The following is a 472,382-nucleotide window of genomic DNA, read 5'->3' as shown; positions in this document are numbered from 1 at the left end:
CAGGGCCAGCAAGAGGGGCAAATGTGTCTCTTCTCCTGTCCCCATGGGCTTCTTTCCCATCCACATTGTTCACGTGCACAGGGATATTGCCCAAAGTCCCTGCACATCCCATGCCACCTTGGCCGAGAGCCTCAGCAGGTTGTCCCCACCAGGGCTAAGAAGGTGCCCAAGCTGTGCAGGGATCCTCCTGTAGTTTTTCAGCAGCTCCTTCATCACCAGGATGGAAATTGCTCCTAGTTGTGGACTTGCCTCCTGGGATTTTACCCTTAGGAAGCAGAACCGTGCGGAAAATATGTAAAACTTGACTTGTTTCCCTCTGGTCCTGTTGTGGGAAGGTGATGGGGGCTCCTCCCGTGGGGCAGCAGGGGTGTGTTTGCTCCTGGCTTGAGCCAAAGCTGTGGCCCAGCAGGACCTGGGCGTCAAGGCCCGTGGTGGCAGCTGCCTCCCAGTCACACCCAGAGCCGCTCCTGGTCCTGTGGGGACCAGTGCTGGGGAGCAAGTGTCCCCCAGCTTCAGGTACCCGCAGCCCGCACCGCGCTGTGACTGCAGCCAGGGTGAACCCATCTGCACAGGACTCTGCTTTTACGCTTAGGAGCCCAAGTGTATTTTGCATTTCCAGTCTTCTTCCCATCTCATTTTTGATATGACAAAATTGCAGGTCTTTCTTACACTTTTAATGAGGGCTTTCCAGCCTTGCTTAACAGCCTCCGGCGTAAGGTTCCTGAGGCTGCATCTTGCAGGTTTGAGCCAGGGTTTTGCATTAGTCTGGAGGCACTAAGCAAGTACCTGAGGTCATGCCGCAGGTACGGTTTATGCTGGTGTGGTGGACATGCAAACTGGTTTGTGCTGGTGCGTAGGACATGCAAACACGCTGGCTTACGGCTCGCTGTTCAGTTCTCCATTCATGGTGCTGGGGGGTTGAGCTTAACGTTTGTGGTTTCTGGTGCTGCTGGACCCAGACTTTGAGTTTCAAATCTTTCTGATTTTTGACGGGTGAGGTGTTGTGTGGCAACTGGACAAGGAATCGGAGCATGCACGGGCAAATGTGGGGGCTGCTTGCCTTTATTGGCTGTGACTGAGTTAAATCATCCCTGCTGAGAAACACTGGGGCACCTGTTTGACACTTTACCAAACAGTATGTTTTGCTGCTCCCTTTACATGGGTTTTCAGAATTGCCCCGTAATATGTTATATTCCCTCCAGATTTCTGGAGTAAATGTTTATTCCAGGTGTGGCAGCACGCGTCTCTGGATGTTTGCTCGGAAAGATGCTTCGGTCTAAGGATGCGAGCGGGGGCTGCGAGGTTTAAAAGCGCTCGGAGATGTTTTGTGGGCATCTGCGCCGCGTGGCTGAGCGAGCTGAGCTGAAGGATGTGCAGCGAGCTTTACACCACGTAAATTGTTGAAGGGTTTCTCCTCGGGACGGCAGATCGGGATGTTTGTAGGACTGTGCAGGACATTTTTGGAGAGGGATACTGGCAAATTAGTCGGGTGCTGCTGCTGAGTTGCCAACCCGTTTTCCTGGTGTGCTGAGCTGAGCCTGAGCTTTCCCTGCGTGTGTGTGTGTGGTATCACTGGGACAGGGACTTCGTTGTGCTCCTGGGTTTTGTCAGCCATTGGGAAATGATTATTTGTGCACTTTCCACATCAAAGAGCAACGTACATTGCCCTCTGCATGTGCTAGTGCTGCTTTCTAAGGACCACGACATGTACGGTAAGGAATTACTTGAAACAAGCAACAACTTTACTGAGCCTTAAGACAAAGCGAAAAAATAGTTTTGAATTTGTTGGGGTGTTTTTTGATTTTGCACTCAGGCTATTTTAGAGGCTGATATTTAAATTTTTCACTTATTTTCCCAAGGGAGTCAGCCATCAATTTGTGAAATCTATAGAAGTCTTTGGGCTGTTCAGAACTTCACAAAGCAGGTGGATGTCCGGGCATGAGAAAGCCCGAAAAATTCACAAGGTGTAAAATGTCACTGGGGGACTCTCTGTCTCTGCCATCATCCTCCGCTTCACCTCTTTATTTCCTCTCTCCTTTTGTCCTGAGACCCAAAAAGATTGTCCTACACAACTTGGGGTAGTTTGATACTTTCCTTTTAGTGTCCCCACATTGCTTTGCCTGTGGGAACTGGGATATTCCAAATGTAGCCAGAATTGGTTAAACCTTGACCCTGGGGAAGGGCAGTCCAGCGAATTTGATAATAGATAAGGCAGGAAGGGGAATCTAGGAGATGATTGGTTTAAAGAAATTAATAGTAATAATAAGGATATAACACCACAGTGCTTAATGAGCCTAAAACAGCAGCTCTTAAAGTGGCTCAACAACTCCCTCTCTCCCAGCACCTGGGGAAACAATGAAGGGTCTTGTCCTTTTTGTTTTTAAATGCCTTATGATAAGAATGTGTCTGAGCATCCCTGGCGTTGTGCTGTGTATCGCTGGGTGGTGGTGGGATGCTCTCCTCGGGGCGTCTGCGTCGCCCGGCGCTCCGGGATCACTGAAGGCTGCGGGACCCTCCCCGGGCCCTCTGGGCTCCTCTATCGTTGCACAACAGATTCACCAAACAGTGAAATGCAAAAAGCGTTTCCAGCCCTGCAGGGAGGGCTGGGCAGGGAAGGACATCAGCCCTCCCGCGTCCTCCTTGTTTCTCCGAGGCCTTTGTTTTCTTAGAAATTTCAACCTTTCTGACGTTCTCTGTGTTACTATGTAGATTTTTGTCTTTTTTCCCCCCGCCCCTATTATTAGACTTTGGCTGCAAATTCTTTTCTACTGTGCAAGTGTGTGCGTATGTTCATATAATTGTAAAGTGTTTACATAGAAATACTTAGTATGTCTCTATTGTACAGATATATAAATATGTGTGTTTTATGTTCCTATGGCTATATACTGTACATAGCATATATACTTGAGCAATATAGGTTAATATATACTGCGTGAGTACTTGTGTGTATACGCCATGCACACGCTCTGTGTGTGTATAGGTATGTAGTAAGTGCTGTATACACACATTTATTCACCATATATTTTTAATTCAAGTATATAGGCAATATGAACACTTAGCTACGCTCTCGGGATTTCTCCACACGTTTTTAGCGAAGAGCAGCAGCAAAGCCAACCTGGAGCAAAGCTGCGGCTCCTCCGCTCGCTGCGAGGGCCAGAGACACAACGGCCGATTCGCAGCATCGCGTTTTCCTGCAGAACACCCTGTTCCTCTTCAGCTTGGTGCCCTGAGCACAGAGACTGTAGGAAAGTTGCTCCTTTTTCTTCATAGATATTTTAGCTACTGCCCTGAATTGCTTCAGCCCGTAAGCAGCGACGGTTTGTTTGCAAAGTGCCCACAATGGGGTTTGCAATGGGGCTTCCAGGACCTCCGAACCTTCTGCCACCTGGTCTGGGGTGGCCTGTGCTTGTCACCGCGTCTGCTCCAGTTTCACCCCATGGTGGCCTTTTCCAGCATCTCCGGGTGCGTGGTTCCCTGGGACATGTGGCTGTGGTGGTTTGGTGGCCAGGAGACACCCAATGCTGACGCAGAGAAACTCGCATTTGTTGACCTATGAGCAGCTCTAAATCGGTGGGTTATTTTTATTATAAATAGATGGAAGTGTCGGAGAGCTAAAAGCAAAGAGCTGCTGTTTGGACTGCATTGCTGGGGTCTTTGCATCTCGGCCCCAGTGTCCTGCTCACCTGTTTGGTGGGTCCAGGTGGGACGAGGTTTTTACCCAAAACATCCCTGGTTTGATAGTTCAGTTGCGCTTCCCCAGGTGCAGCTGATCTCCCGGCTCTTTGAGGCCCCTGGTTTTCAATCGGTGTCTCCTCATAGCAGCTTGTGCAGCTTTTTGGTTCACGTCAGACATTGAAGTCAGTTTGGTTTTAGTTGGTAGAGTTTCTGAAATGCTGTGGTTTACGTGGCGTGTGGTGTCGGTGCTGTGCCCGGAGGGGTCAGTCACATCGCTGTGGTTTTCCCTGTACGCACATGTACCGTTTGAGAGCATCCCAGGATGTTTAAAAACTTTGGAGATCAATGACTTGAGTTGATTCCAGGTCCTGTGTTGGCAGTCAGTGCTCAATGAGAGAAACGTTCTTGTCTTGGCACTGGATAACTGGGATTTTCTGATAATGACAAGGGAGAAATTCTTCGTTCAGCCCAAGCCCGAGCGTCACTGCTGGCTCCCGAGCGGAGGTTTCTCACAGCAGCGCTCGGTGATGGACAAGAAATCATTTTCTGATGAGGATTTCATTTCTCTCTTACTATGACTATTGGGGACATCTCCAGTAAGCAGCTTAAGGCATCTCACTTACCTGTTCCAGTCCTGCCTGCAAACGTTGGATTGGATTAAACTTTTATTCCCTGCTAGAGAGTAAAACCCAGTAATCCTTTGCCAAATAGTATTTACATTGTATAGCAAGTGCTGGGATGTGTTTACATTGGCTGAGGTGTGCAGAGCTGCCTCCAGATTTAGATACCTTCTCCCCATGAGCACATCTGTCTGTCTGTCCGTCCCCCCCAACCTGGGCTGTATGTGTCAGGGGCAGCGATGGCAGCGATACCAGCAATATCCCTCGGGCATCCTGGCAGCCCTAAGCCAGTATAGAAATGTTCTGTGCACGTCCCCACTGAGGGTTGTGGGACCTTCCCAGGAGAGAAGGGAAGCATTTAACTGTGAATCTTGAGTTACTCTGTTATCTCCAACACACCCCCATCTGCCTTCCCTCCGCCTCCACCTCCCCCTTTATTTAATCCTCATGAAGCACAGCTGGGTGGAATTACCAGCTCTGGTGAGCACAGGTGAAGGAGGACGGGGTTCTGCAACGTGGGCCGTGCGCTGGAGGCTGATCTGCAAGTCCTTGCTGTGGCAGCAACAGCCCCTGCAGCAGCTCTGCTGAGCGTGGAGCGATGCACAGACCCCGGTGAAGCAGGGGAAAGACATGAAGTATGTATCAAATATAGTATATTGTAATGATAGGGTGTGAATGTGCAGAGAAGCATACCTCTTTGGAACATATCTAGCCAAGATGTCCCTTTCTTGGTCTCTCTAGACAGCACCAGCCATTTGTCCCTCAGGTCGGGAAGATGACGTGTGTACTGAAGCCAAGGACTGAATGTTGCCTGGGAACTGCAGATCAGAGGTAGAAGCTTCTCCCCGCTCTGTAATTCCCTCTTGGAGGTGATCTGTGGCGCTGCCTGGTTTGCCCAGGATGGAGCACGAACCTTGGGCAGCTCATCCCCCCCTAAACCCCTAAATATAGTGTTGAAAGTGGGGGGATGGCAGCCCCCACCTCCTGCCCTGGCTCCAGCCCAGCTCGGCTCTGCCCCAGCTGGCACCAGCTGCCTAATTCCCTGGCCTCCCTTGGGGTTTTTTTACCCTTTTTTAGCTTTCTGTAGAATTTTGTAAATGAAGTGTGGGTGGATTTTGGGATCAGCGACGGATGGAGCTGCCCAGCAGGAACCTGGCAGGGTTGAAGTTTTGAAATATCCCTGGGAGCGGAGCAGCAGCACTTTGCTCCCTGTCTGAGCTGTGTCCCCTGCCTGTGCCATCGCAGAGCTGATCGGTGTCCCTGTCCAGGGAGACCCAGCGGTTTTACCGGTGTCCTCCCACCCCTAAAAGAGAATGGCAAAAAAAAAGGGCTTCTTCCATCCTTCATTGTGCAGGGCTGGTTGTTTTTTACCTCCCTGGGGCAATGTCTGTGTCTCTCGCGTGGCCCATTTAGCAAGACGCAGTCGGAGGCTGGCTGCAGTTCGGGGTCACACTGCTCTCCCCCTGCTTTCTGCTGCTATCTCAGCATCCTGAGGATTTGAAACCAGCTTTCTGCTTTTTATTGTTTCCCAAAGGATTCCTACCAGCTCTTTTGTAACTTGAAAAATGCAGTTTTTCCAAGGCCCCACTGCCCCAGCTCTTGTGGGAACGCCACTGGCAGCACCCGCTCGCTGGCACGGCCGCCAGGGGATTTAATGCTGAAACACGCGCTGGAGCAGCCACGGGCTGGGGCTGGGGGTTTGCCCTGAGGAACAGGTTGTATGGGAGATCCAGCCCCGGCAAAATGAGCCGCCCGGACCCGGTGTCCCCGCTGCCCACAGGGTCTGTCCCAGTGGCTGGAAGGGAATTCTGGTTTTGTTGAAGGAAATCAGCAGGCTCCGGTTTGGGTTTGTGGTCGGTGGGACGAGCAGAAGAGCATTTGCCATGCGGGACGCTGAAGGAAGGGGCGAGGGGGTTGTGTGCATGGGGCAGAGGAGAAAAAACCCACAGGCTTTTGGTGTAGTTGGTTTTGTAATTGTTTTTAAGGTGATTTTTTTTTTTGAATTATTGAGATCACTGAAATTACCTAAAGAGCTGTGTCTGCTGCTACAGCTGCAGGAACCGCAAACCTTCCTCCGGCAGCGTTGTCTCTGGGCAGGACTGGACTGTTTGGGGCGCAGGGACCATTCGGACCCTTCCCACCGTGGTTCCCCGCAAGGCCTGGGGTGTCAGGGCTCTCCCATCCAGCCCCACGGTTCATCTGCAGCGATACGTGCAGGCAGCCAGTTTAACTAGACTTGTTCTTGCAGAATTCACTGGATTTTTAATGTCTCCTCTCACGTTTCCCTTGCGGTGCATCGGTGGCTCTGGCCTCACGTGCGACGGTGCCCAGGTTGGGGGGTTGAGCGTACGAAAAGGACGGCTCTGCAATAGGAACTCCCCGTTTGTCCTTTGAAGGGTGGGAAGAGACGCCGTCAGCTTTGGCTCGATGACCTCAGCCTTATTTTAGTTTAATCATAGGATTAAAAAATGAATTGTGCCCTCACTCTCCCCACCCCAACCCTGCCTGCCAGGGTCCTGTCTTGCAGCCCCACGGTGCCCAAGCCACGTCTCTGTTCTTCCTTTCTCCAGGTTTTTATTTGCATTTGTGAACTGCTCTGGTAGCATGGGGGGAGTGGGGAGCACAGGAGCTGCAGCTCCCAGGGGACAGGCTGGGTCCTTTCCCCGTGTTCTGGTTGTGCTGGAGCTGGGACCCAGACCTGCCCTCGCCTCTCACCCAAAAACCTCGCTGCTGCTGCTAAAAATACTCATGCTAATTCAGTGGCCGTTGCTTGCAGGGCTGTGAGATCTGCATTTCGGTGCTGCTGGTACCCAGATCAGGGCCTGGCGACACAGAGGGAGGTGGCACTCGCCAGTGCTCAGTGTCACAGCCCATGTGGTCCCAGCCCCAGCACTTCTCCCGTTGTCCCTCCCGCGTGTGGGCTGCAGGATTGGATTTGAGGTTCATGAGATATGAAGTCAAGGCGCGGGCCCTTTGTTTTTGCACTGTGGCAGCCGTGTTTGCTGGGTGTGGCGGTGACAGCGAGGGGGACACTCGGGGACACCCATCCTGCCAACAGGAGTGGGACAGGCAGGGAGCAGGAGGCTGCCGGGCAGTGACTCGCGGCAGGATCCAGCTTTGGATGCTCCGATTCAGCCTTTGGAAGAGCCCATCTCTCTCCCTCCCTTGCCATTGACTCCCCACTCTCCCCTTTTTATTTTTCACTAAAATTAGGCACTGTGGTGATCTCAGTTTGGTGAACACACACAATGCTCCCACCACTGAGCCATGCCAGCAGGTCCTGGTGGTGCTGGGATTTGGCTCGTCTTGGTCACCTCCTGCTCCTTGGGCACCGGGAGGGTTAATTTGGAGGGAGCCTCATCGTCCTCATCAGTGCTTAGGGACACGTTTTTAGTTTGGTTTCTCTGTTGCGCAGCCGGGTCCCAGTGCAGGTTCACGCTGTATCTCCCCCACGTTGGGCACAGTCAGAGCTGGGTGAGTTTGGGTCAGCACCGCCATGGCTGTAGCGCTTCGCCACTTTATCAGTGTCTCCACTGGCTTGAACAAGACTAAGCAGTTCTTTCTTTTTCCCCCTTTTTGTTGACTGAAGAAGGAAACCAAGTTGTCCGCAGGTGCCCAGGACGGCTGCAGCATTGACCCCAATTTCTAGCGGGCAGCCAAGAGGCTCCTGGTGCAGCCCCTGCCCAGCTCGGACCAGGGTCTGCTCCCCAGGGCCACGGTGGCAACACAAACCTTCTAAAAACTGTTATTGTGTCATTTTCTCCATAAGCGAAATACCACTTCTGGCCTCGGACACCCACCAAACTGGCTGAGGACACTGGCAGCCCTGGGCATTCCTCCTGCAGCCTCTGCTCACCTCTGAGAAACCTCTGGGGGGAGCAAATAATGCTTTTTTTTCCCCCCTTTAATTACCAGACTAATGGAAAGTGAGTGGGGGGGTCCACCCTGTGCAGGGGTCTGTGCTACACCTATGGGAAGGGGCTGTGCTCCGTGGGGCAGCAGCTCGTGCGAGTTTCAGGGCACAAGGGATAGACAGAGTCGGTGGCCTTCATGCCAGGGCATCAGTGGCCTTGCTGGTGGCCTCTGCGTGGCTGGGGGGACATTACACCGGGGGGCAGGAGCGGCAGCAGATGAGGATCGTGCTCTGGGCACAAAGCGTGGAGCTGAGAAGTGGATGCTTTGCTTTCCCAGCGAGTGCACACGCTTCTTTTCTTTGCTGGTCTTACGCTGAAAAGCTGAGATTTATGTACTGTATGGAAAAACAACAAAACAAACAACAAAACACACACAGAAAAAAAAAAAAGAAAAAAAAAGTCCTAATGTTCCAAAATAAATGACAGTATATTTTGTACTTTGTAAAGTGTTAATTAAAATGAAAAAGAATAAAAAGTGAAACATACGCTGTCTGCTTTTGTACTGATCAAACTGATGAAAATAAAGCAGAGCTTGGCATTGTCTATAAGCTGTAGCGCTCTTTTTGTTCACCTTACAACCACGCTGACCCTTATGCCCACCCTTCACCTCCTTACACCCATTTAGGTGTCCCCAAGGCACCCAGCGTCCCATGTGTGCAAGAAAAAACAGTGAAATTAGAGGCATCACCACCCCATCACAGTTACAACCTTTTACAATGGATGTTTAAAGGAAAGCAGCTAGCCAACATAAACTGAGATCAAGTATCCTCTTTTTTAGCATAGCGAAACCCATTTTTGACTCTTCTGGTCAAGTGCAAGAGCATTCACATCAGAATTGAGGGTGGGATTGCTAATGTGGGATGCAGCCTTCATGCAGAGTGTTGTCCTGAGAGTTTAATCCAGTTTAAAATAAAATCAGCACCCGCAGTGCTGTGCAATCTCAGGGCTGCCTGCAGCAACCTGCAAAAGCAACTGGTGCCTTAGGGTAAATAAGGCTTTAGGCTGTTAAACTGGTGCCTAAACCTCCTTCATGCCCGGTGCAGGAGACGCTGAAGGGGCTCCAGCCCCTTGTAAAAAACAAAGCAGCTACAAAAATAGGTTCTGATGAGTCATGACAAAGTAATATCGTTTCAGGAGTATTTTCAACACTTCGGGCTAGTCATTAGTTCTCTGAGTCATTTGTTTTCGAAGGATCCTGTAGAGAAGAGTTTGCTGTAATACAGCAGTTGCCTGGAATAATCTTTGTTTTTATGGGCTTTCTTGTGTTTTATCCACTCCTGACAGGTGTCGCAGCCCCGCGCCGAGGTGCTTCGATCTGTACATGTACACAGCTCCAAGTGCCGTGTCCTGAAGCATTTCAGGCTATTTTAAGCCAAACACAACAGCACGGTGGTGTTTGGAGGGCAAATTACTCTTGCTAATCAATGCAAAAATCAAGTAGGTTATTTTAGTTCTAATCTGCACGGCTCCTCGTTTGCATCCCTGGCCTTTACCCACCCTCACTGCAGGTGTGTTTAGGGATGCAGGTATATTTGGGGCTGGCTGATTTATGACCTTGAATGACAAAATGGTGCAAAGATACTTACCTGTGATGACCTGGGGTTGCTGCACCTGCATGGGCCTGATCTCAACCCACGAGTTTCCCAGTGTATTTTCTCATTTTCTGTTGACGGAGAGGAGGACAGAGCAGCTGGGAACACCCGGCCAAGGTCAGGACCTCACTGCAGCCCAAACGGGTCAGTGCTGGTGTTCTCCAGCCTGCGGGCTCTGCCGCTGACCCCACTCCATAATGCCCACAGCCCCCACAACAAAAGCGCAAACGCTCCCACCGCCCTGAGCCACACAACGCTTCCATTTAGGCCTAAAGTCCTTGCTGGCATCTAATTAACACACAGAGTTTGCAATTTACTGCACAGCAAGACTGCAACTCAACCAGGTACGACACAGCATTAATTCTCATCCCAGTTCCCTAAAGGCCCCAAGTGGCATCAGGAAGCGCTTCTGAACAAGCGGCTCACACCCTGCAGCGCTCCCAGCACCTCCAACAGCAACATCCACCAAGGGAAGTGCTTGAAACACCTTTTTACCGCCCTTTTTTCTATTTGTTTTCAACGCTTTAATAGGCTTCCTCACGTTAAAAAGGCATAGCTACTCCCATGAGGCCAACCAGACATTTGGGCAGCTCAAGTTGCCCAAGTCACACATAGAGGGCATAAATTAAAGCTAAATTAATGGGAATTCACAGCAGTGAAAGTCTGCCACAATTTAACGGCAGCTTTCTGCTTGTTCTGCCTCAGCCCACCACAGCAATACAGTCATGTTAATAACTCATACACTCTTTATTTCTGTGTACTCTGTTTCACCTTTCCTATCTTTTATGCAAAGCCCTTCAAGACTCATTTAATCAAGGCAGAGTTTACCCCCTGAGTTTCAGTAATTACACAACAGATCTGATACAGAATTCCAGTTCATGGAGGCAAAATGCGAGGCCATGGTGGTGTGTGGATACGGTGCCTGCCTAGAAAGTCTCAGTTCTGCAGGTGTGGAGGGGTCTCAGCTGGCAGCACAGGTTCCCATCACCGTGAACCAAAATGCTTATGTTTGAATGCAGAGTGCAAGACAGAGCAGTTGATGGGTGACATCAAGCTCAAGAATATTCCCATCACTCCTGATGAAGACTTTATAATAACTTTATTAAAAATATATTAGCTTGGATTTTGCCCATTAAGACTCTTTCCCCTGCTAGGCACGACCAAAAAACCCGGCTTATTTAAAAGGGCTCTTTGCAACTAAGAGCCACCACGCACCTGAAGACAGAGAGCACAGGGACACCCAAAAAATAATCTAAGACCGTGGTTTGTGATCAGCGCATGAAGACACAAGCACCCGATGAGCAGCAAGCACTGCTCGTGTCCACTGCGCAAGCACCAGCCCTGCAGGAGCCAGGAGGAGCTTTGTTCCAGCTGACCCCACAAACCCGCTCCACTGGCTACTGCCACTATCGGTCTCCTTGCACAGCAACGGCAGCGCAGACAGCCTGTGATTTATCTTCCTGTGCTTAGTTAACAGTCCTTTCCCCCTGCAGATGAGTTCTCACTCTTCCAGTGTAACGAACATGTTCCTTGGGTGTTCAGAGTCCACGCAAAAAGCTGCCACGGCCTGGGTGAAGAGCACAGCGGCTGTGTGACCAGCTTCTGTGGGGACAGCAGTCTGGGCAGGGGACACCCGTGCTGGACTCCAGCAGCCAGCATGACTTCTCTTCCACATAAAACATAGTTATTAAAAACTCCTTTCCCCTGAGAAATGGTTTGGCTCAGCCCAACACTGACACGCCAGAGCTGGTGACAGGGAAAGCCTCCATAAATGTGCTACAAATTTCACCTCGTGCCAGCTTTCCCTGAGGGAGTTGCTCTTCATACTTACACGAGGGAATCACCAGCTGCGGGCTGAGCCTCGGAGGCTTTGGGAGCTCGTCATGAACCAACCAGAGCTCTCCCCACATTTCCAGTCTCCTCAGGGAAACGCAGATCTTTCCTGCAGGCAGGCTGGAGCGTTTCAACAACACGGACATGACAACACGCACTGCTGCGGTTGTCTCTGCTCGCAGTCACTTCTTGCTTGGCTTCACGGAATGAGTCTTCCTTTCCAAGAAGCTCGTCACCAAGTCCCCTATCTTCTTAGCGCAGTGCTGAGGCCCAGCAACATGCCTAGATGAAAGACTTAACCATGCTCACCATATGATCCACTCCACACGCAACATCCACCACCTCGCCAGGTACCGTCACCTGCAGCAGACACACAAGACTGGATTACTTCAAGTACTTGATATTTCCTATTTCTCATCCTCCTTCTGCTTAACATGCCAGTTGGTTTCAGAGGGACTTATACCTATGAAAGTGCCATCTTGAAAACCCAGAGAAAGCAAGATTCAGCACCAGACATGCATGTGCCCTGAGCTATGAAATATTCCACTTCTCCCTCCACAGAAGCACGTCAGCCTTGGGAAGGACAGGGAGAGAGGTCTCACTAGCAGACAGCGAGAAGACTGTAGCCTCAGCCCATCTGTTCACCAGCAGAAAGAGCATGCCCGAGCAGAGAGTAATCCACACAGCAGGAGGATCTGCCCAAGCATCACAAGGATTTGCCTCCTCTTTCATCAGCAGGGACTGGAGCGAGGCGAAAGCTCAACTCAGCCTAAAGCAGGTTTTACTTCAATGCTCAGCAGACCCTGCTCGCTCACGACTGTAGTTATAGCTCTTCCACTTACAGTTGACTTCAAACAAAAGGAAAGCAGAGGCTGTACACACCAGTTTTTCCTTACAGGTAAGGGAAAGGGAGATGGCTGACTCTAGGGCAGGAGGTGACAGGTAAGTATCCTGGTAGCGGCCTTTGTTTTGGTACATGGCTGTAGCAGTGTCAGGCGCTGGCTGTTTGAGGGAGCACAACCCTCTGTGTCCACACAGGGAAACCTGGACATGCCATGCTTGGCGAATCCAGAAGCTCCACTCAGCCACAGCAGTGAGATTTTAAGCAAATGCTCCAGAGTTGGTTTTGGTTTTTTTGTTCATTTTTAAAAGAAAGCATGTTAAAGAAACACATCCACACACGGGTGGATGTGGGTGGTCCAACTGATTGCCTCCCTCCTCTCCTACTTGGCTTTCAAGGAGACCAGGAACATCTGTTGGGCTGAGTACTGAACTCCAGAGCCAAAGACTCTTCTACACCCACAGAGTCTGGCTCCCAGAGCCATCTGAGAGAAGGGTGTGGAACTGGAAGTGTTGTGAAAACAGTTATAAAACCAGTTCATGGCTAAGGATCTCCTGTTGAACCACACGGCAACCCACCACCAGAGCTGCTTGGCTCGGAAGAGCAGCAGGGGAGGGCAGCTCACTGCGGTGTGGACCTGCTGCCACCATAGTCTGACCACCAGGACCAAAACGTTCACCTCATTCAGATGTGCAAAGCAAGTCTTTTGGGTCACAGATGACCAATGCTGGTGGTTTTCTTTGCAGCACATACAAAAGTGAAGTGCAGGTTAGAAGGGGAAGGGTCAGTAAGGGGAAGCAGGTAGAAGACTGTGGACAGGAGGAAATGAAGAACCACTCAGAAGTGGTGGCACAGCATCGGATTTTCCTTTGGGATGTGAAATGTATACCGAAACAGCAGAACCAGAAGACTCAAATAAGGATCTCTGGAAAATGAAGCAGTTCTACAGTCATCTTAGACTTCCACTCTTCCAAAATTACTCAACACAATTATGCAGCACATAGCATTTCTTGCCCACAGGATAACAAAGACCAGCTAAAGAACATACTCGTGGCCTTAATACTACCATCCTTACCCTCCATGGGAAGTACTGGTCTTCCATTCTTCCAGTTCCCAGGCAACCTCTTAGATTCTTGCCCCATACAAACAGCTCCCCTCTGTCTATATAGGAAAAACAATAAATAAAAAGAATAAAAAATAGGGCAGAGACATTAAAAAGGAAGAATTCTATTTGTGATGCTGGCAAGTGTGGCTACAGTTCTTCTGGGAGTATAAAGGGTTATACATGCAGCATGAAAGCCATCGAGTTTAGTTCCAAGTACAATAAATGTACTTGTGCTTGGGGAAAATTATGCAGGACAAGCATCAAGTTCTGGGCACAAGTCTTTGCTTCCCCTTCTTGTAGTTCTTGCTTTGGAATATTCTTTGAAGAAAGAATGCAGCAGAAGAGATTCCAGGAGATCATTTGTGGTGAACTGAATCATTTGTGCTGGAAGTTAGACAAATAGAGTTGATCCACATCAGCTACCAGCACAGCAAACGGGGTAAGCACGGCAGTGAAATCTGCCCCGAGTCAGCACCCAGGGACTGGTTATTCAGCTGCCTGACAAAAGTGACCTAACAGCAACTGCGGAAAAGAAAAAACAACCTGTGTTCAACAGAGTTGGAGAGTTTAAAGCTCCTCAGCAAAACACGTAGATCTCAAAAGCATTCAGATCAGCCCCACAGCAGAGGCAACCAAAACAATCTATAATTAAGTGAGATTTAATGGGAACGCAGTTTCAAACGACTTCTGAATACCCGTGTCACGCACACTGCTTCCCCAGGAAGGACGTTTCACCAGTGCACTGACTTTCTCTACCAAGCACATGAGTTTGTGCTGCTGCCCTCTGCTGCCCATTTTTAAATGACCTTCACACTCAAAACTTCTTTAAAGGCTGGTATCAAGTACACGGTGTACATACCTTGTGTCGTACCCTGTGTATGTTAAATGTGCAGGTCCTCGCACCTCAGATTCCTAACTGAATGGGCCAGAAGAGCCAAGAAACCCTGACATCTACCTCTGATTTAGACTCCCAGTTTTGTCCATTTATCACAGGAATTCCTGCTGCTTCTAAAGTGCAACTGACTGTCATTCTGTGCAAGGAAATGAAAAAACCTTTCTGGGTTTCCTGTCTGAAATTTTTTGTTTGCTTGAGAAAAATAACACATCCTTAATTAAAGCACAAATTAGTTCTAGAAAGGACAGGTATGTAATAGCCTTATGTTCACATTATCATAAGCTTTATCACAAGAGCACCTATAGTAAAAACCACACTGACACCTGTAAATGTTCTGCCTGCCCCTCCTGTTGCGTTCCAGGCTGCTCTAAGTTTAAATAAAGATGGGAGGGTTTTTTCTCCTTTTAGCTACCAGTAACCTGGCAACGCGACGTCCCCACAAGAGCAGGACTAGCAACTTACTTGTGAGTGCTGCAAAATGGCTGAGTCCACAGCGAACGTGAGCAACACGGACGTCCGGATTGAAGTCCGACCAGCCAAACAGACTGGGTGGGATCATCTCCGGCACTGCTGTCTCTATTAGGTTTGGTCCTTTCCCAAGAATTCCATATCCCCAGACAAAAACATTTCCTTCTTCTGCATTACAATGAGAACACATTCTGTAAGAAAGTCTGTGCTTGTGCAATTCATGCCATGACCAAGAGTTAATCAGATCCAAAGGGATATTTTCCTTTCTCCCAGAGCAGTCTAGCACCTTTTGATTATATAAATTAGCAAACAATGCATTCCCATCCAAATGCCTTAACTTTTTCCTAAGCTGTGCAAGTAGATCAAGTTACACAGGCAAAATTTTCATGGGGAAATAATGTCAGCATAGTGCTGGCTAGATTAAATACCTCAGCTTAATGACTGATGGGACAGAGGTTGAGTGTTTATTATCGCTGCTTTTTCCTTTGAGGCATGGCCAAAAGAGCAGCAGCTGGCTGCTCTGCCTGGCATCCTGCCTTACCTGGCTGCCTGGGAAAGGCAGCAGTCAGACAGCATAACAGTAAGGTGCTGTGTCTGCTCGCTCTGCTCCCTTCACCCTAGAAGCTCAAAAGTCTTGTTATCACAACAACTGTATCATACATATGAAGGTTTTCCTCAAGATGATCCTTCACAAAGGTAGTACGCTCCTCTCCCTTTTTCTCAGTGACTTTGAAGCTGTGCTCCCCTGGCCACTGCCAATCCAAAGCAGCATTCACTAAGAAGCCCGCTGCAGTTTCACTGTTCTCAGAACTCTCTACTCTTCACCCCAGTTTTTCAATATTTATTTACATGTCAGATTTACAGTGAGACTGAAGGGCTCTTCTATCTCTCAAGTGTTGCCCTACTTCCTATATCCATCTTCACTACAGGCCACACGTGTAGTGATCAGCAAACAAGAGATCTGAAGAAAAAGCAGCGACCACGCTCTTGTTCTAGTTTGCGGGAGCACTCACAGCAGCACGTACTGGAAGCTCTGCGGCTACTGAAAATAACTCCCCTAGTACATTCCTAAATCACAGGTTTCCCAGTCTTCCAGCTTTCCTCCTAACAGACGGTACTTCCCAGTTTCCATTGAACAAGATACCTTCTCCATGATGTTCCAATCCACCTACTGCACAGCTTTACACAAGAGGGCAACTGTAAAAGCAAACTCACCTGTTAGCACGACATTGCCAGTCCCTCCACACGCAGCCTCCTTTATCTTCCCAATCTTGAATGGCAAATGTCTGGGAACATTCACCTGTATGAAGTTGCAAGAGAATCGTTAGAGATAATGTAATAAACTGCAAACTAGAGGTACGCTTTTACCTTGTTCTCTAGCTCTGGTTAGAGCTCACATACACTGAACTGCTGATACAGTCAACCTTCATGGCCTGAATAGCAGAATGAATGCAAGTCCCAAGGTTAAAAAAACTATGTGAAATTCATTAAGGCTGAGAATGCAGACAAAGTGGAAAAAGTTACCCACTGGAAAGCCTACGTGCATGGCACAGAGCTGGGAATGCTTAAGGTCCGCTTATATCCCTGGCTCTCCAAGTCAGGCACAATGGAAACGTCAATAGCTGAGCACATTTGCAAGTCTTTACAGTGGACAAAACCACTAAAATTGATGGCATTTTACATGGTACTACAGTGGCATTTTTAACATACTAGGGAAAAATCACTTGAAGGAGAATCACTCCTATTTTATACATTTTAACACAACAGGAACCTACACGGTTTGACACATATAAACAGTGATCTCAGATTTCAGAGACAACATCCAGCTCTTCTATTCCACAACTTGGACTTTATCTATATTGTACCTGAAACTCCCGCTTTGGTAAACTTGCCATTCATCCATTTCAGATTCCCCTGACCACCACCAAGCACCCAGCCAGGAAACTACCACACTTATTTAGCCTGGTCATTGTCTTCAGGCCTTATGGGTCTCAGTAATTAGTCCTACATTTAGGATGCATCAGGAGAGGTGTGAATAACACAGGTATGTATTTTACTACAGCAACTGTCCACTCTTAGCCTTCTGACAAGAATAGCTTGAGTATTAATTAATTCCCTGACTCAATTTCCTACACTAACTGTAAGAAGACACCAAGTGCCTAATGACCTCAGTACCACAATGCTTAGTGTCAAGTCCGCGCTACATTTTTGCACTATGTAAGTTTGCTCCAAAAAACTTTTATCTGTGAAACACTGGGATTTGCCAGGGATTCAGCTATAAACCTACTAAGGTCGTTGGTGAAAAATTCACCAACAAAAGGGTTGAGCGGAAGGGGCTTTAAAGGGTTACCTGGACCAACCTCACGCTCAAAGCGGGACGGCTCAAAATTCTAGTTAGCCAGCCAAAAAAACTAATTCCTGTCCAGCACAAGCACTCAAGCTGGATCTCAGTTTGGTGGAAAGTCCATGAGATGGGGAAAGGAGAGAACAGGGTGGACTCTTCCTTTATAACAAACTACACAAACTAGGGTGAGGTGACACAAGTCTCTGTCTACACATCCTGCCCTAAAGCTGTACAACGGTTTCAGACAGATGCGGTTTATAAACAGGTAAAAACAGCCTGCTAGTGGCGTTAGTTTAAACTGATTTATGCTGCTGTCAAAAGAACCCTGAGCAGGGAAAAGTGTGTGATTTTTAACTCTGTGTGCAGCAGCTGAACTGAAACATGTAAAAACACACCCCCAGGTCACTGACCTGAGTGGTTTCTGTCACAGATGCCAACTGCAAGTATTCTGAATTCCCCCAGCCAAAGACGTCTCCTTCATCTGAAACAGCCAGACAACAGTCCCCATAGGAAGAGACCTGGATAATGTTCACTCCAGCAATGTCACCACGTAGCTTAGTAGGAACACTGGTGATGTTGTAGTGTCCAAGACCTGAAAGGAAAAAAAGTAGAGAGATGACAAAGAAATTTTTCCAGACATACTTTCAACACCTACATAGGACCATTTTGTCATGTTATAACCCAATCACACTTCCTCCAAAAGAAATCTCTTAACTACTAGCTTCAACAAGCAGTCACAAGCACCAGTTCTGCTGGTCAAAGCTACGTCTTTAGAGTATGAAACAACTTTATACAATCACATCTGGAAAACTGTCTACATCCTCATCTCTCATCTGCATGGATGAAAGTGTTTGAGAGAGCATCAACCAAGCTACGCAGATATCCCGACGGAGGTGAAGATTCACAAACTAGCTGCGTCCGGTGTTCTGCAAGGAGAGCCATGAGTGACAGCACACTGTCATCAGGTTATACAACAGCAGGTGAAGCGGCAAGAGGCTGGGAAGTAAACACATTGCAGGACAAACAGCTGTCTGGACAAGAGGCCTGAATACAGACGACAAACCAGATGTGCTACATTATGTCCAACCAAGAGAACCACAGGCAGAACCCAGTTTCAGGAGCAGCAGGATGAACAGCAGGAAGGACCAAAGCCCTCTGACAAAATGACTTGGCCAAAGATCCCATGATAAGAGTGCGGTACCAGCCAACAATCTCTGTTGGTTCAAAAGGAGCAAGAAGTAGAACAGACCCCAAAATGAGAACTGGGAAGGCAAAGGCTGCACAGAATGGGGGAGCTAACCTTCCAATGACATTTCCACATCCCTCCACAAGCAGACATACTCTTCAGACTGAATGCTTGGATCACCAGCATGGCACCCTAAAGCTCCTCTAAAAATGAACTAGTTTGTCTCAGTTTGGTTACACAAGAGTATTGGGAACATCTGCACACAGCTGGAAATATACCAGCCCCTTTCTGTCCACATATGCATGACAAATATATGTCACATCTCTGAATCAGCACAGCTTGCTCACTGAAACACAAGCTGAGCTGAGCTCCTACCTGTTTGTCCATCAGCTCCCCAGCCACACGCATAGACCGCACCTTTCTTGGTTCTAAACAGGCTGTGGTCCTGCCCGCACACAACCTGCACACAAACAGAAGGTCAGAGTTGGTCAGGAATGGCCACGTGTTCAGAATCAATTCAATGAAGCATTACTTGGCAGACAAACTGAGCAATGAACCCCTAACAGAGCCCATCTGCTCAGATTTTGACCTTTTTCTCTAGATCGAATAGCTCTACAGGCAGGGCAGACCAAGAACAGCACGATGCAGCACAGAAAACAGCAGCATTTTCTTGTGAAAAGTGATTCTGCAGTTGATGTGTTCTGAGATCAACAACAAAGCCTAGTTAACAAAAAGCTCAGTTCAGGAGTACAACACAATAAAACAGCGAAGAGTAAATAAGAGATCTCCCTTCCCAGAGTGCTACTGCATGGCTCTCAATGCCAGCTCCAAACTGCTACCGATTCCTTACCATGCGAGCACTCTAGGAACACATCTATTCTCAAGCTGACATTGATGTTGAACTAGCAATCCTGTCTGCCACAGGCTTGGCATGAATTAAAGCCAAGATCTTCAAAAGCAGACATTAAAAATTAGCCAAAGATTAAAGGGATCCAACAGTTAAGAGACTGATTACCAAGAATATTAAGCATGTAAGTGCTGCCTTCAAAATACAAACGGGTACCAATTATTCAACCCCCTTGAAAAAAATAAAATCATAAAAATCCAAACAGAAGTTTACGAGTCTAATTTAAAACATCATTAGAATGTACCACAGCACATTCTCATCACGTGGACCTACACAAACGACCTTTGCTTTCTAGGATGCTGCACAGAACAGGAACAACGTTTGCCCAGAATACTGTTCCAGCGGCACAGACCAGTGAGCTGCTCCTGCATCTGGAAATTCTGCAGCTCTGCAGTCCCTTGCTCTCCTACAAACATGCCCCAGGGAAATGCTGGCTCACCTAAGAGGACAGTCTCACAGCTCACTTCGGAAATGGGGAAGACAAAATTCAAAATAGAACAGTTCAAGTGGTATAAAAGTGCCAAAGCGGAACAAGAGCAAGGAACCAGGACAGGAAGAGATGACATTTCAGAACAACCTCCCTGCCGCAGGTGTTACCTAAGTCGAGCAAGCAAACACTGCATTGACATTCCCAACAAACTCTTTAGGAAGGTCAGACCCTGCATTGCCAGTCGCAACTGCTCCACTCTGCAGAGGCACAGAGCAAAATGCCACCTTGTGCTTTATATAAGCAGCCATACAGTAGATCACCTTATTTCAAAGAGCTTCAACTACTTCAAAATCACAGACTGGCTGAGGTTAGAAGGGACCCCTGAAGGTCACCTGGTCTAACCCCCATGCTCAAGCAGGGCCACCTGCAGCAGGTTGTCCAGGACCATGTCCAGATGTTTTTGGAGTATCTCCATGGATGGAGACTCCACAACCTCTCTGGGCAACCTGTATCCATGCTCAGTCACAGTAAAAAATGTTTCCTGATGTTCAGCGAGAACCTCCTGTGTCTCAGTTTTCATTAGTGAAGATGATCAGACACAGTATTGATCCCTGGGATACCCCATTAGTTACTGGCATTCCACTAGTCTTCGTGCCACTGATTACAAGCCTCTGGGCTCATTTATTCAGCTAGTTTTCAAAGCACCTTCAGAGTTCAATAAATAAGGTCCTCTTACCTGGACAACTCTGCTGTCAAACTCCTTCAGCTGATGAATTAGATGGCTTTCACTGGAGACCAGCAAACAACCACCGAGAAGAGAAAAGGCAACACAGAGGATTTCAGAGGACTGCAACTGGAAAACTGAAGGTAAAGCCTGGCTTTACTGAGAGCCTCTTTGTTATTACATGGAGATTATTTCACATATTCTTTCATACAGACAAAGAGCACAGATCCAGTGTAAAATTACTGTGCAAAGAAGGAAAGTAATTTTGCATTCTCTCATTTAAGTAGTTAAGAGCTGTCACTTTTAAAATATAACCTCTCATGGGAACTGGGAGTGGGAGCAGCCCTCAGACACATTCCCTAGTCTGGAGTGAGCACAGACACTCGATAATACTGCAGCATCTACATAAACACTGCACTTAACTAGCAATTAACCAGATTTAAATCCCAGAGCACAAACAGTGTAGTGTTAACATCCATTTCATTCCTTTACAAAAAGAGGAATCCTGAACAATTCAACTACAATACTAACTTTCAGTATCAAGGCAAAAAAGCAGGCTAAATCACAGCTATTTTCTTAAGCTGTACAGGCCAAGGCTTGTGGATCACAGAGAACAATCAGCAAGATCTCTTGTACACCCTGCCAAGGAATCAGCAACTTTCAGCATATTCCCACTATTCACTTACATGGCTATTTTACAGAGCATTTTGAGAATATGCCTTGGCGTGGTCCACAAAACCCCTGTAAAGGAAAAGCACTATGGATTCAAAGGCAGTTACAGCAAAGAGATTTGTCAAAAGGATGCCTCTTTTATTGTTAAATGGAATTTCTAACACCCTCAGAAATAGCACCTGCACTCTGACAGGCTGAAGGGAAAAAGAACGACTGCTAACACCAATTACCTCAGGCTATTTATGAAGGTCGGGTACTCTCACTGTGTCCTGTGAAAACTGCCACCTGCTGACATCATTCTGTCTTTTGTGAACGTGGTCACAAGAGAGCCTGTGCCCATCCTGGGTTTTAAGCCAGGCCCTTAATATGATGCCTGCAACGTCCTCAAGTTCCCTAATCTTAAATGGTACCTTATGCTACCAGATTTTTCCCACCTCCAGGTTGTTTTCATGCAATTTTGTTTTTAACATAAAGGTAGTTCAGGATTTTTGGATTCTCACCTGTAAGTTTCATCTTCAACAACCTTACGGCCACACTGTCCATAAGAATTGTTCCCCATGGTGAAAACTGAAAAACAACGATAAAATGCACTAGTTTTATTAATGTCCAATCTCCTGAAAGCCTCTTTTCAAGTACACAAAATACTTTCACATGGTCCTCAGTATGAAAGCTGGAACACAGCACTGTAAAAATTGGCATGAGGCTCCTTCAAACCAAGTCCACCTCAATTCAAGGGACTGAACCCATTTTTCATCAACAACATCCCAGTGATTTTGTTGCAGGCCCAGTAGTGGTACCTGAAGCCCACTGGCTGTTTGTCAGTAACTGCCTGGTTCACGCTGCCGTTGCCAAGGAGATGCAGAAATAGATCAGCGCTCCCACGGGAGCCTTAAATCAACCAACCAAGCAGCTCACCCACTGATAAGCAGCACTGGATCGCTCAGCACAGCATGGAAGCCACTGCACAAGAGAATTCTCAGAGATGTAGAGAGCCAATTCACAAACAGAATCTTCTGTATAAAGGCCTACTAATTAATCGCTTTTATAAATGTAGCACTCTGGGGCTTCCAGGGGAAAGTAACACAGGAGTATTGGCATAGCCATCCAAAACTGAATTCCAAACCACATCAGACTGAACAAGACAAATCGGCTACGCTTAAATGAGGCCTGGGGCTAGATAAACAAACAGTATTTCGCAACACTTGTAGTGAAAAAAACTTCCAACACCTTTACAGCTGGAGCCAAGCAGAGCTCAACGCACAGTTATCAGCTCACAATTCCAGGGAGCAATCCCAGCAAGGCCAACAACCACCTGCACCACATTTACAGCGCAGACAGCCCATCAGGGTCTAGCTTGGCAGGACAGAAGACAATATTTTCCAGAGGTTTTAATGAAAGCAGTCAGGTGTCCCCTGTCACCAGCACAAGTGATACTGTACCTCCTTCGCTGTCTGTCAGGATCAGGGAATGGGCTCTCCCACAGGACACTTGCAAGACTCGAGTCTGCTGCGGCTTCTCCAGCGGTAATGGAATTGGAGATGGTTCCAAGACATATTCATAGCCTTTAGCTTAAATAAGAGAAAAATTCTAAAAGTCAGTAGCTTCCACTAGGCAAATTCATCATATATTTGCCAATCCTGTTGTACTTACACTCGTATTTTGTTCCAAAAGCAGATACGTTTTAGAAAGCCAATGATACTAACCAGAGTAAAAGGGTGACTGAGATTCATTAGGGGGAGGAAGAAGTTAAAAAGCATAGGGATGACTGAAACCAATAATCACTGCCTAATCAAAAATCATCCATACTTAGAATCTGAACGTTGCTAAGGCTTGAGGTGGCCAGACCTGAGAAACAGAAGCTTTCAGCCATATGTTCAACCACTTTGGTAAACCAGGCTGGATTACTGGAGAGCTTAACGACCAGCACAAAGTAAGTACTCTCTGCAAGTGGGGATATTGCAAACAAGGCACAATCGCCAGCATCAATCACAAAAAGACTGCACGAAAGCTGAACAAAAAAATCTTAGGGTTTCATATTTTAAAAACGGTAGATTAAAGGCCCTTTCAGAAAAAAAGGAATGCAAGAAAACATTAGCTAGCCTGGCTCCATAGGGGATAAGAGATCTAAGGTTTACAAGAGAAAATGACAGGTTGTACTAGAAAAAGAAGATTTAGCAACTTGAAGAATATGTAATCAGTTACGGTCAGCTGGGGGAAAAAAAAAAAAGAACAGTCAAACATAAATCAGTACTAGAGAAAAGGTTAAGGGGAGATAAAAAGCTTTGATATCAAAGAAAGCCACTCTAACAAGTGAAATGAAATCCCAGAGGATCCAAAGCAGTATTTCGCTCACATGGAGCAGTGCTTTAACTAATTCTCACTGCTTTCAATTAAAAAAAAAAAAAAGAAATAAAATAAAATAAAATCTCCACACACTCTTTTTCCCTTTTCCAGTCAGACACTACTTGACACGAGGACGGGCATCGCAACTGACTGTTTACAATGGTGGGAGCTGCCATGCAACACAGCAGGAACCAAAAGACAGAGAAGTTTGTATCTGTCTAAAGATGTGGAAGTCACAAAGCAAAAAACCTTTTCCCCTCTCTCTGTTCTTTCCAGCAGAGCAACACAGGCTACCGGGATCTGTGGGAATCATCACTGATATCCAACAGATTATGGAAAAAAAAGGAAATGAAGTGGTTAAGGTGGAGGAAGGCGAGAGTAAGGTATTAGTAGTCTAGCTCAGGAACAGCTGAAGTCAGAGCGTGAAATGCGACCACCTGAAAGTGAGAAGGTTGCAGATTGCCCTGGAAATGAGCCATCTACAGGGAGACAGTGTGAGAACTTGCAAGTGCCAAAGTGAGGTTATGGAACTGAGTACCAAGCAGCACATCCAACGGGAAGCTTGTCTGTGGGAAGTTAAATACAGAGCAGTAGCAATCCCAATGGTCTGCGCTGCTCTTCCTACAGATCCTACCAAGCACTGAATGGTCCCTGACTTAGAAAGGTTTGAACTGTGTGACCATTTAACCGATTTCTGGATTCTCTGGCAAAAATAACCTGCAGGTCAGATGGAAAACAATAACGGGTTTGAGAGCCTGGTATGCAAGAGAATGACTGAATCAACATGTTTTTCCTTCAAAATGCAATTTGGTATTAAAATTTAAAAAAAACTACAGTTTCACAAAAAAAAAAAAAAAAAATCACTGACAGTATAACATGATCTCTGTGGGAAAGGAAATTAGTTTATAGATGCAAAGGCAACAGACGCGAGCAAACCACCTTGCCAGAATAATTTTATTAACTAGTTTGCTACATTGTCTAGTATCAAACTATGGAGGGTCACAGCAACGCCTTAACCAACACACGTGCAATTCTGCAGAATAAATAGTTCCTTAGATTTTAGTTACATCCAGTGCAGTGTATAGAACAGATGTATATCTCGACCAACTACAAAGCACACAAAAAAACAAGCTAAGTTCCAAAAACAGAGCTCTTTTAAAAAATAAAATAAAATAAGCACATTCCTGCCATCTGCAGCAACACCTCCTGGATGTTTCCCGTGCCTTCTAATGCAAAGTTTCCCAGTAAGGGAAACTTCGCCCTGTAAGTCTTTAAAACACCCCAATCCTTACTGCGATCTCTCCTGCTCCTCTGGAAGCCGAGCTGGGAATCCTTGTTCAGCCCCATGCCCCACACTTTGATGATGTCCGTGGTGGAAGAGGAGAGCAGTGTGAATCCATACCCACAGGCAGCAGAGGAGATCTTTGAAAACACACCAAAAAAAAAAGAAGCACACTGTAAAGTTATAAATTATGGCCTAGAAAAACAAAAAACAAGAGTCACCATCACTCACACTGCATTAGCTATATCCAAATATGGCCCAAATTCATGGTATGTATGGTCTTTGCAAAAATGACCAGAAACACACACAATGGCATAAACTCAAGTCTAGCGTTACTACCTTAGAATTTTGGGTTTGTGTGAATACATCTTTATTTTCGCATTATTTTGCAGCCATTCAAACGGAACAGGAAGACCCATCTGCTGACCTGCAGCAGCAGCAGGTTAAGAAAAGCCAAACACAAAGAGATACTAAGAGAATAACCTTCCCCTGTTGTAGCCATTTTGCCAAAAAAAATGCGGTACTAAAGTTCTGACATTTGTTGAACTGGACAGCACAGAAAGGGCTGTATTGGAACAGGCTGTCCAGGGCAATGGGGGAGTCACCATCTCTGGAGGGGTTGAACAGACGTAGAGAAAACTCTCAGAAACATGGTTTAGTGCTAGATTTAAGTTATGGTTGGACTCAATGATCTTAAGGGTCTCTTCCAACCAAAATGATTTTATGATGTTTCAAACACATAGGCAAAAAAACCCATGATTTTTAACACGAGGTTTCAACTTGGTCAAGATGAAAATAGCCTCGAAAGCCACTAAAAATGAGGCCTTATTGCTCTATAGTGGTGTTCACACTCTTGCTCTCCTACAGCTCTGATAAAATTATACGTGTACTTGCTTTCCTGCCTGCTACTGCTGTTATACCAAAAATCACCCTGATGAACAGCTCCATGCCAATAAAAAATAAAAACAAAACTACAACAACACACAACAAAAGCAAAACCAAACCAAACCAAACCAAACACCACAAAACACAAAAACCAAACCACGTGGCAATCGCCCCCCGCCCACCTTCTCCGCCGTCTCCAGCCGGTACGGTGTGGACTGGATCCGCCGCGGCTTCTTCCAGCCCGCGTCCGGCCGCACGAAGCTGGGGACGCCCAGGGCGCCCGAGTAGCTGAAGCCCCACACGAAGACGCGGTCTTTGCGCTTGGCCGCCTTCCCCGCGTACTGGAAGACGGGGGCGGCCTCCTCGGCCTCCCGCAGCTGGCGGACGCTCCGCGGACCCGCCGCCTTGGCCAGGCCCCTGCGCAGGGCGGGCGGCGGCCGCGTTCCCCTCAGGGTTCCCCTCAGCGCACCCCACATCGCTCCCGCCGCCCCTCAGGCCGCTGCCGCCATCTTGCCGGCCTCCCGCCCCCTGCGCGCACGCGCCCGTCCGCGGCGTTCCGGTGACGTACGACGCGAGGATCGTGTTTTAAAGGGGCTACGCCGCCCTGAGGAGTTGGTGGGGCCCACCGCACACGCAGACCCAAACCCAGATCTAAATCTAAACCTAGACCCAGAACCAAATCCAAAACCAGAACCAGACCCAGTGCCAGGGCCAGACCCAAATCCAACCCCAAACCTGGTCCTAGACACAGAACTAGACCCAAACATAGACCCCAACCCAGACCCAAATGTAGTCACATACACACAACTAGACGCAGATTCAGACCCAAATCCAAACCTATTCCTAGACCCCAAAGCAGACCTTAAACCAGACCCAGGCCCAAATGTAGTCACATACCCAGAACTAGACACAGATCCAGACCCAGATCCAAACCCAGCCTATTCCTAGACACAAGCACAGACCCCAATCCAGACCCAGATTTAGTCACATACTCAGAACTAGACCCAAATTCAGACCCAAATCCAAACCCAAACCTATTCCTAGACCCACAACCTAGCTGCTCGCCCCTCATTGCTCCCACCCCACCCCAGCAAACACCGTACCCCACATCCCAGCCCTTGCTTTCCACCAGAGGGAGCGAAACGGCCGCCCTCCAGGAGGAACCTGCCGTGGTTCATCACCCCACAACCAAATTTCATCCCCACCAGCATCTTTCGAAAGATACCCTTTCCCCAACCCCCACTGGGCGTGCTGGGGAGAAACGCCTTTCCTGCCGCCATGCAGTGTTTGCATTGACCCAACATCCATACAGATATTGAAATACATCTATAAAGTGTCTCTCCTTTATTGGTGAAAAACAGAAAACCATTCAAAATACAGATAGGGGATAAAGGGGGTCTAGTGACAAGGGGTCCCCAGTGGCTGTGGAGGCCTCAGCCCTTCAGGAGCCAGTGGAGGGCCTGGGTCACAACCATAGAATCATAGAATATCTCAAGTTGGAAGGGACCCACAGGATCACTGAGTCTAACTAGATCAGGACAGATTAATGTACTCCACTTCTTCACTTTGTAGGAAAAACAGAGGTTATCATCGCTTCTCATTTACAATAGCGAGATAATACTAAAGCAATACTGAACTCTTTCTAGAGTGTATTTGGAATTTTATACAGTTTGGCAGCAGAATAATTATACCTATTAATGTGCAAAACCCTCCTCATGGCATCATTAGGACAGCTCGGGCTCGCCCTGCCGGTGGGTGAAGATGGGCCCTGGGCTGAGCTGGTCTGGCCGGTGGCCACCAGGATCCCCTGGTCTGCTCCGAGCCCCAGCCGTGCAGGAGCTCGTGGAGATGAAGCATTGGCCGGGTGGTGCGGAGCTGAGACCTCACAGGATCTTCCTCCGGGTGCTCTCGGTACAGCGGTTCAGGATGAGATCTTTGCTGGGTCGGGGAGGAACAGCAGGTTGAGCTTTGGGCTTGTTCTCCTCTTGTTCATTTTTCTCAGCTGTGGATAAAGCAGATGTACGGATGCATCAGAGCTGTTCGCTGCTCAGCACCTTCATGTGAATGTTCAAAAGCTTCCTATGTTATGACCACCAAACCTCCTGTCTCAGCCACGTATGAATGCCTTCCCGGAGGTCGGGGTGATGGTGTAAGCCCGACAGCTCCCGGCTGGGAGCTCTGCTAAGGCAGAAGCCCAGTCCCACGTCCATGCAAGGAGCTGCTGTCTCTTGGGAAGGTCATGGATCCCACATGGGGACTACCGGATCTAAAGCATCCACCTCAATAGCAGCCTCCTCCTTTATGCACCACCTCCCTGTAGGTGCTTTGCTGACAGCTAACGTACACGATAATGATGATGGTAACAGCAGCACACGTGAGGTCAGGTGCACAGAGGAAAGCACAAGCCCCAAACGTGGGCTGACCTCCCACCAGCACTATATTCTGCTCCTTCTCCATCTGTCCTATAACCAGAGGTGAGAAACCTCATCAGAAAGAAACATCTCCCTGCACATGTTTTCACCACAGGAGAAGGATGGACAGGCACGGTGTGACCTCCATATGCTGTCCTGCTCCAGCAACCAGCACTGCAGTGCGTGGGCCGTGCCCGCGGGACTTCAGCCGCAGCCCCCTGAGACTTACGGATGACGTTGGCCTTGTTCTGGAAATTGCGCTTCATGTTCCTGTGGCTCTGGATGTACTTCTTGCTGTTCGTCCTGTAGATCTCCTGGCTGATCTGCTTCCGGCTCTGCTTGTGGATGCTCTTTGCATTCCGGATGGTGGATCTGCAGCGGGTTAGAAATAAAACTTTCGGTTCCCAGGCCAGCAGCTCTCACACTGTGCACTTTTCTCACTGAGAACTTCCATGCCACATTTTCTCCTCTTCCTCACCCAAACCCCAATATCTGCTTTTTGGTTTTGCCTGGCAGAAGGCAGCCGGTGAGTGCCAGCTCTCGAAGGCGGCCGGAGGTGACACGTGATGTACAGCGGCTGGAGCAGTGCTTTGGAAGCAAATACTGAAAGGTGAAGCCTGAGAACAAGTCTGGAATTTAACCATGGGGATGGTGAAGCAGATTTGGCATAAAGCTGAAAGGATGAGATGGGCATGAGGTTCATTCAACAGAGCTTGAGATGCCCTGGAAGTGATCTATAGCTCTTGGATGGATGGACATGCAGCATCTATGCTGGCTGCAACGCTGGGATCCCTGCTGTGGGGTTTGGCAGGGCTCTCCAACACCCGAGGATCAGGGAAGGGTGTGTGGGGTACGTGCCAGCCTGCACCTGCGTGTGCCACATTGAACCCACAGCACAGAAATTATTGAGAGAAGTGAAAGCGGAGCAGCCCAGGGCTGTGGTGCAGCCTCAGGGGAATCCCCGGCATCGGGGACGTCCCCAGCCAGGCAGGCAGATGCCACCACTGTGTCTTTACTGCCATGGGCAAGGTGGCTCCTGACATCCCCCCCATGGCATCGTCCCCCTGCTCTCCCAAGGCAATGCCCCTTGCTGTGCCCACCTGCCTCCACATCCCTGCTTGGAGCCCCTGTCCATCCCAAAGCAAAGCTCTTGCCCACAAGGGCAGGTCTCCAGCTTTGCAGCAGAGCTCAGCCTAGGGACAGCATTCACCACGGCGGGGCAACCACTGTCCTTGAAACAGGCCACCTCGCCTCGCCCAAGGGTTATCAGGAGGCATCACTGCACTCAAATAGGTGGATTTGGGACATTTTACACTGTTTCACACTCAATTTGTGCTCCAGCAGTGCTGGATTTTGTGAGGTTTTGTAGCAAGGCTGCCGTGTTTTCTTGTAGGCAAAACCAGATAGCAGCAAGCTCTGCCCTTCCTAGCAGTCTTCTTTGCATCGGAATTAATGAGTTATTTTTACTTTCTATCTTTTTAATAAATATAAAATCCCTTCCATTAGCTCAAATCCTCCCATCAGATTAGGCCATTTAGCAGCTCTGATTACTCAAATCTCCCTTCGCTTCTCAAAGATTCAGTGGACGCGCTTAGGAAATAAGAAAAAGGCCAATTTGAAAATTAAACGAGATTAGCCCAGAAAAGAAACTTTGCAGAAGGACGAGGAGAAATACACCGGGCTGGAGGCCCTGCTGGAGCAAGGACCATGCAGCCCCACATCAGTGATGCTGGGGTGCCTCTTGGTCCATGGAAATCAGGGAGCACAGAGCTATCTTCGCTGCAGCCCTTCAGGATCTGCCTCCTGGTCTCTCTCTGCCCTGCTCACATCTCTCCTGGGCAGTTCCTCATTGCCAGGGCGAGAAAGGGACACCACAAACCACCGTCTGGTTTCATTTCACACCCTTCGAAGAAGAGCTTTAGTTCTCCTGCCCCCAACCAGGGCTTCTTCTACCTTCGTGGAGGAGCGCTCCGGTTCCTCAGCTCGCTCTTCACAGGGGTGTTTGCATCCCCAGATTTCTGCAGGTACATGGAGGGGTAATAACCCGTGGTTTCATCCTTCCTGCAGTGCAACACAAAGCGACGTCATTTGTGGTCTTGGCGCTGCGACCAGCACCTCTCAGCCCGTGTCCCCGCTTGCCAGGGCACAGGTGGGGCAGGAGGATCCCCAAGGTCTGCAGCCACATCATGTCCGATCTGTCACAGATGCAGCTGAGGTTCCTCTTGGAAACTCCTGAGTTTGTGGGGCAGGCCAGGGCTGGGGTGAAAGCTGAAGTTTTGCATAGCAAAATGTGCCAGAATACTTAGAGGAAATTAACAGATACTTGATTTTCCACCTGCCTCCTTCTTGGCTATTTCTGAAGCCCCCAGCTGCAACGTTTAACATCTGGCAAAGCCACAGGCTACTTGAAGCAGCCCTGCAGGTGCTGGGCAGCAGAACCAAACAATCTATGGGTTTCACAGCCCCAAGGTAGAGAACCGCTGGTCCATCCCTTCCCTCCACCTGAATCCTGCTTCCCTGGTTTGTTCAAAGCATCTCTCACCTGACGACCCACCAGCCATCGAGGAGCTTGTGGATGACTTCAATGGTGTCACCCTCCTGCAGGGTCAGCTCGTCCTCCTCCACAGCTGTATAGCTTTTCTGGACAACGTACTGCTCACCTGCAGAGAAAACAGGCTGTGTGCCACCAGCCCAGGATGGGGCTCAGCCTCTCCAGCCTCTGAGAGGAGGCACCAGAACATCTACCCTACATTTTAGGCACGACCCAGAGTACTTCAGGTCTCCAGGTTCAACATTCCCCCAGCCAAGTCGGTGCCTGTGGCTCATCCCAGCCCCTCTCCAGCTGGTGAATGCAGGCAGTGGGGGCACACCCGTCTCTGCTGAAGAGCATGTTTATAATTCGGGTGATTAAATGAGGAAGAAGAAAGTGTTGTGCTAATAGAGCCTGTTGCAGTGTTTCAAAAACCATGAAGACAAAGCCCAGAGCGCAAGCCGCATGAGTCTGCAGGATCCTCCCTCTGCTCTGTGCGATAAGGCCCCGCTGTCAGAGCAGGGTGATGCAGGGGGCTGATAAGGAAAGTGCGGAAGCCAAGTGGTTGGAAAGCCTGTGCCTCAGTTCGGACGCTGCACCGAGCTCCTTTGCTAACCCAGCAAACTCGGCGTGCACCCAGCTAGCTTAGGACGGACACTGGATGAAGATGTGCGTCTGTGATCAGCCAAGCAGGATTTAGTTTTGGGTTGCAGGTCATGGGAAGCTCCTGAGGTTGATGCTGAAGCACCAAGCCATGAGAGTTATCTCTCCTGGCAGCTCCTACAGCAACATCTTTGTGTCCAGTGGTCCTGCTGCAGTGGGGGCTGCCCAAATGGATCAGGAGCTGTGCTTTGGTGCACACCCTGCTCACCCAGCGTTTTACCTGCATAGTTGGGCTCCTGCTCTTCAGATTCATCAGGACCATCCATGGGCTCCAGATAGGCAGCTGGCACCCAGCCCCGTTTATTCTTCAACTGGCAAAACCACCACCCTGCCAAAAAAAAACCCCAAAAAAGCAGCTGTAGCAAGAGCAGAGGGGGTTGTGAGAGCACCGTGGGGGCACTGGGTCTGTCCCCAGCCGGGGTGGGCACAGGGATCCCTGTGGCCTGGATGGTGCTGGGGCCGGTCTCTGTTTACATGGTGCTACCAGGGAGCTTGGCCAGTTCATCCAGTTCCCTCCTGGGCAGGAAACCTCACAGGCTGAGGCATGCGAGGAGATTGCAGGGTTTTCTAGGATTGCCCCACACCGGCCAAAACTGACTGTCATGTGGCTCCATGTGAATATGATATGTGTCTCAAGGAGGTGGGAAGTGCCGAGAGGTTCAGTGCTGCCGGTTGCATTTGCTCTGAGCTTCTCCTCTCCATCAGGAGACCCTGACAGAACCACCTCCCTTTTGACACGTGCACCCGCATTAACTCACATGCTGCATTTAGATGTGAGCTGCAAGCACAGTCCTCATGCTGAAATGGTGGCCAGGAGGGGTCTGGCCCTTGGGGGCTCTCTGGGGGGATGGACACATACCGCTCTCCATCTTCTCCACGACATCCACCATGTCCCCAGCTTTCAGAGCCATCTCAGACGTGGAGCTCTTCTCGTAGTCGGCGATGGCTCGGTACGTCTGCAGGACGATGGGGCCCGTGATGTCTGGGGGGCAGAAGTGAGAGACGTTCCCTTTCCCAGCCCTCTGGCGCAGAAATACTCTCTTTCAGGGAGGCCAAAAGCAACCCAGGACAGCCCAAAGCACTTTCCCAGCATCTTCTGGACCTAAACCAGCCAGATCCCAGGACATGGACTCGTTGTCCTCAGGCTGTGATTTCCTCCCAGATGCAGCTCTGGCTCAGGAAGGGCTGGTTCTTGCCCCATGTTCTCGGCCACAGAGGCAGCTGCTCATACCCCTCAAGGCCTCTTACCGCTGGGGTTTTTCTTGGCATCCTTTGGCAGGAGGAAGACCTCGGGCTTCTTGATCCTAGAAGGTTCAGAGCAAAGGCAGCTCAATGTCGCAGCCCCTCACCACCAGCTGCCATCTGCTCCCCGCAGATGCTGCCAGCGCCTGGGGTCGGGACACAGGATTTCCCCAAAAGAAGTGGCAGGTGGGGGGACTCACTGGCTGTCTGTGACGGGGTTCATGTCATCGGGACGGACCTTGAAGAAGTTGACCACGTGCAGGCACCGGGAGATCTTGTGGGGCAGGTTGACCAGCGCGTAGCAGTACTCGGACAGCGTGCCCTGCCTGTTCTGCGTCGAGCGCTGCCCGTCAAACCACTTTGGGGCTGGGGGAGAGAGGACAAAGCAGACAGACCACCTGGTTTTTACAGATTTCCCAAGCAGACTGCTCTGAATAATTCTTTCTGTCCTGAAAACAAGTGGATTTGGCCCAAGGGTGCTGCATGGTGCCCATAGGGTGGTCCTGGTCTAGCCTCCCCCTTGCTGCTCTGGCCCTGGCAGACGTGAGGGCCACGCATGGTGCCAAAAGAACGGGGAGCAGCTGTTCCCAGGGCCATGGCTGTTTTGCAGAAGTGCTGAAGCTGTGTGTTCCTCCTTTTGAAAGCTCGGCCGAGGAGGCCATGGGCAGAGCGGAGCAGAGCGCGGTGCAGCCGGACTGGTCCCCGCAGCCCTCGGCACCCGCACTGCAGCACCATGCAGGTTTATTCCTCCTCGAGAGGCGTCAGCCACAACCCGCAGCTATTTCTCATGCTCCTTCTCGCCTTCCTCAAAACAAGAAATCAAATAAAAGGGGGGATCTTGCTGACCTACACCTTGCTTGGGGACAAACTGTCTGCTCTTTGCATCATTTCTTTCCCTATAATTGAAGACATATTGCATCACTTCCTCTTACAAATTCTCTGTGTTGCTGTAAGGGCACTGAAACCAGTCCCAGTGGTGGTGTCACTGAAGAAGGGCTTAGCTGAGCTCAGCTCAGGCTCCCCAAAGCCAGACCCTTTGCACTGGCCACTGGTCACAGCCGATGCTGCAGCTCATGTACCCGGGGTGCCCAGCTTTTGGGGAGCAAGAGTGGGATCTGCAGGGCTGGCAAGTGTTGGGAGAAACCCCCACCACTGCTGAGAGCTTTCTAGGGTTTTGATTCCAAGCCTGGTGAGCAGGAACAGAAATCGCAGCGAGCACCTGCGTGGGAGGCGGCCGGCAGAGCTCGGCCTGCAGGGGAATTTCCCAACCAGCTGCAGTTTCTATTTCTGCCCCAGCACCTGCCCCTCACCTGGCAAGTGAGGGATGATCCGGTTCTCCATGTTGATGTCCCCAGATTCGATAGGAAACATCTCCTTCAGCGCTTTCTGCAGAGCAGAGCCAGGCACGGCTGTGAGACCAGCACCGGGGGACCCCGGTGACACCCACACCCCTGCCCACGTCTTGTCCCCGTCCCACTGCCCTGTGCTGGCTGAATCCCGCAGCTCAACCCCAGAAACCAGCCCAGGGAGCACAGAGCTGACAGCTCCCCGCTTCAAGAGACAAAGGAAACTGAAGCACTGCGACACAGGAGCTTCTTTTGAGCCAGATTTGTTTTGGGGCAATTTCACCTTGAATTTGCCCTCCTTTTATTTTCCCCCACCCCATGCTTGCGGTGCAGCAGTCTGGGGCCATTGCCCACCCCGGCGCGACTCACGTGGAACTCATATATCTCGGTAAACCGGCGGTAGACGAGCTTTTCAGATAGGTCATTCCACTTCACCAGGAACATGTAGACCTGAGGGGCAAAGCAGAGTGTGGGGGACCACGGGGGACTACAGCAGAGGTGCTGCAGACCTGCGGGTGAGAGGGACCCCGCACCCTACTGTGACCAGAGCCTTTGGGAACCCTGTGGATGGTTCAATTTCAGATAAATTGCGTGTTCTTCTTCCACCACCCTGGTGGGAGCAGCTCGGCTCAGGCAATCACACAAGGTGGGAATTAGGGAAGCTCAGCAGGGAGAGAGAGGGGACAGAAGCAGGCAGACGGATGCAATCAAAGAGCCTGCAAAGTAACCAACAGCTTGCAAAAGAGGTGCCCCAAATCTTGTGTATCCAGTACCTTTTAGCCTCTGGCTCATGCCAGCAGCCATGACCCCCCCCAAAAAAGGATGCACTTGAGCCCCAGATCACATTCATCTAAAGAAATTTGCTGGCCAGCGTTTTTACCCCAAGCAGTCCTGGCTGCTGAGCTTGCCGGAAGGTCGCTGCGTACTCACATAGTGCTGGCTGGGGAAAAACCTCTTCTCGTAGCCCAGCAGCTCGATGTGGCGGATGAAGACATCCCCCATCGCTGCTCCCCGCTCCGGCCCCTGCTCCTGCCCGTCTCCACGGCCCCCGCTCCCCTCTGCCTTCGCACGGCTCCGCTTCGCCGTTAAAGCCCCGGGGAAGAGGAAGTCCCGCTGCAATCGCACCCGTAATTGTTTACCCGCTGTGGTTTGTATTGAGTCGGTGTTTCCCGTGGGGAGTCTCCAGCCCCGGCCCTCCAGCAGCTCCAGGGCTGCAGAGGAGGCCTTGGGGACACCCCTGGGATCAGAGAACAGAGAAGGTCCAGGGCCAGGTTGGCTGCCCCGATGGCCAAGTGGTCCCTCTGACCGCTGATGCTGTTCCCTGACTGCACAGGGTGCTACAGCACCCGCTTTGCAGAGGGTCAAGGGCAGACAAGTCCCTTGGCAGTGGTGACCAGAGCCTTTACACTTTGGCGCAGAGCTGGACGGGCTGAATGAAGCACACAACAGAGCCCAGGGATGGCAACGCCATCCTCTGCACGGCTGGGACACCATCCTGCACTCCCAGGGCAGGCGGGGATGCCGGGGGCACAGGATGGGCCAAGAGCTCTTGCCCTCGCATCACCGCTTCCTTTCAGTCACCTGCAGCTTCTCCAGAACCTGCCACCCAAAGGCTCCCTCGAGCAGCCCTCGAGGACCTGAGCCAGCCCTCATCTGGGCACGGGGACACCCAGAACACGAGGGTCCCCAGAAATCCCCTCTGAAATGGCACCAGTGTCCTCATCAGCCCCCAGCTTTGAGCAGAAAGGCCAGAAGGGAGGTGAGGGCTGCGCGGATCCATCCTGCGCTGCTCGCAGGCAAAGGTGCACCCAGGAGCACGTGTGTCCCCAAGCAAGGGCATCCTTGGTGACAACAGGTGGCTCCTGAGGGCACACAGAGCTGGGAACCCAGGGTCAGCCCTGCTGCCCTCACGAGCTGTAAAGAAAAAGCTTGCTCTGTCTGCATTAAAAAAAATCAAATACTAACTATAGCTTTCCCCTGGATCACAAGTATGGTGCTTTCAGGTGCTGAGATCAGAAACACCACCATTTAAATTTGGGTTTGTATTATTTTAACATGGGGACTTCCCTGTATGCAAGGTAAAATTACACAACCGGTAATATTAATAAAAATACCTCTGGGGCTGTTCAGATTGTGCTCAGCTAATAGCCAGATCACTGCTTCTTATGCAGAACCACCACCGACTTTGTCACGAAAGCTAATTTCATAATTGCAAATTCTTTGTACTACATTTAGAACTGCTTTACTGACAGCGCATCGCTGGAAACCGCTTAATTCACATGTTTCTTCCTGTTTCCTTATTCCTCATCTTGTGATGTTAGAAATGAACCGGAGCTTGCAGATCTCAGTGCTGGCGATGGGTTTGTTCGCAGTGAGACAGAGCCCGGAACCCTGTGACACAACATTGCTGTTTCCACCAAGCGTCCCATAGTCACCGGGCATCAAGGACGATTTTAGAAGAAAATTCTTGGAGGAGCAATAACCCATCAGATGGATGGGCTGAGTTCATGGAGTTGAGGAGCTGATTCATGTTCTGGACAAGGCTGGTGTGTGGCTGCAGGACCTGATCTTCGAGAAATGGACTTGCACTGGCCTCCGGACCAAGAGCTGGTACCAGAGCTGCGCTGGAGCGACAACAGTAGATACAGGACTTCAGGTGACAGATGCCAGTGAAGGTTATTGAAGACAAAGCACTGGAGGTTCAGCCTCTTAAGCAAAGGGACTATCCTGTTTCTGCAGTGCTCCACCCAAAACTAGTACCAAAACCTCCTACAAATTGAAAGCTGAATAAAGGAATGTCACCCTCATTTTGTTCAAAATGTGATTTTTGATTATTTGGTAGTTTAAAATTAAGGTTAATTCAATCTAGAGCCACAGGAAGCCTTGCTTACTTCATTGATGCCAAATTGCTGTGTGTGAACAGCACAACGTGTCCTGACATCACAAAAGACCAAGTCTGCCCTTAGCGATCTGTGAGAAATGAAGGAGAAAGGGTTGAAGTTTTCTACGTGGAAAACTTCATTGCCCAAAGGAAAACCAGTGGCCAGCAGGCAGATGCCAGAGATACTGGAGCCCATCTGAGCGCTGTGGGACCACCAGGGTGCGGTACCCAAGCGACACCCCAATCCACCACGGAACCCCCGGGCCTGCACTGCTTGGATCCAAAACTCCTGTTGGAGAGAAAGGAGCCGGCCCAAGGCACAGGACAGGCTTTTAAAAGTTCAGTAATGCTTGCGGAACAAACATTGTTTGCTGCTTCGTTGCCACAAAGCTTCTCTGCTGGAACAAAGAGTATTCGGAGCTCTGGTAAGTTGTTGCAAGTTTATTTATTTATTAGTACAGCCAAGGGTTGTTAGGGCATCATCACTCAATACCCAAAGAGTGACAACACCTCATGTATTAGTACTTTGGAAATGAGATTTTCATACATGGTCAACATCATAAAAGTCTACTTGTTAGGACTATATATAATCTTTAATACAAAATTTATATTTAGAAGGTATAAATATTGGCGCAATTGTTTTGTCGGTCTATTTTTTTTCTATTGAACACAACTCAAAAACGTCTGACACCAAACAGAAACCTCAGTGTTGAACTCGGGCGCACCCACCAGCATTACTGCAAGCCCAGCAGCGGGACAGACACCACCGCCACCTCCCAGTCCTTCCAGTAACACCACTGCAGCAGTTTTCACTTCATTTTTCTTCTCCCGGCTCACTCCGCTGTTACACGCCTGACGAGGCAGCCGCCTGGAATTAGTTATTTCCACAGTTCTTTCGCTATGATGTCTCGTCCTCACTTGGAGTGAGCCCTAATGACTCCAGCAGCAATTTATCGCAGGTAGCTATGCAAAAAGTGTCCCTCAAGACAGCTGTGAAGGAGGGATGGACCATCCTTCTGCTTTTGCAAAAGGGGAAGCGGAAAGCAGCTGAAAACCCGGGGAAAGCTGCAATAACTCATTTCCCCGTTCTACACATTTCTAGCAGCAATCGCGAAACTGGCCGATGCTCCGATAACAACCTGTTTACGGAAGGTAAATTAATGGAGCGTGTTGATTAAAGTAATCAGGACTGAAATACCTTGGTGTTTGTAATTCAGGACAGGACCCATGGGACTGAGATTGGGGCTGTTTGTGCTGCAGGTCACTGTTCCACTGGTTACAGCTGGGACCAGCGTTTTCCAAATGCCTCAGTGCACAACCAACCCTGCTCCTACTGACAGCAACAGCACAAGGCCCGAACATTTAAGAGGGAGCTGCTAGATCTGCATAGAGCAATCGTGAGGATGCAGGCACGCATCCTGCAGCGCGCTCTTGCCTCCAGAAGGAGCTCTGAATTCAGCTGCTGAATTTCAGGTGGCTCCCTGGGAGCAGACACTCCACCCAATTGAATTTAAAGCTTCACAATTTTCCTTGCAGATACAACAATCTCACCCACCCGGAGCTGCGTTTCTGTCTGAAAGGCACGACTGGAACTTAAGTTCCTTCACTGGAATGAATATGCTACAGTATGTTCTACCTGCCTACAGAATTACTGCTAGAACTTGACTTGTAAAATATACTGCATGGACAGTCATGAAAACCACCAGAAAGGTCTTTATTTCTTAATCAGGGAATAGGGTTTACCATTTGTGCATAATGCAGTCATCCCAAACTCATGCCAATAAAAGAGAAACCTTGATAATAATCTGCATCTTCTCTCTAGCGATTATCATTGAACCGGAACTTTACATCCCTTATGGTTTGTGAAACTTAAAAAAAAAATGTATACATGAGTTTTTAACATGATGTGGGGTGTAACCAGGACTATAAGAAACGTGACTTTTGACATAGTAAGACTTGGAGCAGCTTGTAGCGTATGTTTCCATAACTAGTTCTGGATGACCAGAACAGCATCTCCCACAGCTCCAAACAGCTCTCCCACAGCTCCACGTGAGTTCTGCGAGACCAGAGCCATCGTACCTAACCCATCTGATATTCTGATAAAACATGCACTTACTACTTTGAGTTAAATGGAACAGACTATAACAGGGTTTAGTTTAAATTGGTTCCTAATCCACACGCTGAAATACTGGCCATTTCACAGTCCATCTTATCAATGCGTACTGACGGTCAAGTGAACCGGTTTATCTTTTATTTATGAAAAACATATGAATTGCGATAGATACCATAGGAAAAATTAGTTCAAATATACAGATATTATTGTCCATTAAAGGCGTAAGAACCAAAACTTAATGTTTGTTTGTTTTCTTTTCCCCAAAGTAAAACTAACAAACTGAACTACTTGCAGGAATTTTTCTTCATTACAAAAGCTGAGATGCATTCAGGTGGGGTGAAATTCAGCTTGGGAGATGCAGACAGCCTCTGTGAAGTCTTTGTCGATTTTAGTCCCTGTCATCTCCCCAGCACCGCTGCAGCAAATTTAGTCCTTATAATATATTCCAAAGGAAAACGAGCTATTCCAAACCACAGAATGGTTTGGGTTGGAAGGGACCTCCAAAGGTCATCCACCCTGCCATGAGTGGGGACATCTTCAAATCTCTAGTCCTTCTTTAAGTCAATTCACAGAACTGCTGAAAAAGTAGACATTTCTATCTAAAAGTACAAAACCGGTTTGTATAGAAGGTACTTCTCTTATACAGTTATATTACACAGCTCAAGACAGTCCCGGCGGGCTCTTCTCAGAACTGGGTACTTCTGACTAGAAAGAAAATTGCAAAAAGGGGTTAGTTTCATCGCAGCTCTGTATCTTATTACAAATACAAGTAGTTTGCGTTTCAAAACAGAACTTTGAGTTCTTTAGGCCTAGGTTCAGAGAGCGCGCAGAAGCTGAATATTGCTCTCAATAATTATGAGATTCAATGCGTGCTTGAGGGCTCTCTGTAAGAATTTAAATCCAATATTTGCTTTGGTATGGCCTAAAACATTCAAAAATCCAAACCGCGGCGCCGCTCTTGGCTGCTCAGGCTGGCAGAAATGAACCTGAGCTGGGTTTTGCTGATCGCTGTCTATGAACAGGAATAGTCCACACGCGTTGTCTTCTCTGGGATGAACACAATGTCTTTTTCTTACTAAACCTAGACAGGCTACAGCTCGAGTGGACTAAACAAATGCGCCTGACTTTATGTCAGCCAAATGACTGAGGTATCAAACACTACGGAATGAGGAAAATACTTGGTTTGGGGCATTATCAAAAAAACGAAATGGGAAAAGGTATTACACTGTGATCACTGAACATGGCCATTTTTTGTGGCTGAAGCGCACAGACTCACAGGCAGGTGGGTCAGCACGTGGTGACACAACAGCATCACTAGCACTGCTCTCCACCTCCAGCAAAATGCCATTTTAGGAATGAGCAAAGTTAAAAACAGTATAAGAGAAAAATCTGCACATTTTTGCATTGTAAATTAAACAAAGCTTTTCACAGAAGTTACTGGAAAAGCAAATTTAAATTAACTTTTAAATTAAATCTACTTTCAAGTTGGTTTGTCATCACAGTTAATAGCGTTACCAAGCGTCCTGACCTTAGACAATATTGCAGCCATAGTGAAGAGCTTTCCTGCCCAATTACAATTTGGAAATACATATACATACAATTCCTTTTCACAGGGCCATGTCAGAGCTCTTCACAAACACTAATTCCCTGGGCTTTCATGTACTCTGCCCCCGAGGTATGTAATTACCATCACCCGCTTTTCCTTATAGGCCACATTTTCCCAGGACTCACTGCCTGATCAATCTGAACACAATGTGATTTATGTTGCATTTGGATCAAGTAGTGAAAACATCCTACATTTTATAGGTGAGAAACGAGACAAATAAAATGATTCACAAGTAAAGGACTGGCACCTCCTGGCATTCAGTCATGGATCTCAGCCCTCTCCTTGCCCCCCCAAATATAAAACCATTATTCCTTGACAGGTGTTGACTTCAAGAAACACTAAATTCTTTTACCCAGTATTGATGAGGTCCTACCACGTCGGGCCCGGTTCTTGCTTTATTTGAGAAATTCCTTCTGTTTCTGTAACACCTGTTGAAAAAGTAGTAATGAATGAAGAAAAAAGGGTCCAGGATTAGGGTAATTCACCACTACAAGGCCAAGCCATTTCACCATATGATTTTACACCTTCCAGCCTAATTTTCAGGTGATTTTGAGTTCTTTAGCAATTGCATGCCTTTTCTCAAGATCATTCCTCTGGTAACGGCGTGTGAATCCAGTTTGAGATGATAAATTCAAAAGCACATATCTTCCAAACCACCACTTTGAAGGCCCATACCTAGATTTCCTCCACACAAGGGTATTCAGGAACAACTGTCTCTCCTCCATCATCTAACAACTTGAGTGAGCCCACATGGTTTTGGCATTATAAAGGCATTCGATGTTTCAGCTTTCAATGACTATGACCTTAAGTTTTGGAAGAACAACAATACTCCCCTCCCCAATGCACCCTCGCAGTATATTCAGGCCAATAAGGCATTGAAATTTCCCAATTATGGCAATAATTCATTAGCATAAACTGAGGAAACCACTGTGCTGAACAACTAAATGGACATGATCAATCACTCAAAGCCTACCCTATTTCCCCGAAAATAAGACAGGGTCTTACATCAATTTTTGCTCCAGAAGATGCATCAGGGCTTATTTTCAGGGGATGTCTTATTTTCCCATGAACAACAATCTACACTTATTCTTGAACAACAAAAATAACATTTATTCAAATATAGTCATGTCATCACATTCTGGAACATCATCACAACTCTCCAAGCCCTGAATTCCATCATGAATTCCTTGTGACGCTACTTCCTTTTTCCATGTACAACAATTTACATTCACCGATATTAATGAACAAAGAAGAAATCAACATTTATTCAAATACAGTCAAGTCACCATCTTCTGGAACATCATCGTAACTCTCCAAACCCTGAATTCCATCGTGAATTTGTGACTCTATTTCCTTTAGAGCCCTTGGCCCATCTTCTTGGAGACAGTTCGCAGCGCTGCAGGAAGCCATCCAGCCAGTGCTGCGATGCTTTGAATTCTCCTGGGGAGATTTCCAACTGCGGTGCCACTGCGAGGGCAAATTCTTGGATATCAGCCCTGCGTACAACCAAAGCCTTTGCTCTCCTGTCCGCGACCCATTCACAGATCACATCTTCCAGCTCTGGAAACAACGGTTGCCGACCCGACCCACACTTGCGCTTCTCGGCGTTGCCCTCGTACGCCTGTTGACTGAGGTTATTGTACTCCGCTCGCCATTTTCGGACCATTCGGATATCCAGCATCTTCTCTTTGCAGAAAGCAGTCAGATTTTTGCCCTGGGAGTCCTCCACGATTCCTTTCTTGTACTCGACGGAATAGCTCTTTCTCTTTGTGCTCGTGTTGTCTGGGGGTCAAAATACCAGTACGGTATATTTCTTGTTCATCTGTCCACATACGGCACTGTACGTAGTAAATGGTCGATAGACCCTTCCCCAAGAAAAGCAGACACCCCCAAAAGAACCACACTTAAAAGACCCCACAATTGTTTTGGGGGTGTCTGCTTTTCTTGGGGAAGGGTCTATCTGTCCTGCTGCATTCTATTGCCAATTAATCTTACTTTTTTCCATGTATAGCTAGCTGCCTCGACACTATTTAAATTGATTTTTTATGAACTGTAATGAGGGCTTATTTTTGGAGTAGGGTTTATATTTCAAGTATCCTCAAAAATCCTGAAAAGTCATGCTAGGGCTTATTTTCGGGATAGGTCTTTTTTTCGGGGAAAAAGGGTATAGTCATGACTTACCAACCAAGAACAACAGTTCATAAACTTCCCCTGTAAAATTATTTGAATAATAACTTCTGCTGCAGAGCATTTTTCACATGATGCTGCATGACATTAATACAGATGGAAAAGTGTCCTGAGAATCAATAAAAGCCCTTTTTTTTTGTTTTGACCGACCTGCCTCCTTTAAAAAAAAAACATGCAACTTTCTTCAAAATGACTTAAAAACATTTGTTGAAGACAAACACTCACCTCCTACAGATACTTCTATTCGGCTTGGTTCAGCTGGATCTTAAATGAAAAAATATAGTCAAATTAATATGAATATAGTTTCAATAATATCACATAAGTATCATAGACAAATAAGGGAAATTGTTTTCCATAAAAAAAGCCTCCTCTTTTTCTCTTATGATCAGACTCAAGTATCTTTGTCTGAGATAAACGTGTATCTACAGAGTCTGCAGCAAAATAAATTACAGGCAGGCAGGTGCTGGAAAAGCCATTTAACCTTTTCAACACTGTGTGTGGGTCAAGGACAGACAGAATTCAGCACATTCACTGACCATCGGCAGCTGTTTTCCTCCCTCCTGCCACCCCCAAAGGTAAATGGAGGAGGCTGTAGTTTCCTTTATAGTTATTTCCACCATACAAGCGTCCCTTATTCTTAAAGTGTTTATTGAACGTTTTCATTTAGTTTCTGGTTTCTTTGAGTAACAGCTTATTCAGTCAATTGCTAAACGATTTCCCCCACTACGCCAACTTGGCGAACACTCAGACACCATACTGGGTCAAAAGGAAGTTGCTCAACTACATTTACTTCAGCTATTCATAGCATGAAGCTAAGTTCTCCATTCAGACTAAGCGTGGGGATGTCTGTGCACTCTGGACATGGTCTAGCAGGGGTTTCAGAGCTCTGCAGTGGGCAGAAGTACCATCAAGACCCCATTCTAGGTCCTGACATGTTACACAGGCAAACTGCACTCGGCTGAACATCTATCTGGCACAGACACACACTTGGAGTTAAGCAGGCATCAATAAATGGATATTGAATTGGCTTTAAATATTGCCCTTACTAATCCTTCTTTTCAGCTCACTCATCAGCTGCAAAAATTAAATGAAGGAACACGCCGGTGACAGAGCCTGAGGTACGCGATGGCTCTTTCCATTAATTTATTAGTATTTAATAGCTATAAAAGTCCCCGTCGCACACCATCTGTCAAAATAAAAGGGCTCATGATGAGCAGCGCGGACCTGGGACATGATTACTAATATCATCTGCCAATAAGATGGAGAACTCCGCTCCCTCCCCGTCCTGCAAGGACACGCGTCCCGCTCTGCGTCACCTGGTAGGACTGGTGCTGCTGGGGGTGCTGCTTCTGCTTCAGCTTTTTCCATCAGCTCTAAGATGAGACATGATCACTGTTTAACTTCACAATGAAAACGGTCCACATGCAACACAAGGGCAATCTTACTTCTCGAATCTGCAAATCCTGAAACTTGTCGCATGAACAGGTTACTAACACTTGTGATTGAGCTGCAGTTCAGCATTTTTTGTTACAGAAAAAACATTCCCTGTCTTGCCTGCAAGCACCAAAAAGTTCCTTTTAAGTTCCCACATGTTCAGAAGAATAAGGCATCATACCTATGAGCAGCAGACTCAGAGCCTTTCAATCATTCACTGCAGTATTTATCAATATCAGATCATTATGATCTTAATTAATAGATATGGATAATGCACAAACCCCATGTGTTGAATGACCAACCATCTCCTCCAGTGATGGAAGATGACTGGATATCTGTGTCGTTCTTACTCAGCATACCAGCTGGCCTCACACCCAACACATGCTGACAGCTATGCTGGATAGACAACAGTTTAATAGATCCTTTCCTTTCTTATTCAGTCCTCTGGAAATGCTATTACACACTTATCTGCCTGGATCCCTCCCTGCTACAGAGGGATCTCTTTCCCTAGGACTGCTGAGCAGGTCAGTGCAAGCTACTGGCTGTAAAATCTTCCTGAGAACAGTTCACAGACCTCCCTGTGGCTGGATGCTAATAAATGAACACTGGGTCACTAAGGCTCAGGCTGGCTAAGGTCAAATTAACAACAGGAGGTTCTATTTAGCCTCTGAATTTCTAGTCTGACATTGGCTCAGAAAGAACATGACACAAGGGACACTGTAATGACAGTATTTTGCGGTTTGTTTTCTCTCTTAAATAAGATCTAAAAAATCAGGTCACCATTATTTTAAGCAGCTGAAAATACTAAGACCTTTCCCCCCGCCCCGACAACAATTCATTAACGTGGCCAAATTGGCCACAGCACATCAGGTAATTATACTCTGCCTCTCTAAACTGTTCCAGTTTCAGCAGAATGCAGAATTTTTCACTGGAATGCAGTTGTGCATCTACTGGAAAGTTCTTGCTTATTAACTGCTACTGCAATGGGTTGATTAGAACCCAAAATGTAGGCACTCCCATGCAAGGCTGTTGCTCAGTCTGGGTCCTAAATCTCTTTGGGACTCCGCAGCTGAAAAATACAAAATCAGCGTCTTGCATTTTCATATCAAAGTTAATGCTAATATTATACTGTTCTGTAAATTTACCACCCTGCTCTCAAGTTAACTGCACATGTGTGTTTGGTCAGGAAATCTTAATGAGAGAGACATAGACAAGAGTTATACATAGACCTTAACCACGGTGATGCCTCTGTCACTAAGCCAAAACGTAGAAAATTAATCTTGGTAAGTTACAAAAATACATATGCCATCAGCGTCTCATAAATACTTACGATTGTTAATCACAAGTCCTGGAAATGGTCTGTAAAAACAAGAAGAAAAATGACTGATTCTAAAATGTACTGCATGGGGTCTCCCTCCCAAGGCAACCTCCCCAATGTTTTGTCACAAGAGGTCCTGCTAAAACACAACAAAATTCAAACAAAACAAAGGAACTGTCATAGCAGCTCTCGGGCACCGCGGTTTGTTCACCAGCATTTTGAAAAGCAACATACACAGAAAGATCTAAACCCTTCCCTTGCTCAGCACTAATTAACAAGAGGGTCACCTCTTCTTCAGAGCCCAGTTAAACAAAACACATCAAGCAAGAGTCCTTTCAGTCAGAACACTTGGTGATTATGATATTTAAGAAATTTCTCTCTAAACTGACACTTTCAGACTTCTGTGAAAGACAGAATGGACATGTCCTTCAATCTTAACATCTTCATTCATGCTATGAACATTTCGGCTTCATTTGTCCTGATATATTGTTATCCACAAGAGCCAACATCTTCCACTATTTAAAGACACGCTGCAACTTCTATTCTTTCAAATCTCAACTTCTCCAAGCTACTTGTCTTCACAACATCGGTACCATCTGATCCCTGGCAATCACATACCGAATGACAGTAAACTTGATGAACTCTGCTGATTCCAGAATCTTCCTCATCGAGCTGATTTCCAGGTAACTGGGAGCTTTAAACACCACGCCGGGCGGCATCCCGTCCACCACCACACAGCCGGGGTTGACAGTGATCTTCCTGTACGGGACTTTCACAGGAAAATTCATACCGATGGCTTCACCTAAGTGAGAGAACTCATGTTTATTTTCAACTCTGTGTATTTATGATTACGTTGAAGAAAAAAAAGTTCTCAGATGTTTAAGAAAGTAAAAGTAAAGCCAAGCTTTCTATCTGGTCTGAAACTATGGAAATTCACTTGACAATGAAACAACTACAGTGTTAGACACAGGTGTTCTGAATTACACTCATGAACTTACTATGAGAGCATTAGCTACAAAGCCAACTCTGACAGCTCATCATATAAAGAACCCAGAATCTGTTTTTAGTGAATAAAAGGTATAGAAGAAGAGGATATCTAAGGAAACAGCTACCTGAAGGAAAACAAAGCGTTTCCTGCAATGCCATGAAAAGCAACTCAACACAGCACTAATGAAGGAATTTCAGATAAAGAAACTCAGGTCATTATTGCTGTACAATGCAAATAAAAAGTAAAAAGAGAGAAGAGACTTATACACAGCAAAAAGGTTAAGTTACACTTTTAAAATGACCTGAAATCCCTACTATTAAAAGGTCAGGATTATGAAGCTCTAAGAATCATGAATTGCCAACAAAGTAAATATTTCATCCATGTCTACACAGAAAAAAATGGAGGGGCAGGGAAGAACATAAAGCAACCTATATTCTTAGGATTTATTGTTTAAAACACCAGACTGCATCACTTACAAAAGACTCTTTTTGAAGTCAAAGCACAACATCCATATACAGTTCTCATACTTCATAGAATCCCAGAATGTGAGGGGTTGGAAGGGACCTGGAAAGCTCATCCAGTGCAATCCCCCCATGGAGCAGGAACACCCAGCTGAGGTTCCACAGGAAGGGGTCCAGGCGGGTTTGAATGTCTGCAGAGAAGGAGACTCCACAACCTCCCTGGGCAGCCTGGGCCAGGCTCTGCCACCCTCACCACGAAGAAGTTTCTTCTCATATTTAAGTGGAACCTCCTGTGTTCCAGTTTGAACCCATTACCCCTTGTCCTGTCATTGGTTGTCACTGAGAAGAGCCTGGCTCCATCCTCCTGACACTCCCCCTCTCCATATTGATCCCCAGGAATGAGTCCCCCCTCAGTCTCCTCTTCTCCAGCTCCAGAGCCCCAGCTCCCTCAGCCTTTCCTCACACGGGAGATGCTCCACTCCCTTCAGCATCTTGGTGGCTGCGCTGGACTCTCTGCAGCAGTTCCCTGTCCTTCTGGAACTGAGGGGCCACAACTGGACATAATATTCCAGGTGTGGTCTCCCCAGGGCAGAGCAGAGGGGCAGGAGAACCTCTCTGATCTACTGACCACCCCCTTCTAATCCATCCCTGGTACCACTGGCCTTCCTGGCCACAAGGGCCCAGTGCTGGCTCATGGTCACCCTGCTGTCCCCAGGACCCCCAGGTCCCTTTCCCCTACGCTGCTCTCTAATAGGTCATTCCCCAACTTATACTGGAACCTGGGGTTGTTCCTGCCCAGATTCAAGACTCAACACTTTCCCTTGTTCTATTTCATTAAATTTTTCCCTGCCCAACTCTCCAGTCTGTCCAGGTCTCTGATGGCAGCACAGCTTCCAGTGTCAGCCACTCCTCCCAGCTTGGTGTCACCAGCAAACTTTGTGACAGTCACTCTATTCCCTCATCCAAATCATTGATGAATATATTGAATAATACCGGCCCCAGCACTGACCCCTGAGGCACTGCACTGGATCCAGGCCTCAACTGGACTCTGCCCCATTGACCACGACTCTCTGGCTTCTTCCCTTCAGCCAGTTCCCAGTCCACCTCACTACCCGCTCATCCAGACCGCACTCCCTCAGTTTAGCTGTTCGTTTTAACAATCACATACATATTTGTTTGTTTTAACGATCATATACATCATTCACTGTGATGATTCTGTAAACTCTATATGAACAACCCTAACAGCACTCACACCTATGTAAAAATGGGGAGTAAGAAGCAATTACCAAATTTCCGGCTAAAAAGGTCATTTACTTGCTCTCTCAGTTGTCTTGCCTTTTCTACTTTTGACAGCCTCTCACTTTCGTCATCTGGAAGAAATTGTTAGAATAACATCAGAATTAAGCAATTATTTTTTTCCCCGAAACTCATTTATCTCTGCGTGTTTACTCAGAGCAGCTACACCCAAGTGCTGCAAAACAGGTGCTGCAGAAGAGGTGCTGCCTTTGCTCCTGGTTTTAGCAGTAACGCAGAATTGCAGAAATATGTAAAAACAGATGGTTCATAAGAAATCTACGAGAAGCTTCAAAATATTTACATAACCAACATTAGCTTTACTGCCTAGAGATGATTTTTCAAACTTAATCTAAACCCACAGATTATATTTTATTTTCTTACAGTATATATAATGGTGGGGAAAGCTAAAGGCAAAGTGACCGTTCAACAGACAGCCATAGCATGAAATGTTCCTCACAGTTTCTAATGAATGTAATAAATGCCTGAGAAAGTACTAATTAGTGTTAGGACAAAGCAGTTCAGTCTGCATGGTTATTCAACTCAGGTCGAGTATTTATCGCTTGAAGTTGACAAGAAATCTGAAATTCAATATTTAATTCATTACATAAGAAAAAAGGGTAAAATGTGGATACTTCTTAACTAGGGGGCCGGACCAAGAATATTCTAGAGATGTCACTGCACAGATACTCATGAGTGTTAGAAAATACTTAATATCTCAGCACAAACAGAATACTAAATTATGCTCTTTGTTGACTGTATTTGCAACTTCAGTGAACCAGCTTGACTGCAGGAAAACGCTTCAGGCTAAACAAGTGTCATGAGGAATACAAGCACAAAATGATGATGTGAAAGCAGACAGTGTACACACCTGGGATAGTCACCTGAATGATGTTAAGATCTTCAACACCTGCAGCTGTGTTCACCACTGTGTTTGTCGTGGCACTTGCTGTATTTGCTATATTGGATGAATTATTTTTTCCTAAAAGTAAAAGAACTACATCTTAAAAACATTTGTAGAGAAACGAAAATCTTGAATATCATATATACGAAAATATTGCAAAATAACAGATGTTTACAAGTTTCGAAAGCAGACCTAGTTCCATTTCAAAGCAAGATATACTGAAGGTACATGTTACTGTCTCTTTGCAACCCAAGGGAAGAGCTAGATTAAAAGTAACGCTAATCTTTACTTAGCTGGTTTTCTAGGAAGTTTATAAGATTATTAAGGGGGGTAGAGGGGGTAAAAAGAGTATATGGAGTATATGGAGCATGTGTTTTGCTACTCTTATTATCGGAAAAATCATAGCACTTGCAGTTAATTCAGTAACTGATCATTCACCAAAGAAATCCCTTAGTTATATTTGTGAGCCACACTGTCCAGTGGCCCAAACCAGCACAGTTCAAGCAACTCAGCCGAGTTTTGCAGAGTTTACACATCATAATACATCTCAAAACATTTCATCCATGACCTGACGCAGTTCTCCTATCAGTACTCCTGACTCTGAACTGCTTGTCATTTATTAATAGATGACCTACGTATTAGGAGCAAATAATTCATCTCCAGACGTGAATTACTTCTGTGAATCACACATTACCTGTCACATTTTGAAAGAAGGTAGTAAAGAGTATATTAGAGGCATACTCCCTTGCTAAAGCATGATTTAAACTCTAACTGGTAGGTGTTTTTCCCATCTTAAAAACAAACTAACCAACCACAACGTAGAATGAATCTTTCAGGAATTCTTTAGCATCATGCAGCTCTCCTCATTTGTATTTAATCCTAGAATGGTAAGCAGTTGTAAAACTCACTTTGGGGGCTTACAGCAGAACTTTCCTTAACAGCTGCCTCAATCATCTCGGGCCTGCAAACAGATCAAGCATATCATGTACAATAATAACATTACATTCATCAACATTCTGATATTAATTTATTAAAGACAAGCACCAAGTTATATCCTCTCAGGCAAACAGCCAGCCAAGAATGCAATGGCAGAGAGGCTCCATGACTTCTCTTGCCACTGTTTCTACACTTGCACATGGGTATCTAAACCTGTTCTAGACAAGAAAAATAAATTCTTACATTCCCCAAAACACCAATCTTCAGTTCTCAGCTCTTAGTACGCTGCCAGCAAGTTTTATGAGTAACCCATAAGCGCTCCTCACAGTGCAAACTAAACCAGTGGTGTGATAACTGAGATGGGTTAAGAAATCTGGACTTGCTCTTCCTCCCAAAACAGGCTGTGAGGCTCTTTCAGAACAGATTACTGTATCTTGCTCCAGCTCTACAAGAGCTTTCTGATCATTTCATCATTTACTAAAAATACTCTAGCACGTACTCTAATCAGTAATATAGCAACTCGGCAACACAATTTCATTTTTCGGTCTACATTTCAACTCTCATAGAATACATTATCAAAGATGCACAGGAGTCTTACTTTTTAATAACAAATTTTATCTTAGATTTGTTTCTCAGGATCTTCTCCAGCCTTGGAATTCCGAAAGTAGAGGGTCGACGGAACGGCACCCCCTCGGGTAGCCCTTCCACATAGAAAGCCTCCGGGAAGGATTCGAACAACGCAAACGGCACCTTCACTGGTGTAGTCAACCCCAGCGCTTCCCCTGAAATGCAACAACAGAGCAAATGAGCCACCAGCCAGATAACTGCTGTGTATTCAGAAAGGAAAACCTCAGATATAAATGGCATGTTGTAGTGGGCACATGCATAGTAGATTAAGTCGAACCAGCAGGCTTTGCATTTTTTGGTTGCAGTTATGAGTAAGCTGGAAGAAAATGAAACAACAGTCTCAAACAGAACTCATCCTGTTACAGTAAATCTGATCATAATTTGCAGTTGAAAATGAATAATCTGCAGCCAGCTCATGCCACTGGCTGGGTCTGCATACCAGACTGTCCCATTTGTACTCTGCTTTGTTACAGGCAACACAGAATTACAGGATGTCAGGGGTTGGAAGGGCCCTGGAAAGCTCATCCAGCGCAATCCCCCCATGGAGCAGGAACACCCAGCTGAGGTTCCACAGGAACGCGTTCTGTCTCTGCTAGAGAACAGCACCAAGGGCAGGTGAGATCAGCGCTCTTGTTCCAAAAAACACACTCAGCAGAGTGGTAAGTCAGTATTTCCAAATTCATCAGCTTCCAAACAGCCTGCGCTAGAAGAAGCGCTGGGATATGATGGAGCACGTCTCTGCAGATCCCATCCATATGCTGAGTCACGCAGAGACTGATGTCACACAAAGTCCCACTCACAGGAGTGAAGAAAGCTCAAAAAGATGTGCCAGGATGTGGAGTCACTGTGTCTCTGGGTCATTAAAGCAGCAGTAATCCAACCACAACTTCTCCTTTTCCACACGCAAATAAAAATAACTAGTGGAAATGTGACACAGAATTGGAAGCAACCTACGTGAGAATGAATGCAAATGAGAAATTGCCTGGAGTACACAAGGACTGCAGGACCTTTGGAATAAATGCATGAACGTTTCTCTCATACATCTAAATGCATGCTCATAAGAAAGACATCTCAGTGAAAAAGAATCAATAAACTTACCACATTTTTCATTAAAAAGGCTTTCGACTTTCTGCTTTAAGTCAGTAATTTTGGCATTCCACGCCTCTGCCAGGAGGAAACGCGAAGAATTAAATCAATACTCACACAATTGATCGGGCCTTGAAGAATATTTTAATAAAAGTTGAATAAACTATTGTGCTTGATAACTGACTCACTATAGCAGCAAAATGAGCAAAAATGGCTTTCATTCTGCAGACGGCACTGAAATCTGCTGCTGCAATCTGAATTTACATCCACGTCAGTCCTCATTTTCCTAAAGCTTTGAAAGACACTGCTACTACACACAGCAAGGGCAATTAAAATTGAAATTAATCCAAGCGTGATCGAAATTTATGGTATCAGGCAGCATAAAATTTACTCATCTGAACCAGCACCCAAAACAGTGACAGAAAGTTCTTCGTACGTTCCATAACACAGCCAGAAACACAACTGCATGGCTTCCAGTCTGGTCTGGCTTTTCCTTTACTGGTTTACCAGAACTGGAGAGGTCTATATTGGTGGCGTTGTAAAATCAGCTCCAGTAGATCACAGCTCACTCATGTTAATTCGCAGAATGTCAGGGGTTAGAAGGGACCTGGAAAGCTCATCCAGTGCAATCCCCCCATGGAGCAGGAACACCCAGCTGAGGTTCCACAGGAAGGTGTCCAGGCGGGTTTGAATGTCTGCAGAGAAGGAGACTCCACAACCTCCCTGGGCAGCCTGGGCCAGGCTCTGCCACCCTCACCACAAAGAAGTTTCTTCTCAAATTTAAGTGGAACCTCCTGTGTTCCAGTTTGTACCCACTGATCCTTTTCCTATCATTGATTGTCACCGAGAAGAGCCTGGCTCCATCCTCCTGACACTCACCCTTTATCTATCTGTAATCATTAATGAGGTCACCCCTCAGTCTCCTCTTCTCCAGCTCCAGAGCCCCAGCTCCCTCAGCCTTTCCTCACACGGGAGATGCTCCACTCCCTTCAGCATCTTGGTGGCTGCGCTGGACTCTCTCCAGCAGTTCCCTGTCCTTCTGGATCTGAGGGGCCACAACTGGACACAATATTCCAGGTGTGGTCTCCCCAGGGCAGAGTAGAGGGGCAGGAGAATCCCCAGGTCCCTTTCCCCTACGCTGCTCTCTAATAGGTCATTCCCCAACTTATACTGGAACCTGGGGTTGTTCCTGCCCAGATTCAAGACTCTACACTTGCCCTTGTTCTATTTCATTAAATTTTTCCCTGCCCAACTCTCCAGCCTGTCCAGGTCTCTGATGGCAGCACAGCTTCCAGTGTCAGCCACTCCTCCCAGTTTGGTGTCACCAGCAAACTTGCTGATAGTCACTCTATTCCCTCATCCAAGTCGTTGATGAATATATCAAATAGGACTGGTCCCAGTATTCAAATCCTTCCTAGGTCTTACACACCACTTCGGTATTTCCCCACAGCGATGCTCGATATCTCAAGTGTGTGGAGCTTTTATTAAGCTAATGCACAATATCCAATCTGAGCTGGGTTTCTGCACCGTGGTGGCACCGTGCAACAGGCAAAGGCTCCTCAGCACTGTGGAATATTAATAACAGAGCCGCAAAGGTCTAAAGGGACTGATTCTGAACCCAAGTGAATAAGATCTAATGGACCTGTGCTGCATTTTACAGCATTCTCAGCCAGGATTTCTCCAATGCAACTTATTCTACATGATGAAGAACCAAGTGTATGTGAAAATAAGAACTTCAGTCATTCACTAAGTGTAAAATAAGACACAAATTCAAAATATCTCTGATATGTAATCACCGGAATTTTCAGTACCAACATTAACAGAATGCATGTGTGCTAATTCCCACAACACTTACCAAAAGAGAATTCTTTTCCTCGGGGCTTGAAACTCGTATTGGACCCATTGGTTTGCGAATTAGTTCGAACATCTGGTGTTTGTGGTTTGTTAGGACCTGTAAAAAGACATTAGATATATACATGCAGACAGTAGCAGCAAGCCATCATATGAAAAGAACAACACATCAAACTTGATTACTAGAGAAAACGTGGATTCTGAATCAAGAACAGAATTAAAAAAAACCTTTAAGAACTAATTCTAGGGTTTTATTTGAGCATTTGATACTACTGATCACAGCTGTTGTGTCTCTGCTCAGGACTGCATCAGCTTCCACATCTCTGCTTGGAAATAAAGGCCCAAGGAAACTGTTAAACTCCAACATTCTACACAATCATCACCTGCACAGAATCCACTGGTATTCAGAAACAAAAAATAAAACTGTCTCTATACAAAAGTTTATCTAAAGCCCCGAAATGAAACTGAGTTTGCTACATGAGGTGCATGTATAAGTTAATTATGGGCTACAAAAACTGAGAAGAACAGAAAACATTAGAAGAATAGAACATTAGAAGAATATTTAATGATATTCCTTCCATACCTTCTTCAACAGTAACTTCAATCTCTGGAACCTTTGAATTCCCTGGAGGACTTCGTGACCTTTTCGATCTCTTTGGACTCATTGCTGGAAGTCAACACAATAAAAGGTGTAAAGCACAAACGCTCTATCATTGTATATCCTGCACAGCTAATGGAAAAGCAGCTGCATTCTGAAAATTCCAACAGACTGAAGAATCACTTGTGTCTGTACTAAGTACAGTCTGCATTGTAAAGTTTGAACAATACAGTGATGCTCGCAACCTTAAAAAGTAGGTTTAGTACTCTTGAAAAAGGCAGGTATCACACCTAGATTTTCACTCCATTAATTTAGAACAGAAGACTTGAGGTGGGTGCCCTGGTAACAGAAGATACAGAGAAGGCAGAGTTACTGAACGCCTTCTTTGTCTCTGTCTGCTCTGCCGAAGGCTGTCCTGAGGAGCCCCATACCGCTGAGGCCCCAGAGGAAGGCAGGACAATGGAGGAGTTTGCCTCGGTTGATGAGGACTGGGCTAGGGAGAAGTTAGGCAATCTGGACATCCATAAATCCATGGGTCCGGTTGGGATGCACCCATGGGTGCTGACGGAGCTGGCTCTCCATCATCTTTGCCAAGTCTTGGGAAACAGGAGAGGTGCCTGAGGACTGGAGGGAAGCAAATGTCACTCCAGTCTTCAAAAAGGGTAAGAAGGAGGACCCAGGTAACTATAGACCAGCCAGCCTCACCTCCATCCCTGGGAAACTGATGGAACGACTTCTCTTTGGTGCCATCTCAAGGCATCTCAGGGATAAGAGGGTCATTAGGGGCAGTCAACATGGCTTCACCAAGGGGAAGTCGTGCTTGACCAACCTCATTGACTTTTATGAGGACATAACAAGATGGATGGATGATGGCAGAGCGGTGGACGTGCTCTACCTTGACTTGAGCAAGGCATTTGACACAGTGTCCCACAGCATCCTCACAGCTAAACTGAGGGACTGCAGTCTGAATGAACGGGTAGTGAGGTGGACTGGGAACTGGCTGAAGGGAAGAAGTCAGAGAGTCGTGGTCAATGGGGCAGAGTCCAGTTGAGGCCTGGATCCAGTGCAGTGCCTCAGGGGTCAGTACTGGGGCCGGTATTATTCAATATATTCATCAATGACTTGGATGAGGGAATAGAGTGACTGTCAGCAAATCTGCTGATGACATCAAGCTGGGAGGAGTGGCTGACACTCTGTGCTAGATCACGTTAAATAATGTCTTTTGTTTGCAACACCTGCTTTTTTTTTTAACCACAACAATCTCTCAGTCTGCTAAGGAAGCAGAAAGTAAATATTTATGAGTTGATGGCAGCAAATAATAACTAATGGTTTACCTCTAGTGGTTATTTTACTGGCCAGTCCTGGAGGCAAATAGGAAGTGACAAGCTCAGGCCTAAAAGTTGAACAGAACATGATCCAATCAATCACACATGCGAGAAAAATTATACCACAAAATGTCACAAATTACTTGGAATTCAGTTGAGTTCCAATTTACATAACATCAGCTCTCTATAATAAAGCTTTGCTAGAAGCAGAGGTGACTCTTCATCTACTTTAACCACAAAAAGTTAAAAAACATAAAGCTACATTTTCTACGCCATAATTTTCTTTTGGGTTTATTTCTCTAGGTACAAGGTCATTTTTTCCCATAGATCCCTGGTGCATGAAGCATGCAATTGATACATCTATACAAGTTAAATAAGGAAGGTATATCCTTTTATGAGGTAGAACATATGAGCAAAATGTTCTGTTTTATGGAAAGCGAATTTAGGTAACATTTAAAGCCTAAAGCTGCTGGGAAGAAAATCAAATAACTTCAAAATCAGGAGTAAAAGAAATAACTGAATTAGAAACATACTTTTTAACAACAAATTTGATTTTGCCGCTCCCACGGACAATCCTTTCAAGGCGTGGAATTCCAAACCAGGTGGGACTCCGGAAGGGGATTCCTTCGGGCAAACCTTCGACGCACAGGTACTCGGGGTTTGATTCAAATACAGGATAGGGAACCTTCACCGCCTCTGAGAGCCCCAGAGCTTGGGCTGAAAACAGAGAATGAACAACAGTTTACACACTCAATGGGTGCTATGTGATCTCAATGATTCTGAGGAGCTTGGCATACAGAAGCTCTGCTACTCAGAGATAACAAAAACAAACCCCAAGAGAAATATTAAAATAGATTTTCTATTATTTTCTGCAGAATAACTGCAAATGGGGACTTGGTCCACATTGTTACAAAAAACATCTAAGCCTGCGGTGTCAAATACTTTTTTCTGAGAACGTTTTTCATCCAAAAGCTTTTCGTGCACATAAAATTTCTTGTCACACAACTAGAAAAACTAAGACCTAGGATGAATGGGGTTGCATCCAGCTGGCACCCAGACGCTAGTGGTGTCCCCCAGGGGTCAGTGTTGGGTCCAGTCCTGTTCAACATCTTTATTGATGATTTAGATGAGGGGATTGAGACCATCATCAGCATATTTGCTGATGACACCAAGTTGGGAGGGAGTGTCGACCTGCTGGAAGGCAGGAGGGCCCTGCAGAGGGATCTGGATAGACTGGAAAAATGGGCTGATTCCAATGGGATGAAGTTCAACAAGGCCAAGTGCCGGGTCCTGCTCTTTGGCCACAACAACCCCCTGCAGTGCTCCAGGCTGGCACAGAGTGGCTGGAGAGCAGTCAGGCAGAAAGGGACCTGGGGGGACTAATGGACAGGAAGCTCAACATGAGCCAACAGTGTGCCCAGGTGGCCAAGAAGGCCAATGGGATCCTGTCCTGTATCCAAAATAGCGTGGTCAGCAGGACAAGGGTAGTGATCCTTCCCCTGTACTCTGCATTGGGGAGGCCACACCTGGAGTATTGTGTTCAGTTCTGGGCCCCTCAGCTCAGGAAAGAGATTGAAGTGCTGGAGCGGGTCCAGAGAAGAGCAACAAGACTGGGGAAGGGACTTGAACACAAGAGCTATGGGGAGAGGCTGAGGGAGCTGGGCTTGTTCAGCCTAGAGAAGAGGAGGCTTAGAGGTGACCTTAGCACTCTCTAGAACGACCTGAAGGGCAGTTCTAGCCAGGTGGGATTGGTCTCTTTTCCCAGGCAGTCAGCAATAGGACAAGGGGGCATGGGCTTCAACTCTGCCAGGGGACATTTAGGCTGGATATTAGAAAGCAATTCTGTGCAGAGAGAGTGGTCAGGCATTGGAATGGCTGCCCAGGGAGGTGCTGGACTCACCGGCCCTGGAGGTTTTTAAACTGAGATTGGCCATGGCACTTAGTGCCATGATCTGGTCAATGGACTGGAGTTGGACCAAGGGTCGGACTGGATGATCTCTGAGGTCTTTTCCAACCCAGTCCACTCTGTGATTCTGTGTGAAAGTCATTTGTGTCATTTATAGGAAAGAGTCAGTAAAAAGCAGGTGAGAATACTCAAGATTTTCATATTTACCCTAGTACAACTTTGATGTTCAAATAAGTGAAGCACAGTAAAATTTAAAACTCTTTACAGATGAGTTTTAAAATGCAGCAGCATTATAAAACAGTTCATCTAACATTTAGCTTACCAAACTTCATATTAAATATCTCTTCTACTTGTTTTCTCAGCTTTGTGATCCTGACATTCCAATCGTCTTTCACTGAAAATCAGAAATGTGCATGTCAGAGTATCACCCAGTTCTAGATGAAGTGGTACATTCAAACACACTTCTTTCAACACAAGAACTTGTAAACTATCAACACAATGACATCTGAGTAGACAAGGACACATGAGTAATGATTATTAATGGTAGCTTAAATGATACACACTACATAACAGAACATCATTTATATATAGTTACAAATTTCAAACATTGGCCCAAGTGGGAGAACTTGCTCTTCAGAGCCTTGAGATGCAGGAAGGAATTACTCTTGTGGCTCTTATGAAGTCGGAATTAATTAATCATACTGCATAAGAATAATGCTCTTTAGAGCAGAAGATGAAGATTCAAAGAGTGCTTTGCTAAACATTTTGATTAGCATCAAAAAATCATCTCCAGTTGTGCTCTCCATTGTCAATAAAAGCCAATTATAGGAGTGTTGGCCAGAGCAGTCAATTTGTAGCTTAGGTAGAGAAGAAAGCAAGGGACACTAGCAGCAATAAAAAGCACTTCATTTCTGACAAACGGCACCATAATTCATTACTTTTCATCATAAACCACAAGTAACAATTAACCACTACTGAGCTAACACCATTCAGCGTTGTGGACAGCTTGCATGAAGGAAGCTATGCAGAAAGTTTTTGTTTCCGAATTGTATTTTTGACTAAAAAAAAAAAAAATCACCTGATCTTGTTCATTTTTAGCTTCTTATATTTCCAAGGCAAAATGCATGAATGTTTTTTGCAATCTCACCTACTTATTTGATAGATTTCACCGGTATTTAACACTGGCATGTGTGTTCATATTTATCCATGTGTTGTAGTCTTACTGGCAAAGGAGTTACACTAATTTACTTTAAACGATCCAGAAAGCCACCCATGTTCACAACGACCCATTTATTCTTTTCAGACCTCAGGAAGAGCATGTCAGCACACCCATCACCAAACCGTTACACGCTGAAAAATGTTGCACTGACCCAAATGTGTTTCCCCACCAAACGCCACGATTCGCACTCGGAGACTCTTACCCAGAGTGTTCGGCTTGGGCTGAATAACTTCAGCTGAAGGGAGAGTGAGCAGCTCTGGCCTGCAACCAGAAAACAAACCACCTGTCCATTCTTGACATAAATTCAACACCAGTACTTATTATGGCATGAATTGAAAAGTTTGGGAGTTTGGGTTTTTCTACTATGACTTTCACACCTGTGAACATGCTACAAAGATATTCCTGAAGACTTGTCTGGATTGCAAATACCTACTTTATAATGCAGAATGTTTAATCTGCCTATTTGGTAAACAAATGCTTCATGACTTAATGAAACCAAGTGCCTGGTTACACAAAGGGTGCTTTGTTTGGCCTCTTTCTTAAAAAGAAGCAAAAAAGTGTTTGGGTATTATAACAAACACGTACCTTTTGATCACAAATTTTATTCTGTTGCCCACTTGAATTATTTTTTCAAGGCGAGGGATTCCGTACCAGGAGGGGCTCCTAAAGGGGATGTTCTCTGGCAGCCCTTCGACATAGAGCTCAGTAGGATGGGCCTCAAATTTCTGGTAGGGAACAGCTTTTGGCTCTGTGCTCCCCAGGGCCTCGGCTGTTAGAGCAAAACACAACCAGTAACTGGACAGTTTGGCCAACAACTTTTTTTTCAACAGTTCGGTCAACATCTTTGTGAAAAGCTACCTAAGCTCCCAATTCCTCAGGCTGTTGCAATCATGTGATCTGTGGAACCTTCAAGAAATACAAAGCCATGAAAGATAATAATAATACTGTACTCACCAAACTTTTTAGAGAAGAGTTGATCTACCACTTTCCTGAGTTTGGTGATCCTGGCATACCAGTCCTCTTTCACTGTATGTGAGAGGGACACAGAACAAAACCAACATGCCCTCATTATTTCCAGTTGTTCAGTTTATAGCAGGCACAGCTATCCTGCATTTTCAGGCAAGCCAGAAAATGCTACGCAAAGATTCAACTTGCAACAGGGAAAATTAATTATTTAAAAAAAAAAAGGACAGAATATAAAACTGTACAAAAACCCATCGAACAAGTGACATCGCTCGTGCTACAAAAGGCACACAGTGTACTGGTAGGAAGAACTGCAATGCTGCCATCATCTGCCCCAATCCATACATCCCATTTGGAGATGGGATTAGATTTTTTGCCAGTTTCATTTTCTAAAAAAATTATCTTGATATTCAGTGCAGCGTTTGGTACACAAATGGGATGAAAATTTGTTTTTAAGGAATTTTCACTAACCAAGATGCTGCAAACGGGTGCGCTCAGCAGCTTGCTCCTTGCTGTATATTCTTGTTGAATTACCAGCAGCCACTTCTCCTACTGTTCATGGACAATACTTTTTAAATGGTGATTAATAACTATATCAAATTATTCTGGGGATTCTGTCATTCTTCTCGTGATCACAAGTAACGTAGTTTCAACTCTCCAAATGGTTCCTCGACACTACCAGAGACATGAGTTTTCCTAGCTACAGGGGTTTTACAGGATATGCAACATACCTGCTTTGTCTTCATGATGAGTATAACCATATTAAACATGACAAAAACAGAGAAAAGGGCTAATTAAAAAACCCACATAAGAGTACAGTTAAGTCATTAATCTGCCTACTATTTTTGTAGTCAAATTTGGTGCTCAAAGGAACAGCAGGTTATTAAGATTCAAGACACTAGTTAACTTATACTGCAGGAAAGGTTTAATTCCTACACACAGGCTGAAGTGACATCCTTCTGACACAATTTCTTCGCTTAGTTTAGATCCTTAATGTTCACTTTAAGTACAGCCTTTGATATAACTTTTTACAACAGAAGACTATGAGTATACAATACAACATAATCGTGCTGCAGTGGTGCAGATAGGAGCATTTAAATGTTTGTGTCCCTGTCTGAACTAACAATTTCTCTGGTATTATTACAAATTCACAGTTCAGCCAGGCTGAGGTTGGCAGTTAGCATTCTGGGGTTGGAATCAATTTGTTTGCTGCCACTGGTTCATGCCTACAAGCTTTCAACACTTGGTTTAATTGGACAATTGAAAAAAATACCCTGAAGCCCAAGAGACAGTAGAACACAACTGAAGAGAAAACACGAGTCCTGGAAGGTAATTCACCAACTAATGCCCAAAGGCATAATTATATCAAAACTTCATTTTTTTCTTCCTCCATACTAAACTTTTTTTCTCCCAGCTTGCAAGGAAATGAGTTCGCAGGTGCAATTATAACAAAAGTCTGTTCTTGTAGTCTTGGTTTTACATGGGCATTTTTGTTACCTTTGGATGGGTGCTCGATGGAGACAAAACCTGTAAGAGCATCTGCTGAGAAGTATTGCTGACAGCAGAAGTGTGAGAACACGTTGTTTGCATGAAAACGGAGTCTCATCATCCAAGCAAGTCAGATGCAACAATAACTGTCACTAAAAGCAGTATGTTCATTATTGCATTTCAATTAATCTAATTTCAATTAATCTAATTTTGGCAAATACTCTATGTAGGTAATTATTCCATGTGACAGACAGTTCCCTACCCTCTATCAGCCATGGAAACTACTGCCTCTTCTCTACATCTCAACAGACTAACACTTAGTTCATTATTTTTCCTTCTGGCCAGTGGAATTAAATCCATTGATAGTGTCACTAACACTGGCCTGGAGAGCCAGTGGAAACCCGCTGTCACTTTGTAGCTAAAGAAAATTCAAAACAAATGGAATTATTTGCTATCTGTCATTAGTAAAAGCAAAAGACTGACAAATGGGAAATCGTATTGTACTTGTACAACTCACACGTTTGAAGACCTACCTCCTGCAACTGGTTTGTCCAACGGTGCATCATCTTGTGTCAAATTCAAAAGCTCATGCCTAAAAGATAGAAGATACACACTTCAGTGACACACACTTTCACAAACCAGAATTTACAGCCTACAGCTACCTGATCGGAAAAAAAACCACAGAGGGGATCATGATCCCCAACATTAAATTCCATCAACATCAAAATATTGTAAGAGCTGGTTGGAATCCTACTAACAGAAACGTTCTCAGTTCCTGAGATCAGCTGATCGGAGGCAGCTCGGCAGGTCCTGATTAAGTGAAATCCTCAAGGTACAGAGAAGCTTGTTTTTGGGGTTTTTTCTCTCTCAATCAGGCACTTTTGTTCTTGAGAGACCCAGCAGCTCCCGGCAGCCCTTGCGAGAGCAGCTGACATGAGTGGGTGTTATCGCGGCGAGGGCAATCACCTCCCCGCCCCTCCTCTTGAAAAAGCCTCTGAGACGCTGCCCACCAGGTCCTGGAAGGGGCAATCGGCTTGTGACACGGGTGAGTAGCACCCACGCTGTGCTGCAGCAGCGGGTGTGGTAACGCGTGCACTAGGGTGTAGAGGTTGTCACTTTTGCTAGTTAGACCCTCTCACCTATTGCCCCTGTCTCACACTGTTGCCAACCGTGGCCTCGACCAGAAAGAGAGCTTGTCTGAAGAAGACTGTGGCAACTCAGACAGACCGTCTGCCCCGAACCGTGGCTGTTCAGGTTTCTGACTGCAGGGAGTGCCGGAGCCTGCTGCTGCCGGATGACGATGGCCAGCGTCCCACCTGGGTGAGGGGTGAGCAGGTGCAAGATCTGCTCAGCATGGTTGCAAAGCTTAAGGAGGAGATTGAGATGCTGAGAACCATCAGGGAGTGTGAAAAGAAAATCGACTGGTGGGGTAACTCCCTGGTGTGCCACTCAGAGAGGCTCCAGGGGGACACCCCCAAAAGGTCATGGACCCCTTGCCCTGTCGGGCCGAGGGAGAAGACCTGAGACAGCCCCTGCCCTGTTGCTGTCGGGCAGAGGTAGGGGACAGAAAAGATGACGAGGGTTGGAAGCAGGTTCCAGTTCAGGGCCGTGGGCAATCCCCCTTCCTACCTGCTTTGCTTCCCCAGGTGCCACTCCATAATAGGTTTGAGGCCCTGGGTCTTGAAGAAGAGGTAGGTGAGGATGTGGTGCAAGGCCCATCTACGAGGTCACGTAGAAAGAGGCAGTTGACCCCAGGCCTCAAGACCGCCTCAGATAAGAAAGAAAGAAGGGTAATTGTAGTAGGCAATTCCCTTCTGAGGGGACAGAGGGCCCAATCTGCAGAGCTGGCCCTCATCATAGGGAAGTGTGCAGTCTACCTGGAGCCCGGATCAGGGACATCACCAGGACGCTCCCCAACCTCGTGCACCCAACAGACTACTACCCACTGCTGATCTTCCAGACAGGTGGGGAGGAAGCTGCATCCCGCAGTCTGACAGGAATGAAGAAAGATTTCAAGGCCTTGGGACGGATGGTAAAAGAGTCTGGGGCTCAAGCAATTTTCTCTTCCTTCCGATTTTGGGTGATGATATGGGAGGGAATAGAAAAATTCAGTCCCTAAACAACTGGCTACAGGACTGGTGCTACAGGCAGGGCTTTGGGTTCTTTGATAATGGCTGGTTTTACAAGACACCAGTCCAAACAGTGATATGTGGGAAACGTTTATCTCACAGGGGCAAAAGGATGCTGGGACAGGAATTAGCAGGGCTCATTTGGAGAGCTTTAAACTAGACTTGAAGGGGGATAGGGCTGTAGCTGGGCTTGCATTAGTAGGGCATCACTCTAGAGTTGATGAAGGCTGGGAGGCCTCCCATACCCCTGGGGTGAAGTCGGTGTGCTCAGCTCACTCTCTGAAATGCCTGCACACCAATGCGTGCAGCATGGGGAATAAGCAGGAGTGGTTCTGTGAAATGTTTTTGATGCCTGATACACATATTCAACTGAGCCATAACATTTCATGGTCACATCCAGATTACATTAAAATTACCTGGGAAGTCTAAGATGTACTTAATCAGAAACAAAGATCCAACACGTATTATAGCTACAGAGATTAAAATAGTACAAAGAGATCTGCCCATGACAAGAAGGCCATAATATCGAAGACAAATGTTCTAATCTCAGCCACCACTGTGGTGCTGTGGTGCTCTGTGGATCCAATAAGCTGAATTTACATGAGTGAACATCAAATTACTCATCAGTGCTGCACAACAACAGGTCAGTAGAAATCAGTTTGGAAGTTCTTGAGGATAAGATGAAGCAGAGCGGAGGCAGCAGAAAACAATGAATCCTGTAGGGACAAAAACGCAAACTTCCTTACTTTTTAATCACAAAGCGGATTCGCTCCTTCGCTAGAAGTATCCTCTCCAGACGGGGAATGCCATACGTGGACGGACGCCTGAAGGGAATTCCTTCTGGCAGCCCTTCCACGTATAAATCTTCCACATGGGACTGGAAGAGCGGGTACGGGACAGACACGGGACCTTTCGCCTTTATAGCTTGAGCTTCAAGAAAAAAGGAGAAGAAAAAACATTAGAGTAGTTTGTGGTTCTACTCTGATATCACCCTGAAAGCTTTCAAATTAGCGAACAGGCACATTTAAACACGTGAGCATTCCTATTTGTGGGGGTTTGTTTTTGTTTTATAGCTAAATCACTCTAATTCACAGTAAACAAGCTGCAGACCTGCATACATATGCAGATTCTCCTCTTTTCCCTTTACTCTGTGAACATTTAATAACAGAGACTGCACCTGTTACAGTGAAGTTTCACAGTATTCTGGTTCTGTTTAATAACACATTTTGAAAGATGAAATTATCTAGACTTGATTACAGACCAAACATTTCATTAGCTCTGATTATTATTATCTGTTACTACTATTGGGTTACAAGAGTCACTAATGCCTTGGAGGGGGGACACAAATCCCTTCTTTTGAGTGAATTCCTAAAGCTTTGGGTATTTTAGAAATGCAAGCAATCTCTAATAAAAAACCAATATACTTCTAATATCATCAAAAAAAAAGCATAGCCCTACTAATGAACTCTTTGAAGCAAATGAAAAGCAAATAACAGATTCACCCACAGCTGGAAAATAACCTCGATGTATTTCTTCAAGTTATGAGAACCGCAATCCTATCAATACACCCATTAGGCTGGCAAATACTGGAGAGTGGCCCCACGGTTTGCAAATACCAAAAGGGCTGATTTCTTTTTACTCACAAAGGTATGCTAATTTTGTAGGCCACGCAACAAGAATTCTCTATTACCATCTGACTGGTCTGCAAATAGTTCGGTACATTCTGTTGGTTTGCTATGGAAATTAGATGCAAAAAATTATTCGAGGAGAGAAAGGCCAAGCTAAGGCCAAATTAGAGTCCAGTGATGGGGCATGACTTCTGAAAGCAAAACTACTCAGGGCACCTTTTCAAGCAACTGAACGTATCATGAAATTGGTCTGTGGTTCAGACATCGGTGTATACAAAACACGCTAACTCAGAAATTCTTAAAGGCAATAAGACAATTTAGGTTTTAGAGGCATTTGGGTAAGATACTCTTTGAACCACTTGGAAGCTCATCCCAAAGGAGGGAGGCTTTGAAAACATTGTGTGTATCTTAAGTCTTGTTCTCTGATGAGAGTCGAATACCAATATTTTAGAAAACAGCGAGAAGAACCTTGTTTCAACTAGGCTTGGTTTTAACTGCCAAATAGAAGATGGCCCAAAACTGGAACGCTCTGGGAATTCTGGACATCCGTAACTCATTTCAGAAAATGGGAAACTGTATGTCCATACAAATAGAAAGCACTGGAACCTGGTATGGAATTGGTTCATGAAGCAATGAAATGTTGTCATCCATGGGGAAAAAAGGGATAATTTAATACCATACAGCCTATCGTGGCAAGTCAGGATTAGCTCCGTATTGAGAGTCCACAGGAGATTTTTAGGCTGGCTACATGCTAACACCAAAATCAAAATGAAAGCAATTCACCAAGAATGGTGCTCCTTTCTAGAGCAATTGAAATACTGTGAATCGGATTCGGAGCTGTTTTTACTTGGTGTGAGTTGCTTTCAGTGGGCTGTTCAAATCTCAGATGACAGTCACACCCAGAACGTGCAATAACTCCAAATCACAAGGTCCATTCTGAAAGCACTTCCACTTCTCACGGCAGAGGAGCACCACCATTTATTTGGAAACTTATGCCGATGCTGATTTAGTCTGCAATACACGGACACAAAATGTGTCTGGGTGCAACATCTGGAGACAAATCCCTAAGTCTAACATGTGTGCTTCTTTTTCTCTCCTCCTTGGAGAATCTTGGAATTGTTGCTTCACTGCACATCAATCATAATCAGAAAGGAACAGCGGTAACATCTCCCCAGAGCCATTTTAATAGATTATTTCACTTAAGAACACAGTGTAATCACTGAAAACAGGCCAGCTCTCAATGTGGGTGCACACTGGAGCTCCAGGAAACTGAGCACAACTGAAAAAGAAAATCAAGTTTCACACTGAGGTGCCACACAGAGGCACCAATTTTGATATTACTCTGCTCATCAAAAAAGCTACTTCCCCCCGTATTAAGTCTCCTAATACTAGGTAACCCTTCGGTGCTGTCAGTACTGGTGTGAGCCTGAGCCAAACATAAGACACGTGCCAAAGGGCTGCGATTTACGGTGCAAAGCACTAGAGGGAATTGTTCGGAAAGGAGCGTAACACATACCGTATTTGATTTCAAACAGCTCTTCGACTTGCTTTCTTAAGTCTGTAATTCGCGCGTTCCATTTCTCTGCAAAGAAAAGAGAAGGACGTGTCAAGACTACAAACAAAACCGAGAATCTCTTGTGAAATCTGTGTTACCACTACCTGAAAATACACAGTGTACTTTTACTGCTCAGTTGCATACACGTGCCTATGGACTATGGTATGGGCTATACCTTGAAGTATACGGCTACATTCAGAAAGAAAAAGGATAGAATGTTTCTGATTACCTCCAGAACTTCTGCAGATATTAAATCAAGGTTAAAACAACAAAACAAAAACAAAAGCACAACACAAACGGAGCTAAAGTAACTTCCACAAATGGTTTCCCCTTGACAGCTCAGTCAGCAGCTCTCAGTACTGTTAATAGTCACCTAAATCTGGGTGCTGAAAAGCTTAATTACTGAAGCTCGATAAAGCTTACAGCGACTACACGAAGTACAGATTTGTGCCAAAACAACAAGTGTGTGGGTCAGGAGGCATCGTGCCATCCTCTACCTTAATCCAGTATTTCTCCAAGTTCTGATGTTGCAAAACATCCCCATAAATCCTATTTCTGAAAGAAGACAGCGGCTGCACGACAGAAGTTATCCAAATCCAAACGTGTGCTCCATGGAGAGCTGGATTAAACAGCACAATTTTAACGACTCATTTTCCACCTGTGACAGAGGGCACACATTTTCGTAGCTTTATTTACTATCTCAATGCTTTTCGGAAAGTGCCACAACTCATTTGTAGATGGGACCAGATGCTGGTTGGCCTTGTAAGGATGAGTTAATAAGCAGATGTACTTACAGCTTATTTCTTACACCAAAGACCTGCATCTACAGGGGTCAAAAAATGAGGCCATTCAAGTCATTACACTTCCAGTTGTCAAAATAACTCTTCTATCACTCAAGACAGAGGATTGAATTTTGACTCCGTATCGAAAGGGGTTTAAATATTCATTTTCAGATCAGTGTACACAACTTTGGCCGCATTTAAGCTTGTATTTTTTAAGGTAATGTCACGGATATCAGGAGGACACCACGCTTCAGGTGTGGGCAAGAGTAAGACCTTTTTTAGAGGGAAAAGGGTGTTTTCACATGCTGCCTTGCTTACTTGAAGATCTGTCCTGGGGTGTTATCTTCTTGTTCTCAGACTAAATCCAAAACAATGATTGTGCTGGCTACAAAAAAGAGAAGTTTCTAACTGCACGAAGAAGATTAACTCACTTTCAGTCAGAGCAGCACAACAACACAACTGCAGGACACAACCTGAAGCCTTTGAGCCTTTGATAAAATCTCTAAGAAAGCAAAAAAACATCATGGGAAGAGATTTTTATTGACAATGCCAGTTCCTTTCAAAGATATTTTTAACCTTAAATAGTTGGCTCAGAAAGATTTTTGAAATCCAGTCGCCCTTCTCAAAGATTATCCATTTCTATTTTACCAGACACTTTTCATTCCTCCCCCTGCTTCCAATTATTTTGTTTTGCACTTTGTTTTCCTGTTTCCATGAAACTAAGAGCCCAGCACATTATTCACCCTGTTTCTCGGGTCACTCGGGGTACCTGATCTCTGACTCAAGACACATACAAAGTCTCTCCAACTCCAGCTATCAAACATCTGGATCTCAGCATTATGTAAAATACTGAAAGTCCTTATCAGATGAGGCAGATTTCTCTCTCAAGCACCTGCACCTCCTTTCCAGTCTTCAGAGCGCATGTGACTTTGTCATTCTGCAGCTATTCACGAGAGAATTCAACACCTCTTGTCTCCTGTCTATTAACACTGGACTTCACCAGACAAAGGTGCAAAGTCTTTGGAAATGTCCAAACTGCAGCACTGCAACTACCAACAGTTGCTCTTTCTTTCATTACAGCAAATGAAGTCTATTTCTGCAAATCTCACATTCATTTTGTATTTTAACCAGACCTTGCAACACGATAAATACCACTTTCTGCAGGTCAACCCCAAAAGTGGGTATGAGGGGCAATAACCGCAGTATCATTTATGAAGCCCAGGAATAAAGATCTCTCAGTAACCCGTGAGCTGAAAACGTTGTAATCTGACTGTACAGCCGGTGGTCAAGAGAAAACAGCCCAGGGAGAATCTACCAGGTCAGCTCAGAAGCACCAGCGAGCAGGTAAGTGGCGACACGTTCTTTAACTGGTCTTTCAACATTGCAAGCTCAACTCAAACTTTCATCATCCTAATATTTTAATACCTTTCCTCTCCGTGTCTAATTAAACCCCTGTTTATTCCCTTCAAACACTGCTGGCCTGTCAAGCTTAGATATTCCTTTCTACTAAGGGAATATATTCTAGCAAAAGCTTCTGCAGTATTAAATGCTCAGTCTTCTCCTCTACTAATGTTGCCATTATGTTCTCCTGACCCAACCAAAACTAACTAACGCTACATGTTGAACTGCCTATTAATGTTAATGATCTTTTGAGAATGGAGATCTCAACAGTGTTTTATTATTTGTCACTGAAATTAGTGTGAAATAGCATTTCACGCAAAACAGATGTCAGAAAAGCTTCCAGGGGGCTTTTTCCATTGACCTCACATCCCAGCATCTCTAATAACATCTCAAACACTGTGCCAAAGGACATATTCCTGACTGCAGAACCTTACAGAATTACAGATTCATAGGCTATCCGTCTGGAAACCAAACCAAAACAAGAACATGGGACATATCCTTTAACCAGAATAACTACAGGGTGTAGATGCATTTCTGCAGCGAGAACTCCATGTCAGGTATCATGAAAGAGCACTGCCGCAAAGACCCAACTTTTTGTGTGTCCAGAGGGATCAAAGCAAGCTATTCAGTGTAATGGAGTCATTTGGTTATCTTCCCAAACGTGCCTCCCTCAGCCATCTCCATTGTCCACAGCAGTATCAAGAGAGACAGGCTCCTGACCTTGGGTTTGCTGTAAATCAGTGCACTAGTAAATTCAGTCTTATCTTGTCCATGAAATCAGCTGACAAAAATCTAAACTTATTTTTATTTTATTACAGTACTTCAGTGTCTATTTAGATGGTCACTTCGAATAACGAGAAACAGAGATAGCCTGCAATGATGATCATACTGCTGCGATATATCTACGAAGAGCCCCGGGCTCTTAAATGAATACTTGCACTGGCGTGTCTCACTCCAGCAGTGTAAAAATGTCTAATAACTTTTTATAAAACTGAGCAGACACAAAATAATGTTTTCTTACCAAAATTGAACTCTCTCGCTTTTCTTCTCCCAGTACTGGCAGCGTCATTAGGTGACTCGGTGCTCTTCGCTCTCTTGTTAGGGGGTGAGTAGTCATCATCATCATCTTAAAGAAACATAAAAATATCACTGTTGTAATGTCCAGAGAAGGCATGTGTAACATTGGAATTTCAAAGCTCTAATGCAAGTATTGAGCTGTGCTTCATCAGGGCATCAAATTTTGCTATTAGTTACTTATGTGAGTAACTTTAGAAACCTGCTGGGCTGTGTATCAGCAATTTGCCCAAGAGAGCAGCACAAGGCACAAGACAGCCAAAAGCAAATCTCCTTCTGTACCTCCTAAGGAAAACAATATTGCGTTCTGAAACACAACCAGGCGTCTCATGATCATAAAATGACTACACAAGAGCAAAAGAAATCAGGAAATAAATTGCGCGGGCACAGATTATATTTTTTATCTAGTTGGAAGTGTCCTTCTGCTGAAACGCAGCACCTAAGTTTGATCTTGAAGAGCTCAAGGTGCTAAAACTTGTTTCAGACCAATGTAAAACTGATGGACTAGGTATGTTTACCAAGCAGGGCACAATCCAAACTGCAGCCAATACTGGCACATAATCCTGGTTATCCAGTGCCAAGTAACGCAGCCATTGTAAACCAGATTTTGGACATCAAAATGCCCAACAGCTTGAAATCAATGGAGCGGAGAACTAACCTTCGATGGTGACCTCGACCTCGGGATCCTCACTGGTTTCTGAGGAGGCGCGTTGGGAGGGATCTGAAGGGGGAAAAACAGGAATGCTGAGTGATGGACACAGAAAAGATGTTTAACCAAACACTCCGTGATTTTGTATTTAAGCAAACACTTGTCAAAGAAGTTCCCCGGCTCACTGAAACGTTTTACATTCACAGCATGATACAAAAACAGAAACAAAGATATTTTACCATAAGCCTTTAAGCAATTCTGTAGACAAGGGTAAGGAGGTGGGGATTATCCTTGTTAAATTGTGTGTGCAGCAGCACAGAGTTGGTGCTAACGACAGTAAGATATTCCTTATTCTTGGCTTAATAGGATTAATAAAATCGTAAATATTTTCCCCTTTATTATCAAGGACTATTGGAAATACAAACAAAGGCTGTGTGTCCCTACAGATGATGTATTTCTTTACCATTTATACAGACCCATAGTTGTTACACTATAATGATTTCCATAACAGGCTGCAAGGCCAATAGTGAAAAATTAGACGGAAATTCATGATCACAATGCTTTTGTTGGGGCAGTCTGCACCAACGTAATAAATAGGATTAGCCCTATCAATACACAGTGGGAGAAAGAGCAATTTGCATCTAACTGTAGTAAAGTTTGAAAAAAGTGAAGCTAATTATATTGGACTTCTTCTTTTGCAAACTAAGCAGCAGTGCATGAAGGAATATATTTTAATTACTCTGGCAGAGTGATGCTGCACTTGTGTATTTTTAAGAGCATCTTCTTCCAAATCTCTGGAAGCAAAATATCACTTGGGGAGCAAGTCGGAAGGAATCTCTGTTTCAAAGGCTCTTCCCATGATGTCACGTATAGCAGAGATTCAACAGTATCTACTGAGGCACTTCATCTATATATTCAGGCTATGTCAAATGTATCATTTCGTTCATGGAAAACATGATATGATATTTCCATCTAATTCAGAGTGGGTGCTCGGTAGATAACCAGCAAATGCAAAGCACAAACAAAGGAAAGAAGGTAATGGTTTTTGGTAAACGTGAACACGAAGTATGGTCATAAAAATAACCATCACATCAACTGATCACTTGGAACCTTTTTCTTTGAACTTTTCTGGTGCTTTCAGAAAAAAACAACAACAAAATTTTTTTAAATTCACAGAATCCCAGAATGTCGGGGGTTAGAAGGGACCTGGAAAGCTCATCCAGTGCAATCCCCCCATGCAGCAGGAACACCCAGCTGAGGTTCCACAGGAAGGGGTCCAGGCGGGTTTGAATGTCTGCAGAGAAGGAGACTCCACAACCTCCCTGGGCAGCCTGGGCCAGGCTCTGCCACCCTCACCAGGAACAAGTTTCTTCTCATCTTTAAGTGGAACCTTTTGTGTTCCAGTTTGCACCCATTGCCCCTTGTTCTATCATTGGTTGTCACTGAGAAGAGCCTGGCTCCATCCTCCTGACACTCACCCTTTAGATATCTGTAAACATGAATGAGTCCCCCCTCAGTCTCCTCTTCTCCAGCTCCAGAGCCCCAGCTCCCTCAGCCTTTCCTCACACGGGAGATGCTCCACTCCCTTCAGCATCTTGGTGGCTGCGCTGGACTCTCTCCAGCAGTTCCCTGTCCTTCTGGAGTTGAGGGGCCACAACTGGACACAATATTCCAGGTGTGGTCTCCCCAGGGCAGAGCAGAGGGGCAGGAGAACCTCTCTGACCTACTGACCACCCCCTTCTAACCCACCCCAGGTACCATTGGCCTTCCTGGCGACAAGGACCCAGGTTGTGGTGTCTCCTTCTCTACATATCCCACAATAGTCTCTATATTGCATTATCTTCATGCCAAATATATGCTGTGACACAATAAAAAAGGAAAAATGAGAAGTCTTGGATGCACTGAAACTCAAAGAAAGATTTCTTTAGTTAAAAAATACCCTTCCTAGGCTTACAGCCCTTGGGATTAAGCACAGCAAATTCAATCCCCCAGCTTTAATGTCAGTGAAAACCACAGCACACGTAGTAAACCCATCACTTTTTTTTTCAGATGACCCGCACAGATTATTTTATGAAACTTCCAGCTTTGACAGAGGGAAAAGCAGTAGGAAAAAAAGGTTTCAGAAATTAAAAAGTGTAAACCTATATATTCTGGTAGCTTAATTTAGTAAAGCCTAGAAAATGAAATTTAAAAGAATTCTGAAAGTTCTACCACCAGGAAATATTAACAAAAGCAGATACTTCTCCACTTTAATACATTCATGCACAAAACAGGCAGATACACCCAGATCACATTACTAAGAGAAGCCAAAACCAATTACAGTGGTAACAAGATCAAAAAAAAGCTCCATTTAGAAATTAAAGTAGGAGGAAATAAAAAAAATGAAAAAAAGAGAACTCGAGAGGTAAGAATTGAATTCCACTGCAGCAGGTATAGCAGAGAAAGGACAGCCACAAAGGTGGGAGATTTAGTTACTAAAACCACAGGCATTAGAAGCAAAACCTTGCAGTATGGTACGATTTGTAGGATTCCGCAACACTTCAAGTACAACTTGGTCCTTTGTGAGCAGATAAACACCAACCAGCACCTAATCATGGACCTGGACTAGGATTCTGCATTGAGGTGAAACCTGTGTAAAACACTGCTATTGCCATAAATCGCAAACTTCTCAAATGCCTGTTAGAAATATGTTATCTGGGTAAGAACAACCCCAGGTTCCAGTATAAGTTGGGGGATGACCTATTAGAGAGCAGTGTAGGGGAAAGGGACCTGGGGGTCCTGGGGACAGCAGGGTGACCATGAGCCAGCACTGGGCCCTTGTGGCCAGGAAGGCCAATGGTACCTGGGGTGGGTTAGAAGGGGGTGGTCAGTAGGTCAGAGAGGTTCTCCTGCCCCTCTGCTCTGCCCTGGGGAGACCACACCTGGAATATTGTGTCCAGTTGTGGCCCCTCAACTCCAGAAGGACAGGGAACTGCTGGAGAGAGTCCAGCGCAGCCACCAAGATGCTGAAGGGAGTGGAGCATCTCCCGTGTGAGGAAAGGCTGAGGGAGCTGGGGCTCTGGAGCTGGAGAAGAGGAGACTGAGGGGTGACCTCATTAATGTTTATAGATATCTAAAGGGTGGGTGTCAGGAGGATGGAGCCAGGCTCTTCTCAGTGACAACCAATGACAGGACAAGGTTCAATGGGTGCAAACTGGAACACAAAAGGTTCCACTTAAAGATGAGAAGAAACTTGTTCCTGGTGAGGGTGGCAGAGCCTGGCCCAGGCTGCCCAGGGAGGTTGTGGAGTCTCCTTCTCTGCAGACATTCAAACCCGCCTGGACCCCTTCCTGTGGAACCTCAGCTGGGTGTTCCTGCTCCATGGGGGGATTGCACTGGATGAGCTTTCCAGGTCCCTTCCAACCCCTGACATTCTGTGATTCTGTGATTTTTAATCTTCTAACAACCCCTTTAAAACGAGGAGCAGCTGCCATTCCCTCCAGTCACAGCTATTCCTTTCACTGGCTTCAAATCTCTCAGTTCCGAATGGATATGACCTGACACCATACTACAAACCTGCGCCACTGGGCAGAAGTATCAGATTTACCATCTCCTGGATTTGCACTGTCGGTGATGCTCACTTTTTTGGGTCTTTTTTTCACGCCGCAGATGGCAGCAACATGAATATGCAACTACCGGGGTAATCTCCAAATGCACAACATCATGCTTTCTTGTTTTCTTCAATATATTCTCTGGGATTTCTTGGTGTAAGATAGAATGTCCATGCTGAGTGTCACATTACTGCTGGGCTAGCTTTACTGTTTCAGTCCCATTAAAATGGAGGATACTTCGAGTATTGCAAGAGATCCCCAAAGAAGAAATACTTCATTGTTAGAAACACATGGAAAGATGTTCATGACTTTGAACACTCCAGGATGAGAACAAAAGCACACTTTACATTCCCATTTGGGGCAGAGGACATTTTCAAACTCATTTGGTTTTGGATGAATATTCTATATTTTAAACACCTCCCTCTAACATTTCCTGAAATCCCAAAACTGTCAGCACTGTTCAACCACCCGGTGACCAGTGACACAGAAAAGATGTCAGCGGTTTATAAGTCAGAGCAGCCAATTCCCAGGACACATTGTTTACAGCCTTTTCCTTCCGCTTCCAGTTCCCTCAGTTTTAATTTCAAGGTGTCAATGGTAACTCAAGACCTGCATCCACACAATTCACAGGATAACACGCCTCTGCCAGGAAATGTTTGGTCCTTTGTCAGCAAATTACTCAGTTCTGTGTGGGCTTTGTCTCTAAAAGCCTTGCTGAAGATGGTACGTGTCCCAAAATAAGCAGGAATATGCTAAGAAAATTCTTTGTAAATTGGGAAAAAAAAAAGTAAGTAGAGCTCTCAATTTTATTCTGTTAATTGGTTCAGAGTTGTTCACACTGGTGGTATTTTGACCTCATTTTTTTCCGTGAAAAGCCTTTAAGGTAGCCTGGCTCTTGTGGGCAGCCTTCTAGTAAGAAGCCAAGATGTGTGTCTGTCACCATCCAATACATTGATGCATCAGTGACACATTCTCCTGTCTGCAAGGAGGCTCATATTGAAGGATTTACGGGCACAGAGATGCTGTGTTAACACAGTCCAGAACACGGGAACTGCTACTTGGCTTTAGGCTCAGGCCTTGCACATCCCCAGCTGGTCTGGAGCTTGGGCTGGATTAAATGCTGGTCCCTCTGCAGCAGCCATGGAAAAAGAATCATTCCCAGAGCACAGGAATATGTTCAACCTAAGAGTACAAGGACTAAACCACATTCCAACCACTACACTAAGAAACAGCATTTTAAGCAGAGCCATAATAACTGGTACTTATAGATAAGGCATATGCAGAAACACTGTGATAGCTGAAATGCTCCAGTGTGTTTTACTCAGTCCTGCAGATCTCCACTCAGTTCTTTTCCTTATTGAGTCCACAGTCAAAATCCGGACCTTTCTTGCAGAACAGGATGTCTTTGGTGTCACCCAAAGCATTTAACACTGCACTGACCTTCACATTTGTCCAGGATGCTGGAAAAAAACCACCCACTGCTGTACTTCTAGTGCCCACTGACGGATAAATCGCCCCTAATACTCTCAAAATACCCACATGAAGTTTTTGATGGCTAAAGTCCCTATTTCTCAGTCTTCTTCCTAAGTACTGCTACACCATTACTAAATTTAGTAATTCAGTATTAACTCATGGCGACATCCAAATGCTGCAGCCGACTACCATATAATAAAACACTAAAAGAACGTCCACCTACAGGTGTAATTTTCCCATTGTTTGATTAATGGGAGCATTTCGCGTGCCACCGAGGCACAGAGCGCTCTGGTCAGCAGTACAGATTGGTGAGAGGAAACACTCAGAGAACAACAGTAACTGTGAAATGTCATCAGTAAATCATTTCCTCCAGGAAGCCCCAAGCAGATTGCTGCTCTCTAACAGTTAAGTTGTTTCTTCTCATAAATCAATAAGCCCAGCTTTTGCTGGAGGGTATTTTTAGTAAGAACCACGACCCTAGCAATTTTCTTTATTCTGTAGCAATTCTTGCGCAGGCTTGTGTCATTCCTCTGGATAACGGGACTTTTCTAAGGTTTCCTTCTCTGCACAGCACCTTCACATACACACAAACCCCCAAATTCCTCTCGAATTTGTGTCCAGTTGTGGCCCCTCAGTTCCAGAAGGACAGGGAACTGCTGCAGAGAGTCCAGCGCAGCCACCAAGATGCTGAAGGGAGTGGAGCATCTCCCGTGTGAGGAAAGGCTGAGGGAGCTGGGGCTCTGGAGCTGGAGAAGAGGAGACTGAGGGGTGACCTCATTAATGTTTACAGATATCTAAAGGGTGAGTGTCAGGAGGACGGAGCCAGGCTCTTCTCAGTGACAGCCAGTGACAGGACAAGGGGCAATGAGTTCAAACTGGAACACAGGAGGTTCCACTTAAATTTGAGAAGAAACTTGTTCCTGGTGAGGGTGGCAGAGCCTGGCCCAGGCTGCCCAGGGAGGCTGTGGAGTCTCCTTCTCTGCAGACATTCAAACCCGCCTGGACACCTTCCTGTGGAACCTCAGCTGGGTGTTCCTGCTCCATGGGGGGATTGGACTGGATGAGCTTTCCAGGTCCCTTCCAATCCCTGACATTCTGGGATTCTATGAATTTATACTTTGTACAATCTTTGGCTCAAATCTGAGCGGGAGCAACTTGAAGAAGCTGCTTCACTGCAGGGAAGGCGGCACGACTTGGAATGGTAAAATCTCTTTTAGGCCACAGGACCCCATACTTTCTACCAATATACTCAGTTGTGTCTCGTTTTAAATGCAAGATTGGAGAACTACACTGGGAGGGGGGCAAAGGGGGAGTTATTCATTGAATGACGTTTTATCTGAATGAGATACACATTGCTCTTTACCACTCAGAAGATTTAAATATAGAGTTCTGTAAAAGCCGACAGAAATTCCAACCTCCAAATTCACGTTGCTTGGACTTCACCGTGGAAGCGTATTGTATAAATGGGATTTTTCAGCTCAGACAAACGGGTTACTATTTTGTAAGGAAGCGGTTTCAATGCATACTCTCTTCAAAGGGCACTGGATTACATACTCACATTGTTTTTATGCACGAAATGAAAAGCCGCAAGGGGCTGAAAAGCAAAAAGATGACAGCGCTTGGCTTTGGAAGGAACATGATTAGGTTGTCTCCAAGAAACTACCTATTTTTACTACATTATATCGAGCCTGTAAACCTCCATGTCCCCTGCAGCTAGGCAATGTACAAATAATGAAAAAAAGATAATCCTAACACTAGAGAATTCACCTTCCCAATTCTGATCTCGAGTGGTGACACTTTGCTGTGCTGTAGAGCACATTCACAAGAATCTGTGTCTAAACATGTTATCTCAATAATCCCTCATATTACAAAATGAAAGGCTGTGCTGTTCTGCACTTTGCTGTTGAACACGCAGCTCACCTGTGCTCCTTTGTATTGCTCAATCAACCTAACGACAAATGCAAACTGGTTGAAATAATAAATACAGGGTTCTAGTTATTTTACATTGCAAATAATACTCATGACTTCTTAGTTACTGTTCATTTCAACCTATAGAAGGAACGATTTGTTTTTTCCGCTCCTAGTTGAGGTTGACACGCCGTATTAACTGGATACTAGAGATGAGACAGAGCAGCTGAGAAACACATTAACACATGCACAGAGCCCAAGTCATGGACCTCAGACACGTTGTTACATTTTGTCTATATACATAAGCCTTTCGATACTATTTAGACGCACAGTGGTCATTCCATTCAAGAAAAGTGATTGATACACTATGAAAGTTACTGAAATTTAAACAAAGAAGAGATTCAAGCAGTGCTCTGGGCAGCATTGTTATTATGGTTTATTTCCTGTTTAAAGAAATCACTGGCTGCACACCTGATCCTCAGAAAAAACCCCAAGCAGTTCAAAAGACCCCATGAATTTCTCCTCCAGCCCAAACACACACCTATGTACATGCTGAAGTTGTACCTGAACCCTTTTGGTATCCCTCAGAATAACTTAAATGATAGCCAGCATGGAAATGTTGTATCCTAACAGAGCGAAGTAACGCATGTTTAATGACCAAAATAAGCAAAAGGAGAGGCACAGAGAGAACGACACTTAAGCAATTAACCCTTTCATGAGACAAACACACGTGAAAGTTGCTATCATTACCTGGAATAGTATATTGATAGTAGTCAGGATCATCCGATTCCTCCTTCACCACCACTGTTGCCATTTCCAAAGAAACTCCTGGAGAAACAAAGGAATTGAATACGGAAACTAATAATAACCAGATTGTTAAAAGAAACCCCAAACATCCACCAAGATCCTAGCTCATCTCTATTTAAAAAAAGAAAGATTTTCAAGTGCTGAGACACGTAATCATTGAGCTCAACCACCAGTAACAAAGCGACCTGCTGGTTTCTGACATGTCAGGTTGGTCACCCTCAGAAGGGATTCAGGATTAAATGCTTCTTTACAAATTAGACACCCTTGCAAATGCTACCTTGGATCTGAAGAACGAAAAAAATCTTCCTTATTGCCCACTACAAGAGGCAAAAACCCAAATATTTTATCACTACTTGTGCTGAAAGTACTTGCAGACCCACTCCTGCTTGCTCATCTATACAGCCAAGTTCAGATACAGTCCACATAAGCCTTCACAGCATTCCCTAAAACTTTTTCAAACCAAAAGGAGAATGACTTAAAATGCCTAGAGAGCAGCACTGCAAAGAGCCTGGGACTGACTGGACAAAACGCTCAAGTTAACTCTTCATGTGTGTCAAGCTATGAACCACAAAGGGTTCTCAAACCACAGGTTTAAAGTCGTGAAGCACAAAGAACCAAAAGAAAGAACAAAGTGGGACCAAATATAAAACCTGAATTCCTACACAAAATGCTGAGCAATGTAGCGCAGCCCAAGAAAAGGGAAAGTCACCAGTTTATCTCTAAGCACACCCATCCTCTCACTGGCTTTAATGGGATTATTCACGTCTTCACCTCAAAGCACACGCTGCTGCAATCCCAAATAGTGTCCTACCTGCTGGGGAACTTCACAATGTTTGGGCACTTCTTTAACCAGAAATAACACATTTTGCTGTTTATTATTTATTTCCATTTTACCTAGAAAATGGACATCCTGACATTTTCAATATTTTAGTAAAGTTAAGAAATATACCAAGTGATCTCGAACTAGAACAAAATAGAGACCTGAGGGTTTTCTTCTTCTCCACTTAAAACTGTTTACAAAGATAAATTATTTTAGTCTACAACATTTTACAAATCTCCTCCTCCGAGAAATGGAAACATTCAGCTAAGGTTCAATACTTGATAAAAACTCCAACTGAAAACAAACAATTTTGAGGAAAGCAGCTTTTCCTTCTCACAAAGCATGGGGTTTTTTCTGCTTTTATCTTGGAGCTTCTTATATTTGCTTAAATTCAGCCTTCTAAACAGAAACCGGCCATTGCTTTGCAAATAAGGGCAAAAATTGGAACCTACCAGAATCCTCTTCGGGTTCCGTTTTCACTTTAACAGGACAACTACAAAAATAAACAAAGCGAGCACATTGACAAAAGAACACATCGGTAAACCCAAATATCACATTTCTGCAAAGTTCCTCGAGCTTTACAGGTCGTCAAATAAAATCAATCTCCCAGTATTTTATTTCCAACTAGGAACACAACAGTGAAACCCTGCATGTCGGTTCATCTGATTTATCTCAAGGGAATTGCCAGGAATCTCCTATCACTGTATTTTTGGGACATACACAATATTCAAAGTGTGTTTACCATTTAATAAGAAGAAAACTCAGGAGCAGGAAAAACTGATCCCTTGTTTTCACATTAAGCAATTTTTGATTTATTCCAGATATAGCCACTTCATTTACTAACAAACAACATGTTATCTTTTTTAATTGAGGAGGGGGAAGGAAGCAACCTTCCCCATCGCTGCTGTACCATAAAACATGCCGAACTTATCCCTGACTGTGAATTAAGAACACTCGTTAGGCTCATTAAACTGAGGGGAAACTTTGCCATCTCAGAATCCCAGAATGTGAGGGGTTGAAGGGCCCTGGAAAGCTCATCCAGTGCAACCCCCCCATGGAGCAGGAACACCCAGCTGAGGTTCCACAGGAAGGTGTCCAGGCGGGTTTGAATGTCTGCAGAGAAGGAGACTCCACAACCTCCCTGGGCAGCCTGGGCCAGGCTCTGCCACCCTCACCAGGAAGAAGTTTCTTCTCATATTTAAGTGGAACCTCCTGTGTTCCAGTTTGCACCCATTGCCCCTTGTCCTGTCACTGATTGTCACCCAGAAGAGCCTGGCTCCATCCTCCTGACACTCCCCCTTTCCATATTGATCCCCATGAATGAGTCCCCACTCAGCCTCCTCTTCTCCAGCTCCAGAGCCCCAGCTCCCTCAGCCTTTCCTCACACGGGAGATGCTCCACTCCCTCCAGCATCTTGGTGGCTGCGCTGGACTCTCTCCAGCAGTTCCCTGTCCTTCTGGAGTTGAGGGGCCACAACTGGACACAATATTCCAGGTGTGGTCTCCCCAGGACAGAGCAGAGGGGCAGGAGAACCTCTCTGACCTACTAACCACCCCCTTCTAACCCACCCCAGGTACCACTGGCTTCCTGGCCACAAGGGCCCAGTGCTGGCTCATGGTCACCCTGCTGTCCCCAGGACTCCCAGGTCCCTTTCCCCTACGCTGCTAGTTGCCTCCCTACACCCTCTGACAACAGGCTTGTATTCTCCCCAAGGGGCCAGCCCCTCCTTCCATGATCTACAAACTCTCCTCTTCCACTTGAGCTTACCTAGCAGTTCCCTGTTCAACCACGCAGGTCTCCTGGCTCCCTTCCTTGACTTCCTACCTGTCAGGATGCTCTGATTTTGTGCCCGGTAGAAACAGTCCCTGAACACTAACCGACTATCTTGGGCCCCTTTACCTTCAAGCAGCCTTGCCCATGGGATTTCCCCCAGCAATTGGCTGAAAAGGCCAAAGTTCGCCCTGCTGAAATCCAGGGTTTCAATTCTGCTTGCTGTCCTGCTCCTGCCACATGAGATCCTGAACTCCACCATTTCATGGTCACCGCAACCAAGGCAGCCCTCAACTTTACTGCTTCAACCAGAAGTTTAATTTGTAACAGTTTCCCCACAAATAATGGTTGAAAGGGAAACTTTAGCTTTATGCTTTTTATAATCCCAGGCAAGCAAAAGTTATCCAAAGGTCAGCTGGACAGAAAAGCACATTAAGGAAGGATTAAGTATATGAAAATACATAGACAATAACAACAACAGAAAAGACATTATTTTAGATTCACCTTCCACCTGGAGGTATAACTGAATGTGAAGGATCTGTCATATGAGCTCCTGAAAGTTAAAAGACAAACTTTGAATTTCCTGTATGCCTTTTACCTTAAATACAAATGGAAAAGGTAACATTGATTTCATGAGGTGAAACCCTGTTCACGTTTTACAAGCGTACGTGTGTATTTTCTGTATTCACAGATACGAGGGAAAGATGTTATTAAACTGCTTTATTAATCTCTAAAGCAACACCCATATAAAATCACTTGAAATATGCATCACACCATGCCTTTCACTGCTCTCTTTCATGACACCAAGTGAAAATCTTGGGAAGCAAAGGGAAACAAACCTTGCACCTAAACTCTGCTAAAAGAAAATGGAGAATTTTACAGAGATTTGGCTTAGTCCTAAATCACAGCTAGACACAAATAGCTTATTTTTTTCAGAGTGTCGTTTACCACACTGAAAACCTGCCTTGCATTTTCAACATAAATATATTATTACCAGAATCTCTGTAATTTCCCACACTCTGCTCTTCTCACTGGGCACAGGCAACACGTTTCTGATTTTACTAACCCAGCATCAACTTGTGGCTGGTTCACCTGAGAAAGTGGAACTTTTCTTTTTTGACTTCATTCCTATAGAGATTACCTCATCCTCTTCATAAAACAAACCCTCACATATGTGAATTTTGCAAGTAAAGCAACACGACCCCGTGAAAGGAACAGGAGAGGGGATTTTCTACTGAGCCAGAAGTCAATCTTTATGGAGTTTTAAAACACTCACTCTAGCTCAGATTTTTTAATATATAGAGGTTTTCATAGGAACTACAACACCTAACCACTTCAGAAGATTAAATTAATTTTTAAAATGAACTATGAATGCCCAAATCAGCCATGTGTTGGAATGCAGAGCACTGCAAAGTCTTGGCATCTTTTAAAAATGCAATGCAGTTCACTTCTCCTTTCCCTAGGACACTATCCAATTCACATTAAATTTAAATTCAGTAAAAGGCTGAAGAATGCAACAGAACAAATTTTATCTCTAATTAGTAGCTCCTGGCAAAACACATAAAGGAAAAGGTTATAATTTCATAAGTAAGGCAACTCACAGTCTAGGAATTTCTGCACCGTTTGCCACTTTATCCACTTGAATAAATCCACTTGTACCTGCAGTGCTATCTAAACTAAAATTCTGATCTGTTTCTGCTTAGTCTGAGTAAGTAGGAACTTACCAAAGTGTTTCTTCGGCTCTAGGAAAGGCCTGTGTGGAAATAGGGGACGAAAAACCCACAGCTTTAGCAAAGACATCATTATTTACTTGGGAGTTTAACATTAAAGAGAGCGCACTCCTGTTTAACAGAAACAGGTTGCAATACATTTAATTAAAATTAATTGGACAGACCAGCACAAGAAGGGAAAAAAATAACCTTTTGATGACAAATGAGATCCCAGACTTGTTTTCCAAAATCCATTTCAGGGTTGACACATCGTAGTTTGCTGGATGTTTGAAGGCAAGTCCTTCGGGCAGACCCTGCACCACCACTGCGCTCTGGTCCCTCTGGATCTTCTCATATGGCACAGGTACCACTGTTGACTTCCCTAAAGCTTTACCTATTAAAGAAATAAAAGAAGATTGTTTTAGGGTCAAGTTACAAAAGGATGTGTCCCTCACAAAACATTTTAATTGGAGAGGTCGGGAGCGAAAGCAAAGTGCAAATCCCGCCAGGAAACTAAAGACTGGTCGCGTTAACGTGCGCTGGAACCCACCAAGATACAGAGGCTTTCCTGAAAGTAAACTAGAAATGAGCTGTGCTCTGCAATAATCTCACATCACATCCCACGAAACACATCTAGAAGAAAACTATCCAATATACGTTTGCGTTTCAGAATCACCTACTAAAATTAAACTTATCACCTTAACAGCACTATAGTTGGAAGGCTAAGCTCATGCAGTACTTTTCTCCCAAGTGGAATAAAAGCTTAGGAAACCAGCACAGCTATTTAGAAAACTCTAAAGCACCAACCATAGCAAAAGCAGAAAAAGTCCTCCACGGACTTTCTGAGAGCTTCCAGTTCCACAATATCCACTGTCAGTCTGTTCACGGGTGGTACAGTCTTTGTTTTCTGCTGTTCTGCAGCCCTCTCTTCTTCTGTAACACCTGGCAAAGACAAAAAGAAAATAATAGGTTATTAAAACTCCCAGTTCCTATTCCCTCCAGTTTAGATTATAGACACTCAGGGAGATTCCTGACACAAAACTGTAAGAACTGATTTGCCTTAGAAGCAAATGCACTTACCTACACACAAAAGCAATGAGTCAATTTGAATTTATACCAAGATTATTATACCCTCCTTACAACCTTTGTAAATATCACCATTTGAGGTATAAGTGCGATGGATTAAAAAACACATCCAAGCAGGTTTTCTTTTGCATGAAGAGGTGGAAAACACTATTAATCTCAGGATGGGATAATACAATAGAAATAAAATGCAAAACTGCCAGGAAAAGAAGGATCAAGACTTTCGCCAGGGAAAAAATCAGATGCCTGTGTGGAGGGTCCCACAGCTGCTATATGTGATGTCTTACGCAGCAGTTCTGTTGTATCCTGCTTTGCTCGTGCTGTATGTGCTAAGCTGAACTTTTTATAGAAGGGACCTGATTTTTGCCACAACAGCTCCTTTATCTTTCAAAAAACATTTTAAGTACACATCTCTTATCGCCAAATAGGAGGAGCTGCAAACAAACCATCACCACACAGAATTCTAGAAGAATAAAGCCCTACGCTTTTGTTCAGCCTCTGAGCAAAAGTCATTGCAAAAGGAGGCAGGAGATAACGCTTCCAATATTAAAAAGCAAACAGAAGTGACTGTTTCAGGTGGCAACCTGCATTTCTTATGGCTCAGTTCTTGCAAAGATTTACTGAGAATCACCAGCAAGAATAGGGGAACACATGAGATATTCTGCATTTGAAAGAAGAAGGGAGACGTGTGTTCTGTGTGCACAGGAACACCAGAGCGCTGGTTGTGTCACGACTTGCCCGTGAGCAAACGCAGTCTAAAACACTGCGATTTGCATTACCGGTACTGCTGGGATCCTAATCTACATTAACACAAGAAAACAAACAGCAATTCCAACAACTCATTACAAATGGGTTGCGAAATGAGCTGAAGCAGCAATGCTTTTAGTCAAAACACGTTTATCATCTTAAAAAACTCGTATCTTCATTTAAAAGAGAATCTTCTCCTTCCTTTACAGATCCCATGTCTGCTTTGTGCCCTGGAAACCCACATCCACATGACGTTCAGCTCTCCAGGCCTCAAACTTTTGCTTCCTCTGCAATCATAACACAAAAAAATGCTAAAGTAGAATATTATTCTAACTAAGCCCCTGTATGTAATGACAGACAATGAGGTTTGACTGCAGACTCGGGTAAGAGACATCAGGTTTCATTTAGAGCTACATGCAATGTCGCTTTTTGGGTGGGTTTTTTTTCCCACACAAGAGACTGATTCACTGAAAACGCCTTTATTGCCAGTGGCTTCTCAAAAATGTACCCACACTTCCTAAAAATAACGAGCAAAGCAAAAACAAGATGACAACACCGCTCGCTTCCCATTCAAATGAAAAGTAAGCAAAAAGACCAAAAAAATGTTCCTTCTTAAGTATAACATTTAGTCTTTTTTATTACATTATTTTTATCTGGATGGACACATGTCCACAACAAACAGGCTCTGCCAAAGCCCTCACCACAATTACCTGAGCACCCAGCAGGATTCGGGCTCCATCTGGGAGGGGATGTGCAATAAGACTTGGTGGGCAAGAGGCATCGGGGGGCTGAATTTACAGGGAAAATGGCTCAGGAAGGGCGAAGAATGGTTATACGGTAAAAGAATTGCATTCTACACAGCTGGGAGTATCACAGAACGTTGGATGGATTAGTCCAGTTACTCTGCAAAAACTCTTCTGGATTCAGCAGGATTACAGTGACCCAACTCAATCAAATCCTCATTTTCTACTGAGAGTCCATAGACGGTTGAGTGTCTTGTCTCTTCTGTATATCCAGGTTTTTTGGTTATTCAGAATACCCTTCCCTCTCACCTGTCCTAGAATCACAGAATGTCCTGACTGGAAGGGACCCACAGGATCATCGAGTCCAACTCCTGGTCACACTGGGTTTGACAGTCCAGCCTTGGTTGGAAAAGGAATCTCTCAGCTGTCACCATCCTAATAAGATGGATATACTACAAAAGGAATAGGTTGCTTTAAAGTTAAAAGAAAAAAAAAAAACAACTCCTACAAAATTTTTTATGATGAAACAAAAAAATTAGAATACTTGAATTATAATACTCGAAAGGATCAAATTTAAATTTGGCCATTTTTTCTCGTTGCATGGCAGCAATGAGATGGCTTCACACCGACCTCTGTCCGGGCAGACGGTACAGCTGCCTGCCTTAAATCCATGCTGTTATGTGCATAAATTGATGAAGGGAGTTACTGCTCAGTGGTGTTACACAACATCTACTCTGAAAGCCCGCTAAAGCGAGGTCTGAGCGCAGCAGACTGAAATAGGTCATGAAATAGGTCTGGCTTCAGAGCACCTGACGGGGAGGCAAGGGGAGAGCTGCATCTTTGCAGAGCTGAGCTCATCTGCTGCAGACGAGAGACAAAACCAGCACTGTCTGCATCTCCCCACAGAATAATAAACAACAAAAATCAAGCTTTAGCAGTGTCCTGGTTTTGTTAAAAAAATAAGTTTCTCTTTTAGTGAATTTGCCCGTCAGCTAAAGCTTCATATTAGCTGCATTTTCCTGGAGAACCAGATACATGTGTTGGTAAACATAGCAATGGAATGTGAAGTTACTGCTAAGCATGGATGGACATCTGGTGAGAGGGGCAACGAGAAACAGGTGACCAAAGAACTGACCAACTGTGTATAAGATTCCATTCACGTGAATACTCCATATAAAAGTGGGAGATCATGAGGATCTCGTCCCTTTTCCTTTTCCCTTTTCCTTATGGCCGACATTAGGTGAGGACCTTGCAAGTCGTCCCTGCGAACTGAGGCCAGTGACAGACTGAATCCAGCTCCGGTTGGCTGCAGAGTCCAGTCCAGGACTTCGGGTGCCGGCTCTGCAGTTGCTGAGACTTTCAAGATTGGTTTTGTATATTTTGTATTATTTTCACTATTCTTACTAGTAGCATTAGTAAAACATTTTTAATTTCGCCTGTCCTTAGTGGGAAGGGAGGAGAGGGAAGGGCAAAAGGGAGAAGGGAGCAGGGAGAGGAGGTTAACAATACATCTGCCAGGGTTTATTGTCACCCTGCAATCAAAACCCTCAACAAGCACTGAAACAATCCACTTAACTGAAATTTCCTCAAAAATGTGACCTGAACATGAGGTGCCATGCAAACAACAAGAGAAAAGGCAGCAGGTTGAGTATCTGGAGCTGACAGAGCTCAGCGCTCCTCCAGCAAAAGAGCTGCCAGTCCCATTGCACTTAAGGCATCTCACAACATCAGAAGGGTTTTAATCAGGTGGGTTTAAATCCCCCCAGGTAGAGAAAGCCAAAAAGTGATTACAAGTGTACGAATGTCACCTGGTGCAGACGCTCTGAGGGGTAACTTAAGGGCAACAATTATTTTGCAACGACACATATATTTTATCATTTATGCTTAAGGAAAATTACCCTCTGAAAATAACTAGGAGCAATGAAAGAGGGAAGGTAACCGCATGTGACCAAAAGCATTTTGCTTTGTTTTATAACGCATCCACCCAGTTCACCTGTGAGCTTTTGAAGGCCATCCAGTGTTACAGTTCAGGAAATTAGACAATAACCTCAAATTAAAGAAAAATCAGTTTATAATTATCAAAGGATCTCTTAAACCACAAGAAAAGCAAATCACCCAGGGGAGAATTTAGGAGCCAGAGAATTTCAAACAGATCAGCCACCTACAGTAATTTTCTGTTGGTTTGCGACTCTGAGGGAACGAGGTGGGTGTTCTCCACTCAAACGGGACTGAACTTTCTTAGCGAGCTTTTTAAAGTAGCTTTTAGCTCATACCCTGAAACTGCTGGGCAGAGACAGAAACCTGAAAGGCTTCTGACAATCAAGCGCCATAGCTCCAATTAGGTTGTAAAAGAAGCCAGTTAATGAAATCTGAAATAAAGTCAGAAAAATAGCATGGAGCTCCGAGCTTGGCCCGGCTAAAGGGGCTGGAAAAATGCACCTGGACACACAACCTGCAAGAGTCTCTGTTCCTGGCACATCTGTGGAGCCAGCCAGGCAGGGATGGAAGCAAAGGAAGCAAGAAAGCGACCTTATAATACTCCTTAAAAATAACTTGTGTATAACTATGTAACTGAAATTTTGAAAATGCATTTTTCTTTTCATTTTGAGAACCTGGAAAAAAGGGGTAAACTGACTTGTAAAAACAAAAGGAACTGCTAGTAACAAAATTTGGAAAAACAGATTAATTTACCCCTAATACCACGAGAAAGAGATTGCAAAGGGGACCAACAAAAGTGCACAGCTACCCAGGCTGACCATCACTGCCCTAAAAGACAGGAGAATTATGTCCATGACTTTCATAAGGATCTAGGCTATTAATGGAGAGCTCAGCTAATGAACACATATTAATATGTGAGAAATATGCAGTGTGGGACAGCTCAAAAATGACACTATTTGCATTAGAAAAGGTTAGGCAGAGGGGACTGTGAGCTGAGCCATCTATGCAAGCACAAGTGCAGACAGCAATGGACAAAAAGGCAGCTCTTACAGTAAGAAAGATGGAGATGATTGCTTTGGATTTTATCTTTACTACTTGTAATTGCAACTGTTTGGTGAGTGCTAGGAATGTTATCTTTAAACTAACTTCTAAGCACGTGATGTATTCTGAATAAACTGATCAAATCTTTAAGGGTAGATGCTGTAACTCACAGCTACATTCTGCAAATACAAAATAGAAAGTAATGGACACTTAAATCTTAAATCAAAAAAGCTCTTAGAGATTCCGAGAATGAACACAGTTTGGTTAATTTATCAAACAGTTACAACCTCAACAGAAAAAATCCCTGAAAAATTAGGGGTGGGGCAGAAACAGATGCAAAATAAACATAGTAAATACTTGAAGAGACTGGGAAAGCAGAGTGCTGCAGGGAGTCAGTGGATGTAGCAAAGTGCCTGGCTTTCCACAAGGAACATATGAAGCTTTTTATTAAATAAACAAAGGTATCTCATAAGCTTTAGCAGTCAGGGCACTCCAGACATCTCCATAGCATCCCAGGGAGAGGGGGAGTCCAGAAACAACAGTGCTGGGGCCAAACAGTCATACAGAGGCCTGGGCACAAATGCAGAAACACATCTTGCACAGAGAGCTGTGGACCTGGAAAGGAGAAACACAAGAGGAAGCCAGTGGTTACCATGCCCACAACCCTCCCAAGCAAAAAGGCTTATTAAACTGTTCCCTAATTAAGCCCAGGTAGAGCCGGCTGGGTTAGCATTAGCACATCACTGAACAGGCATGACGCAACCCAGCTCACGTAACGTAAAACGGACAAGTGAACACTCACGGGATCCCTTCCCCTAGCAGAGATGCAGAGTCTTAACTCCCAAGTGACACAGTATGAGTAAATATATCATGTTTGCCAGCACAATTAGGCTGGGGAACGGTGACCAGTTACAGTCAGCGTGGCCAGGAGCAGCCACCCAGCTCTCCTGGTCCTGCAGTCTGGAGAATTGCAAGTTATTCCAAGTCATCTGCTGCAAAAACGGAGCTGAAAACTCAGAAACACAACTGAGAGTCTCAGCTGAGTAAGTTCCCAACAGAAGAGACTGGGAAGAGCCTGTTCCAGCACATGCTCCAACAGAACAAGCACGAGCAGAGGTTGTTCTACAGATGCCATTCCCAAATAGCTGGAAGGAAATCTGGCATGAAAAAAGAGGCTGAGAGTTATAGAGGTGTAAACCAGCTCCGGCTTGGCAACAGGAAAGCATCCTGACAGTCACTGCTTTCATAAGCAACTACTCCAACACCCTTTTTTCAGGCTACACATTCTGTAAAGTGTGCCCGTTTTGAAGTGCACTGGAAAACCAAAGCTAAAACAAGAATCACAGATCCGGTCCCCCATTTGCATTTAAAATAGGTAACAGATTAGTGATGGCACAGATGCACCTCCATGAGTGTTTTGTCAGGATTAATCCTCCACCTGGCTCCTATTGTTTTTCTTTCATTTACTATTTACGTCTACGATTTAATGACTCCTCCTCTTCCAAAATATTCTGTAGCTTCAGGAGCAGCAAAAGCCACAGAAGTCTGAGCTGGCCACAGAAGAGTTTAGGGCCAAAGAAAATGACTGTGGGAAACCAGTTTCCACACTGGCACATCACCATCAAAAAGAACTGGTATTTTTAAACCAGCTACATTGGTGCTAACGGATTAGCCTCTGAGCAACAGAAAAAGATGCCAGCTAGTTAGAGAATGGTGTTTTCACTGTAATACTGTAGCACATGATCAGAGATGAAGGTGATGATGAAGATGGTCCTTTAGATACCATAACAAAGACAAACACACACAATCAGCGGCAGTTAAACCCACTAATAACCTGTTATTAAGAGTAATCCAGAAGACGTGTTAGGCTGCTTTCGTCCGGGTCAGGGGATTCAGCCTGTATTCAATTCCAAACCTGAGGCATTCCACTTGAGAGCTAAAAAGCTAAGCAGCCCATTTAGACACTGTTCCAGAATTACTACCAGCATGATAAGAAAGATATACAGAAAATAATCAGAGGTAATCACAGTAGTAAGGTTCAAATCAACTGTATTAATGTTTTATTTACATAATTACTGGAGCATCCAAGTACCACACAAGGACTGCGTCCAGACCAGCAGCACAGGACACGCACGAGCACAGCGTCAGGGGCTGTCTCAGCAGATTTAATCAAAGACATTTTTAAGCACAAGCCTAAAATTAACCCAGAGTTAATAAAAATATTCACACTACTGTAGCTTGACCCCCACCTATCATCTCCTGAACACCAGGGCTGTGCACGATGCTCTCAGGCCTGCAGTACCACACTCTGTTCAGCGTTGCTTATAGTGGAAGCACACAGACGATACACAGATGGGATCAAACACGTAAATAGCTTCATCCTCTTGAAAAACAAAAGAAAGCAGCAAGACGTGCCAATCACAGAGTTTCAGCATGTTAACATTTATATTTATACCAATATGCTGTACACTTTACTGAGCTTTGGTTAAAAAAAAAATACTGAAGTAATATATTTCTACGCCATGCTTTTTGGATATCATCACCTGCAAAGATAACACAGGTCAAGACAAATTTAATTATGAGCTATTTAGATACCTACAGGTAGATGTCACAGAGACTTTCAGAAGCTTTGCTCTAGATTTTTAGGCACCTAAGTTGCTTTGCAGATCTGGCCTTGTGGCTAGCATTGCTTTTATTATTGCCAATACTACAACTAATTGCACCTGTGGTGAGGCAATGGAGAATATTAACACTTTTTAAACCTCAATCGCAAGTCTTGACTATTTCATTTCACAAAATACTTCCTAGTTTGAAAAACATACTATAAGGCAATTTGGAGTGTGTGTATCTCTTGTCAATAAGACACAGCATAAGACAGATGATGACAGACAAACAAACGTAGTCAAGACAGAACATTTTACAGCTATTGCTTTTAAACTCCCCCCAGACTGATTCTTCTCTCACACCCTGCTCTTGACCTGCATTTTCTCCATTTCCATAGGTAGGTAAAGGAACGGTTTGTTAGGCAGTGTCCATCAACATCACTTTCCTAACTGAGCACATCAACACTCCCCCAAAGAGTCACCGAATCTTTGAAACATAACTCCTAATACTGTCCTGTACTCAGTGGATCATGTCTTGCAAACACAGAAGTTCCACTGTTTTACTATGAACGTGAAATCAAACAAAAACACACCTGTCCTGGTTTTGTTAAAAAACAAGTTTCTCTTTTAGTGAATTTGCCTGTCAGCTAAAGCTTCATATTAGCTGCATTTTCCTGGAGAACCAGATAGATTTTTGGTAAACATGGCAATGGAATGTGAAGTTATTGCTAAGCATGGATGGACATCTCAGGAGAAGGGCAACGAGAAACAGGTGACCAAGAAACTGACCAACTGTGTATAACATCCCATTCACCTGAATACTTCACATAAAAGTGGGAGATCATTAGGATCTTGTCCCTTTTTTCCCTTTTCCTTATGGCCGACATTAGGAGAGGACCTTGCGAGTTGTCCCTGCGAACTGAGGCCAGTGCCAGACTGAATCCAGCTCCAGTTGGCTGCAGAGTCCAGTCCAGGACTTCGGGTGCCGGCTCTGCAGTTGCTGGGACTTTCCAGATTGGTTTTGTATATTTTGTATTATTTTCTCTATTCTTATTAGTAGCACTAGTAAAACATTTTTAATTTTCCAACTCTCTTCTCTCTGTCCTTCTTTCCCTCCCGATTGCCTGTGCTGAGTGGGAAGTGGGGGGAGAGGCAGTTAACAAAACATCTGCCAGAGTTTTATTGTCACTCTGCAATCAAAAGCCTTGACAAGGCCCCAGATGTAGAGTACGAAAGTAACGCAGATGTAATTTCAAGGCGTTATGGCATAGATACATATTTCTGTCTGCTACACAACAGCGATATAAGAAAGCTAGACAAAAAAAATATATTGTAAAAAATATGCATCTGCTTTCATAAGGTGTGAAGGGATCTGAAGAACCAGGACCACCTGAGCTGACAGAAGCAGCACGACCCGTTCAGTGTCTTCACGAGGGGAAAAAAGAGGAAGAAAAATGAACGAGCACTAGGAAATGCAGGGTGTGTTGTGAGTGTGGACAGTCTAATACTTCTCATTGTACTTATAAGTCACATTATCTAAGAAAAAATGAACCTCTCCAGCCACAGTTGAGATAACACTTCAAACAAGGTTGCTGTTACCCATCATTTTTGTGTTCTTCAACAGCTGGTTTGCCACAGGCAGCATAATGATAACATGTAGCCATGATATTATTAACTTTGCTCCCCAAAGTTGTTAGCATTAGGTAATACACATTAAGCAGCTTGCAAAATACAAAAATACAACACTGAAACTCACAGAATTTGACAAAATCCTTCTGAAAATCCTTCCGAGAATTGACAAAGGCTCTTCCTCTCTCGGTTCCAACTACAAGCACATCTGTTTCATATACAGCGATACAGGCGACTTCTGCCTTGGACTTGGCAAGTTCTTTACACTATAAAAAGCAAAACAAAAAGCGTTTATTACCGCAGTAAAGAGTACAGTTAATAGAAACGTATGTGGTATGATGTAAAACAGTTATTACTCCAGCTGCCAGCATTCACCCTTCAGAACGTACTGCGAGCAATATAACATCAGCCATTGGCAAAGGGTAATTCATACATTTGGTGCGCTTTTCATCAGGAATCTGAAAAGCATTGTAGATGCATTAGTGAAATTAAGGCCTTGTCTAGACTCAGAGATCGCACTGTTTTTAATCAAACCGATTTATGACTTCAATCCACATGAAATTACCGCTTCCCTGCTAGATAATCATATTGAAAGTTGGAGTAAGGCACTGAGCGGAGTGTATGGAAGCTTTGCTGGTTCTCAGCACACTTGCCACACGTGTGTTCTGGTTGGAAAGGGGTGGTTGCCAGCAGGTCGCTGCGGTCAGCTGTGAATTCCTCTGGAGCAGAAGGATTGCACCTGCCTGAGTGGGTTCTGCCAAAGAAGTGAAGCAGAGAGCCTGCAGTGCAAGGAGTGCAAAGATCCTCAGAAAATCAGTGAGTGCTCACAAAACGCCGGTTTCTCCCAGGAACCCGGACAATCAGACTTTGCTGCAACCAACAACTGCAGCATGAGAGGAAAAAGCGACACAAAGACTTCAGGAACCAGATATACCCATTGGGAAAAAAAAAGGCTTGCAATCTTATAACCATCCCAACTTTCATTGCTAAAAATAAAATTTTTGTTCTTGCTGATCATTTAAGAAATCAATATTAAAGAAGCAAATCTTTGACAGTGCCTCAGGTTTAAGGAAACAGGACAGGCATGTCCACTCATCAACCTAAAACCCCAACGCACAGTCAGTACCTTCTACAAAACAGGTGATGTGCCAACTTAAAAAGTATTTTCTTGAACAAGTGTTGTTGAATCGGTGCAGTAGTTGAGGACAAGGCACCAGCCTCAAGACCATTAATCCTCTCTGTATTACAGGTGACCAAGACCAGGACACACTCTTGCCTTTCAACCACCTGAGCAATCAAGAAATACTTCCCATTTATTTATTTGACCAAATGAGTTTTAAAACAACCACATCACAACAAGAAACAACTGTTAAGAAGACCATTCGCTTGGTTTTCCACAAGCAAAGAGACAGATTGCAATAAGGTACAGATAGAACATCACCCCTTTCCTGCTCCCCAGTGGAAGATATTGGTGTCATCAGAGCTGTGACCAACCCCTCTACTCACCATGGACTCCAGCGCTGACATGAGGAACGTAACCACCATTTTGCTTTCAGAGGAGTCCTCGTCGTGGATGGATGCTGCTGGCGCGTTAGCTTGGGCCATTTTCCTCCTAGAAAATGAAATAAACCTGTTTGATACACACAACAGTGCAAGAAAACTAAAACCTCTCTTAGGTAAGCAAAGAAACAATAAATAGTATTCAAAAACCTACAACACACCCCACCACAAACACAAGCAAATAGGTAAATGAACAGGGGGAAGTGCTCGCTTTTCTATTCTTTCACACTTCCTGCTGTTTCGTTCAAAGTTGGAATTAAACGTTCAATTAAAAACTTCTGCCCTGTCTAGACCACAAGCCCTTTGGTGCCTAGAAAGATGCGTATTAATTGATTTGCCCAATTTACATTAACTTTTCTTTCTAAGCCTGTTTGGAACTTCAGCAGTCTACATAAACACAGCAAACCGGACTGGCATTAATGTATAGAAACGCTAAATCGTAGTTAAGATACAAATATTACAACAATCCTTCCTGTAATTAACACGATCTGGTCCAACAAACCACCACCACCCTGCCCCAAAATCATGGCCTCGGAGACTCCATATCAGTAACCAGGATGTGACATTGTCATTCACATATTTTCCAGGTGTAGGATTAACTCCAAAGCAACGTAGCCCCAATTAAGCTTCTAGAATTAAAAACTGAATTTCAGCAGTGACACAAAAAAGAGATTTAAACCTATTTTCGGTATGCCACTCAGGAGACTTTCAATTTATTGAGTACATAAGTAATGATCAGATTGGGTTTTGCTTCTGCTGGCAGAATCATCTATACAAGAATGAATATATTGAGAGTGAAGTTTCAGCAGTTGCTGAGAGCACATTTTTATATTGGAGTGTTGCATCTTATTATGTTTACACATATCTAATGCAAAAACCGACATGCCTGGAGGAGGAGAGAGCTGGTGGAGATTCAGATGTTACAACTCCATGTGCAAATCCGAGGAAAAAAACACCTCGAAAGTCAAGATAACTCAGACAAACGAACCATTTCACAGCGGCTCGATGGGACAGCTCGGGGCTCCTGCGGAACCCGGACACACAGCGCGGCTCCGGTTTGCAAAGGTGACAACACGGGCCCTGTCACTGTGGTTTAACCTAACACGACACAGCCGATCGCTCACCCACCCACACCATGAGCCGAAAAAATCTCAAGGGTTAAGACAGTTTAATAGGATAGCAAAGGAGGAGAGAATAATAATAATAATAAATTAATACACAAAACAAGCGATGCGCAAAGCAGCTGCTCAGCACCCGCTGACTGATGCCCAGCCCGTTCCAGTGATCGCTGTCCCCCCGTCAACTCTCCAGGTTTATATACTGAGAATGATGATGTATGGTATGGATACAATAGAATGTCCCGGCTGTACCCCCCAGCTCCTGGTGCATCTCCAACCTCCCAGCTAAAAAGTCCTTGATTTGATATAAACACTGCTTGGCCACAACCACCACAGCAGCGTGTTATCAGCATTCTTCTCATGCTAAACCCAAAACTATAGTGGCTACTAGGAGGAAAATTAACTCAATCCCAGCCAAAAACAGGACACTGACAGAAACTGGAAGTACAAACCCAGACTAATCGGCTAGAAAGCAGCATCATGCACATACAGCTCTTAGCTAAGACTGAACCCAGGCTATTAACCCCTCCAAGGACAGCAAAGTAGCCCCAAAGAAGTCTTAACGTCCCAGGAAGACCCTGCCCGCTCTGCTCCACAGATACTCCCTGAAACAGCTCTGCTGCCTTTTTTTCCAGCCTCTTATCTGAAGCAGCAGAGCGGCTGATTCAGGAAAAGCGCACATCACAATTAAACTCAACCTTCTCGCTCCTTTGCTTACTAAAAATTAAGTTCCCTAACCTTAAACTATATATTAATATCTCCCCAGTCTGAGGCAGCAGGGCTGCAGCCGTGGCTCTGGTGGGTTCCATTCACACCGACACTGGCGCAGCCGCGGTGACCCCAACGCGATCACCGTCGCCATTTCCATCCAGCTCCCACGGCTGGGATTTACCTCGCAGCAGCAGAACCCACCAGACGCAGCACCGACCGCTTTACACAAGGGTGCACCCCAACAAAATGTGCCGGTAGCGCTACCCAGGGCACCACGTCCCGCTCTAATTAACGAAACGATTCGCAGAATCGCACCGCTCAGAAATATGATCTCGCCATGAACCAACACGCTGCCCCAAATCCCTACTGCAGTGCTCATTGTTTGCAGGGTTTATTTTCTCCAAGGGCAGCCGAGCAGAAGGTCGGGAAGGAGTACAAGGGCCCCAAACAAGCAGAGCTCTGAGGGGAAACACCTGGTCCCAGGGACCCCGCAGCCCTTTGCTGCGGTAGGGATGCAGGTTCATTACACAGCTGCAAGCCCCCCCATCCTGGTTTCGGCTGGGATCAAGTTAATTTTCTTCCTAGTAGCTGCTATAGCACAGGAGTTTGGGTTTAGAATGAGAAGAATGCTGATAACACGCTGCTGTGTTGGTTGTTGCCAAGCAGCGTTTATACAGAGTCAAGGGCTTTCCACAAGAAGCTGGAGGGGGCACAGCTGACCCGGACTGGGCAAAGAAATATTCCATACCATACAACATCATATTCAGTACCTATTTTGGGGGAAAAAGAAGGAAGAGGGGATGTTTGGAGTGATTCTGTTTGCCTTCCCAAGTCACCGTCACACATGATGGAGCCCGGCTGTCCTGGGGACGGCTGAACACCTGCCTGCCCATGGGAAGCAATGAATGAATCCCTTGTTTTGCTCTCCTTGTGCACATGGCTTTTGCTTTACTTATTAAATTGTCTTTATATCAACCCATGAGTTTTCTCTCTGTTACTCTTCCCATTCTCTGTCCCATCCCACCAGGGAGGAGCGAGTGAGCAGCTGCATGGGGCTTAGTTGCCCATCGGGGTTAAACCACAACACCTTTCTAAAAAACAGAAAGAGTTAATTCACTTTTTTTAGTTACTTTCATGATGCTCAGCACCTTGTGGTGACTTTTTACCCAGTCCAGATGGCACCCACCTCCACTGCTCTTAAGAATCATTAAAAATGTAAAACACATTTCCACAATCTTTTATTTGAAAAGCACCTGGTTCCTCTTATTCATGTCTGAAAGTTCATGTCTGCAAAGAGATCTTTAAATTTGATCTACACTATTCCTAAAGATTCCAATGTAGACCAACATATAATTGTCAAATTTTAGATAAAATTAAAATGCAGTATCTAACATACCACACTTCTGTAAAAATGAATATATCACCTGGTTTGAAGTAGTTAAGAAACCCTTAGTGTAACAAACCATTTCTGTATGAAAGCCAGACAGACCTGGGGAACAATTCACTTAGTTTTTAAGCACACAGTGTCCTACTGCAGCACCCAGGCACTCGTGAATTGCAGTAATATTTCATTGTATTTACATGGATTCAATCACAGCAGTCCTGACCATCTGATAATTTCTGTCTTTACCAGTGTAATTATATTTACTTTGTCAACATGACTATCATGTTAAGTAACAACTATTTTAATTCTGTGCGTCCATCAACACTTACACAGAACATATAAGAAGTGAAGTAGTCTCAACTCTATTGGTATTTATTTAATTCTAACAAAATTGGTGCTGGCACTTCTTCTAGAGCGAGAAATTGTTGTTCTCACTAGTGCAAGCTCATCCTTTGGTTTACTATGTCATGCTGCAATGGTCACAGCAAACAAAAGGCTCAAACCAATTTAAGGGCAAACGGAACCCCTCTAATTCCTCCAGGGTTCCCCCAAAGAGCTAAACCAACACTAAACACCCATTTGTGTTCTAACACCTTGATAAAACATCACCAAATCAGTATACAGCCAGTACCTGAAGTGCCTGGTGTCCGCACCTCAGAGTAATCACCACTCTCTATTTAGTCACTCAACTCCCTCTGCATCTCTCTCCCTTCTTCCCATTATTGTATTTAACCAAATAAACCAGAACACCCATTTCCATGAAACCAATTACATGTGACCTTCCTTGAACCAAAGCATTTGTGTCAATCCTATTACAAGTCTCTTTCCACCCAGGATCTGAGACCAGAAACAAAAGTCAATTCCATAAGCAAGAGTTTGGGAATGTGTCAGTAACTTTTTGTCAGAAAATTACAAATTCACAGTCTTTCCAGAGGAACACAAGTTTCAACCAAACTTATATGAAAAGATTCTCATGTCTTGATGGAGAAGACAAAGAGCTGCCAGTAGCCACTTATAGGGAACAAGATTTTCCGCCATCTAATTTACCTAATGGGTTCACAAGCCTGATTGTTTGTTTGTTTTTTAATGTTATATAGGGTTTTGATATTTTCATTGTAGAGTTACAGTTAGATACAGAAACAAATACTAGCTATGTTTAAAAACGTAGTGTAGAAGTTGCTCTTATAGTGAGACAGTAACCCAAAGATTTGTACACATTGACAACAACTCAGCTACACAATCAGCTTACAGGGGGATGGCTGCACTCACTAAACACTCATCACGTGGATGTTTCTCTCAAGCAACTTACACACCAAACCTTTGCCAAGAGAACCCTGCAAATAAAAGAACTGGAAACACAACAGCTAATTACCAAAGTATTGTGATGACTAGAAACATTGTCACAATTCCAAGCGAGGCAGGTGATGTTATGCATCCAGACAGGTGTAGGATTTTAGGTCGACCTCCCTTGAGCATCAGGTTGATGAACTTGTGTAACAATTCTTTGCTGATAAACAGGTTAGTTCTTTGCTGCTGTCCACATCTCTGCACATAAACCCACCTTTGCTGAGTCCCTGCCTCTAGCAACCCCTCTGCAGAAGTGCAGTCTGGGGTCTCTACACTGATGCCCTTCCCCGGGTGATCTGCTCCCCTTGGTAACTGACTGAAGGTCAATCAGATCTTGGGCTGCATCAAAAGAAGCGTGACCAGCAGGTCGGGGAGGGGATTCTGCCCTCTGGTGAGACCCCCCTACAATGCTGGTCCAGCTCAGAGGACAGCACAGGACACACATGGACCTGCTGGAGAGGGGCCAGAGGAGCCACAGGAATGATCTGAGGCTGGAACAGCTCTGCTGGGAGGACAGGCTGAGAGAGCTGGGGTGTTCAGCTGGAGAAGTTCCAGGGAGACCTTAGTGTGGCCTTTCTGTACTTGAAAGGCGTCAATAAGAAAGATGGGGACAGACTTTTGAGCAGAACCTGTTACAACAGGACAAGGGGTGATGGTTTTAAACTAAAGGAGGGAGATTCAGGACAGACATGAGGAAGAAATTGTTGGCCCTGAGGGTGGTGAGAGCCTGGCCCAGGTTGGCCAGAGAGGTGGTGGATGAACCATCCCTGGAGACATCCCAGGCCAGGCTGGACGGGGCTCTGAGCAACCTGAGCTGGTGAAGATGTCCCTGCTCATGGCAGGGGGGGAACTGGGGGAGCTGGGAAGGTCCCTTCACCCCGAATTATTCTGACTTGAACACAGATTTGTCACCTGCAGGGTGAAATTTCAGTGCTAAACTGAATTCACAGTTCAGTTACCTTAGAAGGGAAAAAAAAAACAAAAACAAAAACTAAACGCCTTTAGATTATAAGAAAAAAAAAATTAAAAATAATCCTGCTTACTCTGTGTCACTGCTGGCCCTCCTCACCTCAGCCGCCTTTGCTTCCTCCTGGCTGCCTGGGCAGGAGGGCCTACTCGGGCCCAGGGGAGGGGCTCAGGCCTCAGCCCGTGCCCACAACCCCCATCGCTCACCCTCCCCCTGGGCCCCGGGGGGTTCCCGGCCCCGGGAAGGGACACAGACCCGCATCCCCCAGCCAGGTCCCGGCACAGGCCGCACCAGCGCCCCCCAGGGGGCGCCTCAACAGCGGTTCATTTGCATACCCCACCCCGCCCCTTCCCGCCCGCGCCCAATCACCGCCGCCGCGCACAGGGCTCCGGCACGTGCGCATCACCCCAACAGCCAATGGGAAACGACGGCGCCGTGGCAGCGCCCCCTGCTCCCGGCGGCTGGGGCCCGGGGGCGGCGCAGGGCGTGGCGCCCCCCCCTCACCCGCATGGCCGCGCAGGGGGGCTCGGACCGCCAACCCGCCGGACCCGCACCCGCCGAGCGGCGGCACAAAACCCCGGGGAGCGGGCGGGATGCGCCCCCCAGCCGGCTCCAAAGCCCCTCCGGGCGAGGGGATTTCCCCTCAGGGACCCGCGGGGTAAAGGTCCCGTCTGCCGTACCGGCGAGGCACGATCCGCCCTCCCACTCACCCGCCTCCGGGCGCGGACAGACCGCTCCTGCCGGCTGGAAACGAGGAGGCGCCGCCGGCCTGCGGGGGAAGGCCGGGCGCGGCGGAGCCCCGCCAGCGAGAGCCGCTTTCCCCGCGGCCTCGCTTCTCCCCTCGCGGTCTCGGGCTGATCCCAGCGCCGCTCCGGGAAAGGGGGCAGGTTTTTTGTTTCAGGAGCCGCGGCCGCGCAGGCGCGTCCCTCGCGGGGGCCGCCGGGAGCCGCAGTCCGGCCGTGGCGGGCGGGCCGGGCCCAGGGGCGGACAGGACTGCGGCTCCCGCCCTGCCCCGCGGCCGGACCGGGGCGGGGAGACCGTGCTCTCTCAGGCGGCCCCGGGCTCGTTCCGTCCCGCCCTCCCGGGCCCTTCCGCCGGAACCCATCCGGGTTTGACACCCAGAGGTGCTCCGAAAACCCTCCCGCAATCCCAGAATGTCAGAGGTTTGACCGGACGTCGAAAGCTCATCCAGTGCAATCCCCCCATGGAGCAGGAACACCCAGCTGAGGTTCCACAGGAAGGTGTCCAGGCGGGTTTGAATGTCTGCAGAGAAGGAGACTCCACAACCTCCCTGGGCAGCCTGGGCCAGGCTCTGCCACCCTCACCAGGAACAAGTTTCTTCTCATCTTTAAGTGGAACCTTTTGTGTTCCAGTTTGCACCCATTGAACCTTATCCTGTCATTGGTTGTTACTGAGAAGAGCCTGGCTCCATCCTCCTGACACTCACCCTTTATATATCTATAAACTTTAGTGAGGTCACCCCTCAGCCTCCTCTTCTCCAGCTCCAGAGCCCCAGCTCCCTCAGCCTTTCCTCACACGGGAGATGCTCCACTCCCTTCATCAGAACCGCTGCGTTTGAGTCATCTTCAATAAAGGGCTTTACAGCAAAATAACGTCCATGTTGCTGCAAGTTGTTACTTTTGTAAGGAACATTTAAGGAAGAACTGTTGTTTTTACATAACTGAGGACCTGGCACCTGAGCCCAGCAAGTGGGAAGAACCGAGAGACATCAGACTATGAATCCTTAATGTAATACACAGCCTCTTCCCAGAATATATACTGACACCTGTATGCGTACTGATACCTGTATTTACAAGTTAATTTAGGGGGAAAGGTAGCCAGCGTACCATATCTTAAATAGATTGATAAGGGGAAGGGTATTGTATGTAAACTGAGGCAGGATTGGGTGGTCTGTAAACCCTGAAGTACCAACCAATGGAGAACAGGGGAGGGAAATCACAGTGGGGACTTTGGGAGGATATAAGCAGGGTTTTTTTGCCCTATTATGTGTGCCTACCTTTAGGTAGAACACCTGGTGTTGCAATATCATTATTAAAAAAAAAAAAAAAGTTGCTTTGCTGAGAAACCCTGCCTGAGCCTATTATATTTGCAAAATAATTGTTTCCTACACTTTTAACAAAGGTGCTCACCATAATCGGGATCGATTTTCCTGCCTATAAGGAAGGAGGCATTGAAGGTGTAATGAGGGACATCAGACTCTGAATCCTTAAGCTAGGGGGAAGGGTAGCCAAAGAGTCGGGATTCCATATTTAAAATAAATCAACAGGGGTAGGGGGTTGTTAGAATTAGATGAATGAGATGGGTAAGCTGAGGCAGGATCGGGTGGTCTGTAAACCCTGCAGTACCAACCAGCAGGGAATGGGAGGGAATTTGCAGCCGGGATTTGGGGCGATATAAACAGGGGCTTTTTGCCCTATTCCAGTCTTGCAAAATCATTAATAACATGTGCTTTGCTGAGAGATCCTGCCTGGGTCTATTATATTGGCAGGTAATTGTTTACTACATAACCAGGCAAGTGGTTTAGGTGGCATCACTCTTCCTTTGAATTTAGGTTCAGTACAATAAATCTGAATAGAAAGTCTTCCATTCAAAAGGAAACACTGCATTTCAAAATTTGTTCTGAACAAAAACAACCATGCTGTTTAGCTAGTTTTCAAATCAAACTATTTTAATAAACATCAACATTTTGTTTGTAGTGTGCATAGAGCTTTTACAATTTATATAAGACTGTTAATGGTACTTTTGAAGTGTTATCAGCGTGTTTAGACTTGGTCAAGAGTAACCACCAAACACTATGATTTCAAGTAAATCTCATTTGTAAGGGAAACAGAAGTGTGCTCAGTTGAAAGCTTCCAGCTTCCTCGTAGCTGCCATAAATAGAGATAAATTGAACCTGGGAGTAAAACTCAGAAGGCGCCTTCTGGAAAAGGACCGTGCAGGAGGCAACCCGGCGGTTCCTACCCCACTGCTCTCCAAGTTACAGACTGTGCAAAACAAACACCATCCGCAAACGCCGACCAGCGTCCCCTGAGTGAACAGTCTGAGCGATCCAAGATGTTGTGGCTCTCGGTGGTTCCTTGCCAGCGTTCAGCTGGATGTGACCGTTCTCATGATTTACGCTGTGGGAAAGGAGACAGCAGCCTTCTGCAGCGGCCTACCAAAACAAGACAAAAGCCAAACAAAATCCCACACCGCCCACTTTCATCGCCACCTTAACCAAAGCTAGAGGATTTCACCCTGCAGCGCTTGGGTGGCTCCTTTCTACGGATCCTGCGTGGGGAAAGGCATCACGTCACCTCTGGCAAAGGGCTGCAGCACGGGGACACCAAATCTAAGTAGCCTCAACTATTTTCTAAACAAATGTCAGCTCCCTCGGCTGTTCGCAGATGGCATTTTTAGTGGAAGGCGTCACTCCACGATACCGGCATGCTGTCATCTTTCAGCTGTACCTCACTGCACACACAGCCCGTACTGGCCATTTCATACGGGTTGAGATGTCCTAAGTGCACCCTGTCCAAAAATGACTCAAGCAAATCCTCCTGGAAAGCAGGAGGAGTTTTACCGAGTGGGAAGTTGCCAGGCCATCATTCAGGGGCTGCGTCCAGACCTGTGTCCTGCAGACACGGACTGCTCTGGTGCCAGTAAAGAGGAGTTTTGGTTACACGGCATCATGTCCTGATTTGTTTTGAGAGTCACACATGGCAGCGGCTTCCCACCTGTAAGGCGTCATTGCCGTGGCTTATTTGCTGCCATGTGTGTTTGTGGAAGAGTGGAAATTTGGTATTTCTCCAGGATAGGGTTTCTCCTCCTCCTCTGCATCCCTGTCTACCACCTGGTCCAGCCACACAAGCCGTTGAGCTGGATGAAGCACAGGAGTTATTATAAGTGCAGTCAGGGTTAACTTGAGCCGTGCTTTATGTGGAATAATGTTTACCCATTGTGGTTACCAGATGACTAACTGAAAATTAGTTCCTTAAGGCTTCTAAATCCATCAGAGACACTCACTGAGTGTTGTAAATGAGTGCTCAGACTAGAAATAACTTGTATGGTTTTAGTAGCTAGAGTAATTAACAACTGTAATCTATTACCATGGACCGCGAGAATTTCTCCATCAGTTCAGAGCCTGGGAATTCAAGCAGCTTCCTTCCAGAACAGACATCCAGCTCCATACGCAGCAGATTCCTGAACTGACTGTTAAACATAACATCCAACCACTTAATCCTGATATTCTTTCTAGATTTAAAATTCAAGGCCAAGTTTTCTGGCAGAAAATACTTTGATCTAAATGCCTTGGTTTAAAAGTATTTTGTATTGCTTCGCTTTGCCCTCTACTCGTTAACCGGCTGGGCTTCAACTGCAGATTGAACAAGATTTTCACACGACTACAAGGCAAGCAAAACATTTCTCTTACGCAGGGGAGCCAGACAGTAAAACTAAAAACATTGGAAGACAGCAGGAGAATTGATGGTTATTTTTATCATCACTAAAAGGAGAAATGCCGTTTCAAGCTCACAGCCTTCTTCTGAAAAGAAATTGAGACCAATGCATGCCTGTTTGTTAACTTGGTGTCTTGCCATCTCTTTCTCAAAGTGGTTTGGTTCCTCTCTACATGAATCCTGGAATCGCAGAGGGAGAGGAAGGTGGAAACCCCAACATCCCAGAAAAAAACAATGCATAATGATATTGTCTCTTACATTTTGGCAGAGGCCAGCCTGCAGCACCTGGAAGCTGCGTGCAAACCTCTCAGACCCTCAGAGCTCATCGTTCCCCGCTGTGCACTATTTCTTTTATATGTGCATATACTCTTTTTCCTTCTCCCAGATAATTTTCTAATTGCAACTCCGAAGGCAGGACAGGAGCAGCAATGTGCTCTGTGTCAGAGAACAGCAGTGACGAGGGACCACAACGAGACTACAGCGATCCACGTTTTTCCAGCATGCAGCTCCAGATAAGCTTATTTCATGCTCCTTTACCAATTTTCCTTTGCTCCAGTTGTCTGGATTCCTGTGCAGTTTTCTTTCCCTTGAACAGTAAATAAGGACATCCTGTATTTTTCCTTTGAACACTGTGCATGTGATCAGGCTGGTGAACACACAGGCAGCACAAATATTTGGCTAATAAAGGCATGGGCACTGTATCCTCCTGTCATTTACTCCTCTGCCCTCAGTTAAGGGTGTTTTGGGAAATCCAGCAAGGAAGGATCTATCAGAATGTTTTGGCTTTTCCCTCCACGTTCCCCACAGGGATGATCTTAAACCAAGCGCCTTCTGTTACCACCAGGTTTAATGACAATAGAAGGTCTAGAGAGCAGGCAGGAATTCTGCACTGGCTCGTGTACTGGAACTCTTCAAAAGAGGAAGGAAGTATTTAAAAATAATTTGCCATTTCTAAGAGATGACTACAGGGACAGCAAATACTTATTTTTCCAAAGATCAGGAATTAAAAAGCCCAACTTGACGCAATATCCAAAACTGCAGGGACCAACAATAGGCCATGGCGACCCCTAAGCACATCTACTCGTAGCACAAAAGAAGCTGCCACTTCGAAAACACGCAGCAAAACATGCAGTAAGGCACTTATTTTTTTGCTATTAGGAGGAAATTAGATCAGGAGTTTGCCAGCAATACCCCATCATCCAATAGATTAATTGGGGATTTTGTTCTGGTTTGTGTTTTTCTTCTCTCCATGCTCCACTCCAATAAATCTTCGCTTAGATCCAGCTGTTGTCAGACAGACCAGCAGTTTGGGCAGCTACGTATTTGATACAAATACCTACAGCACTGAAGACTGAAAAGAGATTTTTGTTTGCAAGTAAAGAAGACAGACCTTTCTATTCAACCTAGGTTTCTAGTAGAAGGGAGTTTGGGAGTGGTTTTGCTTTACATTACAAAATAATTTGTCAATTAAACCGAAAAAAAAAAAAAAAAAGGGGCTTATAGAAAAGTAAAAAAAATCCTAATAAAGCAACCAGCCAACTTAGGGACTCATCTGTGTTGAGTTTATAGTTCTAGTCCAATCTTCCCAGACACATCCATCCCTTCTCCTTATGTACTCCTGGCCACACGGGCTGTGTAGGGATGCAAGGGGACCACAGCAGCTGTGATGGGGACCATCTTGCTTCCAAGTTTCTTCTCCAGTCTCCCCATGAGCTCACACACTCCCCATAGCATCCTTTGGCACAGATGCCTCCAGGACCCTTGATGAACCACCCCAGCACCCTTCCTCTCCACCTTTTGCCCTTAAAAAGCTCCTGCCCAGGTGCTTCTTAGGGAGGTGTTGATGAGCAGGATAACGAGGAACCTCGTTAGCCTCCTGTGACCACACAGCTGCTACCGGGGGAGATGTCCATCAGTCTTCTCTGCCACCATCTGCCTCCTCCCCGAGCCCACCGATGTCTGTGCGGGGTCTCCAAACCCTGCGGGCAGGAGTGAAATCCCAGCCCCTGCCATGAGATCTGTGAAGCCGTTTTATTAAGATGAACGGTCTTGCTGGGGATTCGCCCTGTCACTTCTAGGAGTGCCCATTTCATAACGTTATCGGGGAAAAAAGTTAATAGATAACTTTAATGATGTCTCATAGAGATTCATTCCACTTAAACATCACCCCTCGAAAAACCCCACTCATGAAAAGACGTTAATCTTTGCATGAGGCTGTGCCGGGTCGGCTACATCAATCTGCCTTTATACCCCACAGGCCTGTTAATCTGAGTCTGAGACAGCTGTTTAATACATGCATTTAACAAAAGATTCGGCTATTCCGTTGGCAGCGCCTCCATGAATTACAGCACCGCAGCTCTGTCCCCTCGACTGACCCTGGAGCCTCCAGCATCACCCACTATTACTCCCGTCCAGCGGCACAGGCAAATCAGTGAGGTTTCTTTCTCTGGATTAGCTAATCCCAATCAATAGGATTAGCAGTTTAAACTAAATGGCGTTAGAGCCAGTAACCAGAGAAAATAATCCAAGAAATGGCAAAGCGCCAGTTGTATGTTATATACAAGTTATAGTGGAGTTTTTATATATATATATATATATATATACACACACACAAGTTATATGGGGGAAGGAAAACCATGGCTGAAGGTCAGACGATTTGCAGATGGATGAAATGCTGGACAAAGAGCCCGCACAGAAACCCGTGTCTGCTTCTCACTGGGACCACAGGACGTTTCGGTGTGGCAAAGCATCCGCCAGGCTGTCCCCGCACCGTGTGCTGCTGGAAGGGGCTGGTTGCTGCGGGGAGGCGTGGGGCGTAACGACTGCTGGAAAACAGCCTGGGACTTCGGCATCAGACGAACACTTCAAAAATAAGAATAAGCTCCCAGAGAAGGAAGCCAGACCTCCCGCTTGGTGCATTCCTCATTTCCTGGCCTTGCTGTGCCATCGGGGGCAGGTTCCTCCACGCCAGCCCATCGAGCTGCAGTCGACAACCCACGATTGCTTCCAAAGGGCTTGCAAAGTGTTTCCTCACAAATACATTTGTGCTTCTGAATAAAAGCCCAGATGCTGTTTATGCTGTTCCCTAGAATCTCGGTGCACTATATTTTTTTAAAAAATGATGTGAATCAAAGCTCTCATTCTTTAATTAAACTTCATTTAGCTGCCATCTGCCTGGGATCAAAATGGCTTCATGTTTTGCAACTCTTAATGAGGATTGTTATTGGATTTGTAAACACACAAACAACAAAAAACCCCCACCAAAGTCTTTGAAAAGTAATAAATGAGGAACGTGGCTCAAGTGTTAAGATCTGCATCTTCACTTGTCTAATCGTACTGGAGCGGATCCCATTCAGCAGATAATCATGTTATACACAAAAACTGGATATAAAAATACCCTGCGACTGCAGGATTGAGATTAGGGAAGCTGCGGGAACTACAGTTGAGGGAAAACAGTGACAACGCAATATCTGCCAGTTTTGCACAGTGGGAAGGTCGGTGCTCCTGGGTCACAAGCAAACACAGGCACTGAGGGCAGCTGTTTCCCACCCCAGCCATGGAAAATGAAAAGTAGATGTCGTGGCCCTGGGATTTCCCAAGATTACAGCAGGAATTACAGCTGTTCCCTCCCCAAAACGTGTGTTACCAGAACCCAGCAGCCTCAAAACCTGGGGATACTGGAGGTGCCAGACAGCTGGAGCTTCCCGGCCAAGCAGACAGGCCAGGGCAGGAGCCGCCTGTTGGTGAGCGGGGCTGGGGGCACACAGGGCTGCAATTCGTGGATTGAGAAGTTTAGGGAAGAAAACCAGAGCCTAGAGCTTTGTGCTGTAGTGGCACAGCCTGCTTGCCCCATCCTGCTTCCCATGCTCCGAGCTGGGGACCTCAGTGGGGACCAGAGCTCCATCCTCAGCTTCCATTCCCCCCACCATTTACAGCCCTGCGTTCGGCTTTCTGAACTAAATCATTAGTCCCAGTGTAGGTCCTGTGCCCTAATTTAACTCTAGTGCCTGTGTCCAGTTATGGCCCCAGCCCCAAACAGCCTCAAACATCTCCACTCATTACCGAACCATACCACTGCCTTTGGTGCTATGGCATCAGGCCTTTGTATTTTAATGGCAAAAAAAGCCAAAATATAACGAGTGCACCCTCTTAGGAGAGACCTACTCAGTGGGGTTTGATGTGTGAATAAGCCCCTTTCAGACATTTGGGAAGAGAAAATTGTATTTTTACCTCTGAATCATGTTTCTTTGTTTCCTAATTGGGGATGCCACAGGTCTGAGCATCAGGCAGAAACATGAAAGGCTTCAGATTTTGATGCCAGCCGCTCAGATGTCAAACTGTCTCTCTAATTGGGGTCACGGATACAGATCTTTGCCCTCCTTTCAGCTGCTGTCTTTGTGCCGTCTCTTACGTTTGTTTGGGCTTTTATTATCTCATGTGATCACTTGCATCTAACTCTACAGCAAATGCAAGTCCAAAGCCAGGAAACAAAACTGCAGCTGCCTTGAAATGCTTCTGCCCACCATCAAAACCCTCCTGTGGCCTGAAAAGACCAGGATTTGAGCACAGCGAAGACATGTAAAAGCAATAAAGCAGCATGTTGCACCCAGGAAAAACCATCACGAGTGACTTTGACCGTGTGTCTGCTACCGCCAACCCTCCAGCAGAACATGGCCGCTGCTTTCGGGGCAGGTTTGCTCCGTGAAAGGGCTGTGACCCGTCCTGCAGCGACAGCCAGCAATGGTCACCCCGTGGTTACCCGTGTTTGGGACGAGATCGAAGCCTTGAGCCCCAGGGTGTCTCCCTTCACAGGGGTTCCTGCTGGGCTGCACGTACCTACACAGAAGCCGGAATGTTTCTTCTCGTTGGCTTCTTACGCCGCCTTCACGCCGGCATTAGCTCCCACGTGTCTCACCTGTGCGTGGCTCTCGGAGGACACGAAGCACAAGTTAAGCATGCAGTGGTCATTATCGGCACCATTCGCTTCTGCTGCCAAATTCTACAAGTGGAATGGAAGTAAAATTGCAGGAATTTCAAATAAGGTCCCTCCATTTACTGGGTTGCTTCTTATATGGGGCAAAGCCATCCAGGGCACACGGAGGAGCCCAGTGGCTCCCCTAGACACTCTCAGCACTGACACAGCTCTTGGTCCAGCGTTATGGAACCCCTGGCGCATCAGCCGGATCAGCCTGTACTTACTGCAAGAGCTTCCCCCCGTAAGGCATCAAAGCCTCATAGAAAATCATAAACAGTGAAGAACTTCACCAGATGAAAATCTTCTCCTCGTTCGGAAGCTGATTAAACACACACAACTGAAACTGCTTCTTTACTTGGGGGGGCCTGGACCCTCCTTCTCGCTTAACCCATACCTGCTTCTGCTCCAGAGCCAACAGTGCTCGCGGACGCTGGTCTGCGATGCTCCCAAGGGCCGGTTCCCTCGCCTGTCCCCGCTGCAGTTTGGTACCACTCCCCCTGCACCTCCCTAAGTCAGTTCTTACACCTTTGATCTAAATTGAACACATCAGTGGCAAACGAAGCATTAAAATGTGTCAAACCTCTTGGTTCCAAGCACTGGTGGCTCTAAGGATTTTATTGAGTAGCCAAAGCACGACAAGGTCCATCCAGGGGTGCGCTCCTGCACTTACCTATAAATGCTATTTATCAATAATATACATAATAAAATAAGTACTTTTAGAGCAAGGCAACACTTTTTATTTTTATTTAAAAAGGCCTTGATGGCAGGAATATAGTGTAAAAATCATTGGAAAAACTAAAAGGCATTGATACATATTGGAATATACACTTTTTACATAAATTACATTTATTTATTTATTCTTTCATTTGAGGTTCTTGTTCGGTATCGAGGTCTAATAGTTAATAGGTCCTGGGATCTGGACGTTTAGACCACCATAGTCTAACATGTACATGTTCATGGGCCATTGCTGAAAGAGAGGGAGAGAAAAAGAAGGCAAAAGTCTCTGTTAGGACACAACACAAGACGGTGCATGCGTCAAACCTCTGACACGTTCTAACATGGGCTTTTGCTCACACTTTCCAAATAAGATAAAAGAACCAACTCCAAATCAAAACACCACTTGCAAACCTGACCAAAAAATCCTTCTAAGTTTATGTTCCTCTTGTGCATTTTTTTTAAATTTTATTTTTTAAAAGCACTTGGTATCAGCCACAATGAAGCCAAGCCCTGAGGGAGAGCAGCTGGATGCATTTCTCTGATTTCTGTTTCCTATTTTCACAGTTTGGATGCACGTTGGAACTCTGCATCACTCCGGGATGGAGCTGAAGCAACAGGGGAACCACCGGGTCCTGCTATGGGGCTGAGACACCCTCAGCACCCACATTTTAACCCAATGGGGTGGGGGATTTGCCCCATCTGGTCTCGCGTGGCTCCCACTAACACCAAGCGCTGAGCATCCCCTGAGGGCTGATGCGGGAGGACCCCAAGGGGCAGCGGGCGCTTTGCTCTCTAACCCACCCCCAAACAAACCCGGCAGGAAAAAGCAGCCCCAAAGCCGCGTCCCCTCCTTCGCCAAACCTGCTTGTGCCACTTTATGTCACACTTTACAGCGTTTGTCAGGCAGAGGGAGGTGGTGATGGTTCGCGGAGGGCAGAGCAGCGTCCTGAAGCGGAAAGCTAGGTAGGCAGTAACCCCCCTAATATCTGGAAGGCTTTACCACAAGGGAGATCTGATTTGTTGATGATGTAGACTCCATATTGGAAGAGGAAGAAGAGGAAGATGAGGAAGAGGAAGATACCGAGTTCCCTTCGGAGATCCTCTTCCGCTTTCGTTTGGGGACGCTGGTGTCTTTCTCTGCAGGGAGAGGGAAGGCGTGAGGTGTCTGAGCTCTGGGAGCCCCGAAATGTGGGGACCCGTCCCACCGTTCTGACCTTGCCTCCCGCTGAGCGTCCCCTGCACCCCTGGTGACACAGGCTTGGCTTCCACCACCCGGCACAGAGCCGCCAGCTTTTCTCAGGCACCGGCAAAGAAAATCCCCAAAATAAGCAAATCCCAAACTCCAGCACTTACAGAGCCCAACATCACACAGGCTTGTGTCCGTGCTGGATGCTTTGGGGCTGTCAAGGTGCCAGCTCTAAAGACAATATGCCCATATATATGATATGCCCATATATACCTACATAAATAAAGTTCCTCCATCTCTTTTTACATCACGTTGCCGGCATGCTTGTGCTTGCCAGTTCTCCGTTCTCTACCTAGCCACCTATTTTCCTAAATTGAATATGATCCTAATTACCCCTGAGGCTGCCAATTCTGACACTTTCGATTAACACTGGCTGAAAGTTATTGGGGACGGTGGGACAGGGAGAGAAATGCATGCCCAGTGATCACAGAAACCTTGTTTCCTTAGAAGTTCAACTGCTAAACAATGGCTCAAATTAAAGGCTTTAACCAATGAGTAAATTGCTAATGGAAAAGGGATAATCAAATCCTCCAGAAAACACTGAAAGTTTGGTTCTACCAGCTCAGTCTCTGCCCAGCTCACAGAAGTGCGATTGTCTGAGTTGATGGTTTGTTCCTGAACAGACACTGAGCCTGACTTCTTTTTCCAGGTAATACCTTCTCCCCAGCCTCCCCTGAGGATGCTGGAGGTTTGAACACTTCCCCACGACCCCCATTCATTTTGCCCTCATATTCTCTCTGCCACAGGGCAGGGAAAACCATGGTTATTAGCGCTCTGCTTACCTGTTTGTTTGGCCTCAGTGCAGATTTCGGCAAACGGCCTGTGTAAGAGACACGCAGCTCAGAGCTGGTAGGTCCCATCGTTTCTCCCCTACACAGCCCAGACCCTGACACCTCTGCGTGCGGATGGGACATGGAGCCTCCCCACACTCCCCCCAGGGCGAAAGAACCCGAAATAACACAGCTGGGTCTCTGAGCTGTCCCACTATCTGCCCCCATGCACCCTCCCAGCATCAGCATCTCAACCTGCACAAGGAAGAGGGGATAAACTGGCCCCGCTGGTGCTTCCTGAGCCCATCCCTGGCCAAGCAATGCAGGACAGTGGCTGCTGGGGATGGAGCGGGTCCTCTGCGGGTACATGGTCCTGCTCCAGTGGCCCCGAGGTGACTTACCCCACTCACAGCTGGAGGAGCAAGGGCAATACCTAACAAACAGAAACATTCCCTGGTCGCAGAGCTGCGGGAACTTACTGGAGCTGGTTTATAATCACCATCCGGATGCTCTCCCGGGCCTTCAGGATCTTCTCCAGCCGATGGATGTCATAGGTATTGGGGTTTCTGAAAGGGATATCATCTGGCAGCCCAGTAACCTCCACGGCATCGGGACTGTCCCTGATGAGTTTATAGGGCACCATGACGGGCCGGTTCAAGCCCAGAGCCTCTCCTGTAACGGTAGAGCAGAGGACAACGCACCAGCTTTACCCCACAGGGCTCCAGATCTGAAGGACCAAGAGCCCCAGGAGAACTTTGGGAAGCCGCAGCTGCTGTGACAAATGGGAGATGTTTGTCCATCTCTTGCCTCCAGCTGTTGGAAGATTTGGGGGTCACTGAGGTGGAGATCACATCCACCACTCACCATCACATCACATCGCTGCTGCCCATTTTTTAAATCACTTTATCCCTTTGGACCTCACAAGATCCTATGGCAGTGAAAGAGCACAATTTAATTCTTTGCTGTATTAAAAGTACTTCCCTCTGCACGATTTAAACCTGCTGCCCACCTCTCTGGGTCCCCCTTTAGTTCCTGCATGGTGCGGAGCAGCAAACATCCCTCCCTCCCACGCCTGCTCTCACATTGCACCTCTGCAGCCCCCAGACCTGAAGGTGTGAGCGGCCCCCCAGCCACATTTCTGGCTTTCCTAGCAGGGAGTTTGTCCCTGGAGCCCACCTGGCATCTTGTGCTCCACAAACCATGCCTGGACCTTGGGAACGCAGGGCTGTGCTGTGGGAATGTAGGGATCTGTTGTGGGAATGCAGGGATCTGCTGTGGGCTCAGCTCCCGTGTAGGGTGAGCGCTGCTGAGCCGGGATGGATGGGGATGCTCAGAGAACAGGCACCAGCCTCCTTGGGGACCTGCGCCTGTACAGTGGCACCTCCAAGGGGGAAAATTCCCCCCCAGATCAGCACAGAGGTTGCACTGTGAGCAGCACCCCAAAATAAACAGGGTTTGCAGGAAGGGTGAGCAGCCTTGACAAGGGAAGACTTGAGAAAGGAGGGGAATGAAATTCCCCACTGCTTTGCTATAATTTTGTCTATTTTTCTTCTCCATCAGGCAATTATTTTGGGGAGAAAGGCAAGACACCACACTGCTGTGTGGCCCTGGGGCCTCCCGGGTTGAAAAATAACCGCCCAGCACTCGCAGGAATCATTCCAAAGAGCCTGTACCCACGGAGCTGAGGGTGACACCGCTCGGGCTGTGCATCCCCACCCGGCTGCTATTCCTGCTGTGCCTTTTCCCAGCAACAGGGGCAAGGAGGGGTTTGCTGGGCAGCACAAGGAGCCTGCAAACCGCATTTTCAAATCTTCTTCAATCTCCTGACCTCCTTTCCCACGGCAGCTCCAGCAAGCTTTTCCCAGCCGTGCCCCGCATTGGGCTGCGGCTCCAGCTGTGCTCCCGACCTGGCACGCAGGGGCTGCTGCCAGCAGCAGCGCACAGCACGGCTCACGGACGCCTTAAAAAACACATCAAAGGCTGATGCCAGACCGAAAAAATCCTGCTCCTCAGCTGCATTTTTCCACCCTCCTTCCCCTTGCTGAGGATGAGCTGTCAACAAGAAGGTCACGGTCCCACCTGCCGAGCGCGAGACACGGGAACGTCCCCAGGGACAGGCTGTAACGTGAAGCAGTGGGATGAAACCTGCGCTGAGCCGGCTGCCGTGCGCTCGGCCTATAAATAGAGGCCTTCAGTCGAATTAATTTTAACTATGGCTGCTGTCAGCAAAAACAAACCTGCTTGGCGATGCGTGCAGACGGGAGACTCACCGTATTTTTCATTGAAAAGCTCTTTCACTTGCTCTCGGAGAATCACCTTCTCTCCGAGCCTGTTGGCATCGTCTTCATCTGCAAAGCAAAAAAGGACAGGGGTTAAAATATCCTATTTCTGAGCCCTGGAAAACCCATCGCGCTGTCACTACACACGACCGTGTCTCTGTCCCTCTGCCCCGGTGCAGCGTGGGGACACTTCAGAGGCGGTGGCTCTGCGCTTACACCTTATGTCACCTTTTAGAGCCGTGCAAAGTAGCTATAAAATGCTGCCAAATCTGCATTTGCCACGCGCTGCCACGGCTGAGAGCATTTTACATGCACTTTGTGGTGCGGTAAATGACTGCAAAATATGCAAAGCAACGGAGACTCAGGCCCTCAGTGCCACGAATGCTCCCACAAGTGATATCAAAGAATGAGATAGCACTTTTATAGCTGGGCTCCTAAGTACAGTATTGTTTTATAATATGCCATATAATCAGCTTGGCTTTACTAGCTTTTTTAATTATCCTCATTGTGCCAAACAGTTTCTCCCCCATTCTCTCATTTCAAACAACGTCCCTATGTCAGTAGATTTTTCCGCCAGCTACTCAACACCCTCAGGGGGCTCCAGGAAAAATGACTGGGGTCAGTACCGGTCCCATTTGATGCTTTTTCACCCCGTAGGTATGAAGCACCAGCTGAACAACTCTTCTCCACCTCTTGCCAGGATCACCCCTCCAGCCCCGAGCCAGCTGGGGTGTGCAGTGCAGGGTTCACCTCCTGCAAAGGAGTCACCACGAGCCTCGCTGCGCCCAGTGCAGGTGTTTTAGTATCATAGAATCGATTTGGTTGGAAAAGACCTTTAAGATAATTGAGTCCAACTGTTAACCCAGCACTGCCAAGTCCACCTCTGACCCATGTCCCTGAGAACCTCATGTCCGTCTGTTCAACCCTCCAGGGATGGTGTCTCCAGCACTGCCCTGGGCAGCCTGTTCCAATGCCCCACAGCCCTTTGGGGAAGAAATTGTTCCCCACATCCAACCTCAACCTCCCCTGGTGCAACTTGAGGCCGTTTCCTCTGCTCCTGGCGCTTGTTCCTGGGGAGCAGAGCCCGACCCCCCTGGCTCCAAGCTCCGTTCAGGCAGTTCAGAGATCAGAAGGTCTCCCCTCAGCTCCTGTTCTCCAGCTGAACCCCCCAGGTCCCTCAGCCGCTCCCATCACACTTGTGCTCCAGCCCCTCACCAGCTCCGTTCCCTTCTCTCAACTCGCTCCAGCACCTCAAGGGCTTTCTTGGCATGAGGGGCCCAAAACTGACCCCAGGATTCAAGGTTTGGCCTCCCCAGTGCCCAGCACAGGGACAGTCATTGCCCTACTGGCCACACTAGTGTTGGTACAAGCCAGGATGCTGGTGGCCTTTTTAGGCACCTGGGCACATGCTGGCTCATTTCCACGCAGGCTGGCACGTCACAGGGTGGAAATCCAGGATGGTTATTTAGAGCATCAAGGTGAGCCCTGCAAACCTCTGCATGAGGGACCTGAGCATCCTCTGTCCTCAGTATGCAGCTGCTTAATGTGATATTGAACAATCACATGATTATGATTTTGATTATTTTGAGCAATGGCATGATTTTAATTTTGGTTTTAAGCAAACACGTGGCTTGCAGCTTGTTTTAAACATGAGCTGACAATGTGATGTGAATCCCTGCCTTCCTGCATGGGACCCCAGAGCCCAGCGCTCAGTATCCCCAGATATCAGACACCTGGGTTGCCCTGCAGTTGAGGGTGCTGGAGAGAACCTGACACCCTGAACCTCTGCACCCTGCTACTGCAGGGTATGGCCTAAAAAAAGCCTCTTCTCCACCTGGAAAACAACAGTTTTGTCTGTATATAACTAGGAAAATATAAAAAGGGAGAGGTTTCTTTGAAGGAACCTCAGGGCCACATTGGGCTTCAAATCCAGAAATGGCAACAAAGCAGCTCGAAAGAGATGTAGCAAAAAAATAAATAAAATGGAAGAAAATCAAATAAACGTAGCCAAGGAGCTCTGATTTCTAGAACCAAGACCTTGCCTTGTTCTGCTGCTCTTGAGGCCGCGGGGTGGCAAACCCTACGGGCTCGCTCTGTGACTTCCTTGTCATCGATGCTCAGTTTCTGGGCTGTATATGCACACCCATATGGATGTGTAGATGGTAGCAGACAAAGAAACACCAAAACTCAGTGTTCTCACTTGTTTAATTCTCTGGGACTGAAAAATGCAGCAGCTCTTTCCCTTCCGCTCATGCCCCGAGTGCAAGAAACAGATCCCAAGGGTTTTTTTGTTGCCATGCAGCGGGCAGGACTCCCAAATTCCCATCTGAGGACACAATCAGATGCCATGAAAAACCTGGAACTGAGCATGCATAACACAGAAGCCAGAGAGGAGGCTCTGGCCGGCAACACCGCTTCCCTGGATCCACACCCCATCCCCGGGCAAGAGGGATCTCCCGCTACCTTGGACTTTATCATTTGGGTTTGGGCAACAATCAACTCAAGGAAGCCACTGGCATCCCTGCAATGTGCCGAGTCCTTCCTATCAAGCAGGTTTATAATATGCTGCTGGCTTCAGGCCTGTGTTTTTTTTAATTAAATAAGCAGCCAGTTGATTGATTTATGTTTTTCCCAACCCCACTTGCCTCACGCGAGGATCCCCGCGCTCCACAGGCACTTCCATACAAGTGGTCATATTCTTAAAGCACCACTTGCTCTTTTCCAATAGGACTTGTCAGAGCTCGACGTTTCTTTTAGAACCATCACGTCATATTTAGTAGTTATTAAAAATGGGGTTTAGGCCTATTCTTCTTTAAAAAACCACAACGAAACCAAATTGAAGGTGCTCCAGGCAACGCGTGTCCTCCTCCCGGCCATCGCACTTGGAGTCACAACCTCCTGTTACCCAAACACCCAGTGTGAAGCACAGTAAAGCCCATTTCCTTGGGAAAACAGCCACCCGCCAACACATCCCATGGGACAGTGGCTCAGGTCCCTTCTCCAGGCAATCCCCATCATCCTTCTTCCCTGCTTCCAGCTTCAGTGGGTGCAATTCAGTTACACCCCTGGGTAAACCCAGAATAAACCTGCTGACTTCACTGAGGCCATTCCGCAGTAACTCAGGTTTAAGCACAGCTTGATTTAGCTCAACATATGCACGTTTTCAAAGCGGAGCTATAAACTTGCGGGAGCAGGCAGTTAACATCTAGACACACAGCCAGGATCGCAGCTGATGGGGCTAAGGCTGGATCTGCCGGAGATAAGCCATGCCCAGCCGCAGATACAGGTAGGCAAGCTCCTCTTTACTCCTGTGAATTAGTATATATTATATTCATCAACCCCCAGAGCCTACATGACTGCACACCGACCCTGGCCCAGAGTATGTGTTAAAGCAAAGCAAAAAAAGACCCCAACCCAAATCTGTGCAAGCTCTCCTTGTGAATAACAAGTGGCTTTTTTAACAAATTAATTGCTTGGATGAGCTGAGGATAACGTGGCAGGTCAGCGTGTCTGGAGCAGAACCGGCACCAATGGTGCTTAGAAATGCAGAGAGGATTAATAACAACAACAAAATACTATTAAACACAACTTGCATCATTCAGTTCTTGGTATCACAGGGAAACAGAGCAGAGAGGAAAAAAAATATACCTGAAATTTGGGGGGTTTAAGACATTTTCACTCCCATATTAAAACGCATATGCATTTCTTGTCTGCTACCATCTACGATGCATCAACTGAGCTACGTACCATTCAAGGCAGCGTAGGCTTTTTCCAATGACGTTATCCGTCTAGGGGCTACAGCACAAGTTAAAACAAAAAAAAAAAGAGAGAGAGAAAGAAGAAGAGAGCCATGAGTGCTGCAGCTTGGTTCTCGGTCACAAACAAAAGCAAAACCCAGGATGACACTGGCTCTAGCACCTCAGAATTCCGCCGGTCCGGAGGCCCCTTGGCACGGAGATGCTTTCAGTGGCTAAATAACCAGCGGGTGTGCTGGGTGGGCAGGCTGGGCTTTTCCCCAGCACAGGGACCTATTTTGGGATGTGCTTGAGCCCATGAGCATCCCGAGCTCCACCGCACTCCTGAGCAGCTCCAGGTCCATGTGTGCCCAGGGATGCGCAGCCGAATCGCAGCATTTCCAGCACATGCCAACGCAGCAGCAGTTGTGCTGCCCCGCTGTGCCAGGGGAGGAAAACAACACCTGAGGTTAAAGCAGGTGAGAAACAAACAGGGAAATTGTGTCAGTCCTGCAGCTACGAGTGTCCTGTTTCAGCTGGGACAGAGTTAATTTTATTCCTCGTAGCTGCCACTGTGCTGGGTTTGGGATTTAGTAGAAGGATGTTGGTAACACACTGACATTTTGGTTGTTTCTGAGCAGTCAAGGACTTTTCAGCTCCTCATACTGGCCTGGCAGTGAGAAAGTGGGGGCGCACAAAAGGTTGGGAGTGGGCACAGCTGGGACAGCTGAGCCAGACTGGCCAAAGGGATATTCCACATCATATGATGTCGGGCTCAGTATATATTTTGGGGGAAGAAGAAGGAAGGGGGGAGACATTTGGACTGATGGCATTTGCCTTCCCAATTCACCATTGCGCATGATGGAGCCCTGGGATGGCTGAACACCCATGGGAAGCGCTGAATGAATCCCTTGGTTTGCTTTGATTGCACGTGTGGCTTTTACTTTGCTTGGTAAACTGTCTTTATCTCAACCCACGAGCTTTCTCACAGAATCCCAGAACGTCAGGGGTTGGAAGGGCCCTGGAAAGCTCATCCAGTGCAATCCCCCCATGGAGCAGGAACACCCAGCTGAGGTTCCACAGGAAGGGGTCCAGGCGGGTTTGAATGTCTGCAGAGAAGGAGACTCCACAACCTCCCTGGGCAGCCTGGGCCAGGCTCTGCCACCCTCACCAGGAAGAAGTTTCTTCTCAAATTTAAGTGGAACCTCCTGTGTTCCAGTTTGCACCCACTGCCCCTTGTCCTATCATTGGTTGTCACTGAGAAGAGCCTGGCTCCATCCTCGTGACACTCCCCCTTTCCATATTGATCCCCATGAATGAGTCCCCCCTCAGTCTCCTCTTCTCCAGCTCCAGAGCCCCAGCTCCCTCAGCCTTTCCTCACACGGGAGATGCTCCACTCACTTCTACCCTTCTGCTTCTCCCCGCCATCCCACCAGGGGGGAGTGAATGAGAAGGAAAAATAACCTGGCTGCTCTGTGGGGGTTAAACACTGGGGCTGGGGGTGAAGGGAGAGGGACACGGACCTCAAAAAGCCACCTGGAGATGGAGTGAAATGCACTCAGCTCCCATCACCACCCCATCAAGCACTCCTCTTTTCTTTTTTCCGTGCTAGGAGTTTTCAATGCAAGGCACATCTCACCAAAGTCTTGAGGAGGATTGAGCTCTTGTGATTAAAAAAAATATATATATAAAGAAAAGGATGCCTGGATGTGTGGGTTTTTTAATTAAAGAACACTGCCTGCCCTACTTTATTAATTGGAGTAGGGGAAATAATCTATCAGGGCGGTAGAGAGTTTGGGGAATAGGACAGATGGAGCTGGTGTACATTTTCAATCAAAGCACACAAAAATTAACATACAGAAAGATTTTGTGTGTGTGTGCCTGTGCTAGATCACTTAGGCTTGATTTTTTTCTTTTTGAAGGCTCAAATTAAGCCTGTTCTGTGTATCTGTGCCTCAGGAAAGAAGCAAAGAAAGGATAAGTGCCGTGTTTGCAGCGCTGCAGCTTCACCCCTGCTTGCTCGCTTCTGTTTTAATGCCAAAAGATCATTCTGCTTTCAAAAAGGGCTTCGGAAGGTCTTTTTTTCACAGAGAAGAAAGCAGCAGCGGGGAAAAAAATAAACTGGAAATCAAAAGGAAAATCTCAGGATGCCAGGAGGGTTGTGCTCCTGGGGTGAAGCCCTGGGGCAGGTAATACATGGGCAGAGGCACCGGTGACCTCGGGGACATCGTCCCACCTTGGGAAATGGCTGTAAACCTCCTCTGGGTGCTGGGCAACACCGCCGGCTTTATTTGTCAAAAAAACACTCTTATTTTCCCCCAAAAACACCTTTTCCTGCAAACAGCATCCCTGCACACACCCCCCCCCTACCTCTGCACCAGCATCCTCACCCCACACACTGCAACCCATTAGCGGGGAGATACCATACAGAAATACTCACAGAAATTACAGATAATCTGGAGGAAAAGCACGCTTGGTGCCCTGATTATATTGAAATCCTTTTAGCCGTTCCTGTCGCACTTAAAAAAATGGGTGTCCCCAAAAGAGAGAGAGAAGGAGGCCGGTCCTCCATGATGCTGCAGTTATCTGGGATGCTCTTTGCAACGCAAGAGGTGCGCAACTTGTTTAAAGCAAATTAAACCCCATAATTTAAACTAAAGGCAACTAAAACCACCTCAAAGTGAGGGGTTTTTTTAAATATTATGTTAAATTTCCCTTTTCTCTTAGAATGCGCACGTTTCATCTAAGTTTTGGCCAAAATGATCCACAAAACCCACACCTTCCCTTACATTTATACAGCCATCTCCTGGGCTTTCCAGCTTTTAGATGCCTTTGAAATGCCACCCTGCTTGGGAGCAACCATCCCTTTCATTTTAATGCTCCTTTGTGAAATAAAAGTGATTTTAATTGCCTTTGTTTTAACACCAAGCACACACTTCTGCTGCTGCTCTTCATTTTACATGGCAGGACTTTACTACACAAGATTGAGGTAAAAAGAACACTCTTCAATTTACATTTTTAATTATCGATGGCTAGTTGGAAATCATTAATTTTTTTAAGGCAGATGAAAAGCCAAAGCAGTGAATGCACCACTGTGTTGCCACCATCCACTTCGGTGTAATGGGGTGGAAAAGCAGACAAGAGGTTAATTGCTGTCAACAGGGATTTTTGGGGGGCAAAATACAAACCGCTTTTTCTCAAGGGGACATTCTGTTGATAGTCTGACCACCAGAAAATAATTATAAATCCCAAGATTGTCTCCGAAGGTTTAACTAGAGTAGTCTATAACAAATTGAGATGTCAAGTAAGAAAAACCCCTCACCTGCGACTGCTCTTATTTAAAACCCCCGTGGGAGAAGAGATGCTGCGACCTCCTCCCGAGCCCACTCGGGTACCACAATACACAGAATAAAACATGGCTTTGGGTTTGTGCTAGCAAAGGCCAGCCTGTGCTGGGAGCATTCGGCTGGAGAAGGAAGAAAAAGAAATGTCGTGCATCGAAAGGAAAATCAATTTCCTCTACATCTCTATTTATCAGGCTGTGTTTCCCAGCCAGCTGGCAGGTTGAAGTATTTGCCTTCTGATGTGCTCCTTTGTTAATGGTGCGATTTGTGTCAGATCAGCGTCTCTTAACGTAATTATACCGATTACGGCGGAGGAACGGGAAGACAAGATGCAGTTGGAGGAGTGGATACATCCTCGGCTTACTCTGGTGTTATAGCCATCTAATTTCGTGGAAAAGCAGAATTCTGCAAGACTTGCATTTTATCCAAGGCTGGTTTAAGGCCCAGCTGGTGCGAGCTGGAACTTTGCTGCTTAGGACCAAAAGATAACGAGTCTAAGTCCAAGGTCCGCAGAGGTCTCGGGGGACTCCCCATCAACTCAGCTGGGCCATACGCAGGGATGCAGCCATCAGCACAAAGACCGTGCCCTGGACTGAATTTCTCAGCTCGCCTTTTGTTAGAACCCTCTGGGGCGTCTAACACCTTTTTGCTGTTCCCAATCAGGGCATATAAATGTTTTCCTCTCTGTCATATCTGTCTTCCCTAAACTGTGCCATCCCCACGGAGGCTGGCCAAGGAAATGGGAAGCCATCAATAAAGACGACAACGGTTTTCGCACCCATCTGTGTTCTTCCAACAGTTGTAATTACAGACATTTAAAATCAAGACAGGTCGTTACCCACATTTCTAACAGCAGCTCTCTTTTCTGGGCAGCCTGGAAGCGACAGGCAGAGCAAGCACAGCGATGCACAGGGAAGGACGTGGCTCTGCGATGGTTGTTTCTGCAGCTGGGTATAGAGCACACCCCAAACACCCCGTCTTCTCCTCTCCCATGTCCCCAGTGTCTCCACATGCCCACGGGCCAACAAGGGCTTTCACTGCCACGCCGCTGCAGCCCTGTGCTTAATCACCCCTCCCCACGACACCAAACCTGCCAGCTCATTGCAACTCCTATTTATTTTAAGAAAATGCTTTCTTCAATACGGAACACAGATCCCTGCCCTAGATTAGCTCTTGAAAAGTGCCATCGTTTCAAGGCACCAGCACTGAAGGGTGACGCTGAGGCCAGATGTCTCGGTCAGGGGAGCATCAGCAAATACACCAAACAACAACAAAACCCACGTGGCAAGCCCAGGAATGTCAGGTCAGGGGCAACTTTCCTCCAGCTGGTAAAATTATTGCTTGTCATCCACAGCTTACAACTGCCTGACCACCACTAAACATTTGGTCAATGCATCGCTTAGGCAAAAAGAAATAATCTCTTACCAGGTTTGGGGATGAGTCCTTGAAAAGGCCTGTAAAAACCAAGGAAAACAGGAGATATAAAATGAAACGCCATTGGGAAGGCAACACACCTGGACCAAGCATCCTCCTGCAGTCCTGGGGAATGAGGGATCAGTTTGTCCTTCTCTTGCTGTGCCACTACTCGTGTGAGACCACAGGAGCTCTGTGGGGATGGGGTCCCTGCTTGGGGCAGTGTGTGTCCCATCAGTAAGCACACAGACAGTGTGGCCCAGGAGAGGCTGATGAAGCCACTCTCAAAACCATTTTTTTCCCTGTCCCACCTTACAATGAAACGGTGATAAAGTGCTTTTCCCCTCCCACTTGTGTCCATCCCATTTGGCTGCAAAACCCACTGGACCTGCCCAAACGGCCGGTGCCCGGTGGCTCTCCAGGCGCTGTGGGACCCTGAGTGCTGCCTTACACCGGCAAATGCCCAGCAATGTTTCTCCTATTTCAAGCCTCCTTGAAGAGGGGCTGGGATATCTCTGCCCACACAACCATGACACCGAACACTGCATTTTCTCCCACTGACACCTTCTCCACCACCTCCCCAGGCAGTGGACAGGAGGAAAGAGCAGGAGTCTATTTTATGGTCCCTTCCTTCATGTGAACCATTAGCTGCCAACTTAATTGCTGTCTTGAGGGCTGGAGGCATTTACAGTGTGCACAGCCCTGCCTCCATGGGGCTGGCAGAGCTGGGGGTGCATCTATGTCACTCCCTCCTCTCCCCTCCTGCCCGGCGAGGTGACCGACGCCTCTCACCACGCACCTTGTCACGGTGAACTTGATTTTATCAGCCACGGCCAATATCCTCTCCAGGTTCTGCGAGCCGAAGGTGCATGGCTTCCTGAAGGGGATCCCGGGGGGCAGTCCCTCGATAATCACCGACCCTGGATTGCTCTTGATCCGCTTGTATGGCACTTGCACGGGGTATTTAATCCCCAAGGCCTCACCTGGGAGAGAGCAGTAAGTGTGCAGGATGCCAAGGATGCCATTTCTACCACGGCTTTGGCTCCATCCCCAGCCCCGACAAAGCACGGTGAGGCGTGAGGAGGCTGCTCAAGGCACTATGTCAAGCTTTAGATCAAGGACCAGCATTTTTGGGCCGCCTCCACGATGGAGCGGTGCCGAGGCAGCCACAAGCACGCAGCAGAGCTGGCGGGGCCAAGGAGAGACACCGTCCTGTAGGATGATGCCCAGTGGCAGGGATGGAAAGCTGCTGCTCTTCGCTTCAGGACATTATTTGGAGATAACTCCATAGGCACATTCCCTCTCTGAGGTCAGGCTGCAGGGCTGAGGCTACACATTTCCTTGCAAGTATAATAATTGCTATTGTGTGTACCTGGGAACCCTCACAAGTGTTACCCCTGCCTAGAAAATGGGGATAACAGCATTTCCCTGCCTTGCTCGATAGAGAACAGACGCTGGGGCAGGCAGGCTGCGGGAGCACCCCACAGAGACCAGGTAGGTGCCCTGGGGACAGCATCTACTTGTCCCCCAACCTCCCGCCACGGTCTGTGCTCCCACAGCTCTGCAATTCTCTGCTAATTAATTTACCATCATTCTTCTTCATGGAGGGGGGTTAAAAGACAAAACAAAAGGTGGCCAAGGAGCCACCTATGCTGCAAACGCCTGCAGCAAAGAGCAGCAGTTCCCAAACCCCCCATTCCCTGTCCCTGTGAGGTGTTGCCCATTCAGGGGGGAGGCAAGAAAGCACCTGGCAAGGAGGAATTGGGAGGAGAGGGAAGAGATAGGGAGCAAAAAATGAGGAGGGGATAAGGAGGGAATAAAACTGACTCCCACCCTGGTTTCTCACCGTATTTCTTATTGAACAGGTCCTGGACTTGTTCACGCAGCGTGTTAGCGATGTCTATTCTAGAAAGCCTGGCATCATAATTTTCTGTAAAATAAAGAAACAATTATGGACTTCTGCTGGTAAATTAAAAGGCACTCTGTGACTTTTAAGTAATGCCATTTTCTAATTATAGGAAAGTCCTTATCTTGCAATTAGCTAATCTCTGGAGTGGGCCATTCAAAGTCCTTAAAAATAATCTAAACAGAAATATGTTTTTTTTCGCTGCCTGTTTGCTAAGAATAAAAGCTGCATGAAATCGAAGATTCAGTTGAGATAATTACTGACGTTAAAATAAAATGTACTCCAAAGCCTCTCTGAAAAGCCAAAGCCTTTGAAAAGCCTCCGTCCCTCTCTGCAAACCCTCACGAGCTCCCATGGCCCAAGGAAAAGGATGCTCGAGCAGGGCGGCACTTGCCCCTCAGCCCACGGGCTTCTCACCATTGCTCCTTCCCCCCAGCGGAGCCACCGTGTCGGGTGCTGGTACACGCCGGATGGGAGCAGTGCTTATACAAACCTCACCCGGCCGGAAAAAACTCCAGAAAAGGCAAACTTAATTACACATCTCACAAGGTCAGATGGCAAGATAAGCAAAGCTGGTTAATTAGGGCACCATCCAAAGCGCATCAAGCCTCTTCCTTAGACCTACGGGACTACCGGCCCCGGCTGCGCATCTTGTTTTCTGGATGTCTGTCTTTCCTGTCATCTCACCCACCTCCTCCTCTCCTACCAAGCCCTGACACCCTGTGACTGCTCCCTGCCCACATCTATTTGCTCTACCAGCCCCACAACAGGCCAAGGACCCCATCTCAACCCCCCCCGAGATGCCACCGGGCCCTCACCTTGGAAGCCCTGTCTCTTCACAGTGTCCTCCAGCAGCGCCTCGCTCGAGTCCCTCTCACCGGCAGCTGGGACAAGGGACATAAGAGGAGTTAGGATTTGTGGTGCTGCCGAGGGGGACGCACAGAAAGGGGTTTCCAGCCAAAAAACGAGGTGGGGAGGGAAGGCAAGAGACGTGCTGGAGGAAAACGCTCTCACTCCTCTCCTACCTAGTCCTTAACGGCCCGGCTGCCGGGCGTCTCGCAGCCTACCTTTGGCTGCCGGGCTGTCCGACGCCGGCTCCTTTACACCCTCCGCCAGCAGCTCTGGTCTGGAAAACAGTGAGAAGCAGAGGGGACACCTGTGAGCTCCCTGGCCAGTGACACCCCACTGCTCCGGTGTCCCCTGGGCCAGCACCTTGACAGCCACAACCCACCAACCATGTCTGGCCAACGCAATTGTGAAGCTCCCGCAATGCAGCGGGGGAACTTTGGAAGTCATTTTCATGCCAACAGACTCTAGTGAGCTGATGTGATGCTCCCTGGGATGAGAATAAGCTGGTGATGGCTGAGCAGCTTAAATCAGCTGTTAGAGGCGTTTAGGACACGCGGTCCTGCATGTTTCTTGGGGATGGGAGAAGCTGTGCGCAGCTCCTTTAAATACACAGTTGGCTCCCAAAATTGTCTAATGCTAAAACCACACGGTGAGGCGATAGCAGGGCTTGTTACGAGTTGTGCTACAGAGAAAAGGGTCTGGGAGGGGAACAGGAGAACCCCCAAAACACAGTTGGGTTGGCCTGGGAGCTGCTGGTGTGATGCCACAAAATGTCTGCACTCCCAACGTTTATTTTCCATTTCAGCTGCCTGCCACATTGGTTGCATCAGTTCTCTCCTCTGCAAGGGAGGCTGAGCCAGCACTTGGGTGAGAAACCCCCCAAAACACCTAAAGACACTTTAAAAACCTATCTCTGTTGGATCTGTTCCCTCTTTCAGGGCAATGGTGTTGTGTCACAGCAGTCCTGGCCTCTCACAGGCCCCCCAGCCCCTGTGACACTCCCTGCTCCCCAGTGCAACAACAGCACCTTCCCTGGTGCCCACAGCATCCTGCTGAGGCACAGATGTGCACATCTGGACCTTGGCCAGAGCTGATTTCCCTAAGAAGACCCCCCAGGCCTCCCAGTCACATTCTTTGCCCCACGCCTGAGCACCCTGAAGGTTAAGGGCTCTGGCTCCCTCTCACCCACCCTTGGGTGCTCCCTGCTCCTGGGCCATGTCTTTGTAAAAGTGGCGTAAAACCCCAAAAGACATCGAGGGAGAGATGACAACACTGCTGCCTCTTGTGGATGGTTCCAACAAGGCAACAACCCTTGGTTGCTTCTAATCAAGCAAATGTATTGAAGGTGACCAAGAGATGGATATTCCCCAGGACACTGCACAGCAGCAGGACCTCTGAGCAGGGACATTCTCCCCAAGGTACAGCCGCTCCACCTGCTTTACCTTTTAATGACAAACTGGATGTTGTTGCTCGCTTGCAGGATCTTCTTCAGCTTGGCAATCCCAAAGCAGTTGGGGCGGCGCAGCAGGATGCCCTCTGGCAAGCCCACGACAAACAGGTCCTCGGGATACATCAGGAACTTGGAGTAGGGAACTCTGACGGGCTCTGATATTCCTATGGCTTTCGCTGCATGGGGACCGAACCTCGTTAGCTTGCTGGATCTCCATGTCAGGTCAAAGCAGCAGTGACACAATACATCAGTGGGGGTTTGGAGAGGTTTCTGGAGAGTTTGTTGTCACTCTGTGCCTGGTGGGATGTCCTGATGGCAGCCACCAGCCAAGGGACAGAGCCAGGCTGCTGCCTGGAGCTGGCTTTTGCATTCGCTGTGTTAACACAAGCTGCCTTGCAGCAGCACACGTCGAAGGGGCTTCCTATAAAGGGTGCAAGCATCTCTCCACAAAGCCATGGGACCCCATGCCCAGCCCTCCATGGATGTTCCTCTGCCAGATGAGGGAACGAGGAACATGCCTGGGGACCCTGCAGCCTGTGCAACCCGCAGTGAGGGCTCCCTTTGCTCTGCTAGATATTGCCAATAAGCGACCAAACAGCCAGCACCAAGCAGAGCTGTTTGGCCAGGTGAAAAACCAGGACAAAATCCCATGAACATGGGCGAGGACCCTCAGTCCTTTATGAAAGTGCGGGGTGCACCCAGAGCCATCGCTCTGCTGGCCGTTCCAGCTGCATCCCCAGCGCCTCACCCTGCCCAGAGCATCCCAGCCCTTCTCCTTCCCCTGCTCTCCCTCCCCGTGTCTCCTGCTCCTTCCATTGGCAAACATCTGCCAGCTCTCAAAATGCATGTGACCTCACCAGTATTTTTTCCAGGTTAAATAAGTTTTCTAAAAAGGGGCGAGCAGAGGATGCCGAGTGCCAGCCCTCAACACAGGGTCCCACCAGCCTTCTTGAGCCACGCCATGACCACCTCAGGTGGAAAACCCTCTCTGATATTTCAAACAAATGATGGGGGAAACCACTTTGGTCCTTGCCTCCGCGGCTGAAGGTCATGGCAGCAATTCCTGGGCTGCAGCCAGATGAAAAAGCATCGAGGAAACGAAGGGGAAGAGCTGCAGTAACAAGGCCCAGGGAGATTTCAAATGCATCTGTAAGCCCAGCAGACAGCAAATGAACAAATTAGATTGCACCTTTACTCAGCTGCTGATTTGGAAATGGTAGGTGACATTTCCGAGCAATTAGGAGCTCCCCATGGCAGAGGCCAGCACTTGGCATGATGAACATGTGTTAATTTTACGACTATCTTACCGTATCTTGTGTTGAACAAAATTTCAACTTGTTTTCTCAAATGACTTAAAACATCCCCTATGCCATCTGCAAAAAAAAAAAAAAAAGAAAAGAAAAGAAAAAGAGAGAAATGCTCTGAGAAACCAGCTGCCTCCGGGGCCAGCAACACACAGCACAGGCGAGCAGCCCGTGAGCCCCGGCAGGGCCAGCCACACACTCTTCACACCTCTCAAACTGATGCCAAACCATGAGCAGCTGCTTCCAAGCTCATCCCTGAGCAAGGAAGGGCAGCCATGCAGCAGCCACAGAGCTCTGCTAGCAGCACGGAGGGAAAAAATGGGGACAAAGTAAATCTGGGCAAGAGTAGGGAGGACAGAGCCCAGGAACACGATGACGCCTTCTGTGCTGGGCTTTTCGGAGGCTGAATGCTTTGCTGATCATATAGGAAGCCCACGAAACCCAACACGAAATACATCTGTGTCCAAAAACTTGCAATGATGGGCAAAGCTCATTGTACACTCACCTGATCCCTCCCTCTGCTTTTCTTCATGCCGTGACTCCTCGCTGGGCCCCTTCTCTGTCCCTGCTGAGGAAGAGGAGGGTTAGCAGTGGCCAGCACCAGTGAAACCAGACCAGACATGGGCAGGATGTCCCCAGGTTCCTTGCAGTCATCCAGCTCCTCCTCCCCTCACTAAGCTCTGAGCACACGTCCCAGTGCAGGCTCGGGCTGGCAGCATCACGCCAGGAGCTGCACAGGCAAAACAAACCCATCACCTACATCCAAGAGGTCTGTGAAGGAGCAGCCGTGCTGAAAAAGCCATCAGTTTGTTTGTCAGAGTTCCCAGCTGGCCTGACTGAGGCCACGACTCTGGAAGCAGGTCCCGACTCCATCCCCATGGCTCATAAATGGTATTTACTCATTTCTGACACACGCACGAACTCCCACGCCCCCACAGAGTCTCCTGGATACTTCATTCCTGGTACCTGTTACTGTTTCTAGGATGTAGTTCGACTCCTCCGAGGACACGTGCGTGGGTGCCGGGTCGTGCATCTCATCCGAACCGGGCGATCGGTCTGTGGACAAAACCCCATGGGAAGCTTTTGTTTCAATGATGGGGGAGACCATCCCCAAAACAGGGTTCGGAAGGCCCTGGCCCATCAGCAGGGGCTGAGCAAAGGGATCCCGCACAACACAGCCCCATAGCAGGAGCTGCTCTGGGGCACATCTGCCTTCTTCCTCCCCAGGACCACCCGGAGCTCATTTCCAAAACACACCTGACCTCTCAGCCCCAGGGAAAAGATCAAAAGCTTCTTCCCAACCTCCATGGAAGGTAAAGAATAAAAAGAGTTCAAAACTATTTACTTGGCTTAATTCCATCTAGACACTCAATTTTGGCTTAAAAAGTTAATGCCACTTGACTTAGCTACTCCACCAAGGGAAAACCATTCCAGCAATGCTGCTTTCCTCCCCAAAATCGCACCTGTTAGGTTTCCCTTATGTAACCTGCATGCATGATTAAACCTGTCTCCCCTAATGCTGGGCTCTCCAGTGCCCTCAAAGAACTACCCAAATTTAGCTTTAAATAAACCTTCAGCTACTTTAAATACTTCAGTCAGGTCACTGCTTAATCAACCACCTCACAGGATAAATAATCCAAATTTCATCAGTTTCTCCCTGTCGATGAACACCTCTTGCCTATTAATCCTCCTCCCTGCCCTCAGCTGTACTCCCTCTGATTGAACTCAATCTTCAAATATGGTAAGAAAAGGTGGACTCTGGACTTGAAGTGCGATCTACCTGGCACCAGGAAAGTGGTAACACCTCCTCCTCACACACGCGGCCAGCTCGCCACGTATTAGCTTTCTGCTCCTCCATTAGCTGCCAAGTTGAAAATTAAATGTTTGATCTACCACTATACCTTGTTCTTCTTCTTCCCTTATGTTAACTGTACATTAAGTCCATTCTACGATAATCCTGGAGTGACTCCCCAGATATGACTGTATTAAGGGGCTGTTATAATTTGGGTGTGACAGAGATCACACTGGTGTGGTGGGGCTGGGTGTCACTGCTGTCCCCAGCATCGCTCGCCCTTGGGTATGTTGGGAGTCCTATTGCTGCCCTCATTCTCCTGAGATTATTAATTGATGTTTGTAAGGCACATTGAAAATGCAAAGTGCTAACTATCCACTCATTAAATGCTGGGGATCATCCTACCATTTGCTGCACTGTCCAGGTCAGGTGAATGGAAAACAACTCTCCCAGCTGCCCCTCAAGCACCCAACCGCTCACCTCCATCGCCACCGACCTCTCTGGGCAGAAACGTGGAGAAATGCATTGGTACAACCGATTCCAACACATTTTCAGCACATGCGTAATATTAAACCTGTTCTTACAAACCCATAACTAACCAGGCTGTTTTTCTGAACTAAGGACCTCACCAAAACCATCCTGCACTCGATACCTGAGATCCTCCAAGCTCAAGTGTGAGGGGAAACAGCAAACCAGGCTCACTTTCTCCAGGGGAAAGGCAGCATCAAAAAGCAATGCAGGAGAGACAGAAACAAGAGCAAGCCCTAAACTACCTTATATTGCCCCCAGGAAACCCACTGATTCCTGATATGCCCCTTAAAATGACCTTCAGAGAAGAAACACCAGTGCATGGGCACAGGGGACCTTCTGTGCTGTGAAACATCCTCCTCTCAAAGCAACATGCTGAGATGTCAGGCAGCAGCCCAGCCTGCACAGAGGCCACCGCACCAGCCGGTACCCCGGTGCCTACCTGGCACAGTGATCTGGATGATGTCCAGCTCGTCCGGCTCGATTTTGATCTGCCTGATCCCACCCAGATCTCCTGAGGTACCTACCAGGGAGAGGCAACAAAAGGCAATTGCCAAGAGGAACGGGCCGTGCCACATCTGCCCAATGCAGGCAGGGAAACCAGAGCCGTGACTTCAGTGCCGGCTGAGCATCCCACAGCAACCAGACTTTGGTCAAGTGGCATCAAGGCCATGGCACCCAGGTACCCGAAGGGCTCCCATGGGCACAGCCTCTGAAAACAGCTTGGCTGGCAGGAGCGGTTGGTGGCCTCAAACCAGTTGCTTGCTCTGGTTATGTCCTTGTTTCCTGTCTTTCTTCACTTAAACTGAGTCATCCATAAGTGTTGTTGGGGATCCAGGAGGAGCCATCTCTAACAGGCACTTCTGGCATTTTTAATGCTCCCAATCTCACATTTTGGACAAGCCCCTCTGCAAAGCCGTGCTCTGGGAGGGCTGATCACAGCCACATCACACCGGGGCAGGACCAGCTGAACCCCAGCAGGTGGGGAACCCACACCAGCCCATGGAGAGGCTGCCCCGGGGGATGCTCCTCAGCCCAGCTGCCTCTTATCTCCAGATAAATAACCTCATTTAGGGTAGGACTGATTCACTGCAAGGGGCTGGGTCACAGCTGGGGCAGGCAGGACAGTGAGGCTCTGCATGGCTTCACCTACTCGGTGGTGATTTAAGCCCCTACAACTGGGGAAAAGTGTTTCCTTCTCATTTGCAGAGCACCAGCACCACTGATTTCTGAGTGATCCAGTTGTGGCAGCTTTTAGGGAGAGGGGAGCTCTGAGACTGAAGACTTCCCTTAGCATTGCATTTAAGCATGTGCTTAAGTCTTGTTATTTCAGTTTATCACTTTGGGGTCTCACCTGAAGGGTCACAGGGTAAGACCCTTCATCTCTGTATTTATTGAATGGGGATAAAATCTTGAGAGAACTGTCCCATGGGGCAAACGGGTAACTGGTTACTATACAGGCAATTTTCTTTAGTGTCCCCTCCGCCCCGCAAACATCACAATTTTGCAAGAGAAAATTAATTATTCCTCACCTGGTTCACAGCTTTCAGAAACACTGCACTTCTCGGACCTGGAAGGGAAAGGCAGACACGAGAGGTGGTCATGGAGCAACCAAAGGGAACATTGAAAAACTCAACAGTGCCACAGCATCCATGGCTGCAAGAGAAACCCACGGTCTGCGGGTTCTTCTGCAACTCAAGCCCTGTTCCCAGCCTCTCCCCCGGTGCCATCTCTGCCGCCAGAGACCAATGGATGTGACTGCAGCAGGGAGCTCCTGAAAGCAAGAGGGGTTTTAAGCTCAAAACCTGGTTGACTCCATCCCTCTGCGGCAGCGAGCAGTGCATAAAGCATCATTACAATGTGGTTACTCATGGAGCTAAAGCAAACAGGGAGAGAGGAAAAAAGTCAATTGATTTGATAAATATTTATTCTGCCCAAAGCTTTTCTCCCCTGAAAACTGGGCGCTATCCCAAACTTGCGCCTGCAGTTAACTTTGCATGCTCAGGAATTTACCCAAGGTGTTCAGCATCCAAATGAGATTACTTTGCATTTCTCAGGACGCGACTGCTTTCTGTCTCTCTCTTTCTTAACCAAGAACAACCACGGCTCTTTGGCAGTAAGGGACCCAGGGAGGCGCTGCAAAACACATCCCTCCACGATGCTGGTCCTTCAGGGGGAAGGAAAACCCTTCAGAGCCAGCGCCACATCCTTGTTGCCTCAAGGGGGATGCTCAAAAGCACTTATCTTGCCTAAATCCACTCAGCAGCATCAGCAGAACAAACTACAGGCAATGTGAAGGAAGCCAGGAGTGCTCTTGAAATGTTCTTCCTAAATGTGGTATGGGTAAAAAGGATCTCTGGTCTAGAAAGTACTGTATGTATTAGCTAGGAGCCGTGGGAAGGGTTTTAACTCTCATTTTGGGTCAAAATGAACCTTTCACTAGGGAAATTTGGGAAGAGGGCTCCTCCAGGGGGTGTGTTACCCCTCACAGCATCTGGTACTTCTCCCTGGAGTAGAAAGATGGGGACAGACTTTTCAGCAGGGCCTCTTACAACAGGACGAGGGGTGATGGTTTTAAACCAAAGGAGGGAGATTCAGGCTGGACATGAGGAAGGAATTGTTGGCCCTGAGGGCGGTGAGAGCCTGGCCCAGGTTGGCCAGAGAGGTGGTGGATGAACCATCCCTGGAGACATCCCAGGCCAGGCTGGACGGGGCTCTGAGCAACCTGAGCTGGTGAAGATGTCCCTGTCATGGCAGGGGGGGAACTGGGGGAGCTGGGAAGGTCCCTGCAACCCAACCCATTCTATGATTCTATGTTTCTGTCTGGCTCTGCCCTTGCCCTAGAACTGGACCCTCACCTGGGTGGACCAGCCGCTATGGAAATGCTCTGCTCCAGCCATGGAACAGATGTTTCTCATTTGCAGGAAAAACAAAAGTGGGATTTGAATACCCACCTGCTTTTCCCTGCAGATAGGTGGTATCAGTGCATCGGGAGGTTCCGGGATATTTAATTTTGCCCCTGCGGGAGGCAGAGCGAGCTGCGCACCACCAAACCGCCCCAAACCCTCCTTTGAAGCTGGAGATACCCCAAGGGCTGGGTGCCAAATGCCAGCCCCTCAACCTGGGCAGCTTGAGAGGTCTCTGCCCTCTGAAGGTGCCTGTTCTAATGCTGCTGATGGGGCAGGTTCACGGTCCTGGGGCGAGCACGGCTTTGGGGACACCCAGCAGCCACATCCCTGGGGACAAACCTGAAACAGCACTGGGAGAACCAGGAGGCTTCAACCTGTGGTGGGTTCATGTCCGTGAAGAACCAAGGAGGGAGGGGAACACAACACATGCCACAGAGGAGATGGGAACAAGTTACAGACCTGCCTGCAAGCATCAGTTACATGCTATGAACTGCTGCCCCACTTCCTTTATTTAAAGTGATTTTAAAGGCAAACGCTGTGGCTAAAAATTACCTTGCTTCAGAGCAGCTGAAGCAAAAAATGCAGGAAACTGGAGCTACACAGAGAAAAATCCTTTCTGGATCTCCCAGCACGGGTTGGAAAGCAACATTATATGCTCTGTAGGTGCTGCCAGCAAATTGCAAACCCATGTAGCTTGTGACATGGTTGTACCTGAAACAGGTACTCTCATAAAAAGCCTCCTGTCCCACTGAACTCTATAACCCCACCTTTATTAAAACATCTGTTAATCCACTATTAGTCTCCCTCTAAGCTTTATAAACAAGTAATCCTTAATTAGCAGGATGTCGTGTTACAGTGCTGGCTGAGGGCGAATCCTTAGGCCATGCTTTAACACTGCTCCTGCAGATAATCCCAGCCTGCCTGGGCACAGCCTCGATTTCATCAGTTTTGTACAAAATCAATGATTCCAAACTTTGCAGTTTTGGCTTGCAAAAGGATGGGGGTGCTCAGTCTCCCGTGCCGGCTGTCTGTACCATCGCAGCGGGTTTTTAGGGAGGCAGAAGAACGACGCCCTTACAACCACGTTACCTACAACATCTCCCCAGCGCTGCCGCTGAGTTGCACCCACTGCACCCTCCCCAGCCGGTGCAATAACCTGCTGTGCACATTAACACCCCCAAAGTAACTCTCCGAGGGACATCACTTTGCGGTGGCCGGGGGACAGGAGTGTCACGTACCTGTTGTTGGCCTGGGAGGTCCCCGCCAGGTCCAGCCCGGCCCCGCGGTGCGGCTCGGGGGAGATCTCCCCGGGGGGGCTGGAGGGCTCCAGCTTGGTTGGATCTTTGGTAAATTTGCTTCCTGGTGCCAGGTGCACAGCATAGGTTCGGAAGGAAAAGAAAAAGCAGAATTAGCAACCAGAAGTGACAATAATGCAGCTTTTCCACCTCCATTTTTGCCCCCCAACTAGTCCCAGAGCTGAGATCAGGGTGGGGGGGACAGGATTTCAAGAGTCACTTGCTTGCAAAGGCAAGGGTGCAGATTTAATTGGGTTTACATGTTAAAATAATAGCAAGGTGCTTGCTTAAAGCGCTGCGCAATGAAGTGTGCTCTGGGAAGCCCTGCCAGGGACGGAGCCTCTCTGGAGAGGGCTGGATGCCAGGACAGGGTGTCAAGAGGTGGGGACTGTGTTGGGAAATCCAGGTATGGCCGTGGCCGTGGCCCAGTGCCGCAGGAGCGACCCCAGAGCGGGGACAGCCCTGTCTCAACGGAGGGGACGTGTTGCAAAGGACAGGAGCTCAGCAAAGCCCAGAGCAGCGGGGACACAGGCAGCCCCATCCTGCAGCTCCAAGCTCCACGTGCAGCAGGAGAAATCTCTGCTGCAGCCACGCGGAGGGGGACAAAAGCATCTTGTCACCATGAAAAACCTCCCCTCACCCTTCCCTGTTCCTCAACAACCTGAAAGGAGCTGGAACGAAGACTCAGCAGTGGCCTTGGAGATGAAAAGCATGATCTGAAGGCAGGGGAGGAAATGAAAACTGGGCAGGGAAGGTGAGCGAAAAGCTGAAGAATTAGTGCTGGAGGAAGGAGGGAATGAAATTACGCCGCGAGGCTGCAGAAACCGTGTCAGTGTCTTGCTAAACAGCTGCTGCCAAAGGCCCTTTGCTGGTCTCAAAGTGCCATCGCGACATCCCCACCCTTCCAAAATACATCTTGTCTATGGGAACACAAAGCCTTTTTCCTTTCTGCTCCAGCCTGCAAGGAAGGGCAGGGCTCTGGCAATGGGACCAGCAGCAATACGGACTCTTAAAAGTCACTATTTGTCTACCAACAGTCCGAAAGACTCCTTTTAATTTGTGCTTTCTATGGACCAAATCTTGTTCTTGCAGCAGCGGAGCCTGCCTGAAGCTGCTACCCAGGGGAGAAGCAAAAAATAGGTTTCCCAGCAGTGGTGGGTATTTTAATTAAAGGGTGAGCAAAACTGTACGGGGAAGCTTTGGGATATTTTGCAGTCTCCAACTTAAAATACAGCTCCACTCAGAAAACAGTGTCTTTGCAAAAATGGCACGTCCTGACTCAGCAGATGCTTTTGCACAGTCAGATGTGCTGATGCGAATCACAAAAAACCCAGTTTAATGTGTTTTGCTTCTGGCAGCCCTGCAGGGACCAGGCAGGGGAGGGGGAGCTGCCACCAGCCCCACTGCTGCTGGCTTTGCCTCCTCATCCCCTAATTTCCACCTGCACCACCCTGCCATGGAACCCGAGTTCGTAGCACGGTGCAGCTCTTGAGCTGCTGCACTGATGTGTGCGATGCCTCCCCGCACATACCGCACAACCACGGCAGATTCACAAGGAAAATCCAAGTCTCCCAAGGCACAGTTCAGTGCTCCATCCCTTGGGGGTGGGTTAGAGCTTAAAAAATCATTTTCTTGAGAAAAAAATAAAGTTTTTTCTTTAAAAAACAGCAGCTGGATGACGCTAGGCTTCCCAGCCAAAAAGAAAAAGGGAATCATTCACCAGTGATGAACCCAGCAGTGATTTTTCTTCCTCCTGAAAGCACAGAAATATGCCATGTGCTGCCTGGAGCTGCAGCTCAGCCTGGTGCAGGGAGCCAGCCCAGCCTCACACACTGGGGATTTCTCACTTAAACCTTCAGAACATGATAAAGGGCGCACGGTGCTTGCACCGATCGCAGGCAACGGCGGTCTCGGCACAGCTGCGTGCAGGGCACAGCCCAGGCTTCTCCTCACTGAGCATAATTGCACGTGTCCTGCACTTTTGCTGCTTACAGGCGACATTATTTCAACTCTGCTTCTCTGGATAATCTTTCAATTTTGTGGGCAATAAATCAAACGTACCTGTAAAAATTCTCTCGTCAAACATCCTAGGAGGAAACGACAAAAATGAAAAGGGATTAGAAATTGGTGCGTCTAATGACTGAATTTTAGGTTTTATTAATGAACAGCATTAAACCAAGCCAAAACAGTAATTTTATTCATTCCCTAAAAAAAAGGGAAATAATTTTTCAGCCAAAAAGAAAAAAAAAGCCTTTTAGCCTGTTGTGCAACCAAGCAATCTTACAACATATGCTCTTTAACTAAAGCACCTTTAAATCTGCTTATAAGCCTTTCTCTTCATTTAATTAACTTATTAAATGAGGCTGCTACAGGCTGGCTTTACCAAAAGAGATGATGGGAGCAAAGTAGCTGTTGCTGGACCTTTATTTCATGACACAGATCATCAAGTAGATGCCACCAGCACAGAGCTGCAGTATTTACACCCTCCTGCTGTGGCACAAATACCCTTGGGGATGTCACCTTTCTCCCACATATTGTATTTTAGAGCCACACACAACTTCTATGCAAAGGTACTGCGCTGTAGTTTCACACCTCTAGCAAGGGAACAACACAAGTGCTACAGAGGCAAGGACTGAATAAATAAATACATTATAAAGCAGATTTTCCTGATGGGGAAGCGAAGAGGGGTTGCACGGTGCAGAGATAACCAGGAAAGCGTCTGCTCCTCCTGCTCCAGTGCAAATACAAACACCAAGACACAACGCCCTGCCCGCAGGTGATACATCCTCATCATCCTACATACGGGACGCCCCTAAGCCACGCTGCAAAACGAGGTGGAGGGGAATCCCCGTGCAGTGTGAATATGGATGTTCTTCCTCCTCCCAGATACCGAATGCCATTACAGATAGTCATGCCGTGATCAGGGGGTCCCGATACCACCCAAAATGCTTAGGATGGCACCGGTAATGTCTGCATGGACTTAAAACAGGGTGGCAGGGCTTGGCGGTGACCGTGGTATGGTCAACCCTGCCACATCCTCACAAAAAATTGAGAGAGAGATGGAAAACAGTGGTTTGTGGGGGGGGAGGAATTATAGCTCTTCTCCATAAAAATGGGTAAAATGAGTTTTAGGTGTCAAAATAAACCTTCTAAGCGTGGAGGGAACAGAGCTTAAATCCTCAAGTCCCCCTGAGCCTGTGTAGTCGCCCTTGCCACCCACCTTTTGATGACAAAATGGATGTTGTGCCTCTCCTCCAGTATCCGCTTGAGCTTGGGGACGCCGTAGGTGCAAGGTCTTTTGAAGGGTATTTTGTCCGGGATGCCGATGATCTCCACCGCCTCGGGGTCGCAGGCAATTTTCCGGTACGGGACAGGGACCATGTGGTCTAACCCCAAGGCTTCAGCTGAAAGGTGAATGCATGGTTTGCACTCAAACACAGGCTTTTCCTCTTACAGATGATAAAATGAAGGTGTAAAGGCTTCAACTCAAGGACAGCGAGTGCCTCCTGCCCTCTTCTCCTTTGCTTGTCCCACAGGATGAGCCCTGGGAGCAGCTCGCTCATGGGAGACGGGACAACGTGGAGACAAGGCAGCCGCAAACACAGCTAACGGTGTCCTCCAAACCCCCAAATATGCCCGGCATTGCTCAAAGCAGGGGCGAGCTGGCCCACGTGCCGTCCCCAACTTCCCAGAGACCACAGCAGGTCGCTATTTAACTTGTGAGTAGCAGAGCACATATATAGATTATAAGTTACAGAGCTCACCTATAGCCCATATATAATTCAGGAGTCGCACAGTGAATTACAGTCTATAAGTTACAGAGCTCATCTATAGTCCATCCATAATTCATGAGTGATGTAACACATATCTATAATCCATTTATAACTCACGAGTGATGTAACACGTATCTATAGCCCATCTATAACTCACGAGTGATGTAGCACGTATCTATAGCCCGCCTATAACTCATGGATTCCACAGCCTGATGAGGATGGTTCAGGCGACAACTTCCAGCCCATCCGCCCATTCCTCAGCAATTTCCTGAGCTTGCAGCTGCCCAAACACCCAGGAACTAACCAAAAAGCACTGCCTGTGGCAAGGGGAGCACCAATGACACCTGTAAGCCGTGCAAGCGGAAAAAAAAGCAGCTGCAATAATGAAAACCTTCTTTTTTCCTGCCATATTAATTTAAATCCCCCTCGCCCCCAGCGCTGGCGCTGCCCGGGTGCTCCGACCTGGCGTTCCACGCTTCCAACCGGGGCTGGTTTATAGCCCAGTTATAAATTCCTCGACGGCGGCGGGGGCTCCAAATGGAAATATTGACATAACCTTCAGCAGACACTCAGAGACTGGGAGCTGCTGGGCTAAATGTGTTAGGAAGAGAAGGGAGCTCTAGCATATGGCTTCTGCTGCTGTGTTAGGGAACAAAAATGATTGCTATATAATGATATGCAAACCACAAGCGCTGCAGATGCATAATGGGATATTAACTCCTACTCACCATATCTGCTGTTAAACAGAATTTGCACGCACTCCCTAAGGGTGTTGATATCTTCAGTTTCTTTTATAAAACTGTCCCACTTATCTATCAAAACAAAATATAAGAAATAAGGAACTTCCATATGGTTCATACACAGCAGATGCACTTTTCTGGTGCGAAGCACTGGGAAGCAGGAACAAGACTTTGCTGCTTCAAAAATAATGATTTCCCTCTTCCCGAGCGGATTTTGCCAGGCTGGCAGATAAGGTCTGGCTTCCCCAGCCCAAGCACCCTCCTCGGCAGCCGTGCATGTGCAAAGCAGGTTCTTAAGAAATGACCCCATAAAACTTCTCAACCCTGAAATGAAAGACCCTCCAGGACAGAGCAAACTCAACCTGAAATGAACCTTTGAAACGCATGGCCATTTTGCAGAGGAGCTTTTTCACCTCCTTCTCTTTCCCAGCTTTCCCACCCATATTTTTTAACATGGGCAGGCGAGGGTTTTGATGTAAACACGTCAGAATTTCAGGTTGCATATCCCTTGGGTGGGGTGGAGGTGGGGAAATGGCAGAGTCTCCTCCCCATTGCTGATCCCCCCAGGCATCACTGCAGAATCACGCCGGGGTTAGTGGGTTTCAGTTACTTTGAAATAACGCCAAGTTTTGGCAGGTATTTGCTGTTTGCAGCTCAGGTGAACGGCCTCACCCACAGCCGTGCCTCGGTTCCCCGGGCATGAAGCGGGGACGGGATTTTCCAGCCGGCTGGCATTGCTTAAGGACTGAGCATCGTGGAGATGGCGGGGACAGAGCCGAGCGGGGATGAAGCTGTGACACCGAGATGTTGCAGCAAGTAAAGGGTATAAATCCCCCAGCAGAGCACAGAGAGATGGGGCTGGGGGAAACCTCTCTCCAAGAGGTGGCTGCTGGCCACCTCCAACAGCAGAACAGGACACGGACCTGTCTTGTCGTGGACGATGGAGAAGAGGATGCGCTTGGACGAGTGCACATTCTGGATAAGGGGACCTCCGGAGACTGACGATTTCTGTCCTGGACAAGAGGGGAGACAAGGAGAAAGGGCTGATGAGAGCCTGATCGATGCTCTGGGCACCCGAACAAGCCCCTGGGTGCTGTCCCTGCCTGTGACACTGACCCCATCAGCTCTCCTCCGTGTCCCCTGACCTGTGACAACCCAGCATGGTCCTGGCCAGACCAAGTCCCCACTGTCCCCCAGCTGCCCCTCCAGCCTCGGAGTGCAGCACTTGGTGTGCCAGGGCAGAAATGGAGGGGAAGGGCTGGGACAACACAAAATGGCGGGGAAACCGCTCCTCTCCATACAGGCCAAACTTTGCACCAATTTTCATCCGAGGACCGCCAGAACACCCTGGCCTGTCCCCTGTCAGTGCCAGGGGGGCGGGCTTTGCCCAGGCCCTCGTCTGAGAGCAAACTCCAGGCTATTACCACAGCAGTCGCTGTACTCCTGTGAGGAAGGCACCTTCAGCTCTCCCGCCGGCCGGGGCAGCAGCACCTCGCCGGCCGCCTTCGGCCCGGGCACCTCTTGCTTTAGGTCGACGGCCATCTGGGTCGGCAGTGAGACGCCGTATAAGAAGCTGGTGACGGCGGAGGGGGGGTCCTGGCTGGAGGGTTTGGCCATGGGGCCGTTGGCACCAGAGTCCCGGCCACCCTTGGGGGCGAGGGAGGTACAAGTCAGCTCGGCACTGGGGTTCGGCTCTCGGCTGGGCTCGTCCGCCGGCCTGAGGGGAAGGGAGGGAGAAAACGAGGGAAAAAACAGGTTGCTTTGGGGCTGTGGCTCTGCTAAGCCAGGACGAGCAAGGATGTGGAGGGAGAAGGACAGCTGTGCCCAGGACTGGGGGACACGCTGCACTGCCAGGCTCTTGTTCCAGAAATTACTGCCATCACCCATCTCCACCAGCTTCTTCGAGCGCCTGCACCATTTTTGTCTTCTTTAAGTGGCACTGGTTGGTATTATAGTAGTTCAAAGCGTTCACATTAGCTGGGGTAAAGCCACTGAGCTCAGTGTCTTTAAAGTGTAAAACAATTTGTGTGACCGTAACCACCGGACTGCCCTGCCTGTCCCAGCCCCAGGACCGCGGCACATCCAGCAGGGACCCGTCAGCCCAGGGATGAGCTCCAGACCGAGGAAGCCCACACGCTTCTCATGAGACAGGCGGCCACGAGCTCACAGACAGCTCCAGTTCTCTGTGTCCTACTTTTAGCTGTCTCAGCCTGATTTTCCAGAAGTGCTGAGCCTTCAGAGCAGGTATCTGGTAGCGCTCAGCATTTCTCTGAACAGATCCGAGGTGCCGCCAGCCAGGCAAACACAGAGGAATTGCACCCAAAACCGCAGAGCCCCTGGCCAAAATGTGGCCGAGATGGGGAGGTCGCCCCGCCGTGGTCTCCCGCCTCCCCTCCCTCCTTGTCTGCCGTTAAAATCCCATTTCAGCCTGGGAAGAAGCTCGCACCATTTACACTGGAAATCTCTCTGGAGACCAGAAAGCACTTAGCTAGCCGCAGTAGAAATTTTGGTGGCGACATGATGTGGTTAATGTGCACGTTTACATGCAATTATTATAGGAATGAGTCCGAAATGGTCTCAAGCTACCTGACACCAATGAACCTCCATGCAAGGCTGGGTTTGGCATGGTGGGATCCAGGTTTCTGGGTCTAGGGGAGAAGCTGGGACGCGGGGGAAACCCTCCTGTTTCCCCCATGCAAAATCTTTGTCACTCACTGGCGTTACAGTAGCCACCATCCCGAGGGCTCTCTGCCCTCCTGTCCCTTCAGGGAACCCCAAAATTACCTTTTTAGCCTGAAGCGGATGCTGTGGCTGTGTTCTAAGATGGCCATCAGGGACTTCACGTCGTACTCCATGGGTTTCTTAAAGCTGATCCCCTCAGGCAAGCCAGCCACCGCCAGCGAGCCCGGCTCCTTCAGGAACCTCTCGTACGGCAAAGGGACCACGCTGCTCTTCCCCACGGCTTCACCTGGGGAGGGGGCAGAGTTACACACCGACGGACGCCCCGCACCCCCACTGCGGCTGAGCCGCGCTGGAGGAGCAAACGCCAAAGCAAGACATCCCGATGGAGACATTATGAGAAGATAACTGCATTCTACCTCGGCACTTGGCACGCAAGGACTTGCAAGCTATTTCTAAGCGCTAATTAATAAAAAGCTCACAAAAGCCAATAAGCAGATGCCTCATCTTTTGGGTTGCAAAGTAAAATGCTTGGTTGGGGTCACTTGGCACAAGCCCACCCCCGGGATGCCCGAACACGTGCCGGCGAGGGATGTGGCCACCGGCGAGCTGGGAGGGAGCCGAGGGCTGACGGAGGAGGCTGAAGGGCTCACGCTGATTTTTATCATGTTTACCGAGATATTTTGGGAACCTTATTTTCAGCTGATTTTCTTATTTTACCTCCTGGAAGAATGTAAAGTACTTTGATTGCTGGTGCTGTCAGGTAGCCTCGATACACTTTGGAAGATAAGAATAAAAACCAAACCAACAACAGACTCCTTCCATCACACCATTTCCAGGCAGCAGGAACATGGACACATTTGACTGCACGATCACCTCCACCAGCCCAGAAATCTCACCCGCACCCCTTGATGATGGGCACAGAGTCCCCCTCTGTCCCCACCACATGGGGCTGGCTCCATTGTACCTCTGAGACCAAAATCTACCCCAGGGATTGGGAGCAAACTCTTTTCCCTTCCCTGGCCACAAAATACAACCAGCAAAAATCACAGCTACACAGATTTTTCTAAACCAGTTAAAAAGCCTGAACCTGGGATGGTCTCCAGACAAGACACTGTCGGAAAATCAGCCCACTCTGAATGGTTTCAAGGAATGGCCCAAATCCTTGAGCTGCTCTCTGTGGAAAAATTACTTTGGAAACCAACCCAAGTCACTGCGACCAATAAACCTGGTGCTGAAAGCACGAAGCAGAAGAAACAGCCGTGCAGGAATGCGACCTGTCTGGCAAAGAGGCGTCCAGATGCAGAACATCTGGCTGCGTGGCAAGGTGTCTGCACCTTCGTCTCCAGGCTGAGGGGCAGGCAGAGCAGATTATGGGACCTTTAAATAGCTGGGGGATTTTATACTGTTGATTTTCTTTAAAATCTTTCCTTTTTTCTCTCTTCTTAAAAAAAAAAAGATCTTACAGAAACCCCGGAAATCTTGTGGTGCTGTCAGCAAGTCTTTATTAAAAGTGATTTCTTCAACATGTTCTTCGAAGCAAGGTGTGATAACTATGTTAACTAACGATGTGCGACTTGCATGAACCATCAAGGTTCCTCATAGGCGGGATGGATAATGCTTTAATTAAGCCAATAACAGAAGTTTCAAACCAAACCTTTGCACCGCCTCACCACTTTCTGCAAGCCCAGAGGGTACTGACAGTTTCCTGGCCCCGATGCACCAGTTCTCACAGCTTTTACCTCCCTCCATCACCTCTCCTCATGATGAGGAGAAGCTCCCGATGCCCATGGCGGCTCCTTATCAACCCAATGCTCAGTAACTCCCTGAACATATTTTTATGGGGAACACGTTACTGCCAAAGTGACCTTCACCAAGCCTTGTGCTGCTGTGCAGAGGCTCATGGTTTAGCTAAAGAGAGACAATAATCATCATTAATGCCTGTTTAATAGAAGCTGGCGGTAATCAGTCATCCGGTTGGTGTGGAGATTACCCGGCTCTGGAGGGAATACGCGATCTTTTTGACTGAGTATTTTCTAAGATTTTTTTGTTTCCAGTCCCTGTTGATGGGAGGCGACCGAAAGGACAGAAAAAAAACCCCAACAAACAGAAGAAAGATAACTGCTAATTTCTGATAGTTGTCTTGGTGTTGGAAACAGAATCACCCTGGGACATCCACTGTCTCCTGCGGTATTTCTGCCCGTTCCTCCAGGAGAGGCTGGGAGGGAGCATCTGTCCAGTGGGTTTCCCCATCCAGTGGCTCACGGATGGAAACACCTGGTCCTACTGAATCTGCCACAAAGGCAGAATTAAAGTCAAAGCCAGAATTACATTCAAAGCTGGAACTACACCCAATGCCAGGCCCAAACCACCGGCCCAGGGATGCCCAGCCTCCTCCTGCCACTGCCATGATGTCACCACCCTGGGCTGGGGACCCAGCCAGAGTGTCCACACACACAAGAAGGTGAAGAGCATCACCAAACTAATCCCACTGCACGGGCCACCTGGTCTGTACATCCTCACACAGATGCACCCTGGTCAAGCGTTCTTATGCAATTATATATTTATGGTATGTCATACATGGATAATTCCCATATTCCCAAGAGGGCCATAGAGCCTGGCATTCTCGCAGTAGCAGGATGAGATCCACAGCTCAGAACGGGATTCAACCAGCGACAAAACACCCTCCCCATCTTGTTCCCTTGGCTCTTCTGCATTGCCTCTTCCTTACCGCTAGGGCCAAGCCTTTTGGAGGCAGCGAGAGGATTTTCTTACCCCTGCTAATGGGAATATCACCTCCAAATCCTTTACATGGTTTCAGAAAACCTCAGTGACTGTCCATCCCCAGAGGAAGGGCTGCCATCTCCCCTTTCTGTGAAGCAGGTGCTGGCAAGGTGAGAGTGGAACAACAGCCAGCAACAGCAAACACCACGCACAAACCCAGGGTGGTTGGTGGGGGAACCCGTTATCCCCCTCCCGCTGTGGTGGGAGAGCCTGTTCCCAAACCCAGCACATAAACAGGGGCAACACCTGCACCTCAGGCTCAAGGAGACCCACACAGCCGCGGCAGGGCTGGGTAGCTCACCCCAAATCTCAAATGGTGACGTGGAGCTGCACCCAGGAAAGCGAAACACCCAGTTCTGCAGCTGGTCCAGCCACAGGGCCTGAACTCCCCCAAAGCATCATGCTGGGCTAATGCAACCCGCTCAGCAGTGCAGGGGAAAACACCAGCCCGTTTTCCCAACCCAACCTCGCTTTCCTACCCAGGCCAACACAGCCCCGGAGGTGCTGCCGCAGCACAAGCCAGCAGCACGACCGTCACCTCCAGCCGCTCCACAGGGCTCCAGCAGGGAGCTCCCGAGTGAGAAACAGGCGATGCTGCAGCTCGAGCCTCTGCAGATTGGGCTCAGAGGGAGCTCTGCAACCCACTGGGTTACATATCAACAGCCATATGGTCATCTACATTTTAATTGCAGAAGCTTTATTGCCGGGGATGATGCATGTGCTGGAACGGCACCAGCTTGTCTCTCAGAGTCGAAGCTGCGGGGCCGCCTGCTAGAAAAATCATCTTTTTTCCTTTTAAATAGACTTGCCAGGGAAGGGGCGAGAGAGTCTCTGCAGAGCCCTGACACAGCGCTTGTGAAAGAGGTGTTGTAGACGTGACATCAGGGACAAAGGTGTGCTTGAAAATCACACTCAGGGCATGGCAGAGGCTTCCCCTGGCTGGGGGCACAGAGGATGCTGCCCCAGCACAAGGAGATTTTTTTCCCAGTTTGGGACACTGGGAAGTGAAGAAGCAGCAGCTGGATCCCATCTCAGCACAACACAAACCCTACGCAGGAGCACGTCCCGCCGCACCACCCCTGCCAGGCGCCTGCTCCCTCGCTGGGGACAAAAGCCACGTCCGTAGGTGGCACCGGGCAGCTCAGCGAGCCCCAGTGGCAATCCAGATCCCCAAATGGAAGCGTGAAGGTTCTTACTATAAAGCACATCAAACACTTCCTCTACCATCTTCCTGAGGAGGTACACGTCTGATCCCTGGTCCGGGGAGACCCTGAGCATGCTTCGCCCGCACTCCTTTGCCTTCTTCTGCGCCTCCGCGTCCTGCTCCTTCCTCTGCTGGATTCCTGCGGTGGGGAGAGGAGACAACGGGAGATGCTGTGGTGAGAAGAAGGTTCATGGGCAATGCCACAAGTGTTTTCAAGCAGCTGTGATGTGGTCAAACCCACCAGCTTGGTTACGCCAACTTCAGCCAGTCATCCCTGCCCTATAAGCCCCACGCAAGATGGGGTACTGGGGGTGCCCGGCCCCTCACTACCCCCATGGCATCAGCAAAGTCCTCTGGGCAGGCAGGTGGGTGCCCCACGTCTCTGCTCATCCCAGCCCTGGTTCGGTGTGCCCACGGTAGCCCCGGTGTGCAGGGGAAGGTACCGGCAGCGGTGCCAGCAGTGCCGCCACGAGCAGGCTCTGGTCATCCCGTGTGTGCCCCCCCTTCCCCGGTTTCACCCGCTCAGCTGCACTAAAACTGTTGTGATTAATTGGGCAGCGCATTTCTTTTCTCTGCTTTCAATCTGCTTAGCCTCCAATCTCTCAGGAAAAGAAAATCCGCCTTTCTTGGAGGCTTTTTTACCCTTCAGCGTCACGTAGCTTGGTAATACCAGCTATTTCCTGCTAATTTCCCCCATTAAACCTCAAATAAAGCATATCTTCGGCAACGACTTCCTTCCATCTCTAAACGCACAGAAAATTAAACACTACAAGTGCATTATTGCCGTTCTATCCAAAGCGATTCGCAAGGGATTTTCGGTGGTGAAGGACTAATTCCTTCAGCATCCTCGACAGGCTCCTGCCGGCAATCGGTCCTGGATGCTGCTCAAGGAGGAGCTCGGGGATCCCTCCTGTGGAAAGAGCCCATGGCTGGGACATCACTGGGATGGGGGCAAGAGCCACCCAGGGTCCCCACACAACCAGCCACAGGGAAGGGGACGGGACCCGACACTGCGCAACCCCTGGCAAGCTCTGCATCCCCACCACGGCACAGGGAAACAGGCTCTGGAGAACTTTTTGGGTGTTTTACCATGGTGGTGAAATACATCCACACCTACTGACTCTCCCCCCAGGCTGGGCGCTCACTCTGCTCCACTGACATTAATCCTGATCACTGTCAAGTTCCCCCCGTGTGCCAGGGAAGGCTGAGCCAGGGGTGCAGATAAAGGAGCACGTTCAAGCGAGGTCTGCACACCCAGAGAGATAAGAGGCTTCTTACATCTCTCAGCGATGTCTGCTTTAGATTATTTCCGATCCTTTCGAAGGGGGCAGCTAGCCCATAAATCAGAGGCACTTCCAGGGATGCTTTCCACTGCGTGCCAGTTGTAAGAGCTTTATGGAGCAGAGTTGAGCCTGGGCCATTTATAATTCAAGACAGAGTTATCACGTTTCACCCTGTCTCCAGCATCAGCCGCTTCGCCTGAACCCCATCGTTTTGTGCTTTCAACCAGACGTGACCATTTCATTTTGCAAAAGCGTAAATGAAACCGAAGGAGAGGGGAATCGCAACCTCAAGCCGAACGCCTTGCCCCAGCACAGTGGTAGGTCACCAGCTAGGATATATGTATACATATTTCTAAAAGTGACATTTGCAGAAGGTCATCGAATATTGTCTCTAGGGAGAATATTGGCTCTAGGGAGACACAGTTGGCATTTAGTAGATAAGAAGGAGCTCCGTCCCGTTGGCCACTCTGGGGCACCTCCCTGCCCCTCGTGGGCAGTGGGAGGGGAGACAGAGCCACCTGCAAACGCAGGGAACATCCCCAAAATGTCTCCTGTCCTCCAAAACACGATGCACCAAAGCAGAAGATAAGTGACAGCGGCTCTCCCGGGTGCGCATGGTGTGCTGGAGGCGGCGGGCAGGACGAGGGGCAGAGCGGGGCCGGGCAGGGAGCTGCTCCCGCGCAGCCGCGCCGGCTCAGCCCGCACACGTGCGGCGACTCGCCTGAGCACACAGTGACCCTGGCAGCTTCACAGCGCTAATGTTTGCAGTGGAGCGAGCCCTTCCTGAGCCAGATCTCCAGCGGATTAAGCACCAATATGGTTTCCGTCAACACCACGTGTGCACACACAGTGGGTCATTTCTCTCCACTGACATCCCACTGTGAGCAGCTTGTGTGAGAGGCTCTGGGGTCCCCAGCACCATCTAAGCCAGAGCCCATCCTGGATCCTGCATGGAGCAGGGCAAGCAGCAGTTGGTGTGCCAGGGATGATGCCATTCAGTGTCTCGTTTTACACTGAGGGCGGTGAGAGCCTGGCCCAGGTTGGCCAGAAAGGTGGTGGATGAAGCATCCCTGGAGACATCCCAGGCCAGGCTGGACGGGGCTCTGAGCAACCTGAGCTGGTGAAGATGTCCCCGCTCATGGCAGGGGTGGCACTGGATGAACTGTGAAGGTCCCTTCAACCCAAAGGGTTCTATGATAAGAAACACAGGTCCCTGCTTGCAGTACGATTCCCACCTTCCTCTCAGCTCCCAGGCTGCTTTTTGGGAGCTGGCAGGGCCACAGAGCCGACAAAGAGGGCTATGTGCTGGCCCTCCTGTGACAGTCACACACACCCCTGCAATATCTGGTGACCCCAATCTGAGACCGGAGGGACTTGCTCAAGTCAACCTTTCACCACTGTTAGCCCCTCAAAAACAACACTCCCAGCTCTCAAATTCATCCCTGTCTTCTCAAAACCAGGAAAAAAGCCTAAGCCCAAGAAAGCCTCTCTGCTCCTGCGGCATCATTAGAACAAACTACTTTTGCTAAAAGTCCTCAAAAACCACTCCGGCACACCAGCACTGCAGGCCAACAGTGCCAGGGGATGGGCCAACAGGGTCATAGAATGATTTTGGTTGGAAAAGCCCCTCAAGATCATCGAGTCCGACCATTAACCCACCCCTGGCACTGCCCCATGTCCCTGAGAACCTCATGTCCGTCTGTCCAGCCCTCCAGGGATGGTGACTCCAGTACTGCCCTGGGCAGCCTGTTCCAATGCCCCACAGCCCTTTGGGGAAGAAATTGTTCCCCACACCCAACCTCAACCTCCCCTGGTGCAACTTGAGGCCGTTTCCTCTGCTCCTGGCGCTTGTTCCTGGGGAGCAGAGCCCGACCCCCCTGGCTCCAAGCTCCTTTCAGGCAGTTCAGAGATCAGAAGGTCTCCCCTCAGCTCCTGTTCTCCAGCTGAACCCCCCAGGTCCCTCAGCCGCTCCCATCACACTTGTGCTCCAGCTCCTCACCAGCCTCACTGCCCGTGCAGCCACCCAGCCCTGTGTCACCCCAGGGCTGCTTTCGGAGAGGAGCGCCGGGGTGCGCGGTGCCTCCAGCCATGGTTCCCACCCGCTTTCTCCATCGCTCCATACTCACTGCAGAATTTCTGGAAGTCTGCTTGCAGCTCCTTGCGGGCGCTGAGGAAGACCCGTCCCTTCTCGGTGCCGACCACGAAGGCGCTCTCCTCGTGCACGGCGATGCAGGCGACTTCTGCGTTGAGCTTGGAGAGCGCCGAGCACTGCAGGGAGGCAGCGGGTCAGGGCAGCCACGGGAGCAGCCCCGCTTGGCACCCCCTGCCATTCACACAGAATCCCAGAATGTGCGGGGTTGGAAGGGACCTGGAAAGCTCATCCAGTGCAATCCCCCATGGAGCAGGAACACCCAGCTGAGGTTCCACAGGAAGGTGTCCAGGCGGGTTTGAATGTCTGCAGAGAAGGAGACTCCACAACCTCCCTGGGCAGCCTGGGCCAGGCTCTGCCACCCTCACCAGGAACAAGTTTCTTCTCATCTTTAAGTGGAACTTCTTGTGTTCCAGTTTGCACCCATTGCCCCTTGTCCTGTCACTGGTTGTCACCGAGAAGAGCCTGGCTCCATCCTCCTGACACTCACCCTTTCCATATTGATCCCCATGAATGAGTCCCCCCTCAGTCTCCTCTTCTCCAGCTCCAGAGCCCCAGCTCCCTCAGCCTTTCCTCACACGGGAGATGCTCCACTCCATCATCTTTGTTGCCCTGCACTGGACTCTCTCCAGCAGTTCCCTGTCCTTCTGGAACTGAGGGGCCACAACTGGATTTTCCAGTGGGGTGTTTTTTTTTCCTTCCCATCAAAAGATCCCTCCATCAAACGCAATGTTCTGGTCTGGGTCAGAATTTCATGGGTTTTATGACATCCCCTAAACACTTTGGTGACTTTACAGCTCTGTAAAGGTATCCAGCTGAGGTTTGCTTTGCTGGAAAAAAAGAACTATTTACCTAACATTTCAATTTTTCCTATGCTAAAAGTAAACATTTTATAGCATTACTTTAAAAGAAAACATTCCTGTAAATACAAAACAAATAAAAAAATCCCAACCAACAACAATTTCTATTTTTCCACAAGCTCTAATGAAATAAGGAGCATGGGAATCTTATTTCAGCCGCAGAACACTAATATGGTCAAAGTCTGGATTAGTCGAATGATTCCTCTTGTACAGTTATGCAAAACATGAAAGAGATGGAAAAGACTTCCTCTATTAATCCACTTTATGTAACGTGCGCTTCCTGCTCTACATAATACACATGTATATGTGCTTTTATTATTATTTTTTGTATTATAATAGTTATGCAGTGCCGGCAGCCTGAGTCATATTCCCATAGCTACGGCACTGACGCTATGAAGACGCTACCCCCCGGTCACAATTTAAATGGCTAGAATGGGGGGATTTTCCCATCAGCAGCCCTGGTTATACATGTCACCTGTCCCCAGCACCACGGAGGGGCCAAAGGATGCTGGGAAGGGACCATGGACCAACCTCCCCGAGCTACCTTCAGCTCCCTGCACACATTCCCAACCAGCCTGATTTGTGTGGGCTCAAAGCCAGCTCTATATTGGGTCATTTTACCTCCCGCTCACCTTCTTCAAGAAGGTATTGAATCACATCCCCCAACACAGACATTTTTAAGAAATCTCTTTTCAAAGAACCCAGCAACTGATGGGAGAATTTTGCTCAAAAAGCCCGACACTTGAAAAATAAATACAAAATCTAGGGGATGCGAGATTTGGATGCAGACCGAATCCAAACCCATGCTTGGTGATGTGCATGTGGCCTATGGTTTATTTATCATGTCCGCAGGCAGCCGGGGTTCCGTGGGTGCAGAGCCTGGCACTGGGGAAGCGCTGGGCTAAAAGCTGAATCTCAGCAACAGCCCGGCCCCCTGGCCCTGCTTTAAGCACCTGACAAGGACTGCGGAATAATGTATACTCATTAAGGAGCCAAACTACAATAACACAATTTGCTGTATGGGATGGCACGTATATAAATCATCAAAGCTGCTCGGGGTGCGTCAGCTCCGGGAAACCTGCTCCTTAGTGAGGTGGTGATGGGCAAAGAGAAGGAAATCAGTATTAGTGAAAATAACCCCTACCTGTGCAGAGAAAAAGATGTATCCAAGATAAATATATTAAATACAACTTGGCTTTAAAAAAGGAGGGCTATTTAGCACGTCGCATTGCATTACACATTAGTTACTACACACTCGCTTTCCCTTCTTGATCACATTCATAGTTAAAAATAAGATTAGCTCTGGTCCACAAGACTTAATCCAGACAGTTATCTTGTTTATGTAAGCCTGGCTGACTTAGGCAAGGTTTCCACTGGGAATTCTACGTCAAAAGATATGAAAGTTATTTTCTTTGTTCTCGGAGATAAAAGCCATTGTTCTCCTGTTGTGTAAAAGCTCACGGTAACATTGGTAAAACATCAAGACAAAAAAAAGTCCCAACCACCCTACATTCAACTGATACCAACATAAATATTAATGGGAAAACAATACACATCTGAGATTAACTTGGGCCGACTTTATGATCCTTATGGCTCTCAGGGCAGGAGAGGATTATTTCTCCAGCAGCTCCTGGGGTGAAACGATGGAGGGGATGGGGACGCCACCGGCCTCTTACCATGGAGTCTAAGGCAGACACTAGGCTGGTGATGATTTCATCTTTCTGGGGAAAAACCATATTCCACTGGTCAGCTCTGGAGGTGCTGAGCGTCACGTCTAAAGGTTTCCCTGCCAGGGCCATATTCACCTGGAAATAGAAAAAAAAAGGTATGTGCATTGCTGTTACTGACAGAGAGCCGGCGCTGAGCATCACCAGCGCAGCACAACACCGGCGTGTGCCACAGACTACGGGGCAACGCCGGCATGGATAGACGGGGAAACTGAGGCACACAGAGAGGGCAGGGCCAGCCTGACCCCATGTACCCCCTGTCTCTGATAAAAGCAGATAATTGTGGATGCTGCTGAGCCACAACCAAACCCTGGGGCTGATGCTGCGTGTCCCAGCAGTGGCCAGGTCACCTCCGCCCTTGGGAGCTCCATCCCTCACTGTAAAATGGGGAAAAACACCTGGTTCTGGCCACACATGCAGCAGCTGGGCCAGGTCTCTGCGCCTCAATGCCCGTGTCTCCATCCACCAGACATGACCCACGGTGAGGCCGATGCTGCAGGGGAAACCGAGGCAGGGCCCACCCTGCACAGATTGTCCCACTCCTGTGCTGGGGCACCCAGACCCGACACAGCATCACCCCCATTCCCAGCACGGTCCCTCCCAGCTATCACCCCTCCATCCGCAGGGCAGCGTCGCGCCGCCCGGCTTTAATCCCACGGATAAAGGGTGGCAAATTAGCCGGCAATGCTCGGGAGCCACTCGAACCGGATCGTAAATCATGCGCTCGAAGCCACGAGCGGATAAAAGAGGCTGGAGAAGAATTTCTAACGAGGCGAGACGGGCAGGAGACAGGGAATATGAATGAAGGCGCCTGCGTGTAACTTGATTTGCAGCTCAGCTGATAACCACGGCTACTGAAAACAAGGGTTAAAAGTCAACAGCAAAAACCCAAATTCACCTTCCTGCCCCCGTTTGTACCTGTGTCCAAGCAGAAGGAATGTGCATGCAAAGTGGGGCTGGGCTGCCCCATGCAATTAGGGAAATTGTGGATTTTGGCCCAAAATAACAAGCCAGTCCCTAGGCTGGCAGCTCTGCAGGTGCCCAAGGACACACAGGTCAGCTCCACAAAACCTCCCTGTCATTTGGGCAAGGCCAAGCCAAGGGTGGAGACAACTCCCTGTTAAACAATAATAACCAAATTTCAGAAATCACTCTCATCAGGACCTCCAGGCCGGCTCTTAACGCTTCTTAACAGCACCCGCTGCCCAAACGAAGCTGACGGCACTGTCTTCTCCCCTAGGATGAACCTGGGGGAAAAACAAACCAAACCAAACCAAACCATGCGTCAGCTTGGAAAATAAAGTAGGAAAGCAGCCACACGGCCCTGCAGCCTGGGCACTGCCACCCACCGGCACAGCCCCTGGGACGTCCCCACGCTGGGGACAGGGCTCTGCCTGGCACCTCCAGCTTTACCATCCCGAAGGGTCACAGCAGCACCGGGAAACCATCCGCCTCACTCCAGCCCTGCAGTTTGTGCATGGACAGACAGACAGACAAGAGACCGTTTCATGTGCAAGCTCGCGAGCAGCTCCCTGCGCGCAGCTCTGCGGCTGCAGGGAGCTCAAGATCCCTGCTTTTAATCGATGCTGTGTTAATAAGAGGTGTCTCGCTGCGGCTGGCAGGGAGCAGCGAGGCGATGGCAGCGCCGGTGCCAGCCCTGAGCCGCGTTCCCAGCCCACAGGACACCGGGCAGCTGTGACACCGGGCTGGGACCAGCCACCAGGGAAGGACTCGGTCCAGGGAGCATCACTCCCTTCTTAACCCCCACACAAGCACTTGCTTGGAGAAAAAGAAGCACCTTATTTTTATGCCCATACGGATTTCCAAGTGCCCTAATTATGATTTAATATGACTCCTACGCCATGGATGTTCTTGTTGCCTCCCAGCAGCGTTCTGGAGAGCTGGTCCCTGGCTCGGTGGGGATGGTCATGGCTCCTCCGAGAGCTCAGGCTGCACCAACCTGCTTGGCCATGGTCTCCCATGGAAAGTGATGCTTATGAGGGAGAGATGCTTCTCCCTTGGCTACAGACGGCAAATCCATGAGCTGGATTCTGCCCCAGGTGTGGAACTGAAGGGAAAGCTCGGGATAACACCAATGGGAAGTGGGGCCAGGGTCTCATCACCCTCTCCCTTCCACTCCCTGCTTTGCAGGAGACCAGGACAAAAATAATCCCTTTCACCTGGCTGATTGTTTAATAAGGGAGAATCATTCAACAAGAAAAAAAGAAATCATAATAAAAATATGACCTAAGTAATATAACAGGACTTTAAGGGATGAGGGGAACAATATTCCTGTAAAGCTTTTAATCATTTATGGTCACGAAGAGCAGTGACAGAGGATTTAGGAAGGGGGGGAATAAAAAGGAGGAAAAAAAACTTCACGGCAAGCGCTAGGCTTATTGAAATCAAATTAAGACGTACGGCTAAGTTGTTTGTCTAATCAAAAGCCAAGTAATCTTTAGGAAAACTGGGGTAAACCATTCTTACAGCAGTTAGGGCTGGTGGTAGGGAGTGAGAGGGGTAGGATGGGTGCAGAGCATTTTACTCCCATCCCCAGGGCACCACGCACCCATCCTGCTGAAATCCCACCCCATGGCACCCACCACAGGGTCGATTTCCCCATTCCAGCCCACAGCAGGGAGATAGGGGCTCAGCCCCAGCCCCATCCCACCTCCACACCCCAACTCACACCCCTGGGGTGACTCAGGGACCATGACGCCGCTGTCACGGGGCCAAAGTGAATGTTTGCAGATTGCTTTTATTTTTTCAATATTTAAAAAATTAATAATTTAAACAACTAATATTTACTTCTTTCTCCCCTCCAAATGAGTTTGGTGGGCACAGGACAGGTAGTGCAGGGACAGGGGTGCTGCACTCCGGCCGGTGCGGGACACGGGCAGGGATCCCGTATGGGCCGTCACCTGCTCGGCTCTTACGACACCTCCTTCCTCGCCTCGCTTCATAATCCTGGGAAAGATGATAAATTTGGCCCCGGGGGAGTTTCACTTGTGAATCACCTGGGCTGCAGCGAAGGAAAAACCAGGCACACAGGGAGGTTCCTAAACCCCTGGAGAGGCTCCCCCAAACCTCTCCATCCCCCCAACTGCTGCTGCGGGCAGCACCTCTCCCCAGAATAAACATCCTCCAGTCTTGTGCGCTGCGTCACCATTTCCAAAGTGTTCAGAGCAAACAAAACAGTGAAAAGAAAAAAAAAACAACAACCCAATCACAAACAAAAAACCAAGATGACGACACCCCCCACAAAGGAAATTTCCGAGCAGAAAACTGTGTTACTGTATCCCTGAAATTATAAACGGGTTTGATTAGGAGAAACCGAGGGGAGCTTGCACGGCACGGCTCCTGGGGCTCGGTTCGGGGTGAAGATGGGTGCTGTAACCTCCTGGTGTTTATTTAAGAGCTTTTGTCCCCCTTCCTCTTGCTCACCTTTTCAAGCCCTACAGCGATTTCCAGCCCCATGCCACAACCACAAGCAACAGTGTTTTATTTATGAAGCTGAGCTGGTGTTTCCACACTGCCATGGTGGAGCGTGAAGAAGGACCTCTGCTGCCGTCCTCCCCACCGCTTTCTCCTACAAATCCTTATTTAGCATAAACCCCAAAATCTGGTTTCCCAAAGGGAGCCATGCACTCACCCAGGACTCACAAAATTTGGCTGAACTTCTTGCCGGCTCTGCCCACACCCTGCGCTCCTCTGGGCTGCCATTGCCATCATCAAAAAAAGAGGCAACAAGCCTTTTTCTGGGGAATTACCCACAGCCAAACCCAGTGCAGAGCAGGAGACACCGTAAGATGGGACCAGCCAAATGCCCAGGAGGGACCGAGGGCATCCTGCATCTACATCTTCTTATACTGCTTTCTACCAATTCTGGTTTTAAATCAATTGGGTGATTTATTTCTCTTTTTTTCCTGCATCTCTACTCTATCTTAGAAATGTAACCCTGGCGATTTTCACCGCATGCAGCACCTCCTGCAATGAGGACACCAGACCACTCAAAACCATCACAAGGGAGCAGCGCAGAGAGCCCCAGACAGACAAACAGACGCTGCCACACGGACATCACAGCATCACCATGGAAATCCCCCCCGCGCTCCCGGTCGGGATGTTTATAAAGCCTCTGACAGCGTGGGCTGGCTCCCAGTTCAAGAAGCCAAACGGGAATTGAAATTAATGAGATCTTGGACCGTTCAGCAAAACCAAGACCATCACGCTGGTCCTGCATGCAGCTCCACGCAAGAGTGGCTGGAAATTTGGAAATTATTTGCTTATTTGTTTTTCCAGGAAAATTCTGCTTGTTGCTTCAGCCAGGCTGGTGAGACCACCCAAAAACTCTCTCTCTCTCTCTCTCTCTCTCTCTATATATATATATATATATATATATTTAGAAGTAGGTCTTGAGGTGGATGATGTGTCACCAATCCTCCCAGGGAGAGGAGGGACAGCCTGGGGCACATTAGAGCAGGGGAAGGCACTGCCGGGGCATTTTTGAACATGGTGTTTGGGCTTCTTTGGCACCCGAAACGCTTGATGAGCTGTGGGACGTTGGGCACCACATTCAGGTGCCTCCATCCCCAGGACACAGGGAGCAGGACCAGCACCCACAGCCTGTCTGGCGGGAGGTGACACCCCCAGCATGTGACTGTCACCATGACCCACACGTAACGACGAGACAGCAGTGATTTTATTTGTAATTGCCTTTTACTCTGGGAGGGTGTATTTAAAGGAGATTTTAAAAATTACACCAGCCCTGAAGGACATTTAAGCAATTAGCCTTGACTATCATTAAACACGCTTTAAAATCCATCAGGAGCCGTCCTGATCGGAGCCAGAGCAACTAATGTCCTCTGCTGGTGCTGGGATAGCATCCCCCTCCCAGCTAGGGGACCATCCCCTGCATCCCCACTGGAGACACCGCTCTGGGGCAGAACTCATGCTAAGGGTTATCTCCATGATGAGGAAGGGGCAGTGATTCCAAAGGTATTTGTCTGTCCGCCTACATCTCAGGGACTTCTGAGGTCCCTTTTCCGGCAGCTGGTGGTGCCCAGCGAGCCAGAGTCGCTTGAGCAAAAAGCCCTGGAAACCACACAAACCACAGCGGGGTGAAAGCCAGGGGTAGAGACCAGGCTTGAATTTCAACTTGTGGGTTTTTTTCTAATCGTTTAAGCAAACACCAGTATCAGCAGAGCTGGTGGGTGCGACCAAAGCCGTCCTGGGTGCGGGAGCTCCGCGGCTCAGCCCTGTGCTTGCCAAATAACTGGCCCGGGGTTTTCACCGCAAAAGTAGAGATTTCTGCTCTGTACAGGCGACTTGCTTGCAGCACGATGGCTTCAACCCGCCTGGCTAAACCCTAATCCCTTCGCCCAATTCAGCCCCCGCAGCCGCCTCCTCTCCATCCCGCACCGGCACAGGGTGAAGCTGCACAACTTGTGCCAGGGCGGTTTATTCCTTCGTTAACGATGCTTCGTTAGCAGGTGAGCTGCGTGGTCAGTGCCGATGCCAGCGGTACAGCAGACAACCGGGGCATTTGCAAAACACCCAGAAATCATCTCAAATGCCTAAACACAACCAACCCTGCCCAAAATTCCTAATCTCTGCCCCATATGCGGGTGCCCCTGTGGCGCAGCCCTCCTGGGGTGGCCAGGGGGCTCTTCTGGGGTATCCTGGGTGCTGCCCTGCCCTTGTACCCACTGTGAAAAAGCAACTGCCAAGGCCACATCTGCATCCCCCAGCCCCAAACCCCGGTCCGACTGCTGCCCCATAACCACTGCTACATCTCCCCCCACATCCACAAATTCCCTTCTTTTTGCTGCTTTGCAAGGTGCTGCCTTTTTGCAAAAGTTTGAAAGCAGCAGAGTTGGGGGCAAAAACCCTCTGGCATGGGACAGAGAACCCAACTGCTCGTGCCCACATCCCCACTGTGCCAGCAGCCCTTACCTTGCCGGGTCTGCTGGCTCCTCCAAACCCCGTATTTCCCTGGTCTCCTTCCAGCTGGGTGCTACCGGGCAGAACCAGCTCCCACCACCAGACACCTCCTCCCCTGTTCTATTTTACCGACAAAACCCAGGGCACCTGCTGTAAAAGCTCCTCACGTACACGCCGGCACCACAACGACAACATCCACCGGCATCGCCGCCTCGGCTCCGCATTCCCGGATAATCCGGCGCCTGCCGCGGTTTAGTCCCGCTTATAAAAGACGCAAAGAGCAACCCAGGGGCTCCCGCGGGGGGACGTATCCACGGTAGGAATTTAGCCTCCCCCCCTCCAACCAGGGCGTTGCATTCTGCTGCCGCCTTCATTTTCTTAAGCCTGGCCTAGGCGCGCACACAAATATAATATAGTAAAATTATAGTAGGCTTCTGTGTAGTGCAAAGAGAGACACATGAGGATCAAGTGCCCTTCAGAAGCTGCGTCTCATCTCCCCCGGGATAAACACTTTCATGTCACGGCGGCTGCTGGGGGGATCGCTCTGCCTGCAGAGCTCGAGCAGCGCGGCTTGCAGCTCCAGACAAGTTTCCACGCCGCAATCTCACGGCAGGCAGGCGCAGAAGCTCCTGCTTCGAGCAACTGCCGCTTCATTTATTAAAGAAAAAGGGAAAAAGAAAAGGGGGATGGGGGGAAGTAAGTGCTAATCGGAGCGTTGCCACTGTTGCAGGGAAGGGATGCTGTGAGTATCGTGCCTGGAAAGCGGCCAGGGCTGAGCTGGATCCTGCCTCAGCAGCGAAGCTGGAGATGAGCTTTATGGTGCCCGATGGGCGAGCAAAGGGACCTGGGTGCTCGCAGGACCCCCAAGGCTGAGCCTCCCTCCCCAGCCCCAAAACCCATCCCGCAGGGAGCCCAGCACCCTTTCCCATGGCGGCAGTGGGTCAGCCTGGACAAAACCCGGTGTTTGCAGTTCCTAGAAGGAGCGTTGGGCAGCGAGGGCCGGGATCCAGCATCCCAGCGCTGGGCTCAGGTTGCACTTCCCAGAAGCAGGCGGCACCAAAATTAGCAAGCGACTAATTCTGCCCCTCAGTACATCCCCTGCCCCTGCACCGCGGCGACTGCTGGTGCTCGCGAGATGCCGACAATCCCTTTCCTAGAGAAAAAAATGAGACTAAACAAGCCCAGAAGCCACAGGACAACCTACAAGGCAGGTCTAGGGGTTGCACCAACCTCCGTTCCCAGCCCCATATCCCCTTGCACCCCTTTATTGACACCGGGTCCAACTCTGCACCCCCAAATGGGCACTGGGCTGGGGGTGAGGAGGGCAGATACAGTTTCCAGCCTCTGGTTTGGCGGTGTGTAAGCTAACGCTGGGGTTATTTAAAGCCCGAGTTTTAGCAGCGTTCAGCTACTGGTTGCGTGATCAGGATAAAAAATCGCAATCCTAATTCCTGGCCCCCCGGTGCCTATGGCAACTGGTATCCGTCTCCTTGGAAACTAATCTCGTGGTATTTGAACAATGTACCAAGGGCCTTTAATCTCCCAAACACTGTAAATCTTTATTCTAGCCTGCTCTCCTCCTACCCCAAGAGCCAACATAAAAAGCCTGTTGTTTTCCATGCAGTCACTGAGAGCCTAACTTGAATTATATATTACACAGGCACATGGTTTTTTTGCTTCCTCCCCCTCGACTTTTTTTCCCCTCTAAATTAAAGAGAAATCCCATGTGCATGATGCCCGCAGGTGCTGCACCACCAGTCCCACCGATTTGCTTTCTCCAAACAGCGCGCGATGCCCCGTGCCGGCTGTCACCCGTCTGCATGCCCACCTTGCGTCTGTCTAACTGGGTGCTGCTCCAGTTAATAGCAATAATAATAATTCTGAATTACCTAGCAAAAAAAAACCCAACCAAACTGCAAATATACAAAGACACAGACCCCAGCCTGGGGAGAATGAGTTTGCAAGGGCTCAGCAGAGGATCATCTGCCCCAGTCCTGGCTGTGGGAGCAGATGCTGCAGACACCTCATCTTGCTCCTCAACGCTCAACCCTGATGCTTTTTTCTTTTGCAAAGCTGCTTTTGATGGCACCTGTGGCCCTGTCCCCCGCATCCCAGCCCCAGCCCACGGCCAGCACTGCTCATCACCCGCTTTCTGCTCTGCCCAGGTAATTACCTCTGCGTAAGGAGGTCTCTGATAGAAAGCCACTGCCTAATCTCATTATGTTTTAATTTTATCTCTAATATTTCTCTCTGGTTGCTGGTGTCTCAGTATTGAGTATTCCCTGTTTTATGGGACAGGCTATTTGCTAATCCCAGGCCCAACACTCCACCACATAAATAAGCTCAATAAGAAAACCAAAATGGCTTTCTAAGGGGAGGAGAGGAGGCTCAGAAATGGGAGAATAGAATCATAGAATGTCCTGAGTCGGGAGGGATCCACAAGGATCACTGAGTCCAATTGCTATTCCTGCACAGGACAATCCCTAAATTCACACCCGCACCCCGAGCTCCCCACTCCTGCCTGCTCCCTTCTCCCTCATTTTAATTTTATTTTATGGAATGCGAATCGGGCATCCCGCAGGGGCAGGGGGCTGTGGCAATGCCCGGGCACCACCACCACCAACGGAGGAGCCTTTGGTGCCGCCAGGCCTGCACCCGCCCCGTGTCGCCTTCCAGTGAGCAGGGATGCTGTCAGCAGCGCCGGCCCGGCCGGAACCCCCATTTCCTTCCCAAACAGCCTCTGGCTGTGTCACCAGCCCCGAAACCTGCTGTGTCACAAGCAAACCCCACTATTACCTCGCGCTATCAGGGCTCGGCATCACCGTCGGCTGCCAGACACAAACAGCGTGGGTGCAGCCGTCACCCTCCGCTGTGAGGTGACGCGCCAGGAGCCGCCGGGTCCGGCTCTGGCTTCCCCAAGCCCCAGCATCACGGCTGGGGCTCAATGTCGGGTCCTCATGTGCTGCTCCTGCACTCTAGGAGCAGCAGCTCCTCAGTTGGGGGTCCCTAGGGGTCCCTGATCTGCGGCTGGGCTCCCCAGAGGCTGGTGGAGTCCATCTACCTCCAGTGAGGTGTCATCTCCAACATGACTGTCCCTACCGCTCTTGAGCGGACATTTGCCGGTGTCTAATACAGCTTGGCTGCACATCACAAAATTTCTCCCCACCGTATTCACAAGGGCTCAGCCTTTTTTAATGCCATACCCCAAGCACCATCAGCCCGGCCACGCCGGGTGGCAGCCAGCCAGCAAGTAAGGGACAGACGGACAGACAGATGGGGACAAGTGCGCGCCCAGAGATGGTGATCATCCCAAATTGCTGATGTCCCGGCGATGCCTCTGCTCCGCAGGGCGGCCCATGTGCATTGGCGCCTTCGCTTGGGAAGGACAACACAGGGTGCTGGGGGATCCGCGGTGGTGCTGGGGTCCTGCCTCACCTCTCAGCGCCGTGTGGGGTGCGGTGGGGTGGGGAGGGTGGAGGCGGCGGGAGCAGCTCTGATAGCTGGCGGTTTGAGCTGTGACTCAAAGGCGGCCCGGCTGGTGTCAGGGCTGGTGTCAGGGCTGGTGTCAGGGCTGGTGTCAGGGCTGGTGTCAGGGCTGGTGTCAGGCTGGCCCCGGGGAGCTCTGCGAGGGTGCCCCAGGCCAGGCAGGATCCGGCCCTAAAATACAGTGGGGGCCTCTCCCAGATGCTTCTGCTCAGAGTCACCCTGGGACGAGGTGACCTGGCCACTTGCCACCTCCTCCCTCCTGGCATGTGCTGGTACTCGGGCTCCGGCGTGACAGCTTGGGCCAGCATTTCCCTGATGCCTTGACCCCCCAAAGCACACAAGCCCCTTCTTTCTCAGGGGAAAACTGGCCCCGGATCAACTCCCTGTGACCTTGGGGACATCAGCCTCGTTGGTGAGCCAGCTCAACTCACTGATCCTACAGCCGACCACCCCAGCCTCTTGCCCCACTCACCCCATTTCGGGGCACTTTACCAAGAAAAATCGGTCAGCAGGAGTGTTCCCCAACACCAGCGAGAAGGGGCCACCCCAAAAGCACAAAGTCCCCGCGGCGTCAGCAACACCACGACACGGCGCACGGGCATGGCGGAGCCCCAGGTCTCGCAGAAACACATGCTCCCCCTGCTAAATTCCAGCTTAATTCTCATTTCCATTGTGTTATGAAACACATTATCTGTTGAAACTAAGTCAACAGTTGTTTGCATTTACGTGTAAACACAGTGAATATTAGGAACGGGGCCAGCATTATATTTGCATATGAAATGCTGCCTGCACTGCCCTCTCCCCCTGGCTCTTCTCCATCCCCACAGTTATAGACAAGAGGATGCGGGGAGATGGTGAAATCTAAGACCAGAGCAGCCTGAGAAGCAAAAAACACCCTTTTCCCCCTCTCTATTTTTATTTTCGTGCAGCAGGAGAAAAAAAACATCCCTTTAAACCCACATAACGCACCGACACGCACATCCCTTCATCTTGAGCCCAAACCAAAACCACTTCAAATTCCCAATGATACGCATATCTTATCAGGCCCGCTTTGCATAGCGCATAAATATTTATTTGCTTTTAATCCTGCAAAGCAAACCTGCCTCGTGGCACATTTCCCTTAATCGGCAGCTCTGGCACCCAACGAAGTGCCAAGAGAAGCGGCGTCCCAAATTCGGTGCCTGTTTTAGGTGCAAGGGCAGGGAAAGAGGAACCTGAAGCATCCGTTGTCTCTTGGGGTCCCTTGGGTGGGTTCGGGGGGTGCCGAGGCAGCTGTAAGGCTCCCTGGTTCCTCACCGCCAGGGAAACCAAGTTCCCAGCTCAGGTGCCTCATAAATAGAAAATCAATACACGTGCACCACTTTTTGGGTGCTGGGAGGAGGCTCAGTGCAGATGTAGCCCTGGGATGGTGATGCTTCCAGAAGAGGTGATACCAGAAGCAGGGACCAGCCCCTCAAAACAAAATCAAAAGAGATTTTTGGGGGTGAACAAAGAGAGATCACCTTGTCCCGGGGAAGGCAGAGGGCACAGAGTTTGTTCTTTGGGTTCGCAGCTTATTTTTTCACACGTGCGCCGCTTGTTGGCTTGAAAAATGGAAACCCTCTGATGTCTTCACCCGTGAGATGGGAAACGAGGGGCTGCGCTGCTGGGGACCGGCTCACACGCTCCGTCACCCCAATCCAGGATGCTGCCAAACACAGATCCACACCTCAAACCTCACCAAGACCCACAGAGCCTCACATATCACAAAACTTGTGCAAACAGATAAAAATATCAGAATTTGCAAATACCAAATCACCCCAACACCAAAAGCCCCCTAATTGCCTCTTGCTTCAGCCAGAAGGATGGGAAGCAGCGCGCTCACCTGCATCCATCCCCACTCTGCTGCAGTCATGGCATTCAGACCAGGACCCACAGAGCCTGAGATTGTGCATTAATTTAATGAGTAGCAAGCAATTAGGCAATGGGTGCCTGATGCCCAGCAGCGAGGGTGCTGAGCCCAGGGGACCCGGTGAGCTCTCGGCACAGCTCTTGGTGTCACACGCAGCCACCTAGCAGGTAAACAGGGAGCTACTCTATAACGGGCAAGTAAATATTTAAATAGGTGGGTTTATTTTGGCTGCTATGCCACTGTGCCTTGTCCTCTGTGAAGCTGCTGATCCGGACAGGGCCCAAAAACCTGATTAAAAGCAAAATGCTGTTTTTCCCCAAGATGCAAGAAAGCACCTTAATCTCTCCACGAGGCCAGTGATGTGGGACCGGGAGGAGAAATGGTCCTGATTGCCTTACAAGAAGCTTTCCCAGGGTGCCAAGTGTGATCCTGCATCTCTCCAGCATCTTCAAGAAGCGGTTCTCACAGCCCAAAACCAGGACCCCCAGGATAACAGCACCCCAAGGAGGGGCATCGCCCATCCCCACAAATGCCTCTCCCAGCTCCCCCGCTCATCACCTCGCTGCCAGGGATACGAAGCCCCCAAAGAGGCCATCTGGCTGTCCCCAGCATCCTTCCAGCTCCTCAGAATATCAAGGGCAACACAGAGAGTCAAGCAGAAACCAAAATCAATACCGAGAAGGAAGGTTCTGGGCTGAAACGCCTTTCACAGCATTGCTGGTGAGAAGCGGGTTAGTGAAGGAGCTGGGGGCAGGAGAGAAAACCCCCCACACCCCCACAGCACGTGAGTTTGAGAGGAGCAGCATTTGCTGTAAGGTTTTCCACAGGCATCACCGGGGGTTTCGGGGGGGAGCACACAGCGGGGTGCAGACCCAGCCCGGCACCCCCGAGCCTGATCAGACTATGAGTGAAGAGTCACATGGAGGAGGAAGAGGAGGGAGACCCCAGCACTCCTGCCTCCCATCCAGGTGACACCAGCATACAAACAGCTGCTGCCTTTTCGATTTTGGGGGTGCGGAGCCGCAGGGAGGGGACACACGGGGACAGTGTCAGTCGGGAAAGCTGGCATCCCAGAGCATCCTCAGCAGCAGCTACCCGCAGCACAGACAACCTCCGCATTATTTTTAATTATTGGGCTTAAAATAATAAAGGATGCCTACGTGCTCCGGCGCATCGACGGCAAACCCAGCACAAGCCCAGCTGTTAAAAATAACCTATTCCAGGAGTGCGGCTGCAGCCACTCACAGGCACCCCCGGCCCCGTGGGATGGATGCTCTCTGCTCCATCCATCGGCATCACCGTGCCAGGTCCATGGTGCCAGAACATGAGTGAGTGTGGAAATATGCATATCACATGCAGAAAAGAGTAAAATATATATATTTATATTCAATGATACCTAAACTGCTGTGGGAGGAAGAAACAAATCACGAAAAAGAAAATGTATTGGCGATGAAGCCACAACCCAAGCAGCCTGCTTTCAGAGCACATTTCAAGATGAGGGGATTTGTGCGCTATAAGGTGTGGAGGGCACGCAAGCATCGCCCTCGCCGGCAGCTAAAGTGGAGGAAACTTTTCCATCGCTGCGGCGGCACCGGAGCCAGCTTTCATCATGGAGAGCCTCGCATCACGCAGGCAGTGATAGGGCTGGATTTCGGCAGGTGTAATTCCCACGGAGATACAGACCTTGTTTTTCAACAAGCAGCAGCATCGTACATAAATTACAACGGCAAACATGGGGAAACAAAGAGGTTTTCAAGAGAGCGCGTAATCCTCGAAGGGGCGGCTCAGGGAAAGCTGAGGGAAGATGACATGGAAGAGATGTGGGGTTAATCTCGGGCTCTCCCACCTCCCCATAAAGGAATAAACCTTCGGGTAGGTGGGGAAAAAAAATAATAACCCACCTGAACAATAAGTATTTGAGGAATGCAGGATGGAGGTGGGATTTCTCATGACAGATGCTGGGTGCCTGCTCTCCCCTGCAGCAGCATCCATCCCAGAGCTGTGGGAAGGGCATGGGAAGATGCTGGATCCATCCCAGAGCATGGGAAGGGCACAGGAAGATGCTGGATCCACGGGAAGGGCATGGGAAGATGCTGGATCCATGGGAAGGGCACGGGAAGATGCTGGATCCATCCCGGAGCCGTGGGAAGGGCACAGGAAGATGCTGGATCCATCCTGGAGCCGTGGGAAAGGCACAGGAAGATGCTGGATCCATGGGAAGATGCTGGATCCATTCCAGAGCCAGGGCTTTGCTCCGGGAGCTCGCACGGGGCGGGCTGGGGATGCACCGTGATGGGTCGGTCACCTCACAGGGCACTCAGGTCACGCTCCCCTCTCCTGTGCCTTTTTTTTTTTAACCCTTCTCTTTCTGAATAAAATAAATAAATACAACCTGACACTAATTCTAATGGTTTTGATAAATGTTTAATGTCCTGTTAAAGGTCTCCTGCCTCCTGCTCCCACTGCAGACCTGCACTCAGAGCACAGGGGCGCTGGGTTTGCACCGCACTGTTCCCTCAGGGTTCCAATGCCCGCACGCCCCTGTCCCCCCTGGGAAGCATCAGGCAGGGCTGGCAGGGACTGGTGGGTGCTGGGACAGCCCACGGGCCACCAGGAAACCATCTCCTCCCCAAAAACCTGCAGCGAACCCCAACTAAACCCCTGCTCCCAATGCAAACCCCCAGCTGAGCTTCACCTGCAGGCAAAAGGGGTGTTTGCATTTTGGGGGGCAAAACCATCACGCTCTAATGCAGGCTAAAATGCTGTAATTTCACTCCAGGCATTTCTAGGCATTTTTCTCCCAGAAAGAAGAGATGAAATTACAGTGTGAGGATGCCCCTAAAGGGTGCGGAGCAATTTATTTCCAGTGATCCTCCTCTAATGAAGCTAATTTATAACCTTGTCAGAAGGCGCATGCAGACTTGGGGCACCGGTGCGGCTCCCTTCCCCCCCCCGCCTTTCCCAGGATGAAAACCTCCAACCCAAACCCCAACCAGGATGTTTATTTAAGGCCCAAAACCCCAAAGGCACTTTAAACAAGCAGAGTTCCTCACATATTTCGCCGACCAAGCGCATTTCCAACTATTGCAAAAGGGCTTCCAGCGCCTGGGGGGGTGCGGGGTGTCCCTGCTGCCATCGGGACAGGGGTGTCCCACTGCTTGGATGGCAGCAAGGATGATGCTGTGGGACCCAGGGACCTGGTGGCATCTTGGGGTGTCCCTGCAGACCAGAGGACCCCCATGCATTGGTGTTTCCACAGCTGGGCAACGGGGTGACCCAGTTTTTTGGGGACTTGCCGATGACCCCGACGCCATCCCAAGAGCTCCGATGGGAATCGGTCCCACCAGCTGGAAAGGCTCAACAGCTCATCGCCCGGCTGGCTAAATGGGAGGAAACCATAAGAAAAAGCCCTTTCTCCATCCATGCCAACCGCTCATGTTTCTCCCAGGACACTCAAGACCCACAGCAGACACAGCACGAAGGAGCCGGGCAGCTTCTGTGGATGGTGGATCCTCACATCGCTGTATTTACCTAACGAGATATTGTAGCCCTCCAACAATAAAGCGAGAGTACTCAAAGGCAGCGGACAAGTCCTCAGCTCCGACGACACAGGTGCCGAAAATATATATATTTGATGTATATATAAACATTATTTCAGAGGTCATGTTAATACGCTGAATTTTTTCCACATACTAAAACACATGTGACTTGTATGCACCAAAAAAATGCATACAATTCAATGCTTTAAATCCTTCTTAATGCTGGGGTGTGGCAAGAACCCGAATCTACCTGTCCCAGGGCTGTTCCTGCGGCCAAGGACTGTCATTCCCCGTTTCCACGGCAAATGGGGTCCTAGCCTGCTAAATGCTAATGCAATAAAAATAATTCCCACATATTTAATCATTCCCAGAGCTCTGGGTAGAAATGATAATCAGGTCCCTACTAATGAGGGAGACATAATCCTGCCTTTCCTACAGGTTTCTCCATCGCTGGCTCCTACCCTGCAATAAAACAAGCAGAAAACCGACCCGATGGGGAGGTGCGTGACTTTGATGGGAGCGTCCAGTAGGTCTCCATAGCCTGACCGCAGTGGGGACAGTCCCATAGTGCTGGTGCCGGGGGAGATGTACCCAAATACCCATCCTGGGGGGCTCAAACCTGAGCGCACCACATCCTTCAGGGTCCCTTTTGGGAAGGTGTGAGTGGCAGCATCCACCCAGGGCAAACCCAACCACTGCAGCGGGGTACAGACCAGCACCCAGAAACTCAGCCCAAGCCTCATCCTAAAGTTTTCGGCATTTTGGAGGCTCTTCCCAGAGGTGGGCAGGCAGGGGCGGGCAGCACCGGCCTCACCAGCACCGCTCCCAAGTGCCATCATCACCGCGCTGTGCCACACGTGCTCTCAGCACCGAGCCCTTAAAACGTGGCCAGGTTTAATTTCCAACGCAAGGATTACCGCTAATTATAAGCAAGGGTGGGTTTACCCAAGGGGCCACCTCCATTCCCAGCATGACGGCTGCAGCTGTCCCCTCCGCCCAGGGACAAGCCTTTGGTGCCACCAGGCTGGAGCTCCAGCAGTAGATGAGCAACCTGGTGGCCCACGTCCCATCACGAGGTCACCTCACACAGGCACTAAGGAGGGGGTGGTTTCCCATGCAAATGCAGGCGGAGATAGAGGCAAGATGCCAGCTCAGCTGAAACCTCAGCAAAGGGAAAGCTTTGAGGATTTTTGCCTTTTTTTCCCTCCCATTTCTTTTAGCAAAGGAGACGGAAGCCAAGGGCTCCTCACTGGCCTTGCCACTGGCATGACCATGGTTGGGATCCCACGCATCCATCCCCTGCCTCGGCTAGGGATGGGGCTTAGCTCCAACCTGTCTGCCGAACAGCTCTGCTCATGTAAAGGCATTTCTCAGCTCTTCTTCAAACTACCCCGGAAAGCTACTGAGCGCCACACGTTTCACTCAGAAGTGTGAAAATCCCTCCAACCTCTATCGACCCGTCACAGGGGGAGGTTTCTCCTCCAGGAACATCAAACTCCCCTGCTAGGCAGGACACGTAACCCCTGGCAGCCATCAGCATGCACCAAGAAGTGCAAGAAAGATTCAAAACCTTAAAAGTTACAAAACATCCTGCCCATCAGTTTCCCCCCTCCCCATCTTCAGAGGGACCTGTGCCCCGGAGCACTCTCTGAGTCCACAAGTTCTCCAAGAGCAGATCTAAACAAGTCCATGGTGACCACCATGAGCACTTGCACCCAATGCTTGCGTGGGTCAGGGGCACAGCCAGACCCCGGCATATGCCATAGGAGATGTCACCTGTGGGCAGAGGACATCCAGGTTTGTCACCTTCAAGCTTCCGGGGCTGAGGAACCAGGCACGCAGGTAGGTGCTGGATGACACATTTTCAGGACTGTTCCTGGGTCCACATCGACCTCCCTGCGGGTGTTCGCTCCTTCTGTTATTGTGGATTTATAGAAAATGAAGATGAAAGCACCTCGCCCCTCGTGTGAGAGGTGGAGATCAGCTCTGGGGAGGGAAGCCCTGGTAAAGGACAGTGACATCCCTGCAAACACGCAGCAGCAGAACGATGCTCCTTGCTGGTCCCCTCCTCATCCTGCTGAGGTTAATTCTGCCCTCAAACCAGCCAGACCAGGGCAGAAACAAGGCAACGTAAAGCCAGAAAACTCAAACAGAAGCTGTTTGCCTGCAGGAATGTAAACTCCACCTTGGTGGGGTTGCTCTTGAGGAGTGGACTTGTGTTCCAGGTGCTTTTCCTCACAGCATCCTACCTACGGGAAAGCCTTGCTGCCACCATAGGTAGGTCCCTCGGAAACCACCGCCAAAGTGTTTGCAAAGCAGCATTTGGCAGCAGCTCCCAAACCAGGACGAGACATGAGGGTGTCCCACAGCAGCTGCTTTGGGAGATTTCTCTGGCAGTGTCCGCCCCTTCCCAGCCCACTGCTCCACCACCACGGGGGCACCGCGCGGCTCCCACCTCCTCCACACACCGCCCAGACTCGCTTGACATTTTTCTCCTGAGCTCAAAGCAAATTCGACCAACAAGGCTGCATTAAGAAATGAAGCATCAAACCGGTCCCAAAACAGTGAGCAAAAAAACCCCAAACCATAAAGAGCACCTGGACCCTGGCCACCATGCAGCCCCCAGCCTCCTGCTGCTTCTGAGCAGATGGAGCGCTCCTGACCCCTTTTTAAAGATGATGCATGAAGAGATTTAAGTAAAACATGTCCTGCAAAGGGATGGGCTGCAACGGGGTAGCGCGAGGTCCTGGGAAACCTTGTTCCCATCTGCAGACCTGCCGCCTTCCAGCAAACCTGCAGCCGGGGCTCTCGCTGCCCCCAGCCCCGCTGCTCAGCCCAGCATCCAGATGGACACCAGAGGTCCTTCCCTACAGCTTCCAGCTGGGCTCTTCCCAATAAATTAATCAATAAATACATTTTTAGCTCTTGGAGGGTATCTCCACCCTTGGAAAGGGCTCCCAGTAGGTCCTTTCCTCTCCTCCTCCCTGTCCTCGAGGGAAAGGTTCCTGGTGGTGGCAAACCCACCCATGTGTCTTCAGCATCTGCCTCCGCTCCCCTCAAAGCCCTAGATGAGGTTTGTCCTTGCAGACCAGGTGCCACACACGCAGACGTGGCCAGAGGCCCAGGAGCAGAGCACGGACACCAACACAGCCCACACGTCCCCTTCCCCAAACCGTCACCCACCACCTCCACCCAAGCCCAGTCACCCTGGGAGCAGTGTTCCCATTCACACCTCTTCTTCCACGATCAATCACCTCCACGTCCACCTGCCACAGGCATCGGCACGTGGATGCTGGTGGCGCAAAGAATAACCGCGCTCGTCAGCGGATGGGCAGAGCAGGGAGCTGCTGCCCAAGCCGGGGACAAGTGGCACCAAGCCCTGTGCCCACCCCAGGGGTCCGCCCCACAGCGGGTGACCGGCCGGGGACGAGCCTGTCCAGAGTGTCTCTGCATTCCTGCAGCTGCCGAAATTCCCAAAGGAAGTACAGGGCATTGATAATTGCTGAAAAAAATCCCAGCTATTTCCTGCGGGGAGCAGCACATGGGAATCCCCCAACAGCTCCAACACTTGTTTTGGTCTGGGATTTTTGGGTTTTGGGGTTTCCCTCCTTCCTTTAAGCAGAGTATCACTTAAGTTGTATGTGATGCACACCATATGGGATGGCCAGACCTGTTCCCTCTGTGCTGTCCCCAAAGGCCACTGTCCTCGACACCTCCCAGGACAGTGCCAGGCTGCCAGTGCAGGCACCGCGTCCCTCACCCAGGCTGGTAGGGCAGGTTGCTAAATATGTCCCTGAGCAGGTTCCTTCCCTCCTCTCCCAGCTTCTCATTAGCAAACCTAAATAAGCAGCGACCCGCAGCAGCACCAGCCCTCCCGGGAGGGACAGCAGAGGGACACGGTGGTGGCTGCTGCCATGTGTCCTCTTCGTCACCCCACCGACCCTGTGAGCAGCTGCCCAACCCCTTCCCACAGCCAGCGGCGACACATCCCAGCCAGGGTTCACCCCAAAAAGCAGCAGTGCCAGCTCAGACAGCAGCAGCGCATGGGAAAACCAGCAGCACAGCCCCAAACCGGGACACCCCATCCCCTGGTCGTCACCGCCACCCCAGCACTGGGACCCCAGCTCTGCGGGGTGACAGGAGAGGAGCGTGGGGCCCGTGGGCGGTCGCAGAGCCACATCACAGTGCCACGGCTCAACGGCACCGAACCGGCTGCTTGATATCGCCCTGACAGAGGCACACGCTGCTGTGCCAGGGATCGCGGTTCCGGCACAGGGGCCCACGGGATGCAGCAGAGGCACCAAGCCATGGCCTTTAGCATCCCAGCCCCTCGGCTTCTGGCGGGGTCAGGTCTGACACTGGTAGCCACCACACCACTTTTTCATTTCAGAGCGAGCGCTGCAGCGGTTTCCACAGGAGAAGGAAATTCCGTGGGCTTGAATGAGTGACAGCCAACGTAGCAGATCCAGCCACACCGGTGGGGACCCGAGATCTGGGATCCTGCAGAATTAGAGGCGCTTGCATGCGCGGGATTATTCCCCAGCTGCAGCACTTCCAGCAGCTCCTCCGGCAGGAGCGGCACAGGGAGCAGGCACCCCGAAGCCAGGGGCTCCCATCACACGAGGCTCTGTGCCGACATCCCTAGACAGTCGCTCTGTCCGGACCGAGCACACCAACAGGCGATGGATTCGGCAGGAGGTCGAGTGACCAACCCCAAAGTGCCCACAACACGCGGCCCCGCAGCTCTTCAGCGATGCTCAGCAGCACCAACACCTCCCGAAACACTCACACCCCAGTATGCCCAGCACCCATCACGAACACTCAGGACTACCTGCACAGCATCGCCAGGTCCGAGGCTCATTCCGGCACAAGCCGCATTAATGGGATCACTCTGATTTACAGCTGATCTTGGATAAACCCACCGCCAGCCCCACATGCTGGAAGGACAAGGGCACTGGCTCCCCAGGGAACAACTTTCTCCCCGTCACGGTCGTCCCCACGCACTGAGAAACCTCCACGTACCCCCGCCAGCACCGGGGAGCTGCAGAGGATGCCTGTCCCTCCACCCCACGGGCCGCGGTGCCGAGGCCAGGTTACCAGCCGAGCCGAAGCCCCGAGCGCTTCGTCAGCTCAACTCTGCATTTCTATTTCCAGCCGCGCTGCCGCCTCTCCCCGCGCCGGCGGAGCGGGAGGCGAGCCCTGGCAGAGCCCGCAGCTTCCCCTCCTGCCCGGCACCGCCACATCCAGCCGGGGCAGGTGGCAGCACCGGAGCTGCCTTTGGGATGCGGGACATGGTTGTGGTGGTGGGCACCGCGGGCCAGCCTGACATCCCCAGCACCCCCCTAGTGCTATCAACACCCAAACACCCCCAGCATCATCCCCCAGCCCTACTGCTCCCTGCATCCCTCTATGTTTCCCTGCCCCAAGCACCCCTGTACCACCATCACCCTAACACGTAATGTACCCCAGCACCTAATGCCTCCCAGCATCCCCCCCCAGCCCTGATGGACCCTGCCACTCCCAAGCCCCATCATCACCCCCAGCCCTAATATCCCCCCCCATCACTGATAAGCTCAGCACCCCCCCCCAGCCCTAATATCCCCAGCATCTCTTGACCCTCTCACATCCCCCTTGCCCTAATATCCACCCCAGCATCCCTGCCAGCCCTATTGCCCTGCAGCATGTCCCAGCCCTCGTGGCCCCCCCACCTCCCAGCCCTATCGCACCCCAACATCCCCCTGCACTCTCCCAGCTCTACTGAGTCCAGCATTCCCCCCCCAGCCTATCGCTCCCCCCGCACTCCTCCAGCCCTAACAAGCCAAGCATCCCCTGGCAGCTCTATTGCCCCGCAACACTCCCCAAGCCCTGATGCCCCCATGCATCCCTATCACCCCCCAGCAGCCCCCCAGCCCTATTGCCCCCCTGCACTCCCCTGGCCCTAATAAACCCAGCATCCCCCCGCAATCCTAGCACCCCTCCCAACCCTAACACCCCCCCGCACTTCCCCAAGCCCCAATGCCCCCCTGCACCACTCGGCACCCCTCCCAGCCCCATGGCACCCAAGCCTCGCATCCCCCCCTCCCCGCCACTCCCCAGCACCGGGACCCGGGGGGGGCAACCATGAGGAGGAGGAGGAGGGGGCCAAAACTTTTCCTTACCGCGGGCGGCTGGGGCGCGGCGCTCCTGCCTCCCCCGGCGAGGCTGCGCGGGAGCGGCGGGGGCGGGCGGGCGGGGGCCGGGATGGAGCCGCCTCCCGCCGCCTCCCGCCGCCTCCCTCCTCCCCGGGCGGAGCCGGTGCTCCCGGTGGGGGCTTGGAGGAAAGAGTCGGAGAGGAGGAAGGAGGCGGGGGGGGGTAAAAAAAAAAATCAGGCTGGGAATGGAGAGCAGCTCTTTGTTCTGTAATCCCAGTAAAAGTGCCAGCCATTCGCCCCGCCGCTAATCCCAACCCCGCTCAACGGCACCATCCATTGGCTGCCATTTACATACGGGATTAACCAGCCCGATAACCGGACGGGGGGGGTTAAGGGGGGAACGAGCTGTGTTAAGTCGTTTCATGCCGCGCCGAGCCGGAACGGCCGCGGAACAGCGCGGCACAGCCCCGGCTGGGGGTGGGTGCAATGGGGACCTGTCGCCACCTGTTGGTGTTGGCGTGGCTGGGCTTGGCATGGTACAGCTTGGTATAGTGCGGCCTTTGTATGGTTTAGCGCGGTTTGGCACGGTTTGGCTCGGTATCATGTGGTTTGGCTCAGCATGGCACAGCTTGGTGTGACCTGGTCCCGCACAGATCGGCATGGCTTGGCATGGCTTGGCATGGCTTGGCACTGCCTTGCACCACGTGGCTCGTCTCAGCTCGCCAAGGCTTGGCATGGCCTGGCCCTGCATGGTATGGCATGGCATGGCACAGCCTGGTCCCACACAGTGTGGCTTGGCTTGGCTTGGCTTGGCTTGGCTTGGCTTGGCTTGGCTTGGCTTGGCATGGCGCTGCACAGCTCAGCAGGGTATGACACAGCTCCACACAGCCTTGCCCTGCCCTCCATGGCTCGGCTTGGCTCAGCACATCTTGGCCCAGCAAGGTGTGGCTTGGCCATGTGCGGATCAGCATGGCACAGCATGGCTTGGCACAGTTTGACTTGACATGGCTCACATGGCATGGCTTGGCATGGCATAGCACAGCTCAGCCCAGCCTCCCCCTGTATAGCTTGGCTCAGCTTGGCTCGGCATGGCATGATGCTGTATGGCTTGGCATGGCACAGCACGGTTTATCACAGTCCTGCCCTGTGCAGTTCAGCTCAGCACGGCTTGGCTTGATATGGCACAGCTTAGCATGGCCCAGCTTAGCATGGCCTTGCACAGCCCAGGCCACCGTGCCGGTTTGGAGCAAGGGTGCATTTGCCGGCTGGGAGGACGACCCGCGAGGAAGAAATGATTATTTTCCAAGTTCCTCACTGCATATTAAGGAATGGCAAATTAAAACAAATGAAAAACTATTAAAAATAACTTGACAGCATTTTAACCTCGAAAGTTTGGAAACTGCTGACATTTTTTTTCCCTTTGAAGCACACATTATGCAGCTGCTCCATTAGCTGGGTTTTGTTTTAAATAAGTGATGATTTATTACCGCTCCAGGGCCACGGGGAGAAGAAAAGATTTTAAGAGCAAACACTTTTTCCCAGTTCCTGGAGAAGCGGGGAAGGGGCTTTTTGGTGCTGCCGAGCCCCACGCAGGCACCCGCATCCCCTGCATCCTTCTCCGTGGCATCAGGCCTGGCAAACTCACTGCACCAGTAGCATTGGGCTGGGGGCTGTGCAGGGTCCCAGCAAAACTCAGGGGGATGAAGGGTTTGGGGGTTCCTTGGGGCAGGGTGGGTCCCACTAGGGTAGCCAGAGCTGGTCCCCAATTTGCACCTGGCATCGACTGTCCCTGGGAGCGTAAATGGTGAGTGACAACCCACTTGCTGAGTAATTAAATGGAAGATCTCACTCTGAAGAAAGAAATCAGGGCATCTTTTGGCTAATTATCTTTAAGCCAGATCACAAAAGAAATAAAGGATCCACCAAAATTAATTTAATTAGGTCACCCGAGTGCAGGAGCCGAACAAGGGGGAGCTGCCTGGGAAGGATGTGATGCTCTCACCATGGCCCTCCAGCCCCTCTGTGGACACTGCAGGCTCAAACCCAGGCCAGACCAGGGAAACCTGTTTAATTAGAAAGAAGAAAAGGGAAAAAAAAGTGTATTTTGATGCAACATCCATCGCAGTGGGCAAGTTTGGGGAGCGCTGGGTCCTGCCTGTGGCCATGATCAGCCTTGTGCTCATTGCTGCTCTCCAAATCTGCCCTCGCCGGGGCTGGTCCCCGCTCCTGGTCCCATGGGGGTGCCAGCAGCCCCCTAGGAACATCTATGGAGCGATCAGAGAAGCACGATGGTGTTGGTATTTCGCGAATCAAGCAACCCCCTGCGTGTGTTCAACTTGATGCTGCTGCAAATACGCTGCAGGTTGACAATCCTTGGAGTCCCCTGAAGGACACTGTCCCTGGGAGGGGACCTTGACAAGGAGGGTGTCCAAGGTCCTTTGGGCAAAACTCAACATCTGTCTCACCCCAAACACGTGGGGAGCCCTCCTGCCCCTTTGCCTTGCCCCAGCAGAGACCACAAGAGCTGGTCGCAAGGCTGGGACCCCAGGAGGGCTCTGTGCCTCCTGGCTTTGAGGTCCCGTTTTGCTCCTCACCACTGGGGACCGTGAACCGAATTAAGACTGGAGACCCACAGGTGTCACCTTTGGTCACTGGTGTGTGACAGAGCTCAGCCCCACGGCCACAGCAGCTCCCGATGGGGTCTCTGCTTTGGGTGCTGACCCTGTGTAGGGCTGTGAGTGCTTGGGAGGAGGAGCGGCCCAAATGATCCTGAGATTTGGAGAAGGAGCGTGGGGAGATGGTAGTGGGGAGGATGGGCTGTGGCTGAGCCACAGCTCAGCTGCATGTGGACGGCTCTGGGGGCTGCTGCCAGATGGGGGCTACAGACCGTCTAGTAGGACCCCAGATGTTCTCCAGATGTTCCACTGAAACTGAGTCCACACAGGTGGGCTCATCCCCACTGAGCCCCCATCCTCTGGGGATGCTCACGCTTATTAAAAGAACACTGGGTCCAGGCGGGGGACAGATGCGATGGCTTAAACACTGACAACTGTCACGTCTGTGCATGTCTCCGAAGGAACCCACCACAACAGCGTAAAAGTGCAAGGTATTTTATTCGAGGGGGCAAAACAATGAGCTGCACAAACTCATCCAGCCAGGCGAACAGCGTGAGAGGGATGGCTTAATCTGCTCTATCTGCAGCAATAAAGAAGTTCCTTGTCACAGTGCTGACAAAAGAAAAGGCAACATCGCCAAGAAACAATCCTATCTGCGGAAAGATTTCTCTCTTTTTTTAATTTGTTAATTAGTGACTGCTGGGCATCACAAGAATCGTTGTTTTCTCTGATATGCTGATTTCTTCTGTCTCTCGGTGGAATTGGAGATCACAAAAATTAAAAAAAGAAAAGAAAAGCTGCTTCTTTAGAAGAGAGAATGGGGAAAAAGTTTTAGTAAGGTCAGGAGAAATTTAATTGAAAGAATGAGTTTATTTCTTCTTTCCTAAAGGGGTATTGTGTTCTTTGCTAGAGCAAATTGCTGGTTAAAACAACCAAGGCAAAACAAAACGGTTTTTAAATTATAGATCAAAGAGCGGGACGTTTCTGGAAGGCCCTCACTGCTCATGGCTGCTGGCACGACTTGGGGAGCGATGGGGACACGGGGACCCTGCGGTGCTGCCCGGAGCGGGGCTGGGAGCGCAGGATCCACGGCAAGAAACACAGCGAGGAAAAGCCCAGAGGAGAAATTCCTGGGGTCTGTGGCTCTGGGAGGGGGAAAACTTGGGGGCTTAGGGGCAAAAAAGAGCTTTTCAATCGTCTCTTGCACTTGGAGAGACCAGAATTCATCCGCACTTTGCACACAGCACATGAACCGCTGGCTTTTTGGGCTGTGTTTGCAGTGAGTCCATTTGTAGAGCTGTGCACCGAGGCAGCCAGAAGTGTTATTAGTTCTTTTGCAAGATATATACTATTGAGTAAAACTGGCAAGGATTCCCTGCAAAACCCAAACTGATAACTATTGGTCTCAAACATATTTGTAGAAAGGTGAAAAAATAAACCAAACCTCTTTGTCCATTCCCTGCCTGCTGGGGCACCGTGGATGGATAATAGTGAAGATTTACTCTGCCTATTTCCCACGACATGCTATGAAACAAGTAGTCTGCCTATCTGCATTTAGCACATCTATCTGCATTTAACACATTGATCTGCATTTGACACATTGATCTGCAGTGCCAGCTGCCTGCAGTTGTGCCATCCTTTGAATACGGCGCTGCAAAAAGAGTTTGTTCCAGCACAACTGATAAAATGCTTTGCCAGGTGTCTTGCATGTGTCCCTTGAATTATGTCCATGCTAACGAGAGCCCTGCGAGGCGCTCCCGAACTGCAGCCTCCGGACAGTGTCCTGGGGAGCAGAGTGGGGAGACTGAACTCCATGATCTTAAAGGTCTTTTCCAACTGAAATGATTCTATGATTTCCATTTTCCGACTGCCCAGTCCTTCCCAGTTCCATGTTACCTGTCAGGAGAAAAGGCCCTTTCCTAAGCTGACACTGTCACCAGGGGTTTTTTTTGGCTCATCAATGCAAGGGACAGGGAATCCTTCACAAACAGCAGCATCCCTGGGGGTGTCTGACCACCCAACGCTTGGCCCTGGGGTCCCCTCTCAGACTTCAAGCATCCAAATGGAACTGGGGAGGCCCCATCTGTGGAAATCCCAGGCACTGGGGTTGTCCCTGTGTTGTGTTTTGGCCAAGAGTGTCACCTTCTCCCAGGCACTGGGGTTGTCCCTGTGTTGTGTTTTGGCCAAGAGTGTCACCTTCTCCCACCAGTGGGGGACAAAGGGGTGTACTGGCCCTGAGCCCTGCCCAAGGTCAGGCTGATATTCACTCATTTTTAATCAAACCCACAGCTAAGCTTACAGCCCCAGCCTTAGAAATCACCTCATGACCTTGTGGTGAGTCTCCAGCTTCACCCACCAGCACCTCCCATGTGGGGCTGCAGCCCCCCATCCCCTGCCCAGGCTGCTTTTAGCCCCAAATACAACCCCCAACTCACCACCTGGCAAAGTCACCCCCACCAGAGGACTCGTGTCCTCTCAGCCCACCCGCTCCCCAGCCAGGGATGAACGGACAGCATCAGTTCTCTGCAGGCCTGGGGTCTCGGTGCCCCCGCGGCGCTGCCCACCCAGCGCCACCCGCTCTCGCCCTTGAGGCACCGGCACCAAGGGCAGGAGCCATCGACATTCCCGTTGGGTCTGCACAGTGCGAAAGTAAACTTAATGACATTATCTGCCGATCTGGTAATTAATACTCTGGATGCTTTTTATTGGAATGAGCAAGGGCCGGGACATGCCAGGGGTTTTAATGAGGAGGTGCATCCCCCCCGGTTTCCCCTGGAAGGGGCTGTGCTGGGGGGAGGCTTGGGGCTGGTTTGGGGTCGGGGGGGTTGTGGTTTGTGTGAGGTGCCTTGTTCCCCATTTTGGGTGCCCCAGGTGGTCCCAGCCCTGCACCCACCTCAGCACCCGTGCACCCCCTCTCCCTCCCCATGCTGACTGCCACACTGGTCCCCACTGGGTCTTTTTTTAAATGAGATGCTTTCGAGATGTTTCAATATTAGGCAAGAAGCGTTTTCACAGGCTTTCGCTGTTCCATGCTCCGCAGAGCCCGTTCGGGGCAGAAACCCACTGCCCGACAGCGCCGGGGACATGGGGAACCTTTTGCTCCAAAACTGCTGTATCTTTAGTTGATCCCGCTGCTATTTTTAATACAGATGCCTTATTGAGATTCTAATGAATGTTTCAAATCCTCTCTCCTTTGCATAATTCTTTTTAATTAACACTTCAAAGGTTTGAACATGAGATCCATGCTATTTCCCTAACGAAGTTGACTGAACCTCCTTTTCCCCGAAGCTCCCCTGTGATGTTTCTGAGGGCTAAAGCTGGGGACGGGTCTGTCCCCCGTGTCCCCTGCGTCGGGGATGATGGGGTTTGGGCTCAAGCTCTGCAGAAATTGGAGCCAAGGGAAGAGAGGGGGTTGATGGTGGTGGTGCTGGGCAGGGGCTGCTGTGCCATTGCCCATTGCCCTGCACAGTGCCGGGCAGCAAAACAGCCTGAGCCTGGCACAGAAATCGTGGCTTTCGAAGTGAATGTGGTCACAAGGCTGCTGCTCTGCCATCCTCTGTCCCAGCACTGGCCACTGCTATGACCCAGCTGTGGCCCCCAGGTTGAACAAAACCTCCCAAAATAGGAGCACCCCGTCTCCAGGGTGCATTTTGGACACATTTTCAACCTTCTCGGCACCTAAAAGGCCTAGAGATGTCTTTCTTCCTTCTGAAATTATACTGTAAAAATGAAACCTACAATTGTCGCACTATCACACTGACGAGTAAGAGCTGGAGCTTTTCCTCAGCTACCCCAAGAGCTGGCAACGATGCAAAGCCTCAAGGATACAATCCAGACACAGGAGAGAACGAACAAGCCCAGGTCCCTGTCTGACCTTCCCTCATCTCTGTACCCATGGGATCCCCCCGGCTTGAGTGGAATAGGCCTCACTTTGCGGGATTGGGGCCCTGAAGAGCAACATGGTGCAGCAAATGAGCTTCAGTTTTAATTCCTGCAAGTGCAGAAATGATTAGAAACAAAAAAATTGTATAATTAGGATTTAATAAGAGACTGTCCCAGACATGCAAAAGAAGTAGGTTAGACAGTGGCCTTTGTTCAGCTACAAAAGACATTAATTTGCAAATACCCTTAATATTAATTTTTTGTTATTTAGACTGATATTTTGAAAGTCTCTGATAAAATGAGAAATTGGGACTAAGCATTCCAGTTGTATTTCCAAGCACAGGAATCCAGCTTTGATGTTCCCCTTGATAACATCTTTTTAGAGCCTTGACTGCATCAAATTAAATTCTGATTACCCTGATAGTGCAATACAGCTTCCAAATGTATTCAGGTGACTTTTTGTTCTGAAAGGAAATTAGCTATTTTGACAAGGATGCTTGTTAGGCAGCAAAGGGATGGGGAGGAAACAGCCTTGCCAGGGAAGCAGCGTGTTCCCGGCCCCGATTTCAGCACTAGGACTGCTGGACTTCTCGGCATTGGGGCTGCAGCAGGGAGGGGACACAGGCAGCCCCCACAAAAGCAAAATTGTCCCTTTGGTGGCCCGCAGATCTCCCAGAACCAAGCAGAGACCTGGTACATCTGCCTCTCCAAAAGGGACACCCCAAAGGGACATGCCCTCGGGTGACAGGTGCTGGCAGAGCACAGACCACAGGTGGCTGCAGGATGTGTGGTCAGAGCAGGGTGGTCACATCCAGGCAGAGATGTCCCCTCTGTGCATGTCCCTGATGCAGAGATGCTGCTTCATGTCTCATCCCTGGGTTGCAGAGATGCTGCTTCATGTCTCATCCCTGGGTTAAACCTGTCCCCGAAGCACCTGTCCAGGTGTGGGCACAAGCGCAGCATCCCAGGGGGAGGACGTCCCCTGCACAGAGGAGTAAGGACATCCCACCCATCACCCCAGAAGCAGGTTGGGATCCTGGTCCATCCTCACCCCGTCCATTTGCATGCAATACCAGTCCCCAGCCCAGGCTCTGCTCCTTGGCTGGATGCTGGGATGAAAATAAAGTGCAAATATTATTGTTGGCAGAGATTACCAGCTCCCCCACTGTGATTTAGGCATCTTTAAACTTCATGTTTTATTAATCCTCACCGTACGATTAACTGCACTGAAATGCGGTGTCTGCAAACAAACACATGTGCTACAGTGTTATCTCTATGAGATACCAGGGCTTGGGCACTTAATTGTAAATATGCACGTTAATGAATTATATAGTGAAACTGCATAGAAGATGGAGCTGGAATCACCTGCTTTTGCCTCCTGCCCCAGGCAGCCCCTGCCCAGAGCCCAGGGAAGGGCTGGTTAGATGGAAAACTCACTGTTTTCTGCCACCTGTGCTGGGGAGAGCCTCCTGTCCCCCAAAACCTGTCCTTCCTGGGTGCATCTCCCTCCAGGAGCGCTGGCCCAGCTGTTGCAGGAGATCCTGAGAGCCTGCACTGCACAGAGCCAGGGAGCCGCTGAAGGAAGTCTCACATTGTTTTTGACAGCAACTCTTACACACCTTGAAAAAGTAAAATAGCAGGTTATCATGGACTGCAATGTCCAGACCATGTTACAGCTCTGAAATAAGGCTACTGCTAGTTTTCATGGGTTTATTGTCAGTCATCTCTAATTTCCTTGGGGACACACTTCTGGAACCAACCCATCACCTGCAACCCTCACCAGCTGTTCAGAAAGAGTTTCAAACTCTCAGGTAATCCTGGTGGCAGAGAATTTTGTAGAGGTCCAGGAAAAGCAGCCAGGAAGCAACAAAAAAAAAAGGATCACAGTTCTTTCTTAAGTCCTAAGACATCTGGCAATACTGGGAAACCCCTGTAAAGGATCTACAGCCCACGGATGCAGGAGAACACAGGAGGATGGATGTTTTACTGCTGCATGGGGTACTGCTGAGCTGGGGCACCAGCCACGGGCAGTCAAGGAAATTTCCAAATAAGAGATTTTGTACCATGAAAAAAAAGCACTAAGCCCTGGAGTAAATTCCCTCAGACTTGCCCCATGGGGGATGGTGTAACCCCATGATGCTCAGAGCATCCATATGGGTACGAGGTGGGAACATGTGAGAGGAGGAGCAGCTTGGCTCACCTGGACCCACACCAACCCTGGCAACAACCACTGTGCCCCCAGGACCCATCCAGAGCGATCCCCACTCCCTGTGCTCTGCAGGGAGCCGGGAGGGATGAGGATGACACAACCATCATCTTTGCCCTGCAAAATCAAGGTGACACCGCTCAAATGGGTGTGTGACAGTCTCGAGGGGAGGTGGGTGCACCATGGTGGGACTGGAGGGAGAGGAATAATAACAGATTAGTAAATGGCACCGTCACTCCCCAGCTCAGGAGATACGTGACAGCAGCAGGGTGGGAGTCATCCCGGGAAGGAGCTGATGTTTGGTCTGCTTGTCCTCACCTCCAGCCCAGGCTGCAGAACAAATAGGATGCGGGGGGTCCCGGCCCATCCCAGGGCAGGTCTGCAGCATCTCGGCTGTTTGCAAACCTGCTCTCCCCAGTGCTGATGGCTCCAGGTCTGGGCTCAAGGGAACAGGGACTTGCCAAAGCCACCCCCATGCCCCCAGCCGTTTCCATCTCAGCAGGGCTGGTGCACTGCAGAACACCCATAACACACCTCCAGCACCCCGGGGTGCCCGACTTCAGCCACAGATTTTATTGTTTAGTAACGAGCTCACCACACCAGCAAGCCAGGACAGGGGTGGATGGTACATGAATACATTATCTATAGTAGTTACACAGACAGATTTGTACAGCTTTTGTACAGAGGAAGAAATAAAATGAATCAAATAACAAAATAGACAGTCGAACATTTTTTTGTCCTTTTTTAAATATTGTACTAACAATATCTGACAGCCAAAAACTGACTAAACTACAAAATTGTAATACATACTGTACGGTTAAAAGGTTATCATCCATTTATACATCTAGTATCGCTTTTATTCTGGTAAGTTACATGAGGCCTATAGGATCTTAGTGTATTAATAATTTCCTACAAGATAGTGTTGAGCTGCTAAAGCTGCCGAACAACAGAGTACTGCAATTTTTGTTAAGAATTTTACAGTGTCATTTGCATCGTTTTGTTTTAAATGAAACCCTCATGCATCTCTTGTGCAAGCCAGAGGAACCGCTGGTGGCTGGGGGGAGGCAGGAGCTGTGAAGCCTTGGGCAGCTCGGTACCCAGCGTGGTGCTGCCCCTCGCTCCAGCGCTCTGGATGCTGTAGGAGATAAAGCTGAAATCACCAAGACAGGTTCTTTTCCCTTTGATCTAGAGGGTTAGAGAAGAAACCACTAAACACGCAATAGTCTCCATTTCAAAGACCCTTTTTTTTGCTGGGTAATGACTCAGCCTGCAGCAGAAAAGCATTGCTAAGGGTGGGGTGAGGCAGCTGGCGCTGAGGGATGGTCCCACATCCAGGTGCTGGGGGCTGCAGCAGGGTGCTGAGCACATCGAGGTCACCTCCTGCTCCCCACCATTCAAGCTCCGGCCCCAGCTCTGGGTGCAAAAGCAGCACGGCACGCAGGAGCCAGGAGAGGGGCTGGGGAGAACACACAGCCTCCCGTACCCACTCTTGGGGATCAAGACAAGAGCAAGGCTGAAGCCAAAGGGGAGTGAAGGCACAAACAGGAACCAGTTTCTTACCAACAGCAGGAAATTGGGGCATCACTGCTCCAATGCCCTTGAAAATCCCCCCCAAAGAACCAAGCCAGTAAGACCAAATATTGAGAAATACTTTATACACCACCACAAAGGCAAAAATAGCACTTAAACTTACAAATAAATAGAGGGGCTGGGGAATCTTTTGTTGTCCTTTCCAAGTTCATCCCTGGTTCAGTCTCCTACAACCCCTGAAGGGCAGCTAGTGCCAATTTTGGAGAGAGAAGACACGGCTTGTGCCCAGACTCTCTCCTGGCCACTTCAGATGGGGTTGAGCTGAAACCCAGATGACACGTGTGATAACACATCCTGTTAACACCATAGTCAGTCCTGTCTGTGGAGCAGCTCCCATAGACCTGCACCCCAAGGGTGGTGGGGACACAGGGGACCTGGCTTCACCTCACTGCAACACAAAGACCACACAGCTCTGCGCGAAGCCAAGAAGTGCCATCAGCTCCTGGCTCATCCTTAGGGACCAGCACAGTGATTTACAGCCAGAGAAGACCATCGGCACTGACTTCACACCTGCTCTGACCCACCTGCTGTTTGGCATTGTCACCTGAGCTGACTGGGAAGAGCCACAGGTCTGAGCTGCTCATGGGGGACAGTCCCTGGGAGGAGACAGGGGACAGAATCCCACTCCAGCCTGAACCAGTGCCACCCTGATGACTCCACATCTGTTTAATGGACCCAAACATGTGGTCCCTGTAACCACTCCTGGGGGATCCCACCTCACACAGAGCCAAAGGTTCATCAGGGGAGGTGGAAAATTCAGGTAACCTTCCCTCCATAGATGAAGGCAGCTGGTCACAAGTCGCTAGTAAACCTATTGGGGAAAATAAGTTGCAAACCAGAACGGGCTCTCTCACCTGCAGATGCCCAGGAAGCCCTGGGCTCAGAGACAGGTCCACTCATGCCAACAAGAGCTGTGGCAGGGACTTGAGAGACCAGCCAGCCCACAGGAGCCCTCTGGGAAACAGCAGCCCTAAATTCTTCAAAACAGCAGCTCCCAGTGAGGTATTCACTGTCGCAGGCTGTGCCAATGATCACTCTATTTGGGATTTTCCTAAATTGCTTGAATACACTGACCAGAAGGATTTTGGAGACCACCCCTATGATCCTTTGGGAAAGTCTCAGTGCTAGGTAGAGATGTGGCAATCTTCCTGGTGATCAGTAAGAGCTGATGAAAGACTTCTGCAAGGCAGGATGGACTCCCACTTGAATTATTTCCAGCCGGTTAGATCCCAAGCTCTGTCTCCCCCTGCTGTCAGCCAGGCTTAAGCTGCGTTTTCTGACCTGCTTTGCTCTCCGTAAGTCACCTTCTTCTCTCATCCTCCTTTTGAGCAGGGGGACAGATCACCGATCCTGGATCCACTGAGCAGGGTCCAGGATGGTATCATAGCCCAGATTCAGCAACATCCTCCTCAGGGCAGAACTGCAGTCGCGGAGCCAGAGCCTTTCCCAGGCTGCTTCTGGCTGCCCGTTTTTCAAGGAAATAAAAACCTGTCAACCCATTAAGAAAAAACAGCACAACTTCATAGGAAATGAGGGCAAAAAGTAAAGCAGCTGACATGCTGTGAGGTTCATCCGCCTGTGGTCTGGGCTCAGATCTTCTCTCAGTGGTCTCTTCTGTTTTGTCTTCTTCCACAGATGCCCCATCATTACACAAGAGCTTCTGAAGCCTGGAGAAGTTGGGCACTAACTAGGGGAAGCTTGGTAAAAACTACTGCTGTGATTCTTGCCTGTAGTGCTGCACAGTGAATCTGAGCTGGACTTTCTCACACTTTTAAGAACATGTTGTCCCCTTCCTCCACCCTAATGTCCCTTGGGAGCTGTGGTGCAAAGAGCAAAGCCTTCGGAAGGAACACGACCCTTGCCTGGGCCTGCACCACTGTGTATGGACACAAGAGCTGTGTGGGCTCCAGTTTTGGACTCTTTCTGCCCCAAATGCTCAGGTCACACACAGGTTTCTGTACCCATCAAATACAGGCAGCCACCACTGCATGAGTACTCACAGCAGCACTGTAGTCTCCTCTGTTCCTGGTAGTGGTGGAGGGGCCGATGTCAGCCCTGCAGAATGGGCAAGCAATCCCCAACTAGCTGTTAAATTAAACAGGCAAGGAGGGAACCATCTCCTCAAGGCATCTGTCCCGCACCGACTGCAACCAGCGTGGAGCCCTCAGGCCAGCAATGCTGAGATTCATCTGTCTGTGGAGTCCTGTGCTCAAAAAAAAGACCAAATAAAACTCACATGAGTTGGGGCGAGCAGGCTGGGCAGCCTGGCTGTGGCCCAGGGCAGCACCAGCCCTGCTCACTGACCTCTCTGCAGGAAAAATGGACAAACTGAGCGAGCTGTGCCTGTCCTCAAACTCAGAGCCACCACAGCTCCTTCCCCAAACAGCAGTGGGTGAGAAATTAAATAAATATCCCCCTGAAACCAGATTATCTCCCACGACATGCTATGATACAAGTACTAAGTGCAGCCTCCATGCTCTAAAACAGTGACGTCTTCTACAAGGCGAAGAGGGACACACATCCCCACACCCCATCTTACTCAGCCCACGCTTGCCAGCGCAACCAGTTAGCCCAGCCGGTTTCACCCGCTTGTGCAGGTCTCCAAGACACCAGGGTGGGTGGAAGGGAAGGGACAGACCATGTGGGAAGTGTGAAGCCTCTGGGTATGTGCTTTGGAGTTCAACACCAGAAGCAAATCCCTTTGCAGCTCCTGTGGGGCTACGGGGACTCAGTGACATGTCGGGCACTGTTTGGGGCAGCTGTCATCCAGACCACGTTGGCTGGTGGGACAAGGGCAGCTGGAGCAATACAAATTCCACAGTCAAAACCAATACAGGGAAGAAAACCAAACCCAGAGAGATCTTTTTGCTCCCTTCTGGAACAATGGCTGTCTTGGAAAACTGGACTCCAGGATTGTCCTGATTACATCAGTTAGTACATTATAAACGTTGTCCCGCTTTAAAGAGAAAATACTGTGTCTAGTCTTTTGGAGGTGCTGAGGTATCATTTTTCTGACTGTGCACAGGAGCTGATACTGGTGTGAAATGATCCTCTTCACCTCTTCTCTATCAGAGCTTCTCCTGGAAGAAAAGAGATCTTGTTAGGCAAACTGAGGCCAAGCACAGAGGTCTTTTCACAGAAAAGGAAACTGAGGCGCAGATTGGGATGCCAGGACTAGAGAACCCAGGCCTGCCATGTCCTGACCACGGCTCTGCCCACTAAACTACACTGTCTCTTCTCCAGGCTGGCCATCCTGTCTGTGAGGATATAAAGTCTGAGGCTATAGGTCTTGTCCTACATCATGAACACCAGGGGACACCAGGACGGTGTCCTTGCTTGTGGGATTTATCCTGTTGGTGAATCCCATTAGCAGGCACGGATTTTCCAAGAGTTTGCAACAGAGAAGGAACAGTCCTTACTGAAGAGAGACACAGAACCTAGTGCTTTTGCCTACAAGCACTGAGATCTGGTAGAACTGCCATCTCCTTCCTTAGCAGCCCAGCATGCAGTGCCCACTCCTCACAAGGAAAGGACAATGTAAAAATCCCACCCCACTTATGGCAAGAAGCTTCCTGCCCTCTGCACCCTGGCCCAGTCCCCACTTGCTGGATCGCATCCTTCCCAGCTACAAATCCTTCCCTGAATCCTCACATACACAGTTACCCCCTTTTCACTTCTGACTCTTAAATCTCAATACACAAACCCTCAGCCAAGGGCAGCGTTAGCTGAAGAACATGGCACAGAGAACACCCCAGCAGTGAAAAGGACATTTGCCATTCCCCATCTCTGGGGACAAGTCTGGCAGCCAGGACAGGCTGTTCTATCTTTGGAAAGCACAAGAACTTTAAAACATTTATAATGTTTCCTTAGCAGGGATAATATAGAGCCCTTTGGCTTCAAAATGACAGTACAACCAGCACAAACAAGAGCAGAAAGCTGCAGCCTCAAGCCACAGCAAGCCAGACATCAGTTGGCTGGGTCTTGGTAATCAGATGCACAGTTGCTGGCAAATTGCTGATGTCAACAAAACCAGACATTATGGGGAGACAAGACTTCAGGGTTTAAAACCCATCATTAGAGAGTGCCAGCCACCCAGATTCCATTCTTACTGTAACCATGAATGTGCGTAATAAACCCTACGGGATAGAGGTTTAGTGTGGGCAGGAAAATCAGGCAGAGCTTCAACCTGAGCTCTGCTTTGAGAGCCTGTTTGCCAGGCAGCAAACTCCACCTGGATGGGTGGCAATAGTGCTGTAGTGACTCAGCCTTGGGGTCTGCATCCACGGCCACCGGCGGCTCAGGCCTTGCACAAGGCAGCGTAACCTGCCCTGGCTGCAGCACACCCCATCCGAGTGCTGAGCAGCTGTCAGACACCAGGAGTTCGGTGTGAAATTCTGTCTCAGTACATGGTCACAATAATGAACACAAGGTGGTGTGATTCACTTCAAATTAAATAAAAAAGCTCCCAGAGCTTGATAGAGCCTGACAGGGCTCGACAGAACCTGACATGGCCCGACTGGGCCCAGCAATGCCCAACAGGGCCCAACAAGGCTTGACAAAGCCCAACAGAGCCTGAAAAAGCCTGACAGAGCTAGACCGAGCTCGGCAAGAATCGTCAGAGTCCAACAGGGCCTGACAGAGCTCCACAGGGGTCAACAGAGCCTGAAAAAGCCTGACAGAGCCCAACAGGGCTCGACAGAACCTTACAAGACTAGACAGAGCCTGACAAAGCCCAAAGAAGCCCAGCAGAACCCCACAGAACGCGACAAGCGTGACAGGGCTCAACAGGGCCTGACAAAGCCCAACAGAGCCCAACACAGTCCGACAGGTCTGGATGAAGCCCAACAGGGTCCGACAGAGCCTGACAGGGTCCAACAGAGCCCGACAGGGCGCAAAAAAGCCCAACAAAGCCTGACAGGAGTTGATAGAGACTGACAAAGTTCGACAGGGCCTGACAGAGCCTAAGAAAGCCCAACCGGGCTCAACAGAGCCCAACAGGGGTTGATAGAGACTGACAAAGTTCAACAGAGCCCGACAGGGCCCCATAGAGCCCAACAAAGTCCAACAGAGCCAAACAGGGCTCGACACAGCCCAACAGGGCCTGAAAGACCTTGACAAAGCCCAACAGAGCTCAATCAGGCCCAACAGAGCTTGACAGGGCCCGACAGAGCCCAACAGAGCGCTAGAGTCCAAGACCAGAGATGCCATCAGGCAAAAGAACCTACAGACAGGCAGTGGCTCTAACCCAGTCCCTAAAACACTGGTGAAGGGACTGCCCATTCCCCTGGCTCATGTCTACTCCATCCCACATGATGGTACAACCTTTGCCTACATAATCTAGACATGTCAACAGATTAATCATGGACTCCTAGGGCTAAATCCACCCTCCGTGACTCCACACCCCTAGGCAGAGCAGCTCCAGGCCAACTGTGCACATGCGCAGACTCACACTCCACAGAGTGCTATAGTCCACACGACTCCAACAACAACAAAAACGCTCAAGAACATGAATGAGTTCAAGACCAGAGACGCCATCAAGTAAAAGAACCTACAAGGAGGCACCTGTGAGGCAAGGAGCCTCTACTGCAACCTCAAAGTTCCCTGTCCCCTTAACCCACCCAAAGTGACTGTTCCTGGACGCCCTCTCCCCTATGCACTCTGCTTCTGAACAACGTGTTAATTAATCTGCCTCCTCTTGTCCTGCAGAAGGATCTAATACATGAACAGACTCCCTCATTTTGCAGGGACTCAGAAAACATTGGTCACGGCGATTGGTCAATGGTGGCTGCAGCTTCTGTCAATCACAGTTCAGGCTAATTGAGCAGCTTCTCTGCAGGGATCCACCCAGGAACCTCCCAGAAAGACCTGGGGTCACCCCAGGACGCCCCTACTCCTGACGCAGGAGTCACCTGAGGACCCCCTGTTGTAGCACTGGGGTCACCCTATCATGTGAGATGCCAAAACCACTCCAAACAGATTCCAAAACCCATCACTTTTGAGGGGTTTGGGGGTCACTGGCAAGGGAGCAGTTCCATTAGCACCCCCTTGCTACCCCATAAGTGCAAGGAGTTTATGGGGGCACTGGGGGTGGTTTAGGGGTGCTGTGGGGTAGTGCTGTGGATCTATGGGGCAGCGTGGAGGAATTATGGGGTGCTGTAGGGCAGTGCTGGGGGGTCTACAAGGCAGTTTGCAGTCCCTATGGGGCAGCATTTGGGTGGCTGTGGGGCAGTATTGGGGCTGTGGGTTAGTGCATGTGCCACTCAGTTGCAGGGGGCTCAGCCTCTTCTAGTGTGTTTCACCCCAAAACAGTCCCATTGAGCCCCACAAATCCTGTAACACCCCACACCTGCCTCATAGACCCTTGTTATGCGCCCATTGTGGGCGGGGGGCGTGGCCGGCGGGGCGGGGGGCGTGGCCGGCGGGGCGGGGGGCGTGGCCGGCGCACATCCGCCGTCCTCTGGGCAAGAGCTGCACCTGTAGTTGTTATAAAAAAGCTGAATTTGGTTTCCAAATCCCAGGAAAAAGCCCCTCGAACCGTAATTAACAGCTGCACTGGTAATTAAAGCCGTAGACCCGCCGCCCCTCTCCTCCCGTTAATTAATTCAAGCCGCTCCCCGCCACTCCCGGGTGTCGCTGAGGGGTCCTGTGCTGGTTAATAAGTCAGTGAATGAGCGAGATTAATTAATTAAGTAGCACCAGCGCCCGCCCTCAGTGGCGTTGGCCAATCAGCGCCTGGCTGCTGTCGGCAAAGCTCCGCAGCAACGCAGCGACCAATCAGCGCCTTTGTCTCTCTCGGAGCCGGACCCTCCCGGGGATGAGCCAATGGGAGGCTTTCCCGCTGGACGGCGCCGGCCAATCAGCGGGCGCCTCCTCGTCCCCCTCTGCGAGGCGGGGGGTAAATAGGCGGCGGGGGAGAGTCACAAAAGCCGTTTCCGTGAGGCCAAGCAGTGAGGTGGGTCTGGCGGCAGGGTGGTAGTGCTGAGGGGATGGTGCTTTGTACCTGCGTGACAGGGAGGGCAGGAGCAGCTCAGCCCATGGCTGGCTGGGCTTCTTCACCCGCCTTGCAACGTTATCGTTGTGGTGCTTTGTTATCAGTGGAGTCATGTTATGATAGTCATTATGGTTTAAAATGACTTATTTTCCACTTAATTGTATTATTGTGGCTTACAGAGCATCTGGAGCTTTGCAGCAGTAAATACATCACTGAATCCTACAGCAATATACTAACTGATTTATTTGAAGTATCTGTTTAGCAAAACATAGTGTGGGCAGGTGTGTCTGTGATTCTTGCCCCAGCTCACTGGGCATTTGTTCTGGTGATGCCACACTGACACGGTGTAGAAATCCATCCAGTTGGTGACATAATTGCGGAAACGTGTTGATTGCCTTTAACATGTGTTCGTGCCACCTGAAGTTGGCATCCTTTTATGAGAAAATGAGAGATTCCTGTCAGATCCATGTAAGATCCCCTGCACTGGTGCTGAGGCAGCGCGGCCCGTGAGGCGTTGGCGTCCCGGGGAAGACATCGATCTGCTCTGATCACTCTTTCCCGGCTGGAAAGACCCATCTGAACTCTTTACCTGTTGTGGTTCTGGTTTTGTTTCTTTTTTCTTCACTTTGAGCCTTTCCATTCGAGCTGCAGAGGGCAGTGTAGGACAGAGAAACCCCAGCCAAGATTGCGGCCGCGCTGCCGCCTGCGGGCGCCAGAGGGAGACGCCAGCTCAGCTTTCTTAGGGAACCTTTTTTTTTTTTTTTTTTTAGAATATTCTTTTGTTACTGGTGTGTTTTGGTTTGGTTTTTTAACCCTCAAACGGATCCTGTGCTCACCCTCAGGGAGGGAGCAGCTGGTGCCCCTCGGTGTTTGTGTCTCTCGATCTCCACAAATCCCAGGAGCTTCTGGCTGTTTGCAGAAGAAAAGCTTAGCTTGGGAGTTATTTTGATAATGGCATCTTGAGAAACTTATTGAGGAATGCAGCAAGCTGAAGTAAAGCCTGGGGGGAAAAAATAATGCACCAGCTGAAAGTTTGTGTGTTGCCTGCAGAGATGGAAAAGTAGGAAAAGGAGCAGATATGATAGACTGGGCTCCTGGAGGGGCAGAAATGCTGGGGAGGTCACTGTTTTGGTAATCTGCAGCTCCGTCTGAAACTGGTTAAGATTAAGAATTAAAGGGGGGGGGAAAGCTTGTTTAAGGAGGCAAAGGAAACTTCCAACAATTTTTTTTTTTCAGTTTTTTTTTTTGTTGCTCATGTTCAGCTTGTTGCTGCTTCCTTAATAGCCTACTTAATTTCCCTCTTTTATCTCAAATTAAAAAGGCAGGATGCTGGGGAACAAAATCAACAGTTAGTCTTTTTTTTTTTTTTTCTTTGTCAAAGTTGAGCTTCATTAGACAAGTTTTTGTGTGTGGAAGGTTTTTTTCAGATACCATCCTGTCAAATCCTCACAGCACGTCAGGATGGCCAGACAGCCGGACAACAGGGCCAGGGAGCTTGTCACCAGCAGTCACCTCACTTCTGCATCCTCCACCTTGGGTGTAGGAAGCGAGACCTCCAGAAGAGTATTTGAATTGGAAATTAGTGCTCCAGCATGTTTAGTGTGATAGCAGGACCCATGAATTCTGGTCACATGGGAATACAGCTGTACCATGTAGAATTAGAGGTAACATTTGTTCTCACTCTTGTTGTGTGGAGGTAAGTTGTGTGCCTAGTGTGTTTCTTCAGCTGATTGCATGTTTTAAAATTGTATTTCAAAGCAAAGGATGAGAGTCTTCAGGTTTGATTTCTATTCCAGGCTGCTGGGGAGTCTTAAAGTCATATTGAGAATCTGTGGCTCTGTTTCTTTCTCTGTGATATGACTCTCCTCCATTGCCCCTTTGAGATCTATTATTAAAAATTCTGTATGAGAGATTCAATCATGGTGGGGGTTTTATTTAATTCCCCCCCCACCCCTCCCCCTTATTTTCTAATACCCACTAGCAACACAGCAAGGCTGTTTTGGCAGATTATTTAGTTTCATCTTTAGGTCGACTTGAATTTGGAGGGATGATGATTCAAGGGCATCAGATTTTAATAAGTATTCTGTAGTAATGGCAATAGCTTTATATCACTGCCAATTCCAAACTCCATTTACTTGGAGACAAGTTATTTTTTCCTGTGTCTCCACAGCTTTGACTTAGTAAACTTTGATCTGATTGGCACCAAGACTGCTTGATAAACCAGAGAACAGTCTGTCTCAAGTAAATCTAGCACAGAGTAGTTGGATCTCTCTCTAATTGATCATTTACATGAGTTTCCATGAAATTCTGGTATCTAGACTACAGTGGGATCAAACTGGACATTGTTTTTGTCACAGTATCACAGTATGTTTGGGATTGGAAGGGACCTCAAAAGATCATCTAGTCCAATCCTCCATGCACCTTTGACAACTTCAGTTCTATCCAAACATGCAGAGCTCAATTTTTCTGTCGCTGAAGGGCTAAATCCTGAATGTCCTTGACTTGCTCTTCTGAAACACTGTGCATACAAATGCCTGCAGCATTTTGGTGTGTGAGCTTTGCTAAACCTGGAAGCACAACTGAAAAATAAGACTACAGCTCTGCAATGCTATGCTCGTCTGTGATTCGGGCTTTTGATTTTCATTTTAAACATGTATCGTCAGTGAAACTGCAGTGAAAGACTTTCATGTTGCACACTTATCAAGACAAGAAAAAGACCCTCACAAATAGATGTATTAGGGGGGACAAAAGTCAAAATGTGATGGTTAAATATAAGATTGTAGGATTTTCTTTTAGCTGGAATAACTAGATCTGGGGTTGGCTCTTATAAAGGGAGATTATTTTGCTGTTTTCTTTTTGGCCTCTGGCTGTCTTCAGGAAGTTCTGATGGATTCTTTGGATGGCTTAAGTATTGGCAAATATGGAGTGAGTAGCCTGTAAAAATATCTGATGGGTATAAAAACATACTTTAATGCTAGCCTGGGAGAGGATGTTTTATGAGGATATTTATGCTTTTGAGGAAGGGGCAGTGGATTGTCTAATGGGGAGATGAACAGGAGGTCTAAAAAGAAATTAATGGGAATGATTTGGACATAATAGAGTACTCAGTTCCAAACTAAAATGGTTTTTAGTGTGAATCTCTGAACCTGAAAGTGGTGCAAAAACAGGTTAAAGGGCTGATGGTACTTGTGAATCTTTTCTTCCAGTAGGTATCTGAAGACCTGTGGACAGTGATAATAAAGTTGTGCTGCTGAGCTTCAGAGAAGTCCCAGGAGTTCCTAAATTTGCCACAGGTATGAAAAAACGGATTAGAGTTGTTACTGTTACTCTCAGGCTTACATAGTTTACTTAATATCAAAGTGAACCTAATTTTCCAAAATGTTCCTGTGTCTATTATATATTGTATTCTATCTCTATCCTGTAGAACTGTGAAAGCATAAACAAGACAGGTTGCTTTCCTGGGTGGAGAATGAAATTCTCATGGTAACTTTAAAAGACAAACAGGAAATGTCATTTTGAACTGTCCTACCCAACATGAAGTAATGGTTTCTAAAGCCCAAGCATAGCCAAGGTCTGAGTTTGAAAGCAAACAGAGAGCTGGGACCCTTCCAGCCTCAGGGACTCTCTGCTCTCTCTGAACTCCCATTTTGTTGTGCCTATATCCAGAGCAGAATGAGTTTCTCAGGTCTGTGAAGTTGGGAACTAGGACTTTGCAGCAACCAGACTTTCAGGGTCCCAAAATACTGACACAAAATAGTGGTCCAGAGGAACCCAAATTAGCTTCTAAAGAAGGTATTTTCCTTTTGAAATCTGAGCAAACACTCATTTCTCCTATTTTCCCAGAGGGGTGCACAGACCACAGATTTGAAAGCATTGCTGTCTTTGGAAGATGCAAGTTTCCTCAGGCTGCTGATTCTATAGCAGTGAAACCAAAAGCCCTTTCAGGTAATTTATGTGTCTGCTCTACTTGTGATGTTGTGAAATCCCTGCAGCCTACAGGAGAGTGTATGGTGAACCTTGCTGCTGTTGTTGTAAGCTAGTACATTTCCATGAAACATTTTTATTTTGCTTCATTGCCTTTTTCTGGTATTTTCCTGGAAAATTTTCATCAGCTCTAATTCTGCCTTATGCGCTTAGGTGGAAAACACCTCAGGGAACAGCCTGGCACATGGAATGTGCGTGTGTGGTCCTGGGCCATTTACAGCCGAGTTTTAATGCTCAAAGGCCGCTGCAGATCTCCAAATAGTCATCCTTGTGCGCTTGGCTAAGGTGTGTGTTCCACCATGTCACAGATGACACATCATATCAAGCTGAGAGGGCTTTGATACTTTGCTTAGGACCTCACACAGCTCCAGAAATAAGATGGGAAGGAAAATTACTGCTGATGTCACCGGGAGGGTGCTTCACCTCACAACAGCTGTTGTGTGTTGTGCCATGATGAGTTCAGCTGTTCCCTGTGGGGCCATTTGCTTGTTTAGATTTGCTTAATCTTTGATCTGAGTCACCTGTGCTAGACTCTGTGAAACGCAGGAAAATAGGGCTTTGGTGCCAGAGCTTTGTCAGTGATTTAAGTGTTGCCCAGCTTTTTCAGGCAGTGAAGGAGCACTTTAAGGTGGAATTTGATGGATGCTCAAACCAGTAGCTGTGCCTACTTTTCAGGTGAGCTTCTCCCAGAGGTGGGAGACAATAAAATGGGATAAAGAATGTAGTTATTTGCTCATAGGCTACGGTTAAAGCTGGGAGAAAGAGGAGGGATGGAGTATTTGCTCTGTTCTTATCTTCAGTTGTCCTGAGCCAGGTCAGGGTGAATAAATTTAGCAACTCATTGAATGACAGAGAATGGTTGAAGACTTGTAGTTGTACACTGAAGGCAGAACTTTGTCCATCTTATAGAGAGTCTCTCATTCCCAGGAGTCTTGGTAAGTTTTGGATTTTGCTGGTATCTTCTAGTATGTGTTGGACTGATTGTCTAATGATCAGAATGGCCCCTGTTTGTTTAGTATCTCTGCATCTCACAGACTTACATGTTTTTAGTCATTGTGTTTTTAGGAGGATTTTTGTAAATGGGGAACCTAGTCAACTGAAAATGAAGTTCAAGAGTGCATGGAGCTGGAAAAGGAGGAGGGGATGAGACCTTAGCTGCGGTTTCCTAAGTTTATTCTTTTCAGCAGCTTGGTAGGCATCATTAGCAGTGTTGTTATTCTAGAGACAAAGCAGACAGATGAATTTTGAGTTAGGAAGGAGAAGGGATGCGGGATAGCATGTAAAGCAACAGAGCTGGTCGCTTCAAACCATGAATGACTCTTGGTTTTGAGGTATTTGTTCTAACGCTACTAGTGCTCAGGCTGTTCTTTGCATGAACAAAAGACTGATCTCTTCTGTGCTGCAGTGTAGCATTTTTTGCCTACCCTGAATTTATTTAATTTTAACTTAATCACTCCATATTTTTTAATGTTTCTGTGAGACTACCATGTTGCTGTCTCAGCAGTAACAGTGAGAAGTTGAAAGAAGTTAATCGTGCTGTGTAGTTCAATGCTTTATGGTTTATTATTAAGAATAAAGACAAGCACTCCACTATTTTATCTCTAATGTGCAGTTAACTTAATTCCTAATCCTCTGAAGAGATGGTGTTCTTCCTAACAATTTGGCTTCTGCCTTGCTTTCAAGCTGCACAGGAAACTTAGAAGTTGAAATGCTCAGTGCTGAGAAAATTTTAATATATGCATGTGTAAATCATTCTCCATTAGCTTCTCCTTAAACATTCTACGAGAGTTGTTTTCCTTTTGCTGGAGTGCCTAGTTGAAATTAATTCTTAGCAGGCTACTTTCTTTTTCCTCCTGCACATGTAAAGGCCATTGACTTGCGGTGCAGTGCAAACAGCCGCAGACTGATATAATGTTAGCTTAGTTCTCTGCTTTGAATGTTGGTAACTGTCTAAAATACCTGTTCTTCCTCAGCTGTTATTTCTTTTCTTAGCCTGGCCGCCTCCTCTTCCCCAGTATTCCCACAGTTTCTGGCTGCATCTGACTGTTTGAGTATTCTCTGAGGACATGTGGGCTGTGGTACAAGTTAATAAGCTTCTGCAAGCAGCTAGATCTCTACAATGACAGTTTTCTTTCTTTTCAGTGTATTACAGTGCAGTGGTATTTAGCAAACAGCTTAACAAGCTTCATCTGCAGAATTTTGGCATTACTGTGTTCTCACTTGTGAAAAAATGTGTACTTTTGTCCCCGTTCACTCTTTGTCTAGGATACAAGCGCCAAAAGTGCTGAGACGTGTGCTCAGTGAAGTTTCGAACTGCACATAGTCACCAAAGCCCCATTGTTTTAGAATATTGTTTACGTTGTCCTTATCTTTTGGGTATATTTAATTTTAGCCTCTTGCAATCTTCCTGTTTCAGTAGTATACCCCACATTCATCTTACTCCACTCAGCTAATTGGGTTAATGCACTATATTTATCGTACAGTATTGGTTTATAAATACCAATCTTCCACTCTTAACCATAACCTCGTATTTTCTCTGGCCTCAAACCAGCCTTACTAAATGCCCCTCCTCCCCACCTTTGCACTTTGTATAAAATCACAACAGTGATTAAAAACTGTGAAGCTAATCATGCTCTGCCTTGTGTGCTGGCTGACTCCATAAGCACAGAGGGCTACAGCGAAGGTGTTGGATAATGCTCCCACATCTCTTAATAGCTGTTTCACGCTGACACAAATGACCTCCCAAAATTGGAGGCTTGTATTTGTGCAAGTGGTTAGTCACGTGGGTACTTAGCTTTGGTACCTTTGGAGGAGGTTAAATACCTCAAATATTTGCTTGCCTGTGCTTACTCTTCAATGTTCAAACTTCTGGCAGGAGCTCAACATCTGAATTCCCTGGTGACCTGTGAAAATCTCTGCCTAAGTGTCTAAAGCATATAAATCTTACGCTTTCTTAGAGTCGAGAAATGTTTGCAATGAGGCAAAGTCTAATTCACAGAAATTATCAGTAGCTTTCTAGAAATTTTGGCAAAAGAGAACCTGTGTTGATGCTCTCTGTTAAGAAAGTCTTCTGTTATTTGCCAGTCAGATGTGTAAGTGTGAGTAAGGACTCTGCTGAGTTTTCAGCTTTATGCGCATCTTTATTTTGACTCCTGATTCATTATGTAGGCTGCATCCTCTAAAAGCGTGAAAACATGTGCTGGGCTGTGGTTGTCCCCAGCTTCTCTTCAAATAAGCTCAGGTTTCATTCTACCTGACCCTCCCCTGCTTGGCTTTGTGTGGCTCTGGATGTGTCTCTCAGGCTTCATCCCTCCTGCCCCAGCAGCGCTGTGTGTGCTGCTGAGCGGACAGGGTGTCCCAGGCTGATCCTGTGCAAGGACCTACTTGCACTTGGGATCTTGGAAGTTCTCCTGTCTTCCCCAGAACAGTACTTCAATAATGATTTATCTTGGCACAGGGGAAATGGGAAGCAAAATGGTCTGTCTGCCCTTTTTTGCTGTTAATTAAGCATTTTGGAAATTGGGCTCATCCCCACTCAAACTGATCATACAGTCCAGAGCAGAAGCTGACGTGCTCACACACAGAGTACAGTCTCCAGGTGAAGGCAGTTTTATTTTCTGGCTCACTCTGCAGATGTTGAAGAGTTTTAAATAATATTTTCATTATACTATGGCAGTTGTAAGACACTTCCTTGGTTTGACAGCTTCTACACCAGCTCACTACTCTCATCACACAGATGAATTTCTCTTTCCTGTTCAGTATCAATATTTCACTTTCCTGAGATCCAAAGCTGTAGTGTAAGCAAGGAGAGGACAACCACTGGAAAGTAACAGGCTGTAAACACAAGGAGCGTGGGAATGCTGTCACAGGGATACCAAAGGAAGATGTGAGTATGAGTAGATTTTTTTTGTGCTATTCGGCATGACATTGACTTAAATTTTAGTTCATTCCTTAAGGAAATTCTGAGGCTAAAACCACCACCCAGGACAACAAACATCTTGTAGTATTTTGCTGTCTTTTGCTTTTGTTGGTGAGGAGTCAGGGCCTCCCTGTCTTCCTGGAGACTGCATCAGGGGGGTTATTTAAAAAACAAAACACTCTGGGGTCTTTTCTTACCCCTTACAGAGACAGGGCAATGTCATACTGCCTGTAGCAACAAAAACAGGGGTAAAGTAATTTCTATAGAGGCAGTTACACATTGGGGTTTTTAATCTTGGTCTTCTGAAGCTTGTTTTGGGCTGTGAGCAGCACGGTGGCAAGTTCTGGTGCTGCTGTTTGCTCCCTTGTGGCCTTTCGCATCCAGGGAGCAAATGCCAGACAGTGGTTCATCTTGCAAGCTTGGTGTTTTATTTGCTTTATTTAGCAGATGGATCTCTGATGAGTGCTCTGAGGCACTGCCCAATGTGCATTTCATGGCAGCTTTGAGAAAGGAAAGCTTTGTATTGCTTTTTGGTGTTAGAAAAGTGTTCCTTGAGTAAAAGTAACTTGTGCTCTCTGTAACACCTCTTCCGGCTTCTCTAAAACTCTCACGTATGCTGTAAACATCTTTTCACAGAATTGCAGACTTTTAGGTGTCACTTTGTTATTTTTCATTTTTATTTTTCCAGTACTACTTCAGTAGTGTTTTCCAGATTCACTTCCTACCACCTCTGTTTCTCCAGGGTGGCCTGGGTTTCCCAGTGGGGTGTTGGAGGTGATGGCTGAGAATTTCCCCACAGCCTGGAGGTCAGTGGTTGGCAAACAAAGTCTTTGTGCATCCAGAGGGCTGGAGCTGTGCCTTAGGGGACAGGAGTTGCCAAAATAGTGAGGGGAGATGCAAATGGAGCAGCAAGATTTGGGGAGCTGTGCATGGGTTGAGGCAAGGACTGAAGGGGTTTGAGCTGAACGGTGCAAGTTGTGGCTTTTTTTAAGCTTTAGTGCAAGTATTTCAGAAGGTACCGTGTTTGGAAGAGTCTGGAGCTTTAAGGATGAGGCTTAGGATAGGCCTGAGAAAGGTGTGGGGGGTCACCCTCTGTCTGTTGCCACAATAAAAGGCTAATCCCTAGTGCTTGGAAAAATCTGATTGTCGCCTGCAGTGGGTTAAATGCTGTGTTTCTGATTTGTGTTCGCTGTCTGACTTCAGCTTTGTTGCCATATGGGGTGATGTGCCCTGTGGGGCAGGAGAGCAGTGGCCTCGATTAGAGCTGTTGGATTTATGGGGTTTGAGTGTGTAGGGTAGCTTATCCTTTAATAAAATTGCTTCCTTTTGGACTGGAAAGAAAGCAAATATTAACTGGTGCTTCAACTGCTTCAGCATGTCTAAACTTCATTTTGCAACATCTCATTCCATGTCCCTTGTCCTCCTGAATGGTGTCAGTACTGCCGCCATCCTCTGGTGCAGGATTGTGGAAATTGTTAGCAGGGGAGTTACTTTAATACTGAAAAGCAAAGTGTCAGACTACTGCAGTGCAGCACAAATGGCTTTTACTAGAACAGAACTGAAGCTTAGAGACTGTGGGCTAAGAAAAAAATTGAAGCTAAGAGACTCTTGGATGTGGGGAGAAATATGACATTAGCCCTTGTTGTATTTATGTATTTGTGTGGTCTTACTAGTGTAACAGCAGATGAAATATATATTTTTTTTTCTCGGGGAAATCTCATGTTTTCTGTGGTGTACTCTGCAATGATCCAAGCCTGAGGAAATGGGTTAGTCGAAACAACAAGCTCCTGGTTTTAGGATGTCTTTTTGATGCTCTAGTTCCCACACCAGGTTACAAAGGAGGAGAATGTGCTGTTGCTGCCGCTTTACTGTGAAAGCACCTGCGTGGCCCTTGTTTCCCCTTGACTGCAACGGTAACCTGTAGAACTCTGCTTGCAAACAACCCTACTGCGAGCAGCTTTTGATGCCAAAAGCTCATTCTCAAGTTGAGCATTTCACTATTTCCTATTCAGAGATTGTGCCAGAGTTGTCTTTCTGCATGTGATCCATTGAACTTTCCTCTTTTGGCTTTTTTTTGCTAATTTGTCTGTTGCTCTTCTACTATACACTCCAGAGACTGGGTGGAAATAGCTGGACTGCTGAGACTGGATGGGGAGGGAGAAATACAGCAGGAAAATTACGAGTTGTATCTGTGCAACCTTAGCCATTCTTTGACAAAATAAACTTTTCTTTCACTTCCTTCCCTTGTGACAATTTATCTCTGGCTGAACTTTACTTGTATTTATTAATGAAGAAATAAATTTCCCCCTCAGAGAAAAGGATTACTTGTTACTCTGACTTGCTAATTACTCTTTTAACAAGCAGTGCAGTAGGTGGTAGCATGTGGTTTTTGGGAGGCCCAAACAGGCTTATTATGGTCTGGCAACATCCACATCACTGAAGAGAAAAAAGTCTCTGCTAAATGGCATTGTAGCTTTATTTAAAAAAATGAGCTTGCAAATTAGGTTTTATCTTACATAGAATTTAAGTCATGCTTGGCAAATACCTGAGAGGATCATGGGCATCCTCTGGTATTATTCAGCATTTTCCATGGCAGTTGATTATTACTTCATCTCAGAGCAGCAGAAAAGCAGAGAGTCCTTTGTGGTGCTTAATCAAGGGATTGGTGTTAAGAGCCAGGTTATGATAAAAATAGGGAAAGTTTCTAAAATTGAACTGTCCATTTGTGACAAAATAACAGCTAACAGGTGGCTAGTACTAACCAGGTAAATAGGAGTAAATTATGATTTGGATAGAGAGCTGTTGCCTTGCTGAAGGTACCCAGCAATTTAATCAGCTCCAGGAACATAATAAATTCCTACGGGCCCAGTCCTGCAACGTTCTCCACAAATGGACTTAATTGAGTTGTAATGAGGCTACTTATGGACAACTATTCCCCTTCTAAGCAGCTCATTGCAGGGTTAGGTTCAAACTCATGAGTGCAACATAGAGTATTACTTTAAAAATAAAATTTCCAAGTTGTCAGAAGGCCATCTGAAGGCCTTATTTATGCTTTTAGCTTCGCGTAAGACTTGAAACACCTGCAAATGGGCAGCTGATGAGTTGCTAAACCCAACCTGCAGTGGGAAGGATGGCTGAAATGTTTCCAGTGAGCCCTGTGAGTTCATTGTGTTGTGATCTGGCACAAGTGCTGCTGTTGAGAAATTGTCAGTCTTGAACTAAGTGTGACCTGCGGAGGGGTTTCCATGAGGAAACGTTTAAACTGGGTCTCTAGGTCTTCAAAAGCTCTGAAGCCAGTTGCATACAGAAAGTGGTGGCACACTCTGCGCTCCTGTAACAAGTGAGTGATCTTTATTAATAAAAAGTAACATGCTCTGACATTCTTAAATATTGATAGTCAAACTTCTGAGTGTGAGAGAGATCATTCTGAACTTTTAAATTTTTTTTTTCCTGGCAGTGTTTTTACATTGACAATTTAAAAGCAAATACCTTCAAACTTTTATTTAGAAATAAAATTGACTATAGTGCTGACTAATACTGCTGAGGATTGGGATCCAATTATGTGACATATCAAAGGAGGCTGACAAGCACAATTCCCTGAATGGGATCGCGGAGGGAAGATATGGTGCTGCAGTGATAACTTGTGCCAGACAATACGATTATCATCCTGAGATGCTTTCTCTGAAAGTTAGAGAATCATGTTTTAGTAAAATGTATGACTTTTATTTCATCATATTTTGGGTGGAAAGCAGGCAAAGTTTGAGGCTTCTGTATTAAGAGTGAGTTGAAGTTATTCAAACTGCATCCTGCATATCAAATTATTTTCTCCACACTGCAGGCACAGTACTTGTCCAGTTCAATTTAGCTTGCACTCAGGATTACATATAAATCTCTACTGAAATATAATACTATAATGGCTGTCTAACTATTTTTAAATAGGTAAAAATGACCTATCAATGCATAATAAACAGAGATAGCGGAATTTTTTGTTAATATTTTCTGAAAGCTTCAATTATTTCTATTTGGAGATCAATTAGAGTTTGCTTTTAAACTGAATTCAGAGTGATAGCATTCAATTCACTTAGTCTAAATTAGATGGCAGTATGTTTCACTTAATATAAATTGTGTGTGATTACTTACAATCAGTTTAAATCAATAAGTTTGTGATGGATTTTTACCCTGTGCTGTGGTTTTTCAGTAATAAATCCCTTGTTTAGTCCAGAAGGCATCGCTTCTTTTGGCAGCTTTCCATGCATTTCAGTAATGAGTATTGGATAGGCACAGTTTCAGCAAATCAGCATTTAAGGAAAAAAATAAGTCCCTATTGAGGATAAACGCATGAAAAAAATCAATTTAACTCAACTACTACCAATTCAAATGAATACTCAGCTTTGAGAATCTTAGGTTCTGTTCCATGTAGTAGAAACTTGTACATATCCTAGCCTAATAATTTAAAGGTGGGGAATCAGAATGTGGTCTGTAATTCAAGGGTTGAAACCTTTGTTAAACAATCCATGGGCAATAGGAATATTTGCATGTTTGGTTGAACCAGGTCACAAGGTGGGCAATGAAACTGGTGAGGGGCTGGAGCACAAGTGTGATGGGAGCAGCTGAGGGACCTGGGGGGTTCAGCTGGAGAACAGGAGCTGAGGGGAGACCTTCTGATCTCTGAACTGCCTGAAAGGAGCTTGGAGCCATGGGGGGTCGGGCTCTGCTCCCCAGGAACAAGCGCCAGGAGCAGAGGAAACGGCCTCAAGTTGCGCCAGGGGAGGTTGAGGTTGGATGTGGGGAACAATTTCTTCCCCAAAGGGCTGTGGGGCATTGGAACAGGCTGCCCAGGGCAGTGCTGGAGTCACCATCCCCGGAGGGGTTTAAAAGGCATTTAGATGAGGTTCTCATGGCCATGGTTCAGTGCTAGAGTTAGGTTATGGTTGGATTTGATGATCTTGAGGGTCTCTTGCAACTGGAATGATTCTATGGCTTGTTCCTGAGGTCGTGCTCCTTACCTGCAGAAACCGTTGTCTTTACCCCAGGAGAGAAGACTCTGAGGAGCCAGAGGAGGAGTTGATCTGGAGAAACTGTGCAGCAGCCACAGTGCAAAATAAAAGATACTGCAAAACTGCTTGTGGTTGGGTTTTAATGGGAGTAGGGAAAGAACCTGAAGAGGTGATGGCAAAGCAGCAGGACTTATGGATGGTGGCATCCTGGATTTTGTTGATTGCTGCGAAGTGTGGCTTGCCGGTGAGACAGATAGGGAAGTTGTTTGTGAGTTGCTTAAAGACACAGGAAAATCTGGGTTCTGGGTATGATGGAGCACAGCGACAGCCAGCCTGGCTGTGGCACTACTATGCACAGCAACCTCCAACTCTGCTTGCTGTTGAAGCTGCTGGTGGAAAATCCGTTGGTCTAAAGCATCTACTCTACTTAATCACATAGGACTGGCTATAGTAATTAATTGAACTAGAGTGGAGAAATCAATTTTCATCTTCTGGAATGGAAAGCTGTTCCTAGGCCAGCAAGCTGTTCTCCATCTCTCATGTGACCTCTACTCTCCAACTTATTTGTGCTATAGTGTGAGTATACGGATGCTCAGTCCTTCTCCCATTTCACGCTTGAGCTCCTGGTTATAAAAGGCACACACGAGCGCCGTGTTGCTTCCCAAGACTGAGCAGACTTCGTGAAGGAATTCTTAGGTGAAATAAAGCATGGAAATGAATTAATGAAATCCTGAGCTTCAAAGACCACAAGGAGTGTCATGGAGTGCCAAATATTGCAAGGTCTGGCAGTGGGGAGGCAGCGAGGGAGCAATGAAGTGAAGGATCTGCAGGAAGAGAGCAACACAGTGTAAAACAAGCATTTGTTTTGGTGCAGCATGGCAGGTTAGGGATAACTTGCATAAAATCACTGACTTTAATGAAAGCACCAGGGTTATAGATATGTACTGAAACTTGATGGATGCTCTGCTCCTTTGTATCAGTGGGTCTATTTTTTGTTTTCCTTTCTGGAACACTTGGTTGTTTAGGAAGCAGGTGGCAGTTGTGGAGCTCCTGCAGCCACAGGAGTGGTAAAGCATGGGTTGCCTTTTGGTTTTGCAGGATCTGCAGATCTGCTGGCTGTCTTGACAAGAAATAGAAGCTGTTAGTGGCTAATTCTCTTGAGCAGAATGAAGTGTACTGGGTTGGGTGTTCTGGACCTTCATCTACTTTCCCTGAGATGGCACAGAGGTGCTTAGTGCTTGTTAACAGACTAACCCACAACCTCTGTATATGTGTTCTGTGAGCGCTCACTAGGCTTGTGTCCCGGGCCTTTCCCCTCACTGCATTTCTAGAAACCTGTTTGTAGTCCATGAACATGATGGATTATTTTGTGTCTGGGATACCTGAGTGCTCTGATTTGTAAGGAAATTTCTACTGAATCCAGGCCTTGCATCAAGGCTAACAGCAAAAGGCCTGTTCAAGGTGTGCATGCAAGTGTATAATTTTATGCTTTTAATTAATTTGACTTAGAAGATCATAGCAGATGATAGGACGGTTTGAGTTGGAAGGGATCTTCAGGGTCACCTAGTTCTGTGCCCCTGACATCCCCGTCCAGTGCCTTGTCTGACTTGCAGTGTCTGTAGCAGAATGGAAACTACTTTTGAGAAATACCTGCCTGTGAGCACAGCTGAAAGTATAATTATAGCACATGGGGACACTGTGTGCTATAATTGAACTGTTGCTGATAGGTAATGAAAAATGACCATCCTTTGAAGACCGTGCCCCTCCTTTTCTCTTTATCACAGTATCTGTTTTCAGATCAGTTTGTGGCAATCACAATAGTTAGCATTTCTCATCTTTAGAACCTTTCAGGTTTCATCATTTCAATGCAATAACCACTTGGACTTCTTGACCTGTGCTTTAAGCCACTCTTGAGGTGTTTCAGGGAGGTAGTTTAGGGAAGAAATATGTTCATTACACTCACTAATATAATTGCACAATAGCAAGAGCTACAGATCAAGTGCCCCGTGATCTTAAAGCTTCTGGTGTTACCATGCCGAAGTACACAAGCCTGTTGCAATGGTGCCTCGGGGTTTGGAGTTACTCTCAGCATATTTACCACATCCAAAGTAGGACAGATGAAAGTGGCTTCTTGTGTCAAATAAGTGGCCCATAGCCACGCTCCCACCTCTGCTGCTTTTTGTTGCTCAAGACCGTTTGCCAGTGCATTGCAGTTCAAAGTGCCGTTTTTCTTGCCTTACCTCTTGGGCAGATATTTGAGTGATCCAATCCCTACAAGAAGTTCTTTGTACCTTTTAGCAAAATCCCGCCCCGTAGCCACCTGCTCCTGCTGCAGCCTCTGGCTGAGCAAGCCTGTTGCCTTCGGTAGGAAAGGGTGCTAATCCTGAGAGGTAACAAGGCTGAAAAAAGGCTTTTCTCTAAACTTTCCACTCAGGAATGGGTGCTGGTGTTGCAGCATGGCTCTTCTCTGCCATCTCCCTTTGCAAACTACTGTGAAACAGTATAATTGGCACATCGTTAAGCACTTCCAGTCACACAGAGTGGGTCCTTAGCACAATAAAGCTCTGTGAACAGATTTTCCCCACAGCCTTTGCATGTGGCTTGATACATGTGGATGGTTCTGGTGTAAGTGTACGTGAACGCCCTGAGATTTGCCATTTGGAAATGTGGTTTCTCTGTGCCTTTTGGAGCAGCAGTGCTTTGCAGGGATCATCAGTATGCTGCTGTGTCGCTTCCCAAATGCTTTTCATCTTGGGGTTACTGTGCTCACTACTTCAGGCTTGCCAAACATCTTAGATCTTTGCTGCTGTTCCAGCTGATCTGTATTCCTATGGATGGTTTTGCATTTCAATGTTAGGAAATTTCAGAGGGGACTTCAACTTGTCTTGGCCTTACCTTCTGTTCATGAGTCATTTCTGGGAAGGTGCAGACTGAACCCTGACAGGTAATGAGGCTGCAGTCAGAGGAGGCAAAAAATGTTCTCTGCAAAACTTCTTCCCCTTGTTCTCTTTTCTCTGAGGAAAAATGTGCAAGTTGGCAGATGCTGAATGTGAGCAGTGGAAGATTTTGCTGCCTCTCACCTTCCTGGGAGAATGAGGAGTGACAGATGCAACTCTGCACCCCTAGCTTGCTGGAAGACTTGATTGTCGTCTTGTGTCAGAGACGTGAATCCACCCAAATTCTGATTGTCTGACAAGCACACCGTTCTTCTCATTGAAGTTTGTGTGGGGCCAAACTGCTTAAAGAAAGGGGTAGGAGCGAATGGAAGTTTTGCTCCACCTGAGCCTGGGAGGTCTCCACTCATTGGTTATATATTTTGGTCCTTTACAAAGCATGGACAGGGAAAGTGAGAGAGATAGTGGGCCACTCCACTCAGAAATAAAATCTTTCTGTAGTTTGGAAACACAGGCAAGTAGAGTAGTGTTCATTGAGTGCTAAGGTCAGAGAATCAATTGCAAGTTCCAGTCCTAAACAGTGTCTTCTTTCTTGAGGAAAACATGAAGATAATCTCTTGTGAAAATACCTGCTGGTGAACAAGACAACTGCTGAAGAAAACAAGGGTTTTTTACGGTTCCATTTTGCATCTCTCTGTAAGTACTGTTGTTTGAGACTGTTTTCTGCAAAGAACTTGTAGTTTCTTTGGCAAGAGATGACTTGACAAATGTGCATTCCTCTTAACAAAAATAACTGTTTTGAGAAACTGAAGTCTGTTGATCCATAGAAGGGACAGATTCTACCCAACCTCCACTGTATTCTTAGGTTAAATTGCAAGTCTAATGGATAAACTGGAGACTTAGCCTTGAACAGTCCCATCCCTGCCTTCCTTTGGCTCCCTGTCAGGGTCATGATACTGAATTTTTATTGTCAGTGAAGATTTGGCCAGCGACTTACCCTGTGTGTGTCCAGTGACCAGTGAACTTGTGGTGAGCGTGAAAGCTTCGGGAACCGAGGTTGAGTTTGCGGGTTATCTGTGAGACAAAGCTGCTCATAAAATGTTTGGGGTTTTTTTGCCACAGCTGTGCTTCTTGATATCTAGGAGCTTGCATCCTACCTGTACCCTCTGACTGACAAAATGGATTAACTGTACGGTTCCTGCTGCAGTATGTCTTCATTTCAATTGCAAACCGTGCCTATTAGTATTCCACAAATAACCATTTAGGCACTTGGGTTTCTCAGTAAAAGCAGAACTTTAAACAAAAATGGACATGGTATTCAGGAGAGAGATCTCCAGGAAAGCTTGTGGGTTTTGCCTGGAGGCTGTCAGACTTCATCAATCACCTGGGCTTATTTTAAAATTGCCCCCCAATATTCTTTCCATACCTTTTTTTCTTTGTAACAAAGGCAGACTTTTGAACTTACATATTATTCTATACTTTTTTCCCTGTTTGGGCACAGGGAGGATTCCTCTTGCTTAGCTATCAAACAGCAAGACAGAATTAAGTACTTTTTCCTGAACGGTTTTGGGTAGTCTGTGTCCCTGGGGCCTTGGAGTGCTGGGAGGATGCCCACTGCTCCCCTTGGCCTGGAGCAGCGTCTGCTGGCTCTGTTGTCTTTTCTCTTCATCCTGTCTTCCAACTCCATCCATGTCAAATCAGCGTGGATAAAGCTGAATTACCGAGTTGCTGGGACAGCAGCAGGGTCAGTATGGAGCAGTTAACTCTGCTGAGAAGAGGAGCAGTTGGTGCTTGTCATGGCTGAGTGCGTCTGAAGAACATAAAGGAATTTAGGATGCACAGGCTGTAATGTCTTTCATCTTGCCAGTGTATTACCCTACAGGATCCTTTGTGGGTGCTTTGAAAATTTTCAGGATTAACTGGGCCTCTCCAGTGACACGGTCGCTTGCCCTCCCATTCCTGTGAGGGAAGGGTGTTTTGGATCTCTGGACTGTTAACATGATGATGTTTGTAATGCAGAGAAGTTGTTTGTTTTGTTTTCTTTCTATTTTTTTGATAGTTGAATTGGGCTGGTTCCAGCCTAACTTTATAACAAAGCCCTTCTGTCTGTCGTGAAGGGCTGAAGGCATAATCACTACTTGCTCATTTGAATTCTAAAATTGCCTTTCAAATCTTACCTTTTCATTTCTTTTGTAGAAGTCTTCTCTGGCCTTTTGAGGGATGAGCAAACACAGTTTCAGTACTGCAGTTTCAGTAAAAGGCTATAAATCTCTCCCTGTGCTCTTAACACAGAATTTACATAATTCCAAATCATGGCACTGGAAGAGTAACTTCTAACCACTTAACTAAATTTAACTTCTGTGAAGCTGGATCCATGTCCAGGGAGTGCCAGTGGTTCTAGCTGGGGGGATGTGTTTGCTTGTTCACTTGTCGTGGTTTGCCTTATTTTTAAAAGCTGTGGTTGGCAGCAGAGAAAAAGATACCCCTGTGCTTCTGTTCATCCCTGGTTTGATCCTGTGCATGAGATCTGTTTCCTTCATGGAGACCTGAGATGCACAGCAAGAACCCCCCAACCAGCAACAGGGGACAGCAAGGGGACAACAGGGGACCAGACTCGCAGCCCAGTGTCAGAGAGACTGAGGCCTGGAGAGGCTGAGAACATGGTAAGGAGAGATGAGCCCATTGGTTTATCCCTGCCTTCCCCTTCATATGTTCACCTAGGTTGAGAGAGGTTCTCCTGCCCCTCTAGTCTGCCTTGGGGAGACCACACCTGGAATATTGTGTCCAGTTGTGGCCCCTCAGTTCCAGAAGGACAGGGAACTGCTGGAGAGAGTCCAGCACAGCCACCAAGATGCTGAGGGGAGTGGAGCATCTCCCGTGTGAGGAAAGGCTGAGGGAGCTGGGGCTCTGGAGCTGGAGGAGAGGAGACTGAGGGGTGACTCATTCATGGGGATCGATATGGAAAGGGGGAGTGTCAGGAGGATGGAACCAGCCTCGGTGACAACCAGTGACAGGACAAGGGGTGATGGGTTCGAACTGCAACACAGGAGGTTCCACTTAAATTTGAGAAGAAACTTGTTCCTGGTGAGGATGGCAGAGCCTGGCTCAGGCTGCCCAGGGAGGTTGTAGAGTCTCCTTCTCTGCAGACATTCAAACCCGCCTGGACCCCTTCCTGTGGAACCTCAGCTGGGTGTTCCTGCTCCATGGGGGGATTGGGCTGGATGAGCTTTCCAGGTCCCTTCCAGTCCCTGACATCCTGTGATTCTGTGAATGGCAGTACTTGTTTCAGGCCCTTTTATTTGATTCCGTCACACTTGGTGCATTTCTGGTTTTGCTGCTGCAGAACGTGACCTGCTCTGGTTGGTCCTCTCCTGAGCTGACTCTGGAGATTCGGTGCTCTTTTCGTATTTTTCCTGTGTTCACTTTCAAGCAGAGGTGTAGGCAGATCCAGCTTTAGTTGTTGCAGGATACTGTCACATAAATCAGGACATCAGAGTGTGTTTGCTATGGAGGAAGGCCTGCTTTTTGATTGTATGAGCTTATTACCAACTATATTGCTTTTGGGCAGCTGTGGGGAACCTTTTCCTTGCTAAAGGCCATATAGACCTTTCAAATAACTTTGACAAGCTATACATTAAAACACATGGTTGTGGTTTTTACCTCTTACGTTACTATTGAATAATTTTGCTGTGGGCTTTATGAAATAAGCTAGCTTTAGTCAGCCTGAGGGTTGCAGATTCACCACATAGGCTTGACAGACTAATAAGCTTTCTCTTAATAGTGTCTATAAAGCTGGTGCTGCTAGAGATGTAATACCATTTTTCAACCTGAAGTCAGATACTTTCAGCTGTGCCTGCAGTGTTTTCCCAGCCACTGCAAGGCAAGCCATACCTTGTTGGAGAAGTGCTCGCGTTGACTGTGTTGGTAGCAAAGGTATCCCAGGCCTCGAGGTCAGCAGCGCTGTTTGCTGTGGGAGAGCAGGGCTGGGAAAAGGTGTTTTGGGATCTAAGGCCCTGAAGGGACTTCTCTAATTCAAGTTTTTGTGTTTGCAGCTTGTTAGGAAAGTGAGTCACTTATGGGTGAGGCCTGTAGGTCAGTGTTGTATTGAAGCTTGTCTCCCTCAAACTTTGAGGGAAATGTCTCCTTCCAGTTACTGCAATCTAGATGAAGGAGGGGAGTGAGTATGAAAAACACCAATGAAAGCATATAATTTTTGCAAGTAGTTAAGTAGGAGATAGTTCATTGGCTCTGGAAAAAGTAAACACCTAGAAAATTATGGTCATTTGACAGCAGGAAATCTATTTTTTGTCATTACTGTATATTGGAGAGATCAATAAATGAGATTGTTTAAACCTTGATCAGTCACCAGCTCATGCAGTATCACTTTCCTCTTTCCTCTTTCTCTTCATTTAATTTCATTGCTGAGATTGACAGATTCAAGCATGAAAGGCTTTAAATATGTGATTGTTCCCATCTCAAAGATTTGCCTGCCTTTTTAGTTTTCCAATCTCATTTCAGAACACATTGCTTTAAATGACTTGAAATTACCAAGCACTTTAATTACTTTTTTTTTTTTTTTTAAATCAAACCATTCTTATCCATTGCTATTGCTTACAGACTCTATAAAACAGAACAGAAAAGTGTCATAGTTTAGGGATGTGATACCACATTGCCTAATTGTGTTACGCTTCAGGACATGAAGTTCCCCACCCACAGCCCTGGGAACTTCGGAAAGCACAATGCAACTTTCAGTGCCAGAAATCCAGCTTGCTGTGTGACTCTTCCCCTGGAAGTATCTCCACATCTGAAGAGGATTGCAGAGCCAATTGTGTCTCTTGAGCTGCTTTTGCAGAGGAGATCATTGATATGGAGATGAAGATGAATGGGTTGTGTTATATTTCTAGGTGTTGCTCCTGAAACTGTCGATGTTGAGTTGCTGCTGATGTGAAGTTTTGTTACCTGGGAAGGAGAAGTGAAGGAAGGCAGAGCAAAATGGAGCAAGGAATAAATTTACAAAGCTTCTAATGAAAAAGAATGGTGATGAGGAAAGAATTGTTGTCTCTAATTGGAATGGACGGTGGGATCTTCCCATACAAATTACCATTTCTAATTGACTTGTAGGAGAGTGCTTGCTGTGGTATTTCTGCAGTGGTGTTGCTAGGAAATGTTGCTAGGCAACTATTCAATGACTGAACCGACCTTTAAGATAAATATATGTATTTTTCCCCATTTTGATGCTGGAGAGCAAGCCTCTATTTTGTCTCTTGTACTGGCCTTTCTCAGGGCAGTAGGAGCTATTTGAGCATGGGGATTGCTAAATAATAGTCTGAAGATTTGTCAAAGCTGTTTCATAGGCACAACCTCTCTGTGTGTAACATTCTCTGGAGCTCAATTTCTTTCTTGCAGTGTGAGCAGCAAAAGTTGGTAAATAACGTATTGAATAATTTATCTGATTGTTTTTGTGATCTTTATTGAACAAATCATTGAAGAAACGCTCTTTGCTATTCGCCTGGCTATTTGGGGATGGGCAGAGCAGAAGGAGAGCACGAAGTGACTGCTGGTGCACACTGGCAAATAGGGTTATAAAGACTCTGGCGTTGATTGGGCTTTCTCATACGAAGCCTGGTGGCACAGCACAAAGCAGCCGCTGGGACCTAGTGGGAGCATTTTGCTCTTGCCAGCTGTCTTTGAAGCAAATCCATTTATTATCAAGTTCAAATGAATCATGCTCATAATTTTTTGCATGCTTTTACCTGTCCAGAATGGGTTATGTTTTATTTTTTCTTCAGAGGGACAGTTTGAATAATCTGTAAGGCTTGTAATTTAAAAGTACATCTGAAGACAACTTGCCAAAAGCTATAGAGATATTTTGGGTGTTTCCTTGGAGAAGGCTGAAGTCTCAAAATGCAAAGGCTGAGTGAGCACCGACAGCAGCTGTGCCAGAGTCCTGTACTTTGCACATTTGTGTTGAGAGCTGATCCAGGGGCAGCTTCTGCTCTGTGGAAGCACAGATGGAGTTTTGCATCCTTCAGGGCTGGGCTGTGCAGGCCCTCTCAGCACACGGCAGTGAGCAGGAGGATCCTCAAAGCCGAGGCAGAGCAAGTGATTTTGTTGCTAGGAGCTGGATGGTGCTGTTCCCTCTTAGGAACTCTTGAGTATCGAAGTTGCCAGCTGAAGGAAGAGCATAGAAGTCAAGGCAAGGGAAAGGATGATGTCCCTGGAGTCTGCTTTTCCAGAATTTAGACATTTGACCAATCTGTCTATGTATGAAAGAGAGATGGACTCTTCCTGGTGGTGATTTATCCAATAGCTATTGTAGTGGGATGATTTACTTTCTCCCCTGGTCACAGCTGTGTCTGAGCACAGCAGTGGAGAATGAGACTGCCAGGGAGGAGGAGGAGAATCTTGCAATGAATAGCACTGCAATAATTGCTGAAAGGAGGCAGCTTTTGCAGCACGCAGGGCACAGTAGAACCCATTCCTACTATATATACAGCAAGGACTCAGGATGATTAGCATGAAATTGAATTTAATGCTAATCAATATAAGGCAGTAGTAGTGCACAGAATTGACTAGCACATAATTTCATTCCTTCCCATGCTTTAAATAATGATAGAACTTCAGTCCAAACTTGAAGGGAACACTTGCTGGTGATGAGATGGAGTCAATGCTATGACTGGCTTTTGTAAAGGAACGGAAACTGGATTCACTGAAGCAGCCCATGGCTTTACTGGTGATGGGATGGAGGCTTATTAGCCTTTCTTTTGTCCTTGCTCTCTAGTCTATGCCTAGGAACAGCAGTTGTTTTAAATTAGGCTGGAATGGAAGTATTAGAGGGCTGTGACAGGGTATTCTGTGGACATTCTATTGCCAAAGTTTTAAATCTGTTTGGGTTTAGTAACCTGATTTCAAAATTAATATAGTCTTCAATCTGAATGTACAGATGGACTTCTCTTAGTCCTTGTTTGGAGAAAGCATCATGGGTACATGTGACACCTTGCAGAGCCTGCAGATTTAAGTAGTTTGTGGAAAATCTAGATTCCACAAATATTTAACTCTTAGTACATGTGTAGTCACAATGAAATTGGGCAAAATAAGTTACTCTTTTAAAACTTAACTTCTGAAGGAGAGAGGCTTTCATTGTCTTAATAGAATGCCAGTCATTTGTTAAACATTTGAGTAAGCATTTATTGTTTTCAAAACTATGGAAACACAGTTGATTTGATGGTTTGGTTTGAATACCCCTATAACACCTAGACATTATTAGCAAATAAATATGTATTTGGCTTTACAGTGTTAAGTAGACAAACTACAACATACCTCAATCCTTCCTGCAGGCTACTGTTGTTTACAATCATGCACTGTTGTTCAAAGGTTATTTTTAATTGGAAAACAGCAAAAATGGGGAAGTTCCATAGCTAGAGAAAGGATTCAAAATTCTACAGCTTGCCACAGACTACCGTAGCTTTTGGAATATATTGATTTTGCAGCATTTAACAGTATACGTGGTGCCAGGGTCTGGATTGAGAATGTATAGAATGAATAATTTACCACCTAGAGAAAGTGAACCTGTCTAGAGGAGTAAGAAGAAAAACAGCCCTGTAAACCGTGACTCTTCTCGAAGATGAGAGCTGCCTTGAAAGTGGGAGCATCTGATGTTCAAGACCTCTGGAGGGTGAGGCTTGTATGTGAGAAATTCTACACAGTGAGAAAGAACAGACGTGTGTCTCATCTCGTGGCTCCTTTCCCTGTGTAAAAGGATGAGAGGCTCTTCAGCTGCATCTTTGACCTGGGCAAAGCTTCAGGTTGTCCTCCTCTTTGGAAACAGGCTGGGGTGAAGGTTCAAACCTTTGCTGCTTCACGTGGGGTTGGCTGCAGTATGAAGGGTTGGGCAGCAGAGATGGAACACGGGCACATCAAAGGAGAACACAGCGTTGGAAAGGCTTAACTCCTTCAGCCTCTCTGTGCAGGTTTGTTGCTATGAGCACTGAGATTACTATTGCAGTCTTCTCTCTATTGCTGCCGTTGGGGTTAAAGGAGTAGAGGGTTTGCTAGTGCAACTGCTCAGACCTAGCGATCATTTCACAGAAAGAATCATGAGAACGGTGGGTGTTTCCAGTTCTGTGGAAATGTTAAAACTTGGTACCTGCACAGAGCTTCAGCAGTAGATTATTTCCCATGGAGGTTCTCACCTCATCTGCAAGGCAGTTTTCTGAGAGGTTTCTGACTGTCCGATTTGGTAACTTAATTGGTATTGTTATTTAAAAGGTGGCAATTTGTCTATCCTCTGCCCTCATCCAAAGCACATATGTAATCTTTCCATTCTTTCCTGTTTCTTAAGGGGAGGACAAAAAGAACAGAATCAAGACAAGCAATAATGGGTAACAATTAACAGGCATTTCAGGTAAAACAGCAGGTTTTCACTTAGTGTGACAAGTGAAGGAAAAAAGTGGAAGTTGATAAACATGAAATGTAAATATCTTTGTGGTGTTTGTGCGGGACTACGGTGGGTCCGTGGGTTCCCTGACGCTGCTGTGCTGGTGTTGCTGAGCAGATGCTTTTGCTTCCACAGGCCTTTAGTTTCCCTGGCTCTGTAAAATGGAGCAGCCTCACAAGTCTGTTCAGATGTGGACCCTAAGGAAACTTACAGAAAGATTTCCAAAACGTGGCAGGCTGTGTTTGCATCCCTGGGTAGGAACTAATGCAGTTTTGACACTTTTCTAACCACAGTCTTTTCTGAAACCCAGACACATTTGGGGAAATTAGAGTATGTGCTGTGAAACTCTCTGGGATGTGTAGAAGTGCTAACAGATAAGAGTTGCATTGAATGGTTCAATTTTTGGTTTTCCAGAACTAGCATGACCGCCCTTTACATTAACTTGTGTTTTGTTTGAAGGTACAAGTTGTCTGCTTAACATCCAGGCACAGATTCTTTATTGTACTTACTATTGTCAGTATAAAACTGGTTCACTCTTCCCCTAATCTTACTTGAAGGAATCCTGTAAGTTCTGAGCTAGAATAGTATCAAGAACTGGAGAGGTCTTTGTTAATTAACGTGTGCAATTTGTAGAGGGTAGTAATGCAGATGATAGGCTGTACTATTTTTCTTGCAGGCAAACTAGCAGACAACTGAAAATCCTGACTGCTCCCAACAGTTGCTGTTGCCTCCTCTTGCACCTTCCAGAAGCTTTTGAGATTGCCACAAAACATGGGTTTGTACCGTTTGAAAAAGCTGTCCTTGCTTGCCCAAAGAAAATGACCTTGCTGTGAAAGAGGCTAAATGTTTCCAACTGCTCCCAGAAATTAAGGTGGCTCTGCATTTGTAATGGCTGTAAATTTGTAAATGCAGGCAAAGAAATAGCTGCTACTTGTTGGGCAAAGGTTTAGGGCAGTCCTTCACATTGCTTATCTCCTGATGTTCCAGGAGTGGTGAGAGCGCAGTGTGATGTGGAGGCAGATGTAGGAAATTGGAGTGTTGTGTATGTGTCTGGGTACAAAGAGCCTCAGGTTGTACCTGTTCAGCAAGAAGGGAGCCCTGAAGGGGTGAGTGATGCAGCAAGGACGCAACGTTTAGAGGATTATTCTGAAAGTACAGTTTTATCAAGCACTACCTTGTCAGGGATGTCAGATTTTGCAATTTCCACTTCAGAAATCCTTGCGTTTTGGACTTCGTTCTTTTCACTCTCCAACCCAATTCTTATATTTTCCAAGGTTGTTTCTCTTATTGGGGATAAGTGGTTTCACTTCAGGTTTTGTTAGTAAACAAACAAATGGGAAACTTGGATTTTCTAGTGGGAAATCTTCAAAAGCTCATATCTGCATCAATTTCTCCCTTTCATAAAAATTCCATAACAAAGGAAGTAAATGACCCTTTTTGCATGAACTGAATTCATCATGATAGTAAAAGAGGAGTTACTAGGGAATTAAATTGTTTTAGTTTCTAGACGGGGTGTTTAGTGAACAATTGGTATGAACATATTGCCTGATACTACATTTTAATACTAGATGGCAAAATTATTTCCTACCAAAAGCGTTTAAATGTGGGAAACTAGAAAATATCTTTAAGCCTAAAAATGTTATTTCAGTATTCATGAAAGAATATCCTAAGAATGCTGTAGAGCACACTGCTAACTCCGCTTTCCTTTTTCAATGAGAAATCTTGTTAGCTGGAAGACCCAAGCGTTCATTTTGGTGTTAAAAATCAAAGGCGCCTTTCCACACTGGATTGGAGGCACTTCTGGTTTTACAAGTCCATGTTGAAACATATCAAATATATTGGGTAAAACTGAGAAACTGGCTCCTCGCTTCTAGCTTCAACATCTGTTCGAGAATGAATACAACAAAGAAAACATGATGACTGTGAACAATATCAGGGAGATAGTATTCTTTTCTCAATAGGATTTTCTTGTACCACAGCCACTACAGTAACGTTCAGACACTTCCTGGTGGTAAATTAAATAATGGGCCTAACATCTGTATTCTTTACTTTCAGATTGCAGAGAATTCATCTCGCACAAGTGGTTATCTTTGTTCCCACAGCCACATAGAAGATGGTTACGTCTTGCATTACTGCGATACGCCGTTAGATCTCTTTAAAATGGCCTTTATCTGCCTGTTTGCTTTTGATACACTTGTTCGCTGCACTGCGGTGGGAAGTGTAGAACAAACATAGTGCGATCGAGGAGTTTGGGAAGCAGGTAGGGCTGGGGAGGCTGCTTGAATGTAATTTCACCTGCAGCAGCATCTTATCTGAGCAGCATCTCCTAAAACAAACCTCCAAGTAATGTAACAGGGCTCCCATGTGCTTCTGTCACAGGGGCACCCCGAGGTTCATTTAAGGGACAATAGGGTCCCAAACAACTTTTATTAAACCAGTGAGAAACAGGGTTTTAGCACTCCAAAAGTGACTTGAATACAGGTTTGGATATCAGTTGAGGTAAACTATTAAGAGGCAGCAGCTAATGCAACAGGAGGTCCACAGAGTGCATGCACGTGGCTTCACCAAAAGCAATGCTGGAGCTGTCCCTGAGTCTGGGAAGAGTCCACACTTGGCTGAACACGGTGTGGGATTATGTTGAAGGGATACACATACTCGTAGTGAGTATGGAAAGTGTACACTCGCAAACCTGTGAGGATAAATTTATAATACACTCGCAATCCTGCGAGGAGAAATATCCGTGCAAATGTGCACGGAATATTACACGTGCTTATGTGGAAGCACAGGAGGAAAATACACTTGCAATTATGCGAGGAAATAATCTATACACATGCTCGTATTGAGCACGGAAAGTATAAATACACGTGCAAATGTGCACAGAAAGTGGATACACTCACAATCCTGCGAGGGTTAATTTTACTCACACACATGGTGGCAAGGCAAGTGGAGTCTCCATCCTGGGGGTGGAGGGGAAATCGGCTCCTGGTGGCAGCGGCTCAGCTTGTAACTCCAAGAGATCGCGTGCAAACGGTGTGTCTCAATGAGAATCCCGTTTTTATAGCCTGATCAGATCTGACTGTAGGTATTCCAGAAGCTTCTCTGCACCCCCACACTGGCCACAGGCGCCCAGTGGCTCCTTGGCACCTCCGTGCTCCTTTCTCCTCTTTCTTAATGGCCCTGGCCAGTGGCCTCTGGGGTCAAACAAAAGAAGCTGTCAGCCTCAAGCAGCAGAGAGAGAGGGAGATGTGTCTATACCTTCCATATCGAAGGAAGGGAGGGGGAGAGAGGGAGCGGTTTGCATTCTGCCACAGCTTCATGTTGGAGCTTCTCCTAAACATAGGTCCTCACATGCAGGTAAGTGGAAAGAGGACAAACATATGTAAAAAGCACCATATTCTGTAATGAGATCCCTCCAGTTCTGTTAGACTGCACAGGGGGAAGCTTTGAAAAGTTGAAGGAAAGTGGCTGTACTGTTACCAGCAGTTGTTTCCTTCCAACTTCAGAGATAAAGTGTAATGACCCCTTTATGTCTTCAGTAATCTACCGAAATACATCAGTAGCACACAAGGATGCAGCAGATCCAATTTACTGTTGGTTTTGTGCTTTTGAAGAAAAAGAAGTTTGAAGTGCTTTGGGTTTTTTTGCTTTCTCTTTAATCCCCAGGGAGAAACTTCAATGACCTGTAGCCACAGTGTGTGTAATAACTTACTATAACACATTATATTCATATTCTGGAGTCTGTGGAAAAATATTTTAGGAGGCATAGCTAAGGAAGTTAAACATTTTTTTTTCTTATCCACAAGGGACTCTTCTGCCTCTGGAGAGCATGTTTCCTGGTTAAAAATGAGACATTCTTTGGATGTATTTGGATAATGTTGGTTACATACACTCTGTGACTTGCTTATGAATGAGCTTGAAAATTAATCTTCTTAAGAGGATATATAGATTAGAGGAAGCTTGAGAGATTGTTATGTCCTGTTTGAGGACATATCAAGTGAATAGAGCTTAATATTATTCGTAACCATACATTTCTCTCTGACATTAGTATAATATACCTGTATGGAAACAAAATCTCTTACTTCATTAGTGAAGAGCATTCACATGTTTACTGTAAGGCTTCAAACTCCTTTTTGGCTGTTGCTCAAAGTACAAATTAGTTGTATTTTTGACTGAAGGCAGCTGAATATACAGCTAATAACGCCTGTTGTATTAATGCTTCTGTCTTTGAGAATCATCTTGGGATGAAGCTCCTGTTTAAAGGCTGTAGCTGCTCAAATGAGCAGCGGATGGAAAAAGCAGGACAAATATCTTATTTTGCTAATGAGGGAAGAGTTCCTTGGCTTCATGGGTGAACAGCGGCTTTCTCTTAATTGTGGTAACTGAAGATACGAACCTCAGCATAAATGGGCAGATTTATGCCTCTATCTATGAAAAGATAACCGGGGTAGCCATCTCTGTTTAACCTCTGTCTTCTTGTGCTCCATTATTTTTCACTTCTTGTGGTTTTGTCAGCACAACATCTACAGAAAACACTGAGTTAGTCGTTGCTCCAAATGCATTGGGTAAGTGTTGGGACTGTCTTGGGTTTTCCTCCTCTTTCTCCGTCCCTGACTGTGATATTAATTAATATCTCCAGCTCTGACTTCAACTTGTAATTAAGGGTTTGTGTAGCTGGGAATCTGCAATTGTTGGGAAAGCAGCTTTTAGAATCCTTTAGGATTAATTTTACTTTTAAAAAGTCATAAACAATGTTGGTGTTGACCTACATAGCCTCTGGTTTTTATTTCTTTTAATTTAAATTGCTGTAAAGGCTACTAATTATAACATACTCAAAAATAAATTAGTAAGTCGTCAGTAAAAATTACATTAAAAGCAACATTATTTCCCATCACTTTAATAAGCACTTTTTAGGTATGATTTATTTTCTCAACAATTACTGTAAAGCCTTCTGGAAGATGTATTTCTGTGTAGTTAATGTAATATACATGTATGCAATTTTCCATTTTAGTGCCTATTGATTGCTTCATTTTTCATCTGTATTAGGCTATTCTTATCATTTCCTCCGGGCTCTCAGAAATGACAGACGTTGAGGGAAATTCGCAGCGGCACGTCCTGTGGGAAATGCAAAAAAGCAAATAGATCAGACTCGAACAGAAAGGACCGAGTTCAAGGGCACTTGCATCGTGAGAATTTAAACTGCCTCCCAACCTTTTAGAGATCTGAAAGTATTTTATTGAAGTAACTTGGCTTTTATGTATTTTAGCAAGAAATGAATTCTAATTGTGAGTGGAGCCCTTGTGCGTGTGGCCGTTCTGCTCTGGTTGGCAATCTCTAAGTTCAGAGGGTGAAGGTGAATATTTCTCACTATCAGCTGTATTATTTGTAAACTTAAGTTCAAATTAGGCCTAGTTTAGGGAAGATATATCAGGAGACTAGTTCACACAGTTCAGATTTGCTGCTTCAAATGTCCAGAATTGTAAGGCACATTTGTATCAAAATTTATATAAGAGAAGGTAAATTCACTTGTATCCAGTACATGTGAATTTAGAAGCAACTGCTTTGGCTCAAAATAAGAGAGAATGTTTTCAGCTGCCGTCCAAACCCTTGTAGTTATTTGGTTCTTCTCAGTTTCATCTCTTCCGGCCTCCCTGTGCTCGTGTGCTCCGAGGAACAGGCTCTGTGTGCAGGTCAGGTGGTGCGATGTTAATTATAGACATGAATTTATCTTCACAGCTCTGAACAAGATAATTAAATATCTTCTTATTAATACAGCCTGACTGCCACAGTATGTAGCTGTTTGTAATACAGTCTGAGATAATGTAGTTAATTTATGTGACGTTGGCAGTGGTAGCTATAACTTTTTGCTGTTTTAGTGGTAACTTGTGTTTTTACAACCACTTTACAACGCGGAGAGTCAGGCGAAGGATTTTGCTGCAATTGAGAAGCGCAGGAACAAAACTAGAGCAAAGGAGCTGACACCTGATCCCTGAAGACCACGTTGCTCTGCTGGGATCAAAGGTGTTGGTGAGGGATGTGGGTGAAAGCTCCCAGCCAAACCTGTACACAGCTCCAGTTAAACCTCCATCCTAAACTGGGTCACTGGGCGCAGTTTGTGTTTAGTGGGGAGAGAAGAGTTATACTGGATGACTCATCCAAACTATTTTAGGAAGTGCCATGAATGAGAGTAGGAGAGAGAGAAATCCAATCTATGCAGGTCCAGCTCTGCACCTCTGTCAACTTTTTCAGTTTTGTCACAGAATACAGTAGCATTGCAATTAATAACCTGGTCCAGCTGTGATGAATGTAAGATTTTCAGAGGCACTAAAGGAGGAGGTCTCAGATACCAAATTAACCCTTTTGGAGGGATTTGCATACCTGACTTCTTTAGCCTATTCTGAAAATCCTAGTAACTGTAACTACTCGGTAGTTAAGACCTTTTCAGGCTATGTGGCAAAAGTCTTGTGCCTTTTTCATTTCATGCACTTCTTTTTCTTAGTGCACATAGCAAAACATTTTAAAGAGGAGTTTCCTTGTGAACAGTAGTTGGAGGTTTTATTTATGCCCTTCTAGAAAGGTCAGCTTAAAAATTCCCTTGCAAGATTAAACATGGGGCCCAAATCAGATATTAAACAAATGGTATAAGAGAGAGAAATTCAGTTATTTTCTTAGAATTCATTTAAAACCCTTGGTTGAATCCTGCCCTCTGCTCATGTTTTGGCACCGTCAGTGCTTTCTACCTTTGCTATAACCTCTCCACTGGCACTTCAAATACAGGTAGGTCTTCCGAGGCCACTTACTCCCACTGTCTTGAGGGGGAAAAAAGCTTCTAGCACTGAAACGTTCCAACTGAAATGAAAATAAATCTTTTTTTATTGTGGCCTTATCTTTTGTGAAAGCTCCTTTTCTACCTTGATTATCCACTGATCCTCCAGGCTCTCTAGCAAGCTACTACCTAGGACATTTTTGATAAAGGATTTATTCTTAGATGTTACAATTTTTGCAAGCTTGTTCCTCAAAGTGTTTTGGCCTGGTTTGTACTAGCTTAACAGTCTGCCCGAGTAGTACGTGCTGCTTTCTGTTTGGGGTACAACTTCACCTTCTTGAAGCCTCTATGTAGTGTCATCTTTACAGAACCCTTCTGTCATCTGCAAGGATCTTGCTCTTTCTGACTATATTTCTGAGGTGCATGGGGTTTTCCTGAACTTAGTTCAAGTTGGTTTTGATTGCTAAAAGAGTTAATCCAGGATGGACTTTGAAGTGAAACACACAGTGGTCCACAGGCCAAACTTGATGTGCCTGAACAGGCATGAAGAACTGGATCCTCAGTGGTGGACAGGGCTAAGTCAAGATTTGCTTTTCCTGTGGTCCCCTAATTAACTGTTTTGTGAAATAGTCATTAGTGGTACTGAAAAACCAGTTTTGGCATTATGCCTGGATATGTCATTTACTTGATGCACATGAGGATGTCTGATTCTCCCATTACAGCTTCATTTATGGCTCTAAATTTTTCTAGTCTGAGTGCAGCAAAGTCATGGCTGCTACCAGCAACAGGCAGTGGATAATATAAATTCCTTCTTGTATTTTGCTTTTTAAGACCTTGAGGATGCTACTGCTAACCATATGTGCAGGAGTTCGTTTGTGTTGAGGACAGGCAGCGGCGATAAGTGTCTGTCCAACTCTTTGTACGATACAGTATCTGCATGATGAGGCTGTGTGTGTGTAAAGTAATTCCACTGGATTTCTAACTTCCTATGCAACCTATTTTCTTCACTCAGGTCCATGCATGTTATGGACAAGTTTATATAAAATAGTGGAAGAGACATCTTTCTAGCTGAGCCTGGGAGGATGCAGCACTACAGAGCACACTCTGTATGTACCAGCCTTGAAACCCTGAGCAAAACTCCCGAGAAATCCACATTCGTTGAGCTGACCATGCTGTGCATGTCATAGAAGTGTTTTGGTAGGAAGAGACCCTCAGGATCATTGAGTCCAACCACAGCCTAACTCTAGCACTACACCATGGCCCTGAGAACCTCATCTAAACACCTCTTAAACCCCTCCAGGGATGGTGACTCCAGCACTGCCCTGGGCAGCCTGTTCCAATGCCCCACATCCCTCTGGGGAAGAAATTGTTCCCCACATCCAACCTCAACCTCCCCTGGCGCAACTTGAGGCCGTTTCCTCTGCTCCTGGCGCTTGTTCCTGGGGAGCAGAGCCCGACCCCCCTGGCTCCAAGCTCCTTTCAGGCAGTTCAGAGATCAGAAGGTCTCCCCTCAGCTCCTGTTCTCCAGCTGAACCCCCAGGTCCCTCAGCTGCTCCCACACACTTGTGCTCCAGCCCCTCACCAGTTTCATCACCTCCTCTGCACTCTTTCTAGTGCCTCAATGTCTTTCTTATGATGAAGGGCACAAAACTGACCCCAGCATTCAAGGTGGGGCCTCACCAGTGCCGAATTCACGTGACGCAGATGGCGACCAGCCCTTTTAGTGCCAGTCTCCATTCCTCCTGCAGGAATGTGCCAATTCCAACTGCATAAACCTTGCTTTTGCTCTCTAATGTGTTGTGTTTTTCCTACCTTTGGTGGGCCTAAGGAGCTTTGTGATTCCATTTACCTGGTAATTTTAAGCAAGTCTCATCGAGCAGCGCACACGTGTCCTGTTCTCTGTTTTTGTTGGATGTGATGCAACTAAAGAGAGGATTTCTGCTGAGGAGAAGATAAGCTCAGAAGACCTGAGGATGAGAATATCTAATGAGCATTCACTCAAAGGTGACTACAACAAACAACCGTAAGTTTGGCTATTTTTCTGAAGCAGCTGAAGGTATCAAAGCCTGTCTGGCATCTTTCTAGGCTATTTTTCTGTGGCTGTCCCTTTATTGGGAAAATATAATGTTTACTAAAAATTTAATATGTAGGACAAAGTCACTCAAGGAAATTAGCAGAGATAAGGCTAGAGTGTTTTAGCAATGGGTTTGAAAGGAGGACTAAAGAGGAGTGTAAGACACAAGTAGGCAAACTGTGTCTTTGCTGATCTGACACAGCTCTTGGGATTGCCGAGACTTTCTTCCAGCATATGGCAAGTTTTATAAGGACAGGGACTTGGGCAAAAAGCAGAGCAATTCAAAGATCATCTATCTCTTCTAGTGATAATAATTTCATAGCTTTTATCTCTGTGTGAATCTAAAAGCACTTAGAAGGGAATTGGGATAATTTTTCCCCATTAGCCTGTGGTCAGCTAATAGCTGAACTAGAAATTGAACTTGAGCACAGTGAAGTGCTGGTGCTGGGGTCTTTGACCAGCTCAGGAGAGGCGACTCGTGACTGGCAGGAGTGGGAATGGCGCCAGACTCTGTTCTGTTGGATCTTTTGAGCTTTTTGAGCTTTTTTGACTGGGCAAAGGGGTGAGGAAGGCAGGTTTTGTACAGCAAGGCTTTCTCGTGGCTGTTCAGATTGCCTTGGGAAGTGAGCAACCCTGGCAAATGACTGTCTCAATATTGTTATTGCTTTGCGGTGGTGTTGAGTTTTATGATGATTTCTTGTTGTAGGTCTCAAATTTATTCAAGAGACCTGCAAGGAAATCCTTGCAGCTATAGTTGTACTCCTGCGTGTCTGAAGTGTACGCTGGTTGCTTTTGAAGAAATAAAACATGACAGTCAGAAGGTAGTTAAAAACCAACGTGTTTCAATACATGAGATAATGTTGCAGTCAATGACTACAGGCTAATTAGCTTCTTCTCATCTCCTGGATTAAGTTACTTATGTGTAAGTAAACCATTTCAGAATCCCCAAAACAGGTTTGGATATTTGCAGTGGATTTGGGCAACCTGACATGCTCACAGTAGCGTGAAGAAGTAGGTGTTCTGTCTTTACACGAGAAGCAAATAAAACCTCACCCTGGGTATGTGCAGTAACACAAATGTATGTCATACCAATTTCCTTTTGTATCTTCTTACTCCAGTTGACAAGAGTCAGATGTAACAGAAATGGTTAATCTGGAAAACAGTGTCAACAGGATAAATTTTTTCTCTGCTTTCGTATTTCCTGCACATATAATCCCGGAACCTGCTGATCCTATTTCTCCTGGCCGTACTTTTCTATGTGCTCTTTTCCCTATTTCTCTTCCTCTGGCTTTGTGCAGCTCATTGTATAGAAGTGTACACATACCTACCTTTGCTTTGTTCTTCTGTAAGGAAAAGAAACTACAATAATAAATGAAGTCTGGTAGGTGGAATGAAGGTGGAAATAACGTTGCAGAGCACGTCATGTTTGTGACTGAAGGCTACTTAGTGGTAGATCTGTGTTTATTTTCCAAGTATCTTGGTTGCTGCTGGCTCGCTTTTACCTCTTCCACACTGTAAAAAAATATAGTAATAATCTTCATGCAGTAAATACAAGGGTGGCATTTTATGGCTTTAAAAAATATTGAAAGAGAAACTGCTTCTTTATACTGAAAACATCGTAAAATAATAATAATAAAAAAAAATTTGATCCATCAGAAATAACAATTGAGATCAAAAGACTAATGCTCGTGAGAGGAAAAACTTGTAATTTGAAATGTTGAATTGAAATTTTCTTTCTACATTCAATGTGAGAGCCTTAATTGCCAGGTTGTTGATTAGTCGCAGGTTGGTATAACACAATCTCTGCTCGTGGAATTTATTCCACTTTGTGCAGTTTCAGTGAAATCTCCGATGTGAGTGGGCTTGCTCAGGCGTGTCCCTTAGGTGGGACATTGCAGTAGCATCATGAAAGGGCGCACAGACCTTTGCTGAGGTTGGGAAACAGCTGTTGCAATAGTGGAGATGCTGGTTGATGCCTGTAGCAAAGTTTCAACCTCACTGGTCTGTCTTCATGGTGTTATTCTGAGATGGTGTTCAGAAAGTGTTGATAATGGGTTGTATTCTTGAAGGTGAAATGGAAGGGGATGGCCAAACCGTGAATGTGGGTAAGGGTTGTGCAGGGAGACATGGGAGTAGCTTCAGTGGTAGAAATGGGTCTTTCAGTTTCAATTTATGCTTAGCAACCATTGTAAAGAAATTATGAGGAGGTCATGGTCCAGTCCTTTCTGTAGAAGGACACCAGTCAGGAGTAGAAAGCGGATCTTGGTGTAAATCAGTGGAAGGAATTGAGACTTAAGGTCTCCGGAAAGAAGGAAGGGAAGCCAGCAGGCGGGCTGGAAAATGCATGAAGATTTGAAATGCTGTGAGCAGATGCACTAAAGGGGCAAGACCCAAGAGGGCGTGTGTGGGGACCACCAGTTCATCTATTTCTCTTGAGGAATTTGAGCCAAAGCTGGAAAAGCAATGAGGTGAGGGGCTGTCCTAGCTCACCGTGGGCCTGGAGGGCTCTTAACACCCTTGTCCAGACTGTGCTGCCGGACAGAAAACCTCAGCAACACAACCACCCCTCTGACCACTGCTGCCCATGCCTGCACGTCCTCATGGTCTTTGGAATGAATCAGCATTAAAAAGCAGAGTTTTATTTTTTTCTGCCTGAACCTCTCCCCTTTTTTACCCTACCCAAACTGGCACTGAGCAGTTGAAATCATGACAAATACAGAGACTTATTTGTATTGAGGGCAAAGCTGTTTGTTTCTGAATGGAGAGAAGGATTTTGGGGGAGAGCTTTGTGCTAGTTTATAATGAAACAAAACTGCGTGTTTACATAAGGAAAAGGAACTAGAGAAGTTTTAACACTGGTATTGTGTTTGAAAACCAGTTTTTAATCTTTATTAAATGTCTGTAGAGCAAACCTTATATATGATGCTTGGTGTTAGAGATGGCATGGGTGGGCTTTTGAGGTCTCTGGTTTGAATCATTACCCCTGTGTAATATGCCATGGGCCAGCCATGTGTGATACTCTGGACAAGGATAAGCCCAGCTGGCTCATATTAGCAGAAACCAACACTTCTTTCTGTCAGCTGTTGAGTGATAGTCCTTTCTGTGTTGCTCTTGTTGCCAAGTCTGCTTTCCAGAACCCCTAAGGACTTGCTGGATGTTGTCAGGAGCAGCGATTTTTCACACTTGTGTTCTTTGCGACCATCTCAAACTTACCCTTACTTTCCAAGTGTCAAACTGTTTTCTTCATCAGCCAACAAGAACATTTCAGTTGAATTCATATGGTAAAAGAAATCTGGGAAGTTCTTCCTGCCTGTTCTGGAGAAAGCTGCATTCCAGACGTTGTGGGATGGGTGTGCGAAAGGGAAAGTATTTTGGTGCATGTGATATATTTTTATTTTTAACAGCTTAAGAAAGTACATGAGCAAGAATGCAGAATTTCAGCTCCTGAGAACCAGAAACTGAAATGGCTCCAGGAGCTGTGGGCCATGGGGAAAACTCAGTGAACTTCTGCATGTAAGAGATACTTCCCTAGTGCTACACTGGAATTTCTCCTGTCCAAAAAATGTGACCTGTGCACAGTGCAGAGAGAGCCCAACATGTGCAGAGACACTGAGGAGGAAAACAAATGCAGGGGGAGGTGTGTTGGGGGGAAGTACATGTATTTAGGCAGTGAAATGGTGAACAGTTGGCATTGACTCGAACTGCATAGCATGGTTTGGTCCAGAAGGGTTTGTCAGACCCCGTCTGACTGAGAGCTTGTAAACAGTGCTCTTGGCTCTTCTCATCTTAGGGCAACAAAGATGCTGAAGGGAGTGGAGCATCTCCCGTGTGAGGAAAGGCTGAGGGAACTGGGGCTCTTTAACTTGGAGAAGACGAGACTGAGGGGTGACCTCATTAATGTTTACAGATATCTAAAGGGTGAGTGTCAGGAGGATGGAGCCAGGCTCTTCTGGGTGACAACCAGTGATAGGACAAGGGGCAATGGGTGCAAACTGGAAAACAAAAAGTTCCACTTAAATTTGAGAAGAAACTTCTTCCTGGTGAGGGTGTCAGAGCCTGGCCCAGGCTGCCCAGGGAGGCTGTGGAGTCTCCTTCTCTGCAGACATTCAAACCCGCCTGGACACCTTCCTGTGGAACCTCAGCTGGGTGTTCCTGCTCCATGGGGGGATTGCACTGGATGAGCTTTCCAGGTCCCTTCCCGTCCCTGACATTCTGGGATTCTGTGATCTTGTCTTTGGCTTGATTGATCTTACTGAAGAGCAATGGTTTTGCAGTAACAATATCAATAAGGATTTTATTTCTTGAAGCATGGCACTTTATTTTACAGTTCCTTATATATTCAAGAAATGTGCATGTATTAAATTTGATTTGCCTGTAAGCCTATAAAATATTGGCTTTGCATTAGTTTGAACATAAAAGCATTCAACTGACCATTCTTAGCATAAATTCAAATGACCTTGGTTTGAATTTACTGGTATTATTGTCTGGATTTTTGTTTTCCTTACTAATACTCAGTCTCTCATTCATCCTTCTCGATCAACCCTTGTAATCTGTGAGTGCATTTGTATTTTATTGTGCATGCAGAATTCCAGGTGACTGCATTTGAAACACAACCTGGGTAGAGCCATTGCAAATGTGAACAAGGTGCTGAACGCTGAATTGCAGAGGGGATGTGTGAGGAGTCTCTTGGTCCAGGGACATAAGTCCAACCCTAGAGAGACAGACGTAACCGCTCCAGAGAGACAGACACTTGAACTGGGGATGATTTGCAAATAATGTGCAAAAACTCCAGTGTTTCGTGGGAGTGCAGGTCACTGAGCGCGTTGTCTAAATGAATGTTGCTTGATGCGCTTGGCTGTGCTTCTCTATAATGTATTTACATAAGTGCACCCAAAATAAATTACATTCTGATTACTTCATCACCGCACAGTTATTGTAATTGAGAAGATGGTCAGAGAAGCGTCGCTAAGAAATTAACAGGAGCCTGAAGGATTTGATTAATAAGGAAAATTACTCGAAGGTGCTGAGGGTGACGGAGGGATGGAACATAATACACTATAAATATTTGAAGAACAAAAATATGAAGAGGGATTACTCAAGCCAGAAGGAAGGTGAAACTCGAGAGGTATGTAGTAAATGTGAGGAAGAACATTCCTGGCAGTGAGATGTTTTGCACTGTGTGTGCAGAACCTCAGAGGGGTACTTGACCAACAGCGCGTCTTAAAACTAAACAGAACGGACAAGGAATAACAGCCTATAGCAGACAATCCTTTCTGGCACGGCAGGAGGTGATGAGTGACTTGGACATTCATGGCAAGATTAAGTACTGATAACATGGCTGGTGCTCTATTTTAAAGTCGAGGTGTCACGTGCAAGTGGGAACATATTAGCTAATTACATATTAGCTATGATTGTGTCTCAGACCTGTCTCTTTGCTCCTCAGCGCTGTGGCTGTCAGAGACGTGTGACGAGTCCCAAATCGGTGCTGCGGGAGGAACCCAGCGCTGGCGGCTCCATCAGTTCTGCTGCAGGGTAAGAGCAACAACCACTTATGTCTGCTCAGCACACTTAGAGAAAGCATCTGTGTAAGACAACTTGAGCAACTTCCACACGCAAACCAGTAGGATTGCAGAGTAAGCGTGCAGCCAAATCATACAGCCATGGATAAGTTCTCTTCAACGTTCTCTCCCCGGAATTTGGGGAATAACGTTTCCCTTGATCCAACCAGTCTCCTGCCACAGCTCCGCTCTTCCCTCCTTCAGCAACCTCCTCTCAGTTGATTCCATGCTATCAGGCAGCATAAAATAAAAAAGGATAAATTCAGGTCTGTGTGATACATCTTTGTTTCCCAGTTGTCCGAACTCCTCTGCAGAGACACATCCCAGTAGATATACAAAACTCTCTTCAGTATTTAGTATAAATTCAATATTGTCAGCAAGAAAGATCACTTACAACGCTCGCATTGTATTTTACTTTTAGTGAAGTCATTACTGGAGTCATAGCTTTTATTTATATTAACATTTTGTTAACTGTAACCTAATAGAGATGCAAAATGCATGAAATCAATTACCTACAGATTTAAGGAGCGTAGGTACATAAAGGAAATTTTCTGATTTACATTCACATTTGTTGGATACAGACCTTGCATTAGTCTGAACATGAAAGCATTCAATTGACTCTGTTTAATTCCCTTTATTAATTTCTGTTATCGTTTTCCTCGCCTCTTTATTTCCGTTTTAAAATGCTTGGATCCCAGTTAGAAAATTCCCTTAAGTCGTAACAATTTCAAATTATAAGGTTTATTAAAAAGTATCATTTGGGTTCTAAGAGCTTATTAGTTAAAACTTACGTTCCAAGATAATCTTCAACTTCATGGAAGGATTTCAGGCTTTTTAAAAATATTTTTGTTTCTGGTTTTCATTAATTTGTAACTTGAGAAGTGTGGAAAGCCTCTTACTCAGTAGACCGAACTTTTTGAAACATGCCCAAGCTTATGGGCTTTTTTGAGAACGGAAAAGCACATCAACTTATTATTTGCAGTATTCTGTCCAAAATACTGAGCACTCTGTATAGAAATGCTAATCAAATTAGATCTGGTAGGAATACAATTTTTTCCTGCACTGTCTTGTTGTGAACCAGATTTCCATAATGCTTTTATGTTGTTATTGTAAGCCGTTGCTGAACTGCAGAGAACCTCAGGGTTCCAAATAGTGGCAACTGCGAAGCATTTGGGAAACTTGGTTGTTGGATGTTTGTGGGTTTGGTTGGGGTTTTTTGGTTGGTTGGAGTTTTTTTTTTTTTGGGTAACTGGCCATGGACATTATGCATATTCTGTAACTTCACTGACAAAGAAGCAAAAGTGACTCAGTAAATTATCTGGAGGTCTGTCCTGCGAGTGAGTTGTGTGACGGGCTGCGAACACTGCCGTGCTGCTCTTGTGCGGATTTCCATGCAGTGCAAGTGGTTTGGGTTGTGTTGCTGGCTAATTAACCTCTTCCCCATCACACAGAACAAACAAGCAGAGCTTGGTCACTTCGGTCTCCTGGGACTTTTATTCCTGCCAACCTCTGGGGACCTGCACTGAAAAGAGCCCCGTGTTTGCTTTGTAGGAGCCTCGCTATCCTACTTCTCCTCTAAACTTCATCACATTTCTTTCAGATTCCGTACCAGAATCATTTGAGATTGTGTCTCCTCAGATGAAGCTTCTTGGTTCAAGGAGAAGCAGCAGCTCTGCTGTCTGTCTGGTGAGTAAACCTGGTGTACAGCAGGACATTACACACACTCAGCACCCTGCTCTTTGGAGCCGTGTGGCCTCTTTTGTGTGCACATTGCAGAGTGAGGATCAGGCCAGTGTGGCTTGTAGCCTTTAAATCTTTTGAAACTTGGATCTCTGATGCATTGAATACTCTGCAGCAGTTGCAGAGCAAGGTTTAAATTTAAGAATGCGAGTTTTTGCTTCCACGGGCTTCACTGGGTCTTCTGTGTGTCGAATTTAGTAAATACTGAAGTGATGAGTTAGGAGCTTGGAGGCCGGGGCTCCTGCACCAAACAGTACAGCCCTGAGTCCCCAGGACAGCTGACAATCCTAAAACCCATAAGGGTTTATTTTTAAAAAGGGAAAAACTCATAAATAATGCATGTGGTCAAATCAATCGTGCACATTCGGAACATCAGTTAATCACAGAAAGAGAATCAGGCTGTGTACTATGCTTTAATGTTCACTATTGGGAAATTAGGGGGGGAAGAGGCCCCTCGTGTTCATTTTTTGACAGTAACAAGCAGCAACAGCAGCTGTAGTTGGCCAGGGCAGGGGCTTGTGCTGTGAGATCACTCTGGAAAACAGAATTAGTAATGGATCGAAGTTGTGAAGTTGTGGTCTGACCCAGGGCTGTGTCACGAGAATTTTCAAGAGAAGATTTTTCAAATGTGCTCCTAAGCGCTCATCATCTAATGAGACAGAATAAAGAATAATTCTGTAGGGAAAGAGTGAATAAGAACATGATGGATATGCCACACCACTCAGTTTGACAGTACTTGGGCAGAAAAATCTGTTTCTAAAAGGCATTGGGGGTACGTATATTGGTGTGCTTAAGTGATATATGCGATGTCTGGATAATCCAAGTTTTTCTGTCTGCTGGAGGTCTTTACTGCTTGAACTCCTCAGCTGATACAGTGAAAACAGATTTGGGTGGGATTTTATTGTTTGTATATGGTTTGTTTTTTGTTTTGTTTCATTTTGTTTTAAACCAAGTGGGTTATTTGGGCTTCCTTCATGACAGTTAGTTGTACATGCTAACTGGGAGCAATCTGATAGGTAGATCTTTAATCTGTAACCGTGCTTGGTGCCAGCAGAAACCAAGGAAGCCCACAGCTGAGGGTGTTGTCTGCTGTTACACCTGCAGGCAGTGAAATCTTTGGGGATTAAGGACAAAAACCCACCAGGACCTCACTGCATCATATGGAAAACAGGCTGTAAGTGACTTTCCCAGCATGTGGCTGAAAGTCCCTTGGCACAGCAGAGAGTTGTCATGGATACTCCAGCTCTGGGACGCTATAAAGCCCGTCATTTGTTACATTTATAAAATCTTCAACGCTTTAAAATCTGCTCTCAGTACCATTACAAATCTACATCAAAGCAGATGGTACGATGCTACAAGAATAACCTATTTACCTCCTCAGGTGCGGTGAGGACTTGGTTACTTGTGAAGCTCCAGCAGTGCCCATGAGCCACCACCTGAGCTCTATTGGGACACTCTGATGTAAATAAAGGTAATATTGCCATGGTTTCACTAGAGATCCCTCACTGCTGTGCATGTGTGACTGCCTTTATCAGTCTGAAGTGTTCGCTTAATTGATGTAAATGACATTGGCTGATAAGCCCAACCTGCAACCCCAGAACTGTTCTGTAGATTTTGGAAGTTGGGGCAAATGCCAGGATAAAAGGTTGGCTTGGTCATTTGCTCCATGGTAAAGATGTGGGGAGAAATTGTCTTCATGTTAAAGCTGCACACTAGAGAGTATAAGGAAAGTTGAAAATAAGCCCCATAATTAACCTGCCTTGTCTTTGGAGTGGGTCTGTGTTTCATAGCCTGGCAAACGCTACCCTATTTCCCTGCTTAATTGCCAATTAGTGCAATAGATCTCTATACATCTCTCTCGAATTAGTTTTAGCTGTGTGCTGACAGATCACAAGGACAAGCCAGCTGAACAGAGAGTGGATCCTGAAAGGCAACTTCTTTGATATTTACTTAAATATTCAAGGTCTTGCCTAGGGCCTGTTGAAGATAAGAATTTTTCTTGCAGCCATCCCTGCATTAAGCCCTTATTCTATAGATGCAATGTATTTTGCAGGAGCACTCAGTTATCTCTGGCTTTGTCCTGTGCTGTCTGTGATGTTATATTCTGCACCCGAGTCAAATGCTGCACTGCTTTTTTCCACCTCTTATGCAGAATATTTGTCTGGTCTATCTCAAGTGAAGGTGAGCAACAATATAATATTAGAGGGGATTAGGCAGGGGGCAAACCCTCCCTTCATGCTGTCAAAAAAATATATCGTGTTGGTGGTTTTGAACTTTAAGTGCAGGCCTAAATACAGGAAGTCAGCATTTCTTTCCATCAGTGACTGAATTGAACTTGGATGAATCATTGATTGTATTTTTTTTTTGCAGGAGAGATGTACTAAATTGCATCAAAGAACATCTGTGCCACAAAATCAAAAGTAATGGGTTGTATATGCGCTTATAGAAAATGGCCTGGTCTTATTCAGAATGATAGTAATAAATACTAAAAGCTACACATCCCTCTAGGAGATAAGACGGATGTGTAAAAAGAGCTCTAATTGCAAGTTTTGCTGCTAAAAACCTGTGCTGGTCTCTGGCGACTCCGCTGAGGTTGGTAGCGGTAGAACAATGTTGTGTTCAGAAGGGAATCAGCTTCTTGAGGTTTTGGTGCAGAAGCTGGGAATGACCCAGTGTAAAGGTGCAAAATCCTCTTGTAAAGCAAGAGGCAACTTTCTAAGAACAGTAACTTTTATAAAATAGTTGTGCGGTTTTGGACTTTGAGGGGTTGCAGCATTTTTTCTTGAACATCCGGGGGAAACGGTAAAGCTGTCCTCGTGATGGGGTTGAAAAAGTGATGATGGTACATCTGCACTTCAATGGATCTCCAGTCGTTAGCTTCAGCCTCAGGTACACTCACTTTTCAAGGAGAATAAATCAAAAATGCTTAAAAGTTTTAGATACGCTGAAGGCAACACCCACCTTGTGTGTAGTTAAACACATCAAAAGGGAAGGAGAGCTTGATCATAATGAAGTTCAGGAACTTAAGAAATTATAGAGGTCACTTTGAATCCCATTAGCCCCAAGCAAAACTGTTTTGAGGCATTTTAGTTTTCTGACCTTCTTTGTACACATTTGAAAGCCACAGCTTTTTTACCTAAAGAAGATTAAACAGCTTTTTAACATCTGCTGTGTTCATAGTGTGTAGGAAGAGCTATTGGTTTGGGTTGCTATTAAGATGGATGGGTTTTTACTTGATTTGGAAGAGGTGTTTAAATATCCTTTGGTTTATGTTTGTGTTCTATTATACTCTGAAAGTGGTGGTGGTGGGGGAAGTACCTTGCTTTAATTTAGTGACTTCCATTCAAAAGGAACAAATGCTTTAAAAACAAAGCACACCCACATCTAGAGGTCAGCTCTGCAGGTGTAAGTGGCAACATCTGTTTAACAGCAAGCAGCAACTCTGTGTCATGATGGTACAGAAGTATTTCAAGACAATGGAAAACTGGGAAAAATTAGGGGCTAAAAACACCCAGGGATACCAGGACTTGGCACATCCATACTTGCCTCCCTGTTGGCTACTGGGTCAGACTCATCCCAGCCTGAACTGGTACCTCAGACCTGTGAGAGTTCTTTGATCTGGAAAGGAGGGTGAAGTGGGCCCTGTATCAGGGGCCTGAGAGAGGCACCTGGATCTTTGGAAGCGCAGTCTGCTCCAGAAAGAAGCTTGTCATTTAGGTAAGGGGACTATGTATGAACACATTGTGCTGGCAATCGTCACTGTGCGATGGCATCTTTGATTCGATGAGTAGCATGTTTTGAGATGATGGTGGCTTCTGGAGTCTTCTCCTCTGCAGATATTCAAACCCGCCTGGACACCTTCCTGTGTAACCTCATCTGGGTGTTCCTGCTCCAGCGGGGGGATTGCACTGGATGAGCTTTCGAGGTCCCTTCCACTCCCTGACATTCTGGGATTCTGAGGAACTTAGACTCCAAATGAAAAAGGTCTCAACTGGAGCAAGCAGCTGTAGTTCAGAACTGGGGAAATTGTAAGTAACCAGAGGCTGTTCATAATGAACAGGACCATATTCCTGGAGAAAGGTGCCAGGCACAGGGCCAGGGAGGCGCAGGTGAGAAGGACTGAGAAGAGTCCAGCACTGCAATTCTTAACCCTTTGTTTTTATTCTTCCATGCTTCCTGGCCTCAAGTTGCACCAGGGGAGGTTTAGATTGGCTATTAGGAAAAAATTCTTCCCGCAAAGGGCTGTGGGGCATCGGAACAGGCTGTCCAGGGCAGTGGTGGAGTCACCATCCCTGGAGGGGTTTAAAAGGTGTCTAAACGAGGTTCTCAGGGACATGGATCAATGCTAGAATTGGGTTATGGTTGGACTTGGTGATCTTGAGCATTTCTTCCAACTGAAATGATTCTATGATTCTTTTCTCTGATTCTAGTTTTTCTTTTCCTTTGGCTCTTCATCTGACCTCAGTCAGCAGAAACCATCTGACCGCCTATGATGTGTGGAAAGCCCCTGCACTTGGCAGCTGATTGTGATGGTGTTACCAGGTCTCTCCCCTACAACAGAGCTCCCAGCAGCAGAAGGCGCTGACCTTTCGGTGCAACTGGCTCCAATCCAGTGGAGGAGCTGGGTTCCCTTACCGCTGCAGCTTCCAGCCTCAGGTGGGTTTTCCTCCCCAGGGACTCTCATTCTGAACACAAATATGAATTCAGGGTTGTATTTTGCTCAGTTTATTAATTCCCCAGGGAGCATCTCATAGGGAAGAAGAGCGGACACTGAAGGGGACATGGTGGTGTTTGCAGTACACTCTAGTGCTGCTAATTACAACCAGCGTTGCAGCGCTCTGATTGCTTGACGTTCACATAAATTCCCACTTGGGGTTTCTAACCCAGGAATACGGCCTTCCTGCTTGAAACAACCTCGCAATCAGATATGGAGAAACTCCTCTGGAGAAATAACTGTGGATTTTTGAACTTCAGATGAGAAGCCAGTTGCTGAATCTCTTATTTATTTGAATTTCCCTCAACTTTAATAAGAGATTGAACTGAGAAGAGGATGCAGAGATTCAGCCTAAGGTTTCTGGGACTCAGATTTGCTGTTGCCTGATATACATTGCCTTGCATGAGTCAATTAGCCTGTGTCGAGGATCAGTTTTTCTTCCTGTTTTATATGTACATGATTTGCTCAGAGCTTGCCTCTGCTGGGATTAAGGAATTGCTTCTTTGTGAACATAATTCCAGTGATGAGTATAAAACTGAAGTTGAGCAGAGCTTTGTTTCATGTCTGGGCTCTGATAAAGGTAAATTACAGCAGTGGTTCTCTGGGCAGGTTATCTGCACGTGTAGGATGCTCCTGCTGAGGAGCAGGAGGCTGATGCGTCTGTGTCCAGATGCTTTTGTATCCCCCATTTTTTGGGACAGGATTCACGTACAGCTGGATGGGGCTTTAAATGCAGGTTTGAACTTCTTGGAATATTCTTGTTGTCAAAACTGGCAGGACAGATCATACTTCTCTCAACTTTAATGAGTGTAGCACATCAGAGTTTGGTGTGCTTTGTCTCAGGGATGAAAGCTTTTCTAGCTCAGCATATTTGCTAAGATCTCCTCTGCTGTCTCAATAAGGAGATTAGTTGAGGAAATAAGTTTTGCTCCCTTAGGAACTGTGGTGTGTTGCCAGTTTGTAAATACACAGATGCCATCACAAGAAAAAAAAAAATCAAAATATTATATCAAGCTGTGATGTCTGAAATGCTGTTTTATGTTCTAAAAGACTCTTACTTTGATATTGAAGGCTTAGATGTCACAAAAGTGAATGTGTATGATTTAATTTTTGCGGGGCTACAGCTAAAGAGAGTGGTAAGATTCTAATGGTAGTTAATGTTAGTAAAAACCAAACCAAAACATCTTCCCAGTGTAAACTTCATGCTGTATTTTCTGGAGTATGTTAGCTAGTCTAAGTCCTCAAGAGGGGGGAAATAGGAACATAACCACCCCTCTGTAGCCTCAGACTAGCCTGGATAATTGCACATCTCCTTTTGCTTTAGCTCTTAGCTTGACTGTCCCAGATGATTTTATTCTTATGCTCAGTTGGAGGAGAGGGAAGCTGCCAAATATTTTAACGTAGCTTTATATTTGTCACGAGAAGCTTGGCTTGGAGAAACAGATTCCACAGTTTTGTTTTACATGGAAAAGGATAAATGTGCAGTGCTGTGAGTGCCATGAGTTGGCTCAAATTATCTGATGCTTGAGTTTTCTTTCGAATGGCAGCGCAGCACGAGCCTTCTGCAGCACTGTGCCCAAAACTCAGGGGCAGGTTGGCCTGTTGGTGCACGAGATGTCACCTGGACAGTGGCCTTGGGGACTTCGTCTCCTGCCTTTCTGCTTCTCTCTTACCAAGCAGTGGGTCACTGCTGAGTTACTTCTGGCGCTGCTTTATTAGTTTCCCTTGTTCACCTCATTTTTTTCCTCTGAAGTGTGGAGGGAAAAGAAAAAATATGATTTGCACTAATTTTCAAGAACTGATGCAAAATATCACTGTTGATACATGAGAAAATGAGGCTGTGTGAATCTATGAGAAACTGTGGTGCAAACATGTGGGTGATTCAGCAGAAACAATAAATTTAATGAACATATGGCATGTATTTTCACAGAATCACAGAATTGGCTAGGTTGGAAAAGACCTCAGAGATCATCAAGTCCAACCCTTGGTCCAACTTCAGCCCATTTACTAGATCATGGCACTAAGAGCCATGTCCAATCTCAGTTTAAAAACCTCCAGGGACGGTGAGTCCACCACCTCCCTGGGCAGCCATTCCAATGCCTGATCACTCTCTCCGTAAAGAACTTTTGATGCCATCACTGGCACCTACAAAAGGTCGCTGCCGCAGCGTTGACATAGGGTTGGTGGTTTTGGCCTTTATTGTCTTTTTTTCCAGTTGCATGCAGGAACAATATTGCAGAAATTAATACATGCGGTGGCTGCCAAGCTAATCCAGGCTGTTGTCTGCGTCCAGTATATCGACTGCAAGCTCTGCTGATGCTGCTGCACCATGTCCCAGCGTGCTGCTGTTTGTCCCCAGCCCTCCTTGCCACGTCCCCCGGTCCCCGGGCTAAAAAGCTTCAACACTTGAGGTCACTGCACTGCAAGGGACTCTGCTGTTTTCTGCCACTCCAGCACCCCCAGGTAAAAAGCCCAGACTCTCCTTGCAGAAATATTTCAATGGTTTGAGTTGGTGATATTCATCAGGAAATGTAGATCTGGGGAGAAGAGTGAGAACCTTTCTCTGCCTCATGTTTTTAGAAGTCATAAATAATACAGTATAACTTAAACTTTCCTGGAAAGCACTTTTGTGCGATCTCAGCATTTGTTACCCTAATTTATTATCTCTGTAAAGTATCTTGTTTTCTTATAGATTTGTTTTCCTTTTCCCAGTAATTCCCTGAGCCTGTCAGTGAGTAACACTGTATATATAATAAAGGGCTTGGCAATTAAAAAACAAACAAACAAAAACACCCAGAAAAAGCTTTGGGATTTGGTTATTCAAATCATGGGTTTGTCCCTGTGGAGCGTCTGCAACTGAAACAAGTAAAATCTCTCAGGTTTCACGTGGGGACAGAGCCTTTTGGGGAGGAGGAGGGTCTGGATGAAGAATCTTGGGGCTGGACTCTCCTACTCTCACTATATGATGCTTGGGAGATCTCAGCACATTGTTAAGAAATGAAGATTTGATGTCCAAGAAGCCCCGCTTTAGTCTGTCAGATTAATTAATGTTACAGGCATGATCCTTTACTAAAAGTGCCGATATGAGAGAATTTAATAGGTAGTTCAAGCTGATGAACCAGGAGGCCGTTCCCTGTGCTGTGAAGTGCTCTGTGGCAGTAGGAAGCTGTTGAAGTGATGGTGAAAAATGGGGTTTACCTGGGGTTACAGGGGTAGCTGAACAGTGTTGGGTGTTCAGTGGCATCACTGGTTTGGACTTCAGCATTCTCTGAGTATGTAAAGCCACAGAGAGAACCAGGCAGGCGAAGCAGCAAATTAAGAAGAAAATATTCAACCACCTTGGACAAGTTAACATGCACGAGACAAATACATACATGAACTGTGCAGATCAAAACCAAGTACTTGATAATGTCTGAATTATGCTGCTCTTTTAGGGATTTGTGCTGAACTGTGAGGTTCCTCCCGGGCTGATTGCCTCAGGTGTAGCTCCCGCCTCACGCTTTCTGCTCTGAACAGAACCAAGACATTGCAGTCACAGACTCTTCATAAATGACCACCCAAGTCTGCTTCTGATGGGTTTAGACATTAACAGATCAGGATTTACCCAAGTAGGGGTGGGCAGGGAGGTACTAAAATCTTCCTTTCCTGTTGGTGTCAGTTTCTGTTCACTCTGAAGAGCTGTGATGTTATTGCCCTCGTGCATCTCTGAGCCATGGGCATGAAATGTGGAATTATAGGGATTGCTGTTGGTCTTTCCTGCGTTGGTGGAAGTTTCTCCTGTGACCTCTATGGGTCTAGGCTGGAGATGTGCTGTAAACGCCGGTAGGTAGCAGATACCACCTGGTGTTGGAGTCAGCACGTGAACCCTCAGGCTGCTGACAAGTGTGGCAGCTCTTTAATAATCACGGAGTCATGCGGATCCAGGATTTGGAAGAGGGTTAAAGCTGCCAAGTGGTAAACCACTGTAATTATAATGGATGCACTAGAGGTGCGTTGCACCTGATACCCTTACAGAAGACCACGCTTTGCTGCTCTTATCCATAACCTGTTAAAAGTTACTTCGTGATCAGTTCCAGGAGTATAAATGGGCTTTACTAGGTAGAGCGCTACCTAGTATAAATAAAGATGTCAAATAATAGTCCATAACAAAAATCCAGATAATGAGTGAAGAACTATGGCTTTCACGGTGTACCTAAGTGCCTTATATCTAATATGCCATAAAAGTGTTGCATTTTATAGCCATGGCTTATATTGAAGGTGAGTGATGTTACATTTCTTAGCCTCCAGTATTCCCTTCAAATGTGCCTTGATCCCCAGCTATATACCACCAATTGCAGAGCCCAGCAAGGTTTTCATTTAAGGACCATATGGGAAAAATATCTGAGAGGTTGACCTGTCACTTATTAATGACACCTTATGAAATTGTCCTTTTGTTTGTCTTTGCCTAGGTGTTCTTACCTTCCCTTGAAATTTAACTCTTCTCCCCCGGACAAGCCGATATCATTGCTTGTTTGCTGGGGAAATGAAAAAGATCCGTCTGCTGGGGGTTCAGCTTCAGGTAGCGGTAGCACATGAGATCCCTGATAAGGCTCTTGGTCTTGTGAAAGTGCCCTTGGTGATGCAGATGAAAGGTAGATCAGTATGGAAAACATGACGAAGACATTCTTTCTAAACAGAATACTTACATATACACATAAATATATACATAAAGTTGTTCCAGGCGCTGGCAGCTTTTTAAAGGAGCAGGGAAAACTTTTTTTCAGAGAAACACCACATCAAGAGGCTTATTTGCCTCAGCATAGTCTCTGGTAATAATAAGCTACACCTACAAGAAAAGCTGAAAGCTTTGCCTACAAGCCTTCCTCCTTGCTAATGCAGCTGAAAGACCATTCATTATCCCACCCCAGGTGGAGTTTAAACACAGATCCTTTCCAGACTCCCTGCACCAAAAAAGAGAGATTCAGGCATGCTCTTGTTCAGCAGCAGAATCAACTACGCACAGAAATATTTTAGCCTTTCTGTGCTCATTTCTGTGTAGGACCACCCATGCTATAGGTATATAGACTGTTTTCTTTGAGTGGTCAGTTGATGTGCTTATTCAGATATTTTACAGAAAACTGCTTTGCATGATGAGTGGTTTTTAACACCAAGTCTAATTGTCAAAGGTTCATGAATAATTGATAGATAATAGCCATGAATAGCCTCAGTATGATCAGTTAATATGAGCTAGAGAATTGTCATTTCTATAAGCAGCTCTATCAAGTTATTAGAGTTCATTTGAATAACCATTTTTTAAACATTAACTTAGTTAAAATTAACTCTTATATATAGTATGTCAAAATTTATTTTCTTCCCTGATTGAATTATAGTCCACGTTAATGTTGTGACCTTGTAGCTGTTCATCACAAGTGATCTCATGAGCCGGAATGGAACTAGATCAAGAGCAAGACAACTCAAACCCAGACTTGTACATACTGGTTACTCGTGTGATTCAGTTCAGTGAGCTACTCTAGGGAAATTTTAAATCTGGGGCTTAAGTGGTTTTGAGTTATACACAGGTATCATCTTGGCCATTTGCAAATGAATGATTAACAAGCTATAATCTGTACCTTCAGGTTCCTATTGCACTGCCAAGACTATCCACACAAATTATATCTTTGCCAGCAATTCACAAACACAAGAATTAAATCTAGGAAATGGTGTTTTCTTATTCACTGAATTGGTTGGTGTGAGTAACATTTCTCCCCTGCCTTTACCAGTCAGATGCTTTATTCCAAACCCCAGCACTTGGGATCCCAGTTCTCCCAGCACTTCCTGGTGCGGTACGTTTTCTCTAAATGAGCGGAGCCACCAGCTTCAACAGGACTGTCCATGTGCTTGGGCCCAGGTGTGCTTAAGCATCAGGATTCTCAATAAAGTCATTTTTTGCTGTGTACATCTGACTCCAAAGGCCATTTGGTGCCTGCAGGGCTCTGGAGACCAGGCTTTCCAGCTGTGCTCTGTAACTGGTGAGCTTGAGGCCTGAAGTCCTTAATTTCAATTATCTTGAGAGGTGCTGTAGCCAGACTGCAATTTGTATGTGGCACCTTGCTCTCTGTTAATCCCGAGAAGTGATAGCTGGTGTGCTCGGTGCACTACTTAGCCTATTGAATTTAACCTATTGAGTAGTTTCTTGTGATCCTGTCTGTGATTCCTCTTTCATCTGTAGTGAACTACAGGCAGCTTAGTAGCTAAACTGAGAGAGTAGCTTTTCTGTTTTGTTTTTTCTTGGTGGTTTGTTGTTGTTCGGGTTTTTATTTTTGCTTTTTTTGTGTGTTTTGGTTTTGTTGTTTGTTTTTCATATATGTAGTTCTGAAGTGCCCTGCTCAGTTTTTACTTGATGCAATTTTGTACAGTCAGAATGAACCCATCCATGCAGTTTTCCCATTCAAGATGACCCCAAAGCCTCATGTAAAGATCAGAGTTACACCACTGCGCTGATAAGTTGCAGGTCCAACACTTGCTGGTGCAGAAGCACAAGAGCAGCAACACTCTTTGTTGAAGATACTGGTCCCTCTTCTCTTCAAAAAGGTTTGAGGTTAGTGCATCTTTTGGGGTGTGGGGAAGAAATCATTGCATTTTCCAGAGAAATATTTTCCAGAGAAATATCAGCCTGGGTATTAGCCTTTCTGCAGTAATCACTCTGTGCAGAAAATACAAATGCCCTGTCTGGGCCGCAAATAAACCCACACTGGAGCAGTGTTGCAGCCGGTTTCATCAGCCATTTCTGTTCTCTCTAACAGCAGATTTGAGCACACAGCCACAAGCCGGGGCTCGCCTTGCATCATGCTTGTGTCTTCCATTTCTCCAATGCTTTGAGTCGCTTTATCATGACTTCGCTCTAAATATTTAACCAAAGTACCTCTACCTTGTGCAAAGGTAACTCCTGCACCCCTCACCTGAAGCATTTGTCTGGTCTCTTCAAGTCATCTTGACCAGAAAATTCACTCTCCTGCTCTTTTCCATTTCATGACCTGCAGCCGTTGGCAAGAGGCAAGAACAAGACTGGGGACTCACAAAGGCCAGGAAAAGAAGTTATGAAACACATTTAGGCTTCAGCTTTACACACGAGATTCTGAAATTTGATTTCCCCCTTATATTCCTCAAACAAACACTGTTTATTCCCTGTCCTGCCATCCCACGCTGGCCTGGCCGTTCCTGGTGCAAAGCCCTGCAAAAATACCCAGGGAATTTAGGATTAATAGGTGCTCTTTAGTGTTCCCATCCACAAAATGGATATTGCTCATCTGAAGCTTAAGGAGCTTTAGAGCCATCAGCACTGACCATAAGGATATGGTGCCATAAAAAAAAAATGCAAAGGCTATTTATTGCTTATTATTTTTTATATGTAATATTTACTGCCTTCCTCTGCCTTCTTGTGTAACATAACAAATGCTGTTCCGCTTCCTAAAGATGTGTGGTAAATCAATTGTTCAACAGTTTTTTCAAGTGTCCTTACTTAATGTTAGTTTTCATGCTCACATTTTGGAAACTATGTAAAATATGCCTTAAATAGCAGAATAAAACAAATGCCAGAGCTCTTACAGCTTCTTCCACCTGCTCTCAGTGCAGAGTTGCCAAACAATTTCAGTGTTTTATAGCCTGTTGCCCCAAATCAAATTCTGTGTTGCTTTTGGTTTAAGGGCTAATAGCTTTTTGAAATATATTAGTGCTTTCTGGTGACAGATCCAAGATTAGCTGTTTATCCATAGTTCCAAGACAAATTCTATAATCCTGTGGCACAGTAAACTTTACGAGGAGTTTTACAAGCTTTCATGAGCGCGTCGTGTTTTAAAATGCTAAAGAAGCAGTTAAGGAGAGCAGAAAACAAAGTGCTGCGGTGTCTGTGTGTGATGTTTGCTGGTGTTTGAAGTGCGGCGGTGCTGGGGGTGAGGAGGAATGACTGTGGGACGTGCCGTGCGCTGGAAGCTTGAAACACTGCGGAACTGGTTTGCTGGAGACATATAGACCTTAATAGAACCAACGCCGAGAACGGCCTTAACTCATCCTCGAGCCAAAATTACTGACAAGCCCTGAGCCTGCACTTAGTGGCAACAGCACTGAGAGAATGGCGTCTGCTTGATTCACCGTCGCTGATTATTCACTTAACGTGATTTTTGAGGCAGCGTGGAGCAGGACGTTGCTCTGATCCCCGTCGTTGAGCGGGAGGTTCCGACAGGATGAGGAAAAGGCAGAAGATTCTGGGGTCACCCACCTTTTATTGCACGGTTGCAAACTGTGGGTGCAACTTGAGTGAATCTATCTCTTAATGCTTTATTTCTCTTCTGCATGGAGAACAAGGGAAACACCCAGGTGCTGCGATGCGACAGACCAAAGGAGAGAGAATTGATGGGCTCAGCGCAGCTTTTTTCCATTAAAAAATACTCTTCTCTGCAGGATCTTGGGCCCTAGATGTGGGTGTATGTTCCTTCAGGGGCTGCATTTCAGAGGCAAGGTCTAGCACATAATTCTCTCTCTGCTTCCTTAAAGATGTCATATCTGTCACCCACAACAAATGCTATTGTTGGAAAGAAAACAGAAAATCTTTCTGGCTGTTCTTCTGAAATGAAAGCAGCAATCTTCAAAGCTAAGAACAATCCCTTCAGGGTAACTCAATAACTACTTAGACCATATGAAAACAGACGGTTTGTACTTGTGAGGTATCAAGATTCGCAACTTTTATCAGGCTGGAGCTGCCTGTGGAGACATTTGTGTGTGGTAGTGGCTGGAATGGTGCCCCCCTGGGACAGCACTGGGATGTGCTTGGGGACAGGGATGGTTCCTTCATTCCTGCTTTTGTAACCGGGGACAGAATCACAGCTGATTTCATTGGACAGAGCAAGTTATAGGTCTTACTCAGCCTTGGGTTGTGCTTTCCTTCGCAGCTCCACTGTCCAGCACCTGCAGTGAGCAGAACTGACCCTGCTGAAGCTGCTGGTCCTCCTCCTGTGTCCTTGCTGTACGTATAACCCTGAGGAGAAAGCATAATACAGCCCGAACTCTGGCTTGTATCGTCCCAAATCTCCTACAGCAGCTTCACCCAGACATTAAACAAGAGGTAGGAGTAGAGTTTTGACCTGAATGACTTCCTAGCTGGGAATATTTGAAATAAAAAACAGGCTCCAACCTGAAAATTGTTGCTTTCAGGAGCTTCCACACTGGGCTTGTTGGTTTTGTGGACCCCACTTCCCAAACTAACCAACTACAGCTGGTGGCAGGGAATATTTCAGCAGCATTGCTGAGGATTTCAATGTGCTTTTTAGGGCTGCTTAAAGATACGAAGGTGGCAGCAGAGAATGCGAGTGTGTGTGCGAGAGGAGAGATCTGCTCAAGATCTCCCTTCCCACACAGGCTCCAGCTGTTTGGAGCAGCTCAGTGCATTGAGATTTACGTGCAGAATGAAGCTCTTGTAAAGCTGTAGCCCTCAGCTGGGGGTCTGACTGCCCTCAAAACTCAGCTCAGCCCAGGAATGCCCAACAAATGAACAGCAAAGCTGGAGTAAAATCCAGTTTGGTGGTTTTTTCCCTCCACACCTTTCGTTGAACTCCCCAGGGATACACAGCACCTTGTATTTTATTTAGCTATGAGGTACCACTGAGACATGCACTTGGTATGTTTTGGGAGCTGGTAAAACAGTCGATACGCAGACTTCCCCATAATACAACAAAAGGCCACCCAACAGGGAAATTCAATTCCTTACTTCAATGTGTAAACATACAGCTGTCTGTTTCCTGACCTACTTGTGTTTCTAAATGTTAAGAAGTGCTTTGAAGTACTGCTTTTTTGCTGGGATGCAGACCTCTTCAAATTTTCATGAGAAGCATATTTTAAGCTCTGTAAAAAAACTTTATTCCTATCAATAATATTGAATTAGTGTGGTGCAGTACACAAACTGGCTTTCATTAAGCAGTTGGTGCAATCTGTGGTACGTCTTTATTGGGAGGTTTAGATTTGTAAGGTTCAAATAGTGTATTATTTCCAGATGGTGAGCCCACCATTCAGAATCACAGCAGAAAAACTGCCCTAGTATGACAGTAACAGAGGTTAAGCACAAATCCAGTGCAAGAAATATCTTGATTGTCTAAAACAAAAAAATGAAAAGACATAAAGCAGAAAGTATTTGTGCACACTGGCTTGTAATTCACAGCAATTTTGGTTTGTTTTCTTTATTTAAGATAGCGCTGCAGTACTTCAGGAGCTCCCAAGGAAAGAAAAATGCAGGTCTCAGTTTTCCATTGACACCTGTGGCTGCATCACAACCAAGCCTTAAACACTGGATCTTCAGTCTCTGACCCTGAATCGCTTGTTGGGATGAGCTGTGAATTGCACCCAGAGGAGCCCATGGGCTCAGAGGAGGCTTTGAGGCTTGACCTGAACCTGACTACTTGGTATAAGCAGAGGAGAAGAAATTATTCTTGAGCATGAGCTGTAGCATCTACAAAGTCCTCAGAGCAAGGCTTACCAAGCAGAAGAGCAGGAATACTCCATGTCCAGGATCTCTTCTGTGGTAAGAGAGGCCAGATTGCTCCAGGAAGCAAGATCAGGCGTTTAGAGAGAAAACTAAACCCTGAAAGGATTTATTATATTTAAGCAAATTGACTTGTTGTCTACGTTTTCTTTGCACTATGGGATCTGCCCTTGTGACAGTCACGAGAAAGGCGGCCCCAGTGCTAACTGGAACAGGGACAGGTTGCAAATTGGTGCTGGGGATCTTTGGGGATTTTCCTGCTTTCTGCTGGTGCAGACGTACGGCAGTGCTGATGAACTGGTCAGCTCGGTGTGATGGCCCTGAACTTCAGAGAGCGGTGGCGAACTGAGCTCTTGTGCTAAAGGCTCTTGGTTTGATGCTGGGCATCTTGGCTTTGTCAGCTCTTGACTTCCCTGGGAACTTAAAACCCCCTTTTCCAAAGGTCTTTGGGTATCTTTTCATTTGCACATAACATGATAACAGTGTTCCCTGGCTCAAATGAGATGTTGGGAAGGTCTATGTGATAATTAGGTGCTGAAATAATATGAGCCATTTAGATGTCTTCTGTAATGAAAAGAAACAAGTGGGAGATTTTTTTCTAGTTGCACCAAAAGTCAATATTTAAAACATATTTTCTTAATTTTTCAATCATTTGTCAAGATTGCAGTGAACTTGCTCTTCCCCTTCCCCCCCCACCCCACCCCAATTTTTTGACAAGCTGAAACTTTTCTAACCAGCTTTAATAAGAACAGAGTAGAATGGAAGAGACTATTTTGGTTGGAAGGAAAATGATCTAAGAATTAGATTCTGATCATCAAGCTGAATACTAAAGTTCAAAGCAGCAAAACTGCAGAGTAGTTGAGCTCTAAGCTCTGATTTTGCTTTTTCTGTGTGAGTTCGTTCTTTTCTGAACTCAGTCAAGAGTCGAAGCCATTCTAGAAGCTTTAGAAATGCTGTTCCTGAAAGATACTTAACGATAACCATTGCAGAGATGTCTTTTTAATATCCTTTAGGGAATGATAAAGCAATTTCATAAGCTAAAAGTACAATAAGTTGCTTGTGTTTTCGCAGCGTTTGCCCGATGTATCAGTGATGCGCTGTGCCTGCTCACAGCCTGAGCGTAAAAAGGCATGAGAATCTGAATAGAGTCATTGTGATATAGAACTAAATATGTTCCCAAACTTTGAAGATAAAACTGAAGAAAGTTACTTTCGTGCAGTAGTTGTTGAGTAGTGGAAGAAAAACTAAAGGCTGGAGATAAAGAGTTCACCCCGTGACGTTAAATACTTGCCTGAATTACTGTCAAAAATGAAGCCAGAGAGAGCAGACAATGTGCCATCAACTCTTTAATACTAGATTCTGAAAAAAATCTTATTTTTGTAGGTGCTTAGTCGTTTCACAAGATTGGGCTTCACATGAGCAATAAACTGAGGATCCAGAGAACTGTGACGTGTTGGTGATGTGGGCACCGCTGTGTGTTCTGGAACAGTGTGGGGCTGCAGAAGCTGTTTGGACGTCACGGAGCAGCTTCCTGCACAGAGGAAAACACCTCAGTGAGGAACAAAGAGCCCAAGGGTGATATTGAGCCTTGAATTCACCTGACCCGATGAGGAAGGACCTTCTCAGAGGTCAAAGAAACACAATTAAAACTGAATAACTGGGAAAACTCGAAAGCATGAGAGAAAAAAATGAAGGATGAGTAACTCCTGGGTGCCACCTCAAGCCTGAAAACAAAGGAGAAACTGAATTGCACTGGAAACACTCCAGCCAGAACTGTAAGATTTTGAGGAAACAGCTCATGGCTTCGAATTGAACCCTCGTGGTTTGTTGTTCTGTTTGTGTTTTTTCCCCCCTGTCTTGCAGATAATGGTTTTCATATGGGGATTCAAAGACACAGAGATTAATGCAGTCCAAGCCAATTGATCTAAGAAGACCTCAACATATACTTGCTTAGGCTGGTGTTTCCAAAGCTGGCAGTGTGGGTGTTCAGAGCTTTGCCTCGTCCCCTGAAGAACACACCACGCTGGCAGCAGCTCCAGAAAGTAGCAAGAAACCAAGTTTTTCTGCCTGGTTTACACCTACCAGAACACACAGAGTCTGCCCGCAATGCGTCATGGTGTCCTACTCCCATCATAGACGTCCAAAGTGATCAGAACAACTTCTGGAAACCAAGTTATTTTGGTACGTTTAATTCTTCTTTGTAACTGGCAGCTAGTGTTCGCTGTATTTTAAGGAGCAGAGATTTTTAGCTAAAGGATTAGTGCGTCATTAATCATTCCATTGAATATTCATTATTTAATGGAATTTCTCTCCCCGCCCAGAAGGAGAGAAGCAATTATTTTGGCTGGCACTTGAGAAGCGCGTGTGTGCTGTTGGTAGAACTCCACTGCACTGGGCAAAAATAGAATTTTTCTGTTAGGCTTGCAAACTGATCTTCTCTCCCCAATACTGATAAATACCCTTGATTTATTCTTCTCCTCTATTTAGCCACAATGTTTCATGCTTTTTTTGGTAGGAATGTACTGACAGTGGGAAAAAAAAAAAAATGAAAAAAGAAAAAACCTAAACCCTGAACACTGCAGCGGGTGTTGAGCTTCTTGGTGAAACCCAGATTGGGAGAGTGGGGTTTTGACAAACCTTCTTAATGTTTATGGCAAGCTACCATTTTGTATTTATCTAAATTTTCTGAATAAAAGAAATTGAGGGAAAATTGTTGTTGCTGCTCCAAGTAGCCCAGTGGCAGGAGCCCTGTGGAATGTTCAGTGTCACAAACCCGTTTAAGAGAGGCAGATGGTTTTTTCCAGGGTGCTTCTCCACCCGAAAAAGCCAGTGCTGATTCACAGAATCCCAGAATGTCAGGGGTTGAAGGGCCCTGGAAAGCTCATCCAGTGCAATCCCCCCATGGAGCAGGAACACCCAGCTGAGGTTCCACAGGAAGGTGTCCAGGCGGGTTTGAATGTCTGCAGAGAAGGAGACTCCACAACCTCCCTGGGCAGCCTGGGCCAGGCTCTGCCACCCTCACCAGGAACAAGTTTCTTCTCAAATTTAAGTGGAACCTCCTGTGTTCCAGTTTGCACCCATTGCCCCTGGTCCTGTTGTTGTTTGTCACTGTTGTTTGCCTGGCTCCATCCTCCTGACACTCCTCCTTTCCATATTGATCCCCATGAATGAGTCATCCCTCAGTCTCCTCCAGCTCCAGAGCCCCAGCTCCCTCAGCCTTTCCTCACACGGGAGATGCTCCACTCCCTTCAGCATCTTGGTGGCTGCGCTGGACTCTCTCCAGCAGTTCCCTGTCCTTCTGGAACTGAGGGGCCACAACTGGACACAATATTCCAGGTGTGGTCTCCCCAGGGCAGAGCAGAGGGGCAGGAGAACCTCTCTGACCTACTGACCACTCCCCTTCTAATCCAGCACAAGTACCATTGGCCTTTCTGGTCACAAGGGCTCATGGTCATCCTGCTGTCACCAGGATCCACAGGTCCCTTTCACCTACACTGCTCTGCAACAGGTCCTTCCCCAACTTATACTGGAACCTGGGCTTGTTCATGCCCAGATGCAACACACTACACTTGCCCTTGTTATATTTCATTACATTTTTCCTGCCCAGCTCTCCAGCCTCAGGAGTTTTGCCCCATGAGCCCAGCAGCAGAAAACCTTTCTCCTCTGTAACAGAGACGATTTGCAGCTGGGTTGGTGAACTTCCCAGGTGATGGCTGTTTGTTGTTGGCCAGTAGGGCTTCAAAGTCTGCACTGTGTGGTTCTACTCTATAGAAAGAAAAGCAGCAACAACAACACACCTGGGGAAGTTTTTGAAGTTAATCCTCCTGGCAGGTGTGAGGGAGCTGTTTGGCTGGCTGATAAATGTGTGTGCTTTCTCAATTTTTTAGTGCTCATGCTATTTCCAACACAGAGGATATTATGTTGTTTTTTGCCTGCAGGTTTTTTGGGCACGTTTCTTTATCCTGGTGTGCTGTTCCTATTGTCACAGCACCCGGCTGTCCTGTAACTGGACACAGCAACATGGGGTCACCAGAAAGTGCGTTGTGGCTTTTTCTCTCCATCCCTGCTTGCTTTGGGGACTTAGTTCTGCTCCTTTCTTGGGGGGCCAAAATTACTCTCCTTGTCCTTCAGCAAGGAGCTGCTTCAAACTGTTACATTCACTTTTTTAAGAGTTACTCAGACTTTTCTTTTTTGCATTAGGGTCATATTATGTAATAACCATGTGCCCAACTTCCTTAAATCTCTTTTATAAGCAGTATTTTGTATTTTAAATAGATCTTGTTTCTGTGTGATGCGACAGTGGGAGTACTGTGTAATGCAGGACTAGCAGGAGTGGGGCTTCTTTATCCAAGACTGTTTTCAAATACGTAGTTTTCTCTTTGCACAAATATTTCTGCTTCTGATACTCTTTATCATGTTTATCGTGTGCCAGTGCACCCCTAAAGAGCCCCCACACCTGCAGCTCCCATGAGAAGCTTCCCCTTGGTGCCAGCAAAAAGCTTTCATGGTTTTGAGGAGTTTGTAAGGTAGTTCTGGCTTCATGCCACCAGAATCATTCACAACTTGACCCTCGTGCTGGAATAATGAACCTGAGTGTGGATGATGAACTGACCACGTTATTTTAAGGTCTCACTGTGAGTTCTGTGCCTGTCGCAGTTCTTGAGGTTTGTAGCAGGGTTCTGGGTCTGAATGTAGAAACCATAAAAGATTTCTTGTGCAGCTGGTACTAAATTAAAACTCCAGATCCTTTAAAGCAATTTTAGGTTTGTTTCCATGGCATTGATTTTTGTTTGTTTCTCCTTTTTAGTTATGGCTTGAAGGTGAGAGAGGGTGTTCTTACATGTTGAAAAGTTGCCTTGTAGGATACAATGGCTGAATGTTGCTCACATTTTCAATCCCTTTCCATCTCATGTTTGTGAAAAGCAGGGTTAACTGTGGCAAATGGTTAAAGCTCTGAGTAGGTGGCTTTACTGTGATTGTTCAGCCATAGCCGTCCTCTCAGGTTGAGGATATGGAGTATTCCAGCATGAAAATTTTGGATTTGAATTGTAGTTTATGATGGTTACTGCTACCTCTTTTTAGTGTTTGTAGTGTGGAAGATGCTTGCTAACCAGCTCTGTACCCGTGCTGCAACCATTCCCTTCCCTGGCACAGAATATTTGGGGAGCCCTATCTGGAAGCAGGATGGTTTGCTTTGTTTGACTGAACGCCTTTGTAGAGCAAGCCACATTTCTGAGTGCAGGGACAGAACTTTCACCTGGGAGAGCCGGGAGCAAAGTTCGCGCCAGGACCACTCAGCCCCCCGGGGGGCAGCGAAATCAGAGACGCTCAAACTTTCTGTGAGACTGAATTGCAAATCGCTGCCCAGGACAGTGGTGGAGTCACCATCCCTGGAGGGGTTTAAAAAGGCGTTTAGACCAGGTTCTCAGGGACATGGTTCAGTGCTGGAGTTGGGTTATGGATACTCTATGATCCCGAGGGTCTCTTCCAACCGAAATGATTCTGTGATTTTTTTTTTTTTTTTTTTTCCGTGACGATCCCTGTCTGAATGTAACGGTGTTACCCCCAAGCTGCGCGTTCCCCATGTTACCACCGCTGTGTGTTCGCGCTCTCCGGAGCCGCTGCCCGGCTCTGGCCGCCCCCGCTGGCGCTGCCGGGGAGGATCCGAGAGGACCCGCTCCCCCATCCCCGGGCGGGAGCGGCAGCCGGCGGGGCCCCTGCCGTGCTTGGCGCTCCATCCCGGGATTTCCCGGCAGCCGCGGCGCGGCGGGGCCGCTCTCCGCAGGCGCGGGCAGGGCGCGGAGCGGCGCTCTCCGTGCTGCAGCCCGCTGCCGTAGTGACTTTCCCTCCTTCCCCTCCCCGTGCGCCGAGAGGAGCGGGAGCCCCGCGCCCGCCCCCCGCTCTGCCCGCCCCTCCGCGGTGCAGCGAGGCGGCGGGGCCGGGGGGGCGGCGCGGCCGGCAGGGCATGCCCCGTCCGCGCAGCGCAGCAGCGGCTCCGCGCCCCCCCGCGCGGCCGGCGGAGGCAGGCGCGGCGGCGGCGCTGCCGCAGGGCTCTCCGGCCCCGCCGGCGCCCGGGAGGCGAGGCGCGGTCGCCCTGCGCGGGGCATGAAGTTGCGGCGGCGGCAGCGCGGCGGGCGGAGCGGGGCGGGCGGCCCCGGCGGTGGCGTCTCCTTTTTGGGGCCGTAGCCCCGGGGCGGGCTTCGGCGAGCGGCGCTTCTCCCCGCCGGTGAGCCCGGGGCCGCGCTCGGGCGCGCCGCTCCCCGCGCAGGCTCCGCGCCGGGCGATGTGCGCTCAGCGGCGGGCACCTGGCGGAGCGCTCCCTTAGCCCTGCGGGCAGCGCGGCGGCTGGCGGGGCCCCTCGGGAAGTTTGATGGCTTCTTTGAGGAGAGTCAAAGTCCTGCTGGTGTTAAACTTGATCGCGGTGGCTGGCTTCGTCCTCTTCCTGGCCAAGTGCAGACCCATCACGGCCAAGAGCGGCGACTCCTTCCATGACATCCATCCCAGGGCAGAAGTGGCCAACTTGACAGCCCGTGGCATCAGCTCCATCCAGGATGCGGTGCTGAAGAGGCTCTCCCTTCTCGAAGATATAGTCTACAGGCAGCTGAATGGTAGGAAATAGTTATTTTAGGGGTACGGTTGTGGGTAGTGAATCGAGGCAAAGAGTGGGTGCACAGCTTGCTTGAAGTTTGCGTGATAGAACCGTGCTTTTTACTGTATTATTGTGCAAATGGAGTCTCGATGGACTGTATCAATATAGTGTCTGATTTCTAAGTTCCACCTGTGTTTAAAGCTCAGAGTACCTTGCAGAGGATGAGAGGAAAGCATAATAGCGTAGTGCTGCCTTTCAGCTTTATAGTAGCAGTCAGGAAATTACAGTGTCATGATTTCTGCATCAAATGAGAAGGATGTTCGGTGGGAGAATATGGTTGGAGCACCACACACTATATTTGTTTGTGGGAATGGCATTTACTACTACAGAGTAGGGTTTTGGAAAGGAGTTTTTAAATGGCTAAAATACCTTGCATGATTTGAGTGCAGAAGGTCAGAAAACAAAATGCACTTTCTCTAATAAGTTAAGCAAACTATTTAGTATCTCCTATGGCTCAGCACTGACAGTTGCTAATTAAAATCTCAAGCAATACTTCTCTTTATAGCATAGTGAAGGGATTTCTATTAAAATCTCACCAGGTTCAATAGTTCTGAGATGTAGAGAGGGAGTTTTAAAGACGCTGTGTGGGATAGAGAAACACGTTGTAAAGACATAAGAAATCTAGGTGAGGTATCTAATTAAAACGCTGACTGCGGAAGCTCATTTTTTTTGAATTGTTCCCAATAGGTTCACAACTGGGAATGTAATCTCAATCAAGAGTCCCATTTATTGCCTCCAATCTCTGTAGCTTTAACGAATGTGAGTTTTCGTATTGCAGACTTAGCAGAGTTAATGTTTTTGGGGATGTCAGTGTGATTCCTTCTCTGAGTTTCAAATATAAAGCGAAGGCGTGATTCTGTGCCATGCTGAACGTCAAGCCGGCTCTGCTGTGTCTCCGTATTGACTCAGAGCTATTGCTGGTTCTGTTCCTGCACCGAGGACGTGAGGCAGGTGCAGGAACACAACGCACCTTCCCTGGCGCAGAGTGGTTGTTTCAGTGTCTGTGCTTCAGGGAAGGCACTACACAAAACAAGAAGCACTTAGCCGAGAAAAGTGCTTTTTATATTGCTACTTTATACACTTGCATGAAAAACCCATCCTGCCTCTGAAAGCACCCGGCACAGAAGGTGTGGAAGCTGCGCTGTTGGGTGACAAACAAGGTGAAACAAAAAAGTAACAAGGAATAAGGTAGAAAGCTCAGTTATTTACAGTCAAACTGTGAAACTGGCTGCTTCTGGATATTGCTCAGGCAGAAGTTTCCAGGAAGGTTTAGGTGCTCGTTTAAAAAGGGGCGATAGCTGCAGTGCAGCGCAGGAGACCTCATCCTAGGACCTTGGTGTTGGACAGGTAATTGTGATACTGTCTACCATTGCCACAAATACAGAGGGAGAACTGAAATATAACTTATTACTCTTCTTCTGTAGAGATGAACCTGGGAGTCTGTGCTCTGCTGGGCGCTGCTTTTGGAGCTGCTGGCGCTTGCGGCAGCTCTGAACGTGGGTCTGTGGGGCGCTCGGGTACGTTCTGGGTGTCGTATGGGGGTCTGTGTGGTGCTGAGGAGCAGCCGTGCACCTAAAGACCAGGACAAGCAGAGAGGTAACAGATAAGTGGCCCATATCACAAATGTTTTCTTAGGGCAGATGGAAAGCTGAGTGCATATATGTGGCAGCTTGTCTGGCCTCTGCATACCGGGGTGATTTATAGCAGCGCTGATGAGCCGGGCTAAAAAATAGCTCTGGCGTAGCAGTTATATAACTGTGGGTCAAGTATATATTTGGTACCTGTGATTTTTAGAAAAGTACGATGTGCTCTGTTCTGTGAGCGACGTCTGTGTGTTGTTGCGCTTCATCAAGCCGTGGGTTTAGAGCATGGTGTGGGCGGCCAGGTGAACCCCATCACCACCCGCCGGTGCTAAAAACAAACCACCGAGGCAGCCCAGAGGACTGAGGGTGCGGAGGCGGCTGGACCAGCTTCCCCACCACAAGTTTTCTGTGCCCAAGTGATTCTGGGCACTTGAAATAATACCTAAAGCTCCAATCTTAGTGCTTGCTTGAAGTGTACCAATATGAGCTCATTTCTTTCTTTTTTTTTTTCCTTTTAGGATAGGGAAGTTGCACATTGGTGTGAAGTGTCTAACAAAACCCACCATATGCTCTTAGACAAGCTCCCTGCAAAATGCAGCCACCAAGAGAATTCTCTTTCTCTCATGTAAGGTTGTGTTTTGTTTTAATTCTGACCTGTGGTTTGGCACGTATTAAATGTTAGAATCTGGGGTATATATATTGTGTGGCACGTGGAAAACCTGCACCTCAGGGAGCATCAGGAAGCGTTTGGCCAAAGAAAGAAACTAAACTGCAGTTTGGGTGCAGTCAGCTATGGATTTTTTTCTGCGTTATAGGACTTGGCTGGATTTCAGTGGGAGTTGAAGCCATATTTAAAAAACGAATCTCTTAAAAAACTCCATTCTGTAAAGATCAAATGAGCAATCTGATCATACCATTGCCGGGGTTGGGTTTTTTTGAGTCTTGTAGTGTAAAGCAGACTGGAAATAGCAGCGCTCCCTGGTATGGCAACCCTCATTTTATATGTATATCAGTCTATTTATTTATTTCTGTGAATGTTGGCTGTGAAAACAAGCTAAACAACACTGCCTGGGGGCTGGTAAAGGAGCTATTTTACACAGTTGTTCCTTTTGAAGGGCATTTCTCTATGGTGCCATTCTGGCAGTAACTCTGGTCCCTCTTAGTCCTGTTTGTGCAGGAGTTGCTGTCCCGTCTCCCTCCTTTTTTTGGCCTAAAGCTGATTGAGAACTGTATGTGTGTTTTGTTCTTCTAAAAGTTTATTATTGCCCCTTAGTTCATTGCACGAGTCTTGTGGGTTTTACCTTTTGCCTTTTTGTTGCTTTTTGCTGTTCTCCACTTGAATGGCTCCCACAGTCACAAAGAAGTACAAGGGCATCCTTTGCAATGGAGGGGTTTGTACGTGCACGCACTTATCTGACAATTCAGAGGGTTTTTAATTTCTGTAGTCACTTTTATGGATGGAGATTTCTGTTCAGCAGATGTTCAGGGAAAGCTAATGAAGGCCTGGAAGCAAAGTGCGTGTTTTACTCCGGGTATTAACTACAACTTGTCTTTTTGATCCAAACCTAATTTTTTGTGTGTTGACATTTACATAAGCAAAACTTGCGGTCGAGATTATCTCCAACTTAATGGAGATTCACGCAAATGAACTCTTCGGTTGGGTCTGTGTTTATAAAGAGAGGGTTTCTGTGCTAATTAGCTCGTGAGTAGCTGGGGTGAATAAAGACCTAGAAGAGAATATTCAGCTTCTGCCACAACTGTGGACCTCCTGGGCAGCCCTGGGAAAATGCTTGGATTTACCCATCCAGAGCAGTTTGTGAAATAATGCATTTGTAGGATCCTCAGACAACAAAGGTGGGCTAATTTTTAGCATCAAATTATTTATAGGATGAGCAACATGACTTGAAGAAAGCCGTAGTTTGCCTCCTGAAACGCAGCAGGAGAGAGGATGAGTCTGATGTTTGCCCTCAGCCATCCTTGCCCAATGCAGAAGCATTCAGAGCTTGGTCATTATCTGAGAGCCTGCTGGGATGTCCAGGGTCCATATGCAGGTTTCCTTACGTGTGCAGAGCGCTGGGGCTGCACCTGTGTTGATTATTCATCCCAGGTAAGACAAACAAGCCTGGATCTGATTTTGTGTGTTGGTTTTTGTCTCTGTCCTTCTGAGGCTGATCCTACCCACGCATGAGCGATCCCCTGTTCTAAAGCCTGTTTGCCAGAAGCTCTTGGAGTCAATATATTAAAAGTTTAGTCATTTAATAGTGCTGCTAGTTTGAGAATAAGAAGCACAGGAGGGAGGGTGCTCTGAATAAACCCTTGGTTTGTGTGTGGGGAAGCCGTGACCGTCTCTGCCGTAGCTGAGCACTCCAAGCAGCTGTCAGTGCAGCAGTTCTGCTGGTCCCTGTCACCTGAGGGACCTCCCGGGTGTGCTGCGGTGAAACCTCCGTATCTGTGTGTGTGTGCACAGACCTCTGGCTCTTAGATTAAAACCTCCTTGAAGGCTCTGAACACCTTCTCTAGCGGTTTTGGGTTCACACACAACAGCTGAATCTAGTAGGTGCTTGGCTGCCTGGAAGCCAATGAGAGAGGAATGATGTGGCATCTTTCTGAGTGGGGTGAAAAAAACCAAACACATAAAAATCCTTCAAGCTAAATATTAGTAAGACAGAAAGCACCGTGAAAGGGCTCTGCTGACTCATCCTCAGCTCTTCTTGTAAATTTTATGTTGTCAACTCACAACAGATTATGTGTAAGATCAGGGAGAATAAAAGCTATTTGCAAATTGTTGTAAATGAGAGGCCAGTGATGAAGAACCACTGATGCTGGCCAGACAGTGGGTGAGCAGAGAGGGCTTTCCCCTTCGTGCTAAACAAGTGCACAAAGAGTGAAAAAACAAAGAGTCGAAAAGGAACTTTAAATTCCTTGGTGGTTAAATAAGCCCATGTTCGTTTTTCAAACAAGCTTGCATCTGTGCTTTTGCACATGGAATTATTTGCACATGCCGAGATCTGAACGAGTGCCTGCCAGCAGCCTCCCTGCACACAGACTGCTCGCGGCTGCTTATCCAATTAGGAAATGAACTTTGGGGGGGTTGTGTGTGGACACCGAGGCTGATACTGAAACACAGCCTTTTGCATGGCCTCGCTATCCCCCTCGTAAAGTGGCACTTAATTAACTTAAAACGCTTTAAAGATATGTGGATTTGCTTCCCATAAGGATAAGATAATGCTTATCTTCTGTAACACTTATCATCCTCAAAGGTCATTACAAACTTAGTTAACTACTGCGCATAAAAATTATATATGTAAATAAGGCAGATTAAAAGCAGTTCTGTCAGCCATTTAGTAGTATTTAATAGTGTTATGTTCATAGACTACTAATATGAAGATTTTAACAGGTAATATATTAACTAAAATGCTAAGAAATTCTCTAATTAAGATAAACCACTAAATGGAAATAATGGAGACTAGGGAAATGCTGTTTGTAGGCAGAAGAGACCAAACTTTTAAATCACGCTAATGAAATAGAACGGCTTTCTTTGCAAGCACAACCTCACCGGGTGAAATCCCTTGATGTGAGAAATGATGCTGTGGAGATAAAGCGATAGGAATGGAGTGAGTTCTGTATTGGTGACAGTTGTCACCCGAAATCTGAGATGCTGTTTCCCAGTCTGTCCCGCTGCTGTGATGTGTCTGAAGTCAAAACCAACTGTATTTTTGGTATAGCCTTATAAAGATGCTTGGTAAAAATTGCAGCTTCAATATTTATCATATACCTAACAGAAAGGGTTGCCATATTCACTATTAGGAATACTGGAAAATATCCAGATTCAGTACATGCTTTTAGAAGTTCTCAGCCTAAAGTTACCAACTGCGGGCCAGTGCACGGGCTTGAGACACCTGAGAGATTGTGTCTCTAAATCATTCTTATCAGGTTCATGGAAATTAGGTCTGATACCAATCAAGGAATGAATGAAAGAAATACGTCTTAGAGAAATAATAGAGTTAAAAGATGAGGCTTCTGATCGTCATTTAGGAGGCATCTGGAGGCTTAGACGATAATGTGACATTTAGTTTACAACCCGGCTGACTAGGAACTGATAGATAATTTTTGTTTTCGATAGTTGTTTGGCATCATCATCCGAACATTCACTGTCATTGGCGATGAATGAGTAATAAGCCAGTAGCACATTTATCATGCAGAGACAACACAGGATTCACGAGATGCAACAACAGCAGTGACTAGAGAATAGAGACAACACTGGTGGTGTATTCTTGCGTATTAATTCAGGTCTGCCCAAAAGGAGATGGTAACATTTCCAAAGGTACGTTAGATATATGCTGCTAAATTAGTTAGGCAGATTTTAGGAGTATTTTTATAAGGATTAAAAAAAAAAAAAGGTGATGTCATGATGTGAATTACAGTATTATTTCCAAACCTCGGTCCTGATCAGCACCGTGCTATTGTGTCTCTAGTAAGAGACATTTGGAATTGGATGTGTTTGGCAACACATGGGCATCTAGTGACATTTTGGTGCCCGAAGGCTCCAGCTGCTGCTCCAGAGGGGCCCGACTCGACCGTCACCACCTGTCACATCCGCTGGGCTCACACAGCGGCTCAGGTACCCCGAGGCCTTTGGGCTTTTGTTGGGACAACACAGTCTCACGCCTGCTGGCTTGGGATCTTCTGCTTTGATCAGGGAGGACAGACGGACAAAGTTGGCTTGAGGTCTGTGCTGTCAAGGCACTCGGATTTTGGGGAGTTCTGGTCTGTCTTGGCCACCGTCTTCGCTTGTTCCTTCTCTGCCTGTAGAAAGTGCGTGCATTTCGAATAAGAAAATGCTGTATGTAGCTCGTGAGCAAATCTACCTGTTAATAAGGCATAGCACAAAAGAAAATAGAAATCCTTCTCAGGTAATTAAGAAGGTTTTAATCATTCTGTGATTTATGCCACTAATCTTTATCTAAAACTGAACAATCTGGTCCAGATGTTAGGCGGGCTGGCAGGCTGCCAGCTCCCACAGATGCGCCCGCGTCCCCGGGTAGGTGAGGACATTCTGCATGCTGAAATATTAAACTTTAAAAAGAAGACCTTTTTTTAAGATAAGAAGTGCTTACCTAAGTCTGCAAAGGGCTGTTCAAACTGAATAGTCATAGTATTGACCCTACCGTGAGTCAACAGCGGTGATTTAACGTCAGTTATGTATCCTAGTGGTACGATATTATTTTTCCTAAACAGTTTTGGAAGTAGTAGCAACTGTATTTTCTAGCCCCCAATCCCCATGGTCAAATTTCTTCAAGAAATTGTCAAATGCTTTACATCTTGTTGCTGTAAGCATAGCTAGTTCTGCCTATAAATCTAATAGCTATCGACCCACATTCTGACAGTCACGGATGGTTATCTAAAAATAATACAGCGGTGGTGCAATGAGAGCCCGATGTAAACCATGACGTGCAGGGGAGAGCTGTGCTGAGCCTCGCTCTGCTCTCACCCAGCAATTAAGAACCCGCTTCTGATGTAACGATGGGGCTTTGGTGCTTGTGTCAGTGGGGACATGCAAAGGTATCAGAAAAAGACAGACAATTCCCTGAAGTCAGCAGAGAGTTGGATAAAAATCACAGTTGGCCTTTTCCTTTTGAAGAAGCCGCCGATGTGCGCTTGCTGTGCAACACGTGCCGGTCCCGATGATCCTGCCCTCCCGGGGTTCACTCAGATACCCAGATGGTGATGCTAAAGGTTTCCTGCCGTATTACAGCGCTCGTTCAGCCTTGGAACAGGAGATACCTCCAGCTCCGCAGGGTAATACAGGAGTAATATGATAACTCTTGGTAATTGGATTTTTTTAAAAATAGAGATTTTCGCAGGTTGTCTGACCAAGAGCACGACTCTTCCTGCTGTTAGGGAAAATGGAAGATCTCTTGAAAGCTGGGTCTCTGTTATCTGTAGTAAATCATCACTTCTCACCGCACAGCTGGCATGTCTTGTTGTACCTGATTACTTAATTTCAGCACAGTAAAACCAGCTGTGTGATGTGTCAGCATCCAATGCTGAGGAAGGAAGGGGAATCCTCAGTCCCGCTTCCCTTTAGTACCCTGAGCCTGTGCACAAATGGAAATAAATGTCTTGTGTTCCTCTCCGTGGTTTGAAGCGTGGTTGCCCTTGAGCATCCTTCATCTCCCTGAATCCCTTCCCCAGCACTCAAATGGGATACAGGAGTTGCTTTTCTCCTCTTTTTCTTGTGTGTTTGTGGGCAGTGAAAATCCAAATTGCTTTTCCTTGGTGTGTCTAAGTGCTGCTGAGATACAGAAAGCAGAAACCCATTACAAGAGAAAAACCAAGAGTAGATTAACAGATGCTAACAGTGAGTTATTTTGGGTTTTTCCTCAAGCTGCAGGGAGCAGGAGAGAGTCAGGCAAGGGCTCTTACCTGACTGTCATCGGAATTTATTTAACCTTGCTTTTAATCTTCATTTACTCGTGTAGTACTTGGGGCAGCGCAGCAGTCCACTGTGGTTGTGCATGTTCTCAGAGCATAGAGATGAACTGAGAAAGTTAATTTTAAAATGCAACAATTAGAATTTCTTTCTGGGTCTTCGCCTACATTACACTTTAAATTAAATCACGAGAGCGCTCATGTTTGTACCAAATTACAACAAATTCTTCCAAAACAATTGCTTGATCATACTCTAAAAACATAAAGCAAACTAGGAAGGAAAAAAAAGTGAAAAACAATTTGATGTTTTGGAGCTTGCTTCTATTCCGTTAATTAGGTTTTCAGTAATTTTTGTTGATCTTTGTGTGTGTTTTGTGTGTAGTGAAGTGCACTGGAACACTGAATGCTATAAGCAGGTTGGAGCATAAAAACCCTAGGCTGCCAGATTTTATTGAAGTGTTTCATATTTGCGCTGACAAGACAATATTCAGATTAACAATCACACTTGTCTAAACCTGTAGTCAAGGCTGGGGCCACGTTGTGCTTTGTGTATAAGTGTAGACCAAACACCATAATGTGGAATTTCATTTTGCTTGGAGCTGTTATTCATGTAATCCGGAGCGTGTCACCATGCAGGGACTGGTGTCACCATCAAGGGCACCAGGCATTCAGTACCAAAAGGTTAGGTCACAGTTTTTCCTCCAACGTTTTGTGTGATGCTGGATGAGTCATTTAGAATAATACTACAAAAAATATATATGAGTTAGAGATTCAAGTTTCCTTCTATATTGCTGAGTGAATGTCTCAAGGGCAGGAAGAGATGGAGAGGTTTATATGTGGGAAATCGTATGAGAACAAAGGAGAAGTTGCAGTGATTTGAAGATGCTTGGAACTGGTGTCAAAAAGGTAGGAACAGAAAAAGTGAGAGAGATGTTTGACTCACTACTTATTCCCCACCATAACAAATGGCTGGAATGTGGCCTTAATTAAGTGATTACCACTCATTTACACTGTGACCCTGCCCAGTGGCCCTGTCTGCTTCATGTCGGGTATATTTGGTGCTATAAACAGTGAGAAACAGGCCGTTCCCCACTCGCTTGTCATTCAGTGAGATAAATCATGCAACAGCATGAGACCGAAGATGAGGGGAGAATTAGACCTAATGTTGTGTTAATTCCCTGTGGCTTTTGGATTTAAAACTCATGTTGATTTAAAACTATATTAATTATATGTTGACTAGGTTGAAGGGGAAATGTGTGAGAAAGTGCAAGAATAGAGCAGGAAGATGTGCTGGTGAAGGAGAAGACACAGGGGAGGTTTTGGGCAGGAGTGACGTGCTGGGGGCTTTGGGGATAGCGGAGGGGACTGGAGCTCCTCTCTGTCCTTCCTCAGTGTTCCTGCCTGCTGCACAAAGCTTTACTTACTCCCATGAGTGATGTGGAACAGGTTCAATGTGAGGAAAACAACCACCATGCACCAATTCAGGAACCCTGGTTGTGGGAGGACCAGAAGTCTCAGCTTGGAGGAGCAGATGCTGGTGTGGTTAAGGCTGATTTGATTGACCACGTGCAATTAGCTTGGAGGAGACTGAGGGGTGACCTCATTCATGGGGATCAATATGGAAAGGGGGAGTGTCAGGAGGATGGAGCCAGGCTCTTCTCAGTGACAATCAATGATAGGAAAAGGATCAGTGGGTACAAACTGGAACACAGGAGGTTCCACTTAAATTTGAGAAGAAACTTGTTCCTGGTGAGGATGGCAGAGCCTGGCCCAGGCTGCCCAGGGAGGGTGTGGAGTCTCCTTCTCTGCAGACATTCAAACCCGCCTGGACACCTTCCTGTGGAACCTCAGCTGGGTGTTCCTGCTCCATGGGGGGATTGCACTGGATGAGCTTTCCAGGTCCCTTCCAATCCCTGACATTCTGGGATTCTGTGAATGCGCAAAGAGACAGAGCTGGATTTAAGTTCTGTAGGCGGAGATGAGAAACAAACCTGCAGTGTATGGATAAATATATAAAGGGTGAGGAGGTTGTGGAGTCTCCTTCCCTGGAAACATTCAAAGCCCGCCTGGACACCTTCCTGTGCGACCTCACCTAGGCGTTCCTGCTCCAGCAGGGGGATTGGACTGGATGATCTTTTGAGGTCCCTTCCAATCCCAAACATACTGTGATACTGTGATAAATAAATGAAAAATTAACTTAAGGGGCCAGGGGTGGGTGAGCTCCTTTCTCTGATGTGAAGGGGGACGGTTCAAACGTGGTGCTGTTTGATTAGTACTTGTGATATGAAGGGGCAGTATGACAGCTGGATCATGCAGATGATTAATGGGTGTGCAGGCAGCTCTCATATAGAAACCTGCCCCTGGCAGGAGTGTCTGTAGGTAGTTACCGGTTTCTGCCATGTCTGATGTGGAAGGTGTTACTGGGATCAGGTCATATTGACTTCAGTTGTCTTTGGATCAAGCACTGAATCAATAAGTGACTTTCTGGGGGAGTTTAATAGCTGTTCTGCACAGACATCAAAGGGTTAGATGGTAAAATGGGATTTTACACTTTTATCAGTCTTTTCTCAGGAAGTTGCTCAGCTTCTAGATACTAATTAATGCTCTGTTCCTTCCACCAATTTTCCTCCCTACTGATGCTGCCTGTTTGATCCTCTAGAACAGCATCAGACCTTGCAAATTAGAGCCATCTGCCAGGCTACGATGAGGAAACAGGCAGTGAACAGAAAGGAATAAAACTTCGGCATCACATCCCAATTTGAAGCATCTGGCATAATTTCTGCTCTTTGTGCAGCTGTTTGGAAAATCCTGGAATTCCCTTGAATGTCCAGCTCTGATTATAATTACCGGAACTGCATATCCAGAAATAGCCAGCTGTAATTACGGTTACTGGAGCTGGATATCCAAAGAAAGCAATTTGCTCCCAAACTGCAGACCCAGGTGTAGGCATCTCTGGTCGCATCTTATTCTGAGGCTGCTCAGCCTTTTCCATCGTGAGAAGCTGCTTTCATTTGTTTATAAGTTTTCTCAGCAAGGCTGAGATGGTCAGTTATTGTCAAGATCATGTTTGTCTGTAATCCCAGCAAACTGGTCTGGATGTTTTTGGAAATAAGATGTATGTGAAAAACATGTTCTATTGTTCCCGTAGAGGAACAGAAGCCGGTACCAAGGGACAAGGAGTGAGCCGGCAGCTCTGAAAAATGGGGCTGGGAAACCACAGGAGCAGAGATGGAGGAGATGAGGATGAGGAGGCTGATGTGGGGGAGAGATGGGACAGGACAGGGTGTCCTAGGAACATCTCCGCTTTGCTACAGGAATGCAGTGCAGTTTCTTGGTGATTCCATTACGAGTAGTGGACGTACGGCCAGCTGCAGAAAGTGTTATTTTCAACACAATATTTCATATAAATGAAGTTTAACTAAAAAGATAGGTTACTTCCAGAAACATTAATGCTAAATGTGGTTCTTGGGTGGTTTTGCTGATTAAAGTGTTCGCATTGCAGAGCATGCAGATGTGTGGGTATAAAGCCAGGGCAGGTATTATTAGCTGTGTAAAACAAAACAATACAGTCACTGTGGAAAAATTATGGGTTTTGTGCTGAAACAGGTATTTAACCTTTGTTTTTACAACTCCAGAAATGAAGCCGTTTGTTTCTTAATGTAGGCTTAATGCTTCAAGTGTACGCTGACTGTATTTTCACATCTGAACGTATGAAATGCTGGGCTATTAAAATCTGGTTTAACGATCGCTTTTCCCATAACTCCTAATATTTGCCATTTACTAATTATGATGAGCCTAAGTAGTTCTCATCCGCAGTAGGTATTTCAAAGGCTGCAGCTGTCCTAGTTTCAGGCTAACTGCTGGTAACTTCTTCTTTTATTTCTTGAGAACTGAGCATTATCGCTGATTTTTGCAGGTTGGCGTTAAGCGCTGGCCTCGCACTGTTCTTCATTAGAAGGTTTTTGATCTACTGGTCCCCAGTGGAAGCAGAAACAGTGAGATTTGGCAGTGCTGGAGAACACACCTATTTATTTCAGCGAGCTTTGGTTTGTGATGTAAACTCATGCCGGGTCCGTGAGGATTGGTTGGTGTGGAACGCTTTTTGCTTTGGGACCTCCTGCTCTATTATTTTTTAATCCTTAGGATTTTCCAAGGAGTTTTGACTAAGGGAAATGTGGCTGTTAGAAAGGTGGCAGCAAAGGCAACGGCTTTGCAATCTTCCCGAGCAGCTTGTGGGGAGGAAAAAGGCAGGATGAAAAAACTCCCGGTCCGTTTTGCTGCTCCAAGGGCCGGTGTAACGGGACCACGTGAATTAGTTTAAGGCCTCGCAGCTGTTATGGGGCTGTTGACCTTGTAGTCTGGTGGCCTTCCTGGAAAACGGAGCTGAGATTGCAAGGAAAGTGGTCGTATGGAAGAACTGATAAAATGTTAGGAAGCAGGGATACTTGAAGGAAAAAGGGAAATACGTGACTTGTAACAATTCAGATGCTCTGCAAGTGAGGACCGCCTCTTAACTCAGTTGTCTGTCCTCCTTGCATTTCATTGTACCTTCAATTTTACCTATTTTTTTTTCTTAATCCCATTTCTCAATCATCTCCACCAGAGGCAACTCCAGCTGTGACTCGACAGCTGCTGCTGTCTTCTCCAGCATGTGCTACCCAAAATCCCGCTTGATTCTAGGCCTTAAGGCACAATGCTGTCTATTTTTGGTATTTCTTCTACTATAAAATGATACATATTAATATTAATAATGTGCTTTCCAAATTCAGAAGCTTCCAGGCCTATTGCAATTATGGGTGTTTTTTTAAACCTCAGTTTTTGGCAGGTATGTCCTGGCAGTGCCCGTGACTTAGGAGCATGTCCCAGTGCTTTAGGCTCAGGTGCAGTGGGCAGCGCTCAGGTCCGGAGTTAAATACTTGAATGTAAGTGCGAGCTCTGAATACAACCTTTCACTTTGTGCCCTGTCAAATAATTCAATCTGACCTGGAGGAAGAGATAGTAGCACCCAGGGAATGATGTGGGGCAGGTTCTTCTCCTGCTGAACCATATGCTCCTTCTGCACAGACCTCCTGTGGTTACGTATATGCAGAGCTTATTTTATTTCTTGCTTCTGAGCCATCAGCTCCATTGCCACTCTCTAGAAGGCAAAATGCTGCTGCTCTTAGAGGTAACCTCAGCCCTACAGCCTCTATCTCTTTCCTCCAGGAGTTTAAAATAAAAAGGTTTCCTTTTTTGCCTGCTCCTTCGTTTGCATTTCGCACACCTCCATGCTGAGCCTTGGCTTAAAACCTTAAGAATTGAAGCTCAAGAAGTTGGGGGAAAAAAAGAGCTGATCCAGGATTCTTCTCACTGGATCAATGGAGCAAAAGAACAGGCTGAAGTTGCACAATTGTGAGTTAGGAGAACTTTGCTGAACATGCTGCGTCAGGGGCTCGCACCAGGTGATTATCTGCAGAGATGCATAAGGCAAATGCTTCTCCAGTCTTAGGAAATTCCGTTATACTTGAATTTTAAAATGCTGATTTTTTTTTTTAATTTAAAACCAAAATTGCTGATGGGGCATTCAATTAATAACAAAATTCTTGTGGTTAATTTTCTTTGTCTCATTTTTTTGGGTGTTAAAAGATAAAACCCTTCGGTGATCTAGGCTGGAATTAGAGAAACTGCTTAGTTGGATCAGTGCGAACCAAACGTTTTCTGTGAGTCAGTATGGGGACAGCTCAAAGCACCGACAGTCAAACCCTGGAGCCTTGTCTGCATTGTAAATTCTGCTGAGCGGATCCTGCCCTGTCCCTTCATCGGGATGGGCTGGGAAGAGCTCAGAGCTCTCTTTGGTCAGTGCCGGTCCAAGCTGTGGGATTGCCAGGGACTTCAGGGCCGTTAGGATCAGGCTCATCTGAAGCGCTTTATTAATTGGCGGTGCAAATTGGAAGGCTTTGTGTTAGGGGAAAGAAAGGAAAAGGTAAGGCTTAATTTTCAGGCAGACGTTGGTATGTGCTGGGTTTCTCCCACATTGGTCCCTTGAGCTTTTGCAGTCTAATTCAAGAGATTTTTTTTTTTTTTATTCCCCCCTTGTTAGACCACAAAGACCCTTTGTGTTCCATTTGCATTGTGTTAACTGTTGGGGACTTGGACTTGTAGCTATATACCAAATTCAGAACTAACCGTATAGCAAATACCTTGCAAGCTGTCATTTGTTTTTCATATTTTGGGGTTTATTTTTGGCAAGGAAATACAGTTTCATATTTATACCCGCGCCAGGAATAAATCAAATTAGTCTGAAATTAGCCTTTGCTCTTACAACGCTTTACACATTTCGAATATTAAAGAGATAAGGAATGGGCTGAGCAAACCTGCTTTGAAGAGGAGCTGATTTCCATAGCAGGCAGAATGACCTGCTTAAAGGGAGGGGGAGAGACAGCGGAGTCAAACACGGGCTCGTTATTTATTGATAGAGTTTTAAAGTATCTGCATCAGTGCTCCCCCGGCCGAGCCCTCTCCTGACACCTGCCAGAGGGTGAGGAAGTTGGAGCTGAAGAAACATCATTTGTCCTTGAAGAGTCTCCTTTGCATTCAAAAGACTTGTGTTGGCGTTGCAGGTAGAACCGTGCAGCTCAGTGCGGAGAAACTTGGTAGATGACAAGATTCAGAGAGGGCTTTGGGGGAATGTTAATCACAACTTAACATTTGTAGGAAATCTCCTTCATTGCTTCGCTTAAATGAGAAGGAGCAGCTCTGGGGCTCTTGAGCATCGTGTTCAAGAGCATGGGATGTTCAGGAAAGTCCTCGTGGAGAACTGCCGGACGGTGCCAGATCTGGAGACCCCCCAGTCCATGGTGGAGCAGCACATGGGGGGTGACGTGCATTTACTTCTGGTTTTATGCTTCTAGTTTAGTAGCCAGGAGATGCATGGAGTCCTATGTATGTAGAAAGACATGGATATATGGTTTGTGGCCTTTTTTCTTTAAAATGGGCTCCCTTAGTAATAGTATGTGTCTGATTCAGATCTGGAACCATTTAGGAGAGGATCTACCTGCGAACCAGCAGCGGTGTCTGGGAGGCCAGTGCTGTCCGTGGGGCTGGAGCGAGTGACACCAGCATATGCACTCACGGCTTGTTGCCCTGTTCCTGGTACGGTCACTTCTTTTGCTGTGAATTTGGTATGATGTGCTCTCAGATTAGAATGGCCATGGGTCATACCAGCCATCGAGATGCAGGAATTTAGACAGTAAAAGCTGATTTGTCAGTCCCAGGGGGTTTATAACTTGTTTAGAGAACCAGCACTCGCTTGGTTGTGCCCGGCTGGTGCTGCTTTCTGGTCTGTAAGCTGTGTTTGTATCTTAATTTGTGCCATCTGCAAAATAATATATATATCCAGGACCTGAATTGAGCACAGCTCATGCATTGCAAGAAACTGCCGTAGTCTGAGCTTTCAGGTGCTCAGAAACTGATACTCTGCTCTTGCATTTAAAGCATTATGATGTCCTGACTGACAGAAGGGGAGGATGGGTTGTTGGTCTGAGCTTCTGACTCAGTCTTATCTGAACTGGTCATCTTAACAAGTTTATATAGAGATGATTTATTCATTTAGTCAGCGAAGATACTAAAAATCATTTGCTCACCCTGCGTAGTGATAAATATTTTGTAAGAACAATGTGTGTCTGGTTATCTTTGCCTGAAATCTTTATTTCTTCCAATACCTGAGTGGAACGAGATGACAACGTCCCTGCCCTGCGGGTAGTCGTGTTTCACTGGAGCCATATGTTGAGTTTGCGAAGCCCGGTGGGAATTTGACAGGATCTACGAACTAAGTTAAAAATTAAGAACTGCCGAGTAGGTGAGAAAAGGTTGCTCGGAGCCACCTCGGGGCATCGCTGCTGCCATAACTACTCTGTTCCATGCAATTATTGTCCCCTGTTGCTTTTTTAATGGCATTTCTTTTTCTTTGAGTCAAAACTCGGCTCCTTTTAACTTCCAGTCTCCACTAAGAATAGTAAATCTGAGAAGTCTATAGGAAGCCTTGTGGCCTGTTTTCAAAGTTTTATGTGTTTCAAGTAACATACACAAAATAGAAGTTTATTGACCAGGGAGGAAAGTCTATCGGCTCATGCCGAGAGAGCGATGGGGAGAACTGGTAAGGTCTGGTAAGAGATGGATGCTTAACTAAGTTGTAAACTTGCAACCTGATAACTTAGATGCTCCCAGCTTTTGGAGAGATCCAATGAGTTGCCTTATCTTGCTTTTTATCACTGAGCATTGCAGAGTTCTCTCGCATCCTCTGAGCTCACCTGCCTTCTTTCCATGGTGAAGAGTCCTAGTTTATTTCATTTCTCATATATAAAGAGCATTTTTGAAACTCTTTGCTATGCTATAGCTTTGTATTACTATATTTGTGTTGTACTCTTGTTTGTTTTTAACTGGAGATGACTAGAGCTGCACCTGGTGTTCTGGGTATGAACACAAGGCCTGAAATAAGGAGGGAATACTTGGGCCAGACATTGGCAAACTGGCTTCAATATTTGCAGGAAAAATCAAAGTCATTCCTTTATATGTAATTCCTGCTGTTACTGTTTAAATTGGCCCAGGCCTCAGGTGGATGGTTTCTCATACCCTGAGCTGAATGTCTCTAATTCTTCCAAGTCCTCCCCTTCCCACCCTCTTCCCCACAGTGACCTGGTGCTGCCGAAGGCAAAGCTGGAAGATCCCTCAGCCTCCTGAATCTTTGGGCTGCTTCATGGGGTCTGCAGAGTCTCGGTGCATCAGAAAATAGAAGTTGGGTGCTTAAAGCTGAACCTGAAGTGACATGGATGGTTTGAGCCACTTGCAGAACTTTAGACCGTTAATTTTAGTGTCAGGATTAATGGAGTTCTTAGGACCTCCTGGCATCCCCAAGGATGTGTCTTACCTATTGTCGGTGGGGTTGCAGATGGATCCTCCCCTTTTTCTCTCAATATGTGTGGTGTGGATATTCATGGTGCTCTTGCTGAGCAGAATTTGGCAAGTCTGTGCTCATTCCAGTCTCTGCTCCACATTTATTCCTCTTGCGCATTGATCCTTTCACCTCTGTCTTTTGCAGTCGTGCACAATGGACTCTTGTTCATGTCAGAAACCAGTAAGCCTTTGATTTTTTTTCTTCTGTAGCGTTTGTGTTTAACGTGTACATCAATACGATGCACTTCAGATTTGTGTGTGCCAATACTGCAGAGCATAAACAGACCAAACTGAATGGAAAACGTAAGAGGCTTTACAATGTAATTCTGTGTCATTAAAACAAGTTGTGTCTATGGTAGGAATTTAACGATTCCTTTCAGAATGATTTAGTTTAATGTAATATTTTTAAAAAAGGCTTTATTTGGCTGAACTGTTGGAAAGCTAACATGGCAATTCTTTCTTAGCCATTTTGGCATTTGATTGAATGGTAAAACACGCAAGTTAAATTGTAATAAAATCTTATTTATATGTTTCCAGTCAAAAGATTGTTGTACCAGCAATTTCCTCACCGCTCAAGGAGAGAGTCCAAAAACTTGCTGAGTTCACTGGTGCTGACCTAAAGGAGAAGGTGTGAAAGGTGCAGTATTGCCCAAATGGGATATTGCCCAAATAAAAGCAGTTACCAAAACGGGATGTTTTATATTCGACAGAAAGGCTGCTGAGAAGGGAGGGATAAGAAGTAGCTTATGTCAGGATTAACTCTGGGAAAGACTGTTCTGGAAGCAGGACTTGGGGATTGGTACAAACTGGAAGATACCCAAAAAGGAATCAGAATCAAAGCTGCTTTATTGTTTGTTATGTATCTGTTTTCAGACAACCAGTAAATGAAATTTTGGATTTCAGAGTTGTAGCTGCTTGCCTTTGGCGGAAGGCAGTTTGTTACACATAATGGCTTCAGACGCCTCGCAAGACATTTTTGAGATCTGGGGGGTCCTAGAGCGGCAGTGACCGTATCTCGCAGTGCCCAGAGTGTTCTTCTGCAATCCAAGGCAGCCGGGTGTTGTGGGACCCTGTGAGCTGGCTGCATTTCAAAGCTGAAAGCTGAGGCCTTGCTGAGGTGCCTCCCGGGAATGTTATTTAATCCTTGATACACAACTAGCTGCAGAATAGGTCTCCTCACGTTGTAACCCTTGTTTTGGGTCAGCAGGCTCTCTGTTTCTCACTATTTTTTCATTCAGTTCTTCTGCTCTGTGATGAGGTTATGAAATACCAGGACAAGCCTTATGCTTTGAAACCTAAAGCGCTTTGGTTATCTGTTGCTCCATGTGGATGGTGGTGGACAAACTGGGCTGAACCCTGATGAGAAATGTCCCAGAGTTTCTGTCCTGGGTGTTTGGTGTCTGGAGTTCGGCCCCAGGGAGGGAGAGCAGCACAGAAATAGTTGATACTGATAAAGACAGTGTCCTTTTCCAGACACGCTTGTCCGCTGCACAGGGTAAAGCCGTTCCCGTGGGTATGGCAATGCAAGCAAACCAGTGGAGCTCTTGGATCCGGTTGTAAGAGATGGAGCAGATGGGCCCTTGTGTGCAAACAGAGCGTGCTCTACGTTCGCTGGCACAACGTCTGCCGTAGGACTGGAGCTTCAGTAGCGCCAGACCCTGTAAAAGCTCTGCAAAATCATCTTTTCTTCAGAAAATTAATTAACTGGTTGTTTTTTCTAATACATGTAGACTGACATCCTGTACTGTTACATACGGAGGTTCTGCATCTGTGAGCTTTATGATTTCTTCCCTCTTGCTCCCGTGAAGCTCCTGCGATTTGAAACCGCAGTTCTGCCTCTGGGGCTGCCGCCTCCAGCCCCTGCCCACCAGAACACCCCTCGCTTTCCTCCTGTGTGCACTAAAGAGAGCCAGGGAATGGATAAATAAACACCAAACCACTTAGAGATCTTCTCTTGAGATTGAAGAAGGAAGGGAAGGGTTTCGCTTGGATACATCTGAGTGAGTCTGCAGGGGTTGAGCTGAAGCTGGGACTGCTGGGCAGGGTATGGCATCTGTACCTTTGGAAAATAGTTTTAAGGGCTGGTATCTGCCATAAGCAGGGGTTGGAGAGGACATCTCTCATAGTGGCCTTGCCCTAAGGAGGGTGCAGGTTTGGATTTTGAAAATAAATTCTTTTATCATGTTTCCATCCTGAAAACACTCCCAACTGTGCTTTGTGCAGCTTGGAATGGGGCCTTGCTCACCTGACTTTCCAAAGAGGTGCTGGGGCTGGTGTCTCTAACAGAACTCAGTGCTGGAAGAGGGGACTGGAATCAATTCACTGCCTCCTGTCCAGGCGTGCGAGTAGAGAGGCAAATACTCTCCAAGTAGTTCATTGCAGTTGGGCCTTCCTGAAGGGTCAAAAACTGAATGGTGCAACATGTGGCCCTCAACGTGGAAGGGAAGCGGAACATCTGAGAAGCAGCCCCCAAATCCTCTCAGCGTTTGCAGGGGAAGTGAAGCAGAGTGTTTTGGGTTTGTGGGTTTTTTTCTGTGGCTGGTGTTTTGTTTCTTTTCCCAAGCCCTGTAGATATCTTGCAGCACGATGCTGCTCATAAAGGGACCACCACAGGGGTGGTGCAGTGCAGACAGGATTTGATGCTCAGTTGAACATCCTAGAACCAACGCAATTTCCCTGCTTAAAAAAACCCCATAATGATAAATGATGTAGCCAATTCTGTATGGAAGCAAATACAGAAAACTGTTGGAAAGGAAATCTGCACTTAAGGTCTGTAGAATCAAATACCCTTAGTACCTGTTGTCCATGTATGGGCTGATAATTGCTTTCACCTGCTGAGTTATTTTTGTCTGCATGTGGCACACCTGAGAGCCTTCAATCTGTACCAAGCCTGAGATAAGCAGCTTCCTTTTGGCAAGAGGTTTCTGGATTCCTCCCACTGCTTTCTCTTTATGGCTTAATTTCTTTGGCGTTGCCACAGTTTGATTTTATTTTACGGCTTGTGGCGTGAGGTCCCCGAATCACTTAACATCTGTTAAGCAAACATCTATTTCTGGGATTGATGTTTTAATTTAATAACCCAAATTTAATAAACCACTTTCTAATGGGGGTCAGCTGCAGCCGTGAATTTGTAACGAGCCTTTGGGAGCCTCGTGGAACGGCAGCGTTGGGCACCGAGCGGGCGCTGGGTCCAAGCAGGGGGGTGATGGCTCAGGGGGCTTTGCACGGCTTCTGCTCCTCACCCTGATGCCGGGGCTGGATCTGCCCTTTTGTGTAATCCCAGAGACTGTACAGGACCCATATTGTACAAAGAAAGGGATATCGGAGGCTCAGGGTTTGCATCCAGTCCCAAATGGAAAGAACAAATCTGTATGCAAAGGAAGTTGCATATTAAAAGGTGCTGTGAGCTATTTCTAGGAGCTCAACTACAGAACGCTGTTTTGTAGCGCACGTGGGAGATTTTGCCCTAAAATGTGTCAGGATATTTATGTTCAGATTCTAGCAGATGGAGCAGCCAGGTATAGGTGCTGCTTTCCTGCGTGGCCGCCCCACTTCTAATCCACCCCAGGTACCATTGGCCTTCCTGGCCACGAGGGCCCAGTGCTTTCTCCCCTTCTCTCCAGTGATGGTTGGAGTTGTGCTTTAGCACAGTCTACATACGGCTTAATCCTTAGCAAATGGCCAAAGGTGCCTGTTCTGCAGTATTGGGGACCTGTAAGGATCTGTAGGGCAAGAGGGAGAGGAGTGATGTGATAGTAGAGGTCAAGGAGAAGACATTGAGATCCAGACAGGAGGACGTTTAAGCTGAAGCTGAGCTCGCCAACAAATGTCATAATTATTTTGATTGGTTTAATTTGTGTTGATACCCCAAGCTCCGGATGCTTAATGTTACTGTCTATTGACCACCCACGGGCACCTGTTCTACTCTGAAAACCTTGTCGACAGCTTCCAGCGAGAATTATGCTCCACTTAACGGCTGGAGCTTTGCACATAAATAACTTGTTAAGGGCTGTGGGAAACCTCCTGATGTAACTGTCCTCTGATTGCAAGGAGATGATGCTTTCCTGTGTTTGCCTTGTATTTCTCTGTTAAGGACATAGGATTATCCTGTAGCAAGCAGCATTGCTGTGCGGCGAAATCTATGCTCAATATCTCCAACCTTAACCATTATCATGAGAAGAATGGATTTCTCCTGTGTATTAAGAACGTGTTGTGACTTTGTGGAATCACTGCAGGAGTAAATGATGTATGAAATGAGAAATCTCTGCCCTGTGTGCGCAGACACAGCCAGGGCTGTAAAATGTTCAGCTCAGATGCAGCCAGAAAAATCTCGGAAGCATCCAACATAACTCCTGGTTCTTCCTCTGGTAAAGCATATTCCTCCACGTTTGACTTAATTTTTTTTCGTGGTGCCCTCACAAATTGACCGTTACGGTGGGAGATGTCCCTGCCAAATGTGGAGAGCACAGATGTCCACGCAGTGAGACCATTGCCCTTGAGGTTTGTAGTCCAGGACAGGTGCTCATTCGCTTGGGATGAAGTTTCTTGTTCTTCAGAGTCCCTAATGCTTATTTATTAAATCCCTTATAGCCCTTATATAAAACTTACCTTTGTAGATGCCTCATCAGACAGCTGAGCTGAACTGAAACTGGCAGGTATTATGTGGAATTAATGCCCAAGTGAGTCTTGGAAAGTTTTGCAGTTTCCTGATGTTTGTTGCTTTTTGTGGCTAAAGCTGGAGGTTCAGTCTGCACGCTGCCACGCAGCCGTCCTTCCTCTGGCCCCGTCCTCCTCCCTCTTTTCCCCCAGGAGACTTTTATCCACAGCACTTCTCTGTTGTCCGAGTAAGATTATGCGGCTTTCAGAAAAGGGAGAAGTGCTGGAAGTGGGGAGCTTGCAACTCATTTCGTGGATGGACGGCACTACGAGACGGGAAGGAGATTGGGAAAGAAGTTGGTTAATAAAACTAAACTAATGGAAGGGAGTTCAGTTTGGAAAAAAATGCAAGGGAGGTCTCCTGAAAACTTCAAAACTTTAAATGTCAGATGTAAGGAATTTTAGGGAAGAAAAACAAGCTCACTAGCAACTGTTGGAAACAAAATGGTTCATATCGGAAAAAGGGTGCAAAATGTTTTAGTGGTTGTTTCTGTGCTTTGGCGTATAGATCAGCCGAAGGGCCACGTATGTTTTACACTGAAAAATGGCAGCAACAGGAGTCTACAGCTTCTTGTAAGGTAGGTTCGTGGGGCTAAAAATATAGAACTATGTGTATTCTCTAAAATAACCTCACCTCCCTTTCTGGAAAAGAAGATTCTGTAGTTCAGTGTGAATCCCTGTAAGATCCTTGCAGATAATTCAGTTGGAGAACAATTTGGAATTACTCACAAAGGGCATTTTTCTTCTGATCTGTAACAACGTGGCAGAATGAGAGATAACTCCCTTGGATTCACACCGAGAGGCTGCATCAGTGTTCCTGGGAGAGTGCCTAGAACTCGCAAAAGATGTATCATCTTTTTGGCCAAGGCTGGATGAGTCATCAATTCAACACAAACCAAACCCCTCTGTGCTCATGTCAGCAGGTCCTTCTTCCTGCTGTAGTATTTGAGATGAAGCCCTTCCCCTCTTCAGGCTTCCTGTGTGACAGACAGGTGATGTTAACCCGTGATGGGCTTCACATCTGCTTCACCTGCTCTCCTGGATCAAGATGGTGAGAGGGGTCTCATCCCGCAGTGTCACTGACCATGTTGCCTCCTGTCCTGGCTGCTCTTTCAGCCCTTTGGCTGCTGTCCTGTCTCCCTGCATCCCGCCCAGGTGCTCTCCTTGCTGTGCCACAAATAGAATCATAGAATCATTTTGGTTGGAAGAGACCCTTAAGGTCATAGAGTCCAACTGTTACCCCACCCTTGGCCACTGCCCCATGTCCCTGAGAACCTCATGTCCGTCTGTCCAACCCTCCAGGGATGGTGACTCCAGCACTGCCCTGGGCAGCCTGTTCCAATGCCCCACAGCCCTTTGGGGAAGAAATTGTTCCCCACATCCAACCTCAACCTCCCCTGGTGCAACTTGAGGCCGTTTCCTCTGCTCCTGGCGCTTGTTCCTGGGGAGCAGAGCCCGACCCCCCCTGGCTCCAAGCTCCTTTCAGGCAGTTCAGAGATCAGAAGGTCTCCCCTCAGCTCCTGTTCTCCAGCTGAACCCCCCAGGTCCCTCAGCCGCTCCCATCACACTTGTGCTCCAGCCCCTCACCAGCTCCGTTCCCTTCTCTCAATTTGTTCCAGCACCTCAAGGGCTTTTTTGGTGTGAGGGGCCCAGAACTGCCCCCAGGATCTGAGGTTTGGCCTCCCCAGGGCCCAGCACAGGAACGGTCACTGCCCTGTCCTGCTGGCCAAACCATTCTTGATGTGGGGCAGACACTGAGCAGTGCGAGCTGCTGCTCCTGCATGATGTATTACAAATCCTCTAAATGGTGTTTTTCTCTATCCCAGCATTAGGTACAGATCCGATGGGCAAACTGACCTCCCGCAGTCCCTTAGACACCTCACCCGCTGTTCTTGGCAGTGGTTTCTTGCTGCATTTGTCATGTGTGGGGACAAATGATAGTGTTTTGTGCCATCAGCTCCTTAACTGTCACCCTCCGTAAGTCTCTGCCAAGAACAAATAAATCTAAGCCAGGGAGAGGGGAGAGATGGAGGAAAAGTCATTTTTTTTGTTGTATCACTGGCGTGGCCGTTTTTGCTTGGCTGTGCATTTCAGGCCCACTTGATCAGCTGTAAGAGCTTCTTCAGTGATTGCAGAACATGGCTGTTCACGAGACCTGTAGCGATGGTACCTGGCAGTTCTTTTGAGGTTGTTCTTTTAAATTTTAAATCACAGCTCTATATAATTTTCTGTTGAGGCAGTAGCTTTCTCAAGAATTCGCCTGTCAGCTTCCAGCAGGCTCTAAAAGATGTTTAACATGGATTATCTCATATCTGATCTACCAAGTACTGTTCTACAGCATTGTGAGGTTGGCTCTTACATCTTCCAACCAGGGGAAGTGTGTCTGTCTGTCTGTGTGCTCAGCTGGAGGTCAGTTTGCTTTCTGTGCGGCCAGTGGTGCTTTTGGTGTTTTTGTGCTGCCATTTCATTCCTGACCTTCTCTGCCTTTTTGTGTTGAAAACAACTTAACTGGCTTATCCTCCTTTCATTTTCTGCGCTTGAACCCACTCAACTGCTGTTGAGTGAAACCCAACTTAAAACTCTTTCAGTTGTCCTCAGTGTTTCTGCTCTTGTGGGGCTTGTACCAGCTCAGCTGCCGCTTGCAGCTGGCTCTCAAAAGAGCGTTTTCAGGATTGCGATACCCGCACATCCCCCTTTTCTCTCCCCCTGTGCTCTGTAGCAGGGTTATTGTTGTGTTGAACCTTCTCCTTGACATTACGTAGCATTTTAACATTTTACGTTCCTTTTGCCTTGCAACGCTGTGATGTTTGTAGATATTTGTGGTTGGGTCTGTGCTGGCAGAAACCGGAGCTCAGCAACTATCTCCCAGTTCACTGCAGGTTAACGTTTGTCTCAAGTGCAGATTTTGGGTACCAGACGATATAATATAATGCAGTGACTAATTGAGCAGATGATGGATGAGTAGATGGGGAGGCCTCTGCCTGGGCACAAACAGGGTGCTGGGCCAGGGCCGCTGCACCGGTGGGGTGGTATTTCTGGGCCTCATTAGTGATTATGTACACATAATCATTAACAGGATGCAAATTGCCTGGGCATGTAAATTTAATGTCTATTTGGTGATTTGTATTTTGTAACTCATGAGTGCCAGACTTCTGCAAAGTTTGCTACAAAAATGCAAAGGCAAAAAAGCTAAATAGAATCATAAACTCATAGAACAGCATATAGAATGTGCACAGCCTGATTTTTTTCCTTTTATAGGATGCATGAAAACATGGGTTATTAATTTATGTATCCTGACAGGCTCTGATCAATTTGCCCTCAGGAGCAGCAGTGCCATATTTCCTTGTCCTTTAACATAAACTCTAGAGAAAGTATTTTCTGTGTCACATGGAGTGTTTGGCCATTAGGAGACAAGTGATGAATTCCACTTTGGGAAAGGTACATTTGATTTTTCCCCAGGATATACCTGCAAAGGTCCTGGTGCACAAGGATGTCTCTGTGAGGCTTTCACTCCACCGTTCAGGGTTTTCTCTTTTCTTGTTATATGCTTCTGTTTATACAAAACAGCAGGTTCTTTGGTTTAGACTTTTTGTCACAGCCGAGTGGTTTTAGATGTATGTTTTATAGTGAAATTAATAGTCTGCTTTAAAAATACAACCACAGAGGCTGACTGTGGTAACATGGTGATGTGTGTAGAGAAGTGCAATGAGCTTGTGGTTGAACCCACTGTGCCTGGAAAACTGCAGAGCCCGGCTGGGGGTGGGAGCATTTCTGGCCGGTTTTGAACCCAGAGGGGATGGGGCTCTCCCGAGATCTACGCAACAGTTCCAGAAACCTCATTTTGTGACACTGGATCAGACCAAACTGCTGGTGCTGCAGGCTTGAAGCCCTGTAAATAACACCCAGATGCAGCGTTGCGTGGCCTGTATGTGTGCAAGCTTCCCAAAGAAATGGATGTGTTTAATAAGCACAGCTCACAGAGCCTCATTTTTTGTGTGTGCGCGCAAGCTTGCTTCACCTAATAAAGCCAGCCGTGTGTTGTGCTATCGTTGTAAATCCTGGAGATCAATGCATTTCTTTTCCATTTAACAGCTCGTGAATGAATGCAGAGCTGCACAAAAGGGGCTGGTTAATGGCAGTGGTTGAGCAAGATGTTATGGGCAGGTGTGGTAGTGAGATGAGCCCGTAATCCCCTGGGTGAGCCCCAGTCCTGATTTATATCATCCTCTGCCAGCAGCTGAACCTTGTCTGTCTCTATACTAAATGCCCAGGACATTTTGAAGCATTTAGGAATAGTTTTTGTCTTTATTTTCAGGAGGGAAATCTCTGCTCACCCCTGCTTGTAGAGCGTAGCAGTTGAACTGTCTTCTTTCCCTGTTGGGCAGGAGAATGCAAGTGGTTCCTGGCAGCTTTTCATATTCAGCTTCTGGTTACGGTGTGTGCGTGGGGACAGACAGGCTGCCGAAAGGCTCAGTCTGCTTGTATTCACTTGCACACCAACTTCTCTCGAGAGCTTACGCAGCTTTCCACCCTTCTTCTCCGCTTAATGGCCTCCTGTCTTTATCCTGTGAAGGAGGGGAGGATTTTTCAGCCCACAGGAGATGTGCTGAATGATCGTTATCATGTTGAATCTCTATGCTTTGATTCCCGACTTGCCAGGGAAATGCTATTTTCAGCGTTTAAACCATGGGTGTTTTTTCCCTGGCTCTGGTTTTACCTTTTCCCTGGTACCCTGTGAACCCTGTTCTGGTCACCTCCTCCTGGAGTGATCTCCAGCCTCGGACATGTGTAAGGAAAGCACCACCATGGGGATGTGAACTCTCTGGAGCTGAATTTGGGGTAAAGCTTGGACATGAGGAACCGTGTTAACACTTTTGCGTTGTTTAAGGCTTGGGGAGCAAACGTCATGCACAGAGTGAGTCTTGTGTGTCACTGGTTTTCCAGATGGGGATTGAGTTGTTTGGACCCATAATTTAAATTCTGTCTGGACTGCTTAGTGTTGAAAAATAGAATCATTGGGCCAGGCGACAACTCTGCTCCAGGTTTGGCTCGCCCTGCCCGAGCTGCCCGTCGGTCATTACTGAGCTGACAGTGGGCGTCTGCAGCAGCGCAGCATCGCTCTTGTGTTTGGCAGGACTCAGAAAACAGGTTTTGCGCTGGCTCCCTCCAACTCCTCCAGACATCATATCTGAGCATTTCCTCCTGTCTCACCCACAACCAGCTAAAATAAAGCAATAAAATTTGGAATGGAGCATTACCTTTTGAGGAGCTGGAGCACAAGTGTGATGGGAGCGGCTGAGGGACCTGGGGGGTTCAGCTGGAGAACAGGAGCTGAGGGGAGACCTTCTGATCTCTGAACTGCCTGAAAGGAGCTTGGAGCATGGGGGGTCGGGCTCTGCTCCCCAGGAACAAGCGCCAGGAGCAGAGGAAACGGCCTCAAATTGCACCAGGGGAGGGTGAGGTTGGATGTGGGGAACAATTTCTTCCCCAAAGGGCTGTGGGGCATTGGAACAGGCTGCCCAGGGCAGTGCTGGAGTCACCATCCCTGGAGGGCTGGACAGACGGACATGAGGTTCTCAGGACATGGGGCAGTGCCAGGGGTGGGTTATGGGTGGACTCGATGATCTTGAGGGTCTCTTCCAACCAAAATGATTGTATGATTCTATGATTTTCATTGGAAAAGACCTATAAAATAGAGAAATGTTTATAATGTCTGGTGTATGGCCAGAGATGGACTGCGTGTGTCCAGGTTTGGTTTTGGGCTCTGTGCACCATCACTTGGACCACAAGTGGCTCCCGCAGCCCCCAGCAGCAGCGGATGAGCCGTGTCGGGGTGCCTGGCACGTTGCACCTCCTGATTTGTTGTGTTGTTGTTAACGCTAATGTTGCACTGTTTACATTTACATAATTACATTAACATAAACAAAATATTTATATTAAAGTCGTTGCAAGAGAAAAATCACTTTCACCTCTGTATTCTGTCTCGCACCTCCTTAGAATCACTGAATCACAGAATGGTTTGTGTTGAAGGGACATTCCCAGCTCCCCCAGTGCCCCCCTGCCATGAGCAGGGACATCTTCACCAGCTCAGGTTGCTCAGAGCCCCGTCCAGCCTGGCCTGGGATGTCTCCAGGGATGGTTCATCCACCACCTCTCTGGGAACGTGGGCCAGGCTCTCACCACCCTCAGGGCCAACAATTCCTTCCTCATGTCCAGCCTGAATCTCCCTCCTTTAGTTTAAAACCATCACCTCTTGTCCTTGTTGGCCAGTCTTTTTCTGTAATGTACCTTTTAATTTTTATTGATATTGCTATTAAAAAACTCTAAAGATCTTGAAAGTGCAGCTGATACGGTGTAAGGTAACTCATGCTGGAGCAAGAACGGTGTCAGGCTTTCAGATACACTTTCTAAAGCAAATGCTCCTGAATCCTGCTCTCTGTGTAAGGAGGAGATTTTCAAGGTCATGGCAATAGATGATGTCAAGAGGAATCAAAGGTGATGTTTTCAAAAGAATCTATGTGAACTGAAGGCCTTTTATCAGAAATCAGTGAGACTTAGGCTTCTACAGAAATTAGACTTAGATTCATGTACCCAAATGAAGTTAATCAACAGAGCTGCTCAGTAGTTTGTTAAGATAAAAAGATGCAGAAGTTTCTGCAGATCTGCAAAATCAAAGCATTTAACTTTTGGAAATCTCTTCTTTAATCTGAAGACGTAGCTTGAAGAGCCTGGCTTTAGGTATCCGGTACTGAAACATCTTGGCCTCTGTGCCTGAGGCATAATTTTTTTCCCCTAGAAAGAAAGTCATTTTACTCCACTAAGACCAAAGGTTATAGTAATTATAATTAATAATAATAATAGTCTCAGCTAATTGTTTTTCTATTGCTCTTTTCTACCACAAAAAGATCTTAATACATTTTCTACAACAGTTGCTCCGAGGCAGAAGCTTCTATGTCGAGTTTCACCCCGGAGCAAATTCATATTTTCAACTTGAAGATACAGATTGTAACGGAGATGCTGACAGTCTTCTAACAATATCGGTGCCGCAGGAGCGCGGGGATAACGCGCGATGGTCTGGATCTTGTGTGACATTAATCTGTGTGAGAGAAGAAAGAGATTCGATAAGGCCAGCTCCACCAGTCAGGAGTCGTTAGGGCTCTTCCGCCTCTTGCAGATGAATGTCAGGAGGTACCCAAGGCAGCCGCGTTCTTCAGACTTTCACCCTGGATTATTTAAGCATATTCACATCTGCTTTTGAACCATATTGCGTCTGCGTCCATGTGATGGAGATGCTGTGTTTTATACAGAACACTAAAGCAATTTCCGAGCAGCAGTCACCGGATAGCAACCTTTATTTTGTCCACCTTTTCCATCTTACCCATGATATCTTTTTAAAGACCACGTGCTCTCCTTCCTGTTAAATTATCATTCGTTCTCTCTTTTGGCCCTGTTATAATTTGATGCTCTTGCTTGTTTGGTGTTAATCATGACTCTTAAATATTATATGTGTTTGAGGTTATAACGGCTTTTGTACAACAAGGCATCTGCGTTCCATTGAACATATAGGTGAGTCCGGGGAAAGATGCCGTGTTGTGTGCAATGCGGGGAATACTCACATTTTTAAAATTAAGCATAAATAGTAGCCATAATGAGTTGCTGGAGCAGTGCTTCTGGCTCTGGTCCTGCAGGGGATCTCTGCGTGGTGACTCCTGTGTCCCCGGGGAAGTCTGGACACATGGGATCCATTGGGACTGACAGGACGAGCTCAGGCTGTGGGGAAAAGTAGTTTTGGTGAAGTTAGAGAGGAAGAGCAGGGAGAGAGGGTCAAGGGTGGCACCTTGGGTCGTGAAGGACCCTTCAAGGGTCTCCTTTAACCCACACGAGCCTGCGAACCACAGAGGGTTTACCAATGCCTCGGAGACCTCCTGCTCCTGCGTTTTCTCTCCCTTTTCCCTTGAAGCAGCAAACAGCGCAGATGCCAGGAAGCACTTCCACACAAGTCAGCACTTTGTGTGCGAGTTGGGACTAAGCACGGACCAGCCCACGGGTGCCTTTGCTTTGCTCCCCGTTGGTGAATCACAGAGCTCTCTCTTTCCAAGTTCTCACTTCCCCGCCGAGAACAGCTCTGGGACAGGGCTCGCCGGGGTTTAGGTTTCTAGGAGCATCAGTGCAGCATCTTCCTTCAGACTTAAATTCACTTTAAAAATCTATTACAGGCCCTATTATCGAGGGTGCTATTAAACTCCTCTAGCATTCATCTCTTCGGTACATGCATTAAGTGGATGATCTATTTCTAGACTAGGAGATGCTATGACACCATATATCACAAAGCTGCAGGTATTTCCGTGCCAGCAGTCAGATACTTGGCTTGCTTTGCAAGGAGAGGTAGTTTCCTTCAATGCCAGACACTGTCATGAGTCTGGGTAAATTTGGGGTGAGTATTAAGCAAAGCTGGGATGTGTTCTCCCTGAAAGCCTGCAGTCCTTACCGAAAGGAGTTGGTATCTTTTCCAGGTACCAACGCCACAGCGGTGTCTTTTAGCCAGACACCAGGCTTTCTTTCTTGCATGTACAAATCTGCCACACTCTTTATTTGTTTCATTGGCCTATATAAGCGTTTTAAGACCCAGATCCACTTAAGCGCATCTTTAGTGTTAAGTTTGTTAATAGCCGCGAGTTAATGGGACTGTTTGTGTGTAGGGAAAAGCACATTAAACTGCCAAAGCACTGCCTGCCCTGCACCTCTGTTTAGCCAAGCTCAGAGTATTTGCAGTTGTTGTCCCAAACCCAAATGTTTTGTAGAAAGCCAAGGGTGTGTCACAAAGCTTTATTATGAGTTCAGCTCTGTGTTCAGCACATGTTGCCAGCAGCATTAACTTTCTCCCCAGTGCAGGGTGTGATGGGCTTTGTGCATCAGACTTCACAGGATGTCAGGGATTGGAAGGGCCCTGGAAAGCTCATCCAGTGCAATCCCCCCATGGAGCAGGAACACCCAGCTGAGGTTCCACAGGAAGGTGTCCAGGCGGGTTTGAATGTCTGCAGAGAAGGAGACTCCACAACCTCCCTGGGCAGCCTGGGCCAGGCTCTGCCACCCTCACCATGAACAAGTTTCTTCTCAAATTTAAGTGGAACCTCCTGTGTTCCAGTTTGCACCCATTGCCCCTTGTCCTGTCACTGGTTGTCACCGAGAAGAGCCTGGCTCCATCCTCCTGACACTGCCCCTTTCCATATTGATCCCCATGAATGAGTCCCCCCTCAGTCTCCTCTTCTCCAGCTCCAGAGCCCCAGCTCCCTCAGCCTTTCCTCACACGGGAGATGCTCCACTCCCTTCAGCATCTTGGTGGCTGCGCTGGACTCTCTCCAGCAGTTCCCTGTCCTTCTGGAACTGAGGGGCCACAACTGGACACAATATTCCATTGTCTGTCTTTTATCAGTCAATGGCGTTTTACAGACGTACTGTTGGGGTTGTAGGGTCGTGTGGGTTATGGAGGGGGTTGTACCCCCACTTGGAACCCCAGACCTTGATCTGTGAGATCTGCCGTGAGGTCCCTGCAGCACTGGAGCCTGGGACACATTATTGGTGCGTGGTCACACTGCGCTGGGGTGAGTGAATAGCACTGGTGCTCTGGCTGTGCCATGGCAAGAAAATGGGGGTTTTGCACCTGGTTAAGGAAGATGCAGTGCTGGGAGGAGATCCCTGCTCTTATTCATCGCTGAGCTGGTAAATGCAGCTGCAGCTACAAGGGTCAGGAGCTACAGGAGCAGCCAGGACCCCACTGGGACTTGAGGACACAAGTGGTGGCCCAGGCACCTCCTTTGGTGCCCTCAAGGTCCCTGATGTGCTGGGAGGATGGATTATCAGTAGGTAAGTTTGCTACTGGACAAATTGAGGTTGTGCCTCTTTCCAGATGACCTCAGGCAAGTCATTTGGCTCATAAATGATTTATGAGGGTCTGTTTCCAAATATGATTTAACATGTAATGGAATTGGTGGAAGTAGTCATCTAAATACCCTTAAAACCCTGGCTGTGGGTGCTTGTCTGGAAAATCTCTCAGAGTGTGCATACTGTGTGTCAGATGCCTAAAATAGAGCTCTCATTTGGCCAGAGGATGGGAAAAAAATGTATATCTTTATGTGTTGCAGCTGGAAACATCCAATCTGTAAAAGAAATAGTAAGAGGAGAGACATTAGGGATTCTGCTAGTCCTTTATATGTATTTTCCATGCAGCGTGACTCAGTGCAGCCAGGCTTTTTACCGTTTGCAGTGCGCTCCGTTCAAGGGAACAAACACATCTGTGCTGCATCACTGGGAAGGAAAATCTGTTGCTTCGAGGCGGTGGGGCGGTGTGTTTGCCGTGGCACGGGCGAGCATCGCGCTCCCGCACAGGCCGGGTGGAAGTGAGTGAAGAGCTCCCGAGATGACACATTCGGTGGTGTACGCTGGGTTGGAAACGTACGGCTCGTGCTGCGTAACAGGCTGTGATGTGCTTCAGCAGTGATGGGGTGATGACACGGGAGATAAGCGGGGATGGAGTAACGCTGCTCGGATCCGTGCCAGCAAACGTGCCTGCCTGTTCCTGAAGGGCTTTTTCTTTAATCTCAGCGCATTCTTCACCTTTCTTATCTCAATCATGTCTTGCTACCTTTGAAAGGCAGTACTCTGATATTATTGGTATTTCATTTAGTATTTGTGCTAGCATTCCACCGACTAGTCGGGTGCACAGACATATTGATATATTAGAAAAACAGCAGTTTTTCCAGGGGAAAATTCAACCTATGGAGTTGTTTATTTTCATTCTGATTCTGTTTGGTTATGTGTAATTTAGTGTAAAAGCTGTGCTTCCTTTGCCATTACTTATGTTTTGATACTCACATTGGAATTTTGGAAGTGTTTGTGCCTCAAAAGCATGAAGAACTCTGCAAATAAATATATTGAGACAACATAGAAACAGGAGAAACACCAGTGAGCTCTGGAAGGCGCATGTTGGGCTCTGCTTGGAGAGCTCGGCTCAGCCCCAGCCTGGCTGCTGAGCATGAGCTCTGCTGCTTGCCTGCTCCTTTGCCAGCATAATGCAAAATTAAATGCAAAGAGGAATTAATAGGACAATTCTTGCCTTTGCCTGCCTTTAATTACTCTCATTATTTGTCATGGACCACATGCCTGCGTCCCAGCGCTGTCGTTTCTCCGCTCTGTCACCAGTCTGGTGTTGCAGAGCAGCCGTGTCGCTGCTCCCGCAGCTCAACACTTGCCACCTCAAGACTAAAGAAACATCCTTTGTTTTGCAGTGTCTTAACACTTGAGAATATTTTATAGCCAAGCCCAAGTCAGATGCACAGAAAGATGCATGAGTCTGTGCTTCTTCAACTTGTCTGGTGCTCGTTCCTCCATCTCGCTGCCTTCAACTTGAGTGTTACCTCTGAGAATTTCATGTTTCTCTACGTTTTCCTGTAAGTGCTTTTTCTCCCGTGGCTAGGGAACTGAAAACGCATATCTTAGGTTTGACTTTTTGGGGTGTGATTGCTGTTGTGTTAGATGGGAACAAGCTGGGGATCTGTTTTACTGATCTGCTGGCCCGACATGCTGGTGAGCACTTGGACAAGCCGACTGTTCCATGAGCGGCTGCGCTCAGACATTCACAGCATCTGAAAGCTTTGCCCTTCAAGACTGAAAGTCTCCAGACTTGCTCTGGACTGTCTTTAGTTATATATATGGACTATTTTTTAAGCATAAGCAGACTTAGTGAGTCTCTGATCTGAAAGTGATTAAACCAACTCCTATATTTCTGTAGCCATAATGCGGTGTGCAGAAATAACTAGAAAAGGGCCATTGATTACTTGCCTCTCACCTTGTTGTTGGTGCCGGGGGAGATCCTTGCTCTACCTTTAGCTCAAACAACTAGGGATTAAAAGTGACCTAAAATCACTATGGTGCAAGACTTAGAGGCTGCTCAGCTCTCTGGGAGGTTAAATGGAACCTGAGGAGCCCCGGCTGCTGGGTGGGATTCAGAGGGGTTTGTTCTTGAGCTCCCTGCTGGGAAGATTAAAAAGATATTAAGCTACTGCAGAGTGTCCAGAGGAGGCTGCGAAGCTGGTGAAGGTTTGGAGGGGAAGCCGGATGAGCAGCGGCTGAAGTCTCTGGGTTTGCTCAGCTGGAGCAGAGCAGACTGAGGGCAGAGCTCATGGGCTGCAGGTTCCGCAGCAGGAGCAGGAGGGGCAGGGCTGAGCTCTTCTCTGTGACAGCGACAGAGCCCAGGGAACGGCAGCAGATGTGCCAGGGAGGGTCAGTGGGACATGAGGAAAAGGTTCTGCACCCAGAGGTGCTGGACACTGAACAGGCTCCCAGGGAGGTGTCACGGCCCAACCTGACAGTGTTCAAGAAGAGACTGGACAACGACCTCAGACACAGGGGGTGACCTGTGGCGTGTCCTGTGCAGGGACACGAGTTGGACTCCGTGATCCTGGTGGGTCCCTTCCAACTCAGGACATTCTGTGATTCTATGACTTTTCCAAACATGGGTCTTTGGAGCCTTGGTCACATTTTAGGATTATTCTAATTCTGAGCTTCTTGTCGACCAGCTGAAAGTCTCCCATAGTCACAAGTCCATCCCTGAGATAAAAGGGACGGGTGCATCCCTGCGCAGGCCAAAACAAGGCCACGCGTTACTGCTCATAGCGTCGGCAGAACTATCCAGTACCCATCCTGTGTGTGTGGATCTTCTGGATCTCTGTGAGGAGCTTGGGGGATCCTCAAGGTCTTTTCAAACAGATTATTCTTCACAGTACCCAATTACCCCATGTTGTTCTGATACTCATAGGTAGGGAGGCTAAGACAGAGACACAAACTGGCTTTAGCAAGGCACAGCATGAATTCTCGTTGATGAACTTAAAAAAAAAAACCAACAACAAAAAACCCAGAACAACAACAACAACAACAAACCCGCTAAAAATCCCAACTCCATCTGCATTTGAACTGATGCAAAGCCTGACAGTGTTTAAGAGGAGACTGGACAACGTCCTCAGACACACGGTGTGAACTGTGGGGTGTCCTGTGCAGGGACAGGAGTTGAACTCCATGATACTTGGAGGTCCCTTCCAGCTCAGGACATTTATGATTCTATGGGAAGCCGGGGTGATCAGAGCATCTTCCTTCTCAACCCGCTTGGATGCGTCAGTAACGCTGCAGTTCAGTAGCCGTGTGCTAATCCACACTCATCCGTCTCCACTGACTGTCCTGCTGCTTTCTTTCCTTTTCTCCTTATATCAGTGGTTTGGTGAGTGGATGTCCCGGTTTATCAGCTCAGGAGGACTCAGCACAGTTATTGCCCAGTTGGGGAATATGGAGAGGGAAACCTGTGGTGCCAGAGGCCCTGGAGCTGCCAGCACCGGGAGCTGTGTGATGCTGTTGCTGCGGATTGAACCTGGAGAGAGTTTTAATCTGTGGTCCTGATCCTCTGTGATTGCTAAAGAGCTTTGGGCTCTTCCAGGAACCTGATACTGGCTCAGCTGCCTGCACTCAAATAACGGATTTTCTACCTCAATGTGGGCGCAGTGTCATTAGGGATTTATTTCCCTTTCTTCTTTGTCGATAGGATATTGCAGCCTCACGTTGTTCCTTCAGGGTGGCTTTGTGAAGCAGAGTGCTTGAAAAATGCTGTGCTGGAAGGAGGGTAAAATTAGCTTTATGGAGCTGTTGTCGGTACTTTGGCCCATGAGGTATGCGGTAGCTGATGCCAACATATGGATTTTGTTTAAACTTAACATAATAGTGAATCACGTGAATGAAAACACAAAGTGCTTATTTTAGACAGGGGAGCAGTGACTACATTGGTCTGAGCGGGGGATCAAACCTGAGAAGAAAAGTTACTGAAATTTTCCTGACCATTAATTGGGATTACCTGAAAAATTCTACCAGAATGCCAGAATTTCTTCTGTTACTGATAGCAGGAAATGGGGCTTAGTACCTGATTACTAAATCTGGGCTATTATAGGATTAGACCTTGTGCATGTGTAATGATTTGCAGCTGTTTATTATTTCATTTGACTAACATATAGACTAATGCACAATTCACAAAGGCAGTTTTAATGAATGCCAGAAATATGCACAACTGTTTTGTTTTTGTTGGTTACTTTGTTTGATTTTTTAACCATAATGAGCAAGTTACTTTCTACAGGCATGTAACATATGGGGAATTATGGCATGCGGGCTGCCATTGCCCTCTATTTATTTCAGAGTTCATATGGAAAGCATTTCTCTTGTTTCTCTGCAGACAGACGTTCCTGTGCAGGCAGGATCTCCTCGTAAGGTAAGAGGCAGGTGATGCTTGGAAATACTGGGTTTGATAGGCATAAAGGTTGAAAAATATGATAAAATTGTTATTACAAACACAAAGACCAGTCAGTTTACAGTAGGAGGCTCCATGAGCTTCTCTGACAGCAGTACCAAGAAACAGGTACATGTTGCTCCTCAGATGCTGATAAAAGTTTCCTGCTGGTAATTCATGACGCGCTTGCCTTTCTTCCCCTTCTACGTGTGTAGCCCAGTCGTAGTCGACAGATGGATTTTCTTTACGGAGTGAGATGCGGCTCTTCTCTCCAGCCTTGGGAAGGGAGGGATGTTCATTTCATAAAACACAGGCAAGTGTTTAAAAATGTGTTGGCTGGAGGTGGGAGTTTTGACATTTCAAAAGATAAAAGCAGATTGGGTGGAATTCTGCTTGGTCCCTGAAGTCGAACCAATACAAGAACCAGATCCCCGTCTCAAGTACAGCGTAGTTTGTGGTCACCCAGAGCCCTCGGTCCAGCGCTGGGGCGCGTCCCGAAGGTGATAAAGTTGTGCTGATTAACATCATCTTCCTGGAGCCTTGCGGTCACCTTAAATAAATCGTGTTTATTGTTTTTATCATCAGGTATTCGTGCCTAGGCAGCGTTTAGGACACCCGGTCATGGATCAGGATCTCATTGAGTTAGGCTCGCTACAAATAATAAAATGACACACTGCTTCACAGACCTTACAGTTAATGACTTAACTAATTGCTCTAATTAATCTTCACAAAAATGGGAGAATTTGCCCTGAGACCTCTTGAAAAATTAGTAAACATATATTGTCCTTTTTTGCTGTCAGATACTCTCACCCTGAGGTTTTTCTCTCTGCTCTCAATAATATGAGAGCACACGAGCAGCTGTTCTGGGACAACGCGGTGTAGCCAACAGTCTGAATTTTTCCCTTATTTACTCAAATACCCTCCGGGCTGGTTCTGACCAGCACCCACTGGTTTCTCATTGGGCTTGCTGGGAGTCCGATGTGTTTTCTGGCAGGAGGGTGAGGGTTTTGTGAGTTATTTTGGGTTGTGTGGAGCGCATGTGCCGTTTCTCTCTTTCACAAGACTCGGTCTGGGAACGATTGATTTTTTTGAGGCTGGTTGAGTTGAAATGAGCACCACATTTCTTACAAGAGCGCGTGTATTGAAAGTATGACAAATTATTTGGTCTAAACAACTTGATACTGTCCTTCTAAACGTGTCCTCTCAGGAATCTGACCTTTTAAAAAGGAATTTTTTTTTTTTTAGCAAGTTATTTTCTAGTGGCTCAAACTACATACGGCTTTCTGTCGAGGGTTTTGGTTGCGGGGTGACAATCAAACCCTGGCAGATGTATTGTTAACCTCCTCTCCTCTCCCCATTCCCCCTTTTGCCCCTCCCCCCCCCTTCCCACTCAGCACAGGCGATCGGGAGGGAAAGGAGGACAGAGAGAAGAGAGTTGGAAAAATTAAAGATGTTTTACTAATGCTACTGATAAGAATAGAGAAAATAATACAAAATATACAAAACCAATCTGGAAAGTCTCAGCAACTGCAGAGCCGGCACCCGAAGTCCTGGACTGGACTCTGCAGCCAACCGGAGCTGGATTCAGTCTGGCACTGGCCTCAGTTCGCAGGGACGACTCGCAAGGTCCTCTCCTAATGTCGGCCATAAGGTAAAGGAAAGAAAGAGAATGAGATTCTTGTGATCTCCCACTTTTATGTGAAGTATTCAGGTGAATGGGATGTTATACAGAGTTGGTCAGTTTCTTGGTCACCTGTTTCTCGTTGCCCTTCTCCTGAGATGTCCATCCATGCTTAGCAATAACTTCACATTCCATTGCTGTGTTTACCAAAACATGGATCTGGTTCTCCAGGAAAATGCAGTTAATATGAAGCTTTAGCTGAGAGGCAAATTCACTAAGAGAGAAACTTGTTTTATAACAAAACCAGGACACTTTCTTGCCAGCCCCATAACTGCGCCCAGTTTGGAGCTGAAATCTTGAGCAACACAGAAGATATTTATTATTTTTGTACTGTGTTTTTCTGTGTCTGATTTCCCCCTTCCCTCCCCACCCAGCACGGATCATTAAACACCTGTGTGCACACAGGAAAAATCTGGTTCAGACTACTGTTATCTGCCTGGGACCAAATTAGGTTTGGTGACAGGGACAAGTAGGTAATGGGTGTGATGTGTCACAGAGAAAACTTTTCCTGCATCTGAAATAAGACTCAGTCAGTATTCAGCTCGAAATGTAGTGACCCTCAGCAAATTGGTCAGTTTGAGATAAAAAAGAATCTTTCTTAAGGCTTCTTGAAATAAGGTGAAGGACTCCCGTGAAGTCAGACTGCTCCGAAGCCATTAGCAACTGCGGTTCAGTAGTTCAGATGCTTGTTTTAATCTGCAGAAGAAGGTGTGGGGAGTAATTGCCAATATTGCAGTGCCTACGGGTTGCAAGCAGAGTGCTCTTCCAGCCAGGGATCACGGCTTCTTTTTGTGAGGCATATAACTTACTTTTAGTTGTGCAAATTAATCGAGTATAAGTTGGGGAAGGACCTGTTGGAGAGCAGCGTGGGGGAAAGGGACCTGGGGGTCCTGGGGACAGCAGGGTGACCATGAGCCAGCACTGGGCCCTTGTGGCCAGGAAGGCCAATGGTACCTGGGGTGGGTTAGAAGGGGGTGGTCAGTAGGTCAGAGAGGTTCTCCTGCCCCTCTGCTCTGCCCTGGGGAGACCACACCTGGAATATTGTGTCCAGTTGTGGCCCCTCAGTTCCAGAAGGACAGGGAACTGCTGGAGAGAGTCCAGCGCAGCCACCAAGATGCTGAAGGGAGTGGAGCATCTCCCGTGTGAGGAAAGGCTGAGGGAGCTGGGGCTCTGGAGCTGGAGAAGAGGAGACTGAGGGGGGACTCATTCCTGGGGATCAATATGGAAAGGGGGAGTGTCAGGAGGATGGAGCCAGGCTCTTCTCAGTGACAACCAGTGACAGGACAAGGGGCAATGGGTGCAGCCTGACATTACACTTAGTATGGTTAGGTGGAATGAAAGGGTTTTAGTATCCAGGGTTGTCTGCTCATAAACTCATGGAAGATTCAAGTGGGATGGATCAGTTTTGAGGAAATGCTCTCTGCTATTAGATACTTTATTAGCAATCAACACCAATATTCCCTTTTCTGATAGAAAGAAGGTGCTTGAGTGTGTTGCTGTCACTGGAAAATGTTCCTCCGGACCTTCAACACATGTAGGGCTGAGATGCCCGGTGGGTCTTGATATGGAGGTGGAGGAAAAGGGGCCGGGGTGTGCACAGGGTGGCGTTTGTGACGGATGGGGGACCGGTCTGGAGGACCACTTGGCTGTGACTGCCGTTTGTCACAGCAGTGACGGAGGGGAGGCAGAACTGAGAACTTCTGGTGTGCTGGAAAACTTGACACTGGAAAAGCAGCACTGAAGAGCAAGCGCTTAAAATATTTCCACATTCCGCTTTGAGATTGTGTGCTGGAAACTCAAAATTGAAGCCCAAAAGATGAGTTGGGCGGGTGGTTCGCTGCTCTCCCTGCCTCTCCTCGCTTCCTGCTCAGCATTTCTTATTCTCTTTGAATTGTAGATCCAAGTTACTCTCAGGTGTTTTTGAGATGTGCCGTATCCTTAATAAGTAAACATGGAGAAATAAATGGAATGCTTTTGTTTTTTCTCTTGACCCGCATCTGAAGCAGGAGCTGTGTTTTGGTCATAAATAAATAATTTCCCTGAGAACGCAAACTCAGGGTGTGTGGGAGGCTTTGTCATGGCAAGCGGGAAGCAAAAAATCAGCAGTTTGTGGTAGGATGTATTGGAGAAAGCAGGGGGGAAAGAAATAATCCTCCTTTTCTGAGAATGGGCATCTTTTTAGGGCATCTTTTCCACAGCATCTCCAGGACCTGCTTGAGCAGAGAAGGGATCTGGCAGCTCTATGGCCACTGCAGCTGCATTTTCCACTGGGAATCTGATTCCCTGCTAAACCTGCCCTGGAAAGGCAAGGAGCTGCTAAGTGAGGTTGGTGGCCCTGGGTATCACACAACAACCTTTTTTCCCCCGTTAAGTCCTCTAATTTGTTTCAGGGTGAAGTGGGCAGGCTTTGCCAGGTGGGTCATAGTTGCATTTCTCCCCAGATAGGTGGAAGAGTGAGAGGAAAATACAACATGCTGTTTGAGTGGTTGCAAGATACTTCCCAAATTGCTTGAGATGATAAATTTGGGGATTAAATACAACATAGGCTTAACAACTTGTCTTTCTCCCTGCATGTCTAGAACAATCAATGACAAGGCACTGAAATTAAATGAGTACTGACACAAAAAGATCAGTCCATTTCTGTGTGCTGGGGAACTACAGGATTACTCAGCACAGTTTGTTGAGGTGAATTGTTGGGTATTAGGAACAACTTCTTCCTCAAAGGGCTGTGGGGCATTGGAACAGGCTGCCCAGGGCAGTGCTGGAGTCACCATCCCTGGAGGGTTGGACAGACGGACATGAGGTTCTCAGGACATGGGGCAGTGCCAGGGGTGGGTTATGGTTGGACTCCATGATCTTGAGGGTCTGTTCTAACCAAAACTATTCTATGGTTTTATGATTCTAAGAATTAATTTATCTTCATAGGAGTCTGGGTGGGAGTCTCTGATCTTGGCTCCTGTAGGGTGGGATCGGTCAACACTCAGCACAGGGTGTGTGGTCCTGGGGCAGGACGTGGTTGGTGCGGCAAGAGCTGAAGCGTTCAAGGGCTGTGGTGTAAAGGGAGACTGCCCTGAGCAGTGGGGACGGACAGAAGGTGAAGGTGGGGTGGAAAGAGAGAAGAAAGTGTGTGCGCTAAAGGGCTGGGAGGATGGGAGAGAAAGCGGAGAAGAGAATCGTTTCTGCATGAGGAGTCATGGCACCACGTGGCAAACACAGGGCAGGTCTTCCTGGAGAGGAGCTTCGGCAAAGGCCTCATTTTGTGACACCTCTGGGGACCAGAAAGCAAAGTGACCACTGTGCACCGTGCTGGCATCGACCTGTGCTGCGGGGCAGGAGGGTCACGGAGGCCTGTGCATGGACACACCACACACCTCCCTGCTTGCTCCACCTCGGGGGGGCTTGTCATCATTTTACTTGAATGCATTGCTCTCCGAAAACCACAACAAACACTCCACTTTTGCAAAAAGTCAAGTGTTGTAGTGGTCGAGGCTGCGGCACTGGGTTGGTCTGGTCTTTGGAACCAACCATGCCGCCCGGGGGCTGGAACCTGCAGTGAGGTGGGCATGGTGCAGCTGCTCGAGTGTCACCGCCATTTGGTGCTGATCACTCAGAGGGGTCTCTGGAGGAACCTCCCGTGCCGCGGCAGTTGTTCTGGGGGCAGGAAGCTCTTTAATTTCTAGGGATTCCCATTTTCTGTCTGTAAACACTGATCTTTTCTGGCTAAGTCACTTTGGACAAATAATTTTCTGTGTTCAACCATCTAGAAAAGAAGTGAGGTGTGTTTGCTCTTGTGTTCTCTTGGAGTATACACACAGTGGGACCAAGACACTGTTGTACCGTGTTCCCTGTTGTACCAAGTGTTTTCTGAAAAGAACAAGGACAGTCCTACTTCAGGTAGCTTGAAATGTGAGTCATAGGTTGAGCTCAGGAGTGCTCTGAGCATTAATTGTGTTTTTAAAGCACTTAGTGCCTGTCATCAGAAGTTCTCTATAGAAACACAAACTTAAATAGTCACACATCTGCGGCCTCTTAGGAATTGTTCCTGATGCCAGAAAGAGTAACCATTCATAAATCTGCGTTGATGGTAGAGAGCAAGCTCCAGTTCTCCTTCCCTGGGACCCCTGTCTGGCAAAGCATTTAAGCTGATGCTTTAATTAAACGCTTGAATAGTTTCACAGAGTTCAGTGAACTTGGGTTTGGTAGCAAACTACTTGAACTTAAACAAAGCTTCACCATATAAAGACTAAGAGATATTAGAGTAATTTCAGGTTTTTATCTTAGAGGTTGTGCTTGGTATTCATTACAATCATACGTGTATTAAATAAAACACCTTGGGTCTGTTAATAGTGGGTGGTTTTGGAGAACGCAGATGTGTACAAGAATAAAGGCATTGCAGTGGAGAATATTTCTCTCTGCTGAGCAAATTAGTGCCTTTATTTCCGTCCTTAGATGTTGCAAGTCATGGTGCATCACCCTTGTGAACTATTTGCAAAGCACAAACAGATGGGAAGAAATTTGAAGAGCACAAGTGCTCTCTGGGGTGTCCTGTATGTCTGAGAGCACTGAACACACACCAGAAAACCAACAACAAATTGGCTCGGTGGCTGAGCGAGAACAGCGTCTGAGCACAGCCGGAACAAGTGTTACAGAGCACATTAAACGCACCAAGCAAAACCCTGTAAAATAGACTTTCTTGACCTTAAGAAGTAAGTAGTAAGTTCACAGCTCGGTAAATGCAATTAGCAGGAGGAAGCATGTATACACTTGCTGAAGATGCACATTTTAATTCTGAGTTTCTCTTTCTGCAGCTGCGTTGACATAATGACTCCTTGGCTTCAGGGTGTTTGCTTGGGAAAGGCCATTGTGGGCAATGTCCTCTCTGATATGTTGGTCTGTAAAGAAAAGCTTAATGAGCAGATTTAGGGGTGGCCTGGGGAGCGATAATATGGTCAAAAGGCCCCTGTAGAGAAACTTGGAGCATGCTGAGGAGCGGTTATTTCTCAGGGTATGGTGCCACATCCCTTTTGTTGTCTAGGGATTGCCAGCTCTTTGGCACGTTGTCTCCGTGCTGTGGTGTTCTGCTTGGCGCCAGGTTAAAAATACCATTTCCCAGGTGTTCAGGGGTGGGAAGTGGGGAAGGAGGAGGGAGCTCCTCGGTTGGCCTCACCAACCTCTGGGAGGTTTTCTGGCCTGACCTGGTGCAGGGGTTGGTGACCAGCTCTGATTTCTGCCCTTTCCCGTTCCCTGCTCCCCGAGCTCTGTGGGGATGATGCAGTTTACGAGCTGAACATGTAACCAATCACATAAGCAAAAATCCCCAAATTGAGTAGCCAGCTTTGTGTTTATGATGTCTGTGCTAAACTGTGATGTTTCTTCATTTCCTTTCCTACCACATGGCAACTTTTTCCCCCCCTCCCTTTCCAACACGCTAATCTATAGAGGCAGGAAATATATTACAAAAAGGGAAACAAGAACATGCATTAAGAGAAACCACAAACACTAACAGCTTGTTATAGAAACACGATCTGGAAATAACAGATTCCTTGTGAAAACAGAAATGCAAAATATTTTTTTTAACCTTTGGGGTTTAGAAAACATTGGCTTGTGGTTTTTCGGGTTCTGTTGCTGTTTCCATAGTAGTTCCTGTGGCTCTTTTCTGTTTCCTGGGGTCTCCGTCCCACTGCAGGTGTAACTCTAGTCACAGTTTCATGGGGGGCAAGATGAATTGAAGCAATTCTTGTATCTCCACCTTTGGCTGTGTGGTCCTGAGCTTTTACCGCAGCTCAGCACCCTGTGCTGTGCCCAGCGGCAGCTCTGCCTGGGTGCAAAAGGCTTGTGATGGAGTTGGGTATGGACTGCATCACCCAAAGAAGTTAAATTTAATGCTGGACTTTAAAAGCAGCCATGCGGAATTCAACAAAAGGCTCATCTGACCAGGCATTTCTGACCATGGTAGGAGTGACTGCCAGGGGATGAACAGTTTGCAGAATAGCCCCACAAATCACTGCAGCAGCACAAATGAGCAGGGACATGTTTTGCTGCTGGGGCAGAGGAGTTTGGGAAGTTCTTAATCTGCCTGTACTACAGAAGATGTTACAATGAGCAACGTATCCTCCTTTTCCTTTGTGCTTTCTGGTGCTTGGGTTGCGTCTCAAAATAAATGGGGAGACCTTGGTGCAGAATCACGGAATATGGAATGGTTTGGGTTGGGAGGGACCTTTAAAGATCATCTAGTTCCAGTGTTTGCTCAAAGCCCCGTCCACCCTGACCTGGAACTCTTGGAACGCCTGGAACCAGCGATGGGGCATCTCCAGGTTCTCTGGGCTGCCCTTCCATCTGCGCCGCTCCTGCCGTTTTCGAATAGGAGAACAAGAAAGGTTGTACTTGTTGAATTGCAATTTACCATCTAAAAATGAACCTGCAGACAATTGCCGAATTCATCACCCCAATGGGCTTATGGTTGACAAGCATAAATATGTAAGATTGCTTTTGCCCTTGACCTTTCTCATCCAAGCTCCTGTGTCCCGAGCTCTCCCGTGGGCTCTGTGTGGGAATAGCTCTGGTGCTTCAGCCAAGCCCATGGAGAGCAGAGCCAGCACTGAGGTGTGTGCTCAGTCAATACACCATTAGGTGCACGGACCGGGGACCTGGTCTTTCTTCTGAATGGTGACACACCCTGAATTGATCTTTGAAGTTACTGGAACAGTATCAGGTTTTTAATGTGAAGTCCTGCCATGGTTCATGTTATATTGCCTTGGTAGGCTACTAATACAGACTCTTCTTATGACAATCCATCAGTTTTTAGATGACTGTATGTGAACTCATAGCAGATGTACTGCTGGACAAAGCTTTTAGTTTTGCTCTTTCACCCCGCTGCTGCCAATGCAAGGAGAAGCTGCAAAATGTCGCTCCTGTACGGAACATTCGCCTCTCACAGAGCAGTTGTGTGCTGAGTCCCCCTCTTGTCCTGGAACCCAGATTCCTGACTGGCAGTGGAGCAACCAGCCCTGCTCTGTGGCACTAGGCTGGGCTTAAAGGGGGAAAAAGGCAAAACAGGCCTGAGGGACGAGAAGAAAGGGCCTCAAGTTGCGCCAGGGGAGGTTGAGGTTGGATCTGGGAACAATTTGTTCCCCAGAGGGCTGTGGGGCATTGGAACAGGCTGCCCAGGGCAGTGCTGGAGTCACCATCCCTGGAGGGTTGGACAGACGGACATGAGGTTCTCAGGGACATGGGGCAGTGCCAGGGGTGGGTTGATGGTTGGACTCAGTGATCTTGAGAGTCTTTTTCAACCAAAATGATTCTGTAATTCTGGAGTGTCTTACCAAGAAGGTGGTTTAATCCTACAAATCTGATTGTACTGCCTGTGAGTCAAGCTGCATGTCCCAGGGTGCTGTGCTGGGTGTTTCCTCTCTCTCTAATTAGGTCTCATTACTTGTGTTAATAGCTGGTCATGTTGGGTGCTCCTCTATAGATCTTCCCCTCCGCTCTCTCAGAGTTTTCTTATTGCCACCTGGGCATGATGGTTCTTTGGGATGGTTTGTGCCAGTTTAAAGTAACAGTGAGGAGACTGCGTTGGACTGTTCCAAACGCTTTATGGAAACACATTGCTGTGTGTTGGGGCAGTGGTTGTGCCTATATCCCAGCAAGACTGACTTGTTGACAGCAGGCCTTAGGCAGGGCTTAATAAAGTGAGCTCTCTGGAGTTCCTCAGCATCTTGAACACAGATGCAGTGTGCCTGGAGTCAGCTGTCTCGCTGAATGATCTCAGTGATGGTTTTGACCCTGCTCTTCCTTTTTGTTACACGTTGTGATTTACTGCTTTTTGCCCTTTTCTCCCCTTCTCTCCAGTAAATAACACAGATATTTCCAGAATCGGATGGTCCCATATGTTAGTCAGAGATATAAGTTTCTATTTGTGTCGTAATGTGCAAGCGAGATTGTTACACCACGTTCTTTTCTTTACCTTTCCTGCAAATACTCTTCATCCATCCCCCTGGCAGACCCCAGTGTGTTATCTGGGGCTGCGGGTGCTGTGTGTGTCGCTCCATTCCTTGGCAGCCGCCTCAGATACATCAACGCCTGGCCTGCAAAATACGTATCCTTTCTTACAACGCATGTGTATCGCGCCTGCTGATGTAACGATGTGACTTATTACAGCATATTTCATCCCAGAAAGAGCTATGGACGGCGTAGCAGTCGCAGGAGCCCCTTTTCCCACCATGATACAGGGACGCTCTGGGGTGCAAGCACCATGAGGCACGAGGGGAGGGTGTGGAGAGCACAGGGCAGCCAAATCCATTTGAAGCCATGGACCATGCGAAGGGCAGCAGGCGGTAATTGGTCATTTTGAGACAAATCTTTAACAACCATCGGTGATTAAGCTCTTGGTTTGAGTTTCTCATTTAAACAGGGAGCTCCAGCAGCAGGACAACTCCTGCGGTGGCTCTGTCAGTGCACACTTGGAAAGAGCATCGCTGCAATTAAATTGTCAGGAATGCTTCATGCGTGTCCAGGTTTTTCCCTGGGATATAGATCGCCTTGGGTCTTGTCTTCTGTATCTGAACAAGATATCTGTGCGCAAGTCTCCCATTGAAGCACTGCCTGTTCTCCCTGCTGAGCTCCAAAGAGCTTTTCCTGGCCGAGGGATTTCTGACTCTAATCCAGTTCTGTTACCAAGTCCTGCCTTTTTTTCAACAAGTTAGTTTGAAAATGTGAAGCAGAATGGTAGACGCTAATATCTGCAGACTTGCAGGAGTGTTGATCTATGTCCAAGCTCTTCTACTAGTCCCAGCTTTTGGAACCAACTAAATCACTGCTGTGAACTAAACCGCCTCAGCCAGCCGAAGGATTTCTGTTATTTTGTGCCTGAGGTGAATCTTGATCAGGAAATTATCATCTGGAACCAGAACCTGGTAGCGTAATGGCCTGAATAGGGCAAGAGAGGCTTTGAAATTCTCTTGACGACTGTGTTCTCCTTGTGAGGGGCGCTGATCCTCCCTCTGGCTCTGAAGGTAATTTCTCTGTGTTTCCATTTCCATATAGATAAGAAAACTTCAATTCTGATTATGCATATGTATATATACGTGTGTAAATGTTAAAACATTTCAAACGAGACTTCAAACTCTACGTGGTTCGGCTGTTTTCTCCCATCCTTTCCATCCAGTACAAAGCGGGAAGAAATCTTGATGTTCTCTGGCCGTTCCCATGACGATGTAAGTGCAGCTGGGCTTAAATCATTCTAGATACAGATGTTCATCTAATCTATCTTTAAATATCTTTAATAATGAGGAACTGTGCCCATCCTGGACAGCCTGTTTTGGTCCTGCCATCCTGGGCTGTGGGAAAATGTGCACGATTCTCGCACACCCACCTGTCACAGTTATTTAAGTGAAAACTTCGTGGTCTGTTGAACACGTTAATTTTAGTGAGAATTATTCAAATAATTTTACGTACACAGGAGCTTTTTTAGAGATCGGGTATGTTCGATTACAGATAAAATACGCTCTAGTTACAGTCAGTGGGATTTGCATTATTTAGTCTAATAAATAGAAAACTTGGTAAAAATAGTGTAAAAACTGCTGCAGGGAGAAAACAGAGAATCCCAGGTCGCAGGTTCCACCGAAGCTGCAAAGGAAAATTGGTGGCTGTTAGTCTGGTAATTACCCTTATCGTTAATGAGTCCTCCCGCTAATAGTCTGTATTTGCAGCAATCAGCAGGACAACACTAAAAACTTCAGCAGTTTTCCATAATTTCTAGCATTACGTATGACATTTCGCCCTATTCTAGTTTCTCGTAAAATAGCCCTAAAAGCTTCTCTGCTCTCCGTCCTCACGAGAGGTCACACGGAGCCGATATCCACAGAGTAACACACGGCACGAGTTGGGCCATTTACCCCATTGGTGTTGCTTTTTTCCCTGAGTCAGAATTTTCTTGTTGGCTTCAAATCGTGGGCTGAAGCGAGGCCAGAAACACGAGGTATTTGGGTGGTGCTTTGCATAATAAGAGCTGTACTTTTCAAATACATCTATTTTAATTTTCTCTTTATGCTTCCCTTGTTTTTCAGTATTGCCTCAGTATTATTTATTTCACAGAATCCCAGAATGTCAGGGGTTGGAAGGGCCCTGGAAAGCTCATCCAGTGCAATCCCCCATGGAGCAGGAACACCCAGCTGAGGTTCCACAGGAAGGTGTCCAGGCGGGTTTGAATGTCTGCAGAGAAGGAGACTCCACAACCTCCCTGGGCAGCCTGGGCCAGGCTCTGCCACCCTCACCAGGAACAAGTTTCTTCTCATATTTAAGTGGAACCTTTTGTGTTTCAGTTTGAACCCACTGCCCCTTGTCCTATCATTGGTTGTCACTGAGAAGAGCCTGGCTCCATCCTCCTGACACTGCCCGTTTCCATATTGATCCCCATGAATGAGTCCCCCCTCAGTCTCCTCTCCTCCAGCTCCAGAGCCCCAGCTCCCTCAGCCTTTCCTCACACGGGAGATGCTCCACTCCCTTCAGCATCTTGGTGGCTGCGCTGGACTCTCTGCAGCAGTTCCCTGTCCTTCTGGAGCTGAGGGGCCACAACTGGACACAATATTCCAGGTGTGGTCTCCCCAGGGCAGAGCAGAGGGGCAGGAGAACCTCTCTGACCTACTGACCACCCCCTTCTAACCCACCCCAGATACCATTGGCCTTCCTGGCCACAAGGGCCCAGTGCTGGCTCAAGGTCGCCCTGCTGTCCCCAGGTCCCTTCCCCCTACACTGCTCTCTAATAGGTCATTCCCCAGCTTATACTGGAATTATTTCTTCTGGAGGAGAGCATTGTGTTTTTCCTACAGGAATATGTCTTTCAATCTGAGCTTTCCATACTCTGTAAGTGGAGCAGCAGGGTGACATAGACAAATAAGGACACAACTAAAAAATTTAGCTTTTCCAGAAGTCTTTGCAATATTATTTCCTCCTGTTCTCTCCCCCAGTGTTAAGGCTCAGGACTCGTGTTTCTCTGAAGTGCCTTTCAGGTATTTTTCCCTCTTTTTAATGAAAGAAGGATCCTGGTTTGGATCGGCAGGGTTGACGTTCACCTTCATCTGGGCTGACATGTAGCAAAATGCTTTTCCAACACGGCTGCTGGGTGCTGTATAACCCAAGGCTGCATATCACGTTATATTGTTATTTCACCAAAGGTTTTCTCTATCCTAAAAAAACTCCTGTCTCCTTATGAAATTTACTGCCAGTTTAAGGGGAGAATAATATGTTTGCTATAACTGTACTCAGTCTAGGAATAATTTTGCTGTAGAGATTAAATTTTTATATCACCTCGAAGAAAACCAACTCATTGCCTGCCCCAGGGGATCCCGTGTCTGGCCGTTTCAGCAGGAATGGCTCAGATCGTAGCAGATCTAAGTGGTGTCTTTTTTTCCCCTCCTATTCCTGCAATATAAGAGCAATACACGCCTTTTGTCCCAAAGTTCAGATGCTGTGGGAGATTCTGGAAAAAAAAATCCTCTTTTCATTTCTAAGGTACCTGTTGGGTGAATGTGGCTTAAGGATGAGTGGAGCTCAGAGCTGTTCCGAGCTCTGATCGACGCTGAACATCTCATCGTGATGAGGCCTGTTACCATCTCATGAGCAGCAAAATGCACTGAGGAGTGAATTCACTCCAAAGATCAAGCTTTTTTGTGGGGAATTAGTGCTGTTTATCTGTGTAGATAGGCTGGACCAGGCATCAGGAGAGATTTTTGGCAGCGGCTCAGCACGGGTGCTTTGGTGCCTGCAATGAGAAGGGGTTTGGGCTGTGACATGGGAATGGTTTTGACTCTTTTTAGCCCAGTTCTTCAAGGAACTAAGCTGATGGGATCATGTTCTTGCTTTTTCTTGCTCGTTGTGTCTCCACCTGTAACTTCTGGCCCTTTTGTGCCAATTTCAAGCAGGATTGGCAAAGGGCTGGAGGTTTTCTAAGACTGAAGATGCTGCAAGCAAGAAGCCACAGCAGAAGGTTGGGCTGGAAGCTGGCCGTGGACGAGTGTGGGTGGGAGTAATGGGCTGCAGAGATGCGGTCCCCTCTCTGCTCCTGCGTCACCAGAGCCACTTAGTCATTCATTTGTAGTGTTACGCTGTTTGAACATGATATGAGAGGTTTATATGTCCTTTGAGGCCCAAATAGTATTTCCACGCACAAAGTGAACGAAGGTTCACGTACCACCTCCAGAAGCCTGCTGTCTGTATCTCTGGGCTCCACGTGGGCCAGGGTCCCACTGCAGTGACGGTGGCCTGAGCAGGGACTGGGAAAGGCGATTCCGAGATCAGGTGAGCCCTCACTTAGGCTTGGGAAGCGTCTGAGTGTGTCTGTGGACCCAAACGTGGGTTGATGCAAAGCCCAGAGCTCCCTGCCCAGAAGGAGCTTTCCATGGGTTCCAGGGACTGCACAGGCTGGGAGGAATTGCTGAAGTTATAGAAAAGGTGTCTCAAGCTCATAGAAACGTCCCTTATGGGACGAGTATGCTCCACTCCCTTCAGCATCTTGGTGGCTGCGCTGGACTCTCTCCAGCAGTTCCCTGTCCTTCTGGAACTGAGGGGCCACAACTGGACACAATATTCCAGGTGTGGTCTCCCCAGGGCAGAGCAGAGGGGCAGGAGAACCTCTCTGACCTATTTTCTTAAATATCATTTTAATTCTTCTGGAATGTGGGTGTGAAATGAAACTGGTATCTGTTCTCTTTGTAAGCTGCACCTTGTCCCTCCGGCCATTTGGGTTATGAAGATCACCAGAGATCTGTGGGGCAGAACGTTTCACCTTTCCCAGCTTTCTTGACTTACTCCTCTGGCTGAGCCTCGAGATGGAAAAAGGCAGCTTGGATTTCTCATCCATCCTCACATCACGGGCAGCTGCTCCTCGCGGTTGATTTGTTATTATTGTCCTCAGATAAAATCTAATCAGGCCCAGCGCAGTCAGAGGGATCCGTCAGCTCTCAGGAGCTCCTGAGCAGGGAAGCCTGGTCAGAGGGAATAATAATAACAATAATTTCTACTCGAGGACTTCAAGCTGTGATTTACAATCATAGGTGATTTTTTTACTGCTTCACGTGACTACTTTTTGAGGAAAAAAGTGTTTAAATCTGTGTCTTGTAGATGGGGATGGTGTTTTGTCCAGGGCAATGGAAATCTGTGGTGGGTTTGAGAGCTGGACCTCAAGGTTATTGTCCCTTCAAAAGAGTTAGTGGTGACAACAGTCTGGTCTCACTGGGAGTCAGGCCTCTGCCATTAAAACAAAGGGGAATATATGTCTTTGTTAGACAAATAAATGAGCAAAAAACCAAAGAAAATCGTCCTTTTTTTTTTTTTTTTTTTTGTTTCTGACAAAGAGTGTGAATCTCTGCTAATGAAAAATGTTAAAATTCCAGGTGTCCTGAGCAATAAATAACAGCGTGAGCAGGCTCTCAGCTTCCCGCAGCCACCACCAGACCATCGATACAGCTGTTTTCGTGCGGCTCGTTTTGAACTTCGCCTGCTTCCTTCAGCTATGCAGATATAAATAAAAAATTCTGCTTGATAAAAGTCTGGGAATGCTGTGCTTGGAAAGATAAGAAAGCTTTGAGGGGAAATTGTTTTTAAATCCATACCATTTGTATGCTGTTCGCTGCTCATACTGAGCAAAAATTCAGTCAGCTGGCAGTTAACCAACCCTATTTTATTCTTATTCTGTGTTCAACCTATCCTTCTCCTGGGGATGTCTAACCTTATATGTAATTACCTCTCTGAGAGTGGGAGGGAGGCCTAAATAACCTTCCTAACAACTAAATAAGTGCACGGATCCCCGGGCCGGGTTATCGGCTGGGTGCTGGTGGCAGAGCGATGTGGAACAGCGTGCTGAGCCGTGAAGAATTTCAAAGCTCGAGTCATTTTCATTGCAGTGCTGGGCCAAAGAACTAGAATTTGAAATGTTTTCAGGAAACCAAACCATAAACCCCTGGATTTTTAGGTTGTTTTCGTTTCTTTGATAGCCTGGAAATAACAGTGAGGAGTTTTAACAGTGTTTTTCTTCTCTCTCGAGGTCTGTCCAAGTCGCTGGGTCTCATTGAGGGCTATGGTGGCCGTGGTAAAGGGGGCCTTCCTGCCACCCTGTCCCCTGAGGAGGAGGAGAAAGCGAAGGGACCCCATGAGAAATACGGCTACAACTCCTACCTCAGTGAGAAAATTTCCCTGGATCGTTCCATCCCAGATTATCGCCCAACCAAGTAAGTAGCAATTGCCCCGTGGAGGAGCGTGTGTGTGTTTTGGTATCATCTGAGAGCAGGAGTGATGGCTGTTTTCATGTTCTTGTGTGATACTGTTCACTCTTCCCTCCTTAATCCTTTACAGGGCTGTGCTCCGTAATGAATAACTGATGTAGTGTGGCTGAAACTGAGATAGTTCATACAGATTTATCGGGAGAAAAAGTGAATTTCTCCCCACTCTTCTCTCTCTCTTTTGATTTCCTAAGGCAGTATGTAATTTTGGGCGATAGCTCTGCGATCAGAAGCTCACATCTGCTTTTGTCAGCAAAGGGCTGTTTGCTGGCCTTTGGGATTTATTACCCTGGAATGTGGGCAGAGACTGTCCCGTTCTCCTCCCCGTCAGTTCGGGACCCCCGGGGCTCCCCCAGCACCATCCTCGTCCTGCGACTACTCGGGCACCTCCCGTCCATCTTTAGGCAGCCCATACAAGGGACAGAAGCGCTTTAACCCTTTGCCACTGAAGACAAGAGATAAGGCTTAAAATATCAATTAGAGTAAGAGCTCCTGAGCAGTGACACCCCTGTGCATCCCTTTTGAAGGGAGCCCGGTGGATCCCGTAGCAATATTTGTCCAGAATGACCTTTTGAGATGATGGTGTTTGCCTGCTGAGCACCATAGAAAAGACTTTAAATGAGATGCTAAATCATTTTGTTAAGAGTGTGAGACGTGGTTAGTAGATCGAGAGAGGTTCTCCTGCCCCTCTACTCTGCCCTAGGGAGACCACACCTGGAATATTGTGTCCAGTTGTGGCCCCTCAGTTCCAGAAGGACAGGGAACTGCTGGAGAGAGTCCAGCGCAGCCACCAAGATGCTGGAGGGAGTGGAGCATCTGCCGTGTGAGGAAAGGCTGAGGGAGCTGGGGCTCTGGAGCTGGAGAAGAGGAGACTGAGGGGGGACTCATTCATGGGGATCAATATGGAAAGGGGCAGTGTCAGGAGGATGGAGCCAGGCTCTTCTGGGTGACAACCAGTGACAGGACAAGGGGCAATGGGTGCAAAGTGGAACACAGGAGGTTCCACTTAAATTTGAGAAGAAACTTCTTCCTGGTGAGGGTGGCAGAGCCTGGCCCAGGCTGCCCAGGGAGGTTGTGGAGTCTCCTTCTCTGCAGACATTCAAACCCGCCTGGACCCCTTCCTGTGGAACCTCAGCTGGGTGTTCCTGCTCCATGGGGGGATTGCACTGGATGAGCTTTCCAGGGCCCTTCCAACCCCTGACATTCTGGGATTCTGTGTGATTCAGTGCTGTAAGTTTATCTTTACAAGAGATAGGGGTAGCAGAGTGTTCCTCAAAATAGCAAAGTGTTGTTTTGTCCAGACCTGGAGTGAAATCCCTGATAAAAAAGAAAATGAGCCGAGAGATTTAGATTCTGACAGATACGTGGCCAATACCTGTGTCATTAGGACAGTGACAAAGCCATTGCTTGGCATCTGCAAACCATTGAAAATATGCAGCAAGGGGATGCAGCTCCATGTCTCCAGCGTCCTGGCAAATTGTTAAGGATGGGAGAGCAGGGAGAGCTTTTGTTCCTTCACTTCTCTGCATGCCGCATGAATTTCAAGCAGCCACTCGGAGTTTCCAAAGCTGTCAACCACTGACAACAGAAATATTTGGATGAGTTTTCAAAGGAAAGGAGGCCCAGCTTTCAGTTCCGCTCTTACGGTTTGTCTGGACAAAATGAATCGCAGGTACAAATGGCACCTTTGGCTGTAGGATATGCAAATCCTACTACAATGACAAATCCCCCGAGTCAGACCTTCTCTCGCAGTTACTTGAGCTTCTTATTTTCATTTCTCATCCAGAACTCTGACTTCTAGCAGAGCCAGCGTTACTTTGGGAGAATTAATTTGAGATCTTGGGGGAAGAAAAGGATTAATTCTGACAGTTTTGGGTTTGCATTGTGCTCTTCGTCGGTGCCACTATCAGTCATTTCATTGGAGGGTGGTGGAGAGGACAGAGCAGGCAGAGCAATTTATTGAAATATGCATCATTTTGGAGCTGGGTTAATAATTCGCAGAGAATCTGTGGGTGCTGACTGCAACCGCATAACTTAGTGTTTTTTATCTAATAAGTTCAGGAGTGTGCTTTGGTTATTGCTTTTTTTTTTCAGGATCAGTTGGCTTGGTATTCTAATATAGGTTGGTCTGGTGATGAAATAGGCTCGAGTTTGCTGGAGGATTTGAAAAGTTTGGGCTTTTTTCTACTCCCGACTTCAAGATCCATTCGCTATTTTGTGCGTGCAGTTTTATGGCTGATTTTATGAAGGGTTTAATACAAACCATTTAAGTCAAGTGTCCTGGTCTCTGATTAAAATAGATTCAAGTCAAAGGAAATTAGCCTAAATGGCTTTGAAATTGCAGCATTAGTGGGGAAAAACTGTTGAAAACCCTCCAGCTGATAAGCATTACAAAGCGTGTATCAGTTTTAACTGCAATAGCGAAGCGCGTTTGGTTCAGCTAAAAGCTGCGATGCCGATGGACTGTTCCTAGTAGCGGCTGCTGTGTGTTCTTTCCTTCTAATTTTCTCTTTTTTGAAAGAAAAAGATTAATGTGGCCAAGTGTCACTGCGCTATGCTGGATCTCACCTCTTAGTTCGTTTTCTGCCCCTGTTTTGTGACTGTGGCTGAAGTGAAGGGCAGTTTAGGGGACATTGGGCACCTTGCTGGATTTCGACTCCCTGCACTTCATGTTCAGCATCTCTGAGGGTTCAGAGGTTTGGGTGTTGCTGCTCAGAGGGATTTGCAAGCAGGTGTGGGCAGTGAGGAGCATCACGAGTCCGGGACAGAGCCAAGTGTCTCTGCAGAGAGTCCCGGGGCGTTTGGATGCAGGTGGAAGGTGAGGGCTTTCCTGGGGCAGCGCACCTTACTTATTTTGATTTCACAGAATCCCAGAATGTCAGGGGTTGGAAGGGACCTGGAAAGCTCATCCAGTGCAATCCCCCATGGAGCAGGAACACCCAGCTGAGGTTCCACAGGAAGGGGTCCAGGCGGGTTTGAATGTCTGCAGAGAAGGAGACTCCACAACCTCCCTGGGCAGCCTGGGCCAGGCTCTGCCACCCTCACCAGGAACAAGTTTCTTCTCATATTTAAATGGAACCTCCTGTGTTCCACTTTGCACCCATTACCGCTTGTCCTGTCACTGGTTGTCACCCAGAAGAGCCTGGCTCCATCCTCCTGACACTGCCCCTTTCCATATTGATCCCCATGAATGAGTCCCCCCTCAGTCTCCTCTTGTCCAGCTCCAGAGCCCCAGCTCCCTCAGCCTTTCATTTGAGGGGTTGTGGTGTCTCTTCTTAGTAGTTTGGTTCATCATTTTGCTTGTAAAATGCAATTTAATAGATTTTTCTTTTTTTTCCAAAGCTGAGGCTGCTCACCTGGCGGGAAGGTTGAACATCACTGCTGCTGTTCACCACTTAAACAGTATCGGGCTTTACGCGAGAGCGATTCCTGAAAAGATGCTGCCGATCATACAGATACGTGGAATATGTGTGTGGTTCTGATACCATACAGAGCTGTGCCCATGAGACCTTAGTCTTGAGCTTATTGCTACTGATTTTTCTGATCCCGGCCTTCTGCTCAGTTTGAAAGGTTGTGTTGGGTGTGCATTGCATTTTTAGAGTGAATCAGAGAACATTTTGGATGGCCGAGAAAGCTACTCCTTTAGCAAGAATAAGGTCGCACTAGTATTTTGGTGCAAGGGACTTTATTTCAAGTCACGCTGCAGGATAGTGTGTAATAAGATAGGCGTAGGCAACACACTTGTATCTTGCTTGAGTAGGTTTTGGTACTTTAAGATGAGATTCCTGTGTGCTCTGGAAAACAATTACTGCTTCTAGATTGGAAGTAGCCGAGGTGCTGCTGGCAGACTGCGGGACGGCTGCACCAACCTCAAAAAATGAGCCGGAGAGATTGTTTTTCTTCAGTTTTCTGCAAAAAACTGTGAAGGACGAGGCTGATCTGCAAGTTTTGTTGCTGATCAATTCACAGCATTTTCTACTTGCTGATGAAGGATGGGGGCGGTTTAAGATGACATGTTGTTTTCTTGATTAATAGTGAAGCGTATTTACATGGGATCCTAGGGGCTGCTAGCGTTCCCTGCTTTGATACAAGATTTTATTCACCTCTGTCTTGTTCTGTGATGTGTGATTTAATGGGAACCCCTCCTACCTGTAGCAGGAAAATAAAAATTGCTGTGTTAGATCAGCCTGCCTGTCCATCTTATCCACTATCTCATCTCCAATAGTGGAATTTACCAGATGCTTCAGGTTGAATAAATCATATTAAGGCAAACTATGAAATAATCTGCCCATCTGGTACCTTGTCTTCCCTATTCTCCCTTTTCAATCCTATCTTATATAAATGTGGAGTTCTCATTATCTCTTTAAAAGTCGGTTCATTTCTGGAATCCTGCTAAGCTCTGATTCGGTGGTATTTTATGGCATTATGGGATTAAGGAGTAGATTTAAGAAAAATAATACCCACGATTGTTAGGACTATTGAATCATTGGGTGAAGATGACACATTCCTGCTGCTGCAGATCTCTCGGCAGCTGTTCCCGTGCGGGAAAGCTTCAAGGTATTAAAGCCAAGAGGAACGATGGTGTAAGCGATACGCAACTTCCACAGGCTGGTTTTCGGAGGTTTTGAGGGTTTTTTAGCAGAGAGATCTGACCCTTTCCTCCTGCCTGTGGGTCGGGCAAAACTCAGAAAATTGTTGACGTTGTGTAGGGCGAGCTCGATCTGCTTTTGGTTTTTAGCAGCGTGCACCTGGTAATAGGTTTAAATTTGGTAGCTGGACCAGTGTCCTGGGTACCATCCCCTGCAAACCATCGCTAAGGATTAAACAGCCGCCTATCACTGACTTCATTTTAATGTTTCCCAGTGATGTGTTTGGGGGCTGAGTCAGACTCGTTAACACTCGAGTGTCTCAAGTGACCGAATCACCCGTTTATTTCTGTAGCCACCTTCCTTGGGAACCTGGGAGCAGTTGGGCTTTTTAGCACCATCTGGCTTCAGCTGGTTTTATTAGCAGAGACCAGTTAAAACTCTGTGATATACTGGAAAAGACAAAGGATTTTAGAGAAGACTTTGGGTTGTTCTTTGACAACTTATCTTAGAAGACCTAAATCCATTATTGATTGATTTCTCTCTCGTGCTGGCCCCGAGACGTCCTGGTCCTGCGCTGGATCTGCTCTCAGGGGCTTCCCCGGGGACTCCAAAACTGTGACAACGTTTTGAGCCATGAACCTCAACCTGTGCCCTGTGCTTTGCTCCGATGCGGCTCAGGAAACTCTCTGGAGGTTTCATGTGCTATTGTATTTATTTCTTGTGCAGAAGAGCCAATCTCTTCCACTGTGACAATAACTAAAAACACCTGGTTTTGCGGATGGCTTTGTCTCAGTGTTCTCTTGTACCAAGATAACGAAATGAGATAATTTCTCAGCCCATATTGTGACTTGGGCATGGACTGCCCTGGATGGCGCTTCATATATCTGGCATCACATTTGTCTTGTGGCTCATTTCTTCCCCAAAACAGAAGACACACAACCTCCGTCAAACTTTGCTTGAAGCAATATGGGTTTTTTTGCCTCTCCCCTTACCCAATGCGCATGTTCTCTTTGGTAGACATGGCCAAGATCTACATATATTATTGCGGCAGGTGAGAAAGCTCTTTATTGGTGGTTTCCTTAAATTTTTAGGAGCTGGCACGTTCTGGAGTCTCACATTTGTGATATTCTGCCAGTTACTCAGTCACATCCTGCCCTGGGGTGAAATGAGTCCGAGGAGAAGGACAGCGCTGGAGATGACAAAAACAAACTACTTGAATTATACCGGTGATATTTGCTGGGAAATAGAGTTTCCTGACTGTTTATTTGCAGTCATTGCTGTTTATTGCGAACAAAGGAGGTCAAAAGAGCTCTTTCTCTCTCGCATGCACAAGATGTGATTTTACCTTTTGCAAAGAGGCTTTTGTTTTATTTTGGCAGTCCCACATACAGACAATGCAGAAGAAAAGAGAGGCGGGATGTAGTGGTTTTTCTTCGTCGAATAACTGAAGGAAGAACTAATAAGGAATCAAGACAGTGTGAGAAAGGAAAGAAAAAATGACAGTGTTTCAGATGTGAAATTCTCTTTGAATAGTGTGTGGGAATGTATTAAAAGACGCTTTCATCTCTACGAAAAAGTCAGAACCAGTTGTATATCTTCTCTCCTACTTGCTAGTTGTGATCTCCTCCATTGTTCTGTGAAAAACACTCTTGCCCTTGTTAAACAGAAGAGTAATATTTTCCCAATACTTGGAAAGATGCCACCTGAAAATCTTCTGGGAGAACAAGCAGAGAAATGAAGCCGCGAGTATCAGTGCCAAGCTCTGGTGTGAAGGAAATGTGTTGTAGAACAGGGCTCACCAAAAGTGGCTCCGTTCGGCAGCTCAGAGACAGTTTGCTGGGTATTTTCTGTCCGTATGTCCCATCCTGCCCAGTCTGTCCTGTCCCTATGTGGCTTTTTTTATTCTGCCAGCCTTCACGTGGTCCTGATGCTCTCCAGGGTGTAGGAAACAATTGTTTTGGAAATATGACAGGCCCAGGCAGGATGTCTCAGCAAAGCATGTTTTAATAACGATTTTGCAAGACCGGGTGTTCTGCGTAAAGGCAGGCACGCATAATAAGGCAAAAAAGCACCTGCATATATCTCCCAAAATCCGGGCTGCAATTTCCCTCCCCTGTTCCCCATTGGTTGGTACTTCAGGGTTTACAGAGTATCCTGATGCACACAATACCCTTCCCCTTATCGATCTGTTTAAGATATGGATTCCTGGTACTTTGGCTACACTTCCCCCTAAATTATCTTATCAATACAGGTATCGGTATGCATACAGGTGTCAGTATATATTCTGGGAAGAGACTGTGTTTTACATTAAGGATTCATAGTCCGATGTCTCTCGGTCCTTCCCCCCTGCTGGGGTCAGGCACCAGGTCCTCAGTTATGTAAAAACAACAGTTCTTCCTTAAATGTTCCTTACAAGGGGAACGCATGAGGTTGTCCTGGATCTGTCCCCTCTCTGCTCCGGAGATCCTGGGGGTAGGAAGACACTTGCAGACCCACCTTCAGATCTGAAACAGTTTGGTTTTTCTTTCTCTGGCATCCCCAAAGCCACCACCCGCCTCCCCGGGGACGCCGCTGCAGCATGGGGGGACTTTTCAGACGATATGCACGAGAGGAAGAAGCTGCTTTATTGCCACATTGCTCTTCCAGTACTAATGCAACCCAGCGTTCTGTTGAATAAACACCGGTATGGATCTTTATTCCTCAATGCGTACCAATATGTGTGTATGGAGATATTGTTATTGGACTGCCAGTAATTCTTTTGCTTGAAAACTGGGCAAGTAGGGTCTCTAAAAACATGTATTTGTGGATTTTTTCTGGCTGCTGTGACCCATAGTGCACGAGGTGCCATGTTACCCGTCGCCCCCCAGACTACTTCATGTAAAGAGATTTTAGACCTGTACAGTATTGCCATGAACCATATGTTGACCTAAAGAAGATGGGAAGAGCAACAGTAACTCCAAAGTCTCAGAAAATGTTTAACATTCAAGCTTCTTTTCACATGGACCAAAAGCCATGCCATAGCCAAATACAAAGCCTCTTGTCCTGAACAACTGTGACCACTTTAGAATGATCCAGTTCATTGCATGCTGAAGCAACATTGTTGGTCAAGAATCCAGTTTCTGGCATAGCACTATTTGTAGTTACTTTTGCTTTCTCTGAGAGACTGCAAATAATAAGATGTAGACATTAACACCTCATGAATACATTTAACTTTCCATTTAGCTATAGCTTTATTCAGCATGACTGTAGATAAGGGGAGCAGCAAACAATCATTGGAGCTTAAAGAACATTTTTAAAATAAGTACCAAGGCCTCATATTTGTTCTGAAACTTTGTTTTATTTTCAGGGAATACTGTTTAATTGTCTTGATGCACCTCGTGCACTACGAAAAATCACCCGAGAACTGAAAAGTTTTAAGGTTTTATTTTTTATTTATGCTCTGGACTTAGATAGGGACACAGGACAGCTTTATTGTTTTTTCCTTTTAAATTAAAGGTGTTTGGTGTGTATTTTGACATCTGTGTGTGCTCTGTCTGGAGTCAGAAGAGCGTCAGAAGGTTTCGGTGCTTAGAAGTCACAATATCTTCTTTAAAATCAGTGGTAAGAAAGCGCTTTTGGGAAAGTAACTCTAGAGTGTGTTTAGTGACAGGGTCCTCTTACTGTCGTCGTGCTGCGTGGTGTAATATTGAAATGGTGTGGCCGTGGATTTATAGTAATTGTACCCATTTCTTTTTATGCAATACGTTCCACTAATTGCCAATTTTCCCTTCCTGACTACAAAATTATCCCCTGTTCTTGTAAGTTTGGAACATGATGCTTTAGGGAAGACTTATATCTGTGAAGTGGGCTATAAAACATTTACTGATGTAAATGTAAGTATTAAGTGCACATGTTGACAGAGAATGGGATTAGTATAATTCAACAACTTGCTTTTGTGCTCTCCTGAACTCCAGCGATGGAAAATACCTGCATTATTATAAATACTTCTGACTAAACTATACATCTGAAAGTAAACGAACCAAATTAAGCTTTGGATACGCTGCTTTTAAATTGGCATCCAAAGAAATCAAAGCTGCTGTGTTTGTGCTCCCAATCTGCCTCTATGTTTTGCAGGGAGCTCTTGATTGCCACAGGAGCTTCTCAACAGGCTGGATGTTCAGGATCAAACACTGACAGCATTGGGCCTGAGGTTATTGATGGAGTTTTCCAGCGCCCGGGGCTCTGGGCTGTGTTGTTGCCTCGGGCTGTCGCTCTGACTGTGGGCAGGGGGACGGTGACCCGGATGGGAGCGTGTGCTGCCCACCCTGCTGGTGCCAAAGGGTGGGCAAGCACAGCACGCGAACCCTTGGAAATATTTCAAGAGTTCATTATTGAATTTTCCTTTTCTGTTTTTTCTCCCCTCCCCTCCCCTCCCCTCCCCTCCCCTCCCCTCCCCTCCCCTCCCCTCCCCTCCCCTCCCCTCCCCTCCCCTCCCCTGTTTTTTCTCCCCTCCCCTCCCCTCCCCTCCCCTCCCCTCCCCTCCCCTCCCCTGTTTTTTCTCCCCTCCCCTCCCCTCCCCTCCCCTCCCCTCCCCTCCCCTCCCCTCCCCTGTTTTTTCTCCCCTCCCCTCCCTTTTCCCCTCTTTTCCCCTCTTTTCCCCCTTTTCTCCCCATCCCCCCATTCCCCCTTTTCCCCCTTTTCCTCTCTTCTCCTCTCTCCTTTCTCTCTCTCTTCTCTTCCTAAATTGTGGTTGTTCAGTAAATCCCAGACGAGGGTCTCCTAATGACTCTTGCACTCCATATATGTGAAATAGCTCCCATGTGCAGGTAGAAATGGGTAAGTGGATGTGACGCTCGGAATTGCTCTGGCTTTTATGTCCCATGGAGCTGTCTGAACCCAATAACTTTATTACAAGAGCCCCTCACAAAAATAAATCCTGCTCTACACCTTCTGTTTTTACAGCTTAGTAGATCATTTCTTGTTAGAACTTCCTGAGTAAATAACCTGCACTCAGAAGTGCTCGTACATCCCTCAATATTTTAATTGTAATGCGTATTTTAGACACCCTAATTATGAAATATAAAGCATAACATTCTGAAAAATGCTTAATGGAAATAAGGCAGGTGCTTTAACGAACAAATTTTATGGAGAAATGTGGAGAGTTGTGGAGCTTTAATGATCAGAAAGAGTTCATGAGAATCTGGTGGGGTGAATCTGTGAACACTGAGAGAGCATTAGCTCTTTTAAGACACTTGGGTAATAGAAAATGGTTCGGTTTTCCATTTGCTTCATAAACACAATTGATTTAATATTGATAATCTCTTTTGCAAGAAGACACGTGCAACTGAATCAGCAAAATACAAACTAAAATAAGCAATCGATGAATGTAGCGTGATGAGGAAGTGGCAATCTGAATAGCAGCCTGAACACTTGCTTTCTTTTGAGCTTGTTCATAATCTTTACAAAAGCCACATGAAGATCAATTCATTTCCTGGCGATGCTTAATGTTTGTGAGGGGAACATGAAGGAAGCTTGTTTGAAATCAATAATTGTAGCTTGTGGAATTTCTTGTCACCAGTTCAGGAGGATACGCAAGGTTTTATTCTTTCCTACGTTAGATTTAAAGACAAAAAGCAGGGCATATATATAAGACGAGCTGCAATGGGGTCTGTGTGACCGGATTAAGGAAATTTGAGCAAGCTCGAACCTGCCTGTGTGTGTTCACACCAGAAGATTGTAACGTGATTTGTAACGCATTATATTTCAACCACGGCGCTTTGTAGCCCGATCACGAGTAAATCATTCAATGCAATCAGTGCACCATTGATCTGTAAGAATTCACCTCCCAGGTTTTCAGCGGCATTAATAACCAGTGGATGTTGGTTTTCCGTGGGGAAGCGGAGCGTGTGCGGGGCCAGGAGGGGATCTGTGAACAGCTGTGAGTTGCAAGAAGAGGAAAAAGCAGATATTGGATTTATATTAATGTGTTAAACTTGGCTGTGCAGGTTGGGGAAGATTTGGTGTGTTAGCTCTTGTGAGAAGCGGGTGTAAGTCAGATGGTGTTTGTGAGGATGAGAGGGAAGAACGCTCCTGAGTTTCCCTGCTGTGTGGTGTTCAGGTGTAGGCCTATTGGGAAGGTGTAACCATGTCTCACTGTACATATTTCCATACAAATTACAAAATTATGGAATAGCTTGGATTGGAGGGCCCTTCCCAGCTCCCCCAGTTCCCCCCCTGCCATGAGCAGGGACATCTTCACCAGCTCAGGTTGCTCAGAGCCCCGTCCAGCCTGGCCTGGGATGTCTCCAGGGATGGTTCATCCACCACCTCTCTGGGAACCTGGGCCAGGCTCTCACTCCCGGCACTTCCAGCCGCTCAGGACTCTGTCAGTGAACACGTGAGGCACAAATCACCTGTTAATAATGAATGGCAAAACGAAATACACCAAAGATTGTACGACAACAGAATTTTCTTGAAACCATCCTTGCAAGAAATTGGAAGCAGTCTTTTGATGGCTAAATATAAGGGGACATTAGGACAAAACATGCTTTTATTAAGTAATATCTTTAGTTTAAAGACTACTCTCAGCAACAATAGATTAATAATTAACTTTTTTTTTTTTACTTTCAAGAGTTACACCCTTTTGAAAATTCTATTTGCCATCTCTACTGGTCAGAAGCGGGTTCTTCAACTAAAGGCTCCCATGGTTTTCTCTGTATCATTTTTCTTGCTGGGAAAGCTCATTTTTTTGAGTCTAACTCGGATCAGGTTTGTCATGGCCACCGCTGCCTAAAAAGGCCTAAAAATGCATCTAATGAGGCAGCCAGTACATGCACCTGAAGTTGCAGTAATATTATATATACATCTGCCTGCTCTGGGGGCGTTGGGGTGAGAGAGGAGCTGACTTCAAATATGTCAGGCTTTGGATTTCCTGTCAGTGTCTCTGGTGGGGTAGCAAATAAACCTATAGCCTAAAATCGTGTTCTCTGGGTTTAAGTAATAGGAAAGGACATTCTGGAGGGTCTGTGCTGGGTAGCAGTGTCTTGACATTTGGATCTCTGCAGATAAAGGCAGTGAATAGGCAAAGCAAAAAGGTCTGATACAGCTCACAGGGCATCTCTGGCTCATCACTCATAATCACAGTCCAGGTCTTCTTATTCTTAACCCTGTAGCAATTCAGCTCTTGTTCGACTGGCTCTATTGGGTCGGCACGTGACCGGTGTTACTGTTTTGCACTGGGATAAACTGGATGACGTCTCTTCTCTGCACTTGGGCTCTGAGTCGGTCTGTTTTGTCTCCCAGTTTTGCCCAAGGTGGACAATGTTAACAGTACAAAAGTCGAATGGGAGCAAATTTAACCCCAGACAACAGCGGTGGCGTGAATCTGCATCTGTGGAATAAAGGGAAACTGCTGGCATAACGAGGTGAATGTTTGACCTTTTGCATTTATTGCACCAGAAAATAATTGTTGTGTGGAAAACTGGAGTACGGACAGCATGGGACGTCATTGCATTTGAACTCTTTCACTAAATACCTGTGGGGTCCTCAGGTTTATTAAACTCTCCGTGCTTAATTGTCCCATACCATTAAGGAGGCACCAATATTTGTAATGAGTTAATTGTATTAACCAGTGCAGGGCTTTGCCAGCCAGGGCTGAGCGACACCCTTCAGCTGAGCCTGATCTAATTCTGACAGGGGTTAAATAAACTTACACAGTGATTTCTGTACATAACAGAAAAGGTTTGAAAACCTCTTAATCTTCCCAGCTCATAAACCTGTCAGCAGAGTGGGTTTGTTATTACAAAAAAAGCAGAGCTATCTCTAAAAATCCGTTGTGCCTTTTAGGTTCATCATTTTGATACCAAAGGCCTCATTCCACCCTGTGTTCCAGGCAGGACAGGTGTTGGCCACTTTTCTTATTCATTGCCCCAAGGATATGCTGGGGATGTCAAAATCTGGAGTTCCCGTGAGATCTGTTCTATAAGATGCTCCTACCGTAAGGCCACACACCAAGGATTTCATTTGAAATTTGGCAGGTAAGGCTCACAGCAGTGATGGTTTTATACCAACCTGCCTGGGCAGAGCTGTGAACTTGTCGGTTGAGTTGGTTGGTGTCATTGTCACCCCGAAGCCACCGCTCTGGGGGCTCTGATGGGTGGGTACGGGCTGACTTCGCTGGATAAACCTTCTGAACCTTCAATGTAGGCCTGCCCGGGATCATGGGAGAAAAAAGGCATTTCTACCTGCCCGAAAATCGCTGCATCAGTCTGTTTTACCGACAGAAATGTACTTATGGACAGCAAGGTGGAATTAATTGTCCTTTGGCAGCATCAGCATCTCTTCAGTGACCTCGATGGGATCTTTCACTTAGGTTGTAGCTATCTCTTAATTAACCACATCTAGTAGTGCATCTACATGATCGACTATGTGAGCAACAGACACATACGCTGTTAATTTACAACTTTATGTTACTGCCTTTCATCCTGTGATCTCTGAGCAGGTAACTGGTGAGGATCTGGTTGCCCTGGTGCAGCAGGGTCAGTGTTCCTCCTTGACATTATTCAGTGTACACTCTGTTTGGAGGGACTGTTTTAAAACAAACAGGCAAAAATTACATTGTTTTAATATATCTTTTAAAATATTATTATTTTTATTATTATATCTTAAATTTTCTTCCCTTCTGATGCACTTTGCCTGGGATGACAGAAGGACCAACAGATTGGCAGAGCCATTGCAGCAGGACCTGTGGGTTTTGTTCCTGACCTCCTGTCCCCTTGGGCTTGACCACTTCATTTCTGCATTCCCTCATTTGGAGCAATTATTATGTTAAGTTTGAACAACTTCGTGTAGTCCTTAAGTCATTGATGCTTTAGTTAAGGGGAGAGCAGCCTTTTGCTCCACCAGAAGAGCCCTGGTGCTCTTGCTCTGTAATGGGGTGACATTGTTGGTACATCGTATTTGGGGAGAGCTCTGGAAGTGCGGTTTTGGGAACTCAAAGCTTCCCAGGCACTGAGAGATGTGTTGATAATTATTTCAGTTGCAAGATGTTTGCTTCAGTTTGACTTTGTTAGAGCTCAGTGAAACAGTAATCTATGTGATAGTAATTTTGGGGAGAATTCCACTTGATGTGCAGAAATTCGAACCAAGTTGTCTCTTACGCACCCTTAACTTTAATGGTGCAGTTTTATATATCACTGTAAGAAAGGCATTTAAAAATGTATGAGCTTATTAAGTTGAACTCTCTCTGCTGCTGAGCCACATTTTATAGGAAAATCTACAAAATCCTGTAAAAGCTGTGCCAGCACAGTTGAGCACTTTCATGACGCTAACAGTGTTTCTGAGGGCAGTGAGTAACAAGAATCGTTTATTCTACTAATCAAAAGGATATTTGCCTATTTAAATATTCAAACCCTCAAGCCTTCTACAAGAATGAAATGTCAGGAAGGGATAAGCTCCTGATAAGCACGTTAGCTGGATTTATTTTATGTGATGGCCAGCAAAGCAGTGATTAATAACTATACTTCAGGAGCTGGTTTGGGGAACTACTGGGTGCTCAGACTTAAAAAATGTGTGTGTAACAGGAAACGTAACCACTCTAATGTGTAGGAGAGGAGGAAATCTTTGAAAACTCATCATCAGGATCTTCTTTTATGAACAAGTGTGGTCTTCATAATCAGAAGCACCAAAATCAAGTCTTTTTCTACCCTGTCTGCTTCCCTTGGCACGTGGGATCTGGGTTCCACTGTCCATTTTGTGCCACTGTACAACTGGCACAGATTTTCATGCCTGTTTCTGTCTGCCCCGTTCACAAGTGTTTATTATGGCTGATCACACAAAAAAGATGGAGGGGGTCTAGGAGGACCCCCATTAGTAGCTATAGGGGTAGACTCAGAGGATGTGGGGCTCTCTGTGGGCCATGGGTGTTCACCCTTCTCCACAGCAGTTGCAGCTCTTGGCCTTTCCAAAGAGCACATAGAAGGGCTGTCACCTTCATGTGGCATGGGAGAATTGTCTCAAACAGCCCCAAAGGGCATTTCTGCAAAGATGAGGAATGGCGTAGTGTCAAAGCTAATGACGATGGAGCTGTTAAATAGATACGCTGGTCGTCAATCAGCCCGAGCACCGGTCATGGCAGTGCCGAGGGTTCTGCTCCAACAGCCTCTGCCATGTGTGGCCATTGGGGTGTTCCCCAGCGTAAGAGGATAACACGGTGCTGTGTGCTTCCAAAAATTACCTTGTGTGATGCTGCCTAACCCTTACCTGTGCCCAGCTGGTAGTCAGACCAATTAAATTTCTCCCATGGCTGTTAAAAAGCAGCCTACTGGTTTTTTGTTGACTTTATTTGAGAAGGACCTTAAAGCAAGGGTGGGCAAGTGATGGGAGGCTGAGGGGAACGTATCTTTCCTCTTATTATATTGTAAGACCCCACACAGATACAGCCGCACTGCCTTTGGTTTTCCCTCTGTCTTTGTTGTTCTTCAGGTTATGGGTCAGATCCGTGTTTAAAAATCGAACCGCAGCCTGGGGGGAGGTGGTTGTGCTGTCCTAAGCTCTGGCTTAGGCCTGTGGCCTTGCCCACGACCCCTGTGTGCTGCTTCTTCCCTTGTGCCATAGGGTGCGTTTGAGACCTTCCTTTCACGAGCAGCTTTTGTTTTTCATTGACGTTTCTTGAACTTTCTGTTTGGCTTCACTCGCTGCTGTGTTGGCATCATGGAGGGTGAGGAGCCGTGTTGAGCGCAGGGTTGGGACCGGCCTTTGGTTTGTGCTGATGGGGCTGGGGTGGAGATCAGCCTGGGGCATCGTTCGCAAACCGCAGGCTGAACGGCCACATCCGCGAGCAGAACCTTTGCTTGTGCTCCAAACTGTGCCCCTCGTGGCGAAATGTTGTGTCTATGGGGTGCCATACAATGCAAAACTGTGTCTTGGGACAGATGGTGAGGCTGTCTGACCCGAGTGTTTCCAGGCACGGGGGTGTGAGGTTGGCTTTTTCTGTACGTTCCTTAAAACTGTGATTTAAAAATATTGTCTGTGTTCGGAGTCTGCAGCAGCAGGTGCTTTTCCCCTAGTGGTGGTGTTCTGATGTCTCTCTAGCACCTGATACTCCTCCCAGTTCTTCTCCCTCTGGATCTTCTCACAAAACCTCTGCGTGTTGTTGCTTCCCCAGCAACAGGCTCCAGGCTGTGAGTTGGGAATGATTTATTACAAATACATCATTAGGAAAATCAAGTAACTGATGGATCTTTTTCAGATAGCCTGGGTTTTTTTATTTAGATCCAAGTATTACCTTTCAAACTGGCACATATTTGAAAACCAGGGCACATCCGACCAAAGCAGGCTTGTCAAATTTACGGAGTTCTGCCTCCTGGCTGGAGCTGGGGACAGCTATACTTTCTACTTAATGGTATTTAATCTCAAATTAAAACTTCCACAGGCATATTTATGTTGAAATTGGAGAAAGGGAGCAATACAAAAGGCACAAGTTAGGAAAAAAGGGACGGTCTCCAACATCGGAGGTTCTGTGCAGAATAGATGTGTGTGCTGGCGGGAGTGGATGCTTGAGCGAGGATTATCATGGAAGATAATTCCTAGAGCCAGTGATCAGTGTCATCTTTGATCCAGCATCTGGGATGAGTGATTACGGGCTCTCTCAGTACGAGCAGTATTTGATTTCTGCTTTGTGATGTGGGGAGGAAAGCAAGCTGCTTTTCCAGTGCGAGATAGTGGTCCTGTTGTCTGTGCTTATGGACTCTGAAAAAATATAACACTATGTTGTCTCTTTCATTAGTGGTTTTTTTGGGGGGTGTGTTTTGAGTTTGGCTCTCAGTTGTCAGACACTGGACAGTTTGATTCTAGATGGTTTATGGAAATGGCTCCATGCCCCAGGAAACAGTCGATACGTATTAATTGAGTGATAGAGTGAATCGTGTTAAATCACTGAGCACAAAGAAGTGGTTTTCCAATGCTACTTGCCGTTTTGTGGCCTCTCTGCTCCAGGAGTGCTTGCTGTGGTTCCAGGTTATTTTTCTGCCCTGGGATCATGAAGCAGTAAATGATACGATATCCCTTTTCTGTTACCCAGACAGCCAGTAAACATCCTAATCTCCCTGCACTGAAGAGCAGATTTACAGCTGTGTGCTGAGCATAAAACAAATGACGGCAGGGTTGAAAGGCAGAGTCTGCAGCAGACAAACCTACCTAGTAGGGAAACTTCGTATTTTTTGTTGTTGTTTTGAAATTGCCTGACTTGATTAATGCTGCCTGATATATGACAAGCTGTTCAGCATAAACTCAGCCATATTTCCCCTTCCTCCGTCTCCCCTTCTCATCCTTCATTTGTTTCTGAATGGCTTCTCACATAAAGACGTAACTGCAAAGAATTCACCGTGAAAAATGTCCTACGTAAATATATTTTATTTCACAGAATCCCAGAATGTGAGGGGTTGGAAGGGACCTGGAAAGCTCATCCAGTGCAATCCCCCCATGGAGCAGGAACACCCAGCTGAGGTTCCACAGGAAGGTGTCCAGGCGGGTTTGAATGTCTGCAGAGAAGGAGACTCCACAACCTCCCTGGGCAGCCTGGGCCAGGCTCTGCCACCCTCACCAGGAAGAAGTTTCTTCTCATATTTAAATGGAACCTTTTGTGTTCCAGTTTGCACCCATTGCCCCTTGTCCTGTCACTGGTTGTCACTGAGAAGAGCCTGGCTCCATCCTCCTGACACTGCCCCTTTCCATATTGATCCCCATGAATGAGTCCCCCCTCAGTCTCCTCTTCTCCAGCTCCAGAGCCCCAGCTCCCTCAGCCTTTCCTCACACGGGAGATGCTCCACTCCCTTCAGCATCTTGGTGGCTGCGCTGGACTCTCTCCAGCAGTTCCCTGTCCTTCTGGAACTGAGGGGCCACAACTGGACACAATATTCCAGGTGTGGTCTCCCCAGGACAGAGCAGAGGGGCAGGAGAACCTCTCTGACCTACTGACCACCCCCTTCTAACCCACCCCAGATACCATTGGCCTTCCTGGCCACAAGGGCCCAGTGCTGGCTCATGGTCACCCTGCTGTCCCCAGGACCCCCAGGTCCCTTTCATGCGTTCCATTTCATGCATTTCCTTACACATTCTCTGGGTTGCAAATTGGTGTTGGACTGTGGAAGGTGCCAGCGTCCCTGTCCGCAGTGCTGTGGCTCTGCACCCACCAGTGTCCCGGTTCCTTCACGGGTCAGGGCAGGTCAGGACACCGGGGCCTGGTCCATGGACGCTCCAGGTGCAGGTTTGTGCTGTGTCTGGTGTCTGTGGTTGGTCTGTTTCTGAAGTGAAAAAGATGCGTCTGAACCTCGGATCAAGAATGGAGTCAACCACTTTTCTCCTCTATGGAAGGACAAGCGACACTTATCAATGAGAGCTCAGTGAGATCCCTAAATTAAGCCCAACACCATAAATTATGTTTACCCCAGCCTCTCAAAACTTTTTTTTGTAAGCGTGATTTAATGGGGCTTAGTTGAGTATGATTTAATGGGACATAAAATGCGTCTTACTTTGATAATCTGTTGGTCTAAACGAGAGGCAAAACTGTAAGTGATCTGTTTCTTCTTGATATTGATTCCTGAAATTTCGACATAAATCCTGCAGGCAGGTGCCAGCCCGTGCGAGCAGGATTTAGTGGGGAAAAAGCCGTTGTGTAAACTGCACCTAAGGAGTTTACTGGTGGTGGCAAGTGAGTGGCGTTCTGTGCTTTCACCAGTCGAGTGCTTCTCGTTTAGCAAAGAGCAGATTGGGGGGGATCAGCTGCATTCTGCTTCCATTTTCTCTTACAGTTATTTCCAGATATTGGTGGCTCTGTCGTGGTCCCCGTGCAGATGTGTCCCTGGTGCGGGGTGGGGAGAACTTCCTGAAACGGCTCTTTGGGAATGATGGAGAACTGGAAGTGAGGAACTTAAAATATAAAATAAGTTTCTGGTCTTTAACCCTGTGGGTAACTAATCACCAACACCAACAGGAATGAACTGTGGTGGTCTCTTCATCGTGTTTCATTTAAACTTACAAGTTTTCAGTGTTCCTTTGGTAATCCGAGTCGCTGGACCCAGACTTGCTTGTGGGCAGAGCAGATATGGTCTGAGCTGAGCATTAGGAATAAAACCTGAAATTCTCCTCATAGAAGACATGAGGAGCTGCAAAGGTTTTCCAGCCTACATAAGAAATGGATTTGCTTTGGTGTTAATTCAAGTTCTAGAAAAGCTTGGCAGAAATCTCAGCACAACATGTTTATTCCTAGCGCTTCTTGTTTTCCTTGTGCTGCTGAGCCTTCAGCTCCCCTGAGAACCTTCCTGAATATCACATTTATCTCATTAGTTGCTGATCCCCAAGGACAGCAGCCCACGGCCTGAGCTGAGGACCACAGCTGTGCTAGAATCCAGTTCTGCCCTGTGCGTCCCCCTTGAATAATTGGTAAGATGTGAATCCTGGATTTAGAAGGATTTTGGCCTGGGATCTGCATTTTGAATGTACTGTGCAGCAAGCAGACAAATTCTGTCTTGCCCGAGGGCACTGGTTGTGGGCAGAGGGATGAGATGTGACCCAGCTGGGGTTCGACAGCCCGGGCACCGCTTGGGACTGGCTTTCTGTGCCGTTCCTATGGGTTGTGCTCGCAGTGCTGGAGGAGGCACAGATATCACATCATCTGTCTTCCCGCCTTACCCAGAGGAACGCTTAGAAGAAACAAAACCAAACCACCAAAAACCAAAACCCCACCACAAAGTTCTTCCTGGAAAGGGCTGTGGGGCATTGGAACAGGCTGCCCAGTGCAACGGTGGAGTCACCATCCCTGGAGAGGTTTAAAAGATGTTTCTTAGGGACATGGGGTAGTGCTAGAGTTGGGTTATAGTTGAACTCGATGATCCTGAAGGACTTTTCCAACTGAAATGATTCTGTAATTCTATGATTCTATCCTTCCCATCCCACATACTCATTATTCCTGCTGTTTCTAACAAGTTCTCTGCTGGCCTTTCTAATTACGTTCAAGCTCAAGCCTGGTTTTTCATTTCATTTTATTTTTCCTTTTCCCCCCTCTGGCCCCAGCAGAGCCCAGAAGCACTAGGTGTTCTCCTGCACACACGTAGGAATATTTGTTGCCGTGTCAGCCTGTCAGTAATAAAGCTCTGCGGTGGAGTCGGATGGCTGTGATCAGAGAGCATCACACGGCCCATGTGAGGAACACTGACAAACTTGAGGTTAATTTGCTTTTCGATTGCTGCCTTCCCTGCTGGTGTGGTTGCAGCCAAAGCCACCGGAGAGCGCGGTGTTCATGCACAGCCTTTGCCTCCCTCCTCCTGCCTTCGGAGAATTGCAGCTTTGTGCATATGAACAATGTGGGTATTTGGCTGCCCACTGGGCCCGGACTTATCTCCTCTCCCCGTGTCTTTGTTCGCCTGTCCTCAGCAATGAGGGAAGGAGAACAGCGATAAGAGTGGTGCGGGGCGAATGCGAATGAGCAGGAGATGAACCTCAAAGGGCTCTGATTTGGATTTTCCTCCAAACCTCTTTGATCAGAAACCGAGCGCTTTATCCCCCCGGAGCGCGCCCTGGGGAGGCTGCCCAGAGGTGCGCGATGATTAAAAGGAAACACTCTTGCTCCTGTGACCACCTTCTCTTCAGCTTAGCAGGTATCAACATCTATCAAAAGCGGGTTTTTAATCTCGGAGTCATTTTAGTTTGACTTTCATGGCAGGATTGCAGGGTCAATTGTCACTTTACCCCATCACGACTGTTCATTTTAAAGAGAGATCTTCCCTTAGGAAGATCCTTTTCAGCAATTGGTATGCTCTCTTTTTTAGTGAACTTGGCTTGCTTTAGGGAAGACAATAGTTAAATCAAGAAATAAAACCTTGTTTTTATCCAGCATCCTTCTTTAACTACAGAAGATTCATAAAGAACTGTGTTTTTGTGAAAATCTTTGTCTCCCAAGTCTCATTTTGGAGTCTGAAGAATGTCTGCTGTTGCCTAAGAAACACCCAGCACAATTAAATAGAGTCATTGTTGGCGAGTCAATGAGCTTGAAGCGCAGGGATGTTGTTCGCAGGTTCCCTCTTTCTTTGCTTATCTGGGCAGGATTCACTCGGTAAACGCTCATTGTAATTCTGCGAACACTGCTAATGTTGCATGTCTAATCTGTCATGAATGCGGACGGGGAGAGGGGACGCTGGGTTTCTGCTCCTTCCCTTGCATGTATTTATTGCAGGGAAAGCTGGAGAGTTTGATTAAATTGCTTGAAGTAGTTCAAGACAGCCTGTTTGCTTTCTGCAAGTACTTATTAAGTTTCTGGTTAGGATGAAGTGTGGCATTAAAACAACATCTCTATTTCCATGGAGAAGCCTCTTCCACTTAGAGCCACCCTAGTTCTGCTTCGTGGGTGCCCTTGCCCTTGAGATGGGTGTTGTGTGAACCTGTTGCTTGCTTGGTACACAGAACTGGGCCTCAGCAAGCGCCCAGCAACAAAACCAGCCCCAGTTAAGCAATTACTCCTGAAACACAGAGAAATGAGCGCGAGTTTTCGTTTTTAACCAATCCTGGCTGTGAAGTACAGACACCAGTTCATGGCAATGCAGTGCTGGGGTGCTGCAGAGACAGGAGTGTATTTAGAAGTATCGGCAAAGAGAGCTAAAACATCTATTAAGATGATTTAACCAAAGATCATTTCATATTCGTTTCATTCCAAAGCAAATGGGAAGAAAATTCACAAGTGCTGTTTAAGAACAAAGCTCATTTCTGAGCACTTATTAATCTTAAAACAGAATAGGGATGTGGCGTTTCACTTTAAATGGTAAAGCCAAAACCATTTTCGCTCTTCTGGAGGCTGCTTTTTGTTACATACATACACGGATGGGCAAACGCAACCTCAGGTAAGTGAACTCTGGATTTGCACCCTGCCCTTGGTGCTCTGTGAGCCTGGAGAATGCTCTAGGAGCCTGGAGGATGCTCTTGGAGCTTGGAGGATGCTCAGGGAGCCCAGAGGATGCTCTCAGAGCCTGGAGGCTGCTCTGCAAGCTTGGAGAATGCTTTGGGAGTCCGGAGGGTGCTCTCTGAGTTCAGAGGGTGGTCTGTGGGCCCGGAGGATGCTCTGTGAGCCCAGAGGGTGCTCTGTGAGCCTGGAGGATGCTCTGTGAGCCTGGAGGATGCTCTCTGAGCCCAGAGAGTGCTCTGGGAGCCTGGAGAATGCTCTCAGAGCCTAGAGGATGCTGTCAAAGCCCGGAGGGTGCTCTCCATCGCTGCTCTCCCTTCCTAGACAGCACTGCTGAAATCACGCCCAGGCAGCTGGAACTGTGTGAATCTGTGGGGTGTCAGCCATCGTCTCACACCGTGTATTAAATGTGACTGGAAGCGCCGCACTGTGCTCTGCTAACCCCATCTCTCCCTCTCTGCCCTTTGTGCTGCAGGTGCAAAGAGCTGAAATACGGCAAGGACCTGCCCCAGATCTCCATCATCTTCATCTTCGTGAATGAGGCGCTGTCGGTTATCCTGCGATCAGTGCACAGCGCCGTGAATCACACACCAGCTCACCTCCTGAAGGAGATCATCCTTGTGGATGACAACAGTGACGAAGGTTGGCAGCACTGGGCTCCAGGGCTTCTGAAATGTTGGGAGGGTTTTTTAATTTCCTACAGTCTTTTGGAGGTGTCGTGTTTCTGTGGGAGTGGTGATGCTGCTGGGGGGCACACGGTTCTGTAGCAAAAAAGGAACAGGATTAAACCCAAGTTAAAATCTGAGACTGCTTGGCAGTGTAGCTGAAAGCAAGAAGGCTAAAGGAAACCAGAGGGCAATCTTACTGTTCTCTTCACAGTAGTATCCAGAAGTCCTTGTCTCAGGTGTACCTTTGTTTCTGGTAACAACACTCTGGTTGTTGCAGGGATGGACTTCTCATGGAGCTGAGGAACAAGAGCCTGGAGCCTAGTGAGCTATTTCTGCTTTGACCCCTTGCAGTGTTGTTAAATGAGACATTTTCTTTGTGTGTGTCTCAGTTTCCCTGTCTGTAGAATAAAGTCCCAGGCTTTGTAAATGGCTGGGATTCTGCAGAGGCCCTCATTCCTCTCACAATGTGTTTCTGATGTGAGAAGGATGAGTAAAGAGGGAGAAGAGGAAACAAACACACCCAACTTGCACGAGTCAGGCCATGACAAGACACAGAGGGGATGTTTGGTTCCCATGTCACACGTGTCATTAGGTTCAGCCCGCTCTCACTCACTGTTGCTAAACCTTCCCCCTGGCTTCTGATAGCACAAAACCACAGGAGGTGGTTTCATGTGGAAGCATTTTCAGACTCTGATTCTTGCAAGGTTTGTTTTTCCCAATATACAGTTGGGTGGTGTCATTAGAGTAGCTAAAAATCTTTATGAAGAACAGCAAATGGTGAAGTTACTTTGATCCTTTGTGCTGCATGTTTTTAATATTACTCTAAAAAATAATAGACATGTGCCATGGGTGCTGTGATCAGAAAGGAAGATCAGGGAGGGTGCAGGATGTGCAGAGCTTGTTTCCAGAGGGAGCCGGAGAGGCTGCTCGTCTGTCTGCAATGAGATGAGCTGGTGTACAGCAAGCTACTCAAGCCTGCAAAAATAGGCACTCAAACACCACGGTAATGAGCACCATAGAAAGCTGATGAATTATAATTACCAGTAAAAGAAACCGGAGGGCAGCTCCTCAGCTGATGGAAATCGCAGCAGCTCTGGTGCAACAGCTGGGGTGATGTGCGCCAGTGGAGTGCTGGGATTTCAGAGCCGGGACACTTGGCTTGTGCAGAGAAAGTGCAGGTGAGCTGTCGCTGCAGTATTTGGCATTGCCCAGTACTTAGGGGTTTGAAAAGCTAAAATGAGATGTCCCTCTCCAAATTTTATAATATCAATGGGGTGAAGAGCACTCTTTAAAAAGAGAACCCACTGGTAATAATTATTGAGCTTCTCTGCCCATGCACAAAGCAGTATGTTTCTAAACGGCCCCCACCCATCATTCAGTATGCAGCACTGAAGCTAATGTTGAGTCAAGTGCTCTGGAGCCACTGCTGAAAGGCACAGGACAATGAAATGAATAATTTCAAAAAGAATTGCCCCCCAGGCAGCTGAGACTGCAGCTGGCAGCGGGAACGCAGGATTAAATCCCTTTTTCCACTGCTGAGATTACAAGGCACCATCGTCCCTGGCTGTTTGCTGCTGGTGCTGGGGGGCTCTGGTGATGGGGCTGCCTGGTGGCCGGTGGGTGACAGGGTGGCAAGGCAGGTGGCCAAAACCCGTTGTGTGCTCAAGCCGTTCCAGCCCTGGGGTTTCATCCTGGTGCTGTGCAGGGCAGCCGGGCTGCCCGGCTTGTGCTGGAGTGTCCTGGGGCACCCACTGGCCAGGGTGGCAGATGCAGGTAGGTGACCTTAAACTGAGGGACAAATTAATGTATCCTAGAATAGTTTGGATTGGAAGGGACCTTCCCAGCTCCCCCAGTGCCCCCCCTGCCATGAGCAGGGACATCTTCACCAGCTCAGGTTGCTCAGAGCCCCGTCCAGCCTGGCCTGGGATGTCTCCAGAGATGGTTCATCCACCACCTCTCTGGCCAACCTGGGCCAGGCTCTCACCACCCTCAGGGCCAACAATTCCTTCCTCCTGTCCAGCCTGAATCTCCCTCCTTTAGTTTAAAATCATCACCCCTTGTCTTGTTGTAACAGGCCCTGCTCAAAACTCTGTCCCCATCACGTGGGGAAATCACGGTCTCCTTGCACACCCAGGCACTGTGCACTCTGCATCCCGCCAGTGGGATACATTGATCATATCGCCATCATGAGCATCCAGGGTTCCCAGTGATGGGACAGGGTTGTGCTGAGGGTTGTCCAACACCTGAACACCAAGGTAGCTCCACCATCAGAAACCTTGAGAAGCCATTGTACGAGGAGAGTGGGTGCAGGGGACAGGGAGATGCTGTTGGCTGCTATGGGTAGTTAGTGATACCCGTACTATGCTGTTGAGTCTTTGTAGGCATCGTGACAAATGAGATTTTTAAGGAGGGATTTGAAGGAAGATAATGAGGTAGCTTGGCAGATGTTTATGGAGAGCTCCTCCCAAGCGTGTAATAGTCTAGTTTTCTCATGTAAAAGAAATTATACAAACCAGACCATCTCTCTGGGACCCGTGCATTCATTCTCTGGACCGTCAAGGAACTTCAATGACAGCCAAGAATTATTAATGGCAATAACATTGTTGTATAGTTCCCACTAATGGTAGGAAATAATTGTAAGCAGCAATAGCAACATCATATAGTTGATGCTTTGGATATTACAAACAGTCATTGGCAATGTATGGATTTGGCTTCTACAAGAAAATAATTACAGGAAAATAGTTTCTCGTAAGCTCTAAGATTTAGAGATGAATCCCGGAGGATCAGGCACCAGCGCTGAGCAGAAGATGCGGTTGTGTGGGTGCGACTGGAGCGGCTGTCGCTGAACAAGAGGAGGGATTAGCGCAGCCTGTTGTGAGCAGCCGCGTGTGTCTGAGGTGGGCAGAGCCCTTGGGCTCAGTTTTATACACCTGAAAGCAGGCTGGCCTTGCAGAGCTGGAGCTCAAACCCAGTAGCTGTGTTTGTACCCTGATGCATTAGAAGAAGCAACTCCTGGGACATTTTCTAAAGGCTCGTGCAAGTCATGGCTCTGGGGACTTCTGCGTGGGATTTGGCAGAGAGCACTTTACACAGGCGTGATGAGGAAATACAACTTGTACAGTGATTAAAGAATAAAGCACGTTCCCAAAGCAAATGTTAAAAGGCCTCTGGGATTTCCAAGTCAACTCCAAGTTTTACAATTAGTCCCGGGGATGGAGGTCGGAACCGCAGGCCCTGAGCACCCCTGGCTGTGATTTACTCTTCAGGGAGACCACTGAGCAGTTACAGACACCATCAAAACCCTTTGGCGTTTTGTAGTTTTCAGACTGGAACAAGCTGCTTCTGAAGACTCATTAGACGCTTCTCGTTCTTATCTTTGTTGTAACGCGGTTTGTACAACAACACCGCACAGCATAAAAGTGCGCAAAGAGATGAAAAGTTAGTAAACACAGTCATTTTGATTCTTTATGTCTGAGCTGTAAATAGATAAAAGATACCAATCTATTGTAATGGGAAAAAAAAAATCCCTCCTTGAAGGAAAAAGCTTGGGGAGTTGTAGTTTGAACCCCTTTCTCCTTTGAGCTGCACATTATTCTTCATAAAGACCTTTTTTGGAGGCCGCTTTTGTTTGTGTTTGTTGCAGGGGTGTAATTACAAAGCCAGTGCGCAGGTTGTGTTTCTGAGTGATAACATTTTTCCTGGGTTGTTGGAGACGCACAGCAGCGTGCCCCTGAGATGTTCCGTTATCTCGCAGCCGCACACTTTGTCGGAGTCTCTTGCTTAATCATCACCTGCTTTTTTATTTTTGTCTTTTTTTTTCTTCTGTCTGTCTTTCAGTGTTTTTAATCTGGGATGATATCTCTTGGAAGGAAACCTCTTAGTCTAAAAGAAAACCTTGGGATAAAAGACTGCATAAAGCAGTTGGCTGCACTCAGGGAGACCATGCGACGGGTTGTAATTTACCTCGGTGTAACGTATTAGTTGGACTTGAAATATCCCTTTCTTGTTCTGCAGCTCATTTCAACAGCAACAACGGCGGTTTGTGCATGTTCTCCGGGGAGCTGCATTTTGTGTGTTTGTGTTTAGAGAAAGGTTTTAACAGAATTGCAAGAAGCTGAGTCATATCTGGGCTTTCCCGAGGTGCTGCTCCAACCCAAGGGCCTAATTATTTTAGTTGCTCAAATGTGTTGCTTAATTGCAGCTGACCTGGTGTTGTCCCGCCTGTGTTTCACATCTGAGATTTTCAGGCCCTGCCAAGGTGAGGAGGAGAGCAGCAAACCTTGGTTTGTCTCTTATTTGGCTTTTGGTGAACCAGATGAACCAGAGACTTGCAGTCAAATGCAGCGGGTGGGTCCAGCTTTGCCTGGAACTCTGCGTGAGACCCGATTCATGCGCTTGCTCCCCATTTTGTAGTTTGCTCTTTAATATTTGCAAGCAAATGTCAAAAGCTTTGGAATCACAGAATCACAGGAGGTCCGGGATTGGAAGGGACCTGGAAAGCTCATCCAGTGCAATCCCCCATGGAGCAGGAACACCCAGCTGAGGTTCCACAGGAAGGTGTCCAGGCGGGTTTGAATGTCTGCAGAGAAGGAGACTCCACAACCTCCCTGGGCAGCCTGGGCCAGGCTCTGACACCCTCACCAGGAACAAGTTTCTTCTCAAATTTAAGTGGAACCTTCTGTGTTCCAGTTTGCACCCATTGCCTCTTGTCCTGTCACTGGTTGTCACTGAGAAGAGCCTGGCTCCATCCTCCTGACACTCACCCTTTCCATATTGATCCCCATGAGTGAGGCCACCCTCAGTCTCCTCTTGTCCAGCTCCAGAGCCCCAGCTCCCTCAGCCTTTCCTCACACGGGAGATGCTCCACTCCCTTCAGCATCTTGGTGGCTCTCTCACCTGGCTCTGAGTCTTGTTGCAAAAATTCTCATATCCCTTTATTGCCCATTGAAGGAGTTTCTTTTGTGAGTTTGTGAAGCAGAAACCCAGCCTGCAATGGCTTTAGTGTTTGAGGGAGTGTGGGACAGGGTGTCTCCCATGGCACCGGAGCCCTCCCAGCCCCGGCTCCCGTGTCCTCCAGCTTTCAGGGTTGCTGATAACATCCTGGGGCTCTGTGGACTTTTCCCACCCAGCTCAGCCTGGCAAACACAACCGTGTTTTCTTTAGGGGTGTAGAGGAGGTGCAGTCCATCCCCGGGACCACCCGACCATTGTCGAATCAGAGGTTTTCTGCTGTTGATATTTCCTTGAGCTCCTTTGGTACCGTTGGTCTTTACTCCTTTCTTTGTGTGGCACCAGGCGGTTCCCACCTTTAGTTCTGGGGACTTCAAGGGGATTTGGGCTTATTTGGGCAGCATTTGTGGTGTGGAGCACTTGAGCAGTGGATGTTCCTGCGGTTGCTTCTGGTCTAATGTCCGTGACATGGTCACTTTTAGTGGCATGTGTCTTTTTGGCAGCCCTATTTGCCAGAAAGCTCATGTAGGTGACAAAATACTTTGGAATGAATAACATAATTAATTGCAGCTGGCAGATGCTGGTTTTTTTAATAGAGCAACAAGTCTATTGGATTGTAGTTCTTTGGGCTTTCGCTTCATTGGAGATCAATATGGACAGGTGGAGAACAAAAGGCAGGATTGAAATGGAATCTGCTGACGTTTTCAATAGGGTTTCTCTCTGCAAATCTTCCCTGGAAGTGGAATGACAGAGACCAAACGTTCCCAAATGCCTCCCTGTGCGGGTATTGATTACATCCTTGATAACTATGACTTAGGGATGACCTGGGGGTACTCTGAAGGATGGTGCTATAGGTTTCCTCAAAGGATGTGTGAGTGTGGTCGGGAAAAGTGTCAGAGGGGACCAGAGGAGAACGGAGTTTCTCTGTTCCGTTGCAGAGCTTAGTTGGGATGAAATTGCTGGTTGTGTAGCCCTTGTAGATCCACTCACAGATACCTCACAAGTATGTGGCCTAAATAAGCGGTTCTTTGGTAAGGAAGGATGAAGGTGAGCTGGGGAGCCACCGCTCTGCTCCCATCTTGGCTCCTGACTTTCTTTGGTGTTACTTTGCATCCAGAGTTTCAGCTTGTGAACACTGCACTGATGGTCATGCTAAAATTGTCATTGGTTCAGTATCTAATGGAGATTCTCATTTTGAGCCATGAGCTGAAGGGGCTCAAGCCCGGCTACAACCCTGCACAAGGCAGCGGGGAGGGCAATGGCAGCAAGAAGGGTGACAAAGGTGGTGAGGGACTGGAGCACAAGTGTGATGGGAGCGGCTGAGGGACCTGGGGGGTTCAGCTGGAGAACTGGAGCTGAGGGGAGACCTTCTGATCTCTGAACTGCCTGAAAGGAGCTTGGAGCCAGGGGGGTCGGGCTCTGCTCCCCAGGAACAAGCGCCAGGAGCAGAGGAAACGGCCTCAAGTTGCACCAGGGGAGGGTGAGGTTGGATGTGGGGAACAATTTCTTCCCCAAAGGGCTGTGGGGCATTGGAACAGGCTGCCCAGGGCAGTGCTGGAGTCACCATCCCTAGAGGGTTGGACAGACGGACATGAGGTTCTCAGGACATGGGGCAGTGCCAGGGGTGGGTCATGGTTGGACTCGATCTTGAGGGTCTTTTCCAACTAAAATGATTCTATGATTCTAAGTTATCTGAACTGTGAGATGCCTTCTTCCCCGCTGTAGTTTGCATGAAGTCCTGAAAATAGCATGTCCAAAGGCCGGGTTACCCGTTTGTGTGAAAACCGAGTCCCTCCAGCGAGAGTATCTGCTATTGTCCATCAGTGGAAGTCACTTAACTCCTGGCATTCTCCTTCAGACCTCCCAGCCTTCCTATTACAGCTCTGGGATGTGCTGCAAAGATTCAGTAGTTGGGAATGAAAGATTTCTTAAGTTAATATGACAGATGAAAAGCTCTGCTGCTACTGACCTTAGTGCAACAGCTCTCCGCATCCTCAGCCTGCAGCCAGTTCTGACAGAGCTCGTCAGACCTGCCGCCAATTGTTTTCCTCTTAGGCCAGTGGTGCTTGACGAAGTGACTGCCGGCTGAAGGAAAACACAGGGTAAGATTAGGAATAATTTTAAATGACTTGGGTTAAGATTAAATGTGTGAGCGAGTTATGATTTGCAGCCCACTGCATTTCACGTGGAGGGAGCTGAGCACGTCTGGTCCCATGGATCAGCATCGACTGATGCGGCTGTGCCAGAGCTGGGCTTTGACCCATGGTTTTCACTGTGACCACGTCAGTCCCGGTCCCTGACAGGGGGACACCCAGGCCAGGGCTCGCTTGGTACTCGAACGGCAGTTTTGCAGAGCATTCCTGGAGACTTGCATTTCGCTTTTGATACCTGATACTGAATTTTCCACACCTGCGCTTCTGGATACACAGAGAGATGAAATGCAAAGCTCACCCCAACCCTGTGCCTGCTGGCTGGATGCCCAGCTGAGTGCCAAGTATGTATTTTGGGATATCGAAAGAGCAGAGCACCGTGCTCACCCCTGCAGAGCTGCAAACCGGCTCTGAAGGGTAAGAGACTGCACAGACCTGCAGCCATCCTCTCTGGTACCGCTTGCATGGACATGTAAGAAAACTGAATTCCCACCCAAAAGGTGTGTGCTGGGGGCTGAGCCAGACTGACAGGGAGCAAAGCCCAAAAATCTGAGCAAGGTTGTGCGGGAAGCCCTGAGCAGAGAAAGGGTCTAGAACCGCGTTTCCCATGTCTGGTTAAAGCTTTTATCTGAGTGGTGACAGAATGAGAGGAAACGGCCTCAAGTTGCACCGGGGAGGTTGAGGTTGGATGTGGGGAACAATTTCTTCCCCAAAGGGCTGTGGGGCATTGGAACAGGCTGCCCAGGGCAGTGCTGGAGTCACCATCCCTGGAGGGTTGGACAGACGGACATGAGGTTCTCAGGACATGGGGCAGTGCCAGGGGTGGGTTATGGTTGGACTCCATGATCTTGAGGGTTTTTTTCCAACCAAAATAATTCTATGATTCCTCTTAGTTACCAGCCTGTTAGGGGTCACTGAACAGGAGCAATCTGGCCTCACCTGATGAAGGATGATGTGTTAGAACGATGCTCATCGTGAGCATCTTCCCCAGCGGTTCTCCATGGCCACCTCAGCTGTTTCACAGGTGCAGGGGGTGCTGCAGTGGCCTTGGGGCTCTCAGCAGATCAGTTCCTCACCTGTTCCTCACCAGTTCCTCACCAGCATCCTCTTGGAGAGGAGCAGGACGTGGCTGTGCCTCCTGGGGGAGTTTCTGCTGATCTACATCATACACAGCATGGTGGGCGTAGGAACCTCTTGGGCTTCACCCTTCGCTACCTTTGAGACATGATGTTACAATTCTTCCCTGTTTCTCTCTCAAAGAATTCCCATGAGGATTTTTCCTGTTTTCCTTCAACTGAGGCTAAAACTTGTTTTAATTGTTCCGTCTAACCTGTAACGCCGTGGTCTGCAGCACTAACGATTCACCGTCTGACAAATCCACGTCAGGTGCCAGTGCTCTGCTTGTGGGATTTCAGCTGTCAAAAAAATCTGTGTCTCTGTCTCCTTAAACCATTCGGAAGAGCTGTTGTCTCCATAAAATATTGGTTTTTCTCCGAGTGGCTCCGCATGAAATGGAAGTTGCTGAGTTATGTATGTATGTGATGCAGATGCTTTGAATTGAGGAAGGGGCTCATTTGCTTTATTCTTTTTATTCCTACTTCAGCATAAAAAAGAAATGAGACTTTGGGGAAATTGATATGTGAGGGGAACCATCCCAGAAAGGCAGTCTGAAGAAAGCACATTTTCTGTGCTTGGAAGAGGCGTGGAAGGGAAGGCAGCAGATAATCCCTTTTCCTTTGGTGATTTCTCAGGCTAAGCCCAGCAGATGGGACTTGCTCTTTACTCTTTTGCTCTCCTTTGCCATTTTTCCTTCATTTAGAAACTCACCTGTGCTCATATATCTCAGATATTTTACCCTGTGCATTGTATTAATGGTGACTTTTTTCTTCTTTTTTCTGGGAGGGAGTATGTGTGGGGAGTAGTTGACTATAATTTGGGGTCATGGACCATATCTTAATTTTATGTCTTCTGGAGCCTCATAGGGATAAAAGACGTTCTCAGGAGCTGCTTTCATGGCGTTAAGAGTGTGCGTTGATAGACAATGGCATTGCTGAGCCTTTACAGACCGTGTCGCATCAGTGATCTCTGTGCATTTAACTGATGCACTAGGAAATAAAAAGACTAAGGTTTCTGGCAGAACAGTAGCTTATTTCCAAATGTTTTGAGAAATCATACTAGTACTTTATTGTAACGTTTCATATGCTTCCCCATTCAAAGTCGTGTGTGTCATTGACACTCAATAGTTGTGACTATCACGAGGTTTGATGCTGGTAATGAGCGCAGACTGACAGATCCATTATGTTCTCAGCCGTAGCTTGTATACAGGTTTAGACAACATAATTAAATGATCCGCAGTTTTCTTCTGAACAAAGTCAAAAATCTCTTTCATCCGATCGTAAAAATGGGGAATTTCACCCTTCTAGTGGCAAAGCTTGGAAAACATTCAGCAAATGCCAAGACCGTAGTAGTGAGGCTGAGTAAAAAGGGTAGTAAAGCTTATGCACAGTTTCGATGCAGTTTAAGGCAATTGAGATGGATTTTGCAGCATTTCTAGCAATCCTTTCAGCTCAAAGCTCCATCAGAACTCCAGAGCACCAGTGTTTGGCTCCTTAGTTGTCCTACAGCAATGTCCTTGGCAACCTCGCATTTCTTTTGAAAGGGTTGTAGTCAGTCCACCATCAGGGGGTCTTTTGCAAATTAGCATCGGTTGACTCTAAATGAATGTATCCCTCCCAGTGGTGTTCAGGGATGTGTGGCTCTGGTACATTCTTCTCATATCCATCAGTAAAGTGGTTTATTTTAGGTGAAAACTGTTGCACCTCCTCACTGGCTTCTCTGGCACTTCTTTTCTAGAGGAGCTGAAGGCGCCACTGGAAGAATACGTCAATAAGCGCTACCCCGGGCTGGTGAAGGTGGTGCGCAACCAGAAGAGAGAGGGACTCATCCGCGCTCGGATCGAGGGCTGGAAAGCTGCCACTGGCCAGATCACGGGGTTTTTTGATGCTCACGTGGAGTTCACTGCCGGCTGGTAAGTGCTCGACATCGCGGTCTCTGTTAGAGTGTGTGTGACACATTAAATAAGGGGCAGTCCATTGTTTTGTGAGGATGTGTTTGCAGACAAGTCCACTGGTTTATTAATCCTGTCTTCCTTCTGAGCTGCATGGCCACTGCTGAGATATGAGTGTTGGGCTCTGCTCCCCAGGAACAAGCGCCAGGAGCAGAGGAAACGGCCTCAAGTTGCGCCAGGGGAGGTTGAGGTTGGATGTGGGGAACAATTTCTTCCCCAAAGGGCTGTGGGGCACTGGAACAGGCTGCCCAGGGCAGTGCTGGAGTCACCATCCCTGGAGGGTTGGACAGATGGACATGAGGTTCTCAGGACATGGGGCAGTGCCAGGGGTGGGTTATGGGTGGACTCGATGATCTTAAAGATCTTTTCCAGTCGAAATGATTCTATCATTTCTATGATGAGAAGATACAAGGAAAGCTTTTTGCTGCCTCTGTTTTCTGTCATCATTTTCTATTCCATCCTTTTATCCCTTATGCTGTACCCTTCCCTGGCCCCTGTTTATATTTTTCAGGTTGCTTTCCCGTCCCCTTAGCCCTAAGTAGTTTCTAGAAGTTTAAGAAAAGCTCACACAGCAATGAATTGAATGCAAAAGTGTTTCCTGCTTCCCTGCCCTTTGCAGCTGGACCCACTGAGGAAGCCTTACATGGTTTAGATTGATTGGTTTCTTCTGCCACTTGGAATAAGTGCAGGGGGGCAGAAGGACCAAAGATGTTTCATAAGGATTTTTTCAGAGATGCAGAACATTTGAGTTCAAGTGGCTGAAGCTTGAGTCAAGATCATGAGAGGAGCCTGTGAGTTGACTTTTTTGTTTCCTCTTACCGAATGTGAAAAGTAAATGGTCTGTGTTTAGAAAAGTGGAGGTAGAAGAAATTAACTTAAATCTAATTTGAACACACTAACATCCACAAGGAAAATACTGGAGCAGCTGCAAACAGAGTTCTGCGTAGACACCCCATCATTTGTAATGACAATGCAGCTGAAGGGTGGATTTAGGAGCTGTATCTCACGTTGATATCTGTGTTCCCAACTAAACATTCCTCTCTCCGGGTCATTAAGTCCTCACACCTGATTTTATTGATGCACAGAGGAAGCTCCTATTTACTGAGCTCCTGAAACAGATTTTCTGCAGTGTGGGCTTGGCTCACCCTGGTGTTACGTATCTGCTGCTGTCACTGGAGACATCGGGACTGGAAGTTCCTCGTGGTGTTGGCAGAGCGAGCCGTGCACACCCCTGCTCTGGGCACATCTGCATGTCCCAGAGCAGAATTTTGTAGCTGTAGAGTCCAGATACGGTCCCTCGAACTGTGTTCCAAGTTAAAAAAGACTCTTCAGATAGTCCTGCTTTTAAGAATGCGCCCTGTTCTGCCCAGGGACATGTTTTTTTGGGTTTCACAGGACTCTGGACTAGTTAAGTGTGGTTTAAACAAAGCACATCCTTGCTGTATGGAAGAAAAGGTTTCGAGCCAGGGTTCCCAGCCTCTGGACTGTGTTTTCGTGCAGGGTGCCCACTCATGCGTGACAGCACAGGGATGTGTGTGGTTACCCTGCAGCTGCACATCGGGGCTTCACACGGGGTGATGGTGCAGGGGGAGCAGCCACAAACCCAGGGCCTGTTTAACCTCCTGGTGTGCTCCTAAGTGTAGCTGCAAGCCTGGGAAAGCATATATGGGTAGAGCTGGCACATGCAGCATTTGTTCAGAGTGTGCTACCAAAGTCCGCTGATGTGCAGATGCAAAGCAGACACGACTTCTATGTGTTTAGCAACCGTCGTTGCATTTCTCATGAGTTTTTACCTATTGCCTGTCAAGCCCATGTAAACTTAAAGCATTCATAGAATCATTTAGGTTGGAAAAGACCCTTGTGATCATAGAGTTCAACCATAACCCACCCCTGGCACTGCCCCACGTCCTGAGAACCTCATGTCCGTCTGTCCAACCCTCCAGGGATGGTGACTCCAGCACTGCCCTGGGCAGCCTGTTCCAATGCCCCACAGCCCTTTGGGGAAGAAATTGTTCTAAAACACATCGCAGCATCCTTGGGCAAGGTGTTCTACAGCTTAACGACCCGCTATGGAAAGAACCAACTCCTTGTTGTCTCTCGAGGCTTTTGATGGTTGATAGTTCTTGCATGAAGAGAGTCTCCGGGTGGTCACCGAGCACCTTCTTCTGGCTGTAAAACTGGATTAGTGGACTGTCTGACTTCATTGCTACCTTAGTAAAGATATCAGGAAAGCTTGGGTTGAAAACATGCACATTTTGAAAATGAGAAAGTTCAGAATATGGAATTAGTATTTAGTATTACTTTTTTGAAAGCAGCACACTAGAGAATCCCAGAATGTCCGGGGTTGGAAGGGACCTGGAAAGCTCATCCAGGTCAATCCCCCCATGGAGCAGGAACACCCAGCTGAGGTTACACAGGAAGGGGTCCAGGCGGGTTTGAATGTCTGCAGAGAAGGAGACTCCACAACCTCCCTGGGCAGCCTGGGCCAGGCTCTGCCACCCTCACCATGAACAAGTTTCTTCTCAAATTTAAGTGGAACCTCCTGTGTTTCAGTTTGTACCCACTGCCCCTTGTCCTGTCACTGGTTGTCAGAGAAAACACAGTGTACGAACTCTGCAGGAGAAGATGGGGTCCGGTTTCAGAGGCTTTAGTTCATTTCCCCAGCTGGACTCCTCAGTTTGCGGAAATAGTCCTTTCCTTGTGCTGGTAGCTTCAGCTGAGTGTGAGTTTGTGTAGTTGGTTGTGTAGGAGAGCACTAAAACCCTCCAAAGTGCTTGACGCCTGCATCCCAGTGGCACCTTCTTGGTGACAAGAACGCCTGTTTTCTACCCCTCATTTAAGTGCAGAAGCTATACAAAAACCACAGTGTCCATCTGCAAATTATGGAAGAAATTAAGTGTCTTCCTGTGCTTTTTCTTCACCGCTCAGGGCTGAGCCGGTCCTGTCACGGATTCAGGAAAACCGGAGAAGGGTCATTCTCCCCTCCATAGACAACATCAAGCAGGACAACTTCGAGGTGCAGCGTTACGAGAACTCGGCGCACGGGTACAGCTGGGAGCTGTGGTGCATGTACATCAGCCCCCCCAAGGACTGGTGGGACGCCGGGGACCCCTCGCTGCCCATCAGGTAAGTGGCGAAGCCTGGGGTGGGGTACAACGAGGCAAAAAGCAGAGGGATAAAGTGAGGAAGGCGGCTTAGAGGGGGTTGGATACAGCATCATAACACGAGCCAGCTCAGAGAGGCTCTATCACAAGCCAGGAGGGATTTTGCGAGGGTGAAGAGATTTGGAAAGGGTTATTATTTTGTTACAATATGCAAAAACACTGGGGAAATATGGGAACTGCGTAGATTTGTACAGTCTTATGTTTAACTGCATGTGGCAAAGTTGCTTTACCTTAATTACAGCATTAAGTTTTTGCAAATCATAAGGAATGAGGTGATTATTCCTGTGTAATGAACTGAGTGTGAATTCATGAAATACAGTGCTGGTGTTTCTTGAATAAAGAGTACATGTTCTCTCGGGGCATGCTGTAAAAGTGTATCTCAGGTTGTTGTCACGCTTCGTTGTACGGGGTTGGCAGCTCTCAAGTGTCGCCCCCAGCCCCTCCTGACTTCAGGTGTGGGAAAAGCCCCTTTGGAGAAAACAAAAGCGGGAGGGGAGGGAAGCACAAGCAGAGGAGACTGGGCTGCTCTGTGTGCGGGGGTCACCGGTTTTCCCTTGGCAGCCCCTAATTCCCAGCAGTGACGCTATGATCAGGAGTGGTTTCTGGCCAGGTGAAGAGGATCCATTGCTCCTACCTTGGTTAATACGGAGAAGGCTTATCCTCAGGCATCTAATAGATGTGTGTGTGCAAATCCACACCTGATCTGAATCCGGAACCAAAATTGCTCATTTATTTAATCCCTGGAAGCTGAGATTAGGTCAGTTCGCATTGACACAGGGACCTTTTTGTTCTTGTGGGCTCCCTTGCTCCAGAGAACACATCCAACCATCAGTGAAGGGACTGACAGTTTATGCTGGATAAGCATCAAGTCTTTGAGGAATAAACAGTTATTTTAACCGAATGCAAGATGCTGGACTTGTTAAGAGAGACTGAATGGCTGGGGTACACACAAGGTGAGGAATTGAAAAGCCTTCATAAGGTGTGAGTGTGCGGTGCCCAAACTGCGGCCTCTGGAGCGTGATAAAAGTGACTGTCCCTGGTGGGATAAACCTCTCTGCCAGGGGTTGTCAAAGTCAAGAAGGTGTTGCAGGGAAGAACAAACAGGCTCTTTTGTTAGATTAATCCACTGTAATTGGGAGAAACAGGCTTTGGGCACATGTGATGTTTGGTGTTTGATGGCAGGGGAGCTGAGAAGGGAAGGAGGTGGGAGAAGAGTGAATGATGAAGGAGGAGGAGGAGGAGCAGAGCTCGGGGCAGCCGAAGGGCTGGTTGGCTGGGAAGAGGCAGAGTGGGGCTGTCAGGTTTTTAGGGTGTAGCTTTGCCCCAGGCTGCCCAGATATGAACCAGTTTACAAAGGCGGCTGCCAAGGCCGGGAGTGCAGATTTGGGTCACAGCAGTGTTGGGCACTGACACATCTACCCCGTTTTCCCAAAAATAAGGGTCTTATATTAATTTTTGCTCTAAAACTTACTACTTTTTTACATGTATAGCTACCTGGACACTATTTAAATTGTTTTTTTTTTTTCATGAACTGTAACTAGAGCTTGTTTTTGGAGTAGGGCTTATATTTTGAGCATCCCGAAAAACCATACTAGGGCTTATTTTTGGGGTAGGCCTTATTTTGGGGAGAGCAGGGTACCACCACACTGTTTTTCCCGGGTTCAATGCTGGGAGCCAGCAGGTACCACTGAGCTTTGAGTGCTGCTTTGGTGTTTTATGTGCCTCTGATCCCCTGCTATAGAAATGAAGGCTTTGTCATGGGAATTGTCTTCTGTTGGGCACAATGACTGTAGTAGGTTGTTCTAGTGCTTGTTTTATCCTTAAAAATATATATATATACCTACGGATGGTGCTAAAATGTAGGCAGGATACTGAGCATCCTATTTCTGCATTTAAGCCAATTGCAAACAGTTACGGCTTGGGAGGAACGGGGAGGTACGAGAGGTTTATCAGTCTGCTCTGGGGTTCCTGCAGCCTTTCTGCACCAGTCGCATCCCTTTTGGGGATTCTGGGAGCACTGTGGCATCTGTATCCTTGTCATCCCCTCAGCCCTTTGTCACAGTCCATTCGGCGATGGACTCGTGATGGTTCTTTTACCATGAAGGCAACCAAAATGCCAAGGGGTTGTAATTCAATCAAGCAGTGTTACTTTATTAATTTGCCTGTAAAGTGGCACACGATAGAGAGAGAGAGTAAGAAAAAGAAGAGGGAAAAGAAACGGGGAAAAGTAAAAGCAAAGATGAGAAGTGAGGTTGCGTTTGTCACCAGTGCAGTTCCAGAAGCTCCCTCTGGTCCCGTGCAGTCCTTCTGGTCCTCTGTCGTGGTTCGGGATCCTCTAGCAGAAAGATCTTCAATCAGTGTCCATTCGGGAGTCATCTCTTATGCATCTTCACCCTCCTTGCTCCCATTGTTTCAGTCTCCGCCTTAATTTCGCAACCCAGACTCGTACTGTGCAGGCTCTAAAGATTCACGCTTTCTTTTGCCAGCGCTTACATGTCCAGCATTCAGAGTCTTTCTGTGGTCCACTGGGTGACCTCAGGACCCCTGGCGAGCTTCTGGCCATGCTCCTTTTCATTGCCATTGTTTGGGGGAGCAGGTGGGGGACACGTGTGCCTGAGGCTGCAGGTGAGAACACAGCTTCTGGACGGCAGCTCTTGTCCCTGGGTTGGAGAGACCCTCCTAACAACAGCTTTCAGGAGATGGGGGCTGGTTTGGCTGAAGCAGCAGGCGAAGTCCACACAGCAGCCATTGTGAGCAGCAACGCCCCAGTATCAGAGAAACCAGTGCAACACCGTGCTGCTCCTCGGGCCTCTCTCCAGGTCACTGTCCCTGCGTTCTTTCTGTCAGGGCCTTGGTTCTCTAAGTTCTCGATGGCGATGTTCAGGCAAATCCTGCTCCATCTTCGGACCGACTCTCACACTCTTGAGCGCTGAGTTGAACCACCAATGAATTAGAGTTCGGAGAAGGTTTACGGAGCCCCTGGAGTGGCAGCAACAAGCATGCACGTTGTGATCGTCTGTTTGATTTTGTTAAAGGCGTCTGGACCGTGGACGCTGCTGCTCGAGCCTGCGGTGTGTGCGGGGTTGGAAGGACATGGGCGCTGGGGGAGCCTCCCAGCCACGTTAAATAATTAAACATCCTACTAAAATAACATAGTTAACATGCACTGGGGGAAGGATTGTGAGAAAGATAAATGGGCAGTGTCCACAACAAAAAGCTAATGAAAAATACTGTCTCATTGCATTATGTTGTGTAACCACATACAGGCCAGAAATAAATGACTGCAGTTCTTTTTTTGGTCATGTAATGCTATGAAAACTATGCACTTGATGACGATATTTGCATGAGAGGGATACAAATGCAGTACCCCGTGTAATTATACATGGGATTAGAGGAAATTCTGAAATTATAGTATCCAGGGGTACATTAATTTTTTAGAGACTTTTTAGGGTAAAAGAGTGGGAGCGAAGCAAGGCAATTTATCCTTTTTTTGTTGTTGTTTGTGCTCTCTTGGGGATCATTGCAGCCCCAGGAGAAGTTCCCTGCGTGGGGGATGTTCCCGTGTGTGTATTAACCCCTGTGTGTGTATTCAGCCCCCACCAACACTTGGCAGCGGAGGCTGGAGACAGACAGATGTGTGGATACGTTTGGAGGCAATTTTCTCTCATGGATAATTCACAAGATATAATTATCCAGGCAAAGAGAGCTGATGGCATGAAACCCATCTAAAATATGGCCCAGTCTCAGCCTGGCTCCAGCCTCCTGCTTTATCCAATCATTTCCCTAATGCCTAGGAGGGATGCTGGTGTAATACCTGTATTCTGTAATAGGTATTGTTTTGTATTTTTTTCTCCCATTACCATTTAAAATCCTGATACACAAAGATCCTCTCAGTCTTAGCTCTCAGTTGTACTTGTATTTCACAGCCGCATTTCCTTGCCAGGCTTCCAGACTCCTCTGCCAAGGAGATAAAATTGTGATTACAGCCTCATGTATCATGTCTAAATTAGTTTTCACCAAAGAGGCAAGACAGTAAGTGACATTTGAAACAGTCGTCATATAGATCCTGATCTTCATCAGCCTGAGCTCTCGCAGGGGTATCTTACTTCCAAGTTCAAATGGTGCTAATGAATATATATACATATATATTTGGACATGCTTTGCTCTAGACGTAGCCAGGATTTACCTGGCCCTTTGTCATTCGTGGTATACATTGATTGGTGTTTATTGAGAGTCCAGTAAATGAATGATAACACAAAGCAGAAGACCCTTTCTGTGTCCCGTGGGAAGTGCAAAAAAGGTCTTTGGTGTTGCAGATTGGTGAGCTGGGCATGGGATATCCCAGGGTGGGATCTGCCCTCTCGTTGGGATTCACTTCCCACCTGCAAAATGTGAGTTTTTCAGGGCTTCTCGGGGTACAAATCCTGTCCGCTGCCTTCGCATCGCTGGGCTGCAAACCTCAACACCGGCCATTTCTTCTGCCTGACCTATTTAATGCATCCTGCGTCAGGTTTGGTCAAAAAAGCAGCTTTGGAGAAATCGCTGGTATCGGGAAGATTTATGGCTCAGTGTGCTGATTGCGCTTCAGTTGCAAGACTCGTGATTTATAATTACATATGTGCGATGTTGATGGCTCCAGGGGTCTGATTCAGGAAAACAATTAAATGCATCCTTGCATTTGTGTCTCTTGGAGAAGCCGCGCAAGCAGATCGTGTGTGTGGAGCAGCCCTGGGGACAAGGGACACTCACCTGAGCGTGGAAATTGGGGTCATCGCGCTTTTCTACCGGCAGTAACTCACGTCTCCCACTGCAGAGAAAAGAAACTGGAATCTCTGCTGTGTATTTGGCGAGTCCATCAACAGCGCTGTGACCTCACTGGTCCCAAAAAATTGATTATTTAAAATACGGTGCATTTCCTGACGTTCACTTTGTATTTTCCACGCTTGGTTGAGTCCAAGAGGCAGAAGCATTGCTGGGTATTTCCATTAGTCAATGAACCCCTATAACGTGTTGGGGCTGAAGGAAAATCCTCAGGTGACTTCAGAGGTGACAAGAAGTCTCTTTCCAAGCCCACAAACAGGTTTGACCACGTGTTGACCGGGGCTTTGCTGCAGCTGTTCTATGTGGTACTTAGTCTTGACCGGTCTTGGAAGACAAAAGCTAATTTAATTAGTATTAAGATCACTGCAAGGAGGAAATCAGTTTTGAGAGTTATGGATTGTAAAAGAATAGTGAGGCTGTTCGGTTTGAGTTTTTTTTAGAGATGAAAATAATTTGAATTAACCCACCCAATTACCTGTTATCTCAGCCTCACAAATGTTGATGGATTTGTTCCTGTAATGCACTTATGAAAGAGCAAACACTCATGCCACTTGTGTAAATGATGCAGAGGTCGAGATAAAAAAGGGTTTTAGGTTATTGAGTACAACATGTGAGTGGAGAGAAGGTGCCTAATTGTAGCACTTAACACAGTGCTTGTGGTGTTTTATATAAACTGTTCCTTCAGTCATAAGCTGCAAATGGTGATGAGGTCTCCCACGCTGCTTGCTGTGCATTCCACTTGCAGTAAGACCATAGGGACTTGTGGTGATATTGTTATATATTTATATGTATATATATGTATTTTAATTCAAGGAACCACTAGCTATTGTCTTGCTTTACTGCTGCCAGCAGCCATCATCCCATGACAGCTTTCAAAAGCATGAAAACTTGTTTTTTTTAATTTTGATTAAATAAATGATGCGTTCTTTCTTTTTAGTCTAACACTGAGACTTCATAGATTCACAGGATGTCAGGGGTTGAAGGGCCCTGGAAAGCTCATCCAGGGCAATCCCCCCATGGAGCAGGAACACCCAGCTGAGGTTCCACAGGAAGGTGTCCAGGCGGGTTTGAATGTCTGCACAGAAGGAGACTCCACAACCTCCCTGGGCAGCCTGGGCCAGTGTTCTGTCACCCTTACTGAGAAGAAGTTTCCTCTCAAATTTAAGTGGAACCTCCCAAAACGTTTGTCCACACAAACCTTGAAACAGCCACCGCAGCACAAGAGCTCTGGAAGGAATCTCCACAGCATCACAGCATTATTTCAGTGGTTCTTCATGTCTGGATCAACCTGTTCCCGTGGCACATCCCCACCTTTGCGGGGATTAGTGTGTTACAGCAACACAGCAGAACCTCAATAGATTGCTTTTGACAGGCTTGCTTAAACTATTAGAAATATTTTCCCCGACATTTGAGTGCTCGGCGTGGCAGTTTATCAGAAGGCATCCAGCAATTCGGAGATGTTGCAGATGGTTAAACATAAGTGATGGGCGGAAAGGGCAGAATTTCAGGGATTATTTCCTGGGTTTCTCTTTGTTTTGAAGAATCTCAGACTCCCTAGAAAACTGTTCGTACAAAATGCTGAATATTTTTAAATCCGTGCTTCCTGACTCAAACTAACATCTAAACACTGCAGGGAAATTCCGATTTCTGTATGAAGACAGTTGTAAGATGGTCCTTGTGGTGTAGCTGCTTTTGGAAGTCAAGGGGAAAATAGATTTGTGTTTGGGAGTCTCACCTGCCGTGTCTGAGAAGACACTTGTGTGCAGGTGTTGGCTCACAGGGATGGGTTTCATGTGACTGTCTCAACAGCTGCAGAATGATTATTGGGTTTATTTATATTAGAATAGCGAAACTCTCCATAGTCTGAGAGTACATTGGACCAGACCTTAGTCCAGCGCAGGGACAACATGGACATTCATCCCCAGACAGGGTTTTGTTAGGACTTCTGCAAAGGGAGCTGCTGCATGCCTCTTCTCGTATAAAAATGTGAATAAATCAAATCTCAGCCGTCCTTAGCCTGGCTGCTGGAGGCTCCCGCTTCCAAGGATGAGGCTCTTAATCTTAAAATCTGGTCACTCCTGACGGGCACAGCTCAGAACAGAGCTCTGTGGAGCCTTGAGAATAAGTGAACAAGAAGACATAAGGGGATTATTTTTCATCAGTGTTTAATTTGGTGCGGTCTTGTTTGGGCTCAGATTCTGGGAGAGGGAATATTTAGGTCGGAATCACAACCTCAATAATCTTTGTCATCCATTCTCCAGATCAAGTTACAATCATCGAGTGCCTTACCGGCTTCAAAAGTTACCTTGCCAAGAACCTTTTCCTTTTGGCCAGGGGGTTCTTTGTGGTGATTTGAGGCCACAGAGGGGAAAAGAAAGGAGCAAAACAACATTCAATTGACTTCCCTGATTTTTATTGTAGAAGTATTGAGGAGAACTGAACCCCAACTCATGGTACAAAGTGGCTTTGGCTCGCTGGTGTGCTAGTTTTAAGATCTTAAACTTCACAGAGATTCCCAGTGGTGTGAGAAACCTGCTGGGAGCTCCGGGCAGCTGGAAGCTCAGATTGCTGGTGTCATGGCTTTTTATGATGAATTCCTCATCCGCTCGTTTTTTAATGCTACATAATTCAATACAAAGCATAAAAGAAGGGTGTCTAATAATTCGTAACAGTGTCGGGTTTTACATGATGAACAGATTTATGTCACTGCTGGAAAGACTATAAAAGCCTCTGCTGAGGGTGCACCGGAGATTTCAGCATATGTGGGTTGTTTAACAGCTGCCTGTGTGATGACCAGTGACCTCCATGTATGTTAGAGCTGCCTCTTGTTTTAGATCTTTTTATTTTCGTAAGATTGTCCTTGGCATTGCAAATGTTGGCTGCGTCCAGAGCTGGGGTTGATCCATGGGGAGATTCCCACCAAACACCAGGGGCTGGGACTGGACCCTACTTTTTTTTTGTTTCGTTTTGTTTCTATAAATTAGATAAAAACTTCTGAGGCGAAGGATCAAGAGAGCTGGTGAGGAGCTGGAGCACAAGTGTGATGGGAGCGGCTGAGGGACCTGGGGGGTTCAGCTGGAGAACAGGAGCTGAGGGGAGACCTTCTGATCTCTGAACTGCCTGAAAGGAGCTTGGAGCCAGGGGGGTCGGGCTCTGCTCCCCAGGAACAAGCGCCAGGAGCAGAGGAAACGGCCTCAAGTTGCGCCAGGGGAGGTTGAGGTTGGATGTGGGGAACAATTTCTTCCCCAAAGGGCTGTGGGGCATTGGAACAGGCTGCCCAGGGAAGTGCTGGAGTCACCATCCCTGGAGGGTTGGACAGATGGACATGAGGTTCTCAGGGACATGGGGCAGTGCCAGGGTTGGGGATAATGGTTGGCCTTGATGATCCTGAGGGTCTTTTCCAACCAAAATGATTCTATGGTTCCTGAAGGGAGTTGTTACTGGTATAAAATATTAATATAGTTGATTTAAGAAGGATAAGAAACTATTGGAGAGAGTACAGCAAAGGGCTATGAAGACGCTGAGGGGTCTGGAGCATCTTTGTAATGAGGAGACACTGAAAGAGCTGAGGCTGTTGAGCTGGAGAAGAGAAGCTGAGAGGGATCTGATCAATGGGATCAATAGCTCAGGGTGGGTGTCAGAGGATGGACCAGACTCTGTTCAGTGGTGCCCAGCGCCAGGGTGAGGGGCAACGGGCACAGACTGAAACACAGGAGGCTCCATGTGAACATGAGCAGAAACTTGTTTGCTGGGAGGTGCCAGAGCCTGGCCCAGGCTGCCCAGAGCGGGTGTGGAGTCTCCTTCTCTGAGCCATTCAAACCCGCCTGGACCCACCTGTGTGATCTGCTCTGTGACCCTGCGTGAGCAGGGCTGGGCTGGGGATCTGCAGAGGTCCTGCAGCCCAGCCAGCCTGGGGTTCTGGGATTTGTACAAATAAAGCAAGCCGGGTATACTGGAAGCATTTGCCTTTGTATTTTTAAAGCTTTTTGTAAGAGAAGTATTTTGATTAAAAAGAAAAAAAAAAAGTGTACTCCTGATTTGAAAAAGAAAAGAGGAATAAAAATAAAACAAACCTCCCACTGACAGAACTTTTAATCTGAGCCCAAGTCACAAAAACAGCCTTTATTGATGTCAAAGCTGCTTTAGAGAAAGAAAGAGTAAACAGGATTTGCCCTGTAATTTGTGAAGGGTTTTGATTTTTTGGAGGCATTAAAGAGCCAGAAAATATGGGTATTGAATTATTTAACAATTGCTAGTAAAATTAAGCTTCAGTCAAACTGTTTTCACTGAAATAATCTTATGAATAAAAACAAACCGATCTGGGGCAGCACCAGTATCCAGAGCTCGCGTCCCGCTGGCTGGATCGTTTCAAAGTCCGTGAAGTGGGTCCACAACTCAACTCCAAATGCAGCCTTTTCCGTGCTCTGTTCACACTTCCCGCAGGAGAAAGATGCCCTTGATACATCGTACAAATGTCTTTTCTCTCTAAATCCGGAACCGAGCGGAAAATATGCAAAAAGGAGTGGGGGGAGTTTGGTGCTTTGAATTTCTTTTCCCTTTGGCAGATGGCGTTCAAGTGATTTATTGGCCAAAACCAATCTATTCTCATTAAGAAGCAAGTATTTAATGACTTCGGAGGTGGGTATTCAAAACAAAGAAGTGATAATGGAGCCGATTGCGCGGTGACAAAACACAGCAGCCTTTCATCAGACTTGAAAGAGTGTTTGGGAGCAAGTGCTGAGGGCTATCATTTGCTTTCATGTGCACTTTAATTCACCGTCCTTTTCAGTCAGTGGCACATAAATAGGCATAGCTTAAATTAAAGGAAAAATAGGTCCTTATTATCATATCCATTGGTTGGAGCAATGAGTGGTTGATGCCTGGGAGCTCCCAGCTTGTCTCTGCTTGGGAGCACCAGAGGCTTTTACAAACAATCCCGCTCCCCCTGGGTTGGATATTCCAAATTGAATCTTCTCGGGTTGAAATCTCCCAGTGCTTTCACTGCGCTTGTAAAGCACGTGGATGCGAGCAAGCAGGCTTGAACGTCCTGTGTTTAATGGGCAAAATGTGTCTTGGGGGTTGTCTGTTAAAGCCAGGAGCGGAGCAGGAGGCTCAGGTCAGCACAGCCGCCTCTCCTCATCCCAGCTGTCTGGGGAAATACACAGATTTCGAAGTGGAAAAACCTGGAGAAGGGCAGATTTGTGAGTTCCCAATGGTTTTGTGGCTGTCACTGGTTTAGGTCGCTGCTGAGCCCGTCTGTATGCGGGTTTCTGGAAATTTAGCTCTTGGACTGTTTAAAAACCGTGACATTTCTATCTGATTTCTTAGAGCTTCTCTAGGAACAATCTCTTCCCCAAAGGGCTGTGGGGCATCGGAACAGCCTGCCCAGGGCAGTGCTGGAGTCACCATCCCTGGAGGACTGGACAGACGGACATGAGGTTCTCAGGGACATGGGGCAGTGCCAGGGGTGGGTTATGGTTGGACTCAATGATCTTGAGGGTCTTTTCCAACCAAAATAATTCTGTGATTCTCTGAAGTTGGAGGTAATGTTGCCAGTTTGGCTGTGTTGTGGCTTTTGGGGTAGAATCACGACCAGCAATGTCGTTGTGCAGGGCAGCAGAGCCCTGCCCGCTGCCTTGGCTGTGGGCTGGTGTGGACCAGCACCTCCAGAAATTAATGTCCTGGGGTCTTGTGGACCTTGGTGATGTTGAAGGACATCAGATAAGGTAAAAGTCACTGAGAGAATAAGAGGGGGGGATAAGGTGGCTGTAGGTGAGGTGTGATTTGGTGGCAGCAGAGCGAGGACATGCGATGGATGTCCTGGCCACCAGCTCTCTCCAGTCAGTCACTGATTTGTTTTACAGTCCATCCGTGCCTGGATCCAGCAGTAGCTTTGGGAGCGCTATCAGCTCACTGCGGGTTGGGTCTGTTCTCCACGGTGGGCTGTGCACACACGTCCCACGGATGGAACAATCCCTGCTGAACACCGAGCTTTGGAAGAGACGGTTTGTCATCAGAACACAGTCCCCATGGCCCCGTCATGTGTCACGGGAAGTGACGCATCAGAGAATCTCGAACTTCAAACTGAGCATTGCAGGGTGGAATTATGAGCATTGGAGGCTTTGGCAGGAGGGTGGTTGTTGGGTTCACCCACCCCCATATGTGCAGGTGCGCCCACCATTTCCCCACCTCTTGTTTTTTGGGGCAGAAGAACTGAAAAGTTGATGTTTGCTGCAGCTGGGCTGGCTCTCGTACAGCCCTCCACGGAGTTATGTGCATTGGGCTCCTTCAAAGAGGAGCTCTAGGGGTGCGCATCGACTGGGCTGGTCCCGTGGGGTTTGGGGAGGTGCTGGGTCATCACTTCCCCTGCCACGAGCTCCGCAGCTTCAGCTCACGTGTCTGAATCCCACAGCGTGGGGAGGAGTCCTTACGGCTCCGTGAGATTTCTGGAGTCCCCACATCACAAACCTGCAAGAGGATCTGGGGACAGCAGAAGACTGTTCTGAGGAAACAGGAGATTGGGAGCAGCGTTTGCTCTGATCATCTCTCTGCCCAAGTCTCTGCCTCGACACGATGGTGAGCAAGGCTGGTTTTCTGTGCCGGGCACCGCGGTGTTCAATGAACACCTTTCTCAGCTCCCACTTGCCTTGTAGCTGCTCCGCTCCTTAGACGAGCGGGTATGATTCTTGCTAATGAGCAGCCAGGTTGGGGTTGTTCTGAGCTTGATCTGCAGAGTGTTCGTTTTGCTCTGATCAATGCCCGGGCAAATGCTTTTTGGGGAGAGGGAACTGCCTCAAACCTCCTGTATTGAAGCCAATTGGGCTCTGCACCGTTCTTGTCTGCCCTGGGGACAGCAGCTCTTCCTTTGCCTGGCACTCCATCCCCTCCCTTCTTCAGTCCTGTCTTTAAATTTTTAAGCCTGGAGGCAGCACTAACAGTCTGGGGTGATGTCTCTATTAATCCAGCACAGCCCGTAACACCAGCTGATAGCAGAGCATCCATCGCCACTCCAGCATCAGCACAGCGCATCCTGCTCCTTCCTTATCCTTTCTGTCACTCTCTGTGGTTTCCCTTCAGAAAAAAATACTTTGGGAGGGAAGAATATTTTAAGAAAACACATTAAATATTTAAGTCAGCAGCTTTGTGTGGTGCTGTAAGACCTGGAAGTTTTGTAGCTGCAGCAAGCGGGTCTGTCTGAATGGGAGAACTGGGCTGGAGAGGAGGTTTCGGTACTGAGAGAAGGTGGGAATGGGCTCCTCCATGGTGAACATCCTGCATCCGGACCAGGTCTGCAAAAAGGGCAACTCAGGTTGGTTAAACTTGGAGGATTCTTCCCAGAGTCACTGCTTGGGGGTGTTTCCAAAGAGCTTTTTCTTCTGCAAAGCGTTAGATTGATGTCTGCAAAGGCACCAGTCCGTTCTCTTACCGTCGCTGCCGCCACCGCTGCATTTTTCTTTGCAATTAGAAAAGCCATCAGTCATTTTCACAAATGGGCACCTTATAATTGCCTTCTCAAGCTCTCTGTTTAGCGTCGATGTTCTTGTCAAGCCCAGCCCCGGGAGAAAAGCGTCTGACAGGTTTCCCAGAGCTCGGCAGAGCTTCTCCACAAATGCAATTTCCACATGGGATTTAATGGCTGTGTGATTTCATTTTTTAGGGGAAAAAAGTCAGGGTTTATTTTTTCCTATTACAATGGCAGAGGTTTTTCTGTAGGTGTGGGGATTCTGCTGAGGCAGGGTGCCGAGAAGCACTGCGAAATCCCTGCGGTATTAGTTTTGTACAAGCAGAAAACCAAAGGAGCCGGAGAACTGCAGGGTCCAGGGGAGGTGACACTGAGCATTTCGACACTGGTGACAGTGCTGAGTGGGACTGGAGTTGAACCGTTGAACATCTCGAGAACATTTGTGGCCAAAACAGAAGCATAGGCTTGCACTAAGGAAGGGTTTAGATGCAACTTGTTATATTTTCCTCTGAGTTTCAAGGGAATTATGGAGTTCTGTGGTGCTTGGTGCGCTGCGAGAGACAGGATGGATGTTGACACAAAGCTGTTTGGACGGAGCAATTCACGCAGCAAAATGAGCACATTAAAACTGCTCTTACGTACGTGCCTTTGCATTTCATAGAGAGATCGAACAGTTGGTCGTGAGAGTGAGTGCTGTCATTAAAATGTTAATTATATCAGCTTGAAAAGAAGACCTTAGTTTGGCTTGAAGTGGATGAGGTGGCAGAGAGCAGCACCCTGGAATATTCTTCTCTCTTAGTTTAGCTGCGGCTTCCACAGTGACTTGGGATGTATCAGGGCCGTGAGCACTGCCTGACCGCCCAGCCCAGAGTTCAGGCTTATCTTTCAGCTTCAGTGACCAGCTGTGTGGGTGTCACCTCAGAAACAGGCTGAAAATACAGAGAAATCAACTGCAGGAGCACTGGGATTTGTCTTTTCTCTTTGTCCATGGGCACTTATATGTGGGCTTGGTCACTATTTCCAAGAGGAAAAAAGAATACTAAATCTATTTTCCTTTTAGATGACGAGGTTTGATGAAGGTGTTTCACCTTCCTCTGAGTGAATTTCAGTATTTAGGTCTGACTTGTCTCTGTGCTATTTGTTGTGTTGTAAATCTCTCTACCCGCTGCTCAACAAATGTAATGTTTCCACTACAACGTTTCCACTGGAAGAATATGTGGTAGTAAGGAGGGAGAAGCACACAATGCGCGGGATTACTTAGTGATGGGAACTGAGCTCTGACTCAAGGATGCTCTAAAAGTGAAGTGGAAGGAGAGATTGTGGTTGCTTTGGAACAAAATCCCAGAATGTCCGGGGTTGGAAGGGACCTGGAAAGCTCATCCAGTGCAATCCCCCCATGGAGCAGGAACACCCAGCTGAGGTTCCACAGGAAGGTGTCCAGGCGGGTTTGAATGTCTGCAGAGAAGGAGACTCCACAACCTCCCTGGGCAGCCTGGGCCAGGCTCTGACACCCTCACCATGAGGAAGTTTTTTCTCAAATTTAAGTGGAACATCCTGTGTTCCAGTTTGCACCCATTACCCCTTGTTCTATCATTGGTTGTCACTGAGAAGAGCCTGGCTTCATCCTCCTGACACTCCCCCTCCCTTTCCATATTGATCCCCATGAATGAGCCCCCCCTCAGTCTCCTCTTGTCCAGCTCCAGAGCCCCAGCTCCCTCAGCCTTTCCTCACACGGGAGATGCTCCACTCCCTTCAGCATCTTGGTGGCTGCGCTGGACTCTCTCCAGCAGTTCCCTGTCCTTCTGGAACTGAGGGGCCACAACTGGACACAATATTCCAGGTGTGGAGGGGCAGGAGAACCTCTCTGACCTACTGACCACCCCCTTCTAACCCACCCCAGGTACCATTGGCCTTCCTGACCACAAGGGCCCAGTACTGGCTCATGGTCACCCTGCTGTCCCCAGGACCCCCAGGTCCCTTTCCTCCACACTGCTCTCTAATAGGTCATTCCCCAACTTACACTGGAACCTGGGGTTGTTCTTGCCCAGACGCAAGACTCTACACTTGCCCTTGTTCTATCTCATAACAGACCCGAGGAGATGGGGAGCAGATGGCAGCTTTGCTGCCGCCCACAGCGGAGCGTTCCAGCTGGTTCGGGGATGGGGACTTGCAGTTATCGCCAAGGAAAATCACTTGGGGATTCATGAAGACAAATAAAATAAAGGATTAATAGTTTTGCTGGGCCGTGGCCCCAGGCTGATGGGCTCTCTGCAGCCGTCACAGGGGGCTCCTGATGCCGCATGCGGTAAAATACTTGCGGACGTGATTTCTAGGGAGGTCTTGGCGTAAACCAAGTTGCTTCGCAGACCTATTAGTTATCAGGGCTGTACAACAGAGACACATTTTCCATTTTAGCAAGGAATAGCCTTGCAGAAAGACAATGTAGTATGACTGCTTTTCTATTTTTTCCAGTGAGCAGCGCTCTTGCTGATTTATGGGGAGCTTAGTCAAGAAATCCCTGCATGCCTAGTAAAATGGGTTCATTTTTAACTGCGAGGGAGCGTTTTCATTTTATGCAGTAGTTTCTTTTTGTGATTTTGTGAAGTAGACTCTAATATAGAAATAAATCACCAGAGCATTACTGAATTAAAAGTATAAAACCAGACAGTGCCACCAAGCCAAGGTTAAACTTGGATCAAGAGATCAAATCATAGCTTCATCAGTCTTCCCTCCCACTCTTTGCTTAATTTGGTACTTAAATGAACTTAATAACCATTTCAAAGATATGTACACCCAGCTGCTTTGAAGAGCAGTCTCCTGGTCCTCATGTTCTTATTTTGGGTCGCATGCATCATTGCGCTGATGTGCTATAACTGAACTCTGAGATGCCACGATTTATTTGGATGCGGAAGAATTATGCTTGCTTGGAGCAGAGATTAACATCCAGTTTACCTATCTCCTCTCTAAAGCAAAAGAAAGAAGCATTTCCAGTGAGTTTTCGGTTGATTTCATGCACTCTCATATCTCACTTTTGAGGATGCTGAATGACAGCATCTTTATGGAGAAAACTTCACCAGCACTAAGAGGACTCTTGGCATTTACCGCGGACAAATTGGCAAAGGTGTTGAGGTGCCTGATGATTTACTGGGGCTGTAGGCGATGTGTAAAAATCTGTCCAGAGTGTGGTTTATTCCTCACAATCAATCTCACCGGAGGACCTGAGCTGTTGTTTCTACCAACTCTGTTTCAGAAACGCTTTGTCCCTTCAGAGGCTCATCTTTAATTACTCTGCACCTCAATTCCCATAGGTTAAATGAATGTTATTATATTTTCTTGCTGCTTTTCCTCTTGTTTTTACTGAAAGCTCAATGTGGCAAAAGACTTGAGTGTGTCCTTAACGTGAAGAGCTGAAATAGGAGTGTTTAAATGGGGTTAAATGTGATACATGGCAAAGTACTTTGCTGGATCCTGGCCGCTGTTTGCAATGGCTTCTGTACAGGTCTTTTTGCTGTTTGTTTGCTGTAATCTCCTTCAGTTGTCTAGATGCCGTTCCTAAACAAATGAGATGATAATTAGCCCAGCAACATCAGAGGAAGTTGATTTTCTGTCTGTAATAATGATGATGATAATTAAACATGCGTGACCTCATTGGATTGAATATGAATCAATTAAAATTAAAGCTTGTTGGGAATTCTTCTTCTCCCGTGAAATTTTTCAAAGAAAGCCAGAACAATGTAAGGAGTCCTGATGAAAAGAAATCGGGCTGATATTCACCCTCTGTATTAAGAAATGAAAACGTGAGGTTTTTCAGGGGTGGAATATTTAATGGTACCTCCCACCCCAGCCTTGTGTCAATGTCTATTTTGATAAAGTTTTTTATTTGGGGGAAAAAAAACAAAGTTAAAAACTTTCCAAACAGTTGTTAGAGAAGTTGTTAGTTGTTTTCTAACAGCGGTTTCTAACGCTGTTCAGCAAAACTCAGATCAAACATGTGCAAATGCTTCCAGACTCCGTGTCCAGGGAGGCACATTCCGCAGGCGCCGTGGCCAACAGGGCGCATAAATTAGTTTTATAACACATTTTAATTTCCTATGCATGAGTGAACCCCACGCTGGAGCAGTTTATTTTAAAGGAAGATGATTTATTAAAGGCGAACTGTGGAGATGAAAGAGAAAGGGAGTTAAAGTTGGCATTCCAGGTGCGATGCCCGAGAAGGGAGCTGGTGATGCACTTACCCTCAGCCCCAGCACCCGGGGGGCTCTTCCGGGACCCAACTGGGAAAGCGTTGGCTTAAATTCCTTCTTTTTTTGCCATTTTCCAAACCAGAGACTTCCGTGATGCTGGAGCCATGGCAGCCAAACTTGCCCAGGGCTTTTGGTTCCGAATGAGACCTCCTAACTGGCAGCCTGCGTTCAGTTCAGAGCGCTGACCCGAAAAATGGGAAACCGAAGCTCGTGTGGTCCTGGCTCAGCGTTCAGCGTTTCGGGAGATGCTTCCAGGCCCTTTGGTTAGAGCTCTTCCAGTCTGTGTAATTCATCAGACGTGAGAAGGGGTTGGGAGCGAAATGCAGGGACTGTGGTGCTGTGGTGAGGATGCACAGGGCATGTGCTGGACTCAGCTGCTGTTTCCCTTTGTGATGGCCTGGGTGAATATCCTGAACAACAAGATACTCAGCGTCTTTACTTTGGGGTAGTGTTGTCCTTTGGTCATCTTTTTTGTTTTTTTAAAGAAAAAAAAAGGAGGAAATCTCATTGCATCCGGTGCAGAATAAAAACACCTGCTGATGTCTTTCTATTTTTCTCCTTCCAAAAGAGTTTTGTTTCTTGACTATCCCCAGTAATCGATAACGTGAGCTGTGGGCTACTTCAACTCCAGATGAGGTCCCCTGTGCTGGCTGAGGGTTTGGCACTTGACCGCATTTGCAGTGGGGACGTTTGTGATTCGGATCCTCAGATTTGCCTCTTTTCTGACACATAACCGTAGCACGGTGTAGTGCGCTGTGGGTGACAGTCCTAACCACGTGTTGTCTTGCTGGAGCACATATGATGTGTGACAGAACAGTGTCGTGGCCTTTGTTTTAATACAGCAGTTTGGACTTGTGTGTTTCCCAAATGGATTTTCTTCGTTTGTTGCCAGTATCTTCCGTGACCGTGGGACTGTTCCTGAAGGTGCATCTCCGATAGCATCGCAGCAATAACGCATCTCAGGATAGCAAATCCTGGTTTTATTTCATTTTCATCTCATCCTGGCTTTGTCTCATTTAAGCTCCATTTCTGTGACCTGGAACAGTTCGAACACGATTGATGTGTTTGCTGTTATCTTTATAGATTTGGCTAAAATGCAGAAACTGCTAAGCACAGAGATGGGATAAAAGGGGTTACTAGAGATGCAGAAATCGCCACCAGCTGAGTTCAGATGAAGGCAGCATGAAGTGTAAAAGCTTCTCTTTGGAACAGTTGAGCTGCTTTTCCCTGTGCCAGCCCCGACCGCTTCCTTCTGCCGTTTGGCCGTGAAGCTGCACGTATGGCAGCTCTTGCAGATTCCTTTCCATCGGGGAAAAAGCTTCCAAGTTTCTTTTAGGAAATTGCTACCCAATGTTTTTTATCACGCACCGCGTGAGTTGTTCATGTGAACACCTTAGGTTCAAATCCTGCCCCGTAAAAGCAGCGAGTTGTGTGTGTGCTCAGCACACAGGGGGATGGGGTTTTGCTATAACACTGTGCTATTTTCTGACTTAATGCACCGTTTCAGGGGAGCGAAGAAGGGAGTTTTTAGCTGTGGCTTCGCATCAGGTGGGGCTCTCAGCGCTGTGTGTGGAAGGACTGATCCACCAGAGCTCCTGCTCCTGTCCCTATGGGCTCAGCACTTGCTGCTGCCCCTTTCCCTTGGCCTCTGAACAGGGGAGTGTGGGGGGTCAACACATCTTCCATCTGCATGCCGTACATCCCATTCTTTGGTGTGACAGCAGGAAAAAAGCTGCGGGACACTGCACTGGGGAGGGCAAACCTCGAATCCTGGGAGCAGTTTTGGGCCCTTCACGCCAAGAAAGGCCTTGAGGTGCTGGAGCGAGTTGAGAGAAGGGAACAGAGCTGGTGAGGGGCTGGAGCACAAGTGTGATGGGAGCGGCTGAGGGACCTGGGGGTTCAGCTGGAGAACAGGAGCTGAGGGGAGACCTTCTGATCTCTGAACTGCCTGAAAGGAGCTTGGAGCCAGGGGGGTCGGGCTCTGCTCCCCAGGAACAAGCGCCAGGAGCAGAGGAAACGGCCTCAAGTTGCGCCAGGGGAGGTTGAGGTTGGATGTGGGGAACAATTTCTTCCCCAAAGGGCTGTGGGGCATTGGAACAGGCTGCCCAGGGCAGTGCTGGAGTCACCATCCCTGGAGGATTGGACAGACGGACATGAGGTTCTCAGGACATGGAGCAGTGCCAGGGGTGGGTTATGGTTGGACCAGATGATCTTAAGGGTCTCTTCCAACCAAACTGATTCTGTGATTTGGTTACATCCATGTGCTTCAGTGGTATCTACTGTTACACTCAGGTCAGTAGGTAGATACCCCAACTTGTGCTGAGTTGCTGCCATCACGCGTGACCTGCTGAGTGTCTCTTTTCAGTGGCCTCTGGGACAGGAAAGACCCGAGTTGACTCCATGGGAGCAGATTTGCAGTGCTAGTGGTTAGAAGGGAGGAAAACCTGCTTTTTACCATGTAAGCTGAGTAAACGTAGCTACAGGATTGCTGCAGAGAGGGCGACTGTAGCGTCCTGCCAGGTGTGCTTCTCATCACACCATGCTGCTTTTTTGGAAAAGGGACTTAAACGACTACGTTTGAAGTGGATATTCATAAAACATAATGAATTCCATTAGAGCTGAGGGCTACATTGGGCTGGAGGCAGCAGCCTGATCAAAGAAGAGGTTTAATTTCAGGGCCTCTTACTGTTCATTAGGACAAATCTTGGAAAGAAGTTCTCCCTTTTGCTTCTTAATTGCACTATAAAGGCCAGTAGCAAAAGGGCAGGATGCGAGTGAGTGCTGCTGTTATAATTAGAGTAGTCCCTGAACCTCATCCAAACTTACAATGTAGTATCAATTCAGGTTAAATTGGGAAAGTGAGCAGAAAATTGCTGGCTGGTGTTTTGAGTGGTTTTTGCATCTTAACATTATCTGATATTGGATCATTATGTACTGATGCAAAATGCCAACAAGTAATGGCAAAGCACTGCAAGTAATGACGCTGGGACAGAAGAGAAGGAAATAGGGAGAGAAATTGCTTTTCTTACATAGTTTCATGGAATAAAATCAACTCAGGTACACACTTGTTCAGATTAAATATAACGATCTGCATCTGCAACCGAACTCTGCCCGGAATGCATATCTATAAGTTGAGATGGGGGGAGAGTTGCCATGGAAATAGAACCCATGTCATAATTGCAACGCCTTGCAAACAGCTCTCATGTCATGGCTCATTTTCCAGAAGCAGCAGAGCAGACCAGGAATTAAGGAAAAACCCCTTTAAATGTTTGCAGCGAGACGCGTGCCGGTTTGCGGGGGGACGGCTGACCGGGCCGGCGCTGCGAGTCGTGAGTATTGTGTTGGGAGGAGGAGGCCCCAAGCGCATCTGTAGCAGAGCTTTGCAGCTTGCACGGGCTGCCCCATTCCTGGTGACCGTCCCTCTCCAGGCTGGTTGTCTCCGGTGAAAAGGGACATTGGCAGAAGAAATAGAGATATTTAAAACCTCCCCGACCCGGCTGCGTTTCACCCTTGGTGCAAGACATCAGCGTTTCCCTCCACTTGGGCCTTTCAGGTCTTTGACCGCCCAGTTTCTTCCTGTTCGCTTTTCCTTCCTCACTCTCCGTTCTCACCTGTGAATGAAACCATGGGTGTCCTCGCCGGGTTTGTGTAAGAAAGGTTTCTCGCCGTTACAGTAACGCGCCTGTTCCTTTCCAAGCTGCTTGTGGTGTGCGAAATAGTCCAGAGTTATTGTTTGATCTAATCCTTTAATTGAGATTTAAATTGCTCGCTGTTGTGAACTGACACATAGCTTGCTTTGAAATTGGCTGAAGCACTCAAGGGTATTTTTCTTATTTTTCGGATTTTTGGGGGAATAATTTCTTTGGCATGCGAAAATAAATGAGACTGCTAGACAAACAGCTTGGGTCTTTATAGCTTCTCTTCAAGTAATTATGGTGTAATTCAGGTTCTGAAACGAGAAGCGAACAATAAACAAATGATTAACCTATCTTTCTAGTATTGAAATCTCTATGTATTTTAGCACAGTCCCGTTTGCCATAGTGAGTAAATATGAACAAATGCATGTTTGAACAGGCAATATAAGAGTGACGTGAAAATTGGGGGATTTGATGCCAGAATCTGAGAGTTCACCAGCTCAGGATTTGCCTGACTCCCTGTGCTCGGTTATTACTTATTATGAATACTTCTCTCTGTTACTCATTAAAACTTCTCTCTGTTCCTGGTCAGAGTTTCTCGGTGGTTGGGTATAACATCCCTTTGTGGCCGGGGTTCTCATGTGTTTGCAAAGTAACTTTTGGGGTGTTCACAGAAGCCGCACTAACTGGAAGTTTCCAAAGACCAGTCTGCTCTGCAGTGATTTGTAGATATAGAGAAAGGAAAGAGCCGACTGGTTCTTGGCTTCGGTGTAGAACACAACAGCGCTGATGGATGCCGGGGGTGCTGAGCCTCAGACATGGGAGAAATCGGTCTGTGAGTAAATTCTCAGCTGTGTGGGACCCTGTGTCATTGCACAGTCCCCAGACAGTGTCAGATAGTGCATTTTAAAACCATGGGCACCCTCTGCCGTGGAGCTGGGTCTGCAGAGCCCGCAGGTTTCCCTGGACCATGGGTTGATGCAGAAGTGGGAGTGAAGCAGAATTTAGCGCATGGAGAACATCCCCCATCTTCCCTTTCCCTCCCCGTTCTCTGCTCCAAGCAACTTGTCAACATCAGCACCTTGAGGTGAAAAGTGAGTAAAATCAGACTGTAAATCCTTGGTTCCTCCACTGTAGTGATGATGCTCTCGTGTTTGTCAGCTGAGAAACGCTGCCAAATCCCACCCGCGTGTGCCCGGTGGGCAGGGCTCCCAGAGCTGCGCCTTCAAAGTCGAGTTTATTTTCTAAAGCAAGGTTATGCTCCTTAAAATTAAGTGTCACTTCTCTTTTCTTGCTGATATATTTCCTTGAACGGCGAAGAAAGGTTGCAGGAGAAAATTGAATAGGATTTCTTCTGAATTCAGAAACACTGTAGTGATAAATATAGTTCTGAATAAACCTCCTTGTAGTCACAAATCAATTAATCTTTTTTTTCCTCTGTGCGCTCCATCCTAAGGATTTACTTTTTCATTGAGCTTTTACTAGCTAGTGCAATATACCTAATTCTTCACCTGGAGAAATAACTAGTGGCATTTTTATTCTAAAGCAAACCGGCATTATCTTTCTTACTGTGTACAAGCAAACGGGAAATAACCTTCATTTATTTATTTATCTATTTTCCCCCAGAGCAACCTCTTGTGATTTGTGGCTTAGAATAAAAACCAGTTGAGGGCTGGGGTGTGCGGAGCAGCGCACTGGAAACAACGGGTATGTCAGTCTGAGCCCTTCGCTTTGCTCCAACCCCTTGGTTGAGGATACACAGTGGAATTTTGGGGCGAGGGCTGTCCCGCTGGTTTGGTGAAGATGGTGGGCACAGGTAAATTTGCTCTTTTACTTCTTGGAGCCACCTAAAAGCTCTGCAGCTCCAGCACGAGTGGTGTTCAAGACCTGCCTGGACACCTTCCTGTGTGACCTCATCTGGGTGTTCCTGCTCCATGGGGGATTGCACTGGATGAGCTTTCCAGGTCCCTTCCAACCCCTGACATTCTGGGATTCTGTGTGATTCTGTGGGGTGAGCAGAGCTCAGGGCCAGCACAGCCACACGTGTCCCTGTCCTGAACGCTGGGGGCACATCTTGTGTGATGGAAGCTCCTTCTCCAGCCTTCTGCTCCTCTGCAAGTTAAAAATAGAGACTCAGAGCAGACTGGGTGCACACAGATATCCTGTGGCTTTTGTGGGAATTGCCTGGGTGATACCCAGAGGTGCAGCACGTCCCCCGCGCAGACTGGTGCTTCTTAATGGAGAAACAAGGTGGGGTAAGGCCAGACAGTGACCTCTGGTTTTCTCTGTGTGGTCTCCTTGTTAAACCCTTTTCTGTCCTCTCCCTCCTATCCCCTTCCCCGCACTTGCATGATACGATCCAGACTCTGCCTTTGTTTCCTGCAAAATACAGGGAAGAACCAATGAGAAATAATCCGTAGTGTTGTACTTCAGGCTAAACTTTAAAAGCTAATTCCAGAGATCTTCTATAGCACCAGCGTAGTACTGCACGCGAACATGCATTACTGAACAGCTTATATATTGCTTCTGCAGAATGAATTTTTCAGCTGTTTATTTTCTAGTGAGTTAATATTTGGGGGGTTGGCTTCAACGAGGTGATCGACCTCTGCATCCTGCAGCCTGAGGTGGAATGGCCGTTTAGTTCTCTTTGCTGCCCCGGTGATGAAGGTGAAGGGTGCTGAGGCGCCCTGTTGTACACTATTGCGCATGGAAGGGGCAGCCAAGGAGAGTCAACGTGAAGACTTTGGGAGCGCTAAGAGACGGCTTTGATAACATATGGTAGAGAACTTGTACTCTGAATTATGGCACCACCTGCGTTTTGCCACTGTGATTGCCTTCCAGAAGGTTTCTAAGAGATCTTGGGCACAGGAGCAGGAAGCTGGATTGCAGAGCTCCCACGAGCTCTTCTGTCATCCCTTGTAGATGTGAAATGTTGATTGAGTGATGAAATCCCAAGAAACAGAGATATTTAAAGTCTCTGAAGAGCTTTTCTGCTCTGAAAGATTGCCTCTCATTGACATCCAACATCAAGGATGCTCCCTGAAAAGAGAAATCTTCCCTGTAAGAGCAGTGGCCCACTAAATATCCTGCTTGGTTTGTGTCCTGCAGTTTGTGAAGGAGAGTTTTTTGGGTTTTATTTGTGTGGTTCTGGATGAGAGAAAAAAAAAACAGGCAAGGGAATGGTAATTACTTGCAAATGCTCTTTCAAGAGCCATGCGAAGTGTCAGCCGCTGGAAGCGATCTTTGTGGAGAGCAGCGTGTGTTAGATCTGGGGATTTCCACTGCAGGATCTGGCTTATTAGGTTTAAGCAGCAGATGGTCAAACCCGTTTGGTGCCTGTTGGGGCTGGCAGGGAACAAGGGGGAGCTGGGAGAAGGCAGAAGGATGCAGAGGGCTGGCTGGGCTGCCTCTTCTGTCTGGAAGGAAAAGCATCCTGCTCACAGCAGCGTGAGTCATACCAGCTAAAATTAATTTATAACAACGTGAAACTGTCTTAAAATGACAAACTTTAACAACTGCAAACGTTAGCTACATCTAACAGCAAAACTAAGCCAGCAGCAGATGGTTCATAAAAGGCTCAAGTTGGCTCTGTAAATGATCGTGGTTTAATTGACTGATGGGAATTGCAGGCCTTGATCGTCAGCTTGACCACCTGAATCTCATTTTGGTCAACAAGATCTGTCTCGTCTTCCTTTTCTTGTTTTGGAAGGAGGGGTGTTGAGCATTCATGTGTGATACCTGCCCTGGCTCTTCCCTCCTTGACCCTGTTGGTACCAGGGCGGATGTTTTTTCTCTGTATCACAGTAATTCTCACAGGGGTCCCAAACAAGATAAAGCATTTATTAGCCATGTGTCAAACACATAGCAGGAGAAAATCCGTGTTGCAACGGCCTTGGCGTCTGAATAGCTAGAAAAAGGTATTCACAGGTGGAGCAGAGCGTGGGAAGTGAAGTGGCTCACCCAAGGCCGCATCAGCCTATAAGGAGAACAAGAACAGAGCCACAGGCCTGTACCCTGAGGGCAAAACACTAATTCACATCTTCTCTCAGCACTTTTATTTACTGTTCCTGCCTCCTTTAAACTGAGCTCTTTTGTAAGGTGGTGTGTGCGCTCTGTCTTGCACAGCGTGAAGCAGAAGACAAATGATCCTGTTGAGAAAAAGCGCGTTGTATTATATGCCATCTGATGAAAGATCTGCTAGGGTGTGATGCATCTTCCTTGCACATCCCAGACCAGCACCTTTAATGTCCTAAAACCTGAATGAGCCCAGAAGGTGCTGCATAGTCCAAAAAAGCCTCAGCACCACCAGTAAGTGGCGGGAGTCCCTGGTCTGACCCCTGTCACCGATGTGACTTGGCAAATAATCCCCAGCCGACGGCATGGCCTGATCCTGCTCTTCCTGGCGAGCACTGACAGCAGCAGGGTGATGGATTCAGAGCCACCGAGCCCGCTCTGTGTGTATAATTCATGAGGCTCGTTTTGTGACAATTTGAAGGACATCCCTGTCACTCTGGAGGCAGATCCCTGGGACTGATGCATGGTGAGCCAGCTCCAGGGAGCCTGGACGTGCTTTTGCAGAGCTAAACTCTACCCTGCTGCTAAAAAAGAAGCTGCAAATGTAATGGATGGGACAGTTTTCTAATTGGTAGCAATCAGCTACAAAGCCTGTGTAAATAGGGCATCCAGCAAGGTGGGTGTTTCACACTGTTTCCCCGAGGCACTGAGTCCAGTTGTGGAGCGGAGAGATTTTAAGAAGTTGTGGCAAAGCGCAGTGAGTTTGTAGTGATTTCATCCGAATCAAAGGCTGCTGGGAGAGCCACAATACAGCGTGGCTTTGGGAAGAGGGAGAACACCACCACTGTCTCCAAAAAACAGGTCTGTCTTTGGGAAGGCTCTGGAGAGAAGGTTCCAGAGGGACCTTATTGAGACCTTTCAGTGATTAAAAAGGGTGATTATTAGAAAGATGGACAAGGGGTGATGGTTTAAACTAAAGGAGGGAGATTGAGGCCAGACATGAGGAAGGAATTGTTGGCCCTGAGGGTGGTGAGAGCCTGGCCCAGGTTGGCCAGAGAGGCGGTGGATGAACCATCCCTGGAGACATCCCAGGCCAGGCTGGATGGGGCTCTGAGCACCCTAAGCTGGTGAAGATGTCCCTGTCATGGCAGGGGGGGCACTGGGGGAACTGGGAAGATCCCTTCAGCCCAAAGTGTTCCGTGATTCCATAATAAATGTCTTCTTATTAACAGCAGGGTTGGTATATGCCCATAATAGCTTGAAAGTCAGTGGTTTGGGGGTTGCACTGGCACATCCAGGGTGAGCTGTTGGTTGAACGCATTTTTGGGACATGAGAGTGGCTTTGGAAGGGCTTGGGATGGTGGGGTGAACATTGGGGGCCATATTGTGGGTTATCTTGGTGGCCCTGAGGATGAGGGTGGCCTTGCTGTCACTGTCGGGAGCTCTTGAACATGTGGAGGTCGTGATGCCCGACTGCAGAGCTGGTCAGGGTGGTTATTGAGTGTGGTATATCACAGCCCATCCCCAAATGCTCAAACAGCAGTGAAGAAACCTGAAAAACCAGGTTGCTACTGATATCTCTTCAGGTGTTTTGGTGAAAAAGCTTCCTGCTGCATTGCTGAGAATAAATAGTTGACCAGCTCAGTCACTTTATAGCAATAACACCTCGCTGATAATGTTGGAACTCTCCTCCAGTGTTAGGGAAGCTAATGGGCTTGCAGAACTATTTTCCTTATTTCTCATAGCAGTAAGAGAGAAGAGGGGATCTGCCCCGAATCGATGAGACTCAGGATTGTAGGCATCCAGGTCACCTTTGAAAATTGGGTTTTGGTTCTGAAGACCTCTGAGCACTGTCGAGCAATTTGCATCAGTGAGTCAGCTGAGGGTTTAGGATGCAATTACTATTCACTATGAACTAGTGTAAACTGTCATTCTCTGTAAATGAAAGCAACATCTATAGAAAATGGACTTCTCAATGGAACGCTACTCCTGCCCCTAAACTTTAAGCCGTATCCCTTGGTTTTCTTACAGGGAGATCAATATGTTCTCGTCTGACATCAGAGTCTTTTTTGAGCGCTGCTGAGTATTCAGCCTCTGAAACAAGAGAGGGGGAAATAAGTGAGGCAGTGGAGTTGAAAACGCAGCTTGACAAGAACAAGGAGAGCTAAACTCTCCCAGCAGCCGAGCTGGGATGCTGATGGACGAGAGGTGCGGAGCATCCTCATCGCCCCTGAAGTCCAGCTCAGCAGATCCGTCTCAAAAAGGTTGCCTTGCAGGATTTGTCCCTTGATGCAGTAATAAGGATCAGGCAAATACTGGCATATTTATCTCCTTGCGGAGATTTCATCAGAAAAAAATTGATGAGTTTTGAATTATTTACCATATGTTTCACATTTGGGCATCAGGTTTTGCAGTCTCTCTCCCTTGCTCTTGGGGGCTGGAGTGATGAAGTAAGGCTGTGTCTCAAACCTGGCTATCCTCATCTTCCTCCTTTGCTCAGCAACTTTGAAACACTAATATTTAATGCAGTGTTTTCGCTTCCTGCTGCTGCTGTTCCCCCCGGACTTTTCCACCCACTTGTGCAGTCAGCATGTTCTGCTCCCCCTCGCATATGGTGCGCATAATTTCCTGTGTATTAAAAACCCAACCCATGAAATATTTCGTGTTCCAAAAAACGCAACAGTGACATTGGAAGCATCCAAATATGAGGGCTACTAAAAGGGAAGGGGATTCTGCTCGGGAAATGACAAAGAAACGTGTCTGTAACACGTCTGGTTGCATTAGGGAGCAGCATCTGGATGGAGCTCTTTGAAGAGCTGTGTATTTAGTCATGGTAGCTTCCAACATCTGGCTTTGGGACAGGGAGCTGAAGAACCTGGCTCTGTGGTCTTGGTAAGTGCCTTGCGGGTATGGGAGGCTGTTAGGGGTGTCCCCAAAGCCTCCTCCTCCCCACGCTGAGCCAACCCTGTTCTGCAGCCTCTTCTCCGCCATCTTGGCAACATCTGATCTCATCTATCCCTGAGCCGCTCCTTCTCTTACCCTCGGGGTCCCAATGCTGGTTGATCTTCCAGATGCGACCTAACAAGTCCCACCTGAAAGGGAATAGTCCACTTATCCACCAGCTGTTGCTGTACCCTCTGTGCTACCGACCGGGGTTCAACCTGCTCCCCCCATGGCACCCCGATCCTTCTCCTGCGCTGCCCCCAGCCTGTCTTCATGCAAGAGGTGCAGGACTTGGCATTTGTCCTCACCAAATATCCTGAAGCTCCTGCTGGCCCCTTCTCCCCACCTAGGTCCCTCCGAATGGTAATTCGGTGCTCCTGGAGTGCATGCTGGAGAAATCCCCGTGGTGTTAACCCAGCAAGAAGTTTTGGGGTGGGCAGTCAGATGCGTGGTGCTGTGTTTCCAGGGTCTTGGAATACTCCAAGGCCACTCTAGGCGTAAGGAGGTCCATGCTGGGAGCATCACACAAGGGCACTTGTCCAGATGCTGTCATGAGTGTTGAGCCAAGCTCCATCTCCGCAGGGACCCAGACCCTGTAGCTGGTCAGCATCACTGGAGAGGTTCATCAGAGAGGGCAGATGAAAGCTATTCAGAGGTCATTTCAGTTTCTACCAAATAATGCCCCAAACTAAAAAGCTCCAAAGAATATTAGATCTGAGATCTGTTCAGTCCTATTATGATCATTGCTGGGTTTTGAAGGCTCTTCAGTTAAGTGAGTCCATCTTACATCCTTCCAACATATGGCCCCAATAAATGATTGCCCTATTTATATCCCCGGAGTTTTGTCAAGCATCTGCTCCATGCACAGTGTGGCAAGCATGAAATTTTTGGTCACATAAACGCAGTGTGCTGTATGTATTTGTTAAGAAGGCAGATGTGATTTTTAGGTCAAATGTCTGGAGCGAGCAGCTTTATATACTCATGTTGGCAGTCACCCATACATTGAATAATGTTTTCTGTTAATCCCGGGACAGGAGTCTGGTTTGTCTGGACATGATGCTGTGATGACAAGGGGAATGCTGGACTTTGTTTGCTGAAGATGTGGTAGATTTATTGACTCTACGTGACCCTGGATGGGGCTTTCAGTGAACCTGAATTATTCTGAAAATGTTGCGCTCGGGGTTCTGTTCGTACCTGGTTTTAACCAGCAGAGTTACTGCTTCTGTGCTAATGTACCTGTAATGGAAATGGGATGAGAGGAAAGCAGAAATGATGGGTGATTGGGAGAGAAGCAATGAATTAATGTCGGGAGCGTTGCTGAATTTCCTCGTGCAGGTCGCTGGTTCACCTGAAACGTGGTTTCTCTTCAGCTCCGTCGTGCATGGAGCAGCTCAGAGATTTTGTGCTGGTTGGAAATGCCACAGGTTGAAATTTTGATGCCGAGCTTATGGTGAAACATTGCATTTCATGGAGAATGAAGGCATGGTCCTTTTCAAGAAAACACTATCGGAAAATACATTTTCCTTGTCTTTTTATGACCCACCGTAATATTGAGTATATAGTGACACCAAGGCCACTGCATGAAACCTTACATTTTAGAGTAGATAAGGAAATGAGTTGCCCAAATCATGAAGTTTTAGAAGAATAATCATATTTAATGTAGTGAAAGCCCCACGCAGCTCAGTGTCCAGGTGACGGTACCTGTGGAAAGCAAGAGCCAGGCAGCCCAGGCTGCTCCTTCTCCTCCTGCCTCGTGCTGCAAGTGCCGTGGGATTGGATTGATTGGAAAATGTGCCGCTGGACCTGCCCTGCAGGAGCCCCGGCTGTTCCGTTTGTCTCTGTGCTCACGGCAGCACGTCCCCAGCGCCACTGCTATTGCAGGAACCTTGTCTTCTCTGTAACTCCTTGCGGTACGCTCCTGCCTTCCAGCATCTCCTCTGTAAAACCAGCAGGTAAACTATTCCCCACTGAACCTTTTAATCTTCCAGTTCCCTTCGCACTATTGCACTTGACCTGCCGATTTTTCCTTCTTCTCCTTGCGGAGACTGCGGAATTTGCTGCCACATTCCATAAAATATTCCCAGTAATTGTAAATCCCTTTCCTGGGCCCGAGAGGTGCAGTGCAGGATGCGATCTTCTGACAGCACAAGTGCCATTCTTACCGTCTGAAGCTTTCAGGTGTATCCTATACAAATTTTACTATTAGACGTATATTATATTTCCTTTCTTATCCTCTTTAGTCGGTGGAAAGAACTCCTACACCGCTGGTTTTATTTTTCTGAAGGACTGTATTACAGTGCGTTCCATAAATGGCCGGGCAGCTCATTAAATGGTAATTTTGAAGCCTGCACCATTTTGTGAGCCCGGTGTTAAGTTCTCAGTGAGTTGTTTGTTGGGGATTTTAGTTTCCATCACTATCTAATGTGAAGGACCTGCCCGTTTCTTCATGTGAGTGCAGCTGAATGAAAATCAGGCTGTCACCTGAAACAAAAATGTCACTTTGCAGATCTTTATTTGGGGGGAGGGGTTGATTAATACCTGAAAAAATAACTACGGAGCCTGTGGGTGTCCTTCTTTAGTTGAAAAGTTATCCAGGTTTAGTCTTTTGGTTGAAATAAATATTTTTTTTGAATTGAAATCTGGTTTTGGTGGAAGTGGTTGCCCGTATCTGTCCGTAAAGCCCACCTGGTTCTTGCCTTCTGCTGTTGCCTTCCCGTGGAAGGTGTTTGCTCCGGGATGGCGGGAGGTGCAGACGGAGCGCAACAACAGAGCAACGGGCACGTGGTTGTGGTCACAGTGGTTGTATTGCAGCGGGTAAAACAAAACCCAGCTGTCCTGATAAACAGCTGATTGAGGGGTTTGTGATGTATCTTTGGATCCCGCCTTCTCCTAAAGCCACCAGAGATCCCAGTATAACCACAGACATTCTGGTCTCTGACTCTCGATGTGATGAGTCCCTTATGGAGAGGAGGTTTGTATTGGCTTTTTCTCATCATCCTCTTTTAGCCTGGGAGCATTTGCTGTCTCTCATAGCAGGGTCTTGTTGATTGTTTATATTGCAAAGCGAGTGGCTGATAAATGTATAGAAAATTGTGAAGCAGCTGGTGTTTAATGAGTGTGTTCCTTATATAGTTGATTGGCCACGCTCTGATCTCACTCCAGCCGGGCTCAATCCAGAGTCGTTCAGTTGCTTTTGCTGGATGTTTGATGGTTGTGTGACTCAGAACATGAATTAATTCCGTATCTTCTTGGTTCAATTAAAACTTAGACTTTCTAGAAGGGGTGGGACAGACACAGAGGGCTTAGCTTTAGTACCGGCCTACTCTGCCAAATCCTGAAGATCACGGCTAAATCCTTTTCCCTTACTGAGGCTGATTGCAAAACTTTCTCCTCTTCAGCCAAGATTTTCCTTTTATTGAAGAGGGAGGGGTAAGATTTAGGCCTGGTGTTATTTATTGTTGCAGAGCTCTGCTTTGCAGAAGGGAAAGCCTGACTCGCATGTTTTCCTTTGCGTATATCCAAGTTAGAACTACACGCTGTTCCAGAGAAGGTCACCTTGTCCCTTCCCCACTGAGCATCCAAGCCAGGACTGAGCTTAAACCTCAAGCCTCCTTCAAGTCTGGATTCATTTCAGTTTGGCTGCGATGTCACTAAAGAAATAAAGGAGTATTGCGGCTTGGAAAAACTCACATGTACTGCCAAGAGGTCAGAGATGTTGAGGTTGGGATCGAACCCGTTGCTGCTCCACGGGGTGTAAATCAGCTGGTGTTGGCAGCCATTGCTTAGAGGTGTCTTAATTAACCAAGAGTAGGTGCAGCAAACGAGCTGCTCTGCCCCTTGTGTTCCAGCGGTATCCACCCACACTGAAAAATAGCCAGGAAAAGAATCAAAACAAACGAGGTTTGAAGATCTTTTCCACAAGAAGAGTTGTGATGCCAAATGGGTGCCATTCTGACTCCAGAGCTACGCAAATGCTTTTTCTCATTAAGAAATCGCTCTTGCAGATTTTTCATGGGATCCATCATGGGAGCTGATCCTCCTGGAAGAGCACTCTGTATTATTTTACCCATTAAAAAGGCCTAAATGAAACAGATTAGAACAGGCAAGTGGGGAGCGTGAAAAGTCTCATTCTAAGATGCAGGGCACAGAGAACAGGATGGGGGAAAAGAGCCTGGAAGGCCGTTAGCCAGCGCACCAACCTCTTCTCTTTCTGTTTTGTTTCAGCTTCCCTTAAAATTCCTGCTGTTTATCTACTTTGCCCACACGGGAGCCAGAAGCTTTCCTGCTCTTTTCTGTCAAATTAAATTAATGGGGAGAAAAAACAACCACACAGATGCTCTAAATCCCACTGCAGAGTTCTGGCTTTTGCGTCTGTTTCTCAGTGTGGTTCAAAAGCAACTCCGGGGACACTCGGGGCACTCAGAAAGGCAAAGGAGCAACCATTTTTGTGTTTAAATTAAGAGCTGAATTTTTCATCCAGTTCTGGGAGGTGATGTGTGGAATTAAATCCTGGGTTTGCCCATGATCTCCTTTTGCATATCTGTGATGGGGCTAACTTGCTGTGGGTGATGCACAGGAGTTTTCCATTGGCTACGTTGGCCAGATGAGCTTTTTTGCTAAAATACTTGGATAAGAATTTTTTGGGGAAGCTTCTGTGGGCATGAGGGAATCGTTTCCCCCATCTGCATCTCCCCGATTCCAGCAAAACCACTTGGGAGACGCCGAGCTGTAAACCCAGCTGCTCGCACAGACCCTGCGCTTTGGCCGTTTGATTCTTGGGGGGCAATTTGACTTTCCCAAGATCACTCGAAGTCTCCTCTCTGCCCCGGAACTTTTTGCAGCCAGCACAGGACCTGCAGAAAAGCTCCAGATCAAACGGCCCCAATCACAAATGCAGCCACTTTAGGGCAGAACCATTGTGTCCTGTGGATGCAAATATGATTTTTGTGCAGGGGAATAATGAAGGCAAAGGTTGTGACAATCACAGCACGGAACCAGCCATCTGCTTGCTTTCTGCTCGGTGTGTTTTCAAGTACAGAGCAGAGCCACGGGGAGAGTGAAATGGGCTTTTGGCTTTAACCGTATTGGAGAACCCACATCATCCTTCTGATTCTCTGTGTGTGGGTTTACCGTTTCTCTTGAAAACCATCAGAGAGTGGGGGAGTTTTGCAAACCTTCAGGTTTTAGCAGTGTTAATTATAATGGGCTGATTTGGCCTTGGTGAAAACGAAGGGTCTGGATCGGGATCGAGAGTGAAACATGTAACCCTGGAGACCTGAAGCTGTTGTGGTTGGTGCCAAGGACGTGTCCAGGGTTTCGCTGAGTTGAAGCTCAGGAGTAACCACTGATCCTCTGGAAAATGCGTATTCTGGGCTTCTTTCACCCGGTCATCTTTTAATTGAGAACGTATTATTAGAGGAGGTATTGTTTGCAAGATTAAGACCAAAATTTGTGAAGCAGTGTTTCTAAATGCTAGTGGCTAGATATTTCTGAGAGCAAAGTTTCGGGTTGTTTTTCTCCGATGTCGGTGATGCTGCCAGCAGGACAACTGATTTCCAGTGTCTTTTGCTGTGCCCTGGTTCCCTATTAATGCTGCACGTCCGCAGGCACAAAGCAATTTCTAAAATATGTATGCTATATGCGTTTTGTGTTCTATGATATTATTCTTTTCCTTTTTGAAAATTGCTAGGCAAGAATCTCTATAAATGTATCACGAGCCATCAATATGGGCTTGAATGGTTTTCTTAATTCAGAGTAAATTCTTGAGCGGGAGCACGCCATCCACAATTGAGTGTCTCACCTGTTCAAATGTCAGATTCTCCCCTCGCAATTAAAGCAGGGATGGGAAAGTGGGAGCTCAGGAAAGAGCTGCTTCAGCACAGCGTTAACGTTGAGCTGTGTTTCACATGCAGATTATCAACCTTTTCATCGTAGCACTTGTCCTGCGTAGGTCATAGAATCACAGAATCATTTCAATTGCAAGAGACCCTCAGGATCACTGAGTCCAACCATAACCCGACTCTGGCAATGACCCATGAACCGAAGAACTTCATCTAAACGCTTTTTAAACCCCTCCAGGGCTGGTGACTCCAGCACTGCCCTGGGCAGCCTGTTCCAATGCCCCACAGCCCTTTGGGGAAGAAATTGTTCCCCACATCCAACCTCAACCTCCCCTGGCGCAACTTGAGGCCGTTTCCTCTGCTCCTGGCGCTTGTTCCTGGGGAGCAGAGCCCGACCCCCCTGGCTCCAAGCTCCTTTCAGGCAGTTCAGAGATCAGAAGGTCTCCCCTCAGCTCCTGTTCTCATGTACAGGTTCACCCCACAGCTCCAGAAGAGCTGGGTTTTGCTCCTCACTCCCCATTTCTGATTGACTCCCATTACAAACAGCCTCCTCCTGCCCCCAGCTCTGGCAAATGAGCTTAGAACCTTCCTTGCCTCCCTTGCTATCCTGTGGTCTGTCCTTAGACTGTTAAAATCAACACATTTTTTCCAATTAAAGGCAAAAGTGGAGTAGAAGTGCTTTTGGCTCCTCTGGCTTTCTTCTCTTTGTAGAAAGAGAGGGTATAATTGTTATTTCACGTGGTAAAACTGGCAGTGATGCCTAGAGCATGCCTTTATTTTTGGTCTTTCCTTCCTCCTGTTAATTTTGCACGAGCAAGAAGCCTCTGCGAAGACACTTGAAAAACTCAATTTAAATTAATACTTGTTTGTCCAAGAATCACAAGGTGGTTTGGATTAGAAGGCATGGAGCGTGTCCTTAACGACACGAACTCATTGCAGCTCTTGGTTTGTTCAACAGTCTTTGGGTTTGCAGGACTCCGCGGATGATCCGCTGAGAAAGGTTTCCCCACTGATCCGACTTCTTTTCTAGCAGTTCAGACACCCACAGCCACTCCCTCCAGGTTTTTCCAGGCTGTGGATTCAATCAGGACGTCTCGGTTTGTTTAAAAGCTGCGATACGTTGGAGGGCTGCCAGGGCAGTCTGCAGATCCTTCCCTCAAGGAGTCTGATGCTGCTTCGCTTTTAGGCCAAACACTAATAAAAGAGTCAGCCTCTTGGCCAAAAACGTGGGACAAACGCTTCCTTAGCAAATATGAATGGCAAAGCATTAATCCCTTGTGTGAAATGTCACCTTTCTCTGGAAAATGGGAGCAGCTCCCTCTCTGCTCCCAGCTACATTTTTATGCATAAAGCTGCAAAACCGCATTGCAGAGCTGAGAGACCCAAACCCCTCAAATCCCCCTGCCCAGGACCAGCCTTCCCTTGACCTTCTCCTTTTTGGTCCTGAGAACACAGTTGCCAGATTGGTTATGAAGTGTGAGAAAGCACCTGTAGATGTGGCTAAATGAGCATTAGTGCTGACTTCTCCACTTTGACCGTGAATGCCGTGATATTCCTTGGGATGACAGCTTGAAGGGGAAAAAGGACCTATTTTCTGCATTTCCTTTGCTCCCTGAATATACTGACTTCAAACGAGCTCCCGTCATGGTTAAGTGTAGAAGTGAAATCCTGGCTCTTCATCAGGTCCAGTTTGGTTTGGTGCTGCCTCTACACGTGCTCAGCCCATCCACCCCAACTTGCAGGGTCACCTAATTATCAGGTGCTAGAAGCACAATGTGGCTGATGATGGACAGTGGTTGCTTACATCAGCAACCTGTAATTCAAACGTTGTGGTGGTGTTTTCTTTTACTAAACATTGAAGGTGAACTTCTGCCACCAAGGAGTTTGCTGAGAGTTTTGCCAACGACTTCAAGAGGGTCTTGAATCCGAGTTCTCCCTTTAGAAAATCAGTGCGTCCATGGGGGGAAATGCACAGAGCCTTAAAACTTTCTCGGGTCTTTTGGTGTGATAAACGTACCCAGGATGGTATGTGATTTCTTCTTTTGAAACTGTTGGTCCTAAGTGTTCTGACCCTTAAAAAGGCAATTTGGTTAAATCCTTTTGCAAATATTGGGACATGGAGTGGTGGTTGGATAGATCTGCTCTAATCCAGATGGAGGTGAATCTAAACCAGCCTCTCCACCCCTGAGTTTCCATACCTGGCAATCATCTTTACCAAGTTTGCTTTTACATTTTGATACAGTCCTTCCTGTATCCATTTTTCTTTTCGGTCTGCTTCGCTCCGTGTTTAAAATAAACTAAACCCCAAACCCTGAGAAATGCGAATGACATTTACTATTAAACGCTGGAGGCACAAATTGTATGTGTTATATTTCTCAGGAGCTGTGCTGCTGCGCTGTGGATGCGTGAAGGGTAAGATAAACCTGAGAGCTGCCCTCCCTGCGAATCGGCTCGGATCAGGTAGTTGTCAAAATAAATGCATTACTCAGCTTCTTGGAGGTGCTTACAGGGCTATTTCAGTGCACTCTCATTTACCCACAAACTGAAACTGCTCCATCTGTCAATAACTATTACTCATGTCCCTATTCTTAGTACCAGCCTATTGTGAGTGTAAACACGTTCACCTAAATTCTGGCTGCGGAAATATCGGTGAAATTCCCCAAAACTTCAGTCTGCTGAATCTTTAACTTCAACGTCCATTACAGTGATATATCAGAAAGCAACATAGGGCTGTACAAAACTAATAACAAGGAGCTAAAGTCGTCAACCAACATGTATTTCTGATAGTACCTTGAATTTAGTATTTAGGAGGAATTTAGGTTTTGTTTGTACTTCTGAGTGTTGGAAGGAAACCAGGACCAGTCAGTGGGTTGTGGTTCCGCAGTAGGTTCAAAAGTGACAGTGCAAAGTAACCATCCCATGGAGGAGGTGTTGCATTCACAAGCACAGCTCGTTGTCGCGATGGCATTAATATTTCACGGCTCTTTTATTCATGTTGTTTCTTAGGGGCCGGCTGAGCTGACAGGGACTTGTGCTCTGTTCCTGCATGTCAAGGGAATTGCTTTTTAACTCTGCTTTGTGACAACGCGCAGTTTCATGTGTGTGTTTTTCCCCAGGTGCATGATTTTGGTTTGCAGCATCTTTGTTATAGGCAGTGGTTCACTAAGGGAGGTTTGGCTCGTGATTTCTGGGGTTTGACTTGAGTGTTCAGAGACTAAAAATGACATTTCAGCCATAAACAGACCAGGTTTGTTCTAGAGTGATGTTCACATGCATGGCCCTCAGAGCCTATATTCATATTATCACCACCTTTAAAAAGTCAATTTAACTGTAATACTGCAGTTCCTTTCATTTTGCATTTGGTAGTCACTTGAAGCAAGGTTAGAAGCTGGAGGAGTATTTTGTTGTAAGTGCTGCACTGGAGAAATGCTTCTGGGGTTTGGGTGATGCACCATGACTGCCTGCCCTGCTGTGTCACGTACCTTCATCCAGAAAGGGTGAAAAGGGGACGCAGGGTCAGAACGGGACTGAGCCACTGCATGGTATTGGCCTCCCAGACCTGGACTGGTCCATACAGATGTGTGTAAGCACAGATGGTCGCATTTTGTGATGGGCAGAGTGGTGGCAAAGCCTCCTCCAGCCGGGATTTTGGAAGGAAGCAGTTGTGGTCAACAGCAGGATGACCATGAGCCAACAATGTGCCCTTGTGGCCAAGAAGGCCAATGGTACCTGGGATGTGTGAGGAAGCGTGTGAGCAGCAGGTCAGGGAGGTTGTTCCTCTCCCTCTACTCCGCCCTGGGGAGGCCACATCTGGAGTTCTGGGCTCCCCAGTTCAGGAAGGACAAGGAATTACCGGAGAGAATCCAGCAGAGGGGCACAGAGATGCTGAGGGGTCTGGAGCATCTTTGTGATGAGGAGACACCGAGAGAGCTGGGGCTGTTGAGCTGGAGAAGAGAAGCTGAGAGGGATCTGATCAATGGGATCAATAGCTCAGGGTGGGTGTCAGAGGATGGAGCAGACTCTGTTCAGTGGTGCCCAATGCCAGGGTGAGGGGCAACGGGCACAGACTGAAACACAGGAGGCTCCATGTGAACATGAGCAGAAACTTGTTTGCTGGGAGGTGCCAGAGCCTGGCCCAGGCTGCCCAGAGCGGGTGTGGAGTCTCCTTCTCTGAGACATTCAAACCCGCCTGGACCCACCTGTGTGATCTGCTCTGTGACCCTGCGTGAGCAGGGCTGGGCTGGGGATCTGCAGAGCTCCTGCAGCCCAACCAGCCTGGGGTTCTGTACTGGGATCATTCCACAGAAGAGAAGCTGAGAATGGAGCCCCTGGGAAGCACTCGCTGTGATGTGGGACCCCAGCGAATTAAATGGGAACACTGATTTTCCTGTTCTAGGGCACAACGTGCTGCCCAAGTCCCATTTTGGGCACCGAGGGCTCTTTAGCACCGTGGACCAGAGTGAGGGATCTGGTGGTTTGAATCCTGATCCTTCAGCTCCAACTCGGCACTTTAGCTGGGTTGTTGCTGTGTTGTGTCTGCAGCCAAGAGAAGGTTGTTTTCCACTGAAATTCGTTCGTTGTGATTTTTGCATTAGGTGGAGGGGAAGAACGTGACTGAAAGTCAGACGCTGTGCTGCCCTTGGGAAAAAATATATTCATGTTAAAAAAAGAAAAGTAAATAACATGTTCCTGTAAAGTGCCTGTTAGTTATATATATTACATCTAAAAGTAATTATCATTTAATTAGCAGTCTAGCAACAGTGGAAGGTGATGAAGTTACAGTTACCTTGCATTTATTACTGATAGCGAGGGAAGGGCTGTGTTCCGGATGAAGTGATTTGGGACTGAACCCACCGGGGCTGGGGGCTGTGGAAATTGGGATGTCAGAGACCCAGGGGTGGTACCAAAATGTCCCCGCTGCAGGTTTGCCATAATCCATATCTAATTTGTCCATAAGGAATTAGATGCTCCCGTTTGAAAGCCAGGGGGTTTAGGATTAGATGTCACATTAGATGAGCAAGTGCTGTCTGGGACATCCAAACTCTGCTCTCTATCCTATGTGTTTTTCTAAGGATGCGTTTTGTTACATGTCGGGGGTCAGAAGTGCCAAAAGATCTTGTGTTAGAGGAAATAAAGTACAAGAAATCTTCCCCTTTGTTGAGGTGAAATTCCAGTGTTTACCTGCTCTGGTGTCAGTGGGGTTTTTGAAGTGGTACAAATGCAACGCCTTAAATGTAAGACTAGCTAAAAGCATTGTCTACTTGTTAAATCTAGTACTGTATAAAAACATTGTCCTCTCGAGGAACTGGGAAACGGTTTAGAGGTGTGTCGAGGATTAAGATTGCGGGGTGACAATCAAACCCTGGCAGATGTATTGTTAATCTCCTCTTCCCCCCACTTCTTCCCTTTGCCCCTCCCTCTCCCCCCTTCCCACTCAGCACAGGCGATCGGGAGGGAAAGGAGGACAGAGAGAAGAGAGTTGGAAAAATTAAAGATGTTTTACTAATGCTACTGTTAAGAATAGAGAAAATAACACAAAATATACAAAACCAATCTGGAAAGTCTCAGCAACTGCAGAGCCGGCACCCAAAGTCCTGGACTGGACTCTGCAGCAGCCGGAGCTGGATTCAGTCTCTCACTGGCCTCAGTTCGCAGGGACGACTCGCAAGGTCCTCTCCTGATGTCAGCCATGAGGAAAAAGAAAAAGGGAAAAGGGACGAGATCCTCGTGATCTCCCACTTATATATGAAGTATTCAGGTGAATGGAATGTTATACACCGTTGGTCAGTTTTTTGGTCACCGGTTTCTCGTTGCCCATCTCGCGAGATGTCCATCCGTGCTTATCAATAAGTTCACATTCCATTGCTGTGTTTACCAAAACATGTGTCTGGTCCTCCAGGAAAATGCAGCTAAAATGAAGCTTTAGCTGAGAGGCAAATTCACTAAAAGAGAAGCTTGTTTTTTAACAAAACCAGGACAAGGTGCTGGCTGCCCAGCCGTGGTGTTAAATCCAGGTGTCTGGGAGGACTGGTGAAGCCGTCACCCGTTCTGCTTTGAACTGCCCAATGAGCTGGATTCCAGTTGCTACCAATTAGCAGAAATAAGGTTTTAAACTACTTGTGGGCAAACTTTGAAGCCAGTCACTGACGTTGCCCTGGGGAGCGAGTTCTGCGTCTCTGCCGTGCAGTAAATAGGTCTGATTTGCATAGACAAACACTACCCTTTTAATGAAAAGTTCACGTGAGATTGAAAACCCCTGAATAAGCTGTTCGGGAGGGTTGTTGCCATTTGCGTTGAAGAGGCGACTGACAGTCAATAGTAGGAAGAGACCATGACCTTCTGTTGATTAATCTGTAAAGGCACATGCTGTCCTCACCCACCCGCCTTAACAGGACATCCGGAAGAAGAGACTCTGATTTTCTCTCACCCTAAGCTTGAATTAAAATTGCAAACCGCTTTGTTTTGCTAGACTTTTACCTCATGTTGGTTAACGTGTTTTAACTAATGAGATGTAAGAAAACATCTATTTTCCTTGCGGAGACAAGGCTTTGTGGCTTAGCGCCTGGATTTGATTACAAGATGCGCCGCGGCTGGATAATTTCTGCGCGACTCAAATGTAACAGCAATTTCCAGATCTGTTTGGAGTGTAAGACCTTTAGGGGACCAGTCATGTAGGAATAGTACAACCAGGTTAACTAAATACTGCGCCGTTCTGACTCTTCATCCATGCTAATCTGTGCTCCCCGTTGTATTCTGTCTCTGTGCAATCGCTTTCCAGCCAGGGAAAGTATTTTTCTTGCTTTTTTTAATGCATTTTTCAGCAGTTTCCAATACGAGCCAATGCATATATGAAAATCATGCTCTGCTTTATCTCAGCCTCTAAATCTGTGTTGCATCTCTGATAGGACTGTCCCTAATAAATCGCCATGAGTGATCACGGTTATTTCCCGCAATTCTTTGTGAATAAACGGGACACCGTTAAGGGTCAAACCTCGTTTGCAAACGTGCAGTTGTGGGGAAGGAGCCTCTTTCCCCAGGCTCAATGAAGGGTGGGTTTTCCCGTGCGCCCGTCTCTGCGCTGCCTCCAGGAATAGCTCTGCAACTGCCATTAAATCAGCTGAAACGAAGAGCCATCCTTTAAGTATATCCCAAGGGACAATCCTGTAATTGCAACTCTTTCCTCAAAACCATTCCTGAACAGAGACTGAGTCACATTGGAAGGGTAATTATCAAATTTGCTTTCTCCAAGGTGACTCCTTCAAGTCTTGCACTCTGAGTTATGGTTTTTCAGACTCAGAGGCTGCGGTGCCGTTTGCTCCTCGTGCACGCACAGCGAGCGGGACCGGACACCTCGCGCTGTCACCAGCACCCGGGCAAATGATGGAGAGAAGCCCAAAACACCTTTGCGTGTGCGAATTCCCACAAGGCTCACTCCCACCCGTGTCTGGAAGGGTTTCTCAAGGTTGGTGTCGTTCACTGAGGTCCCAGCAAGGTGGCTGTGGGAGGCACTGGGGCAGTTGGCACCTGGGCCAAGAGTCTTTGCATCCAAGTGGCTGTGGAAATGGATTAAGCTCTGGTCCATGTAATGGAGACCTTTGGGGCTGGAGTTTTACTTCAGTGGACAAAATACATAGAGTTGGGGGCTATTACTACCTGCACACGAGCATTTTGGTGGCCTCAAACAGCACAGGTCTGCACGAAAACCTCTGCTGAAAGCGCCCAAGAAAACGGGACCGTGGAGGTGGGTGCTCATCCGGTGAGTTTTAGTGCTGGGACATTCTGGGGTTTACCAAACGACATAAGGAAGGAAAATGCTTTTAGGCAATGACTATGCCAGCAGTTTTTGTGCTGGAGGGGAAATGTTACGATTGAGTTACAGTCCTGAAGCTTGGATGTGTAGATGGAAATCTGCATGAGGCTCGGACGCTCTGTCTTAGCACCATGAGGGTATGTGCACAGTTTCATTGCTGCTGATGGCTTAAAGCAAGGCTAGAAATAGCAAATTGTGTGCACGATTTCTCACTTATAAGTTTATTAGCTACTAGTGCTTTTCATACTGTGGATGACTTAAACTGGGGGGGGTCTGGCACACATAACAGTATTGGTAGTTAATTCAGCAGCGCCAATGGGGAAATCACTAAAGTGATTTATAAAAGCTTATTCTCAAGAGCTTTTAGGTATTATACCCGTCTGACAGACGAGGAAACAGAGGTACAAAGAAGTTAAATGCTTTGCCCGAGGTCCCAGAGTGAGTCTCTTCTCGGCGTGGAAATCGGAGCAGGCATCCAACAGCAACAAAGTCAAATCCATCTCGAGCAAGGTCACAGGCATGGGTAGATATAATAGGTATTTTAAAAAATACATGGTTTTCACAGCTTCTGTGCCATTAATAGTTTAAGTCGTATTAATCTCCAGTAAATTCAGAAAAGGCATTCAATCTAGCATCTCTTTTATGTGGTATCTCTTATTTTTAATTTGTTTCGCAGGTTCTCTAGTACTTAGCAACAGCAGGAAAATAAACCAATTCGAAACAGACAATTAACCAAGGTCACTGGGGCAGGGAAGCGAGAATTATTCAAGAAACAACTATTGTTAGATGCCATCCTGGGGATGATATTAGGCAAGGTACACTGCTGTGGGCTAAAATGCCATTCCTTCCTAGAAATTCTATTACATTCTCGTGAAAGATATCCAGCTTTGATCTGCCCAGGCCATTACGCAGGCGGTGAAGGGGAGCTGAAAGCACCACGTCTGCATGGAGATGCCCCACTGGAGGAGGCAGCAGCGATATGTATTTCTCCTTTGGAGATGTGCTGCTTGTGTGACATTAGTTTTTGGGATTCTGCCATCAGCCCCTTGCCCTGGCACTGCTGTTAACCACCTCCCGCGGCCGCCCTGGCGCTCAAACACTCCTCCATTACTGCAGACTTCTTAAATTAATGAGCTGAAGTTTATTTTGAAAGCAAATAACTGCGCCACAGCATGCACCCGGGCCGTGTCTGCCTGGTGTGCTTGCTTGTGGGAGCAGCTGGGATGGGATGAAGGGGCGAGACGGGCATCATTGCAGTTGAGCTCCTGAAGGGGAGGATGGTGCTGCCTCATCAGCATCCTCATCCTCACTGGTGCCTCCTGGATGTGATCGAATCCTCTGTGAGGACAGGGACGTGAAGTGCGGTGGTGGGATCAGCCAGAATTGCCTTTAGGCCCCTGGTTTGCTCTGCCTGGCCCTGCCATTTGCCCTGCACAGAGAGTTGTCGTGCCGTGGTATCATCTCATTTTAGAGGAAAACGAGGTTGCTTCCAGCTTTGGGCTCTGCCTGAACCTCCCTGTCACAGCCACTCCGATGGCCCCAGTTCCCCGCAGGTCAGGCTCAGCAGGACAGTCCCCAAGGCTGCACGTGGCCACCAAGCCAAGCACAATTGAAAAAGGGGTTTGTTTTCCAAATGTTTAATTCATTTGGTTCCTTTCCTCTACCCTCAAAACCCAAGGGAGCAGAGGTTTTGCAGCGAGACTGACAGCAGGTTGCCCAGGACAGCGCAGGCCTGGGGTGGCACTTGGGGCCCTGTGCCATCCCAGATCTGTCCTGCTGTGGTCACACTGGGACCAGTCCCTGGGCTGCACTGGGCTGGACTGGCTGGGAAGGCACTTGGGACAAGAGGCTCCAGCCTGGAGGCCACTCGTGAGGCCAAACAGTCCCCAGGCCCCAAGGACACAGAATCACAGAATCCCAGAATGTGAGGGGTTGAAGGGCCCTGGAAAGCTCATCCAGTGCAATCCCCCCATGGAGCAGGAACACCCAGCTGAGGTTCCACAGGAAGGTGTCCAGGCGGGTTTGAATGTCTGCAGAGAAGGAGACTCCACAACCTCCCTGGGCAGCCTGGGCCAGGCTCTGCCACCCTCACCAGGAAGAACTTTCTTCTCAAATTTAAGTGGAACCTTTTGTGTTCCAGTTTGTACCCACTGCCCCTTGTCCTGTCACTGGTTGTCACCCAGAAGAGCCTGGCTCCATCCTCCTGACACTCCCCCTTTCCATATTGATCCCCATGAATGAGTCCCCCCTCAGTCTCCTCTTCTCCAGCTCCAGAGCCCCAGCTCCCTCAGCCTTTCCTCACACGGGAGATGCTCCACTCACGGTTATTGCCAGCAGAGCAAAGGGCTTTGCACAGTCTCTGGAGGCCTCTCTTGGAGCTCTGACCAGAGGGGACAATCCTTAATACCACGTAATTGTGTTTAATTTCTCTTGCTATAAACCTGTGTTTATCCCGGTCTTTGTTTATTCTGCATTATGCTCACTGTGCCACAAGTGCAGAAGCGCGGAGGTGATGACACTGACAGTTGTTTCTGTTTGCAAACGGCGTCTTTAATTTCATCTCTGACCAAGAGAAAGTCAAGTGTTTTATGACAAAATGCCACCTAAAAATAAATAAAGATCATATAATCATTTTGCTTGGAAGAGAGCCTTAGGATCATTGAGTCCAACCATAAACTAAATCGAGCACTAAACCTAAGAAATTATGTTCTCCCTTACCTTGGCATAGTCAGGGAAACCATTGATAGGAGACTACTTAAATCCACAGGTTTAATTTGACGCAATTTGATAATTTTCAATGTATTATGAGTTTGGTAAATTCAGACCATAAAGCTCAGAGTCTCGCAGCATTCCCTGCTGAGACGCCGGCTCCCACCAGTGACCCCCAGCTGTAACACAGGCGGGCAGCAAAAGTGGGAAATTGTGCGTGTTTTGGACAAGTCTGAAAGCTCAAAATGGAAACTAAGACATTTGAGTTTGGTATGTTAAGTTAGGAATGACAAATTTGGGAGAGGGACAAATAACACCTTTCTGGGCAGGTAAAGGACCATCCCGGGTGTTGCTAAATGTGCTGTGTCTCCTAAAGTGGTGGGAACGTGATGGTGAAGGTAGAGCAATGCTGTGATTGAAGTTTATTAAAAACAACAGCACTTCAGTGGAAACTGGACAGCCCAGCAGTTCTTAAAGTTTATTCTCAGCCTTTCGCTGCTCAGCGGCATGACTGCTAATTATTTTTTTAATATCTTTTTTCTACATATTTTATAACTTGAGCTTTAGTGTAAAATTGGAAGCAAAATCCAATTGGGTAAGAAAATTAATTTCCTTGAATTGAAAAAGCAATCTACTTGAGACTTTTTAATCATTAGATGGTAACTGTGCACTAAAGAAAGGAAGACCATTAAAGTAACTTAATAGACTGGGATAAACGTTTTTCCCTGTATCTTCTTCATCTTTACTTATAGATTCATGCTGAGGATATTTCATAAAAGCTGCTCTTCTCAACCTTTCGTCACTTATTATATAGAGGAGCCAACTGAAATAATAGTAAGGAACTAAGGCTGTGCATTTCTGGATACAAAACCAATAGCTCCGCTAAACATTTCGTTCATCCTTTTCTGCCAAATTCTGCCATTTTCTCATTAAAGAAAGAATAGCTATTGGGACAAATAAAAGTGCATTTAGCTGAGCTGAACTGCGTGATTTTTAAAAACAAACTATGTTAATGCTTTTAATTAAGGGATACAGGAACAAGAGGTTTTATCAGCTCTTTGTCTGTAGGCTGTTATTTCATTTTGGATGGACGATCTATTATTGTAAACGTCCACCTTTCTGAAGGATTTACTACAAAATCAAATGGTGTTTTTATTTAAATGGTTGAGCACCCCTTGGTTCCTCATTTGTTTAATATGGAGCCATTGTTACAAAGAAGAAAGCAGCACTTAGTTTGTATTGCCCGAGGGACATCGGACCTTGTGCTGCTTTTCAGGCTTCGCAGTGCTGTGTGTGGAAAACAGGAACATTGGATCGTTACAACATCCCAATCAGGCTGTTTCCAAGGGCGTTTTGGAGGGGATTGTTGACTCTGCGGTCTAGAAAGTCACGTTGCAAAATAATAACGAAAACAGCTTTCTTGGGGTACAGCTACTGTGTGCGGCTTCCAGTTCAGAAACTCTTGTTTGTCTGGTGGGGAGTTCCCAGTCACCCAAACTATTGGGCCAGAAATGCAGTTCTGGTTGTCTGAAACTCTCACCTGGCTTTTTTTTCTGGCTTCAACTGATCTCTTGAGTGCCTTTAACAGAACCAGCAGGTTCTGAGTGAAGTCGGAAGTTCCCGTATTCCCCCACACCTATTCCCAGTGGAGCAGATGAACTGGTTCGTTCAAGCTCCACATAAAACCACAACAACTTACCCTGCTATTTAATTCCAGGAGGTAATCTGGGTTAATGGAGCTATTAGATTTGGCATCTGTAATGTGGTTATCATTTCAGAAAGAATTGTTTCTGCTAATGGCAGTTAACTTGCTACAAATAAAGCAAGAGAATTGAAATCTTAAGTACTAGAGTGGCAGCAAAGCATGAAACATTATAGTGCTTATTGGAAGGAAGGCCGAGCTGGCTGTCGGGGAAGAAATCTATTGAAAAAACCCACTGATGGATTCAATTTGTAACTAATTTAATACGGCAGCACTGTTCAGCTCTTCTACCAGTCTATTTGAAGTACTAAAATGTCTATAAATAATAATACTTAGGTGGCGAGAACTCATCATCGAGGAGCTTGGGGTTTCACAAGGGTTCGTTTGGCCGCTGTTGGTGGAGCTGAGCCCGGGGTGTCTCAGGGACCCCAGATGTTCCTCTGGCTGATACGAGCATTTCGTGTGGTGTGGATGGAGAGGTTGAGCGTGGGCCTGACCCTTGCTGTCTGTACATCATGTCTGGGTGTATTCGAGGGTGTTTTCCTCCTCTGTGAGCCGTGACTGGTTAGTTCAGCCTTGAACACGCTCCACAGCGCAGACAATGAAATGTGCTTTGAGCCAGGACTTTGCAGCTGATGCTAAAATCACAGAACCCCAGGCTGGTTGGGCTGCAGGACCTCTGCAGATCCCCAGCCCAGCCCTGCTCACGCAGGGTCACAGAGCAGATCACACAGGTGGGTCCAGGCGGGTTTGAATGGCTCAGAGAAGGAGACTCCACACCCGCTCTGGGCAGCCTGGGCCAGGCTCTGGCACCTCCCAGCAAACAAGTTTCTGCTCATGTTCACATGGAGCCTCCTGTGTTTCAGTCTGTGCCCGTTGCCCCTCACCCTGGCGTTGGGCACCACTGAACAGAGCCTGGTCCATCCTCTGACACCCACCCTGAGCTATTGATCCCATTGATCAGATCCCTCTCAGCTTCTCTTCTCCAGCTCAACAGCCCCAGCTCTCTCAGTGTCTCCTCATCACAAAGATGCTCCAGACCCCTCAGCATCTCTGTGTCCCTCTGCTGGATTCTCTCCGGTAATTCCTTGTCCTTCCTGCACTGGGGACCCCAAACTGGACGCAAATACATGATCCCGTTGCCCCATTTCTACCTCAAGGCCGGTTTCCCTCTGGAGAATTTCCACCTCTAACCAGTGTGACGAGATCTCCAGATTCAGAGGCTGCTGCTGGTGTTGCACCCTGCAAGGCTTCCCCGGTGTCCTCTAGGCCAGGTGAGGAGCTGCGTTGTCTCCTCTGTGCTGATCCCTCTAAGCAGATCCTTGTTTGTTTGTCTTTTTCTTTACAGCATGGCTTCAAATCAAAGCAAGTTAAAGGGAAGACCAGTTTTTATATTTCTATTTTAGTGCAGAAAATATCCCAGGGGGTAAACTTTCCACATACCATAACCGCAACAGATTCGTGTATCCCCAAGCAGCAAGAACATAATAATATGTTTTTTTTCCAGTGCCATGCTCTGTGGCAAAGTGTAATTTTATAGAGAGGGGTCACGAGTGTTTAATCACTCAAAAAATACCCCCAACCGTGATCTCGGGTTGTGTGAACCAGAGCAGCGTGCTCGCATCAGATGGAGATCTGGTCCAGCTGGGGAAGGAGGGAGGGGCGGTGCGTGTGCCCATGGCAGCCGGGGTCGTTAGCAAACCCAGCCGTCTATTACATCCTTGGAATTGCCCGGTTATTATAAATTTACCCTTGACACTAAGTTTCCGCTCAGTTTTTCTGCTATTCTATTGATGTCAGTGTTGTTAATACCGCTCTCATTTTTCTCGGTTATTTTCCTGAGCGGACACTGCTGGTGGCCCTGCGGAGGTGCAGCTGAGCTGCTCTTAGCTCCAGGGCACAGGATGAACGTGACTTAATCTCTGACCCAGAGCCCTGTCGATGTTGGTGGAACTGGGCCAATGTTTCTGCAAGCGGTGGTCTTGAGTTTTTGCAGAATTTGCTTTTCCAAGTGTGAGGTTTACCTCGTTGTTGGTAGTTGATAACGACTCCTTTGTCATCATCCCAATCTGAAACCTCGTTTCACAAGGCACCATAAAAACTGCTGTCCGTCTTGAAGTCTCCTCTGTTACATGCTAGGGGAAAAGAAGAGAAAGGAAATGCCATTATTATATTTCCTTCACAAATGGGGAATTGAAACCCCAAGAATTTGTGCCCATAGATGCACCAAGCCAAGACCTGAAGGCTTTGAAGTAATTTAATCCCAGCTGAACTCTTTCTCCAGTCCACACAGTGAAATGAATTTACATTTTGGACGATGTCATTGCAGTGGTCAAAGTGTTCAAAGACACAGAACTCGCTCATTGCTGCAAAGTCTCTGAGGTAACTTTGCAGCAGTGAGCCCTCAGTCCATTAAACATTGGGAAGTGTCAACAATTGCACATTTCTGTTGGTTTTCTTTTGTCCAGGACGCCGGCGATGATCGGTTGCTCGTTCGTTGTGCACAGAAAGTTCTTCGGAGAAATTGGGCTTCTCGATCCCGGGATGGACGTGTACGGAGGAGAGAACATAGAGCTCGGCATCAAGGTTTGTGACACATTTGTGGGAAAAATTGCACCTGAACAGTATTTAGGGAACCCAAAGCAACACTTTCAACAAGTTGGCATGAACAGTTATTAGAATGCTTCAGGGGAACTGAGCACTGGTGTGTTTTGTAGCATTTTAATTGAACTTTAAGGGGGAAAATGACTTGTTTTTAGGGGTGAGTGCATTTTTTGGTTCCTTGGTTGCTTATTGGTCTGACCTGATGCAAAAAGCTGAGTTGAAATGGCTTGTCAACACGTCCAGGCCCTGGGCATGTTGTTACACCATTACTCTAAGTTATAGGTATCTTAAATATGAGAAAAAATATAGCGCCATTTTAGTGATGTGAACAGGCCTAAGGAATTCGGTGGGACTTTTGAATTTGCTTTTTAAGGTGAAACATGAATAGTTGTATTTTTAGAGCATCCGCACAGACATTTGTCGTTACAGAATCCACCGTGACAACATCGCTTGATTACTATGTACAGTATTAGATGTGGCTTAGTGATTCAAGTGTTTACATACAGTGAAGTGATTCATAAGCAATGAATTCAATGTTCAGACGCAACTCGGGACGGCGAAGTCCATGGAGATTCTTACAGGCACATTTTAGAGCGCAGCACTTGTACGTTAACAAAGTGATAGGGAGAGGCTTGAGATTTGTAACTGGAAAATTGAATTGACCGTGCTGCTGTAAAAATGAAAAATCATTGTGCAGCTCGTGGATTTACCGGAGGATATTTGCTTTGCTGGCAAATCAGGAGAAACTTAAAAAATCTGTTGTCATTGGCTACAGGGAGCAATAATCTCACTTAAACAAGGGAATAGAAATTAAGGGCTTTAAGTATGCCGTGTAGCTCTTCTGCATGTGAAGTAATTATTGCACATCATCATGCAGCTCATTTCTTGGGTCTAGAGAGATCCCGCTCTCAGCCAGGCTTCTCTTGTGGCCAGCCTTATTTGTTTGTTTGTGGGATATTTAACGGTATCATTGTGGAACTAGTCTTCACACAATTAGTAATTCAACCCGTCTGCTGGGGTTTTGGGGGATTTCATGCAAGATTGGCTTCTTAACAGGAAAAATAAGGTGGATGTCTCAGGGACCAAGTGATGAGCATATGTCGTCTTCTTTTCCACATGCTGAACATTATAGAAGGGCTATTTAATAAACATCCTTTTGGAAAAAAAATCATCACTCTCTTCCCCAGGTGACTTTCCAGACTTGCATTTCTAACCCAAATGTTCGTGCACTCGTATGCTGTGTGTTCTGGTCAAGGTTTTAAAGTATTGGTGGTTTTGAGAGCCAAAATACTTAGGAAATCCACCCTGTAGAATGTAGATATTCAAAGATTCCTGAGCTCTGACAATCGGTCTCTGTGCAAATGTCTTATGTAGCTAGAGTTGGAAAAGTAATTTGGCAGTTCCTTGCTTGTTTCAGTGACTTTTGGATGAAAATAAGTACAGAAAATATGTATTTTCCTTTTGACGATGCAAATACTATGATCTGTCTGACAATCCCATGGCATTTTTTTGAGCAGTCTCTTCTTGCATTACCAAGAATGCTCAAAGAACCAGAATGAGATTATAAACCAGCTGAGGCTATGGGAGGGACATGGAGAAATCACAGTCTTTCAGGCAAAAGCACAAGTTGATTTTGGCAAAATTAAATGCAGGTAATCTGAATAACAAAATGAAATCAGTAGGTGAGAAGGTTGGTCTGTCCTAACCTAGAGGGGCTAAGGCCTTAGAGTGTGTAAGATCTGTTATATTAATATGCTTCAAGATTCCAAGCATCCTTGGGATGCTCAGATAATTGTAATAAGTCCATTAAGCACGCTGCTGCCTCAGGCAAATTCCTGTTGTGCTGGCGGGGCAGCTTTGGCCCTGCCAAGGGGAACACGCTGTTCTCTGTGTTACTGTATTTTCTCTTATCGCGCTGGAGTGTCTCCGCAAGGTTGTGTTTATTCACTGCTCTCGTCCCTGATGTCCAGTGCTTCACTTCCCCAGGCAGAATTGAGTCTAATTCCCCTTTTCTTGGCAGAGAGCGGAACAAAGTTTGCTAAGCAAGGCAGTTTAGCCTAATATTTCAACCAAGTGGTTTTCAACGTGCTTTTATTTCTTGTTTCCCCTCTCAAAGTGCGCCTTGCAATCGAATTCCAGCAGCACCAAGTCTTTCCTACCGTGTTGACAGCAACAAGGACCAAACATTTGATGTGTCCCTGCGTTCATAACTCCCCCCAGCAGACTCTTTGTGGAAATCCCATCTCCCGCCTGGGCCAGATGTGGAGACGTCTCACAACTGGTCTCGCTGTATGAACCAGGAGGACAACCGTCCGCAGTCCGTCCTGGGCAACACGTGGGTGCTGGGGACCCACAGCCCTTCCCCAGGCCCAGAACAAATAACCTGCTTTCTTTAAACAAGCTTTGCGCCAGCACTTTTAACCCTTTGCTGTACATTTCTGCTTTGTTGGTTTTTTTAATTATTTGCAGGAAGAGCCCCAGGTTCCAGTATAAGTTGGGGAAGGACCTGTTGGAGAGCAGTATAGGGGAAAGGGACCTGGGGGTCCTGGTGACAGCAGGGTGACCATGAGCCAGCACTGGGCCCTTGTGGCCAGGAAGCCAATGGTACCTGGGGTGGGTTAGAAGGGGGTGGTCAGTAGGTCAGAGAGGTTCTCCTGCCCCTCTGCTCTGCCCTGGGGAGACCACACCTGGAATATTGTGTCCAGTTGTGGCCCCTCAGCTCCAGAAGGACAGGGAACTGCTGGAGAGAGTCCAGCGCAGCCACCAAGATGCTGAAGGGAGTGGAGCATCTCCCGTGTGAGGAAAGGCTGAGGGAGCTGGGGCTCTGGAGCTGGAGAAGAGGAGACTGAGGGGGGACTCATTCATGGGGATCAATATGGAAAGGGTGAGTGTCAGGAGGATGGAGCCAGGCTCTTCTGGGTGACAACCAGTGACAGGACAAGGGGCAATGGGTGCAAACTGGAACACAGGAGGTTCCACTTAAATGAGAAGAAACTTCTTCGTAGTGAGGGTGTCAGAGCCTGGCCCAGGCTGCCCAGGGAGGTTGTGGAGTCTCCTTCTCTGCAGACATTCAAACCCGCCTGGACACCTTCCTGTGGAACCTCAGCTGGGTGTTCCTGCTCCATGGGGGGATTGCACTGGATGAGCTTTCCAGGGCCCTTCAACCCCTCACATTCTGGGGTTCTGTGATTTTATTAAGTTAGTGTCCGCTTTTCATGGCTTGAAAGTGTTGACGCTGCTCTGGGTCCCCATCAGCTCTACGTGTGAATTTTGGCTTGTCTGACCATCTCTGCTCCTTCTGTTGAAATTTTTTGTTATATTTGAAAACTCTCTGTGGCCCTTTGTTTTGGTGGCTGTGTGACAAAGTGGGAAGGCTGTGTCTGCTGCGTGTCTCACTTCTCTGCAGGGAGGGTTTCCTGGGTTTTCATGGTTAGTCACGGACATTCACTAAAGATGCTCCATAAAATTGTGCGTGTCAATTTGAGTGAAGATGCAAAAGGCTGTTGCAGGACTGTTGCTGTGATTTTAAAGCCTGGGATGGGTTGCAAGGTTGTTTCCAAAGAGTTGTGTGCTTGTGTCACGCATTGCTAATTAAACTTATTTGGGTTGTCTTTTAGAGATTAAATTAATCAATAAGGATATTATTCCTACTTTGATGGTATCATTTGTACAGATTGTCACTTGAAGAAAGCAATTAACTGAGAATGCTTATTAGCTGATCCATCCCACACCTTATTTGTGTAGTAAAAATCGATTATTGAATTCATTAAGAAAAGCACAATCCAGGGATCCCTTTGAGGTTTAATGACTGACTCAGGCTACGTTTTACCATGAATGTTAAATCATCTGAAGTTTGAGATGGGTCTTTTAAAACTATTTCCAGAGGAAAACAGCGCATCCTTTTTAATAGCCCAGGGTTTTTTCCCCAGATTTGTCATCTGGCTTCAACAGATGAGGTTTCTGGTGCCGCCGCGTGGGTGCAGCTGTAGGTCTGGGAATACACAGCTTTGAAAATCAAATGGCTACAACGAGGGTATTGCGCATGGTGTCGGTAGCGGGGTTTTCTTTAATAACCAGACTCCAGTGCTGCAGCCACTTGGGCACAGGAGTAAGGCGGTTGTACCGGCAGTGACATTGATGCTCTCCCCGCGGGTACCGTGCTTGTGCACCCTTCAGTCTTTCCGAAACCCTTAAAATAGATTAAATAGCATTTTAATGGCACAAATCTCCTGCCCGTGTTTTATCCATGAAGGAGCCCGTTTTGTTTATATGAGTGCATTTATTCACATGCTGAAATGTTGAGAGGGTCAGGCAAAAAGAAAGAAAAACAATCAAGTAGGTATATTTAGATTCCACAAGGGAGCTTGGTTCTTTCTGCATGCAGGAAATCAAATTCTTCTCTTCATGCATGCATTTCCCATAACATTATAAGAAGAATGCAGGGATGGTATTTAGAGCAAGTGGTTCTTTCAACATCTGTAGCTTTGTCGGGTCTGAGATGACATGCGGGGGATGAGCAGCCTGTGTCCAGCCTTGGGAGAGGTGGAAAACCCCCCGTGGGATGGGAGCAGAGGAAGGACGGCCCGGCAGGACTGTGAGCCGTGAGAAAGACGTTTAGATTTCTTTTCCTCTCTTTTTGTAAAGAAAATACCCCAAACAAACGCTAACACACTTGCTTTCCCAGCCCGAGTGCGAACACCGGCTCCGATACCCTGTGTCTTTATACACCATGGTGCACGTCTCTAAAATGGAGAGTGATGGACACGAGCGTAATGGGGAGCACAGAAATACCATTGCTGGATGGGTATTTGGCTGGGTTTCTATGTGCATGAACCTAATATATAAATAGCACGTCTCGTCAAAAGGTAAAAATCTCCCTGGTGAGGATGGAATTAATGATACCAACCAAAAGCACAGGTGTCTAATATCAGGTGCCACGTTTTGGCGCTGTGACGGGTGTTACTGCTGGCACTGCAAATGTTTTGCCAGGGCATTTTGTGTGGTCGTCTTCAAATGTCTGTCTCTCTCCCAGTTCTTTTGGTTCATATCTCAAAGTCTGGGTGCAGACAGAGGCAGCCGATGGTTGGTAACATGTGAAATTCCTTTAACTGCCCTGCCCGCCAGCGCCTGGGCCTGAATTCCAGCGTTCACCGGTGACTGTCACGCTGTGCCATGTGTGCCGAGGCTTGTGGGACGCAGGGGATCTGTGATGATGCGTTCTAAACACTGGGTTTTTAAGCGCTTTGAATAATAGGAAGCTGAAAAGCATGTAATTTATTCATGAGGCTTTATTGGGCTTGTGAGGGTTCACTGAGATGCAGTAGTTAGGTTTGAATCAAGTTTCTCGTGACGTGCAGGTGATAAAGCTGGTGAGGGGCTGGAGCACAAGTGTGATGGGAGCGGCTGAGGGACCTGGGGGGTTCAGCTGGAGAACAGGAGCTGAGGGGAGACCTTCTGATCTCTGAACTGCCTGAAAGGAGCTTGGAGCCAGGGGGGTCGGGCTCTGCTCCCCAGGAACAAGCGCCAGGAGCAGAGGAAACGGCCTCAAGTTGCACCAGGGGAGGCTGAGGTTGGATGTGGGGAACAATTTCTTCCCCAAAGGGCTGTGGGGCATTGGAACAGGCTGCCCAGGGCAGTGCTGGAGTCACCAGCCCTGGAGGGTTGGACAGACGGACATGAGGTTCTCAGGGACATGGGTTTGGTCCTAGAGTTGAGTTATGGTTGGACTGGATGATCTTGAGGGTCTTTTCCAACCAAAGTGAATCTGCGATTCTATGATTTTTCATGATCTGCACCTAGCTTTGCTGAGACTGAATTAGTTATGAAGACAGGGTTTGCTGTGAGACATCTTCCAGGCTTTATTTTGTGGTTGGTTGCAGGAGGTGTCAGCACATGGGCTGACACACGTTTCTGGTTGCACAGAAGGAGAGAAAATATCTCTGATTAGTTGAATGTTTGGGTTTAAAATTACCAGATACCAGTTGTGTATCTGGGGAAGATGTACTGTTCAAACACCTGCTTTTTTGACATTTCTGAGAACTTACACAGAGGAACTGGAGTCTCCACGAAGCTGCTCAGATGCAGATGATGCCAAAGTCAGTGCGAATCAGGGGGATGCTCGAGTGGGGCTGTAGGTAGGAGGGGAAGGGGACGAAACTCTGGGCTCACCCATCAGGGGAAGAAAGTTTGGAGTTAGAGCAAGACCCTGTTTGAGAAGTTGGGGGCTAAACCTTGGTAAAAGTAATAGGGGAAGCACCAAAGCTTGGGGTAAGTTTCATTTAACAGGCACTGGAGTTACGGTCGGCCCAGCCTGATCTGCAGGACAGAGCCAAAATCCACTTAGAAATTGGGGCTTTTTTTTCCTTTGAGACTGTTTCCAAATAAAAAAAAACAAGTTAACTTGGAACAAAATAAGAGGCAGAATAGGACTGACCTTGGAAAAGCTTTTACAGCTTTAGAAATAGCAATACACCAGTAATATGTTGCCTTCGTGTGCAGCCACAGACTGTTTATTTGTACCTGCATCCCTGTTAGAGAAGTTGATTTTGCTCTTCAGAGTGATTGTTGTGTGGTTGGAGAAACATTTACAGCGCTGAACAATATCCAATCACTGCCTGCATTTATTTTAAGGGCAGAAATCAGTACAAGTACGAATTCAGATCCTATGTTTGGCATTTTACTTGTCAGCTCGGTATTTACTGTAGGTGCTTGAAGATGCTTTATAAGAATCTCCGGTGTAGTTTTCCAAACTGGTAAAATGCTTTTCATCACAACCACCTCCATGGAAATGGAGCCGTATTTTGATTATTTTCTAAACAGGCTGTAACCTCTGCATTGGGAGGTGCAGAGCGGCTCTGCTGGGTTTATTGCCAGCGAAGGGAAATCTCAGCAGCCGCAGAGCTCCCAGCCCACTCTTTCCTCTTGATGGAAAATGATTTGTCATCCCTGCCCGCTGACGGATGGGGACAGGGAGAGCCGGGGGAAGGTTCTGCTATTTTCACCCCACTGGATTCTGGTGTTTTCACTGACAGGTTGATTTTTATGCTGGGAAGACCCTGATGGTCTTTGCTGGGGAAGATGATAACTCTTGCCGTGCGATAGGCCGCGTGTCGCGGGTGTGATTCACTGGTGAGTGAAGAAATCCATTTTAAGACTCAGCCGTGCCGTATCTTCACTTGAAACTCTGGCAGGTGTCAGCTATTTACTGGTGTTTCACAGGATCGGCGTCCATGACAAACGATGGTTGAGGATCCGCCAGGCGTTGGTTTAACTCGCTGGAGTCAACCCCGGTCACCCGGGTGAAAAAGCCAGATGTGGAGAGCGCCAGATGTGCATAGCAGCCACAGCATCTCCACAGCTAAAGAGTCTGTGGGCAGCAAGGGCAAGTGGCCGTGCAGGTTCATAGAGATTAAAGCAAAGTTTGGTTCATTTATACTTTTCACCAATGGATTTTAGAAACTGGAGCCTAACTGGATGAGCTTTCGAGGTCCCTTCCAACCCCTGACATTCTGGAATTCTGTGAAGATGGATTCCCGGACCATTTCAACTGGCATATTCTCCTCTGTGCTGCAAGGCACATTGGTTTGCTTCTTTATGAGCCCTCTGGGTCCTGCAGAGTGGAAGCAGCCCTGGGACATCCCTGTGTCCCCCAGGCCACGTCACGTCTCCAGCTCTGAGCTCTTGTTAATGTGGGGATGATGCGTGAGCCAGAGCCATCCCAGCCCTCCCAGTGCCTTGCGGCTGCAGTTCAATCAGGAATTGCTGAGATGTGGCAGAGTTGGGCCCCTGAAAGCTGGTTTTATAGCATCGCTCCCTGGAGGACAACTGTCCTTTAAAGTATTTCTGGGTCTCTGAAACAATAACTCTCTGAAATTTGCTTTCTGCTTTCAGTCGTCACTATACAAGGTGAGCAGCAGCCCATTTACTCTGTGCATGTGCCTATGATGTCTGGGATATAAATTACCCTATAAAACAAAAAACAGGCTTGTATCTTCCTATAAACCAACTCCAAGCCAAACTGAACTTTGTCTCCTTACAAAAAGCACGCCTGGGAAATGCCAGGAGAAAATTTGACGTGAAATTACGCACCAATAAATGAATCTTGTAATAAACTGAGATGAGGAATGAGGTTTTTTTCATCCCATTATATTCATAAAGCTTTCGGAAAGCTCCCTGTTCATCATGAGTGCACAGGCAAGGTTATTTTTCTGTCTTTTAATCTGTCCTTTCTTATGAAAGACTGTCTTGTGACGCACTTGCTGGGGCTGTGGGACGCTCTGATCTCTTCCCCACTCACCCAGCACCACAAAGTTGATTTTATCTTTGTCTCCGGTGGCTCGGGCAGGGTCGGCACCTTCAGACCTCGGGGTGTCCTGTCTCGTAATCCCTGAGCTTTGGGTTTTTTTCAGGGATAAGGCTCTCTCTTCATTCCCCAGAGATTTCTCCTAGGCATGAGGATTGTTCCTGGTGAAGACATCATCAATCCTGTTACATTGCTGTGATTTTTCAACCGAAAAGCTTGTAGTTAGAAATTCCTAACCACCTTTTAGCGTGTTCAGTGTCTCTGTAAAGCTTTGCAGTCATGCTCTCTCAAGGAATTTCAGGTCATTTTTACAAACAACCCCACTGTTTTCCAATAGACCCCGCTGCAGTCACAGTCCCGGCTCTGCGAACTCTTTAAGCCGTATTGCTTTTTCACCATATGAAGCACAGTTAAAAGGCAGCTGATGACAAGAAACAGAGACTGTGTGTGTCCAGTTGATAGCAGTAATAATAATAGTATTAATGACCAGGTACTGTCCCATCCTTGTAGCAATCCCAGCTTCACTCCCTTTCTCTCCTGCCTCTCGCCTGTGCTCTTCCAGCATCCCAGTTTTGCTGCATCTCCTGGACTCCTGAACATCCGAATCCTTTGCACATCAGTATCCCGCTCTTTGGGATTGCTTTATAGCACTTCCTCTTGTGTCAGCTTTTGGGCACTTTTGATGGATTGTGCCATGTTACAGTCACCCATTCCTCCAAGAAACTGCATCCAGCGTGTTTGGATGCCAGTCACCTGCCTCCTGACCTCCTCCTTCTCGGTGTTCTGAGCGTCGTTCTCCATTGTGCTGTCACAAGCTCCAGCACACAGTGAGTACACAGCACTTGTAAAATACTTAATAGGTATTTTAACACTTGCTACAGCATCGTGCTTGGCTCTGAAGCTTTGTAGAAGACTCTATGTCCAGCCCATGGCTGCTTTTGATCTAAATTACACTTGAGCTCACTTTGCTTGGTTTACCATATTCAGATAGCTCTTGTATATGTGAAGCTTTATTGGGGTCAGAATTGCCTTGTCTTGTGTGTTTAGAAAAGGCGGTGTTGTCTTTGGACTATAACGGTATTAATGGCAATGATAAGAAGTGTCAGTTTGGTTGGTTGTCTTCTCAAATTAGTTGGCTCACCTGTTCCCCAGCTTTTTCAGTACCAGCAGACTTGAGTGGCTGCTGCAGTGTGGCAAGAAGGAGAAAATTCCCAGTAAAATTCAGTGGGAACTAATCATTTACCTCCTTCAGCCATCCCAGAACATCTCTCTTGTGACCAGCAGGAGCCTGGCGCCGAGTGTCCCTTGATGTGACATCACTTGACACTTGCCCTGTACATCATTGGGAGTAACAGTGGAAATAACCAGGTGTGATTTATGGTTCCGGTTGCATTTATCCTTCAGTCTAGGGTGTCCTTGTGATGCTCGGTGAGGCTGGCGGGGGGCTGCTCTGTGGGACTCGTTTTGAGCAGCGTTCACACTCAGAGCTCCCTGTAAAGCGGGTTCCATCACAGCAGCAAACTCTGGCTTCCCCGTGGTGCGTTTATTATTCATAGCAAGGCTGTTGCCTCATAGGTGACCCCATCACCATGATGCACCGCTGCCATAGTGCGGAAAAGGTAATTAACCCCAGGAACCCTGCACTTGGTTTTCGTTCGTCTCCTTGACTTCAGGGGTTTTCCAGGAATCCCGGGGCAAGGGGAAAATATCACAGCTTGTCCTCAACATCTCCTCGCCCTGGTATTAACCTGCCAGAAAAATCCTTCCCTCAAATTCTATGAAAGTTCAGGCAGTTGGCCAAAAACTTCCTTGGCTTTGCCTAAAAAACTTGGCCACTAAGGTTTTAGATATGATGGAACTAAAGTATATATTAGGGGGGTTTCTGCACTGGGGATTTTAGCAGTATTTTCAGCAACCCTGAGCTGGTTTGGAGCAGGAAGCTGGCGAAGGCAGAGCAGAGAATGAAATGAAGTTCCACCTTTGGCTGCGCAGGCTGTGATCCAGCAGAGCACTTAACCTCCCAGCACCTGGGCAGTCCTCTTAATTCCTGTGGCACCATTGCACCTGCTTAAGCTGAAGTGCTTCTTAAGTGCCTTTCTGGAATGAGGCCTCTCAAGCTGAACTTGAGCCATAAGGGTTAATATTTTCAAAGCAATTTGCTTTACTGGAAGAAGGTGTTGTTTCTCAGCTTTGCCCCCTCCAAACGGTTCTGCCATTTTATGAGCTAATTAATTCATCTAGCTCTAAAATACAAGTGCATCCTTCTTGGATTTTGTCATGTGTCACCACCTTCTAGAGAGTTATGATGTCTTATTTGCACAGAAAATACTGGGAGAAGACACCGGGAAGTAAACTAACCTGTTCATTGAATAAATTTATACCTAAAGCTTCAATAGCAAACACATTCTTTCACATTCATCTACAGGCACAAAATAGGTATTAATTAACCAAGGTGCTGCTAGTGGGCATATGCAAATGAAGCGGCATCAATCAAGCCAAGATCATCCCTTTTTTTCTTTGCGTTTTTACTTTATTAAGAAATACTGCTTTGTGCTGACTGCGGTGCCTTAATATCAGATCTGTGCCTTGAAGCTCAGTGCCAGGACTGAAAAGAGAAAAAGAATCAGCAATTCCTAGCGCTGCAGAAACCGCTGCAAATAATGCAGCTTATGATGAAGAATTCATATGTAATCCCATAGAGGAGATAACTGTCTAGATCTGCCTCGGGCACCAAGAACCGGGGTTTATTTTTGCAGAAGGTGCTTCAATTCTGTCGAAGCAACTGAGTTGAATGGAGAGAGACAATTAGATATAAATTCACATTTGGACTATATATATCTAACTTAATATGTAAAATAGGAGGTTTAGGTGTATTGCAAGAGCCAAAGTGATAGCAATACCCAAAGCAATAGTAACTAAGCGCTCGCTTCAGGAGGAGGATGGTCCCTGGTGTTGTCACCCTTGCCCAGATGGGGACACGGGGTCGAGCAGCTGCCTCGTTCGTGGGCAGCAGCACTGGGGACACTCCTGGTACCTCCGCTCTGAAACGCTTCGTGTCTTTGCCAGCATTTTGTCCTGCACATCTCCCAGACCCCACGAGCTGGTACCGGTCTGCACCTGATGGTCTCATTGCTGCCCTGTTCAGCTCAGCAGTCTGCTTTCGGTTTCTCTTTTAGTTGATTTGTTGCTAAGTATTGATTGTCCTAAAGGCATATCCGTGGTTTTTATAATTGCTTCTGAGGCTGTTTTTTGTTTATTTTCCAAACAAAGGGTCTAAGCTGGATATGAAATGATGAGCCAGGACTGCAGGGAAGGACCATAACCTTTAATGTTTTAGAGCTGGCACTAACATTGCTGGCAAACACATTGTGAATGGCAATGAACTCCTTACTATCTGGTCTTTCCATCCAGAGATGTCTGTCCGCCCAGCAAAGGCAGGTCACTGTGGATAATCTCCTTTCCTTACGGGGTCCGGTAGCACAGACGTGTCTATTAACCCCGAGCGCTCCCTGTGCCCACGTCCCTGCCTGTTTTGTCCCTGGAGCTCTGGATGGAGAGAATTGGTCCAAATCCCCAGGTTGGTGCTTTTCCCTGGGATTGTCCTTGGGTCCCCTGTGCTGGCAGGACACGTTGTCCCCGTCCCAGTCCCCTCCAAGCAGCTGTGAACTCCAGGAGGGTAAATCTAAACCCAAACCTGAGTCTCGACTGTCACCCCTCTATTTGGTCTGATTCGGTTGGCTTGCAGCTGTAGAGTTACTGCACTCAGAAATAAAATGTTGCCTTTCTCCTTCCTGGGGTTTTTTGGTTTAAAATTATATAAAAGTACAGATTCCACATCTGTTTTATTTTCAAAACCTTAGCATTGGCCATTTATACTTGAAAATCAGTGTGGGTCCACAAAAAGTTCAAGTTTCTTATTGGGTTTTCCAGGATCGGGAGCATGGGCTTTGGCTGCGAACATTGAAAAACCACATTCCTGTAGTTCTGGTTTCTGCTCAGCCAGCTCCACATCCCATAATATCTCACTGCTTTGTGAACAAGGATGCTGGAAGCTTTGTTTTCTCCTTATCTGTGCCTGCTCCAGTGGCATCTCTAGTGGGTGGTGAGTCCCAGGAGATGACACACACGGCCTGCCCTGGGGCCTCCTCTGTCCCTGCTCTAACGACCAGCACAGATGTCTCCATTCAACACAATTCGACAAAACCAGAGCTGGAAAAAACAATGCAGAGGTTTCTGATATTACAGCCAGCTCTTGCACCCTGACAGCCCCCAGACCCTTCTGCTCCCACCAGGGGCTCCTTCCAGCCCCACCCAAAGCCATGAGCAAGGAGCTGATTTTGCCGGAGCACCCGAAAGGGTGACCAACCACTTTGTCCGTCCCAACTCCCTTCACAGCCTGTGGTTGCAACCACATTTCTAGTCCAAGCTCATCAAAGCCACCAAGTCTTCAGTAGTTCTCTTGCATTTCTTCTGCCCAGACAGGGAGGAACCGCTGCCAGGATTTGGGCTGTTGATGTGCCATGGTGATGGGTCACCACCTCTTCTTGGCAATGGGTCACCAGCTCTTCATGGCGATGGGTCACCAGCTCTTCTTGGTGATGGGTCACCAGCTCTGCTTGATGATGGGTCACCAGCTCTTCATGGCAATGGGTCACCACGTCTTCATGGTGATGGGTCACCACCTCTTCTTGATGATGGGTCACCATCTCTTCTTGATGATGGGTCGCCACCTCTTCTTGATGATGGGTCACCATCTCTTCTTGGTGATGGGTCACCATCTCTTCTTGCTGCCCAGCCTTGCTCCTCGCCAGCCCTTTCATCCCACACCATCCTGTCAGAGCAGTGGCATCGCTTCCCCACTGTGTTCCTTTGGTAACAAGCACGTATATCCTCTCTCACCATATCTATTCTACTTGGACTTGACCCATGGCCAAGGGTTTGCTGAACCCCCATGTCTCCTTGCAGGTCCCCTGCGTTGCCTGAAGATGCATCTCCATGTGCTTCTAAGGCCATGGAGCAAAAGCTTCAAAATACCAAAGACTCAAAAATTGTTTAGAAAACACAGCTGTTTGATCACAGGAGGCCTGGGCTGCTCAGCTGTGTACGAGCGCAGGAACGACAGACAGACCTTTCTGAGCAGGGTGGATTCATGGTAATTTTTGCTGGCAGTCGAAAATCAGCCAAGTGAACCATTTTGAAAGCCTTTCAAAACCATTCATTTACATCATCTGCTGCTTTTGTCAAATGCACAGAAGAGCGTCTTGTCATGTCTTTCGTCTGATTTTTACAGGAGTTAATGTTGTCTATTTTGATTACATTACAGGAGCAAACAGTTGTTCGGGGATTATCATTTGTATGATACAAGGAGAACACTCAAGAACAGTAACAGGATTGTTACTTCAGCTGAAACTGCCATTTAATATATTTTTTTCCTAATGTATAAGCTTAACAGCAACTGAAACTACATCTGGTGTTGGCTGTGGTCACAGTGCAAGGAGCGGCTCATGGAGGAGGATTCCTGGAGAGCTTTTTGGTTTGCTCAGATGAGGTGAGGGCCCAGAAAAAGGAGTTTGGATTTGGCACATTTTGAAGCCTCTTTGAGGAGCCGATTCTGCTCTTGTGGTGTGTGGTTGGGGTGGTGACCTGGTGACGTGGAGCTGTGTCCCCACGGTGAGCAGAGGGACAGGAGGAAGGGATGGGGTGTCCTGTGACCCCAACAAAACCGTCTGTCGATGGGGTGGGAGATGGGGCAGGTGAGTCCATCTCATTTGTGTCCTCCCTGCCTCCAAAAGCTGCTGCTCTTGGTGTGGATTTACCCAGCAGACCAGGGAGCTTTTTATTCTGTTTATTCTGCTTCCATATGAGCTGGAAAGTGCCTCTTGTTTCCAAAATCTCCCTTGTATTTAAAAACATTTAGAGCGACTGCATTTTCACTTTTTGCAAGGGACGCTTAGGTACCGAATCGCTCCCCGCTTCCCAGCGTCTTTCTGAACAAGAAAACTGAAAACTGTCTACCTAAAAACTGAGCCCCCCAGGGAAGCGTTTGCCTGGGCTGCTCTGATCTCGCTGTGGGGCACACTGTTCACGGCGGAGCCGTCTGCACGTTGAATGGATTTGCTGGGCTCTTTCTGTGACATGGGTAAAGGCAAAAAATGTGTTTATTGGTATCAAATTTAGAAGACCCATGACTTTTAAGAGGGAGATATGTTCTGTGCTTTGGAAAACATGGTGCGAAATGGGAAACATTGAGTTTTGCTGTCTTTGCAGAAGTTCTCTTGGCTTTACTGACCAGGCTTCTGCGATGCAGTTAGAATCCAAGTCCTAAAAAACTGAATGCATAATAAAATACCTATGGCATATCATCATTTTCCGTTATATTACTGTAACTGGTATATATATTTAAAGGCAATCATTGCTATGGAGAAGGGAGGAAAATACAGAGAGCGCTTTAAATTTTTTAGACATTGAAACATATGAAGGAGGAACTATAATGGTAATATACCATAAACCTATTTTTTTATCTTCTCATAAAATTGTATCTCTCTCCCGTTTTCTCCTAAAGTTGATCTGACTTCCAGTACGCAGGCTCCAGAAATAAATCGACGATTAACTCAACAACAGATATTCATAAAACTCCTTGTTTTATAGCGACATTTGAAGTAGCGCACAGAACTACACACCTTAGGTACATTATCTGAACTGCGGGTAAATGAATAGTTACGTCTGGTACAGCTTGGGTGCAGTTGTACTTATCCTGCTGGTGTAAATTCGTGCAGGTTTATGGAGGGATGTCATGGTGCATTCAGCGATGGACTCGTGATGGTTCTTTTACCTTGATCTCAGAGCGCAAAATTAAGGCGACCAGTATGCCAAGGGGTTATAATTCAATCAAGCAGTGTTACTTTATTAATTTGCCTGTAAAGCGGCACACGATAGAGAGAGAGAATAAGAAAGAGAAAGCGGAAAGAAACGGGGAAAAGTAAAGGTAAAGATGAGAAGTGAGGTTGTGTTTGTCACCAGTGCAGTTCCAGAAGCTCCCTCTGGTCCCGTGCAGTCCTTCTGGTCCTCTGTCGTGGTTCGGAATCCTCTAGCAGAAAGATCTTCAATCAGTGTCCATTTGGGACTCATCTCTTATGCTTCTTCACCCCCCCTTGCTCCCATTGTTTCAGTCTCCACCTTAATTTCGCAACCCAGACTCGTACTGTGCAGGCTCTAAAGATTCACTCTTTCTTTTGCCAGCGCTTATATGTCCAGCATTCAGAGTCTTTCTGTGGTCCACTGGGTGACCTCAGGACCCCTGGCGAGCTTCTGGCCATGCTCCTTTTCATTGCCATTGTTTGGGGGAGCAGGTGGGGGACACGTGTGCCTGAGGCTGCAGGTGAGAACACAGCTTCTGGACGGCAGCTCTTGTCCCTGGGTTGGAGAGACCCTCCTAACAGCAGCTTTCAGGAGATGGGGGCTGGTTTGGCTGAAGCAGCAGGCGAAGTCCATACAGCAGCCATTGTGAGCAGCAACGCCCCAGTATCAGAGAAACCAGTGCAACACCGTGCTGCTCCTCGGGCCTCTCTCCAAGTCACTGTCCATCTGTTGTTTCGGTCAGGGCTTCAGTTCTCTAAGTTCTTGATGGCGATGTTCAGGCAAATCCTGCTCCATCTTCGGACCGACTCTCACAAGGGAGAACAGAAATATTCTTTCATAGCTGCAGGAGGCCTGGCCCGAGGCTGAAGATCTCCGGGTGTTGCACTGAGGGAATGATTTTACTTCTGCCGACGTTTTCTGGCTTTAGAGCACAGCTCAAGAACTGCAAATGAGATTTTCTTTCTTTTTTCTCCCGGATTTCCATATTTCAATTCCAGTTACGAATAAGTCCTGGGGCATTTTGAGACCGGCTGCTTTCATTGCTGGAAAGCATCACTGTAAAGGAAAGAAGAGAGCTGTATTCTAAATGAGCAGCGTGTAGTAGATTATTCTCATTGAAAGCGTTTAGCTCTTGGCGAATGTGTATCATGTAAATAGAATAGGCTGTAAAGAATATCTGATAATGTCGACTGAAGAGCATGAAAAGCCCATTGTACAAATGCTCTTGATAATCACCTGGAGGGGTCTGGGCTCTCAGAAGTAGACAGACGTGCAGGTTTTTCTGTTCGCGTTGCTGCAGAGGCGTTTGGTGCTTTACATGGAGAAATGTTGGTGTGGATGACCCTGCTTTGATGGAGGGTGATATGTTCCCCACTCGTTTCTCTGCCCATGTCCATCCTTTGCTTTTTGAAACTCTGTCCTCTGTGTGAGGAACTGGGATGGTATCAGAGGGACTTGTCGTGGGCAGCTTTGGAAAACATTGTCTCTGTGTCAGCAGCAAGGAAAACACAGGATTTACCAGGAAAAGAGCTGAGAATGAAGCCAGGAAGTTGCAGGGGCTCCCACACCCCAGCTGTGATGTGCAGCTCCGGGACCTCTGTCTCAAGAATGATTTGGGGTTGGAAATGGTTCAGAGGAGGGCAGAGGGGTAATGGAGGGTGGAAAGGGCTCGTGCTTTGGGAGTGCTCAGCAGAGAGGGCATCTGGAGCCTGGATAGTGGGGAGGACGTGGGGAAGCTGCAAAATCAGAAGTGACAGAGGGTGGGCAAACAGAGTTTCACACAAAATCCCAGAATGTGAGGGGTTGAAGGGCCCCGGAAAGCTCATCCAGTGCAATCCCCCCATGGAGCAGGAACACCCAGCTGAGGTTCCACAGGAAGGGGTCCAGGCGGGTTTGAATGTCTGCAGAGAAGGAGACTCCACAACCTCCCTGGGCAGCCTGGGCCAGGCTCTGCCACCCTCACCAGGAACAAGTTTCTTCTCATATTTAAGTGGAACCTTTTGTGTTCCAGTTTGCACCCGTTACCCCTTGTCCTGTCACTGGTTGTCACTGAGAAGAGCCTGGCTCCATCCTCCTGACACTCCTCCTTTCCATATTGATCCCCATGAATGAGTCCCCCCCCAGTCTCCTCTTCTCCAGCTCCAGAGCCCCAGCTCCCTCAGCCTTTCCTCACACGGGAGATGCTCCACTCCCTTTCTTGGGACTTTCCGCTGGGACACGTACTGAAGGGAGCCCAGAGTTTGAAAACACCAAGGAAAATGCCTCTTCACCATGTGTGTGGGCACTTGGCTGCTGCTAAAAGTTCACTTAAGCAACAAGTTCCTGGATTAATTAGTGGATTAAAAGTCCACTGGGGGCTATGAAATTTAGAGACAGTGGCTCTGACTCCAGATGTCACCACATCTGGGACAGCAGCACTACACGTTTCTCCTCTTCAGCCAGCACTGGCTCATAGCCACATCCAGCTTCACTTCTCAAAAACCTAGACCTGAGTTTGGCTGAAAGTGAAGAGGGGACCCCTGAATGTTAATCTCTACTCAGTTTATTAGTCTTTTCCAACCCCACCTATTTCCATCTGGTTTTACTGTGCACAGAAAAGTGGTGCCCGCTCAGACACCCCTGGTTGTGTCCATGTGATGCTGCTGCAGCTCTGGGCTTCTTACTTGAAGGGTCTCCTGGAGGGGAATATGTATCCTTTATAACGAGAAGAAAGACTTGGGCGCTTGGGTGATTCATCCTGGTGAAGTTTCACTCCTGCAGTGGGAGTTTGGGTAAACGCCATAGGCTGGATGCTCCATTTGAGCTTGCTGAGAGGAGACGCGTCTCCCAGTCCTTATTTCACCTCTGTTTGTGTGGCCTCGCTTCGCAACTCGTCTGTGTTTAGAAGACAACTCCGGGAAAGCCATAAAGCACCGAAGACACACACAAGTTCAGAGCAAGTGCTTTCCAAGCTGGTTCTGTGCCCTGCCCCCGGCCAGACCGGCGTGTGCCGGGGACGCGCTCGGCAGCAGGAACGTTTTCTTCTGACAGAGCAAATCAGCTTGAAATCTCCTTGCAGGAGAGGTTAAGCACAGCAGACCCAGATCTGTCAAAACTACACTCATTTCATCATCAAGGCAGACGGCATCCTCCCTTCTACTGTTCCCAGTGTGCTATTTGTTAACCCTTCACCCTCTGCCTTTCTCAATCCGTGTCCTTTAATCACCCGTTAATCAGATTAGCGTGCCTGCCTTCATCCTCCTCTTTGCTGCTGTACCTGCCAGCCCAGCCGAGCCAGTTAAAAGTCAGCGTTGACAGGTATTACAGATTTTTCTATTTGATTTCTTCCTGCTGTTGCTCCTCATTTGACCCTTCCTTGTACATCACTAGTAGACATGCTCAAAGATTACATCTTTCCTTTCGCGCGGATACTGCGTCTGGCACTCCTGCTCTGCAGCGAGGGCTGGTGTGTCAGCGTTTTCATTTTAAACCCCTTGAGAGAGGTTTAGATGGGCCATAAAAACGTGTGCTAATCTGGAAGTTGATGTACAGGTCGCAGGGACACGCTGGCGTTGATGAATTGTGGAGATGCAGCTGACAGGGTAGACAGCTCAAACGCAATTTCTGGCCCTGCTTTTATGGCCAAAATTTGCTTTTCATGTGAACAGTAGGTTAGAAAGAAGATGCACAGAATCAATGCATCAGGAGAGCTTAAGTGAAAAAAAACCACTGCAGGAGACATTTATACCCTGCAGAACAGCAGCTTTGAGAAATTGTCGCCGCTCTTCTCTTCTAAGAGTGATTGAAATGTTGCTTTTAAAAAAAAAAGGAAAAAATACTGAGGATGCTCGAAGTGTAGCAAAACCGCTCATCTCTAACAGTCCCGGGGCTGGGTCAAGTTAAAACAGGTCTCAGCGGCCTTAACACCCGCAATACATGGACAGTCTGAAGGCAGCAAAGGCGACACCGCGAGCCTGAGCTGTCAATGTGAGACGGTTCCTGCGAACGCCCGGCAGCCGCCGCGCTCACCTGAGATGCTGACTCCCTCTGTAAGAGCGTTCACGCCAAGGAAAACCGATTGCTGCTGCTTCCTTGTTTATCGTCTCAAATATCATTTTAAATTTATTTAATTTTTAAATTGTTTCTAATTTCAAATTGCCCATCCTGCACCGTAACTGATACATCACCTGTTCAGGGTAACCAGCTCCGACCCTGTGTTTTTTGAGTTATCCCACGCACAGGGAGGACCTGCCTTTAAAATCTCATTCCCAGGCTGGCATTTATCTACTTTGTCTATATCAGTTGCTTTGAAAGGCAATGCTATTTAAAGACAACATATGTTCCTCCCCAGCATGGAGAATTATAAGACGTATTTCATCATGTCTTGCCTTGCAGTTCCTGCATGTTGCATAAGAATTGCTATTTAAATTATGGTGATGTCCTGGAAGTGGCGTGATCATATCTTTAAGATGCGAGCTAACTTATTTTCCCGTAAACATGTGCAGGGCAGTTACTAGAAAATGCCCATTTTTTTGGTCTCGTGCTTTTCGAGCTGATCCACAACAAATTCCCTGTGGCCCTGTGGGCCAAAAATGAGAAATGGTGTTAGCGAAGGGAAAATCTTAAAACATAAGATAGAATAAACCCACCTGGGTTTGTGGAATTGGTGATACATCCTGAGATTGGAGTATTGCTGAATTTAAGGAACCACAGAACTTAAGTTTATTACTAAGAACCTGTTTGATGATGAAATAAGTTACAATGAAGAAGAGACAATGAGCAGGTTTCCTTTCTGATCCAGTTGGCTCATCCTTGTGAGAATTGTCCTGGCGTTCTGCTGGTTACGGTATAACTGTTCCCAATAAATGCAGTTGTGGGACATCATGCTCTGCTCCAAAGGGGTTTGGAAGGTGTGTGATCCTTCCCACTCACGATACAGGAAATAATCCCTCTGCCTGAGGATGATTTAATGCAGTATTTGAAAGTGTATTTTCCCTGAGAGATTCACCAGTTTTCTGTTTTGCTAATTGCTGCTGCTTTGCAGTAATACATGTGGATGGCGTCTGAGTCAAATCCGTCAGAACTGAACCTTCCTTTTGACTGTACAATTGACGCTGACTATGGTAACAATGCTTTGCACGTCTCTAGGTCAGGTTTTCCGTAGGAGATTTGCAGAGTCCTTTCCAAACCCGTGATTTGGACACAATAAAGGAACTCGGTCAGACCGGACACTCGCTGAAGTTTCCAGTGGCTGCTGGTTTTCAGGCGTTTGCCTGGGGTCTGTTCTCCCAGCTTTCATTTTGATGCCGGGCAGAGCTGCACCTGTGTCAGCCAGAAGAGATTTTAACTGCCGAGAGCTGGGTGCGAGTCCCGGATCAGCCAGGCTGAGTCCTCAGGCAGGGATCTGATCAGATAAGATCGCTTGATGCGGTTTAATGTGGATTGCCACAGCACCAAATCCTCCTTGCGTGAACTTGGCTTGCGCCAACATCGTGTCGTCATCTAAATCTGGTTAAAATGTGCTACATTAACTTAATTGCTTAGACTCATAGAATCATTTCGGTTGGAAGACACCCTCGGGATCATCGAGTCCAACCATAACCTAATTCTAGTACTAACCCGTGTCACTAAGAACCTGGTCTAAATGCCTTTCAAACCCCTCCAGGGCTGGTGACTCCAGCACTGCCCTGGGCAGCCTGTTCCAATGCCCCACAGCCCTTTGGGGAAGAAATTGTTCCCCACATCCAACCTCAACCTCCCCTGGCGCAACTTGAGGCCGTTTCCTCTGCTCCTGGCGCTTGTTCATATAAAAATGCCCCGATAAAAATCCTCTCCCTCCCTGACATTGCTCCAAGGTGGGAAAGTCAAAGAAACACGGAGTCTCGGTACCTCTGCACCACATGCTGTGGTTCAGCCAGATGTCAACTGCTTCAAACAAGTGGTTTTTGCTGAGGACGAGCGTTACAGGCCGATACCTCCCTGACCTGTGAGTATCTGGGGTTGCGTGGTCCGGCAAACGTTGCACATTATCTTATAAAACAGGGCTGAGAGGGAAGAGCAGCAAACCTGGTGATGGGGAGGGTGCCCACAGCCCACGCACAGGGTATTCGTAGCCTGGGGTTTTATTAATACGTTACTTGAACCTATTGCTGCTGTGGACAAAGCGGCTGCCGGTGTTTTTCTGCAAACAGTCTGGTTAATCCCCGGGGAAGGCAGGTTTGTAATTGAGGAGCTGCGTGTTCACCCCGGCTCTGATTTATGCGCGCTGCTACTGGAATACATATTCATGACATTTTTTTTGCATAAAGTAAAGCAAATTATTGTTGTGAAAATATATAGGGCAAGAATCCCTTCAATTTGTTACCTCCTGAAGTGTCTCTTGTGATTGGAATGAAATGCAAAGTGGCTGGTTTGGGTTTGCATTAGTCTGGGAGGGGAGAGGGGGTCATTTGTTAGCGAGCCGTCCTTTTGTGAAAGGGATGTGGGGGACTCGTAAGTGTGAAATTGTGAAAGGATGTGGAGGATTCATAAATGCTGACAGACCCTGTCATTCCCCAGATCTCTCTCTAGCTTCTATCAGTATGTTATATTATTATTGGTTATAATATTATCACTTATAGTAACTGATGGGATTACTATAATGCATTCTGCTAATTCACATGACGTATGTATAGTGTGGGTTAACATAGCTCCAAATGTACCTGAATCCAGGTTTGCTGTCCCCTAAAAACGTCACCAGTTTCTGTGTGTTTGTTGGAATACGTTGGAGTGTTTGTGCAGGGCTGGGGTTTCAGTTTTATCAGTGCATCCAGGAGTTTGTGTTAGTGTGCTCATCCTACAGCTGTAAATCTTTTATATACTTACAAAATATCAAAGCCTTTTGGCAACTCATAAGCGGAGAAGGTGTTTGAAATTGTGGTCTGACCTGGATAAATTGCTCTGCGTGAGTTGTTGGTCCGGCCCTGGAATTGCCACCGTGTCACCCAGATGAGTTTCTGGGCTTTGGGTGACTTGTGCTGCCCGAGTATGAACAAAAACCCTTTGTCCTTCATCAGTGCTGCCCAAATCGGGCAAATCAAAGAAACAAGGGAGAGATGGAGCTTAGCGAACGTGAGGCTGATTTCTGATTAAATGTGAGGGTTTAGCATACCTTGTAGATGAGATCTACCTTTAAATTAGTACACTGTGAACTCTAAATAATTGCTCGAAGGAAAAAAAGTGCTCGAAATGATGGATTACTTGCCAGCGTGCCGAGTGGCTCCTGAATGGAAGGCAGGTTGCTGCTGCTTCTCTCCTGGAGAGAAAAATACTTGGAAAAATATAGTGCCTGGGTCTGCCCTGTGCAAATTCAACCTCCTTTCCTTTTCCATTTGAATTATGAAATGCTTCTGTTTGTTTTATATAACCATTTGATTGGCTTTGAGAAGGAACACAATGTTATTTACTGTGCTTTAGCCTTGTACTTTAATCTGCTTTTTAGCAGCAGAACAAATTAACTATTTTCTCCATCTCTAGCAGGAAAGCTCTGGTCCAGCGCCAGCTGAGCCTCCAAACAAAGGATGCTCTTAGTCACCGCATATTCCCGAGCTCCCGTCTTTAATGGATTATTTTATTGTTCTCCCTCTGATTTGAGATCAAGAGTGGAGATGTTTAAAGCTATATATTTACAATATACAGGGCGTAAGCCCCTGAGAGCCAACGGCTTTACGCAATTCAGGACACCCTATGTTACTCCAGATCAAACGCTTCATCGTGTTCTGATACATGGGAAATCCTTTTAAGTGGCAAATGCTGCTTGGGCAACCAGATGAAGCCAGTGATTATTAATACTGGGAATTAGCATAGTGGGAAATTAGAAAGTTAAAGAAAACTCCTGAAAAGGGTCGTGTTGTGGAGATTGCGTTGTAGCGAGAGCATGTGGTCCTGCAAGCTTAGCAAGAGTGACAAGGCTGAGGGTAAAAATGGTGATGATGATGATGATAATAGTAATAATAGGTGAGACCACACCTGGAATATTGTGTCCAGTTGTGGCCCCTCAGTTCCAGAAGGACAGGGAACTGCTGGAGAGAGTCCAGTGCAGCCACCAAGATGCTGGAGGGAGTGGAGCATCTCCCGTGTGAGGAAAGGCTGAGGGAGCTGGGGCTCTGGAGCTGGAGAAGAGGAGACTGAGGGGGGACTCATTCCTGGGGATCAATATGGAAAGGGTGAGTGTCAGGAGGATGGAGCCAGGCTCTTCTGGGTGACAACCAGTGACAGGACAAGGGGCAGTGGGTACAAACTGGAACACAGGAGGTTCCACTTAAATTTGAGAAGAAACTTCTTCCTGGTGAGGGTGTCAGAGCCTGGCCCAGGCTGCCCAGGGAGGTTGTGGAGTCTCCTTCTCTGCAGACATTCAAACCCGCCTGGACCCCTTCCTGTGGAACCTCAGCTGGGTGTTCCTGCTCCATGGGGGGATTGCACTGGATGAGCTTTCCAGGTCCCTTCCAACCCCGGACATTCTGGGATTCTGTGCTAAAGAATTTTTATCTTTGAAACAATGGCTCAGGAGGCATCGGAATCCTCTGGTGTTACAGAGATGCTCATGGTCTGGAAAATCAGCAAAAATCTCATCACTGGTTACAACTCCCCTGTGTCCCTGTTTATTGTATCAGAAATTGGGAGGAGAAGTGGTGGAGAACTTCAGGCTTTGGATGAACCTTTCTAAGCAGACCCTGCTGGAAGGAACTCCATATCCTAGTAGCAGCAAAGTGCCCTGAACACCCGTTTTCTTCTGCCACTGGCCAACATTATCACAAAAATAAAGATAATTTCCACACTGGAAAGCTGCTTATCACAACTTTGCCCAGACCTGATTATTTCCTACTTCTTTGGAGGGGATTTACAGAAAGATCTTACTTACAAATTCACTGGTATTTTTTTCCTCTGCCGCCTTCACGGTGAAGACCCAAAACCTCACAAGAATTATCTGTTTTTTCTCAGTCTTCAGTTACAAATCGCTGGATTTCATGTTCTGTGCCACTTGTCTTGTTCAAATATAGATTGTACCATGCATAAAAAGGCATCATTATTTAAGGCTCGGTAAAGAAGAGAATACGAAGCTCTTGGTTTGTGGTATTTCTGTCTTTGAGCTGAATTCAGGAGGAAAGCACTGGAAGCTGAACTCAGATCCCCCTGCCCAAGAGGATATTCTGGACCTTAGCGAAGCTTTTCAGAAGTCAGAATAAACATCCTGTGAATTCTTATTCTCATTTTAGTTCACATCCCTTGTCTCAATTGTACCAGTTGCTCTGCAAAGCCGAACGTGAAATTCCTGAAATAAAACCAGATGTTTCGGGAATTACGTGAAATGATTTCGCTGAGGAGAGAGGACACTCGGAATATTATTTTCCTGGGTATGAAATGGAAACCATTTTTAGAAAATGAACCGGTTTTCCTGCTTGAAAAGAAGAACAGCATGAACGGTGCTGGCTGGAGCGCAGAGCGGCTTCTTCACTGAATTGGCTGCAAAGTTACTTGGAAGAGGCCACTGAAACTTTCTCCAGGTGGAAACGTTTCCATGGGTTTCATGGAGCTGCTTGGGTGATGGGAAACGGTGCTGATCAGAGATTAGTCGCCTCAAAATAGATTATTTTTGCCTCGAAAGAAAAGGTGGTGTGGGGTTTTTCTATCATCTTCTCCACCAGCCGACCTCGATGGTACCTGCTGCCCCCAAATTCCAGACAAAACCAAGGACATGCAGAAATACTTCTCTGCAAAAATAGTCTTACAGAAATAGCTTTAGTGAAATTTTGCATATATATATATATATATACACACACAAGTCCCGACTTGGCACTGTGCTAATAGCTATAAGCAGTTATTAGAATTAATTAAAATGTAATACGTGACCTGGGAAATGAAACTCCATCTCGCATTGGGTCTTTAGCCTAGTTATTCCGTTATGAACGTGGTAATAAGTGTTGAAAAAGCAGGTGAATATCATGCAAATTAAAGAGAGGATGAAGTATTTTCTCATTTTATTTCTGGAAAAACACATTAAGGACTGTGGCGGGTCAGCTGGCGCAGCATTAATCACTTCCAGCCCCTGCGGTTGGGCTTTGGGGACACTTGAACGGCTGCCAACTTGATCAGGGCAGATAAAGGGAGTTTTAGGCGTTCTGGGCATCTTGCCCAGCAAAAACAAAAGGTGTCATTAACTCCCTGCTAGTGCCTAGTTTTTCCAAGTTAGTTTTCCTTTAAAACTTTTACTGAAGCGATTTTTTTCTATTTTTTTCCCCATGTAAAATAATCCAAGCAAAGAGCTGAAATGTTTGTGCAGTGCGATTACGCCTTATTATCTTTATGAAGTCTAAACTAGTACCGAAAAATATTGACTTGTGCTGAGCTGGCTAACAGCGTTTCTTTCTTACTGCACAGTAGCCAAGAATTAAGTTTTCTGGCTCTTTCTATTACAGTTTTTTCCATCATTTTGTTGTTACGGGTCTGAACTCCTGTTGACTCTTGGGCTTATTTTTTGCCAGCAAAGCAACTGAGCTTGGATGGAGAGTGGTCAATAAAAAAAACCCAGTCCTAGCCTAAATTTATAGAACCATTTTGGTTGGAAGAGAACCTCAAGATGATTGAGTCCAACCATAAAATAAAATTGTGGGCTCTTAGATGGATGCAGCTGCCGCAGAAGAGAAGGTGAAGCCAGCTAGCTGGTTTTATATTATAGCTGGTCTAAATCATTGGATTAGGCATGGAATAAAAATCCTACAGCCCAGCATGGTCCTGGTCGGGTATGAACCATCTAGAAAGCCCCAGGATAGCACGATGCCTGGGCTGCCTATGGAGACAGCAGGTGAGGGACAGGAGATGTGGGACCACCGTTCGTGACCAGCAAACAGAAATACAGACTGGCTGGGGTTGAAGGGACCTTTAGAGGTCATCCAGTCCAACCCACCTGCTAAAGCAGGTTCACCTAGAGTAGATTTCACAGGAAGGCATCCAGGTGGGTTTGAATGTCTCATAGAAGGAGACTCCACACCTGCTCTGGGCAACCTGGGCCAGGCTCTGGCACCTCCCAGCAAAGAAGTTTCTCCTCATGTTCACATGGAACCTCCTCATCCCCTAAACTTTCATCTTTTCTGAAATGGCGGGAAGGTGCTGTTGTGCTTGAAGTGTGACCAAGGACAGTGGTTTAGGTCACCCAGCTCAGATGTTAAAGATTCAAGTCCCAAGTGCCAGTGCCCTTAAGACCACATCTGTCCTTGAGCTCCTCACTTCAGGTGGGGCTGCAGGAATGGGGTTGGATTTGCTGCTCCAGTGTTTTGTGATGAGTGTGAACGTGTGTGCTCTTACCATGACCAACCCACTCTTAATTCAGTGGTGTTGTCACCTCTTTGGGTGCACTGCTGCTCCTGCAGTTTTCCGGCCTGCATTTTGGTCAGAGAACAGCCCACGTGTTTTGTTCACCCTCCTCTTCTTCCTCCCTCTTCACACCATCATCTCACAGAGCAGGTCTGAGCCCACAGTCCTCAGACTTTTTTCCTTAAAAAGAGTAAGTGAAAAGTAGGTCAATGCTTTGGCTTCAGAATGACCTTGTCTTCCTCAAGCCAACGTGTCTTAAGGGTTTCGTCACGTTGGATGGAATCACATCTGAATGGAGGAGCTTTTACTGTGGCCGGTTCCAGGATGATGTGGAAGGGATGTACTGCAGGTCTGGTTTATTTTGTGATGTTTTCATAGACATAATGTTAGTGTGGCTCTTCTAAAACTGAGACTTTGAGGACTTGCCCATGCTCTTGCCATCTTCAGCATTCGGCATTGCCCACTAAGGGTGCCCTCAACATCACTTGATCTCATTGCTCAAGAGAAACTCTGGAACAACGCTTGAAAAGGCCAAGTTGTTGACTGGTTGATACCCATTTCAGCACGTGTTCTATCCCATCACCGTGATTCTAGCTCTCATGCGGCTCTTCCAAATAAATAACACTTTATTTTTTGCTGTGAAATGGCCAATGGGCAAGACTAAACTATTCTTTGGTGTGTTGAAGACACAAGAGTTGTGTGTGGTGAAATCCTTATGAGTGGGGAGGCTGTGCAAATATATATGTTATATTACATATCATATAGATCATCCCCCATATCTGAGGTGTTGGGCTCTGCCAAGGACTTGGCAGTGGTTGCTGAGCTGTTGTCTGAGCTGGTGTTTGCTGGAAACATCCATTTCAAAATCTGTATTTCCATGCGCTTTCATAAATTTGAATGAAAATCCGTGCAGTAACAGATTTTATGTGTTTAAAGTACGGGCTTGAAAAACTGTGGGCGCTTCAGAATTTCATTTCAAATGGAACGGTGTTGGGTTTAACGCGTTTATATTTATGACTGGTACATGGGCAAGGAAGTCAGGGCAGGCAGTTATTGAAGCAAGTGTTGCAGTGTTGTGTGGCAGTTAAATTCTGCTGTGTTCTGCTATTGAACTGTCTGGTTTTCTCTTCTATTCTAAGATGTAGGAGTGTTATTGTGCATGATACCGAGTAAGATACCTTCATGTCCATTTTAATATTAGAAATTACAGCAAAATGATACAAAAAATTTAAAAAAGAAAAAAGGTGAAGATATTTTTTTCTCATGTTAAAATCCTGATGGAGAAATGAATTTTTGAATAGCTGATTTTCTGAAATGTTTCAGGAATGTTTGTTGTTGCTTTGCCTCTGAATTTAAACAATTTAAAGGTTTTTCAGTATCACCAGAAGCCGCATATTTTATGTAGAATAACACCCCCGTGATAAACTTAATTTCTGGCCTATTTGGGGTGGTTAGTTATCAGCGAATACTGAAATAAGGAAGGAGGGACTCACCAAACTTTAAAACTTTTTGGAAGCACCAAAAAAAATCAATTTTATGATCAGAGTTAAATTTTTAATCAACATTCCTCATTAAAAAAAGCCAGCACATGTCTAAAAGGCCATTTTGATTAGGAGTCCTGGCTCCGGTGACATCTCCTAAGTGAAGCAGCAAGAAGAATAAATGAGCCCTGTCTCTCGCTTTACCTTTTCTCTTAATATCACAGCTGATAGGTTTTAAGTACTCGCGGTTAGAATAGGAGAGAAAAGGGAAGGAGAGGGTTTGTTGGGGCTGCGGTGACGTACCAGCGAGGACCAGAGTCCTCTCGCTTCCATCAGGCGTGTGCTTCCCCATTCCGTATTGGAGTCAAAACGATTTGAGGACTACTTGAAAAACAGAACAATAATGAGAATTTAAATAGAGATTAAAAAAAAAAAAAGGGCAAGGAAAGGACTGTAAGATGTAGCCCGTCACAATGAAGAGAATTTGTCTTCACGGCTGTTCAGATAATCCCGGTTGTGTAACCTCCCGTCACTTTGCTTCTCCGCGGGCTCTTTATTTCTCTCTGTTGTCACTTTGAAGTTTCCCCTGTTTGAATACCGGCTTCGGCGTTTCCTGCTCTCCACGCTTTCTCAGGCGGGTTTGGACAAAGGTGATAGATTGACAGTGGCCTTTAGCTGAAAGCCAACTATGAATTTCAGTCAATAGACAATGAGCGTTGCTCTCAGATTTCATTTCGTTGTTGGTTTTTTTGATGTGTTTTTTTTCCACACTAGTTAATTGTGGGCAGAAATTGATGTGCCTGTCTGGGCAAAGTGGTACGAGAGCCTTTCAGTGCTTTAATTGAATTTCTGCACGCGGGGAACCTTTGGGGCTGCTGTGAATGCAAAGCCCGATTGGATCATGCAGGAAGGATCGAGCGTCCCCGAGTTATATTAGAGTTATAATATAGAGTTATAATTTGGAGCTTAACAGTCAGTGCTGCTTTGGGGGAGAGGGAAATTGAGGTAGCGTTAGTCATTGATATAAGGAGAAAATACAAATCCCGGGCGTTTCTTTGGAAGTGGCTGATTCTGTGGTAAGTCTGGCTGAAAATGTTGGAATTTGGGAGTCTGAAGCCAGAAAGTCGGAACCCGCATGTCTTATTGTTTCTTTGTTGTCTCCCTGTTCACAGCTGTGCTAAGTTCAGAGGGTAAATTGAACCCACAGGCTGTTCCCCTTCCTGATGATATTTGGTACAGTTTAACATCCCGGCCTGTGTTTCTTTGTGAAAAATTGTGACTTTTACCATGTTTGCTGCAAAGCAGGGCTCAAAGCTGTAAAATGACTTTTCTACAAGCTGCATGTTGTCCGGTTGAGCCTCCTGATCAGGAAAAAAGATCCATTCCCTGTCCCCTGTGAGCCTTTTGTAGGGGATTTGCCCATCTGGCCGCGGTTCTGTGCAGTCTCGCGGGTGTGAGCAGACACACGCTCTCCTGCGGCACAGAGAAGAGCTGTAAATAACAAAGAGCTAGATTATTTTCTTCCCCCCTGCCTTAATTCCTTCCATCCTTGCTTATTCTCTGCAGTAAATGTAAGATTTCACCTATTCCAGTGCATTGGAAAGGTCGGCCCTTGGCACAGAACCAGCACTGGAGTTTGGGTTCAGCCTCCAGCTGTTTCAGGCTCCTTCTGTGTGTTAACACAACTGTTCTGTCCTTTGGTTGCCCATCTTGAAGATGGGAATAAGAAACTTTTAATTGTGCCTTTTAACGCAGCGTGCGAGCAGCAGAGAATGTATTTGGACACAGCGCTCAGCAAATCCAGCTTCCAATTAATTGCCGCTAATTCGAAGACTAAAAAGCACGTGTTACCCTGCATTTGTAAGATAAACGAGTGGCATATATTCCAGGGGGACCTTGGATATATTTATGTGAGGCTGAGCTTCCAGGTGGGCTGAGAAGGAGGATTTTATGAAGTGTTCAGCTGTAGCCAGTGGTGCACTTAAAGTCGTCTACAGCGATGGCTGTAGAGCGATGGCAGCTCACTACCATTTGTATGTGCAGCATGTGGGGTATTTTGGCCTGTTTGTGATTTATTTTGAGTATTCATGCTGTTATCAGACTAAGTTCAAGCTGCCGTCACCAAGAGGCTGTCAGGGACAGGGAACCCTTTCCATGGCAAGCAGCAAGAAAAGAAAATCAGACCCATGAAGGTCTCATTTTCTCATCGACCTTAATTTGCAAAACCCACACGCTCACGTCAATGTGCACGGCAGCTCCGGGAGCCCGTTTGCTGAGCCAGGCGGCAGCACAGCGCTTCTGCACGGGCTTCCTATTAATACGTGCAATAACTCATCGTGGGCTAATTAAGCAGCTCAATTTGTAAAAGAGACACCAGGGAATTGGACCCAGGGCATTTGTTTGAAGAGCACGATGCCGTGTTTTGGTTTGGGCAGCCGGCTGTTGTGAATCCTGCTGTCCCCTCGGCACTGGCAGCAGATCTGGCGAGCGTCCCCGTCGGCCACGGGCTGTTCTCGGTGTCACTCCGCATTTCAGATAACAAATACCTTCCAACTGATCCGGAGTGCCGCTGAGAGCAAGAGGAAACACTTACTTTCAAGGTAACTTGGTAACTTCTGGCCTGGAAGCCACCAGCTCTGAGTGCTGAAATTCCCGATGCCGATCACGCTGTGGCGTCGATAAACAACGCAGCCGACTCCGATGTGAGCAGCTTGTCTCTTAAGCAGCTTTATTAATCCTGCATCTTTGTCAAATTGAACTGAGCTTGAGTTGCCCGGCTTCTTCAGATGGATCTCAAAGGGGCCGGGATGTCATGATTTGACATGTTCTTTCATATAAAAACTGTCACGGGGATGGACTTGGTCACAAGTGGTCTGAGTCTTACTCAAATTCCCATCTGAAAGGGAGAAGAAAGCACTGGAGGTTGTCAAATCGCCACCGATTTACAACGGTTTGGCTGATTTGTCAAAGAAAAAGCCCTTCCAGATGTTTAATTCTGTTCATCCGATGGTGTTTGGGAGTGAAATGTCAGGGGAGAGCCCCGTGCAGGACCAGCCACGAGGAAGGGAAAGGTGGAATCGGAGCAGGGGCTCTAACGCTGATGTTTGATGGGGGGAAAAGCAGCAGCACCGCAGCCGTGTGTACGGGAGAGGCTCTCGGGATCTGCTAATGCTCCTTGCAGCAGATTTTTTGGGGCTCAAAATGATACCAGCAAGTATTTGAAAGCTGTCCTGGAGCACTGCTGAGAAGCTGTAGCCCTAGTGGTGTGTTTATTTATCCAAATTCTTCTGGTTGCTTCTGTCAAAGCAGCAATCCCAGCTGATGTGCCTGCTGTGTTGTCTCTCACATGTGTAACGTGGGTGTCCTACTGGAAATCACGTCTTATTTATTTGCCTTTAATAGACAATTAGGATAAAGTGTTTCTGCAAAATGGGTAAAGCAGTTAGCAAATAAAATAAAATTCTCCTTACCAGGGCAGACGTCTGGAATGACTGGCAGTTGTAGGTGTGTACCTGCACTGCCTATGGAAAATATATTGACAGTTCAAACTGAAATCAGGCTTTGGAGTTTGGACTATTTTTTCTTAAAGAACCACAGTGTGGAACATAGCTTTCATACTTTAATGGAGTCTGGAGGGCTCAATGATGTGTTTCAGGTTTGGATAAAAGAGAGGAACATTGCTTCCAGTACTTTTATGCTCAAGAAAAACAAAGTCAAATTCATCCCTCCAGGTTGTCTTGTCTATAATATGTTATCAGTGTGATATCTAAGTGTAGCTTTGGTAGAGCTCACCGCAACTTCTCAGCTCAGAGAGTATATCCAAGAAGACTGGAACATACTCTGAGGTACTTAATATTGACCTTTCTTTAAAAAAAAACAATTAAAATTAAAGAGAGGTCATGGTGGATGGGTTGATTTTGAAGGATCATCTGCCCATGGTTCATTGCAACTTGCAGGAAGCCAAGCCAAGGTGGCAGCAGGCCTGAATGGGTGAACAAGGAGCTCCTCACAAAACTCAAGTAGGACAGCAATGGAGCTGGTGAGGGGCTGGAGTGTGATGGGAGCAGCTGAGGGACCTGGGGGGTTCAGCTGGAGAACAGGAGCTGAGGGGAGACCTTCTGATCTCTGAACTGCCTGAAAGGAGCTTGGAGCCAGGAGGGTCGGGCTCTGCTCCCCAGGAACAAGCGCCAGGAGCAGAGGAAACGGCCTCAAGTTGCGCCAGGGGAGGTTGAGGTTGGATGTGGGGAACAATTTCTTCCCCAAAGGGCTGTGGGGCATTGGAACAGGCTGCCCAGGGCAGTGCTGGAGTCACCAGCCCTGGAGGGCTGGACAGACGGACATGAGGTTCTCAGGACATGGGGCAGTGCCAGGGGTGGGTTATGGTTGGAGTTGATGGTCTTGAGGGTCTTTTCCAACCATAATGATTCTATTATTCTAAATAAAACAAAAAAACGAAACAACATGCCATGGGTGAAAGCAGAGTCAGGGCACCCAAGGGGAACCCACATGCTCTCCAAGTGCATGGGGATGGACTGGGAAAGCCAAAACCTACCTAGAGTTGAATCTGATGAAAGATGTAGAGGGCAATGAAAGCTTCTGTGAGTCTGTCTGTAGTGGACAAAGACAAAGGAAAATGTGGGTTTGCTGCTAAATGGAGCAGGGACACTGGAAAAGATTGGGGCCCTCAATGCCACCTTCATCTTGCTCACACTGGCCCTGAAGAACCCTGAGACCAGAGGGACAGGCTGGAGCGAGGAGGACATGCTCTCGGTGGGGGAGGATCATGTTAGGGCACATAAACAAACTGGACATACACAAGTCCCTGCGGCCTGAGGGATGCACCCATAAGTGCTGAGAGAACCGCCTTGATAGCATTGCCAGGCCACTCGATTGCCTTGGAAAGCTCAAGGTAAATGGGAGAGGAGCCTGAGGACTCGAAGAGAGCAAATGTCACTGCAGGGCAGAAGAACTACAGGCCAGTCAGCCTCTGCTCCATCACTGGGAAGGTGATGGAGCAACTAATCCTGGGAGCCATTTCCAAGTACCTGAAGGACAAAAGGGCAATTGGGAATAGTCCAATAGTTCCCTTTACAGAGGGAAAATTGTATATGACCAACCGGACAGTCTTCTGCAAGAAGTGGGCTGGCTGGTGGTGAGTGAGGGCCCAGCAGATGTTTATCTTGACGTTAGCAAAGCTTTTGGCACTGTCTCCTGTAAGATCTTCGTTAACAGAGCGATGAGGTACAAACTAGAGGAGTGAACAGGGAGGTGCTGGGCTCAGACAGATGTGATGGGGAGCGCTAGTGCAACTGCACTGGCAGGATTATATATCGTTATAAGATAGATACAATCTATTTTTTCCCAATACTGTGCTTTCTGAGAGCAAACACGGGGAGTCGGTACAGTCCTCACCCTGGCGGTGCCTCATCCGTGGTACATCCCTGCTCAGCACAGCTCGCAGTTCACTGCAGGTGCCCCAGGATGGACAGACAGACAACACTGCCCAGCTCAGCTGGATTGAGCTGCGGCAATAAAGGCTTCGAAACAGCGTGGCACAGCACTGGCAAGCGGGCGCTTTGTCGCGCTGAGATTTAATCTTCAAATCCCCCCGTCTGCTTTAGCTGCTGCTAATTCTGTCCTGTATGATTTTCAGCAAGAAGCCCTATTAACTCAAGCTGTGTACAGCGCCTTCATAAAATTGAACAACAGAAGTTAATCTTTTCCCTTTCATCTCTGTTCCTGTGTTGCTTCTGAGCAATAGCTTTGTAGGTTTTCGCCCTTTTTAGCATGCCAAGCATTTCCCCCGTCTCTTTATCTTCTTTTTCTTCCTTTATGTCCTTATCCTTCTTGGGACAGCCTCATCTGCAGGGACCGCTGCAGAACAGCCTGTCTGCAGGGCTTTAAGAAAATAGTTATCTGGAGATGAAGCGGAGATGGCAAGCAGCCGGCTCTTGTTTTATCTGCTTTTGCTCCTTATTAATTGCCATTGGAGAGAAAAAGGGGTTTTATGTTTCCAGTGATGGGGAGCTGATAACTTGTTTAATCTTACAATCTCACTCATTCCAGTCTCATGACTTGCATTGGAAAGGAAAATTTCTGAAAGATCACACAAGATAGCTGCCCTGCGACTTCTTTCTTCGGGCCGGGCTTCTCCCCCTCCTTCCCGGGATAAAATGAAGCCAAAGGCACAAGTGGTCACGCCAGCCCCTTAGCTGTGGGTGTGGGGCAGATGTGATTTCTTGCTGCCTCTTTCCATCTGCAGAGCAGCCCCGTGCGAGGCAAAGCCACATCGGTCCCTGTCCCAGGAGGGGACAGGAGGTTCGTGCCCAGGGCTGTAGTTTTGCTCCGTGTTGCCTCTTGCAATGCTATATATATGAATTCTGGAAGCTGGTTTTAGACCCGAAGGCTCTCTGGCCGGCCCTGGGGTGTGAGCAGAGCTGCATGCTGGCACTCGATGCTTTGGGAACGTGTCGGGTGGGTTGTGCTTGTGCAGAGGTGTGGGCGCGTTTCTCTGCGTTTCCCTCGGCTGGGGATGTTCCCGTTGGAAGGGAATGGCGACATTGCTGCACACAGGTCTCCTCCCCTCCTTTTCTACCAAAATTCCTGCTGGAAGGAGCTGAGGAATTTCTTCCCCCTCTTGTAGCCATTTGCACTTAATTATTTTTACGAAGAATGATTTGCAGATGACAGCAGCAGAACTCTCCAAGAATGTGCGTTTTGTTTTGGATCTAACTTTTTACCATGGTTTGAAGCCAGTAGATTTAGGAGGCGGAATGAAATCACATGAGGCCGAGTAGACACTGCCAGACACCATCTGCCCAGCTCGGGATTTTCAATTCCCCCTTCGTTTTGGTGGGTTCTTGTCACAGGAAGGTCTCAGTAAGTGCCCGGCTGTCCCTGAATTTGCCCTCTTGGCTGTAAACCTGAGCAGGGGGCTGCAGTGAGGTGGTGCCGCAGGGAAACCTCCAGTAACGTGGATCACGGATTAACAGTTTGTCCTTTAGGACCTGAGGTTCATTCTGGTTATTTTCAGTCCCCTGATTATCCCAGTTCCTACCAGTTGTTGTGATTGTCAAGTGAGTCACCACTTGTAGTTTTCAATGATTTTTTTTCTTCCAGCATTAGCCTGCATGTTTCCTGCTGATTTATAGGTTATATTTTACGTTATTGCATAGGTGAGCTCAGAAACATGAGATCGTTTGGCCAGCAGTGGCCGTGACAGCATGGATCCCATCGTGACTGTACCTGTGCAGGGTTTGGGTTTGTTCCTGTTACCTGCTGTAGGTATAATAGTGCCCATATAACACGGTCCTCAAGCCGTGTGTGCCAGACAGCATTTGCAGCTCAATTCCTCGGTCTCGGGGCATCCGCTCCCACCTGGTCCCACGTGGGATGGGACACACGTCCTCAGCCATAGCGTGGCTGTGTCCACCCTGCAAAGGCGAAGGCCTTTGCTTCTTTTTAAGCTAATCTTTTTATTCTGCATAACAAGGACCTAATAACAGCTTGAGCTTCGTTGTGGTGGATAAATATTTAAGTAGTTATTCAGTGTCTGGTGAGGTTCTTAGGAATTTTTTGTTGATTCTGATGGGCGTTGCCTTAGGCCTAAAATACACTGCTCCAGACAGACACACGGACAAGTGCTCTGGTGTCCAGAGAGTCAAGAGCGTGGGGCTGCCAACCACAACCAAAGCTCTTCCTAAGTAATCCCAGGTGCGGATGAGCTGTACAATATCCACCGCACCTGTCTTGAAATGCCGTTCTTTGTCTGGCCCCACATCTGGGCTCTCTCTGCAGATCAGAGGGAGACAAAGTGCCTTTTGAGGGATAATTCATCTCTTGCTGACGCTGGTGGGTAAAAGCCCTTTGTGGAGTTGCCTATTTCTGTGTGGGTTCAGGAAAACCACATGGGTTTTTGCATATTTGGTTAGAGATCTTCCTATTAAAAACCTGGAAGGGGGAGAGATGCTCCCTGCTAGGATCTTTTTTCCTACTTTAATGCAAAATGAAATGTAGGGCAGAAGAGTGGAGCTAAATAAGAACTGTTTTCAGCTTTCTTTTCCCTTTTTGGTATGTGAAAACTTCAGGGTTTGATTTCATTTAGCAAATACAAAGAGGGAAACACTACCAGTGTGAAAATGAAACACAACAATAGGGTTTGGTCAAAGCAAAGCACTTTCAAGAAAAATGGCACCTACAATACCATTGTCCTAAGTAATTGTTGCTGCCTCTTGGAAGGAGTTAAACACCACTTAATTGTTGATCTGCGGATAGCGCGGGGTGTGACCTGTGACAACACATAAATTAATTGCTAGCTTTAAACCATACATTTACTTAGCAGCTGCTATTATTCAGTTTTAAGGGATTTTACAGATCCAGGACTGAACCCGAGTCCCTGTGCCATTGTCTCAAGATGCCACTGGCAGCATCCAGGCTTTGGCTGGGCTTTGTGCAGCACCCGTGTGAGCCGGTAGTATCTGATTTAACACAGGTGACACGACATCCTGTCTCCTGTGCATATGGAGCTTAAGAGAAATGAAAAGCAGCTGATGTTGGGCAGGTTTACCACCGACACTGCAGGCTGAGGGGTTATTTGCTGGTGTGATGGTGTGAGTTTGGTGAAGAGTGTCCATAATTAAATAAGTATTATATTTATGATACTATTTATAAAAATAAACAGAATTGTGTGTATATTCTCCCAGTAAGTCAGCGCAGTGGAGGCTCAAACCAGAGAAGCTCCACGAGAGCCAGACCCGTGTTTCTATTCTGCTGTGGTGCCTTTACCTGGGACTGGTGAGAATGAAAAGGAATTTCCAGATTGCTGTATTTGCCATGGAAATGCAGTTCCTGGTACATGGCGAGCTCGTTCTGGACCTCTGTGCCTGCCCTGTCCTCACTGAAGCCAGGCTGGGCTTGGACTCCGGACCAACACAAAGCCCATGGCAAGGCTGGGTTTAGGGGTTTTCTTACAGCAAGAGGGTTTTGGAGAACTCCCTTGTTTCCCTGAAAATAAGACAGGGTCTTATATTAATTTTTGCTCCAAAACTTATTACTTTTTTACATGTATAGCTGCCTGGACACAATTTAAATTGACTTTTTTGATGAACTGTAACTAGGGCTTATTTTTGGAGTAGAGCTTATATTTTCGAGCATCCTCAAAAATCCTGAAAAATCATGCTAGGGCTTAATTTCAGGTTACCTTATTTTCAGGGAAAAGGGTAGAGAACACGTTGGTCTCGGGGAAGGCTGAGTCATCTGTCTCTGGAGAAGGCATCCATCTCCAGAGTAATCACACCGAGCTGCAAACAGTCAGTGACAAGCTCCGTACCCGCAGTTTGAGTGCAGATTCTCATTTCATGCCGTAGAAGGATGAGTAATTCTAAATAGCTCGAAAGACATTGAAAAGCACCCAAACCATGACAGACAGAATATCGCAAATGAGAACAAGGGAAGTTATTACGTGCTTTGTGGGCATATGCAAAGCCGTTGTCGCTGGTACACGACACGCGGGTGATCGGTGTGTGCGGATGCCCCGGTCTCTGGTGCGGGCAGGTTTGGTGGCACCAGACCCCATCTTTTCTTTCCTTGGCAGCGCTGAAGGCTTGGGGAGCCTTGTTGACTCTGAGCTGGGACAGGTAGCGATGGAAATAGATGTGCAGCTGCTCCGTCGTGCTGCTTCCAGCGACAAATTCTAATTCAAAAATACAGGGGAACAGTTGGATGCTGGAAGGAGAGTCTTGCTCTCTGCTCTCAGCTGAAAATCCATAGAAATGCTGGGTTACCCATGGCGATGAGGGGGACACGAGCAGCCGGGGAAGCTTTTTCTGCCTCCAGCGCGATGTGCACAACGGTGCTTAACGGTGTGCTAGGGCTCCCTCATTTACAGGAGGGATCAATGAGCGCCTTCTCGTTAAACTAATGAAGCAGAGCCGAGAGGTGCTTTTCAGAGCCGGTGCCTCGGAGGAGCAGATCCTTTTGCACCTGGATGGATCTTTTTAATTAAAAATAAGTTTTACCAGCATCTCCTGATGGAAACCTCAGCCCTGGTAGGTAATGATGCCGTTGGCACCTCCTATACGAACCGACGTGCAGAATCAGGCTTAAGGCTGATTTAAAGCCTGTGGAAGGGGATGGAAGCATTTCCATTTGCCTTTAGGGACTTGGCTCGCACTTTACAAGTGTAATTTGAAGTGGAGCCAGAACATGGCCCAGGCTTCATTTCAGAGGGAATTTGGTTGAAGGCTTTTCATTACTGTAAGGTCTGCAGTAACTTTAAGGCTGCCCAGTGACTTAGAGGTAAAATAAAATATCTTAACATGCTGATACGACTTGCAAAACCTCTCCTGCGTGACCTTGCCAGAGCAGAAAAACACATAGAAGGCTCCACAGCTTCAGCAAATGGTTCAGAAAACTTTGGTGATAGCAATCTGGGAGCAATCAAGGTGGGATCTTCTGACTTGATGCTTTGTTTCCATCTCTTGTGGTTTTGTGTGTTTACATGGAATCGCTATATTTGGCGTTTTAAACTCGGACCAAACCCGGGGATGCTGATGAATTAGGCGCTAATAATAATTGGTGTTGAAATCTCAACTAGTGAATGAGAAGTGAGTCATAACGTTGTCTTCTGCATTATTCACTTTATACATTGCAGTTCCCAAACCTCATTATTTCTGTTCGGGTTTTGAAATGCATTTCACAAAATCCTGAAAAGCTTCCAAAGCTGGAGTTAAAAAATGCTCCACTTGATGAGAAGGTTTTGTTTCACTAAATCTGAAATTTTGCTCTATTCACAGCTTTTATTTTTATTATAATTTATTATGAATTTTGAACCTCATGCAAAACCAAAAATACAGACGCTCTCCATTTCGATGAGCTCCAAATGAGGCTTGATCCATTATCTTGAAATGCTACATTTCCTTTTTTGTGGAATTTATTGTTATCACCGTATTCCAAATTTTTAAAGAAGTTGGTTTTAGATGCTTTTGACTCATCCGTGTTTTCAGACATGGACAGACCTTTATACGCTGAATTATCAGCAAATACCCGTAAGGTAGAAGTGTGAGACACTTCACACCCGTGTCCTTTGTATTTGGGGTGCAGTAAAGTCTCCCAGAGCCAAACATCTGTACATGTCCCATAGAGCTATTCTTAAAATCGCGTCTTGCACCTTCCCTCTGGGTTTTGTAGCCTCTGTTGTGCATTTGAAAGGAATAAAATACAAGTAGCTGCTTCAGCAGAAAAGTTATTAGAGCTGGTGTGCCCTTGAATAGTAAACCTGGTATTGGGAGGCAAAAGCTGAAATGAGACATTTTCCATTTTATGATTTTTGTCTGTGGAGAAAGTCCTTTTAATCTCAGTTTAATGAAAGCCGGCTCAGGATGTGTGACTGTGAGTGGGCTCAGGAGCCAGAGGAGTTTCTTCTTCAGAGCAGGCAGAGTTTGGAACTGGCTGGGTAACCACCGTGCACTTCTATGTTTATAAGTATGGGATACTTTATGTAGATGAACAGCTTGGGAAATACTTCATGGTGGAAAAGGTGGTGGAATGAATGAGCTCAGTGACAGTTACATCAGGAGCATCCACCTTTTTCAGTCTCTCAGACCAAAATAGCTGAGAACAGTCTGGCCTCGTTAATTGTTTACTGTTAATGGGCGATGCCTTTGATCCTCTTGCACTCTTGCTAAATGACAGGGGTTCCTTTTTCCACAGCACAGCCTTTCTCCAGAAACAGCACTTTGAATATATTGGTGAGAGCGCTGAAATAAGAGCGCTCACCTGTCCCACCTACGTGTCCACTGGCTCTTCTGGGACTTGCTCTTGTCCTTCATTGGTGGCTCATGGACTTTGGCAAGGCACCAGAAGGCCCTACACAGCAGGTCCCCTCGTCCTGCCCATCCCTGGTGTATCACCATGTTGTAACAGGTGACTTCCAATATATTAGGCCAGCTGAGAGAGGGAGCAGGAGTGTCCCCGCCATGGACCGGGGAGATGTCCATCCATGGCCTGAGCGAGATGTCCGTCTAAGCCAACACGTACCAGGAATGTGAATGACATCATGAAAAACTTGAAGCTTGCCAATTTTTGAGGGCATAATATCTGATGGCAAAACCGTTTTGTCCCCACAAGGTAGCATGATTAATACAGGCAGTTAATTTCCAGTTGTGGAAGCCACCTCCTTGTCCCCTCGCTGGGAAGGGTCAGGAGTGCTTGAGGAGCAGCCGTGCTTGTCCTCGTCCAAAATGAAGGGCTTGTTGCCTCTTGGTGTTGGTGCCACCAAAGTCCTGTAGATGTGCGGCGTGCAGCCCAGCCTGGGACGTCCTCTTCTGCTGAATTGCTTTGTTGTAGAGGCAGCATGGCCGAGCACAACAGGACTGTGCTGTGAGGGAGCAGGTGATACTGTGCCATCCCAGCTGCACCCACACCATGTGGGCACCTGCTTGTCCATGTTTTCCTAGACATCCTTCATCTGCAAACTCTCTCCATCTTCATCCCATGAAAGCGCACTGCCCACATCTCAGCTGCTCTCCGACACAGCTGATGTGGAGGAGCTGTTGTAGCACAGAGTGAAACTTGGCTGCATAAGAGAGCTGCTTACGTGAAATAAATTTATGTTCTTCCCTGGATTCTTTGCTCTCTGGCTGTAATTGAGAGATGGGAGGGGGAATAGAGTGTACTATCAGCCAGTTTGCTGATGGCACCAAACTGGGAGGAGTGGCTGACACTGGAAGCTGTGCTGCCATCCAGAGACATGGACAGGCTGGAGAGTTGGGCAGGGAAACATTTAATGAAATAGAACAAGGGCAAGTGTAGAGTCTTGAATCTGGGCAGGAACAACCCCAGGTTCCAGTATAAGTTGGGGAATGACCCATTAGAGAGGGGAAAGGGACCTGAGGGTCCTGGGGACAGCAGGCTGACCATGAACCAGCACTGGGCCCTTGTGGCCAGGAAGCCAACGGTACCTGGGGTGGGTTAGAAGGGGGTGGTCAGTAGGTCAGAGAGGTTCTCCTGCCCCTCTGCTCTGCCCTGGTGAGACCACCCCTGGAATATTGTGTCCAGTTGTGGCCCCTCAGTTCCAGAAGGACAGGGAACTGCTGCAGAGAGTCCAGCGCAGCCACCAAGAACCATGCTGGGACACGGTTGTTGTCACTGGGGAGTCCAAACTTAATGTCTGTGTAATGCCAGCTTGTTGCCATAATTTTTACAGAACCACAGAGCAGAATTCATAACGCTGCTGAGATGTCCCCAGCAGAGTGGTGGGGACACCAAGGGAACGGCTGGGGATGCACGTTGAGGTTGATGCCACCACATGGGGTGGCCTGAAGCGCAGCCTAATTTGGACAGACTTGGAAAAGAGCGATTTTGACTTAAAGACGATATTTCACAGTGAGAGGCTGTTTTGTGTGCTGTTCCAGGCTTCGGCTGAAAAATGAGAAATATTCTCCTTGGAGATGTCTGATTAGAATATAATCACCATTTTCCTACTTCTGGGTGCTTTTTGAGGCTCTGTGTTACAGAGAATGGTAATTGGTTTCTTTGTGTTGGAGTCAAATATCTGAGTACATGTGTTCCTAAGTATGTATACATATAAATAAATGAAAACATCACTTTTTTTTTCTTTTATCAACGTGCTTCATTGGGGGAAAAAAATGCCTTATGAGCTTTTTTAATGGCTCTCTAATAGCTGTTTGGGTGACAATCTGTCTGAAAGCAGTGTTGTGGGATCGTGTCGCTTCCACCGCCGTTATTTCTAATTGGCAAATCAAGGACAAGAGGAGTCAGGGAAGAGCGGATAAGGACTGTTATTAAAATGCAATCTCGAAATTGGCCTGCGCTGAGTGAAATGCAGCGCTGAACCTTTTGCGGGGATTGAGGGTGTCATTGTTCGACAGAGGTTTTCTCTGTTTTTTTGAGCAGTAAATTAATTAATGATTTTTAAAAGGGATGTAGTATGAAAATAGAAACAAGCGGGTATTAGATGATCTTAGGAAATGACTGTGCATTTGGGGGCTTAGAATTGAAATTCTTCAAATCTCTTAAATATTTAATGAGACTTGTACACATATCAGGATGAGGGGAAGCCCAGGAGTGTGGTAACCACAGTAATACCAAATACATGAAATGCTGCCTATCAGATTGAACACATGAAAATGTTACTGTATGTTTTTACTGCTATCTCTATTCTGCACACTTCATGCAAACTAAATAATATTAGTTCCTAAACTTGGTAAATAAATCAATGAGCTGCGTCTATGACCTGTTCAGAGGTGGTTTGGTTTGCTTTGATCCAGAGGATTGAGATGAAGCTTCCTGCAGCTAAGCAGGAGCATTTTGGGAAGCGACTGTTTCACCAACTTCCAGCACAGTTTAATTCACTCGAGAGATTTGGCTGTGTTTTAACAGCGCTTTTGTAGCATGTCCTTTAGCTTTATCCTTCGACACTTGGCAATATGCCTGTTGCCCAACTCTCTCCTCCTGTTATAACTCTATTGAATATTTTCGATTGGTGCGATCAGACCTTTATAGACTTGGAAGCATTTGGTCCTTGTTCTGAGAGCCCCCAGCCATCGTTCACGTCCTTGTGCTTTATTTGTGTGTTGTTTCTGCTAATGCCTTGAGGAATTATCTTAGTAGATGGGTGATCAAGAGCCAGCACAACATTAAGACCAATCATAAAAATAAGGTATACTCGAATTAATTCATGTTTAGCCTGTTTAACAAGGCAGAGTGTTTTATACTGCTTCCTACAAAGGGTGAAATGACGATTACTTTATTTGATAAAATATGCATGCATGGCATGTAAAGGCATGTTTAAAGACTCGAGGATAGAGTATGTAACACAGCAGGTTAAATAAGACAAGCAGTCTCAAGTTTCTGCCTTGTTTTCTGACATTCAGATTTCAACACGACTATTAGCTTGCCATTCATCCACCCGTAAAGAGACACAGAACTAAAAATAGAAGCATTCCCCTCCAGTAAATGACGGTGACTCAATAACTTCTCCATCAGTCTACACACAGGAATAATCAAACATACAGAAAGACGCTGGGAATTATAAATAACCAGTTAACGCTAAATTCTAGCGAAGAAATCCCAGAGAAACAAACAGAAAACAAATCCATCACCCAGAGACCTTTGGTGTGTTTTTCACAAAACTGGTGGGTAAGACACCTGCAATTATTTTCCGAGAAAAATGTGACTTCCTAAGAATTCAGAGTGGAGAAGCAGCGATTCCTCTTGATCAGTGAAATGGCCAAATTAAGCTGAAAGTGCATTGGCCAACTACTTTCCAGCAGTGTTTGCACATGGGGGACGTGAACTTTGGTCAACATGAGACATCATCGTCACGATCCAGGGGTGGGGTGACCCAGCTTGGCTTTCTCATCCCCCTCCAGAAGCATGAAGGTGTCATGGGTGTGAAAGCAGTTGAGAAACCCTGCACTGGGATAACCCGAATTGGGGAGCAAATTGAGCACCATGTGATAGAGCAGCAGAGCTACGTGGGAGGTCCAGGCGCCGTTCTCGTGCACATGTAACCTCCAAGCCAAGACACCAGCATCTTGAGGCCACATCTGCAGCACTGGGTCCAGTTTGGGCTCCCCAGTTTAGGAAGGACAAGGGGAGGGACACAGAGATGCTGAGGGGTCTGGAGCATCTTTGTGATGAGGAGACACAGAGAGCTGGGGCTGTTGAGCTGGAGAAGAGAAGCTGAGAGGGATCTGATCAACAGGATCAATAGCTCAGGGTGGGTGTCAGAGGATGGAGCAGACTCTGTTCAGTGGTGCCCAACGCCAGGGTGAGGGGCAACGGGCACAGACTGAAACACAGGAGGCTCCATGTGAACATGAGCAGAAACTTGTTTGCTGGGAGGTGCCAGAGCCTGGCCCAGGCTGCCCAGAGCGGGTGTGGAGTCTCCTTCTCTGAGCCATTCAAACCCCCTGGACCCACCTGTGTGATCTGCTCTGTGACCCTGCGTGAGCAGGGCTGGGCTGGGGATCTGCAGAGCTCCTGCAGCCCAACCAGCCTGGGGTTCTGGGATCTCCCCTGCCATCAGCCTTCAGGCCTGCATTTGCAAAATTAAGTTGTTTTTACAGTGCTCTTATGGAGCACTCCATATGTCTTTGTTCCTAGGATACATCCTTAATTCATTAAAGACTCGAACCACTGCGTTTGGGAGCGTCCTGGAAAAGAATGAGGACCAGGACCGAGCACAAGCCAAGGGAGAAGACACCCTGGCATTGCCTGGGGGTGTTCACGTCCCCTGCAGTTACTGCACTCCTGGTAATGGAGGGGAAATGGAAAACTGCTGACAAAATGCAGCATACTGATGGTCCAAATATCCCAGTTTTGTTTGACCAGCTCATTGCAACAGCCGCAGAAACAATTTTCGAAGTGTTAAGCAGTTAGGAACAATTACTGTCCATGATCCCCTTTGCCCTCAAAAATATACTGCGGCTATCAATGCTTTGCTGCTGTCTGCCGGAGCCGGTAACTATTCCCAAGAAGTGTTATTCAAACAAAAGGGTTTTTGGCAGTCTGCCTGGTGTCAAAGGAGCCAGCGGGGCAGAAAAGGGTGACCCAGGGTAGATCCACCACCCACGAGGTGCCGAAAGCCTCTCCTGGCCTACACCAGCCTCTGGTCTGCGCTGCCTGGATGAGCAGGGCTAGAAATAGGTGTGGGAGGGTTGGCCATCTCATGCCTTGAGGTTGGCAATGTCATAGACTCATAGAATCATTTCAGTTGGAAGAGACGCTCAGGGTCATCGAGTCCAAACAAACATAACCCACCCCTGGCACTACCCCATCTCCATGTCTGTCCAACCCTCCAGGGATGGTGACTTCACCACTGCCTGGGCAGCCTGTTCCAATGCCCCACAGCCCTTTACGAGAAGTATTTTTTCCTAATATCCAGTCATCGGTGCTATTAGCGCTTTACGGTCTGGTTTGCTTGGAGGGAGTGACCCAGAAGATGACTCTGGATACCATTTGGGGCAAGCAGGAGGATGCTGCTGAGCATGGGGGTGCTGCCGCCTCCCTCGTATTCCCCTCCATGCACCCCGTTGAACAGGGACACCCAGGGCTGCAGGCGCCCATGTGCAGCATTGCGACCCAGCCAGCACCCACCGAGCGGCAAAGGACGTGCACAGGTGAAGGCACGGAAAACAAAGTTTTGACACATACATTATATATTAAAAAACCCTCGTTCCCCTCCCCAGCCTTCTGCAACCAGCCCTTGCTATGCCGTGGTGCCCACGGGCAGGGAACGTAAAACCGAAGGAGAATATTTTCAGCAGAAAACACTGATGCGTCCCCTGGGATGACAGGATAACTCGTATGTCCCTCATCTCTTCAGGCGGCTGCAAGGGAATTCTGGCTCACCGTCTGGTTTTTGCACAAAGAAAGTCAACATCAGAACAAAAAAAGAGGACTTCTGCACGATGGGAGGCGAAACGGGGGCTGGTCCCTCACCTCCTTCCAGCCCCTGGCCCAGCACAGCACCTTCTCCTCTCATCCATCAGCATCGCCAGCTGAAAAACCGTATTATTGCTCCTTATCCCTTGGATATCATTAATAATAATAGCAACAGCAAAATATAAGAAGGGACAGTGACTACCTTGGGTCCTGGACACGGCGTTCTAGCTGGAGCGCGGCACGACATCCGCGATGAACACCGACAGCTCCCATTAAAGGATCCTGACTTTATGTGCTCATAACATTGCCAAATTTCAACTCTTCAGACCGAAATATATCCTAGAACAGCTCGAGCCTGCCTGCAGTTAATGCAAAGAGACATCATGTCTAACGGTGTCAAGATAAGTCTGCGAGTTAAACTTTTAATCTCTGAATGTATTGTGACAGAAGGAAACGGGGGAAAAGAAAACAACCTGCGCCCAACTTTCATTACACAAATGCCAGGCTTTTTCAGCTGATAACTTCATTTCTAAGGTGATTAGCAAAACCATGCCTTAATTAGCAATAGATTTCCCATTTAACAGCTTTGCCTTATCTTCACCCCCCTCCTTTCTTTTAAAAGTAACTTCCTAGTTTAAGGGAAAAACACAATTACCCAGAGCAGCTAAAATAATAAGGAATGTATCAGAACAAAGACCTAAATAATAAAATCAAGAAACAGCAATAAAGGCAAAGAAATAATCATTTCTCCACATGCTCCCTCGTATGGTTCTGAGAGACGGTATCTCTCCAAATTAATCATTTTTCAGAAGAAACAACACGTACAGATACATTTCCAGCTCCAGATCTGAAGCCGTTTCTATCCTTTCTGTTCCCGTTTTGGCCCTGCTCGTTCCCCCATCACCGCGGGAGGACGTCCCCAGGGCCAAGCACTGGCTGTCACCTCCTTGTCCCCAAGGTGGCGGAGCAGCAAATGGGTCAGGAATGGGATGAAGAGAGAGGTAACGCAGAACCTGCCTGTGATTTAAGCATCCTCAGCACACAGAAAAGGTGAAGTGTTGGCCTTAGAAAGCCTTATGGTTTGGTACATACGCGTGTAATTTAGCAGTAGGACCTTTATCGCCTTCAGCGGGGAGAGACACGTACCACAGCAAGGCTATTAAATCCAAATTCTGGTAAATAAACACCTCGTCATCATTAACTGATGGCTGTTAATGGAGGACAATCAGAAGTTGCATAACTCACACACAACAAGCTAGATAATATTTTCTATTTTTACATATACTTACGTAGGTGTTACATCCCATATCCCCATTACAGTGCTCCTTTCAAGCTATTGTGGCCACCACTGTCTCATGGAACAATCACGGCAGGGACTTCAATAGAGATGTTAAGCTGAAAATCAGCTCTCTCTGGGAACTTTTCACTTCTGCCGCAGTGGAACAGAGCGTTCACCATCTCTGCAGGTGGACTCAAGCACTCCTTGAAGAGGATGGCTTTTTAATTAGGATATGTGGATTCTCACAGATCACATCAAGGGAGGACTGGCGGTGCGAGGATTTATACAAAAGCAGTGAATATACCACCGCTGAGGCCATTTTGCTATAGCTCCAGCAAAGGTGTAGTGTTGTACCTACAGCCAAGACCACCAACCCGACCAAGAACTGCCACGAGGAATCTGAACACAACTCCATCCTGCACAACCCATAAATTATCTTGGAAACCTCTATGAGGAGGAGAAGAAGACTGAACATCCTGCAGCTGAAACAGGAGAAGGAATTTCATTGCTAAAATGAAAATCATTTCTTTCTCACAAGGCCATGGAAAACCTTTCCGAGAGGACGGGGGCCGAGCAGCCAGCTCAGGCACAGTGTTCATGTGCCATGTCCTTCAAACATGATTTTTCAATGGACCATGTCCTATCCTGACCATTTCAGACCCTGTCTATTCAAGCAGAGGATGGAAGTGGGAGGAGAGGGCAATACTACGTTTAAAACAACAAATTCTTTATCGTTTTTGGCATTCCTTTACTCACATTTTATCCTCGTGGCTGATAGCACTTTGGATGGGTTCCTGTCTATCTTGTGCCAGACCAATAATAGGAATGTCCAGGTTGTCCAAATGTCTTACCTTTCTTGCTGACACTACTAAATTCATTCCTTTTATAATAGCCACTTAAAAATGCCAAATAAGAGTGGAACTCAGGTGCACCATTCGCTCCTCAAATCCTCATCCTATTACCAGGTAATAGCCACCGTTTTCACCCTCAACTTGGCAAGGAACATAAGTAGTTTAACATGTTACATACTGGAGACATTAGAATAAAGCTTCACATCAGTGCAAAGCAGCGATTTCTCTGTGCTGCCTCCATTCAAGGAGAAGGATACACACGCACCGCAACTGCTTTCACTCAAACTGGAGGTTTTTGTAATGAAAAATTTATGCCGTGCTTCTCCAACAAATGCAACACAACCTGCTCTAAATAGCGCATCATTCCCAGCTACAACAGGTATTGATTTGACTTTATCACCAGATAAGATACGTAAGGATGGGCTTGGTGGGAAGCTCCGTTTCAAAGGCTCGGATCACAAAGCACAGCAGGAGGAGGATTAGCTGTAATGACAACTGTCTGCATCCTCTTGCCTTGGAAGAAACGCTGAAAAGAAGCATTTCACTTCTCAATGCATCAGGACCGATATTTTAATTGCTTCTGAATCAAACTATAGCAACCAGAGCGACTGTAGCTCTGTCATTTTAGCACCTTCAAAAAAAAGAAGAGCAAAGTGGAACAGGCTATTTTTAAATCCACATCTTGCAAATGCTTGGTGAAATTGGAGAGGTGCTCCCACATCTGAACTCCCAGCCTTGGCTGGAGCTGGAGCCAAAATCTCTATCCCCAGCTCCCATATGGCCGAGACCCACGTTCAGCGGAGCACAAAGCGCTGGAGCGGTTTGCAATGATCGCGGTGTAAGTCTGGATCTCTCCTAATAAGTTTAGTACTAAAATTCCTCAGCGCTCTGATGTTATCTCTTCAGACTTGGCAGCCTGACAAGTACTTGATTATGTTGTAATAGTATAATGCAAAGATTATTACCGACTCATAAAAGACAAGTGCCTTCAAAACAGCATCAACAATACCTGTAAGACCTTTCAGGAGGGGAAGAACATGCTGAGCTTTATACGCTTGTAGTACAGAAATTACCTGCAGGATTTGACCCTGAACTACTTGGAGGTTGCTCTTTTTTTTAAAGATTTTATTGCCAATAGTGTACCAAAAGCATCTTGATCTCATTTTCCTATTATCATTTCTGTCAAAGCTGTAAAAATAAAACAGCGTAAATAGTTCAACAGAATTTTGATCTATTTTTCATGCAAAAAAAGCCTTTGGAGAAAATTATCTGTAGACGGTTCTTGGGACTAACAGGGTTCCGCGTGGGAGCGGCAGGAGGAGGGGGGAAGGTGCCGTGTGTCATTTTAACCAAAAGAGGCAGCTCTGAAAGAGAATTATTTATGCAGAGAGAGGCAGGCGCGTGATAGAGCAGCTCCTGAGCTGGCACCATCGGCTCCACCGAGCTCTTCCCGTCCTCTTAACTCCAGCACATCACAACTGCGGCTTTTGTGATCTGTAATTATGGATGTCGCCTCATCAGCTGCCGATGGGGAAGGCGCTGGGATGGGGCCGAGCTCCTCCGTCCGCGTTCGTCGATGGATACGAGGGAATGTGGCTCAGCCTGTCCTCTCTGCTGAAAGCTGCTCAAGGAACTCATCAAAAAAGAGCAGCTAATGAAGTTCAAACTAGAGCATGCGAATACAGAGAGAGGAAACGTATGCGGCGTCTCTGTGTGTGTTATTCGGTGTGAGTGCCTGTGACTGTGAACAGACACGTACACACACGAGGTATTTTACGCCTTGTCAGTGCTCAAAGCCAGACTGACAGCGTTTCCTCAGCTCTCCCATGTTTTTGCCATGGTCTTTCTCATTCATTATGCTTAGAAAAGATGATCAACAGCAGTGTTGAAACAAACTGTCAGGTGCATCTAAGGCTCTGTACCTGAGTTTTAGATCTTCTTTTTCTTAAGAGGAGCTTCAAAGAGTCCTACCCGTCCCCAGTGCGCAGAGCTCACTCTGCCAGCCGCTGCTGCATGTCTCTGAACCACAGGTATAGATCAATATATTCGTAGAATCAGAGAATCATTTTGGTTGGAAAAGCCCCTCAAGACCATCAACTCCAACCATAACCCACCCCTGGCACTGCTCCGTGTCCTGAGAACCTCATGTCCGTCTGTCCAGCCCTCCAGGTATGGTGACTCCAGCACTGCCCTGGGCAGCCTGTTCCAATGCCCCACAGCCCTTTGGGGAAGAAATTGTTCCCCACATCCAACCTCAACCTCCCCTGGCGCAACTTGAGGCCGTTTCCTCTGCTCCTGGCGCTTGTTCCTGGGGAGCAGAGCCCGACCCCCCTGGCTCCAAGCTCCTTCCAGGCAGTTCAGAGATCAGAAGGTCTCCCCTCGGCTCCTGTTCTCCAGCTGAACCCCCCAGGTCCCTCAGCCGCTCCCATCACACTTGTGCTCCAGCCCCTCACCAGACCATGAATTTTGTTGCTCAGAACTGATGTCCGGAAGACTTGGAGGGAGCCAGCGCAAAACCTATTTTCCTAGTCCTTCTGAAAGCAATAGCGCTGCCCCAAACACTGACTGTCTCTTCGGTAATAATCTTTGGGCAGCTCGGGCAGGGCAAGCGAGATGTGGAACCGAGCTGTCGTCTGGCCTTGGTTTTAGAGGGGAAGAAGTGTCTGCCCATTTCAGCAGGGGCAGATCCTCGTCTGTCGGCTGCCGCGTGCTCCTGCCCAGCGCTGCTGCAGGCAGACTTAGTCTGCGCAAGTTTGTAATGTTAAACTGAGATCCAAACCAGATGGCCAGAGACCAGGGCCGTGCTGTCGTATTTTTGCCATTCACTCTGCCATCTGCTTATTTTCTCTGGCAGCGCTAAGATCCTCTCTTCAGTTGAGCCATCTCGTGCTTCGAAATAATGAATACTTCGCAGCTCAAAGCAAGTATGAAAGTTTAAAGCCTGAGCAATTGCTGTGGCTCTGAAGCTATCATCAGCAACACCGCTTGATAGCTGATTGTCACGGACAGCATTCAACCTCCGCTAAAAAGCTGTGTTAAAATTCCAGTGCATGTGTGGGTCAAGCTTTGTGCAAAGGCACACTGAGATTAATAACCTGCTCATCTCAGCGTGGTGGGCACCATCATCTGTCGAACATCGCTCCTTCAAGTCTGGCCAACTCCTGAAATATTTCCCATCAGGACAGAACACCCGCTGAGCTGTGATTGCAAATTTGGAAACTCTGTCTTTGAGGCCAGCGTTTCGGGTGATAACTGTGGCACAGCTGCTTGATCCGTCCATGAAATACTCCGAGACCATGGGGGCTGTCCATCTGGACTCTCTTTCATCTTCAGCAGTTGCCATAGCAAGCAACCAGGGCTCATACTCACCGTTAGATGTTGGTTTAATAAAGATCACAGCATTTCCTTGACGTAGTCGTACTTTGGGTGCATGGCCACTGACTTCAGAGGACTTGAGCTTGCTCATGGCAGCCAGGAATTCAACCCTTCAACTAGTGCACAAAGGCGATAGCCAAGAGGATTGAGTGGGTGGGGACAGATCTGGAAGGCGTGGAAGCAAAAATGTGGTTTTTTTCCTCCTGTTATACACAGCACTGTTTGAAAACAGAGCTTCATTCCTATTTTTATGAATAATAGTATTAACACTGCTCCTGTACAGTCTGATCTTGATAGTAAGAGATATTAAGTCCTGCCCTCCCTAAGATCAGCAGCACCAGCTCCCATTGTCTTTCCCAGAGCTGGGATTTCCGCCTCTCTCTCTAACCAGCAACAGCAACAGCTGTGTGTCAAACGCGGGAAGGATTCGCATGGTTTTGATGGGGACGCATCTGCACACCCGCGTGGTACATCCTCCACATTACCAAGAGCCTTGTGCTGGTGGCACGAAAAAGGCAAAAGTATCTTGGTCGGTTCACGCTTTTCCCTGTCTACAGGGAACTTACATGTTTGGATTATTTATAATAATTCAAGAATCAGAGTGTACCTGAAGAAAATACTCCAGATCTGCTGTGAAAGCTGCTTGCATGAGCCCTCCCTAAACCAGAACTAGCGAAGGCAGGACCTATTGACTGTAGCACGGTTTAGGGTGACGCAGCCCACACGAACAAGGGCATCTTTGGTCACAGCTCCATTAGGAGATGTGAGATGGCATGAACGGCCAGAAGAGCAGCAGTAACCCTTCCCCACACACAACCACCTCTGCCTGCAGCCAACGGGGCATCAGCCGTGCTGTGGATCCACCGTTGCCGCAGGAAAGTGTCCTTCACGGCTGCCCAGAAAGCAGCTTGCCTCACATGAAGTCCTCGTTACAAACTGTTCCTTCAATCCCCAGGACCAGGGTAGACATCAAGTGGATTTGAAATCCTTCCTCTGCTGCTTGCAGAGCTCGTTCCACCTGGTTCCCTGTTCCCCAGGACCATGTTTTTGATGTTCCCCTCTTCCTGAAAGCACAGCCACAAAATATCTCCTTAATTTCTTTCTGTTTACCTTGGAGTCTGGTCACAGCACCGACGAGCATCACAAGTGACTATTTTCTGCATAGCGAACGCTGGCTGACTGTTGTGCTCGGTGAATTGCACCTTTTCAGCGTGATTTCGTGGCAGCGGGACCCAAACGCAGCCAGAGCTCCGCGCTGTCCCCAGGGACTCTGCTGTCACCTGGCTGCACGAGGGGCAGCACAAGCTGCTGTATCAGGATGCCCTTTTGAAACGAGGGACATCTCGGAGGGTGTCTGGCCCTGAACACTGAAGGTGAAGGTGAAGTTACCCACACAAAATTGCTGTAAATCCATCACACAACAGGCTGTGCTTGACGGGTCCAGGTGGGAGCTCTATGTAAAAGATAAACCACATGGACACACGACTGCTTTGCTGTTCAGGCATTTGTGCTGACGAAAAAACTGAAATGTCCCCAATTGTTTATTTTTCTCCTGCTGATGTACATAATACATAGTCCAAGAAGTATCTTAGGGAGCGGAGGGGCTGTGTGCATCCCAGGGCTGCCTCTTCCCTCCTACAAGCACCTTACAGTGAGCGCTGGCTCTGGCACTATTTTGATTTTAAATTGGTTTTATTAATGTGAACAGGAAAAATATCCCTTCTCTGCTCAGCTCCCACAACAAGAGCATCCACCGGGACCACGAGAGGACGTGGAGCCCCCGTTCTCTGTCCAGGACTGGGCAGGTCCTGGGAAAGCTGCTCTGACTCGGAAGCTCAGCCAGGTTTGAGCCCTCCAAAAGTCCCTTCCAGCCTGAATTATTCTACAAGTCCTGTGGAGTGATGCTTAAGACAGACGTTTGGAGGTCACAGTGAGGACATCACTGGGCTGGGGTAGAGAAAGTGTGAATTACCGTCTTGGTTCTTCCGCTGAGCAGCTTGACAAGTTATTTCTGTGCTGTCTGTCTGTGTTCTCTCCTTTGCCAACTCGTGGAATCTAACTGAGATACAATCCCATGAAGAGAGAGGTTGTCACAACTCTTGGGGATTGTCCCCAGTGCAGTGGCAGTTTAACCTCAGCTGAAGCCCCTTCGAGATACCGTATTATAACGAATTATTTGATACAGAAAGACTTTTAGGAATATTTCGAAGTTAAATGTCTACAGTGGTGTTTTTCAGATGTTTCTAATCTCCAGGTCCTGTGAATTTTCGCAGGTGAGGAGAAGAATCCTTCAAAAACTTCCCCAAGTTAGGTTACAGTGCGTTATATATGAACTTTTTGTCCTATCCTTTTCACAGATGCTGTAAAATAATTCCTGGAGAGCCTGTGTCCACAAATACCAGACTAAAAACCTGGTTTGAGGTGTTTTCTAGGTTCCCTAGAGCATGGAGGAGATGGGACCATCATCGTGTGATTCTGCTAGATGACACAGCTAGACATGTGGGAGATGGAGCAGGGTCCGTATTCCTGGGCTGATTGTCCTGTTAGGTGCAGTATCTGAAGGGATTGTAGACTGATTTGCTATGAACATGAGAAATCTGCTGTGTCTCAGGATTGCAGCGCGTGTGGACATGCTCACGTGGTTTTGTGGACGTCACAGGAACAGAAAGTCCTCACCAGGCCGCATGTGAAGGAGCAGTTTATTCCAAGGCCATGGTTTCCTCCTCCGCACGCTGCAGATGGGGATGCCGGCAGCATTTCCCATGGGATAGGGCTCTGCTCCCGTTGTTACCAGCAGAAATGTTTATAAATGCCTTGTAAAACCAGATTTTTTAAGTTTGTAATGACACTTTAGGCTTTATTTAGGAGATAGAAGTGTGGTCTCTCGTTGCATAAGTACCTCTTTTAAATTCTATTTTTATTGATCTCTCTGGAGTTGACTTGTGGATATGTATATAACCCTTTGCACAATGCCCAACACTTTCTCTCTCAGATTATTACAATATGTGCATTTCAAGGTAGTTTGTACAATATTCCAGAAAGCTAGGAAAACAGTCTACCATAAAGCCACGTGAATTTTGAACTAAATCACAAAAAGACAATATTGCACCTTAACTGCTAGAGGCACGCTTGCTGAAAAATGACATTTTAATTACATCGTGGTTTTTACGTTTGAAAAATAATTGTTCTGATCTAAAATCAGGACAAAACCCAACAAATCCCCAAAACTACAAAAACAAGTGGTGCTGGGGATCTTCCAGGACTGGCCGTTTGATTCGGCGTTGTGCTTGAACCCGCCAGCTTTGGGAGCACCCGAGGAATGAGCTCGATGCTCCCATTCGAGAAACTAAAGAACTGAGCAGGCAAGAAACACGATTGCCTTGAGAATACTCCTTTAAAAACCAGTATTTCTTTCTTTAGAACTGCCTTGCTCACTTCTTCCTTGTTTTGCCAGCACGTGGCCAGTTGCAAAACTTGGAGGAGACCTTGTGAGACAAGAGTGGTTGTGGCTGGACAGGAGGGACGGGCATGTTCTTCATCTCAGACATCAGCTCCGGAGGCATGAAATTATATTGAAAAGTGTTCAAAAAGGTCAAACGGCAAAACAGGGGTAGAATGGGAATTTTTTTGCGATGTGTTTATGCGCAAGCTAATAAATGGGGCTCTGATTTTGGGGTGTGCGCTCCTATGTTTTGCAGCAATCCCACTGAGAGCAGCACGAGTAGCAGCATCACCCCGAGGGTAATCCCGGCTGCACCCCCCACACTCGTGTCCCACGTTGGATGGGCTGAAACCACATTTTAGAGATTAAAAAGGGGCACCTGGTACAGCCAGGAGGCTCCTTGGAGTGTCGGGAGAGGGGATTGAGCAGGGTCAGTAAAATTTCGGGAACACAGATGGGATGAAAGGTGGTGAGCCTGGAAGAGATCCCAGAAACGATGGGTGTTACAACAACTGTGCACGGTGATAATGCAGAGCAGACTGCAAAACAGGTGAAACTGGGATTATTAGGGCTGTTTGGCATATGTGTTTGTAACGATTGCCTGAAGTCCTGGTGTCCTGGATGCACGTGTTCAATTTAAAATAAATAACGTCTTGGTGAAGACAAACGGGGAGGGAAGAACGCAGGTATGGCAAGTCTTTCTGTGAATTCCCTTTCCATATGATAAAAAGAAGATCTCAAAAAATTTTATTAACTTGTAAACTGTGAATTAAGGGAATTTTAAGCAGCATGTGGAAGAAAAATAATGAACAAATGTTTTCAAGTGGGAGAAATCTGTCCCTGCCATATGTTTAACTGACTCATCGCTTCTGCAAGAGGAGATCTTGCAATTGTTTCAACTATTCCAGTCACTAATGCTTTTTATTTAGAGGCAACATCACTGTAAACACAGCAGCCAGTCCTGCGGTGCGTTAATACCACGTGCACATGGATCTCGTCCCTCCAGTGTCAACACCTGTTTTGCTCCGGGCACACGTTAAACTCTCCCTGTGTGTCTCCATTGAGCAAAGGCCAAACCTGGCCATGGGTTTCCATCTGCCACCTAAATGATCATAGAATCATTATGGTTGGAAAAACCACTCAAGATCATGGAGTCCAACCATAACCCACCCCTGGCACTGCCCCATGTCCTGAGAACCTCATGTCCGTCTGTCCAGCCCTCCAGGGATGGTGACTCCAGCACTGCCCTGGGCAGCCTGTTCCAATGCCCCACAGCCCTTTGGGGAAGAAATTGTTCCCCACATCCAACCTCAACCTCCCCTGGCGCAACTTGAGGCCGTTTCCTCTGCTCCTGGCGCTTGTTCCTGGGGAGCAGAGCCCGACCCCCCTGGCTCCAAGCTCCTTTCAGGCAGTTCAGAGATCAGAAGGTCTCCCCTCAGCTCCTGTTCTCCAGCTGAACCCCCTAGGTCCCTCGAATTTGGGGATTTTTTGGGAAGTCCTCACTCTTGATGTGCAGCCCATCCATCCATCCATCCATCCATCCATCCATCCATCCATCCATCCCCACTCCATGCTACTGCGTGTCTGTGTGTGAGCAGCGCAGAGCAAGGGGCACTGACCTGCTCAGCGGGTAGAGATTTGTCCCCTTCCAGGCAGGGCAGTTGGTATTATAATAATAACTAATAATATCTTGAGTTTCTGCTCTCTCTGCTGGTGGCTGCTAATCTGTTTAAGCTAAGCCCGTAGCCTCGTGCAGTTAAAGAGAGCAAGAAAGTGATATGATGGGCGATAAGTGTGATGGGATGTGAGAAAACTCAAACCCCACCACGTCATTCTCTTTAATTTCCCTGTGCTGACAGCACCGTGCGGTTGTGTTGCAGGTGTGGCTGTGCGGCGGCAGCATGGAGGTCCTGCCCTGCTCCCGGGTGGCTCACATCGAGCGCAAGAAGAAGCCCTACAACAACAACATCGGGTTCTACACCAAGCGCAACGCCCTGCGGGTGGCCGAGGTGTGGATGGACGACTACAAATCCCACGTCTACATCGCGTGGAACCTGCCGCTAGAGGTACGGCTGTTGCACCTTATCCTAAATCTTCACTTTATTGGGTTAAAAGTTTGAATTATGGAGCATTTAGTGCCCCTCGGTGAAAGATAAGCTTAAATACCCCAGGTCACATCCCCAGCTGTGGAAGTCAGCAGACCTCCCTGAGCTTTGATGGAGATGCTGCAAAGCCTGCAGACTTGGGAGGAATTCCTGCGGTTCACATCAGCCTTTTTATTTTCATTTCTAAAAATTAAACCTGGATTGTAGCGTTTATCTCCCTGCGGAGTGTTTACATGGCATGAATTTGTGTCATTACCCTGCTCTGCAGATGGAGTCTGTCTGTAGAGTCGGTTGGCAGAAGATTATTAATATCAGCATCGTGAGGTTTCCCTGCGGCTCGGGCAGGTCTGTGTTACGTGCAGCCCAGCGTGGGTTTCCGAGCTCGCAGATGCTGTCGCTGCCCTGAGTTTGCTGCAGACGGTGTGTGGTCCAGGGACCTGGGCCGTTTGCTTTGCCAGCGCTGGGGAAGTCGAGGCAATCAGCGCTTAGAAACCATGTTCAGAGATAAAGGATGGGAGGTCGGTGTCTTGCAAGAGATCCCCTCCCAAGCAGCACCACGTGCAAATGCACCAAAACCACCCTTTAAATAGCTTTGGTGGTTCTATTTATTTGTTCAGAAATGGTTCGATTTTCTTAGATCTGACACATGATTTTCCTTGTAAATCTTGCTGTGTGGCAGCAAGGTGTGTCTGTAGAAAACATTGGGGTCCCACCAACAAGACAGGCTGACTGTGCCCAGAGAACACATCCTGCACGTGGACCTCTCTACGTGATGCCGTGCACTTCTGCATAAAGCTCTATAGGGTTCCGGAGGAATTTCCGTAGGTCCGAGGCTACTGCTTGAGCTCTGGTCTTCATGCAGGTTGTGTCTAATCATGAAACCCAAGAGCATCTCCTGCCTCCCGGCTCCAAACGTCCTGGAGTGTGCTGGGAGCACCCTGGATGCACTGGCCCACTCATCTGGTCCTGCCCGAGGGAGAAGAAGGGGCAATGGGGAGGGGTGGGTGCGATGCTCTCCAGGTGATGGCTGGGACGTGGATTCCCCACCACTCGCTGCACTTGCAGCGTACGCCGGCACGAGCAGTGGGCTGGTGAAGTTGCTGTGAGCAACCAGACCCCATGTGAGTGGTTATTTCCAGCCACGCTTTTGCTGCTAAAAATAAAGATAAAATCACAGAATCCCAGAATGTCAGGGGTTGGAAGGGACCTGGAAAGCTCATCCAGTGCAATCCCCCCATGGAGCAGGAACACCCAGCTGAGGTTCCACAGGAAGGTGTCCAGGCGGGTTTGAATGTCTGCAGAGAAGGAGACTCCACAACCTCCCTGGGCAGCCTGGGCCAGGCTCTGACACCCTCACCACGAAGAAGTTTCTTCTCATCTTTAAGTGGAACCTTTTGTGTTCCTGTTTGTACCCATTACCCCTTGTCCTATCATTGGTTGTCACCGAGAAGAGCCTGGCTCCATCCTCCTGACACTCCCCCTCTCCATATTGATCCCCATGAATGAGTCCCCCCTCAGTCTCCTCTTCTCCAGCTCCAGAGCCCCAGCTCCCTCAGCCTTTCCTCACACGGGAGATGCTCCACTCCCTCCAGCATCTTGGTGGCTGCGCTGGACTCTCTCCAGCAGTTCCCTGTCCTTCTGGAGCTGAGGGGCCACAACTGGACACAATATTCCAGGTGTGGTCTCCCCAGGGCAGAGCAGAGGGGCAGGAGAACCTCTCTGACCTACTGACCACCCCCTTCTAACCCACCCCAGGTACCATTGGCTTCCTGACCACAAGGGCCCAGTGCTGGCTCATGGTCATCCTGCTGTTGACCACAACTGCTTCCTTCCAAAATGCTCCTACTTTGCTGCTCACACCCCTGCAAAGAGCTGCTTTGGTCCCGTTGGTGCAGCAGCAGCGTCCCCGGCTGGCAGCACCGCGCTCCCAGGCGTTCTGGAAAACACAAAACAATGAGCTGCTGCTTTCTGCCAAAAGGTTACACCTGGGGAGAGTAACTGGCATTTAGAGCCACGGTAGTCACGATTTTGTACTGCATTAAAGAGCAACAGGCACCTGGGAAGGGTCTGTGAGCTGCCAGTGGTGGAGAGTCCTGGATTAGTTTGTTATTGAAAAATAAATGACTGGAAATGGAAGGAAATAGTGTTTACGCAGAGAGCTGCAGGAGGGCACTGGCTGTTACAGGGATTTTGGAGAGGCAGAGAGTTGTCTGCAGCACTCAGGGATTTCAGGTCTCTGTTAAAAATAGGTTGCAAGATCCACACACCCGTGGGCAGGGATCATAAATTACCGTGGGTTCAGCCCTAATCCCCGATTTCTTTTTAGATGTCAGGCACTGTGTTCCTGCTTGGGAACAGCGGGCAGAAAGGGATTAAAATTCAGTGTGAAGCTGCAGGTCCCGTAGGGCTGGGAAAAGGCAGCACTACAGGGGTCAGCGCCGGGGGAACAGATCCAGCTCTCCCTAAAAACCATTTGGGATTCTCAAATAGGTCACACCAATAAAACTGAGATTGAGTTTTAGTGCAGCCCTGTTTGGCGGGTGGTATTTTGCAGGGGGTTGATGTTAATACAAATACGGACTTATTTTGAGATGCTACTATATTCAAAGCCAAGCCAGACCACATGCACTGAATATTCCAGGTGCTGACTGGTTTGTGGTCCTGCTTTCCTGTGTGTCCCATCTCGCCCCCTCAGATTTCAGCCTGTCTTACCTGTCCACGCTCAATCATCTTTATTTTTACCTACGAGCTACCAGTCGTGCATTGAAATGGTGTCTTCTGTAAAGTAGAGTGAATAATTCATTAGAAGATCATTACAAGCATTGTAATGGAAAATTGCTTTTCCAGCTGTATTTAATGATCACTGCAAAAGACAAGAGCAGGAGCTAAACCAGATTAAACCCCCTGACATCTGTAGGAAGAGTAAAAGGGGCTGCACTGAGCCTTTGTTTTCCTTCACCTGGCTGCTGCATTAATTCCCCAAATGCTGTAATGGAATAAAAGGGGAGAGGGGGGCAGGTCTCCCCAGCCCCTGCTCCTGGCAGATTATTCCTCTGAGGACAGATCTTGTAGCCTTGTCTGCTTTCAAATTGTCTGGAGCAGTGGGGTTCCTCTGTGTCTCCAAGGAGACTATTTCACCACTAATTGTCCCACTTGTCAGGAGGTTTTTCTGAGGTTTGGCCTCAACTTCTCTTCTCCTGTCATTTTTATCCTTTATTCTTAGTCGTCTGCTACATGAATCGTAAGCCTTTCTCTTTTTTCTTCTTTTCTTCCCTATCCCTTACTTTACACTTCTTAACTCTTAGCAGTATCACACACCCCTGGTGTGTAAAGGGAAGGGGTTTGGTGCTCAGTGCTCAGTCAGGGATTTGCAGTTCATAGAATCATAAATGTCGTGAGTTGGAAGGACCCACAAGGAACATTGAGTCCAACTCCTGTTCCTGCACAGGACAACCCCAAAATTCACACCGTGTGTCTGAGGACGTTGTCCAGTTTCCGGGATTCAGCACGTGAACATCTTTTAAATCCCGACTTACATATGATGTTAAGCTCATCTGGAAGTCCAGTACGTCAGTACCTAAACCAGAGGTGAGATTTGTTAAATACACTTTGTCGTTGTGCCCGTTGGCAGATTTCGTCTTTCTCAGGTGGACCCAAGCCCCAGGGCAGTGGGTCGGAAGATTCACCACTATTACACTGTGCTTCCCTTGTTTCCTTCAAAACCTTTTCTTTTCTGCTTGGGTTCTCTTTTCTAAGTTACCTCCCAGCACCAAATCATGTCCAGCATCGGTCTGGTGGCCATTTCAAGGATGCCTTCAAAACCTAAGAGATAAGTAGGTGTCTCCTTCTCACTGGGGCTTATAAACCCACATTTTCCTTCTGACTTCTGCAAGGATGATTTCAACCTCCAGCACACATGCCAAAATTCCCTGGCACGGCCTTTTTATTTAATTACTCAACTGCTGGCAGTTCTCAGGTGGAAACATTAGTAAAATACACTCATTTTTGATCTTTTTTAAGAGTAACTATTCAGTGACGTGCTGTGTATTTATTTTTCAGAATCCAGGTATTGACATTGGGGATGTTTCCGAGAGAAAAGCATTAAGGAAGAGCTTGAAGTGTAAAAATTTCCAGTGGTATCTGGACCACGTTTATCCAGAAATGAGAAGATACAACAACACGGTCGCTTATGGCGAGGTAATTAACACTGAGCAGTCCCTTAGATCACACTGGTAGTATTTACAGCTGGGGAGTCTCCTATGAGAAATAACCTGAAAGGAGAGAAATGTGCATCAAAACCTACTATTTGTGTATAATTATATAAATCTGTATAAATCTGTTCAGAGTTTCTTCTAAAAACTTATTTGGGGATTTATTTCTGGTCTTGGAGGCCATATCTACTAAAATATTTTAATACCACATCTACTGAATTGACAGAAAATTATCTATATTACTCATTGACTCCATGGATTAAGCAGCTGTATGTGTATTTTTAATGCACAGTCGTCTCATAAAACCCTTTGACTTAAACTCAGCCTAATTCCTTACAAGGTCTCTGTAGGATACAGTGTGTTGTCACAACAGCTTAAGGAGACTTAATTCAATCTCTTCTGGATTGGAGACTGTACTGGGAATAGAAAAAAAGGCATTTATGGGAACTAATAATACTCTGTTGCAATAGGTCTCATGGAATAGTGGCAGTTTGAGAAGGAACAGCCTGAGCACCCCACATGGGCATGGATTTTAAGAATGATTTATTAATTTCAAGAAAGATTTATTATCAAAGTTAACTTAATGGCTTCAAGCTAAAACCTCCCCCAAAGCGGTATTTTCCAAAGCAGTATTTTCCAAAGCACTATTGCAGTTGCCCTACATAGGGGAATTGGGGAGAGGACACCTCTGCGGTGACACCAATAGTCTTTGTCACATGAACCCAGCACTTCCACGCTGCATCTCAAGCGTGTCCGTCAGTCCCTGACGGCTGTTTATCTGCTTCTGCATCCCCACGATGATTCGAAGGATCTCCTTCTGCTAGCTGGACTTTCTCCCCCCTGTTTTGTTGAGATTTTGATGAAATACAAGCAATTCTGCATTGATTTGAGGCTCCTGGCAACACGCTGCCGGCGGTCTAAAAATATGTTTGTTGCCACCACACATGACCAAATACAAAGAAAAGTGTGTTCAAGGAAGTTGGCTCCTTTGAATGGTGATTATTATATAAAAGCAGCCATCATTAGGCTCTGTATTTAAAGAAAACATACAGCGCACTAAACCTTTCTCTGCCTGATTATGCCTGGTGATACAGCACCATAAATTCTTTCTATAACACGAGAGGCCAGAGGCATCGCTGCACGTCAGTTTATTGCTTATGGCTGGAGAGACGGGGCCGTATAACTGTGCACTTTCTGTGTTTTACAGCTTCGAAACAACAAGGCGAAAGACGTGTGCCTGGACCAGGGCCCGCAGGAGAACCACACAGCAATATTGTACCCGTGTCACGGCTGGGGACCGCAGGTGGGGACACGCAGGTCGTACCTGGCAGAGGAGGGAGCGCGGGTGCGCAACCTGTCTGTTGGCTTCTCCATCTAATGTATAAGGCCCAGCTTGTTAAAAATATCTCGGATGTAAAGGTGCATTTCCCCAGCTGCTCTCAGGCTGTTTTCTGGATTACCGTAATCATGCTGGAGCTGCAAGTAAAAGCATAATTTGAAAAAAATCTTCCAGATGCGGATAAATAATGCTGAAAGCAAACAACCAATGAGCTGAGCAGAGCGGACACAAGCAGAGCACTTTAAGATGTTTCTTTTCTTTCGCCCAGCAGAGTAAAAATGTACCAACTGGGCAGAGAAAACAAACAGCGCTTCTTAACAGGACGATAATCGGCCATTTCAGCTTGGCTGGGATTTACCGTCGCCTCAGTTTTCTAGCACTTGTTTTGCCTTGCCAAAGTTTTAGAGCAAACCAAAAGCTTCTTATCTTAATTTTAAGTTTATTCTAGATTTAAAACCATCATTCCAAGATTCTTTCTAGATCTTACATCTTTTAGAGGATTAATGGTTTGTCAAGCACTCAAAGTCAGTGATGATGAACTAATTCAGCCCCTTCTGTAGTTTTTTCTCTCATGTTTTAAGAAGCTGCTGCTTCCATCACCGTGGGGTTGGAACAACCCGTGTCCAACAGCAGCTCCATTGCTGCTGGTGTCTGTAAAACCAAGAGCAGACTCTGGACTTCCAGGATCATCAGCTCCGGGGATAATTGACCCAGTTCCCTGCTAACTGTTTTTCTCTTATCTCTGCTTATATCCTCACCTCAGTCTTTTACCAAAATCCTGTGATTTCCTTTGTGTTTTTCTTTCTCTGTGCCTGGCGATCACCATCTCATCATCCAGCTCCCTTACCACAGTATCCTTCTTACCTATAATCTTTAAGGAGAAAATACAACAAGTTTCCTTTTAAGTCTGGATGCAGAATGGCCATGTTACGACACATGTGCTTTTCAACAATTACAATGTGATTTTTAGGTTTTCTTTCATTACCAAAATTGTGCCTGACCTCCCGAAAGCCCCAGAGTAGCAGCACTTGTTCTTCTGGTGCTTTGGCTCTGTCCGGTGAGGACCTGGGTGTTTGTCACCGGGATTTGAGGTACTGTCTAACTGGCTTCAACCTCCTGCATTTGTTTGTGTTTCCCTTGTAAATTTAGAAATTTAGCCAAGGCAGGGAGGTCACGGATGACGGGCTCTGCTGTCATTGTGCTTGCACGGCCTGTGGTGGCAATGGGATAACATGGGATAAACTCCGCTGGGACAAAACTGTTTCTTCTGTTGCTTTTCTTTTCCCTTCATTGAAAAGTCCTTGCTCATTGCCAGATTCAAAAATATTTCCGTTACCTTCTCTGGATCTTCCACATTTGTACTGAAGGGGCTTTATCTACTGATCTGCTTAGAAACTGAGGCAAAACTGAACCTGAGAGCTGTCTGAGCACCGCGTTTCTAGGCTGAAGCTGTTATCCACATTCTCTAAAAAAGAAGTTGGGTTGTGCCTCAGGAGACCCACGGAACCCCCCACGGTGGGGTAGGTCCTGCAGCTCATTCTCCATGGCCAAGAGGATAAGTCTTACACTGGAAGTTTAACACTGATTCGGGTGAGACAATCCCATCCTAGTTGTGCCCGAATGCAGTGTTAGGTATGTTTAAGGGGTAGACAGAGATTTATTTTTATTTGCAGGACAACAATCTGTCCTTGCGTGTTTTAGGGAGGACCTGCCCTCTCAGTGCAGGTATTCTGGTCGCCGTGCTCTATGGGCTGTGTTCTTCCCTTACCAACTAAGGCAGCCCTGGCTTGTCATTCTACCATTTTCCATCTTGGCATCACAATGTTTATTCCTCTGCCATTGCTCGTGCCTTCCAACAGCTTGTTTTATCATCACGACCGCAAACCAGTGCTGTCAGATGACACGGGGTTTAGACTGAGAGCTGCTGAGTGGGCAGTACCGTGTGTCTAAAGCGCTGTGAGCACCAAGGTCCTGTTGAAATTCCTGCACGATGGCAGCAGCACGGGAGGTGACACAGCAATGAGGGAAGACTCAAATCCTGATACACTCCAGTGTCTGACAGATTTACTCTGCCATCAAAGGCACATTACTGTCTCAAACCTTCCTCTCAACCCAGAAGTGTATAAATTACCTGGAAGTGCTCAACACCAGCGGCTGAATCGCTGCTCCCGGGAGCTGGACCAGCCTGCCCTGCAGCTCTGCACCGGCTCACCGGGGTCTCCGTGCAGGTACAGCAAGGGGAAACGTCTGCTTCCTTTGTAATGTTACAGCAGAAAGCACGGTGGTTGCATTTGTTAAGACCAAAATTGTAAAATACAACGTAATAAAGACCATCCCATTAAGTACCTGCAGGTATTTGCGTAATAAAACCCTCCTGGTGAAAATTTCTCCCATGAATTGGAAAGGAGAGCAGCGAGAGGAAGAAAAGTGCTACACCAGACAGGAGGGTTTCCCAACATATTTGGGGTAATTTAGTTATTGAGCAGATTTCCAGTGTAAGCATCAGAGATTTCCCGTTGAAACAGAGGCTTCTGTGACTGGTTTGCTGGCTCCAGTTGCGTTCTAGCCCATGATGGGTTGGAGCACATCTTGCATTTGGGTCTTTTCTTTGATTACCCAAATACTGAAAACCTGTGTGAATACCAGAGGTATGTAAACTTGATCTTGGAAACAGAACTTGCTTTAATCTGTTGAATGTTACAGATAATGTCAGTGGAGCTTCGCAGTTCTCGTGCAGCCCGTATGCGGTAGGAGGACTTTCCAATGGAGGGAGGTGCCAAAATGTGGCTTTTCAGGTGGGAAACGCATATTAGAGTTCACAACAAAATCTTGCAGCCATTCCCCAGGATCTGTGAACATGTGATCCCATTCCTGATAGTTTTCCTGAGATAAGATCTGATTTTTTGTTGTCACATCCTAATGATTCACTCATCAAATCTGTCTGAAAACCCGGCACGTTAATCAGGGTTTAAAAAGACAGGGCGTCAGTTCTCTGTTCTATCACAGGCTGCAAATATGACTTGAACATGTCTTTCTTGGTTCTCTACCTGCAAAATGGGCCTTGCTGGTGTGAGGGTGAGTTGAAGACTGAGATGGAGTGAGTTGGGGATGCAGAGCTGCAGCCCAGCTGTTCTCTGTAGTGAGTATCTGGGGGTCCAGCAAGCTCAAAGAGGCTCATTTTCAGCTTAAAAAGTGTACAGTTCAAGTGATGGAAATGCATAAAGAGCCTATTCTCACAATATGGTCACCCTGGACTTTCCAGGCTCACCAGGACTAAGTAACCCCAAAGCTCATCTGAGCCTGAACTACAAAACCCCGGAGCCAGCTGAGCCCAAGCACTGGCTGCAGGAGTCCTCTGCGGGAGAGAGAAATCTCACTTTGGTTTATCCTTGCCTTTAAACAAAGATCAGTCAGCTGTGGCTGATCAAGCTAAATATAATCTCGCTGTTGCTTAAACGCACACAATTTTTTTCTTAAATGGCACAAACTACCTTTTGGACTTTCTGGATGGAAACTTGAACCTCTAAGTGCATTACGGTATGAGAAACTGAATTAGCCTGACATTGTCTGCTAACGCTGGGCTTTAAGATGAATGGCAAAAAGCAGGTTATTTATTTTTTCCTCAGCTCTTTCTGTGATCAAACTTAATGACGTTTTCTTTCCCTACCTGATGCTCTCCAGTGAAATGTTGCGGTGCCGCTGGCTCCCTCCAGCTCGCCTGTCATGCAAACTCAGTGCAGATTTTTCTTCCTTGGTCTTCCACCTCCACATTGTCCCTTCCCTCTCCAGCCGAGAGCCAGTTCTTGGCAGTTCTTTTGTTTTGCGATACATGCAATTAACTTAACTCCTTGAAAGTGCTTTTTAAAAGTAGCTATCAGTGAGTGCAGAAGCTTTGAAATGAGCCTTTTGCAGAAGCACGGACGCTGCACAAAAGAAATGGGACTTTTCCTGCTACCGTTTAATTAATGGGCTGCGTGTTGTAATTTATTGCTGGGAATTTAATTAGAAGTAATGTCAACACTTTGTTCAAATAGTTTGCTTGGTTTATGTATATATATATATGAAACACAAGGAGTTGCAGCTCCATTTGAGTTGTTCTGCATCCAAAAGCACCCACGGTGCCTGAGCTCAGTGTTCGTGTAGCGTCCTCAAATCTCAGCTCCTCTCTTTGGTACTGTGGCTCAGGCACACACATTTAAATGCATTTCTCAGTTAAGTAGCAGGTTCCTCGGGGGCAGCGAGCAAGGGGAAGGTGTGGGCGCCCTGCAGGCATTTAATGATGCAAGGACAATCACATTTTGGTTGGAAAAGCCCCTCAAGATCATCTGGTCCAACCATCACCCACCCCTGGCACTGCCCCATGTCCTGAGAACCTCATGTCCGTCTGTCCAACCCTCCAGGGATGGTGACTCCAGCACTGCCCTGGGCAGCCTGTTCCAATGCCCCACAGCCCTTTGGGGAAGAAATTGTTCCCCACATCCAACCTCAGCCTCCCCTGGTGCAACTTGAGGCCGTTTCCTCTGCTCCTGGCGCTTGTTCCTGGGGAGCAGAGCCCGACCCCCCTGGCTCCAAGCTCCTTTCAGGCAGTTCAGAGATCAGAAGGTCTCCCCTCAGCTCCTGTTCTCCAGCTGAACCCCCCAGGTCCCTTGAATTTGGGGATTTTTTGGGGAAGTCCTCACTCTTGATGCACAGCCCATCCGTCTGTCCATCCCCACTCTGTGCTGCTGTGTGTCTGTGTGTGAGCAGCGCAGAGCAAGTGGCACTGACCTGCTCAGCGGGGAGAGATTTGTCCCATTCCAGGCAGGGCAGTTGGTATTATAATAATACCAAATAATATCTTGAGTTTCTGCTCTCTCTGCTGGTGGCTGCTAATCTGTTTAAGCTAAGCCTGTAGCCTTCTTATGGATGCCATACCTGGTGCCGAATGCAGATGGGGGCTTGGCTTTTGCTTGCAGCTGTAGCGTCTGTCACTGGGGGAAAATTTGGGGTTTATTTCTCTTGTTTTCCCTTCAGCTTTCCTTTCTCCCTACTTTCATTCACTTCCAGGTCAAATCATTATCAGATTTCATGATGGAGTATCATTTTCTCCTGTAATTATATTGAGCCTGCTCATGGATTTTTTTTTCCTTCCTGATGGCTTCATTTTTTACGCAATACATCAGGAAAACACCTTGCCGTAATGATGTATTACACTAATAATATAGCAATACCTCATTGGAGTGACAGAACTATGGTGATATATTAAGGTGATGGAAAGCACTATAATACTATAAAACTTAAGATAATGTTCACCCAGCGGAGCATTTCATTTAATTACAGGATAAAATATGTTTTGCCCATTTAAGCACCAGAACTTGAGGACAAAACCATCAATACTGAGATCATCCGGGACACTGCAGGATCAAAGGTGACAAAAGAGCACGTCAGATTAAATCGTGTTAAGTGGAAAATACTGGACACTTTAGTTGTGGTTGCTAATTGATGATCTACTCACTGTGGAAAGGAAGCTAAACAACCTTAAATTATTTTCCAATAGAGTCAATGAAGGTCGTCAAGGCTTTTATTTCCCAGGTGCTAAGATGTCTAATTAACTTTCTCCCATCCCTGAGATGCAGCCAGCCAGCAGCAATAATCAAAGAAGATTTATTGGCGGAGTACATTTACTGATGGGAGATCAGTGGTGTAAAAGTGGTGTAGAACGGTGGCCAACTCTGCAAGACGCAGTTTTTTTACCTGGAAAGGTGTTTGTGAGAGCTGGTGGATATGGATCAGTGTTTCTGTCAGGGGATGTGGCTTTGGGCCACTAACACTGATTAAGAGGCCTAAGACCTCATCACTATTAACCACTTCTAAATGATTAGCTTGGTAATATTTTTTAACTCTTTTTCTCTGGTCTTTCCTCTCGGTCTTTCCCTTGTTTCTTGTCCAGTGCCAGGCTGGGTAGTTCACTCAGGCTGGTACCTCCATGATTGGTTTTTTCCTACTGGATCGTCCATATCCTTCCCTGTTCCTTCAGCTCCCGCCTGGCAATGAGACACAGGACAGCTCACTTTAAAAGAAAACATGTATTTTTAGGGCAAGTAAAGCAGAATTTAAAGTCAGATATCTGACTTTGGTGATTTGCCTTTATCCAAAGCCAGAAAAAGCATGGGTTTGTTACATTAAATACCACTGTATTTAGCTGGTTATACAGCATGGGCTGTCATTAACTTCTTGCGACTGGATTGCACGTCAGCAAAACCTCCTTCTTCATCAATGAAATAATTTTCTGAGGAGGAGGATGAACTTTTACTATTGTTAAACACCATGATGTCCATGTGACAAAAACCTTGGTGACTGCAAAGCAGCTGTGGGATCTCCAAGGGAGGAACCTTCTCCAGACACGTGCTGATGTAGGCAATGTTTTTGGGGTGGTTGGTAATGCAAGAGTCAAGAGCAGGAGGGATGATCCTTATGTAACATTTGAGAGGAGGAAACGGTTGTGGTCCAACGGAAGGTTTGGTGGAAGAGCCGTCCCGGCTCCTGTGGGCAGAGCTCGCCTGGCCGTGCGTGAGCATGAGGAGGAGCACGGACTGTCGAGGTGGTGCTGAGTGGATCGGATACACTCACAGAATCACAGAATCAGGAAGACAACAGGATTTGCACAATTACATTGCTCCAAAGAAGGAGCACATTGTCCCTGCTCTTGGCAGCCCCTGAGCCAAGGAGCGGTGTTACCCTGGGGGTGTTTGCACTGATGCTGAATGTCCCTGTGAGCACTTGCAGAAACCTCTTGCTATTACATCTTGCTCACACAACTTTCACATTCAGCCAAAGGATATGTTCTCATCAACTGTCTTTCCCAGAGACCGTCATCTGGGGCTGTGCTGGCCACGTTGGAGCCCACAGCTTTGCTTGAGATACCAAGTTGTTGAGTTGCTGAACTGCTACAACCACTCAGAAGGTTTCAATAACAGCAGCAGGTGTAATTTACTGATACCATAAAGCATTTGTATGGCACCTTCAGTTTCTAAGGACGGCTCAGGTCTTAACGTGTTGCACTGTCTGGAGCTGCTCTTGAAAATGTTGGTCAATGCACCATGTGGTGATGAGACTGAGACGGTTCCCGTCTCTTTTTATACGGGCAAATCCAGACGGAATCCAGGCTGCAGCTGCACTCGCACAACCGCCTGTGGGGCCGTCCCTGTGTCGGCCTCTGCCTGGGCTTTTATTGCTCAAGAAAGCTCAACTTTAGCAGGATCGATGCTTCACCATAGGACTCCCGTTTACCCCAGTGCTTCACCCCGCACTGTTACCTTGTGCTTGAGACCTCTGGCTTGCTCTGGAGAGAAGCAAAGTTACAAAAGAAGAATTAAAGCATCATAGAATCACTTCAGTTGGAAGAGACCCTCAGGATCATCAAGTCCAACCATAACCCAACTCTAGCGTTAACCCATGCCCTGAGAACCTCTATGGCAAAATATCCCAAAAGACAAAAATCCCATAGATGTCTTAGCAGAGCTTGCACTCCCGAGTTAGGTGGGATTTGGGGGGATAATCACTCTCAGGTTTGGTGGCTGGAGGGCTGGACCGGCTGCTGCGGAGCCTCCCCTGCGCTCAACAGAGCAGATCAGGCTCTAGGCAGAGTGCTGGATCCAGACACGTGTTCGGTGCTTTATTTATCTGGCTATTATACATAGTAGATGACACATCTAATAGATGCACTTAATGCATTTTTCATAATACTCGTGTTTGTTTTTCAGCTCGTTCTGTCTCCCTCCAGCCCCCACCCTGCTCCCTTCCTCAGGAAAGATTTGATTTTTGCTCTACTTATTTTCCCCACCACATTAGGCGGTAACATGTAAGAGCAGAAATCATGTTGCCTTGTGGGCATTAGGCCAACTGTCTGAAGATGAGCTGCCAAACATCATAGAAAAGGAAGTGTCTGGCACACTAATTATGTACGTGGTAGGAAAAAATTTGAAAACAGGAGGAGAATAACTTGCACTGCCCATTAGAGACCTCTGGATGATTTCTTCTGTCTGTCATGCAGAGAGCTTGTCTTTTTTGTCTTTTCCTTTATATTCCTCTCTCTTTTTACAAGGCAATTGTCCTCATTCTCTGTGTCGGTGCTCAATTCAGGTGAGTTGCATGGTTAAAAACATGCTGTCAGAGCACCTGAAGCTTCGCTCATTGAAACATGGAACTGCGAAAAACAAAGTGAATCTGAGCCTTCAGCTGGGCTGGAGATGCTTGGAGGGTCATGCCCAGGTTGCTCCAGCCTTGTACACAGGGCAGGTCCCTTGCTGGGACCTCAGCAATGTGAGCTGGGCTTGGGGATGGACAGGATCCCCATCCTGTGGTCAGGCACTTGGAGGAGATGGAGAATCAGTGGGAGGAGGAGGAGGTGATGATGGTTACAGCTTGAAGCTTTGCAGGCTGCCCTCCTGCCGTAGAATCACAGAATGATTTGGGTTGAAGGGCCCTTCCCAGCTCCCCCAGTGCCCCCCCTGCCATGAGCAGGGACATCTTCACCAGCTCAGGTTGCTCAGAGCCCCGTCCAGCCTGGCCTGGGATGTCTCCAGGGATGGTTCAGCCACCACCTCTCTGGCCAACCTGGGCCAGGCTCTCACCACCCTCAGAGGCAACGATTTCTTCCTCATGTCCAGCCTGAATCTCCCTCCTTTAGTTTCAAACCATCACCCCTTGTCGTATCACAACAGGCCCTGCTGAAAAGTCTGTCCCCATCTTTCTTATCATCCCCTTTTAAGTCTGGAAAGGTGACAATAGGGTCTCCCCGGAGCTTCTCTCCTCCAGGCTGAACACCCCAGCTCTGTCAGCCTGTCCACCCCTGTGCACCAGCACAGCTGTTTGGAGGGGGAATTAACTGCAAAGATAAAGAGACAAGAACTGTTCTGCATCATCTTCATGAAGGGCTTTGGGGGCAGAAGAGCAGACCCTGCGCCAGGGGACGGAACGGGGCAGCTTTGTCCCACACCAGCATCAGCTGCATGGTGTGCGCTGCTCAATCTGCTGGGGCATCAATCGCTTTGGCAGATGGACCTCGGTGGGATGGGCAGTAGGGGAGGTCTTGCTTTCAGACACACGTTGGCTGGAAGTGTAGCTGCATCAGCAGCTGGGAGCAAAGCGTGGCAGGCACCCATCCCAATCCCACACTCCCGGACCTGCAGCCAGCGTCACGGAGGGAAGGCAGAATGGGCCTCAAGCACCAAGATTGTACCTGTGCTTACTTGCTGGAGTTGGACCCTGTTACATTGTTTTAACTTGATTTTCAGTGTTTAATTATTCCAATTGGGATAACCCAAACTCCCAGTGTGATTTACTGGCTGTTTTGAAGCATCTGGGTCATAGATACGCTCAGTTAATTAATGTGCTGAATACTCATTTGTCTGCTAGATAATGGATTGATTCATAATTTAAATAAGCAGCTGTGTATATCTTTCCCTTGAACTATAAAAGGCAGGCCGCTGCCATTCATCCCTTTTCACTCCTGAATTTAAATATGTTGAGGGAAATATTTGGCAGGGATTCTTAAAACGCCGCAAATGGAGGAGCCCTTTGTGTGCAGCCCCGGTGCCGTGCCGGTGCCACCTATGTCCTGGCTGTGCCGCGTCCCCAAGAGCCACCGGCCCCAGTGCTCCCAGCCCTGGTGGCTGAGTCGTGTCCCTGGGAGCGTGGGGGTGCTGCAGGGCTGAGCTGCGATCCTGAGCCTTTGCTTCAGTGCTGGAACGAGATTTGGGCTTCCATCTGCTGGAGAACGGGGCCTGTTATTTCTTGGCCTCCTCTGGCTGCCGTTGGGGCCTGGCGGCTGTTGGAGTTGCTGGAGGGCTGTGCCAGACACACCAGCAGCACCGTTTGCTGGCCAAAGCAAGGCTGGCTCGCCAAACATGTGAGAAACCCCAGGCTGGGCCAGCAGGACCAGCCAAGCCAGCTGGCTCCGGCAGAAAACCAGGGGAAAGCGTCCATGTCCCCAGCCTGCAGTGTTTGGGTCCAGAGGAGGCTGGAGCGGTCTGCCCTGTGGTGGGTTTAAGGCTCAGAGTTATTATTTACCCTTCTTTATGCTCCAGCTCCTCATCTGCATCTGAAAAAAACAAAAAACAAACCAACAACAAAAACAAAAACAAAATAACAAGAAAAAAAGACATGGGAAAGTTGGGTTTTTCCTCTCATCAGTTCTACTTTGTGCACCATCCTCGCAGTAGTTGTTTTGTTTTTCCCTGGGGCTCTGCAAACTTGTCCTTTCCGTCACTTTTTAGCGGTGCTCCAAAGGTACTGATGATTTTCCTCTCCTTCCCCATCCTGCAGCTTGCGCGCTACACCAAGGAGGGATTCCTTCATCTCGGCGCCCTCGGCACCACGACTCTTCTCCCCGATACCCGCTGCCTGGTGGATAACGTGAAAAGCCGCTTCCCTCAGCTCCTCGATTGCGAAAAGGTCAAGAGCAGCCTCCATAAGCGCTGGAATTTCATACAGGTTTGTTGTGGGTCTGTTGCCGATGCTGCTTCCCAAACTGCGGGCTGTGGCAATTCACTGGTGCGAGATGCTGCGGGATGAAGTGAAATGGTCCTGTGTAGCAGCAGGTGACAAGTGCTAGGGGACAGGGAAAAGGGGGATTGGAGGCAGGGACAATATTTTAGGACTATTTTCCAGTAGAAGTTTCCCTTTCTGATACCCTCAGGTGTTTGTAACCTACCCTACCGATGAATCACAGAATCCCAGAATGTGAGGGGTTGGAAGGGACCTGGAAAGCTCATCCAGTGCAATCCCCCCATGGAGCAGGAACACCCAGCTGAGGTTCCACAGGAAGGTGTCCAGGCGGGTTTGAATGACTCCCTTCCAGATTTCTTCGTTTCTTACAGATAATCTATGGTGAAATACAAGAAAACATGGCACTTCTGTCCCAAAGCAGAGAGTAAATAATACACATTTACAGAAGCATCACACCTTCGTAGCGCAGGGGTACAGCCACGCTATTTAAAGCTTCCTAATGTCCTTTGGTTGCTCAGGGATCCGTCTTGTTGATGATAAATGTTGCTCATTCAATTCACATTGATTATTTTAGGAAATATTTCATTGTTTGAATTGCATTACTGCCCAAGCAAGTGCTTCCAGCAATGCACCAGGACGCAGCCGCGCTCCTGGGCAGCACTTGGGCCTGGCTGGCTTCACAGGCAACCCCATGTCTTTAACTTTTTTAATATTTTCCCCGTATCCTTTAATTTTAGAATGGTGCCATCCTGAACAAGGGAACGGGGCGATGCTTGGAAGTGGAGAACAGAGGAATGGCCGGCATCGATCTGATTCTTCGCAGCTGCACGGGACAAAGGTGGACGATTAAGAATTTCATCAAGTAAAGGTGGAAGGGTCAGAGGAGTTGGACTCAAACCACAGCTGGCTTGGACTGAACTGACTGGACTCCTTTGGAAAGGACAAAATATCAAAACAGAGCTTTATTCATGTTATTAGGAGAGGACATGGGGGAAACGGGCATTTGTGTCTTTTTATTTTTATTGTATATTAGTCTCCCACAGCTGATCCCGACTGTGTGAAATTGGGTCAGAACTGCTATTTTCTTCTGGCGAGCACTCTAAAAGGTACCACTTCTTTCTGCTGGAATGACTGTAATAAGCTCATGCAGTCTTGTGAGCGTTTTACTGACAGGGAATTGTTGCTTTCCCAGACATCTCCAAGCTCTCCCAAAGGGGCCAGGTAGGTTTGCAGCACGATCAGAGTCAAGAGACCCTGGGTATACCTACCTGGCAAGCAGGAAAACTTACCTACTTGTGGGAGGAAAAGGTTTTGAGGCCCTAAATGAGCTGAATTTGCAAGATGTGGTGTTTTGCTAGGTGCAATTTCTTTCCCCCTTCTCAGCCTTGCATCCCGCAGCCCCTTGCCTGAGGCTGGGAGCAGCAAAGCTCTCAGAGACACCTCAGTGGCTCTCACGGGTGCCATTAAACAGCATCCTATTGAATAAAAACACTGATTTCCCACGGCTCCCCCTCCATCGCCCACGTGCTGCTGCACAAACCAGCCCAGGCAGCACCGGTCCCTCCTATGGTCACCCCAAATGGGTTCCCCTTGGAAGAGACCTTGGATGGATAGTTGGGGATCAGTCGGATTGCAGATCAGGGAGCTGCAAGATCCACCTTGCCATCCCAGCAAAGCTGATGGTCTGGCACTGTCCCCTTGGACAATCCCCTTGGACACCCGCCATCACCCTTTTTTCACTCTTTGACTGTAGAAATGGGGCTGGACGTGCTGGTGTGCGCATCGAGCCGGGGGCAGGTAACGCAAGAGAAAGTCCTGCGCGGGCTTCCCTCCCATGGAGGCTGGAAGGTTTGTTTTAAGGCGTTCTTGCTCTGAATGAAGACCTTAATAATGGTTGTCTCTGTAACTTTGTAGTGGTGTAGATCTCTTCCTGAGGCTCAACCACACGCATCCTGCCTGGGCAACATGAGACTATGGGCAAGGTCCACCCCAAACACCACACGGTGCTGCAGTCTTCATGGGCAATGGAGAGCGAGGGCAAGACACCACTAAATAGCAGTTTGGCTGAAATTCTTGACCTTGGAGTCACTTGAGGGTTGTGGGGCAATCTCACCTGCTTTTCTCGGCCCACAGTAGTCTTGGCTACAAAATCTACCATCATGGGAGACGGTTGGTTTGGGGTCCTGATACCTGGCTAACCAGCAAAGGGAAATGTGGGCTTGGAAAGTTGTTTTATGTGGATTCCAGACTAAAGGGTGGATACAGGCTCCGCTTGGTGGCAGGGAGAAGCCAGCCCATCTCCTGTCCTTCTCATGGAATAATACTCTTTCTGGTTGCCCTCTGGCTAGGGTGCACTAAAATATATTAATATATGAAATGTACGTGTAAATATGTTTCCCGAAGATGGGATGTGCACAGAGTTGTTTGCTGCAGAGCGCTCATTTCTGTCTTCCATTTGCATCAGGATGGAGCTACCTGGACGTTTAATGAGTTTAATTTTCAATGCCATGCAGCAGGTTTATAACCGATGTTTTAGTAATTTATTGAACAGAAGCAGATATGTTGCATTGTTCTTTCTACAGCAATGAGCATCGCATAGGACTGATTGTTCATTTAGGCTTGACAAGACTTCCTCTTCCATTGGGGTTGTCTCTGATTTTTTCCCTTGCCTTCCTTAATGAAGTAAAACCTCTTAGTTGTCCTGAATTGCAAAGTAGGGAGTCAATGTAGAATTTTGCTCTTATTCGCTGTTGCATCACCTCTTGTGTAATAAATTTTAGCACCTATAAAACCAACATGATCACAATGTCTTTAGGTGCATGATGTGTTTCTCTTTGCATTTGTTGCTACTTTCTAAGAAAAGCAATTTAATGATGGACTCCAGGAAGGTCTGGGGGATTTGAAACTTCGCAGCCCATGGTCAAAATGGTAAAATGCCCTTTAATTGAGCCATCAGTTTGCTGTCAGTCGTCAGTGAAAGCCACATATTGTTTAGTGTTGGGAAAAGCCTGCATGTTTCAGGAGAAACAACCAAAAAACATTTGGATGTTGCCTGTGCTGTAATTCACAGCTCCCAGTTCAGCTCTAGTCCTGCCAGTGCCCGGGGCACCAACAGATGGGCTTTGTCAGATTTAATTGTGCTGGTATAAGGTGTCACCGCCCCCAGCCTTCCATCTGCTTCAGCTGCTGGAGGTTTCTGTCCCCATCACCAGCAGCACAAACGAATCTGTGGCTGCACCTCGGCTGCTGTAACTGGCAGGAGGGAGTCGCTCTGTTTAATGCACGGGATTGTCACCAAAGTCACCCTGGGATGGCCGCACGGCTCCGCTTGGGAGGCAGCAGCCCCTGGGTGAACCACTGAGCAGCTCCGGCTGCCTGGTGGCATTTGTGGGGCCTCTTGGAGCTGATGGACGTGTGCTGAGGACCAGGTGACACAAAACGACCTGGCGATGGGGATCCTGTTGGTGATAGGGATCCTGTTGCTGATGGGGATCCTGTTGCTGATGAGGATCCTGGTGGTGATGGGCTTATCTGATCCTTTAAAAAAAGTGAAAGTTCCAATATGCGTTTCCTTCGTGCTCCATAAAGAAAGCAAATGCTGGGACATCCAGAAGGAAGGGGATGGTGGGAATGGGCACTTTGCTCCAGGACCCTCAGGTGAGGCAGAAACCCCGCCGAGGTGGTTTGTCCATTCTCACCGGTGGACACAGAGTCCTTTTCAAATGACTGAAAAGAAGCACCATGAGTAAAATGAGGATTAAAAGTGAGAATTTAATCTGCTGTGTCCATGTAACTGAAGTGCTGTTGTGACACCGGTTTGTGACATGCCGAGACGATTGCCGAGGAGACGACCTGAGGTCCACGCCCTCCTAAACTGTAGAAATCTGTCTAAGAAATCTGGGTCTAAATGTTGCATCTTGCGCTTATCTCTAATAATATGTTAATTGCTTTTAAAAGTGATATCGAAGTGGTTCTTATTAAATATATGATTTGAGCCTTGCCTCTTGAGTGATTTTAAAAAGATTCACTGCTGATGAGATACAGAGGCAGTCATTCTTCTCTGTTACTTATTTAATAGAAAAGTGCTGCTGTTTTAATGGAACTTCCATTTTAAAAAGAAATGGAAATGAAGGAGAAATCAAGAGAGATGACCGATGCAGATTAACCTCCCATTTCATCCATCCCTGCCGGCTGCCACTCACTGAGATAATGCAGTTACATTGAAGAAGCTGAAAAGAGACGTTACACGGTAAAAAAGCATCGCTTGCAAATGCATTCCTGTACCCGGGCTGCAGGTTTCTAATGTCAGCTGAAGCTTGGGGATCTCCTTAGACCCACTTTCTGACATCCGTGTTGCCCGAAGGTCCAGTTTGGTGGGTGATGCGGTGTCTCTGTAAGGACAGCGAGGTGTGGGTCAATGTTATATATGCCCACGCCGGAGGGAAGCGTGTCTGCGGGTGTCCTGAGCGCACCGTCGTGGTTCTGGTGGGAGCAGCAGGACATGGCAGGTTGTCAGCGTCAGTCTGGGTAAGTGTCACCTCCAGCCCTGGGCCTGTTTGGGCAGAGTGTGGTGTTGATAAATAAAGCTCCATCATGGGTGTCCCACTTGCACCCACAAAGAGTGATGGAAGAAAAGCCGCGCTCTTGTTCTGTGCATTTTACACGCTCAAGGGTTTCTGAAGGGAAAGGTCCCAGTTGGAGAGGGGTACAATAGATTGAGGTGAACAGCGAGCTCTTACTCTTGATGCCTTTTGTGGGATCTTTAGGGCCAAACTTTCCAAGAGTTCCCTCTAAGCCCTCAGACAAGGTTGAACTGCTGTCGTTTCACAAGTTTAACTCGGGACTCCCAATGGAAAAATTTCTCTGCTTGATCACTGGGAACTTTGGGCGCTCATCCACTGCCAATGGATACAGATTTAACTGCTCCACTCCGCACTGTGAGATTAACATTTTGAAATCTCCACAGCTCACCTTGGTGGATGAGAAGCCATCCTGCATTGGGCTGGGGAATGGGAAAAGCGTGTCTGACCATTAGGAATCTCAGCTGGATTTCCAAGGATTTTGGGATGAAGTAATATCATGGTAATACCCTGTTTCTCCAAAAATAAAACAGGATCTTGTATTAATTCTTACTCTGAAACTTATTACTTTTTTACATGTATAGCTGCCTGGACACAATTTAAATTGAGTTTTTTAATGTTCTGTAACTAGAGCTTATTTTTGGAGTAGGGCTTATATTTCAAGCACCCTCAAAAATCCTGAAAATCGTGCTAGGGCTTATTTTTGGGGCAGGTCTTATTTTCGGGGCAACAGGGTAAGAGCCCTTCCCTGTCACTGCCAAACCAAAGTGATCTCTAGATGGTACTTTGAACATCAGAAGAACTTTGTAACCACTTTAGGGACGTAAACCCTCCCACCCCATCAGCCTAGCGCTGGAAAGGTTGAAACCTTCTGGGTTTTTACTGAAAGGCCAAGATCTTGAGGTGGGCTGATCCTGTGTGTTGGGACAAGGTGGTTCCTGCAATCACTGCTCTTATAGATAAAAAAATTCCCCGATTTATTAATGGCTTTAAATCTTCCTGCAGGCAGGAGCCACACGAAGCACTGAAGCCAGCGGCTGAGCTCAGGTTTGCAGGTAAGTCAGCACTGGCGGGACCGGGATCTCAGCTGTGCCTTCTGCTTTGAGGCCAAGTGACAGCGTCCTCCCAGCAACACATCCAAAATAAAATAACCTAGCCAAATGACAGGCTTGAAATCCCAGCTCAGCAGCCTCCGCTCATCCAGGATATCTTGTGGAGAGCAAGTGGGGTGAGTGTCACATCCCACGAGGATTTACTGTGATAAATCCCTGCCGCTGTCTCAGTTGGGTGCAGCAGCTGGTGCCATGCACAGCTCCGCACCCCGGGGATGTCTCAGCTGTGGCCTGAGGTTGGAATTATAGCAGAAAATAAAAGGGTCAGTTCCTATGTACAGGACTGCTAGTTCGGGTTACTCATGCAAGCCAGAGCTCAGATACCGTACACTGGTTGTGCTCAAGGCAATGCCATTTATTGGGAAAATAACCACCTAGGCGTTAACTCCAGGGCATCCTAAACTGCACAATATTTATTTTGAAAGTACGCAGGAATCGCTACCTAGAACAACCATCGTGATCCTCTGTGTCAAGTGTTGTTCCTCTCACAGAAGGCAAAATAACAAGAAGAGAGACTGTATAACTCAGAGAGCTTTCCAGAGGAGGATTTTCGTATTTTATCCCCATCTGGTGGCTCTGAGATGTGATGGGTAATAGCTCTCCAAATGTCTTCCCTGGCTATTGTCATTCTAGGTTTTATTGTTATAGGCAAGTATTTCGTAGTTAGGCAAGAACCTGTGCAGGAACTCATTTCTTATTGTGCTCTTCAGAAATCACGGCCGGGAGGAAAATAACAGCCGAGCGAGGACAAGGTGATTGGCCGTGCTGAGATACGGAATGTGGCACCCGGCGCTAGACCGGTAACAACTCGTGGCATTTTGAGAGCAGAACAGCCACCGTGAGGATCCTTCCAGCCTCTGCGCTCCCCTGAGCAGGCTGGTTATTGCCCACAGTGCTCAGCAACAATGAAAATGTGCTCAAAGATTTGTCTTGGGAAAACTGGCACAGGGATGCTGCCCTGCGTGGGTGGAGCAGAGATCCCGCGTGGGGCATTGGCACGTGCAGGAGCTTCCTGAGGGGGTCTGGTGGGTTTGACCTTGGGTCGAGATAAGGGCAGGTAGATCACTCAGCAATTATTGTCATGGGCAAAACAGGCTTGACTTGGGGAAAAATAATTCAATTTATTCCAATTAAAAAGCAGAGTGGGATGGTGAGGCCCCTCCTCAAATCTTGGGGGCAGTTTTGGGCCCCTCATGCCAGGAAAGGCCTTGAGGTGCTGGAGCGAGTTGAGAGAAGGGAACGGAGCTGGTGAGGGGCTGGAGCACAAGTGTGATGGGAGCGGCTGAGGGACCTGGGGGGTTCAGCTGGAGAACAGGAGCTGAGGGGAGACCTTCTGATCTCTGAACTGCCTGAAAGGAGCTTGGAGCCAGGGGGGTCGGGCTCTGCTCCCCAGGAACAAGCGCCAGGAGCAGAGGAAACGGCCTCAAGTTGCACCAGGGGAGGTTGAGGTTGGATGTGGGGAACGATTTCTTCCCCAAAGGGCTGTGGGGCATCGGAACAGGCTGCCCAGGGCAGTGCTGGAGTCACCATCCCTGGAGGGCTGGACAGATGAGGTTCTCAGGGACATGGGGCAGTGCCAGAGCTGTTGGAGGGGTTTCCATGCACCGAACAGGACACATTGCCCCAGGGTGGGGAGGCAGCCAGGGTGTAGTGAGTTGGATGATGTGGGACTCACCCATGGCCGTGGGGCTCTGCTGTGCCCTGCTCCCTTTGCCCACCCCGGGACTCCCCTCGTTCCGCAGGGCTGTGCTGGATGGAGAATGAGCAGCTCAGGAGCAGCATCTGCCCCGGTTTGCCCTCCCGCGCAGCTCCACGCGCTGCTTTGCCCTTTGACTCCAGTGTCATCTCACTGGTGCCTTCACTCCCTTCATGTTTTCTGCTCTAGTGCTATTTTTGTTCGACTTTCCCTTTGTCTTCGGTGCTGTTTTGTCTTAGTTTTTGTGTCTGGGGCTGCCTTACATTCCCCTCTTTGTTCTCTGTGTGAGTTTGCTCCATTTCTCTCCTCTCTCTTTCCTTTATTCTCCATGTTTTTTTCTTTTGTTTGCTCTCTCTTCCCTTCACTATTTGTTTTGATTGCTTATTTCCACTTCTGTTTTTTTTCACTCTCTTATTCTACCCCGTTTCATCTTGCTTCTTTTTGCTTTGTTTTTGCCATATTCTTGTTTTCTCCCCTAGTTATTTTGTACTTTGTCCATCATCACTTTGCTGCTTAGATTCCCCATCTAGAGCTTTCCTCTCCAGGTTTGCATTTGGAGCTGGAAACCAGTCTGTTTCTTTAAATTTTAATCATAGTGGCTATAATCCAAATCCTTTTTTTTCTTTTTATTGCTAATAACTAGACATCGGCAGAGCTCGTTAGAGCAGCTGGTACCCGTCCTGCCTCTGCCCTGACACAGGCTGGGTGCTGGTGATCGCATGGCCAAAGCCACCTTTTATCCAGACTCTGAGACCTTCCTACCATGAAAGGGCGCAGGCAACAGGTGGATCCTGCTTTCAGGCAGCAGAAAGCCGTGGTGTCTGGGACACGGCTCTCCAAGGTGGTGGGGTGAGCGTGTGGTTCTTCATGGAGAGGTCCAGAGCACTGGTGCAGAGGGAGGGTGAAAGGGAGGAGGGCAGATGTGAGGATGTGGGTCTCAGGAACCTGGGTTTGCTGTAGGCTGAGATTGACTTTATTTTTCTAATACAGAAAACAAAACAAAACAATTACTCTACTGGTCTTTATGCTACCCCAGTTGAGCTAAATGAGAGTGGAAGAAATACCCAGAGCCTCCTATCCAGGTGCCCTGTAGTGGGCCCAGTGGTGGGACCATGAATTACAGGATAGTTTGGGTTGGAGGGACCTTCCCAGCCCCCCAGTGCCCCCCCTACCATGACAGGGACATCTTCACCAGCTCAGGTTGCTCAGAGCCGCGTCCAGCCTGGCCTGGGATGTCTCCAGGGATGGTTCATCCACCACCTCTCTGGCCAACCTGGGCCAGGCTCTCACCACCCTCAGGGCCAACAATTCCTTCCTCATGTCCAGCCTGAATCTCCCTCATTCAGTTTAAAACCATCCCCCCTTCTTCTGTCACTGCAGACCCTGCTGAAAAGTTTGTTCCCATCTTTCTTCTCAACCTCTTTTAAATCCAGAAAGGCCACAATAAGGTCTCCCCTGAGCTTCTCTTCTCCAGGCTGAACAAGCAGGCTGGATGGATTTTTTTTGTTCTGCTCCCATGTGTCACGATTCTTCTGGTCCAGAAAAGAGCGAGCTGCAGCTTTCTCATGCTTCCTATCGCAAAAGCAGCAGCTGCTGCTCATCCATGACCGCTGGGACCAGGAATCGCTCCCCGCTTGGTGCAGAGCGGTTTCCCACATCCCAAACCCTCAATGGGAGGTGACAACAGGGGACCATCCAGCTGCTGACAGTGTGACCCGCTAGCCTGGGACCACCAGGGGAATGCTTGGCCACAGTATAAATCATAAACCCAATTAATTATAGGCGATCTATGGAGCAAGGTCATGGTCTCACATTTCCTTTCCCACTAGGATAATTCAGTTGACCTCATCTGTTTAAGTGTAGCAGCTCCTGCTGAGCTGCTTTGTTGCAGTTGATAGCGAGATAATTATAATCCCATCAGTGGTTAAACTGTTTCAATAGGCAAAAGACACACTCTTCAGGCCTTTGATGGATATCTAACAGCTCCCAGAGATTTGATATTAATCAGCTGCTATCTCTTGACTGCTGCGAGGCAAGTGATCAGTGACAATAGCAGGCGAGGGAAAACATGATTTTTCTGAGATGCACATTTTTAAAAAAATGATGTTTTGCAAGGAACGTGCTCGCGGGCTGAACGTGGCTGTGAACTGTTCCCGCTTCACTACAGCTGGGGCCGAAAACCCTGCTCCCAGCCCACGATGGTCCCGGTTAACACCAATTTCCTCTTACTGCAGGTGCAGGGATGCGAACGGGAGTGTCTGCCCATTGCAGTTGGGCGGGGAGTGGATTTTAGTCCTATATGAATTATTTAATGGTTGGAGTTGCAAGGTGAGGAGTAAAAAATGCCTACTAAATTGTTCCTTAATATTTGATTGCATACAAAGTGAAAGCCCCCTGGTGTTTGGCTCCTTCCTGGAGAAAAGCGGCAGGTAAAATGGATTTATTACTGAAGCCTTTGAATCAGAGTCCTGAAAGCCTTAAAATCAAACAAGCTGCTTTTCGTGTTCTAATGAACGATTTCCCCCATATCACAAATTTTTGCATGAAATTACAAAAAGTAATAAGCTCATGTATTTCTCTGCAATTTTGCTATTACGCGGCAATGGGACAGACTATCCAGTCAATAATGCTAATACTGTTCTTCAAAAAGAGTCAGCTCTGCCTTTGAGCACAAAACTGTTCCCTCTCCCATCCTGTGGAGCAGGGACATAGTTTTGCCCTGAATACATGGGATCTTAACCTTTGTAATTGCATCTTATAATATGTCTCATTAAAAGATTGGACTCCTATGAGACTCCGAATAGCTAAACAGCACAGAACAAGTGTCATTGTTTCCCAAGGAGGGTTTTATTTTTTTAATTTTCAATCTGGTTAGGAGTGCACGCAGTTCTGTTGGGTTTTGCTTTAATTATTGTTATTTGTGTGTAAACATAAAGTGAGATTGTTGTAACCATCGGCCTGGAAAACTACCTAGGAGGTATTTGCTCCTCGCTGCGGTCTTTAACATTTCATGCCTGTTATTTTTCAGCTTCGCTGTGTGCAACGTGCTCCAGCCATTTATTACGAGAGACCCTGCATGCCCCGAATAACGTGGGTGTCCCTGGGCTGGAACTGTATTAAGGACGGTCACAGAGACGGCTGAAACATTTGAGATGAAAGACGGAGACAGGAGAAGGTATTTGGGCACAGTCATAGCGCAGGGCTAGAGAAGTGATCATCCCCCTGTGCTGGGCCTTGGGGAGACCAAACTTCAGATCCTGGGGTCAGTTTTGGGCCCCTCACACCAAGAAAGGCCTTGAGGTGCTGGAGCGAGTTGAGAGAAGGGAACGGAGCTGGTGAGGGGCTGGAGCACAAGTGTGATGGGAGCGGCTGAGGGACCTGGTGGTTCAGCTGGAGAACAGGAGCTGAGGGGAGACCTTCTGATCTCTGAACTGCCTGAAAGGAGCTTGGAGCCAGGGGGGTCGGGCTCTGCTCCCCAGGAACAAGCGCCAGGAGCAGAGGAAACGGCCTCAAGTTGCGCCAGGGGAGGTTGAGGTTGGATGTGGGGAACAATTTCTTCCCCAAAGGGCTGTGGGGCATTGGAACAGGCTGCCCAGGGCAGTGCTGGAGTCACCATCCCTGGAGGGTTGGACAGATGGAGATGAGGTTCTCAGGGACATGGGGCAGTGCCAGGGGTGGGTTATGGTTGGACTCAATGATCTTGAGGGTCTTTTCCAACTAAAATGATTTGGTGAAAACCACTACCCTTGCAGACAGGCACATGTGGGTCCTCCACCAGTGACCATCATCTCGTGTACTCCAGCAGCACTGGCAGCTGCCTTGAATTGCCCCTTCTCTCAGGCAGCCCAGGGAAGGTGCTGGTACTCAGTCCTTGCCCAGAGGCTACTCCTTGGCCATGGGGCTGGTGGCACCTGAGTTGCCTTTCCGTGTGTTCCATGGTAGAACACTCTGCCCTCTCCTGCATGCTCACACCCTCATTGAAGGGAAACATGCTACAGTGCATGCATGTAAAAAAAAGAACAAAAACCAGAATGATAGAAGCACAGAGCAGTTTGGGTTGGAGGGCCCTTCCCAGCTCCCCCAGTTCCCCCCCTGCCATGAGCAGGGACATCTTCACCAGCTCAGGTTGCTCAGAGCCCCGTCCAGCCTGGCCTGGGATGTCTCCAGGGATGGTTCATCCACCACCTCTCTGGCCAACCTGGGCCAGGCTCTCACCACCCTCAGGGCCAACAATTCCTTCCTCATGTCCAGCCTGAATCTCCCTGCTTTAGTTTAAACCGTCACCCCCTGTCCTGTCACAACAGGCCCTGCTCAAAAGTCTGTCCCCATGTTTCTTATCAGCCCCTTTTAAGTCCAGCAAGGTCACACTAAGGTCTCCCCAGAGCTTTTCTCCTCCAACTCTCTCACCTGTCCTCCCAGCAGAGCTGTTCCAGCCTCAGATCATTCCTGTGGCTCCTCTGGCCCCTCTCCAGCAGGTCCATGTGTGTCCTGTGCTGTCCCCTGAGCTGGACCAGCACTGCAGGGTGTGTCACGGAGCAGAGGGACAGAAGACTGAACTTTTCCAGCCCCACATCCCAGGGAGCGGCTGTGTCTGTGTCTGTGTCTGTGTCTGTGGGGATAACGGGAGGGAGCCAGAGCCCAGCGACAGGCAAAGCTGCTTCCCCAGTGCCACCTTGTGCCTAGAAACCAAACAGCCTGGCACTTTTGCAGGATTAAAGCCTAGGGTGACAGCAAGGCTGTGAGCAGGGCAGGGCTCGGCTATGGGGCTAGAAAATCCCAAATGGGGGCAAAAAAGGGCTTTTGAATAACGCTATGAATGGCTCGAGTGGTGACCTGGTGACTGCGTGACTTTATGTGAAGCTTTAACTGTGAAGGTTGAGTCTTGCTTTACCAAAAAGCACGTTTAAAATGGTTTATATTTGCCCAGCTGGAGAGAGGGCAGACTGGGGATGTCTGCCCGGCCGGCACCCTCAGGACACAGCTCCTGGGCAGGAGTTTGTCACTCGACACATGTGCCAATAAACAGGAAAAATGAATTTTAAGCTCAGAGCTCCCAGTGTGCCTGACGGTTTCTTTCCTTGCCAGTGAGGCCTCCAACGAGGATGCTTTGGTGTCAGCCACACGTCCCTGGTTTGCCATATGCTGAGCATGGAAGTGGTGCAGGGGACAGTCCAACATCTTCTGTGTGAGTGTGTGTGTGTTTTCAGACCTTTTTAACCCCAGTCCTTAACTACAGCAAGTGTCCTGGCTATCAGTGTATCAAACCAGGGAATTACACCTCCAGGCAGAGGGAAGAGCAGTGGAGCTGTGTTGCCTTTGACTGGCACTCCTGAAGTTGGGGGTGAAAACAGAGCTGTGGAGTCAAACCTCACCTTCAAACACAACTCTGTCCATTTGACCTGCAATATCTCCTCGATGTT

At 47.2% G+C, this 472,382-nt stretch overlaps 5 protein-coding genes and 1 long non-coding RNA gene across 31 annotated transcripts; 2 read left to right on the top strand and 4 right to left on the bottom strand.

The window, feature by feature from the left end:
- Positions 1-10,881: 10,881 nt before the first annotated feature.
- On the bottom strand, positions 10,882-26,234 carry RCC1L (RCC1 like). Of its 3 annotated transcripts, XM_065853400.2 has the most exons (11): positions 25,899-26,234; positions 24,842-24,971; positions 22,646-22,774; positions 21,707-21,773; positions 20,547-20,598; positions 18,849-18,933; positions 17,698-17,879; positions 16,159-16,243; positions 14,938-15,111; positions 13,551-13,636; positions 10,882-11,994 (listed from the first exon to the last, which is right to left on the bottom strand). In XM_065853400.2, the coding sequence occupies exons 1-11, from the start codon at positions 26,190-26,192 to the stop codon at positions 11,917-11,919; spliced, it is 1,362 nt and encodes a 453-aa protein (XP_065709472.1). In that variant the 5' UTR covers positions 26,193-26,234; the 3' UTR covers positions 10,882-11,916. The 3 variants fall into 3 exon arrangements, with proteins under 3 accessions (XP_065709472.1, XP_065709471.1, XP_065709473.1); XM_065853399.2 differs by lacking the exon at positions 10,882-11,994 and having other exon boundaries at positions 12,002-13,636; XM_065853401.2 differs by lacking the exons at positions 10,882-11,994; positions 13,551-13,636 and adding an exon at positions 13,658-14,102.
- Positions 26,235-27,045: 811 nt separating this feature from the next.
- Positions 27,046-34,959, bottom strand: NCF1 (neutrophil cytosolic factor 1). The gene is made up of 11 exons (XM_065853290.2): positions 34,839-34,959; positions 34,278-34,358; positions 33,873-33,948; positions 32,763-32,928; positions 32,569-32,624; positions 32,180-32,302; positions 31,541-31,648; positions 30,670-30,787; positions 30,081-30,188; positions 28,357-28,499; positions 27,046-27,718 (listed from the first exon to the last, which is right to left on the bottom strand). The coding sequence occupies exons 1-11, from the start codon at positions 34,908-34,910 to the stop codon at positions 27,600-27,602; spliced, it is 1,170 nt and encodes a 389-aa protein (XP_065709362.1). The 5' UTR covers positions 34,911-34,959; the 3' UTR covers positions 27,046-27,599.
- A 2,256-nt stretch (positions 34,960-37,215) lies between these two features.
- On the bottom strand, positions 37,216-100,208 carry GTF2I (general transcription factor IIi). 5 transcript variants are annotated; one of them, XM_065852825.2, is made up of 33 exons: positions 99,969-100,097; positions 93,678-93,783; positions 92,299-92,437; positions 83,195-83,329; positions 82,598-82,781; positions 82,403-82,431; positions 81,183-81,231; positions 79,361-79,401; positions 78,032-78,109; positions 70,320-70,382; positions 69,609-69,713; positions 66,366-66,431; positions 63,968-64,151; positions 61,626-61,684; positions 59,596-59,667; positions 59,227-59,410; positions 58,844-58,902; positions 57,745-57,816; positions 56,050-56,233; positions 55,526-55,584; positions 54,177-54,260; positions 53,598-53,693; positions 51,755-51,820; positions 50,628-50,811; positions 50,002-50,054; positions 49,061-49,171; positions 48,183-48,266; positions 46,066-46,249; positions 45,460-45,488; positions 44,012-44,068; positions 42,921-42,959; positions 40,861-40,936; positions 37,216-39,607 (listed from the first exon to the last, which is right to left on the bottom strand). In XM_065852825.2, the coding sequence occupies exons 2-32, from the start codon at positions 93,774-93,776 to the stop codon at positions 40,878-40,880; spliced, it is 2,907 nt and encodes a 968-aa protein (XP_065708897.1). In that variant the 5' UTR covers positions 93,777-93,783; positions 99,969-100,097; the 3' UTR covers positions 37,216-39,607; positions 40,861-40,877. The 5 variants fall into 5 exon arrangements, with proteins under 5 accessions (XP_065708897.1, XP_065708896.1, XP_071673228.1 ...); XM_065852824.2 differs by lacking the exons at positions 37,216-39,607; positions 40,861-40,936 and adding an exon at positions 41,592-42,290 and having other exon boundaries at positions 99,969-100,208; XM_071817127.1 differs by lacking the exons at positions 37,216-39,607; positions 40,861-40,936; positions 99,969-100,097 and adding exons at positions 41,592-42,290; positions 99,335-99,546.
- Positions 100,209-109,418: 9,210 nt separating this feature from the next.
- Positions 109,419-172,719, bottom strand: GTF2IRD1 (GTF2I repeat domain containing 1). Of its 15 annotated transcripts, none has more exons than XM_065853402.2 (28): positions 172,440-172,719; positions 151,375-151,503; positions 148,816-148,957; positions 145,399-145,545; positions 141,524-141,707; positions 140,164-140,456; positions 139,663-139,752; positions 138,728-138,811; positions 137,447-137,630; positions 136,288-136,313; positions 134,170-134,290; positions 131,555-131,592; positions 130,465-130,545; positions 128,669-128,758; positions 128,208-128,270; positions 127,706-127,771; positions 126,391-126,574; positions 125,167-125,225; positions 124,918-124,983; positions 124,040-124,123; positions 122,993-123,176; positions 122,206-122,234; positions 117,450-117,497; positions 113,694-113,771; positions 111,903-112,095; positions 111,436-111,473; positions 110,408-110,544; positions 109,419-109,657 (listed from the first exon to the last, which is right to left on the bottom strand). In XM_065853402.2, the coding sequence occupies exons 2-28, from the start codon at positions 151,495-151,497 to the stop codon at positions 109,583-109,585; spliced, it is 2,907 nt and encodes a 968-aa protein (XP_065709474.1). In that variant the 5' UTR covers positions 151,498-151,503; positions 172,440-172,719; the 3' UTR covers positions 109,419-109,582. The 15 variants fall into 15 exon arrangements, with proteins under 15 accessions (XP_065709474.1, XP_065709477.1, XP_071672972.1 ...); XM_065853405.2 differs by having other exon boundaries at positions 128,208-128,267; positions 172,440-172,530; XM_071816871.1 differs by lacking the exon at positions 172,440-172,719 and adding an exon at positions 171,304-171,364.
- A 16,848-nt stretch (positions 172,720-189,567) lies between these two features.
- On the top strand, positions 189,568-462,384 carry GALNT17 (polypeptide N-acetylgalactosaminyltransferase 17). Of its 6 annotated transcripts, none has more exons than XM_071816838.1 (17): positions 189,568-189,657; positions 192,903-192,989; positions 193,540-193,641; positions 228,208-228,296; positions 229,923-230,008; positions 231,444-231,533; positions 232,433-234,718; positions 303,574-303,757; positions 325,800-325,966; positions 335,945-336,119; positions 339,087-339,284; positions 386,971-387,088; positions 443,312-443,497; positions 447,596-447,733; positions 448,955-449,050; positions 459,392-459,559; positions 460,312-462,384. In XM_071816838.1, the coding sequence occupies exons 7-17, from the start codon at positions 234,592-234,594 to the stop codon at positions 460,438-460,440; spliced, it is 1,686 nt and encodes a 561-aa protein (XP_071672939.1). In that variant the 5' UTR covers positions 189,568-189,657; positions 192,903-192,989; positions 193,540-193,641; positions 228,208-228,296; positions 229,923-230,008; positions 231,444-231,533; positions 232,433-234,591; the 3' UTR covers positions 460,441-462,384. The 6 variants fall into 6 exon arrangements, with proteins under 6 accessions (XP_071672939.1, XP_071672936.1, XP_071672935.1 ...); XM_071816835.1 differs by having other exon boundaries at positions 232,116-234,718; XM_071816836.1 differs by adding an exon at positions 191,113-191,392 and having other exon boundaries at positions 189,613-189,657; positions 231,444-234,718.
- LOC136110100 (uncharacterized) lies at positions 241,162-247,361 on the top strand. Its single transcript, XR_010652576.2, has 4 exons — positions 241,162-241,353; positions 243,701-243,873; positions 244,991-245,322; positions 246,667-247,361. It is a non-coding gene; the product is annotated as an uncharacterized lncRNA (long non-coding RNA).
- Positions 462,385-472,382: the final 9,998 nt, after the last annotated feature.

This window comes from Patagioenas fasciata, chromosome 19, assembly GCF_037038585.1.
Source record: "Patagioenas fasciata isolate bPatFas1 chromosome 19, bPatFas1.hap1, whole genome shotgun sequence".
In the NCBI taxonomy this organism is placed as follows: domain Eukaryota; kingdom Metazoa; phylum Chordata; class Aves; order Columbiformes; family Columbidae; genus Patagioenas; species Patagioenas fasciata.
The sequence above is the reverse complement of the archived record's forward strand: the minus strand, read 5'-3'. Positions and strand labels throughout refer to the sequence as shown.

What these genes read in the sequence shown, in the direction of transcription:
- RCC1L (XM_065853399.2), bottom strand. Translation starts at nt 26,192, where the DNA reads ATGTGGGGTGCGCTGAGGGGAACCCTGAGGGGAACGCGGCCGCCGCCC. An exon ending in GTTGAAGATGAAACTTACAG is followed by an intron (nt 20,599 to 21,706) that starts GTGAGAATCCAA and finishes GCTGGTCTCCAG; the next exon opens with TGAAAGCCATCTAATTCATC. An exon ending in CTGTGACAGAAACCACTCAG is followed by an intron (nt 16,244 to 17,697) that starts GTCAGTGACCTG and finishes AACTTCATACAG; the next exon opens with GTGAATGTTCCCAGACATTT.
- GTF2I (XM_065852824.2), bottom strand. Translation starts at nt 93,776, where the DNA reads ATGGCCCAAGCTAACGCGCCAGCAGCATCCATCCACGACGAGGACTCC. An exon ending in ATAAAATTTGTGATCAAAAG is followed by an intron (nt 58,903 to 59,226) that starts GTACGTGTTTGT and finishes TTCTGGTTGCAG; the next exon opens with GCCAGAGCTGCTCACTCTCC. An exon ending in CAGTAAAATAACCACTAGAG is followed by an intron (nt 54,261 to 55,525) that starts GTAAACCATTAG and finishes GTTGACTTCCAG; the next exon opens with CAATGAGTCCAAAGAGATCG.
- NCF1 (XM_065853290.2), bottom strand. Translation starts at nt 34,910, where the DNA reads ATGGGGGATGTCTTCATCCGCCACATCGAGCTGCTGGGCTACGAGAAG. An exon ending in CGTGGAGAAGATGGAGAGCG is followed by an intron (nt 31,649 to 32,179) that starts GTATGTGTCCAT and finishes TTTTTTTGGCAG; the next exon opens with GGTGGTGGTTTTGCCAGTTG. An exon ending in CGGAGCGCTCCTCCACGAAG is followed by an intron (nt 28,500 to 30,080) that starts GTAGAAGAAGCC and finishes AACCCGCTGCAG; the next exon opens with ATCCACCATCCGGAATGCAA.
- GTF2IRD1 (XM_071816858.1), bottom strand. Translation starts at nt 157,560, where the DNA reads ATGTTGTCGTTGTGGTGCCGGCGTGTACGTGAGGAGCTTTTACAGCAG. An exon ending in GGAGTACAGCGACTGCTGTG is followed by an intron (nt 139,753 to 140,163) that starts GTAATAGCCTGG and finishes CCTCTTGTCCAG; the next exon opens with GACAGAAATCGTCAGTCTCC. An exon ending in CAAATCAGATCTCCCTTGTG is followed by an intron (nt 109,658 to 110,407) that starts GTAAAGCCTTCC and finishes CCTCTCTTTCAG; the next exon opens with CAATGGCCCATGAACATGTA.
- GALNT17 (XM_065853288.2), top strand. Translation starts at nt 251,654, where the DNA reads ATGGCTTCTTTGAGGAGAGTCAAAGTCCTGCTGGTGTTAAACTTGATC. An exon ending in GTGGAGTTCACTGCCGGCTG is followed by an intron (nt 336,120 to 339,086) that starts GTAAGTGCTCGA and finishes TTCACCGCTCAG; the next exon opens with GGCTGAGCCGGTCCTGTCAC. An exon ending in GTCACGGCTGGGGACCGCAG is followed by an intron (nt 449,051 to 459,391) that starts GTGGGGACACGC and finishes CCCATCCTGCAG; the next exon opens with CTTGCGCGCTACACCAAGGA.